At 40.1% G+C, this 476,873-nt stretch overlaps 1 protein-coding gene and 1 pseudogene across 6 annotated transcripts; one reads left to right on the top strand and one right to left on the bottom strand.

Annotated features, from left to right (window-relative positions):
* Positions 1-55,277: 55,277 nt before the first annotated feature.
* LOC117036693 (dihydrofolate reductase-like) lies at positions 55,278-58,268 on the bottom strand (annotated as a pseudogene).
* A 3,202-nt stretch (positions 58,269-61,470) lies between these two features.
* On the top strand, positions 61,471-463,131 carry CPNE4 (copine 4). 6 transcript variants are annotated; one of them, XM_033133298.1, is made up of 16 exons: positions 61,471-61,491; positions 174,057-174,237; positions 334,965-335,144; positions 355,042-355,113; positions 357,689-357,763; positions 359,263-359,346; positions 361,314-361,403; positions 420,777-420,875; positions 427,267-427,353; positions 428,544-428,603; positions 439,177-439,310; positions 447,887-447,941; positions 449,791-449,842; positions 451,970-452,103; positions 455,330-455,566; positions 461,354-461,512. In XM_033133298.1, exons 2-16 carry the CDS (start codon positions 174,058-174,060, stop codon positions 461,486-461,488), a joined length of 1,674 nt encoding a protein of 557 aa, XP_032989189.1. In that variant the 5' UTR covers positions 61,471-61,491; position 174,057; the 3' UTR covers positions 461,489-461,512. The 6 variants fall into 6 exon arrangements, with proteins under 6 accessions (XP_032989189.1, XP_032989184.1, XP_032989186.1 ...); XM_033133293.1 differs by lacking the exon at positions 61,471-61,491 and adding an exon at positions 61,531-61,765 and having other exon boundaries at positions 461,354-463,131; XM_033133295.1 differs by lacking the exon at positions 61,471-61,491 and adding an exon at positions 63,942-64,670 and having other exon boundaries at positions 461,354-463,131.
* Positions 463,132-476,873: the final 13,742 nt, after the last annotated feature.

Raw genomic sequence — 476,873 nt, 5'->3', positions numbered from 1 at the left:
GTTCTACCACCTGAAGAAAAACAGACAATATTTTTGAATATTTTTTACCAGAATTTTCTATTTGCATAATATTGTGTGGGATGTGTGTGTGTGAGAGAGAGAGGGAAAAAGTGTGTGTGTGTTGTTTTAATCAGACTTGCTACATAACTTTGTCCTTTTTTTTTAAATTAACTATTCCAAAACCATACAATGGAGAAAGGATAGCCTCTTCAATAAGTGGTACTGGGAGAATTGGAAAGCCACATGCAAAACAATGAAAGTAGACTGCTATCTGTAACCATGTACCAAAATTAACTCAAAATGTATCAAATACCTTTCAAATAAGATCTGAAACAATAAACTGCATAGAAGAAAACAGGTACTGCACTTATGAACCTTGGGTTCAAAGAGGATTTTATGAATTTGACCTCAAAGGCAAGGGGAATAAAAGCTAAAACAATTGAATGAGATTATATCAAATTGAAAAGCTTCTGCACAGCAAAAGAAACCATTGACAAAATAAAGAGGCAAACAACAGAATGGGAGAAGGTATTTGCAAACAACGCCTCCAATAAGGGGCTAATATCCAAAATATATAAGGAACTCATACAACTCAACAATAAAAAAACAAACAACCCAATTGAAAAATGGGCAGAGGACCTGAAGAGACATTTCTCCAAAGAGGACATACAGATGGCAAATAGACATATGAAAAAATGCTCAACATCACTAATCATCAGAGAAATGCAAATAAAAACCACAATGAGATATCACCTCACCCCAGTTAGAATGGCTATCATCAACAAGACAAAAATAATAGCAAGTGTTAGGCTGTGGAGAAAAAGGAACCCTCAGACACTGTTGGTGGGAATGCAGATTGGTGCAGCCACTATGGAAGGCAGTGTGGAGGTTCCTCAAAAAATTAAGAATAGAATTACTGTATGACCCAGCAATCCCTCTCCTGGGTATCTACCCCAAAAATCTGAAAACATTTATCCATAAAGATATATGTGCTCCACTGTTCATTGCAGCTTTATTTACTGTGGCCAAGACATGGAAACAACCAAAATGTCTTTCAATAGATGATCAGAAAAAGAATATATATATATATATATATATATATATATATATATATATATATATATATATATATCTTCACACACATACACACAATGAAATACTACTATACTGCCATAGGAAAAGATGAAATACTGCAATTTTCAACAACATGGCTGGAATTGAGATTATTATGCTAAGTGAAATAAGTCAGACAGAAAAAGTCAAGAACCATATGATTTCACTGATATAAAACTGAAAACAACACAAACAAACAAATAAAGAAACAAAAACTCACAGACACAGACAATAGTTTAGTGGTTACCAGAGGGTAAGCGGGGAGGGAGTGGTAGATGAGGGTAAAAGGGATCAAATATATGGTGATGGAAGGAGAACTGACTCTGGGTGGTGAACACACAATGTGATATATAGATGATGCATTACAGAACTGTACACTTAAAACCTATGTAACTTTACTAGCCATTATCACCCCAATAAACTTTAATTAAAAAAATGAACTATTAACATATGAATTGAAAACATGATTTTTAATATTTAGTTGATACTCTATCACATGGCTATGACAAATTTATATCAAATTTTTATTTTTGAGCATTTACATTCGTTCAGTTTTTTAAGTTTATTTAAAATACAGCAAACATACAACATTATATCAGTTTCAGGTGTACACCATAGCTATTCAACATTTATATAGCTAAAGAAGTGATCACCATAATTCCAGCAACCTTCTGACACCGTACCACGCTATCACAATATTCTTGACTATATTCCCCATGCTGTACATTACATCCCCATGACTTATTTGTTTTATACCTGGAAGTCTGGACAACTTATTGCCCTTCACCTTCCCGCCCTTTTTTAATTTTTCAATTACAGTTGACATTCAATACTATTTGATATTAATTTCGGGTGTACTGCATAGTGGTTAGACATTTGTATAATTTAAGAAGTGATCCACCTGACTAGTTTAGTACCCATCTGGCACTACACACAGTTATTACCATATTATTGACTATATTCCCTATGTTTTACTTTATATCCCCACGACTATTTTGTAACTATCAATTGTACTTCTTAATCCCTTCACCTTTTTCACTCTGTCCCCTTAACCCCTCTCATTTATCATCCCAATAAATCTAGTAGTATCTGAATACACGCTTATTAGAATATTATTGACTATATTCCTTATATAGTTAATTACTTGTGTACCTTACATCCCCATGACTACCGTATAACAACCAATTTGTATTTCTTAATCCCTTCCCCTTTTCATCCACCCTCTCAATGCCCCTCCTAGCTGGCAACCATCAAAATGTTCTCTGTATCTATGAGTCTGATTCTGATTTGTTTGTTTGTTTATTTTGTTCTTTAGATTCCACATATAAGTGAAATCACATTGTATCTATCTTTCTCTATCGGACATACTCCACTCAGCACAATACCCTCCAGGTCCGTTCATGCTGCTGCAGATGGCAAGAGCCCATTCCCTTCCATGGCTGAGCAATATTCTATTGTATATACGTACGACCTCCTCTTTATCCATTCATCCATCGATGGACACCCAGGCTGCCTCCATATTTTGGCCATTGTAAACAATGCTGTAATGAACATAATGGATGCACATGTCCCCTCAAAGTAGTATTTTGGGTTTCTTCAAATAAATTCCCAGAAGTGGGATTATTGTATTCTTCTTCATCTCTTGATACAGCCTTTGTTTTAAAGCCTACTTTGTCTGGTATAAATATTGCTACTCCAGATTTTTTTGTTTCCATTTTCATGAAATATCATTTCCATCCCTTTACTTTCAGTTTGTATGTGTCTTTCAAACTGAAATGAGTCTCTTGTAAGCAGCATGTGTATGGGTCTTGTTTTCTTATACATTCAGCCATCCTACATTTTTGATTATCTATATTGAAAGTAATTGTTGTTAGATATGTAGTTATTGCCATTTTATTATTCATACTTTTAAATTTTTTTTCTGTCTTAAAGTAGTCCCTCTAGCATTCTTTGTAATACTGGTTTGGTGATGATGAACTCTTTTAGCTTTTTCTTGTCTAGGAAGCTCCTTATCTGCCTTTCAATTTCAATGATAGCCTTGCTGGGTAGAATACTCTTGGTTGTAGGTCCTTGCTTTACATTACTTTGAATATTTCATGCCAATCCTTCCTGGCCTGAAAAGTTTCTGTTTGAAACCAGTTGACAATCATATGGGAGATCCCTTGTAATTTACTAGTTGCCTTTCTCTTACTGTTTTTAACCTTTAACCATTCTCATTTTGGTTATGATATGTCTTGGTTTGGGCCTCTTTTGGTTCATCTTGTTTGGGACTCTGTGCTTCCTGGGCTTGTATGTCAATTTCCTTCACCAGGTTAGGGAAGTTTTCAGTCATTATTTCTTCAAATAGGTTTTCAATTCCTCGCGCTCTCTGTTCTCCTTCTGGTACCCCTATGAGGTGAGTGTCTTTACACTTAATGTTGTCCCAGAGGTCTCTTAAACTGTCCTCATTAAAATTTGTTTTTTCTTTTCTGCTCTAATTGGCTGTTTTCTGCTACCTTGTCTTCCAAATCGCTGCTTAGATCCCTTGCTTCATCTAGTCGGCTAGTGATTCCTTCTAGTCCATTATTCATTTCAGTTATTGCATTCTTCATTTCTAACTGGTTCTTTTTTATGGTTTCTATCTCCTTTTTTATGCTTGCTATCTCTTTGTTGAAGTTCCTTCTGAGTTCATTGAGTTTCCTAATAACTGGTGTTTTAAACTCTGCATCTGATAGATTTTCTCTATTTTGTTTAGTCCTTTTTCTAGAGTTTTCTCCTGTTCTTTCATTTAGGATGTATTTCTTTGTTTCCTCATTTTGGCTGCCTCTCTGAGTTTGTTTCTGTGTATTAGGTTGGTGCAAAAGTAATTGTGGTTTAAACGGTTAAGAGTAATTGCAAAAACTGCTATTACCTTTGCACCAACCTAATATTAGGTAGATCTGCTATAGCTCCCATTCTTGCTAGGTGGCCTTATGTAGCAGGTGCCCTGTGGGGCCCAGTTGCACAGTCACTCTGGTCACCTGTGCTGAGTGCTCCATCAGTATCCCATGTGTGGGTTGTGTGTGCCCTCCTGTTATAGTTGAGCCATGGTTGCTATTAGCACATCAGTGGGTGGGATTGAGCCTCAGGCTGATTGGTTATGGGGTTTGGCCATGTCCACAGCTTACGGGCTGCTGTACAAGGGGCTTATCCCATGGAGCGGGATTTGCCCCAGTGATCTTTGGTGCCTGTTGAGACCCCAACCCTTTTGGTGTGCTGCTTATGAGGGTAATTAGGTGGCACTCTGCTGTGGTCTGAAGCCAACCTCAAGGTATGTTGGTTCTGGGCCTCTTGGGAGGGGCTATGGTGCAGGCCCAGGTCAGCCACTGCCTGTGACCAGCCAGAGACTACCTGGTAGGAGCTATAAAGCAATCCAAGGTTGGTCACTCTGTGCTGCACCTGGAGGCACATGGGTGTGGCCACACTATAAACCAAGGATGACTCCCATCAGTGCTGGGTCTGGGGTGGCTCCACAAAAAGCCAGGACACCCCGAGGCCTGCTGCCCTCTTCTGGCTCCCATAAGGTTCAGTCCCTGATACAGCCTTGTGCGGTATAAAACTTAGGTGAGGCAGGTTCTCAGTGCATCACAAGGGTGGATCAAGTGAAGCTTAGCAGACCAATTCAGATTCAGATTTGCCCATGGGTGTGGTTGGGGAGAACCCAACACAGGTAAAATGGCACCCACCTTCCAACTGCATGGAAAGGCGTCATACAGGGAAAATGGTAATTGTCCCTCCAGTCCTTGCCCTGAAGCCGCACAATTCAGCATTTCCCTGTATTTCTCCAGTATTTCTCTGATAACCCCACCCCAAGTCACTGTCCCTGCCAGAGCCCAAGTAGAGTACCTGCGAGTCTTTAAGAGGATTTCTGGGTTTTCCGCAGCCTTCCATCCCACCTGCATGTTTAGAATGCCCACTGTTTTGCACAGCCAGAGGTTGTGGGGGCTTGTCTTCCATAGCAGTACTCCAGGCTAGGGAGCCTGGTGTGAGGTTGGGGTCCCTCACCTGTTGGGGAACCTCTGTGGCTGAAATATCTCTCCCAATTTTCAGCCACCACATGGAGGTTTGAAGCCACCCAGTTTCAGGTCTCTACCACTCCTACAAGACTTGATGTGGGTTCTTCTTTATATCCTTAGTTATAAAACTTCTGTTCAGCTAGATTTCAGATGGTTCCCCAGGTTGATTGTTCTATAATTTAGTTGTAATTTTGATGAGTTCATGGAATGGGGCAAGCACAGCATTTATCTACTCCTCCATCTTGGATCTCTCTGGTTCCTTTTTATTTATTTATTTTTTTTAACATAATAAGCAATCCTGTGATAAACTTCCTGGTGCAGAAGTCTTGTTCCATGTCTGTTTTGTCAGACTAAATTTTTACATTGGGTCTTATAAAATGAAGGATGTAAACATTTTAAAGCCTATTAACATATATTATTAAATTTGGACAGTTACATTTTGAAATTAAAAGCTTTAGGCTGAATGAATGAAGATCTCTCAGTGGAATTCCAGATATTGACTAGAAAGATCAGTTTTTCCAGAATCCGTGTTCTTTCTCTCCCACATCAGGCCAGTCTGCGTTTCCAGAAAAATCTCAGGAAGGAACCTAGCAGACCACCAGGGCAAAGACCTAGAGGGAAAGAGAAGGAAAACCAAAGATCACCCTGAAAGCAGTGGCTTTGCCTTAATTTAATCTCTTCAGAGGGAGGGTTGCTTGCATAGCTGGAGGCTGCAAAGATGATCCCAGTACCTCACCAGAGGCTGTTGAGAGGAGGAGAGTGACCGGGACTCATTAGCATTTGTCCAAAATAAGTCATGGGAGAAGAGAAAGGTACATTGGCACATCATGTCTAAGCTACAATTGGCTTCAGGGCCAGGGCCTTCCATTGTCTGCTGCTTCTCATTCAAGACATCTTAATTCCCCCTTGCTCTCTGGGTGAGGCATTAACTATACAGTCCAAGGAAGCTGGTGAACCGTTGGTGCCACCACGGGAGAAGCACATTAGGTGATTCTTTATTTTCTGGGTGTAATTCTCTCTCATGACCTCTCCTATTAAGAATCCTGGAAGAACTTTTGAAAGCCTGCTGTTGCTTGAAACAAGCTTTTGTTTCTTAAACGAAAGGGGCAAACTACAATGGTATCACTTTCAGAAGGCCACTGGCAAGGGGGAAACCTGGGAGGACTTGGCATTTCTTGGGGAGTCGGGAGCCACAGGCCAGGCCAGTTATCAACCAGAGAAGTGGAGGAACGCATTTGGCCAAAACAGTGGGGCGTAAGTTACTGCTGTGGAGTACTAATAGCTTCTTAAGCCAGGCATACAAATTCCTGTAGAAGAGGTGTTATTGTTGCAATGTGCAAATTGGTTACTAAATGATACAGTTCAAGAAAGGGAAGAAAGAAAACTAATATTTACCATGCTTGTATTAATTACTATTATCCTGCTTGGCACTGAACTTGCACTTTCTTATTTACCCCCCCAAACCTGCCCCCTGACATAGGTATGTAAATAATATTAAAACCCATCTTTAATGTCAGGAAATTGAGTTTCAGAGATATTTGCTGCTTGCTGAGGTCACAGAGCTGGTTGGAGTGGAGGTAGGATGCAGAAGCAAGACAGATGCCTCTATAAAATAATGTATATAGAAATGCATGAAAAATGCATCGAAAGAATAATAATATATACATTTTAAAAGTTCAACTTTTATGTGTGTTTTCTTGAATTATAGAATTATAACTTACTCATACATAACCTTAAAAATCACCCATTATAAGAAAAAATACAATGGTTTTAGTAAATTTATAGAATTGTGCAATTATCACCACAACCCAGTTTTTGAATATTTCTATCCAGATGTACTTCTTTTTATGCAATAAAGCTATGTTTGAAAATGAGGATAGACAAAATACTATCATTTCTATAATTTCCATTGATTGCCTTTTCTAGAGTCTACATGACCTTTTCTAGAGTCTAGAGGAGGAAAGAGAGATGTTGTTCCAGGGTTCCAGGATGCAATGCGGCTTCTTAGAGCTAATCAAAGATGGATTAGATTTCCATAATGGTGATTCTAAAAATCAGTGATGGCTCATATGGCATTGTTTGATGAACTCTAAAGTAAACTGAGTAGTGTCATCTTGGTATTAGTTAAGTACATACAACAATAGCACTTTTAAGTTGTTGGCTTGCTGTTATAAAGTTCCACCCATATTCCATGTTGATCTTAAACATCCTAGGATATTGAAACATGAGGATATAGAAAATTGAGTAGATGACTCAGTGTATATTGTTCTTTTCTCGCCTACTTCTGGTTTTGGATTAGCCATCATGTCTTCCAGATAGCTACCTTTGACCTTCCTCCCACCCTTCCCAAGTATGGTTATATTCCCCCCATAAAATGTTGTAATTATTGCTACCATATTACTTATCACACTGTATGGTATCATCCTTCTACTATAATGTCTTCTCCATTAGCTTCTAAGCTTCCTGGAAGAATTCACCTAGATTTCATTTCAATTCTAGTTCACCTAGAGAATTGAAAAGATAAAATGGTACATATTACTTGAATTTTTTTAGAAGGGGGTTAAGGAAGATTGATTGCAAAGTGTTAGTATCTATTGCCATCTAAAGGATGAAAATTCATAAGAAAAGAATATAAAATATCCTTGAGTTTTTAATGTAGTTAAATGGGACAAGAATGAGGTGGTGTGTCAGTGGGGCTTGGGGGTGGGTGTTGTTTAAGAAGATGGTTGGCAGTTATAAAAAAATACTTTATAAAGTCACATATGTAGTATAGGGTCCCCTAAATTTCTTGATTATTTTCAAATTATTTATCTTCTCCAGCCTACCATGTTTCCCCGAAAATAAGACCTAGTTGGACAATCAGCTCTAATGCATAAAAATTAATATAAGACCCAGTCTTATTTTACTATTATATAAGACTGGGTCTTTAATATAATATAATATAATATAATATAATATAATATAATATAATATAATATAATGTAATACCGGGCCTTATATTTTTGCTCCAAAAGACGCATTAGAGCTGATTGTCCGGCTAGGTCTTATTTTCGGGGAAACACGGTAGACATCTTGAAATTTCCCTAGGAATGTTTAACAGCTTTAAGCATTGACCCTGAATGTTCATTTGATTCAATTTTGTGGAACTCCAGTCCTCACTTTAAAAAATATTTAAAAATGTGTAATATGTTGTCTAAAAAACGACTTTCTCACGTGTCATGTGCAAATGTTCTATCCGTAGCAATTTGATTTTCTTTTGGCCACCATATAACTGTATTTGTTAACTAAGTGAATGTCTGAAGCTTTATTTTGAAGGTGAAGTTGGATGCTAGTGATTATTTAACCTCTGAGGTTCTTGTTGTAATGTATTTCTTAATCTCCTTGTGCCCTCTATACTTTATAGGATGGACTCTTCAGCTGATTTATATCTAAACAACTATTTGCACCTTAAAACAAAATTTCCTCCATTGTTGTTTTGCCTTGTGCTCTAGAAAATATTGGTCACTTGTAGAGATTCTTTTATTCTCTCTCTCTCTCTCTCTCTCTCTTTCGCTCTCTCTCTCTCTCTCTTTCGCGCTCTCTCTCTCTCTCTCTCTTTCTCTCTCTCTCTCTCTCTCTCTCTCTCTCTCTTTCGCTCTCTCTCTCTCTCTCTCTTTCGCTCTCTCTCTCTCTCTCTTTCTCTCTCTCTCTCTCTCTCTCTCTCTCTCTCTCTCTCTCTCCTTACTGCTCCCTAGCAGCAAATGTAACTGCTTCTTGATTTATTTATTTGCTTGTTTATTAAGAGCAAGGGGGGCCCTGCAGTCTGGATGGTGATTTAGGAAGTTAATTATCTCCAATTATATTTTTGAGGATCTGGGTCTCTTCCTGAACTGGTATTTCTTGGAATTTCTTAACCTGCTTGAGGGATAACTGGGAATCCATTGCTACAGAGCCACTGCTAACCAGGTTTCAACTTTGGAGGCAAAGGTAGAGGAGTGGGTTAGCCCTGGTAGCCAATGAATGATAAGATGCTATGCTTTCCCCCATAGGACAAGCCAGTGTTTCCCTTTCTGTCTATGGCAAAGCAATTTATTTTATAAATTGGGGCACAAGTTTAGATGTAACTATAACAGATTTATTTCCAAGATGGCTGAACAGGCTCACAATTCCAGTAGTAGGGAGTGATGTTTCCCATTTCTGCGTCTTTTTGTCAGTACTTGATATCGTCTGACTTTTTTTCTAATGTGATGAGCAAAAAGTGGCCTCTTATTTTGACTTGCATTTCTCTGATTGTTAGTAATGTTAACTTTTGGGGTTTCTCTTTCTATGAATTGCCTCTTCATATTTTCTTTTGCTCAATTTTTTTTTTATTAGTGGTTTTATCTTTTCCACCAAACTGTATTTGGTTAGAAATTTTATAATTAATAAGTAATTAATGATGATTAGTTTTCCTGTTTTAGTGTGCCTATATCTCCACCAATCTCTCCACCTGCTGACCATGACTTCTTATCAGCCCTTCTACTCAAAAAGCTGATGTAATTCCAAGTTAATCAGACAGGTGGGGGGTGGGGTGAAAGGGGAAAGGACTAAGAAGTACAAATGGGTTGTTACACAGTAGTCATGGGGATCTGAGGTATAGCATAAGGACTATAGTAAATAATATTGTAATAAGTAGGGACGGTGTCAGATGCTACTAGATTTGTCGGGATAATAGATGGGAGGAGTTTGGGGGACAGGGTGAAAAAGGTGAGGGGATAAAGAAGTACAAATTGGTAGTTTCAAAATGGTCATGGGAATGTAAAGTAAAGCATAGGGAATATAGTCAATGATATGGCAATAAATAACTATGTATAGTACCAGGTAGGTACTAGACTAGTCAGGGGATCACTTCTTAAATTATATAAATGTCTGACCTCTATGCTGTACACCTGAAATTAATATAATTTTGAATGTCAACTGTAACTGAAAAATTAAAATGGTGGGAAGGTGATGGGGAATAAGAGGTTCATATATTCAGGTACAAAACAAAACAAATACATTACATCCTGGGGATGTAATGTACAGCATAGGGAATATAGCCAATAATATGATAGCGTGGTACGGTGTCAGGTGGTTGCTGGACTTACCACGATGATCATTGTTTTAGTATGTAAATGTTGAATAACTATGGTGTACACCTGAATCTAGTATAATATTATATGTTAGCTATATTTGAATAAAAATATTTTAAAAGAATATTTATTAGGAAGAGTCAGATGTGAATTTTGCTTTCAGATACTGTCCAGTTATCATTCAAATTCCCACTTTTGAAGATAGCATCTTTCTTCTAATGATGTTGTATTTGTTCAAAATATCATGAGACTCTTACTATTTTATAGTTATAAAAAAGTACAAATGATTATAACCTAGGCCATGACAGTTTGGAACTAGGAATCGTGAGCTACTCTTCAAGAGAGCTGAGTTGAAATGCAGGATTGCCACTCTTATGTGTGTGGCACTGTGCGTGATAATTGACATCTGTGGGGCTCAATTTTCTTAGCAGTAATGATTCCTCATTCACAGGATTGGCAAGGATGATAAACAAGACCACATAGGTAAAAGTCGTAGCCCAGTGATAGGCATATAATTAATACTTACAAATACTACTTACATCAGAATCCAGACGTGTTTCAATATTATAATGAACTTCATCGAGTGGCCCTTGTCTGGGTTCTGAAATGTAGAGGGGCAGAATGCACACACGTTACAAAATTTTATTCTCGGTGTTCAGATGTGTCTTGGTGAGACTCCACAGTTTCCATCCTCTTTCTGTATTGGAGACAGGCCTATCCTCTTTCCTCTCAAAATATCCTGACAGTGACATCTGTCTATCGGGGTAGCACCAACACTAACTTTGGGTGGCTGTAGAGTGCAGACATGAGGGTTTCCAGAAACCTACCAGGGAGAGGGTTCTCAATTTCTGCTTGAAGGAAATCCATCCGATACAACATTCTCTGACTAGAGCACCTATGGCTGATGGAAACTGAAAGGTCAAGCTTGGATTCTGGGGACAGATTTCTACCCTACCTTTACCATTCAGATAAAACAGTTGAGGACTTTTGAAAACTACCTGTCATTGATAGTTTTCTTAACGTTTCATCTAAGTTCTTCTGTAGTCACATTCATGTTTGGGTTCTAAAGATACAGTGGGATATGTCCGGGTTCAAATCTACATTCTCATATAGCCTTGAACAAATCACTTAAACTCTTTGAGCCTCCAGTTTTTCATTTTTGAAAGGAAAAACGATGGTGATCTTGCAGAGCTGTTATGAGGATTAAGTGAGACAATGTATGAAAATCGTAAGCACATCCTGAGAGAGGCACATTGTAGGTGTTTAGTAGATTTGACTTCTACTTGTTTTCTGATTCACTTATCCACAAGTTAAAGTAAGTTGCTCTGTGAGTTGGAAGCCACATGTGCCCATGTCTGATTCCAAGTTGGGCATCCTTCTCAGATTCCCATCAGGTACTCTAACCTGCATTCTCATGTTGATAGATGCTAGGCTCTGGATTTCAAGGTCCAGTTCTGTGACAGTGCAGAGTATGCAAATGAAGCCTTCCCAGAAGCTGCACTTTCTTTTGCTACCTCTGCTCAAGCTCTCAGGAGTACCTTTAAAAATTTTAAAACAATGAGCTTCCAGGGCTTTCCAAGGCAGAACTTGCTCTTTCTCATTGTAGCTTGAGAGAAATGACTAGACATATGGAGTGGTAAGAGGTTGAGTGACTCACAGGCTGTGAGATGCAGACCTGAGCCCAGGGTTCTAATACCATGGGATCAGAGTACGTAGTTTTAGGGAGGAGAATAACTAGCAACTTAAGGAGATGGAAGTGTTAACTCTCTCACTAGGCATTATGGGGAAAAGTGGCTTACTTTGCCAGTAGTGAGGGGTTCTTTCTGCTCAATTTGCCTGTGATCCATTAACCAGGTCAGATTATCAAGCCTAGGGTATGGTTCAAAGGAGGAAAGGAGGAAGGTGAGGCCCATTTCAAGGAATAGGCCACACGAGGCTTTGCTGGATAGTAGAGATCTTAGCACTACTGAAGGCAGAAATTTGTAACCAGGCCACAAAGCCAGAAGCTGGAAACCCAGGAACTCCGTGGTCTATATACAAATTTCCTTTGCATTCCGTATCTGACATCCAGCACTGTTTTCTAGCATTGTCTAGGCATTGCCTTTGGCTATTCTAAACCTGTGAGCCATGCATGAACGTCGGAAGCCTGCCCAGGCTGCTGCTGCTTATATTATGATTGTTATTATTTTAATATCTGGTACAGACTACATTGTGTATAAGTCGGTGTTATGGCTTGAAGGAATTAGGCAGAGTTGTACAACTTGCTTCAATCCACATATTTCTGGCTCTTGCCTGGTATAGTGGTTAGCCATTGTTGCATCCCAACAACTTCAAAAGTTCTCACTTGTTGTACAATAAGCATTTACCTAGCTCCTGTGTCTGTGGGTTTATTGGGATGTCTCTGATTCAAGTTGAGGGTCCCGCTGGCTCAGGTTTTCTCCATGTGTTTCATTTTGAGGTTCAAGATAAAGGGACAGTGACTACCTGGAGAAAACTCTTCTCAAGGCAATCCCAGAAGCACGAAAGTGTGAGCAGAAATACAGAAGGCCTCTGAAGGCCTGGGCTTGGAACAAGCATGCTATCACTCCTGCCCATATATAATTGGCCAAAGAAAGTCACATGATCAAGCCCAAAGGCAAAGGTTGAAGAAGGAAATGTACTCCACCAATGGAAGCAGGAGGAAAGTTTTTTTCCCTCCCCGCCAAAGTCTCATAGCATAGGACTTCGATATAGGAAGAATAAAGTACTTGGGCCAGAGAGCCCATCAGGGAATTAACAGGGAGACCTAAATTTATTAAAGTTTTATTTTATTAAATGTAATTCATATGTCTTTACTTTGCAGGTCAATTTGTCATTTGGAGTATTGCATTTAAGCACACGTGCCAAGCAGAATGGGAAATGAAATATCTTTGTGTGTGTTCTCTGTCCCAATTAACACGCATGAAGATAAGCCAAGAACTGAAATTAAAGTGTGAAGTTCACAGAGTTTGTCATTTTAAAAATGTTTTGTTATCGAAGCATAATGTGCATTCTAAACAGTGTCCAAATGAGGAGGATATAGCTTACGGAACTTTCACAAATTGAGCACAGCACTGTAAACAGCACCTAGATCAATTGACAAAATATAACCAGATCCTAGAAGTCCACTTTATGCCACCTTTTAGTCATTATCTCCCTAGAGTAGCCAGTATCTTGACTTCTAAAACTATGGATGACATTTAGAATTTTATATAAACGAATTGGATCACAAACCACATTCTGTCTTTTGAGTCTCCAGCCTCTCCTTAATTGACTTCTTCATATGTTCCCCCTTTATATACCTTTCCAAGTTTCAAGAGCCCTCTTCTCTTCACATCCTCCTTGTGAAGGGGTGTCATAATTCATTGGCACTTTGATTGATAGACAATATCAGTGTATTAGCATTTAAATTTTTTCTTATCACTCAATCCCAGTAGAAGATGTGTCTCCTGGTGTAGACACTATGGGTAACACTGTGAAGGGAGGAGCTTGTTCAGATTTTCTATATCATCACTGATATTTTATCCAGTTAGTCTATCATTTTTGAGAGCGTTGTGTTAAAATCTCCAGCTAGAATTCTGGATTTGTCTACCTCCCTGTTTTATATCCTTTGCATTTTGAAATAGATGTATATACATTTATAATTGCAACGTCTTCCTGACATATTGAGCCTTTTATTATTTTGAAGGGTCTCTCTTTGTCTCCACTTCATTAACCTAGTTTGAAGAACCGAGATGAGACTAGGGATATGGGGTTTGTGTCACAGTGGTGTATACTTTCCTTGAGACCGCCACTTCTTTGTCATATGAACCTTTGTATAGGTCAGGATCTTGGAAGAAAAAGATGACCAACTTGAAAGTTTCAGGTGAAGAAAGTTTAAGTAAGGAAACACAAAGTGTTGACAGAGGGAAGGCAAATAACAAAGGATGGGAAGATTGCAACAGAGGGGAGCCATCACCTCCCGTAGACCTAGAAAGGGAAGCGAGGAGATGGTGTTACCAGAGGCCATAGAGAGCAGGGGTTAGGGGACAGTGGCTGCCCAGCAGACTCCTTAGGTTCAAGCTGTGCCTCTGCCACTTAGCAGCTGTGCTACTCGTTACTTATCCTGTGGTAGCTCCATTCCTCTCCTGCACAGTGAGCAAACCAACAGTATCTGCCTCATGGGGTGGCTGTGTGAAGATTAAATGAGTGAATGTATATAGAACACTTAGGAGAATCTGGTCACATTGCACTAGGGGTGATGTTTTTATTTTTATGGTCCAATGGCCTGGAAGTTTGCTTTTTTAAGCTCTCTAGCATCTGGGACATATTGCTCTGGTGTTTCAGTAACTGTCAAGTGAGTATGAGGGGAGGACTGGTTGCTAGGATTCTGGTGTATGAGTGAAGGAGAGAAAACCTCAGCTCAACAGGTCAGCAATTGGGCAGGGTGTGTGGGAGGGCAGGCCAGGTACAAGAGGCCTTTGTTGGAAGAAGGTCCAGGTATTGGGTCTACTTGGTATTTTTCTGAGTGCAGATGTGTGTGCATATGTAATATGATGATGCTAAAATAATAGTTCCATGGCTTTGCTGCTAATTCTAGACATTGGCAAACCAACAAAATGAGGAGAATGACTACAAAAGTGGCTTGTTTGTATCCAAGTAATTACCATCATTCATGTGTACTAGTTCTCACTTAAATATAATTATGAAGCAGCAAAACATAATTATGGCTAGCATTAGATGTGTTATTTTATTAGGGCTAGGAACTCAGCTTATTTCAGCTTGGCTTTCAAACTTTGTTGTCCACATAGGATGATAATCAATAGAATTTTCAAGCAAAGTAGAATAGACCTGTATCTGTTACTACCTCTATTGCTTAGTGAGTGGGTAACTTAGAGAAAGTTCTCTCAATCCGCGTACGACATTTCTCTCTACAGATATTGCTAAAACGCTTTAAGATCTTTAAGATCCTTGGGAGTGAGGTTCTTTTTCACCAATGAATAATTTGGGAGTTCCAAAGAATGGTACTGACAGAAGGAGGAGGAAGAAGACACTGGGTGCAGAACAGGGATTAGTCAATATTCAGAGGTTATTAGATTGCGTGATCCTGCAAGAGTCATGTCCACAGTTGCCCGCCTTTAAAATGCCATTAGCCTTTTCTACTTAGGTCAAAATGATGTTGCGTGGGTAAGCATAAGCCCCTGGGTCCTCTCTCCAGAATTCCTTCTCATTCTTCCTTGCCCTCACGGTCTTCCCAGGAAAATGGCTCACATGACCTGATATGGCTCATAAGCCCCATATCTCTTGGAAAGTTTCTCTTGTCAATTAGAACATGTGCAGCTGAAAATAAAAGAAAGGCACTGAAAGAAGTTTAAACAAAGGGGTGGGTTTTTTTCACCTGATAAAAAGCAGAGAGGCAGGTTGGGGCAGCTGCCCAGTGGTGCCCCTGGGACTCAGGCTCTGTCTCTGCAGTGTCCATGCTTATTGGGTCCGGCTTCACCCTCCTGCATGACACCCCACGGTCAATGATGGCCTGGCAGCTAGAGCTCTAGGTCTCGGGATTGCAGGAAGAAATGAATGGTGGAGGAGTGCTTTTTAGCAACGCTTACCTTTTTTGTCCAGGGATTTTTCTTTTTGTCTACCTTAGGTACTTTGGTGTATATGTCATTGGTCAGATACGTAACCTAGAACCACCACCGTCTACACCGGAGGCTGTATTTTAAATGGCCATATTGCTACCCTGAACAAACCAGGTTAGTAAGGAAGTAATACACGTATGAGCTGGGGAGGGGGGGAGAGTGGGGAGGGGTGAGTGTTGTCGGGGGAAGGATGGCCATTGGGTAGATAATTAGCCGTGTCTGTAACATGAATTCATTGGTTACATAGTGTTAGCAGTAGGTTTTCTAGTCTCATGCTTAGACATATCCTGGAGACCTCCCTGCTTTATGTACATACAGACATGAATAAGAAGAGTTTACAACCCAATGGGTAGCTTCAGCAAAGAGTACTGGAGGTAAGCAGACTCTCTGCTTCTCTTTCATCTGTCTTAAACAACCGAATCCCTAAAAATGACATATTCATCCATTTTGCACTAAGTCAGAGACAGTAATTGGGGTGCATGCTGCATCCTGCGAGTGAAAATCAACCCTCCTGTTGTTGCAGTGGGGAAAAAAATGAAGAAAAGCACTAGTCTAACAGTCGGTGGCTTTGATAATGGGTGTATTAGTCCCAGCCAAATAAATAAGGGAAACTTTCACTGTGCTGTTTACCTGGATTTACCCTCTGTCTTGAGTATCATTCCTAAGTTTTTCCCCTCGCAGCCTAACAGCTCACAAATACACTGCCCCTCTTATTGAACCAACATTCCGGAGTAGCGTTAACGAGATGATGACATCATCATATCATCCCCTCGCATATCACGAGCCCCTTGTGTTTCATGGCCTTCTCTGCATACATCACTTTTAGTTTGAGTTCCACAGTCACTTGGTGGGGGTTGGGGGTGTGGCTCTAGGAGGAAAAAATTTAATCATTCTCTTTATAGATAAGCAGACTGCCGCTGAAAGAGAAGAACAGTTAAAGCCACCTAACTGGTATTTGCCCAGTTTCTGACCCTCACTATTAAACCAGGAAACCCACTTATGGAACCAGCTCTTGTTAAATTTAGAAAGCCACAAATGCTAGCTGACATTTTTGGTGATTTTATGCTCACCCCTTTCTTTATTCATTTTTTTTCTCTCTGAGTCCCTATTTTTGACTCTGCACATCTTCCTAATTTGACAATATGTAGGACTATTTTAAATTCTCTTCTTGATCTTATACTTGGGTTCTACAACAGCAGCTGGTTTGATGTACCCCACTCCTTGCTCTGGGGAGCCCACCCACTCATGGTGCCTTGCCTGGAGTCACTTTGGGGCACTTCTTATCAGGGAACAAGTTATGCGGTCTCCTTTGTAACAACTTGCCTTCTCATCTTTATACCATCTTATAAGCCACAGTGCAATTCTGTTTGGAATGAAACCATAACTAAAATACTACTTCCCTTTTCAGTTTTAATTATCTATAACAAAGATTAATTTATCAGATTGGCATTGCATCTTCCAAATCAGGAGGTCAGATTCATTCTCTTGCTTTTGCTTTAGTTGCACAAATAGCTTTCTCCCCTTTTCATATCCACCAGGGTCGTTCTTAAGATTTGCATGAAATCTCTCCCCCATTCTCCATCCCTTTCTCATCCAGAAAGCCTGTGTGTAGCAACTTGAGTTCTCTGCCAGCGGACCAGCCAATCAAAGTTTTAGTTAATGTTTTCCTGTTACCTTGGACCTAATTTCTAACCCTGTCCTCTATGTTATTACCATTTGCAACAACCTTCCTGGTCCCTCATATCTAACTTTTAATTTCTTCATTGTGCCTCTTCCAACAAAGCTGTCTTATAATGAAGTGAAAACCTAGGAAGGAAAAAAGTTACAAATGACAGCAGGAGCTTGCTGTGTCTTTATTCTTGATTACATCTCTGCCTGCCAGCTGTCTTCACAATTACAATTTCCCTGAACCACAGCTTCCTTAACAGGGGGCCCCGTGCCCTATTTCTGGACCAGGTTACTGCTGGCATCTCTCACTCGGTTATTCTCCAGCTGATAAAAATAGATTAAGAACAGGTGGCTGGCTTCCTTGGCCCAGAGCCAGGAAGTAGAAAGGTTGAATAAAATAGTACTGGAATCCTTTTCAGAATTTCAAAGTTAAAATCATCTTTGTTTCCATGAAGTGACTTGGAAGAGAAAAGTGCAGTACTATATCTAGTGCTTAGTGTGAAGTATAGCAAAAAAGTTGGAGACCTAATAGAATAAGCCCAAACTGGTTATTGGGAAACCAGTGTTCTCTTTCCTGCTCTGCTAACCAACTAGTTGTGTGATTTGAGCAACTTAGTTCACTTTTCTAAGATTTGTATCTGGATAAGTTATCAGTCTCTTTCCAGGTGAAAATTCTATGAAAGCAATAACTAAATTATTTCATCTCCCTTTAGGGCATCAACTATGCCTATTATCCCCTAAGTCTTATTCTTGAAGTGTGTTTATAAGTAGGCATCATTTGTCCAGACTATTCCCAGGGTCCAAGCTAGAGGCCATCCAGTGTCTACGCAATGTGTATGAAGAATCTGCCCTGCTCAGCACAATTTCTCCTTTCAACACTAGGTCTGTGGCCTCCCTTTTTTGTGAATTGGTCTGGCACAGTGCAGTGATCTCAAATTTGAATTACCCAGAAGCCTGTTAGAACAAAGATTACTGTGTCCAACCTCTGGAGTTTCTTTTTCAGAAGGTCTGGGGTGAGACCCAAGGATCTGCATTTGTATCAAGTTCCCAGGTAATGCTGACACTGAAGGTGAGGGGCCCACTTCCAGAACCTTGCTAGTGGCATGAGCAGAGGTTTTTGCACAGAGATACGAGTTCAAATTCTGACTCTGTCATTTACTGTTTATGTGACTTTGGGCAAGTTGTTTCATCAGTCTAAGCCTCGGTTTCCTCATCTATGGACGGGACAAAAAATACTATGCTTGCTGGGAGAGTTAACTATTGCTGTGTACCAGTGTCTGGTATTTTGCCAAAATTCATTTCCTATTCCCTGGTTCTTTTCTACCTCCATTTGAAGTCTTCTAGGAAAATAATCAAGCCATGGATTATCTTGTGGGTACTGGCTGTAACTCACAAGCAGAATTGAGGGAAATAAACTATTCTAACCGGCTTCTGAAAGGACACACTTTTAGCAAGTTTAATAAAAACCTTTTTGAACACTCAAGAAAATATTTTACAGGACTCTTCCCATTTAAAACTCTCAAATATTTTTTCAGTTATAGCATATATGGCTATATGCATATTAACATGCATATTAGCCTTTATTACACATCCAAATTATACGTCCAAAATAATATGCATATTAGCCTTTATTATACATCCAAAATCCTAAGAGAATCAGACCAGGACTAAAACAAGGCACAAACTATAGAGGAAATAGGTAATTGTCATTCTTTTCCATTTTCTCCTAACTTAAACACGTGGCAATTATATATTTGAGTGGGTGACTAAGAATATTTGATACCTATTATTAGATAAATGGCACATTCTCTTAGCCCAATTATATAATGAGTCACAGTAGGAATGAGAGAGCAAATACAGAAATTCTTAATAAAGAAAGTTGGAAACTATTATAGGTATTATTATCAGGGGGAAGCATTCAAAGATTCCTTTACTCCTGAGTCACAAATTCAAATATTTGAAGTTGTTCAGATATGAGTCTTTGTTATGATTTGTTTCATTGAACCACCCTAAATACATTTACTCAACTCAGATTCACTTTTATTTATTTATTTTTTATATTGAACCTATAGGGAAAGATAAACAAATATACTTTCTCTTATTCTCTTAAAGCACATGACCTTTTTTTTAAAAAAAATCTTCCAATTTAATAAAGTGAATAATTATTTTTCTTTTTAAATTATAAAAATGATGGAATGTCTATTTTTCTTTAACTTTAAAAACCATCAAAAATTTATTCAAATACAATTATAAATATGGTTATATTAGTTGAAAGACTTCAACCATAGTTCATGCTTATGATCCAATCTGTGAGCACTAACCATTTCTCAGAGGGAAAATCCAGTCCAGATATCTGAAGTGGTCTCTTTGGGGCCTTTCCATTGGCCAGGTATAATGATAATAGTCATCATAAAGATGAAGTGAGGTCACAACATGCCCATGGGAGGATATAAGTGCCGCTTACAACAGTGTTTCCAGGATTTGGACATTCATATATCACCTACAAGATTTTTGCAATATCAATATCCTCCTATTATTTACTTATTTTTCTTTAAATCAACTCTTTTTTTACTTAAAAATAAATTTAGCCTTATTCTAAGTAAAACTATACATAAAATTGTGAGTTTGATAGGTAATTATATATTTGTTTCTAGTAAACATTAAATCACAAACATTTTAAAATTTAAAAGATTTCAAAAATCTCACATTCAGTGGGTTGCCTCTTTATTGTGTCGATGGTTTCTTTTGCTGTGCAGAAGCGTTTAAGTTTCATATAGTCCCATTCGTTTATTTTAGCTTTTACTTCCATTGCATTTGGAGTCAAATTCATAAAATGCTCTTTGAACCCAAGGTCCATACATTTAGTACCAATGTTTTCTTCTATGCAGCTTATTGTTTCAGGTCTTATGTCTAAGTCTTTGATCCATTTTGAATTAATTTTGGTACATGGTGACAGATAGCAGTCTAGTTTCATTCTTTTCCATGTGGCTTTCCAATTCTCCCAGCACCATTTATTGAAGAGGTGTCTTTTCTCTGGTGTATGTTTTTTGTTCCTTTGTCAAAAATTATCTGCCCATATTTTGTGTGGGTTTATTTCTGGATTTTCAATTCTATTCCATTGGTCTATTTGTCTGTTTTTCTGCCAATACCATACTGTTTTGATAATCGTTGCTCTGTAGTACAAACTGAAGTCAGGAAGTGTGATACCTCCAGCATTATTCCTTTTTCTTAGGATTGCTTTGGATATTCTGGGTCTTTTATGGTTCCATTCAAATCTGATGATTTTTTCATTCTATTTCTTTAAAAAATACTATTGGTATTTTGATGGGGATTGCATTAAATCTGTATATTGCTTTGGGTAATATGGCCATTTTAACTATGTTGATTCTTCCAATCCATGAGCATGGAATGTCTTTCTATTTCTTTGTGTCTTCTTCAATTTCTTTAAAAATGTCTTATAGTTTTTAGTGTTTACATCTTTCACATCCTTGGTTAAGTTTATTCCTAAGTATATAAGGAACTCATACAACTCAACAACAAAAAAATAAACAACCCAATTAATAAATGGGCAGAGGACCTAAATAGACATTTCTCCAAAGAGGACATACAGATGGCCAATAGACACAAGAAATGATGCTCAACATCACTAATCATCAGAGAAATGCAAATAAAAACCACAATGAGATATCACCTCACCCCAGTTAGAATGGCTATCCTCAACAAGACAAATAATAACAAGTGTTGGAGAGGCTGTGGAGAAAAAGGAACCCTTATACACTGTTGGTGGGAATGCAGCTGCTGTGGAATGCAGTGTGGAGATTCCTCAAAAAATTAAAAATAAAATTACCATATGACCCAGCAATCCCTCTCCAGGATATCTACCCCAAAAATCTGAAAACATTTATCCGTAAAGATATATGTGCTCCGATGTTCACTGCAGCTTTATTTACAATGGCCAAGACATGGAAACAACCAAAGTGTCCTTCGATAGATGATTGGATAAAGAAGATGTGGTACATATGGACAATGGAATACTATTCTGCTATAGGAAAAGATGAAATACTGCCATCTGTGACAACATGGGTGGATCTTGAGATTATTATACTAAGCGAAATAAGTCAGACAGAAAAAGTCAAGAACCATATGATTTCACTCATATGTGGGATATAAAACTGAAAGCAACAAAGGAACAAGACAAACAAACAAAGAAACAAAAACTCATAGACATGGACAATAGTTTAGTGGTTACCAGAGGGTAAGGGGGGAGGGAGGTGATAGATGAGGGTAAAGGTGATCAAATATATGGTGATGGAAGGAGAACTGACTTAGGTGGTGAACACGCAATGTGATATATAGATGATGTATTACAGAATTGTACACCTAAAACCTATGTAACTTTACTAACAATTGTCACCTCAATAAACTTTAATTAAATTTTTTTTTTAAATTTCTTTGTGAGATACCTAAAACCACTCAGTATGCCCATGTACCCATGGGGGTATATATGCACAATACTTTGGGAAACATTGTCTCAGAGCAGGGCATTGTCTCAGAGCATTGTCAGCAAACTTTGGCTAGCTGCCTGTTTGTGAAAATAAAGCTAGATCTATTCAGTTTTGTATGGTCTATGGCTGTTTTGTGCTACGTTGGCAGAGTTGAGTAGTTGCTACAGAGACCATATATTCAGCAAAACTGAAAATATCTAGTATATGTCTTTTACAGAAAAGTTTGCCAACCCCTGGCTTGGAGAAGCGCTCCTCAGTTGGGTTTTGTCCATTCCCATGGACTGTACTCTGGTTGCCATTCATGACCTCAGTGCCCTTCTCCTTAGCAGTGACTTTCATGAGAAGACATTATTTCACCTTCTGTGAGAACCAGACTAGAGGAAATTCATTTAAGCATAGGCTGAGCCCACAGCATTTAATGAAGGTCTATTGATAGATCTCCACCAAATGTCAATTTGCTGCGGGAACTAGCTGTCTCATTATCCCCCAACCAGCTGGACTGAACATTCCTGCACTTTTATTCTCTCCAATCTTCAAAATGGCAGTGATATAAGATGGAATGTCAAGCTTGAAAACGGACTTTGAATAAGAATTCAATTTTGATGTGGCTGTCATCCTTAGTTCTGATATCTATATTTATGGCAAGTGTGGGCAGCTTCTGTTTGAGGTAAAGTTGAAAATTGTTAAGTGGGAAAGTAATTTTCATCAGGTAAAAGAAGGGGAAAATCTGTGAAGTTGTGTCACCTTGCATTACACTATCTGGCATTGTTTTCTTAGTTTTTTTTCTTGTGGAAGGAACTAAAAATCCTTATGTAAAAGCAAACGAAAATTGCTAATTTTGAGGACCAAAGAGAAATGGCCACATGTATGTATGTGTAGCTATTGCTTGCTCTGGATATATGTTTTTATTACTCTTATTATTATAGTTGTTCATCATTGGGTAATAGCATTAAGAGATGTCATTTATGTCTAATTAATGAGATAAGAAGATGTCACATTAAGCATTTTTAGAATAGGCCTATTTCTTCAAGGTATTTGTGGATTTACTAACCAAATTTTGAATACAATGTTTAGATATTATAACCAAGAAAATGATTTACTGATGTGTGTGTGTGTGTGTGTGTGTTTAGTCTGAGTAATGATTGGGAAAGTTTTTATAGAGGACATTTTATTTGGGTTTGGAAGGATGAGTAGGAGTTTTGTAGGTAGAGAAGCAGGTGGAAGACATTTCAGGCAGAAGGACCAGTCTACCCCTTACAGGAGTCCGGGGTAGGACTTTATAAGAAGCATTAGCTGCATCTTCACTGTCCATCATGAGTTTGACCCTTGATAAGCCTTTAGAAACAGGTTGTTTTCTGGGCCTGCTTGGTGGGTCTTTTGTGAATGGGCACTTGTTCTTATGAAAAAGAGATCCCTCCTTGTGTTTGGGGAGAGGAAATATATCCCCTAACTCTCGATGTGTTGTCCTGGCTCACCAAACCACATGACTTCTGTGACCTGGTCTATGTTGGAGCAGTGGGGACTCAGGTTTGGGAAGGGAGGTGAGACCCAGGCCCAAGCCTTAGTCTTGCTGAAAGATTTCCTTCCCTGGGTGACCCTGAGGGTGACAGTAAGAAGCCTCCCTGATGATTCTGCACCTCACACCATGATCCAGTATCTTGCTAACTTGCCCATGATCTGGGCTCTCCCTGCCGATCCTCCTTTGGTCCCTGCAGCAGGGCTCGAGTCAGGGCAGATGCTGATCTTGTCTCTGCATCAACGAGTGTCCCCCAGAACCATGATTTCCTACAGCTCAGCCTTTACCCTTATCCCAGGAAACATACCTGGGGGAAAAGTAGGTATGGCAGCTTCTATTCCAAGGACTCTGTGCCCAAAAGCAGAGAGATTCATAGGGTCCTTTGCTGACATCGGCCATGGAGCAGTTTATGGCCTACTGAGCAGGACAAGGGCTCTGTTCTGGCATGTCAGTAGTTCTGACATGATGCTGCAAGCCAGGGGGTAATGGGGGATAAAATCAAAGGCAGAAGTACATAGACTTCACTGTCTAACCAGGAAACAGCAACTGGTAATTCCTAGTGACTTAAATTTGGCTGACACGTGTGTTGGGATCTCACAAAGACATTTTTGGTGTGCATCCTGTCCATCAAAGGTGCCATGGGATAGATGCTGCAGCTTCTTCAGGATCAATATCACCTGGAAAATGGCTGAAGTGACAGCCAGGAAAGCCTCATGGCAGGCTGGGAGTCAGAGGGAAGGAGGCTCAGCCATGTCCACCAGGCCTCCTTTTGGTCCTGAGATTCTGCATCAGAATAACGTCCAAATGCTCTCTATGTCTTTTGTGAACCCCCTTGGAGTCACATAGTTCATGAATCATTTAATGGACAAGTTGACGGTATCTTAGAGTTCATGTGCTTTAACGCCTTTGTTTTATTTCAAGATGCAAACTGAGGCCCAGAGAGGAAAACTGAACTGAATTATCCAACTATGACCAAAATGGCCTCTCTCCCTCTTTCCCTCCTTCCTTCCTTCCTTCCGTCCTTCCTTTGTGCAAATAAATATTCAGTACCTACTTTTTGTTCCAGGTGCTCTTCCAGGCATTTGAGACATGTCAGTGAACAAAATAGTGACAGATTTCTATTTCCATGGACCCTACATGTTACTGAGGAAACAGACATTAAACAACATCCATAATAAATAAATTACATAATATGATAAGAACTATGGAAAAAACCCACTGCAGGGTTACTGGGGTGGAAGAAGGGAAGAATACAGAGTTAGATAGAATAGGTATAGCAGGACTGGTTGAGAAGGTGATGTTTGAACAAAGGCTTAAAGGAAGTGAGAGTCTGCTATGTGGATCTCTAGAGTGGGTATTCTAGAGTATTTTCTAGAATATTCTCTACCTAGAGTATTCCAGGTAGGGAGAACAGCCAGTGCATAGCCCCTGAGGTAGGAGTATGTCTGGTGTGCTCAAGGAATAGCAGAGTCTGGAGAAGCTGGAGTGGAGTAAATGAAGAGTAGAAAGTGGGATGAGATCAGAGGAGTGGCAGGTGTAGGATTATCTTGTAAATGATTGTAAAGGACTTTGGCTTTTTATTCTGAATAGGATGGGAAATCATTGGAAGATTTTTAAGCAAAGAAAGAAAATGATTTGAGTTATATTTACAAAGGATAAGTCTGTATGCTATTTAGGCATAGACTATAAGAGGTCAAAAGGAGAAGTGGGGACCCCAGTCAGGGCTCTATGCTCAGACCAAGAGGTGCTAAGTAATTCTGGGTATAGTTTTCAGGTAGAGCCAGCAGTGTTTGCTGTTGGATTGTGTTGTGGCATGAGAGAAATAAAGGAGTCCTGGATAACTCCAGAGTTTCTGTATTCTTTTTTTTTTTTTTTTTTTTTTACCTGAATGATGGAAAAGATGGAGATGTCATCAATTGGGGTGACTGAGTCTCAGATAGAACAGGTTGAGAGGAAAATCAGGAGTTTAGTTTTGGACGTGTTGAATGAGGGAGGCCTATTAGGTATCCAAGTGGAGTTGTTAAATAGGTGGCTAGATGGTGATGTTTAGAATTTAGGAGAAAGCTCTGGATTGAAGATGTAAATTTGGACGTAGCCATTCTATATATGTATTTAAATGTATGAGACAATATGACATTGTCAGGATAGTGTGTATAAATAGAGAAGGGGTGATCATGGACTCAATCCTGGGGCATCTCAATATTAAGAGGTTAGAAAAAGGAGAAACCAGGAAAGGAGACTAAGAAGGTGCAACCAGGAAAGTAAGCAGAAAACCAGAAGAATGTAGTGTCCTAGATTCTAAGTGAAGAAAGTATAATTAAGAAGGAGGGAATAAGGAACTGTGCTAAATGCTGGATCAAGGAAAATGAGAACTGAAAACTAACCATTAAGCTTAGCCATATAGAGGAGACCTTAATAAGAGCAGTATTGGTGGAGCAATGGTAGAAAAAGCCAAGTTGGAGCTGATTTATGTGAGAAGAATTGTAGATAGTATGTATGAATAACACATTCAAAGGGTTTTGCTGCAAGTAAAGGAAAGAATGAAATGGTGAGAAAGTGACAGCTAGAGACAAAGTGGGAAGTTCTATAAAGGATTTCTTAAGATGGGCGAAGTAACATGTTTGTAAACTGATATGGTTTATTTACTAGAGCATGAAAATTTGATGATGTAGGAAAGAGAAGGGAAAATTGTTAGAACGGTATCCTTCAATAGCCCAGAGGGGATGGGATCAAGAGCAAAGATGAGGGATTATTTTTAAATAGAAGTGTGGTTAATTCATTTTGTTAGCAGGTGAGAAAATGGAAATGTGGTCCTGGAGATAGTAGAGGGGTAGAGTGGTTGCAACATTTGCCAAACTTCTATTGTTTCAAATTTCTCCATGAAGAAGAAAGTGAGAATTGGTTGAGAATAATAATGTGGGAGGGGTCTCGGGGGGGTTAAGGAGAGTAGGTGTGAGAAAGTCCTTTTATAGAGTAGGAAAGCGAATGGACTAAAGAAAGTACGGCATAATCCCTCCCTCTCGCTCCCTCCCTCCTTCCTTTTTTCTTTTCTTCCTTTAATCCACCTTTTCCTCGCATGTCTGTAACACTAAACACTGGGTATCTGTAAGCAGAGGGACAAAAGATGTTCTCAGCTCTGTATGGAGAGTCAGTCCTGTTTCCAAGTCGGTATCATGAATGAATTAGCCAGGCTTGAGGCCCGTCCCACAGTACTGAGAGATGTTCTTGGTGGGTACCAGATGGTGGACAGTCAAAATGCCAGCTGCTAAATTCTGCAGGAGAGTAGACATCCAAAATCCAGCAGTGAAACTGAATTTGCCTCACTCCCATACATAGGTTCTCGCATTTCATTATTTAAGGAGGCTGGTTTCATAAGCCTGTTGCCTGGAAATGTGATTTGGGTTATTGCTCAGAACTAGATTGAAAACATTTTTTTTTATAATGTAGTGTTTTCCAAATAGAGCCAAGCCAAGGCAATTCATCACTTGAATCAGCTAAAGATTGTGGTCAATATTTTTTTTCTAGGAACAACAGGACTCTTGACATCTGATAGGTGCTTGGAGCAGGTGATACGAATTGGACATTGTCTTTATTCATAGGGGCCTAAGACAGAGCAATATAGAATTTACAGACTGTTTTAATTACAAGTGGAAAATTGAAACCTTCATCAGAAATGGAAAGGCTAGGTATTGCATTCTAAATACCTTTTCTCAAAATTCTGAGTTATTTCAAACAATATGAGCATGTTTGTTTGTTTTTAACTTTTCCCAGTATATCATTTTGACTCTATTTTCATTGTGTTGGCCTCTCCCGGGCCTCTTCCCTTAGTGTGTTAACAAATTTCCAATGATTGTAGAGCCTACAGTTGCTCCTAAGGTTGATTGAAGCTAGATACATGGTTCTAACTAAACGTGCACCCTAGAGGTTTGACTAGGAAGTGCTTATATTTCTTGGGGAGATCATTTTAAAATATGAGCTAAGATCATATCTGTAATAGTAATGGTGCTGTAACATCATCATCCTGTTTGACAGCAAATCATGGAGAACTTGGGGTTTCATTCATTGATGAATCTGTACTGTGTTCAAGCATGGATTTCTCCACACAACTAGCACTCATCCAACACCGCATCATGATTAACTGGTGTGGGTCCTCTCTTGCTTTGGCATTAGTCACTTGTGGAACTCCCTGGGACAGTCCCCTTGAAGGGACAGGGCTCCCTCATTATGCGTCCATCAGAAAGGTGGATGTGGAACAAGTGACATATTCCTTACTGACCCCCCACCTTGATCAAGCTGTCCTCAAAATATACCACCCAAGGTTCTGTGGGGATGTCACAATTTACTGAAGAGTTGAGAGAGGATGTTACACTGTAGGTTAAATCTAAGTTTTTCATCATTTTCAAGAGAAAACATGGAGAATTAGACCCTTCAGAGGGGTTCTCTGGCAGAGCCCCCTCTGGTTTCTGTCCTACTCCTTTGCCTTCAGGTTCTTGCCTTTCCCTGTCACAGCTGATCTTTTTTTTTTTTTCTTTTCCTTATTTTACCTCAGGTTTGTGACTTTCCACCCAACTTGTCGGAAACCCCACTCTTTAGATGGTGGAATCCCAAATTCTTGGCCTATGCAGTGAACCCCTAGGTAAACAATAAAAGCTTCTTTCAAAGCCTTCCCTGAGAATAGTCCTAGAGTCCCACACTTGTGGGTCCTGACAACCTCCATGCCCTGCTGAGACAATCTCTTTCTTTCAGGGTCCTCAAGGAAATTCTCTTTCTTTGTTCTTCTTCTCCTCTGAGACATATAGTAACTTCAAGGAGTTTGGGCATTTACAGACTCACCGGAAACTTCCGCTGTCTGCCACACAAAAGTGCCAGTTATAAGGAACTGCAAACAGCCTGGCTACTCTCTTGAAATGGAAGTGAAAGAGGAGGAAAAACGATAGAGACCAAAATAAAACACACATCTCGATCATTTTACCACGTGTATTTGTGTTAACTTTTGTATGTGTAAGTTGTCTTGTCCTTTGAAGGAAATAATGACCATTCTTTCTGGGGTGCCGTGGGAAATTTCCTTAAAGGCTGCTTTTGACAAACCACAAACATACCTTAAGGTGGGATGGTGTATGTCTTCCTTCAGTAGGTTTTTCCTAGGGTCTTCCAAGAAGATTCTGGGATGAGAATTTATGTAAAAGTATTTTTAGGAAAAGTCATCGGGGCAATGTAAACTGGGCTCAGGGAGGAAGGATCTAAGGAAGGGGGTTGTATTGAGGAAAATCCCCAGAGGAGATCTTCGGTTCTATCCACAGAGGAAGGCTGGAAGCAGTGCAGATCACACCTCAAAGGAGCGCCAGTCACGAGGCCAGCAAGATGGAGTGTTTGTACCCCTGCCCCTGTCAGTAATTGTTTGAGAACTATGGGAGGGAACATCAATTCCTAGGCAGTTGGACGTCTCTTCCGCCCACAGGTGAAATGGTCTCCTGCAGCCTGAGGGTAGCTCTCTGACAAAGAGACAATGGTGCTAGATTTTGTGAGTGTAGTATAGCAGATTGTATTGTCCCCAAATGGTACAACACTATCTCCTATTCCACATGCTCTCCACACAATGTGACTTGGACACTCTTCTCGTTGAGAGATGGAGTCTGTGTTTCTTTCCTTTGAACGTGTGCAGGTCTTTGTGTCTGCTTCCACAGATAGAATGCAGCAGAAGTGATGCTGCAGAGGCTAGGTTTAAAAAAGGTCATGCAGATTCTGCTTCGTTCTGTGGTGAGACTTACCTTTGGAGCCCGGAGCTGCTATGTAAGACATCCGAGGCCAGAATGTGAGGACGCCAAGCTGCCCCATTGCGAGGCCTATGTGGAGAGGAATTGGCCCCCAGGATCCAATTGCCTGCCATGTGAGTGAACCAGCTTGGATCCTCCAGCCATCTAGCCTCCCCATCTGATCCCATTCCACCTGGAGTCAAGATGAGCTGTCCCCGCTGAGCCCTGCTCATGAAATTTCAGGAGCAAAATGATTATTGTTGTTTCGAATTAATAAGTTTTGGTGTGTGTGTGTGTATGTGTACATTTAGAAGATGTATTACCTTTTTCAACGTAGCTTTGGAAGTCGTATAGCAATACTTTCTCTAAAGTCCCGAACCCACCCATATTCAAGAGTATTCATAGATCCAAGCTCTCCATAACAAGAAGGTCAATGTCATATTGTAAGAACTTTCAGGATAGGAGATCTTGCAGTCATCTTGGGAAACACAATGTGTTTCACTGGAAAGTCTGAAAAACACTGGGCAGTGTTAGAAAGGGATGCTTATAAATGCTGGTGAAGGTTGTAGCTAATTTTTACCAGACTTCAGCCCCTGAACATTAGAGGCCATGGCTGATCTGTTTTTGAATGTTTTGCACAGAGAACAGTGTTAAATTCATAGTAGTTGCTCAATGCATGCTTCTTATGTAAATGAATGGTGTCATTTAAATTCCATTGGACCCAACCCTCAGGAACAATTGCTCCAGGTTCATTAAGAGGGGAGACTAAGAAAGCTAAAAATCACACGACCTTACAGGAAGCCTTATAAAGCTGCTGCTTACAGTGGCGAGGCAGACCCTGACTCCAGTTGGCAGAAATGCTGTGGATAATACCGGTGGCCTCAGAAGGTCAGAGTCCATGGAGAATGAGACAAAGGAAGCAGCTGCTATGTAAAGTCACTGAGCAGTTGATTGCATGTAATACCATTGGCAATAACAACAGTAATAATAATGTTACTGTGATTATAATGATAACAATGACATAAATTCTTTAATTTATGTCATTAGATAAATTTACTATAGAACCATCTCTGTGTCAAGGATTTAGAAAACTTATCTTCGAACATATGGTGATGGAAGGAGAACTGACTCGGGGTGGTGAGCACACAATGTGATACATAGATGATGTATTACTTGACACCTGTGTAACTTTACTAGCCATTGTCACCTCCAATAAACTTTAAAAAAAGAAAGAAGGAACATTTATCTCTGTGATCTCGAGAATCATCAAGCAAGGTGGGCATTGTTATCCTTATATTTTTAGATGATGAAGCTATGATTAAGAAAGATTAAGTAAGCCATAAAGAAGAAAGAAATCTTACCATGTGCAACAACATGGATGGTCCTAGAGAACATTATGTTAAGTGAAATAAGTCAGACAGAGAAAGACAAATACCATATGATCTCACTTGTATGTGGAATCTGAGGAAAAGAATAAGTGAATGAACAAATCAGAAACACTTTTGGAGACATAGAGGAAAAACTGAGGGTTGCTAGAATGGGCTGGGAGGTGGGGAAAAAGGGGAAGGTGAGGGGATTAGAAAACAGTCGGTAACCACAAGATGGACACGGGGTTTTGAAAATTAACTTGGGGAATGTAATCAATAATGTTGTAAAGATTTTGTAGGGTATCCGATGGACACTTGTCTCACTAGGGAGACCACCTCAGGGGTGATGTAGATGCCTGATCACTGCACTGTACACCTGAAGCTGAAGCTGAACAATAATGAATGTCAACTACAAGTTTGTATGTGTATATATATATATATATATATATATATATATATATATACACATACACACACACATATATATACACAAATATATATATATATATATACATATATATATATATGTACTTACAAGAAGCGGAGTACAGCATTAGGACTAGAGATGGAAATGTAATGGCTCTGCGATTTCAGTGTGATAATGGATGGGGGAAGGGGGGTTCACACAATGTGAGGGATATAAAAAATAAACCTCTAAGTATTACTTTGTCTTGTGCACCTGAAACTAATAATAAAAAAAAAAGATTAAGTACTTCTACCAAGATCACACACCTATTAAGAGTAGAAGTGGGATTCGAACCAAAATAGATTGCATCCAAAAGTCTGTGCTCACCGAGCATCGTGTGTCCTCCCAAGAGCTGTCAGTGGCCACTGAGGGAATCTCAGACCTGTCCTTGGGAAGGCAAAGAATGTGGAGGTTTGGGAGGCCAGAGATTTTTCAAATAGTTACCAAGTTCTTGATGGTTCTCTTTCTGACTGGTGTGACCTAGAAAGCAAAAGTTATATTAAAATATGGAAAGTGAGTGAATATTTCACTGGGGAAAAGAACTTTCTTTCTGAGCATTTTAATTTTCCTCTCCTTTGGTGCTCTGTATCTTGAAGACACATCCCTTAAAGTCTTTATTTGAATGGAATGAGATGAGGTGACTGCCATTCCTGGAGCATCTCAAACCACCTCAGTAGGTATTTGCCGTGGTCATTCAGAAAAGGCTACATTAAATCTGGGTTTATGAACATACCGACCTTTATCCTATTCATTTTGCTTCAAGCAACTACTTATGGATTCACCTCCACTATCAGTAACTCTTTTTAAGTCAGTTTTTAAAGTATCATTTTCATCAAGGGTTTGCACGCACATGATTTAAACAGTAAAACTGTATTGTAAGGTTTAATATGAAAAACAGTAACCCTCCCTCTGTCTCCATTTCTCCTTCCTAAGAGTCAACCATTTTCATCTCTTTTAGTGGATTCTTTTGATATTTATCACCATAGTTTAAAAGAACTTTTTTCTGTTAGGCATTATCTATTGACTTCCTAACTTTAGAGGGTTTAAAGTTCTTTCAATCCCCATGCCCCCATCACCACACTTCCCATTTTCCTGTCCTACTTTGGTTATATAAGAGTATCAGTGAGATCAATACTCAGGGTTTACACGCTGACAATGTAAAGTATTTACAGCTGAGTCATGCAGTGAACTAGAATAGTTATTTTGCACTGCTTTTTGTTTTCCACAGTGAAATTGTCCTTTGTTTCCTTGCATAGTTTTCTATGTATCTTTCCCTAAGTTAAGCCCACATTTTCACCAGCTGTCCAATTCACCTCTCAAGATATATTCAGATGCGTCAGGTAGTATTGATTTCATTTTCTGTCTTAGAACTGTCTCCCTTGCTCCAATATAGACTGATTGCTTTCTATCCTGACTGTCAGCTGCTATTCTGGAATAATCATGTTGGAAATTCTGGTGTTGTTTTTCTTGTTTCCTGAACCCAAATCTTTTTCTTTTTGGTTTACTCGTTGTTGTTTTTTGTTTGTTTGTTTTTTTGTTTTTGATAGCACACATATACCAGTAAGTGCTTGAAAAATGTTCCATGAAAGGTTAACAATAGCTTTAAAGATACATGTTTAGATAGTAAAACGATAAAGTAAAGTTAAGTCAAAGGAAGTTTAATGGTTACCTTGGAGGCAAGCAGTGAGTAGAGACTGGGAGGGGTCCCGTGGAAACTTCTTCTAAAGATGGCAATTTTTTTTCTTACATGGGTGATAGTTACATAGATGTTCCCAATTTGATAAGTTATTAAACTACATATTTTTGTTTTGTGCACTACTCTGTAGGGTCAATACATTTGACCATTAAAACATATAAAACTAAAAGAACAGTTTTAAATCAATACTTGATATGTAGTATACGCTCAGTAAATGTTACCTATTAATATTATTGTTAAAGTGGCAGTTTTTAACCAATGGAAATGTCCCCACTCAGGGATATTTAGCAATGTCTAGAGACGTTTTTCATTGTTTTAGCTGGGGAAGAGGAATGGTTCTACTGTACCTATTGAGTTGAAGCCAGGATCCTGCTAAACATCCTAGAGTGTATAGGACAACAAAGAATTATCTGGCCCAAAATGCCAATAAACAGAGCTGAGGTTGAGAGACCCTGCTGTAAAGGCTCTCTTGTGATACGTAACATCCAGAAGACCTCAATGAATGGGCATCCCCTCCACTACCACAACCTATATTCTTATGTCTGTTGACAGTTTCCTTGTTAATTATATCGCTGCTTTAATATGGTAACAATGTAAGGGGTTCTGATTCCTTCAAGGTCAGATACTGATAAACTTTAAATAGAAGAAAATAATGGAATGGCCAGGATTTCCTCTTCCATCACTTACTTGGTTGGCGGTAAGGTCCTATTTGTTAGCAGTGAACCTAGCTCTCCAGAGTCACCAGCTATTCTAGGCATATGCTACGTCTGTCTTGTCTTCTGATTGACAAGGGTCATCTCTTGTCTTCTTGAAGTTTTTTTCCTGCAAATTCAGTCTCTTTCATTACAGATCTGGCTCCTCAGGCAGCTTTGGCAGCAGGCCAGTGGCTGTCACTTGCATCATCTTTGCTTCAGCTGCAGAGACGTGAGCCAATGGGTACAAATCGAGGGCCATTGGCACACTGAGCATTTCTTTCTCTGGCCATATCTAAAAATCTATTGGGCCATAGTGGCTGGTTTTTTCCCCCGTCGTAATGATCAGCTGGCAAGAGGAAGATAATCTCAAATAACAAGAATTTTTTAAAAACTCACTTAGAGAAGGTTATATAGATAATCCAAAAATCAGTGTGTCAGTGTTTTCCCTGGTTAAGGAAACAACCTTAAAAGGGAAGAAACTGAATTGATGCTTATCTGTGGCATATGGATTTGATGGAACAAGTGGGAGGCAATGATTAATTTAATTGTTAATAGAGCTTTATATGACTTCATAATATAATTAGTAGAATAGTACATTTGAACGCTGTTAAGTCAAAAAATTTTCTTTTAAATTATTTCATCTAAACCACTCTGCCTTAAAAAAAGTAATGCTTCATAAACTGTGGAATTCCAGAAGCTGAATGAGCTATGATTTACCAACTCATGCCATCGATTTGGACCTATTTCTCATATCACAGCTTGAGATTTTATATTTTTCCTTTGTGTGCTTCAGGCAACAACTTTCTCCTGGAGGCTCCCCCTTGATCTGCAGTCATCCTGTCAGAAGTTATCCCTGGATACAAATTATAAGCATCTGTTAACCAGGGATTCTGATTATTTTGGTTTGGCTCTTTTGTGCCAGGATAGGTAAAACTTCTCTCTCTCTAATATTAACATTTGACCACTGTTCAGGACACTTTTTCATGGTATAATTAAAATAGCAAAGATCCTGGCTTAGTTGGATCCCAGCTCTGCCCCTAACTGACTGTGCAGGATAGTTTACTTAACCTCTCTATGCCTAAACTTCCTCATCTGTAAAAGGAGCTGGTACTTATCATGTTCTGAACAGCTATGAAAATGGAGAAGGGAATGTCATGGACTTTTAGATGGGCAGTTTTACTTAGAAAAGCGTTTGGGTGAGACAGGCAATTATGAATGTAACTAAAAACCTAAGGACTATGGAATTAAGTTCTGAAGAAAATTCAAAAACCTAAAATTTAACTTGACTGACTATAGAAAGAGGAGAAGGGAAGAGAAAACAACTTTTTGAGTGTCAACATATGCTGGGTACGTTTACATAGTTTCACCTTATTTAATCCTCACAATGGTCCTACAAGATAGATACTAGTTTGCTCCTTTTACGTCGAACCATAAGCTTGCCAGTGACTTATAACATGGCCTTGCCTCCAAAGATGAACTGGACCCATCAGATCCTTGCTATTGGGAATCAGGAGAGAGAGGGAGAGGGAGAGGGAGAGGAAAACGGAAAGGGAGAGAGAGAGAAAACAGTTCACGAGAGAACTGGGGAAGTGTACTTACTTTGCAAGGCTGCCCAAGGTGCTGTTACTTCCAAGTTAGGTATATCCCCACCTAATTTCCAACCCTGTGTACACTTTTTCAAAGATGAAATCATTTGGATTGTTCTTCTCCAAGGTTCCAGTTAACATCATACTATAATAAACAAGCAGACTTCTCTGGAGCGTTGATTGATAGCCATGCAGCGTGCATAGATCAGGGAAGCCGTTAGGGCTCCTTGGCTGTAAGGGATAAACTTGGGATTTTCCTCAGGGCTTCTATGTGCACATTTCCTCACTTCTCCATAACTGACTCCTGACTTTCAGGCTTTGCTAGGCCAGTGAGAATGAATGACGGCGGGGGTTCCTAGCCCTATGGTGCTGTACACTGTAGGTAGAGCCAAAGCAGTGAGGGATAAGTGCTCCTCCTCCTCCATCGTGTATGCGTATTGTCTGCTCAGCCCCTTGTCTTTTATACCAGGCCAGTTTAGCCAAATATTTAAAACACAAAACAACACAATTGTGTGTGGTTGTAGCCACCACCCTGGGAATTCTTCACACACCCTTGTCGCTTACCATTGTGTTCGCCTGTTCCTGATCTTCTTTACCTTCTGATCCTCTTCTTCTTCTTCTTCTTTTAATCTTATTAAATTTATTGGGGTGACATTGCTTAGTGAAATTATATAGGTTTCAAGTGTACATTTCTATAATACGTCATCTGTATATTGCATTGTGTGTTCATCTTCTGACGTCTTGGTTCCATAACCATGAATTTCACTTCACCTCTGGTGTTTAGAACTAGGTCTTGGCATCAGCGCTGTGTAGTGTTGCCTTGCCCCTTCAGAATTTGCTTTATTTCCCCTGCTGTTCCGCCTGCTGCCTAAAGGTTCCTTGGCAGCAGCTAGGCCATTCACAGTCCCTTGCAGGGCAGGGGGAAGGGGCGACAGTCAGGCATCTTACCAAAGTACATTTTTCAACATTTGCACTGGTGGGATTTAGCCTGCAAATAGAGCAGCCCGTACATGAGTCCGTGTCTCAAAAGAATTGGTTAGAAGGCAGCGGACCAAACTGAAATAAAGTCAGGATCCCAGGGCTCTTGATGGCTAGTGAATTCCTGTCTGTCACTGGAGACTTCAACAGGACCAGTGAGAGAAACTTGGCAGGTGAGAGGTTTATCCTGGTGCCCGGAATACCTTAGGTGGATGGCAAGAGTCCAGTGTTGCTGATAAATTGATTGCTTGGTTCAGTCATTCATTCAATTGCTTATCACACATTTATTAAGAACCTGCCTTGTGCCTGGAACCCAGCCTAACAACAAATCTCTTCTGCTTCCATGAAATATGTCAGCCACTGTATTTCTAAAAATAGCATTGTGGCCAAAAACTGTGGCCAGATGTGAGACAAAGGGTGAGAACGGGAAGGCCTCATTTTCAAGCTGTGCTGGTGGCTGAGAAATTAGCAGGACAATTAGGTTTGCTCTCTTTTCCCAACAGTCAGCTGCATGGTGCAATTTGGGGTCTTGTGGAAGGAACCAAAGCACTTTAGAGTCCATGTGGAAGGAGTTCCCTAATGAAAAGATAAGACACTTACAGAGCAGGGAGTCCCATCCTTGGCTTGGCAAATATTCGAGCCATTCTCTGTATTCAGGAAATACAAAAAAATCTAAAGAAAAATTTTATATTGTCTATAATCTAATCTTCCAGACACAATTTTTCATGCAAATAAGATTACAACATATATACTATTTGTATCAGTCTTTTCCCACTAACATTATGTCTTGAAAAATTTCCCCCATCATTACCTATTTTAGAATATAATTTTAATAGCTACATATATTTCATTATTTGGATTTGTCTTATTTTATTTAACCATTTGTTCTGATTTTTCTTTATTATAAATAGTGCTTTTCTAAACGTTCTTTGTCTGCATCTTTGATTATTCTTTTAGCTAGGTTCTTGGAAGAAGTGCTAAGTTTAGGTATTTCAACATTTAAAGGTGTTTGATCCATAGTACAAAACAATGATTTTTATTCAGACCGAAAGTAACAAAATGTAACCCCTCAGCAATGTACGCAAGTGATTGAAAAACTGTACTTTCTCCAATATTGTGTATTACTTTAAAAATTCTATCATTGAATTAGTTGTTGAATTACCTATTGAAGGGTAAAAAGATCTCTTGTTATATTTGAATGTTTATTACTCTTTTCTGACTATTTCCCTGAGAAGGATGAAGAACAGGAATCAGGTGTCCAGAAAGCCATCATTACTTTCTGCATTCTCTGATGTGCCTTCATCTTGCTGCCAAGAGACATTATAAATGAATCGTGTTCTTCTTCACTGTCACCCCCTCAGTACACTCGTCTTGATGGTGTGATGATTTCTCTCTTCTCCTTCTGGCTGACAAAGAAGTCAGAATGTACTCGAGGGTATGATATGACTTGAAGCTCCTGATCAGAATCTGGGAAAGGAAAGGTTATAGAGACTTTCTTATCCACTCAGCATTTTGACCCTGACTTCAAATTAACTTCAAGAAGAGAGTCCTGACTTTGGTTTTGTAATATCTACAGATGTCTTCAGTTTTACCCTGGTTTGCCTTAAATTTTTTTCAAAGGTAATTAAATATAATGTAACTTGAAAATTAATTCTAAAAACTTTTTAGAAGTAGAAGGGAGTACCAATAAAGTCGAGTTTCTCAGTTCCCTGAAGATTGGCAAATACTACCTTAATGGCAAAGGATCTTCTTCTGTGCTGGGTGTTTTTACACAGCCAAGCATATTTTGGCTGAGAACAGTGAAGTAAGGTTGACTGGGATGAGACCAGAGCTGGGATTATCTGTTGATGGGGATGAACTAGCACTTAGACAACAGAACTAATTCTGGAAGCTGGAAAAAATGCAGCCGAGGTACATAACATGGTATCTAAATAATATGGTAATAAACACTAGGTAATATGATAATACTGGGTGATACAAGAGATGGGTTTCAACAGGAAATAATGGAAATGTCCCAGCCAATAGGTTGGAGCAACAGTAGGAAAATAAATGGCTATTACAATCCTGCCAATGCTGTCAGCATTTCAGGGAAGGTTTGCAGAAGATTATTTGTGTCCAGACATTATGAATATAGGACCTGGGCTCTAGTTCTTGGACCTGGAGAAAGTAAGATGGCAAAAGGACCTACAGATACTGGGAACCTAGGCAAGCAAAGAGGCAGAAGGCCAGTTAACCAGACTAGGCTGGTTAACGAGACTAAGCTTGATTTAAGAAAGAAAAATTCTATAACTGGAACAGAGTTTAAGGCCAGAGCTAGCTTATAACCCAGGTGACAAAGCTGCATCATGGAATGTTCCTCTTATTATCCCTGTGCTCATTTATCTGCTATGTTGAGGATGAAAAGAGGGGCCTGAGAAGGAAAGTGCATCAAACTCTCGTTAGCAATGTCACACCTGTCAAGAGGTAGAGGGCTGTAGGATAGCCCATCCATCTTTTCCCACTAGTGTGTTCTTTAAAAAGTGATTTGTGGTGCCAGTGTAGTAGCTACATCATAGCACTCTTAGCACTTACCACGACCATGACAGAGTTAGAAAAGTTTTGTGCAAGCAGAGTTTGGGGGGAAATCTTCCAAGTTGAGGAGGAACAGGGCGACAGTTATTTTTCTCCCCACCTTGGTCAAACCATCTGTCTACTCTTCAAAGCCCCTATAGTGTTGTGTAGTGGACAGAGCATGGACTTGGCGGCCAAACACACCTGGGCTGGAATCCCAGTCCTACCATTTGTTAGCTAAAACTGATCTGCAGTTTCCTTATTTATAAACCAGTATCTTCCTTGCCTGCCTTCTAGGATTGTTTTCCATATCAGTTGGAATAATGCAAATGGAAATACTCTGTATAGTGAAAAGTGTTATACAGATGAAAATCATGGTTACTAAGTGAAAAGAACAATTGAAATAATGAATCATCTGTCCTCTAAGGTGATCCTCCACCTCCAACTCCAACCCAGACCACAATTTGGAGTCAAGCAGGGCAATACTTTTATGTACCAAATCATCAGAATTAAGTCAAGGCCAACTAGCAGGACCATTCACAGCCATCTTACATTTAGCCATACGTTAGGAAGGGCAGGGTTAGCAGGAAAAGGCCTGCAATCCAATTTCTCTCTTTATTGGAGTGATATACCTGGAAAAGAAAGATGGCACGAGACCCAGTCAAGTCTCCCAGTAAACATGCTAATGACAGACTTCTTGGAAAATAAGCTTAGTCCCTGTCTGTAGATTTTAGCAGGATTCTAGTATTCTTATCCTAAACAAACCTGAATCTTTGGCTTTATGCATCACAGCTCCCTGGAAGTTAAACTATGTTACTAACTGAGCATGACATGACCGGTCCTGTGGTAAGTGATGTGAATTGCACACATTGCTTAGAGACTCAGGTTAATCTGGGCCTAGAATAGGACCTGATGTGGCAAGAAAAAACGTCTTGAGGGACTCTGTTGGAAGTCCTCTTGCTTTGTCTGTGGCTCATGATTATCTGTCTCTTTGAAATTATTAGAAAAGCTTCATCTGGTAAGATCTGGGTAAGATCTCTGGTTCATTCTAGTCTGATTTGACAATCTGATCCTGTGTGTTATCTCATATAACTTCCTTACAAATGAGTTGGAACCCTCAAAACAGGAATTGTTTGCTCATTATTTCTTCCAGTGTGTATATATTTTCATGGGCACTAATACAGCTACAGCCTGGCCGTACTCAATGACACAGTAGGGAATCTTGTGTCTATACAATCAAGTCATATTGATTCCTTCTTTCCTCAGCGCTTTCTCTACCTTTGACCCTTCCCCCAACATCTCCTTCCCAGTTCCATATCCATCAGGTCCTGATTGCTGGATACCCTTCCTCTGTTTACTATTAGTTCTTTAGGGCTCATTAGCATTGAGCTCAGTAGGGTCTTCCAGAGTCTTTGAAACCAGCTCTCCCCTTGAGACTGCTATCTAGTCTACCATCTTGTAGGATCCTAGTAGACTCTGTTTCCATCTGGTTATTGAGTGTGTGACCTTCACATTGATTATCCTTTCTCTTCTTCAAATGGTTGCTACATTTCCTGGGTCTGTCTGGCTGACTCAGAAGTTCCCATCTTCATCCTTCTTTCATTACATTGATTGAGAAGAAATATACAGCTATAGTTCACAGACAGCTATAAACTTAATAAAACACTCTACGCATCTACAGTCTGTTTCCTTATTTTTGCTATTCACATGCAAGTGTCAGAGTAAAGTTTCATGCACTGGTAGAAGAGTTGTCTTACAGTTTCTCATCTGCAAATAGTTAACTTCCTGCTGTACCCTAGCTGGGAGAGATGACCTCCCTAAAACCTTTGACAAATGGGCTTGTTTTTATGTACTGTTCTGCTTCCTTGGATTTGTTCTATTATAGGTGTCCTTGGTATTTAAAAATCACTTTGAGAGGGAAAAAAATGCTGCTACCTGGGAAGAACGCCATCTGATTCTAATTTTTTAAAGTGGGGTATTGAAAGTTTTGGAGGATGAGGAATCCTATCTAGGATGACTGTATGTCCTTTTCATTATTCTCATTGTGTCTCTTGGGAGGACAGGAATAGGCAGCATGGTGAGATGGTAACAGGACACGAACCTTAAAGTTGGGAGATGGTGAAGTGAGGATACCCTCTCTGTCCCACTTAGTAACTGGGTGGCCTTGGACTCATCCTCTGAGAATTTGGTTTATGCTTTGCCCACCCATATTTAAGACTGAGCCTAGCACTCAGCTCAGGTTACACCTAGGCTGTACCTATCTGCCTAAGATTATACAACTAGCTAGAGGTAGGAAACAGTACCAGGATCCAGGTGTTCCAATCCCGAACCCAGTTTGTATCTTGCTGTTTTGACTTAGAACAAATAGGTATGCCATGTGAAAATATTCTTTATACCTCCTATGGTTCATCAAGGTTGGAAGGCTTGGTAGAAAATGAACTTAGGAGGGAAAGGGGCTATGAAACTAGTGACATTCTCAAGATGTCAAAGAAGAGAGTTGCGGGTTACAGGTTGCATTTACCCAGGCCTCTATTTGTAACCTATCTGGAGATAGCAGACCATCCTTGACCGGGGTATCTGATAAACAGATCAGTTAGAAAAAGGCATAGTGAAGCTTCCGGAATCAAACAAGAAGAGGAGTAATTGTCCACAAGTGAGGCTGTGATGCTAGAGGTATATGCAAAAACACAAGTCAACTCTTCTTGCTCAGAGTAAAATATGGAATAAAAATAATCTTGGAAGATTAGCTGTCATGTAAACTTCAGAAAGTCCAGGGCAAGGAGAAGAGTGAATATAGGAAACATTATATCAGTGATCAGCAAAACTTACCACAAAAACGTCTGCTTTCTCAGAGAGAGCTGCCTCATCCTCCTGCTCTCTGTTGGAAACCAATGCCCAGGTGAGAGCAGCTTGAAGTCTTTCAGGTGAGAGGGTTTGCTAGCAGCTGTTTGGGTGGTGAACTTGGCCAAGAACAGTTGTAGCTCTGGCAGAGAGTGTTCCCTGACATCCTATTTTCCAGGGAGAGAAGACTCAGAATCAAAGACTCAGAAAACATCAAAGTTGGAAAATCCATAAAATAGTAAGAGTTGGAATAATGGACACTGATGATGGGGTCACACCCAAATTCTGATTCACACCTGAGGGATCAAACTGGAACCATCTCATGATCAGATTATAAATCCTTTTTTTTTTTATGTTGCTCTGATACAGCATTGGCTTTGCTAATCCTTATTTAATAATCACAGAAGCTCATCCACTCAGTTATTTCTCTCTCTCGCCCTCTCCTCAACACATAGTCAAAGGAGTTTCCATCCTGTTCTCAGTTTCTATTGCAAGCTTCTACCCACTGAGGTTGGATTCACTGTTGTTGGTATTTTTCTTTACTCTCATTTCATTGGTGATTATATTATCTGTATTTCCTTCACTGATGGGAAGTTATTCTGAAGTCAAGATATAATTTGGCAGCTCATAATTGGTAGTGTTTTACTTGTGTGTGTGTGTGTGTGTGTGTGTGTGTGTGTGTGTGTGTGTGTTTCATTTCCAGCTCTGGAACCATGTGTAAAGTAATCATTAACTCTGTGGGAGAAGGCTTTGCTTCATTTGACAGCTATTTTGCACCCAAAAATATAAGATAGGAGCTTTAAGAAACATACCCAGAGAAGGGGAATTAAAATGCGTCAGGAAGAATTTAGAGTTTCAGGACAAGGAATGAGAAAAGCCACAAAGCATCTTTTGTGAGGCTGAGGCAGGATAAGAATGGGGGTTATAAAATCTCAAAGGTTATGGAAAGCCTTAATGTGAGTTTGTTCCTAAAACCCCTAAGAAATTGGAAGAGCCAATTCTAGGATCACCAAAGAAAGGCATGATTTCATACAGCAGGCAGCAAACAGATCTGAACAAAATGAAGTAGAGCTGAAAACGCTGTTTCTATGCAAGGAAGTGGATGTGTCCATGGGTGAAAACTCCACTCAGAGTTATTAGGGAAACTGAGTGGTGTTTGAGCTGAATTGCTAACCTTGTATGGCTGACATTGTTGGAGATCATAATGACCTTTAAAACACATTTCCTAGGGTCACTCTGAGAAACTAAAATCTAGATTGAATAAATTGTGTTTCTTGACTTGTAGTTTCTTGTTGTTGTTAATGACCTTACTATTTTGTTAGTGTTTCATAAGCTCATTCTAAGAGATTTAAAGAGTATAAAAAGTACAAATAAAATCTTCAAATCTCACTACTTGGGAATAACTATCAATAACATCAGATGAACATTATTCTAAATATCTCTCTTCTCTCCTCTCTCTTTTCAGACATATACAAAAATAGAAACGTGGGTGGATTAGATGGAAATGATGATTACATTAAGAGGTCATACTATATATGTAATTTTAAATACAAATTATTAAATTCTCTTAAATTTAAACTTAAATAATAACTTCCCAAGAGAATCTAGTTCCTAAATACTCCTTGTAAGGCAGTGGTCCCTAGACCAGCAACATCAGAACTCACCTGAGAACTTGTTAGAAACGCAGTTTCTCACGTGCTAGTCCACACCTACTGAATTGGAAACTCTATGGATGGGCCCAGCAATCTGTATTTTAACAAGCCTTTCAGATGGCTTTGGGTACACTAAATTTGAGACCCACTGTTCTATTGATAAGAATGTAGTTGGTAGAAACATTGACAGGTAGGAATCATACATGGTTTTTTTTTTTAATTTATTTTTAATTTATTGGGGTGACAATTGTTAGTAGAATTACATAGATTTCAGTTGTGCAATTCTGTATCACATCATCCATAAATCACACTGTGTGTTCACCACCCAGAGTCAGCTCCCCTTCCATCACCATACATTTGATCCCCCTCACCCTCATCCCCCACCCCCCAACCCCCTTACGCTCTGGTAACCACCAAATTACGTTCCCCAGATTAATTTTCAAACCCCGTGGCCATCCTGTGGTCACCGACTGCCCTCCAATCCCCTCACCCTCCCCCCCACCCCCCACCCCTCCCGCCCATCTAGCAACCCTCAGTTTTTCCTCATTGTCTCCCAAACTGTTTCTGATTAGTTCATTCACTTATTCTTTTCTTTAGAATCCGCAAATAAGTGAGATCATATGGTACTTATCTTTCTCTGTCTGACTTATTTCACTTAACATAATGTTCTCTAGATCCATCCATGTTGTTGCAAATGGTAAGATTTCTTTCTTCTTTATGGCTGCGTAATACTCCATTGTATAAATGTACCACAGTTTCTTAATCCAGTCATCTACCGATGGGCATTTTGGTTGTTTCCATGTCTTAGCTATTGTGTATAGTGCTGCAATAAACATAGGAGTGCATAAAGATTTTTGAATTGAAGTTCTGGATTTCTCCGGATAGATACCTAGGAGTGGAATTACTGGATCATAAGGTAGTTCCATTTTCAGAATTTTGAGATACCTCCATACTGTTTTCCATAGCGGCTGCACCAGTCTGCAATCCCACCAACAGTGCACAAGCATTCCCTTTTCTCCACATCCGCGCCAGCACTTGTTGTTTGTTGATTTATTGATGATAGCCATTCTGACTGGGGTGAGGTGGTATCTCATTGTGGTTTTTATTTGCATTTCTCTGATGGTTAGTGAGGTTGAGCATTTCTTCATATGTCTGTTTGCCATCTGTATGTCCTTTTCAGAAAAATGTCTCTTCAAGTCCTCTGCCCATTTTTTAATTGGATCGTTTGTTTTTTTGGAGTTGGGTTGAGTAAGTTTTCCATAGATTTGTGATATTAATCCCTTATCAGATATATCATTGGCAAATATCTTTTCCCATTCAGTAGGATCCCTTCTTGTTTTATTGATGGTTTCCTTTGCTGTGAAAAAACTTTTTAGTTTGATATAATCCCACATGTTTATTTTTTCTCTTAGTTCCCTCGAGCGAGGGTGTATATCAGTAAAAATCTTACTCCGGGTAATGTCTGAGAAGTTTCTTCCTATATTTTCTTCTAGGTATTTTATGGTTTCAGACCTTACATTTAAGTCTTTAAGCCATTTTGAATTTATTTTTGTGTATGGTGTAAGGAGGTGGTCCAACTTCATTTTTTTGCATGTGTCTGTCCAGGTTTCCCAGCACCATTTATTGAATAGACTGTCATTACTCCATCGTACATTCTTGCTTCCATTGTCGTAGATTAAATGGCCATATAGGCGTGGATTTATTTCTGGACTCTCTATTCTGTTCCATTGATCTATGTGTCTGTTTTTATGCCAGTACCATGCTGTTTTGATTACTGTAGCCTTGTAGTATAATTTGAAGTCAGGTATTGTTATACCTCCCACTTTGTTCTTATTTCTCAAGATTGCCTTTGCTATTCGGGGTCTTTTATGGTCCCATATAAATTTTAGGATTATATGTTCTATTTCTGTGAAAAACGACGTTGGCAGTTTGATAGGAATTGCATTGAATATGTATATTGCCTTAGGCAGTATGGACATTTTAACTATATTAATTCTTTCTATCCATGAACATGATATGTGTTTCCATCTATTTATATCTTCCTTCATTCCTTTCATCAGTGTCTTATAATTTTCTGAGTATAGATCTTTTACTTCTTTGGTTAAATTTATTCCCAGGTATTTTATAGTCTTTGGAGCGATTGTAAATGGGATTGTTTTTTTAATTTCTCCTTCTGATGTTTTATTATTGGTATATACAAATGCAACTGATTTCTGAATATTAATTTTGTATCCTGCCACTTTACTAAATTCATCTATCAGCTCTAATAGCTTCTTGGTGGAGTCTTTAGGGTTCTCTATATATAGTATCATATCATCTGCATACATACATGGTTTTTAACTGTGTTCCATGTTTCAACAATACTGGTTGTTTCTCTATCATGAGAAATGAAGAAGTTGTACATTTACATTTTCTCCTATTTTCCTTTCCCTCACTGCCTTTTTTCCTTTAGCTATAGTATTTTATTTTTAAGTTGTCAAGATTTATAGCATTTACTTCTATTCTGTACAATTCCGATAACTATTTAATCCTGATTTTGTTCAATAGAAATTAGTCATTTTTACTACAGTTTCTCTATTCTTGAATTCTGTATTTTGATTTAATTTTTTGTTGGTTTGATTTAAGTGTCTGGAATTCTTTTCAAAGCCTTTTAGGCATTATAATCTCTTAACTCTTTCATGGTGAAAGCAATTTCTTGTTTCTTTTGTATTTGAAAGATATCTTGATTTTGAAAGGTAATCTTGAGTCAGAATTTCTTGAATTTAATTTGTAACCATTTGTCACTGACTTCTGTCGTTACATTTTGCTGTGGAAATTCTGAAACCAGACTCTCTTTTTTGTCCTCATGACTTTCTTTTTTGTCTACTAAATACCTGAAGAATTTTCTGTTTGCTTCAGAGTTCAGTAACTTAGTGATGATTTCAATAATTCTCTCATAGTTATTAATTTTTCCTGGAACATTCTGTGTTCTTTCTGTCTATAAATTGTTTTTCCTATTTCAAAGAAAATTTTTTCAATAAGTTTTGAATATATTTTCTGTCTCATTTATTTGAATTTCCTATTTCTGGAGAAATAATATGCCTTTATTAGGCCTTTTTTTTTTTTTTTCCTTTCTGTGTTTCAGCATCTATTACCTTATTGTTTTAGGCTCTTAGTTTTTTTTTTTCTTTTTCTATATTCAATGTGGCTAAGTCTTCTTTATATATTAGTAATTGTTTTCAGCTGTGTCTGTTGTATTCCTTGTTCCATAATGGGTTGTTTCTTGGGCTTATTTTCTTATTTGTAATCTCAATTTTCATCTCATCCTGTTGTTTTATTGTCTTTGGTTTGTAGTCTTATTTTACTGATTTCATTTTTCTATAGAAACCCATAGAAAGACTATAGCATGAAGTATTGTCAGAGAATTTTCTTCTGCATTAGCTTTTGAACAGTTTTGGCAACTTCTGTCTTCTCTCACTCTTGCTCTCACTCTTACTCTCTCTCGCTTTCTTGCTTTTGCTCTCTTGCTCTCTCATTTGGCTGTAGTATGTTCTCCTATCGCCATACCATTTCTTTGCATCTTCAGGGCCTGGTGTGGACAACTCTACCCAGAGTTTCTATGTTTTCTAATAATGGACAGGTTCTTCTTGACTCTTTTCCCACTCTCTCAGTGACATATTTATCTCCCGCTTCCAAGCTCTTTGAAGGGTGCATATTGTGAGTTCTACCCCCTTTTTTTTTTAAATTAAAGTTTGTTGGGATCAAATATATGGTGATGGAAGGAGTTTTACCCATTTTTAAAAAGGGTCCAGAGCACTGGGAGGGTTTGGAGAAATATGATTGGGTTGTGTGTGGCCTTTGGAGAATCTATTATTTCTCTTTCTTCTGAAGCTCTGTCAAATGTCCTGTATCAGGACACACGACACCTGGTTGAAGCCATTTTCTATTCTTGTGAAGGGGAGAGAGGACAGGGATGGCATCTTTATTTGGATCTGTCCTTCAAGTTAGTGTGGACTGTATTTATATCAGAGAGATGGTCCTGGTTGTTTCACATCACCATTTCTAGTCACATTTTCCAAATTGCTATTTCTATTCCTGCCAGAACTAGAAGGAAAACAAAACAGTGTCTGAAGATTTGGCTCCTCATTCATAGTTCCAAGAGGAGAAGTGAATTTTCATTTATCTGGGGTTCTCTGTGCACACTTCCTACAGCCTAAGAGCACAGTTTTTTGTTTTGTTCTGCTAGTCTCTATTATTGTTGGAGACAGACCAGGGTAGTTCTGACCATTTTGCCTTCCTTCTTGTTTCTCTCAGCTGGGGGATACCCAAGTAGAGTACTAGCATTTTCTCCGAGCCTTTGGAGTTTCCGTGGTTATAGGCACAGGATTGAGAGAGTTTTTACAACCTCCCCCAACTGCTGACTGTGCTAACTTTGGGGCTGTTAGTGATTATTCTCAGGTTTGTTCATTCACTTTCTTTACCCAGCACTGATTCTACTAAGCTACACCAGAATCTTTTTCTTCCCTGCTTTCCTGGCTCAGCTGGCATTTTTATAAGTTCATATCAAAAGGTTAGTTGTGGTGGTTCTTTTCACTTTTTAAATAATGTGTTTTTCTTGTTATGATTGTTGTTATGTACTGGGGGGAGGGAGATTCTATGACCTGCTCTCTTTTTTTGTTATGAATTATTAAGGTTTTATTAAATTTAGAGGTACTCCTAGCTGGCTGTTTATAGCAACAGTGATGATTTACTGATATGTTGATAAATTGGGGTTGAAGAAAGTAAGGAAGTTTAACACTAATGTCCTTGGTCCCTTACTCCTGTGGGATTGCCCAGATGCTAGGAAATGCTGCTACTGAAAATTCCACCGGGAAAAGCTTTCTCTGCCTTTGGGGAATATCTATAAGAAACAGAGTAAAAATGGCTTGAAATCAAATAGTATAGTGGAAAAAGTATGTATGAACTTTGGAAGCAAAGAGGCCTAGGTTAAATCTAGTCTCTACCCCACACACGTGTGGCATTGGACAAGTTCTTTAACTGCCTCAAGCTTCAGATTCCTCATTTGTAAATAGGATTAATATCCCTTGTGTAGACTTATGGGAAGGACTCAATGAGGCGGCAAAATCAAGTTATTCGGTCTATCGCCTGACACTCCTCAGTGCTTAGAAAGGATAGTCCCTGCTTCTCCTCATCCCTGTTGCCTCTCCCCACAACCCTCATTTCTGATCGGCAGAGATGGCCACCTGATCTGAGCTGATAGGGTAGAGACCACTTTGCTCAATGATGAAATCAGTCTGGGAGCCTGACATATATCTTACTCTTGATAGATGCTTTTTCCACCTTATGCCATGATCTTCTTTAACACAAAGAGTATGAGGTGTGATCAAGTCCTGGGCAAGTGGTAAAGTATTTGCTTTCTGATCTATTCCCAAATAGCGGGTTATACTTTCCTTTAAAATTCAATTTCTGTAAAATCCAGGAAGTCATAAAAAGTGATGATATACTAAACTAATTGTTCTCTCAAGAGGGCTCTTGATAAGGCTCAACAAAGATTAAAGCATATTAATAAAACATAGGTGCAAAAGGCCGAGGTATTTGATTTTAGATGCTTTGCAGTAGGCATAATTCCGTCCAAGTGCCTCTGATTGCTGCTGAAAAAAAATGAAAGTGAGGCGAAGAGCTGGACTGACAGAGACCCTGGTGAGGAGGGCAGGATCTTGACTTGATTAGAACCTAATAATCAACTTCTCTGCCCTCTAGAGAACTGGGTCTACATGGAATCTGGCCATGATTGCCTCTGCTGAGTGACAGGATAGCTTGAAAGGTTCAAAGAGGGATGGATGAGCTTTTAAAAATGATCTTTCAGTTAACAGATCTAGCAACATTATAATATTTAATTTGGATTTCCCTAAAAGCAGACCCTGAGACAAGGATTTTGGTGCAAGTGGTTTATTTAAGAGTTGTTTCCAGGAGGGGAAACAAAGAAGTGAGGGGATAGGGGAGTAGACAGGAAAGGTCAGAAAGCCAATAAAGACACATTTATGAATGGGTTACCACTGTGGGCAACTGGGCTGAGTCTCAGTGAGACCCCCTGAGAAGCTATGTAGAAAATGGCTTAGAGATGTCCCACAAGAGGACAAGGAAGTTGGGATATTTAGCTACCAGTTTCCATCGCTGTTCTGTTGAGGGTCACTTGTGGGGGCATTGACTTGCTTATATTTTGACTTGCCCTTGCCAGTGGCCAGATAATGCCTTCAGACACAAATGCAGGCAGCCACCTATGTGTAAAGCAACTGTCAACAGGTGACCTCAGATTGGGGCAGAGAAGGCTTGGTGAGGGTGGGGAGGGAGAACACCCATAGCATCTGCTACAGTAAGTAAAACCCAGAGTAAAATGATGCCACACATTTGAACTATTCGTGTATTTTGGATCCACACTAATGGTCCCCAAGTCACAATAGATTTTATCTTATAAATATCTCTGAAGTCACCTAGTTCTACCATCCTCACTGTCACTGCTTGGGTTTAGGCCACCATCATGTTTTTATCCAGATCGCTGCCACCATCCTAAATAGTCTCCCTGCCTCCCATCCTGCTCACCTTCAATCAATTCTCCACCCTGCTGCTAGAAGAGCTTGTTAAAATGGAAATAAAGTCATGCCAGTCCCCTTTAAAGATTTTTTCAGTCACTCTTTAAAGTCCACTCTTTAATGACCTTATAAAATCTTCCATGATCTTCCTCCCAGCAGCCTCTTCAGCCCCTTCCTCCTCATTATTCTCATTGAACCATATGTCAATAAATCAACCAATCTCTTTTTTCCATCTCCAGCCCTGCCCTAAACCCTCCCCCGTCTTCCACCTCTCTCTCCAGCTACTTTTACCTCTGACTTTCATGCACACAATCCTTTCTCTGCCCCTTCCCTCTCCCTCACTCCCATTTTCCTGGTCAACTCATACTGGCTCTTCAAGTCTGGCCTACATGCTACCTCTTGAGGAAACCTTTCCACTTCCCTAGACCATGTTAACTCCTTGAGCCTAATGCTGCCATTGCACCCTATAAATTCTCTATCATAATCTCACCATGCTATATTAGAGTTATCTGCTTCATGACTATTGCCCCATTAAAATATTTCCCCCTAATATCTCCAGTGACTAGCAGAGTCCCTGGCACATAGCATGCACTCAGTAAATACTTATTGACTGAATAAATGAACAGTATTCAACAGTTGCTTTTGATTCTGTGCTTCTATATTCACTGAAAGAAGTATTCAGGAAGAAGAAATGAATCACAAATAAATCAAGTTGCTACTTGTACAACTCCAGTAAGAAGCTGTGGAACGTAGTATGTCTGTGATCCTCGTCCTTGTATTTTTATGGATGGGAAAATATTTGTCAAATAAAGATGGGTCACGAAGTCCAACTGATTTGATATCTATAAAAAACAAAGATATTCTGATGTGTTAAATCACAAATTTGATGGACTGAAGCCCCCTTACATGCCTTAAATGACCTAACAGCTTTCTTCATCTTGTGCTGATTTTTATTGTAAAACTGGTTAATATTGGTAGGCAAGGAGTTAAACATTAAAATCTCTGATGTGCTAAAGCCAGAAAGAATGTTTTATGGTCATTATAGAAAGGATTGTATTTCTGCTCAAGGCAGAGATTTGTTTTTAGTTTGGGCCTAATCTGAAAGCTACTCTTTCTCTCCCGAAGAGCAGAATATCAACTGCTTTCCCACTGATGCAGAGTAGGCGAAATACAGAGACTTCCAGTGAGAGGAATACAGAAACAGAAAAAAAGACCATAGAGAGAAAAGCCATTCCCAAAGCAAGGAACAACCAGCAGCTGGAGTTAGTAGAGCACGTTTGAAAAACTGCCCTTAGAGATAGTTGATGAAGGCTCTCCATTTAAAACTTTAACTTTGAGTGATTATTCATCAAGAAACTCAAAAGTTTCTGCCAGTCATGTTAAAGCAGCCCTGCTATGAGACTGTTCCATCACAGAGTGACATTGAGAAGAGGCTCATCAGAACCTGTATAATGTGAGAAGATTGCATATTCAAACAAGATCACATCCAAGAAAAGTTACGTGGTTATGCCTACCTAGTGATTTCTGCAATTTCTAGGAAGTTGGCAATGTAACTTGAACTTGATAGTAGGAGAGTATATTATGTATGCTGCACTTAGTCATATAGTGAATCACATGCATTCATGTAAGTCTCCTGTTATCTTCATGAAGTCCCAGCATCCTTTTCATACATTTATGCATCCTTTTTATACACGGACTTAGTATTATCAAGATATTGAAGCCCCAAATGGGCAAAGCTTTATAAGCAATTCCCCCTCTCCACTCTTACAGAATCCCAAATCGACCTCTGTTTGCATCTGAAATGAAGAGTAAAAGGAGTTATGCCAACTGGAGCTTAAGTTCTTGTTGGGCAGAAGTCGTATCTTACTTCTAGCCTACACAGGCCCAGCATATCAGTGTACAGAGCATATGTCCTGTAAATTATTCTGAATTCAGTCATGGAAAAATATGTGGTGACAAATGCAGAGTCATTATTAGCTATAGCCAGTACTCCCGACTCTCTTCTTAATGGTAGTCCAATTTTCATTTAATTGGCCATTACTTCCCCCACACAGCCCATTTATTTAGGGAGTGGGGATCTTAAGCCATCAACACATTACATTATCTTGGCCCTTGCCTTGACTCTTTGCTGACCGTGTGGCCTAAGTGATCTAATCAGAACAAACCTTGGAACTTTTGCTTGGGATTTCTAGACAAATTTTGAATTCTCCCATCCTCTGGACCTGTGAATGTGTAGTCTGAGCAGTCAGGTATCTCACAATCTGTCAGAGAAGTAAGACAGAGCCAGAGTTACTGAATAAAACCACCTTTGATTATTGTCCTGTCTACGGAATCTTCTTACCACATGAGCCAGTTGATCCCTGATTGTTCAAGCTTGTTTATGTTCATTTTTTCAGTTACTTATTATCCAAAATATTCCAACTCTGTCCTCTTGTACATTGAGTACAAAAAATTATGAAAATTCTTTTGAGGGTAAATCGCACATAATGAAGAATAACACCCTATGATGCATTGATTCAATAAATATTTGAGAGCACACTATGTACAAAGCTCCTTTCTAGCCTTGGGTATACAATCGTTAGTAAAAGACGGTAAGTTAAGGGTTACAGATACTTAAACCAGCAAATACGACATAGAGTGGTTAATGTTATAGAAGGGAAGAACAGGCTACTTGTGGGCTCGTAATAAGACCATATCAGATTCTCTAGAGATTCAGAACAGGCTTTTCCGAAGGAGGGACATTTCTTCTAAGACTTGGAAAATTAGTCAAAATGTGTGTGTGTGTGTGTGTGTGTGTGTGTGTGTGTGTGTGCACATGTGAATGCACACCTACGCACACACATAAAGGGAACTCAGCAGAGGAAACAGCATGTGGGAAGACTCAGCAGTAGGAGTTGAAGCTGCTGGGAGGGGTCATAGCGTGAGACCCAGCGAGTAAAGCAGCACCTGCGAGGGCATGTTAAGGAGTCCAGACTCTCCTGGGAGCAACAGGGAGGTGCTGAAGGGTATTAAGCAGAGGAATGACGTGATCTAATTCATCATCTTGGTGAACCCAAGGAAGACGATCTGGAAGTGATGAACTAGAGGAGTGACAAATTCAAGACCAGAAAAGGAAGTTGTTAAAAATGCAGGAGTTAGGAGAATGGGACTATGGGGGATTAATTAAACTGCTATTATACAAGTTTTGACAGACAGAGAAAGTTAGAGGAGATAAAAGGGAAAAAGTTTGGAAAGAGAAGTGGCACAAAGGAAGGATGGAAGAGCAGGGCAGAGCCCCACAGGGAGGGGAAAAAGGACTGCTGAATGGTTATCCTCAGCGTGACCTAGCTTTTAAGAGAGAAACAAGGCAGTTTGTCAAAAGCAAGCCAGTTGTCATTGGGAGGTAATTACAGATTTACACCAAGATAAATGCATTTAATTTAGACTATGTTATCGAAGTTAAAAAATAGCTTTCTCTTACCTAGCTCATTCTCTCCATTGAATAGATCATTCTTCATAAACATAGACATATGTATGCACACATGTTGCGCACTACCTACAAGACAGCTGGGAAAGTGACTCTAGTTTTACCACATTTAACTGGCTGTGACTTTCGGTTGCATTTGTTTTTCTTCTGTTTCCATTCTACGGGCAGGGGTTGTAGTGGAAGGAGTAGAGACCTTAGATTTATTTAGTGCCTTGGATGGAATCCTGACTATCCCCACTTTGCTGCTGTGTAGCCTTGGGGAAATTATTTAATCTCTATGCCTTAATTTTCTTATATCTTAAAAAGAAATAAGGGTTTCTTCTTGTATCAATTTACTATTGATGTGTAACAAACCACCTCTAAAGCTCAGTGGTTTAAAATAACAAGCAGTTATTAGGTCACACTTTTGCTCATGTTCAGCTGTTTTGGGCATAGCTCATTCACGGCCAATTGAAGGGGCTGGGGGCTGGTTTTCTGATCATGCCTGTGCTGTCTCATGTGCCTGGGCTTCAGCTGCATTGACTCGTCTCTGTCCCATCTGTCACGCATCGTCTAATGAGATAACCTTGGCTTGGCTGGGTGGGAATGTGCCAGACCTCTTAAAAGTTTAGGCTCAGAACTGGCACAACATCATGTCTGCAGCTTTTTATTGGTCAAAACTAGTCACAAGGCCAGCCTAGCTTCAAGAGGATGGACAAACAGACTCCCCTACTGGGTAGGAAGAGCCACAGAAGTACATTGCAAGGGTGCAGATATTGGGGAAACGAAGACTGGTGATCATTTTTTGGAATCTCCCACACTGTTACCCTGCACTACTATTGGGAGAAATTGATGAAAACATACCGGAAGGGGCCTGGTACAGTGCCTGGCACTGTACTACTACCTGGGTGAATGTCTCCTTTCCTCTAAATACTAACAGCAAGATCAGACACAAGGCAGATCATTCACTGCAATTGCTATAAGAGGAGGTGATAGACACAGAATAGAGAAACTTTTTAATACATGCCTCAGTGTTACTTATGCCTTTCCCAACAGGCAAGTGTATTTATTTATTTGTTTGTTTATTTATTTATGATTAATTATTTCTTTATTGATCCATATTTGGGCTGTTTCCAAGTTTTAATAAATGGTGCAACAAATACTCTTGGGTCCATCTCTTTGTTCAGTATTAATTTCTAGAAATGGAAGTTCTGGGTCCAAACCCAGGATATTTTGAATTTTAATTGACGTTGCTGCCTTCTACTCTACAAAGGCATTTTGAATACCTAAAATTTGAATACCTAAAAATCCCAATATTTGTTAACATGATGGGTAAACCATGTTTTAATTTTCATTTTCTAATGATGTGAAGTTTATTTTCTAACCTACTCATTTTGGTTTCTAGCAATATCCATTCTCTCTGAATGTTTGTTTTTAGCTATATGTTTATCTGAGCAGCCTATTCTTGTTCTATCATTGTAACATCCCATGGAAACTCACCCAAGATCAGAAACAGAGTTTCTAAAGATCTCAGCCCTTCTCTTTTAATCATCAAAAAGGTAGTCTCCTACCTGCCTCTTTACTGTCCCTATGGAGTAGGCTGAATTTCTTGACTTAACTGATTCCCTGAGTGAACAGAACCTGTCTTTCAGAAGTTTGATGTGCAGAGAGTAATTCATGGTCCCTATTTTGATCTAATTTTCTTTTAATATCTGAGTTCTAACTCGTCTGTTTACATTTCTGACATTTGGACAAATCTGTCTAGCTCCTATTTTTATAGGTCCAGGTTTCAACTCATGCTATCCGGTCACTCTCCTATTGTGGCATCTTGGTAGGAATACTACCCTAGGCAGGTGCCAGGGACCTAATCCTGGCCCTTGATGGACATTCAGGCAGTCACAGCAAGACATGTTTCACAAATGGTATCGGCTATAGCATAGTTAAGACTAATCGTAACCAAATCTAGTTAAAATGAAGATTATTAATAAAAACATATTGCTTGGAAATAGTTATCCATAGATCTGAAGTCATCAGAAGTCTCTTTTTCTAATGTTAAAATAGATAACTGTTTGGAGAGGATGGGAACCACTTGGAATAAATCAGAAAACCCCTTCACATTAATCATTGTTTGTATATACTTCAAATTTGTATTTAATGCCTTTCTCCTCCTGGACATCAGAATTTCCTCCTGGGTATTCTGGGAGAAGTTTATATTTCTCCAAAGCAGTTCCTGGAAAAAACATGTGTCACTGTCAAATTCCTTGTCACGAATAGTCTAAGGTGGCCTGGCTTGTTCATGGCTTCCTTATAATCAGAACTGCCTTCCACCATCCAAGCCATGTCCACTTGGTTTGTTAATTCTGGTTGCTCAGTAAGTTTCAAAGCATCATCCAGACTTTGGGCAAGAAAATGAACTCCTTGCAGAGGTTCCTTGAGTTCTCTATTGAGAACTAAATTAATCCTGTCCTTTAAAGGTTGATTCTTCTCAGGAACGGAGAACCAGGTATTTCTACCCATAATCACAAATTCGGTGTTTCTTCTGCTCAAGGGGTTAAGGTCATTCTTTGAAAATATTTTAATTCATTCCCGAGAGGGGCCAGGGTAGGTCTCCTATTCCTGCGGACGCCCATGTTCTGGGATACAGCGATGATGCAGTTTTTCTAGGCAAGTGTTTTTTAAAAAGATTTTCAAAAGAACAAAATTACAGGCCTTGCTCCTAGAAAGAGCAGACAATGAGGTCTCTCTCTTGCTCTTCTTTCTCCCCCCTTCCCACCTCCCACCCCCCAAAATCAGAATGATAGGACTCCACCTTTTCTTCTCTAGAGGAACAATGTGTTATTTTGGTCTGCCTTTGATCACCGATGATTCACTTTAAAGGCAGCTCTGCTGGAAGAATGCAGAAAGCAGAGTTGCAATCAGAAAAATGACTATGTAAAAATGGCATTCTCTGACTTTATGTTCTTATTTCCCAGGAGATTTTGTGTCTTTATTTGTTTTTGTTTTGTTTTGTTTTGTTTTGTCACTTCTTAATTACTTTGCCTGTTGAGAACCAGCCAGGCTGCGAACAGTGGGCTCGGTCCTAATTCTCTGGCAGTTCTCATCAATATTCTCTCTGAGTTTTGCAAGGAGTTAACTGGGTAATGTCTTCCTGTGGAATGGGCCAAGCAGACATTCGACTTGAAGATACCAAGCAGATAAAGCAAGAGTTTTTACTTCCAAAGTAGGCAAAAATGATGGATTAAGTTAATTACCACCCTGGTAATTCCACAAAATGTTTCAAAAACCTGAATTATGCATAGCCTTCACCTCCACTCATCTAACTTTATTTTAAGGAGACAAGTGGAGAAGTTGTGTGTTTTTAAAAACTAAACTTTTAATTTGGAATAATGTTAAATTTAATGGAAAAGTTATAAAGATAGTACAGAGAATTTCCACATACTTCTCACTCATTTTCCTCTAATGTTAACAGGTTATGTTACCATGGAGCATTTGTCATAACTGAAAAACCAACATTGGTACTTTACTATTAAGTAAACTCCACACTTTATTTGGATTTCACCGGTTTTGCCATTAATGGATCCGATCTAGGGCAGCACATTGTATTTACTGTCATGTCTCAATATCCTCTGGTCTGTGAGAGTTTCTCCGCCTTGATTCATTTATTATTTTTTTTAAATGATGTTGACAGTTTTGAGGAGTACCAGTGCGGTATTTTAGAGAATGTTCTTCAATATGTATTGGTTTGGTGTTTTTCTCATGGTACTAGACTGAAGTTATGGATTTTTGGAAAGAATACTACAGAAGTTCAGCATGCTTATGGAAGCCTTGTGTACAATAGAGAGAAACTGGAAACACCTGCTGAGAAATAGGGGATTAGTTTAGCATATGTTGTTATATCCATAATGGGGGTATTTCATAACCATTATAAATTATGATGTAGGTTAACATTTTTTGACATAAAAAGACATACTGCAAAGCAGAATACATGGTAAGATTTCCTTTAGTAATGAAAAATATCTTTATGTATATATGGTTTCAAAACTCTGCACACTGCCTCACAACCCTACGAGGACGACAATTTAATCCCAGAATCTGCCCCTGAGAACCTTCTGGCTCACCCATGACCGTTACAGAAGTATTTCTTCCTCCCATAGGACCCAGTGTCCACTGCCTTACAGAAGTCGATTCTGTGATTCATCCTGGGACAACCTGCACACATCAGAGACATCTCTCTCACCAGAAGGAGAACGTGGTTTTCAAAGGCATGTTCTACATTATGGCGCTAAACGATGTCTCCTAGCTTTATTGCAGGGCATAAACCAGATAACATATATGAAAGTATTTCACCCAAAAGGTAACTGTGGATCTGGCCAAACCTGAAAAACCATCAAGAAACCAGAAGCAATGCGAAGAGCAGGTCATATGAAGGAGGGGATTCTGCTGCGGCAAATCCCGTTCTTCCTGTAAATGTCTTTTGTAGACATATGGACTCACGCTTCCAGAAAAACCCTCTGCATGTTTGCCTGAGCCCACCGCCCAGAGGCCTTCCTTTCCATTGATGTCAACGGGAGCTGATTTCGTCTTTAGTCTGTGGGATGGAAGTAAACTCCCATCCAGGAGGTTCCTGTGGATTACACAAGTGGGGTTCATTTTTCTTTTCTATGCTTTTACATTGGACTATAAGACCCTGAAGAATGAAGACAATATTTTGTCAACCCGCATACCTAGGATGGTGTTTGGTATAGACTAGATGTTCAAAATGTGTTTAATAAATGAAACTAACAAGACAAGTCCTCTGTATTATTGAAAACTCTTTACATCCTTTTCATCCTTTCTTCCTATTGTCCCCTTTAAGGAGTCTGGTGTGGTATAACTGTCTCATTCCGTCTTTTCCAACTCAAAACTGACCATTAAGAATTTAAAGAACTTTTTGACTTCTGAGGCTTCGTACTTGCTGTTCCCCATCTCTGGAAGCTCTTCCCACTGGTTTCTGCTTGTTGACTCATTCTTACCTTTTAGTTCTCAGCTCAAATGCTTTCTCCTTAAGAGGCCTTTTTGATGAGCCTATCTAAATAGGTAGGCATTTCCAAGTTACTCCCTTACCTCATCATGCTTTTTATTTCTTTCACCTGCTTATTATAATCTATGAGTGTTGTAATTCTTTCTTGTTCTTTCTTTCCCTTTCTCATTCCACCCCCCCTTGACTCCCAATCTCTTTGTTCATGTTCTCTCTCCCTAACTTGACTCCATGATAATTCCATGAGGGCCAAGAACTTACCCATCTGGTTCATCATTGTATTCCTCCCCCTAACCCCAGAATGGTACTCAACAAATATCTATTGAATAAACTCAGCGAGAAGATACCTTACTCATTTCCCTAACTCTAGTATTTTCCCTCACCAATCCCTCCTCAATTTAACACCTGATCTCCACGCTACCTGCTCAAACCTCTTCAGTGTCTTTGCCGTGACCTTCAGCTGATGTTTCCAAATGTATAATTTCACAGAACAGATCCCAAACACATTTCTTTGGTTGTTCTGGGCTCGGAAGTATTTTGATTTTACCAAGTAAGGCCATTTTAAAATGACAAAACCTCACAAGTAATTGACAACAAGAGTGCAGTGACTAATGTGTACATGAAAAAAATAAACGAAGCGATCATCTCAAAAAAATAATTGCGCTGTATAAAAAAACTTCTTGTTTTTCTCATTTCACCATGGATCAAGGAAAATTCTGGAACCTTCTTTAGGGTTTGGGAATATGTGGCCCATGGAATAAAATAAAATCTCCTTTAGTAATTCTTGTAAGGCCCTTTATACCTATGCCCCGGCCTGCTCGTTTGTTTAAGTCCTTGCTGCTTTCTCCCCCCGCTTTTTTTGCCCCAGATATAGTGGATTGCTCAGTTACTCAAGGTTACTTGATCAGGCCATAACTGCTCTTGACTTGGAGACTTTGTCTGTGTCATTTCCTTATTTGGAAAGCCTTTTGCTCTAACCTGCTGGTTAATTTCTACAGCTTATGAAGAAAGATAAATATTATCAGTCTTTTCAAAGGCAGAAAAGAATCAATCCTGTGAAAAAAGTGGTAGAGAGGATAGGATGAGACCCCTGAAATAAGCAAGTATGGATCAGTCTCTGATGATATTCACTCACCAGGGGAATTTCATTATGTAGTTGTGGCAAGAGCCACGTGACCTGGATTTAAAACTCATCGCTATAACTAACTAGCTATGTAGATTTTGACAAGATTCTTAATCTCTCTCAGCCTCAGTTTGTTATCTGCAAAAGAAAAAAGGAATACTTACCTTATTGGGTTATCAGAGAGAGTTAAATATGATAACGTTAAATCTTTCAGCCAAGTCTCCAGCACATGGAGACTATTTTCTTTTTCTCTCCGTACCCACCAACCTCTTCTCTAGGAAAACGCAAAGCTGCTCTTCTGCTAACCTATAAGATAGAAGATAATAATTTTGAGTAACATTAACACCCATCTTCCTTCCTTCCTTTGGCCCATTTGGCATAGTGAAATGAATGATTAATAATTATTGCATTGTGGATATATACATTGTTTCATTTCTTTTATTCAGGATCTTGTCCTCAGCTCTGTCCAAAGGAAAGGAAACTGGAAAGAAACTTGTTTATACAAAGCCATTAATAGAAAAATTTCCAGGTAACTTTCCAAAGGTATGCCAGTTAGAAATAATATTTGGCTGTTAGTAACAAAGAGCTAAAAATAGTGGCTTGAATCAACTGACTTTATTTTTCTCATAATACAATTGATGATAACATGGATGCCTTCATGATACCCAAGACCCAGGTTCCTTTTATTTTTCCGCTTAGCCTGCCGGGGCACATGCTTGCTGCTTCATAGTCACATGATGGCTGACCCACCTTCACCTTTAGGTAGAAAGAAGGGAGAGGTAAGGAGGTAAATGTAAATTCCAGCCGAGTCAGTATCTCCCTCCCTCTTAAGACTATCATGGAAACTGCCCATAAATTCCACTGACATCTTAATGACTAGACCAGTACATACAGCAGAACTTTCTGCGATGATGGAAATGTTCCGTATCTGAGCTATCCAAGGTGGTAGCTGCTGGTCACTGCGACTATTAGCATTTAAAATGTGACTGAAGGAATGAAATTTTAATTTTATTTAATTTCAATAAATTTAAACTTAAGTAGCCACATGGGTCTAGTGGATATCATATCAGACAGTGCAGGGCTAGATCTTTGTCACATGACTACCCCATGTGCAAGAAAGCCTGGGAAACGTGGGTTTGGGGCTGTGCACATTGCTACATCCCACGGAACTGTGCTTCTTTTAGTGAGGAAAAAACAAACAAACAAAAATGAATACAGGCTAGGCAAATAGCAGTCTTTGCGACGGACTTTCTTTTTTTTTTTTTTTTTTTTTTGCATGTGAACATTTCTTAAACCCAAAGGAATGGAGTTTTAATGAGTTTTATCACGTTATGTAGCTGAAAACCAGAATGCCAAAGATGGAGTTCAATTCAAAATACTGTCTTTTCACAGTGAGGAAACTGAGGCTTAGAAGGGTGACTGAAAGGCCTAATTAAGAGATAAATGGGATACTATGCTCTGAAATAACAGAGGTGATTTAGTGTCCTTTAAAACATCACCCACGATAAAATGTAAAATTTCAGACAGAAAATGCTCTCTGGCTTTGGTTTTTAAAAATGCAATGAAGAAAAGCTTGAGGGATTTTGATGCCACCTATTGGTAGACAAGAGTATAAAGTGCCCCTTGGTAGCCTAGCTTGTTCGTGATGGATTTAGAGGCACAGAGGTCCTACAGAGTCCCCATACAAAAGAACGACAGACAGTAGAAGATGTGATCCCTGCATCGGCTTGAAACATGTGTATTAGTTCTTTGTTGACTCTCAGCATCTTAGAAGGGTTTTCTTAGAGCACTCCTCTCTGCTTTCCAGTAATACAACTCATCTCAGGCATATACATAAGGAAGACATATCAGTCAATTCTCAAAATCACATGAAATAGAAACAAAACAAAACACATTTTTGAGCTATAAATAACCCTAGGGGAGAAATTCAAGGTTCTTATTTGATCCAAAGCCTCAAAAATAAATCCTGTTATTTACAGCAGTCCCTTTGACTAGTTGAGTGTAAAACCATCCTACAGCTGAGGGAAGAAAAAAAAAAAAGAAAAGGAAACAGAAATTCAATTTCAAAACAAAATGCTCACCCTGACTCATTCAGGGAAGGATCCAAGGTTTTTAAAGCAGGGCAGCGACTCTCTGCCTATTTTTCCCCTTCATCATCTGCTACCCTTACAAAATGGTATCAACTGCATTGGTAAGAATTCACATTTCTTCCCTTTTGTTCCCTGGCTCCATTCCAGCATTTCACTTGTCACTCTGATGGGTGGGGTGCTTTTCATATTGGCATAGGACAGCGAGCGGATGCCTCCCCTTATGTTATTAAACAGAGACCTAGCTAGTGAATCTACCCAGAGCTGGAGCCTCCTTTGCGGCTTGGGAACGCCAGTGGCATCGTGGCTCGAGATAATTTTGACTATGGCTGTAGAACCCAGCAGCTCAGAATCCATGAAAAGGAGAGTTGGCAGGAGGTGAGTGATACAGAGGAGATTTTGATGTCACAATTGTTGAAGGGACTCCGTCTAGTGAGCAACTTTCTGTAGGCGCAGTGATTGTGACCACAGTTCTCTAGTTGGTTATATATCTTCATTTGTAGAGATGAGCTGTTGGTTTTATATGAGCGGTGGGAGTAAATTCTGTTTTATGTGTCTTGCCAAGAGCCTCTTCGAATTTACCTTCAGTGTCATGCCTTGCAAAAAAAAAAATCCAAGTTTCTGGCATAAAGCTGCACGTGTGTCCTGCACACCGGCTTGCAAGCAACTGTTTGTTTCTAATTTGGGAGCTGCAGCCTGCTGGCAGAGGAAACCATATTTGTCACAAGTTGTGGCGTTGCATTTAGTTTGTGTATCTATGCTTTTCACATGGGGGCTGAAGATGATTGTGCTGGATTCTTCCCTGTGGGTTCTGACTCTAATTCTTCTGCTTTTGGGTTCATGTCAGAGCCTGCTTCAATTAACACTCCGTGTTCTCCCATTAACTAGTTGTGTTCCCTGGTGTGGTCATTCTGACAACCCAAACCCCAGGTTTTTTGCAGATATAATAAAACCTACTTGGGCAAGTTGTTGAGAAAATTAAATGGGATGGTCGATGGAGTACCGGGATATTGCCTAGAAGTAGTAACTGCTCAGCACATCTCAGTTCCTTCTTTTCTCACCTATAAAATAAAAAGTTTGTGTTAAATGACCACTAAGGTATTTTTAATAATTTAATTGAACAAATGTTTATTGACTACCTGCTAAGTGACAGACATTGTGCTAGGCATTGGGATTGCAATCATGAACAGGACAACAAAACAGACTACCACCGGCCTTCATTGCATAATGACTCTCCTTTATCTTCTCTCGATCTTTGTAAGTTCAGTCAGCTCAAACTTTAAGTTCATTTCTGAGGCTGCTTCTTAATGAAAGCTGAAAGGAATATTTTCTGACTTAATATTTTCACATTTAGTAACCAGGTGCTGACTTTGTCTGCCCAGCATCCATCCCCCCTTTTCTTGCTAGGATGACCCTGAATTTCCTTTGAGGAATCTTCTTTGTGTCTTACTCTCATTCAGTGTGGATCACGTGGGGCTCCCCCCTGGCTCCGGGAGTGCTATGCGGCACACTGCACGCTCCCACACACTGTGGGAGGCCTGGCCCATCAGTGTAAGCCCATGTCCCAAGGTCACAATGAGTGGCTTGTGTTTAAGTGCATGACCCATGTGTTTCCAATCAAAGTGAATCAAAGGCGCTTCAGCCTACAGATGAACACCCTAAGATCCTTTCTAGGGTCCGTGTTTATTGTTATCCTACTTCAGAAGGTCTTGAGAGGTGACCTGGGGGAAGGGAAATGTCATTTTTTTTTCTTTCTGAAGGCTTTTCTTCTTTCTAAGGTCTTCCTAATTGCCACTGTAGAACCATCAATGGGGCACCAGCTCCTCACCCTACGATTTCTCCTTCTCTGGCTTTGAAATTGAGAGCTCTGTGGTTGGTGAAAGGCTCTTGGCTGATAACTTTTTTACATGAAGAGTCTTGTTAGATAGTGCCCTAAGAGGGTGGAGTAGAAGACACTCCTCTCTCCCTATATCCCTACCCACATTAGATTGTAACATCTTCCACATCATCTCAATGTCAGAGAGAGTCTTTTCGGAACCTATGGATTTGAAGTCCAGTTTGTGACTCTGACCATACCTAGGTGCTGAGAGAACATAACTGTCTAGTTTATCTTCTGTTGCAGAAACAGACTCACTATATTCCTCCATTGCTCATTTGTCTGAATTTGACTTTGAATAAGGAACAGGAGAGCCACCCTTTCTTTCTAAAGTGCTTCATAGTACGAGACAGTGGTTACCCCTTACATTCGGCAGCATGTTTATATCTATTGTTAAACACAGACACTTCCAAAGCATTTCTCTCTTATTTTGTGTGGTGGGCGGATTCAGGAAGACATTATGGGATGATCAAAAAGCCTGGCTATCCATTCATTTATTCATGCATTTACCCATTAAAAAATAATTATTGGGCTCCTACCATATGCCAGGCACTATTGTGGACACTGAGGCTACAGACATGAGCAATATCTACACCATTTTTAGTGGGAGTTGAGCATCCATCCAAGATGCTGTGCAAAAAGAAGTATCAGTGTGCAAAACTGAATGTGTGCAATAAGAAGTATCAGTCCCACCCCCTCGCAGATATGACCGCTTTACCCTGAAGTGGAGATGAGGGCCACGCACTTGGGGAACTGAATTAAATGTCTCCAGGAATCTCGTGTGAGCGACAGAGTTGAGCAGGAAGCCTGGACTGCTGACGCGGCAGGACCCCCGAGCGCACCACCCCCCTAGTCTAGGGAGGGGCCGGGGAATCGCGTTCCCGGGGCAATGCTCGCGTCCGCCGGAACCCCCCAGGGGGCGCTCGTGCGGAGGTTTCCGAACTCGTGTCTCGCGGGTTGCTGGGCGCATGGGTTTCGTCAGAAGGTGGAAATCTTTCTGAGAAGCTGCCATCTCCCCGTCACCCGCTCGCCTCCCCTTCTGTTCCTTCCTCCCTGGCTCCTCTTCGCTCTCTCTCTTTTCCCGGTGCTTTCCACTTTACTCTGAGTTAACTGAGAGCCGCGCTGCTACCCCCAATATTTTCACCTTTCCCCAGCCCCCATCACCAAGAATGGAGTCAGGGTTTCCGGAGAGACCAAACTCTCCTCCCAGCATCTTTTCCATCTGCTGCTGTTAAACTGGCCTCAGAGGACGAGGGGGGGAGGGAAGTCGGATACCCCCGTATACTCCACTACACAACTACACCACCAACCGTCTCCACTTCAAAGCCGGATTTTGCATTTTGGGGGCGGGACAGACCTCGTCCCGGGCTGAATTCTCTTTCTACTCCTCGAGGCTGGCACACCCAGGTAAGTAAACGCCAACTCTGCATTCCTGTGTTCTTGGGGCACTAAGATTGCAAAGTCTGTTGTGGCTGCTGCGCAAGCAAGACCAACTTTTGAGATGCACTGTTTTTCGCTCAGATTTGCCTGTTTATCATTACTGTTGTTGTAAGACTCAGCTACAAGTATAGTCCTTAATACAAGGGAACTCGCATCCCCTACACCTCGCCTTCTTACATTCGCCCTACTCGCTCAGGTAGGGTGGCGCGCGTGGCGTGGGGAGGCAGCCCGCGGAGGGGGACCGCGGGGCACGCGTTGAGTGACCACTCTTGCAAGTCCTAAAGGGGGGAGGGCGGTTTTAGAAATCGGGGAGGAGGAGGGGAGCAGAGTCCTGACAAGTTGCAGCTTCCCTTCCGACGGGGAGAAAGCTCTGGGAAATTGCCGCGGTGTCCAACGGCTTGACCTAGCTGCAGTGGGTTTCAGCCCCCGCCTCCTTCCCACCCCCTTACAATAGGTCCCAGGACTATTTAATTGCGTCCTGGGCTCTCGGGCTTAAAACTAATCAATAGCCTGGCAAATCCCTTGATTCAGCCAAGTCCCTTGGCGCTCCTTTCTCTGTTAAGTAAAGTAGCCTGGGGGATAAGAGGACAGGAGATAGGACCGGAGGAACTACTGAAGAGCTAGCCACCGCTGATTAAGGAGATCGCGACCCCGTGTGGGATCTCTGACGCCCGAGGATTGTTAGGGCGCAATCGAGGGAGACAGGAGGGAGGTGGTCGACGCCAAGTGAGTATTGATTACCATCCGGTGGGTAACAGGCTGAACCCTGAGAAATACTCTTAGGAAGATGCACTCCTCTTTTTTCTGGAATGAAGCGGGTGGACTTCAAGGCTGTGGTTCCCATCCTGTCCTCCAGATTAGACCGCGCCTCCCGGCGGCCTTGCAATACTGGCTTCCAGTCCCAGAACTTGCCAGGTTCCAGGAAAAATCACTGGCTGCAGAGATGATTCCTGGGCACCAGCTTAGGAAGTGCGTGCCATGGGATTCCGGAGGTGGCGGGAGGAAAGATGAGCTGAGCGGGGAGAGCGCCCTGGGAAACTTTGCAAGAGAAATATCTGTATCTCTTCCCCGCAGTGACCCAGTGATACCATAGGATTTCAGTGCCTTTCTGGAGGAGATGCCTCTGCTCCTTTACACCTGTTTTCAGAAGTATACAAAACATCCTCTTGCTACTTTGCCAGGAATTTTTAAAGCAGTGCTGTGGTGGTTCTTGGCTCACTTGGTTTTCCGTTTCCTAAACAGCATTTTTTTTGTTTAGCTGTCCAAGGTACTTAAAAGTGTTCTGAAACTAAGACTAAACCCGGCTCTTATGGAAAAACTACCTTAACTTCAAATGAAATATTGTTTTCTTCCCATTCCTACTTTCTACTGCCCTCTTAACAATACCCCTTCTCAAAGATGTTTGTGTTTTATTTTTTGCTTTATGTCCAAACAACACTACCCCTCCCTCCGAAAAACACTGTACTAGGTGTTTTGAATCCATGACAATGTTTGGTTGTTAGTATACACTGGTTAAACTACATAATACATCCCCCGAGAGCCAGAGGCGAGCAACAACTTTACACATTTTATTTGATGCCCTTTAAGTTTAGGAAGGTCCCATTTCTTTTTATTACCGAGCCAATAAGACAGAGCTCAGAATGATTCTGGCTGCAATTAGATAACTTCTGATGTTTTCATTTCCCTTACCGAGCTGATGCTTCTAGGTTAAATTAATCTTATTAATATTTGCCTAGAAAGACTGACAAAGTTGCTCTAGCAAATCGGGTATGAGCTCAGAGTAGGTCAAAGGTACTCACATGTAGGGAGGTGGGTAAAAATAGAAGGGAGATTGGCAGATATAGCTAGGGCACCTGTGTTAATAGTGTGTCCTAATAAAGGCCAGATTCCCCTCATTTATCTCTGATGGGAAGATTCTGATGGTTTCACAGGATCAAACTGAAACCACATCAAAACCAGGTGATTTCCCCGATCATTGCATAAAAGGAACTATTAACTCATAGCAGGAGTGGATGTTGAATCTGGGTGGTTTTGAATAGTTTGGTGAGAAGAGCTTGCCTATAACGGAACCAAAGCTCTACTCGTGTTACCATGAGTAACAAATGGAACACTCTGTCGGCCACCAAACCTATGCCTCTCCTTTGAGTGGTCAGCCTCACTCCCAGCATTCTTATTGGGAGCAGTCACAGATGGGGTCTAGTGAGCTACCCAGCATGGGACAAGTACTTTACTAGAGCTTCTAAACATTTTAAAATAGTTGCTCTGAGGTTTATGAGTTGTTTTTTAACTGTGCTTAAAAGACTTCTGTTTATCTCCAGGCGTCTGGTAGCAACATGGCGTTTTGCTTGAATCATTGGTTTGTCTTAAGGAGACTCTGCTTTTAGAGGTTTTCATTGAAAAGTGTCTTGTACTAAAGTGTTTCTTGATCTGCATGTGGATTTGTGGTTTAAAAATACCACATTTCAGTTAGTAGGAAGCAAAGATGTTAATCTGTTTCCAGGAAAGTTTTATGTAGTATTCCAGCATCTCATAGAAGCTTCGTTTCTTCCCATCTTCAGATTGAGTCCACTATCATGACTGAAAACCTTAAGATTGTACTGACTATATGAAATAATTATTGAGAAAAAATGGGTTAATGGTAGAATCTTTATTCTCATCTGCATTTGAATCTGTTGAAACCCAACTGAATGTATGTATATGGTTTGCACCATGCCTTTCTCCATCTTAATTTTACAAGTTCCCTGAAATATAGTGCTCTGAACCATTATGGCCACCTTTATCCACATAAAGAAAGGATTTTTCCATTTGGAGGTAAACATATTGGAGGTGAGCAGTTCATGTTGTGCATAATCAATGTCCCAGACTTCCACAGGGATCTGTATCCCAAACAGAAAATGAGAAGAGTACTTTGATGGTATCTGCCTGACTGGGAGAAAGTTCCTATACTAGTTGGGAAAGTCACTTCATGAATTTTTGTAGTTTTTAATCAGAAATATAGCAGAGGGTCTGTATTTCATGCATTTTGAAGAGGAAAGGGGCTAAATTTGTTCTCTATATTTGATCTTTCCATTTTTGTCTTGTTAATATTTTTTTTAAAAAAGCCACAAAAGCCCCTTTGGGTCCGTGCGATAACCCAGTCATATTTCCTTGGCAACGATAGTCTTTCTTAGAGTCGCAAGATATCAAAAGAAAAAAATTAACATGCATTTAAAATAAAATGTCACATGGTTCAAAACCATCCTATAGTGCCTTAGAACTGACCTTGCAGCATAGAATAATAGGGTTCCATTTGACCCTGCCTTTCTCCTGATTGAATGTAGATGGTGAGGAATACATTATAGGACTGTAGTTCTTTTTAGGATGTCCTAAAATTTCAACAATGGTTTTCTTTTGAGGGAAGCATGTTATGAAAATTAAGGGGGTTGGAATTACAAATCCATTCTTTGGGTAAGGTATTTATGTGGAGGTTGGTGGTAAATCCAAAATCAGGTTCAATAAATGGGTCAGGCAAGATGTGCTGTCTTTTCTATGCTACTTGAAATATGCCATATATATATATATATATATATATATATATATATATATATATATATATATATATATAGTAAGGCCTCAATTAGCATCAAATTCAACCAGTGGATATTTGCTAAAACTTGTGACTGCATAATAAAAACATAGTAGTGCCTGAATACACTTTCAGCCTTTTCTGTACCGGAAACCTCATTTATGTAAGAGCTTTCTGTTTAGTCCATGAACTAACTAAATATATATGATGTGTAGTATGTTTTCCTTATGTTGGCAAATCCCAGGAAGTCCTCAGTGTGGCTGCTATATTCTTGAGAAAGCCTCTTGAGAAGCCCTGGCTTTTAGCTCAGTAAATATTAAAGGCCTGAAGGCAAGTCTTGAAAAATGGAAAGCGATAGGATGACTTATTTGGGAAGCTTTATTATAGTCCTCTGATTCTGGTATCCTCATAGGAGGGGGAACCCATCTAAGCTGGCCTGTGGTGCGCTCATCTCTGAACTGCGAGCAACAACTTTATCACTTTGAATCTATGACTCTCAGAACTGGAAGAGAGCTTGGGGGTAGTCTATTGATTATGGCTGTTTAATTTGACAGACATGGAATCTGAACCTCAGACGTGACTTGCTCAAGATCAGGGGACTCATAAAACAGCCCTCTTGATTACTCCTCTCATAAAGAGACTCAAGTTCCCCGTAGATAATTACTGTGGTGGCGCCAATCTCTGGCGCCCTGTGTACTGATAATCTTGATTGAGTTGCGTATGGGGGCAGGGGTGGAGCTCCCACCTCCATTGGAGTGTTTGGAAGAGCAGGCCTAGGACTTATTACATTTATTTCTCTAGGAGCCAGTGCAATATTTACCCAATAGATATGATTAAATTTATACAAAGCCATTGTCTGCAGCCATCCCTGTTAATGTGCATGCTTTGTGAAGAATTGCTTATGCACAGTCTTAGCTTTCTATTTCAAATGTCACAACTGAGTCAATAAAGTAAACAAAGAGATTTTATGAGTGTTTACAGTTCCAGGAACCCACAGGGGGATCCTTTATTCTGTTTTAAATGAAAGGTCCACGCCAAAAGAACAAATTTCCTAAAATGTTGCTTTTCCATCTCTGGTTCAGAGCATAGCATTTCCTACTTTGTGTTTGGTATTACTTAGAAAACTAGAGACATTGCTCCTTGGAAACATCAGGAGGAAAATACAGTATTTCAGGTTAGTTCTAAAAACCTTCTCAGGTTTAAGCTGTTTGACAAAAAGACCTTCCTTATCTAAGAGATCCCAAACCTCTGTAGGCCAGTTCATTTCACTTTGAGGAAGAGGAGGAACAAAATCAGGCTGACAGACGCCTAAGGCCAGGACAGTCCAAGGGGTTGGAGAGGCAAGAGGGAAGGGCAGGAGATAGTTGACATTATAGTGGATGGTCGCTAGAGGGCGCTGGAGCATCGGCGGAACCCACCTTCTGGGACCAAGAGCTGGACTTACAGTAGGCTCAGAGATGGGATGTGACAGGACCCCAAAGAGGTGCCCAGGTATGAGGTATTGGTTTTTTGGGTGCCTCTGACTCTCCAGTCCAGATTACCTCGCTGCAGAGAGGGGACAAAAGGTTTGGCCTTCACTATCAGTTGGGGCGCTTCCAGTGCCTGGTTGGGTTGTCCAATGGCTGAACAGCCTGACTACTCTCAGGATTCTGCCTGACAGGTTGTCTGGAGCCTGGCTGTCCTTAGTTTCCCCCGAGGCAGACCTCTGGATCCAGAAACACCTGGTATGAACTGTGCCAGCGTACAGTTTTCAAGTTGCAGGCTTTTGAGTCAGTTATTTGACCTGCATGAATGTTAGCGTCTGGAAAATGGAACTAGTTAAGGTTGTAAATGTGCAGTGTTAAAAAGTGTCCGGTTGCTTAGTAGGCAGGCAAAGGCTTGTTCCTTTCCCCTTTCTCTTGAGAGTTTTTCCAAAACTTCATTCTTTCCTTTCCATCTGAGCCTCTTTCTCCTGTTTCCACACCCTCTCTCTTCCATTTTTCCATCTATAGAATAATAACTGATCACAGCCGTTATCCCAAAAGCTATCTTAGGCACTGGGGACAAATGTGAGGTTCACATCTTTTGAAGTCGCAGGCTTGAGGGGCAGATAGGCACATGAGAAGAAAGATTAAAACCCATGGTGGTAAGTGTGAGGAGAGAGATGAACAAATGATTTGGGGAAAGAGATATCAGAGTCATTTCCTTTGTCTCAAAGAACCTGGAAAATGGTTCCTAAAGTCCTTTACATTCAGGTAGTTTTTCATCTCTCTGTATTTCAAAAACAGGGTCTATGGAGGGTAACTCTGAGGGAGAAGAAATGGGAGGGGAATCTCACTCAGCATGTACTTTGATTTATGTCTATATATTTAACGGTGCTAATAGAGGTTCTTACATCCAGTTAGCTTGTACCATTGCCCTGTATGTATTCATTTCATTAATATCAAAAGAGAAATGCCTGTGTAGTTGACTTAATCCATTTAAACAGAAAATGATTTTTAAAGGAAACATAATAGAAATATAACAACAAAATCCTGCACTAAATGGTGCATTCTGAACAACCTAAATAAGGATTCTGTTTTTAAAATATTGAAAGATGTATTCAATACAACTATCTTCAAAAATTAAAATTAAGGACAGTAGAATGATTGAAAGAAATGCTTTATCTTTCTCATTAAGATTGATCTTGAGTAAGTTAAATGTACCTTGAGTAAGTTAAATGCAACAGAGAAGATGGTAAATTTTTAGTAGACACTGGGGACACAGGATGCCTGATTTGATGTCTTCGTTCTATTTTGTGCAGTTGTTTCAACAAGTAACTTAGAGACAATAATTCCAGTGACAAAATGGGACAGTCAGGGAGGTTTGTGCCTGAGATCGTTCTGATGTGAAGCCGGGGATGGGTACTTTGGGCCATGTGGTTAATTTTATCTGGCCAGGTAGACAGCAAAGCTCCTGAGAAGCCAGGGTTGGAATTCTTTTGCTGGCTGGCCCTGAAATTCTGTAATTGGGTCAGTGCCAAAGCACTAGCAACGAGGGAGTAAGAGGACTCAAATCTAGGGTGTGTCCACCCCAATTCTAAGACCAGGGTGTTTTTCTCAAATCCATGCTTCATATGATCTTCGTTTCTTATCCATCCTTCTACGTATGTTGGCTTCTCTCAAGATGGCTCAGATCCTCTTTCTTCACATGCCCTCAAGGCTCGACTGTGATCTAGTCCTTGCCATGTAAGATCACTACACATGAGTGTGCCCTCTGCCCGGCATAGTATAAGCTTTTCTGGGTAGCAGCTGTATATGTACTTCTTGCTATAACTCCAGAGTACCTAGGACCTTCTGGTACATAGAGTACTCCCTCTGTTACCCTGTGGGTGTGCCCAGTCCTTTAGTGTATATCCTGCATCCAAGCTAGGTTTATGGGTGGCTACAATGTACATTTAACTTACTCAAAATCAATTTTACACTCTCTCTCATTTATTAAAAATATTTGATTGCTGTATATTATGTACTGGAAGTTAATGTGTGAAATTGTGCCGATGTATTACTGTACAATATTGTGTACATAATATAATATGTACTGTACTTGATGAACAATATATGGGACTTTTTTCAAGGATGATGATGGGAGTTTTAGTTTATGCATTAACTTGGAGTCATAGCCCCTACCAAAAATATGGCCCATTACATTTGTAAGGCTCTTCTTTGTGTTGTATATATGTAGGTAGAATTGTTAGCGAAGGGCATACAGTTTGAGTCAGGCGTTCCTGGGTTTGAATCCCAGCTCTGCTTAGTCTCTTGAAGCTCAGTTTCCACCGTGTAAATGAGAAGAATGATAATGCCTGTGCCCTACGATAGCTGTGAGCCTCCAAAGATACGTGCACGTCTGTAGCATCCTAAGTGCCCATTGTATTGTGGGTACATGAACATTACTCAAATTATAACTGTTATTGGCTGGTGGCATCTCTCAAAGATTCAAGCTTATGAGTAATTTTCCTAATGGTAGTGGTTTGCTGGGTTGCACGGGAGTTGTGAAAACTAGATGTATGTTTATGAAGGTATGATAGAAATCAGAAATCTGCTTTCCATTTACCTTCCTTCTCTCCCTCCCCCACCTCCGTTCCCACCCATAAATTTTATGCCTCGCCACAAAGATGATTCAAGGGTTATGCTGGGGTTTCTCTAAGGTATAACTCTGTTCCTGCTGCTTCCAGCTTTACTTCAAATGCAAAGTATGTGTAGCACTGGCCCCCAGATACACATCCAGAATACAAACTCAATCACTCCACCCTGCAAGGCCCAGCAACTGACGTTTATTGTATTTGACTTTCTGCATCTCCTACCTTTGTCCTAAAAAGCTCCCAGGCAGCCAGCAATAGAGAGCATATTGGGTACACTCTGCTATCAAAGGCCAAAGTGCAACTCTCATAAAATACATTTTTTTTTTTTTTTACAGGGAGACCCATGCATATTTTAAAGCCATAGTTCTCACCTTTGAGCGTGGATTAGAATCTTCTGGAGGGCTTGTTACAGCACAGAATGATGGTCTCCTCCTCCAGTGTTTCTGATTCAGTGGGTCTAGCGTTGGAGCCCAATAATTTGTATTTGTGACAATTTTGCAGGTGATGCTGATGCTGCTGGTTTGAGGACCACACCTGGAGAACAAATGCCTTAAATATTCACTTTATATAGACAAACTATGCATTTTTTCTCCTGTGTGGTACAACTAAGGACAGCATTAGTGGTGAAGAAAGGGATCTGGCGTTTACTGAGCACCTGTGACATGTGCCAGGTACCTTACGGGGCACTTAATGCATATTATCCTATTTAATCCTCACAACCGCCCTGCCAATCAATTCATAATTACTTATTGAGACCCTATCATGTTTCATTCAATGGGCTCTGCTAGGCTCTGGGGATATGGAATGAACAGAATGAACACCACAGACATAACCTTGACCTTCTGGATAATATATTTCAGCAGGGAAGCATGCTTGAGCAGATAATTATGAGAGTGGTTAGTCAGATCCATAGAAAATAGAAGACCAGAAAGGCTAAGTAACTTGGTTAAGGTTGCACAGCTAATGAGAGATAGAAGACAAAACAAACTTGAAAACCATTTTACTTTCATTAAACCAGAGGTTCTCAGACTTTTTGGTCTCTGGGCCCCATTACATTTTCAAAATGTATTAAAGACTCCCAAAGAACTTTTTGTTTGAGTTAAATCGATCAACATTTACTGTATTAGAGATTAAAACGGAGTGGTTCACCCTTTGAGAACTGCGGCATTAAACCATCCTGCAAGTAGTATCATCTGTCTTAGATTCTGAACCCTAACTTGTTTTAATGACTTTTGTAGCCATCAAAGATGAGAAACTTATCATCTCCTCCCAGACCTTTTTTTTTTAAAAAAAAAACAAAAAAAAAAAAACAAAACCATGAGGACCTCTCTTAAGCCTTAGCTTGTATTTCTAGTGCTGGTGACTTCCTAAAGAAAAGGCTGACTGACCTGCTTCGGAATTGCCTTTTTGTGTGTTTATATCTGGATGTGTGAGTTTGTGTGCTTATGATAAGGAAAATCAACGGTTAAATCGTCAATCACAGAACAAACTAAGATGTGGTGGCTTTATTATTCATTGAATGATGTCTGTCCCAGCTGAGGACACTTAAAAAGATACAGTTTACAAAAGTTTGTGACATGTTTTGCCTTGAGGGTTCCTCAGGGGACACGCGGTCACAAGGGAAGCCCACCAAGCAAGGTGAGGGATCGTTCCCGCTGCCATGTTACAGGAAGAGATGTAGATGAACGACCGGACTCGAACGCTTGCAGCTTTTATGTAGTGTTGGCAGCTGAACTGTGTTTAATTGTGTGCTAACGACCAAAGTACTGCCCTTTCCCATTATTTGTATTCATTATCTAATGGGAATGAGAAGTGCGGGTAGCTCTTTTCCTTTGGTGTGTAATGGTCCGTGGTGGTTCAGACACGGATGCTCTCTCTGGCTGGCGCTGGGCGCTTTATGGCATCGTTAAGTTTTACTGAGTAAACGCAACCAAATCAGAGCTGGCATAACTCAGGGTGGTGCTCCACTGATGGTCAATGAACTCAACTCTCCCTTTATTGTTATAGAAACCAGTGAACTACGGAGAGGCCGCAGTGAGGTTAGTGCAGTTATGTAGAGGTAGAGAGCTCTTGGATGAGAAGTTGGGAAGAGGAAACTTGCCAGTCACCTGACTCTTTGGTCTTTTTGACACCAAACATCTGGATCTTTAAAACTTTAAAAATGTTTATCCCGATGTTTGTCACATAGCACATCTCACAGCCAAAACAAATCAATCAAAGAAATGTGATGCTAGGTGATCACTTGTCATCTCCCTTAAAAGTTGACATTTGACATGAAGCATCTCTGTTGGTTGACCTGAGGCAGCATGGATGCCTTCGCATGGATCTGTGGTAAGCCCCCCGTTCCTCACCCACTCACCCTGCCCAGGGAGTGGGCTCAGGGAAGACCAGACCTGCTCCCTGACCCTTCGTGTCTGCCCTGTGTCCGTCTTCCCGACCAAGCTAAGCAGCCCAGCTTAGACTTGCCTCCAGCAGGAATGGATGTGAGTTACTTTCTATGGGGATGGAATGATGAGAATCTGCCTGATATCATGGGAATATCACCTTCCCTAAGCTGAGGAGAAGAGATAATATTCAATTAGGGAGGCTTGGTACTTGGCTACTTAGCTAGAAACTTCTGCCTTTGCTGGGATGGGCAGGAACAGTTCTGTTTCTGGTTCCCATTCCTTCCCTGTGTTGTAGGAGGACTTACACTAGCTGGTTATATGGTTCACTCCCTAAGCTCCTTGTTCTGTGATCTTTCGTGTGTGTGTGTGTGTGTGTGTGTGTGTGTGTGTGTGTGTGTGTGTGTGTATGTATTTAACTTCTGTGATTTGAAGGAGGGTTGTAGGTGACGTAAGACCTGATTAAGGCAAACTTGAGATCTGTAGCCCAAAAATGTCATTATCAAATGAGATCCATTAGGGCAGGGGTCAGCAAAATACAGCCTGTGGGCTAAATCCAGCATGCAATCTTTTTTCTGTAAGTGAAGTTTCATTGGGACAGAGTGCCTGTTATTGCCTATAGCTGCTTTCACACTACAGTGGCAGAGCTAAGTAGTTGCCTCAGAGACCGTATGGCCCACAAAGTCTGTTATATTTGCTCTTTATAGAAAAAGTTTGCCAACTTCTGCATTTGGGGCATATCTCTATTTGGCCAGCTCCAGGTAGGAAACATACATAGAATTCAGAAAATCCAAGGGAATGTTATTCAGAAACATGGACTGTGGACCAGATATCTGATAGAATTTTGTTGCTGTGTGTTGTGAGGATCTTGCACACAATAGGTGCTTGTGGGATGAATGATTGTGCATTTTGAGATGGATTTCATTTCCTCGTTTATAAAATCAAAGTATCTAATTTGATCTCTAACGGTTCTTCTTGCAGGGCTGTTCTACATAACATCAGAGAGGGAGGAGGTAAAACACCCTTGGTGCCTTGCACCCCAGTCTGCCAAAAGTGACAGCTACAGCCTCTTGAGTCACTGGCAGTCATTTCATTTAGCATCAGGTGGAATTATTAGGGAGGGTCTGAAAGCATAACCATCCGCTGTCACAGTGAAATCAAGCGTCCTATGTGGAGAGAAACAAGAGGATTTCAAGGTTGAAAGCATCAAAACTTTGCTTAATGCTTGTTCTGAGTTGGTTTCTGGAGATGGGCTTGCAGATTATTCTATATGTTCAACAGCTCTTGGTATATAATCTTGGGCATGTACCAGATGTGCGTAAGGTCCTGTCAGTCGTGTACTGACTTCATAGGTGGAAATCACATTTCTACTAGTGTCCAAAACTATTGTGCAGGGAGGAGGACAGCTATAGATTGATTACTGGGTGGGGAGTGGAAGGAGGGAGAAGTGATGGCAGTCTCCTGCCTTTTACTCTCCTCCACCCCCAGGGAGAAACATGAGATATGTCATCCTCGGAGAAAGGCTTGTGCCCTGTGGTGTGATTTGGGGAGCTGACTCCTGATTCAAAGCATATACCATGCCCCTGTTCAGGAACTGGTGTTCTCGTTGTCCTTCCCTGAGGAGAGAGCCAGGGTTTCCATCTGCTCACAGGCTTTCCATCTCCACAGATTTGACCATGGGGTTATCATTTATTAATTCATCCATTTCGGAGGGGGACACTCTGCCTCTGCTGAGATGTGAGCAGAGCCTTAGCCTCTGCATCCTCATCCCAGGCTGCATCTGGTTTTCCTTTCACGCACTCCATCCTTTGGAGAGCTGGGGTGCAGACGGAGCATCCCTGCCCGCCTCCCATCGTGGTAAGTTCCTTACTCACGGGCAGGTCGGACCGCTGAGAGCAAGCAGGACTGTGAGCAGCCCTGGGCTGAGGAGGGAGAAAGCCTGCTTATAAGCTTCTGGCTTCCACCTGCAGGACCCAGACCACTTTCTGCCATTTGGGAAGAGAGGGGTAGGAGGGGCAGGACGGGACCGACACTGGCACGATGCAGTGTGTGCCACGTTCTGACTCTTGTCCCTTTAAGCTCCACGGGTGGAAGGCGTGTTGCATGGACAGACTGCCTGGTCCTCCTGGCTGAGAAGCAGAATTTATTCCTTTCTAGGCTTTTCATTTCTGAGAGCTCCTACTTCTTAAAACTTCCGAAAGCCATTAGTTTTAGGACTAGAAGCAGAGGTTGCTTTCTGATCTGCTGAAGTATGGCTGGTGTTGCAGTTCAGGACAGTGGCATTATTGTGTTAATCGAGAGCATTAAGGCAAATTTTTCTGAACCCAGAGTTTTGCCTCGATCGTTCTGTTTTTTAAAGTAAGTGGACAAATCATATGTAAGCTTTCCTTATGCCTTTATATGTGTATCTTCATATGTCCCAATTAGCGTATATTTACCTTCATTCACCAAATTAACTTTTTTAGCTGTATTATGTTATGAACTGGTGTAGTACCGTACCTATTACTTTGAATCAAATTTATTTAAATCCTTCATCTGAAACAACAGCTCTCTGACTATTTCAGCTACTCGCCACCTAGGGCTTAGATTTCCTGTGCAATCAACACCGAGTCTTAGAGTAGAAGTTCCTTTTCCTAAGAGACGGCACCGTGTCTGCAGGTTGGAAATGAAGATGCTAATATGCAGCGTCCCAGACTTCGATGTAGTTTGAAACTTTCACACACTTTCTTGCTTGCCTTCTTTGTAAATGTTGATCCTGGCACTGAGAACCTCGGAGCTTTTCCTGTTTTCTTGTTTCACAACTCCTTGGGAACGTGCAAAAGGAAAGGTAATGAAGGACAACCTTTTCAAGATAAAACAGGATTCAGAAAGGCGACAGCCACGCCATATGTGATTAACAGCTGCAGAGCCTGCGTACAGCTTTTTGAAAATAAAGTGATAAAGCAGATTTTCCTATTATTTCGTGTTTCGGGGTTTGCTCAAGTGCATGACTCTGATTTTTCTAGGCTTCAGTTTATTCTGTAGCAGTCGAATCACTCTTTATGTCCCAGCAGGGCTAAAATGGGTCTTACTTATATATTTCACGTATGTCCCTGCTTATTCTTCCGGTAATATTTTAAGTTTCAAGACCATGATGTGGTATATTAAAACTATAACCTCCTCTAAAACCACTGTTTTGTTTCTTTAGAGTGAGTTTGGACAGAAGGGAGCACATTTCCAAGCCTTGTTCATTTGGAATTGGTTTACTTTAATTTAGAGCTGTGATGGTGGTGCTTAATGAAGTGTCACAAGTTTAAGTGGCCTTCCCCTGCCATCACCAGCAGGTATATGAGCTGCAGGGCTGGTGGATACAGTCAGACAGACAGATAGACAGAGGGGCACAAAGACTGGTTTACCTCTGAAATGAGGGGTGCAAGGGGAAGAAAGCTCCTAGTCTAAAATTGAATTGTCACCTTAGAGAAATAAGTTAATCCTAGGAAATACATTTTCACGAAATTCAGTTGTCATTGGCAGACTAACCAAGTACTCTTTTCCTAATTGACAAACTCCCGACAACTTGCCTTGTATTGGGTGGTAGTTTTAATCTTGTTTGGATCACAGTTCCTTTGGAGAATCTACTGACAGCTATGGACTCTCTCACCTGAACAGTGAACAAAAGTTTGCATCCAATCTCAGGGGTTTATGGACCTCCCTGAGGCATAGACCTTCTCTTTTTCCCATAAAGAGCCCTTTCATTGTATCTTCAATAGATGTGTTCTCCATGGCAATTTTCTTTTTTAAAAAAATATGTACGTTCACATTTGTACTGTTGTGGTATTTCTGTTAGAAGGAAAAGGCAACAGTAGAGTTGGAGACATCTTGGGAAGCCTGAAGCTGTCTGGGATCTTTTATGGGGGTTACCACAAAGAGCTGTGCATTTGCCAAGATTTAGGCTGCAACCTTCCTGTGTTGTCTGGGGCACACTCTGAATTGCGTCTGGGTCCTAGGGGGTAGATGAGGAGGGATCATGGCAGTACCTCAGGGGGTTGGCAGTGAGGGAGGCATGGCTGCACGCCAAGAAGTATCCTCAAAAGCTCTCCCCCGCCCCACCCCACGGAGCCTCAGAGCCCTGATTCCCTGATGGGCTGCCCAAGAAGCCGGAGGAGGGAGCATGTCATGTGATACCTTGGCACAAATAAGAGGAGAAGGCCTCCCACTGCAACTCCTGGTGGAGGGCCAGTGGTGCCTCAGACTTATGCCCAGACATCCTCCAGAGCTCTAAGCCCTGGGCGAAGAAATGCAGCCTTCCTGGGGCTGACTTCCCAGGATTGGTGACACTATTGGCAGGAGATGGTGGGTGCTGACCAGTGAAGCAAATCGACATTGTTGCTGGTGCATCCGCAAGCCTGGAGTTAGGTGCTGGGTGGCCTGTGAGGCACCAAGAGATATTTTGGAAATAGAAAGGGAACAAGTATAAAAATGGAAGATCCAGAAGTACAAGGGTAAGACTTATCCTGCATCCTGGGCTTTCCCCTTTTTTCCATCCTTCCTCCTTCCTCCCACCCTTCTATCTTTCCTTCCATTTTTCTTTCCATCCTTCCTTTCTTCATTCTCTTCTGTCCTCCTCCCATCCTTTTCTCCCTCCCTCTTTTTCTTTTAATCTTTCCTTTTTTCCCTTCCGTCCATTCTTCATTTCCTTACGTCCTTCCTTCCATTCAGCAGACATTTTCAGGTGTCTCCTGGGTGCTGTTTTCTCTTAGCTTGTATGAAATTTTCATTCCTTCTCTGTCATAAGAGGTCTTCATGCTACTGCAGCACCTTTTTGTTCTGTGTCCCCTTTCCACTATTCCTTCTTCCTTCCTCGTTTGTCTTTTTTAATCAACTAGCATATACTGAACACCTACCTGTGTAATTTACTGCTTTAGAGTAAAAAGCTAAGATAATGATGGGCTTCATCAAAGGTTAAAATCAAATTTAGAACTTGAGGTATGAGTATGTGAAAGCCAAATGATAGTGTAACCGTTCCATGATATCACAAAACAAGAATGTGAGATGAAGCAAGACTGTGAGCATTATTGCCAGATAAGTGAAATGAGACACCTTTTGAGTTCAGAGAATGGAGCAATTTTTTGTGGGGTAGATGTGTTTGGAGAAATCTTATATAGAGATGGAGCATAAACTGGGTTTTCAAATAGGATTGTAATACTTGGAGAGGAAAACTAAATTTTTCAATCCAGAAAAGGGGACTGATGTAAGTGAAAGCTCAGTGGTATCGGTCTTTTTTGTTGTTGTTGTCTTCATTTTCCAAGGGGAAGTTCCAGGGGAACCTGTTTTCCACTCTCAGGTCTCCTTTGACTTCTTCTCCTCTTCTGGGCACTTCCATCTCCTCTCTAGTTTCAATATATGGACCCCAAATGCCATTGCTTTTCAGCTGGTGATGGGCTCAGGGAAAACATCCACTTTATCTCAGACCCTACCTTGATCAGCAGTCACTTTATGCTGCACGGAAAAGCTACTTAGAATGGAAGTCTGAACTGAAAACAGGGCATTGAAATGTGATTCCCAGCCTGGTGGTTGAAATTCCAGCCTTTAATTTTTGTCAGCTCGTGGGTGAGCCAAAGCACTGCTTTTAGGGTTAATGGTGGGACGTGCTGGAGATCTCAGAGAGCCGGGAAGTCAATGATTTTGGGTGGAATTCCTCGTGTGGCTGGTTCAATATGATTGAGTCCAATCCAGGATGTAATGCCTAGCAAGCTGTTGGAGTTTTGTTGTCTTTTGATTGCAGCAGCTCAGTGTTGAAAGGATCTTAGAGGTTGTTTTGCCTTTTCCATTGTCTAATCCTATAGGTCAGGAAACGCTCCCATTTTTCTTGCTCATTATACATATATACATTTAATTTGTGTTCTTGTGTATTTTCATAGTAGGTGTGCGTCATGAGCTGAAACTAATTTATATTATTTAGTTCCAACGTTCCCAGTCCATGACAGAATGTTTCCAGGTGCCTGATGAGTCCTTGCCTCGCCCAACGTCTCGGTCTTTCGTGGCAGTGACTTGAGTGAAATATGACCGATACACTGTGGTGGCAGCCTAGCCATGGAAGTTGAAGAGTCTAAGTTTATTCCCTCTGAGGCTGGCATTTCTCTGTGATTGTTCCATCAGATCCTTTTAAAGGCTTAGCCTCATCTGCAGCGTTGCTTGGGAGATACAGGGTAGCTGGGGTCCCCTCAGCTTGTGGCCTTTTGAGTTTTGCCCTTAAGTAAAGGAAATAATCCCTTTACCAAATATTTGCTGACTGCTCAGAATAGAATTTTCTCATTGGTACATTACAATTGATTATTGAAAAGTTCACATTCAGACACTGTGTGTGTGTGTGTGTGTGTGTGGTTGGGGTGTTAGAACAAAGGATTCCTTTTCTTTCCAAGGACAGTGTAGTGACTTTTAGAGTCTATTTGATCTTTCCTTCCTTTCCTTCACCAGGTGAAACCTGGTTAACAGGGTTACCTCGTAGCAGAACAGAAGGGGGAAGATGGCCCTGGTTGTAAATGGAAGCCTCACTGTAGGCTACCTAGAGTGATATTGTCAAAGGCGATTTTGAAATTTTTTATTCAACTCCCCATGATGTTTAGTGATTTGGGCCAAAGTGATACAACAAATTAAAGATAAACCAGGACCTGAGTACAGGGTCTCTGACTCTCGAAAATAATTTGATGTACCGAATCTTTGCACCTTATTACCAAAATATGCTAGACAGAGAAAGCAAATGATAAATAAATGATCAGCGTGAATCAAACAGAGTAAATCAAACAGTTTTATTCCACATTTTATTAGGTTTGATTTAACAGAACTTTGAAGAAAAATTTTAAAGATGGAAGAGCAAATATTCTTCAAGACTACAGAGAGGTCTTTTACAAAGATATATGGGGGTCTGTTTGAAAAACGTTCTCCATGAAGAAAAGCTGTCAGGCTTATTGCGCATTACACTCTCAAAACATAATGTAATGACTTTCGAAGTGTAGAATACTAAGCTAATTAAAAGCTATCCAATTGCTGGAAAACTATTAAATAACTGTTTTTCAAAAGACAGAAGCCAAGGACACGGCCCATTAAAAGACAATAGAAGCGTGGTCCGCCCCGTATACCACTGGATGCAAATCCATGTAATTAGACTACATTTCCTACTTCCAAATGCCAAATGTGAGACAAGGAAAAGAGAGATTAAAATAGCCTCTACATCAAAAATTTTTTCAGAATAAAAGAAAATAAAAACAATACATCGAGGAAGGAAAAACCAAGTGGTCTATCGAATAAGGACATTGTTTCTTTCCTCTTCCTCTTCCTCTTCCTCCTCAGCTGCCCCTGGCCCTTACCCCAATCCCTGGGAAATTCAGAATGCCTGACCCTGCACTCCCCAGAAGCAGGCTCTGAGAAGATGGGGACAATGTGTGTGTGTGGGGAGATTTGCTCTGGGGCTATTTTCTCCACCCTGAGGTGCCCAGAGAGACCACCATTCCCAGCTGGTGGTCTTCCAGAGTCTTCCAGCCTGAGGCTACTAAAGAAGGGGCTCTTGTTTTTTTATCTTCATTTTTCAATTACAGTTGACATTCATATATTAGTTTCAGATGTACAGCGTAGTTGTTAGGCATTTATATAATTTATGAAGTGATCCCTCTGATAATAAGTCTCGTACTCACCTGGCCCCGTCCGTAGTTATTACAACGTCATTGACTGTATTCATAGAGCTGCAGACTTGTCTTCTTGTAGCTGTTCCCATCGCAGCCACCACTGTTAGAGCCCGGCTCACCTTTGAGAACCCTCCAGACAGGACAGTGTGCCCCCCTCAGGAGAGAGCGGTGCAGAATGAGTTGACAGGCAATCATGCACAAACATGCACAATTTGGCTGAGCTTCAACTCAGACCTCGTCCTTTGTTTCCTACCTTTCCTACCTCTACTAGTGAGAGTCACTACTGTCATCGACCGCAAACATTTACTGATCACCTGTATTGGTTGCATTATTAAAAGTTGTCTTACGTAGAAGTTAAGAGCCCTGGTTCTGGAGCTGGGATACCTGGGTTCAATTCTGGGCTCCACCTCATATAGCTACGTGATTTGGGGCAAGTTACTCAACCTTTTTGTGCCCCAATTCCATCATTTGTCAATATGGAATAATAATAATAACGGGTCCCAACGTACAGGTTGCGAGGTTATTAAATGAGAAGGGTCTTAACACACTTTGAATAATGCCTGGCATAAAATAATTGTTCCTTGAATGGTAGTGATTATTATTATTCTAACCCATCAGGACAATGGGCAAGGGTGTAATAATAATGAGAAGTGCAAAATCCAGTCCCTGCCCTGGAGAACCTGAATATTTTTAGTTATGAAGAAGGAAGTTGGTCTTGTGCTCTGCTCTCTACAAAGGATGGGTTATTATATCTGAGGATTATCACCACCTCTTGCCTGTCCCTGTCTGGCATGGAGGCTCCCTGTTTCCTGAGAAAAGGCAAGGCCTCTAGTCATGTTAATGCCCCCAGATCTTACTTAGCTCTCTGAGAAATGCTGTCTAGGTTTCATTCACTCTAAAAAACAAAACAAAACAAACAAACAAACAAACAACAGCAACAACCAAAAACACCCCTGGTGCATAGACATAAGTCCATATAATTGCCTAAAGAATGCAAAACACATGAATCATTAAACATACTGTTGTTACCGAGGCCTTTTTGGTGGTTGTGTCCTTTTGGTATTCTGGGAAAATGTAAAGGAGGGAGCACTGTGATTTGCAGAATCTTATACCAATTTATTAACCTCATGATGCCCAGAAAAATGCCATGGGAGTTAGCATTTAGGGCTTCTCTTAGAATGAAGCATCCATGCTCTAACTAAGTCCCTTCTCTTACTGCGTGATGCCAGTCCTCTCTGTTTAATCCTCTTCCCAGCTAGATGACAATCTATTAGCAAAGGAAGGATTTCCCACCATTGCCTTCTTAGCTCCTAATTTCTGTTTGTCCAGGAGCATCATCTCTTGGTAGCTTTCACAGCCTGTGTCAATGAGCTGGGCCTCAGGTTCTGCCCACCTCGTGCCCAGCACCACCTAGAGCAGGGGTCAGCAAGCTGTGGCCAATGAGCCCAATGTAACCTACAAACAGTTTTCATAACCAAAACTTTATTGGAGCACAGCCACACCCATGATTTACATATTGTCAATGGCTGCTTTTGTGCTACAATGGCAGAGTTGAGTAGTTGTGAGAGACCCTATGGCCTACAAAATCCATGATAGGGGCTGTCTGCCTCTATAGAAAAAGTCTGCTGTCTTTTGACCTAAAAATTAGATTTAAGGAAGAGGGGGAAATCCTCCAAAGGCAATATAGGGAAACAGAACTCACCAGCTTGGTTCTACCGGTAGGGAAATACAGGATGAGAAAGGATAATAAGATAAGTAAGAAAGTTGCCTGTAGAACAAAGAGGATGAAGTAATAATGAACTGTTTTGATACAGGCTGCCGATGCTTAAGCTGTAGTATATAATAACTCCTCTAATTTCTGTTGAAGTTGCCCCTAATAATGTGCCATGGTTTTCTCATCACAAAAGTCATATGAAATACTCCAGTGATAGGAAATTTAATATGTTTCTTTGAAATGATCCCCTGTCGTCTCCTAGCTGTCCCTTGCTGGCTTTTAGAATTTTAAAACCAAACCATCCTTTGGGATACGACCTTACATTTTTTTAGTGATGATTCTGAATTGAGTGATTTGGTTTTGCCTCCCTGGCTATCAGAGGCCCCGTCACTCCTTTGAATGTACTGAGTTTTTCTGGGCCACCTGCTATGTGTGAAATATCCCCAAGGGACCCACATCACACAGGTTGTCTGCTTTTCCCCTTTCTGTCATTTAAGGAGCCACAAGGAAGACGGAATGTGAAATCCAGGCTTTTTGGCCAATGACTCTTGCTTTGCAAGGACAGCAAAGAGTTCAGGAGCCACTCATTTTTCATGTATAAGTGATTTCCATCTATACTAAGAAGCTGTCAGTCTGATCTCAGGTCTGTGACAATTCATTTTTGTGACTTTGAGCAAACCCTTTCCGAGAGTTTCTGTGCAGGGTTGTTTGGTGCACAGTGCAGCCTGTCTGTTGGCCTGACATCCAGACACCGTCACTCAGACTATGTACTCTGGCTCAGGACTGGCTCCATCCAGATGGGCGCTGTTTCTAATTTGTACAAAAGCACCTTACGGGCTAGTGGCAGTCCCATCCCTTCCTCTCTCTGAGCTTCAGTTTCATCGGCTAAGGGATACTGAGCTTGACGGTTTGCAGAGCATCTCCTATCTCTTTGATTGAAGGCCTTTTGAGGCTGTTTGTATGGCAGCCAAGCAGTTCTCTTCACACTCTGTGGTGCCCTCCTGCCTGGAGTGCCTTTGAAGCCAGCAGGGAAAGCCATGTGCCAGGAAATCCATGGGGCTTGGGGAGAGGAGAGCTCCTGGGATGCTCTGAGGACAGGGCTCTGAGGACTGGAAGTAACAGTGTCCAGGCAAATAGCAGCTATGGCAGGTCAGAGGGGTGTTAGACCGAAGGCTGGTGTGGCTCATTCTGGCCGGATTTTTCTAAGCCCTGGAACAGCAGAGAGAGGCCAGAGCCCCTTTGGCTCCCTGTACAAGGAGAACAGTGATGTGTGCCTAAGTATCAGGTACTTTCACTCTTTTCTCCCTAACCAGACCATCACTGGGGTCATGCTTGGCTTTTGACAATAAAGACCTGGACACAGCAGTGACCAGATACCTGGGCTGAGAAAAAGGACAATAAGAGTTGGGGAGGCCATGGGTATGAGTACATAGTGGGGAGGCTCACTGGAGCCAAAGAACCCTTTGAGGAAAGAGGTTCTTTCAAGGGGTCTGGGCATCCTTGAGATCTTTCACACGCCCTCAGATTCCCAGAGTACTTGGGAATCTCTTCAAGTACTGTATTTCTCTTCAAGCCCTGTTTCGTTCTTTGACCCACTTTGTTGAGCCCTCAGGTATTTGTAGCTGTGTGTAAACACAGTGCTAGGTGCTTTCTTATCATCATCATCTCATCTAATTTAAACCTCACAAGGTGAGGTGTGGCCGGTCTGTCTACGTTTGGCAGAAGAGGAAACCAGGGCTCACTGAAGTTCGATAACGTGTTCAAGGCCACAGAGCTAGAAAGTTCTGCACCTACAATTCAAACCCAGGCCTTACATCCAGATGCTACTGCTCTTAAATGCTACTCCCAGATGCCTCCCCACACTGCCTTGAATGTGGCTAATTTAATTACTAGGACGATGAACTTGCAGGGGAGGAGGGAGTTTTCTTATCTTTTCAGTTAACACAACCCAGGGGTTCTCAACCTTGGTACTCTTGACATTTGGGGCCAGAGAATTCTTTGTTGTGGGGGACTGTCCTGCACATTGTAGGATGTTTAGCATCATCTCTGATTTCTACCCACTAGGTGCCAGTAGCACCCTCATCTCCACCCAGTTGTGACAACCCAAAATATCTCCCGAGTTTGCTAAATAACCCCAGGAGACAAAATTGACCCTGGTCAAGTAAGAATCACTGACGTAAACGAATGTTAATTTGCCATTAAAGAAAACAAACAAACAAAAAACCTCTGCATATGTAATTTCTTTATTATTTCCCTTTTTATTTTGCACCCAGATTCTGTTAATGACTTGGGCCCTTCTAACTGCCTGGCTGACATCCTGAACTGTGCTCACCTCGTAGGCATCTCCCCAAACTTCCCAGACAGCCTCTCTTGTAGCCTGGAGTCTCCCGGGGAACTAGTAGGAGCCAACCAGATATGAAAACAATGCGCTCTTCCTGGTGCTAAATGCCTCTGCTCAGGCTGTAAAATGCTTCAGTGGCATGAACATATGGTGTCAACATGGCCTCTGAAAACCACGCTGGGCTCCTAACAAGCTTGGAGGAAAGGGGACAGGCTGTTCCGAGCTCTGGAAGCTCATAGAACAGGACCTCCTCAGCCTCAGGAGCAGGTGGGCTGGGGTTCCTCAGGGATCTCGAATCTACACAGGCCAAGGCTTTGCAGGGAAGAGGGCTGGTATCTTTAAGCCACTGCATTTGTTCTTTAATAACACATCCTGCAGAACTTGACATCTGTCACAGAGAAAGACCTAGATCAGCCATGTGGCTCAGCGACAATGCTTACGTCTGGCTCCAGGCGAGCATCCTGCTGTGCTACACCTTAGGTAAGAGGATGTGGGCAGCTCAGCAGTGACCCACTGCATCCTGCGTGCACAGCCTCCTGAGGGTGGAGCCCGTCGTTTTGAGAGTTCTGGGGCAACAAACCACCTTGGATAGTGGTCACAGAGGAGGTGTCTGAGTTGCTCAGTTTAATAATCCCACGATGCAGAAAGTTAGAGAAGTCATTGGCATAGTTTACCGGAAAAGTGACTGCCGGTGAATTCTCATAATTATGCCTGGAGTGAGATATCTCCCTCCTGGGCGATGTCATCACGGGGATTGATAATAGATGTTTTCAAATGGGTTTTTCCAAAAGAACATAAGTTTTGGGAGCTAAATAAAATCCCCAGGAAACATCTGTAGAAGGTCAGTTCAGTGCGTTGTTCTTGAGGAAAGGATTGATAAGCGTACCCTGAACCATAGACAGTGTGGGGTGTTCACATGCTGATGTGCCCAGGTACACATACGTTCTTTTCTCCACATGGAAAGATCATGGGGCTTAAAAAGCCAGATGAGTCTGTTTCGAACTCCAGTTTAGTCATTTTTCACAGGAAAGGCATGGATGAATTACTTCAGGTCTCTGAGCCTGTTTGCTTGTCCTTAAAAAAGGAATAATAGTACCTATGTCATGGCATTGTTGTGAAGGTTAGAGATAATGTATTTGACGTTACAAAGCATAGAAGATTCTGGATAAATGCGTTATTATTATTACCACAACATCCTCTTATGGATTGTTAAGTAAAACAGATACCAAATCTGAGACAGAGCTGATTTTCTTAGAGTACTCTTTAGTAATTAGGCTGTTACACCTGATACTCACTCCATTTCTCTCTTAGGGCTAGATATAAATGTTTTCCATTTGAAAATACTTTCTTTTAATTCTCCTTCAATATGGAATGGTAAATTATCTTTCAGGAATATGAATTATTTTCATATAATGCCTCCAAAGGCTCTAAGTCATTCCATAAGCATTTATGAAGCACCTACTATGTGCAGACACTGATCTAGGGGTTAGGGACTCAATAATGAAAACAGAGACTCCTGCTTGCTGCTAGTTTACATGCCAAGGTTGCTCTAGCCATGTCTCCAGGAAAGATGTATGTCCTTCAGTGTTGGAGATATCCATTGTGAACAGACTTTGTTCCACATCTGTGCTGGGTGCTTAGGGAAGCAGGACGTAGTGATGAACATCAGCTCTGGAATGTGGCAGTATGGTTGGTGTGTTGAGTAACTGACACATTAATAATTGACTGTGAGACAGAAAATATAAAATGATGACAGGTATCATGGAATCCAAAAATTGATTTAGAATACGTTCATGGATGAATAATTCATTAAATCTTATTAAGGGAAGTTGACGCCATAGTGCCTGGGACATAGTTTGTGAATGTTTGAATGAATGAACTGTTGAATGAAGGAAAGGGCTACCATGTATGGTTGTGCAGGTTCCACACTGCACAACTTCAAGGCATGCTATTCAAATCATGGGGATAGTGTTCCACCTGTGTGATCGTGTGCAGTGACTCTGCCAAGTACTTCACACACACAATCTCATTTAATTCTTACAACACTCCACTATTTAAGTTGTGTTCTCCCCATTTTGCAGCATGAGATTTGGGACTCAGTGAGGTTGTTACCTGCCTAGGTTAACTATGTGAGTCCGTGGGGGACAGAGGACTGTTGGAATGCAGACCCCTCTGACTCCAGAGTCTCTGCTTGGAGAAGAAAACAGTCTCTTGAAAATTAAACTTGATGGTTTGGGTTTTGTATTTTCTTTGAACCAAATGCTTAGGTCTCTGGGGTTGAAAAGGAGAAGTAAAGACACTGAAATGATAACTTTTCATTCATGAACGTCCTGGGCTTCCAATCAGAAGCTCTGTAAGCCGCTTGCCGTATTTTCTCCCATCTGACCACATCATACCCTTTGCTCTTCTTCCTCCTCTCCTCAAGAGAATCCTGGATCAAAGACCCCAGAAAAACCCACCTGGTAGAGAAGGTGGGCATACCATATGTATTATTAACAAAAAATAAAAGGTAACAGCCCTGGACCAGCTGAAGGGAGGGTATGTTACTGTAGGAGCTATTATTGTAGTGTACCAGCAGCTTCTTGGTGGGGATATTACACCCAGCTCTGATGTGCTGTTTCTTTTATAACTCATTTTTAATATTGCTCTATCCTTGAGTCATCAGTGAACTGTCCCGCTGACATCTTGGCACTTCATGCCCCTGTATGACCTTAGAAATCCATAGGAGGTGGGGTTGACTGACTGCTCCTGATAGCTCGTGGCTCGTAAAGGCAATTTATTTTTCAATCAACTTTTTAATACAACAGCTCAGCCCAGAGAACCACAAAAGGTGAAAGAAAAATTATGTCAGGTTAAAAAAAAATTGGTGACTAACAATGAATACAATTTTAAGTTTTCAGGAAATGGAGGATTGTGAGTTACATGACTTTGGGAGAGGACGGCAGTACCACTGCTTTGGAAACATCCTACTTCTTATGCTCTATACTTCTATGTGAATTTCAGAGCCTGTGCGATATTTTTGAGATAATCTGCTCACAGTTGTAAACAGGCTTTACATCTTTTGTTCTGTGTATCTTTCTTAAAGAAAGAAGGGGAGGAGTGAGGAAAAGATTTATATTTCTGAGCTATACATTTGATTACCAAGGATCCTGAAAGGAAGGCATAATATTATCTCAATTTTATTGATGATGAAATTGAGGTCTTCAGAAGTCACATAGCCCAGGATGTGTGTTTAAGTTTTTCATCTCTGGACTGTCTACTGCATAGTGCATGCTCTTTCTACAACATTGTATATTTTGACACTCACGGAGAGGCCACTTCCCTTAAATAGACTGAGGAACAATTCTGTGTTAATGATAATATCCTCTACAGGTAAATAAAAAACAATCATAACAGGTATTTAATGAGTGATTACTCTGTGTTAAGCATTGTGCTAGATGTTATATGCTCACAGCACCTCAGTGACGAAAGTACTGTGTTTATCCCCACTTGACAATGGTGAAGTTGTGGCTAAGAAAGGTAAATGACCTCAATAAAGTCACACAGCTGTTACAAGTGCACCATCTTTGTATTCTTGTGGTTTTCTTCTCTGTTAGACTTTAAACTTCTAGAAGGCAGGGACGGTCTCTAATTAATTTGTTCCTTCCTAGAAGTCTCTGCAAAGTGGTTTTCCCATAGTAGGTGTCTACTAGACGTTTGAATGAATAAATGTCAACTAACCCTGGAGTCTACCCTCCTTGATCTGTGCTTTTGGTCCCTTTACACATTCTGACCAACCCTGTTTTATCAAGTGAACAGATGGGGAAGAAGGGTGTGTTAACAGATTATTGTCTTTCTTCTGTAAAGCATAGCAACATACAGCTATCATGTATATATGATAGGAATGGTATGTCCAATCATTTTTTTTTTTTTTTTTTGGTAACTATATCAGGATAAGATAGGTTATGTTAACTTGATGAGTAATCCCAGTGGCTTAGTACTACTGAGCAGCAATCTAGAGCCGTTGTATCCCATTATTAGTGGTCCAAGATACTGCCTTGATCTTTGGCTCTGTCATTTCAACACAAGGCCTCCTTCCTAGCCACCACAGCAGGGCAAATAGATGCTGGGACTGTCTTGCATTGATCTTCGAAGAAATACACATCACTTCTGGTCACATCCCAGTAGCTGAAATTAGTCATATGCCCCCCCTCCTCCAGACGGCAAAGAATGTGGAGAAAAGGAATTCTCTCTTGTGCCCAGATGGAGAGTAAAATTAGATATAAGTGAGTTACAGAAGACTCTACCCCAGTGGTATTGATTCTTCATTTTATTCCTATGCTGAGTCATAGAAAGAATTAAAGGTGACAGTTATAATACCATGATATTTGAAGTTTCTGTATGTTGGCTATACCAATAGCTGTATTTTTTTTAAGGATAAGGTATTTCTTCTAATCCATCAAGAATGTCGTAGTCCAGGAAATTGTTCTATTTTCTTGATAGTGTATCGAAGGATGGCTTAACTGGTGTTCTTGCTTTATTTTTTAATGTCAGTGTAAAAATATTTCCCTACAGATTGTTAAAATTCTTCACAAAACAATGCTAAGTGAGCTTAACAGAATATAAAGCTATATACATATGATCCCAAATTTCTCTGTCTCTGTCTCTCTGATAATTGCTCTCTGTGTCTCTGTCTCTCTCTCGACACACACACACACACACCCCATACTGGAAATCAAACATCAAAATATTAACAGCTATAATCTCTGAACTTAATGGTTACTTGTAATGTCTTCTCTATACTTTTTTGAATTTTATAAAAAAAATTTATACTAAAATATTCATTTGAAAAATTAACTTGTTTTGCTTAGATATGTTATCAGGAAAATATAATTTATATATAAATATAGATATAGAATGGATATTTAGAAGTATTTATGTATTGTTTATAATTCTGTCTCACAGAATAGAATTAAATGGTGCTCATTATAGATTATTCCCTCACTCTGTTTCCTTTTTGAAGTTATTTAGAGCTTGGAAACAATGTTGAGAGAAGGCTGTGAAGAGTAGGACGGGAGAGAGAGATGCCATTCAGAGATGAAGGGACAATCATTTCCATCATGAAGTCCAATTTAATTAGGGTCAGCCAGTCCTTGCATCACTGTCCCCTTCTACTCTTCCGGGTTAGTTAATTTGGTTTCCTCTGATGAATGTCATCTTGCAATTAAAATGCTGGTACCAGCAAGTTTCAGCATCTCAGTTTCCATGGCCCCTAGCTGGCAGCAGCCTTGTCTTTGTAATCAGGACCTGTATAACTCTCTTTTATCAAATATCTTTGTATTTTCCCAGAGCCCAATAAACTTGGATGGAGAATTAGTTGAATTTTAATTTAGTTACTTGCCTCTTAAGGAAATGTGTTAAAAACATGGCATTAGGGTGGCTTGCACGGTGCAAAGAGGATTGAGATCTGATTCCCACTAACTCTCACCCCATTATTGAGTGCTCAAGGTACGCAGAAGGCCTGCCATCCAGAAGCAGGAGGTGAGGATGGCTTCCCTTAGAAGTAGGAGAGAGAGGGCACCGTGGCTGTGGAGGTCATCATATACCCTGCTACCTGAGTCATGAGAGCGGGGAGATCTGAGCTCCACGGAACTCCCCAGGAACAAATTATCTAGACAAGGTGGTGGGGTCTGCAGAGTGTGAGCTGACCGGTGGGGAACTTTATGAAGAGGCTGATCAGATTGACAGCTCAAAGCCCCTGACCAGAGATCGTCATTCAAAATTGACTGAGAAGTTGTTCTTTGTGACAGATGACCGTAGTCCTCCCTCCCTTATCTCCTTAACTGCAGAGAGTCCCTCAAGCAACAGCCATAATGCCAAGCAGCAGCTGTAATATGTGACCCAGGTGGATGCATGGGCTTACAGTGTAGCATGTATGTTCACCACATACAGCCGTCAGTGCTGGCTAAACAAGCAGGCTGTGTCCATGAAGATGAGCTCCATTCCGAACCCACAGCTTACTCATAGAACTCAGTGCTCCATGAGCCCCACCGTGCATACAGGTCACCTGTGGATCTTGCTAGAATGTGGATTCGGTCTCAGTAGGTCTGGAGTTGGGTCTGAGATTCTGCGTTTCAACAAGTTTCCAGGAGGTGCTGAGACTGATGATTGCAGGACCACACTTTGAGTATGGAGGATTTAATTGACAGCTCTTATCTTCTTTGAAATCATCAGCTTATCAGGATATTGGCAAAGCTTGGCTTCTTGATACGTTCCTTTATTTGTTCATTTTTTATTAAAATTTATTGGGGTGACAGTGGTCAACAAAACTACATAGGTTTCAAGTGTACAATTCTGTAATGCATCATCTATATATAACATTGTGTGTTCACCACCGAGAGTCCTTCTATCACCATGTATTTGATCCACTTTACCCCCATCAACTACTAAGCTGTTGTCTGTGTCTATGAATTTTTGTTTCTTTATTTGTTTGTCTTGTCCTGTCCCTTTGTTGCTTTCAGTTTTATATCCCCCATATGAGTAAAATCATATGGTTCTTGACTTTTTCTTCCTGACTTATTTCGCTCAGCATAATAATCTCAAGATCCATCCATGTTGTCGCAAATGGCACTATTTCATCTTTTCTTAATGGCAGAATAGTATTCCATTGGGTATATATACCACATCTTCTTTACCTAATCATCTATCGAAGGACCCTTTGGTTGCTTCCATGTCTTGGCCACTGTAAATAATGCTGCAATGAACATTTTTATTTATTACAAAGGATGATTGCTTTAATATAGCCTTTGATATGCAAATAACTCTTAAAGGGATTGATTCATGGTTGGGTTTTTATTTTTATTTTTTTTAAGTTGGGAATAGAAGTATTCAAATGGGCACCATGAGTTGATTTTCTGCAGAATTATCAGAAACACACATCCTCTCATGAACCCTACACCCCTAATTTCTTAAACTGTAAGCTTCTGGGGGACAAAGGCCAATGCTTTGTGCAGAGGTGCTGAATAAAGACTTTCTTGTCATATTCCACATTTTTTAGTGTGAACTAACTTGGCAAAAAGTGAAAATAATAAAAAAGTTAAATGTGGCAAGAAAAATGGAAGCCGTTCCTCTGGAACTTCATTGCCTGTATCAGAGTTGCTGAAATGAGAGTTGAACTTACAAGAGTCTCGTGAAAGTGACAAATGAGCTACACATTAATGAGAACTTTGGTCCCTGTCACTTGCTTTTTCTTCCTAGGCCCCTCTGAGGCTTTCTGCCAAGGTATGGGTTGAATTGAATGTCCCCATTTCTGCAGCAGTTGGTCTTTGGCTTTTTGAGACTGTTCTGAATGCCGTGGTGTGCTACTGAGATGATGAATGGGGCAAATAAGAGAAGCCAAGAAAGCAGCCACGGGAAGCTGTTGCCACAGGGGGTGTGGGTGCCAGAAGTGATGACAAGATTGGCAGCCTAACCGATTTTTATTAGTGGGCACTGATGTATCTGTAGTGATATCCTTCAGAAAGTAGCTCAGGACTCACTGGGAACAACATCATCTGGTTAGGGATCACAAATGGGAAAAAAATTCTATTCAGCAGCAGCTGATCTAGGAAAGTTAGAAAAATGAATTCAGTTGCATTTTGGGTTACTCGCATTAGTATCAAGTGATTGTTTTGCTATGGGCAAGCCTTAAATAACTTTCTGTCATTTGAAGGGACTCAGTGGTGTGACCCATGGATATGGGGTTTAGCCTCAGTTCAGCCTTTGAGTCTCTGGATCTTCTCATTTGTGGAGTGCATGGAAAGAGAAAGGCTTAACATCCATCTTCTATCCACTTCATACAGGCATGGAGCTGTCTTTACAAATTGTTGAATCACATACTCAGTGTGGATGGGATTTCTTTTTTTTTTTTTTTTGAATGCTAAGAACTACAAGGCTCCAAGTATTTCTTTTCTTTAATATATTTTTTTATTTTTTAATTACAGTTGACATACAATGTTATATTAGTTTCAGGTGTACAGCATAGTGATTAGACGATTATCTGACTTACAAAGTGATTCCCCCCAAGAAGTCTAATACTCATCTGACACCCTACATAGTTATTACAATATTATTGACTATATTCTGTATGTTGTAATTTACATCCTAGTAACTGTTTTTATAACTGGCTATTTGTACTTCTTAATCCTTTCCCCCTTTTCACCCATTTCCCAACCCTCCACCCATCTGGCAACCATCAAAATGTTTACTGTATCTATGAATTCGTTTTTGTTTTGTTTGTTGGTTTATTTTGTTCTTTAGATTCCACATAAAAATGAAATCATATGGTATTTGTCTTTCTCTGTCTGACTTATTTCCCTTAGCATAATACCCTCTAGTTCCATCCATGTTGTTACAAATGGAAAAATTTCATTCTTTTTTATGGCTGAATAATATATATATATATCTCACATCTCTATGTATTCACCTATTGATGGACACTTAAGTTACTTCCACATCTTGGCTATTGAAAATAATGCTGAAATGAACATAGGGGTGCATATGTCTTTTCAAACTCTGTTTTGGGTTTCTTTGAATAAATAGCTGGAAGTGAAACTGCTGGGTTCTTCTTTGTCTCTTATTATAGCCTTTTTAAAAACGTTTATTTTGTCTGATATAAGTATTGCTACCCCAGCTTTTGTTTGTTTCCATTTTCAAGAAATATCTTTTTCCATCTCTTTCCTTTCAGTCTGTGTGTGTCTTTCAATCTGACTTGAGTCTCTTGTAGGCAACATGTGTAAGAGTCTTGTTTTCTTATCCATTCAGCCCTCCTATGTCTTTTTGAGAGGAGCATTTAATTCATTTACATTTAAGCTAATATTGACAGTTATGTAGTTATTGCCATTTTATTGATATTTTTTATTTTTTTCTTCTCTTCCTCTTTGTCCTCCTCCTTTCTTCTCCTTTGTTTATCAAGAAGTCCCTCTAACATTTCTTGTAATATTGGATTGGTGCTGAACTCCTTTAGCTTTTTCTTGCCTAGGAAGGTTCCAGATATTTCTTATAGCCCAGGTCAGCAGGCTTTGAGTTTCTGCTTTTAATAGTTGTCTACATCATATTTGTGATATATTTACAGTTTTCATTTGCAAACAGATTGCCTTTATCATGTCATCTGTAGTATATTGATTAAAGCAACCACATTGCTGACATTATTCACTCATACTTGGATAAGATTTCCTCTCTGCCCCTTTAAGAAAGTGTTTTATTTTGTTCTTCTGAATTAAGATGAGTCATAATCCTGATCTATTCAAATCACATAATCTTTTGGTGACCTAATTGACCTTGTTCTCTAGCCAGCAAAAATGTCACTTGATAATCATGATTCAGGTGACTTTGCTTTGCTTTCTCGATCAGGTTCTAATATTCAGAACCTTAAACTTCTACTCCTTGTGATGCGTGCATCTACAAAGCAAAGAACAGACAGATTCTAATTATACATTAAAGCTACTTTGTTCTGACATGATCGTGACTAATTTTACTGAGGGTTGTTTGGAGTAGATCAAGGCTGTCTAGTCAACATTTCTGTGTCCTATTTCCTCATCTGTAAAATGCGTGTGATTTATAATACACAGCTCATAGGATTGCTGATTTCAGGGATTATGTGAGATAATAATGTATTATCCATTTTTTGTTGTTTAAATATTTGAAATGCTGCTGCCTCAGAACTTCTGCACTTGTTCATTCTGTCTGGAATGTTCTGTCTCCAGTTCCCCAAATCACCAGCTCTCTAATTCCTTTACGGTTTTACTTCAGTATTCCCTTCTCAACCAGAATTTCCCTCATCTAAAAACTTACCTCCCTCTTAACACTTTATATCTTTGTTCCCTACTTTGTTCTTTGTCTTAACTCTTATCTGTCTAATAAACTGATATTTTATTTATTTATCTTCTTTATTGACTGTCATTCCCTCCTCCCAACCTATTAGAATGTAAGATCTATTAAGGAAAATAAATTTGTACCCTATTTTATCCCTAGTACCTGGAAATACAATAAATATTTGTTCACCTAATATATTGTACTTAGCTCAGCTCAGCACATAATAAGTGCTTAATAAACATCACGTTGTGACCCAGAGACCTCATACTACCATCTCACCACTTATTATCTAGATGCTGCAGGTGAATCCAATTTCATCTGTCTTTCTGGATCTACTCAGATATCTCTTTGCTAGTCACTTTCTTCTTTAAATCCCATTTTTATAATAGCATTATCTTTTTATCTCTTCTAGCTTGTTCTCTGATTATTTCATATGAGTTGGGCCAATCTCCTCAACTATTTTGCAAGCTTCTTATTAGAAACTTGCAAAAATAACTCATAGTTTTTTCCTATTTCCTTCCACATAGTGCCAGGGGCATAATGAGTGTTCATTGAATATTGTTGCATCCATCCTCATTGAGGAAATACTGTGTGACTACAGAATTTATCATTGACTGACTAGAAACCATGAAACCAATTGAACAGAGGAAAAGAAGTATCATTTTCAACCAAAAAAATACATTAGTGAAATACAGTTACTTGTGTGACTTATTTGACCAATACTTATCTCCATCACATTAGGGTGCTCTAGTACAACGGCCTTCTTCTTTTCTTTCCCTAGCTTTTATTATGAAAAAAATTTAAATATCAGAAAAGTTGAAAGAATTTTACAGTAAATGCCTATGTACCCACCAGTTAGGTTCTATTGTTAAAATTTTAGTTTAATTGTGTTATCACCTATATCCATTGTTCCATCTTTCTATCTGTCTCTGAATCCCTTTTATATATATACATATATATAATCCTTTATATATTTGGGTAAATCTCAAAGTAAATTGCAGATAGCAATACATTTTCTCTTAGTCATATCAACATATATTGAACTAGAGTTCAATATTGAACCCACTGTTCTGATCTTTTTCCAGCATAAATTTCATTTTTTTCTTCTGGGTTCATATAAGTGGAAACATGTAGTATGTACTGTCTTTTGCCTAAAGCTCATTCTGTAAATACAGTGTTGCTGAGATTCATCTATGTTCTTACAAGCTCATTCTTTAAATTGCTGAGTAGTATTCCGTTGCATGGATGTATCACACTTGTCCTTACATCAGTTGATGGACATTATGAATAAGGCTGCTATTCATGTACATTTGTATACAAAGCTGTCTTTTTCACCTTGGATAAATACCTCGGATTGACATTTCTGAGTCATAGAGTGTACTTTTTTTCTGTCCTCAAACATACCAAGATTTTCCTTATACTAGCCTCGTTCCTTTGTCTGGAATGCTATTCTCTGTGTATGAAATATTTCTGCCCCTTATCATTATGTGACTGAGTCTTTTGTATCACTTAGATCATAGCCTTCCCTGACCACCCATTCTAAAGTAATCACAGAATCCCTTGTTAGCACATGATGCTATTTTAATTATCTGCATTAGCACTTCTCACCATCTGATAATTGTGTTTTACTCCATCATAACATAAGCTAGGCATAGGGCTAGCTTGTATGGAGTGTTCTCATTCCATAATCTAAAATGGTGAGCAATAGGATAATTTTAAATTGTTTTAGACTATTCTGTGGTTGAAAACGGCATGGTATGTAGTAGGTAGTCAATAATCATTTGAAGATGTGAATATAGGAATAAATAAATTAAATTCTGAGTTGCTAGAACCCAGTCCACCTTATTCATGGTTTAATTTATTCTCAGTACCCAACACATAGGAAGGGCACACTATGTATTTGATGGATGAATAGGTGAGAACAGTTTCTTGGTAGATCAGAAACTCTTAAGAAAACGCCACCCTGGAATATATCTTCTTTCCTTCCTTGTCATATGAAGGCAGTTAATTCAATTTCTTAAACATATTCACAACCTGTGCAAAAATAGGTGAGAGCTAGAGATGTGAGACATCTGCCCTGTGTGCCTTGATATCCAGGGGAAAATTCCTGTTGGCAAACTGGAAAACACACTTGTAAGCTATCATGTCAAGAGATTGGCTCATTAATCTGATATTTAGTGATGCTGAAATGTATTTCTCCAAATTTGGTTTCTGGTAGTCATCCTAATTAAGGGGGTAAGAGTAAAGGTGGAAACACTTACCTTACAGGGTAATTAGTACACACAGTGGGGTTAGCAATTGGACATGATTTTCTTCTCTTGCTCATAGATTGTTATCTAGGATGCCTGCAGCAATAGCAACAGGGGATCTTTGAAGTTCAAGGGCAGGAAAAGTCAGCATTTCTATGCTTTTAGAGTTCCTGGAGTGGTAGAGAGGGACAAGAGCGAAAGAATGTATAGTAATGTCCATGTCCGGGTCCTTCCTTTCTAAACCTATCTGACCTTGTACTATTTAGCAGCAGAGAACTGGATCAGCCCATCATGTGGATTGAGAAGGGTGTCCTTGTAGCTCCACGAAAGACATGGACAACAAGTGAGGACATTGAAAGAGAATCTTCCCAGTGTTAGCTTCTCTTTGCATTGGCCATGGGTAGGTAGATATAATGTCCGGGATTTTAAAAACAGAGGTATGAAAGGAGGAAAGGTGGAAGTTACAACTGAAGTGGTACATAGCCCTCAAAACCAATATTCCACCCATCAGCCCAAGTCCTCAACCACAATGCCCAACAAGGGGAGAATCCACTTATTTCGAGATCAAACGCAAGCAGCCATCTTCCATTGTGCCTTTTACTGTTAACGCTTGCGTCTCCCCTCTCAATAGGAATTGGCTCTTTATTAAGGTCTTGCTCATTACACAAGTTGAGTTAAACCACATCTAGTAAATTTCTTGGTTTGAGCGATGGGTAAATGGACAGCATTAAGATAGTCTGGGGCAGCTTGTTGAGGAATGAGGGGCTCTTATGTGGGCTTCTCTTTCTGCAGTAGGCATCATCGTGAAAAAACAATCGTTTGTCAAGGTTTTTGTTTGTTTTGTTTTGTTTGTCTTAAATCAGGCTATTGTAATTCTAAGGAAATGCTAGCTACTCTGCAGTGTATAATATTTTCCAAAGCAGGGTTTAGTCTGCAATGTGACTAAGGTCCATCAGATCCATTAAAGACCACACTTGGACTCTTTTCTTAATGATCCCACATTATATCTTTTACAGACCTGGACTTAATCTATTCAGTTGTATTTAAAAAAAAAAAATATTTGAGTTTAAGGGACAGTTTGAGGTAGGGGATTCTGGGAAGACGGCAGCTGGACGGTGTGTCCTTCATCTCATTCCCTCTTAACTTCCACTTATATATTTCTAATGAGCCACGTGGCAGCTGGGACTGACAAGGTGGCAGACACCTGAGATATAATTGAGGCCACTTTTCCTGGGATTTTTGGATAAAAGATCAAGCTTAGGACTTTATTTGCCTTTGGGCTTAGACTGGTTCCAGAAAATACAGAGACTGAGAGGCCAGGGTCAAAGAATGGCTAGAGGTTGACCTCGGAGATGAAATCACCTCCTTAAGGAAGGAGTCCAAGTGTAGTCTTTAATGGGCTTGAAGGATCTTCCTGGACCCAAAGTAATGGTCAGAGAGTTAAGCGGATAGGATGAAATCCTTCAAATCCCTGAGTCTAGGAGACCACTTACTATTGTAACTCAGAAGGTCTTGGTTCAGAGAGGCTTCTGGGAGAATGAATAGAATATGGTGGTTGCTGATCACTGCTTCACTGGCCCAAGGTAACTGCTACACATCCCACTATTTGCAAGTTTCCTACTACCTAGGATGAGTTTTACTTGATTACTGGAGAGTGAGAGAAGTATGGAAAGGTCATAAGTAATGGGTAATCAAAGGAAATAGTAGTGCGGCATAGGGAGGAAGGCCCAATCAAATACCTAGGACACATATTACCTAAAGAAACTGAGTTACTACAGATACAGGATGACTAGTGATAATAAGAGTACTTAGGAAATGTACTTACAGCATTAAAAAAAGAATTATAGGGATTTTAAAATTATTTCTAAATTAAAATGTAGTGGTTCAGAGGCTCTGGTCAAGATGGTCAAAATGAATAGGGATACTAAATGACCCAGAGGACAGACAGCCCAAGGACCTTTACAGAGGCAATCGGGAAGGTTCACAGAAGAACAGGTGGAGGAGAGGCAGTTATTTTTTTAAAAATAATAAAAGAAAATTTCCTTACTTTGAAGGAAAACTTGAGTCTATAAATTGAACGTCCTCACTGAGTTCTAAGCAGGGTTAATTAAAAAACAAACAAAGGACACACTCTGGGCATACGCTTTTAAAGTTCCTGGATTTCAAATGTGAATGAAGCTATCAAAAGCTTTAAAACAGCAAGAAGTTACTGGCAAGGTAAAAAAGTCAGACTGGCATCAGACATCTCATCTGCAACTCCAGAAGGCAGAACATGGTAGAAATGACATCGATAGAAAATTTGAATTTTTACGTCTAGTGTTGAACTTTCTGAAAAGAGATGATGCGTACTTTGAGACTACGTCACTTAGAAATGCCAACTCATTTATTGAAATGGCGCTCAGAAGCCTAGTGGGCATCCCCACTCATACTGCCATGCGTTACAGAAAAAGCCCTTTAATTATATTTTCTCCCCAGCTCACATTTCTTCCTGGGACATTCCTTGCCATGGTCACAGAAAATAGTTATTGAAAATAGAAATATTTGAGAATACCAGACTTAAACTAGATCTTCTGTAGCATCTAGTTCTATCTTCTATTTTATAAAGACCAGGAAACTAAGAAACATCAAGCAATAAATTAACCAAAGCTTCATAGGTAATGAGTTGTCTCGAAAAGCCAGGAGAAGAGCACGGATCCTGTTTCCAGTCTAACAATCCTTCCAACCAAGTTGAGAGAGGAAGTTCTTTAATTTTGTGATCTCCAGTCCTTCCAATGCATTTCTTTAAGTAGCCTCGAATGGGCTTCTGTTGCTTGCAACTAGGACCCTAACTGAGTAGAAGTCTAGCTATTCTCTCAGTTTCATAATGACATATACTCATGGGATTACTAAAGCGATATTTCTAGGCACGACCTTTTCTCTGCTTTCAATATCTCAGATTTCCTAAAAAGTGTCTATCTGTATGGCTTACTCACTTTTCAAACTCAATAGGCAGCAAATCAAACTCACATTGTCATTTCCAAGCTGGCTGTTTTCCTAATGTTCCTATTTCTGTCACTGATAACTATTACTCCATAAATGCAAGTTGCTTTTTATGAAACAACACTCTCATGATGTCACTCTCCTCAAAAACCTTCTGTCTTTATGCTGCTTGTAAGATCATGTTTGTTATCTCCTCGACCTAGCGTTCAAGTCCCTATAGAATATGGCCACTTTATTGTCATTAGCTTCACCTTTTTATCTTCAGACCTGTGACCATATTGAACACTCCACCTACAGTGGCTTTCCCTTGCCTATAAAAATGTTTTTCGTATTGTGTGTAATAAAAGAACCTCTGGCTCTGTGCTCAAAATCAAACGTATTGTCAGTGTGTTAGTTCCGCTAGTAGTGGAAATGGGTCCTTGAACCTTCAGTTTTCTTATCTATAAAATATGCATCTTTTCTCTCTTTTAGGCTAGCCCTTTCATTTTATTCGTATAGATAAAGATAAATAAGGCATGAAGGATTTTAGGGACTTGATTAAGGTCACATTGCTCCTAAATAGCAGGGCCAGGACTGAGGAAAATTAATATTTTTCAGGAGTTCCCTTGCCGGTTGCTGCTGATAACCTTAAGCACACTCAGGTGTGAGGACGAGTCTAGGCAATGGGGACTGGGCAGAATCTGATATGTAAAATTGGTTTCTGTGTTTAGGATAACAGTGGCTGTTAGAATGTCTGAAAGTTTCATTCTGGAGTTGTCTGCCCTTTCCACTGTTGGTTAAAACCAGACTTTTCATGTCCTAGGAAGCATTTTTTTTCAGGCAAGTGAATTAGACAGTTGGAGGGAATGCTAGAATTTAGAGACCTTTATATAAAAATAGGTTACCTCAAAACTATGGTAGAGAGAGTGACTTAATTATCCTTGAGCTAGAAGAAGGTGTTTCCAGTAATAATGCTAGTATCAGCACTTCTCCCTAGATCTATTCCTGTGTATTATGATTTGCATGTGAGAGTTTTGATGTAACCCAGTCATTCTCATCATCAACACATAGGTCCCCCTAATTCTTGAAGCGGATGCTTTGCATATTTTGGCATGTTTCAAAAATGCTGGTGCAAACTTTCCAGGCCTCCTGAAATTCACTCTCCATTTCTGGACAGGAAGACACTTTTCCAAAGAGATGTGGCCATTCCTTCATTATCCCCTCGTAACTAAAAAACCAGGTCCTGCCTTATAGGGTGTGACAATGCAATCCCAGGGGCCTGGGGATTCCACAGTAACTATGAACCTGTGAAATCTGCTCTATGACGTAACCCATCAGACAAATCTGATCATATCACATCTGGGCTCTGCAGGCAGATGATGGCTGAGTTGAGAGGCAGTGATTAAAGTGCCAGACAGCATTAAAAACTCTCACTGCTGGTATGAGGATTTTCTTATATGCCCACAGCTAGGCTCTCTCTCCCATCCTTTATTAATTTCCCCATTACACTCTGACATTATTGAGCTTCTCCTTCTTGCTCTTATTTTTCTTTGCCTTCACCATGTGTACTAATTCCTTTCCCTCCTACTTGTTGACTTTTTCATCTTCAGCCTTGCTGCTTTCCTGCCTGAGTTCACATTATTTTTAATGGAATTTCTCGTCTGGTTCTCTTCTTTCTCCTCCTACTCTCAGTGTTCTGCTACCATCCCCCAGCTATAAATAACCCAAGGCATCCAACCTTTTGCTCTCATGGAGAAATGAATAATTAAAATTCCAAAGGAAGACATGTGGATTAAATCAGGCACTTAATTTCTTCAAAATACAGAGAGCATTTTATGATGTCCTGTTCAAATGGATGAGTCACAGGCAATTACTTCAAGAAGGACGAAAGCTGAGGTTTGGCTTGATCAACAACATATTAAAGAAAAAAAAATGGAGCATGCTAATGAATGTCAGATATTGGACAAGAATTACACTTCTCCCAAATTCAACAGCAGGAGTTGTGGAGTCCCAGCTGTAATACCTGTGGCAGTGACAGGACCAGTCATTTCTATGATGTTTCTCTGTAATATTTCTTTTACATAAGCAAACATCACAAATTCTGAGTTCCTGCTTGTGAAGTATACCACAATGGCAGTTCATTTGTTAGAAATAGTCTGTGACGTGAGAAATTGAGATTCTCTTAGAGACCACGTCGAGGTGATGGACTCAAGAGACTGTTAAATAGTAAGTGTTCCAAAAGCAGTCAACATGCTTTGTGTGGATGATGTCTCAGGAATGGATGGGTCCACAAAGGAGGCTAGCAGTTAGTTGCCTGGCTAAATGTTGGCCCAGGATAAATGGTTCTCACTGGCTTCCTCATTTTACAAGTTCTTCTTGGACTTTCCAAAGACGGGCTGGTTTCCTTCCAGAGTGGTCTCATTTTATGGTATCTTCTCTCACCTTGAGACATCTTGCTTATGCAGTGGCCAAGAAAGTGCCGGTAGTAGGATCTATTGTGCCATAGTTTGTTCTGCTGCTTTGTGAATGGACTTTCTGAAAGAAAGTAGAGAAGCATTTTCAACCTGAATGAAGTCTACAGGACCTTTACACGGGAGACCAAAGGCCTCTACAGAATCTTGAAAGGAAAGGTGGCTTTCAGAGACCCATGAAGAGAATGGCTTGAGTCCTAGATTTAGAAATAAGACACATAGAAACTTAAAGAAAATATTGGTTATTTTATAGAAATACCTAAGACCTGCCTCAACCCATGAAATAGCCATGTGTGGAACTCCCACAAAAGAACAGGTTGTGTGTGTGTGTATTCTGCTTTGAGAACAGATAAAAGAAAAACTACCTTAGAGGAAATTACTCAGTGAGGTAGTAGTGAAGGAGGAACAAAAGTTTAACAGTAAGGTGGATAAAGCACTTATATTTTTATTAAAAAAAAATGATTTGTCAGCATGTGATTTTGGTGAAAACCCTTCTCTTTTTAACATTAATCATTTGCTACAAAGGACAGTTTCATTATAGAAAGGATTTGTTTTTCATCTGTTTATTCACCCCCCAGAGTATATGCTACTCTCTAGAAGTTTAGGTCCTTTGGAAGGAGAAGGTGTTAATTAAGCTAATTACTTGCTTAACTTATTTAGCCCTTAAAGATGACTTTGGGGGCTCAGTATATGGGGCTCTTCCAAAGAAATAAACAAACGTTTGAAAGAATTTAATTAATCTCCTTAAATAAGAAAAAAGATGGGATAAGAGTGATTTGTTTAGGGAAGGGCTGGAAAGTGAAAATCACACTAACAAACAAGTTTGCTTCTCCCCCTTTAATGTGTATACAGATTGGATTGCCTGGGAATCTTGTTAAAAATTCAGGTTCTGGTTCAGCAGGTCTGGAGTGGCTGCCAGATGGTGCAGCTGCTTCTGCTTCTCCACGAACCATACTTTGAGAAGCAAGGAGCTTCAAACTCTATTTCTATTGCATTTGAAGCTTGGAGTTGTCTTTACTTTTTCTTATGTAAGGATATACTTTTCAAAATTTAATCACAAAACTCACCTTACTGATAGTTTGATTGGTGTTGGATTGAATCTACATGACAATATCAAGTCTTCTAATCCTCAAAATGGACATATATACCTCCATTTATTTAGGTCTTATTTGATTTTTCTTATTAATATTTCATAGTTTTCAGCATACAGATCTTCAGAATATCTTGCTAGATTGAGACCTTCGTCTAAATTTAGATTTCATTTAGATTTAGATTTCATTTTTTGGTGCCACTGTAAATAGTTCTTTTAAAAAATGTTAATTTTCTATTCCATGGCTAGTATATAGACATGCTATTGACTTTTGAACACTGTTTTTGTATCATGCCACTTTGCTAAGCTCACTAGGAATTTCAGTAATTTTTTGTAGACTTTTGGGATTTTCTGTGTAGGTCGTCATTTTGTCTGAGGATAGGTAGTGTTATTTCTTTCTAATTTGTATGCCTTTTATTTATTTTTTCTTGCATTTTTGCATGGGCAACAATCATTAGTATGATTTGAATAGGCGTGCCTTACTGTTTCTTTCAAAGCTAGGAATATTATTTCAATCAATAATTAAAGCAAATCTAAAAGCGGTATCGTCAAGTGAGGGCCCGTCGCCTGTTAACATATCTTCATGCATTTTTTCATAATTACTATACTGCAAAAAGAGAATCTTCTCTGTGGGTTAGAAACCTTTCTGGAGCTCATTCTCTACCCAAGGGTTTTGTATCTGCCACACCACACTTTAGGATGTCAGAGTTTACCCAGCAATCCCTACTTCACAAAGTTATGCTAATGATCACCAGAACTTCAGCTTATCACTCTCTAAGCCATGCCATCTCTTGCCCTTCCTGCACACAAAACAGGCGTGTTTCCTGCTTGGGCAACCCACACTTGAATAGCTCTAATTAACAGTATTTCTCTGTGACCATTTTTTGCTTTTTGAAAAGGATCCTGAGCATGAAATAAAAATCACCTTTCCTGTGCCCTTTTAAAGGGGTCCTGAATCTGGGTAGCATTTATCAGTCTACTTAGCTTCACATAGCAAAGGAAACAGCAAATGTGTTCTTCTTTTAGAACTTTAGCTCTGCTCACGAAAGAGAAAAGAACTTGCATATGGACCCACTTCCTTAATACATGGTAATGCAATTGCTTACACCTTTCCAGAGCCCCTGCAAAGGGACCTCTTCCAGCTTTACAATGTGCTATATCCTCCATTGTCCTTCTTTTCTGTATTTATCAGTGGCTATGCCGGACAAATACATTATACTGGGACAGAAAGAGGAAGGGATATTAATGATTATTCTAATCCATTTTTGAAGTATAAATTCCAAATCAGATATTTATTTTATTATAAGAGATCAAAGAAAGTAAGGAAGCTCAGCTCTTTCCGTATTCGTTCTATAATTGCATCATTCTATAATTGCATAAATGTTGTTATAAAGTCAAGTAACATTTCTATGACATGTTTCGTTGAATATGTCCTTGAAAAGCTTTGTACAATTGTCACTGTGTTCGCTGGGGTGGGGTGGGTTCAAGAGAAAAAGAACTTAAAAAAACATTTATTTCACACACAAAATGTTTATTCTACCTCTATTCAATGATGCCCATTTAGACTTAGTCACTAAAAAATTGGTTAGAATTCAAAAGTCAACTCAGCCTTCAAAACCAAGAAATTTTTAGGGAAAAAAACAAAACAAAACCCCATAGCAGGTGCAATCACAATTTAGATATTAAAAGTATTCTTTCAAAAATAAAACTTAATTGACTATGTTTTTTTCTTTAAGAAGCTTGAACATAGATACATTTTTAACTCTTGGAGATATGGTCATATACATCTATAGTGGCTTGTATGATAAGTGAAAAATGATAAATGAAGATTTGTGATTTTAAATGTCTCTTTGATATGCAGAGTTGTCAGTGAAACCATGAGGATCACAATTCAACTGGGGAGAATATGGGCTTGGAGTGAAAATTCACAATAATCCACTATTTGCGCTATTCCTATCGTCCAATAACTCTTCTGCTCCAGAATCTGTCATGGCTTTCCAGAACCATACATTGCATTTCAGCCTCTTTAGCCCACAATGCTACACTCTCCATGCTGCGTTCTGATCCTGCCCGCTCCAGGGTTACCAAAATTCATTCATGCCAGACTGCCACCTGTTGTCAAAAATCTAAATGCAGTTTTCCTTCTTGATGCTCTTGACATGGTATAGTCTCAGGCTGGACAGGCTTTCTCTGCCTGTTGGAATTTTATTTATTTCTCCGCTACCACCACCTCAAATTTTACTGTCTTTGTGATACATTTCCTGTCTCCCCAATAAGAGAAAATATATCGTTCCTCTACCTTTCACAAAAATTGCTCCTTTCTCTCTTTAGCACTAATTGTATTCTGTCTGGATTATCTTTTGTCTTCCTGTGTCTCTCTCCCTGGTAGATTACAGTTCCATGAGGGTAGGACTATTGGTTTATGGATTCCCCAAACTTGCATTGTGTTTTGGCCATTGTTAGTGCTCAAGATATTTGTAGCGAAAGCCTCTGGTGATATACCCACAGTGATTGATGAAAACTCAGCGTTCTATATTCCAGAGCAGTATTTTGTGCCTGAAACAAGCCTGAGTAATTTTTGAGGACTTTTAGTTGACCTATAGTGACCCCAGTCAATTCTGAAGTCCCATATTTTGGTATTGAATCTGATCTTGATACTTAGCCACCAAAAGGTTTTATTTCCTCTAGATATGCAGCAACGTATCCAGGTCAGCTGCTTGTCTTTGAGAGGTGAGGTTAGTCATCTGCCACCTTTTGCGTTCAGGCAGGTGGGTTTTGAATGTACTTTTGCATGTTGTATACCTTAGATATACACACTTATTATTTGTCAAGTGCACCTCAATTAAACTGGAGAAAATCCCACTGTTTTACTATGTAAAAAATACAGTGCTCTGAGAAGTAAATTCAACACACTGCATGTCAGCAGAGCACATAATTACAAGCAATCTTCCAAGTATGTGTCTCCATATATGGCAGTCAACTACTGGCTTCTGAACACCAAAGGGAAGAAGGCAGGGAAGCACAGAGAGAAGGATAATGTGGATTCAATTTTTGAGCTTTGGGGCCTTAATATTTACAATGAAACGTAAGTGGGCCTGGCCTGACAGTGATCCATGGTTGTCTGAGTCTGCTTATCATAGGAGAAGCACCATGCTGACCATTGCAAGAGAGATGTCATTGTTGTCAAACTTTTTGTTTTTTAATTTATGGGCTTAATTTCTAGGAAATATCTTATATTTGGTAAACTGTGTTTACTGGAAAAGAATGACTTTGCGTGAAAAGATGGAGACAATACAGACAGTGTTCCCCCACCTTTGTGAATGACACTCCCACTTTTAATTTTGCAAAGAAGAAGACTCAGAGTCATCTTTGACACCCCCATTGTCAATTCATCATCAAGGCTTGTCCATATTCCCATATAAATATCTGTAAACTATGTTCCTCCCTATCTCTACAGCTGTTTCCCTCATCCATGCTAATATTGTTTCTCCTTTGGTCTGTTAGACTAGCCTTCTTTTTGGCCCCCATCTAATCGGTTCCCCACTGAAGTTAGAGTGATCTTTTTAAAAATGCAGTTTGATTATGCCACACTCTTTGTTTAACACCTCTCAAAATCTTCCCACTGCTTTTTTTTTTTTTTTTTGTATTTCCAGCTCTTTATTGGGGAACAGTATGTTTTTCCCAGGACCCATCAGCTTCAAGTCAAGTTGTTGTCCTTCAGTCTTAGTTGTGGAGCTCAGCTCGGAGTTCAGTCACTGTTTTCCACTCCCATGTGGGAGTCGAACCAGCAACCTTGTAGTTAAGAGCAGGCGCTCTAACCAACTGAGCAATCTGGCTGCCCCTCTGGAAGCTCAGCGGCAGCTCAGCTCAAGTTGTTGTCTTCAATCTAGTTACAAAGGGCACAGCTCACTGGCCCATGTGGGAATCAAACTGGCAACCCTGTTGCGCAGAGCTCGCGCTCTACCCAACTGAGCCATCCAGCCGCCCCTTCCCACTGCTCGTATGATAAAGACCAGAATCCTTAATGTGGCTCCCTAGGCCATGCTTTCTCTGGCCTCTGCTTGGATTAGCAAACTCATTGCTCACCACTAACCATCACTCCTCACTCTCCAGTTACACAGGCCACCTGTCAGCAACTCAGTTTCACCCTGCTCTTATAGTAATACTTATATCATTCGGGATGGGTAAATATTTGTGTATGTGTGGCCTAATATTTGTAAACATTGGTGGAGAGGGAACAGGCACCTGCTTATAGCACATGGCAGACACTCCCTGAGATATTTTTAATCGATGAATGAATTTGTTATACTCATTGTTTGACCTCAGTAGACTGTGACTTCTTCAAGGGCAGTATATGCCTATGGCTTCTTCCTGGGCCTCATGTGCAGCAGCGCCTGGGCCCAGCCCTGTGCCGGGAACATTATAGGCAATGGGTAAACATTTATAGCAAGTTGACTTGTAAGTCACTCCTGACTAGAGCTTTGAGACTCAAATGTGATCAGACCACAACAGCATCAGCATTGTTGGGAATTTGTTAGCGAACTAGAATCTCAGAACTCACACAGAACTACTAAATCAGAGCCTGCATTTCCCCCACTAGTACCACTTCTTTATTACTGAGGTATATATAGACAATAGTACATAGTAAAATGGGTAAAATATACTAAACCTAATGTGTTACCGGTGTGACCACTTCCCAGATCAAATGTAGAACATTTCTAGCACCCACGAGGGTTTCTTTCTACCTCTTTCCAATCAATACTCTCTCGGAGGTAACCACTGTTCTTACTTCTGTCTCTATGAATTAGCTTATCAATAAGAGCAGAATCTAATGACCCGAGAAAGCCCTCAAGCAAAGAGATGTAGGTTGTGGTGGCTGGAAGTTGGGCTGACATGCTTAGAAATAGTTCATTGTCAAAGGGACATGCACAAGCCTTGACATGTATGGTAGCTTGATAAACACTCAGTAGTGGTAGATGTATATGGAGAAGTTTTCTGTACCAGAAGTCTGTTTACTAATTGATTATTGTGAGCGAGGCAGGAGAGTATAGGCAAAGGAGCTTTAGGGCATCTAAGGTTTGTGGCAGCTCTGATAGTCACAAATTGTCTCATGGCATATCTGTTTCTGTTTGCACAAACAGTACTGCTGTTGGTAGATTCGTATCACACACCCATACACTCATGCATGAAACCCTTATGCAGTTTCATCTTGTAGTGACAGGAAACAGTGCTGTTGTAGCCATTCCACTCATGATAAAGCACAGATTTGTCATGTGCTTTATCATGACATGTGCTTTTTTAGGAGATTTTTGTGGAGTCTTGACTCAGTCATTTACCATTTGTGTGGCCTCTGAAGGGAGCAAAGTCTCCACTGAAAGGGAAAAATGACCTGCCTCGTTAATTTGCTGTGCTGAGGAGCTCAGGGAACAGTGCTTTGCACAGGGGCTGTCTCAGATGCTGAGGTCGGAGTAGTCACGTTGTCTTCCATCAGCCACCAGAGCAAGGTGCTTCGGATTGCTTTTGGCGGGATTCCTGAATTCCCTGCAGGGCTGGAGGATTACCTCACTTTTCTCCTGTACCCACAGCACTGCAGTAATTTGTGGCCCAAAGGCACATGGACTCTCACGAGGCACAGTAGACACATTGGTATAAATCAGCTCGTTCCAAGGATTCTATGCGGCTCTTGTTGTCAGTGGAGAGTGTGGCTGCAACTGCTTTGTTCAGCTTCCTCCTGGAAAACCGTGTTGATATCAGTATCTCTGCCATCCTGGAAGATTTCCTTGGCTCCTCAGACATGAAGGAAAAGAATCCAGGGCAAATGCCTATGTAACTTCATTCTTCCTTGTTCTCTAATCCAAAGAATGATCATGTCAGATTTTGGGAGGTGGTAGTTGTCTTTGCCCCGCAGCATACCTACCGCTTTATGAGTTAAGTTCTACTCGTCCATAGCCATAAGGTACTGGTTTTGAATAAACTGAACAAATTTTAACTGCGTAAATATTTAGGTGGAAGACTAGAATTCCAAGACTTTGATGCATATTTTGAACGTTAAAGAGCTCTTTTTCTATAAATTAGGTTATCCAACATAAGTCGTTTCTTGTAGGAGTAAGGAATTCATAATATGTATATATTTTAAAGATGCAATGTGACATTCTAGCAATGAAACAGTCTCAATATGATGTAAATGTAAATTAGTTCTGTCAGGCTCTGTGTTTTAAATTGCAATGCAAAATTACATATATTTTAGAAATGGACGTACTGTTAGGGAAAAAAATGACTATCTTTTTTTTTAAATTTAAATTTAGACAAATGTGCAATAAACTAGAGTTAATTCCCAAGACCCTGAACTCAAATACTTGAAAACTTAGATATTTATAGGTTAGTGGTTTTTAATCAGAAAATCTAATGCTGACCAAAAGTATCATTTAATAATAGTGTTTACAGTATTTTCTAATTTCAATTTTTAGAACAGATTTTGGTGAAATGGTTCGGAAAATCAGAACGATGAGACAATTAAAGATACTAGGAAATAATTGTCTCGTCTTTTTCTTCTTTAAGAAGGTTTTATTTGCTTAAATCAGCATTATGTGTAACTTCAACATAAGCATAAATTTCAGAGCATTCATAAGGGTAACATGGACAGAACATTTCTATGTAGTTTCATATAATATATAACATATGAATCTATTATATACATAGTTTCATTACAAGCCAATTTGTAGTTATATGTACTCAGTATATGTATATATGGAGTACACAAATGAAAGTTGAAGTTATGACCTTCCTTGAACCGTAAACTCTAATCATAAGGATAGAAGAAGTTAATAATAATTCAACCTATAATAATGACATTTGAGAAACCAATTACTCCTTTTATGTGACTTTAGTTGCTAAATCTAACACTTTCTTTTTGCAAGTTGAAGGATCTGCATATGTTTGCGTTCAGTGCATAGAAGGTGAGTAATGAGTAACTGCAAATTGATTGAATCCTGATGATTTCTGGTATTTTCATTAACTTATCTCTGTGACAATTTATTTTTATCTTCGCAAATGTTTTTATTAAATTGTATTATAAACTGCTTTTCAGTAGTTTAAAATGGCCCATCTGTTTAGAGATCTGAATGGATAATCTTAGTGGTAAAATAATTTATCTCATAGGTTACATTGGTAAAGGAAGGTTAAAGGTATACTTGTAGCAAGTTTTCAGAGCTTTCAGTGATCGTATATTTTAAAGAACCATCTAGAGGAGATGCCTAAAACTAAATAGCATAGCAGTGATTTCTGTGCGTGGGGTGGGTGCGGGAGGGGGTCGAGAGTTGGAGGGCAGCTGTGGTGGGTTGGGAGGGTAGGTAGTTTCTTCCTTGGGTGACTTATTGTGAAATATGAATTCACTCCCGTGAATTCATAGGATTCATAGGATGCCATGTTAGTTTCAGGTCCTTATCTTATGCTACTTCTCACAACCCTGAAAGGAGAAGGTGTTGTGATGGCTAATTATTACTTTATCTGCCGTATTATTATAACCAACCTGTGTGGTAAAGATTTCTTCCCATGACTTGGCCTACTTATTAAACAATTGAAATATGACTGTGGGGAAAGTGGCACTTTTCATCCGTTCTCTGCTCTTGTCAGGTCCTCTGGTCTTTGTACCCTTCTTGCTGTGTCTCCTTCACTTCACCCCTTTAACTCCAGGATAATTGAATCTTGATGCCAGACAGAATTAGTTGATTTTCATTTACATCTTTACAAAGACTTTTGGGGAAAAGAATGAAGTCGGTTTCACCCAAAGTGGGTTTATCAAGAATGGTAATGGTTTTCCTTTATCACGTATTAATTTTTTAGTGTTGGATATTTATTCCTTTCAGATATTAAGAAGCCAGTTGCCAAATCCTTCACCAGCCATTACACAACCAGGTCATTTCCTTTGGCTCTAACTCAGAAGTAATTTCCTTGATCATTTGTATAATTCCCCTCCACCCCCAGCTTCCCTTAATTACTTTTCCTCTTGGGTATTGTGCAGCCTGATGCAAGACATAATTTTCCGATGTTCATCTCAGGAACACAACTCCGGGGGAGACTTTCTTTCCTATTTTTACTTTTCTTCTTCTACTTTTCCTCCTGCATTCTTAAAAGTAAAAACAAATGAATGGAAACCATCTTTCTCTTATAGTCTCAGACCCAAATTGCCACACACAAGCTGATCTTAAAGGAAAAAAATGACTTAGGTGACTTTTATTCACCTAAGTTTTCTGTTGTTGTTATTGAGTTTTTGTTTGTTTGCTTGTTTTTACATGAACCAAACATTTTTTAGATCAGAGAAGTAAACCATAGTCATAGTATATTAAAAAAAAATTAAGCCTTATGAAAATAAATCTTCCTCTCAGCCCACATTCCTGACTTCAGCTTTCTTCCCCAGACGCTTCTGCTGAAGTGACAGATAATGCTGATTTGAGCAAATAAAACCTTAAAGGAGAAAGAGATGAGATAATATTTCCTAGTATCTTTAACTGCCTCATCATTTTTATTTTCCAAATTCAGTAATTTGTGGCCTGAAGGCACAGGGATTTTCACAAGGCAGAGAAATTTCACAAGGGAGATTTCACAAGGCATTGATATAAATCAGCTGGTCCCAAGGATTCTGTGTGGCTCTTGTTTTCAATGGAGAGTGTGGCTGCAACTGCTTTGTTGTTTCCTCCTGGAAAACCATGTTGATATCAGTATCTCTGACATCCTGGAGTATTTGACATCCTTGGCTCCTCAGACATGAAGGAAAAGAATGCAGGGCAAATGCCTGTGTAACTTCATTCGTTTTTGTTCTCCGATCCAAGGAATGATCAGTCAGATTTTGAGGGGTGGCAGTTGTCTTTGCCCTCAGCATGCCTACCGCTTTATGAGTTAAGGTGCTGGTTTTGAATAACTGAACAAATGATAAGTGCATAAATATTTAGGTGGAAGACTTTAGAATTCCAAGGCTTCGCTGCATAGTTTGAACTTTAAAGAGCTTTTCTGCTATAAATTGGAGTATTTCTATAGTCCCAGGATTGAATGCTATATGGGAAAGGGGAGGGGAGTGGGAAAAGAATGCGAGAGCATTCCTTTTTTTTTTTTAATAAGCCTAATAGTGACAACTAAGGTTTTTTCTTTTCTTTTCACCTAACAGTGTATCTTTAGAAGTCTTTTTATGTCAACATTCACAAGTCTACTTCATTCTGTGTCACAGCTGCATCGCATGGATAAGTCATAATCTATTTTACTTGTGTCTTATCAATGGACATTTCAGTGCTTTCATTCATTTATGCATTCATTTATTTTGGCTGTTACAAGCCTTGCTGGAATGATTATACTTATGTATATGCCATTTTCTCATAACTTGGTATATATTTGTTGGGTAAATTCTACACGTACTAGACATAAATGTGTCCCCATGCAGATACATGTTTATAATTAGTTGTATACACACACGGAAACACAAAGAACATGATGCAGTTCTGCGCCCTGACTTCCTTCCTTTACAAGGTACCTTACGATATCGACAGGTACAGAGCCACCTCATTCTTCTCAGGGTCGCCTTGCATTTCCCCCCATAGATGTAGATGTCAGGGTGTTTATTTCCGCAGTGTAGGAATTCAGAGCCTGCAGAAGCCATGTGAGTAGGTTTCCCGGGATATGAGGTGAGGGTGCTGAAGAGGTTGGAGCCAGCAGCACCCAGGCTTGTTATAGTTTAGAAGCCGGCGGTTAGCTGTGTGAGAGACCAGGAAGTATCATCATTGTGTCCAACCCCTCATTCTCAAAATGGAGAGACTGGCCACCTAGGGAAAGTCAGTCTCATATGCCTGAGTCACTTTCTCCAGTGAGAGGCAGAGCCTCCTACTCCCCACCCCGGGTTTTTCCTACTACGCCACGGAAACCTGTACAGTGCTTTTGTCTATGACTCTCCTGCTGTTTATTGTTTCTCCTCATGACCTTGACTTGGATCTCTTGACTTGTAGATGCAGAGTTGAAAGGGACACTGAAACACCATCTCATTCAATCTCCCGAACTGAGTTAAAATTTGACAGGCAGTTCTCTCTTGCAGAAGAGATTTCACCAACTTCTCTGAGTCCACACTCTCAATTTGATGATGGTTTCCAAAGCACTGCCAAAAATAAATGATATAACTCTGGGGGAAAAAAATGGTGGTTCTCTGTCTCTCTCTCTCTCTCTCTTGCAGCCCTTTTGAACAGGCTGAGGGGACAAGGGAAACAGTGGGCAGACAGGCCTGGCCCTGCTGACAGCATGGGGATGAGAGGAGCAAGCAAGCGGAGACTTTTTCTGCCAGTGGTGACTTGAATGAATCAGAGCACTGAGTTAGTTGGCCTTTCTCTCATTAGAGGCGGTGGAGAGATGTGTCTTGGTGCCTTTTCTCAGTTGAGTCTGCTTCCAGACGAACAGTTCATGTCACAGTCATGAGCTGAGAGTGCCATGGTAAGATGTTGGGAAGTCAGTATATATGTGTACGTGTGTGTTAGATGTGTGTGAGTGTGCACATTATGTATCATAGGCATGCACATTTACTACATATGTGTATAAACACACATGCACAGATATGTATAAATGTGGGCATACACACACAAATATGGAAACATATATGTACATAATAGATTTTACAATGTACAGCTGTGAAGGGAAGCAGAAGATAAGATCTCTCTTCAACTTCTGCAAGAGGGAACAAAAAGCTATATTAAGAAGATCTGAGCACAAATAGTTCTGACAAAAGCAAGAATGTTTTGCTTTCTGAAGTGAAAGATCTTCCACAGGGCAGATTCTCTCCAAATACCCCCTTTCTACCACAAACAGGATTTTAATGACAGCCCTTCTTCTCCTGTCTGTTTACATGGGGGCATCACCACTGCCTCTGGTTGCCATGGTGATTTAAAGCCATTCGTCTAGCCCTGTAGTTTGGGTAAAGAGCCCAGAGAATGCACATTATGTGGCTTGGCACCTTGCTAATCTGTGCTGAATTCTTAGGGCAAAAAAATCAATGCTATGTTCCGTGAACCAATTTCTTTTGACAAGATAAGTGCTTTTGCTGCCTTATCAAATAGATATAGAGATTAAATTGACCTTAGAGATAAAGATTCTCCCTCATTTTCCCACTGTTAACACTATTTAAATCATTCCGTCCACGTTTCTTTGGAATAGATTCCCCTCTGGGGAGAGGTCTTTCAATATAATGGGTTGAAAGCATTGGCTCTGGAATCAAACAGTCAGGGTTTGAATCCCAGCTATGCCACTTACTGTCTGAGAGACCCTGGGAAAATTACTTAAACTTTTTGATCCTCAGCTTCCTTGTCTGCCAGGAGGGATGATAATAGTCTCTATCATTTAGAGTTGTACTGAAGAATAAATGCATTAGTATATGTAAAATCATGCCTAGTTCATCCTAGGGACTACATAAATGTCAGATATCATCCTCGTCATCACTACTTATTTCTAATATTATTACATTGAATTCTTGGTGGGGGAAAAATTGACATTTTTTTCATCCTATGCTTAGATGAGCCCTGGGGAGAAGAAGAAAAATAATAAGGTTCATACATCAGAGGCTGGGTAGAACTTGAAATCACAGGAATTATTTCAAGATCATCTAAAAACCTCCTTGAACACATCTGAGAATCTCCAGCCTTTTTTTTTTTCCCTACAGTCGGGTTTTGGTAGCTTTTAAGGTAGTTGTGATACCACCAATAAGGAATATGAAACGACTTTTCTCCAAGTCACCAGGTGCATGGAGAGTTGAAGCTAAATCACACTATTATATCCAACTGGAGTTTTAGATCCAAGAGATGAGTTATGAAGTGTGTATACATGGGATGGGGAAGTAGGTGAGACTTAACCTTTGAGTTGTAGACCTTTGTTATGCTTTCATTCTCTTTGTATAAAGTATATGAGAAAGCTGAGAGTTGAGGGAAATAAAACTAAGAGAAAAACTCATTATATTCGTGCTTTGTTGCTAGGCTTTGTTTGCGATCTTAGAATGGCAGATCTGGGATGAGTCCATCGAGAACATCTGGCCTGGCCTAACCCATTTTTGGAGGAGGAAACAGAGCCCTAGAAACATGAATGGCTTGCCCAAAGTAACCTGGGGAGGGAGAGACAAAGGTAGGACTAGAACTCAGGTTACCGCTGGCCCAGTCCAGATCTACTTGAAAAGTAAAACGGTTCATGGTGTGAGTCCTCTGTACCATTCGCCTCTGCCTTATCATCCTTTTCTAGGTCCTGGTCTGAGGTATAGCAATGACATCTTGGCCCTTTGACCCTGTTAGAGGGTTCTTCTCAGAGGTGAGAGTGTCCTTTGTTCTATGACAGCAACAGCTTCCTGTGGGGGCAATGTTTCTCCTATGGAATTCCAACAGGAAAGACCAGTATTCTGTGTCCCCCGTAATGCCATCTATTTATTTAAAAGAGAACCAAAGGCCACTGGGGATGGGTGTTGGTTCCAGTTCTGTGTACTTACTTTACTTCAAACAAAGAAACTGATTATTCTAAATGCTATGATGAGGCTTGCAGTTGGCCAACTGAACTTGGGGAATTCACCAGGCAGAGACCTCCAGAGACTATTTTTTTTTTTTGTCATCCTGGAGTGAATACTTGTTGATAGCAGTGAGATCTTTGTGTGCCGAGGAAGTGTGGGTGTATAACTCTTGGTCTTTTCATTGGGCTTTCAAAGAAGTGAGAGAACCATGTTTATTGTCCTCTGAGAGTCTAAGCATTTCTTTTTGTTCTGGATTTTATTTTTTTTCCTTTAGGGTAGGAAGATAAGAAGTTTCATTCATTCCAATTCTGACCTTCGCTTGTCATGAGCATTTTCTTTTCTTAACTATACTCATATGAGCTTTGCCATCCATTCTGTGTCCATTCTGTGTCCATCATCCATTCTATGTCTATCCATTTATTCCACAAACATTGCATATCTACCAAGTGCCAGCACAGAGCTAAATGAAGGGGGCACAAAGGCAAATAAGAGTGCACCTGGACCATGAGGGGTCCACAGGCTAGTAGAAGAGAGGTAAGTAAGTGGTTTCATCATGTGCTCAGCAGACAGTGCTGCAGAAATGTTGGGGAAGGTCAACTGAATCAGTCAAACTGAAATTTGGGGATTACTTGTTAAAATATTTCAGGTCTGTAGTCTAACTGAGGAAATATTTCATATCATCTAGTCTGTTGATGATCAACTTTTTGTTGGTGCTTTTGGACATAGGGTCAATTAGAGAAGTAAATTCAATAGTAATTTCCTCATTGATTTCTCATAAAAAATATTTTGATGTTTAAAGAGAAAACTTAATCTAAGAATATACTTTTACTTAACACTGACCTCAAAGAGGCCTCAAATAGATTTAATTTTGAATTGTTTTAATAAAGCCTGAATGTATTTTATTTTGATTTATCTTGAAGCTGCTGTCATGCCTAGGTCTAAAGGGACACGAATAAGAGGGGTTATTGGAATTAAAGAAAATATCTATCATTCTAGAGGAGGATGCCTGACAGGAGCTGTGACCTCAGCTCGGCTAGAGGAACATGACCAACCACAGTGCTCCAGAGGGGAGGTAGCTGGTCAGTAGTACCGTTTTTCACTCTCCTCTTGCCCTTTACTCCCTTGCCAGTGCATCCAAGGATAAACCAGAGGGCAAGGGAACCACTGATGCAGCCCATACAGATTAGACTTCCAGGGAACATAGCAAGGGAGTACAGGTTGGAGAGTGCATTGGGGTTGGGGGAGAGCAAGGAAATACCTAGCACAGTAGGGTTTTTATAAATAAATGCAGATAACCCTCTGGGGCTAAAAGGAAGGCATTTAAATTTGTAAGGGAATTACTGTTTGCTCATCAAAGCTTAATGTAGTGACTGGGGTTGTTGGATCCAATGATATCTTAAGGAATCAGAGAAACAGTCAAAGGTTGCTATTTTATGGTGTCATAAAGACGATTACAAGTACTTTGCTATTTTTCCCATTGAGACATAGAATCTAATTGCCCTCCATATCAGCGAATTGAATATAGCCTAATTGATCTTTTTTTTGACCAATACATTTCAGTAGAAGTGCTGTTTTAGGACTTCCAAAACTAGGTCCTAAGAAGCGTTGCAGATTTCTGCCTTGGGACACTTTCTGGGAATCTTGATTTATCATGTAAGAAACCCAGCTACCTTTTGACTATGAGATGAGCCCCTGCCTTCCAGCTATTCCCACCAAGGGCCAGGCATGTGAGTGAAACCATCTTAGACTCTAGACCAGACTAGCCACCAGATAAACACCACTGAATGGCGTCATCTGTGCCACATGGAACAGAAGACTCACCCAGCAGGGCCCTCCCCAAAGTCTTGACCTGAAAACCCCTAAGATGCAATAAAATGCTTGTTGTTTTAACCCACTGCACTTTGGTACAGTTTGTTAAGCAGCCATAGAAAATTGGGGAAATGCTCTTACTCTCTCAAATTGATGATTTCCATTCATCCTATATCCATATTAATAATGGGATGTAACAACAACCCTCCAGCCACCCTTATACACACATATACTAACACATACAACCTTAACTTTACAGTTCTGTGATAAGTGATCTGGACAGATAACTAACTCTAATGTGAAGCTGTTGAATTCTGGGTGGATTCTGATTTCTAGAAATGGAGAAAGCAGTAACGAGCAGCACTGCCCGATAACCTAGAAAGTGCAGCATGGGGAAAGATGATCATCCTCGTAACCTCACATTTTCTTCAAATGAAAGTTTAATTTTAAGAAACGTAATAAATTATATGCTACTTGTCCAGATGTTCCATCAAGAAAACAAACTTAAACGTTTTATTTATGCGAGAGTAAACTTTTTGATTAGACTAATTTCTAAGAACAAAATGCAACAAGAAATGTGCAGCTAATGAGGCTTAATCAAGAAAAGGAATTAATATTTATTAAGCACAGAATTTGGTCAAACTGTACTGGATTATGCCACGGTAACAAGGCCCAAATATCAGTGACTTAATATAAGTTTATCTCTTGCTAGGTCCAACTTAGGTTGGTGTGTGTCTCCGTTCACTAAAGTTCCTCAGAGACACGTGGTAACAGACGTATCACCCCAACGTGTGCTTCCACTACCCCTGGAGCCTTGGAAAAGGGAAATGGCAGCTCACATACTGATTCTTACAACTTCATTCAGAGTGAAACAGATAACTTCCATTTTCGTTTCACTGGCCAGAGCAAGTCATGTGACGACTTTCGGTTTGAAGAGGGCGGGAAATGTTGCCTGGAAGGAGGAAGAACTAGAAGCCCTTGGTGAGCAGCACCAAGTAGGACCACAAGCATCTATTACGGAGCAGACACTCTGCGAGGCATGTCTCACTGAATTCTAATCCATTTTTTAGGTAGAAAACAGGCCCGTTAAGATCAAGCCAGTTGAGCGTGGTCACAGCTAATAACTGGAGAGGAGAGCCTGGTACCCAGATCCTTAAGTCTGATTCCAAAGGGCATGCTTTTTTTTACATGATTCTTATCAAGCTTATTATTCATGTCATTTAAGAACTTGAAGGGGTAAAATGATGTGAGGAGAATTTAATATCTGTATTTGTATTTTGAGGTCCCTTTTATCTTGATGAGGCACTTTTTGCTCCCTCTTAGACTTATGCTCTGAGGTGGACTCGAGAATATTGTCAGTTGTAAAGTCACCAATGTGTTCAGGGCACTGTTCTTGGTCTGGGAGGAGAAAGAAAAAAATGAAAACACAGCTACCAGTATCCTGGTAGAGATTATTATACTCTAGGAAAAAAGAGACATCCTTTTAAAAAAGACTTATAGACACTTAAAGAGTCCACTTGTAAATTAATACATGCTGCATCTCTTGAAGTTTGAAAAAGGTGTTTTATAAAAGAAGAAAGATTCCTTTTATATGCAAATAACTGTCTTGTAACTTTTTCAAGTGTAAATATGTATTGTTCCAAGTAGAGTTTAGAACAATGGTCTTCAATTTTTTTTTTTTTGACTGAGAAACTCTTTTGAGAATCTGCTGAGAACTGTTCTCTCTGTTGGGAATATGTATTTATACATCTGTAAATTTTTTAGTTTCAATGGTTCCATCGATGCATTCCCCACCACAAGCGTATCCTTAGGTCCCATGATTTAGATAAAATATTCAATTATAAATGTTTGAAGTTTCTAGAACAGGACCTTCTACACATTAGGTGCTCAATAAATATTGTTGAATGAATGAATGGAAAGAGAAGGAGGGAATATTTGAGATATAATTCTAATACATGCTCTTCCTTGTATGGCTGTCACTCAAAAGGATGGTCTATATTTTTCTTTGGGGCATCTGAGCACATTTTGTTGTGTTGTTGTTCATAGCATGAGAATTGGACCCAGAGGAGCTGAGAGAAAATCACACACTGAGTGAAAATAAAGCAGTGACCTGATTATAACTGTCAGAGTAGGCGGTTGGAGTGGTTGAAACATGTAACAAATTCCAAGGGAAAGAGAAAGATGTCTCATCATCTACCCTTGACTGAGCACCTGCTAAGCACCAAGCACTTGTTGGATGGGCACTGGGGAAATAGAAATTAAGATAAAAAATTTTTATCTTAAAAAAAAAATAAAAAAAATTTTTATCTTGAGAGGCCCTTAGTCTAATGGATGAAATAAAAGAAACAACTATCCATAATGTATTGTGAGAATAACCATAATGGAAGCATGAGCAACTTGCTATGGGAGCTAAGGAAAAGGCAGGCCTTTGAGCCGTGACTGTGAGTAAAGGGTGTTCCTGGGCCTAAATCTTAGTGTGTATATTGGGCTTCCCCACACTAACAAACAATTCCTAGGTACTAGCAGGATGTCTGAGAATTCAACTCAATTCTGATACCATCTACTTGGAGACAGCACCAGATTCCCCAGGTTGAGTCTATCTAGAGTGGCCCCTCCCTCCACTTCAGACACAAGTCACAAGCCAAGGTTGTCACTTGTTCTTCTGACAGACTGGCTATAAATCAGAGGTTTCCATGAACCCGTCCTTCCTTGGGTTTAATTCATGTTCTAGAGTGGCTCACAGAACTCAGAGAAACATTTTATTTCCTAGATCACCGGTTTATTGTGAAAGGACAAAACTCAGGAAGAGTGAAATGGAAGAGGTGCATTGGGCAAGGCCTGGGCAAAGGGCTGGGAGCTCCTATGCCTTCTGCAGGAATGTCACTCCGTTCTCCCCCCACATTTTTACGTGTTCTCTAACCCCATTGCTTTTGGGGGTTTTTCATGGAGGTTTCACCATAGAGCCATGATTGGTTAAACCATTTCTATTGGTGATGGAACTCAATCTCCATCCCCTCTCCCCGTCCCTGGAGGTCAGGCGGTGGGACCAGAAGTCCCAACCCTCTAGTCAGATGGTTGGCTCCACTGTCAGCCACCCCTTCATCCTAACATGCTTTCCAAAAGTGTCCTCACTAACAAAACAAAAGACACTTTTTATCACTCTCAACACTTAGGAAATTCAAAGGGTTTGGGGAGCTGAGCTGTGATCCAGGAACTGTGGAGGAAGACCACATAGAGCTTGCCGAAGGGGGATAGCAAAGGCAAGGACATTTGCATACGCATGGAATTCTGAGACTTTCAAGAAGTTCAGTGCTTTTTTGTGTGTTTGTTTTGAGTAGGAAGCTAGCAGTGGCCTTTCCTAGAGGACAGATTAAGTGGTGAGAAGGGAAGCCGGGAGACCTATTCAGTGAGAACCAGAATAAGGACCTTCCCAGGGGCCAAGCATATTCTTCAATGAGCCATGTCCCCCCAGGTTAGTACTCCCTACCTGGCCTAGAATTTAAGAGGCATCTTTGGTTAGTGAATGAATGAATGACTAATGCAGGAGACAATCTAGATTTGGCAGGTCAGAACGGAGATAAGTTAAAGATAAGTTAATTGTAAATAGAATGATTGGATTGGTGAGGTGTATGCAGTGGCTTACCTGGGTCTGGGTAAGGAAAAGGGAGAAGGGAGGGAAGTAAATGGAAAACTATTTAGAGATGTTTAGTTTGTGTGACTCTTGCTGATGTCATCTCCATGGTCTCTACTTTTTTACTTCCTGGTCTTTCATTAAGGTCATGTTTTGAGGATTGTAATGAAGGCCCATAAGCCCCCTTCAATCCTACATGTTCTGCCTTCAGTCTTCTAGATTTCGATCTTGAGAGTCAGGGACAGACAACAGAAAAGGGGTGGGAGGATACTTTTGGAAAAACCTGACATGCTTGCTTGTGATAGGATGATACATTGAATGCATATATATATTTTTTATTAGTCTCAGATGTACAAAACAATGTAATTGTTAGACATGTATACCCCTCACAAAGTGATAACCCCTCTCCCCAAATCTACTACTCCTCTGACATAGTATATAGCTGTTACAATTCCACTGACTCACTTGATTCCTTAGGCTGTACTCCACATCCTGTGACTATATATATATTCAATTATAGTTGACATTCATTATTATTCAGCTTCAGGTGTACACTGCAGTGGTCAGGCATCTACACCATCCATGAAGTGGACTCCCTAATAAGGCAAGTATCCATTGGATACCCTACAACATCTTTACAACATTATTGATTATATTCCCCAAACTGTCTTTCGTATCCTTGTGGCAACCTTGTGGTTACCTATTGTGCTTTCTAATCCCCTCACCTTCTCCCTCATCCCCACCCCCTCCCATCTAGCAACCCTCAGTTTCTTTTTTGTTTCTGATTAGCCTGTTCATTTACTCTATTCTTTAGATTCCACATATAAGTGAGATCATATGGTATTTGTCTTTCTCCGTCTGACTTATTTCATTTAGCATAATATTCTCTAGCTCCATCCATATCGTTGCAAGTGGTAAGATTTCATTCTTCTTTATGGCCAAGTAATACTCCATTGTAATAAATGTACCACAGTTTCTTAATCCGGTCATCTACCGATAGGCATTTCGGTTGTTTCCATGTCCTGGCTATTGTGAATAGCGCTGCGATAAACATAGGGGTGCATAAATTTTTTTGAATTAGCCTTTTGGATTTCTCTGGATAGATACCTAAGAGTGGAATTGCTGGGTCATAAGGTAGTTCCATTTCCAGTTTTTTGAGATACCTCCATACTGATTTCCATAGTGGCTACACCAATCTGCAGTCCCACCAACAGTGCACAAGGGATCCCTTTTCTCCACATCTTCCCCAGCACTTGTTGTTTGTTGATTTGCATTGAATACATATTTTAATGACTGTTTCCTTTCAGCCAGAGATCCTAGCTAACCTTTCAAGTTTTGGAAAAGCTATAATTCAGCATGCTCACTGTGTACGCCCAACTCCATTTCCTTTGGCCTGATGATAATGCATATTTGCCGTGCACTACTTTGAATGAGTTTCTGGGTCAGGCAATATCACATGTGTTTACTCCTTGCAGCAACACTGAGTTAAATAGAATTGCTGCCATTTAACCAGTGATGAAACTAAGGCTCAGATTAAGTGATTAAGTTACTTGCCTAGGGTCCTAAAGGAGCTACTGAAATCCAGTCCTTCGGGATGTAAGGAAGTTTAAATTCTAATGTAGCACTGCGAAATGATTCCTTAAATAAACCAACGAAATTATTCAATGAGTCATAGTTACTCTTAAAGGTTGTCTTTTTTGTTTGTTTGGTTTTTGTTTTCGGTTCTCTCTCTGCAAAAGTGTGTTCATATGGGACAAAGTACCCTGGGTGAAGATGCAAGTGATGAAGAGTTTATTTCTAGTTGTGCCCCTAACTACCTACCTCTGTGGACTTACAGTAACATTTCTGGGCCTCTGTTTCCTCTGACGTCACTCTGAGGTTGTCTTGTCCATCTCTAAAGTTTTAACCAGCTATGATAAGCTACGTTGCTTTTTCTGATATAGATTATGATAATGTGACTAAATTGAAGTCAACTCTGTGGATTGGAAAGTAAATCAAAGATTGCATAAAAATAAACATCGTCAGGAGATATCAGCATTTTCAAAGCAATAGGGTTTTTTGAAGTAATATGATTATATATTGTGCTATATATTTATAACATAAAAATCTGTGTGTGTGTGTGACTCATATGCCTCATACAGGGTATTGTCAGGCTCACAATGCTTTTATTTTCAAGGCTGTTTTTGAATCATTTTAATGACCTGTATCTTTAGAAGCACCATATAGTATGACATACCACTTGAATTTGGGTTTTAGTCTCCAGAAGATGTATTTCTTAAAATAATGGGGTTCGTCATGCAAAAGAAAGAAGGTTCTGTTAGATATTCGTATTCACAGCTCATGGCCATTGTAATTCAGGGCACTATATGACATTTAGGTGGCTTTGCATGCGGGGGAGGGGGTGTGATAAAGGGAAGCAAAAGGCTATCACCCTAAATTGCATCTGAGAGTGGAAAACATTCTTTGTAACCTTCCCTTTTTTTTTTTTTTCAGAAGCACTGTCACGCTTTGGTGTTATAAGCAGTTACACAAGTAAGCTAGACTGGGTAGAGGAGAGACGCTTGTTTTTCTTAATTGGGTATTTCAGTTTCCCCATTTCCATAGTCTGAGGGTGTGTTGGACAGCTCCACAGCGGTCCTTGAACGAGAGTGTTTAGGAAGCTGGGGGTTGTGCTTTGGTGCCACCTCGAATACTGTTCTGCTCAGGCATGTTGGCCTCGGTGATGGATAATCTTCTGAAAGGACAGTGTTTGAGTTTGTGATTTTTCTCTTGTGGGCTTTTGATTAAAAACAGCCTGCCGGTTCACTCACCCACCAGGCCTCCCTGCTGCCTGGATTAAGTTACAAGGTTTCACTGAGTCATTTCTCTATTGGTTGATGTTCGTGATGTCTTCGGTGCCCAGTAATGACTGGTTCCTGTGGACCTCTGGATTTGTTACCTCAATCCCTCCAATCTTCTTTGCTAACTCCTTGGCCTTTTGGTTTCGGTCAGAGGACTGTTGACTGATTCACACACAACCTATGGCCAGGAAACTTGGGCTGCAGGTGACATTTATGGAGACTTTACTGCTCTAGACATTTTGCTGGCATTTATCTCATTTTATTCATTATAAAACCCTCCAGGATTGGGACTGCAGTACTTATTATTAACTCCATTTTGTGTATAGGAGAACTGAAGCTTAGAAAGGTACATAAGTGGCCTAAGGTCACCTAGCTGATAAATCAGAGAGCTAGAATTTCACTCCAGATCTCTGATTTCAAAGAGTCTGGGATAGAGCAGTGGTTCTCAAAGCATCAAGTGCATCAGAATCCCCTGGAGGGCTTGCTAAATCAGCTTCCTGGGCCAGAGCCCCATTTCTGAATCAGCAGGTCTGGCAAAGGGACCTGGAAAGTTGCATTTCTAGGAAGATCCCAAGTGATGCTGATGCAGCTGGCCTACGGACCACACTGAGAACCACTGGTGTGGTCTATAGAACATGGGTTTCTAGTCAGTCTGCCTGGATTCAAATACTGGCTGCATTGCTAAGGGCAAGAACTGGGGAAATCACTTTGTCTCCGAGTTAAAACTTATTGCTCATCTATACCTGCTTCATAGAGTTGCAGTGAGGATTACATGAGATAAAGCATTTCAGATGCTTAACAGAGTGCCTGGAACCTAGAATTCACTCTGTATAGTTTTCTCTTGTTATCATTCTTATGAAATCACACTGCCAGGACTCTGCTAGTCTTTCTCATGCTCTGAGACATCATATATTCTATTTTTGAAGTCTCATTATTTGCTTATTGTGCCCGTGTTGTTGTCTATCAAACTCTAAGGTATTCTTTCCCTTCTTCAACAACTGTTGCCCCTCCCTAGCTCACATCTTTCTCCCTCTGACCCAAAGGGAGGTGTTTAGAAGCTTCCACATCCATGTAGATAGGCTAAAACGTCCAACCCTCTTGCTTTGCAATTTCTGCATCTCAACTTTATCTCTAACTGTTCTCTGGCTCATCTACCTTCTGGCACAGGAGATGCAGTAGAATCATTTGATTTCAAAAGTCTCCTAGAATAAGCTCCTTGAAGATGGGGGCTGCATGCAACAAATCTTTGATCCTCCACAATGGCTCCCGCAGTGAGCAGGACCCTAACCAATACCAGGTGAATGGATACCTAAGTGAGGGAGTTGGAAGGCATGAGGTCAGAAAGAGCTTTGCCACTTGGGGTGGCTTATTTATTTGTCCATTTGAGTTTTGCTTGCCTCGAAAGGCTTAAAGCAGAACTTAAAAATTTTAAATACATGCCTTTTCTGTTACATCTGCACATTCCCCAGATCAAATGATTTCCTATTCAGTGGTTTGATAACAATAGTGATAACCAAAGGCTCTGTGCATGCTCTTCTGTAGCTCATTTTACAATAAGGGTCTCCTTCCTGTGCACCTGATGTTGCATGGAATGCAGGACATGCTATTGTACACGGTAGAGACTTCTCTTTTTTGAAATCCACATGAGTCAATTCAAGAAGCTAGTATATGTGTCCCAGGATCAGGCTGACAGGCATGGAGACATTATTATGCTTTGGAAAGGGTTGCTTTGGAGGATGGCCTAGATGCATTCTGACAAGAGAAGGGCTCTAGTGGGGACATGCTGTGATAGCAGTTACAGATGAGAGCAGTGGCTTACTGAGTGCCAGTGTGGGGTTATTGTGCATCCCGATTCAGTGTAAGTAGGACATGGCATTGACCTAGGAGAGAGAGCCTTGCCTGCAGGATGATCTCACACCCCATCCCAGATCAGTGGCTATAGAAAACAAGAGTGACTTTTAAAACTATTTTATAACATGTTTTCTTCCTGATGACAAAAGTATCATCATGTTCAGGATAAAATATATAAAATTTAATGAAGAGTATAACAAGGTTAAAACATTAGGATATATCCTGATATTCTGTTAACTTCCCTTCCTCCTTCTCTTCCTCTTTCTCCTCTCTTCTCTCTCTCTCCCTCTCTCTCTCTCTCTCTCTCTCTCTCTCTCTCTCTCTCTCTCTCTCTCCCCCCCCCACCCCGTTTGCAAACACAATTAAGTAGCAATAGAATATATAGCCTTTTGTCACCTGCCAACCTGAAGTAATTTCTTCTAATTTCTAAATATTCTCCAAGAACATAACTTTCACTGGCTATATGGTATTGTATTGTGTGCATATAACACAGTGTTTAAAACAATTTCAATATTTTAGATATTTATATTTTCCCAAAATTATTGCCATTATAATAAATGCCATTTTGAACTTCCATCCCTACGTATAAATTTTGTGGACATTTATGATAATTTCAGTAGAAAAACTGCATTAAAGTAGAATTGTACTGAATCATAGAGTATGAGCATGCTTTGCTGTTCCATAAATTTAAAACTACATTTTTTATGCAAACTATTTTAATACTTAACATTTTATTGACTGATGGAGACAGAAAACCTCAGTAAGCCAATATCCATTAAAGAAATAGACTTCGTAGTTAAAAATATGCTCCCATCAATCCTAAGAAATACATTAGGCCAATAAAATTTGAACACAAGTTTCATTAAATCTCAATGAACTGGTAATCCCCGTCTCATGCATGCTTAGTTCAGAGAACACAAGAAGAAAAAAGCCACCAAACTCGTTTTATAAACAAGTGTTACCTTAGTACTGAAATTATAGACAAATCTCTCTTAGACTCATTAATGAATAATTCCTAAATAAAATACCAGCATATCAAATCCAGTATTTTAAAAGTACATCATAACCAAAAAATAAAAATAAAAAAATAAAGTACATCATAACCAAGAAGAATGTATCTTGGGGATGATGGATAGTACTACATCAGTCTATGCATCAATATACAGCACCATGTTAATATCTGAAAGAAATTAAAAGAGAAAAATGTTAACATTGTCTTAGTAGATACACTGTATTTTATTCTGAGTACTCTAGGATGGATGTGCTGGAAAGCAGAGCCTGGGGCACAGGTTACTATGTTGACACTTTGAGAGGTACAAGTCTCAGCTGTGAGAGTCAGGAACATATTATAGGTAATGTCAGACAAGGAAAGATGTGAAGGAATTGTGTTGCTGTGCTGGCCACAACTTCGAAACACATTACAAAGACATTCAGGCACAATCCCTCAGCTCATGGAAACGTCTTCAGGAGGTTTGCAGGAGGAGAGAACATGAAGCAGTTCAGAGAGGGGCAACAGGAGGGAAAGTTTATCAGTCTGATTCCCTCAGAACTCTTGTTTCCCACTGATCAAGAGTCATCCCATAGAGACCTAATATACCCGTGGCAACAGGACAGCTGCGAAAGAAACCAGATCCTAAGCCCTGTCATGTGGCATTTCATCCTAGTCCAGAAGCAGAGGGGAGATTGGGGGCAGGCTGGAGTACCAACCAAGAGAGAAAAGGAGGAGGCAGCTGAGAGAAACATAGGAGGCACACACACACCAAAAAACAAACAAACGAAAAATCAAACTGATACGCAATTCCACTAGAAAAAGCATTGGGTGCGATGTAACACTTAAGATAAAAAATAAATAAAACAAAGGAAACCTCTTAACCAACTATGAATAAAAGGCAATTACACAACATGATTATATATATACATCTAACTGCAATGGCAAATTTTCAAGAATGTTTTGGTTAAACGGGATTTTGCAATTTCATGGGAATTTGATCAATGCTAGGGAATATTGCATTGAAATATTTGTCAGCCATAAAAAGAAGGAAATCCTGCCACTTACGACAATATCGCTGGACCTTGAGGGCTTTATGCCAAGTTAAATAAGTCAGACAGAGAAAGACAAATACTGTATGATCTCACTAAAAGAACTAAACTCATAGAAACAGAACAGATTAGTGGTTGCCAGAGGTGGAGTTTGGGGGGTGGTGGTGGTGGAGGAAATGGGAGAAGATGGTCAAAAGGTACAAACTTTTAGTTATAAAATAAATAAGTTCTGTGGATCGATACAGCATGGCGACCGTAGTTAACAACACTATGGTATATTTGAAAGTTGCTAGGAGAGTAGATTTTAAAAGTTCTCATCACACACAAAAAAACTTAAAAGTGTGTAGTGATGGATGTTAATTAAACTTATTGTAGTGATAATTTTGCAATACATACATATATCAAATTATTAGGTTGTATACTTTAAACTAATGCAGTGTTTATGTCAATTATATCTCAATAAAACTAGGGGTAAATTTTCAGTAGTGAATCCTATACCAACAGTAATCAATTAAAAAATGTTATGCCTTAACATATAAATTATAATAAGACAAAAGCTACACAATGCCTAGAAATAATTTTAACTCCCAACTGTACAGTATTGTTACAGAGAAAACCACAAAACATCTCTGAAACACGTAAAAAATCTTTTAATAATGTTCATTCTCCTCAAAGAATCTATAAAATTGATGCAATTCTAATAAATTTTCCAACATCTTTTTTCATAAAACCGGGGAAACTTATTCTAAAATTTATGTGTTGAAGTAAATGTCCAAGGATAGCCAAGACAAACCAATCAGCAAACAATAGGAAAATGTACATAGAGCATCAGCAGGCAGTTCATAAATGATGGGGCATATAAAGGGGTTCTTTTTCACTTAGTAATCTGGTAAATCCAAAGGAAATCAACCAATCATAATTGCCATCTTATGTATCTTGGATTGATTGAATATAAAAATAGTAATACCACCCAGGGTTGGTAAGGACGTGGAAACACTTAGATGGAGTGAAACTTAGGATGGAAATAGGTAAAATACAACCATTTTGCACAAAATTGTGCCAATATCTAATAAATTTGAAGATGGCTATGCCTTAATATCCAGGAATACTACTTAAGTGTCATTAATTCTCATTGCTCATGGATTCCATATTTGCATGTTTGTTTACTTGCTAAAATTTGTAACCGTCAAATCAACATTCATGATGCTCTCACAGTCACTTGCAGACATGTGCAGAGTGGCAAAAAATTTGAGTCACTCGGTGTGCTCAGTCCTAGCTGAGGTCGAACAAGGTGACGGTCTGCCTTCTTGCATTGCTCTTGTACTGCAAACAAGGGTCCTTTTCGTGGTCATGGTCGATGTACGCTGTTTTCTGCGTTTTTGTGCTTTTTGTTGGTGATTTCCCTGTTTAGAATGGCCCTCAAGTATAGTGCTGAAATGCTGCCTATTGTTCCTAAATTCAAGGAGGCTGTGATGGGCCTACAGAGGAAAGCGTAAGGGTCATTCAGGCCCGAGTTACAGTGCTGTTGGTTGTAGGTTCAATGTGAAGGAAGCAACAGCATATCTTAAACACGGTGTCTTTAAACAGAAACATACGTAAAACAAGGTTGTTTATTGGTTGGTTGACAAAAAAGTTGTGATCAGAGGCTGGCAGAGACCTAACCCTATATTTCCCTTCGGCCCATTGGTTCAGTATCTGCTAAGTCCGTGTTCTCAGGGACTTTACAGAACACAACAGCAAATAATCAGAATTGACGGTGTATACTACAGAGAAACTCGCACACGTGCAGAAGACACATATAAGCATGTTTATTGTTTATAATGGTGATGATGTATATACAGAGTGTGCCAACAAAATGTATAGACATTTTAAGAAAGGAAAAAACTGTATTAAAATTGTAATACTCAATATATACTGTTAACAAAAGATGAATACAAGTCATGTGTGTATCTTTTTTTGGCACCACTGGTACCGCCCTAACGTCCTTAATGTGAAGAATGGATGAATGATTGTGTTATATTTATACATTGGAAAATTCTTATGGTGTTAACATTTTAATGGGAAGAATTAAATAAACAAAATAAATAACCATATGAAGTAAATAATATGTTAAAAGGTAGTAGGTACTATGGAGGAAAATTAAGCAGAGGAGGGAGATAACAAATAAGTTGTGGGGTGCTTCGAAACTTTAAATGGGGTGGCCAAGGAATGCTTCCATGCAAAGGTGCAAATAGTAATTTGATCTTCCCTCCTTATTTTATTAGGGAGAACTTCTAGAATTTATTAAATAGTAATTGTAATAGCAGACATTCTTATTTTATTTCTGGCTCAGAATCTAGCAAATAGTAGTAGGTGATGCGTAAATGTTTACAAAATGAATGGCTCTGATGTTTTACCTTTAAATATGATTTTGGCTATTGTCTAATACTTCTACGTTTCAGTGCTACAGGAACTTTGCATATTTTTTGGTGTGTGTTATTATTTCAATTAGAAGATTGGAAGAAGTGTTGTAGATATTCCTGGTTTTCCTCCATTCTTATCTGGAGTTCCATGATTGACATCTTAATCTAAGTGAAACGTTGTACCTCGCATGAATTAATACTCAATAATTTTTGAAAATTAAATTAAGAAACCGAGAGGGTAAAGGGAGTACCATCTTTACCTTGATTTGTAATTTTCAAATAAGCAGATATTTGGTAATTAGGCCTCATTTTGTTCTCTTTCCCTGAGCCCTGCAAATATGGTAAGGATAAGCTTAGCAAAGGGAACTAGTGTTTATTCAGCAACTATTATATACCTCGTGCAGTCCTTTACATGTAATCATAACAAATCCCTGCCAGGGTGATATTATCTCTACTTTGCAGATAAGAAAACAGTTGCAAAGAAATTATGCGTATCTCTCAATGTTATACAGCCTGAATCATAGCAGAGCTCTGGCATTCCAACCCAGAGTTGGTCTGCCATGAAAACCTCTGCTCTTTTCTTCATATCATGGTGCTGGCTCCCAGAGTCACCATTAGTGTGTTCAGAACAGCCTGTTTCTTTTTGCTTGTTTTTTCCTACATTACATTTTATACTCAGCATCTCCATGCCAAAGCATATCAGCAGATAGGGTAAACCACTTATTATTTTCAATTTAATAGATACTTAATGATCTCCTCCATCAGTTTTTTTGCAGTGCTTTACAAAAAGATGTGGCCTTCTGGACAAGATAAAAAGCATTTTTGAAAAACCCACAGCTAACAATGTGAAGATACTAAATGACACTGAATTGTTTTCTTTAAAATATTTTATGTTTTGTGAATTTCACTCTGGTAAATTATTTTAAAAATATTATGACCCTTCACCAGCGCTTGTAATAGATCTGAGATGGATACCGACTATGTATTTTGAAAACATAGCAAAAATGGTTCCGGTGTACCAAGGGTTGTGAACTTCTGGCCTCCATGCCAGCAGTGTCCTGGGAATTTTCACAAGCATTATCTCATTATTCTATTCCTGCTCTCACTGAACCCTCTTAGGACCTGATTCAGTGAATCGTGTTTACTACATGTGTGTCATTTTTGGTCTTCCAAGGTGCCAAGATAGAATTGGACATGCCAAGAATAAAGGGGGAAGAGAACAGAGTAGGTAAGAAGAGCTTTCAGATTGGATGCAAGTCCGATACCTATGAAAGGAGATCAAGAAGGAAGGAGGAATGGGTAAGAAGAGCCTCGGACTTCAGTGCGTCTCTGAGGAAAATCTCAGCCAGGCAGTGAGGATCCCCAGAGCAAAGATTGCCTGTCAGCGGTGTCTGCTTGGGGCTGGGATGACCCCATCTCCGTCTCTCTTTTTTTCTTTGTGGAATCATTCTCAATCATTGGATGGGAGCACCTATGGGAGAGTGTGGCTCAGTGATGAATGCTGCTGTGGATTCGAAGGAATGGCAGCTGGAGGATGTTCACCAACTACCCTCCTGGCAGTAGGTTCTCTTGAAGGGAGAGGTGACCAGTACACCTCCATGGTCATCACAGTGTGATACTGGAGGAGTCGCATAATCTCTCTGAACCTCATTTGCAAAATGGAGTTGATGTCATCTCCATCATCAGGTTTCAGGAGGATTACATATGATGACATAAGTAAAAGTACCTGGCATAATATCTGGAATGAATAGAAATGATTGGCCATTATTCCTTTTCCCATTGTACATAGGAGCAAACTGTGACTCAGAGAAAACTCCATAGTTTTTACCAAAGGCCACATGGCTAGTAAGTGACAAATGAAAGTCGGAAACCCAGCCTAACCTCGTATGCTATACATTCTACATTTAAGTACCTACTTATCTAAGAATTTATTCCCAATGCCTGGAAGTAGAGACTGCACGAGAACTCCCTGCATCCTGTAAAGCTGTCTGTGAAGAAACATCTGCCAGCCCTGGGGTGTGCACATATGTAGCTTTTACTTAATCCCTTGTGTCTTACTTTCCTTTGGCACATCACAGAGAAGTACCAAGCATCTTCTCGCCTCATTAGACACATATTGGCATTTGGGGCTTTGGGAAGGATGACAGTATTTCCAGCACTGAAATAGTTGTCTTTGATGAACACTATTTTAGGAGGGAAAAAAAAATTGGAATGTCAGTTGGTTTCATTGAAATCTCACTACTTCTACCATATAGCCCACCCAGATGACACAGCCAGACTGGGAATGGCTCCCTTTCTCCCTTGTCATCTGTAGAGGGATGGATGGATAACAGCTGCTCCTTGTCTGGGGCTTTGGAGTCGTGGGAGGTGGCCCGCGGAGGGCCGGAGTTGAGCTCTGGCCCTTACGTTTCCCCTGCTGCTATTACTGTTAGCCACACTGATAGCCAGGAGCAACCTGTTGTCAGGGGAGACACAGGACGCTCTGTGGCCTCAGCTATTTGTCTCACTTCGGATGCTTTTCGGGATGTTTCGCAGGCACACACAGGGCAGCCCATCTTTCACTACCCCAAATTGCCCATATTCTGAAGTCACTTGTCAGCTTGTACCTCAGAAGGGATGACACCAAGCGGTCTGCTCTGGGATTTCCCTGCACAGATTATTTTCTGACAAAAAAGAGAAATAGATTCTGCTTTGCTATGGAGATTAACGTTTGGTGCCTGGTTAACCTTCTAACACAGTGTTCGACCCTGGATTCAGTGCTCTAATCATTTTTAATACTGACCGTGGCTAAGTGCTAGAAATTGGGAGTTGAAAAGAGGTAGACGTAGAAGCAAACAAGTTGCAATCCCCTGTAATAAATGTGATGGCAGAATTTAGTTGTGTACCGTGTGTGGCAGAGCGACAGCAGAGAGGATAACAGTTTGGGGTGTGTCTGATGGAGTATCTGAATGCATCAGGGAAGGCTGCCAGCAGGTGTTGCTGCTCAAAGGGGACATTAAAAGCTGACTGGATTCGTCATGTGGGTAACAGGTTAATATCACAGGCAGAAGGAAAAGCTTCTGCAAAGCTGTAGTGTATTTGAGGGGACTTAAAGAGGTACTGTTCGAGTGTAAAGTACAATGAAGGATGGAGCAGGATCCAGAGGTATGGATCAGGACGAGTATTGGTTTTATAGATCATACTGAATGATTTAGACTTATTGGACTTACTGGCGTCAGTGACAGCAAGCCAGTGAGGATAGCAAGTAGAGGAGATATGCGGTCCTCACTTTTTTTTGTTTTAATTTATTGGGGTGACAATTGTTAGTAAAATTACATAGATTTCAGGTGTACAATTCTGTATCTATAAATCCCATTGTGTGTTCACCACCCAGAGTCAGTTCTCCTTCCATCACCATATATTTGATCCCCCTTACCCTCATCCCCCTTACCCCCCAGCCCCCTTAACCTCTGTGGTCCTCACTTTTTAACTCACAAAAATAAAATGATGGCATGTGTTTCTCTGTCTCTCTGTCTCTCTTTGTCTCTCTGTCTCTGTCGCTCTCTCTCTCTTTCTCTGACAGGAACCCTGCCAAAATGTTAACAGTGGTAAACTTTGGGTGGCAAGCGTATAGACTATTTTGGTTTTGATTTGTAAAGCTTTACAGATTTTTCACAATTTGTCACATTTTGCTTTTATAATTAGAAAATACGCTTTTGACCTTTTTTTATTTTTGGTTACAAATGACATATTTAAGGGAGAGGGAATGTAGTAAGTGCCTTATAGATAAGAGGCAGTCAGTAAATATTTATCGATGTGTTCAATTCTTAGACAACTTTCTTATCCCACTTGCTAGTGGCCCATGAATACTGGGAAGTTTAAAAGTAGAATTTTTGTTAACTACTTGGAATTATTTCATGTACTCCAAAATATTTTTCAATTTTTTTAAACTCTACCAGTTCAATAGCAAATTTTTAAAAGAGTCAAAAGATTTCCAAGTCATACTGCATTGTTTCGTAAAAAATAAAACAATACTTAATGTAATACACATTCCTGTAACATTAGAGTTTAGGTAGTCTTTCAAAGCTTATTAAAACCTAACTTTACTTATGTTAGGTTTTAATGAGAGAACAAAAAGTCTCTTCCTGTCAAACAAGGTATTATTATGACATTTTATACACATTAAGAGTAAACAACAAAACATCTGTAAGCCACAGGAGGCAAATTTTTAATTGAGCACTTGATTTATGCTAAGATGACCAGGGGACTCTAAGAAAGTGTCAGGCCTAATCTTGGGTTTTCAAATATATACCTTCTGAACCAGAAGTTTTAACCTTCTTCAAACTCTCATCAAATCACCTTTATAATATTTTGCCTTAAAAGAACAGTAAATAACATCAGATATACTGCACGATTTTTTTCAAAAATAACTTCTCTTTGGGCCTTAGTTTTCTCATCTTTAATTAGGGGTAATAAGCTCTGTTTCATAGAAGTGTGACTGGAGGTGTGCTGGTAAAGGTTTAACAAATAGCCTTCAAAAAAGGAGAACGGGGGTAAAATGCTCTGAGTTGTTGTGTTTCCTAATTTCCGAGGTATAAATATTCCCACCATGGCTGATTTCAAGCTACCAAGATAACATCAAAGCACCAGTATAAAGTATTTCCTCCCTTACTGTATATACCGGGGTGCCAAAAAAAAATGTATACAAGTGGACACTTTGGTCAACGTTGATCAAGCAGTAGTTTGCCGTAATCTGAAGTGTCTGGACGCTGATGGTAACCACTTTGAGCACTTCTTGTAACTGCAGAAGTCAAATGTGACTTGTATTCATCTTTTGTTATCAGTACAAATTGAGTATTACAATTTTAATACAGTTTTCCTTTCTTAAAATGTGTATACGTTTTTTGGCACCCTCTGTATATAATAATAGATGTAATATTATCTGTAACATATATATTAGGTGTAATAGTAAAAGTAATATATGTATATATAAGATATAAATAACCTTAAGAGCATAGATAATAGTAAAGTGTAGTAAAATAATTGGGAAATGATGAGTTTTGAGTATTTATTACCATTATTTTAAAAATAATTTAATTTTAAATAATGGCTGTGTTTAACAAATTAAATTTTATAAAATTCCTGAAAATTTAACAGTTGGCTCTTCCAGCCAAAGCAAGCCAGCTCCAGCATACTACTCACTAGGTGTTGGGAAGATTAAAAGGAAATCGTTAATTTTAAAAATGCCTAAAAATGCGTTGGAACATCATAGGTCCTCCATAAATCTTTATTTTCTCTTCTCTTCCTTTATGTTTTATTAAGTCCCATCCTCCTCCTCGGAGTCCCTGACATTCTCTCCAGTTTTATCACCATCTCCAAAAACAAATTAGCTTGATGCATTATTTAGAATATTCAGGAAAACATAGTGAGCATGATTCCCTTACTCTTGGTCAGTTTTCTGAGAAGGGTCAGCTTGGGTATGAGGAAAAAAGACCTTGACGTCTTCATCTCTCCTTGGAAACATTTGTTCCAGTTCATGCCTGGAATTCACTGCCCGCTTTTCCTTGGATCAGTAATTTCTGCCTTTTTCCTCATTGTACATCTGACTGTTATTTGGGTATACCATTAACTATCTAACCAATTCTCTATTGTTGAACTCGTAGATTGTTTGCAATATTTAGCTATTTCAAACATGGTGCAATGAATAACTGCGTGTATAGGTGTGGAGGAGTGGAATGATGGGGTCAAAGGGTATATACCGTTATGGTTTTGAACAGTATTGCTAAGACTCCAAGTATACGCTGCGTAGCAATTTGCATTGGCGGTTTTTGAGAACACCCATTTCCCCAAGGCATTGACAACAGTATATTGGCAACCTTGTATTGTTTTGGCAATTTGATAGGTATTTTAGTGTAGTTTGAATTTAATAATATGCTGAACAGTAGTCATGACGGTGATTATCCCTCTTATTCCTGACTTTAGTGAGATGCCCCTTGAGTTTGCCTATTAAACCTAATGCAGTCTTTTGAGTTGAGATTTTTTTTTAAATGTTAAGTATCCATGTTTTACTACTGTATTACGCTTTATCAAGTTTTAAAAACCCTTTTACAATGTTATCTTTTTCTTTTTTTCTTTAGTCTGATAATTGGGAAGATCTGTGTTTTTATTCTGATATTATCTTGATAAGTATAAATTTATGTAGCATGCTTAGTCCATTTCTTTTTCTTCCCTTTCTTTCCTTCCTTCCTTCTTTCCTTCCTTCTTTGTTTTTCCTTTTTTCCTTCCTTTTTTCCTTCCTTCCTTCCTTCCTTCCTTCCTTCCTTCTTTCCACATATAAGTGATATCACACAGTATTTAACTTTCTCTATCCAGATTACTTCACTTAGCATAATGTCCTCCGGGTTCATCCATTTTGTTGCAAGTGGCAGGATTTCCTTCTTTTTAAAGGCTAAATAACACACACACACACACACACACACACACACACACACATCACATCACATTTTCTTAATCCATTCATCTGTCAACACACTTTTAGGTTGCTTTAATATCTTGGTTATTGTGAATAATTGTGCAACAAACATGGGAGTACAAATATCTCTTTGAGATAGTGAAACTAATGACAAGGAACCTACCCCCTATGATTTCTTTTAAGAGTGTGGTTTTAGATCTTGTGTTCAAGTATTTAATCCATTTTTTAAATTAATAACAATTGTTGGTAAAGTTACATAGATTTCAGGTATACAATTCTGTAATACATTATCTATATCTCACATTGTGTGTTCACCACCCAGAGTCAGTTTTCTTTCCATCACCATATATTAGACCGCGTTTACCCTCTTCTAGAGCCCCACGCCCCCCTCCCTACTTACACTCTGGTAACCCCTAAACTATTGTCTGTGTCTATGAATTTTTGTTTCTTCATTTGTTTGTCTTGTTCTTTTGTTGTTTTCAGTTTTATATAGCACATATCAGTGAAATCATATGGTTCTCTACTGTTTCTGTCTGACTTATTTCCTTAGCATTGTAATCATAAGATCCATCCATGTTGTCACAAATGGTACTATTTCATCTTTTCTTACCACTGAATAATATTCCATTGTGTATATATACCACAACTTCTTTATCCATTCATCTATCGAAGGACATTTTGGTTCTTTCCATGTCTTGGCCACCATAAATACAGCTACAATGAACATTGGAGCACATATATCTTTACGGATAAATGTTTTCAGATTTTTTGGGTAGATACCCAGAAGAGGGATTGCTGGGTCATGTGGTAATTCTATTCTTAATTTTTTGAGGAACCTCCACACTGCCTTCCATACTGGCTGCACCAATCTGCATTCCCACCAACAGTGTATGAGGGTTCCTTTTTCTCCACAGCCTCTCCAACACTTGTTACTATTTGTCTTGTTGATGACAGCCATTCTAACTGGGGTGAGGTAATATCTCATTGTGGTTTTTATTTGCATTTCTCTGATGACTAGTGATGTTGAGCATTTTTTCATATGTTTATTTGCCATTTGTATGTCCTCTTTGGAGAAATGTCTCTTCAGGTCCTCTGCCCATTTTTCAGTTGGGTTGTTTGGGTTTTTTATTGTTGAGTTGTATGAGTTCCTTGTATATTTTGGATATTAGCCCCTTATCAGAGGTGCTGTTTGCAAAAATCTTCTCCCATTCAGTTGGTTGCCTCTTTATGTTGTCGATGGTTTCTTTTGCTGTGCAGAAGCTTTTAAGTTTGATATAGTCCCTTTCATTTATTTTAGCTTTTACTTCCCTTGCCTTTGGAGTCAAATTCATAAAATGTTGAACCCAAGGTCCGTAAGTTTAGTATCTATGTTTTCTTCTATGCAGTTTATTGTTTCAGGTCTTATGCTTAGGTCTTTGATCCATTTTGAATTAATTTTGGTACATGGTAACAGATAGCAGTCCAGTTTCATTCTTTTGTGCATGACTTTCCAATTCTCCCAGCACCATTTATTGAAGAGGCTGTCTTTTCTCCATGTATGTTTTTTGCTTCTTTGTCAAAAATCATCTGCCCATATTTATGTGGGTTTATTTCGGTGTTCTCACGTCTATTCCATTGGTCTCTGTGTTTGTTTTTCTGCCAATACCATGCTATTTTGATTATTGTTGCCCTATAATACAAGCTAAAGTCAAGGAGTGTGATACCTCCAGCATTGTTCTTTTTTCTTAGGATTATTTTGGCTATTCGGGGTCTTTTGTGATTCCTTACAAATCTGATGATTTTTTGTTCTGTTTCTTTAAAAAATGCCATTGGGATTTTGATGGGGATTGCATTAAATCTGTATATTGCTTTGGGTAATATGGGCATTTTAACTATGTTGATTCTTCCCATCTATGAGCACGGAATGTCTTTACATTTCTTTGTGTCTTCTTCAGTTTCTTTTAAAAATGTCTTACAGTTTTCAGCATATAAGTCTTTCACATCCTTGGTTAAGTTTATTCCTAGGTATTTTATTCTTTTTGCAATTTCAGAAGGAATTGTTGTGTTGTTTTTTTCTTCATTTCTTTTTCTGAGATTTCATTGTTGGTATATAGGAATGCAGTGGACTTTTGTACATTGATTTTTTAGTTGGCAACTTGACTGTATTCGTTGATTAATAGCTTTTAGGTGGAGTCTTTAGGGTTTTCTATATATAGCATCATGTCATCTGCAAAGAGTGACAATTTAACTTCTTCATTCCAAATTTGGATGCCTTTTATTGCTTTCTCCTGCCTGATTGCTCTGGCGAAGACTTACAACACTATGTTGAAAAGCAGAGGTGATAGGGGACATCCCTGTCATGTTCCTGAACGTAGAGCAAAGGGCTTCAGTTTTTCACCATTAATTATGATATTAGTTGAGGGTTTGTCATATATGGCCTTTATGATGTTATTTTCTTTCCATACCGATTTTATTAAGTGTTTTAATCATAAATGGATGTTGTATCTTGTCAAATGGTTTTTCTGCATCAATTGATATAATCATATGATTTTTGTCCTTTATTTTGTTTATGTGACATATCACATTGATGAATTTGCATATGTTGAACCATCCTTGTGCCCCTGGGATGAACCCCACTTGATCGTGATGAATAAACTTTTTAATGCATTATTGCATTCGATTTGCTAGAATTTTATTTAGGATTTTTGCATCTGTATTCATCAGAGATATTGGTCTATAGTTTTCTTTTTTTGTGTTATCCTTATCAGGTTTTGGTTTCAGGGTAATGTTGGCTTCATAAAATGAGTTAGGGAGTACTCTCTTCTTCAATATTTTGGAAGAGTTTGAGCAGGATTGGTATTAGATCCTCTTTGAAGGTTTGGTAGAATTCACTAGTGAAGCCACCTGGTCCCGGACTTTTGCTTTTGGGAAGCTTTCAGATGACTGATTAATTTACTGGTGATCAGTCTATTTAGATTTTCCAATTCTTCATGATTCAGCCTAGAAAGGCTATATATTTCTAAGAACTTGTCGATTTCTTCTAGGTTACTGAATTTGGTGCTATATAGTCCTTCATAGTATTCTTGGATGATACTTTGTATTTCTGTGGCATCCGTGATAACTTCCCCTCTTTCGTTTCTGATTTTGTTTATTAGTGTCTTTTCTCTTTTTCTCTTAGTGAGTCTAGCCATGGGTTTGTCAATTTTATTAATCTTTTCAAAGAACCAGCTCTTTGTCACATTCATTTTTTCTATTGTCTTTTTGTTCTCTTTTTCATTTAGTTCTGCTCTGATTTTTTTTATTTCCTTTCTTCTGCTGACCTTGGGTTTGGTTTGTTCTTCTTTTTCTAGTTTTTTAAGGTGTAGCGTGAGGTTATTTTTCTGGGATTTTTCTTTTTTTTCTTGAGATAGGCCTGTAATGATATAAATTTCCCTCTTAAAACTGCTTTCGCTGCATCCCAAAAATTTTGGTAGGATGTATTTTCATTCTCATTTGTTTCTATGTATCTTTTGATCTCTCCTCTTATTTCTTCTTTGACCTTGTCATTCTTTAAAAGAATGTTGTTTAATTTCCACATATTTGTGGTTTTTCCTGCTTTCTATTTGCAGTTGATATCTAATTTCAAAGTTTTGTGATCAGAGAATATCCTTGGTATGATTTCAATCTTCTTAAATTTGCTGAGGCTAGTTTTATGTCCCAATATATGGTCTATCCTTAAGAATGTTCCATGTACTCTAGAAAAAAATGTATAGTCTGATGTTCTAGGATGAAGTGCTCTATAAAGGTTAATTATGTCCATTTCGTCTAATGTGTCATTTAGGGCTGCTATTTATTTATTTATTTTCTGTTTGGATGATCTATCCATAGCTCTCAATGATGTATTTATGTTTTGGTCAATTTGATATAATTATGTTTTGGTCAATTTCTCCCTTTAGTTCTGTTAGTAGTTGCTTGGTATATTTCGGTGCTCCCGGATTGGGGGCATAAATATTGATGACTGTTATGTCTTCTTGTTGTATAGTCCCCTTTATCATTATGAAATGTCCATCTTTGTCTCTTGTTATTTTATCCTGAAGTCTGTTTCATCTGATATCAGTATGGCTACACCTGATTTTCTCTGGATACCATTTGCTTGGAGTGTCAATTTCCACCCTTTCACTTTGAGTCTATGTTTGTCCTTGTATCTGAGATGTGTCTTTTGGAGGCAGCATATGGTTGGGTTTAGTTTTTTGATCCAATCTGTTACTCTGTAACAGATTTTTGATCCAGTCTGTTACTCTGTGCCTTTTTATTGGTGAGTTCAGTCCATTTACATTTAGGGTGATTATTGATATGTGAGGATTTCCTATCATTCTATCTTTGGTTTTCTGGTAAGACTGTGTCTCTATTGTTTCTTTGGCTTTTTGTTGTTGTCTATTAATATCTGTGTGGTGGTATTCTATGATTTTCCCCTTTGTTTCTTCTTTTATTACATTATATATTTCAGTTCTGGATTTTTTTGGGGGGTGGTTACCATTAGGTTTATGTAAAAGAAAGTTCGATATTTAGAGTATTCCATTTTCTTCAGCATGCTTACTTTCTCCATTCCCATATTTCGGTTCAGGCCTTTACTCTCCACCCTTTTATGTTTTGGTTATCACAAATCATCCCTATTTATGTTGGTCGAATAGCCTCCTTCAGTATTTCTTGTAGTGCAGGTTGTATGTTAATAAATTCTCTCAGCTTCTGTATGTCTGGAAAGGTCTTTATTTCTCCTTCATATCTAAAGGATATCTTTGCTGGATATATTATTCTTGGCTCATAATTTCTCTTTTTCAATAGTTTGAATATTTGATTTCACTCCCACCTGGCTTGTAGAGTTTGAGGTGAAAAATCTGATGATAATCCAATGGGCTTTCCTTTGTAGGTTACCATCTTCTTTTCCCTGGCTGCCTTGAGGATTCTTTCTTTGTGGTTACTTTTTGACAGCTTCAATACAATGTGCTTTGCAAGAAGGTCTGTTTTGGTTGAGGTAATTAGCTGTTCTATTTGCTTCTTGGATTTGAGGATCCAGTTCTTTCCACAAGTTTGGGAAGTTCTCGTTGACTATTTGTTTGAATATACTCTCTGTTCCCTTCTCTCTTTGGTCTCCTTCTGGTATGTCCTTTATTCTTATATTGCTCTTTCTGATGGAGTTAGAAAGTTCTTATAGAATTCTTTCATTTCTTTTAAGTCTCACGTCTCTTTCTTCTTCCATCCGTGTCATTTCCAGATTTCTGTCTTCAATGTCACTAATTCTTTTCTCTATCTGGTCAACTCTACTACCTAAGCTGGCTATTTCATTCTCCATTTCTTTTATTGAGTTCTTAATCTCCAGAAATTCTATTTGGTTCTATTTTAAAATTTCAATGTCTTTGTTAAAATATTCATGTTGTTCTTTGATTGTGTTTCTGAGTTCATTGAATTGCTTGTCTGTGTTTTCTTGCATCTCGTTGAGTTTTTTAAGAACTGCAATCTTGGAGTCACATATTTCCATGTCTTTAAGTTCATTTTCTGGAGACTTTTTCTTTCTGAGCTGTCTTGTTACCTTGGTTATTCATGGCTAGTAGTGATTTATTATTTCTCTTCCTAGACATCTACAGGAGTGGGTTCTGCAACAGGTTGATAGAAAGAGGTCTTTCTTTTGTTTTCCATTAGGTGTTGGTAGGATGCTTTATTTTATCTCCGACTGCAGCCTTTTATTCTCTCTCACATTGTAGTGTTATATTTTCTCTGCACTTTTCTGGCTTCTTACACAATGGGGGGATTCTCTGGAACGTGGGCTTCTCCTCTGTGAACAGTTCACCTGGGTCATTGGGTGCCACCTCCTTGGGGGTATGTGGGGAGCTTCTGAAGTTCCAAAGCTCTTCCTGCACCAGATTTAGAGCCTATGTGTTTCAGCAGCTCTGTTTACTCCTGCAGGGATCTGCCCAGCTAGGTGGGGACAGGGGTAGGTTGGGCCCAGAGCTATGGCCGTGACCACCACCACAGCCAGTCCTGCTTCCACGGCTCCCTCCCCTTTGCTGGAACTAGTTGGGCTGTGAGTCCATGTCTGTGGACCACAGTTCTCATAACTGCAAATATTCTGTTTTTTTGATCTGACACTGCTACTGTTCCACTTCTAGCAGTGGGCAGGTGGGGGTGTGGCGAGCTCTGGGAGGGTAGGAACGGGGCAGCTAGGCTCAGTGCCTAAGGCTTCCGTTCTCTGCTCGGCAGTGAGGGCGTAAACCACTGTTTTCAGCCTTCTTCCCTCAGTCTTTGCTCTGAAATCTCTGCCATGAGTGTTGGGTTCATCCATGTTATATGCTTTCCCCTCAGCCCTGTGGGCCATAAGTGGAGCCCTAGCAGTCTGAGTTCTTCCCTCTCATGCAGCTGCGGTAGTTTGGGAATGCAGCAAGCTTGGAGCACCAAGCTAGGTCTGCGTCCTCCCATTCCTCCTCCCCCACTTGCACAATTTGCCCACCTTTAGATGATTTCAGTAGTGCTCCTCTTCATCTTGCCTGTCTGCTGCGCAGGGAGTCCTTTGTGGAGTTACAGTTGTTCAATTTGTTGTAAATTCCAGGGGAGATTTCAAGAGGCTCACCTCACTCCACAATTTTTATGACGTCATCGCATGTTTAATCCATTTTAAGTTGATTTTTGTTTTGTTGCAAGATAGTCATCCACTTTTATTATTTTGTATGTGGATATTCAGTTTTTTTCAACACCATTAACTGAAGAGCCTATTCTTATTTCATCGTCTATTCTTGGCATCTTTATTAAAAATTAATTAGGTATACGTGCATGGGTTTATGTTTAGGCTCTTCTGTTTCATTGATCTATGTGTCTGTCTTTTACCATACTATTTGATTATTTTAGCTTTGCAATATAGTTTGAAATCAGGAAGTGTGATGCTTTCAGTTTTGCTCTTCTTTCTCAAGATTGCTTTGGTTATCTGGGGTACTTTGTAGTTCCATGCTAATTTTAGTATTGGTTTTCCTATTTCTGTGAAAATGTCATTGGAATTTTCTTAGTTTGCATTGAACCTGTAGAATGCAATCAGTGGTATTGGCATTTTAGCAATATTAGTTTTTCCTTTCCATGCACACTTAATATCTTTCCTTTTATTTGTGTCTTCTTCAATTTCTTTCATCAGTGTCTTATAATTTTCAGCATATATATCTTTCACCTCCGTGGTTAAATTTATTCCTAAGTATTTTATTTTGATGCTATTGTAGAGGGACTGTTTTTCTAATTTCTCCTTCCAACAGTTCTTTGTAACTGTGTAGAAACACAACTGATTTTTATATATTGATTTTGTGTCCTTCAGCTTTCCTGAATTTGTTTATTAGTTCTTAACAGTTTTTTGTTGGAGTGTTTAGGTTTTCTACAAATTAGATTGTGTCATCTGCAAACAAATAATTTGCTTGTTCACTTCTGATTTGGATGCCTTTTGTTTTTCTTGACTAATTGCTCTGTCTAGAAATTCCAGTACTATGTAGAAGTGATGAGAGTGGGCATCCTTGTCTTGTTCCTGATTTCAGAGGAAAAAACATTCAGCTTTTCACTGTTTAGTGTGATGATAGCTGTGAGCTTCTCATATGTAGCCTTTATTATGTTGAGGCATTTATTATGTTCCTTCTATACCCAATTTGTTTAGAGTTTTTATCATGAAAGGATATTGAATATTGTCAAATGCTTTTTCTGCATCCACTGATATGATCATACAATTTATATCCTTCATTTTGTTGATGTGGTGTATTGATGGATTTTCTACTTAGTCTAGCTAAAGATTTGTCAATTTTGTTTATCCTTTCAAAAAACTGGCTTGTAGTTTCATTGATCTTCTCTACCGTCTTTATAATCTTTATTTCATTTATTTTCATTTTCTCTAGTTACTTGAGGTATAAAGTTAGGTTGTTTATTTGAGATTTTTCTTTTTTCTTAATGTACACTGTTATTGCTATTAACTTCCCTCCTAGAACTGCTTTTGTTGCATCCTATAAGTTTTAGTACATTGCATTTCCATTTTTATTGTCTCAAGATACTCTTTTATTTTCCTTTTGATTTCTCCTTTGACCTTTTGCTTGTTCAGGAGCATGTTGTGTAATTTCCACATGTTTGTGAATTTTCCAGTTTCCTCTTGTAATTGAATTCTAGTTTCATACCATTGTGGTCTGAAAATATGCTTGATATAATTTCAGCCTTCTTAATGTTGTTAAGACTTGTTTTGTGGTCTAACATATGATCTGTCTTTGAAAATGCTTCATGTACACTTGAGAAGAATGTGTATTCTTCCATTGTTGGATGGAATATTGTATAAATGTTTGTTAGATTCACCTGATAGAACATGTAGTTTACATCCGATGTTTATTGGTTTTCTGTCTGGGTGATCTATCTACTGTTGAAAGTAAGGTATTTGACTGACATAAAGGCAGAGATCAACAGTAACACTATTATAGTCGGGGACTTCAACACACCTCTGACCACAAGGGACAGGTCTTCCAGACAGAAAATCAATATGGAAACAACAGCCTTAAATGATACATTGGACCACTTGGATTTAATCGATATTTTCAGAACATTTCACCCCAACGCTGCAAAATACACCTTCTTCTCAAGCGCACATGGAACATTTTCCAAGATAGATCATATGTTAGGCCACAAATCAAGTCTTGATAAATTTAAGAAAATTGAAATCATACCAATTGTCTTCTCTGATCACAATGCTATGAAATTAGAAATGAACTACAGGAAAAAAACGGGAAGACACACCAATTCATGGAGGCTGAATAACTTATTACTAAATAATGAATGGGTCAAGCAGGAGATCAAGGAAGAAATCAAAAGATATTTCGAGATAAATGAAAATGAAAACACGACGACCCAAAATCTTTGGGATGCCGCGAAAGCAGTCCTAAGAGGGAAATTCATAGCTTTGCAGGCCTACCTAAAGAAACAAGAAACATCACTAATCAACAGTTTATCTTCACATTTAAGGGATCTGGAAAAAGAACAGCAAAATAAGCCCAAAGGGAACACAAGGAAGGAGATAATAAAGATCAGAGCAGAATTAAATGAAATAGAAACCAGAAAAACAATACAAAAGATCAATGAATCCAAGAGTTGGTTCTTAGAGAAGATAAACAAAATCGACAAACCATTAGCCAGACTCATTAAAAAAAAGAGAGAGAGGACCCAAATTAATAAAATCAGAAACGAAAGAGGAGAAGTGACAACGGACACTGCAGAAATACAAAGAGTTTTAAGAAGTTACTATGAGCAACTATATGCCAACAAATTTGACAATTTGGAAGAAATGGACAATTTTCTAGAGGCGTACAACCTTCCAAGGCTAACTCAAGAAGAAACAGAAAACCTGAATAGACTGATTACCACCACGGAAATTGAATCAGTAATCAACAGTCTCCCAACAAACAAAAGCCCTGGACCAGATGGCTTTACAGGTGAATTTTACAAAGCGTTCAAAAAAGAATTATCACCAATTCTCCTCAAGCTCTTCCAAAAAATCCAGAAGGAGGGAAGACTCCCAAACACTTTTTACGAAGCCACTATCACCCTGATCCCAAAATTAGACAAAGACACCACAAAAAAAGAAAACTACAGGCCGATATCTTTAATGAACATAGATGCAAAAATCCTCAACAAAATATTAGCAAACAGAATTCAGCAATACATTAAAAAGATCATTCACCACGATCAAGTGGGATTCATTCCTGGTATGCAGGGGTGGTTCAACATCCGCAAATCTATTAATGTGATACACCACATTAACAAAATGAAAAATAAAAATCACATGATCATATCAATAGATGCAGAAAAAGCATTTGATAAAATTCAACAGCCATTTATGATAAAAACCCTTAAGAAAGTGGGAATAGAGGGATCTTATCTCAACATAATAAAGGCCATATATGACAAACCCACAGCTAACATCATACTCAATGGGGAAAAGCTAAAACCATTCCCCCTAAGATCAGGAACAAGGCAAGGATGCCCATTATCTCCGCTTCTATTCAACATAGTTCTGGAAGTTCTTGCCACAGCAATCAGACAAGAAAAAGAAATAAAAGGCATCCAGATTGGTAAGGAGGAAGTAAAGTTATCATTGTATGCAGATGATATGATACTATATATAGAGAACCCTAAAGACTCCACCAAGAAGCTATTAGAGCTGATAGATGAATTTAGTAAAGTGGCAGGATACAAAATTAATATTCAGAAATCAGTTGCATTTGTATATACCAATAATAAAACATCAGAAGGAGAAATTAAAAAAACAATCCCATTTACAATCGCTCCAAAGACTATAAAATACCTGGGAATAAATTTAACCAAAGAAGTAAAAGATCTATACTCAGAAAATTATAAGACACTGATGAAAGGAATGAAGATATAAATAGATGGAAACACATATCATGTTCATGGATAGGAAGAATTAATATAATTAAAATGTCCATACTGCCTAAGGCAATATACATATTCAATGCAATTCCTATCAAACTGCCAACGTCGTTTTTCACAGAAATAGAACATATAATCCTAAAATTTATATGGGACCATAAAAGACCCCGAATAGCAAAGGCAATCTTGAGAAATAAGAACAAAGTGGGAGGTATAACAATACCTGACTTCAAATTATACTACAAGGCTACAGTAATCAAAACAGCATGGTACTGGCATAAAAACAGACACATAGATCAATGGAACAGAATAGAGAGTCCAGAAATAAATCCACGCCTATATGGCCATTTAATCTACGACAATGGAAGCAAGAATGTACGATGGAGTAATGACAGTCTATTCAATAAATGGTGCTGGGAAACCTGGACAGACACATGCAAAAAAATGAAGTTGGACCACCTCCTTACACCATATACAAAAATAAATTCAAAATGGCTTAAAGACTTAAATGTAAGGTCTGAAACCATAAAATACCTAGAAGAAAATATAGGAAGAAACTTCTCAGACATTACCCGGAGTAAGATTTTTACTGATATACACCCTCGCGCGAGGGAACTAAGAGAAAGAATAAACATGTGGGATTATATCAAACTAAAAAGTTTTTTCACAGCAAAGGAAACCATCAATAAAACAAGAAGGGATCCTACTGAATGGGAAAAGATATTTGCCAGTGATATATCTGATAAGGGATTAATATCACAAATCTATGGAAAACTTACTCAACCCAACTCCAAAAAAACAAACGATCCAATTAAAAAATGGGCAGAGGACTTGAAGAGACATTTTTCTGAAAAGGACATTCAGATGGCAAACAGACATATGAAGAAATGCTCAACCTCACTAACCATCAGAGAAATGCAAATAAAAACCACAATGAGATACCACCTCACCCCAGTCAGAATGGCTATCATCAATAAATCAACAAACAACAAGTGCTGGCGCGGATGTGGAGAAAAGGGAACGCTTGTGCACTGTTGGTGGGATTGCAGACTGGTGCAGCCGCTATGGAAAACAGTATGGAGGTATCTCAAAATTCTGAAAATGGAACTACCTTATGATCCAGTAATTCCACTCCTAGGTATCTATCCGGAGAAATCCAGAACTTCAATTCAAAAATCTCTATGCACTACTATGTTTATTGCAGCACTATACACAATAGCTAAGACATGGAAACAACCAAAATGCCCATCGGTAGATGATTGGATTAAGAAACTGTGGTACATTTATACAATGGAGTATTATGCAGCCATAAGGAAGAAAGAAATCTTACCATTTGCAACAACATGGATGGATCTAGAGAACATTATGTTAAGTGAAATAAGTCAGACAGAGAAAGATAAGTTCCATATGATCTCACTTATTTGCGGATTCTAAAGAAAAGAATAAGTGAATGAACTAATCAGAAACTGGGAGACAATGAGGAAAATCTGAGGGTTGCTAGATGGGCGGGGGGAGTGGGGGGTGGGGGGGAGGGTGAGGGGATTGGAGGGCAGTCGGTGACCACAGGATGGCCACGGGGTTTGAAAATTAATCTGGGGAACGTAATTTGGTGGTTACCAGAGCGTAAGGGGGTTGGGGGGGGGGGGGTGAGGGTGAGGGGGATCAAATGTACGGTGATGGAAGGGGAGCTGTCTCTGGGTGGTGAACACACAGTGTGATTTATGGATGATGTGATTCAGAATTGCACAACTGAAATCTATGTAATTCTACTAACAATTGTCACCCCAATAAATTAAAAAAATAAAAAAAAAAAAAAATCAAGAGGACACAGAATGACAGAAAAAAAAAAAAAAAAAAAAAAAAAAAGAAAGTAAGGTATTGAAGTCCCCCACTATTATAGTATTGCTGTCTCTTTTTCTCTTAAGATTTTTTAATATTTGCTCTAGATATTTAAGTGCTCTTGTGTTGGATGCATAAATACATAGAATCATTAGATCCTCTTGATGATTTGGTCTCCCTATTATTTTATAATAGTCTTGTTTCTTATTACAGTTTTTAGCCTAAAGTGTATTTTGTCTGATAGACGTATAGCTGCCCTGGCTTTCTTTTGGTTTTTATTTGCGTGGAATATTTTTTTCCATCTCTTCACTTCCAATCTGTAAGTGTCATTAAAGCTGAAGTGAGTCTCTTGTATTACAACATAAAAGCCTCATAAGTACAATATAGTCTTAAAACCTGTAAGTTTAAAAATGTTAATCAGTTGCCTTTATACCTGAAGGGCAGTTTGGCTGTATTTAAAATCCTTGACTCATAATTTTATTCTTTGAAAACCTTGTAAGTGTTGCTACATTGTCTTCTGATGTGGAATTTCTCTGTAGAGAAATCTTATGCCAGTGTGATTTTCCTCCATATTTTTGCATGGTTGACCAAAAAATTATTTAATGTGTGTAAACATACTGGGATATGTGTCAATATTTTTATGTCAATTTCCTGGTGCATGTAGTACTCTTTTAATATATATATTCAAAGCTTTTCTTTCAGGTAATTTTCCAGATTATGTTTTTGTGTGTGTGTGTGGTTTTTTTTTAAAATAAATTTTGTTGGGGAATATTGGGAACCAGTGTGCTTCTCCAGGGCCCATCAGCTCCAAGTTGTTGTCCTTCAGTCTAGTTGTGGAGGACACAGCTCAGCTCCAAGTCCAGTCACCATTTTTCAATCTTAGTTCCAGGGGGCCCAGCCCATCATCCCATGCAGGAATTGAACCGGCAACCTTGTTGAGAGCTCGCGCTCTAACCAACTGAGCCATCCAACCGCCCTTTCCTGATTATGTTTTAATTAATTATTGTTTCATTGTTTAGTTTTTATTTAGTTTTATTCTTTGGGAACTCTGATTATTCATAGGTTGAATCTTCTTTGCTTTTCTCATATTTTTCATTCTTTCTAATCCCTAACTTATTTATATGCCCTTTTCTCCTGTTGTTTTTTTTTCCTCACTTCTAGTCTCTATGTCCCTTACTATGCTATCTGTGGTGTCTACTCTTCTAGTGGCCTTTTAAATTTCATCTTTATGTCTGTGATTTTTTTCCCTTCTGCTTGTTTCCTAGTTTCTGCCAGCTCATTTCTTCATATTTTGATATTTTTCCTTCTTTTTTCTGAGTTTTTATATGTCATTTCCCCCCCTTCCAGACAGCTTCTGCTGCCACTTAGATGCTTTTAGCAGACCTTTTACATGTTTTGAGGCTCTGGGGATTAAATCTGCCTCCTGATCTCACTAAATATGGAGCTTGAAAGTTTTCTTTATTTTATATGATTTTCATGAGGAAAAAAGTGCTGACTTATGTGGCCATTATCATATTATATCATATCATATATCATATCATATCATATCATATCATATCATATCATATCATATCCTGAACACTGTTTCTGCCAAAACAAAGCAAAACAAAGTAGAAGGCCCATAATCCTGGATTGTGCACTGTCTGTCCCAGCCTTAAATCATTGCTGGGTTTTCTTACTGTATAAAGGGAAATTCATACTCCTCCACCAATGCATCCATATTCTTTACAGACCCCAAACACTGTTTTCTCCCTCCAAAAACCCACTTCCAGTGAGTGTTTCCTAGAATTCTCTAAACAGTGAGCTTCCCAAAATCTTTTGCTTCTAATGGAAACATCCCATTCTCCATTTTTGCCTAGATTGACATCTGGTTGAACCTCTAAGATACCACTTTCCCTGTAGCCTTCTCTAGCAGAGAACATTTTTCAAAGCCATATTATCAATCCATGCTATCTTCTCCCCTTACCTCCTGGTCACACGTCACACCATTTCACGCCTGACTCAGTCTTCCACAATTCCCTACCTTCAGCTATCATTCTAGAAAATTTGACATCTACTTAAACATCCCTCAAAGGACTCAGAACTCTCATTTTTCTTGCTTCCTTCCTATCCCCTATGATCTTTTGCTCTCCTCTACTCCATTTATCCTCTTTCATGCTGTTGACTTTCTTCAAAATACAAAGTGCCCCAATTCAATATTGCTAATTCAACCATCTCCCACTTTCCAGCTTACTTGCTCAATTGTCTCTATACAATGATTCTAAAACCTCGTTGAGATTTCCAGATTCTCTATCAGCCGCTTCCTATTTCATTTCTATCCTATCCAGATTATATTCCATTGGCCTTCATGTTAATCTCTCTCTTGCATATACCCTCAATTTCCTTAACTTTCTTTCCATCATTGTAACTGCCTGATCTCAGCCCAGTGGAATCAAACTCTGTGCCCTAATCCAAAGAGCTACCTAGTTCAAGGTCTGTGGAGAAAATCACACATTGGGAAAGGATGGTATCATTCTCAATTTGTCAGCATCAGTGTCCAATTGGACCCTCAACAATGCCAAAATATCTTATTTAAATTTCCTTATGGAGTTTTTCCTTCATCACCAAATGTATTTTACATCTCCTTCATTCTCCTTAAATCTCTAAACTCATCCCCTCAGCCTTTATCAAATGACATCTTTCTGTTCACAGAAGAAATAGAAGCCATCAAGTGGGAACTTTCCTCCTTCGCACCACCATATCCACAGCCTCACCTGCATTTCCTACCTTATGGCTCAATGGAAGAAGTTTCCCTCTCCTAGTCAGCAGCCAGGGCCTACCGATTCTCAAGGCACCATCCCTTCTCACATTCTCACAGGCCTTACTTTGCTAGGTATTCCCTCGAACTCCACAGCTTTAATCTCTGCTCTCTAACTGGATTCTTCATAGCAGCCTGCATCCATGTCATGGTAAACTTTAGCTTTACAATACTTTCCCTTGATATTACATCTCACTATGACATTTTACAGCAAACTTCTTGGAAAAACGTTTGTGCATGTACTGCATCCCCTTCCTTACTTCCCATTCACTTTTTGATTCATCCCAATCTATATTCTGCACCTGTGACTCTACCGAAACCAATCTTGTTCAAGTCAGCAATGTTCTTCCAAAATCCAGATGGTCCCTTTTAAGTCCTTATCTGCATTTACTTCACAGTAACATTTAACAGGTCTATCAAAACAGAACTCTTGATTTCCTTCCACCTCTGGTCCTTATATTTCTTCCTTTCATAATGTCTCTCTGCTCATTTGGTCATGTCACGAATATAGGCAATATCATTTTGTCATCCTCCTCATCTTCTATTCACATATCCCACCTATCACAAGAATGGCCCATTTTTCTCCCAAGATCCTTCTCAAATCTGCCCACTTCTCTCTTTGTTTGCCACTGCTTCAGTCCAAGCTTTCAACTTCTTCTGACTTCATGGCTGTAATGACTACCGAACTGTTTTCCTCGCTTCCATTTTTGGTCTTCCCCACTCCACTCTTCACACTGCTCCAGAGTGATCCTTTATGAACTTACATATGTCATGTCACTCACCACTACATTTAAAATAAAAAGTTTTCAATGTGGTCTACAAAGTGTGATTTGAACTTTGTCTCTCAATCCTCATTTTCCTCCTAGTCTCAGTGCCTCAGCCACACTGACCAAATTTAAAAACAGGCAAGATTGGAGACTTTGCATATATGGAATGTTCTTTCATCAGCTCTTTATGTGACAGATTTCTACTCATCCACCAGGTTCAACTTAAATGTCCCTTTCTCAGAAAATCCTTCTCCAACCCCAAAAGGTACCCCTTTTATATTATGTCAGCCAATGGTTTACTCTTTCTTCATGGCCCTTTTCCAATTGTGTAGGTATGTATTTGTATACTTCTTTATTTAATGTCTGTCTCTTCCATGAGAGTGGGGTCCAGATCAATCTTGTTCTTCACTTAATCACCATCATTTCTCACAGAACATGACACAAAGCAGGAGTTCAATAGATATTTGTTTACTGGATCTACCTTGCGTTGAGACCGAGGTATTGAGTGGCCTAATCTGTCATATATCAGATAACCATGTTTCCTTTCAAGGTTCTATACTTTGACCTTGTAACTGAGACAGCTGATTTTATGGTAATGAGAACTTTCAAACTGTCAGCATGTGTATACTGCCATTTAAACTATTAACCTTAGGTTCTGAGACCTCCTGTCCTTCCCTCCAAACCCATTAAGTGACATGTGAGATCTCTCTGATATTCACAGCCCCATCATTCAGGAAGTCTTGTGAACCTTCCTCTGACTACCATGTACCCTGGGAACGTTGCCTTTTCACTGTGGTAGCTGCAGCCATATCTGATTGGTGCTCACTGGTATGGTGCCAAAGTAGAAGTAGAAAAAGAGGAGTCGCATTTTTGAAATGCAATGAACTTTGAGATGTAAGAATTAAGGGGAATGTTTCCTCTCTCCTAATTCATACAATGTCAGAATAGGGAAGCACTTTACAGCTCTAATCTAAACCTCTATTGCACAGGTAAGAAATTTGAAGACCAGAGAATTAAAGTAATTTTTCTAAGGTCACTCAGTTGTGAGACGCTTGTTGTCCACTACCCGCGGTATTTATCTGAGTAACAAAAATATGTGCATGCTGACTTTAGCTTGATTTTCTTGGAATTTTTTTCTGAGTTCTGAAAAGATTGGAGCAAAATGAAGGTAGGGATAAAATGGGGATGGGGACATAGTCTCTGTGATTAGAGGGAAATACTCAAGTTCTTCATCTGTCAGGGTTGAAGGGGACCTCAGAAGCCATATAAACCAGAAGCACTGGTACAGGCCCTATAAACATGGTTGGCACACTCACCGGTATGATGTTCAACATTGAGGTAATTAGGGATAGAGTTTACTGTTTGATGAATATGGTTCCTTTTGCAAAAGAGTGTTGTTGGTCAACATAAGGTTACTATTCTACTTGGTGAGACTTCAGTTTTCCCCTGACCTTTCAATGAAATGGGTTCGCCAATTTATCCTTCACTGACATGATTTTCATTTACTTTCCTGACACATTTTCACAACTCATATGCTGAAGATTTTGTTTAGTGGTGGTTGCGTTTCAGGGGTGTGTCGTAAAAGATTCTACCAGTCTAATTGCTAGAGCAAGTTTAGTTGGCTGTACTTCCTACCATGATTGAAAATGCCCTGAACTTTATGAGGAATGAGTAAGTGTAAGTTGCCTTTGCTAAAATATCAGGTAGCGATATTTCCTGTATGAAATATTGGCCTGTGCGTTGATTGGAAATATTTCTAATCAACACCCTTAGTTTCCTGTGTGTGAGCTCATTCTTTCTCACCTCACAACAGTTCATCTGCCTCACCCCACCTTGTGAGAGAGGCAAAGGCACAAGATGGGAAGCAGGAAGTTTGACAGCACCTGTTTCTGAAAAATTCTATGATTTCAGGAGTTAGGATAGAGAGCTACCCACCATTCGGTAAGTTCTTCACTACCTAAGGCAAAGAGGTGACCTGAAGGGTGGTAACTCTGTTCTTTAGGTTCCTATATGTGAGGACGCAAGGAGACGTACATATAATTGGCAGCTTTCAATTTCGTCTCTCACAGTTGGAAGAGGAAAAGGAGTTAATATTCACTGAGTACTTACTATCTGCCTGGCACGATGCTAAGTGTTTAAAAGGGCTGTCATATCGCATGACTGCAGGGAGCACCATTCATACTGCAGTCTTTGAAAAATGTACCACTGAAAGTTGTGCAGTGAGATATCTTTATGTCTCCAATTACTACAACTGCCCCATAAATAGCCGTGACCGTATATAAGTCCTTTAGCTTCCAATTCTTTTTTTTTTTTTTTTTTTTTTTGCGGGGGGAGCCCCAGTAGGAGTTCAGAATAAAGGATGAGGTCCAGATAGGTATTCCCTTGGCTCCTTCCCTGCAAGGTCACTCTGGGCCGGCTGTGTCCCTACTCTTCTCAAGACAGTTTTTACTATATAATTCTGTCCCTCTGGGTTCTAGCTCATTCTCTTGTGCCTTTGCTGTGCGGTCCTTGAAGCCCCTAACTTGGAGGTGCGGTTTGTTTCCTGTCGGGACCCTGACTACTACAGGCTAGATTTCAAGATGAAGTCCATCTGAACGAGAAAGCTAAGGTCCCTTCCACTCCTTGTTGTTAACACCCATTGAAAAGTGCTAATACGTTAACACGACTGTCTTTTGAGTCAGTCACTGACTAGCAAGAGCCTCCAAGGTGGTGCATATAACTTGCAAACTCTCCACAGGACATCTGCAGTAGCACTTGAAGCCAAAAGGACCTGCCCTTCTTGTCCATGTTACAGACGGTGCTCAAGTGATGGCTCATTAAGACGTACTAGAATAGCACCTCCTGTAGAAAGGGTCCCTCCAGTCTCGGAAGCTTGTCAGGCAGCCAATGCTGTTAACGCAGATTCATTTGATAGCGCTAAGGCTTTGCATCTCCAGGAGGCTTCCATTAAAGATTTTTTTTTAAAAAAAGAAAAAAAGAAACCTGTAAGGAGTAGGAGTACACACTTTTGACAGAATGGCTAATTAGTTGGAGAGCTTTTTAACAAGATAGTTAGGCAGGAGAGAATGGGTCACAGAACAGGTGAATTTTGATAAGGGAGAATGTGCAGAACAGTGTTTGGAGCTTTGCCAAAGGGGCAAGTCAGTGCAGGTGGTGCTGTGAGGGGGGCCTGGGGGGCCAAAGGCACTGCCTGATGGAGGAGATGTGAAGACATGGAGGGGGATAGAAATGAGATAGGGAACACAAAGCTGAAATCTCCACCTGCCTGACAGGTTTTCCCTTGCAGGCCTTGGATGAGGTCATTCTAGGTCTCTGGTTAAAGCATCTTCATGCTTAGGGTTTAATTCTTCCATCTCATGATAACGAATCACTCAGATCTCCCGTTTATTTTCCAGCAAAAGGGAAGTTCAAAACAGATTATTATGAGCGGGATGCCTCCATGACAGAGATCACAAAACCAGGAGGGGTTGGCAAACTTTTGGAAGGTGTGTACCCATCCTTTAGTTGTTTATCCCTTAAATTAGGCCCAGGGTTGTGTGTGGTAGGAGTTACCCAGAAACCACGGGGGCCTGTATTAGTACCATCCTTGTCCTAACTTCACGGCCATGGATTCATTAGGAATGCCATAGATGGAATGGAAGGAGAGAGGTGATACTCGGTAGAGTGGGTGGGGCCACGGAAGCGACGCCAGTAGTTAAGAACAAGCTCTGATGTCAGACCCTGATACATAGTATCCACGTGACTTTGGCTAAGTTACATTAACTGGTTGAGCTTCAGTCACATTATCTCTAATGAGGATAATACTAATACTACCACTAATAATAATACATAGTTCACAGGTTTGCTGTTAGAATTAAAGAACTTAATTCAAATAAAGTACTTAGAACAATCCCTGGCACATATTAAGGGCCATTTAGCCATTATGGTTATTATTACTAGTAGGCAGAAAGAGAAGGAAGGAGTGATATTAACTATTGGGGAGAAGTTGCCAGAAAAACGTTACTGACTCGGGTTTGGCTAGAACTGGTCCAGACTGTGTAACTCAGAAGCATCTTTGGGCCCCCTTTGTCATGCATTCACCCACTGAACAAATATTTCTTGAGTGTCAACTACATGCCAGCCACTGATAAGGTGTTGGGTCCGTAGTCGGGAGCATTCATAGTCTCTCATGAGGCTCACCTGAGAGTGGGCGAGACAGACTGATGAACAGATAATTACAATACAGGAGGGCATCTGCTCTATTAGGGTGAGAGCCACATGCTAAGTGTATACGGAGAAGGGAGAGAGAGGTGGGAGGATGGGAAATTTAAGTTGGCCTGGATAATGTCAAGGTTGCCGTCCTGCTCATGCTGACCAACCCCTTCATTGAAGAAAAATAGATAATGCACTGAACAGTACACTGAAGGTCAAAGTTAACTTACTGACCGAGTCAATAAATGTGTGTTGAACATTGCCTCCATGCCAGCCATCAAGCTAGGTGCTCTTACAGTCTATGAGGGCACAGGCTTTATCCCTTTTTCCCAGTTCTCAGTCAACATCTGTGTACTGCTCTAATGGTGGATGTGAAGGAACTCGGAGACCTACACGGAACCAAAGGACATGCAAATCTGGGTCTTTACAGGGAATCTCTGGTCCCTGGCGAGCTTGGTGTTTGTGATAAGGTGACAGCTATACTTCTTCTCTGGCACAAGTGAATAAACAGCTAGTAAATGCAGCAGTCAACACATTGGTATCTTTGGAACACAGCAAACCTGTGTGTGTGTGTGTGTGTGTGTGTGTGAAGACTAGTTATGGGCTGGTTGTTGGTAATGAAAGGAGAGGGTGGCAGGATGTACGACGTATAAACCTGGTTATCCTGAAAATTTTTAACCATCCCAGAGGCTGAGGGAGTCTCCTGTCTCTTCAAGGCTTATTTAATGGACACTAGAAATCAGAATGACTTTATTTGCAGCCGTTATTGGGAAGACTCTCTAGCTCTGCTTCCCTTCAGCTAATCCTAGGATTGGCCCTCTCCCCTGGGCTGTGTCCAGAGCCTTGTTTCTCACTGTCAGTATCAGAAGCTAGGCTTCGATGCTTGAGTAGCCAGCTGCTGCTCATTTCCTTCAGTTTTTCCATGTCCTGACAGAGGTGTCAGGGCCACAACAGCTTCTCAAATGACAGCTTCCCCTGGCTTATGCCTGGGAGACCCCTAATGCTCTTCCATCTGTTCTAATCTGGCCTGGCGTGAGTCTGAACAGCGAAGTTGTCACTCCAGGATGTTTGCCTTAGAAAGTACGGGCAAGCATGGCCAAGTGCAGGTATGGAAAAGACGCAGCTGGGAGACACACAGAGATCACACTTCAGGCACAGCCACTTGGACACAGCTTCAAGTCTTGAGATGGGCTTTGCAACGGTTGGTATGGACAGTCACTGCCCTGATGTTGTTGCCCCTTCAGACCCCTGTCTGTAATGGATGGGCAACTCCTATTGTTGAATGGCAAAGGAATAAGGGCTGTGGGGGCCCTTGAAAGACTTCTTCCTTTGAATGGGCTGCTTTTATGATGAAATTTCCTTAGGATGTCACAGCCAAGTAGATTTAAAGCATGAATTACAAAGTTTTTATGTTCAATACAATCCTGATTTTTATTGGCAACCAATTTTTGTAGAAAAGGAAGCACACATTTTAAATGATCTGGAACTTACTTAATTCACTGATATATGTATAATTAACACAGGCTTAATTTAGATTTAAACATCAATATTTTACAAGAACACATGTCTGCAGAGTTTGCTTAATGCTTTAAACATAATCCTTATTGTGCTTTTGTTACAAAAGTAATGCATGCATGTTTATTATCTACAATTTAGAAAATACCAAAATACACAACACAGAAAATTAACATCACCTATAATACCAGAAGTCCGAAATAAACTAATATTAACATTGTAGTGTATTTTCTTCTGGGCTTTGATCCTATGTATGCATCTAATATGCTTTGCAGTGATTTTTTTTTTACATGTAAAGTTAAATAATATCAATGCAAACAGAAAAGGAAATTAAATTACTTTTCTTGCCTGTTTGCAAGGTTGTCCTTGAATGAGAGTTCTGCCAAACATAAGTCAGCTACCTGTACCTCCTACTATAAAGATAAAACCAGAAAAACCATGATGAGGAGATGAGAGGGCGGACAGGCAGAGAAAAAGGAAACTCTGGTTAATATCTAGGCCAGAGAGTAAATTATCCTGCTGAATGTATTTGGAGGATTGTTTTACCTAGAGGAACACAAAGATGGTTTCATTGATTGATTCATTGATTGATTGATTCATCCGTTCAGCAAACATTGATTGAGTTCTCATTTTGAACCAGGTATCCTACTAGGCAATGGGATAAAAACATAAATAGGACACAGCCTTGACCTCTAAGATCACCCATACTGGGGTGGGAACGAGATGAATAATTCAAAAACACAATGAGATGTCTTAAGAGTTGTGACTGAGCCACATGAATGTGTGAAAAATAGCACCTCAGTTGCAGTGCTTGGAGAGAAAAGCATTTGTGGAGATGTGGGGGAAGGAGGGCTCTGTGTGTTGTACTAGGAAGTGTGTTCTTAATCCTGAAAGCACCTGGAGTCCACTGAAGGATTACAGAGAGAGGAGTTCACTGTTCACATTTGTATTTTGCCTAGTACATTTGGAAACAAACAAGATTGTGATATCAGACAGTTGCATGATCCTTTGAAAAACAAACAAAACAAAACAACTAAAGAGCAGACAAGCAAAGAAAAAAGGTTCTTGGAGCCTTAGTTTGTCCATCTGTAAAATGGGAGTGATAGCTGCCTATAACTTTGTTGTGAAGTTTAAATGAGAAAGAAACTAAATTGCGAGGCAAAATTCACTGAAGCCTAATAAAATGTCCAGTAAATGATGCTGGTTATTACTGGTTGCAAGGCATACAAGGTCCTTCAGTCCAGCCTCCTCTTAGTCCTGTTCCCTCCTCTCTGACACGCCCTACATTCTAACCACATAGATAAGTCAGTGTACTCCCCGCTGTGACCACCCCAACCTCAGACCTCCACTCCTTTGGCCAAGCTGTTCCATTTTCCCAGTATGCTGTTTTCTTTCTCTTGCCAGCTTTAAGACCTATGGACTATCCTTCAAGACCTGACGAAAATATTCACCCTTTTCTAGAGTATTAAAAGAATTTTGGAGACAGGAGAGAATGGAAATTTTCTCACTCAAAATTGGGAGACCAACTTTAAAAGAATGTTTTTAACAGTCTCTGACATTTTGAAAAGTGAGATTTGCAGATACAAACCTTAAAATAGTTCGTTCTTGGTTAAAATAGATAAACCTACAATCAGGGCATGCTTCTCTAGGGAAGGTCCACGGGTTGGTAATGGACCCAGAGATATCAGTCTCCTTCTCTGGGTTCTCTTCCTCCTTCTCCTCAAAAACCCTCGCTTGTTTTATTCATGTTTTTATTTTCTTTTATCCTCTAAAACCCCACTTGTTTCTTCTCATAATTGTTTTTTTATTTCTTATTAAGCATATCTTTATTTTTAAGTATATTTGTATTATTATTATTATTATTCATTTTAAATTATTGGTGCATCTATTTCAGTAATTTTGCTTCAAATCGACAAATGTTTATTGGCTAATTGCCCTTCTTTTACAGTGCATGTCACATGCTAACTTGGGGGCAAAGCAGGAAAAACACAAGTTTTTCTCCACTTTGTTGCCCCGCTTTGGAGTTTCTCACAAATTTTTGTTTCTTTGTTTGTTAATCCCTCTGTTCCATACCTGCCTCTCGTTTCTGTAGATCGTCCATGGTTAATTCTAGGGGAGACAGCCTGTAATTCAGGCTGGTTAGCCATTTTATTATTTACCTTTAAAAATATCACACTTTATTTTAACTTGAGTATAATAAGCTTTAAATGTTGTGTCTGTGTTGTTGTTGTTTTTTTATTTTTTATTTTAAATAACTACTTTAGATAGACCATAGAACTTTTTCTACTAATCCTTAATTGTTATGATACCAAATTAATTTTCCTCTTCCCTTAAATGGCTTCCTTGCTATTGAAACCTACCAGAGTGAGCAAATTTCCCTACAACTAGGACTTCACTTAGAGATGAACTTTCACAAGATCTAAAGACCTTTTTTTATTCCATCTGCAGATACGAAAAAATCAACCCTATTTCTGACTTTCTCACTTTCCTGACGAGGCAGGTGGAAAATATGTCAAAATATGTCAAATATCCCTAGATTCCTTGAAATTCTCAATAAATGCAGTATAACATGGTGATTAATCACCAAAAGTCAGAATACCTATGTTGGTTGCCCAGCTCAAGTGCTCATTTGCTGTCGGACTCTGGGAAAATTGCCCAAATTGTCTGAGACTTTACACTCTATACATGGGGAATGTCTTAGTACTTTCTTCAGATGATTGAGGCAAGGGCCAAAGGAACTTAGGGAAGGTGTGACAATTAAGTTCGCGAACTCATTCTAGAAAAAATGCTACATACCTCATTGCTGAATATCACTATGGTCACCTTCGAAATACTCCCCTTGGGAAGCTATGCACCGATGCCAGTGCCTAGTCCACCCTTCAAAGCAATTTTGGAATTCTTTCTGGAATGGCCATCAGAGCTGTGGTCGTATTATGCTTGATGTCCTGAATGTCATCAAAATGTCTTCCTTTCAATATTTCCTTTACCTTCGGGTAAAGAAAGAAGTCATTGAGGGCCAGATCAGGTGAGTAGGGAGGGTGTTCCAATACAGTTATTTGTTTACTGGCTAAAATCTCTCTCACAGACAGTGCCGTGTATTGTCGTGATGCAAGAGCCATGAATTGTTGGTGAAAAGTTTTCATGGGAAACAAAATATCCCCCAATACAATATACCTCTGCTTGTTGTCCTTTAACCTCTACCATTTTTTCCAAAGTTATTATTTTATTGTATTGTATTTGCTAATCATTTATCTTCTTTTTTTTTAATTTATTGGGGTGACAATTGTTAGTGAAATTACATAGATTTCAGGTGTACAATTCTGTATCACATCATCTATAAATCCCATTGTGTGTTCACCACCCAGAGTCAGTTCTCCTTCCATCACCATATATTTGATCTCCCTTACCCTCATCTCCCACCCCCCACCCCCTTCCCTCTGGTAACCACTAAACTATTGTCTGTGTCTATGAGTTTTTGTTTCTCATTTGTTTATCTTGTTCTTTTGTTGTTAATCATTTATCTTCTAGTGTGTCCTCTGAAAAAAATTCTTTTGTGATTAAGTAAGTTTGGAAAACATTATGCACCATACCTCCTCTCTGGAGATTCAGAGAACACATTCCCGTAGTAATGACTGAAACTTCTTGCTGTAACGAAACCTGCTTTATATTGTAAAACCTACCACTTCCTTTCGAATGTCTGTTAGTACCACATACAATAAATAGAGCAATAGTTCGTAGCACACCAATACATACTACAAAATATCCAGAGGAAATTCCACCTGGATGTTTCGACCTTTCTAGTGCTATTGTCAGTTTCTGAGTTTCTCAATGGCTATTTTAATGGAAATATGGCAGAAGGCATAACAGGCAAAATTAATCTATCACAAATTTTTACTTATATGTTTCCCCATTTGCCTGTGAGCTCCTTGAAGGTACAGACCCTGTATTTTCATGTTTGTATCTCCCAGTACCGAGCATGGCTTCCAGCACATACTTGAAGTGTTCAATAAATATTTTATGAATGAATGAATGAATGAATGAATGAGATATAACACTCTGGGATTGACAGCATTAAGGAACTTAGATCTTAAGGTGTGCAATAGGAAGCAGAAAAACATTACAGAGGAAACCTTGAACTTTGGAGTTAAAAAAACACCTGCCTCCTCCATTTTTTGATTACGTGATTTAGCAATTTACTTAGATTTTCTGAATCTCAGTTTTCTCATCTGCAAAACTGAAATAATGTAGAGTTACCTGTCACAACCATGGAAAGGATGAAATGCAATAATGTCACTGGAAGCGTTGAGCATGGTGCTGGACACATAGGTATCCAAAAATGGTTGCTATAGTCGGTGTCGCTGTTCCTGTTGTTATTTTGCACGTGACGTGTTTCTCTGGTCTGTCTCTGCTCACACGGGGGCCTGCAGGTTTTCCTTCCCTCAGATTCTCCTCACATTCAGTGAGGATTTGAAATCCACAGAACTCTCAGCTGCTATATACATGGCATCTGTCAAATTTCTAAGGGGGGAGGGAGGGTGGGAGATGAGGGTAAAGGGGATCAAATATATGGTGATGGAAGGAGAACTGACTCTGGGTGGTGAACACACAATGGGATTTATAGATGATGTAATATAGAATTGTATACCTGAAATCTATGTAACTTTACTAACAATCGTCACCCCAATAAACTTTAATTAAAAAAAAAAATTCTTCATCATCTAATAATGTGTCCCACAAAGCATTGCCCAGGTCATAGTCTTGATCAGTTCAGCCAATATCCCCTCCTGCTGCCAGAGAACCCCTAAAGTTTCTCTGTGCTAGTGGAGAGACTCTGTTTCTTTACACCTCAGAGTCCTCCAATAAAGAGAGAGACGGAGGGAGGGAGGGATGGAGGGAGGAAGGAAAAGAGGAAGAGAGGAGGGGAGGAGGGGAGAGAGAGAGGGAGAGGGAGAGAGAGAGAAATGTGTACATGTGTGTGTCCACGTGTGAATGCTCACATGCAGATATCACTCTTTCCATATCTGCTATCGCTTTACTCTTCCCAAAGCATCGTCCATGTGTCTATGTTGGCTAGCCACATGACTAATCTCTGAGATAAACATAATATGCTAGCCTCCAAATGTCCTCCCTTTCAAACATCCCTCTCTCAACCCCCCAAAACACACCCAGTTCACATGCTAAATTCTTGTCTTTCCCTTGTTTTCATCCAGAGCTGCTCTAGCAAGGCCATTTGCCACAAAACTTATAATCTACTATTTTGAATCTTTTAGTAGAAACAGCATCGCACATTGGACATAAAGGTAATGCCACATTAAGAAGTTCTAAGGAGAGCTTTACTCTAGTTTTTTCCCTAAGGTTTCTCTTAGTACCAGCAAAATACAGCCCCTGAGCTGTGCCTTTCTTCTTTCGTGCTTTTGGATGGCAGCCATTGTTAATTAATCATGCAGCCTTTCTGGTGTAGTCTATTTCCATGCAGTCACCACCAATCACCTGGCACTGGCAGATGAGGAAAGCCTTTGTGAGCTAAACTTGGACCTATTCGGTCCTTTTAACACTTGTGCATCCAGTCTCCACTAAATAACGGGAAGCTAGATTTCTCTGTTTTCATGAATTGCTTTGAGGTAAGGTCCTAAACATTGCCTTTATGTTGGAAAATGTTTTTTTGAGCAACACCATTCATCTTTAGTCTTCAGGAGAAACAAAGAAATAAAAGAAAGCTATGACCAGTAGTCTAATATGATATGCCCAGTACACATCTAATATGGTAACCACTAGCCACAAGTGGCTATTTCAATTTAAATTAAGATGAAATAAGATTTCAGCACTTGAACTAGCCACAGTCCAAGTGCTAAATAACCACCTGTGGCAAGAGGCCACTGTCCTGGACAGTGTACGTACAGAACGTTTCCCTCATCACTCAGGTTTCTCTTGGCCTGCGCTGAACTAGAGGTTGTATTCTGTATCCTAAGAGGCATTTCTTTTTGCACTTTGTCATCTACTCAACCCCCTCTTCTTTCTCCAAACACAGCATGTTGTCCTCTGCCAAGTAAGCCAAAGCTTGTTAATGCTAGGATGTCTTTCAAAGTAAGTCTTAAACGAGAAGGTGTAGGAGCAGAAAAACACCATAAGTAGATCAGTTATGCTTTTTCAAGGAAATTGGCTTCTGGCTTTATATGATGTCTGTAGTTGTTCCTGTTGAACATAAAAATCTTGCTCCTTTTCTTTTAAATTTAGCCACAAGTATGAGACCAGAAGCCCAAAAAGCCATTTTGTGAGCCCTCAGCTTCCTGTTAACATGACATGAGCAGAAGGATCCACCCTATGATTATATTAAAAAGGCAAAATAATTGAACAAAGTAAGACTAGGATTTGATCTTTCTATGGTAAATGTAGTTGCCTGAGAAACGGGAGGAAATTACTTCAGTGCCAAAATAATAAAAAACATCATCTGAATTTGCTTTTTTATTCTCCTCTCATTCAGGAGCTGTAGTTGCCTTTGGTATGGTAGGAAAAAGAGGGGCTGTGACAGGGAAGAGACTGTTATTTATGTGATTTCTTTTGATATTAGTTGTACTTTGAAAAGTTTCATCACTTTATAATTATCCAATTAACTTTATAATCCAGTTCTCATAAAAGTGGATGACATTTGAGTGCTATAAAATTAATGCGAATGAAATGCAATGGACATAATTGCTTTCTAGAAAAATCTCATCTTTATGATTCATTGTTAGAGACAAAAATGTGTGCCCGGAAGTTCCTAGAACATCGGTATATCTGATTCCTTCTGCACATTTTCCTAAGAAAGCTGTTTTTCAGGAAATAGGATCTCTGCTGGATGTTTTCTTTTGGTCTCTCCGTTGTCTCAAATTAGAAAGCTCAGGAAATGACCTGAAATAATAATTTACTACACTTGAGTGATTTGACGTAGTGTATACCACAAAAGCATTCACATACACACATTGTCAGTTTTAAATCATATTCATTAGAACCATGGCCTTTTGTGATTCACATGGTTTTATCTCTGGCTTTCCACCATCCATAACTCATCATCAAATGCTTGTGTTCGAAACGATCAGAGCAGGGACACTGAATTCCCAGACCCGTCAACTTGTTGATGAGGCGGCCATTACAGAGTTCCAAAAGTGACTCGAGCTGCCTTGAGAATAAGGGGAGAAAAGAAAAATGAATTTCTAAAGACGGCTAGAGCACGATTTCGTTAATGTACACACTGTGTCTGAGAGATTTATTAAGATTGGAACAGGGTTGAAGTTGGCCTTTGCATGATTTCGGAAAAAGTCATGGTTAAGCAAATTAAGAATGTAAGTCATTTGATAAGAAATGGTCGAAAACACAGATTTTGGAGTCCATTAGACCCACGCTTAATTCCTGTCCTTCTCACTTGCCATCTATGATTTTGGGGCAAGTTGCTTAGCTACCGTCAGTTTTATTTTTTACATCTATGAAATGGGGCTAACAATTCCTATCTAAAGAGATTGTCTCAAGGATTAGATGAAACAATGTATGTGTGGTTTGTTGTTAGTATATGTAGTTAGTAGCTAAGAAAGCAGGCTATTTTTAAAAGAAATTTATAAGGCATTTGATGTTTACTGAGGACAGAAAGTATAAATATTCACAGCTTTTCTCCATTTTGCACTCTCTTGGGAAGTCAGTCAGTGTTTGTATTGCCAAACTGGGAGCTGAGGGGGCCTGAGCAGAGTAAGTAAAGATTGACGTTGTGAGAGGAGATAAATCTAGCTGGCAGATGAATTTGCAAAATAATGGACTCTCTGTGAAAGAAAAAATTGCTAAAGAATCTAAAAGTCTAGAAGACTAAGAGAGAAGAGTGCTGGAAGTTTAGTGGCGTAGAAGGAAAGAGGAAGGAAGGGATAGCTACAGTGTGACATTCAAGGAAACCAGATGGGTCAAGAAATTTTGGGAAGTATGCAATGTTTAAGTCTCTGGTTGCCACTTTTTTGAGTCTTTGTAAGTAGTTATCCCACAGGGAGGTAAGAAAAAGTAATAGAGTGATTAAGGGCCTAAATTCTGGACCTGGAGTTCTGGGTTCAAATCCTTGTTCTCCCACACTGTGGCTGGATAGCCACGTATAGCTGTTTCACTTCTCTAAGCTCAAGTTCATGCCTATGAAATGAGTAACCAGACTTACCACAGGATTATCCTGAGGATCAGATGAAAGTCTCCTGAGTAACTGATGACTTAATGTTCAGTGCTTGGTGGATATATCAGAGGTTGATAAATGTTACATGAACTTAGTGGTGTAGTTTTTAAAAAGGACAAGAATAGTTTCCATTTATTGAATGTTCACTGTGGACCAGGCACTCTTCGAGGACTGTGTGAGCATTAATTCATATAATTCTCAAGACAACTCTGCAAGGTAGGAACTATTATTATTCCCATTTCATGCATGATAAAACTGAGGCACAGATGATTCAAGTAACTTGCCCAAAGTCACACAACAAGTAAGTAGCAGAGCTTGCGGTAGCCTCAAATATTGTGATGCTAGATCCATATTCTTATTCTCTGTATCATTCTGTATCTCACATATCAGTGTCTGATCTTAACATAACAACGTCTGGAGCAGTTTGCCTTATTTTATAGGTGCTGGGTTTATACGCAACAACCTGGCTACTGAAAATGTGGTCCACAGGCCAGCAGGATCAGTGACACCCAGGGGCAGAATCTCAGGCCCCATCCCAGACGATTGAAACAGAAACTACTTTTTAACAAGCTCCCCCAGGTTATTCTCGATCGTGTTCAAGTCTGCAAAGCACTGCTCCAGAGTGTGAACCTTTAGGCAGACGGACTGTCTCATTCACGTCTCCCTCCATCCTGTACAGTGTCTAGCACAGCTCTTGCCACCTAAGAGATTTACCCTTGATCTAAAAGTAGAGCGCGGAGTGTTGAATATGAAATAAACTGACAAGTCCTGGTGACATAACAACTGGTTATCTTTAGCTGAGTGAATGTAAAATAACAACTGGTTACCTTGAGCTGAGGCTGCAGGATGCCCAGTGCCTGCAGCCTCCGGCACAGCACCAGGCACACAACACATACCCCGTACATATTTCTTGAGATGGAAATGTGTGATAGAGACATCCAGCGTACCAGGCTTCCTTGGATGTACTTCGACATTTAAAAAGGGCAAATAATGCCAAAGCGAGTAGAACAGTGATTGTGCACTTATTCTTAACACAGTTTTCAGACAAGCTCTGCTCAGCTGGTTCCCCTGTGAACTCAAGCTGATTCCCTTCCCTCTTGAGCTTTCTATTGTCTTGCGGTTGTTTGCAACTCATTCAGAAACTAATTAAGTTTCAGGATCGGTTTGTCCTGTTAGAGAGTGTGGATACGCTGAAGTGGCTTTTTTATTTTTATTTTTTTTAATAACTTAAATTATCTGAGTGAAAGGACAATTATAATTCGCTTCTAAAATTGGCCAAAAGTCAGCTTTCATCAAAATAATTCTCAACAGACATTAGTCTCTGTAAAACCAGGATATTTTATGAAAGGCACTGAAGCGGATTTAAATAGGCCTTGGAAAATGTATTGATAATCTGGCCATATTTTAATCCTGTTCTCTAACAGAGTGTGAAATTACTTGTTTACTCCACTTATCTGGGGCTGGAGGTAGTTCATCACTCATTGACAGAGCCCTATTTTGTGACCACCTTTCAGCAGTGAGCTTCTGCCAGGCCAAAGCCAAACAATTTGACTTCACTGGCCTATGTACTACCTCCAAAGTCAAGGTCAGGGCTGCAGCCAGAGGAACTCATGAACTCCAACACATCTGATCAGGGATTTCATTTGTGCAATGGGCAGGGAGGTAAGCCAACACCTAGGCATAATATAACTGTGAAAAGTTGGAAGTTTTATCTTTAGTATTCCCACATTTCTTTGCTGTACCATACCCACCAGAAGTGAGGGTTTATGTTGGTTTCATCATCAGTCTACAAATATTATCAAGTTGAATACTAGTGGGGATGCAATAAAGTCCCTGACCTAAAAGAGTTTGTATATATACATATATACATATATATGTATATGTATATGTGTGTATATATAGCCAAAAAATGTATACAAGTGGACACTTTGGTCAATGTTGCTCAAGTAGTAGTTCGCTGTAATCAGAAGTATCTAGACACTGATGGTAACCACTTTGAGCACCTCTTGTAATTGCAGAAGTCAAACATGACTTGTATTCATCTTTTGTTATTGGTATATATTGAGTATTACAATTTTAATACAGTTTTAATATAGTTTTCTTTCTTAAAATGTGTCCATTGTTTTGGTACCCCTGGTATATATATATTCAGACACAAACATTTAGACCATAGCAACAGGATACTAGTCAACAATGAGCTGGCAGTCAATGAAAGTCAGTCTTTTCGGTTTCTGAGCAGGAGAAGGGAGAAAAATCAACAGGAAATGAGGAATAGATAATGACCAGAATAACAGCTTTAGACAATCACAAACTTTTTTCTCTCCTCTAGCCCAACTATCGTATTGGTACCAGATTGATCTTTATCAAACGATCATTCGATCATGTTAATTTTCCCAACTCTAAATCCTCCAAGTGTTTCCATTGCCTAGAAAAATGATCCATAAAATTTCTGGATCATATGTTCCATTGGTTAAAAAAAAAGTCTCTGAATATTTGACTTCACTAGCTTATGTAAATAATGCCCCCAGTTCATTTATTTATTCGTTGATAAACTATTTAAATTTACTGACAGCTAATAAATAACTCAGTACACTCATAATGTAGGACACATCATTAATGATTATGCACGTAAACCCATAGTTCAAGAAGCCTTCCTAATAATTTTAAATTATTTTGGGCAGCTTTTGGCATATGTGATTAGATTGTCACTTTTGTTTTACTATCTGCCTTCTGAACATGTCAGAGTTATCAGATAATGTGTATGAATACTTAGACAGACTACTGATTTGCGGGGTGTCTGTGTGCTCTTCGGTGGAGGATGGTATGCTCAGACTGTGTGGGCTGCAAAGACAGAACGAATTGAAGGGGTCTAGTAGAGCTTTGATCTTGATAATAATAGTGGGAAGTCTAAGAGTTCCAGTTGGCAGTGGGAGAATGAATGATTTAATCCTAAAAGCAGTCAGATTATAGTAACAATAACTCCAGTTTTGGAGCATCTACTACATGCCTGACATTGTGTTAACTGCTTTACGTATGTTTTATCGGTACTTCATAGCACCACCTCAAGGAAGGTCTTATTATAAGAGAGATTAAGTACCCTGCTCAAGGTTACATGGTTAGTGAGTAGAGGAGCCAGGCTTTAAACTTGGAAAGAACTGTGTGTCTCCTTGTGTCTCTTTTTCATTACACCTCACAGTTGAGACTAGGCATTAGAGATGTCCCCCAGAGATAGGGGAGGCCCCACAGAAGTGCAGAAGGGCAACGTGGATTGCAAGGAGCCAATTCATGCATTGGAAAATAGAATTCAGGAAAACACTGATTGAAGAATAAACTGTCTTTATCAAAAAGTTGATAAAGAGTTCACCTCATTTCCCACATAAGCCATCTTCCCACTAGTCTATTCGCTCTCTCTCCATTCACTTTTTTTCTAAATTGCATTTCATATATGTTCTGTCGTCTACGTTGCCCTGATAATAGGTCTGCTCTCAACCCATAAAATATAGGAACAATAATTGATAAAGCTGTGCATTTAGGATTTGTGTGTTTTCTGTGTATGAATACAATGGATTTAGAAATAGAAGGAAAATGTGATTCTGTATGGAGGTTGAAATCAATCAAGGATATTGTCATATCCACTGTTCCTTGGTAGATTCAAATACTTATCCAGCTAAAGGTTTTACATATGGTAAAAATAATATTGGGCTAAAAGATAGAAAACTGGCATTCCAGCCCCGGCTTTGCCATTGGAATAATTGTGTGACATGGGTAAGGTGCCAGTCCTCTCTGAGCTTGATGTTTCCCATGTGTTAAAAAAAACGTGTCCCAAAGTCCCTATTAATGTTTAGTATGGATAAAAATACAGCAACTCTTATCCTTAAACTAATCCTCCAACACATACTAAACAAAGAAACATACAAAACAGAATTCCAACTCCTCTCCAACCACAACTTTCCCCGACCTGATATTTTAGAACAGAGTTTGGAAAACCTTTTCTGAAGAGAGCCATATAGTAAATATTTCAGGCTATGCAATCCATGCAGTCTCTGTTGCAACTACTTAACTCTGCAACTGGAGAGAAAGCAACCATACACAATATGTAAATAAGTGAGCATTCCTGAGTTTCAGTAAAACTTTATCAAAACAGGTGATGAGCTAGATTTGGCATACAAATCGTAGTTTGTCCACTCTTGTTATAGGACATAACTTTTTGGCATTCAGTGCAATTTCCTTTCAGCATACATAGGCAAGAATATATGTTCACAATAATTAGATAAATAGGGTACTAGAGTGTTAGAATGTGAAAGAAATATAAGAAACAAAGAAGGAAGGAAGGAAGAGAAGAAGGGAGGGAGAGAGGGGAAGAGGAAAGGAAAGAAAGGAGAAAAATGGGGAGCAAAGTAGAGAGCCTTGTGATAGAGCATTGGGAGAGAAAATTCCAGTGACATCAGCCGTGAAGTAGGGGCATTGTTAGAGTGGAAAAGGCTTGGCTTTGGCATGGAACTAGAAGCTAAGTTTGGAGAGACCAGCTGGTGAGAGCGAGAGAGAGTGAGAGAGTGAGAGTGAGAGCGAGAGCGAGAGCGAGTGAGCGAGTGAGAGAGAGAGAGAAAGAGAGAGAGGCCTCAGAGATGCCATCACCCTGTGAAAGAGGTGGTGAGGTGTACTCAAACCTAGTATGGTGCCTGTTACCAAGAGGAAACTCAGAATATTTGTGGAGGAAGGGAAGAAAGAGGGAGAGATTATTCTCGTTTTATAGATGAAGAGATTCCACTATAGGGGACCAATGCTATGTGAGGTGGAGGAAGCCATTGCCGTTGTTCTTTAGGAATCTATAAGGAAACAGAATTAATGAGAAGGATATTGAATTTTGCTCCTGAGAGAAACTTCCAGTGTCTTTACAGGTCCAGTCCTCTTCAGAGAAGGTGGTCTCTGGGGGATCCCTGTAGCCCTGGACCTTCCGATGCAAAGTGTTATTGAAAGGTTATCATTTGGAGATGAGAAGGGGCCTGTGGTGCCTATTTTTGGCTGCAGTTACCATGAGTCCAGAATCATAGGCTTTGTGCTTTTCCTCTCACACAGTCCGTCTGCCCCTTGCTTTCCCCATTTTGATTCTGAATCCTGATGTTGCAGGAGGAGTGGAGAAAGGAAAGGTGAGAATGAACTTAGGAACTGGGCAGGAAATCAGATTCTGGACCTCTGTCTTGGAGCTGGTTTCCTGAAGGCGTCTTGAGAAGATGGGCCAGGGTTTAGGGAAGGGAAATTCGGACTGTTTCTTCAGGTGGGGCAACATACATCTCTGTGCCATCCCATAGAAGGAAAAGGGGAGCTGGATTTTTTAAGGAGTCTTAAAAACTTGGAATGTGATCAAATTGATTAACCAACAAACCTGTAAAATTTCACACAGTCTATGCCCTTAATATAGGACTAAATTATAGTTTGCAGTCTATTGCACTAATTCATTAATTTTATTTCACAGACTAAAAATTTTACTATGCAAATGTATGCAAATCATATAGGAAAACAGTGTTCTTAGCCAAATGCACCAACACCTATAGGGATTTTTTTTGTTTTGTTTTTTGTTTTTTTGGGGGGGGTTTGTTTATTTGTTTATTTCACTGGAACTGTGCCACTGGGGTGGAAAGTGAGAGTAAATACATTCAATATTTGAAACGGTGTGTTGAATAATTTCCTGAAGGGTGATGGGGAAGCTTTCTCCTTTGACAAATATTGCAGTGATTGACATGTCTTTTTTCCTCTTTTTCTTGCCTGAAACAGAATGAAGAAGATGAGCAACATTTATGAGTCTGCTGCCAATACACTGGGAATCTTTAACAGCCCCTGCCTGACCAAAGTTGAGCTGCGTGTGGCCTGCAAAGGCATTTCGGACAGAGATGCCCTTTCCAAACCAGACCCCTGTGTCATCCTCAAGATGCAGTCCCACGGACAGTGGTTCGAGGTAAGCCTGTCTAAACACATGGACAGAAGAACAGCTGGAGGGTTGGTTCAAAAAGGTTTTGGCATTTCCCATCTTTCGGTGGTTTATTTTGATGAGATGGAAAATTCTAGAAATGAATGTGATTGTGATTCTGTTTGTATCATGATGTTTCGATGTGGTTGTTTTAGTGCTGTGGGTATTATGACATTTATCCTTAGTCTGTGTGGTCACTGTGGACATCATGGTCCCTGGGGAGCGCAGAGAGGCTGCCTTATCAGGGACCGCATCACACAGCATTTATTTTATTGGGTGGTTATCAAGTGCCAGGCACTGTTCTAAGGGCTTTATGTCAAATAACTAATTTAGTCTTCACAACACTCCTATGAGGAAACAAAGGCAGATCGGTTAAGGATGTGCCCAAGATCATTCAGGTGGTAAGTGGAAAATCTAATATTGGCATCCACCTCGCCAGTGGAGCTCCCGAGCCTGAGCTCTTCAATGCTAGAATATTTATACTTATGGTGGGCACCTGTGAAGCCTGATGACTATGTGGCAGTATTGCAGGTTGCACTCTGCAGCTGGGTTTTGTTTATTTACAAGTTGAAACAAATTGGATGAGGACAGGTTTTCAAGTTCTTTTGTTTTTCTCTTTTTCACTTCTAGCTCCCTGGTCTAAGTAAGTTATGCTTCTAAAGATCTGGTTGGAGGTGAATGGGGGGACAGGGAGGAATGGGGTACAGCAGAGTAAGCAGTTATTAATTGTCCCTAAGGGAACCAGGTAGTGGGTGGACTTTGGATATTGGGTTTGAAGCTATGCTGAGTAGAGAAGACAGTTGCCTGCTTTGGATCCCTGAGGACAAACTCTTCAAGCCTTCAGTACTTCTCTCACCTGTTTGCAAACAGTTGGAAGGTGCTCTTGTAGGGGTCAGAGTCTTCCACTCCGCAGGAGAAAGACAGCTCAAAAGACCCTGGAGGCGGTGCATTTGCTTATCCGTACATATGTGTCAAAGCCACTTCTCTGAAAGGGAGGTTCCACAGGGCCTGGTGAGCAAATGTGTTCAGGTGAACAGGCACAGTGCAGGGAGGAATGAGTGACAGATGGGCAGGTCGCGGATCCTAATTTAACTTCAGGCTCATATTGTAAACATAAAACAGCATTTGCAGGTATCTTTAATGTATAATGCCCTTTTTTTTCCCTTCTAAATATTCTCACTGACTATGGTAGTGGATTTTATTTATCTATTTATTTGTTTAGTTAGTTTAACAGAACTAAGTGGAATACCTATGTTAGAAAAAAGCCACTCTGAAAATTAGAAGAAACAAATTCATTTCCTAATACCCTCTTTATATAATTCAGTTATGACACCTGATAATTTCTTTTCAGCCTTGTTCGTCTGGCATTCATATTATATGATTCTTATCACGCATATAAAATTTTCTTTTCTGATTTTATGACCTAGTAGTATATGCTTTTCCCATAACCCTATAATATGCATAATTATAATTTTAAAAACTAAATAATATTCCATCAAATGGATTTATTTCATTGTTTTTCTATTTTTTCCACTTCGAAGTTGCTTCCAAAAATACCCTGTTTTAAATAATGCTGTAATGAACATCTTTGTGCATAAGGTCTTTCTCTTCTTTTGGGATGAGTTCCTAGGAGAGATTCTGTTAAAGTGGAGCTAGTGGGACACAGGATAGGACACTTGTAGGGCTTTTGATACATATTGCCAAATTGCTTTTCCAAAGTTTCTACTACAGTGTTACTCAAAGTGTGATCTGCACACAGCTACCAGTCCACAAACGCTTTGTTACCAGTACCCAGTGAGATAAGAAACTTGGGCCACAGTGTAAATTGATTCACTACTTCCTTCATCTAGAAAGTCTTACTCTTTAAAAACAATAATGTCAGCTGAACTTCCAGCATGCTTAGTGATATGGCTGGTTAGTTTATGCCAGCACTTTGAAAAACTCTTCTCTGATAGATTTTACATTCTTGACAGTATACATTCAGGATACAGCTCTGGAAAACAGAGCCCAGGCCAGGTAGCTAAGAGAAAGGATTTAATTCAAGAAGTAACTAATAACAAAGAAGTTGGAGATACTAAGAAACTCAGAGGGATTGTGAGGGAACCCAGTCGCTTAACTGCTACTCTGCCTTGGGTGAGTAGTAGTGTGCTGAACCAGCTTGTATGGGCTTTGCCGGAGTAGACTGTGAACTATTCAGACATCTTGCAATTCTGTGTGAGTACTTACACCACAGACATTCCCAAACATTTCAAATCAGGGCTTCTTCTCACCTCCCTAACTCCCCCTCCAGAACCAGTTAAAAACTTACCAGATGAGAGGGACAAAAGGAGATAGTGATGCCAGAGCCAAAGAGCTAGGCCACCCAGCAGAAGCTAGATTCATGGAAGGAAGGCCTATCTGTTGGGAGCAGGAAAGACAGGGGAGCTGCAGGTAGGGCTGGAAATGCCTGAAAGGGAGATAAGACTATTCCAGCATCTCTCTTCCTGTTGCTCTCTGGTCTCCCGTCAGTGCTTTCCATTGTCCAAATGTTGATGCAAGCCAGTTGGCAAGGTTTGCAGGGAAAGGGTATAGAATGCATGCGAGTATGACAGCAAATGGATACATGATGGGCACATAAACTTCCTGACAATTCATAGTAACTTGGAAAATCACTCATCCTCTCATGTACTGTGTATTTATTTAGTGCTAACACCTACTTTTCACTACAAATTCAGCAAGTAATCCTATGTTACAAGTTAGAAGCCCCTGGCAGTCTACTGAAACCTTGTAAGTACTACTAGCTGTGTTTAGTGAAGGCTAGCAAACGTGGACAGTCCACTGGGACAAGATTTATTGATAAGTGAATTTTCCTGTATCTAACCCCTAGAAAATGTGTGGATTTACAGAGACATTTGTATGTACAGAATTGCAGAATGGAGAGAAAGTCTTGCACAAGAGAATTCATGCTGGCTGTGTCAGTTCCTTGGTTGTCTTAGTTATGGGGAATCTGGTAGTTGACTAAGTGAGGAGAAAAAGAACAAATCGAGAGGCCAAACTGATTTGCATAATAAAGAGATTGTTGGGGGGGGTGTCAGGGTAAGAGAGAGAAAAGCAAAGTGAGCTTATCTTTCATAGAGAATTTTAAAATTTGGCAGAAGAGGCTCTGTCTAGATGAACATTGTTCAATAGAACTCCCTGCAATGATGGAAGAGTGCTCTGTCTGCTCTGTCCAGTGAGGTAGTTGTTAGCCACATGTGTGCACTTGAAAGAAGCTTATATAACTGAACAACTGACATCTTTAATATTAGATCCAGAGTATCTTTGGTGTGCTAGAGAAGTTGGCTGGGGTGGGGAGAAGACGACAGGGAGTTTGTAAAAATGTTACCGCGGGCTGTTGATTTTACAGTTTAAGTGTTTTGGGGGGAGCTGTAATGAGAGATTGACATTTTCTTTCTGTTACTTATGCTTTCTGGCCTGTGCTTTTTCTAATGAAATTCCAGCAGGGAATTTCCAGCAGGGAAAGGACCCTGTTATGCCCTGATTTGCAGCTCAGGTTATTGCTGCAATAGTTAGAACTGACTTCAGATGGCCTCCCATATGGAGGAGAATTGTTTGCTTGTTTAATTGGCTGTAGCCTGTGTTAGCAATGGAACAGAACATTTGACTTCTAAAGTGGATCATAAAAATGTAAGCCTGGGGGTGGTCGGTTAGTTCAGTTGGTGGGAACGTGGTGCTAATAGCACCAAGGTTGCCCATTCGATCCCCACATGAGCCACTGGGAGCTCCATCCTTTAAAAATAAATAAAATAAAGTCTGGGAGCCCTGCAGGGGGTTTCTTTAAAAAATAACAATAATAAATGTAATCCTGATTTTTAGATTCAAAAAGACCTACAATTTGACCTCTGTGCTGTTGCTAGTACTAAGAGTCAATGAGGATACATCTGTATGTATTTAAAATATTGGAACTCAGTTGCTCTGAAATGCACAACAGACTGTTGCTCTTTGTAGACCAGCAGGGTTTGGGATCTATGTCAGAGGACTGAGAAGACGAAGATGCTTCCGTTTCTTCCCAGAATATGGAGATGGGACGGTGCATTTAGTGGGTGAAACTTTCAGTAAATCTTTAATGGCTGTGATTGTAACTGTCAGAAAGAAAGCAAGAGAAAACTTGTAGCTTGGAAACACATTCCAAACTGAGAATTTCAGACCTACCATTTAATTTCCCTAAATTACAACGATTTTTGTAAATCCCCCCTGCACTCACTGCTGGCCATATCACGGCAATAGTATATGGTGCAATTCAGTGTAATGATAATGTATTTCATCTTCCAGTGAAGAGTGAGAATGATTTCCTCCTGCCTTCTAGTGACTATTGATGTGTTCACTAACTTCCGGAAAGGAAACATTATATGCTGGTAGGATAAATGAACACTTCTCAGGGATTCAAAAGGCAAGGACCGCCCGCTGTGAACTAAAGACTTTCATTCAGTTTCCTGGAGCATATGCTCCATTCTCTGGTCATGCTGACTGTTCTCCATGAACAGAGCTAAGCCCTTGATGCCGTGGGCCTTGGCAGAGATCGTACGAATGGCAGAGGACTTGTCCTCCTTGGAAAAAGCCAAATTATTTCCCACACTACTACAATGGTGCTCCAAGCACCTTTAATTCTATTTTTTACCATTTAATTTTAATACACAGTTATTAAGCTCCTCCACAGTGAAATGTAAGTAAATCTGAGGACCAATTATCCTTGGACCAATTCCATATGAAAACATATTATGATGAGTCAGGTGCTTTGGTGGATTGTCGATAATAATAATGATTGTTAGTAATAATTAGTGTGGTTATATCTAACATATCAATTAGTGGACTGTAATGCAAGATTATTATTGTTTATAATAATATATCCATATAACACTTTGTATTTACAAAGCCCATCTACTTACATTATTTCATTTGCTGCTCATAACAGCCCCGTGAAAAGGGGGTACAGACATTGAAATTAACCCCAGCATGTATGAAAAAGATATGGATTGTGTCCTTAAAGACCACAGAGTACAGTAAAATAACTCACCCCATCTTGGAGACAGCAGGCTGGAAGCTCAGACGGTCACATGACCTCAAGAAACACGGCTCAAGTGACTTAAATATCTTCCCTTCCTTGAACATGCAGTGGGTAGACCACCTCAAGGGTGCTTAGGCTACCTATATGGGGAGGGGCTAAAAATCAATCACTCTCCTATCCCGGTATTATTTTCCATCTTTTCTCCCCACTCCCTACCTACCCACATGTATGTAGGGTTTGGTTGTCATATGACCTATGATGGCATCCTTGGTAGCAGCACAGAAGGGGATGTATCGCTCCATGGTGGTGGGCTCGCCCACTCCCAAATATGTGGGCTGTGAACTTCTTCCCCAATTCCTTCTTGGATAGAGGGCTTATGGAAGAGTTCCATGGAACACGCCTCTTTCATGCTTGGGGCAGTGGTAAGCCATCACCCTTTTGTGTATTGAGGCAGGAGGATGAAGTCCAAAATAGTAATTTTACCTGTATCTGAGATATTCATTTTCACATTGCTCCAAAGTGCTAGAATTTTATGAAAATGGACCAGGCAATATGAACATTTAGGTGATGACAAGATAAAGTAGCCATCTATATGTGTTGATGCCAGCTATGTATTAGTATTCATTTTACATATATTCTTTCTAATCCTCACAATGAGCCTGCAACATAGTCTTTACTAACCAGGTCAGGAGACTAAGGCTGGGCAGAATTAATCAAATACCCAAAGTCACACAACTAGTAAATAGTAGAGTTGGAGTCTGGTTGATTCCAAAACTTATGTTCTCTTCATTTTAATAGAGGTTGCACACTTGAAGCTGGAGGCCTCTAGCTCATCTCCAGATATTTGTTGTTTGGCCTTCATGGGGTTCAAACACGTTTTGTACTGGTTGACAAAAGTTAAAGATCAGGAGATTTTTCAGACACCTCCAGGTTTCTGGTTTCTTTTGAATTACCAGAAACTCTGGCAATATGGAGCCTTTATTCCTTGTATAACAATGAGCTGGAGAGAGTTAGCAGCTGCTCATATGCAGAGTATGAGTTTGTCCCTGGGTTTCCTACTAGTCACTTTCCCTACTGGAATGGCCCCTGGAGGTGTTGGAGTGTAGATCACACTCCTGTTCTCCCCTGGGCTCGGTCTCTGAGACGTAGTTTACCTCTCAATGGTGGGCACAGACAGGAGCTGAAAAATGAAAATTAAGTCAATTAAAGCATTCCCTCTGGATCTCACAAACAAGCTCCTTTCTCGAAAGATTTTCTGTTCACACTTTGCTGACTTGCAGCCTTTCTGTGGCTAACACCTAGTATGACAGATGATAAAAAAACAACAGTTTTCTTCAGTTGTTCACAAAGTTTCCACTGTGGTTTCACATCAAACTCCCATTTGGGAAAACTTTGATGTTGCCTTCTACCGCCCCCTTAACACATCCTTAATAAGAATAATTTCTTTTCTTATAAAAGAAAAAAAAGAAAGTTGATTTTGGTGATAGTAGACATCTTACCCCAAGCCCTGAACAGAGAAGAAAACAAAATGAAATATTAGAACGAAAAAGTGTTTCCTCCCTGCTGCCGGAGGTCACATCCCTGTGACCAGAGACTGCGGTTGTAAGTGATGAACTTGGACGAAGCGGAGGAAGATTACTAGGTTGCATAATATATGACTAAGTGGCTTTCTTATCACTGACATCTCAAAATTGTCGATGTCATGATGTCTGAAAACAAAATTGCACAAGATGGGAAATTTCAGGCTGCAAATGAGGAAATAACAATTTGAACTGAAATCTTGTGTTGACTGTTAATTCTCTTGTGTGCCCTGAAGATGATTTGTCAGCTGGAAGAATAATGTCTGGCCTCCAGTAGAGAGGAAATCACCATGGCATGGGTGTCACTGCCTCGTTAGTTTGAAGAACTGGCAAACCACGCTCTGGGCACTCAGACTCAGCATTGGTCGCCATAGGTTTTTATAATGCAGCTTAAGTCCCATGAGGAGAATTTGAAAGATGGAATTACAGGTTGGGGAGGAGAGAGCTTGAGGAGGCATCTATGATTTAGAGCTTCTAGCTTGAACCACCTTCAGCATCTCAGAGGTGTTTTCAGCTTAGTTCCTGGTGCCTGTGTTAATGTTTCCCTGGACTCACTATTGATAATCACCGCCTTAAGAAAATCACCTTTGTCATTTCAGTCCACTTAATCTTTTTTACTAATTGTCATTAATTAGTAGTTCATTAATTGGTAGTTCATTAATAACGATACCTGAACTATGTTGAGAGGAGTTATATAATGTATCATGTAATCTCCTAAGCACTTTATATGTGTCGTCCTGTTTAATGATCAGAACAAGCCGACAAATTGAGTTCCGTATATATTTTATGTAGAGGACCAGCAGAGTTAAGTAATTTGCTCAAGGGCCACACAAGTAGGAAGTGGAGGAGTGATGACAAGTTAAACTCAAACTGTCTTGGCTACAGAAGCTGTGCTGCCAGTGTCCTTTGCTGCCCTTCTCTGAGACAATGAGTCTCCGGGTGTCTGCTGTGTGCCATGTGCTAAGTCTGTACGTGCATATTCATATAATTAATCCTCATGATAGTGTTGGAAGATAGGGAGTGTGATTACCCATTTTACAGGTGAGAAAGCTGATACTCACATAGGAAAAGTCCAAGTCCATGGTCCCAAGACTAGTAAGAGGTAGTATTCAAATTTGAACTCAGATCCTTGTGTCTCCAGTGCCATGACTGTGCGCTTCCCTCATCCTGGCCTCTGTGGAAATAAAATAACCCAATGAAATGCCACTGCCATTAGTCTTTAAAATAAACATGTTTTCCTGTCCTCAGATAAATCAATGATTCATTTAAAACTGTTGCATTTATTTTTTCTTAAAGAAATTAAATTTGTTTCGGTCAGTACTTGAAACATCCTTCTCGTACCCAATTGATGATGGTTTTAGCCTGACCTCCTAAATGTTTCCAGTGGTGCAGGGCACAGGGGTTTAGAGCTCAGACTCTGGAGCCAGACTACCTAGATTTAAGTCCTAGCCCAGCTGTGCTAAATGTGTAACTTACCCAAACCTTTCTGTGCCTCAGTTTTCTCATCTGTAAAATGGGTAACTACCTCATGGTACCTACCTCATGAGGACTATTATGAGGGTTCAATGAGTCAATACCTGTAAAGCGATTAAAACAGTACTTGGTCCAACAGAGTTAATGCTCAGTAAGTGCTATGATTATTGAACGTGTCATTTTTTGAGAAATGTTTTCTAAATAAACATGTGCTATTCAGTCCTCATGTTTTCTGAGGACTAAGGCAATTTAAAGAGCCCCTTGGCTAGTAAAGGAAGAGTAGTAGGGACGTATGTATCTGGAAGTCTCTGGGGATGTGAACTCTGGGAGGCTGAAGCTGTGACCACTGTATTGATTTTGTATCCCCAGTGTCTACCAGAATGCCTGGCACAATGGATGCTTGTAATTCAGTAGTTAGATTTCATTTCCCTGGTCCATTTTCCCTATGCTCATCGCCTGAGACACTGGATTTTTGAGGACCATCCTGTTCTTATTCAGGAGAGTAAGAATTCAACTGATAAGAATTTCACTACACTGTTAGGCTTATTATCTCTTTCATGTAGAATTAGGATTGGGGTGCCTGAGGCAAGACGTTGATCTAAAAGGGTTTTGTCCATGTGCTGTTTGTGTGTAAACATATGCAAGGCAGTTAGTTGTAAGTAGTTGAGATGATGCTTGAAGGACATTCCCTGCCACTCAGGGATGGTCTGTGGAGTGGTTTGTAACTGGTTCTGTTAGCCTTAATGTTCCTTCCTGACGTCTTTTTGGTTTTAAACATCTTCACACTCCTCCTCTTCTCTCCCCCTTTCTTCTTCCTAAGGGGAGAGTGAGGCAGGGAGAGCAAAGAGAGCCTGTAGCTGTATTTAAAGACCAGGGGCCTCGCTGCCTCTTCTCTCCTCCACCCCAGGCTTCATCTGAGTTTATTCCCCTCCTAGGTCTCTCACTGAGACAACATGGAAGACAGAGTGAATGATTTGCTGAAAACACAGCTTCCTTCCACCTGGTTTTCTCCTGTTTTCAAAAGCAACTGAGTATAGATGGTAGCAAGTTTTTCTTGTTAGCTGTCAGAGATTTGATGGGTTTTATAAGCCATAGAAATTCCTGGAATGAGATTAAAGTCCTTCAATGTCTTGATTTGAACCTTAGGACACAAATAGTTCTCAACTTCTCCATTCTGAGTCACTGATATGTTTGCGTTCCAGACTTCAAATAGTGTTTTGGAAGGAGCCAACTTATTTAGAAGTACCGAAGACATTTGTTTGAAATATAAATATAACTTTTTTGCTTTTTACCAACTTTAATGAGGCAATTTGCATATAAGATGCATAAAAATGCATCCATTTTAGGTGTTAAGTTTGATGAGTTTTGACAAATATATATACACTTGGGTTACCACTGCCCCAATCAAGATATAGAGCATTTCCTGAAATATAATATTCAAAATATATAACAGAAAAGAACACACATACTTTCAACACATCAGAAACCACTAACTCTCAGATTATGTTCCCATAGCTTGACATTATAGTAAATGACAGAAATTTCAATTTATACAATAAATTTATGCTAATAAAATATCAGTTTTAATTATTATGTATATTGGAGTCCTATGTAAGATTTTAGTTTAAAATGGGGAAATATAATTCCATTGCTAAAAAATTTGAAAATTCTGAGAGAGTACCATGAGAAAAAAAATAAACCCAGGACTGGTTTAGCTCAGAATCAAACTGAACTACAATATGGCGTGACTCGCCAAGCTTCAGTTAAACCTGAAATCACTGCCTGACAACTTAGGAAGCTGTCACAGCAGGTGGCTTGATCTGAAGTTAGTTGGAAACAAGGCATAGGTCCACCACATGTTAACTGTGTGACCCTGGAAAGTCACTTACCATCTCTGAGCCTTTCATACTACCTCAAGTCTAAATGGTTGTGAGGATTAATGATTGGCTGGCAGGATAGTAAAGAGGCTGATGCTATAGACTGGGATCAGACCACTTGGATTATCTGTGTGATCTGATCTTATGCAAATGCCTCAACTTCTCTAGGCCTGAGTTTTCAACATCTGTAAAATAGAGGCAACAGTAAAACCTATTCATGGGTTTATTATAAGGATGAAATGAGACCGAGCTTAAGAATTGCTTAGCATAGTACAACGGGGCATAATGAATCCTTAATAAATATTAAATAGTATTATGTTTAAAGGAGATAATGTGTGCAAAGCTCACGTGGTTAGCACATCACCTACTACTCAGAATTTGGAAGTTGTCACCAGATTAAGGTGTTTAATGCCAGAGGCAAATTTTCAGTCTGTTGCTCAGCCCTAGTGTTCTTGGTCCCATTCCTCTGTGTAAAATAAGAGAACTTTCAGTGAGGAAATTTAACAGGCCTCTAAATTTCTGCCAAGTCTCTGACTAACCACTTTGATTGATCCGTTTTGGCACCCCTGGTAGGGAGTTATCTCAGCTTCCTTATCCCTTGCGCTCTCTGCGTTTTGAAGAAGATGAATAGACTTGGAGCGACTTCATTCCCCTTGCCCCTGTTCTCTAATCTGTGGACCGGAATCAGAGAGGCCGTGTTGATAACCTTACCTTTCCATCTTTGCTTCTGTGCCAACACCCTGATATTTGGTAGTCTTAGAAGAGAAGTGACAAGAAAATTCTTCCCTTCTGGAAACTCCAGATGTGCTCAGGGTCAGTTTATAGGCTAATTAAATATTTTGTCTTGAGTTCAAGCTCAGGAATGTTCGAGTCCCTATCTTGGCTAGTCAGTTTTCAGATACTTGATATTTCAAGAGCTTCCTCTCATCTGAGAATTTAGTCTTAGATATTTTCTTCTTGAGTGTGAAGACTAGTTCTTGTTGAAAGATTATAGTTTTAGAACTGTGTATTGAAGTGAGAAAATTTGGTACTTTTTTTATATCCCCCGCCCGCTCCCCCCCCACACAAACACACACTTGTTCCTTTGAATCCTAGCCTTTTCAAAACAGCTTCTGAGAACCTGGGATTTGTGTGTGGGGCGTGGGGGTGGGGAGGAAGCACCTATTTAAGCCTTCTCCTATTGGAGATTTGCTTCATTCAGCTTGTTCCAGTTGTTACTGTTGCATAACAGTTATCCCAAAATTGAACAGCTCAAAACAACCATTTTATTAAGCTCATGGATTTTGTCCATCGCTACCTTAGATAGGGCACAGTGAGGATGGCTTCTCCCTGTTCTACAATATCTAAGGCCTCAGCTGGGAAGACTGGAAGGCTAGTGACGATTTAAGCCTGGGGTTTCAAATCATCTAAAGGTATCTTCACTCTCATGTCAGACTAGGACCTCCAATTGGAGCATCTGCGTGGGGCCTTCCATGCATGGCCGTCTCAGGGAGAGGACATAGACCCTGCTTCTTAACAGGAGGAGGGTCCAATGTTTGCCTCATGGTAAATCGCGGATTCTGTTTGGAAATGGTAGTTAGCTAAGGAGCCTCATCTTATTATCACATGATGCTACGACCACCTTAAAGGGTGTGACTAGATAGGAGGAATGTAGGAATATATATATAAGCCCAATTCCCATTTAGGATGTTGTCTTAGAAGCTTGAAAGATGCAAATATGGAACTTGTAAAGGGAACAAGTCGGTACTCTAAATGATAAACTTAGGAAATGCATAGCCAGAAGAAGTACAACAGGAAGGAAATATAAATTGAAGTCCCTCTCCTGACTTAAAACACCAGTTTTAAAAATAATACATATATGCTACCGCCACTAGATACAACAACGGAACAGAAGAAGGAGGAGGAGGAGGGAAAGAAGAAGAAGAAATAAGAGCAGCTCGTCTCTGCATACCCTTCCATACCGTTTTCATGGATTCATCACAACCACCCACTGAAGTCAGGGCTATTATTTTCATTGCCAATTTACAGATTGGCAAAGAGTACCCATTATGCCAAGTTCTGCCCCTTTCTTAGAAGCCAGTGCCACCAAATCCCAACATAACCATCTTCATCTCTTTACTGCTGGATCCTTTGCTTGCCCATTTCCCACCTGCTACCTTGAGATTTGCCCAACCACATTTAGCAATCCTAATAAGCATTATCCACTATAATTGTCTGACAAGAGAGTAGTTCATCCTATGGGTGAGTCATGATTCACCTACTGGCCCACTAATGGTGCACGTGTAAACAGTTCAGTTTTTAATTCATTCAGCGGACATTTATTGAATTCCTACTATATGCTAGGCACTGTTCCATGGGTGGGGAATACAGCAGGGAACAATACATGGCCTCAACTTTCGTGCTAGTGGGGAGAATAGAAAATAAACAATAAATACATGCTCTTTTGTCAGGTAGTGGTAAGTGCTAGCTATGAAGAAAAATGACACAAGGAAGGGTGTGGAGAATGATAGGGGGACTAGTTTAAAAACTGTAGTCAGGAAGGACTTCTCTGAGGAAGCAATATTTGCACAGAAACCTGAATGGGTAAGGGAGTTCGCCATCTGGAAACAGGGAAAATGTTCCAACAGAAGGTACCAGCAGAGGCAGGCATTCTTTAGCTTATTTCAGGAATAGGAGGCAAGGTGGCTGGAGTGCAATGGGATAAGAAGGCAAGCATGAGAGGAAATGATGGTGAAGAGGCAGCTAGGGGCCAGCGGTGCAGGGCCTTGCAGGTCATAGCAAGGATCCTGGATTTCGTTCTAGGTGTGATGGTGGTGGGCATTAGAAAACTTAGAGCAGGGAAGTAATTTGCGTATTAAAAGATTACACTGCTTGTGCCAGACAGTGTACAGAGACAAGGGCAGATGCTAGAGACAGCTCAGGGGTACTGCATTTGTCCTTGTGAGAGATGTAGTTTGGATCAGGTCGTAACCATGGAGAAGATGAGAAGTGGTTTGAAATGAGGTATATCTAAAAAGTAGACTGTACAATTTGCTGATGGATTGGATGTAGAGTATGAGAAAAAGAGAGGAATCAAGAGTGATTCCAGAGGTCTGAGCAATTGGGTGAATGATGATAGATAATACTGGGGAAAGAGCAGGTTGTATCCGTGATTTTACAATCAACATGTTTCTGATGGTGAGACAGTATGGTGTGCTGGTACCATGTGATTCTAATTACACACTATCTATAGGGGAATCCCAGCTCCATTATTTGTCAGCTATAAGATCTTACATGAGTCAATGACCTCCATTTTCTCAGCTGTATAATGTGGACAATGAAAATACCTACATCTTGCAGTGCTGTTTTGAGTATTTAACACACAACAGAGTCTAGCACTTAGCATTACATAACTGCTAGCCATCAATGATATTATTAATATACTTCTGTGAACACTATGATTGTTTTCAGAGGGGAAGTGTTAGGTCAAATGATGAACACACTTTTTAAGCTTTGAAAATTACCCAGTTGCCTATCTGAAATGATCATACCAATGTGTTCGTGCCAGACAACTGTGAGAATCGAAGGAGGCAATTCATTAGAAAATATCTTGAGTATTTAGAGTTTAATATACAGACTCCCCAGAACTTTGTCATCCCTTCTTGCCCCAATCACAGAACGAGTATTGGTTTGGAATGACATGAACTAACTTCAGTAATTCTAATCACACTTCTGTCTTCCTTCCAAAACTGTCTTTATATTAATATGGATATTATTAATATAATGTAATGTGACTGATATAAAATACTAATATAATGAAAACATAACTAATTATTGACATGTATTTATTAGTATACAGTGTGTGTGAGTTTGCAAGAAAGCGAGAGCATGCACAAGAGAGATGTAGGTTGTGTATGTGTGTGGGTTAGAACTGAAGAATGATGAATCCAAGCATCTCTAGGCTGTCATCTTTCATTCTAAACGATCACTGTACTTGATGCTGTGCTTTATTTAAAGAGAGGAAGAGAAATTGATTTAATAACCTGTCACATTATACAACATAAAAAGAACTCGGGAAGAGAAATCACTCTAGTATTCTTAGTGGGAAGAAAAATATTGTGACAGCTCCATGGAGAAATCTCTGTACAAAGAGAACTGGTAGAAATTATAGTGATGAGCTGAGGATCTTAGAAAAATATACTGCTTCCATGGAATGAATTTGATGACCTCACCACAGAGCTCTGCGTTATAGAAGGCTATTTACCTCTCTTATATAAAAGTTGTAAGAAAATAGAAACTCCAATTGTTCCTTTTCTTTGTCTCATTTCTTAAAAATAATTTATTCCATCATCATTTCTACTGGGAGTATCTGAAATATTCTATTTAACTGAGGAGGGACACAATAATAATACATTTTGATAATATGATACCATTGTAAGATTTAATCGGGAGAGTTTAATACCTTATTGTTCAACTCCAGCATCCTGGAGAAGTCAGTTTATACTTTAGTGAACAAATAATGTCAGGGAATACCCTCCAGTCATCAGAAAGACACCTGTAGTTGAATAAATTGGGTTTATTGTTTGTTGTCATAAGGGAGAACACTCTCCATGGGGAACTGTGAGATAGCTTAGTAAGAGTTTAAGAAAGGACTAACGGAATTCAGGCTTTGGTTAGGTGTTTTCAGGAGAATATACGGAAGGACGACTTTACTCCAGATTAGATGGTTTCAGGAAGCCAGAACAATTCTATAATTGAGTACTTTATTAGAACTTATCTAGGAGGGAAGAATAGATTAAGACTAAAGCTGTAATTGGGAAAGAAGCAGCAGTCCCTCATTTTAAGCAGTATGAGAGATGTTTGGTCATTTTTGTGGTTTGGACAGGGTTTATGTTTTTGTCTGGTTCAAGCACGATTGCGGAGAAGTCTAGGTTTTGTCTTATTCCATCATGGGCACATAGTGGCCGTGCACTATGTTGGTGTTCTAATATAAATGTTTCTGTTCTGCAGAACACAAAAACCTAGCTGTATGTGCCAGGCCAGCCAGCTCCTAGGAACACCAAGGCCAACCCGACAGCACCAAATCAGCACAGCAGGCTAGCTCCCGGGCTTCAGGGGCTGCTTTCCTCATGCTCAGAGTGAGACCCAGAAGTTAAGCTGTTCTATTTCAAAAACATCTTTTTAATAATGGACCAACTTGTTGACTAAACAAAACAGCAATCATAACAAGTCTCGACTCCAAACCTTTTATTTCTCATCTCTTATTGTTATCCAAAGAATGATATTCATGATGTTCACCGTATGTAGGTTCTGTAAGTTAATTTTTCTTCTTTCAATTAATCCCATGTCTTCCTTCTACTCTTTCTCTGTCTCTCTGATCAGTTAGAAAGAAGATTCCCCGGAGCTCGTTTGAAGGCGTTCAAGTTTCTGCTCATCTCTCCTAGAGAAAACTCTTTAAGAAATACTCTGAGTCCATCAGACAGGGCATGAGTTTTCACAAGTGATCTGGAAAGGAGAACATTTTTTTTTTAAGATGAGGTTGATGGCTTAATTTCTGTCCCGTTTATTAAGCCAGCGCCTCATCGTGTTTTGGGGAAAGTTATTTTCCAAAAGTCCCATGTTATAAGTATTACCTCGCCACTGGCATTCACTCAACAAATGGCGATTAGATACCTCCGTATGCCATGCACCCTTCTTGCCACGAGAAGAGAATGGAGAGTTATGGTCCTTGACTTCATAAAACTTATATTCCTCGGGGGACAAAAAAAATGTGTGAATCAAAATATTCTTTACAAGTTTGGAGGAGTCGGACGAAAGTATATTCAACTCTAGATCGGGAAGAGGAGCCAGGGCAGGTCTTGAAGAGAAGATGCTACTTGAGCTAGATCTTAGGTGATGAGTCTGCCAGGTAGACAAGGAAGGGGATAGCTTTGTTGCAAATGGGGAAATTATGCTATTTACAAAACAATGACTTTGACAAGAGGGGACAACCCCTCCCAATTACCAAACCTTGATAATTCTGACAATAAATGGTTCTTGATAGGACCTTATGAAAGGACCATCATTTTTGTGGGGGCTAGAGCTCTGCCTAAGCCATACCCTCCCAGAAGAGAGTATCTCTTCTATTTTTAAAGACCTTTTGAGAAGGGGAATCCACAGTCATCCCAGGAGGTCGATGGGTTTAAGTCACAGAGCCTTATTAGCACAGATGGTGTTCAACAGCTCTCAGTGGGGAGAGGAAGGAACATTCCAGGAGCGATAAGGGGCCAGTTGTGAGGGTTTAATCCTTTGAATAGAGAATAACCTTGATGTAGTCTTGAGCTTGAATTAGATTGCTTATGTGCCAGTTCTTCCCCATGAATATACCACAAGAGACTGGATATGGTAATGTCAGATGAAACAGCTGACTTCTTTTACATCATGGCATCTTGGGGAGTGATGGGGAAGCTTAAGAAATAACTCGCTAATGGAATAGATTCATGTTAGTTTCAGGATTATTTCAGCCTTAGTTACATACACCCTTACTCATATACTCTCCTATAGTGTTCCACACGCACTTCATTTAATCCTATTTTTGTCACTTAGACAATCTGACACACTCTGTGTGGTTTGCATTCACTGACAAACTCTCACAAACTCTCTGAGTCAATCTGTGTTTTATATGAACACACACACACTTACACACTTTTAGATTTAACTCATATGAGTTAACTCTGGTTAGTGGGCTCACCAAATGAAACTGATATCCGGAAGTCAAACAGTAGAACATAGTCTCAGTTACACTTTTGATGGAATCTTTCAGAATAAATCAATTTCCTAGGTGTTCTTGATTCGGGAACTTACAGTGGGGTAAGGTGAAATCCACGAGGGCAAGATTTTTATATCTGTCTTACTCATCACTGAACCTCTAGCTCCTAGAACAGTGTCTGATACCTGGAAGGCACTAAACAAATATTTGAATGTATAGGTGAAGGAGGTTTTCTCTTGTTTGTAGAGATTGTTCGTGTTTCAGCAGAGCTAAATTTGATCATCTGGAAGTTCTTCTATAGAGATCAGTGTCCCTGTGTAGTTGTAGCACATCTGTTCTTAGTGGACTATCTTATCTCTTGATAGCACATGGTTTAAGGATAGGTCTTCTTGTTATTTGAGTCATCTACTTGGTGTGAAATTGTGTTCAAGTCTGTCTTTGGAGGAATGTCCTCTGATAATTATTTTAGGTAAACTTTTTATTTTACACATCATAAGTATACAGCTCAAGAAATTTTCTGAAAATGAACCCAACTATAAAACCAGCACCCAGATTAAGAAACAGAACATTAACTGCTGCTCAGAGCCCCCGTTGAGCCTCCTTCTGTTTACTACCCCTCGGCCTGTGCCGGGAGTGACCACTATCGTGACTTCTAACAGCACAGATTGCTTTTGCCTGTCACTGATTTTTATACGAATAGAACACACAGCGCGTACTGGCTAGTGTCAGGCTTCTTTCATTTAGCGTTGTATTTGTGAGATTCCTGGTATTACATTAGTATAGTTCATTCACTCTCATTACTGTGTGCTGTTCTATTGTATGGATATAGCACAATTGATTTATCTATTCAGGTGCTGATAGACATTTGGGTTGTTTCCAGTTTAGGCCTATTATGAAAAATGCTGCTATGAATATTCCTATCAATGATTTTTGGTGAGCATGTGGATGTGTTGCTTTGGATAAATACTTAGGAGTATGATTGCTGGGTCATCGGATGAACCTTCGTTTAGCTTCAGTAGATATTCCCAAACTGTACACTCCTGTCAGGAGCGTAGGAGAGTTCTGATTGTTCCACATTTTCCCCACCATTTGATGTCATCCAGCTCTCTCATCTTAGGCATTCTGGTAGATATGTACTAGTATACCACTGGGGTTTTAATCCATGTATCCTTGATGAATAAGATGAGCACTTGCATATATTTGTTGGGCATTTGGATATTCTATTTTGTGAAATACTTCTGTGTGATAAACATTTTATTTAAAGTTTTCTTTAGTTATATCTCCGTTCTGCATCTATGTCCTCAACCCCAACAGTTGGTCTCTTTTCAACCTATTGCTAATTCACTCCTACAGTAGTTATTATAATAATAACCAGGGTAATTCTTAGTTATTACAGCAGTTTTTGCCACCACATTTTTACTGTGGAATCTTACACTCTTAAAATTATTACATACATTATTGATTGATATTTATATTATGGATATCTTTTTTATTCAAAATGTTATTCTTGACTAAGAATTGTTGCAATGATCATCCATATTATGTCATAGGCTTTATAGTAAACCACATTGCATCTCTGTATCAGCAAACAATGCTTTCAACTGTGAGAAAACAAGGCTAGAGGGTCTTAAACAAACAGGGGTTAATTTTCCTCATGTAAAAAGAAGTTGCTAGTGTTGGATCAGCTGTTCCACATCACCATCAGGAGCTCAGATTGTTTTGCATTTTCTTTGTGCCATCCTTAGTAAGCTTCTTGGCTTGGCTTTGTTCCCCTGTAGTGAGTTGTTGTGTCCTAGACACAAGATGGCTGTTGAATTGCCAAATATCATGTCCATATTCTAGACAGGAAAAATAAGGATGGGCAGAAGGGCATGCCATCCGTGTCTAATATCCCTTTTTAATGGGCAATAAATTTTTTCCCAGAACCGTGATCTGCTTACCTTTCAATGGTCATTTAATGGTAACTGTGTCATTTGTTACCACTAGCTGCAAGGGAAGCTGGGAAATTAGTGGTTGCTTTGTAACCCCTAAAGAAAAGGAAGACATGAGAGACGAGTGTTGGTTTGGGGTCAAGGGAACAAACACACAGTGTCAGATAAATAATGTCCTTTGCTAACGATAACGCACTTTATACCTCGTGCTCAGAACATGATTTAGGGAGCCCTGCCATATTGCCCTAGCTGTTCCTTCTGATTAGGTATGTTCCACACATGCTTCATTAAACCCTTCATCTTTTGTCAGTTACCACACAGATTAACCTTTAATAAAATTGATGATCACACACACACACACACACACACACACACACACACACACACACACTCACACACTCAATGAAACCGGGAAAAAGAAGGTCTCATAGCAAGAAACAGCTCTCGCAAAAAATGAAGAGCATGCCTTCCATTGGATTGTAGTTGGAATTGTGTATAAACCAGAAAAGTATTATTTTGCTTTTGCTTTTTATTGCTAGCTGTGGGACCTCGTTTGCCTGGACAGGTCACTCAGTTCTTGTTTTAACTACACTAATAAGTAAATACAATGAAGGTACTAACCAACAAAAACCTAACAGGCTGTTTCAAAAGCACAGTCAAATTTCTGATGATAAAAGGCAAAATGGTGTTTGTTGAAAATTTTTTTCCAGCACTATTGATATATGTTTGACAAATAAAAATTATATATATAAGTTTTACAACATGATGTTTTAAAAGTTAGTGTTTCAGAGATATTTGTGACCCTGAACAGGGTACACTGATGTACTAAAAACAGTTTCCCATGCAACCAAATTTTCTCCTCTGTGAGTGAACTTCCACGAGTACAGGTGCCCTCAGAGTGGTTTCCAGGTCACTAGAGCCAGAGAGGTAAAGCTTGATCTCAAAGATCCGGATATCAGGAAGAGGGGTGGAAGTATGAGCGTGTCCTGAAGGCAGGTTTCTCTGGCCGAATCTTACAATGCAGCTTCTCCAGGTAATAACTTTCATCCCCCAATCAGGGTCCAGTCAGTAGAAGTAAACAGATAGCATTTAATGTAAGAAATTGTTTACTAGGACTTAAAGATGTGAAAAGGCAAATAGGAGACACTGAAGTATCAAAATGATAGCAATGGCAGGGAGCCGCTTTCGCTCTTGGGTCTGGAAGCACAAAGGGAAAAAGTTGACTAAAACTCAGGCCTTGGAGGAGGAGGCTGTTGTACCATGTCCCTGAAGGGGGTGACAAGGCTGGTTCTGTGACTGCTGGAAGAACTTCAAAGCAGATGCAGCAGCTGCCAAGGGAATGAAGTGACACTGACATTGCCAAATGAGCCGTGTTGCGGGGGGAAGACTGCTGGTGCTGGTGGGGAAAAGGAGCAAATCTCCCCCTCTTCCTCACAGCCTTGTAATCAGTCACCTCTAGAAACCCCTCTTGTTAGAGGCTAACAGGGATCCAGCTCCAAAGCAGAGGTTGTTTTCAGAGGTCCTAGCCCCAGCATCACACAGTGATGTAGACGGGTGGATATGAAACAGAGAGACAAAAGCTTAATAATCGTCATACCTCCCCACCTGCCCAAAGCTGTCAGTCACAGAGCTTCGGCTGTCTGCTGGCACTCCGCAAGACGCCTAAGCTCCTACATTTGCTATCACTAGTTCTTAAATAGTACATTTCATCCTTGCAGTACCAGCAATCCTAGGTAGGTGAGAGTAGGTTTGCATTCTTGTCTGAGCTGTTACCCTGTGATCTTTACTATTGAGAATTGGTGAAGCTCTGGGCTGTAACAGGCTAGGTAAGTGTGAATCTTACCTGAAGTTTGAATCTTTACACGGCCACTGACTATCTGGGCAAGAGTCTTTGCTTCTTTGTGCCTCAGTTACATTTCTTCAGTAAAAGAACCTCCCCCATAGGATATTAAATAACTTATGCCCATAAAACCCATGGAACATTTGCTGGTATTAGTAGGGACTCAGTGAATATCAGTTTTTATGATTTATGTTGACCTTGAGTTGCACAGGGTAGAAGTTATCAGGGGTGCATAGCCTGATGAGATGGATCCTCTGAAAATTCATCTGCCTGACAAATATTTGTTTATTGTCCTGTGATAGGTCCTGGAGATAGACAAGTGAAAAGACATGATTCCAGCCATCTGAGAGTTCCCAATATTGTGATAAAGTAAATGGGTTTACCATATAGTGTGATGACAGCTATGCTTTCATTAAAAATGGGTACTGTAGGGCCCTGTAAAATGGTATCTCTATTTATTTTCTATCACCGTGCAAAGCTTTACTTTAAACTTTAGTGGCTTAAAGCAAGAAAAATCATTTATTATCTTTTACATTTTCTGTGGGTCAAGACAGGGCACATCAAGGAGAGTTTGTCCCTGCTCCGCAATGTCTGGGTTCCAGAAAATTTGAAGGCTAAGGGCTGAAATCATCTGCAGGCTCATTTGTTCACATGCGTGATATGTTGGCTGGAGGCCTAGCTGGAGTCTACATGTGGTCTCTTCCTGTGGTCTGAACTTCCTCACAACATGGTGGCTGGGTTCCCAAGTATCCCAAGAGTGAGCCAGGAAGAAGCCACATTGCTTTTTGTGACCTAGTCTCAGAAATCATGCACTTCTATCAGTGTATTTTTTGAGGCAGTCACTTGACACCCCAAGTCAGGGTTGGGGGGCAAAGAATCCACCTCTTGATAAAGAAATGTCAGTGTCATGATATAAGGAGACATTATGTGCGGCAGGATATATATCGGTGCAGCCGTCTTCGGAAAATGTAATCTGCCACAGGATCTAACTCAGCCTGTAGGTAGAGTAGGAGGTGGTCAGGAAAACATTCTTCGAGGTGATGGGGGTCTTGCTGGATTCTGAAGGCCCAGAAGGAGTTGGCCAACAAATAAGAGAAAGAGGGTATTTTGGATAAATGGTAAAGTAAGTCAAAGTCCCAGAGGTATGAGATGTTATGTCTAGACAATTCCCTGTAGTTCCTTGTGTTTAATTTTCTTTGAATGGTAAGTGTCTGAGCTTACCAAGTCTTTCTCTTTTCACAAGAAAGCCATGGTTTCTACTAGTCAGAGTGAAGCCATTATACCTGGGAGAAATGGAGTCTGGTATTGACTAGTCCACAGGCTCTTCTACCTTTTGCTCTGTCTGGACCCACAGAATGTGTTGAGATGCTCTGGGTAGTCAGTTTCCTCATTGTAGCAGGATCATACACGTTCCAGGGTCTGGGTGTGAAATGGTAGGGAAGAAAATGTCAGGGTGTCAGCAGCTCTGCTCCAGACATTCTCATTTGGCAATTTTCAGCATTCTGAAGAATGTTTTTCTTGCTGATACCTGAGAATATAACCCTATTTTTAAGACCTTTAAGGAGGCTACTCAACCTTCATCGGTTGGTATATCTTATTTCAATCCCTTCAACTCTTACTAGGAAAACTCCCCACTGATTCTTATTTTCTAATCAAGATTACTTCCTAGGGTAGAGGGAGCACACCCTCCTATTCTGTGTTTACTCAGTGAAGTTGTACAACACTTGGCCACCATCAGCTTGGATGTGTCAGTTATAAATATCTGCATGTTGCTGATTCTTTCTCCCTTATGCTCCCTGATTGATCCAGGGACCAGTTTTGATCTCTACAATGCTTCCTCCTTCTTTCATTCCTTTACATTTCCTTTTCCTCCACTCTCAGAACTTTCTCCCTGGACTATTGAAGTGGCTAATGATTGGTTTCCCAACTTATTGTCTTTTCCCACGCCCGTCACACTTAACACCAATCACTAGGACCTCTTCACGGAGGGCATTCAACAAATGCTTGGTTTTTCATTGAAGGCGGTTATTGAATTGCCCTTCCACCTTGTCTTCTCCAGGCTGAATGATCCCACCTTCCCAGAGGGTGGTTCCCTGTGCTTCTCTAACATGACTCAGTGTGTCTTCTACCCTGAGTCAAATGATTTCTAAAAAGAAACCCGGTAGCACCATCATGCATTAGCATCCTTACTTAGAACCTCTAAAAGAAGCTAGTTGGGAGAACAGTGTGCTCCCAACAAAACTAAGGAAGTTTGGGAGTTGGCTGCTTCAAAAATACATAAGTGAATGAATGAATGAACGAATGCAGCCCTTGCTGGTTAATTGTTTATGCAGAGTTTATTGAACTTCTCTCTTCTCCATGCCTTCCCTTCACTGTCCCTTGATCCTCTCACCCACTGCCTTCTTGTCCTCTCCCCTCAGAATTATAACTGTTTGTCTTTTAATGACTACATTATGTCCTATTCATGCCTGATTATTAGCAGCTAAGGTCCTTGTCCACCAATTTATGCAGTGACTGCTTCTGTTGACAAAACTGGTTGCTCCTTGAGGGTAGAGACCATGTCGTATTTATTCCTTTAAGCTCCATAATTATAGCAGTGTGTGGCACACAGTAGATGCTCAGTAAATATTTAACGACTGACTGAGTGAACAAATTATTAGTAAGTAGTGCTCTTTAGCCCATTTTGGATAAGGCAGCCAAGTGGGACCTAGATGATATCATATTATGATCCCACTGAGATGCTACTGGACGGTTGCCCATGTTGTTCACTCTGCTCAGGACATTCTTCCCATCTTTACGAGGACATCTCCTACTCATTGTGGGTAGATCTTAGCTTAGCTGTCATTTCCTTGAGAAACCTCCCCTAAGCCCCTCTCACCAAACTTTGGTCTCCCTTCCTTACCAAGTTAAGGACTCCTATATATGTTTCCTTACACGTTTCATGTCACAGGAAATGACATATTTTACTGTTTCTTATTAATTATCTATACTGACTTTCAAACTACATGCCCCCGGAGAGAAGGGCCATATGTATCTTGCTTTAATTGTATTCCCAATGTCAAACAGAGTGCCTGGTATACTGCAGACTCTGAATAAATATGAATAAAAGTATGTATGAATGATTAATTAAAAAGGATCCTTTCCTGTGAGTCTTGGAATAGTTTTCTCTCCCTTTTTCTTCTCCCACCATAGGTCTATACCATCTATATAGTTATGATTGTGCTGTGAAAAAATAAAACCACAATAAACTATAACACATTCAGTGCATTGTACAAAAACCCAGCCACATCTTTTATTTATGTTTTTGTCTAAAAATATTTCAGTACTGTAAAATATGCAGAAGTGGAAGATACGTGGCCCACAAGTTCTCCTTAAATTGAAAAGCTGAGCAGACTAATGGACTTTGGGTGCCTTTGCTGTACATTGTGAAGGGGCTGCCCCAGCTGCTTAGAGCATAGTAGATGCCATCTGTCTACTTAGAGGAGTAGATTACTATGAGAAACATTGAGTGGTTTTATAGAAAAATGGTCAAATAAATTAATAATCACAATAGAACTGGTTCTAGGATAATATTTCTTGCTCTTCATGCTTCAGCTGCTGTGGGCTGTCAGAACATAGCGCTACAAGGGAAGCCAACGATGGGAAATTCACAGGCTCACTGCGCACAGGGAGAAAGAATAAAGATTGACTTGCCCAACCCTTCGTTTTCTGGAAGTGATAAGATTTATCCAAATGGTTGTTTTAGGACTGGGGCTAGAGTGGAGGGGTTGGTTGGAGGAGAAGTAAAGATGTCTTTGTTTATTTCCTGAAAAATTCATTTTGAAGCCTTGGCTTAGTTCTCAGAAGCCTTTGAAATGTACTTCACAGCAACCCTGCTGAGGTAGGTAGGTAAGTAGGTAGGTAGGTAGGTAGGTAGGTAGGTAGGTGTAGGTGTAGGTGTGTGTGTGTGTGTGTGATTTACCTACTATTTTTCATCCTGTGTTCTCATTTCCTCCTAGTCCCTACTGAGGTACTTTGAGGAGAATAAGTCCTTCATAGAAGGGGGTGTCCAATATCCCCCACTTATTGTCCCCTTTAACTTGTCGTAGGAACATTTTTCCACGTGGAGGGCAACACGAGCTGCTTCTGAGATGCTCTAGTCTCAAATGAATTCCATTTTAGAGGGTTTGTATTTCAGCTTACATCTGCAAATGGTTGCTTTTATCTATTTAGACAGAAGCAGGAAGTCTACTGGGCTTAGGTGTCAAAATTGTCCTGTGTTCAAATGTTAGCCTTACTGAAGTTTTCAGGAAATTATTTAAACTGTAAAATAAAACCAACAATTCCTGAGTGGTATCAGTTAGGACTTATTTGGGCTGCAATGGAAGTATTAGGCTGGTGCAGAAGTAGTTGCGGTTTAAAAGGTTAAAAAGAATTGCGAAAACCGCAATTACTTTTGTACCAACCTAATAACTAAAAATATTAGTTATTCAAACAAAATAGAAGTTTATTTTTATTGCATATTAAAGAGCCTGCTAAAGCAGATTCATTGGAGTCGTTAGGAAGCAAGGCACTCTATCCTGTTGCTTTCCCATCCACCACATGGAGTTTCTACCTCATGATCTAAGATGTTGCTTGGACCCCACCCATCCCTGTACATTTCACCAGGAAGGAGAAAGGGAGAAAGAAGAGCACCCGTTTTTAAGAGTGTTTTCTGGAAACTATAGCACTGCTTCTGTCAGAGAGGTGCCATGCCTAGCCGTTGGGGATGGGGGTGGGAGGGAGGTGAGAAAGGTAAGGTTTATTTCAGGTGGTCATGGCCATAATAAAAGAGAAGAATGGATATGGGGGTGCAATTACAAGTCTTAGCCACCTTCCCTCACCTGAATATTGTGAGGATTAAGTGATACAAATGCATTTCCTAAACTCTTAAGTCCCGTATCCTTGACAGATTGTATTTTGAAAATATTAGTACTATTCTTATGGGTAGGAATTCAGAAAAATAAAGACAAGTTAAAGGAATTAGAGTTGTTCATCTCTTAAAAGGGCAAATGTTGGGTTAAGTTTCATTCTGGAGAGTTATTGTTGAGATTAGTTTTATGAAGGATTATTATAAGAAAAACACTTATCATTCATTATTTATCCACATAGAGGATGCAGGGAACTGAGGGATGGATGGTCCATCTCTTTCATTTTACAAATGAGGAAACGAAGCCCAGAAACAGGATGTTAGTTTTCCAAGATCATAAAGCTGGTTAGTAGCAGAGTCCGAATTAAAAGCCAGGATCCCTGGCAGAATATTCAATATCCTATCCACTACATGTCACTACCTCCCCCAAATGAAAATCAAGCGTAAAATGAGAGGTGATTAAACTGTCAAGGGAAGTTGTGGTAGAGAAGTTGCTACAATTTTCAGAGAATGGAAGGGACTGACATTTGCCCAGAGGGCTGGATGAGTTGACTTCTTAAGGCAATCGTCAGCCTCCTGCTTTCCTTACAACTAGAGCTGAAATTCACAGGGCCTCAGTCAGCATTTTCTGTTTCCTTTCGCATCTTAGAGTTGATATTGGCTGCCCTATGGCTTTACTACGGATTCCATTCTTTTGTTATTCTTGAAGTCTGTTTCATGTTTTCCTTGTCCTTGGGTTGCTATATTCTGAATTCAAGGATTCTTAATTTCTCAGCTTCTGGTGCTTTCCGTCCTTGCAGCTTTTCTTATCCATTCTTCTAACAGCCGTGCCCCAAAGGAGGGGACGTTAGGGGGAGTCAGTCCCTCCTGAGGGTCACAGCCCTCTTTCCATTTTTTCCCTCACATCAGGGAAACCTATTTCTATTTTCAAAATGTGACCTTTAGCTTCTTTTATGAACACTGGCAACAAACTCTTACCACAGTCCCAGCAGCGCCAGCTGCCTGTCTGACTTCTCACTTGAATTTCCAAGGTGCTTTGCTGACTATTGTGTTTCCCCGAAAATAAGACAATCAGCTCTAATGCGTCTTTTGGAGCAAAAATTAATATAAGATCCGGTCTTATTTTACTATAATATAAGACAAGGTCTTATAGTATAATATAATAAAATATAATATAATATAATATAATATAATATAATATAATATAATATAATATAATATAATATAATAATGTAATATAATATAATGTCGGGTCTTATATTAATTTTTGCTCCAAAAGATGCATTAGAGCTGATTGTCCGGCTAGGTCTTATTTTCGGAGAAACATCGTAGTTGTTTAGATGTTTGAGCCTCGTGTTTGAAGCTTGCTGTTTTGTTTTAGTGCTTGGTGGTATCTTGTTCCTGTTTTGCCCCTTTCTTTGTGCTTCTCCTCATTGCCCTGTTTAAGATGACTTTGATTCTTTGTCCCAGCAATCTGTTTTCTGCTGAGTAAGGAGCTGGAGGCCACTGTCCTCTGGCAGGCTTAATTAATTCATATAATTTTGCTATGCTAAGTGGGAAACATTCACTTTATAAAACAGCAATTACCTTATGAATCAACGGTCCCTATGTTATGCAATCTTATTACATGTCACTTGCTTCTCCTTTGAACCTGGGTTTTTAAACCTGGGTCTCTGTGGCAGAAATTCTTAGTTATTTAATATCCATTTTCTCTTTTTCACTAACAGAACTCTGCTTTGAGGGAGTGTGAGAGAGGGGCAGTTGCTCCCAGCTATAGAAATGATCGTTTCCATGCTGTGTAATTTTTTAAAAACCACAATAAAAGACACAACTCAGATTAGCACATGCTTCTATTGCTCTGAAATTATTATTTTTTTATGTGTCCATATTTGGCTTCATCACCCAAGACACTGACTCTGGTTGAAAATTTGTCCCTTATTTATAAATCTCTATAATTTTAGTATAATATCTTACACACAGCGGCCATTGTACCATGACCAATATAGTGTAAAAATTAGAAAAGATTAGTAGATATAAGTATGATGAAAACCATTAAAATTTCCAGCCTCCCTTTCATTTAGGAGTAGTCATGTGATAGTGTTCCCACTGATAAGATGTAAATAGAAGTCTGAGCTGGGGATTTCTGAAAAAGTTTGACTCTCCGAAGATGCCAGCTCTTTCTTTGTCCTTTCTCATTTCTGCCCACAGCCACACCTCTGACCATGAGAGAAAGGCTCAGAGGAATTGAGGAGACCTCAGCTCTAGAATTTCAGACCACTGAATTAATGTCAGTGATCTCTTCCCTTAGGAAGTCTTTTTAAAAGAAAAATAAAGCCTCTGATGAGTTTGCATCACTGTTATAGGGATTCTCTCTACTCTCAGCTAAATGCAATTTCTGAGAGATCCATTTATAACTAAATGAATTGTGTCTCTGTAGTGGACACTATGATATGCCCCCCAGATTCCAAATGAGGAAGAACTTGTCGCCTGGTCACTGGTAGTGCTGTCAGTAGGCAATTAGTCCTTAGCTGTCAGCCCCTTTGGGTGTTACTGTTTCAGAGAGCCTTTTCAACCAAGGTCACTCCCCTTACTGGAGTGGCCCATATTCAATAAATGATCAGTTAGGCGTATAAAGACCTGGCCATGTTCATCCAACTTGGGACAATTCCAAAGGGTTATTTAAAGCTCCTGTGGGAGTGTCAGTGGCTATCATTGATTCCACATAAGCTTGATTTCTCCCTCTCTTAACCCCTTGAATTCCTCCCCTCCCTTCCACAGATACTGGTCCCAAGAGCACCCCTAAATACATACCTCTCCACCAGGCTCTGTCTTTGGATCTGCTGCTCAGAGAACTCAACCTGTGATACCTGCTAAGTTGCACTCCAGTCCACAGATGTGTACTGATATCCTACCCAGTACCAGGCTCTGCTGCGCCTTGATTGGTGGTGGTGGTGGGAGGGGAGCACAGACATGAATAAGACACAGTCCTTATTCAGAAATAGCCATCATCCAGTGAAGGAGTGAGATAGGTAAACAAATACTTTTTATTTGGGGCAATGAGTCCAATTCTAGGGTGATTATGTGGGAATATATGGGACAGATTAAAAAACTTCCTGAGAGAACCAGAGGTGGCCTCACAGAGAATGTGAGGTTTGGGAGGAGTCTTGAAGGATGTGGAGGTGTTTGCCATATAAAGTAGGAGGTGAAGGGCATTAAAAAAGGAAGAGTATGCATTAAAAAATGAAATGTCTTGAAAGGGCATGGCATGATTGAAAAAGACCATTTTCTGTTAGGAGGGATGACAAGTGAATTGAAGCCAGATAGTGGAAGACATGTAAGTCTTTGGGAAATCAGTGGTATTTGTTTATATCAGAGTGAAGGTTATATGAAAACTTGAAGGTTGATGAAAGACAAACTCGTGGTCATGGGAAAGACAGATGAGTTAGGGAGAGGCCAGAGGTAAGCAAACCAGTGAAGAGCCTGGTAGGATATGCAGGCAACAGATGACGGGAGACTGAACTAGGGCAGGTATTGGGGTACAGAGAGAATGTAATAAATTTAGGAAATTTTGGTGAAAGAATTAACAGAGCTTGGAGTTTAAATTGACATGGGTGGTCAGAAAGAGGAAGGGGACAAAGATGCCTGGGACTCTTGGCTGATGAGATGGAGTCATGGTATTCTCAAGAGCCAGAATAGGGATTATGAGAGATTCAAGGTATCAAAGACATCAAGGAGGCAGCTTGCAATACATTTCTAGCACACAGAACCATCCATGAGTTGCACATATAGGTTTTTAATACACAGATGTGTTTGTGTTATTTGAAGCTATACACTTGACTAATATTATTCAAAGAAAGGATGTAGAATATAAGAAAGAAATGGGAAAGAACAGAGCCCTGGGGAAATAGCTGTTGTGACTAGTAGGGCTTGAATAAATACTATTGAATTATGAATAGAGTGATAACTAAGTATTTGTATCCCCACTTCCCTTCATTAATATGCAGCATGACTCCCTCTTTCACTTTTCTAGAATACTCTAGACTAACGTGAAGGCTTTATCCCTTTGCATACTCACCGGCAAAAGATTGTCCATTTTCTATGCCTTTGAACTCTCTTTACCATATTGAAGGGAAAGTTGCGTTCTCCCCAGTTGTAACATCTTATTTCCCTTTTAACAAGATGGGATGTCCCAAACTGAGAGTCATAAGAAGGTGACTGGCTTTCACAGAAAGCAGGGGGCTTCTTGCAACTTCAAATCCTGAATCCTTGAATCAGGAGAGTTTTCTGCGGTAGAATCAAACTCAATCCTGAGCACTGATTCTATACATTCTTTGAAGGCAAGAACTGTATTATTTGTCTTTGAAAGTCTTGGTGAGGAGGAAACAGTTAATAACTTTGTGTTGAACTGAATCAAATGGAAGGGTACCAAGCCTGTATCTCTTCCACAAGTGGTGTTCCATAATCGCTACCTGATTCCAAGTAGGGGGTTTTCCGCAGAGATGGGCGATACATATCTAGTTTCAAAAAGACTAAATGGAGGTAAATGTTAATATATTTGTAATTGTACTCAACAATGAAACTCAAATTCACTTTTATGTGAGGTGGTATCTAAGTTCGTTCAGGCTGCTATAACAGAATACCATAGACTAGGTGGCTTATAAAACAATAGGGATTTATTTCTCACAGTTCCGGAGTCAGGGAAGTCCAAGATTAAGGCACCAGCAGATTTGGTGTCTGGTGAGAACTCACTTTCTGGTTCATTAGACAGCTGTCTTCTCACTGTATCCTCACATGGCAGAAAGGCAAGAGAGCTCTTGGAGTCTCCCACTAATCCTATTCAGCAGGGCTCCGCCCTTATGACTTAGTCACCTCCAAAGGCCCCACCTTCAAATACCATCACATTGGGGATTTGGGTCAACACCAGAATTTTGGGGAGACACAAACATTCAGTCCATACCAGGTGGATACAAATGCTCAAAGTCAGTGATGACAGAGGCCGTAGCAAATGCTAGACTTGGGATTTGTATACGAGCGTAGGAGAGTAGGATTTGCATTGTTGGACAGGGTTCTTTCTCCTCAGGTATTAAAGGCAAACTCATGAAACAGGTGTTATTCATTCAAAGACAGACTCGCTGTCATTTGTGAGTATCTTTCCTGTGCTAGCTCTGTGGTTTATTTTTGTTGTTGTTTTGCATTTTTGTTGTGTGCATTGCTTGGCACACAGAAGATACTAGATAGTTTATCCTTCCAGCGTTTTCTGTGACATAAGCAATATAACCCCATTTACAGATGAAGAAACTAAGACTCTTTGATTTGACAGACTTAGTCACACAACCTAGATTTCTGATTCAAACTTAGGTCTAACTGACTCAAAGTATTCTACTCTTTAAGACACACCCATACTGTTTCCATTAAATCTTTCATTAAAAATGTACACAGAGCCTCAATAAAGGGAATTAAATACAATTTTCAGCTGTCTTAATTCTCTTAGTGTATTGTCCATCCCAGTGACAGGAAGTACTAGGGAATATGCAGACTTTGTCTCATCGGTTTCCTGTTCCAGATCCTGCCATTTTTTTTAGCGTTTTTTAGCAATCATTAAAATGAGTTAAATTAGTGTTTGACTTCTTTATATCTCAGCCCTCCTCTCCTTGGGTTCTATACAACCAGTAATCCTCAGTTAATATCTGAACTTTTTCCAGAATGCTATCATTGTAATTTAGCAATACTTTCTACTTTTGTAAGTCTGTGGCCTTAGAAGCTACTAACTCTGGTGGATTGGCTCTTTACTATGACCATCTATATCTCCCACACATAACTTCTGAGGCATTTGTTATTATGCTTTGTTGTGTGATGTGCTAGCATAACTGCATAAACACAGAAGGTCTACTGGAAGACAAACAGCTAAAGACCCAAGTGCCTTAGCTTCTCTAAATAATGACTTTGGGGTTGTAGTTATTCTGTGTACAGGAGAAATAGATGGCATCCAGGAGAAGGTGATTGGTTTGCTATAAAGGAAAGGAATGAGAAAATAATACTGAGTGGGATGATGGTGTCATTCGGTGGATGGATTTCCACTGATGTTTTCTATTTTAATTATCTTCTGGTCTAGGTTCTATTGCATCAGAATTATTACAATTGCTTTAACCAGGGACAGTGCTTCTCTGAGCATCTTTTTCCATTAGCATCTGACACAAGTTTTGCCTTTCGATGTAAGGTTCTTGAGAAACAAAAGAACTTTGGTCATCAGCAGAATCTTAGACTGAATCCAGGGACCCCTGTGATCTGAATTGGACCGAGTTCAGCGGTTGGCAACATCAGCTGCTTATTGGAATCACCTTGGATGGCACTGGTTCTCAATCTTGGCTACACCTTCAAATCACCTTTAAAAAATACTGATGTCTGAATTTCACTCCTGGAAATTCTACTTGTATTGGCCCTGAATATGGTCTAGGTAATTGAATATTTAGCCCCCACCTCCTGAGGAATTTCTAATGTGCAGCTTGAAAACCACTCAGAGCTTGGAAACACTGAGATAGATGCTAAATTTTGCAAGAGGCTCAAAAACGAAGACTGGCTAGAGTTGCAAAAGTAGCCAAAAGAGGTCGACTGCAAATGGTTTCCAAGGATGAGCATTAAACAAGAACATCCCGAAGTCTACTGAAGTGCCAGCAGATGAGGGGTAGGCAAAATAGGATCCAAGCTGGATTTGTGACTGGCTTTCTTGGGGTGCTTCATGAAAAGGTTTAACATATAAATTATCACCTAATCCACTCTTTTTGGAAAGTGAAAAGGTGTGCTATCAATACTTACACTGAAACAGCAGGCACGAACCCGGATTATCTTGGAAATATCAGGATGTATAGTCACCTTAGTACTGGTCTCATTTATGAATTCTAATACTAAGAGCATATGGCTAGTGTAAACTTATCCTTTATAGGTATGTACAGTTGAAAGTGGTTACTGTTTTTGATCCCTGATAATATCATTGCCGCAGTTCGCCCTGCTTCTTTAGATAGCGGTTCTCAACCTTAGCTGCTCATTAGAATCATTTAGAACTTCTAAAATTAGAAATTCAGATTTTGGTGGGTAGTGTCCAGACATTGCTCTTCTTTTAAAGCTCTCTAAGTGATTTTAATTTGCTGCCATGGTTGAGAAACACTGCTTAAGAGGGAAGGGGCCGCTTGAGCTCAAAGTGTTTACATCCCTTTGTGGAGGACTGGCTGGTGACAAGTGACAATGTTATAGACTGCTAATGGTATTTTAGGTAATGAGTCTTGTGGCTTTATAGCTACAACTCCTAGATGTGCTTGGTCTCATTTGCTGTTGAAATTATATGATGACCATTATGTAATGGTTTGGGGATTTATGGTCTTTAAGTTGCTGTGGCCTTGTGAAAATTTTGGCGGTGATTATTTCCAAATGTTTCACTGATGTGATGGCATTCGAAGGTGAAAATGTCTAAAACCCCTTTTATAAAACTTTTAGAATACCATTATATTATCCCAAGATGCCCACTTTTAAAAGGTTCTCTATGGATGACAAGTAAAGGGAAGGAAAGCATCTATGTCCCTTTGTGTTTGGTAAATATTAAACACTGCCTCTTTATAAACACAGCCAACATTTTTTTATCCAAGGCTCTGCATAGACAATCAGTGCTTCTCAGTTCTCTTATCTCTTACCCTGGAGCTGCTTGTATTTTTTGAGCAGTAGCTCATTAGAGTCCATCAGAGGAGGGAAAATCAAAAATGAGAAAGGAAACTCAACTGCTATTTTCACGAATGGATCTGGTCATAGGGTTGAATGGGAAGAGAGTAGGAAGCTGGGGTTGAAATTATGCTTTTACATTATCTGTGTGATGTAATTCATTCATCTTTTTTTTTTTCATTTCTCATGTTCTCAGAGAACAAATCATGGTCAAACCTTTAATTCTCTTAGCTTCAAGAATTTAAGAGAAGTTTGTAAGATATAGTTGCGTGAATGAACTTACAAAACGTGAACAATTGGTATTTTAAAATTAATAAACATCCTTGAAGAGATATGTATAGCTGTTCTAAAAAGTTGAGTTGTCAAAAAAAAGAGACTTATTTGCATAATTTGAAGAACTTATTCCCCTCCAAACACCTGTGTGGTAGCATTTATATGTGCTACATCTGGTGTGAGTTTTTTCCCCCCCTCTTTATTTTTTTAACCACCTAGCACCTGCTTGAAATTGGCTGTGTTGTTAGGAGAAATGAGGGTTGTATTAGATTTCTCAGTGGATTCTACAACGTAATTAGTCCAGGAGTGTAACTGATTGAAGAGCAGAGAGCTTGGGAGATGGAGAGGCAACGAGGGCTAGGAAAGGGTTTCTTTCTGACATTCCACGGAGGTTTTCTTTCACTGACCCTTCCCCCAGAAAGAATAAACTTTAAAGAACATTCTGTCCTGAAGCCAACCAGCACCAATTCTGTACAACTATATAATGTCACATCTAAGGCCTTAGAGAATTTCTAGTCATCCAACTCTTTTCTATAACGTAGAAAAAACAAGGCTCAGGGAGACAGAAATGTCCCCAACATCAAGCTAATTCACTCTTCTAGTTCCCAGATAATTGCTCTTTTCACTGCATCCCACTGTCCAGCCAGGTGTTTGCCAACCTGAGGGCTCCACTCACTTGTTTTGGGAACGCTACAAATAAGGAAGCATTTCTTGTCAGAGAGTGATTGAAATGCTGCTGGAAGACTCACTCTTCACTTTTACCCGATTTATGTTGCACAGTTCTACACATGATTTTTAAGGTAGAGGAAAAAAACACAATTAGTTTGGTACTAAAAATATATACTACCCATGGACCTAAAGGGCAAGGTCCCTTGAATGCAGTTTTGAAACCCTAGAATCTGGCACTGGGATTGGAACAAAGTATCTGTCAGTAGGTCTGTTTAAAGTGTATGGAAAGGAACACATAAATGAAAGAACGTGATTTATGATCTTATTTTCTCTCTTTGCATAATCCTTGAAAGCAAAAATTTGACATCTATTTCCAGGTGGAATATACACATGTCTAAGTCAGGGGAAGCTACCATATCTTGTAAACAGAAATAATTGACAAAAACCACACCCTCTTATTCCACTGAGTGAAAGATATCATACACCATCATTAGGAATAGCATGGGTGTCGTGCGGGGCGGCCCTCGGGGTCTCAGCTCCCACTCCCCACATAAGAACTCAGGATGTGGCTAGGTCAAAAAGGAACACCCACGGAGCCATAGGTAGGGGAGTCATACCACTGTAGTCTTACTGGCAGCTGGGTTGGAGACACAGGAAGCAGGAGCCACAGAATCCGCAATCCACACTCCGCCACACTCCATGCTTGCTGGCTCAGCCACCATCTTCTTGCTAGCCCCCATTTGCTGCCAGCGTAGCCACGGCAGTTATATTAGTGGCCAAGGGCTCACTGGTTACAGCTGACGGCCAACTAGCCACAGCTGATGGCCATCCAATCACAGTTGATGGCCATTTACTACCTGAGCCACACCTTTCCATGTGAGGCCGAGAGCCTGGAAACTGCACTCCTGGCTCTGTCCCCACAATGGGCTCTGGAACATAACTGGGTTCACATCTCAACTTTGTCATGTATTAGCGGTGTGAAATTTGGTGTGTTTTCTGTGCTTTATTTTGCTCATCTGTAAAATGGGGACAATAACCTCTACCTCATGGGAAGATGAAATGTTTTAAGGCATATAAAGCTTTGGAACAGCATCTGGCACATATAAACATTCAATAAATATTGACAGTTGTGGTTATCAGCCAAGAAAGATAATGCCTGAAGCATCCTTTTGTGGACCTCTTCTCCAAGGTTCTGTCATTTCTTGGTAAGTTTTCCTTCCTACCTCCCATATATCTCATTCACATGGGCGTTCCTTTCCTCTTCCAATAACTTAGTGCAGAAATTGCATGTGAACATCCTATCTACCTATTGCCTGGATTCATCTTATTCTGTACAACCACTGGATATTAGAGCTGAAAGAAATCTATAGAATGTTTAGAATGTATAATGCCTTTGATTTCCTGGCTCAGTCATAATGGCATTTTGGAATACATTGTTTTTTTGTAAAACACCTTAACTTGCTGTGGGGACAGAGCCCCAAAAAGCAGTTTCCAGGCTCTCGGCCTCACATAGAAAGGTGCTGGCTCAGGTAGTAAATGGCCATCGACTGTGATCAAATGGCCAGCAGCTGTGGCTAGTTGGCCGTCAGCTGTAACCAGTGAGCCATTAGCCATGAATATAACTGCCGTGGCTAGGCTAGTAGCAAAAAAAAGAAAAAGAGGGAGCTAGCAAGAAGATGGTGGCTGAGTCTGCAAGCGGCACAGTGAGGGTTGAGAATTGTGTTGCTCCTGGTTCCTGTGTCTCCAACCCAGCCGCCAGTGAGAATATAGTGGTATGACTTCCCTACCTATGGCTCCGTGGGTGTTCCTTTTTGGCCTCACCATATCCTGCATTTTTGTGTGGGGAGCGGGAGCAGAGACCCCACAGACCCCGCCTGACGCCCCGCACGACACTTGCATAGAATGAATGTATGGTCATTGTATAGAAACCATGTAAAGGGACATGTTTATGTCTTCTGAGGTTCAGCACATAGCCCAGAGCTGTTTACTGAATTGAATAGACTTTATAGATAAAACCCCAATAGATGGTCATTTTCCTTTTATTCCTATTAGATTATGTTATCAGAAGTTCCTGGCCTGTCTTGGAGGAAAGCATTATATCTTGGCAAATAGAGGGACTAGTCCAAATACTAGTCCAAATTACCAATTGTCTTGAATCTCAAATATATTCCTGGTTTCAGTGGCTTTTCAACCAGAGGAGGATTCGGAGAAAGGCAGATATATGAGACCAAGTGCAGGAAGAAAGTTTCAATAAATTTTATATGAACTCAATATCTGTTTATCAGAAAGGATCAGGCTTGGCTGCAAGGATAATGATGACAAATATTGTCAGATATATGATGATAGATTTAACTAAGCACAGTCTGGAAGTGGAAGGCTCAGTAAACAGAGGCCCAAACAAATTCTTCAAAATTAAATGGTTGCAATATTCTACACACACACACACACACACACACACACACACACGCACACCCACACAAACATCCTCACAAGGCACAATTTTGAGGACAAATGACTACTTAGATCAAAACAGAAACTCTGGAACTTATGCTTTACTTAACAGTGCAACTAAATGAATCTGAGATGGACAATGAAACAGATGATTTTGAAACGAGTCCAAGTTTTGAAAAAAGAAAGTAAAGCTGCGGGAGGGAAAAGATTCTTTTCAAACACCTGAAGTAACCTTCTTGAAACAAAGGCAGAGTCAACTTTGCAATCAGAGTGCTGTGTAAGATGGTGCAATTACTGACAACTCCAGAGCCAAAAATATCTGCTTTTTCCTAGAAACTGCAGTCTTACGTATAATATTTGTCTTCTTTATGTCAGCTAATTGGATCCAACCTCAGTGGGCACAGACACAGTGCTATTGTGGTAACAAAGGACTAGTTCCAGGGCCAAGTCTCCTTGCCTTTGCATAGGTCAATCTTTGTCCACCTAGGAAATCATGAGAAGAGGGTGTATATTGGGGTCCAGGAAAAAAAAAATCTACCTACTGTGAAATAGATCAGTTGAGATCAGGCCCACTGAGACCGTCTTGACTATTGGAAACTAAAACCCAGAAAGATGCTCATAAGAAATGCACTGACATGAAACGGAAGCTGTTTTCTTTTGAACCTAGTTTCTCTTGAATCTCGTTGGATTCCTGATCAAAAGGAACGACAGGAATCCTATTCCCTGTTTGTCCAGACCCATGGAGAAGGGTTTGGTAAACAAGCATTTGGATGTGTTTTTACGCTTTGGTCACACAAACTTTAAATTCTTGGGTTGAGTGAAATTGTGTTCTTCAAAAAAATCTGTGCCAGTTTTCTAGGGATCCTCAAAAGAAGAAGAAAGGAGAGACAGGAGAGAGAGGGAGGAAGGAAAGAAAGGAGGGAGAGAATAGAAGAAAAGAAAGAAACAGACACATATAGGCTCTGCTTAATGATGTTGAATATTTCTTATTTTAGTAATGGAATGGAAAATATTGATGTTTTACCTTGGATTGGAGTGCAAATGGAATACACAAATATCTTTCCTCACTGAGATTTTTGATAATCATTTTTTATCCTTTTTAATATTGTAGTAAATTTGCAAATAAAACACACAGATCTGTGTAGTTTGATGTCAATGCATGATTTCAGCAATTATATACACTTATGTGACAACCACCCCAAACAATATGTTTCATCATCCCAGAAAGGGGTGGGAGTAGAAATCGTTGCCTTGTTCCTGAGGGTGGGTACCATTGTTTCACCATTGAATAAGATGTCAGCTCTAGGTTTGTTGTAGATCCCCTTTATTGCACTCAGGACGCCCCCTTCTATTTTCAGTATTTTGAGAAGTTTTAACATGAATAGGTTTTTTAATTTTGTCAAATACTTTTCTTGCATTTTTGGTGATAATATATTTTTCTCCTTTATTCTGCTAATGTGGTAAGTTATACTGATTCATTTTCAAATGCTAAACCAACCTTGTATCCTGGCATGAATCCCACTTGGTTGTGATACATTATGCTTTTTCTGTATTGCTGGATTTTATGCTGTATTGCTAACATTGCAGTGGACACGCAGCCATCACACTCTTCTGCTGGATTTCATTCTTGAGAAGGGAATTCTTTCTACCTCTGAAAGTTTCATCACTGTGTCCTACTGATGATGCCAAATAAGTGCATAGAAAATACTTTAGGAATAAAAGAATTTATGAATAAACAATGAATGTAGGTATCTTGGATTTCCCATGTCTCTTTCAAGAGCAGCCTTTGCTTAATAAAAAGCTCAGGCTTAAAGCTTTCCTCTACATAGGTCAGAGTGCCTTGTACAGATGTGTGCCATTACAGCTGTGCATGGTGTGCACAAGCATCACTATGGTGGCTCCATTCTCACCCAAGAATAGAGGCTCATCCATGAGACTTGGCAGTGATCAGAAAAGAGTTCTGGCTGGGATCCTAGTCTGGGCTGTGCTGCTACAGGAAATCTTCAGCAACCTACTTTCCCTGCCTGTGTCTCTGTTTCCGCATCTATACAGTGAGAAGGATTTGGTCTCTAAGACATCTTCAGGGTGTAAAATTCTATATGTCGGAAGGTGGCAATTGAATCACAGGAAGGCCAGGAATAAAAACCACGTCACCTCAGGCCAAACTGGCTGTTTACTCCACTGAATTGCTCTGCCTTCCTCTTTCTAATAATTACTGTTTAATGCTGTTTGAAGGCTTGTATTTAGATTATTCAGCACAAAGAACGCCTATTCTCCCTCTCTTCCATCATCAGCTCCCATGAAATGATTCTATAAAGTTTTTACACCCAGTCTCCATTAATGTGAGGGTGGAAGTCAAACCCTTAATTTTTTCAGCTTTATTGAGGTATAATTGAGAAATAAAATTGTAAGATATTTAAAGTCTTCTCAAACCCTATGTGCTGACATGTTACTCCCTTAATACCTCAGAGCCTCTCTGTATGTATGATACATTTAGAGAGTAATGGTCTTGTCTATGGTCTTACAATTTTCTGGTCTTTGTTCAGCTTGTTATAGTTCCTCTGTTACACAGCTGGTTCTAAGCTCATAGAATATTCTGCAAATCACCCTTTGGAGTTTCTCACTGAGTTTTTTTGTTAAGTAAGGATTAAAAATACTAATTTTTAATAAAATGAGTAATAAATACGAGGTCGAACAATTAACTTCATGAACTTGTTGCAATGATGTTGCTAAACTTTTTTGATATCAGAGGGGTTGTTCATTATGAATTTATACCAACTGGAAAAAAAATTAACCAAGTTTACTATTTGGAAGTTCTGTAAAGGCTGTGTGAAAAAGTTAGATGACCTGAACTTTTCCCTAACAATTCATGGCTCTTGCATCACAACAATGTACCAGCTCACACGGCACTGTCTGTGAGGGAGTTTTTAGCTAGTAAACAAATAACTGTATTGGAACACCCTCCCTACTCACCTGATCTGGCCCCCTAATGACTTCTTTCTTTACCTGAAGATAAAGGAAATATTGAAAGGAAGATATTTTGATGACATTCAGGACATCAAACGTAATACGACGACAGCCCTGATGGCCATTCTAGAAAGAGTTCCAAAATTGCTTTGAAGGGTGGACTAGGCACTGGCATCGATGTATAGCTTCCCAAAGGGAGTACTTTAAGGTAACCATAGTGATATTCAGCAATGAGGTATGTAGCACTTTTTCTATGATGAGTTCACGAACTTAATTGTCTGACCTCGTAAATACAGTCTCATTTTTTAAACTTCAAATGTTGCAGATAATGCTTAAAGCCTCTGAACTGCCCACCTTCTTTCCTGGTCTCTTCCCAAGAGGTTACCCATTTGGTGACTTTTTTATGTATTTACACATGTGTGTGTGTATATATATATATATATATATATATACACATATATATATATATATATACACATGTATATATATATACATATAAATATATATATATACCAAAGGAATCTAAAATATTAACATAAATGGCATCATGCAATGCACATTTTTCAGTATATTCCTTCATTATGTTGTTTCAGTTTATCAATATTATAAATAGCTCTGCAGCGAATGTTTTTATACATATTGTCTTGTACACAAGTGTAAGGAGAGGTGGCAGAAAGTAGAGTTGCCGCACTTGGAACCTGGACATATTTAATTTTAATAGATAATATTATAGCAAAGTGGTTAAGAGCATGGGTTCTGGAACCAGACTACCCAGGTTTAAGTCCTTGCTTTCCTACTTATTAACTGTGTGATTTGGGCCTGGTTGACCACTGCAAAATGGGGATAAGCTCTCACAGGATTGGCATGGGGGTTAAATGAGATAATACATGTGAAGCACTTAAAATAGTACCCACGCCAGTGTGTCCTCCACTGTACTTTAGTTCACTGAAGCCAGGGACCATGTCTTACTCATGTTGTAGCCACAGTGATATGCTATTCTTGAGACATATTAGCAATTCAGGAAATCCTTATTAAATAATGTTAGTTTAACACCAAAATGGTTATTTTTCCACATAGCCGTAGTAGCTCCTTTCATAAGATGAGGAGTAAGAGTCAGAGTGAGAAAGAAATGAATATTTATTGAGTAGGTATACTGGTATATGTCAGGTATCATCTAGGTATTCTATATCCCTTATGTAATGTAGCTGCCCTGTGAGATCTCATTTTATAGATCAAATAATTATGGTTCAGAGAAGTTATATAACTTGTCCAAGGCCACACAGCCAGCAAGTTTGAATTCAAAGTCAGTGTTGTCTGCTTTCTGATCCAGTGAATACTCTTGCAGGACAAACAGCAGAATGTCTCCAGTTCCTAGAGGCGCCATCCCCATGGGGAAATGTCATGGGGACTGGATGTGTCATAACCCTACATCGAGAACCCTTAGAAAGCACTTTTTAAGAGCAGGCACCATCTTAAGATCTGGTTAACATTAAATTGATGAAAGGAATCCTGGATCTTAGCAAAAAAACCTAAAAAGTGTTTTAAATTTAAAACAAACGAAAATGATGAATTGTGCATCCAAAGTGATACTCCCAGTATTAAGGAGATACTGGTAATGAATATTCCAAATTTTGTGCACATTGGAATATAGCATCTGCATTCACACTGAAAGATGTATAGCGTCAGATCAAAAATGGGGTATTCCTAGCTCTCTTAATACCTCCGTTTAGCACAGGGGTGTCCAAACTGCGGCCTGCGGGCCAACTGTGGCCCGCAATCCAGTTTTAATTGGCAGGCAGCAAATTCCAAAAATATATTTAGTTTACTTAAATAAACCAGGTGAGGCAACACGTACGTCACCTCAAGTAAGTGGCCCGGCTGTTTGTGTATTTTACCGCATATGGCCCTTGGTGAAAAACGTTGAAAAAAGTTTGGACACCCCTGGTTTAGTACTATATCCATTTGCTCTTATTACAATGATGCTGTCGAACAAATAACCACAGAAACTCAGTGACACAGAAATGTGACTTTATTTAACTCAAGTGTCTGTGGGTTAGCTGAGAACCAGATGATTTAGTCTGGGCTCCATTACGTTCTTTTTGGTTGGGGCAGCTCTGTTCCCTGAATTTCTCATCTTCCTCCTGGGACCAGAGGGCAAGGCATGTCGTATTGTGGTGATGGCACAAGTCCCACAGAGCAAGAAGCATCACACAAGGCTGCTTAAGGCCTGGGCTCAGAGCTAATACACTGTACTTGCTGCTTCATTCTATAGCCAATGAAAGTAACAGGGACAAACCCAAAATCGAGATGTGAAGAAATATACCCCATACCTTTAGGGGGACGAACTTCAAAATCACTTGACAAAGGACATGGAGTCTGGGAGGTTGAAAAAATGGGACCAATGATGTAATCTACCACTAGGATTTGAGTCCGTAGAGTTCCCCTGAAGGTATTTGTCCTCCAACCTTGATTGTGGAGCTAAAAGAGAAAGAGGAGGTGGGTGGCATGTCTGTCTGTTTGTTTCTTTTTTGGAATTGCCGCTGTCATTTCACTGGTGATGTTGTGATGGAAAATGCCTTCTTCAATCCGCCCTCCCCTACGGGCACAGGGAGTGAAGAGTAATTTAAAATGAGCAGGCTGCTTTAGATTTTTCATAACACCTGCATTGCATCTTATTTTAGAAGCAATTGACACTCTTGGCCCGGTTTGTGCTTTGGCAATTTGGAGTGATTAAAACATTTTACATTTCTCAAGTGCTTCTGTGTTCAGATGCTAAATAGGGGTTGGGTGTAAATCTTCTTCAGTACTTTTTTTAAATTTTTTTGAGGCATTTTTTAATTACTAATCACCTCATAAAGTAGCTAAGATTTGAAGCTCCCAGTGTCCCAGTTTGAATTCACAGCAGAACAAATTTAGAAGCCTCCCTGGCAAACTCCATCGCATTGGCTTGGGATGTTTTGCGTTTTCATTTCTTATTTTTAACAACAAGAAGTTCCTCGCCTATGTGTTGGTTATTTTTGCTTACATGGTCAGGCTGGAGGGAAGTCAGCTTAAAACTACTGCTCCCTTAAATGAAAATATCCTGGGATGGGGGCTAGTGGGATGCGATGAAGTAGGGAACTGGTTTTGGAAAGGCGAAAGGTGGGTTTGGAAATGTAGCTTGGTCATAGGAAGAGAAGAACTGGTCTGCATAAAAGAAAAATATGGAATTCCCAAGAGCCTTCTACTCAAAGCCTCGTTCCTAGACAAGTAGCATGGGCAACATCTGGGAGCTTGTTAGACATGTAGAATCTTGGGCCCACCGTAGACCTTTTGGATCAGAATCTACCTGGTAGCAAGATCCCCAGATGATTCCCATGCACGTTGGAGCTGGAGAAGAACTGCCTTAGAAAAGTCAGGACGGAAAGGGTTAAGACTCAAGACAGAGGGAGAAAAAGGAGCTAGGAAGGAGGCGGTGTGGACTAAGTAGTGGGGAAGGCAGTGAAAACTCAACCGTGGTGGGTGGGCCAGTGGACTTTGAGGGATAAAATGACCTAATGTTCAATTTTAGTTGTTTGCTTTCCTAAAATATAAATCTCTTATCTGTGTCACGCCCAACCCTTTAATAAAGTTTGTTCTATATCTCATAATAGCTTGAGGAGGTGTCTGCTCTCTGCTTCTGCACGTGTGTGTAAATCCCAGGACTATTTGTGTCTAGGTGAGAAAGAGACAACAAGCTCAGTAAGGCAAGGTGGTTCGGGACCTGAACGGATCTATTGGAATTGGGATTGTGGGGTGAGAGACAACCCCAGAGATGGTGATACAATGAGAATGTTTTAGAATATATTACTATATTTTCCCCTCTCACATTTGACTCTTGCGACCTCATATTCGACCAGAAGTAACCTTTGCCTCAAGGAATGTTGGGATTTTTAAAGCCCCAAAGCAATCAGAGAGAGTCAATGTGCAGCTTGTGATTGTCTTGAAGACTCTAAAGATCTCCCTTTTATACGTCAAGACTCAAGTCTTCCTGGCTCTGAGCGTAGTTGTTTATTCTAAACTCTGGCATTGAGAAGATCCAGACTGTGAACATAGGGAATACTATATGACAAGAAGTGGACATTGACGTCTTCTGCAGGGGGAGGAAGGAGGGAGTTTAGGAGGTGAGGACTCTGCTCCCCACCCCCACGAATCCAGGGCCTCCATTCCATGGGCCTTGGCTCCCGGGACCTGAGAAGTAAGAAATCCACATACGGTAGGTTGAGAAAGAGGTCAAAAGCAGAGAAGTCTTATACCTGTGTCTTGTTTGTGACTCTGGAAGAGACTCGACAGAGATGCCTGATGTCCACATGTGGTGAGCACAGTAGGATCGAAATGGCATTGTAGAATGCAGAATGAAGGCTTGACGCCATTTTCCCCCTCACACCTACCACCCTCTTCTCATAGCCTATGGATAATGAGGAAAGGACCAGACTTGACCTCTGTGCTCCGTGGAAATACCATATACATCTGATGGGCACTCTCTGGCAATCTCTGGCCGAAACAACCCTGGGGCCTAGGGCTTCAAGGAGGATTGGCCACACCTATAAATTGGAGTCATAAGAGATCAGAAGATCAGCTGAACCTACAAGAGCTGATGAGGACAGAATCATCAAGGAAAACCCAGGCCTCAACCACAGGTGACCCCATCTGTGGAGACCAGTGTTGCACGGAGGACAGAGGCCTGCTGCTTAAATCCTGCGTGAAGTGAGCGCTCCTCATCCTTTCCTCAGCCTTGAGTTCAACGGGAACCACAAGGAAGGACAACAGGAGAAGACACTCCTCCCCTGCTGCCTGGAGCTACCAGAAACTCTTATAGAAAGGTGTTGGGGGGGTGGGTGGCGTGATCCCTTAAGAAGGAGAGAAACACCCTTGATGGGGAATTTGAGACTTGAATTGACAGAGTACTTACTCAAAGAGTGCAAATAACTAGACAGTGTATTTTAATGTGAAGAGTGTTACTTTTAATTGGCATGTACATGTTTTCTTCTAAAATTGAGAAAAAGGGACACATAATGTGGCCTGCACCTCTGATTGTTCCTGGAACCTTGGCCTCCCAATACAGGCTAGAAAAATGGCTGTGGTGATACTGTCATGGACCCACCCCCATGTTAGCTGATATTGACGTTGGGAATGCATGACACTTGGTACAGTCATGTTCTAGGTGCCGGGAGTTCCAGATCCCTCCGGGCCATTGTTGCTGTTCCTGACGGCAGCTGTAGCCTGGCAGGTTCTGCCATTATGCGAAAGCTATAGAACTTTCCCTCTTACTGTATCACTTATTCTCTAAACATACTTTCCCCCACCCACTTCTCTTTTCTGGAAACTCATGTAGCATCGTTAAAATCCGAGAATTCAATGATTTGAGTAAGATACTATGTACAGTTATTACGAAGCCTCCCTAAAGTAATGAGACTTGGGAGAATTTGAAAATGATGCTTACTCAGCCTATAAAATAAAAAGTTTTAAAAAAGAATTGACCAATCAAGTGACAGCCTTGTTGTTATTTTTTTCTCTCTCATAACACCTGTATTTGGGTAAGCAGGTCTACAGAGCAGTCTAGTACTATTACTTTATAGGGTCATACTGTTACCTGCATTCTAATTCTTCATTAATAAGTTACTCTTATTTACTATCCATTTTTCTCCCAAACTAGCAACAAATATCACAGCAGATGTCAAAAATGTGTTTGAGTGCCTTGCTTTGCAAGAGGACATTGAGCGACATCATGGAACTGCCTGCAAGCCCAGAGGGTATATAGGACACGTAAAACAGATTGGCCATTGGACAGGGGAGAGTTGTGAAAATGAAAATACAGCGATAGTTATACCCACTATAAATCAGTCAAGAGAGCTAAGATGCATGAACCTTTTCATACTCTTTGAATTAGTCATGTCACTTTTGGGAATCTTTCCTAAAGAAATAATGAAAAATGCAGACAAAAATTGTACTGATGATATTAATTATTAATTATTTCAATGCTTTAAAGACCTTACCAGTAAGACCATAACAACCTAGCATTCTTTACAGGGCAATACTTTGGGAACTTTTCTAGTTTCTTTCATGGTTATTAGACAACTCCAGTTGTTTGCTTTTTCTTATGTCAGCTTTCGTACTTCGTATTTCCTCAGCAATAGTCACTTCATCAAACTTGTCACATTCCTTTATAGTTTAAGTTTCCTCCATATTTGTGATGATAGGATTTTGAAATGTTGGAAAGATTTTACCCTGAACACTTCCGAGTATTATACTTACTCACCACGAAGATTCTACCACTAACATTTTACTATGCTTGCTTTATCACATCTCTATCCACCAGTGCATCTTTTTAACATAAACTCCAAAGTAAATTGCAGACATGGTGATAGGATTTTAAAAATGGAGGAAAAAATGTAATCTCTTTGAGCAGCGTCATAGTCTTGTATTATTAGTTGATGTATCTGAGGGTCCTGGCAGGAAAGAGATGGCATGTCAAATTGGGCAATTTGAGAACTGTTCACAAAGATGGCAATGGGGCAGTGCCCAGGGACAGTGGGGCACCAATACTCCCCTGGCGCTTGGAGGGGCAAGAGAAGAGAGTGCCCACTGGAGACAGAACTGGAGACAGAGCTGTGTGGAAGGGGCTGCCTGACAGGAGAAGTGCAGGTCAGAAGCTGGGGGAATAAATGCCAACCTCACCCTCCTCTCTCCCTTCAGTCTCCTGCTCATGCTCCCTATTGGCCAAACCCAGCCAGAAGCCAGAGGGCAAGGTCAGCTTTCTGAGCAGAGAGCAATGACGGGGAGACAGTGGATCAGAGGCGGAGAATGGAAGCTCTTCAGCACAATTTTGAGTTCTTTATCTGGAAGCAGTTGGACCATCTAAGTAGAATAAATTTTAGGCAGAATATAACATATTCCATAATAACCTAGATTTTGAAAGCTTTGGAGTAGCTCAAGTGGATATATCCATGGTAAGTGCCTGGGAAATGTCAGTTAAATTAATATCAGAGTTGTGAAAAAGCTTAATTAAAGGTGATTGAAGCCTGAAAAACCATCAAGACAGTAGCAGGAAGGCTTCTGGGTGGTAGAGGAAACTGAGACAAGCAGAGAACAAGAAAACGGTGTCGTTGATTGATTATGCTGTAGGCTTTTGTTTCCAGTGGATCTCCTGTCTCATTAAATAAAATAAATGGCGAGGCCAAATGACTGTCGATTGCATGAAAGTGTGCTTTCAGCTGTGCACATCTGGCCTACTGCTTACTCACTCAGCCTGACCTGCTGGCTGCACAGCTGAGAAAGTTTAATCAGAGGCACTGATGTCTTTTCTCAGAAGAAGTGATCATACCCTCGTGGTTTTCTTTGGATTTGGAAATCTTGATGCATTGCACAAGGAATGACTGCAAGGTGCCATCTGGACATGGTGGAGAATAAGGCACGGCTGGAGGAGCTTCTGATCAATTAATGAGTTATAATGGGGCATAAATGACATCTTTCTTGCAGGTGTCACTGGGAGGTGATTTTATCTTAAGGCCATCCTCATGGATGCCCATATCATCACTGACTTCTGCTTTGTTTTAATACAGTGGGTCATGCCAAGGGCAAAGAAATAACGAAGAGACCCCCACTCTAAGCTGTAGCAGGCGCTTCACATTTGTTTCAGCAGTTCAACTCCACATCTTTTTGTCTATATTTGGGAAATCTCCATTTTAGGAGCTTCAGGAAGAGACACAAATCTCTTTCCCATGAAGTCTCTGTAAATTGGCCATGCCGGTATTGGATTTTGACTCACAAGCTAGTGAAATGAGACACAGGGGACAAGGAAATCTTTCTCTCTGGGGGCTCTTGCCTTGGGGGGTCCTATTTTTTCACCAGAATCAGTTGAAAAGGAAGGTGTTTGTCACGTTTCCTGGCTGCTTAGCCTTGAGGTTGGTTTTCAAGCCTTCCTAAAGGCTCTATGAACTACCTCAAATCCTTTTATCATAATCCTTTTCCTTCTTTCCTTTCTCCCCTTTTCTCCCTCTCTTTTACTCTCTTTCCCTCTTTCTTGCTTTCCTTGCAATTAAGAGCCCTGACTGATGTGTAAGTCAGATATTATTGTCACACACCAACAATATATACATGTGTGTGGACTATGGACAGAATTCCTGAAGCAGACTCTTAAATGGCTAATAGAAAAATAAAAAATGTTCTGTTCTATTAATAATCAAATAAGTGTGAACTAAAATAAAATACATTTTTTCAAGTATCATAATTTCTTAGGTTTTTAAAAACGACAATACCCAGTGTTGCTGAGCGTGTCGGGATGGAATGCTCTAAATCGGTCATGGTGGCCAATGGAAATGGGATCCAATGAATATGTAAACCTTATGTATAGAGAAGGATGTGCCTCACAGTGTATTTATGCTAGCGAAAATGTGAAAACAGCCTACATGTAAAACAATAGGAAAGAGATTACATAAGTTATGTTCATATAATTCAATAGTGTTCAGTCATTAGCAATGCGATTTTCAAGTAATATTTAATGACATAGGGCATGAAATAATATGGTCAAAAAAGAGGGATACTTAGCTGTAGGGGTAATATGCCATTTCTGTTAAAATTATGAAAAAAAAATCATATGTACAAAATTACCAGGAAAAAAATTCACTAAAATATACATACTGTTTATCTCTGGGTTATGAGTGGTTTTGATTTCCTTCTTTATTCTTGGTATTTTCCAAGTAATCTTCTTTAATCAAGTAAAATTATTTTTTTAAGTCCATGGCCATGATTTTCTGCCTTACAACTTGTCTAATAACCTATCTGCTGCAGTTAACATCTGTTTTCTCTCTTCATTTGAATTTTTTGGTACCCTTTTGAAATAGTGGATTTTTAAAAACAATTGGGTCTCTAAGATGGATCTGTAATTTCCACTTTTCTCTGATAGCTCTTAATACTCACTGTACCCACCTGGACAAACCTCAGTATGTGGGGTTTGAGTGAAATCCTATTGTTTCGGCATTTTAACACTAGATTAGCAGTAGCTTTGAATTCAGTCTCGGCTGATCCATGATTCTCTTTCTAGTTCTGCCTCAAGTTCGGAAATAACCAGATTTATTCTCTGACTACACAGGGCCAGCAATGCATTCAGTTATACTTCATCATATATGCCCAGGATTGTGGGAAAAACAAATAAGAACATTAGTGTCTGGAACTAGTAATACTTCTTATGACTAATGATTAAATAAATGGAATTTGCTTCTTTGTTGGAGAAGAAACAAACAGATAAAGTATAAAACTGACTCTGAATGAAAATAGTGGTGATTTGGAGCAAAACCAAGCACAGGTGGGCAACTGGGCTCAGGGCATAGCCATGGAAGGAAGATGACATGGAAGCCTTAGGATACAAGTGTCCAGAAGAGGAATGGCAGGATACCACCTGTGAGGAGCCAGTGATGAGATGATATTATGCCTGAGAGAGAACACCCGACCAGGTTCATTAGAGTCTGAGTGGTATGGAGCACATTGTATTTTCCAAAGATGGACACAATAATATGCTCATCCCTCATGCTCTTCCTGTAATAGGACTCTGACATCTCTCCCTCCAAGATGTGGGATCTGGGTAACTTGTGACTACAGTGAATATGATGCTGTGTGACTTCTGAGGATAGATCATGGAAGGAATTACAGCCTTTTTTTGGTTATTTTTGTTCTTTTTTTGGTGACATATGCTTTTGGAACTCCGTCATATTGTGAGAAACTCACAGAATCCATGAACATATTGAAATGGTTGCTTCATACCAAGTTTGGGATGTTTGTTACACAGCATAGTAACTGGAATAGAGAAGATGTAAACATAAATGGGTCAAAATCTGCAGATTTGGAGTAGAGAGAAGGCTGGATCCCAAAGGCTAGAATCAAGTTGCTAAAGAAGGAAAAAAACAAAGCAAGTCATCTGAAATAAAAATGATATTTAGCTATTGGTAACTCCATACTGCACTAAAAGCACAGAAGAAAATCTACAACACTTCCAAACATCAAGAAAGACTATCATATTTCTAGAAGAGTTTTCACACACTTGGAATCTCATGAAGCTGAATTGAGAATCTCAACAGGCAGCCTGCCATCTGAAGCCATTTACCAGTGTGAAGGAAGTAAGAAAACACTTTCTCACTTCCATCCTAGGGTCTAAACCAGGCAGAAAATTGAACATCTTTTAACTGTGTGGATATTAGTTCACAAAGCAGCCAGTTTATTCTATCTTTACCATGCCTTCTATAAGTGTTCTTGGTAAATTCTAATCTGATTCATTACCTTTATTCACCTCCTGAATAAGGCCAAGTCCTTAGCTCCTCTCTTAACTACATCTATTCTGAGATCATTTTTTTCCCTGTCAACAGGCAAAGAATGGGGATAAAGGAAAACAGGCTGAGCTGGGGAAACACAAGTGATGCAAAAGGTTTTTAGAGACAGAATTCTGACAACAAAACTTGTAACTAATGGGTAAAAGAAGAACTTGAATACTTGGACATTGGTGGTGAGAGAGGGGGTGAGGATTTTTGTTAATTTATTCCATAAATAGTGTTAAAAGTCTAGTCAGTAAGGAAAGAACACATCTGCTCATTCCAGAGGATCTATGCTAAATGAAAGCCTCTTCGATCCTGGCAATTATACTAAATGTCCTTGAAGAATATGTATTTACTAAGTGCCAAGCACTTCTAAGTGATTTACATGTATTAACTCATAATAGCTCCATGAGTGAAGTACATTATTTTCCCCATTTTACATATAGGAAATAGGCACAGAAAGGTTAAGTTCCTTGCCCCAAAATTGCACAGCTTGTAAAAATTAGAATTTAGGCAGTCTGGCTGTAATCCTTGTTCTATTGACCTCTATGCCAGCAGGCTTCAAGTGCTTAATTTAATTCCAGTTAACTTGCTAGAACTGAGAATAGAATCAAGGATGCAAACTGAAAAGGTTTATCCCATTTCATAAAAAAATAACGGAGACAGACTCAGTTCTCAACTCACTGTAACTAAATTTTTCTCACAAAGAAAACATACAAAGCCTGTAAACATCCAGGAATTTTTTTAAATTAAAATTTATTGGGGTGACAATAGTTAGTAAATTTATATAGGTTTCAAGTGTACAATTCTGTAATACATCATCTATATATCACATTGTGTGTTCACCACACAGAGTCAGTTCTCCTTCCGTCACCATATATTTGATCCCATTTACGTTTACCCTCTTCTACCACCCACCCCTCTACCCCTTTATCCTCTGGTAACCACTAAACTATGTCTGTGTCTATGAATTTTTGTTTCTTTCTTTGTTTGTTTTGTTCCTTTGTTGCTTTCAGTTGTATATCCCACATATGAGTGAAGTCATATGGTTCTCGACGTTTTCTGTCTGATTTATTTTGCTTAGCATAATAATCTCAAGGTCTATACATGTTGTTCTAAATGGCAGTATTTCATCTTTTTTTATGGCTGAATAGTATCTCACTGTGCACATATACCACATCTTATTTATTCATTCATCTATCAAAGGACACTTTGGTTGATTCCAAAGTGTCTTGGACACTGTAAAGAAAGCTGCAGTGGACATCGGAGCCCATACATTTTTACAGATAAATGTTTTCAGATTTTTGGGGTAGATACTCAGGAGAGGGATTGCTGGGTCATATGGTAATTCTATTCTTAATTTTTTGAGGAACCTCCACACTGCCTTCCATAGTGGCTGTACCAATCTGCATTCCCACCCACAGTGTATGAGGGTTCCTTTTTCTCCATAGCCTCTCCAACACTTGTTATTATTTGTCTTGTTGATGATAGTCATTCTAACTGATGTGAGGTGATAGCTCATTGTGGTGTTTATTTGCATTTCTCTGATGATTAGTGATGTTGAGCATTTTTCGTATGTCTATTGGCCATTTGTATGTCCTCTTTGGAGAAATGTCTCTTCAGGTCCTCTGCCCATTTTTCAATTGGGTTGTTTGTTTTTTTATTGTTGAGTTGTATGAGTTCCTTATATATTTTGGATATTAGCCCCTTATTGGAGGCGTTGTTTGCAAATACCTTCTCCCATTCTGTTGTTTGCCTCTTTATTTTGCTGATGGTTTCTTTTGCTGTGCAAAAGCTTTTTAGTTTGATATAGTCCCATTCATTTATTTTGGCTTTTACTTCCCTTGCCTTTGGAGTCAAATTCATAAAATGTTGAACCCAAGGTCCCTAAGTTTAGTACCTATGTTTTCTTCTATGCAGTTTATTGTTTCAGGTCTTATGTTTAGGTCTTTCATCCATTTTGAGTTAATTTTGGTGTATGGTGACAGATAGCAGCCTAGTTTCATTCTTTTGCACATGGCTTACCATTTCTCCCAGCACCATTTATTGATAAGGCTTTTTTCCATTGAAAGTTTTTGGCTCCTTTGTCAAAAATTATCTGCTCATATTTATGTGGGTTTATTTCTGGGTTTTCAATTCTATTTCATTGATCTGTGTGTCTGTTTTTCTGCTAATACCACACTGTTTTGATTATTGTTGCTCTGTAGTACAAGCTGAAGTTAGGGAGTATGATATCTCCAGCCTAGTTCTTTTTTCTTAGGATTGCTTTGGCTATTTGGTGTCTTTTGTGGTTCCATACAAATCTGATGATTTTTTGTTTCAGGAATTTTAAAAATATCTTAAAGGAAACCAAAATCAAGCTAGTGTCCAATTTCTGCCACAGTATGTACCAGAAGAAACCGAATAATATCTACATAGACTTTTAGCAAGAAGGATATGGACCAACAATTTCATGCCTAGTCAAGTTGCTTTCATCAATCATTTGTTCATTCATTACTTCATTCATTCAATCAACATACTTACTAAGCACGTATTGTGTTAAAGGGAATACCTGAAAATAGCAGGAAAATATTATTAGACATATGTTAAGTGCCTTGGCCTTATGTTCCATCTCTGTGCCCCTTGACTGTTTTGGGTTCTTAAAGGTATGGCATGTTTCTCATGAAGAAGTTAAATAGATTAATGGAATTGTGTTAATGGTTAACTATAGCTTTTAAAAGATTTGGCTGCAGTTAAGTAGATGGGCAACGTAAACTTTGGAAGGCAGAACTTCATGATGCAGAGCAAAATCTCTGATGTCAGAGAATTCTGGGGTTGAGCCCTGCATCTGCTGCTTGCAGGTGTCCTCAGATAAGGTATTTATCTCGGTTAAGCCTCAGTTCCCTCATTGTGAAATGGAGTTAATAATATGTCATAGGTTGTTGTGAAGATTAAGTGGGTAATATATTTAAATGGTTGAGCATACTGACTGGCACAGAACTAATATTCAATGTACATTAATGATGATGGTGGTGGTTATGGTGATGTTATAGTCTTATATAGTGAGGAGTCCGTATTTGAAATCAACTTGCTAAAGTTTTTCAGCAAGTCTTAAATCCAGTGAAAATGCATAAATGGGATCAAAACATTGAAAGAGTCTATTTTTCTTTCTCTAGTCGATGTTTTCCCAAATCATCTTTTTATCTCACCTGATATTGAAACGTGGTATGAAGGAACTAGAAAGGAAACCGATTATTAGGAAATAATGAAGGTAAAAACTGGGAGTAGCAGATGGGGTTGGGTTCCCAGCTCATAGTAATTGCACTTTTCCAAGAGTGTTGACTTGTGTCATTTACAGAATATGCTTTAGTGACATGTGGGAGCCATTCTGAAAAACTTCCAAAGAGAAAGAGGAAGGTTGTGGCTGGAAAAGCTGCAACATGGTTTTACTTATAGGTTCTGCAATTAAAAACCAAAAGTGGGAGAAAAAAATGATTATACTTTCCATGGTTTCTGTTGTTCTATACTCCCAATGTTGAAATCAGACAACCGCCATGAATGGCGTGTCTACTTTCTGCCAAGCCTCATGAGGGACTCGGGTGGGGAAGAGCTATGAGATGTGGACGTCACAGCAGAGTTCCCAGGAGCTTAGGCTCCTGAGTTGACAGCCTAGACTCAAATACCCATTCTGTTCTTTCCAAGATCTATGACCTTTGATTCATTATCCTCTCTGAATCTCCATTGACTTATCTGTTAAAAGGGGATGATAATAGTACCTGAACTAATGACTGTTGTGAATATTTATGAGCTTATATCTAGTAAAACTATTTCCCTGGTGTATAGTAAACAGTAATAACATGTTTATATCTATCTATCTATCTATCTATCTATCTATCTATCTATCTATCTATCTATCTGTTATATTTATATATATGTTTATAATATCAATTTCAAGGAAATTTGCATTCATTTTGATGGATACAATGGATTTAAAATAAGTAATCAGAACATGGCATATATGGAAATACAGATATCCTTGGGATCATTTATAGGGAAAAAAGTTGTTTTTATAGGTCTAGGAGACTCAAGAAAAATGTCGCAGAGACCTTAAAGGGTGAGGAGACATTTGTATATTCTGTAACTAGAACACAGTTTGGGGCGAAAATAGGGCATGGGAATGGGGGTATGTGTGTGCAAAAGTGGTACCCAAAGATAAAGAAATGGAGGGGAAAAAATTCCATTGAATGAATTGCCCCTCTACGTCTTTATATTGCTTTCTTACCATTCCCCTTTCCCGTGCTTTCCATGTCTTTTTACTGCTTTATTCAAATAACATTCATCTGTGTGTGTGTTAAAGCCATACTCATGATTGGGTCAGGTAGGGAGAATCCATGCTATTTATAAAGGCTTCATGGCCCAAAAAAAAACTCCTCTCATCCTCCTTTAACAATACAGGGCTAGGGAAACCAGAACAGAGGGCCACATTGGTGACTCAGGGATAAAGGGGGAAAGGTCCTCACAGTGTGCTAGACTCATACACCGAATGCTGTGTATACAGAGTGTCACTTAATCTTCACGGTAATCCTGCAAGGGAGGTCTCATTATCCTCGTTCTGCATTGGAGAAAACTTAGGCTCAGATTGATCAAAAAGCTGGAACTATTGCAGAATTTCAAACTACAGTTTAGAAATGGTGTGCTTATCCAGGTAACCTGCTGAATAGGAGGGGAGCAAATAACTTCTTTCATGATAGTCCTTGTCAACACGCATTACTTCAGTTTTTTAAAAAAGTGCCTAAACTGTGTTGCACTGATAATACATACTCACACTTTCCATGTAAACCTTTTCTGTATGCACCACATTTCGTTGCCCTCTTTATTTGAGTAATGTGCCCTGTGGTATATAAATAAGAGATGACATCTCCTGTAATATATGTGTGGGAGGGATGGGTTTGATAAACCAGAAGCATGCATAATTCAAATAGCAAGCCCTGTCCTGCTGAATTTTTGCATAAATAATTTGCAGATTTTCTGGGTTCTGCTAGCAACTCTCCCACCACCCCCACTTCTAGAAATCTCTCAGTGTCATATGGGACATGTTGTAGTGGGTGGGGGTGGTAGAAATAAGATTTGTTTTCCTCTGAATCTAATTATGTCATTCCACTTTTTTTCAGTGTGTTTTATGATTAATATCATCGGGGTTTACTTATTGTTACTAACAGGAAAATTGAGATGCAGAGATGGTTAAAGGCACTCCCAGATATCGTTGCATATTGGTGGAAAGGGTGAGATTAGACTTCACATCTGAAGGACTCAATGAAGGACTCAGTTCATTGAGTCTGTGCTTTCTTCTTCCATGCCTTATTTGCCCAGTGGTAAACATTGTGCATTGTCTCTGGTTCTCTACATTGTGGGGCACTTTTCAGATAGGTGTCTGGTGGAATCAAGTGTTTCACGTTACTTTTACAGATACGTAGATGGCTTAAATTTTTCAGTTGTGAAAAGATAATTTTATTTTTCTACAGCACGACATGACTCACTGAGCCCTCATTTCTCCCTGGTGGGGATGGGAATAACCCTGAACTTGCCTACTGGAGATAACCTCGTTTCCAGTTTACAATAGCTCATCCAGGTCTACACAATCATTTTGGTGTAAATAGTCAATTGAGGATTTAAATCCAGTCAATCCAAAATTCAGCCTTTCTATCCAGGTGATTTTCCCCTCTCAAGAAGTCTCCTCTTCCTGTCTTCTTTCCAGTATGGTGGCTGGGTTCAGAGGGGCATAGACTTAGGTAGGTAGCTACACGGCACCAGAGGAAGGGTATCTGGTTCTCGTGAAATCATGAGATACCTACTTGCCGCCTCTGAAATGGATGTTTATATCCATTGCACTGCGTGTCCTTGGAAATGGATCCACTTGGACATTTGTGGAGCTCCAGCACCTTCTGATGTTCATGGTTCCTGTTGACATCCTTTCTCCGCCCTCCTCATCCCAATTACAGGTTTCTCTCAGACTTTGGGCCCTTTTGGCCTATTGCCATTCCCTGCAGAAACTTCCACAAATCACATATAGGTACTGGGAAACTGAAAGCTCACTCTTCTCCTCGCCTTCAAAATGGTGTTCCACCATTTCTCTCCTACTGTGGTAGCCTTAAGTCGGCCAGGGGCACTCTCAGAAGGCCCTAAGCCCATCTTGGGTTTCATCCTATATAATCCTAACGAGAGGGGCAGGGATCAGGCCTCAACCTGTGCTTCAACCCTCTTGTTTCTATCCTTACACCTTCCTACTCCTACCCTGCCCCATCCCCATCCCCATCCCCATCCCCATCCTCATTCTCATCCCTAGCCCGATCCCTAATCCCAGCCCCGTCCCTATCCCATCCCTACCCCTATCCCTAGCCCCTCCCCCGCCCCTCCCCCTCCTGTCCCCATCCCTGTCCCCATCCCGATCCCCATACCCAGCCTAAACCCCATCCCCATCCCTATCTCTAGGTCTCTCAAACTCCCTCTAGGCTCCACTAACACAGCAGATTTTTCTTTTTCCTCCCAGTGTGGCGGAAAATCACCTTCCGCTTTGTATCCTGATGTCCCCTCTTCATGGTTTATAGCTGGCTCTGCAGGTGATCCCCAGAGAAGTTGGTACTGAGGACTGTCTGCTGACAGCACTCCCAGCTGCTGGGTCAACTCCTTCCATGAAGGGGGATCTGGGTTGATACATCTGTGTGTCCATTTCAGCGAGGTTACTTCTGTGCTTGCTTAGTGATGTAATTTTGCCTTTCTTTTTATGCACATCTAAATGCACTATATTATTTTCCTATGTAAGGGTTGCTTTGCCTTGTGGAGTGAAAGGAGGGGCAGTTTATACTCTGTTGGGGGGGAGGGTAGCGAGGGCTTAGTCACTTCTTCATGGGAATCTGAATCAAAAATGGATTTCCTATGCTCTCTGCTCCCAGCCACGAATTGAAACATGAAGGCCTGAAACTGCCCTGTGTAACACCATTTAACTCCCTCTCGCTACAGTAGCTCAATGGTTGCTTTCTAGCCATTCCAAGCTATGATGAAGGTGCTACACTTGTTTCAGGACCACAGGTACAGCGTTTCATCTCTTTAGGAGGTGATGAGGGGTTGGGGGAGAACTCTATTCAGAAAGGGAGTGTGGATGCAGGCAGGAGGGAAAGAAAAAAAGTTGAAAGGAAGCTCCCCCAATCCTTGAGAAGTTTCCCCAAGGGAGTAATGCAGCAGGTGGCCCCATGTCCAGGTAAATGGTCACACCTGAAGGCCCCCCTGAGCTAGTGTGAATGCCTATTTGTGTCATTATTTCTGGAACAACAACTCCAAGTGCATTTCCTGCCAAGGTCAGGTCATTAACAAACTAGCATTTGTGTTCTAGAAACCCACTCTGGGGAGGCTGGGGACATGCAACTGGCATGATGCGAAAAGCTAGATAATAAACACTCTAAAGGACTTCTTAAAGGGCCACCAAGGACTCAGGGTGGTGTTTGATTGTGTTCAAACAATACCATCTGAGCTTGGCTACTGAAATGCTAACACAAATATTTGTATTGCTGCTTCGAAGGTCCTTTGATTAGAATTCTAGAGTTAACCAGCTCGATATACCACACACTCAGCGGAGCAGAAATTTAAATCAAACTGTAGAATTAAAATCCTGTTGATAAATATTTTGACTGACTGTTTCCTACTGAGGCCGGCATTTAGCCAACATATTTGTTAACGGAGCTGCGATTTGTTCTTTTGGATTCCAACTCACTGGTTCTGTGTCACTCTTTGGCTGCTGACAGGGCTCACTGCAGAGGAAATTGAAATAAAAATGAATAATGATCCAAACGACTAATGGAATAAAATTGGAAGCCAATTGAGAAAATTATAGGGGAGAAAATCAGCTGAACTGGGAGTAGAAGAGATAAGACTGATTATGCTAACTCCTTCAGAAAAATGTTTATGTTCGCCCTGCCAGATGTGGCTTTTCCTTTATTAACCCTCAAGGTGCTCTCGGCAAGTTCCCCTGGTGCCAGATGGATTTGTATGTGTACACGATTGTGTCCTCCTGACTAGATTTTAAGGTCGCGGAGGTTAAGTACACCTTTTCCATCTTCTGTTACCTCGTATGGTGACTCACACATGCTAGGTAAGTGAACTGTAACAAATAACAGAGCTAAAGGGAACTCTGAAATGACGTAAGCCAATTCCTTCTGCAACAGGTGAGAGACCTGAGGACTGGGATGTTTTAATAATCTGCCTGTGATTACCTGGCAACAAAGCAACTAAACACCAGGTCTCCTCCCTCTCAAGGCACAGTATTTTTCTGATTATAATATTGTGTGTTTACATATGTTACATATGTTACATAAGCATGCTCCCATATGTGACAAAAATATAAAGCACAAACTGAAAGTAATATATAATCCCACCACTCAGGATAGTCACTGTCAATATTATATTAAATATGTATAAATAAATATACAAATGTGTAAAGTAAATATTTAATATATTGATATCTAAAATATGTATCATATGTAATCTGCATGTAAGTGCAAAAAAAAATCAACATTTTATCAAATATATTAAATAGCATAAATTAAATAAAATATGAATATGTTTATATATAATCTATGTAGGTGTGTCATTTTATACCTTGGTTTTTAAAAATTCATTTTATACTATGAGCATCTTCCCATGGTGTTATAGTATTTACACAAATATGATCTTTAAAGACTATCATAAAAATTTCGTGGTGTGGACTTAAAACAATTTTTAAATTCATATGCTACAATGTAGATTTAGACATTTTTCAAAATTTTCACCATGATAATGCAAATATTTTCTTTTCAAAAAATTTCTCACCATTAAAATGTAAAGCTATGGAGATCATCTTTGCATATTATTCTTGTCCACACCTTACGTTTCCTCACAAAGGTGATTTCTGAAACCAAGTAATGAACTATTTTAAGGCTTTTGATACATAGTACATGATTGCTTTCTAAAAAATTTGTACCAATACACCCCGTTACCATTATTTGACTCTTTGCAATAAGGTGTTCGGTTAAAATTGCTTGATTTTAAAAGGCATTTTTATTATCTGAAAATAAAAAATATGATTTATTGATTTGGTCTGAGTAAACTCAGAATGTTGATATTTTAAAGCAATATAATTGGCATAATATTTACTAAATATATACACATGTATTTGTGCATGTATATATACATATGCATATATACATATGTGTGCATATAAACATACATACAGCAACTTTAGAATTACAGAAGATACTGCACTACGATTTCCTAATAATGACTTGTCCCTTGAGTTTATTTTTTTCTGTTTTATGAAATTCTTATAGTTTTCTTTTCTCTGATCAAAATTTTCTTTTGGTAAAAGGTTTTGAGAAATTTTGTAATTTTCATCAACATAATTATTATAATTTTAATCTAATGTTTTAATGTTGTTTCTCTAATTTGCCATTGACTCTTTAAAATTTGTGGGAATTATTTTTAAATATCATACCACCTACAGAAATAAGCTTGATAAATGCCTTATATACCTTGTTTATTGCTTACTGGTCCCGTAAGGTGAATTTGTCACCCATAGTAGTTGAATTTTCTGTCTTATGTTGAGATATCTTGGGTAGTCTTATATCTTGTGTATTCTAATAAGACTAATGCTTCTAAGCATTGATAACAACTGTACCATAATCTTGTCATTTGTGGTTTTCTCTAACATACATTTTAAATGAAATCTTTAAAATATCCATGGCCTAGAGAGATTCAATATGACTATTTGATAATTTTGGCAAAATTTTAGAAAAGCAAATATTAAGATTTAAAAATTATATTTAATGTTTTTAGTTTGAAATAAGTTTAGACTAAGGCAGAAGTTGCAAATATAGCATAGAGACCAGAAAAGGCATATGTATAGAAACAAAAAGTAGCCTGGAGCTGGATATGGGACAGGGAGTGACTGCAAATACGCATGAGGTTTCTTTTGAGAGTGATGAAAATGTTGTAAAAACAGATAGTGGTAATGGTTTTGCAACTCTATAGATTTACTAAAAACCATTCAATTGTATACTTAAAATAAGTAAATTGCACGGTATGTATATGGTACCTCAAAAAGCTCTTAAATATTGAATCATTATATTGTACACCTGAAACTAATATAATGCTGTATGTCAATTATACCTCAATTAAAAAATACGGGATTATATTTCTTTTCAAAAAAGCTTTCAAAAATACATACAGAGTTCCCATGTACCCTTTACTCAGCTTCCCTTAAAGATAACATCATATATAAATAACCTTAGTGCAATTATCAAGACCAGAATTTTGACACTGGTACAATAGTATTACCTAAATGACAGGTATTATTTGGATTTCATCAGTTTTCTTCATGCACTTTCCCCTTTGTTATTTTTTTGGGGGGAGGGGTGTAGTTTTATTAATTTTATGACGTGTAGATTTGTATAACCTCTGCCACAATTTGAATATAGAGCTGTTCCATCAGCTCCCACAAACACTCCATTGTGCTATCCCTTTATAGTTACTCTTTCCCATCCATAACTTATGTGGCAACCACTAATCTGTTCTCCATCACTACAATTTTTGTCATTTGACAAGTTTATATAAAGTGAAATCATGTACTAGGCAACCGTTTGAGATTGACTTTACCCCTCAGGATAACGCTCTTGAAAGCCTTCCATGTTTTCGTGTGTATCAATCAATAGTTTTTCCCTTTTTAGTGCTGTGTGGTATTTCACGGTATGAATAATCCAACAGTTTATTCATCTAATGCAGGGCATTTGGTTGTTTCCAATTTCAAGCTATGAACATTTATGTATAGGTGTTTGTGTAAGTATAAGTTTTCATCTCTCCACGGTAAACACTTAGAAGTAGGATTGCTCAGTCATATGTTAAGTATCTGTTTATAAGAAACTACCAAACTGTTTCCGAGAATGATGGCACCATTTTACATTTCCACAAACTGTTTGAAAGCTAGTTGCTCTGCCATCTCATGAGCACCTGACAATGCCAGTATTTTGTTATGTTAGCCATTCTTATATGTCTGGTGTCTCATTATGACTTTAATTTGCATATCACTAATGTGTAGTGATGTTGAACATCTTTTCATTTGCCTGTTTGTCTTCTGGATATCTTTGGTGAAGTGTATATTCAAGTATTGTACCCATTTTTACATTGGATTGCTTAGTTACTTACTGTTGAGTTTAGAGAGTCCTTTATGTATTCTGATTACAAGTCCTTTGTTGGACATTTGATTAGCAAATATCTTCTCCCAGTCTGTAGCTTGTTTTTATTCTCTCAACAGGGACTTTAGCAGAACAAAAGGTTTTGTTTTGATCAAGTCTAATTTATCAACACTGTCTATTATGAGTCATACTTTTGATGTCATATACCAGGGGTACCAAAAAGATGTATACAAGTTGACACTTTGATCAACGTTGCTCAAGCAGTAGTTTGCCGTAATCAGAAGTGTCTGGACGCTGATGGTAACCACTTTGAGTACTTCTTGTAATTGCAGAAGTCAGATGTGACTTGTATTCATCTTTTATTGGTATATATTGAGTATTACAGTGTTAATAGTTTTCCTTTCTTAAAATGTGTATATATATATTTTTGGCACCCTCTGTATAAGAACTCTTTGCCCAACCCTTGGTCATAAAGGGAAAAATTCTATTTCTTCTTTTCCAGACTGTATTTCTTTTGCTCGCCCTATTGCACAAACTAGAGCATCCTTATATTGTATAGGAGTGGTGAACGTAGAATACTTGCCTTATTCTCGGTCTTAGAAAGATTCAGTCTGCCACATTGAATGTGATGTGAAATTGTAGGCTGTTTTATAGATGCTTTTTATCACGTTGAGGACATTTCCTTCTGTTTCCACTTTGCTGAGAGTTTTCAGGATGAATAAATATTAAATTTTATCAAAGACCTTCGCTGCCTCAATCAATATGATCATGTAGATTTTCTTTTTTAGTCTGACTGCATTAATTTGTTTTTCAGTATTGAACCAACTTTGTATTCTGGAATAGACACCACTAGGTCATGATGTATTATTCCTTTTACATGTTTACTAATACTTTGTGGAGAATTTTTGTATCGATGCTGCTGAGGGCTGTGGTTCAAATGCCAATTTCGTTGAAAAGCCTTTGAAGTGCTGTTCTGGTCTGTCCCACTTGTGCACTACCTTGAGGCAACCTGAAGCCTGGGTGATTTTTTTATACCATAATTCAGTTCTCAGTTTGCTGTGTTCATTCTGGTCAGTTTCACGCATCGGCCACCTCAAGGTGAGCCTGGGATTTCATACACAGATTGAAAGATTCCTTTTCTGTAGCTCCCTCTTTTCTCTCCCCACTCTTTATAGTTGTGGGAAGGAGGGAAGTAGAGAGATGCTGCCTCTGCTTACATTTGCTTAGTGAAGGGCTTGGACAGTCCTATAGAGTTCCGCTTCTCCCATGTGCAGCAGTCGTGTCACGGGGTGAGGGTGGGTCGCCACGTCTTTCCTGGAATTTGCCCAGTGTGGAAAGGAGTTGATAGGGCTCCACTCTAAGGTACTTTGTTGGATGCACTTACTGAGGAGAGGCAACGAGTGGGACAATGCCTGAATGCCACAGCTGGGCTGGTGGGGACTGAGACGCATACTATTTCCTTTGTGGTGTTAGTAGTACAGGTTAGGTAACAGGGATCCATCCTCCAGGGCCTCCCTCTTCTCAGTCCTCTGGATAAAGGGAGCAGACTTCCTGGGATTGAATTTCTTTTTAATGTACCCATTAGTGGCTATGCGTTTCAGGCAGCTCTAGTCCCTGACCAAGATATATATGAGAAAATAGTAAACCCCAGGGAACTCACTGTCAAGCCTTGCTCTTCATTAACCCTACCACCTTCTTGATTCCACCTTTCAAAATCTTCTAATAGTTGCTTTATGCTGGCCCAGGATCTTAGTTCTAAGTAGCAAAATTAGAGTGGAATGTGCTTATTCCATCTTGACCAGACCCAGAAGCTCACATTTTATTTTCATTACTAGTGAGAGAATTTGTTTTCTGTATTTATTATTAATTTATATTTCTTCTTCAAATTACTTGTTTATGTACTTTGGTGAATTTCAAATGAGATTTAAATGTTTTCCTTGTTATTTAACATAAACAGTATATATATTGCTTGTTTTATAATAATTTTATTTGCTGTAAAATAACTTCTCTGGCTCTTTAGTCTTTTTTATTTTTGTTATTTTTTACAAACCTATAGTTTTTCTATTATGATTTCTTCTTTTTACATTATAACATCAAATAATCATATTTCCTTCAGATTCATTTGTTTTTTCACATTTAAATTATAGTCTACCTTGAATTTATTTTTATTCTATGGTGAGAAATGATGTAACTTGATTTTTTTTCTTCCAAATCATTAATTGTCTTAGCAACCTTGTTTATTTAGTGATCCTTTCTCTACTAACAGATATAATCACTGAATGAATAAGCCCCTTTTCCTTAAGAAAAGAATTTCTTTGCCACCCACACCTTCAATCCTAATGAACCCTCTTTTGCAATCTAAATAAGAAAATAAAATCTTAACTTCTCTCCTAAAAAGTGACATAAAAAGAATTTCCTTGTTTTCACTTTACTATTCCTCCCTCATCAATCTGTATCTGAAAGAATAAACAAATAAATGAGCCAAAGAGAGAAGGAAGAAACATGATTTAAAAGTTGATAATTAAGTCTGGCTGTTCCATGATACTAATAAAGGAAGAAAATGCAGGAGGATAACGGTTATTATAAAATCTGAAAAGGGAGTTTAAGCCACAGGCTTTCACTGTAGTCTGCATTTTTCTCCCTAGCTTTTGTCTTAAAAATACATGAAACATATGAATATTTATTGTCATCTTATCTCTTCAAAATGTGGAATTAAAATTGTCGTTTCATCAAGTAAAGAAATTGTCTCTCGTCTCAGTTAGCAGTTATTTTTTATTTTTCTGCTTACTTCTTTGAATTATCAAATATTTTTAATTGGCCATTTTAGTACCTCTGTGAATTTGAAGACACACATTAGTCCCCCAGTGCTTTTGTGCAGATGGGGGAAGATATATTCCAAATGCCAGTTTCCACTTGCTGGAATGTATGACTCTCCCAGTGGAAGAAGGACTCATGGTTCAATCTGGGGTAAAGGAGAGAGCTGGAAATGTTGGACGTTCTTGATGATTCAGTGGCCAACTTTGCAAATTTTCCCAATTTTGATGAATTATTCTTGAGCCAATTAACTCAATCAATTTTTATATCTTGATGCTCTTGGCCAGCCCTCGTCTGGGACAGTTGGCATTTTTAGCTGTAGAGACTGAGACCATCCTTGCTCCCAAAGCAACCTCAATTGACCAATCATTTACTGTGATTCAGAACTGGCTGGGCTTGCTGTGTAAGAATATCCATAACAATGTCCCCTCCCCCAAACTATAATGACATATTGACATAAATGTCAACTACAAAATATAAACCATAAACCTATTAAAGAGAACTTTAAAACTTTGTCAGGGAAGACTGAAGGGTGGTGGCTTGACCAGGGAGGATTTTAGTCATTGAAATGAAAAGCCAAGAATCTTTTTTGACCCACAAGGGAACTAATATTTTAAAGCACCTGCTTGGTGGTTTCCCATATTCTATAATTTAGATGTCACATCAATCTTCAAAATAGGTCCTATTTGTCCCATTTCATAGGTGAGAGAAAATGAAACAGAGAGATGAGGTCTCTTGCTCAAGGTTGCAGAGTCAGTTAAGTGATGCAGGTCAGCATTTGTATCCAGATGTGGGACTCCAAAGTGTACCCTAACCGCACGATGGTTCTAGTGACACAAGAGATGGTTTTAGGGGAAATCTGGACACAGGGTTAAATAATACAAATCACACAGTGAGACAGTTACCCCTTTTATATTCTCTTTCTATTCTTCTAATGATGTCAAAAAGAAAGGTTTGTGTGGAATTAGATATTTTCATATCTTTTCAATATTTTACCTTCTCAATTTTCAACAAAAAGAAGGAAGACCTCAGACTCAAGTATTGGGCCAGCAATAGTATCTAGCTAGAATTTAATATATTTTTTGTTTTCATGATATGTATTTTTATTTGTCTGTTCTATTTATGGCAAGCAATACTCATTTTCCATTAGTGGTAGTAATGTAAAGCTTTGGTTGTTTAGCTAGAGATACTTAATTTTTTAATGTTTAATATAAAGGAAAAATAATATCTAAATTCCAGTATTTGGTGTACATGATAGACTAATGTGTGGGAAGACATCTTTGTTTTAAATATGATGCTATCAATTCTTAGAAGGATGTCAATGCTTGAACAATATGATGTATTACACTCACCCATGTGCCACGGACCACTGAATTTGAGAAATATCAGTGCCAGAACATGACAGCATTTCTCTTACAGGGTAAAGAAAAACTTATTGTTCTCAATTTTGAGGCATTTCTAACAATGTTATATACTAGATGAACTGCCTGGTAAAACTGTAGATGTTTCTTCCTTTTAAAGCCCTTTTTTACTGCCAGGTAAGATGATTTTTACCTGGAGTTCTACATAGAATTTAAACTTTGACCTACCGTCATGATTCTCACAGTGTCTTGCAATATGTTTTCCATACTGACATTAACCTCTAGGGAGACCTTCATTCAGAGAAGCATCTAACTCAAGGTTTTCCATTCATTCAACTTACTTGGTGCTCAACATTGCACACTCGGAATACCAGTGAGCAAAATAGATGAGAATTTATGGAGCTTGCCTTTGTGGACCTAGTTAGGGAAGAGAGGCAGTAAATAATATATTTAATAAAGAAGTAAGTATATAGAAAGAATATGATAAGTGTTATGGTATGAGAACGATTTGGGGAGGCCGGAGGGTGTTGGGATTTGATTAGGGTGGTCTGAGCAGGCTTCTTTGAGAAGGTGACATGTGGTAAAGAGTTGAAGGTGGTAAGTAAGAGTAAGAAGAGGGAACTACCATCACAGTCCTACAACCCAGGAGCACCCCTGGAATGTTCAAGGAATATCAGGGAGGTCTGAGTAGCCAAAGTGGAGCATGTGAAAAAGAAGTGGAGTGGTCAGAGGGGAAGTATTCAGAGGGAAATAGAGTAACAATAATCTATCTTGTGTTTTCCAAGAATCATGCTGTCTGCCAGTTTGAGAATAAGCTGCAGAGGAATAGGTGGAAAGCAGGGGCGCCAGACAGGAGGGTATCATAGTAATACAGGTGAGAAATGATGGCAACTTGGGCTAGGGCCGAGGTGGAGAAAAGTGGTCATATTCTGGATATGTGTTGCAGGTAGATGGGTTTCTTGGTGAATTGGATGTAAAGTATGGAAGAACTTGTCAACAAGAGGGCAGCATAGGATGAAATACCTGGGAACGAATCACTGTAGCAAAGGTATAAATTCAGAGGAGGAGTTGGTCCTTGGGCAGCCATATTTTAATGGCATCTTCTAAACTCTAAACAGTTAATTCAAGAAAAGAATTAACTATAAAATACTTCTTTTTTGCCTGTATAGCTAAATAAATAGTCGCCATTAACTGGTTACCTCCACTTCTTGCCAGAATCTTCCATAGTGTTAACCTTTGGAGGGGTGGGTGTGTGTTTGTGTATGGGTGTATGTGTGTATTGGCATGCACATCGGATCTTGCTAATTTCCACCTCTAAAACTATCACCTAGTGGCTTGATTGAAATGTAACACTACATTTTGCAGTAACTACTCCTGATGGCAGTGATGTTATGAAGTTATTGCAACAATAGATGACACATAAATCCAAGCAATTTCTCCCTCTCCTCTTGTGAAGAGGTGTCACTTCTGATTTATTCTAGCTTAGAATCTTCAACATTTGTCAAGCAATGTTCCATTGGGCTCTTTATTGCTTAATTTGCTGTTTTTTTATAGTGCAGTTACAGTATCATTTTATAGGATTGTGTAGTTAATGTTCTAGACATCTTTTCTTGTATTTGCTGCCTCATCAGCTCCATTTGGGATTTGAATATTGATTCCTGGCTCCTGTAACTTTCTCCTTGTGCTGATGAGGTTGGGTTGTGGATAAGAGGGAGTAACTAAACTGCATCAGTGAAATATAAGTTTGGGTGACTCAACGGAAGCACACATTTCATTTGACAAATAGTTACTAACTTCTGACCATGTACCTGGTACTGGCATCATAAAGATGAAAAGATACTGTCCCTACCTCAAGGTGCAGTATTCCAGGTGAATGAAGATAAAGCTTAGTCTAGAGCAATGGCCTTGATAGTAGATGAGAGAGAAGGAGATGGATTTCAAAAGGGTACATCAATAATAAAGACATTTTGTATAAGTTCTCAAGAAATATACCATTTCTCAAGAAACATATCACTTATCAAACTTTTCGGCAAAAAGCATTCAAACATGTGATCCATATCACCAAAAGATTAATCAAAACAAGAGTTCAAGAATAAAATGTGTGAACTCAACGATTCCCCTCCTTCATATTCATCCACAAGAAAAAAATATCCACACAAGAACTTATATAAGAATATTCATAGCAGCTTTATTTATAATTTAAAGCCCAAACTAGAACAATCCAAATGTTTTTCAATGTGACAATGAATAAACAAATTGTGCTATATAAAATGGACCAACACTCAACAATAAAAAGAACAAACTATAAATACATACAATAATGTGAATAAATTTTATAGACCTTTTTTTTTTTAACTGAAGCAAGCCAAATATACATATATATATACTGTCTGATTCCATTTACATGCAACCAAAATAAGCAAATCTAAGCTAGAGTGATAGAAGTCAGCTCAGGTTGAAGTTTGCTTAGATTATGAAAATGTTCTGTATCTTGATGATGGTATTGGTGAAATTAGTATACACACTTGCCAAAAACTCATTGAACTGCATTCTTAAAAATCTATGCATTTTATCGTGGATAAATTATACCTCAGTAAAAAAGAGTACTGGGGGGGGCAATAAAATTTGAAAATCAAGCCATCAGAAAATGACATGAGGCAAATTTAGGATCTGAGCATTGCAATGTTACATTGGCTTGTTCTAGACTTACAGGGATACTACCATTGTCTATATGACTGTCTATATTGGGCTATTTTTAATTGTTGCTTCTACTTCTGTCTCCCTCATTGAAATATGAACTCATTAGTCTCTGATTCATCTTGGTGAAGCGCTTAACGCATGTCACAAAGTATTTTCTCAGAATCGGTCATGTTCTCAGCCTAGGACAACCAAACACGGTACCCGTGATAACAATCTAGCTCCTGGGGAGTTTGCTGTGGAACTACTGTATACTTATTTCCTACCCCATCTGGATAAGCTCCATATTTAATCATCTTGTGTTATTAACTTCCCATTTGTTTCTACTACAAAGCCTCCTTGAAGAACCACCAGTTTCCTATATTTCAATCCCAATTCAGCACTCTTCCTTATGATATAATAAAATAAGACTAAAGACTGAAATTAAATACTCTAAAATGGATAGTTATTATGGTAAAACATGAGAATTCACTAGTGGATTTGACTCTATTTTGCTTTTTTTGCTTTTATGGCTATTGTGTTAAGTCATCAAATGTTTATGTCTTGCTGTGCTACCAGTTGTACCTTATTTGTCCATTGCTGCTGCTTTCTACAAATTCAAATGAAATTAGGTTAGAGGCTGCTACTATAGATGAGCCCATGGAGCTATCACGGCGGCCGTGGGATACTTTGTCTACTTGCTTTATTGCATCTTGTTTCACCCTTGAGTATATGCCCTTTAAAGTCATGTGTAGAGTGAAGCAGATCTCCATTACTGGCATAGCTAAGGAATTCTGAATAAATCATTTTTACAATGCAAAATCTGATTTCTTCCTAGAACACATTTTAGGCAATTTAAAGTCTGTGGTTGGGCATAGGAGCATTTGGGAACCAGGCTGACAAGGCTCGATGGTGTTTTTTTCTAAAGTTGTTACCCTGAGATATTTTCTTTTCTTTTCCCAAATGTATATCTCTGATACTAACATTTTAAAGACATCTTTTTTGAATCCCATAAGACAATTCCTCAAGATAGTTCAAATTCTACATTTTTAAAGTGAAATAGAACATATGTTCTAACTGCAAGTTACATGAAATAATCTAACAAAGAGTAGTAAAGATCAAGAATTAACTGTAAGAGCAATAAGGAATAGAGTCAGTGGAATTGTAACCGCTATATAAGATGTCAGATGGGGTAGTAGATGGGGAGGGGTATAAATGGCCAACAATTACATTGTTTTGTACACCTGAAACTAAAAAAAAAAGAAAGAAAAAAGAATTAACTGTAAGAAAGAAAAACTCAGGATGTTTATGGAGACACAGAGTTTATTGGAGTTTGGTGACTAACGAAAAGACACCTAGAAGTCCTGATGTGACAGAGTGTGCAGTACATTTGCACGTTTACATTTACAGGGTAGGGGTGGCTGTTAAGAGTTTAATAGATGGCCCTATTGAATGCAAATAATGCTTAGGATGTGGTTTAGGGAGGGATGTTAGCTTAAAGAACAAGTGACATAAATTTTTTCATTTACTTCATCTTCTCCAAATTCTAAGTGACCTGATGCAAGGGAGCTCATCTCGCAGGACAGCTACAGAGACCCCAGGACATATTGAACCTGAATACTGGGTGGGACTTACCCCTGAGAAAGTATTTTTTTCCTCCCAGGTCTATCTTAACTGTTTTTCTTTTATTCTGACCTTTACCATATAAGAGAATGGATGGAAAGTGGCCTTCTTAAAGCTCTACGCTGGGGAGAGAACTCAGGGTGGTCGCAATCACTGAATAGAGCCAGAACAGGGATTAGTCCTGCATGATCTTAGGTAAATACATTTTTGTCCCCTGAGTCCTTATCTGTAAAAGAAAAAATGAGGCTTCTTTAAGTTTCTTTCCAGCCCACTTTGACTTTCTGTGACTCTGTTTCTCAGTTATGAAATTATCCTTAAACTTTCTCCTTTCCAGTCTACCCAACTGTCCTCATGTGGTGTAGTTTGTATGCTTGAATCATTGCATTACTCTTAACCAACAGATCCTTAGATTCTCTAGAGTTCCCTTAGACCACGAAGAGCCAAACAAATGAACTTTTTGGCTACCTACTGTAAACATTCTACCAGGCGTGCACACACACACACACACACACACACACACACACACACACACACACACAATTTCATCCTTACTCACAACCCTATGAAATAGGTATTATTTCCCCCATTTTAGGGGGATAAAATGGAAATTTACAGGAATTAAACAATTTACCCAGGATAAAGCTTGTGTATCCAGGATGGGACTCCAGGACCCATGATCTCCCCTCTGTCTTACTACAAGTCCCTAAAATACTCAATAACTTCACTTACTTTTTTCATGCAAATCCAGGACTTACGCTGAGCACCTTCTATGTGCTTATCTCTATACTGGAAATTTGGGATGTCCCAGTGTCTACAAAAATATTAATTCAGGCATTTTTTTCCCCTTTTAGGAGTGAAAATATTCCAGCATAGCTTCCACCAAAGCTTTTGTAGGATTCTCTACTTTATCATTACAAGCTTCTCTGGACCCCTTTCATTTTTCCTTTGATTATTTCTGGCTTCACACTATGCCTCTCCAAGATCTGGGGCATAGGGTGTGGGCTCTGGGTCATGCTTTGGTTATCAGCTGCCATGCTAAGAACAGAGGGCCTGTGCCTCCGCGTCTGCCATTGGAGACCAGGCAATATTGAATGAGATGGCTGAGAGTTCACCGTGCCCTATAATACCTTTGCGAAGGCCAGCAACCTTTGCTGGGCCTCTTTTTGATGACTTGAATCACAGTGATCAGCCTAAGGCAGGATTTGATGACCACTCTCAACCGACACCTTCAGGGAGTGGATATATTCTTGCCTGCCTTGAACTTTGTGCTAATACCCAAATTACTATGGTCAAGACAAACCCGCTCATGACCAAGAAGCAGCTGACACTGGTGGGAAAAGAATGACTTCTTGTATGTGTCTTCATTCTCACATTCTTCTCAGAACAAAGCTCTACCTTAGACATGACTACTCACAAAAGTTACCCCTTTCTCCTTTGGTGATCAGGCCTCAAAACAGTGAAAATGGTTTTGCCAAATTTTAGCTGCCACTTCTGAGGATCGTTTTAAAAGCTATGTTGCAAGAACCACTCACATAGTCCCTGTTTCTCACTACCAATTACATTTGGAACACTTTATCACTGCGACACCAAAAGCTGCTCAGGAATCTCGTGACAGATCCCTTGTGGTTCCCTGAAACTCCTCAGTTCCTCACAGGTTCCTGCTTCAGCAAACTCAGTGGACTCAGGCCTGTTGCATTGATGGTGAGAGTTCAAGTGTCGCATTCCATGAGAAAAGGACTAGGTATCCTACCTGAGTGGTCCTTCCAAGACTTTAAGTTTCTGTGCTGCGATGAAGAAGTTTCAGGAACATCAGGCCTGTCTTACTTCTTGCTCCCTAATTTGTCCACTCAGGGCCCCTACCTGAGGATGTTCATCAAATCCTAGGTACCCTAAAAATGAGAGGAAGAACACTTTGTCTCCTTCTCTAGTTTACCTTTCTTCTTTAGTTCTACTCCATAGGAGAAGAAGGCAGACATACCAAGTAATTGAGAACAGTTTTTCTTCTGAGGAGTTTCCTATACTCAATCTGCTTTTATTCACACAACTTGCTGTTTTTTCCTGTGAGAGAAGTTTACACAGGCCAACTTACTTAAATATGGGTAAAACTGAGACCCAGAGACATTGAAAGACCTGATCAGACCCCTGACTGGTATTAACCTCAGCAGTTCTACCCTCTTTCCCACCTTACCCAACTAAATGATAAGGCTAGGTACCAGGTGATGTCTACCATCCAATAAAGACTTGAATTCCATCCTTTGATGATATCCTCAAGACCTCTCAAGTAAGCTGCCTTTGAAGAGATGGATAGTGCTTTATTTTTTTAAAGTTTGAGTTATGCATTTCTTTCTAAGCCACATTTTTTGTCAAGTTCCTATGTTATTGGATAACAAGAAAGATATCAGAAAGTATAATCTGAATAACCGGGTTTTGATTTCATAGAATCATAGAGTCACAGCGGTAGAGGGAGCTTTTCAAACTTCTAATTTGATAAATAGAGAACTAAAGACCAACAAATGACCTACCCAATTAGTTAGCTGTGGAAATCAGGTTTTCTGTCTTCTAGAATAGTATCTTTAGTTCTCTGAGAGTTCAGCATATTAGAGATTCTTAGTCAGTGTTAGATTCAATCCCCTGGCCTGTGAGCAAGGAAACAGGCTCTCATTCATTCATTCAACAAGGACTTGTGGTATACCTTTTCTGTGCTAGGTGATAAAACGGCTCTAAAGAATCATGAAGTAGAATCATTTCTGTATCCAAATCTTACAATCTAGTTACAAGTTCCAGTGTGCACACCAGTACCTCCATTTCTTTTTTCATTTAAATAAATGAAGAGAAGATATATCTGGCTTGCTACACTTTCGATCATATTTGAAACAAAATATAGTGATGATGTATGATCTTATTGAAACCCTGCAGCATGTGCTTATTTTTAAATATTTTGCAGCATGGCTGATGAAAGCAACATACCTTTAAGGAGGGTGTGATTGCAACATGATTTTACCACTCCAGTTATTGTTGTATTCATTAGAAAGTGCCTCACTGATGCTCTAAAGCTCATTCTCCATCTTTTGATTTCAGGGAGGTACTTAATTGCCATGTGCTCAGTGAAAATGAAAGTCTTGACCCTGTCTATATTCAGAACACATGGCACATTTTAATCTCAACAACTCATGGTTGTGGTATCTCTATTGATATGACAGTCTCCAAGAGTCTGATTTCTGAACTGTGGCACCGTCAAACTTGTGAGTGCTGGCAGTGCCATCGTCAAATACAGCTCTGCCAATTACAGGCTATGGGATCTTGATCAAGTTACTAACATTTCCAAATGTCCATTCAGTAAAAACAACTCAGCATTCTACAGGGTTGCAATGAGGATTGAATGATTTGTGGAGCATCCGGCACAATGCTTGGCACATATGTCTGCTTTTCCTGCATTATATAAAAAAAAGACTTGTGATGTGTGAATTACCACTTATTTCTGCCTTCTTCAAAATGTGAAATTATTTAGAGATAAAAAGTGGAGATCTAGTACTAAATGAAAACAAGTTGAAGTATGTGAAACAGGAATATTTCCCAAATGATCCCTTAAGTAGGTGGATTTTGGGGGGACTGCAGAAGTGATGCGATGATCTGGATATATGTTACATCTATGCAAGCAAGGTACCTGCTGACTCTGTCAAATTGCGTCTGGCGGGTATTTGGTTCCCTGTGCAGAGAGAAAGCCAGTCAACTCCACAAGGCAGACAGGGACATTGATGGCTGAATAGCAAACTCATGGTCAAATTCTCTCTTCCCCTTTAAATTAGTAAATTCTAAATTCTGTGGGAATATGAGAGTAAGATGGATCTTTAAGGAGAAGAGGAATAAATTGATATTCTAACACTTGTTAATTCATTACTTTGGAAAGTGACCCATTCAGCTAAGGCTAAAGTTACAGTTGTTGGCCTATCTCGTCTAAGGGTCAGAGCAACCAGCCCAAGGAACATAAAAATGCCTCTTTGAAATTTCTTGACAAAGAACCAATTTCCAAATCCTATAAAAAGACTCTGGTAGGACTCGAATACTTTTTGTTGTAGCATGACTGCAGGTTAAAAAATCTAAATAGTTTACTTTTGAACTGAAAAAAAAAATGTATTTCACATAAGTAGCCAATGCATCAGATAAATTTTACTTTGTTTTACAAATCCAGTTTCTCTGAATTTACAGAATTTGGGAATTAATGGGCTTTCTCTAACCTGGTTATAAGATGTACATGATAAATAGCAATTTCCCTAGATTATTGGACCATTTACCATTTTCCCAGATTATTGGACCATTACTTTCTAGAAATGTTATTTAGCATTACACTTCTATTGGTAATGAGGGAAGAGGCAATTCCTTAAAGAGATACTCAGGGTTGATTTGTCCAGTTTTCCTATTTTCCTAACAGTCTATCAAATATAAATGGAAGGCATAAACACCCCTGGAGAGACCTAGGGATCCTGAAAGGATTCGGACAATGTAAGACTATAAAGAATAAGTTGATGTGATTTGTGGACATAAGACTGAGTCATTAAGTGTGGGAATTTGCAATGTAGTGCCCAGCTTCATTATCCCTTCCAAATATACCCCAGTTTTCTTTCGTGAAGTGAAATCTCCCCTGGTTTGTGTAGCCTTAGTAGGAGAAAAATTTCATGTGCCCTCATCTACAATGGAAACCAATGGAATCGAGCCCTCTCTGTCCTCTTCCTGGCATAGTGTGGTTCAGCCAAACAGGTGACTTCTCCGCAGCCCTTCCATCTTGAGTGAGTGGTAACGGATGGAAGGCGTCTTTGGGAGTCGTTCATCACAGTGGCTCGACTAGGAGCATGGACAACATCTGTCCAGTCTTCTTGCACTAAGGAGGCTGCTGGCTTCCTGGTTGCTCACCCCTCCCCCTCACCCCCCACCCTGCCCCAGCTATGTAGTCCTGCTGTTTCCCAAGCCCAGTCCGCTAGCCTTCCATTGACTTCCACAATTTCTAATGTTCTCCTGCAAGTGCTCTTTTATGTAAATTGGCCAATGCTAATTTCTGTTGCTTGCAACCAAGAAATCATAACTGACCTCGACTTTATTCTAAGCTCGTCTCAAAGTACATTACACCCCATCAATTAATATGCTAGATTAGTAAGTGGAGAATTCTCAAGTCAAGAGGGGCTTTAGAGGTCCTGTAATCCAACACATTCTTTTTCTACAGTTCTTCCGGTGGATAGGGGAGACACGGATTCATTACACTTTAAAATGTGGGAACATTGTGCCAGAAAGGTTAAGTGAGTTGGCAAAATACATGAGTCACCTTTCTCAACAAATGGGAAGAAAGGGAACACGGCTCCCTCGACACTCCTGCTGTTCAATTGCTGATGGATTGAGTTGATGTTGGACAGGCCCGGCAAGGGTGTGGCAAGAAGTACCATTAAAATCCTGTCCGATATGTTGTCCTTTCACTCTCAACTGCTTGTCAGAACGAACTATTTCTTCTTACTCTCTGCACTTGTTTCTTCAGCTGTCATATGGAGATGAACATTACCTCATAGAATTATTGAGCAGTTTAAATGAGATGAGTGTGCGTTTCAGAGCCCCAGAGACCAGAATCTAACAAACTGCTAAAAGTTATTTTTAAGAACACAAATTGTTAGGATGTTAATCGTAATAAGGGTTTTTCTGGACACTAGAGTCTCTATTAGTAAGAGAGGTTTACAAGGATTACATATGCAAAGGAAACCCATAAAGTAAAGCAAACGTTACTTGCACAGTGTGTGTGAAATGTAGAGATGTAGTCCCCAGACCTCCCTTCAAAGTATTCGTTGCCCAGCTGCTGAGAGTGCTGTCAGCCCCATCAGGGATTGTCTCAGCTGCAGAGAACCCCCTTACCCAAGATCCTGTCCTTCCCTGAGCAGCCCGTATCTATTGACTGACTGATGTGGGACAAGTGTCCTGGACATTTCAGCCCACAGTCAGCTCTGGTCAGGCCATGTTAGCTCCAGAGCTTTCCATGAGGTTAGCCAAGTCTATTATTGGGCCTTCATCCGAGTGGAATGTCTCCTTCTGTCCAATCCTGCTTCCTTCCCTTCCAAGGATGTGGACCCCAGGGGCATTCCCTAATAAATATCCTGAACACTAAACTCAGAATCTGCTTCCTTGGGAACCCAATCTACAATACCGTGTGTTGGTCATTTTACACGGAATTTTTTTAAGAACCTTCTGAAATATCGATTATTTTTTGCCATTGTAACAGATGAAGGAATGGAAGCTCAATGAAGTAAGCAGTTCATCTAAAGAAACACATTACCTGATAAGGCTGGGATTCAAATCTAGTTCAGTTGGATTCTAAGGACTGAGCTTAGCGAAATTATTTATATATTTCTTCTTGACCGCAAAGAACAATTTTGTACCCAGAGTGAGCAGCTGGGCTCAGTGCCTTGGGCAGGGTCAGAATCATTCTGTCCACATAACTGTTGAGGTTGGTTCAGATGAGATTTCCTTTCCTTTCGCCTGTATTTGTTAACATCCTTCTCTACTCCCTGAGTTAATGGCTATTGTTTTAGCCTAAAAATAGCAAGTGTCGGCTTATACACATTTTTAAAATTTCAATGTAATCATTTAAAAATAGGCTCTGAAATTTGTTTTCTCTCTACTGGCAACCACAGTTGCTATGGAGTTCAAGTAATAGATTGTGATGTTTAACACTGAATTAATTACTACTTCTCACTCCCATGGAACATCTAATTATACATATTCATGCCAAGCAGGATTTGATTTTCTTAAGAAAAGTGGTATGTGTGTGTGTGTGTGTGTGTGTGTGTGTGTGTGTGTGTGTGTGTCACCTTTTACTATAAAGGGTACATAGGGGAAGGGTATTGGTTTGTGGTCCTCTAGAAGACTTCTTACAGTTATAATTACAATTTCTCCTACTAAACCTGGCCCACATTGAGAACGTATTTCTCTCTTACACATGACTTCAAATGACTTACAAATGACTTTTCCTACATGCTAAGGGTGGCCTTTTCCTTTTATTTTAACCATCATGATGAGGTAAAGCATGTAAGGTTTCTCCTTATGTCCTGCCTCAGTCTTGTTCTCTTGGCCACATGTATCATGAGGTAGTGAAGTATTACTGGAAACCACATGTATCTTCTGGATTCACATATACCTGAGCCTGAATCCTGGTTTTGCTACTTACTCGATTTAGGGCAAGTCATTTCAGGACTGAACCTCAACACTTTGCTCAAACTTTAATAGGCAAGACGAAGATTTTGTTGAAATGCAGATTCTGATTCAGCAGGTTAAGCACTGGGCCCAAGATTTCTGCATTTCTTACAGACCCTTATGCTGCTGGTCCCTGGGCCACACTTTGGGTAGTAAGAACTTAGATAATGTGAGACATCTAGTAGGAGGTCGGCACATTTATAGCTGCTAGTATGAGCCCTTAATTAGTTATCCTACACCTTTTGGACAAAAGAGCACCAAATACACACCCATTCGCTAGATGGAGAAATTGAGGCACAGGCGAGCAGATCATGCCATGTCAGCAAGATGACTCCGCTGGCTGTCTCTGCTGCTTATCGTTGCCTTCCCCCTGTGATGCTTCTATTTTCCCCTTGTGTGGGCTGTTGCAACTCCCACTGCTGCTAATGGGAGTTACCCGAGCATGTGCTGAGGAAAGAACATAAATCCTGTGGTGTTTTTATATACTCACCTAACAGAACAATTTTGTATTTTACTGGAGAGACCAATTTCCTGACACTGATGATAAGGCAATGAGAAATTTACTCCTTCTGATGGACTCGTTAGATGACTATTTTTTAAAAATTGGATTTGGATGTTCATTTGAAAAAGTGAATGAACTAATCAGAAACAGTTTTGGAGACAAAGAGGAAAAACTGAGGGTTGCTAGATGGGCGGGAGGGGTGGGGGGTGGGGGGGAAGGTGAGGGGATTGGAGGGCAGTCGGTGACCACAGGATGGCCATGGGTTTGAAAATTAATCTGGGGAACGTAATTTGGTGGTTACCAGAGGGTAAGGGGTTGGGGGGTGGGGGATGAGGGTGAGGGGGATCAAATGTATGGTGATGGAAGGGGAGCTGACTCTGGGTGGTGAACACACAGTGTGATTTATGGATGATGTGATACAGAATTGCACACCTGAAATCTATGTAATTTTACTAACAATTGTCACCCCAATAAATTTAAAAAAATAAAATTAAAAAAAAAATGCAGTTGTGACTCAAAAGCTCAAGAGACCTAAATGGTTGAAATTGTGCAAAACGACATGGTGCATTTTAAGGTTAGAATGCAGCCCCTTGCTGCAAAGATCCTGGGATTCTTACAGAACATGAGTTGGCAACTTTTCAGATATGGGTAGGTGGTATTTCTTTTATTTATGCTCTTCATTTAGGGGAAGTGTGGTAAAGTGCTTCTTTTTGGAGAAGTCTGGGAAAGGTCTTTTCTGCGTTCCTTCATCAGTTGCTCCAGGAAGTATTTCTCCCTTAACTTCTGCCATGAGCGTCAGCAACACAATTTCATGTTTCCTGGGCCTCCTGGTTTCTGTCCTAGAACTTCTGCCTACTTCTGGCCTGCCCTTTTAAATCATTCATCCTTTGCTGGCCTTTGCTGCTCCATCTTTTTTGGATCTTGGACCAGGACTAATACATACCTGCCACTTTTTCCTTGGCCAATGACCTTGCTGGCCCTGGCTCTCCTTCCACACCACCATATGACATAATGGAATGACAGTAATAATCAAAGTCCTCCAATGGCTACCGAGACCAAACATGGTTTGATTCCTTTATAACCTCTCTGACATCCTCTGACTATTTGCTTCTCCTTGATCATACTCCAGCTGCATCAGCCTCCTTGGTGTTCCTTGAATACACTAAGTCCATTCCCGTATCAGGACCTGTGCTACGGCTGCCCCCTTTGCCTGGAACTCATTTCCCCCTGGTAGCATAGCAGCCTGGTTAATTCCCTCCCCTTCTTCGAGTCTTACCTTCTCAACGAAGCCTTGCTAGACTGCTCCTGTTGTATTGAAAACTACAAATCATAGCCATTCGCATTTCTGCATTCCTGTTCCCCCCACCCTGCTTTACTTTTTCTTTTTTCCGCAGGGCTTTTAACCCTCTGTTCCTATGCAGTGAACTACAGTAGTTCCAGTTGAAATCACTCCTCACCTTCTCACCCGCTCCCAATATTACTGATTTGGACTGGAAATTCCCTCTCCTCCTGCGTCAGGCAAATGGAAGTCTTCAGAAACAGCAGGAACAGTTTTTCCGAAGGAAAAGTAAAGGCTGTTATGTATTTTGCTTTGGGTGGTGGCTACACAGATGTATACATTTATCAAAACTCAATCTGTATACTTTACAGGTAAATTATACCTCAGTGAAGTTGATTTTTAAAAAGAGGGTATAACTGTCCATATCAGGGCACAGAATAGGTATGAGGTGGGCTGATATTACAGGGACATTAGATGGCATTTAGGGAGGTAAATTTCTTTCTCGAAAAGTGTAGACAAAGCAATCAGTACAAATTTATATCATGCAAATCACTCCCTCTGACTTTGAATGACTAGAGCAAAGGTCTCCGTGTTAACATAGTGGCATTGCCTGCTGGCTCTTCTCATATTTGCAGAGTTGCTCTTAGAAACACAAATAGTTAAAAATTGGGGGGTCAGTTTGGTTTTATGTTGTTCTGAAGTGTGTTTATCCCTGTTTTACTCCTATAAAGGGTTGTGGATTAGGATCTCTTAACTCCGAAAACATGCCGTTTTCATCAAAAGTTAAAACAAACAAAACCCCTCATCTTTCCTGTTTGAAAAAACAAGCTGGGAAAAAGTAAATGATTGGGAGGTGGCCAGATGGCTCAATTGGTTAGAGTGCGAGCTCTTAACAACAAGGTTGCAGGTTCGATTCCCACATGGGCCAGTGAGCTGCACCCTCTACAACTAGAGTGAAGACAACGAGCTGCCACTGAGCTTCTGGTGGGGTGGCTGGATGGCTCAATTGGTTAGAGTGCGAGCTCTTAACAACAAGGTTGCAGGTTCGATTCCCACATGGGCCAGTGAGCTGCACCCTCTACAACTAGAGTGAAGACAACGAGCTGCCACTGAGCTTCTGGTGGGGTGGCTGGATGGCTCAATTGGTTAGAGTGCGAGCTCTTAACAACAAGGTTGCAGGTTCGATTCCCACATGGGCCAGTGAGCTGCACCCTCTACAACTAGAGTGAAGACAACGAGCTGCCACTGAGCTTCTGGTGGGGTGGCTGGATGGCTCAATTGGTTAGAGTGCGAGCTCTTAACAACAAGGTTGCAGGTTTGATTCTCACATGGGCCAGTGAGCTGCACCCTCTACAACTAGAGTGAAGACAACGAGCTGCCACTGAGCTTCTGGTGGGGTGGCTGGATGGCTCAATTGGTTAGAGTGCGAGCTCTTAACAACAAGGTTGCAGGTTCGATTCCCACATGGGCCAGTGAGCTGCACCCTCTACAACTAGAGTGAAGACAACGAGCTGCCACTGAGCTTCTGGTGGGGTGGCTGGATGGCTCAGTTGGTTAGAGTGCGAGCTCTCAACAACAAGGCTGCCAGTTCCACTCCAGCATGGGGGGTGGGCTGCACCCCTGCAACTAAGATTGAAAACAACGACTTGAATTGGAGCTGATGGGCCCTGGAGAAACACACTGTTCCCCAATATTCCCCAATAAAAAATTTAAAAAAATAAATAAATGATTGCATCTAAGCATTCTTGTTAATACAGGAAACGACTAATAAGACAGCTGGCAAGCTTCCAAAATGCACACATCCAGGTACCTAGTGGTGCCCACTCCCCTCCACCCCACTTTGGCTTGAAACATCTCAAAATAAGTCAGGCAAATCATCTCTGATCTGAGGATGCAAGGAAGTAAAGGGAAGACATTAATCTAAATCCTGCCACCTCTGAAACACCCACTATGACAGTATGGAAGTACCTGAGTATCAGTATTAGTCCTGGACATACTAAAACCTATGGCTCTAGACTTTGAAGAGTGTTAAAATGCTTGTAGAAACACCTTAAGTAACTATAAATATAATGGATGTTAGGACTTCTTTTCCAAATGTACCCAGGTATCATATACAGCTAGGGTCTGGAATCTTCCCCATACTGGAATAGAGGGAAGACTCATTGTTAAGTGCTTCTTGGTGTATTTAAACTTCAGTTGCTCTAAACTCTCAGAAATGTTCCTGAGATGTATGTGCGTCTTTCCTGCCCCCTCCAGCTGGAATCTGGCTGGCAATCATGAGTCTTTAGTACGAATAGGAGAGGTGCTCTTCATCTCCCTCCCTGGACATCTCTAGTTCTCATCCTGTCCTTATCCATTGGAATCGCTACCCCCACCCCACTCCCCGCTGTCTTCTCAAGTGCACAGTATTCAGCACTGCTTGTGTTTCTGTCACTTTATTTATATCATTAGCAGTTTGTCTAATTTCATGATACCAGAGCCTATTTTCGATGTATCTCTAGAACGTCTAGTGATATTTTGTGATTTTTATGCTAAGTAATTTTCCCTTCTGATCCTTTACATCTTAGGGGTATTTTTAGATTGCTACCATGTCCACCACTACCACCCACTGTGGCTTCCTACTGGGTCTGCTCAGCCAAACTATACATATTTAATTCTTCTAATCTTGCTTTATCCACCAGACCCACCAGTCTCTTCAAATTGCTTTGCTCATCTTTAGACCTCCTCCTGATTGCTGATGCTCTGTGACCCTGCAGACTGTCTCGCTGAGGTGGTATTTAAAGGCACCGGTAACATCACATTGTAATGTCTCTGGCCTCTGTTAAAAATACACAACGCAGAAAGAAGGATTCTTGTGGTCGTCATTGACGACGTTTGTCAAGCATCTCCGGTTCCCGGTCTTCTGAACACACCGTAGAATTGTATTTCCTGGGCTCCTATCATTGGTAGAGACTTGTGACTCATTCTGGCAAGTGAGTTATGAATTATGAGTTCTGAAGCACTTCCCAACCAGTGAAAGACCGTCCAGAGTGCTGTTTTGCCTCTGGGACAGTGGCTGCCAACGTTCAGAACAGTGGCTGCTCTGGTAGCCTGATGCCGGGAGTGCCTTCCTTGAGCTCGAACCCCTCCACTAGGCTACGATGCCCATGTAACAAGAACAAAGAATGTCGTTTTGTTGGTTTAAGCCTCTGAGATTGGAGAGCGGTTTGTTACTGTCGAGTAACCTGTCCTATCCTAACTGATTCTGCTCTAACAGATACCCTTAGATGCCCCCATGTATAACGGTGTCTGTGTCACACCCAGCAGCCTGTTACATTACACAGAGATTTGTGAACTCAGCAAGTCTCTGTTGGATACAATACTGTGTCAAGTTGATGCCTTCACCTAGACCCTGGCCGTGTATCAGTCAGACAGAAATCAGGTCCAGAAGAGAAGACACAATTAGAACCTCTTGCCAAAGACCCAAGGTACAGAAAAAAATAAGTATCCCCGTATCTCCAACATAAGAATTTCAAAGCCATGTCAGGTATAATTAAGCACATCACGTTCTTGGCTCCAGATGCTGTGACAGCAGCAGGAATAAACATATGTTCTGGGACTCTTCCTCCTAGAAGCCACTGCTTCATATAGCATGCAAATCACTCCCTTTTCACTTGGCTTCTATTTGATCTTTCTATTTAAGAATAACATCAGGGAACTTTTGTTTTCCCCTGGAGAAATGGGTTAACATGTTTCTTTTGGACTTAAATAAAATGGAATATTGTAGATAACCTGCTAAACCGCTTTTAAAGGATTCTGATTAATTTAATATCACCTTGGTTCATCCACACTTTAAATTTATATGTATATATGTGTGTATTTATTATGCATACATACATTATAATGTACATATACATGTAAATTAAAACAACATGAATAGAGTTTTAATATTCTCCTTGCTTCTGCTATTCTGTTACAACTACTCTCATTTCTCTTTCCGTTTTAATCTTTGTCAATATGGCAATATATTTTACATGCTTGAATTTATATTACACATGAAATTTTTGGGCTTTGCATTTCACCTGCCATTATTTCATGAATTCTTTTTCTGTTTCTACATAGCCTTCACAGATTTCCTATCATTTCATTGGAATAACTTTCATTAGGTTGAAATTCCATTGGGTTAACGGATGTGAAATTACCCTTTATAGGTCAAAAATAGTCAAATAGACTATTGAATTAACATAGCAAAATTTTCTTAACTATTCTTCAGTGGTTGAACATGTGGATTGTTTCTAGGTTTGAGGCTCAAAATAAATCTGCTTTAAATATTTTTATGCATTCGTTCAAAAATTTGTTTTCTTAGTGTATAGTCCCAGAGGTGGGATGACTGCCTAAAACATTTATTCTTCTTTGGTGAACTCCTGTGTATACTTTGAGATCCAACTCCAATGGTCCCCTAGTTGAAAAGACATCCAGTGTTTCCCCAGGCTCTCCCTGCAACACTGCACAATTTGAAGCACTGTTCTATAGAGCTTGAAATTTTCAGCCCACCAGTCTGCTTTCACTGGCCTCTCAGCTCCTGTAGGGCGGGTGTGTGTGTTATTCTGTACATCACCAGTGTTGTCAACAGTTCTTGGGACACAGTAAGTGCTCAATATGTGTGTGTGGGATGGGATGAATAAAAGGTGCACTCTCAGGCGCAAAACATTTCCACAAGATGTTTGACATTTATCGCCAGAGCAGTTGGTCTCAAGGCAGAGCTCAGAGAAGCTGAGTATTTCAATTTTATTTGAATAAGTGGGAAGTGTGCTTTGGGCTAATTGACAAAACAGCAGGCTCCAGTATCTTGGTTTTTGTCCCGAGCCCTGGTTGTTACCTTGACTAGACCTTCACCTTGCTTTGCATTATATCATGCTGAGTTTTTCCCCTTCGTGAGCATTTGTTTCGTACCTCTCCTACCCTCATCAAACCAAATCTCTTTGCTTTACTTTCATCTTAATGTCTCTAAATTAATTCTTTGCATAGAATTGTGCTTCCCAGATTTTATGTTCCCTCCCCCCACCCCGCCCAGTTTCCATCTTCCTAATTTCCTCTTGGGAAACCATAAATACTGGATCCTATTTATAGTCCTGGATGATTTAGACCATCAGTTAGGGCACAGGTATAAAACTGTCTAGTTTGTTCTTTGTAGACCCGAAAACACTCTGGCAGGGAGCCCACAGGAATTCCGACCAAGGACTGTTGATTTCTGAGCCCTCCTTCACGGACAGGTCACTCTCCAATACTTGAATATCAAGTAATACATTTCAGTACTGCCTTTCTGAAAAGCCGATTGTTAGCTGTGTGACCTTGGGCAGGTCTCCCTTTGAGACTCAGTTTCCGGATCAAGATATTTATACTTACTGTGTAAAGTTGAGAGGGTTAAATGAGATGATGCATTTAATATTTCAATTCTTTAACACAGTGTCTGACATGACATCCGCCTTTCATAAATATTTGTTTCTTTTTAATTTTGGACTATGTTCATGTTGGTTCACTATTCTAATTGTTAACTTAAGAAAATCTAAACAATGCTCTCCCTCTGGGACATTGAACAGACTAAGAAGTTTTCTGTAAGGGCTAACCTGAATAACATTCTCAGAGAAAGAGTTAGAGACAAGGTTGGGACAGAAGGATAATATGGAAGGGTGGACTGTAATGAAAGATAGCTTTAAAAGCATAGTAGAAACTTCAGTTTGTATCTGGTGATTGTCCTGCCAGATGTGAAGCCATTCACTGAATTGTCTTTCTATTATTTCTCTTTCCATGCCCCAATGTTCCAACCCAACATATTTAGGCTAATTCTAGGTATTAATACCTTTATACATTTCTTTCTCTTCCACCTCTTTCTTCTCCTTCTTTTCTTCTTCATCTTCTATCTCTCCTTTTTTATCCTCTTCTCTTTCTCCTGCCCTCTTTTTCTTCTCTTCTTTTTCCTCTCCCTCCTACTTTTTCTCCTCTTCCATTGAATTCCTTTTTATTATCATTTTTTTTCTTGTGTTATCTCACAGAAGATTTTTGGCCAATGCAGAGGTATAATCTATTATCCTGTTACTTAGACCAACCTAAGGTAATAATTTGATGACCCTTAGGAAGCACTGCCTTTTTATAGTGCACTTGAAGTTATTTGTTCCCTTTTTGTGTTATATTTGCAAATTTCTGCAATAACCTGTCAGATAATTGTAACCTGTTCACACTCTCCTAAGTGACCATTGTAGCTTATTATTACATTTCATGTCCTGTCAGCACATGTTCCACTGGTTTCTCATTAACCCTGGTATATTTTATTGCCAATCTTATCTGGTTTTTATTACTACACAGTGGTGGGTTGGCCCTTCATGCTCTGCTCTCTCAGTTTTTCCTAGATACCCACTGAAGTTTTGTGGATGCGGGGAGAGTGCATATTTATTTTCTATTGCTGTTGTAACAAATCACCACAAACTTGCCTTGAAACAACACCAATGTATTATCTCAAACTACATTCTGTATAAGTCTGACATGAGGCTCACTGAGTAAAATCAAGCTGTTGGCAGAGCTGTGTTCCCTTCTGGAGGCTCTAAGGGAGAATCCATCTCCTATCTTTCCCAGCTTCTAGAGGCCACCTGCACGTCTTGGCTCATGGCCCCTTTCCTCCATCTTCAAACCTGTAATGATAGGTTGAGTCCTTCTCATATCACATCACTCTGACCTACTGTTTAGCCTCCCTCTTCTACTTTTAAGGAAACTGGAGATTATATTGGGCCTACCAAAATAATCCAGGATATTCTCTCTATTTTAAGATCAGCTAATTAGCAACCTAAATTCCATCTGCAGACTTAATTTCCCTTTGCCGTGTAACCTAACACAGTCACTGATACACACACACACATACACATACACGCACACACACGCGCACACACACACACACACACACACACGTATGTGCTCTCCAGAAAGATAGCCTGTATCACTGGGAAAACCACAGGCTTCTTTTATCAAAGATACAAGTTCTGTTCATTCAGAAGCTGTAGAAATCAACTTCTCTTCTGGAAAAAAAGTACTAACTTTTATTGCAGTGCTTCATTTCCCTTTTACAAAATCTCTTACAACAAATTCTTCTGAAAACACTGTGCAAAGGAGTTTATTCTTTTGATTTCATTATAGAAATGGGCACATTAGCACATTTCTTGTTCTGGATGTTCGAAATCTCAATACTAAGTTTATTAGATAGATTTCCTTACAGAAGACTTCATTACTTGACCCTATTGTTTATATATGTACTTTTAATGCAGTTGCTTTGATTAACAATATTACAGGTAGTTTCACTGGCATTTCAAATGATCCAAGGCTTTGAGGAACGAATAGGGATGACTAATATAATCTAAAATCAAAATGGTCACTTCAAATTGCAACGATAAAATAGAATCAACAAGATGAGATTGATCAGCAATGAATATAAAGACCTACCCTTATGTCCCAAGAGTCAAATGCAAGGATACAAGAAATAGAAGACCCTATTCAACTGAAATTTAATTTAGGGCATTGTCAGCTGTGAGATTAGTGAAAGCCAAGAGCATGATATGAGTGGAAAAAAATATGTATATATATGCATATATATATATATATATATATATATATATATATACACGTATATGTATACCGTGTTTCCCCAAGAGCCGGACCATTAGCTCTAATGTGCCTTTTGGAGCAAAAATGACACATTGGAGCATATATATATATATACACACACACATATATATATATATATATATATGGCTTTAGATGTGTTCTGTCTTAATCTCTTAGATGGGATGTTTAGTATTCATAAAATTTTATTAGTAGGATAGACATCAAAGAGTACGTCGATAAACAGAGTAACATACTAAAGAGATAAATCCGTATATTTTATCACCTGAAAACAATGTTCCATAATGAATAGTTTAACTACGTAAATACATACCATCAATTTGAATAATGCTGCGGAGAGGAGGAGTATTTCCTCATAGGCCCACTGTTCACATATTCACTAGAAAACTGAATGTTTACATGAATTTCTGAATTGAGCAGGCAGATAACTTGAAGATCTCTTCCAACTCTGAAATTATATGAGCCTATTGAAAGGCAAAAGCAAACTTGCACTTGTATTTTCTAATCTTTATTACTTTAAGCACATGTGCCACTTAGCTCCAATACATAAGTGCAGCTAAAGTTATAACAGGAAATGTTGTGGTTGAAGAGAACTACTGACAGGAGGAAAATATAAAATGGACTCAGATGGATGAAATGTTTCATAAAGCTTTGTATCAGTTATTGCTGTGTAACAACTCACCCTGTAACTTAGTGGCTTAAAACAATGAACGTTTTTTGTTTTGTTTTTTTATCTCACACTGTTTCTGTAGGTTAGGAATTGAACAACTTTGCTGTTAGTTCTAATTCAAGGTTTCTCTTTCTCTTTCACTGTTGATATCTTACTTTACTTTTATATATTTAACATTGAGTGTAGAAGTGTCTGCTTGTTGGCTTTCTGATGACACAAACTCTTACTCGTATGTTCTCAAGGTCTCTCTTGAGATTCCCATCAATATATTAGCCAGGGCTGCATCATCGGAAAGCTGGACTGGGGCTGACGGATTTGCTTTCACGATGGCCCATTTATGTGGAGGGTGAGTTAATGTTGGCTGTTGGCAGGTGGCCTCAATTCCTCACCATATGGACATTTCCATGGGAATATCTCAGTGTCCTACTTACATGGCAGCTTGTTTCCTCTAGAGCAGGTAATCCAAGTAGAGCAAGGTAGAATCTGCGATGTCTTATATGATGGAGCTTCAGAAGCCACGCCGTATTGTTTCCATATTTCCCAATGGATTACACGGCTTGGCTCTACCCCATGTGAGAGAGAACTACACAGGAAAGTGACCAAGATTGGAAACTATCTTAGAGGCCAACTATCACAGGAATATTTTCCAACCCATTGCTTTTTGGCTACAGTACTAAAGCAAGTGATGGGCAGACTAGACTAGATCATGAGAATGATTTTTAATTCCATCACTTTTTATTCAGTAAATAAGAATTGGGTTATTTTTTCCATTATTTTTCTTTCAAATTAATTGTAGTCAAATCATTATATTTCCAAATTGCCTACAATATGTGAAGAGGATAGGAGACAAAGATGAACACATCTGGAGTTATAAGGCTGCTACTTTACATCAGGCTTTGCACGTGGTATCATATTTAAGGTTTTCAAGAATCCTCTAAGTAAGTATAATTTGTCTGGTGTCACAGATGACAAACTGAGGATATATGAAATGCTTAAAATTACACATCCAGTCAGTGGTGTAATCAGGATTTGAACCCCAGACTATCTGTCTCCAGATGTTCTTCCCACTAAACTGGGATGAAAGGTAGTTCCTCCTTATTTCCTTTGTTTTCTATCCACTAGTGGGAAATTGATTTGATTGATCTTAAGAAAGTAGTGACTACAAAAATATTTATTTCTCTGAAAATAATGCAATGATAATGAATCTTGGTCCAGACACTCATGAGCAGGAAATAGAACTTGCTTTATTTTGTATACTACAGTTTAATACCTCCTACCCTAGTCCTACAAAGCTAACAGGAAATTTTAACATCAGTCTTTTTTGTGGCTACCTGAACCCTGCTCATCCCCAGTCCAGATGGTGTCATTTAGACAAGGACTAGGGACATATGATCCACAGAAGTTGTCCCTGAGATATCCTTTGCCTCATGGCCTGGAGGACCTGTGATTTTATGAAGCTCCAGTGTCTGGCTTGGAGCAAGGAAACTTTTGTTCAAGATGTCATCTCCCCCATACATTCCTCCTCTACACATTTTCCACGTTTCCTCTCCAGCGCCCCATGGTACTGGCAGGTTAGGGTACTGGTTTCTGATTTCTAATATCCCCATACCTCTCTGAATTTGCTGACAATCCATGGCCTTGCCAGGAACGCATGTCCCCTTGCTCTAGTGTTATGCATACCTTTAGTTTTCTCTTCTCTTCCCCCTAACCTTGGGAAACCCCTAGTTGTGACCAAGGAGAGCTCCTTTACCTTCTGCTTCAATTTGATAATTTTTTTTTAAAACTGCAAACTTCCTGTCTCCTTATCCATCTCTCTGAGTGGGTGTTAGGTTTTTTAAAACAAATCCAGGAAGACTTTCAAGCCATTCACTCTCCCTTCCACCTTACCATATCCTTCTTCAGAGGCCAGGGAGGTGGAGTAGACCCCCTGCAGGAAATCAGAGCAAGAAAATGAAGAAATCGCTTTATTTGGTTTGTGGCTTCTGAAAGTGTCTAAGAGATTTTTTTGAAGTTTGACCTTTTCCTTGCACCTGGTACTTAACAGCAGCGCACATCAGCTGACCAAGTTGGCTGTGTTTTGCTCCAGGCAGAGACTGACAACTGTAAAATTACTACATTCTAATTAATATTTGAAGGTGAAGTTCATATTTTAAATTAAATATCATTTAGCCGTATGTAGAAGGATGGTATCCAGGTTCTCATTAACTTCCAAGATGTTTTTATGAAGACTCAGGTAGGGAAAGTTTCAAGTTCTAATTATATGCAAGACCTGGCTGAATATGGCCACACAGTATTCAATGTCTAAGTCATTGGCTAGTATGATTCTAGGTGTGTGGTAATAAAAGTAAAGTGACTCTGGAATTTCCTGATTATTTACATGCATGTCTGGGGGGCTTTATTTTCCAATGAAAGCTGTAATACTACTTTTCACCCCCCAAGCTCTTCTTTAAATGTGACCCTTCCACATCCATAGGTATGAGAGGTAGACTCTGTCCCCTCTTCTTGCTGCTGGGCATGACTTTTTGACCACGTACAGTGGAATAGACCATAGAATCTATTTTATAGTGGCAGTGACACTAGATGACTCCTGGGGCATTAAAAGATCTCCAGCGTCCGCCCAGCTCTCCCTTGGAGCACTTGCTCTTGGCATCCCGTCACCATGCAGTGAAGAATTCCAGGCCCTGTGAAGAGAACACCTGTACGTGTTCCAGCGGACAGCCGGCATCAACCACTGCACCTGTGAGTGAGGAAGTCTTCAAGGTGACTCAAGCGCCAATTACCATCTGGCTGCAACTTCAGAAGAAACCCTAAGCGAGAATCACATAGTTAAGCCTACCCAGGGACCCAAACAGTGAGAGGCAATAATAATAAATGATAGTTGGAGTTTTTTAATACTATTATATTAAATTTAGGTTGGTTTTTTTTAGACAGACATAGAAAACTAGAACAGCACATTGGCCCAGGGACAAAAACAACCCTGAACTGGAGGTGTCGACGTTGTGGATATCACCTGCTTGTGGTTTCACTGTAGCTCCATATGCTACTTTTTTCCCACCCTCCTCTTTATCTTGCCATAAATACTTGGAAAGCATGAGCGCTCCCTGTCACATACGTCTCTGCAAAGTTATTCTTCAGACTAGCCATCTAGAATAATATATCTCCCCAGGGCACCAAGGAAGGTAAGAGATGGCCTTCCCAGGGAAATGCATATCTCTCAGTTTTGCAACCTGTACTGTGTGATTCATTCTTGGGCTGATTAGATGGGAATGAGGAGAGCAAACTCACAGGATGGGCAACTGGAATTCTCCTGGCTTGACTCCAGGCAAAAGAATTTGGGAAGTGCGCAGAATTCTCATTTTGGAATCTAGTCTGCTTCTGACTATTTCCTTCAAATAATAAACCATCCAAAATATAGTGGTTTAAAACAACAACCATTTATTTAAGTCACTATTATGTGGGCAGCAATTTATGTTATGCTTGGCTGAGCAGTTCTTCTGGTCTCAGATGAATTTCTCATGTGTCTGTGTTCAACTGCAATAAAGCCTGGCTAATGCCAAGGGCAGTGGGGGTGACTGGGCCACATGTCCCTGGTTCTTCAGCAGGCTAGCCTGGGATTAGTCACATGGCCATGGCATAGTTCCAAGAGCAAAGAGCAGAAGCATGCAAGCATCTTCTAGCCTTGGCATAGAACTGGCACGCTGCCACTTTTACCACATGCCATTGGCTAAAGCAAGTCACAAGGCCAGCCCAGATGCAAGGGATGGGCAGATCCACGTTACCTTTTGATGAGGTGAATTGAAAAGTCCCACTGTAAAGGATGTTGGACATGGTGGGGCGTGGGGGGAGCGTAAAAACTCAGTTTTGCAATAACTTAGTCCTGGTCTGGGTTGGTCAGTAGCACAAACCTTAGTAGTACAAACAAACTAGTGGCGTGAGTTCTATGGATCAGGCTAATTCTTTGGCTCGGTGTTATCATAGCCTGGTTCCTCTTTGCAGGTCATCAGGCGGAAAGCCGCATCTTTTTCCTGTGTCTATAAAGCTGAATATTCTGTCTTCATTGTGTGATTCCATTCTGAGCTTTCAGAGACAGGAACCCATTTGGAGGAGGGTCCAGGGTGTTACTCTGTGAGCACTTTGTGCTTTAGGGATGTTGCTCAGGGTCTCTGTTTAGACATCTGCTCTTCGCCATCCTTCCCAGCCTTGCTGTGAGATTCGTGCAGTGTGACTTAGGGCTCCCCACTTAATAGTGCCTGTCAGCACTGCCCTGGCTCCATCCCAGCTGCACAGTGCAGAGCCAGCATCTGCTGACTGCCTCACTCAACTTCCATTTCGGAACCCAGAAGTAGCAGCGGGGCAACTTGTCAACATTTTTTTGCTGTGCAAATCAGAAGATTTTATAATAATCTGTTCTACACCTGAGACGAGAAGGCTGAGTCCTTTGAATGATATTCCTTCACATTCTTGGTTGTTTTCTGCTTTGGGGATCTGATATTTCTATGGCCCTGAGTCTCTGGTACCCATTGGAAAGGAAGCTTTGCATTCTACTTTGACTTGGTGGGTGATACCTGATTCTCACCAAAGTCCTTTCGGGACATTTTCTATATTCCTCTTTTCCTCTCTCACTTTGAAGGCATAGCCTGTTTGGCATGAAACTGACCCTCCTTTTATCTCCTTGACCTGGAAGATAGGCTCAGCTGATTATTGCCATCTCATCTGGGGGTCCCAGCAACGTCTCTCTCTCTCTCTCTCTCTCTCTCTCTCTCTCTCTCTCTCCATTCCTGTTTCCTTCTGGCTTAGTTTCTTTGGAATCCCAGCCTGGCTTGGGCTCAGTGCCACTAAGCAGTGTACCCAGACTAAGTCCTGACACTGAGCATTTACTAAATACCTCTCAGCACTCACAAGCCTGAGAGAATACTAATAAAGTGTACTACATTTTATATTCTGGAGACTTTTGCATTATGATGCCCCATTTTTGAAAAAGTTAACTCATGATTGAGTCTTGTCTTTAGTAAGAAGCAGTGACCCCATAGTTCTCCAGTCTCCCCGGTTTCTCTTCTGCTGGTGTATAACTTTGGCAGAGACCTGAGCAGATGGAACATCTGGGTTTGATGCCTCTTCTGTTTCTGTTTGGGTTATAAGTCAACTTTTTGGTCTTAATTGTATAGATTCAACTCTTCTGCAGTGGTATACACAGTCTGGAGTGATTGGACAGGAAGTTATTGTGAAGTGCAGTAAAGTGCAAAAATAAACCTTGTCCCATTTCAATCAGGAAAGCAGCATGAGCCTTTTAGAAAATTCCAGGCACTGCTTGAATACTGTCTGATTGGCCTGCTGTGGGCATTGCTAATAGAAGCAGGCCATTTGTCCCAGGCTCCTTAGACAAATGATGGAGGCTACCTGCAAGTGCCATCTGAGAAATATATGTCCATATACCACATTACAGGATTCTGGATGCTTACTCTACTTGATACAAACCCCTGCTGGTATTTTGAACTCTGTCCTTTTTCTCATCTCTTTCTTCTTTACAACCAACATGGAGTCTCTTAGAAATCTTTCTACATGATCCCTTTCTGTGATGATATGATGAGTTCACCCCTAAAATAGCTTCAATCCCACGTTCTTTTTACTTCTCACCTTCATTGAGGTCTTTATTTCTCTCAGAGATAATTGAGTAGCTGCCTATAAAGCATGGCTACCTTTGTCCTCATTTTTCTCTCATTGCTACCAGAGTGGGTTCCTCAATATATTTCTTATTGTGTCTCTTATGCCAACCATATATCCAATGATGTATTTTATTTGTTCAAAACCTTCGTCATGAAATTTATGCCTCGCCCTTAGGTTGACATTCAAAGCCTCCCCACTCGTAACCCCGGTATTTCTTTTTCGGGTTATTTTCAACCAGGCCTCCCCAACAGGTGCGTGGGCAACAATGGTGGCAGACGCACAATGGAAGGCCCTCACACATGGTTAATGGCCCCACAAAACCTACTGCACTAAACAGAATTGAAAGAGGCCCCACTTTTCTCACCGAAGGATTTTGGAAAATAATGTCTCTGATCCATTCTAGCCCTGACATCGTAAGTGTCAATAAAAGTAAAATATTGATTCATTTAGGATCAGAATCCTGAACATTATCTCCTTTTTTGCCAGTCCTGGATTGGTGGAATGTGACAGAATTAGCAAGGTGGTCAGATTTGTGCAAAACCATTCTTGTGTCATTCTTGTTGTGAGGCTACAACCCCAAAGCAACACCCATTGCACCATTTATCCGTCCATCAACTCATCAGTAAGTATTTATTGAGCAACCATTATATGCTAGTCACTTGTAAAGAGCTCAGAATATATAGGTTTTTAAGATAAATGGGTCCTGTCTTCAAGCAGCCTGCCACGTAATAGTGGTAGAGACCTGTAAACAGAGTTGTATTATTAGGTATTATGATAGCTGCAATAACAATTCCAGTGGTTGCATGGGGAGCATAAACTCTCTTGGGATGGTTAGGAAAGGTTTCTGGGAGGGGATGTATGGTAACACACACACACACACACACACGGAGACTAACAACAAACCATTCACATGAAGACTGAGATCTGATGACTTGGGTTCTTGGGAAATAAAGATTTCTCCATTGCTAGTTGCTGGAGCACTTCCTTACTCACCCTAAAATAATCTGCAGGCCACAGAAATAGCATTCTGGGTATGTTTTACCAATGATTACAGAAGATGAAGGGCGTTTAGGTTGCCATTTAAAACATACATGTGGCCCTAGTGTTAGTGGTAGAACTTCATTTATGGGAGCTGAGAGATGGGAGAAAGGGGGAGAATTGTGAAAGATGATTATTCTAGTTTATTTCATAATTAAATTTAGAGACTGGGGAGTAACCGCAAAATATTAGGAAATAAAAAGCAAAGCAAAACACCAGAGCAAAACAAAACAGGACAGAAATAGACTCATAGACACAGAAAACAAACTGATGGTTGTCAGAGGGAGGGGTTCGGGGTATGGATGAAAAAGGTGAAGGGGAATAAGAGGTGTGAACTTCCAGTTATAAAATGAATAAGTCACAGGGATGTAGTGTACAGCACAGGGAATATTGTCAATAATATCCTAATAACTTTGCACAGTGACAGATGGTTACTACACTTGTCGTGGTAATCCATCCTAAGGTACATAAATGTCGAATCGCTATGTTGTGTACCTGAAACTAATACAATATTGTACTCCAAGTATACTTTAATGAAAGAAATTTAAAAAACACCAGAGCAGGCAGAAAAGAATCTCTTTACAGCATAAATAATAATTCCGTGAGTCTCTCTTGCCTATAGAGTGGATTTAGTGATCTGGGACTGAAAACAGTCTTACAGGTTCACATGGGAGAATTCTGAACATAACCTAATTCCCTGGGTGCTGTATCCTGGAGGAGATTATTACGATGGTCCCATTTGGTGTTGCAGCTGTGTTTTCTTGCCTTGGTCTTACAGACATTGCACAGAGTTTAACCTTTAATGAGTTTATTTTTACCTCAGAAACAAGTCCTAGCCCAGCTGTTTGTATCTTTTCTAACTGAATTATACCCAGTCTCTCCTGAGATAACTTAAAAAGGTAAAAGCATATCCACAGTAGTGTTCATGACTTGTTTTTCTTTCAGAGCCAGTTTTCAGCACCCCACAAACTGAATAAATACAACGTAAGCTCCTTGGAAATGTCTTCTCAGGAGAGCTTTGAGAAAAGTATCTTTAATTGACTATGGGGTACACAAGTTCAATTTAAATTCCAAACTGTCATGGAGTTAAACCTTGCCTGATTTTTATCTTGCTGATTTTCATCTGGGTTTGGTTTAAAAAAAAAAAAAAAAGCAATCCACAATCCAAGCAATCACTTTTCTTTGTGAAATTCATGCTCTGATGCCAGTAGCAGTAATGCCATATTAATAAGACATTACCAAATTTCCACCACCTAATGCCCGTTTAAGCGCCCCAATTCAGCTAATTTGATCAGGCTGAGACGAGAATACAAGGTAACTGCTTTCTTTATCCCAAACACTGGCCTAGTTGAAAGAAAATTGGAAGGTTGAAAAAACTTCTTCCTTTACTCCCAACTACTTCACAAAAGTATCACATCATGCTTAGCTTAAGGATCACCTCTTCTGGGAAGCATCTTTTTACCACCCCTTCCCTAGGATAGGTGATGTCCCTAGGTGTAAGTTTTCATATCACTCTATGTGTATCTTTCATATCAGACTTCGATTGTTTATTGTGTAAGTATCTGTGTGTCTAACTCTCTTCTACTGCGATATGCTTGAGGGTGGAAACTGTGTCCTTATTTAGCGTCCCATTGTCTTGCACAGCTCATGGAATGGAGGAGGTCCTTGGTGGTGATGCAGTGAAGTGTTGTCTGCATCTCTATATTTTGGTTGGCAGAAGTCTGTAACGAGGCCTTTGAGGCACATTCTTCTCATAATTATGGCAGAGATTCAATGGCAGAGCATCTTGGGGTCACGTGTCCATTCACTGGGCAGTTTCATTCAGCCCGTGCACTGACAGGCAGGCCTCAGCACAACTCATTCAGTGAATTTTGATGTAAAAGTCATTAATGTGTTCTGTCTGAACGGGTCCGTGCAGAACATCTACTTCATTGTTCGTGAATAATGACCAACCAGCTTGCCATTTCTAATTGGAGTATAGTACGTAACCCATTTCCAATAGCGTTGGACTCTGAAGTAGTGATAAGGTTTGTACCTAAAGACCCCGCATTTCCATGTTTCTGGTTCCTGAAGGATAGGATACAAACATGTGATAGGTGTCCTGAGTGTTGGATCCTTCTGGGATGTTCATTTGGCAAGCTTGTAACACAGTCTAACTGAAAAATGTCTAACGGTATGCCTGGTCACCTTTGGTTGCATTCTGGGAGGGGTCTCTGGACCAGGCTAAACCAGTCAGTGGCAAGAAGCCAGTCACCATGATGGTTCATTCACACTGGAGAAATCGTGGGCAGATCCTCAGGAAATTGTATACATTATGTCCTGCCTTGCCTAGAATGTTCCTCTTTGCCAGTTTCGGGATATTTGCTCAGGAAATAATAAATCCAAGAAAACAAATTGAAGCCCAAGGTCATTGCAAATTAGAGGGGTATGAAGTATTCTGCTTTCAGCCGGTCTCTCCTTGACAAATGAGAATGCCAAGGAAGATGGTCTTGATGTGGCCAGCATCTTAATCCAGAATTCAGACTTTCATGCCTTAAGAATACCAAAGCCACTGTGACTACAGAGTTTAATTATACACAATGGAGTGAAACTTAAGTAAATACATGCCTAGGGATTGGAGGTGAACTAGCACCATTGGGAGTGACTAGGAACCATTCTGTCCTTTTCCAAAGAAAGACTGTGCAGTCTTCTGGTTGGAGGCAGAGTCGTTACCTTTGCAAAGAAAGTTAAACTTGCCCAACAGCATTAGATGAAAAGCATATATGTGTAATTCTAACAACAAAGCAATGGCAGTGAGAGGAAGGCTCCTGCAGGCTGCTTCTGTGAGCCACAGTGGCATGGATGCTCTTTGAGTGGGCGGTTTCTGTTCATTTGCAAATGCGATGACATTTTCAGCTTTTTGTACCAGGAACGGAAGCGCCTTAGGAAGCTTGTGGTTGAATGCATTCTCCCTAGAGAGCAGCAAATGAGGTTCAACCCATTTACTGATGGAGGGTCTTTAGGGGAGGCGGAGAAAGGGGCAGCTGGCTATGTGGCTATGAATATTCTAGTTTGAACTGACTTAGAGAAAATGTATTTATTTGAGTCCTTCCTCCAACCATCATCATTTCCTCCAAAGACTACAAGGACAAGGCACAGAAAACATGTCTCCTTAGCAGAAAGCCATGGGGGGGTGGTATGCTTTTGACCTGAATGAGCAGGCCCAGAATAAATGCATGTGTCTGTAATTAAGCTCCTGGCTCCTGAGAATGGGACACATGACTTCAAGTTAGGGACTCAGTTCAACAGCAAATTTGATAAAAAAGGGAGGTCAGTGGTGACTAAACCTACCCTGGTATATAGTTAATCAGGCTGAAGGTGATTCCAAAATGACTTAATGTGGCAGAAGTTGTCTCACAAGATGGCTTTGAGTCAAGTAACCTTGGATAGTTGTGATTAAAAAGTGAAGTTCTCCATTTCTGAAAAGCTCTGCCACTTCCTTGAACCAAAGATGAAGCCCAAAGGAACCTTATTTCGTGCTGAGTCTACCCCATCTATTTCCAGGGAAGGAAAAGGAACCCTGAGACGTTAAATGACTCCCATAGAATTGGAGGCTATTATTAATGTACTGCTCTGTGCTTTGATGATTACGCCTCTCACTCTGAAATCTTGGACCCAAGTGCTGCCCAGTAGGCATTGGTTACAAAGCAGGGATCATCCCAAAGTAACAATAAGAACACTCCCAAGTAACATGAAAAGAACTCTAGATCTTTTGTCAACTCACTAGCAGATTTGTGATTCACTGAAATTTCTCTACTGGGATTAGGTGTTTCACCTCTGAATAATAGTGTTGCCATCTGCAAAATAAAACAATAAACAAGCAAAAATAATAGTACTGCCAGGGTTGCTTGCACCATCTATGGCACCTTTGCAGAAATTAGAAGAAATGCCCCCTCTGGTGGTCGAATTTGAGAAAAACATCCTTTTCTCTGGAGTGACTTGCCCTTGTGACAGGAGACTAGCTTTGCACGGGGTTGGATTTCATTCCCCATTTACCCCCTTAGCCAGGCAGGCTTTTGAAAGTACAAACTACACATTGAATGCAGAGACTTTGGTACCAGCCTGACTCCCAGGTTTTTGTGAGACAATAAGGGAAAACATCTGTCCAAGTTCTTTGTAAGGTGTAGTGTCCCTTGTCAATTGTGAGTCCTATTAAGATACTCAAAGTGATGGAGTACAAGGGCATCCCTTTATAGGTAATTGTGCTTGGGCATCTGAGTTGAAACTCATTCAACTGCTGAGAGCGTTATGCCCAATTCAGCTGCATCTCTGAAAAAGTAGTTTCCAAAATTGAACTGGATTTTCCCATGAGTATTTTCTTGGGAAAGGTCACTGAAGGATGTTTATAAAGGTCTGTGTATCAGGATATACCCTCAGGGAGAAGTGTCATTCCTCAGAGGCAATCAGAGGTGGCTCCTGTTTGCATGGCATGTTAAGAACCTGATGGTCCTGGTACTTCCTAGGATGGTTGCATATCATAGTTGCAGTGTCGAGAAGGGCAGTCACTGACATGCTCATAGAAACTGGACACATGATATGCAGGTGACTGGAAAATGCAAGGGATTCTGGATAGTTCCCTGACCTGAAGACTCTGACCTCATGCACACAGACATGAAGGTATACAAGGCTGTTGCCTAATTCTTTGTGATTCTCTCCTCTTTAAAGAGGTGATGTTTGAACTGAGACCTGAATGGTGAGAGGGAGCCAGCCAATGTGACAGTCTGGGTATAACGCCTTCCAGAAAGAAGAAACAGCTCATGTAAAGGTCCTGGGGCAGGTACAGATTTGGTGTGTTCAGAAAAAGAAATGGATCAGTATATTCAGATTTTAGTGAGAGAGATAGTGACTGGAGAAACGGCAAAAGTAGTGGACAGAAATCATGTCATATTGGGCAGTGGTTGTTAACTCCCCCCATGTATCAAAAATACAGGTGCTCTTCTCACAGAGATTTTGATTCAGTTAGTCTGGGGTGAGGCATTCCTGTTAGATTTTTGTCGTTGCTGCTACTCTTGATATTTTAGCTTTCTCCAGGTGATTCTAATCATAGGTGAAAAATCACTGATATGCGAGCAGAGTCTTACATGCTCTTACAGAAGTTTCTATTTTATTTAAATAACAATAGAAAACTACAAAGGATTTTAAGCAGGGAAGAGACATGATATGATTTCCATGTTTAAAATGTCTTATTTGCTTCTGTATAGACAATGGATTGAAAGAGGGAAGCTACCAGAAGTCTGTGGCAAATATCCATGGAGTGTTGGTTTTGTGGAAAGAAAAGTGGACAGATGGGGAAATGTGAAGGTGCAGTTCTTCACGTTTCCTAAAATGTTTATTTGCTGATGGATTGGATTTGGTGGTATGGGAAAAGTTGAGTAACCAACAGATTTTTTTATTTGAGCAACTCAGTATATTTTGGTGTCATTTACAGAAACAGAGGAAGTGTATGTTTTTGGGCGGTGGGGAAGTGAAATAAAAAATTCTGTCTTGGCATGTTGGGACTACATGTCACATTTGAAGTGTAGATGTCTGATTGGTAGTTAGGTATTCAAAATAGGAATTTAGGAGAGAGGTAAAAGGTATGCATAGAAAATTGTGAGTTTATATTGTATATCAATGGTATTTCAAGCCATTGATTCAGATTTCCTTGAGAGCTAATGTGGACAGAGTATTGGGGTATAGTAACTGTAGGGGATCTAAGGCAAGTGGGTACTTTTTGAGCAAATTAAAATTGGAATAATAGTTCTGTACAGAATACCCTTGCACTGGTATTAAAATGCCTTCCCTAAAAAAGAAAAAGAATCTGAAATGGAATAAAATAAAACTGAAGAGTTTATTATATATAAACTCTTTGTTGATCAATTTTTTCTCTTAAGAAAAAAACTGGATGGATACAGGTATGAGATGGCATAAGGGTGGGGGGCAGGAAACTTTTCAATGACAGTTGCCCTACTTCAGGTAATGGCAGCCAAAGGCAAATTTATGAAGGCAAATCACTGTCTGCTGTATCTGTCCTGCCCCTCATCCCAGTTCAGCTCTCCCTGCCACGAAAGAGATAGGTACTTTCAGTTCCTAGTTTCCTTTCATTCTGATTCAGGCAGAAAATTGCCAGTTTGTGACTGGACCATTATAGTTTAATATCTTATATAACTTAATGACGTCTTCTGACAACGCTAAAACCAGATTGAATGGTGAAAATGAGTCCTGTTATTGGAGAATGGCTGAAATAACGGAGAGAACACAGCTTGACGGCAGATGGCCCAGGAGAGGTTAAGTCTACCACCAGCATGGCCCCAGGGTACCAAGTGGCCACGGAGAGGACCTTTCCAGAGAATCTTGATGAATTTCTCTATTCCAGAAGCATGTCAGTAATTTCCTCCTTTACCAATCTTATATGATGCATTGATTGGTTGACTTTGGGCAACACTCTTCGAACCTGGAAAGGTACCCTAGAGAAACATGAAGATTTTCCAGAGAGTACACAGGGTTTAATTTACAGATTTCCAAGTTCCATCTGTACTATTTCCTAAAATTGAACTGCCTAGGAAATCACCCTTCTGCTACTTTATCAAATAAAAGGAACTTGTCAGTGCCAGGATGCTGTCTATGGGGCATTGCCCTGTGGTATACAAAAACCTCCCAAGTGCTAAACTAGAGGACATTTGAAATATTAGTGTAGGTGTTGAGAAAATGGATGACTGTCCTGACACGGTAATCAACAAATCTTTCTGAAAGTCAAGTTTTCCGGTTCTTTCTACAAAACTGAAGGTGGACCTAATTGACTTGTCAGTTGCTGGATCATTAAAAATAATCTTTGGTGATAAATCACTATGTGATTTTGACATACCACTTAGAAGGGGTATAAAAAATTGAGTGGCACCACTATTACAAAACTTCCATTCATGTCTATTTATTTACAAGAAAAAGTTTCTAAGTTCTGAGCATTTATAAAGATGAAAAATAGGAATGCAATTGAAGCTGAATCTCATTTGTTCTAGAGATTTGCTATATTCATCCATGAATATGTAATTATAGGAGGTATAGCCATTCATCTTATAAGAGGTATGTTTTGAATTACAATTTTAAGTCCAACAATTATTTATCAAAATTTAGAAGATATTTTATTGTTTTGATCAATTCTGTACTCACAATTCTAATGATAACTCAATCCAAATTAAAATATTTAACACTTAGGGTTACAGAAAACTTTTTTTAATGATTTACGTTTATAGACATTTTTGTCACAAAGAGATATAAGAGACTGATTAGTAAAACATTTTAAAGCATAAAATTATATTTCATTAGGATAAAAATTCTAGGAGGAAGATAAAATGGAAATACAATTTAAAGGGAGAAAAGGAAATTTATAAAATTTGTTAAAAAAGAGCTTGTTCGTGTATTTTTTTTTCAATTGATAATAGCATTAAATCACTATGGTATCAAATTGCCACTCTTTACATTGCAAACAGTTTTAAGATGGCCGAATTAAAGTATGCTGGATATCATATCCTGTGAAGCTATTGAAATCTTTGATGAAATAATTTAGATGCCAGTTTAGAACTGTTTAAGTGGATTCATAGCTTTTCAAAATGCTTTTAGAGGGCATAGAAGCAACGGAACTACAAGATGACTCTTTTAGCGCATATGATAGACCCTCTTTGGGCCATTTACGTTCTTCTTAGGCCTTTTCTTTTTCCTAAATGGTCACTCTTGGGCCACTGAGCGCTGGTGTTGCAGTCTTAGTTTCAGATAGTTTCGAAGCAACCACTGGAAATACACATATTGCAGTATAATATACATAACCTAAAATTTACCATTTTAACCATTTTCAAATACAGTCCTATGGCATTAAGTACATTCACATTGTTGTGCACCCATCACCATCGTGGAAATATTTTCAAAAACTATGTACCATCTCAGATATTTATAATCAATGAAATGCATTTTATTGGTGTTTGTTTGCCAGGAGAAAACCAAACATATGAAAACCTTTACCTTATTTTTCTGTATGACTCTGATTCCGAGTTTCGTTTACTTGGTGCTGCTATGTAAGACCCATGTGAGAAATACTTCCTAGCATTCAGGTCGTGGAAAGAATTTGATTTTAAAAATGTTATCCGTGGTTAGCCTTTTTGTTTTATTTATCTGCATTAAAAACCTGCAATAATTATGTATTCCTTATGTGGGAAAAATATAAAAGAAAAGAAGTTTGGATGCTTTTTCCCGAGGAAGGTAAGCTATATACTCAGCTCTAAATGACTAAGGGTGGTCCTCTTTGAAGCCCTAGGAGATGCAGTCCAAGTGGGGGTCTGGGAGGTTAATTTTCTGCCTAGGATTTCCTCTTTTATCTTTACATTAAGTTATACACCTGACCTGTCTGGGAAGTTTATTTGTTCATTCACTCATTCATTATTCATTCATCAAACATTGATTGGACACTTACTATATGCCAGGTCACCACCTTGCTGGCACTGTACTGCAGGGAAAAAGTATAATAATAACCACTTTCAAAAAAGCTCGTAGTTTAGTGTGGGAAAGAGAATTATTCTAAATGTTACCAGTGGGATAAGTGCTGTTCCTGATGCCTATGAAGCCCCTAACTGAGCCAGGAAGTGGAGTTAGAGTTTCAGATGGGGTGATGCCCCAGCGGAATCTCAGAAGACAAGCAGGAATCAGCAAAAGGAAGGAAAGAAGGGCAGAATTTCTGCCAGACGGAGCAGCTGGCCTTCCCAAATAAGTCCTCACCAGGCTTGGCCCATTCTTGACCTGTATTGGAGAGATTTGAACTTCTAAATTAGGCTCCCACGAAAGGTACCAATTAGAGCCTGGCACGGAGTGACAGGCAAACAAAATCAGCTACGTTGGGGTGGTGGGTATCTAGACAGGTCCCATTGAGCCGTCAGAACGGAGAAACACCACTGGGGAAGGTGGGTTTTGGCTAAGCGGTGTAGTTAATTTTCATATGTTCCTAAAACTCTGTGACAGCAAGACATGAGTATTAACTGCTTTGTGAGCACTGGGGTTAGCGTAGCCTTTCATTAAAGGTCAAACCAACCCACGGAGGAGCAGTATATCACTCCCATATCTAGCGGGCAGGAACAGGAGAAAGGACCTTGAAATGTCAAACGTGTATCATCATAAGTGCAAGTTGGTGTTATGCCTGCAGGCTGCCTGAATTGGGAGTGGGGAAGTGGAACTGGGAGAAGAACCAGCGTGCTTCTCCCTTATTCTCTCTTCTCGTCTTGTCACCATTTTCTCCGTAAGGATTTGACAAGAGGAGGTGATTAGAAGGAGAATGGGATAGCAGAAGTAAACAGACGTGGACTGAGTGCCCTCTATATACTTTAAGCTTCAGCTCGGTATCATCTCCTTTGAATTCCTGGACTAGATAGATGAAGGGCTCCTCTCTGTGCCCCTACGGTACCCTGTACAGAACTCAGTTTCCTCTATTCTAGTGGAGATGTTGTTGTTGTTGTGCCTGTATATACGTCCCTCTTTCTCAAAATCATGACTTTCTCTAAAAACAGAAGTTATCTATTCTGATGTTTTGGACCCCTAACAAGGACTTGGCACAGAGTCAAGGTTCTTAAGTAAGTGAATTGCATCTCTTCAGTGGTGTTTTACATTGGATGCCTCATCAGATAATCGCGGCAAATACTGCCATAGGGTGTACCACTTACCAGGACTGCTCTAAGTGCTTATTAACCCCTGTGCTGTCCCTAAAACCTTGTAAAGGGGGCACTGTTATTACCTCCCATTAAATAGAGGGCCACCACGTCATATATAGGTTAAATAACTTGGCCCTGGACTCACAGCTAGTAGGTAGCAGGACCGGGATTTGAACAAAGGCAACCTGACTCACGAGTCTGTGGTTTGAACTGTTCTACCACGCTGTTCTTGCCACAATTGGGTGGATATTTATAACTTTATAACCCTGTTTGGCAAAGAAGGAAAGTAAGTCTCTGAGAGTATAAAGGAATTGCCCAGATACACAGTAACAGGTTGGTCTAGGATTCAGATTCAAACATTTGCAACTCCAGAGTTCATGTCTATTACACTCCAGAGCAATTTGTACACTCTGAAAACTGGAACAATCATCTCAGGTATTTTGACTGAGGAAGCTGAAAGGGTTAAGAATGTAGGGGGAGTAGCCAAAGATGGGTGGTCAGTGAAATGGCAGGATCAGGCTAAATTTTTCTCTATTATTGGTCTCTTAAAAGTGTGTGTGTGTGTGTGTGTGTGTGTGTTTGTATTTGGTTGAGCTCGGTGAATATAAAATTCATACGTGTACATTATAAAAATTTAGAAAATAGAAAAAAGGATACAAAAAAGCCATAATTATCGTCATTCCACCCTCCTGACGTAATCATTGCTAATTTCTATTCACTTAGTATGTATATGTGTACATGCATACAAAATAGATGTATTTCCAAGTGACTTTAGATTCAGATTGTTGTGTAACTTCATGAAATATTCTTCAATGATGTGATTTTTAATAGCTTCACAGTAAGTGGATAAACCCTAATTTATTTCATTCTGATTAGTCTATTGTTAGGTATTTATCAGTATTTATATCTCAATAATTTCTTTACAGAAAATTCTTAAAAGTTGAATGGCTGCATCACAGACTTTTCATAAATATGGTGAAAATGTCCTGATGATATAAATTCATTCTGACACCAAATCTATATGTAAATCTCATCTCCCTAGTCTTTGTCTAAAATATTATCTTTTGAAAATTTGTCAGTTAGGTAGATGAAAAGCTTTTTCCTCAGTTTTAAAATTGTAATCCTTTGATTATTAAAGTGGCTAGACTGTTTCTATATATTTTCTGGTCGTTTGTATTTCTCTCTCTTTTTTGGGGTTGGGTGGAGGACTGTACTTTCATATCATTTGTGTGTTTTTTTTCCCTATTAGGATATTTTTATTGTCCTAATGAACATTATGACCTCTTTATTTATTAAAAAGAAGACTTGATCTATTACAAATATTTTCCAAATTGTTCATTTGTGTTTAATTTATTTTTCTTCTCTTTACATATGGAAGTTTAAAAATTATAAAAGCAAACTATGAATTTATTTCTTGTGGGTTTTTTTTGCTTCTGAAATTTGAATACCTCAAAATTAGAATTATATTTATTTACCTATGTTTTCTTAGATTTACTGTTTCAATTTTTATATTTAAGACTTTAATACATTTGCCATTCTTTTTGGTAGATGGTATGATGTAGGTGCTAATTAATCTCTTATTTTTCTCAATTAAACAATTGTTCAAAAGTAACATATTGAGTGATCCTTTCCCCTGTGGTCCTTAGTATAATTCTCCCTTAGTTTTTTATTTAACAGACACCTGTTCCATCCTCATTACACAAAGGGCACTGTGCTTATGTGCTGTAAAGTCTTTAAATGCATAATTCCCAGCTTCTGCCCTCCAGGAATTTATAACCAAGTGTGGGAAAGTCAAGCTACTGAATTAAACCTCACACAGATGGCAGGAACAAGAAAGACAGTCATTTTGGTAATAGCCTTGAAGTTTCTATTAAAATATTGATGATATCTCGTGTCTAGTTTTAATTTCCCCTATGGAAGATGCAGAGATGCACCATCTAGATCCCCCTTCAAGGAAGGTTGATGCCCAGCTGCAGGAAGGATGCTCATCAGAGAGCCTCCAGCTGTCAGATCCTTCAGGGTCCGCCTGGGTTGCAGAAGAACACTTCACCCAAGGGCGTGCCCTTTCTGGGGCATCTGATGACTGAGTGAGGCTGAGGTATTCAAGCCGAGCCATTTGGTCAGGGCAATTCTGACAGGTACTTCAGAGATCCCCATGGGTTGGCCGAGACTTTATCAGCCTTGCATTTCAGTTCATTTTCTCCCTCGACCAAATCCTGCTTCCTCCCCTTCCTCTCACAGATGTTGATCCTTAATGAATACCTTGTATTCCCCAAACCCACTTCCACATCTGCTTCTGAAGAACCTAACCTGAGACACCCTCTTTTTCCCTCCCCCATGTACGGCCTAGACCAAGGGGACAAATCAGCTCTTCCAAGGCATCTATGGAAACTTAATTCTGGAGACTCTGGAGAAATCTTACAAATGACTTTGTGTACTAAGAAGTGAGTTGGCGCATGATGGTGCATCAGTTAGCAAGTAATATGAATTGAAAATGTGTGAAGATACAAATAGAGAGGCAGAAGTTCAAGTTGGTAATAACTGATGTGTTCACAGAAGGTGTTCAGGGAACCACCTGGCCGACAGAGAGAGTGTACCCTGGTGCTAACTTTGTAGGATATAATGAAAGAAGCAAAGCATCATTCCCTCACGTCCAAAGAGAGGAGTTTTATTTTCCCTGCCCAATACAAATACAATCTCTAAATGGGTACTGTGTAATAACACCTAACATTTACAGAGTATACCATGTGCCAAGCACTGCACTAGGCACTTTCTAAGGATATTCTCACTTAGTCTTCACATTGAACATTATTAATTCCATGCTCATTTTCCTTACAAAGTTTAAGTATCTTGCCCAAAGTCATAACACATTATAAGTGGGGGACTCAGAATATGTACCTCAGCAGCCCAAGCACTACTTTATTCTAGGTTATCAGCCACTCAGCAGCTTTGTGACCTTGGAAAGTTACTTTAACCTCTGCTGCTGCTTCTCTAAAATAGGCATAATGGTAGCTATCTCATAGAGTGTGTGTGGATGACTAAATTAGATAATGCAATATAAAGCCCTCAGTATTTTATCGCCACACTGATTAATTTATCAGTGTTGTTCTTTGTTAGGTTTCTGACATGAATTTCCACATGGTCTAAAAGATGTATCATTGCTGATAACGGACTATGTATGGGAAGACTTCTTGTCACCCTGGCACACTCATCTGGCACAGAAATAACCCTGTCTTTCTCCAAACACAAAGAAATACTAGGTGAAATATACAAAAGTAGAAAGTAAAAACACAGAATTGATCTTGAAAGTCAGACAAGGCAATCCAGGTGCCAGGGATGAAGAAGGGGAACAAAGCCAGGGTACGTGGCAGAAGCTGTTGGTGACCAGCTCCTAAAGGTGTTAGGATCTGATTTGGGATTGCAAGTCCTAGAGATCTGGTGTTGAAACTCCTATACAGGTCAAAACAAGAGGCCCTTGGGCCTTGCTGCTAAGCTCCCACAGAGACATGGGAATTACCTTGACAGGAGCATTAGAAAAGAAAGATCAAGAAAGCTGGTCATTTACTTAAAGTCACAAATAGAAATAGCGCCACATGGGAGTAGCTGACACAGTCCTGATTTAGACTATCTGAATCAAGAAATGAATGCACAAAACAAGTAATCTAATCTAGAACGCGTGGATCTCTTAGGGTCTTGACAGAAGCAAACATAAAACCCGTCCCTCAGGGATACCTTTAACCCCAGAGCACCCAGATTCTCAAGGAGCACAATTCCTGCTGAAGATGAGCTCACGCTAAACACGACAAAACCCATGAGGGAAATAAGCTACGATGAGGGAGAGTCAGCAGATATAACAAACTGTTGATTTTGTACCCAGAGAACTGGAGATAATAGCACAGTCTGACAAAACTTTTTAAAAAACATCTTAAAAATATGCAGGGAGATAAAAAGAGAGAAGCAGTAGGGAAAGAATAAAGAACCCAAAGCCCTAGGAATTGGGGGAGTCATGAGGAGGACCATAAGAAATAGGATTATCGGGGGAAGCCTCATGGGGAAGGTAAAGAATTAGCAGAGACATGAAGGAGGTGATGGAGTTAGTCAGAGAGAAGAGAGATCAAAGGGTGAGAACAAAGAAAACCTTTGAGACAGGACTGTGGCTGATATGTTTGAGGACAGCAAAGAGGCCAGTATAGCTCAAAAGGAGTGACTAAGGGAGGGAGTTAAATTAATCTCTCTGAGCCTCAGTTTGCTCAGCTGTAAAATGGGGAATATTTACTTCTCACAGTTGGGAAGGTTAACTTAAGCAAAGAAGTCATATTTATGGAAGAGCACTACCTTAGATTCTTTATGTTTGCTGTTTAATCCTCACAAGAAGCCTCTGAAGTAGGTCTTATTATCTCCATTTTACACGTGAGAACACCAAGGCTTCAAGAAGTTAAATACCTTGACCACAAAGATCTGAGAAGTACATCTGGGATTTAAACACACTTTCCTTTGTCTCTAAAGATCAAACTCTTTCCATAATCTTCATGTGGAACAGCCAAATGCAGTGATGGGTATACAGTAGGTTTAGTAGCAGTAGGTTCTTTTTTTTCTTACCCTGAACCAGATATGTCAGTAATTGATTCAGTCTTAGTTTGGGTTCCCCCGCAAAGCACAGCCTAAGGCAAAGATTTGTGTGTAGGTATTTTATGTCAGAGGTGATGCCGGAAAGCAAGAATGAAGGAATGGGAGCGTGAGACAAGGAAGAAAGAAAAAACAGTAAACGTTCTTACTACGTTGGGCAACTGGGACCCAATCATACTGAGGGCTTTTTGAGGGATTGTGTAGGCTGCCCCTCACATGCTTCCGGCCATATCCATGCAATTTCTGTAAAAACTGGGAAACTGTTTTGTCTTTGTTGCTCCTCAGGACCTTTGTTTTTGACTTCTTGGTAAGAGTGGGGCCAAAGCAAGACCCAATTTTATTTCATCCCTACCTGGGTTTACCACCGGGCGGGGATAGATTAAGTCAGAGGGAATTCTGTTCCCTCCTCTTCCCTACCTCAGAGAAACATTCAGGTAGCCTCACTGAAACTTTCCGGGGACCCCTGAGCAAACTGGTTTTCACTATGGCCAAGGTTCATGTCGCTCTCTCTTTTCCAGCCCTCCCCTCATCTCCCATCCACCCATTTCACCTCAGGCTGTGCCTTGTAGTCCTGGTTCCGCACTTCCCCACTGGACCTGAGGACATGTTTAGCTTCTCTGAATTGCCCCCCGTGCACTTCCCTGAGCACTGGTTTTGTATGACCCTCCAGCTCAGAAAGCTGCCAGCCCATTCCCTTCAGCCCCTGCGGGGAAGATAAGACAGGGAGCGAGACAGTAGCTGTACGTTGGGCAAAGACACATAAATTACTCTAATAATATCGCTTCACAACACAACCTTTCAGGGTGGAAAAGAACAGCTTCCACATTAAAGATGCACCTTTTCTGTAAGATGAACCCCTGTTTCCGGAAGATTAATTTGTGTGTGTTTTAGAATACAACTTGGATTAGGCAGTCTTGCAAGTAGGGTTTAGCCCAATGGCTCTGATCTGAGAATGGAAAGAACATGACACCTCCCATTAGAAAATATGAAAACATAGCAGCTTCTAGCCAACCTTTCTGAGCTACTAGGGGACAGTAGTAGCAACCAATATAAAACTCAATGAATTACCCTGTCACTCTTTACTTCCATCTATACATTTGCTTCAATGTACTTCTTAACGTTTAACAGATCTCCCTAAATGTGTGTGTGGCAGGTGGAGGAGGAGGAGAGGATTACTTTCTCCCTGAAGAAAGGGCCTTAATCAACTGTCAACTCCTGATGAAAAAAAGGCCATTGTCCAACAAGATGCAATAGATGCAATGTATTAGGCGAGGTGACCCCATTTTCACTGGTTTGTGTAAAATATGTTGGCTTTTGGAGATGCTGATTGCTTCCAGTCTAAGTGCTTTTGTGCAGTGCTTTTCCCAAATTGACATCTGCTTTATCTCTAGGGGTATTTCTCTCGCTTGGCTTCAATGCATCTATTTGAAGCTGAGTGGAATGATTCTGTCTCAAATAGAAGTCCCGTCATGACCCTCTTTCCTTATCCCTTGTGGGTGGCAATAGGATGCCAAGGTGAAAAATGTTCAGCCAAGATACTATCAGCCTCCTCCCTCTCCTGTTGCAAGCTCTGGTTTCTTGAAGCCCCCCGTCAGGGCTTTGAAAGGTCCTGAGGCAGCGGAAAGAACACGGACTCCTCCAGCTGGAATCCTGGACTGCCACTTGCTACCAGTGAAACTCAGAACATTTCTTAAATTCTTTGAGCCTTGGTTTTCTGACCTATGAGAAGGGAGATGATTTTAGTGAAGGGGGTGGAATCGTGTCCGTTGATGTGAGGTCTGTGACAGATACATGAAGAGGCTGACATGTTCACCTGACTAAGACGCTTGGCTGTTTTGGAAAGCTTATTGGAAAGCTAGTGAGACACTGAGATGGAATGAGGCAGTGACCAGGTCAGAAAGATATTCCAGGGAAAGCCAGGGAGGAGAGAAGAGATGGGCATACAAAAGGATACTCTCCCCTGGAGGAGGATTCCAGGGCCTGAGCCTGGAAGAGTGGGTAACCATTTGTCTGCTGCCTCTCAAGTATCGTACCTCTGGAGCACATTTGTGCTTAGGGCCTGGAAAGCCCCACAGCCTGGGTAGACTGATGCATTTATCATACATTTATTCCTGATGTGCTTCGCCTACACAGGCCTCTCTTACTAGTACGTTCTGATCTTCTCCTAAACACAGAGAAGCCATGACTTTCGTACTCTTTCATTTACTTTTTTGTTCTGAAGGCTGAGATCATGGATTGAGACACAAAAAGAAGGAAAAAGAAATGGAGAGCCCTGAACTCTCCTTGTTTTCCAGCTGGAACATTTCCAGATTTCTTTTTCAAAATGCTGTCTGGCCCTCTGCAAGTTGCCACTAGAAATCCTGCTCCACAGTTAATAGAACCTGAAGATTCAGGGCTGTCAGGTATCACTTCCATCTTCTCTTGTTACCTGTACCCCATACTGTAAACCAAGAGAATTCAATTAGATCCTTCCGAAGAAGTATGCCTTCAGTGGCATTTAAACTGATGAAAGAAGTGGTTTAGAACACTTTCTCACTCTTTCCCTCTCTCTATTCTATCTTCCCCACCCCCCGCTTGGCCCATTCTCTTTCTCTAGCATCTTTTAGACATTTACTGTGTATGAACTAAAATTCTACTCCATCAAAGATGGATAACTTTCTGGAACAAAAGTTAATGATCACTGAAACCTGTCTGAAGAAGAATCAAAGGTTTTAAAGAACTTATGCTCTGAGCCGTTTGCCTCGATACAGTCAAATTTGACTACCTCCTAACCCCGGTTTCTTTCCCCTTTCTCTTCTCTATAGGACCCATCATGGCCATTTCACTTCTCTTGAGGACCTTCCCGAGAGGTGAAAAAAGAAAAAGGGAAAAGACAAAAGAAAAAAGCTAGAATAGGAAACAAGCTAACTTGGCTATTTAGTAGCCCAAGCAAAAAGAGATCTAGATAAGAAAGAAAAAATTAGACCAATTCAGTTAAAGGATGGTTTCTGAATTGCCTTTGGATTTCACTTCTTCTCTTCTGCCTCAGCCCTTATCAGCCAAAATAATTGAGGCAAGCTTTGGACCAGGATTTTAAGAGAGGTCCTCTTAAGCAAAAGACAGCTGCTTGTTTAGGATTGGCTTGAAGAAAGAAATCCATCTTCAAAGAGGGTGCATATGATGGTTTTCTTTTATTTTTAATCAGGAAAAACTTTATAAGAACAATATCTAACTCTGAACATCAAGGTGTTAAAGGATGAGGTCGGGTGACAGTAGAGGGCAGAATGGGGTCTCTCCAGCTTAGCTTCCCCCTAGTTCTTGGTAGCAACCCCTGAAATACTAGAGAGGCTTCCCCACAGGCCAGCAGATCACATTGACTTAGTAATTTTGTAAGCTTTGTGGCCAGTCAGGCTTGTGTTTAAATCTCATCCCTGTCATTCTACGAGCTAGAATGCTTATTACCTCAAGTAATATAATACTCAACTATATATTAATTATTATTAATTATTAATGTTTCTACAAACTCAGGTTCTCTTACTCTTTTGCTCCTCTATCCAAAACATGTTGGCTTTCACATTTAGGCTGGTTCCTCATTATAGTGAGATGGCGGCCATAGCTCACGAAAGTATGTCCTCATTCTTCTGTGTCCACAGGAAGAAAAGGGGTCCTTTCTCTTTGCTTCTCTCTTGTTTTTCAGGGTAGGAAACATTGCAGCAGTTCCTCAGCAGACTTCCCCTGCTGTATTTTTGGCTGGAAGTAATAGAAGGTCACTTCTAAACCAACCACTAAATAAAGAGAATGAGATTACCATTTGTGCTTCACCGCTGGGTGGGAGCCCATCTTCCATGTGGAACTGCCAACTGGATAAAGCTGGAATTCTGTTAGCAAGGGAAAATGGGAGGAATGGCTATAGGGCAGGCAGTCAGGTATCTGGTAATCTTGAGCTTTAGTTTCCTTATCTGACAAGTAGAAGAAACAAAACTTAACTCACAAGATTTTTATGAAGATCAACAAAAGACAGAATCAGCAAGAAGCTCAGATAAGTTATTTTTTAGGTATTGTCTCCCTTGTAAAGTTTTAAATAGGCTGCAAGATTAAATAAGGCTTGTGTCTTTGTGCATAAAACTCAACTGCCTCCTTCTCATAAAGTATAGGATCTTTCTGCCATCAAAACTCTAATGAAACCACTTACCCATCTCTTCAAAATAATAGATTCAAATATGACTTACTGAAAAACCAATGTATTAAGTCCAATACAGTTTCCATGTTAGAGAATTACTTGTTCAACAAAAACAAAACTGAAAGATGGCCCACTATTCTGAGGGACAAAAATCAACCAGTGAACAGGGAATTTTCATTTACTATCTGTATAATGCCTCCATGAACACTCGTCAAACCATATATTCTAATTTTAAGTTATAACAGTATGTTCATCTTCCATACATTACAAGTTAACAGACATCCTGAAAGATACTATTATTTAGTTTTCTAACTTTATAGGACCACTCTTATAAATGTTTTTAAATCTCTTTAGTTATAAATTTGATAAATTTCTCTCATTGAAAGGACCAAAAGTCATATGAAATCAGAACTGTAGTCCTACAAATTAAAAATGTAAAGTCACCCTTACCTGGTGTTGTAAGTTCTACTAATATTCCTTATTTCACTGAAAAATGTTCAAGAAATACTCAATAGAAATCATGATGTTTAGGGTATTTCATTAGTGGATGCAATCTTTTTTAAAGCAGTTATTTTATTTCCCTCTCCACCCCATCTTTCCATGATATTTCAGTGATAGTATTTGAAACATAAATATACTTCTGAACACATATTTGGGTATAAAATATCCAAAATAGCTTAACTAGTTAATACTTAGAAAAATGTTTTCCTTTTCTATGCAAATATAGAAAGCTGAAACACTTTAGTTCCCACATTTTGCACATTGAGATATAAGTGTTCACCTATGCAACTATTTGGAAAGTCGTTTGGTCACATGTTTATAAGTCAGTAATCATGCTTTAGGAAAGCATTTCTAATGAGATAATCCATAAATAGGAAAAAACTTTGGACACAGTTATTCATTACTTTTTATTTTAAAAGAGCAGACATTCGAAAGCCACCCAAAATGTCCAGCAATAGAAAATGGTTAGGTAAATTTTGGTTTAGCCACTTAATAAAATATTACGTAGCCATTTAAAAATCTTTGTAAAGACTTTTATAACAGGTTAGAATGTTCGCTTTAGAACATGAACTGGAAAACAGGATGCAAGATTTTACAATTATTAAAAATCCAAACCCAAATGAGATTCTCTGGAGAGAGAATTTTACAAAATAAATAATATGAAGTATGTCAAAATGCTACAATGACTGTGTAGGCATGATTGGATTGTGGGTGATTGTTTTTTCTTTGCATTTCAGTCTTTTCCAGATCTTTATTAATAATCATATATTGCTTTTATAATTTAAAAGCGAACATGAATTTATAGACTTATTAATATAAAAGAAAACAAGTATGTTCTTGCTGAAGCTAGCTAGAGAATCTTCCCTAAAATTCTTTACATTTCTCTGTACAGAGATTAGAATGCTGACCTAACAAAATATATGGGTGGTTTTTCTCTATCGTACTGCCTCACTTAGCAGGTTGTAAGATTCCAAATTGAGGGTCAAGGGATTTTGCCTGTACTGGATTCTATGGTGATCTGATGATCTGTACTGTCTAATAAGTACTAGACACCCAATAAGGTGTTTAGCTCTATCCCCTTGTAATTTACCCAGGAGTTAGTTCAGTCTAAAAAAATGCAGTACGTTCTAAAAAGGTTTAAATAAATATTCGGATGATTGTTCATTTGTTAGTTCTTACGGAATCCCGTGATAGAATTTGGAGGCATATTCTAAACTTGTTGCTATATAGGTCTCAAAAAGCAATCAATCCATCTTATCACCAGACACACCATGTGTCTGGTAATGGTGTATCTAGACCAGGGGCAGCCCGGCCTTCAGTAGACAGTGCTCGCTAGGCAGCTCCAAGCGCACGTTTCCCCTATGCACATTCATGATGAGCCCACAAATAAATCCTGAGTTCTCCAAAGAGGCAAAATGCCAACAGGAACATAATGGAAGGAATGTGGTAAGATTAAATCACACGCGCTGTGAGATCCTGGGTCGATAAACATCCCGCCCCACTGCACTCATTTCTTTTAATTGATAGGGCGATACCAAGCCATCTGTGTTTCACAAATCTGAGTAGAAAGAGCAGGTGACTTCACATCAATAATTTTGGTTTCAAGGAACAATTACAGCTTCTTGTATTTATGGCTCTCTGATAAGTGCGCTACAGGAGAAGATGCATCCAGAGATTCTGATGCTGTCAAGGAACTCTAAGTGGAATTTTCTTGCACTCACATAATGATTAGCATAGTGCTGTTGCCTCCGAACTCTTATACACTATGGACACTGTCTGACAGAGCTTCTGTAACCATATTTAGTGTGTCAAGATTCTTGAGATCTCACTCTGTAGTTCCTTGTTAATACCAGTGAATACTTACAGTAGAATTTGTCCCATCCTTTCATTCACTTAACATATATTTGTTGAGCATCTGCTATATGGTAGGCACCGTTCTTGGTACGCTGTTGATATTGGTCATGTAGCCTTGATTTCTTTGTCATTCTTTCCTCTCGATCACAACGAAGATGGTCCAGCCAAGCCTTGTGGTGTTGCCGCCTGTAGTGGTTCAGCTCCTGAGGTAAAACAAGGAATCTGCTTTGAGGGATAAGAAATTTGCTAGATTTCCTGGGACATCTCCTTCTATTGCCTGGTCATTTGCTTACTGATGCTGGTGACAGCTCAGAAAAGGACCCTAACTCCTCAAAAGTAATTAAACTAACTGGGCAGGAATAATTGTATCTGGAAATTAGTGTGCTGCTAAAATATCTACCCTCTAACTATGCAACAGGTGTCTGAGATGGAATCAGGAGCACATGAAACCATTTTCAGATAGTTATCGACCTAATCACAATGAGGATTTTGAAAAATCAATATGGGTTCCAGATCCAAATTTCTTTATTACCGGCTAGAATAAATAAATAAATGTTGTATGTCTTAAATGTTGTACGTTTTATAACTTGTATATGTTTTCTGTGGCATTTAAAAGATCTTTTTGCTGTTTCTTCAGCAAATATTTATTGAACATCTATTATGTGGCAGAATCTGCACAGGACACTGAGGATACAGCATTTAAAAAGTCAGATATACATCTTGTTTCCATGGAGCTTAAAACTTGGTGGGGGCAAAACTTTAACAAATGAGCACATAGAAATAAGGAATTATAATCAAAATAAAGACTGTGATGGTCATCAGACATTGCTTTTAGTCATTACTTTCATGTGTTCTAATTTGGTCAATAAAATAAACTACCCAACTTCTAAAAAGATATTATATCTCCAAATTTTCATAGGCAGACAGCTCCAGTAAATGGCTGGTGAATGGCATGAAGTCTTCAGCAGTTTATGACCTAATAAGAATGAGATTTTGAAAAATCAATACGGATTCCAGATCCAAATTTCTTTATTACTGGCTAGAATTCAGTGATCCAAATCATGACATTCAGGTAGATAGGTCAGGAAGATTTTGCAAGATGAGAACTTTGGGTGGCAAGAGCCTAAGCTAGTCCTAAGATGGCAGAAATCTCAGAATATCAGCTTTAGAAATTGCTCTTGCAGGCTTATATACCAACAGATGGTTATAAGGACTGGAAACAAGACCCCAGCCCTCTTCAAACTATATCTTCACCCCTGCCTCTAGAGGATTTCATTTCCTAGGTCTCCTGAAGCCTCCTTCAGGTGTCAGCCCTCACCTTCACAAGTGACATAGATGCAAGACAGTTCAATGCTGCCTGCCTTACAGGATAGCCACCTGGCAAACAGAAAATTCACCCATCTTTGCCACACCAAGTGGTAGACGTCCTTAATGTCCCTCCCCTCCCCTCCAACTCTCTTCTCTTATTGCTCAGTAAGCACCAGGAAATATTAGCAAGTCCCCTACATAAGCAGATACCCAACCAAGGATGATGATGCTTCGCTCCCCTTCTTGCCAGCCCCACCCCACCCCAGCACCAATCTCTGAGGAGATCTCTCCTGCAGCAACTCTGCTCCACCGAATTTGTGGAATGAAGCTCTACCTCCCTTTAAGAAGGAAGAGGGAAGTCACCACTCACCCATCAGCCAATAAGAACAACTCCAGTACTTCTTGGCCTTTCTCTCCAAACTTAAGCTTCTATTGGAGATAGTGATGGTTAGGGATTTGGTCACATCCACAGAGGGGGTGTCTGACCTCCAATCTACTCCTTTCTTTAAAATATGGCGTATGTGATGCCTGTGTCCTCAGCTTGAGGTGATTCCAGGACAACAGGAAAACCCCCATTTAAAATCCTTTCACATTTGTAATATACTAACTCAAACCTAGAACTCCACAACTGCTTGTGAACCAACATGATGGCTGCGTCAGTGCAAAGAACACATTTTGAGCTGTGAAAATCAACAAACACCACATACATATAGAAATTGAATAACTTGCAGTCCTTCAAAGGTTTGAGATCCTTGCTGTGTTGGAGTAAATGCATCATGCACTACTTGTCTTGAGTGTCATAGGGCTCAGATCAAGAGTAGTTTAGCCCTAAGAATAAATTGATGGTTTCTCGATGGGCCTATTTTGCAACAACAACAAAAAAGTAGGTTAGAGGAAATAAGCAATGCTTAGCTCATAATGCAATTTTAATTATTTGATTTTTACAGAGGGCCGTATAATATAGGACACACAAATAATTATTCATAATCCAACTCAAAATAGAGAAGAGGGAGCACTCCACCCACTGCCCTGTTAGTAGTGGCCAAGTGGATTGTCCCTGCTACCATGTAAATTCTAGGACCAGCAAGGCTGGTCATCCACGAAAGAGCGGGAGGAAGTGAGCAGATAAGAATGCGGAGTCTTCATATATAGACAGACATTCTTGTCTGTCCTGCTTATGTTCAGCTGTCCCATGACCACCTGCTGATGGCAGGATTTCCCACCTCCTCTTCCCAAACAACTTATTATCATTGGTGCTTGGGGATCTCAGGTAACCATTCCTCTCTGGACATAATTTACATCGAGGCTTCTCACTAACTTACCATAAGAAAAAGCTTAACTCTGTCCTTTTCAGTGCATACCAATCAGCTCTCAGTTATCGACAAGTGTAACTGTTAGATTTGATACATCCTTATTCTTCACACAAATGAACACCCTCATTTACTGAGGGTGTTCCATGCTGCATGGTGTGTCGGATGAAGGATACCTGGCGCTTGAGTTTTTTTCACATCTTCCCACATCGCTAACGGAGACACCCACCAGCAGTGTTTCTGTTTTCACTGTGTAGCAAATTGATTTTAGAGCTTCCCAAACCCCATCCCTGAGCTTGCCCTCTGATGATACATATTCAAGAGGAATATCATTGAAGTAAATAAGTGACCTCACCTAACACTAGGGGTTCCATAAGCACTGGAAAATTCCATGGGCAACAGAATGTGGGTATCTCTGACAGCACCAATGGAAGAGTACAGGGTGGATGAGGTCAAGGTTTGTCGATATTTGATGAAAATCCATACATTCGTGCCAGCATACACCTAAAAACATAACTTATAGTAACAGTTTACTCTGCCCTGTTGTCAGGGCTATGAAATATTGAAAATATCTTTTTCTAGCACATGTAAGATACAAAGACCTTTGAATAAGCAAATTGCTTTGACGGGTGAAGGTAGCCTTTCTCTCTAACTGGCATCATTTTGGGGCTCAAGTTTCTTTCCAGGAGACTCATTCAGTATTCATGTTCAATCTGGTTGCGCTGCAGGGAAGTGTGGCATTGAATTCATGGTGCACAGGATAGAACACAAGGCAAAAATCATCCTTGACAAATGAAGGCAATAAATTGTTTTTCCCAGGCTTTTCAACAGCTGATCAGAGGGAGCCATTCCCCACTTGCTTAACATGAAGTTGTTCGGCAAACATTTCTCTGGATCCTTCTGATTAGAATGGTTTTTGCAGACAGTGTCAATCGAGCATCGGCCAGTTCAAGGTCGTCTAAGTGCTGAAATTTCTAAAAATTGAGAGATTCTATTTGATACCAAAACAGCATTGGGTAGAAAGAAAAGATCAACATGAAGGGCATTTATACAAAGGAGGATTTCTGATTCAGTATCTGTTCCCATGGATGGATTCATTCTGTGCTCAGGTTATTATGATAGGATTTTGTTCAATTGTCTCCTGTATCCAGTTTAGCCTCTAGTGGTCTGTTTTCATTTCTACCTCTCCTTGTAAAACGTGAAATTGGAATTCCTGGGTTCTGACACAATCTCTCTTTTGGCATCCTTAGTGGCCCGGACAAGCCACTAGAAATCAGGATTGGGTTCTAGGATAAGTGGGTGCAACCGTTCCTCAAAACCCGCTCTTAGTTTTCTGCAGGAAGGGTGGGAGCAAGAGAGCATTGAAACTTCCAATACATGCAGAATTGCCTGAGCCTGATAAAATCACAAGTCTTAGCCTCCTCTTCCACCAAGTGGCAGGATTCCAGGCATCCTAACCAACAGCTGCAGTGAGCTACTTTTCTTTCCCTATCTTCTCCTTAACCTGACCTGGGAAAAGAAGTAAAGCAAGGGATCAGAAAAGCCTAAGACCAAAATAATCCACAAACTGGAGACGTGATTTTCAAATAAAATAGACTGTAGGTTCTGTTTGATATGGGTACTTGACTTTCTGGATACAAACACTCAAAACACACTTTTCCTAAAAACTTAAATCTGAGTATGCGTATTTAAGGGAAAGGGGATTTGGGGAATTGAAGATAAATCCTTCTTGCTCAAAGTTATCTTTTTGGTAGACAGATTGGATCAGAAACTCTTGTTTTGAAGAAATATTCACTGAGGAAGCAGGGAAAATTGTGGCTGATTTTTTTTTTTTCCCTTTCAAGTCTGACAAAGCATGAACAATGTTCTCTCCTTGCCTAAAAGAGAAAGAGGGAGGTCACAACTTTCCCCCCACCCCTCCTATCAGTGCCCCAGCCAAGCTGAAGGGAACCAACTGGCCTGTTCATATAAAATATCCCATTCACTGGGCTCAGACAGGTCTAGCCGTTTATTATTGAGTCCTGCTTATTTTTTAACCAGTCTGAACTGGGTTTCCTAAGCTTTCTTTAAAGGGCCAGCTCTAAATATGTATCTCAATACATTGCATCTCTCCTAGATAGAGGGTAAACCAAGCCAAGAAGCAATGGAGGTCTTTTACTAAATATCTAAATATAATACATATGCATATAACACACACACGCATGCACACCAGCACACACGTTTAGCACTTTCCACACCGTGTGCCTCTACTACCACATAATCAGATGTCATAGATAAGCTACAGACCAAAGACAAAACCAGAAAAAAAGAAAACAAGGAAAAGTGAGGAAGAAGGAAAAACAAGAAAGCAAAAGAAGAAAGGAAGGAAAAAGGAAAGGAGGGAAATAGTGAGAGGGAGGGGAGGGAAAGGATTTTTCTTTCTTGCACACATACATTTATGCTCAGGTTTGGACTCTGTTTTAAAGTTTTGTTATGATTTATTATGCATACACTATTAATAATAAAAATGAAAGAAAAATTCACTTACAGCCTTACTTGAACAACAAATCAAACTGTTTTCACTTTGCTGTATTCTTTTCCTGTTCCCATCCTGATGTTGGCATCAATTTATCTGCCATTTATCATTGATTCTAGAGCAGCATTGCTTGAGGGGCATGACTGATTTACTGACTGCTTTTTAGAACAACAACAACAAAAACGAAACAATATTAAATGTGGATTCTAAAATCCATCGTGAGCACAGAAAATCAGGAAAACTGTGCATCTTAGATTAATGGAAACCTGTGAGTTACCGTCTCATTATAGATATGATTTTTGTTTATTTGTTAATATTTTTATTAAAAATGTAGCTAACATACAATATTACATTAGTTTCAGGGGTACACCATAATTATTCAACATGTATACACCTAAAAAAGTGATCACCATGATTAAGTCCAACTGACACTGTACCACGCTATCACAGTATTACGGTATTGACTATATTCCCCATGCAGTACATTACATCCCCATGACTTATGTGTTTTATACCTGGAAATTTGAACCTCTTATTCCCTTTCACCTTTTCAATTTTTTTTTAATTTTTCAATTACAGTTGACATTCAATATTTTTTATATTAATTTCAGGTGTACAGCCTAATGGTTAGACATTTGTATAATTTAAGAAGTGATCCCCTGACTAGTCTGGTAGTCACCTGGCACTATGCATAGTTATTACCATATCATTGACTAAATTCCATGTGCTTTGCTTTATATCCCCATGACGCTTTTGTAACTACCAATTTGTACTTCTTAATCTTTTCACCTTTTTCATTCTGCCCCCAACCCCCTTCTATCTATCACCCCAAAAAATCTAGCACCCATCTGACATCATACATAGTTATTACAATATTATTGACTATATTTCTTATGCTATACCCTACATCCCCATAACTATTTTGTAACAACCAATTTGTACTTCTTAATCTCTTCCCCTTTTTTCACCCACACCTCCAACACCCCTCCCATCTGGCAACCTTCAAAATGTTCACTATCTATGAGTTTGTTTCTATTTTGTTTGTTTATTCTTTTTCCTTTAGATTCCACATAAAAGTGAAATCACATTACATCTGTCTTTCTCTGCCTGACATACTCCACTAAGCCCTCCAGGTCCATCCATGCTGCCGCAGATGGCAAGAACCCATCCCTTTCCTAGCCAAGCAATATTCCATGGCATGTATGTACTACCTCCGTTCATGCATCGACAGACACCCATGCTGCCTCCACATCTTGGCCATTGTAAACAATGTTGCAGTCAACATTTGGATGCATTCATCCCTTCAAAGTAGTGTTTTGGGTTTCTTCAGATAAATACCCTGAAGTGGGATTACTGGGTTATAATCCCAGTACTTTTTGATCTTGTTATAACCTTTATTTTAAAGTGTTTTGTCTGGTATAAGTATTGCTACCCCAAGTTTTTTTGCTGTTGTTTTTTTGTCTCCATTTTCACAAAATACCTTTTTTTATCCCTTTACTTTCTGTATGTGTGTCTTTTAATCTGAAGTGAGTCTCTTGTAGGCAACATATGTAAGGATTTTTTTTTCTTATGCATTCAGCCACCCTGTGTCTTTTGAGTGGAGCATTTAATCCATTTACATTGTAAGTAATTGTTGATAGACATGTAGCTATTGCCATTTGATTCTTCATAAGTTTGATTTTTTTTTTCCCCATCTTAAACAAATCCCTCTAACATTCCTTATTATACTGGTTTGGTGGTTTGGTGGTGATGAACTCCTTTAGCTTCTTGTCTGGGAAGCTCTTTACTTGTCCTTCAATTTTAAATGATAGCCTTGCTGGGTAGAGTAATCTTGGTTGTAGGTCCTTCCTTTTCATCACGTTGAATATTTTGTGCCAATCCCTTCTGGCCTGCAAAGTTTCTGCTGAGAAATCAGCTGACAATCTTATAAGTTCCCTTATAAGTTACAAGTTGCCTTTCTCTTGCTGCTTTTAGGATTCTCTCATTGTCTTTAACCTTTGTCATTCTAATCATAATGTGTCTTGGAGTGGACCTACTTGTGGTTATCTTATTTGGGACTCTCTGTGATTCCTGGACTTGTATATCTATTTCCTTCTCCAGGTTAGGCAAGTTTTCAGTCATTATTTCTTCAAATAGGTTTTGAATCCCTTGCTTTCTCTCTTCTTCTGGAAACCCTATGATCTGAATGTTGTTATGCTTGATGTTGTCCCAGAGGTCTCTATCCTCATTTTTTTTTGGGGGGAGGGGGAGTATTCTTTTTTCTATTCTCATTGGATGTTTTTGCTACTTTGTCTTCCCAGTCTCTGATTCGATCCTTTGCTTCATCTAGTCTGCTGGTGATTCCTTCTAGTCTATTCTTCATTTCAGTTACTGTATTCTTCACTTTTGACTAGTTCTTTTTTATGGTTTTTATGTCTTTTTTTATGCTTGCTATCTCTTTGTTGAATTTCTCACTAAGTTCCTTGAGCATACCTATAACCAGTGTTTTAAACTCTGTCTCTGGTAGGTTACTTACCTCCATTTTGTTTAGTTCCTTTTCTGGAGTTTTCTCCTGTTCTTTCATTTGGGATGTATTTCTTTCATCATTTTGGCTGCCTCTCTGTGTTTGTTTCTATGTATTAGGTAGATCTGCTATGTCTCCTAATCTTGGCCGGGGGACCTTATGCAGTAGGTGCCCTGTGGGGCCCTATCACAGTCTTTGTGGTTCCCTGCTCCAGGAGTGTCTCTTCTGTGGGTTGTGTGTGCTCTCCTGTTGTAGTTGAGCCTTGATTACTATTGGCATGTCAGTGGGTGGAATTGACCCTCAGGCTGATTTGCTGATTTGGTCATTTCCATAGCTTACAGGCTGTTGTATGGGGGCTTATCCCACTAAGTGGGATTCTCCCCAGCTGGCCCTGGTGCCTTTTGAGACTGCCCATTGAGTGTGCAGCCTGTGAGGCTAGTTAATCTAAAGCCAACTTCCAAGTATGTTGGTTCTGGGTCCTCTTGAGAGGGGCTCCAGTGCAGGCCCAGGTCAGCCACTGCCTGTGACCAGCCAAGGACTATCTGGTAGGACCTACAAAGTAATCTGCAGTTGTTCGCTGCCTGTGCTAAACCTGGAAATGTGTAGGAGAGACCAATCTGAAAACTGAGGATGTCTGCCATCAGTACAGGGCTTGGGGTAGCTCTGCAAAAAGCCAGGACACCCCGAAGCCTGCTACCACTTGCCTGCTCTCTTTCGGTTCAGCCATTGATAAAGCCTCGTGTGGTACACAAGTTGGGTGAGGCAGGGTCTCAGAGAGTCACTAGAGTGATAAAAATTGTGGTCACCAGGTTAATGTAGATTCTGGTTTAGGTGAATGCTGAACCTGGAGCTACTCAGCAAAAGTTTCAGAGCACACTGAGGCCATTCGCCACCTGCCTGGGGCCCGTGGACGCAGATAGTTTAAAAAAAGGTGCAGTGTGGCAGGACTGGCTGCTCAGAGAAAGTGCCTCTGGTGTTGGGGGAATTGGGTGGGGTGAGGTCCCAGTAGAGTCAGCAGGGCAGAGCAGCAGAGCTCACCAGACCAGTGACATTTGGATTTTGTTGTGGGGGCGGGCACAACATAGAAAAGATGGTGCTACCTGCCGGCTACATGGGAGCAGAACCCCTCACTGCGAAAATGGTGATTGTCCCCAGCCCTTGCTACACACCTCAGTTTGCCCCCCATTTGCCTCCAATATCCCACCACCCCACCCCAAGTCACCATTCCTGTGCCAGAGCCCAGGATGAGTGCCTGTGAATGATTCTGCGCGGGCCATTTAAGAGATGTCTGCGGGCCGGCCCGCTGTCTCAGGCAGTTAGAGCTCCATGCTCCTAACTCCAAAGGCTGCCGGTTCGATTCCCACATGGGCCAGTGGGCTTTCAACCACAAGGTTACTGGTTCAACTCCTCGAGTCCCGCAAGGGATGGTGGGCTCCGCCCCCTGCAACTAAGATTGAACACGGCACCTTGAGCTGAGCTGCTGCTGAGCTCCCGGATGGCTCGGTTGGAGTGCGTCCTCCCAACCACAAGGTTGCTCATTCGACTCCTGCAAGGGATGGTGGGCTGTGACCCCTGCAACTAGCAATGGCAACTGGACCTGGAGCTGAGCTGCGCCCTCCATAACTAAGACTGAAAAGACAACAACTTGAAGCTGAACAGCACCCTCCACAACTAAGATTGAAAGGACAACTTGACTTGGTAAAAAGTCCTGGAAGTACACACGGTTCCCAATTAAAAAAAAGAGGATGTCTGGATTTCTCACAGCCCTCCATCTTTCCAGGCAGTCAGAATCCCCATTGTCTTTCACAGCCAGATGTTGTGGGGGCTCCTCTTCCCAGTATAAGCACTCCAGGCTGGGGAGACTGGTGTGGGGATAAGTGTCCCTCACTACTCTGGCGGGGGGGGAGAACCTCCATGGCCAAGATATCCCTTCTCCTTCTCCACCGCCACATAAAGGTTTGGGGCCAGTCTGTTTCGCATCTCCACCCCTCCTACCAGTTTCGACGGTGCCTCTTCTTTATATCCTTAGTTATAAAACTTCTGTTCAGCTAGACTTCAGATGATTTTCCAAGTTGAATGTTCTATAATTAAGTTGTAATTTTAATGTGTTCATAGAAGGAAGCAGGCATAGTGTTTATCTACTCTGCCATTTTGGATCTCCTCTATAGATATGATTTTGAATCTTGCTTTTCTTAGTATCATAAGAATTTTGTAGGGCTGTATTTAGTCTTTATCATTCCAATTTTCATAGCATCCTATTATATTATCAAGGAACACCCTACTGACAATTCTGCTTTGGCAAATATTTAAGCCTCTTTCTTAATAAATAAAATCAGGTGTGCTTGAGCCACCTTGTATCACTTCACTCATGTGGGCTCATCGTGCATCTCTTCCCTGTTCTGGGTTCAGTGACTTCACATTGGTAGTTTGGAATTGGCCATCGTGGAAGACTTTACACAATGAAAATTGGCAAATATTGCAAATACACCAGCACCCCACACTGCTTATTTCTAAATTTTTTGCTATTATATATAATGATTATTTTTGACTAAGCTTCCTGATTTTATCCCCTTCTGGCATCTGGAAGAATTCCACCAAGGGGATAATGACAATAAAGTAATAATAGGCAAAGACTAACACTTTTTGAGCACTTAACCATTACCAGGTACTATATCACCTACCTTATTTACCGTGTTTCCTTGAAAATAAGAATGGGTCTTATATTAATTTTTGCTCCAAAAGACACATGAGAACTTATGTTCAGGGGATATCATCCTGAAAAATCATTCTAGGGCTTATTTTTCGTTTAGCTCTGATTTTCAGGGAAACATGGTAACCTTTAAAACAACCCTGCAAACTAGGTAGTATCTGTAATTTCATTTTACAGAGGAGAAAAATCGAGGTTTAGAATAATTGGATTCTAGTCAACTAGGTTGACTATACTAGAGTCACACAACTAGTGAGTGGCAGGGCCAGAGTCTGCATGCAGGTGGTCTGGCATCAGAGATCACCACCCCCTGAACCACAGAATAGTCAGTAGCATTCCTAGAACTCTAGCTCTGAGCCCTCATAAATGGAGTCTTGAAACCCTAGCCTGCCAAGTCCTGCCTTTCCCTGTCACAAGCCCTGTAGGGTTTGCATATTTTGGGGGGGCACCCTGAAGAAGCTTGGCAGCCCTGATGCTGCTGGTGCCAGATCTGCTCAAGGTTTCCATTTTCTTCCTTGCACCATTTGGTTCCAATATTCAGTGTGTTGATGCAGCTTCTCCATCCTCAGAATCGTTAACCTTTCTTCCACGTAGTCCTCTTCTTTTCCTGCCTTCCTAATGATGTGGCTAGTCTTCACAGAATTTTAGGCTTTGCCTCCACCTCAGCAATGTTGCTTCCATCACCTCATTGATCCCTTGCTCTTTCAGTTTCTTTCCCTGTTCCTTAATCTGAGATGAGTCAACTATTTCCTCAGCAAAAGACCACCAGAAAACCTATTAATCAAGAAAGCGAAGTTTATTAGATCTACTGCAGTGAAAGAGAATGCCGTCTGACAGTCTTCGTAGTGCCTTGTATGGGGAAAGTGAAAGGAGGATATTGAAAAGATGTTAGGGTCTGGACTGGGTGATACAAGGTAGATCTTGCAAGGCATGGAACTGGTTGGGGTTGGGGAGAGATTATGAGATTTTGATTGGTGGGCACCAGTAAGGTCAATAGCCTAAGACAACTCAACAAGCAAGCCGTTAGTCTTCATAAATAACCTATTCTATTGGTTCATGGTCTCATCTTCCCGATGCAAGTATTTTCTGATGTGATTAACTAAATTGCTTTTGTTTGTTCCCAGGAATGTTTAGCACAGAAAGAGGAAAATTGCTTGGTCCCAGTATTATTTATCAGAGAGAGAGGAAAGTGTGATATTTTCAGTTCTCAGGAGGAAGAGGCCCTTTCTGTTCTAATGCCTATGAGCCCCCAAACAGGGAAGAGGTCTTCATCCACTTCTCACAGGCCCTCATGGCGGAAGCCTGAAACAGTCTCTGCAGACACTACCAGTGACAACACAAGGTATCATCCTCAAGAGGCCTTCCATCCCACAGTGCACTTGTGTTCCTGGATTTAGGTCTATTTTGTACATTTTCTGGGTGCTTTTTCTGGCTTTAGTGACACCCAAGACATTGACAGGAGGCCTTTGTTAAACAATCTCAGAGCCTTTCAATATGTCTAGTCGTTGTCTTCCATCACCAGCCCTTTGAGAACCTGTATAAATAAGAACCTTGGTAGTCTGCCTAGTTCTACTAGTGGATGCACAAATTAAATCTTTTAGTAATGTATTTCTTACTAAATATGTCAAGCAGTTTTCTTCTTTTGAATTGTGATAATAGGATCGTTTCCAAAAGTGGGACGACAGGGTAACAGGAAATGAACATTTTCATGGTTCTTGAATTATATTGCCAGCTACTTTCTATAGAGAGTCATAACAATTTGTAACCGCCAGCAGCAAAGCATGAATGTACTGTTTTCACCACAATATGACTAGCATTAAGTTTTATGATTCAAAATACATACTATAATTGAATTGTAATATTTCTTATATTTAAATTTCCATTTCTTTGATTTCTAAGGAGGCTTAACATTTGAATACATGGTCTTTGTAACAATGATTAGAACTGGGAGATAAGCAAAAAGAAAACTTCAGAGGCACCTACGGGCACCACCTAAAAATAACCACTGTTAATAGTTGGATATATCTTGAAAGAACGTTAAGGTCGCTTTCTTTCTATAAATATATTTTTTCTTCCTATAGAAATGGGGTCACACTGTCCAACCTATTTTGTAACCTGCTTTTGTTCATTCACCCACCTATTTTGAATAACTTTCCATGAAATATGTATCCCTAATATCAGTGGTACTGATGGAACATTATTCCATTGTCATGGGGCAGCAGAAATAGGGAATGAGAACGTAGGCTATGGTGCCCAGCTGCTGCGTTCAAATGCCAGGTCAACTGTTTAGTAGCCATGTGACTTTGGGCAAGTTATTTGTATTCCCTGTGACTCCGTTTACTCATTTGTAAAATAGAGATCATAACATTTCTGTCTCATAGAGTTGTTTTGGAGATTAAATAAATTAAAACTTGTAATACTTTGAAAGTCTGGCACACCATGCAAGTATTTGCTGGAAACAATATTGGGTGTTCCAAAATTAATTCATCAAACCCATATTATTGGACATTTTAGTCATTTCTTTTTTTCTTTTATTACAGAAAATGCTGTGCTGAGCATTTCTTAGACTAATTCCTAAATATTAAATTGTTTGATCAAAGAATGCAGACATTGTTAAGGCTTTTGTAACATATTCCTACGTTTTCCTCCAAAAAGTATATCCCATAAGCAGGAGAATGCTATTTCTCCCTTAATGTTAGCAACCAATTTCCTGTAGATTCTTTGCCTGCCGGAGGCAGGTGAAGTTTGGGAGATAAACAGGATCCGATTGGAGAGCCAGAGGCACAATTTCCTGTGTCCTCTTTGTTCCGCCCCTCATAATCTCCTCCTTAGCTGGCCTCGCACTTTATGTATACCAGAGAACATTAGCCACTTAAGCACTATTCAAAGTGAGAAATAACAACTGCTAATACTACATTTAGGGTTATCATTAAATTGAGCTAAAATAAAATGAGACATCTCATTGAAGTAAGTAGAAGATTTGGAGGAATAACAACCTAATTTATTATAACTCTGCATGAGCACGATGAGCACTAGACAGGTTTATCATGACTGGCACTTCAAAAAAGTGTACTTCAGATCAGCTCCATCAAATGAAGGTTGCTTGAATGTGGCAGCTCTGGTTTATGTTATCTCAGTTATTGAGTAAGTTGCTAAATCACATTTATCATGATACTTTATGACTTGTCCAATTTAAACAGGAATAACCCATTGTGCAAGAGAACCAAACACTGACTGCTTTAGCATAGTTAAAGATGCATGCAACAGTCTAGAATTTCTTGGGACAACATACATTACTTTATCTGGAGGAGAGTCTAGATGGTCATATCATATGTAGAAAAGACAGTTTTAGTTTCTAAAAGAAACCATTTTCTGGTGTATATGAAGTCTGGCTATTAAGTTCGCGAACTTATTGCAACGATGTTGCTAACCTTTTTTGATATCAGAGGGATTGTTCTTTATGAATTTATACCAACTGGACAAACAGTTAACTAAGTTTACTATTTGGAAGTGCTAAAAAGGCTGCGTGAAAAAGTTAGACGACCTGAACTTTTTGCCAACAATTCATGGCTCTTGCATCACGACAATGCACCAGCTCACACAGCACTGTCTGTGAGGGAGTTTTTAGCCAGTAAACAAATAACTATATTGGAACACCCTCCCTACTCACCTACCTGATCTGGCCCCCAAGGACTCTTTACCCTAAGATAAAGGAAATATAGAAAGGAAGAAATTTTGATGACGTTCAGGACATCTAGAGTAATATGACAGCTCTGATGGCCATTCCAGAAAGAGTTCCAAAATTGCTTTGAAGGATGGACTAGGTGCTGGCGTCAGTACAAAGCTTCCCAAGGGGAGTACTTGGAAGGTGACTGTAGTGATATTCAGCAATGAAGTATGTAGCACTTTTTCTGGGATATGTTCGCGAACTTAATTGCCAGACCTCATATTTGTATATTCTTTCCTGTCTTACCTCCTCCTTCCCCACAGAAGTCTTAATGGGGTTGGTCTTGTCACTTATGTGTGTGTGACTTTTTTTTCCTGACTTGACATGTACAAGTTCAGTTGTAATATTGAAAACACCATAAGCTTTTGCCCATTTTAATTTGGTCAAGGAAAAAAAATGTATAAAAAGGTAAAGCAGTTGATATTTTTAATGTTATTACCTGAGCTTTCCTACTGAAAGTAGTGAAATGTTTATCACATCTTTATATTTCCAGGAGTGGTTATCTAGTTCTTGCTTAATATAGTTAGGATGTCAACTCTGTTTTTCTGGTTGCTCTCTTCAGGTCATGTACCTGACTATTAATTTGTTAGTGTCTGAGGAAAGAAGTTATTAGAACATGCATGTCTTCATACTATCCCTCTTAAGTTGTTCTCAAAAAAAAAAAAAAGGCTTGAAGAGGGAGGTTGAAGCTCTTAGCCTTTGTGAGGTGATGGGCCAGTATCTATCCCTGATACACTTCCTCTCCTAAACCATACAGATGGAGAGGTGACTGTTTCTGAGTGGCAGCACTACTTTAAATTCATTTATCATTTACAGTGTTGAAAACATATATTATTCACTCTTATTTATTATTCAAGAAACAAAGACCTAGAAAATTGTGTGTTTTAACTCAGGTCAAAAACAGAAGAGATGAGACAAGACACTGGAACTGACATGCATTGAGCATCAACTACCGACTAGACATGCTACTATATGATAAATGATTTTACCTCGGTTTACAATGAGATAAAATGGGTACATATCCTGCCGTGGCAGACATAAATGCATCATTGAGGTCAAGAAAGAGTATAGTGTTTTAGTTACATGCAGTCAGTCCCCAGTACATTACAGAACTTATCAGGATGTTTAATTTGCTAATTAGTATCGTAGATCTTCAAGAAAAGGACATACTATGTAGAATCTTCCAGCTTATTTCGCACAACTCCGCCCTGCCAACAGACAGGCACATGCATACCGTGTTTCCCCGAAAATATGACCTAGCCAGACAATCAGCTCTAATGCGTCTTTTGGAGCAAAAATTAATATAAGACCCGGTATTATATTATATTATATTATATTATATTATATTATATTATATTATATTATATTATATTATGAGACCCGGTCTTATATTATAGTAAAATAAGACCAGGTCTTATATTAATTTTTGCTCCAAAAGACACATTAGAGCTGATTGTCCAGCTAGGTCTTATTTTCAGGGAAACACAGTATGTACAACACACACATCCAAACAAGGCACATTTTTTTTTAACAGAGTATCTTGTCAATTAATGTTTCATAAAACACATTTGGCAAATGTCTCTCATTGTTCTGGTGAAGTATTAGAGACCCAGAGAGGGTAAGTGACTCTCTCAGGCTCACACAGAGATTTCCAGGTAGAATTGATGCTCAGCCCCACGCCAAGCCTCTTTCCAGTTCACCCACTCAACACGGATCTTAATCTTGAGCAGTCATAGTATTGCTTTAATCATGAAGCCTCACAAGGTGATAAAAAATGGTTGAACTCCAGCTGATAAATAGTTTCTCCAGTGGTTTCTTTTCCATCCTATGTGTTATTCAATATTAATTCTTAACTTGAGTAACAAAAGCAAGTAGTCCCTCTTTTGTCCTAACCAAAATATCTTAAGATACCGAACCTTAGCTGAGAATTGAGATGTTGTGGAGAAGTTTAACAGTCTCTGGTTTGGCGTAGTGCAGTGATGACGGGCACAGCCTTTGGTTGAGACAGGCATGCCTAACCCCTATTTGGCTCTGTCACTTACCTACTAGGTTCTTTAAATTTAATAAGGGCAGGGTCTATGTTGGTTTTGTTCAACAGCATATACCCACTTTTGGCTTAAGATCCTTAAGGAATAATAGTTAATCATGTATAATACCGTGTCATTCCCCCACTCCAAGCCACCAATGCCCCCCCCCATCTCATTCAAAGTCCTTACAATGGCTTACAAGGCTGTACATGACGTGCCTCGCCCTTTGTCTCTCTAATTTGATCTAATTCTACTCTCCACTTACTCTGTGCCAGCCACGCTGGCCTCCTCCTCATTTTGTTGAGCCCTCTATGTCCATTCAGGGCCTTTAAAAGTGCTGTTCCCTCTGCCTCGAATGCTCTTCCTAAAATAGCTTACTCCCTAACTCTCTTTGTGTTACTATTCAAAAGTCACCTTCTATTCTTATAATCACTATGTGAAAAACAGCCTCAAAATCAGTGGTTTAAGTTACTGTGTCTGATGAGTCTGTGGGTCAAGATATCTGACAGGACAGAGAGGAAAGCTTGTTTCTGTACCCCAAAGTCTGGGACCTCCACGGTAATGACTTGAATAGGTGAATATAGGGACAGCTTGGGGAGGGCTGGGCCTCAGAGGTAGAGAGCTTCTGGTTGTGCATAGATTGGGCTTCCCCACAACACGGCACCTCAAAGTAGTAGAAGTTCTTGCATGTAAGCTCAGAGCAAAGAAGAGACCAAGGTGGAGACTGCCAATTATCTTGAAGCTAAGCCAGAAACTAGGCAAAGCATAACTTCTGCCAAATGCTATTGGTCAAAGAAGACACCGAACAGCTCAGATTCTAGAGGAACTAAAAGAGGTGCACATATTCCTCTTCTTTTAATAGAAAGAGTGACAAAGAATTTGAGTCCTCTTTTACCCACATGTCTCAGCAAGGCCTTTCCAGTCTATTCTGTGTTAAAACTGCAATCCCCCTAATGCTTTCGATCCCTACTCTTTGTTTTTCCTCTGTGAACATAATCGCTTAATATATTTTACATCTTACATATTTAGTGTATTGACTATCTCCCACTTGGATATGAATTCCATGAGTCCAGGGACTTTATCTTTTATGTTTACTGTTGTATCTTCAGTAACTAACATAGAATGTGACAGAACAGTTACTGAAAGAATGAATCAGTAAAATGGGGGTAAGTTACCTACTGTCACCTTCTGTTTCCTGATCTACAAAATGAGAATAATACTACCTTCATCCTAGGGCTCTTGTGAGGATTAAATGAGACCAGGTACATGAAGTATTTAGTATAGAACCTAGAAAATAATTAGTAGCAATTAATTTGAGTGGCCACTGGATGCACCTAAATGGATTTCAGAAATATCATTAAATAGATTTTGACACTCTCTTCTTGGGCACTCCTTAATATTCTGACATGTGGTGGAAAAAGGCAACTTTAAGCCAATGAAGGCTTCACTCTCCAGGATATTTGAGCTTAACCACAAATAGAGAATGAGGATTTCATGGAAGGGGCAGGAATCATTTATTTTTAAAATGGCATTCCTTTTGAAGAAAACATCAAAGTTGCTAGAAAGATCCCTAATAAAATGGTCATTGTGATGGGTCACTATTTATATTGCACCCAGCAAGGAAACCTCATTTGAGTGCTATCATTTGCTCCTTAATTGATTAACTATAAATAGTAATCCAGTCATACATTTCCACTCAAAAAGGCATCCTAATTTGTCCATTTCAGCATTAAAGCAATGCTAATGCAGATTTTCATCTCATCTCAGCTGGAGAATTTTTTTTTTTTTTTTAGAAACATCCAGACATCCTCCCTGCTTCCATTTCAACATCTGCTTTTGCTTCTTCCTCTTCACAGAGTTGTTGAGTGTTAACCCAAAACATCCCTGTGGGATGGTCCAAGTCCTAGGGTTTTAAGAGGCAGATGGAATCAGAAACAGCAAAAGCACAGAATTGTAAAGGCACTAAGGGCAGGTGTCAGCTGCCTCAGGTATCTGGTTGAACTTGACTCAAACCATTTCATGGCCTGTCAGAATCTAGGAAGTGATTAGCCATTTAATGAGAAGGTAGAAATTGCCGCCTACCAATTGATAAAAGTTCTCAGAAGCTTACTCTCTTGTGGATCTCTGCCTCAATGACCCCTAATATTTTTCCTGTAGTGCCACTCTGTCATTCCAGACAATATGCCCAGGTTTTTTTAATTTAAAAATTATATTTCCCTCAAGTGTTTCGTGACTTTCTAACCTGGTTAGAAATGGAGGTGGGAAATGAGGTGGCATTACTTCACATGTCAAGTGAGCTTTCCTCATTTCATCTGCTATCCCTTCTTTCCCCTGTCTTCCTCTCTCTCACTGTTTTTCCTCCCTCTTTAGAGAAAAAAAGCAAATCTTACCCTAAGTCTCAGGCTAAACAGTTCTGTCCTCATTCAGATTCTATCCTAAATTGGATTTACCTAGGCATCTTCTCAACAAGGCAGGTAGGTCACTTCCCTACGGAGAGCTTGAACTAACTGGTAAGAAAATCAAAGCATCTCCCTGAATCTCCTCTTGCTTTGACTAAGCTCATCTTCCCCATCTGATTCTCCCGCCCTTTGGCCCAATCACCACATTAAAACATGAAAACAGATAGAAAAGTATCACGTATTTAAGTTTTCCTGGGAATGAAATATCTGGTTGCTCATGGAGTACAGATGAGAACTTCCAAAGCTTTGCTTGGCAAATCATCCTCAGGAGCAAAATGATTTATCCCATCCCACAAAATATGCAAATTGCATGCATCAAGCACCTTGAGGGTGACTCAAGTGTTTCTGGAGGGTGAAAATGGTGAAAGATCCAGGCTGTCTGCTACATCTGGGGCTAAGATTTAGGTCACCTAAAGTGAATCTTTAGACATATGTCACATGAGAACCTGTTTTGATTAGCGAATGGGGAGCTATCAATAGTTTTGTTTGTTTGTTTGACAAACAATTTACTTTAAGAAAAGGGTCAAAATCAAATACCAAATCTACAACTTAATAGTTAAGCATCCTTAGGCTAGTTATAAACCCTCCCAGAATCTCTTTTCCCTCATCTGTAAAATAAGGGGAAAGATGCCCACTTCACAGGGATGTTGTGAGGATTAAGTTATGTAAAAGATAAGAAGGCCTCAAAAGCTAGCAGTCTCATAATTTCCTCCCATAATTCAGACAATATCCTGTAGTTGGAACTTAAACAGTCTTCGTTGTCATGCATTTCATTTCAATAAGATTATTTTTAATTAAATTTATTGGAGTGACAGTGGTTACTGAAATTACATAGGTTTCAAGTGTACAATTCTACAATTAGTATGTCATCTATATATCACATTGTGTGCTCACCACCAAGAGTCACTTCTCCTTCTATAACCATATAAGTATTTTGACCCCGTTTCCCCTCTTTTATCATTCCCCCTCCACCCTTAACCCTCTGGTAACCACTAAATTTGTCTGTGTCTATGAGTTTTTGTTTATTTGTTTGTCTTGTTCCTTTGTGGCTTTCAGTTTTATAACCCAAATACGAGTGAAATCAAATGGCTCTCAACTTTTTCTGTCTGACTTATTTCACTTAGCATAATAATCTTAAGGTCCATCCACGTTGTTGCAAATGGCACTATTTCATCTTTTCTTATGGCAGAGTAATATTCCATTATTCATATATACCACATCTTCTTTATCCAATCACCTATCAAAGGACACTTTCGTTGTTTCCATGCCGTGACCACCGTAAATAAAGCTGCAATGAACATTGGAATACATGTATCTTTACAGATAAATGTTTTCAGATTTTTTTGGTTCTATACCCAGGAGAGGGATTGCTGGATTATATGGTAATTCTATTCTTAATTTTTTGGGGAGCCTCCACACTGCCTTCCACAGCAGTTGCACCAGTCTGCATTCCCACCAACAGTGTCTGAGGGTTCCTTTTTCTCCACAGCCTCTCCAACACTTGTTATTATTTTTCTTGTTGATGATAGCCATTCTAACTGGGTTAAAGTGATATCTCATTGTGGTTTTGATTTGCTTTTTCCCTAATAGCTAGTGAAGTTGAACATTTTTTCATATATCTTTTGGCCATTTGTATGTCTTCTTGGGAGAAGTTTCTGTTCATGTCCTCTGCCCATTTTTTAATTGGACTGCTTGTCTTTTTGTTGTTGAATTGCATGAGTTACTTATATATTTTGGATATTAACCCCTTATTGGAGGCATTGTTTGCAAATATCTTCTCCCATTTGGTTGGTTTCCTCTTTGTTTTGTCAATGGTTTCTTTTGCTGTGCAGAAGCTTTTTAGTTTGATACAGTCCTATTCATCTATTTTAGCTTTTACTTCCTTTGAGTAAAATTCATAAAATTTGAGAACAAATTCATAAAATCCTCTTTGAACCCAAAGTCCCTAAGTTTAGTACCTATGTTTTCCTCTGTACAATTTATTGTTTCAGGTCTTATATTTAGGTCTTTGATCCATTTTGAGTTAATTTTGGTATATGGTGACAGATAGCAGCCCAGTTTCATTCTTTTGCACCTGACTTTCCAATTCTCCCAGCACCATTTATTGAAGAGGCTGTCTTTTTTACATTGTAAGTTTTTGGCTCCTTTGTCAAAAATTATCTGTCCATATTTATGTAGGTTTATTTCTGGGTTTTCATTCTATTCCATTGGTCTGTGTGTCTGTTTTCCTGCCAATACCATGCTGTTTTGATTATTGTTGCTCTGTAGTACAAGCTGAAGTCAGAGAGTGTGATATCTCCAGCGTTATTCCTTTTTTTTTTTTTTTTTTTTTTTTTTTTTTTTTTTTTTTAGGATTGCTTTGGCTATTTGGGGTCTTTTGTGATTCCATACAAATCTGATGATTTTTTTTGTTCTATTTCTTTTAAAAATGACCTTGGGATTTTGATGGGGATTTGCCAGGGACATGCCAGGGAAGTTTTGCATTTTGAAATTGGATGGGAGAGTCTCTCTGGAAAATGTTTCATTGTACCAGCAATCCTAACAGTTTCCAGAATAAGAATGCCTAATGTTGTGTGACAGATGATCCTAATATATTATTTAATAATGATATAATAAGATAGACATGTGGCCTTTGTATTTCAAAAATCCCATTACATAACACACAAAAGAAATAATCAACACTAGAAAATATAATCTGTATATTGCTTTGGGTGACATGGCTGTTTTAACTATGTTGATTTTTCCAATCCATGAGCACGGAATGTCTTTCCATTTCTTTGTGTCTGCTTCAATTTCTTTTAAAAATTTCTTACAGTTTTCAGTGTATAGGTCCTTCACATCCTTTGTTAAGGTTATTCGTTAGGAATCTTTTTTTGTTGCAATTGCAAAATGAATTGTTTTTTTTCACTTCCTTTTTGTGAAATTTCATTGTTAGTATATAGGAATGCAATGGATTTTTGTATGTTGATTTTGTAGCCAGCATCAATAAGATTATTCTTGAATTAACAGCTATGGTGGCAGTTTTGATGAAGTTGACCCTTTTAAAAAAAAATCCACACTATTTGCACTCTGACCAAGATGTATCAAAATTGATAGTAAGATTCTTACATAAGTGGGTGTCATAGCAGGTCACAGTGACCAGGGTATTTTCTTTGTAATGGAGGAAGTACTATTTCGGGAAGTGGCAAAATTATCTGAAGTAGATCCTATAAAACAGGCATCCGATAAAGCCATAGTATTAATGACGTTTTGCACTTCACAATACTTAAGGTACGTTAGAATGCAGTCTTTAGAATAGCTAGTGAGGTGCCTTACAGATTCATTTGCATCTGTAGAAAGGATGGTGCTGAAGTTTTTTAATTTCTCATTAAATGGCTAATCACTTCCTGAAAGAACTTCCTTGCAGATATGCTTTTAAAAGCCAATAAACTTCCCTTAAAAGCTCTTATGCAATTTTCTATTCATTCTCCTAGCAATGATGAAGCAGTGTATATAGTCTGGTACATACAACAATGTCAGTACTTGATTGTAGTTGTGTATTTTTCTCCCCCACCTCACTTTTATTTTTTCCACTTGTAAGATGAGTTCTTTGGGATTTCATCCAATATCTTTCTTGCTTGGGCCTGTAGCACCATGTCCATTTGCTCATTTGAATGACAGGGGGAATGGTGCTGTCATTAGATGAGTATTAGGATCCCGACTTTGTAAACTGGAAGATGAGCTTTAGGGAAAGAGAAGGACTTGGTAACTAATCTTGGCCACAGTAAGTAAGGGAAAGTAAGAAGGTTTCAGAAACTCAAATTTCTTGGCTTTTAATGACAAACTCCCTCAAGTCAGCTGGCCTTCTAGGGAGGATTCTGATGAGGGCCACTTTGAAAGAGTAATTTGGGCTATCAAATCTACTATATATATATATATATATATATGGTAGGTTTTTGCTGCCCAAATGGGATATATAAATGGAAACTTCAACCTGTGCCTCCAAAACCAACTTATTGCCCCTAGGCCCTGCCAAGCTCAGTGGCTTCTTAGCATCCATGTGACCTGTTCTTTGCTGCCCAGTGACCTGTGCTAACTAGGATCCTGACTTGTTTCTTCCTTCTTGCTTGGCTCCTTTTACTTTCTGCCATTCCCCTCATCTACTTAGGACTGGCTAGACTCCCTCTGTACCCCAAACTGCTTGACTCTGTCTTTGAGTTAGGTGTGCTTCAGTTCTTAATCGTGGGCCTCCAATGTAGCCCTTTGCTATGGAATTGCTTAATCCCCAAGAATTGTCACTGATGGCCAAGTCCCAAATGGGGCCTCTTGAGGGTCTGCAATATCTACCAGGGAGGCCTACTCCTGCCATCTCCTGGCCAAATCTGAAGCCAACTAGCCACCTCCTTCTATTCATCCTTCTCGTCCCAAGGCAGAGTGTGAATTAATGATCATGGAATTTACCTTTGTAATGAAGGCACTTTGGGATGACTGGGGTAGCAGCAAAGCAGGAGAAACTCTGTCTTATAATGGTATTCCTATATTGAGGGACTGGATGGTGAGATCTTCATCCAGGTGGGCGATGTGGTATGGTGGGTGCTGAAGCTTTAGAACTGATGAAGTGAAAATGGAAGCCTGAGCTAAGAAGAACGAGTGCTCTTGTGAAAAACCGACCCTTTTCTCGGCATCTGATAAGGGAGGAATGAGCAGGTGAAATATACAGCTGTTAATTTTATGAGGTTATTTTTACTTTAGCACTAATGAATATTTGGGGGCTTATTACCAAGACTCTATTAGCAATTCTTGTGTTTGAACTAAAGAGATATCAAAATGTTTTAAACACCAAAGCTTTTAGGTATTTTTTTTTCCCACTTTCTAGCCATCCATAAATTCCCAGCATAACACTTAGTGTACTGCACACTGCCCTTGGTGGTATGATAATTATAGGTCAGGAGGACTTTGATGAGTATATTGACATTCTCTCAGGAGTACTGAAGACTTTATGGACGCACACTGTCAAGCCTTTCTCTTAGACATGCCAGGGAAGTTTTGCATTTTGAAATTGGATGGGAGAGTCTCTCTGGAAAATGTTTCACTGTACCAGCAATCCTGACAGTTTCCAGAATAAGAATGCCTAATGTTGTGTGACAGATGATCCTAATATGATTTATTTAATAATGATACAATAAGATAGACATGTGGCCTTTATATTTCAAAAATCCCATTACATAGCACACAAAGGAAATAATCAACTCTCGAAAGTATAAATTCTGAATAGATCTGTTGCCTGGTTTCTCAATATTAAGAAACTTGTCAAACTTACTGTGTCTCCTAGCAAGGCAGCTCTCAAGGTTTATGGCTCCTAAAAGTCTAATGTAACAGTAATTGATTTATATTTGTTTTATATTCTTTTATCCCTGTAGGTTGTAACGGAGGCATTGGATGGAATATCACTTAACTCCTAAGGGTGACTATGAGTAGTCAGTGGTAGCACTTGTAGGATTAAAACATATTTATATATTTTTTTGACAAATTTACAAAAGGAGGAAAAAGTTTATTGTATTTAAGTAAGGTCATCTGTCACATAACCACATAGCCATTTTCATAGTAACTGCAATCACGGCCTCCTTGCCTAGGGAGATTTCAGTTACCTTAGCTTAGTCTGTGTCATCCTGTAGCAGACGATGCATTCATAGCTCCCTTAGTGGCATAGTAATTCTCTTACAGTGTATCTAGGCTCAAAGGAATACTTACCCATTCCATTTATTCAGTCGTTGGTCCAAACAATTGAAAAAGCCATTTGAAAAAAAAATACATATAAATTGAAAGAAAGATATTTTAAATTTCACTCTGTAATAATCATAGTTACTTAATACAGGAATGCATGGGCAATGCACAACTTCTCAAACCTTAAAATCATAGTGGACCGTACCACTCTCATTTCCCGTTCCACATTCCAGCAACTGCCAAACATCTAGTTTCACAAGGATAGCATGACTTTTGAAGAAATGTAGTAGAGTGGTGTAATGCTGAAAATGTAAACTACTTTGTGTTAGTAGTTTGCAAGATAGCCAGTAGATACCAAATATCCCTGTGTTTCTCTTGAAAATATCCAGTGTTACCCGAGAGTTCACTGTGATGCCTTGGTATATTACAGTTTGGAGACGTGACCCATAGCTTCATGTCACAGGAGCACCTAATATACACATTTAACTATATTCTCTTGCTGCTAGAAGCTATTTTCGTGTCCAAAGTTACCTGTTTTAACACTATATGTTCTCTAAATGTAAATCAACTAACTCAACTCAACCTCATACAAAGAATCAGAATCTATTCCAACATGGGAAGAAAAGTTAGTTGTTGTTTGCAAACCACATATCCAGCCAAGGACTGGTCTTTTTGAATATATTTTAAAATCTCAAACCTCAACAGTAAAAAACAAATAGTCCAATTAGAAAATGGATAAAAGACATAAAGAGACATTTCACCAAACAGAACATATAGACGGCAAATGAGGGTATGAAAAGATGTGAAGCATCATTAGCTATTAGGGAAATGCTAATTCAGAACACACTGAGATATCACTATATACCTATCAGAATGGCTAAAATAAAAAAATAATGACAATTATAAATGCTGTGGGTGATTTGGAGAAACTGGATCACTCATACACTGCTGATAGCGATGTAAAACGGTACAGCCACTCTGGAAAACAGTGTTTCAATTTCTTAACAAATTAACATGCAATTATAATACCATAAGACCAAGCAATTACACTCCTAGGCATTTGTTCCAGAGAAATCGAGACTTATGTTTACATAAAAACCTGTAGACAAATGTTTATAACAGCTTTATCTGTAATAGCCCCAAACTGGAAACAACCCAGTTGTTCTTTAATAGGTTTATGGTTAAACAAAATATGTATATCCATATCATGAGATTCTACTTAGCCATATAGGGGTACAAACTCCTCATACACACAACAACCTGGATGGCTCTCCAGAGAATTCTGGTGAATAAGAAACAAGCCAATGCCAAAAGTTTATGTACTCTTTGAGTCCATTTAAATAACATTCTTGAATTGACAACGTGATAGAAATGGAAGGCAGTTAAGAAGGGGGTAGAGTGTGAGGGAAGTGAGTGTGGCTATAAAAAGGGCAACAAGAGGGATCCTTGTGGTGATGGCAATATTCTGTATCAATGGCAACATCCTGGGCATGATACTGCCCTATAACTTTGTAAGATGTTACCATTAGGGGAAATGGAGTAGAGGGTACAAAGGATCTCTTTGTATTATTTCTAAAGATTACAAATGAGTCTATAATTAACTCAAAATAAAAAAGTTTAATTTAAAAATAAACTTAATTACAATTAAAAAAATATTTTGTCCCTGTGATAAGTGGACTATTTTCCCTGTTTCCATTTCTGGGTACTTATTGTTAAAATAGAAAAAAGCCAATAGCTTCTTGAAATTTCTGTATTTAATTCTTATATTTTATTTTCGGACACCTTATCAAATTCTCTTATGAATACTGGTAGACTTTATTAGAGTAGCTCAGTTCTTTGTAGATATGTGATTATATAATTAGCAAAACAGAGGTCATTTTAGGTGTAATTTTAAACGTATGTCAATTATTTAATTTTCTTATATTATTTTCAAACAAACTTCCAGACAATATTAAATGGTAATAATGGGCATTCCTCTCTAATTAATGATTTTAATTGACATGGTTTTATTATTTTACTTATTCTATTCAGATTTGATTTGCTTCTTTGGGTAGTTTCCCAGCATTTATTTTTTATTTAGTATTGTTTTCATCATCTGTAGATATGATCACATGGTTTCCTTCGTTTAATGTATTACAATTAATTATATTGATAAGTTTCCTGATATTTAACTCCATTTGCATCCCTGGAATAAACTCCATTTCATCAGAGTGTATTTTTGTGTACACTGCTGGATTATTTTGCCAATGTTTCATTTTGAATTTTCATATCTGTATTCCGAAATGAGGTTGGTGTATACTTTTCTATTTTTCTACTATTCTTTATGAGATTTTGGTATTCAATTTATGCTTGTGCCATGAAATTCACTGAGGAGCTGTCTAGCTCTCTCATGGTCTAGAACAGTTGAAGTAGCATAGTAATTATCTGTTCTATAAAGGTTAGATAAGTCTCAGCTGTGAACCCATCTGGTCCTAATGCTTTCTTCAACGGTAGACATCTAATCACCTTTACAAGGTTTTCTATAGATGTTGGTCTTTTTCAAGTTTTCCATTTCTTAGATAGGTTTGAGTAATTTAAATTTTGCTAAAAATCATTCCCCCTTAGGAAATAACTTGTATGTAATAGTCTTTTAATACTTCATGCATCTGTGATTGTTCTTTCTCTTTTATCTAAATCAGACTCTTAGGCATTGGTCTGTTTTATTAGTTTTCAAAGAACCATCTCCCAAATTTACTTATCCTTTCTAAATATTTGAATTTCTTTGTCTTCTAGCTTGTTGATGTAAGCTTTTATCTTTTAAGTCTCCTCCTAGTTTCTTCTGATTTATTTTATTGTTCTTCTGGTTTCTTAAGATGGGTACCAAGTTTCTGTATTTTCATTCTTTAGTAGTAAAAGCATTTAAGGTTATACTTTTTCCAAAGAGTAGAATTTTCACTGAGTCCCATAGGTTTTAATGAGAAGTGTTCTTTTAGTTGCTTTCTGGTGTTTGAAATTTCTCTTTATTTCCCCTTTAATGCAAAGATTATCTATAAATTTTGTTTTTAAACTTCAAAGTAAATAAGATTTTCAGTCACTTAAATTTTTTATTTCTATTTTTATTGTTCAGAGAATATTGCTCAGAGGATTTTGTTCAGAGAATGTGTCCTATAAAATCTCTACTGTTTAAACTTTATTAAGGTTCACTTGGTGGCTAATTAGAAAACCAATTTACATATATGTGCCATAGACATAAAGAAAATAGTCTCCTAGTCAATGGGAATGAGGTGTGTATGTGTATGTATACAGAGTAGACATACGTACACATAACATGGGTGTTCACAAAGATACATATACACACATACACATACCAAATGACATATGGTGTGTGCTCACACACACACTTATTTGTTGTACTAGCCAGTTCCTCTATGGCCTTATTTATTTATTTATAAACCTGTCCATTCTGCCATTCTGACGTAAGCATACTGTGTTTTTTTTTTGTTTGTTTGTTTGTTTGTTTTTTTATTGGGGAAGGGGAACAGGACTTTATTGGGGAACAGTGTGTACTTCCAGGACTTTTTTCCAAGTCAAGTTGTTGTCCTTTCACTCTTAGTTGTGGAGGGCACAGTTCAGCTCCAGGTCCAGTTGCTGCTGCTAGTTGCAGGGGGCACAGCCCACCATCCCTTGCGGGAGTCGAACCAGCAACCTTGTGGTTGAGAGGACGCGCTCCAACCAACTGAGCCATCCGGGAGGCAGCTCAGCTCAAGGTGCCGTGTTCAATCTTAGTTGCAGGGGGCGGAGCCCACCATCCCTTGCGGGACTCGAGGAGTTGAACCAGCAACCTTGTGGTTGAGAGCCCACTGGCCCATGTGGGAATCGAACCAGCAGCCTTCGGAGTTAGGAGCACAGAGCTCCAACCGCCTGAGCCACCGGGCCAGCCCCCATACTGTGTTTTTGTAGTATTCTCTTGCATAGGTTTTGTTTCACATATATAGATGATCTTTATCTATGTGTGCATTCAGGTTTATGATACATGTCTTTTTCACAAAATAAATACATGGCACCTCTCTTTACCCTATTAAATACTTTAACCTTAAATTTCATCTTGTTTTATTAATACCACCAATCCTGCTTTTGCTAAATTTTAATTTCACTGAATTCATCCCTTTATGTTTATCCTTTATTATTTTCTTTAACTCTGCTTCTTGTAAACTGCATTGAACTGTTTTTTAAGCTAATTAAGACAGTCTTTGTATTGTAGTAAAAGAATTCAGTCTATTTACATTTATGCATCATACTTTATTTTGCTCCTTCCATCTTATTTTGTTTATTACGTATTTTACATTGGCGTTTCCTTCTGTCTATGTTCCTTATTTTTGCTCATATGATGACGTTGCTATTTATTTCCCCTTGTTAATTTGGATTTTATATTTTTCTAATTTTTCTGAGAAAATTCAGGAGTGGTTGTCAGGACTTCTGTTTCGACACGTAAATTTTGAGATGCCTATGAAAAATGTTAAGTGGAGAGCCAGAGTCGGCAGTTGAGTGTATGTTTAAACCCCTTGTCCAGTTAGATTTTCGTACGTTACCATTGGGTGTGCGATGTGGGGGTTGGGGGGGAGGCAGGGTGGAGTGGAGACTGTTGTCAGAATTCAGGGAGTTGATATTGTGCCTCATACTCAGCCACAGGGCTGTAGCTCTGAGTCTCTCTCTTCTGTCTGTTCTGGGAGGGCACAGCCTAGGGAATGTGCACAGTCTCCCAGACCATCAGGGATGAATGTGATTTCATTTTTCAAACAGCTTCCCAGGAGTCGTCTCTGGGACAGAGTCGCTTAATATTCAGCTAGTGTTAGTCTGAGTTTGTGCTTAATGTCCTGGAGCTGCTAGTAAGGCCTCTACATTTTGCTGAAGGATCTGTGTGTGGCTTGAAGATGTTTCCAAGTCTGCCCTGTGTCCTGCTCTGATTGTTCCTGAGCGTGTGCAGCCTGGCGCAGGCCCATAGCCTTCCTGACGCCAGGGGGCGCCTCTTGGCTTCTTTCCTTGGTGCTCTCTGTTACATTTCTGGCTTGTCTACCAGGTAGCTCGTTGCTACTAGTACCATAGGATTCTAGCCCTCTCTTGATTACTCTCCGCCAGGATTTCCATGGTTTTCGACAACAAGACATTTAGTCATAACTTCTCCAGGCTATATTCCAAGTAAAATCAGCTCCTCAGGCAGAGCTCTCCTTAAGGCTTGCCTCTCCCCGTGGGTAGAACATCTGTACCACTGCACCAGGCTAGGGGTGGGGACAGTACCGTTAGATGAAGGTGTCTGATATTCAGAAAGAACATCTGGGTTTGAGATATCAGTTTGGAAGTCAGCAGGTTATCAGTTTTACTTAAAACCATGAGATTAGATGAGATGACCAAGGGACCCAGGTAGAGAGAAAATAAAAGCAGTCCAAGAATTAACCCTTGCATCCTGCCGACATGTGGAGCTGAGCTAAGGCATTTAGCCATGCACAGAGGTTCTTGCCTGGTATCGGGGCCAGAAAACATCTGACTTAACCAGCCACAGGCCAGCGCCATCTGAAGCCACAGTGGACAGACTGAGTTTCAGTCCTGTATCCATATGCTACTGGGTTATAAATATGCTATTTTCATCGATCAACTCGAGAATAGCCTTGTTGTCTCAAGAATCCAACTGGCTGTGTGGGTAGGAGATGAGAAGCATCCTTCGCCATTCTGACTACTTTTGCTACTTTGAAGCAGAACTAGGGAAGGCAGCTTTGACATTCATATTTGGTGCAGAGACAGGTAATAGGTATAATTAAAGAGAGAGACAGACAGAGAGAGAGAGAAAGAAAGGGTAGGGGAGGAAGGGAGATAGATGATTGACAGATAGATAGATAGATAGATAGATAGATAGATAGATAGATAGATAGATAGATGAAAACCTGGAACAGAAAGCCTGTCTTCACATTCACCACTGCTGGAAGCTGCAACTATAACCTTGGGCAAGTTACTTAATAAATTCCTCCAGGGTCAGTTTCCTCACCTTTAAAATGAAGATATTGACTGTATATACCTTGCAATACTGTTATGCTCTGAGACCTAAGTAGTATAATGTAAGTATAGTAGCATGTCATAGGTACTCAACAAATATCAGTTTCTTTTCTTTACTGACTATAGAGACCAGGGAAAAGCAATTTAAATCTACAAAATAATCCCTACATTTTTATTTTAATTGTTCCTTCTCTATCAAACTATCTCCTTGCCTGCAGTTACATTATTTTAAGGGTAGCCAGGATTTGTTTTAGTTGGGTATGGTAAGACACACAGACATACAAATGACTCATAAAGGAAGAAGTGTGTAGTGAGTTTTCTAGAAACAGGAAGCACTACACACCATACATGGCCACATGGGGAGGCACTGGGGTGAGTCAGGAGGCAGAGGGAAAGGGAGAAAACGTGGGCAGGGCCCTTCATTGTGTTTTTCATGGGAAAGAGGTTTAGGATTAGCTAGTTTGAGTAATTTCAGTGAGCTCTGGAGAATAGTGGCTGTCCTGAGGTATCTGATACCTGGTCCTGGTTCAGGCAGGGAAATGGTGACCTGGAGTACAAAAGCTGGATACCGGAGGTGGTTGGGGGTGTAGTCTCGGATTGGTTGGTTTGCATATGAAACACAGGATCCAGGCTTCTTTCCTATCTCTAAGAATTGGCTAGCCTTGAGAGAAACACTCCCTTCAGGACCAGGAAGGCCCCAAGGTGGCAAAGCATAAAAAATATAGAAGTAAAAAGATACGAGTAATACATACATTCTGTTTTGTCAATGTGTTTGTGCATATGGACCAAGAAAAATTGATCTCACGTTCAATCAAGCAAAATCAGGGAGCTGGAAATGGATCATGGACAATCCATAACCACTAAATTTATCCTCCAGGTAATTAAAAACTATCCATTCTCTGGCTGTCAGAGTCAGTGTTTAAAAATCCTTGTTTGGATTCAGGTGTAGAATTAGAATTCCAGGGTTGGAAGAAACCTTAAGAATTAGTTCATTCCTCCCCATTCCCTCTATCTGTTGCTTAAAGCTCCTCTTCTTCATCCCTACTAAGTGGTGTCTTATTTCTTCTTCAGGATTTTCTGATGTAAGAAAGTTAGTTTTCTCTTTATGGGGATAAAATCTGCTGTTTTGGCCTCAGCTTGTTAATTCCTGAAAACCTGATATCTTACTGTACAATTAGGAAAAAAAAAACACTCAGCACAGTTGCCAGATCAGACAAATATGTATAATGGGCTTGCAGAACTGCTGTTACCACTATGATGAAAAGCCACTTATATTTGTCACACATGTTATACATCTAAAGATGTCACTTATGAGAATGGGTTTTCTGTCTTTCTATGAGCTGGGGCAGGCATGCTGCCACCACAGAGCACCATGGAGTGTTCCAATAGCCACCATTACAGAGAATGTTCTTCCTGTGCGCTCAAGGCTTTCTGTACAATGCACGGGACCTTGAGTAGGACATCTATATTATAAATTGAGTGCTTTGCTTTGGAATGGATGGTACATGTCTAGTTTAATGCTAAATCCCTACGGCCTCAGTGCTGGAAAAAAATCACATGCACTCATTAAATCTTCATGAGTAAATGAGAGAATGCATGGAAATGAGTACAAATTGCTAATCAGAAGCATTTGCAAAGAATTCACTTTTGCTGAAAAAGTGAGACATGAGAAAAGAAAGTTTGGGTTGCTCTTAAAAGATTGGGTCGGGTGGGGCACAAGGTTAGGCATAGAAATCATTCATGTTGCCACAAGAAAGCAATCTATTTTGAATTACGTTTCCGGAACCCCCTAACATGTTGAGCAAGAGGCCAACAATGAAGGGCTGTTGTGTAGCTTCAAAGAGAGAATGAGCATCAGAAACTTAGCCCAGAGCCCTTGATGAACTGTCAAAGCACTCCAGCTATGGTTGATTTGCTGCTTGTTGGTAATCATGAGAGTGCCCAACCCCTGGTGCTCGTAAAATGAAGATGCACAATACATGTTGGTTGCTATGACCACTTAAATGATGTTGATGGTGATGATAGTGTGACGGGAGATTTCATTGCTTGGAGACTTAGCCCCACCCAGTAATAGTGTTTGTATCTTATGAAGGACCCAGCCATGTGAGCTCGTCAGTATCAGCAAACTTAATGACAAATGAGTAAGAGCGATGCCACAGCATTAGAGGGAGACGGCTCTAAAAGAGACATAAACTTCATAAAGGAATCATTGTGTGCTGTAGACACGTGTGTATTTACAGATCGGAAACAGACATTTAAGAATGAGAAGGAGAAATAGAAAGACAGAGATGGATTTTTACCTTTTCTAATAAAGACATTCTCTTGTGACAGCTTAGGGTAATTGCCATAAAAAATCAGCTTATCCAAGTGAGTGGCAGTGATTTGAAAATCCATTGAGATTAATTTTCTGATTACCAATCCTTTACATTTATCAGAAATTCTCTTTCTGATATTTATAAGGAAAGAGATGAGAATCGAAGGGGAAATGCATGTTTGGAGAGCTTTGTGTTATGTGGAGTAGCTTGAATATACTGGGGTAGAGAGGAAAGTGTCATCATCTAGAATAGTCTAGAAGATTCTAATACTCAGCCTGCTGCAAGGTAGACTCAAGGCCCAAACAATCAGGATTTAACAAAGAGAATGTGTTTCCTAAACTCTGGGTGTCCCTCGCACCAGGCTTTCTCTCAACCCTGTGTAAGCAGCTGCAACTTTTTTTTATTGACAAGTACAGTAAAATGTAAATTCCTTAGCTTCAAGAAGAAATTTTCAGTATCTAGTAAAACCAAAGTGATAGATATAGATGATATAGATACAGATACAGATATGTGGAAATGGGGCAAAAGCAGGGGTTGCTGCTTGTTGGGTTACAGTGGAAAGAGAATCCAGGTATGTAACTAGTGGCTGTCAGATGGACATCACCCCAGATTTGTCACCAGGCAAGGCCTGTGCCGTACAGCTAAACAAAGCTGGTATAAATTGAATGTGGAAGAGAAGGCAGGGAGCCTGTGGCACATATTGGAATCCACCCCAGGCCGAGAAGAAACTCAGTTATCTCTACCATCTGTCTTCTGTTGCTGAGATAAAGTTTCTTGATGATAAGAATGGTGGTAACTTGGGTTTGGCTTAAGATAGAAGCTCAGCATTTTAATGAGGAGACAGGGGAGAGAAGCTGGTCAAGGGAAACATCAGGGGAAAATAGAGGCATGGCCTATGGAAATTGTGCAAAATATTGAACACATTCAGAGGCTCATCACTTGTTCATTATTTTAATAAATACTGAACAAAGTGTGTTTTGGGCACTTTGCAAGTGGGGAGTATGTAAGGCAACTTGTCTCACTTGTGTTTTAACTTCTTTGCCCTTAGAGAAAATAAAAGATGCCTATTTTCTTAACACTTTAGTGCAAACTCCTTCAAATGTGTTTTGTTGGATATTAATAGATGTTTTTTATGAGAGGAAAAGCAAAGGCGGGTTAAATAAGTTTGGAAATTTTTAGACAAGTTAACACATGTATTTGCTGCAGAATTCCTCAAGAGCCTTTAGTATATATTCTTCTAAGAAAAGGGTATTGTGGGCAGGACTTCCAAAACTCACTTGACTGCAGGATGCTTTGTTTCCAGGAACTGCTAGAGAGCTCATGTATTGTAGAGCATGCGTCAGGGATGCTGCTTGAAGACATTAAACATCCCGTTCGGGGATCTGCAGGATGTCTGAAGGTACCTTGCTCTGTTAGCCCACATCCCAGTCTGGCTTGGTTCAAAGTCCAGTGTCTCACTGATGTTTGTGTAGGAAGGCACCTGGGCTCACCCATTTCCTGTGAGCCCATTTCCTGGCCTGGCCTAGTTCCATAGTGTTGCCCCATTCAGGGGCTTTGATTGTTTTAAATGCTGGTTCAGAGGTTGTGGCGGATTAGCCCTCAGTGACAAAACCACAGAAAAAGCCTGAACGTGTACATGTGTTCATTTGTGTTAAACCTTGATGCTGATGTGCTGGACACCGGATCCTATAAGTACCTTTGCAGCTATGTACCGTGGGAAGTCACGGAATAAATGTTCGGTGTAGTGAGACAGAGCCCTGACTCCGAGAACCTAGCCAGGTCCACATCTCAGCTGCCGATTTGTAGCTTCAGGAATTTAAGGACGTCATTTTCCTATCTGTGGTCCTCGATTTCCTCTGCTACAAGTTGACTCAGCAGAGTAGAAGAGGAGAGATACACATGTGACACATGGACTACCCCTCCCCCCTCCCGTACGCAGGGCAGACATTGCTAAGTGATCAGTGTTCCCACTTAATGCAGAGATGGCTTCAGGTACCTTTGCAGCACCATGTTCTCTCCAATCACTTTTCACTGAGAGTCAGAATGAAAGCTGCTGCCATTCCCTACTTGATAAACTGTAAGAGTCTAAGATCTGAGATTATTCCTGTCAACCACATACACTGCATGGGAAGAGGAAAAGTGTCAAAGAGAGGTGAGCACCTGTTGGTTGATGAGGGAGGACTGTGGGAAAGAGCAGTGGGTATAAGGTTGTCCTCCCTGCCTCATGGCATATAGAGAATCAGGTGACTGATTCACAATTTGGGCAATTGGGAGTTCACTTATAAGCAGGATGGATACTGATTATTCTAAAGGAGTCAGGGGAGGGGGACTTGGAACCTAGGGGCTGACCGCAAGCTAGGGACAACCCCCATGGCTTCATGCCTGCCCATGGACATCTAGCGTGAGGAGGGTGGAGGTGGGCTCATGAGTCCACCTCCACAGTCTGCTGGCTGGTGAGCATGTGGGACTTGGGACATGTGCACAGCATCCTGCAGATGAGTTTCTTTTCACTATTGCAAACATCAATTAATATGAAAACTAAGGCTTTCCAGTCTTGGACGACCTTTCCCGAGGACTCCACAGCTGTGACAGAGAGATGAGATGTTTGGAACATCCTGTTAATAACCAACATCTGAGTGAGGTGCAAATTGCTTTATATTTGTGTGGGATTAGCCTCCAAGCTCTGTATGAGGAGGATCTGACAGTAGCTGCCACTTCAAGTGACCTGCAATCCACCACCTTCCCACTCCCATCCTCACAGGCTCTGCCTGCTTTTAGCAGGCGGCGTGAGTTTTGTGAGATGGTTTCTGATTGCTTGATATTTATGTGCCAGCTTACAGCTGGACTGGGGGCTAGAAGGCAGTGGATTTAGGACTGAGAAACACCATTTATGTCATACACTCTTCTATGTCCTCTCAGCTTGGAGCATCTAGATTTCTCCAGAGCCATCCTAAAGGGACTAGAGTGAAGTGGAAGAAACTTGAAGAATAAAATATAACAGGAGGGGGAAGAGAAGGTTTGAAGACTGGGAAAGGCGTGCTAGACACTCAACAGTCCTACTGAAAAGACTTTTCAAGGTCCGTCACCTAGCTGAGGGTGTTAAAGATTGTTTTCCTCTCAAAGAACATTTGGAATACTGAGTGTTGAAAAGGGCTCTCCCTGAAACCATTATGGTCAGAGGGTACCTGAATAGAGTTGTCCTCTTCAAGAGAGATGCCACGTCCCAGGAAAGAGGCTTAAGGGGAATCCCAAGTGGCTCCATCACTGCCGAGCTGGTGACCTTAGGCAAATTGACCTCTTTGACCCTAAGTTTCCTCATGTAAAATAGTTGTAGTGTTAATATATGGTTGTTGGGATGATTAAGTGGAATAATTTATGTGTCGTAGTTAAACAATGCCTGGTACATACTAAGTACTCAGTAAATGTTCCTTATGCACCATTATTGGACTGGTTAAGGAATAAGATGCTGTGACTAAAAGAACATACCACATGAATCCCATATGGATTACCAGTTTTCAAAGTCTTAAATGACCATATATTTCATTCCTCATGAGTCACCAGACTAGACACAATTTCTTCTGACCTTTGGATTCAGAAGGCTCTTCCAGGTTTTGCAGTATCTTGGGCCATTTGTAAGAACATTGCAGAAGCAATCAGGGTTCCAGCTGAAAAAGAAATGTCAATAAAGGGACCACTTAGAAATGTGTGGGCAAAGGTAAAGGACTCAGCAGGAGAGGCTGACATGCTCTGGGACTGGCAGCAGTGGGAGGCCACCACTGGGCCTGATGGGCAGGCAGAGGTGGTGTTCTTCCTAGAACTCAGTGAGAGCTGGAACTTTGCTCTCACTGAGGTTTCTAGGAGGGTCTGTAAGGGGAGGGATATAGTCACTGCCAAAATTGCAACAGGGCAGGGAGTGGGGCAGGAAAAACACATCAACCTCTTTTTTCCTCCCACTTTCAGATCTCCTGCTGGTGCCTCCTATTGGCTGAAGGAGATATACTGGCAAAAAAAAAAAAAAAAAAAAATGAATGAAGCAATACATACAGGCCAGTCTGCTGGGACACAGAGCAGAGCAGAAAGATCTGGGGATGCAAAGGACAATAACCAACACATTCACTAACTCTTGTTTCATAAACCTGCAAATGCCAGGTAATGGAGTGCTTGGTTAGATAAGACATCCAAATAAACCAACCCATAAAGCAGTTATTTCATTCAGTCTTCATGCCCTGTAGCAAAATGAGCAGAGTCACCATGGCAGCTTCCAACCAAGCAGAAATGTACTGATACATTAAGTCTGATCCAAAGTTGGGGTATGGCATTCAGAGTAGATCTCACAGTACCTTCTGTTTCCTGGTATCTGTGCAGCTTGAAGCTGAGCCATAGCAGTTGTTAAAATAATATACATGTAACTGGTTCTCAAACTTCACTATACATTGGTGAAGATTTTTAACTGGGTAGATTTTTAAACTAAATCACCCGACGTCTTAGTCCAGTCAGGTTGCTATACCAGAATACCGTAGACTGGGTGCCTTATAAACAATAGAAATGGATTTGTTCTTCTGAAGGCTGGGCAATCCCAGATCTAGGCACTGGCAGATTTGGTGTTTGGGTGAGAGCTCTCTTCCTATTTCATAGACAGCCACCTTCTCGCTGCGTCTTCACGTGGTAGCAGGGACAAGGGAGCACTCTGGGGTCTCCTTTATAAGGACACTAATCCCATCAGGAGGACTCCACCCTCACTGAATTTAACATTCAATTTCTCAATCCCATTAGCCACACTTCAAGGGCTCGACAGCCATATCTGGCTGGTGGCTGCCATTTTGGACACTGCAGATGTAAAACATTTCTATTATATAGAAAGTTCTATAGTACAGCACTGGTAGAGTGACAGGACTCCCAAATTAAGTGTGCTGGGGCTCAAAGCAATCAGAAAACTAAGTCACACAAATTGGGTTTTCACATTGGGAAAAAGGAAAGCTGTGGAGGACACAGAGGTGGTTAGCACAGGAAGACATTTGAGACCCCCTGCTGATGTGCTGTCCCAGTCAGGATTGACTCAGGTTCTATGTGAATGGAGCCAGCAGCCTAAAGGGGCTGTGGAGGGCAACAAAGGAAGAGCGAGACCCTGGACCCATCCTCATGGCACTAGAGAGCTCTCTGAAGGTGCCATAGGGTGATGCTAATTTCATGTACGTCTGTGCCGCACTCCTGGTCAAGGTGATGTGATTCTACTGTCCACTTTGACCAGCTCAATCCCAGGGCTCTGTCAGGAGCTGAAGGGACTGTCTAGCTCTAGGCTTTCCAGCAGGTTCATCCCCAGAGGCCCTGTAACTTGAGAGCCAGGTTAAGGGTATAGCAGGAAGATGAAGGGAGTTTTCAATGGATCGATGAGACATTTGTAATTCTGAATTACTTCTTCAGTTATATCTAGAGTATGTAAATGTTTACCATGTGGTGGTAAGCTCCAAAAAGAGTGCCTTTTTGGAGATAAATCTAAGAGGTGCCAGCCTGGCGGTATCACTAGAGAGGTAGAATGGCATGTTAGTATACTAGGACTGTCATGAGTAAGTGCCATAGTCTACTTAAACAACAGAAACTTATTGCCTCACCGTTTGGGAGGCTAGAAGTCCAAGACCAAGGTGTTGGCAGGGTTTGTTCCTACTGAGGGCTCTAGAAAAAAATCTGTCCCATGCCTCTCTCCTGGCTTCCGGTGGTTTGCCGGCAATCTTTGGTGTTCCTTGGGTGGTAAGCGCATTGTCACTCCAATCGCTTCCTTCGTGTTCGGATAGCATCTCCTTGCATATGTATCTGTGTCCTAATTTCCCCTTTTATAAGATACCAGTCATATCAAATCAGGGTCTACTCTTCTATGACCTTTCATGCATTACTTCTACAACAATCCTATTTTCAAATAAGGTCACATTCTGAGGTACTGAAGGTTAGGATCTCGACATATAAATTTTGATATTATTTAACCCATAACAAAAGGCGGGATAGAAACAGCATGTATTTTGGATTCAGGCAGACGGGTTAAGCCTTGCTCTTGTCACTGCTTTTCTGATGCAGTTTTATTTTATCATCTCCAAAATGAGGATGATGTATTTAATAGAATCATTTATAAAATAATTAATCACTGGTAAAATGAAGCACTATTTTATGTGCTACCAGTTAAGGAAAAAATACTTCCAATTAAATAATGGCATTTTATCAATGATAACATCTTTCCCTACTTTAAATATGTTAAATTGTGAAATAAAAGTATGTTTTAAAGTTGACGAAAATGAGGACTGAAGCTAACATGTAAAGTGCCTTCTGTAGGAAGGTAAGAAGGCATACAATAAAGGTGCATCATTTGTTTCTCTCACCCGTTTCGTTGCCTGAGCCAAAAAGGTACCATTACCATTGGTCACCACCCAACTTGCCATCCGTTTCAAGAAGGAGCGAAATAATTTACTGGGCAGAAGTCAAAATGATTTCCTCAGGAGATAGTTCTGTGAAGTGTATTATTCCCCCCCAAATTTTTGTGATTGCTTTAAATAGGGAATGACTTCTAGAGCTTCTCTCTGGAAGATCTCCCTCTTTATTCCTATCTTGACTAATAAGTCCATTCATGTGAATTGTTTTGAGAACCAGAGAGCCCTTGGAGGAGTTTCACTGTGTAGTTGGGGTTGAAAGTGGGTTGAACTATAAGGGGACACTACTAGTTTTGAGAGCTGTGTAGTTCTGCGTCAATCAGGACTAACGTCCACAGTGTAGGATATTTAGCATCCAGAGATGTCACCCCATCATTGCGACAACCCAAAATGCCCCTACACATTTCCAGATTGCCCCCTGGGAAAGGGAGTGTTGCCCCCATTGAGAACCACTAAGCTGGATACACGTCAAGGTGCAAGGTCACCTTCTGCCCTGGGTTTTATGACAAGTTAAGGAGAAGCAAAGGCTCCCAATATCAGGCATGTGTTCGGTTTTAAACATTGATGAGCAGGAACCCCCAGTCCATGTAGGTCAGCCAGGCAGCCAGAAATGATGCAATCTCCGCATATAGGCAGATTACAACAATGGCACCAGTAAACTCTTTTCCACATGCCACTTTTTATATAATATACCCAGCAAAATGTCTGAGTTTTAGTCCTATCAAAGTAGAGAATTCACTTAAATTGGAAGTAAAAGCCATATCTCACTATCACCAACCTGTCTCTGTTGAGGGATTTTGAGACTCACAATTTGTTTGTGGCAGGCATAGGGCAGTCCCTTGAAATCAGCAGCCACGAGCAACTGAAACCCGGAAATTGAATAATGCTATTTCTGGTGTCTCGGTGATTTTATTTTATTATCGAAATTTTATGTGGTTTAATATGCCCCTTTGGAAGTTATGTGGTTTGAGATTTTTTCTGTAATAAATCTACTTTTGAGCATAAAGAAAACCATCTATTCTTTATTCAGAGGAAATTAATTTCTTCCCACCCTCACTAAAGAGATATTGAGGAAATGTTTAAAGAACATCAGTTTGAAGGCATACCGCCTAATCAGAAGCTTGCGCTGGGGGCCTCCTGTCTCTCTCTGGCCCATGATGTCATTCTCTACCAGCTCCTATTACCCTTGGATTAAGCGCTTGTACTTCTCCAGGAAACCTTAGACTGTTCAGTGACGGGCATCACTTTTGGTCCCTGCCTTCACCTTCTTCCCACTAATAGCGTCACGTTGTTTACTGCTCACCTCTCAACAACCTCACCTCCTTTGCCTACGGCAGTTCCAGCCCTTAGAAGCCCAAGGCAGCCATTCTGTGCATAGTCTTAAACTGTTGCTTAATGACATACTGACCTTTCCCCCTACACGCACCAATCTGGGCAGTGTTCACGACCCCCACTGTATCTCCAGTATGCCCAGTAGACAAACCAGATCTCTAGAGGCACAACCGCGTGCTCTTTCAATGATTTTCCTCATCACTCCCTCATTTTACATCTGTTGTTTGGCTTGTGCGTTACTTTGAGCAATAGGTTTAGGCACAAAAGCTTCACATTTGCATGATTATAGAGAATAGAGGTGAAACACACAGATTCATGAGCTTAACTACCTAGGTTCAAATCTACCTCTTGCACGCCATGTGAAATTGGGAAAGTTACAGGGTCTCTCTTCCTCCCAGTAAGGGGATAATAATAGTACCTACCTCCTAATGTGATAGGATGAAAAGAGAGATTTGAATGTCCAGAGATTTGAATGGACACTTTACCAACAAATATATTCAGATGGCAAATAAGCATATGAAAAGCTGCTCAACATCATTAGTAATTAGAAAAGTAAAAATTAAAACTACAATGAGCTACAACTACACACCTATTAGAATTTAAAAAGTAAAACATACGCTGATTTCACCCCTAGGTATTTCCACAAGAGAAGAAGAAATATATGTCCATCCAAATGCTTGTACCTGAATATGCATGGCAGTGTTATGTGTAATAGCCAAACTGGAAACAATCCAAATGTCCATCAATGGAATATGACTCAGCGATAAAGTAGATGGACCACTGAGGCACATAACAATAATAAATCTCAAAATACTTGCTTGGGGACAGGAGGCACGGAGGGGTGACAGGAAGGAGATCCAGAGGGGCATGAGGAAACTGGGGGAATAACAATTGTGTTCACTGTCTTGATTGTGATGATGGCTTCACACGTATATACATATGTCAAAACTTACTGATTTACACACTTAAAATAGATATGGTTTATTATATGTCAATTATACCTGAATAATGCCTATGACATAGCAGGCCTTCCATGAGTATAACCTATTATATAAACTTTAATTTTGTGCTGAAAAAATGTTTTAGATTAACTTTTTAAGACAACATCTCATCAAAAACAATATGCAATGATTGATTCTATCACCATCATGCCATAACCTAGCTGCATCTTTCATTTCATGATTCAATTCGAATTAAGGAAAATAGTCCAGGTTTTGAGGACGGAAGGCATGAGTTCAAGTGCCCCCTCTATCATCTAATACTTTGTGCTGATATTTGATCTTGATTTTTCTCATATAGAAAATAGCGTACAGTTGTATCACAGTATTGCTATAAGAATCAAATTAAAAATGGAGTGAGCATATTCTGCAAACTACGAAGCAACATAAGTATATCCGTCATTACAACTAGGGAAGAGAGGAGATAAGCACCCTTTCCGCAGACTGGGTAACAGAAGGCCAGCAAGATTAAAATAAACCTTGACACACCAAAAAAAAAAAAAAAAAGAAAGAAAGAAAAAAGGAAAAACCCTCACAGAAGAGCAAAGGAAAGACCCTGCTCACTTCCCTTACTCTGGTATTCCTACATCAAAATTGCCTGGGACACCCTTAAAAATACAGATTTCTGGGTCCCATCTTATCCTTACTGCGTCAAAATTGCTGGGAGTAGGGAACAGGAATTTGAGTTTTAAAGAAAGCTGCTTGATGGATTCTGATGTAACCAACAGCACCAGCCAGTGGATGGTCTTTTGGAAACAATCACTTTGACCTTAATACCTCTCACTGAGAAACATGAGCTACCCTAGGCTTTTGTGCTCAGATTAAACCTAGCTTCGGTCTCCAGCAAAGATAATGCATCTCCCATAATAGCTGGGAATGCAGAAAGGTTTGCAATACCTTCCAAGTAAGCCTTTAGTATTGAGAGCATGTCTTCTATCATTCTTCTTTTCCTGAGCGCCTATGTGGTGTTAGGATTCTTATTGGTCCTGAGGTTGTCTTTGGTTATTACCTATCTTGGTAATGCAAATGGGTATTGCTTAATTTCTTTCCAGTCAATGTCCCTCAGAAAACCCAATCATCCAGTGTTGCATGCTGGCAGCTTGCCTTGGATAGCCTGTCTGGGCTCTGTGGCTTAATGCCAATATGAACTTTATATGTATGTGGGATCATCATCATTTGAAAATCAAGTGAGAAGAAAAGTAGCAGGGCCGATGTACATCAGCTATTTGTGCCATTTGGGGTGGTTAAAGCAGAAAAAGAAAGACTAGAATTGGATAGAATTTCCATCTCCCGTATCTGTCATCTGAAGCTGCCTTGGACTCTATTCTTCCATCCACAAGGAGAGGTTTCCTTTTCTCTGTCTTGAGGATGTCAAATCCACCTATGCATTTACTTCTTGAAAGCTATTTTTAAATCCTCTATCAAAAGACACCCCGTGAATATAATTAAATCTCTTATTGTGTTGTTCATTATGCTACAAATTTGGACCAGATGTTGCAAAAGTGCCTCTGGGGCCAGGCAGGGAAATTCATTAAGGGAGAAGAGCTTGGAAACTGGTGAATGAGTGCCCCATCTGAATAGGGCAGTTACCAATTGTTGCCATGTTTGAATGTGGCCCCAGGTTACCAGATATTCTGATTTTTTCCCCCAAAGCGTGGGCAATAGAAATGCCCTCTCTTTTGTCTTCAAATTAAAGGAAAAATTCTTTTAAGTGAGACAAACAAAACACCTCCAAGTCAGCTTGAATTTGCAGACTACCAGTGCCCTTTCTTTCTTTCTCTCTTTCTCTCTTTCTTTTCTTTTTAATTAAAGTTTATTGGGGTGACAATGGTTAGTAAAGTTACATAGGTTTCAAGTGTACAATTCCATAATGTATCATCTATATATCATATTTTGTGTTCACCACCCAGAGTCAGGTCTCCTTCCATCACCATATATTTGATCCCCCTTACCCTCATCTCCCACCCCCACCCCCCTTACCCTCTGGTAACCACTAAACTATGGTCTGTGTCTATGAGTTTTTGTTTCTTTCTTTGTTTGTCTTGTTCCTTTGTTGTCTTCAGTTTTATTTCCCACATATCAGTTAAATCATATGGTTCTTGACTTTTTCTGTCTGACTTATTTCACTTAGCATAATAATCTCAAGATCTATCCATGTTGTTGCAAATGGCACTATTTCATCTTTTCTAATATCAGAATAGTATTCCATTGTGTATATATACCACATCTTCTTTATCCAGTCATCTATCAAAGGACACTTTGATTGTTTCCATGTCTTGGCCACCGTAAATAAATTAAGAATAGAATTACCATATGACCCAGCAATCCCTCTCCTGGGTATTTACCCAAAAAATATGAAAACCAATTTCTGACATCTGATTTATACTATTATTCAAAACCATGATCTCTTAACAACCGAAAAAAAAAAAAAGAAATGCCCATACAGTAAATCTTTGTACCCACACAATCAGTCAGCGACATACAAGATCTGCCAATTAAGTCCGTGAACTTTGTTTCAACATTATTGCTAACCTTTTTTGATATCAGAGGGATTATTCATTATGAATTTGTACCAACTGGACAAAGAGTTAACCAAGTTTATTATTTAGAAGTACTGAAAAGGCTGCATGAAAAAGTTAGATGACTTGAACTTTTCTCCAACAATTCATGGCTCTTGCATCATGACAATGCACCAGCCCACACAGCACTGTCTGTGAGGGAGTTATTGGCCAGTAAACAAATAACTGTATTGGAACACCCTCCCTACTCACCTGATCTGGCCGCCAATGACTTCTTTCTTTACCTGAAGATAAAGGAAATATTGAAAGGAAGACATTTTGATAACATTCAGGATATCAAGGGTAATACGACAACAGCTCTGATGGCCACCCCTGAAATAGTTCCGAAATTTCTTTGAAGAGTGGACTAGGTGCTGGCGTCAGTGCACGACTTCCCAAGGGGAGTACTTGGAAGGTGACCACAGTGATATTCAGCAACTTTTTCTAAGATGAGTTCGTGAACTTAATTGTTATACCTCGTATTCAGTCCTCTCCGCCAAAATGAACATTATGTATAAGGATGTAAAATTCAGCTCAAATAGAAGCTGAGTATTCAAGTGAAGCCAGAATTATCAAACAACCATTGGTCTGACCAATAGCTTTTTTAAAAACTTTTTTTATTAAATTTATTGGGGTGACATTGGTTAATAAAATTATATAGGTTTCAAGTGTGCAATTCTATAATACATCATCTATATATTGCATGCGTGTTCACCACCCAAAGTTAAATCTCCTTCGATCAGTCACCATATATTTGACCCCCTTTACCCTCTTCTACCTCCCCTCTACTCCCTTACCCTCTGGTAACCACTAAACTGTTATCTGCATCTATTTGTTTTGAACAATAGCTTTTATAAGTGCCAATAAACAGTAGGCTGGGATCTGGTTTTCTATCTATTGGACAGGGACATAACCGTAACTATATTCTCCTTCCCTCTGCAACCTGGATTGACCGTCCGATCAGGAATAGCAAGAGGTATTCCTTACAGGACAACCCTCTCACATGGGGCCCAGAGGAAGGGCCTGGGCCAGGGACAAATTACTGAACTCAAGAATATCAGGGGAGGCTACAGCAAGTACCAAATTCACTTCCTTTGCTGGGAAACATGCATGTGCAGGTGGTCAAAATTCTCTTCCCTTCGTTTTACTGACAGGCTATTTCCCTGTATGCTAATGAAAGTGGAGGAAATTATTTTCCCATTTTGTGCTAATAAATGACACTTGGGAAGTATTCAATAAACCATGTTTCTATTCGAAAGCTAACAATGCATGTAAGCTCCAGTTGATTTGTAAAATACGAGTGATGGATATCTCCAGTTGAGAGATACTGTAAGATCTTGGGTTATCAGTAACTTGGTCCTTTAAGGCTTCCCGGCATATAAATGGTGTTCTGTATTTTTCCATGTGACAGGCACAGAAGAAAAGAACCTTAGTGGTAGGGGTGTCAGCAAAAAACAGATGGTATACCTAGAGAGTTTCACCTAAAGGGTTAAACTCTTTACAGAGGGGCTGTTGTCAGGGGCATGGGATAAGGGAGCCAACAAAGGTTGGTGAGGCATCGGAGACATCGGGGATAGCAACAGCAGGAAGTCATTGCCACCCCAGGGTCTGAAGAGAGGAAAGAGGAGGTGCTATGCTACCAAATCCCAGTAAAAGCTTGCTCTGTGGAAGGAGTCTGCCAGTAGACTCTGTGTGCAGAGCCACGGAGCCACTTCCTGCCCCTCTCTGTCCTCTCACTCTCTGACTTCCTGCCGAGTCCCTCCTTTGGCTGACTCCAACCAGAACTTAAAAGGCAAGGGAACCCAGGAAATTCAATCCAAAGAGGTTAACTTCCAGGGGTACAGAGTGGGGTGGAGAGTGGCAGATATGGGTCTGGGAGACAGGAGCAAATGGAAAGCTATTATCGCAGAAGACAAGCAGAATCATAGCTCATGGAATGTTAGAGCAGGAAGGGACTTTTCAGCCTCTAATCCTCATTTTGTTGATGAGGAAACTGAGGCCCAGGGAATTGAAATGACTGAGTAAACATTATCAATCCAACCAAAGCCGTACTTGAGGCCCAAGACCGTTATCCATTCTCCTGGCCTTTCCACTTCATTATTCTGGGAATCATGAGTTATAAAACTAATATTAGAGTAGGAGTGGTTACGACGGGCCACTTGTATGGTCATTTACCATGACTGTGCCCGTCAGACATCACTAATCTATTATCGATTTCTTTCCTCCTGAGCTATCAGACTCTTTCTCATCCTATGGCTCCAGGCAGCCACTAACAATTGATCCATCTTGTTACCCTATTACCTAATAATACACCGTGCTATAAATCTTTAAATACAAAGCTTCAGATTGCTCTAATAAGATTTTCCTCCTTGAAACATGGCTCATTCTCTGAGGGTACTTGCCCTGGTGACGGGACAAAGGGCATTTATATTTTGGAAGAAGATAAAGCCCCATAAAATTAATTTGCCTAAATGTTAATAGTAAAAAAGCCCTAATCTCTGGTGGGTTTTCTCGTTCTCTCTCCTTGCAGGTTGACAGAACAGAGGTGATTCGCACCTGCATAAACCCAGTATATTCAAAACTGTTTACTGTGGACTTTTACTTTGAAGAGGTGCAACGCCTGCGGTTTGAAGTTCATGACATCAGCAGCAATCACAACGGGCTGAAGGAGGCTGACTTCCTGGGCAGCATGGAGTGCACGCTGGGCCAGGTGGGTCAACAGAGGTCCCTTCCTCCCTCTTCCCATCTTTGGGCCTTTCTTCTTCTTTTTATTTTTCTCTTTCCTCTCGTTCAATCCTTGCTTTCTCTTATTGGTTTTGTTTTCTTTTACGTGCAGTATTTTATGACTTCCCACGCACTGTCATATCCATTATATTTAACATTATATTTACATAGGAATGATGCTGCAATCATGTAAAGAGTTAACTTATTTTGCAAAATTAACTATTTTCTCTTCTGAATTCCTTCATTTACTGAACAGCTATTTATTGAACACTTACTCTGCTCTGCTTGTGTGTCTGTTACAGCCTTATCCTGATACATTATAAATTTCTATCTCCCAATTCAACTATGAGAAACTCCACACAGGGAGTATTACTCATTCACATGTACACGTGTTCTAAGCCTCCAGTGCCAAAAGTAGCCCAGGAGGGCTATTTGGATAAATAGATATTTGGTGAATGAATAAATGCTGTCACCTAATCTTCATGACAATGATTTGAAATGAACATCGTTATTACATCCATTTGTCAGTGAGAAAACAAAGACTCAGAGAGGTTAAGCCTAAGGCACCACACTACAAAGTGGCAGAGCTAGAACTTGAACCAGGTCAGCCCCATCTCAAATCCCATCATTTCACTTCTGTAACACCTTTCCTTTTTCCTTCCCTTCCTGCTATACCCAGGACTTTAGCAGGTGCTCAGGGGAGATCTAAAGGAAGAGAAATAGTCCCTGTGCCCGAGAAGTGGACACTCCAAATGGAGAAGGCACATTATATGCATCTCAAATAGAGCAGTTTGTGATGGTCTTTAAGCCATAGTGAGACAGAATATCCTGAGCTCTATGCATAGTGTTGTGGACCTTTGGGGAAGGGAGATCTTTCTGCTGGGTAGAATCAAAGAAGGCATTGTGAAACCAAAGTTTGAAAAAAATAAGGTACAGGGATTGAAGAAGAAAGAGGGAGGCTTTTCAAATAAGAAAGCAAGGTAAATAAGGCATAGCAGTCAGAACAACCATGGCAGGAGTAAGGGGCGGTGGAAACCAGTTTCACTGAATCAAGGTCAGATGCTGATTTACTGTGAAACCAGTGAAGCTTAAACTTCAGAGCGCGTTTCTTGTGTGGACCCCTTCCAAGGCTCTGTGTCCCATTTTTTCTGTAGTTTTGTACTTTTTTCTCAAAGAAGGATTCCAGATTTTATGAGCCTCAAGCTCTGCAAGACCTGCCTCAGTCCAGTGCAGAGGTAAGGGTTTGATTTAAGGATTATTTAAAAAGATTCTGCCTGTCAACGAAATGGCACATGTGTATGTTTCTTTGTTTGTTTGTTTGTTTGTTTGTTTTTACCCTGCCTCATGCAACTTATCACTAAGAGAAATTTCTCTTATGTGAGCACTGAGTGACAAAATAGACAACGTCCTAAGTTACCATTTTCCAGCAGATACAGTGGTTACTTTCGTAGGATTGTTTCTTGTTGCTTTAATGAAAGCCAAAAGCCCAATGTGGAAGTACAGCTGAGTGGAGGCAGACAGAGAACCTGGCATATTCTTTATAAATATAATCTCTCTCATGACTTTTTGAAAAAGTTGATGGCAGATAATTCTAGGGTCTTGTCAGGTACAGTGTCCAATAAGTAGGCATTGAATGAATGAGTAAATAGATGAATGGTGGATTTGAGGTAGAATTCTGTGATGTATAAATAAAATGAAAAGGTTAAAATGACATCTTTTGTATATATAAATGAGCCAAGATTCTCTTAGATGATGAGCTTCCCTTATGTATAAAAGTTCTATTCTGTCCTGAGAAATAAATGGAGAAGGCATGTGAATAAAGATCTTTTTCATCCAAAGCTTTGGTCACTTTGTCTATGACAATGGCCCTAAAACTTACACCTTTAGTCTCTCACCAGCCTCGTCTTTCCAGACCCTCTGCTTCGTGCCAGGCATCGTGCTAGATGCTCGTGTCATAGTGATGAGCCAAAACCATTCTCCCTGCCCTCAAGCAGCTCACAGTCTAGTTGGGGATAAAGAGGGAAGCAAATAATTACACAAACAATTAATTAAGTTACAACCATTATCATCATTGTTAAGAAGTATAGAATAGGAGAGCAAACATGAAGAGCGTGGTGGCAGATGGAAAGGAGGCCACAGAAAGCTTCCAATGGGAAGGGACATTTACACGGAAACTGAAGGGAGAGCAACAGTGCATCAGGTGAGAAGAAAGAGGAAACACAGTCCAAGAAGATGGCGAAATTATATACAAAGCCTCTGGATTCCAGAAGGAGTTTGGCATATGGTGCTCTGTATCTTCGTTTGGGTTTCCCAAGAAGCCAGCTCTGAGGTAGTACGTCAAAGTAGGTGAAGGAAACACCATTGTGAAGTGAAAAAGTAGGAGAGGAAAAAGAAGGCAGCCTGTAAGGGTGTTGTCAAGCCAGCTACCACTGTGTGTAACTGGAGCTTCATTCTGCTAGGAAAATTCTGGAAGCCAGTGTAAAGCAAACACCACAGTTATCTCACCCTAGAGATTAGGAAACGGAGGTATTTATACACTTGGCGGTATATATACTCTCAACAGTCATTAAGGGTTGTTCCCAGGGTGGGAACATTGCTCTCCCAGCATTTCTGGTTTATTGCATGGGCCATAAAAGAAGCTCCAAATACCAGAAGAAGCTTGTAAGCCAAGAAATACAGGTGCTGGTGGTCAGAATCAGTGATGTGCACTGAAGTCATAGGGCCTGGGATATGAGCAGCCCTGACAGCATCTGCTACACAGACTCTGTTGGTTGCCTACCCAATAGCCAGTCTCCTCCCTCTTTCAGCTGTCAGATCCTGGTCATTTTCAGGTCATTTTCCACCATGTGGCCATGGAGAAAATAGCCCTATCCCTAGTTCAAGAGTCAATCCTGAGTAATCTCTGTCAATCATATCAATCACATCTCCCTTTGCAAGAGATTATTTTAGGGGAGGGCTGGTAGCCAGTTCTAACCAATAAGACATAAGAGTTTTTCTTGGAAAGATTTCCGAGCCTGAAAAAAAGAGACACACATGAAGAAAGAGTTCCTCTCTGCCTGTGATTCCTGGAACTGCTGCGGCCACCTTGCAGCTCTGTTAAGGACGAGAGCAACCCTTAGGGAAAGTCAGACCCAAAAGATGAGCAGGCATGAGCCTGTCCCACTGTACCTGGAGGCCACCCTAGCTGTGGAGTAGTTATAAGAGAATAAAATGTCCTACTGTGAAAGCCCTTTGGGATGGGATTTTCCATTCCTTCAAGCTAAAAGCATCATAATTGATATAGAGCAAATGAGAAACTAAAAGATGACCAGGCTGTCTGAAAAAGGATGAGAAAATGGAAACTGGCCTAATTTTCTTAGTCTCTCCAGATAAGGAAATATGTAGAAGTGAGCACTGAGAATGAGATTATAAATAGTCCTTTATAAATATACTTTGACACTTTTGAAAGAGCTTCCATATTGATAATTTCATGTGACTCTCTGGATACTTCTGGGAGGATAGGTGTCATCATCCGCGTTTGATAGTTGAGGAAACTGAGGATCAGAAAGATCCAGTGTCTTCATAGAGCGAGACCAGCAGTCAGGAGCTTCTGATCCTTCATCCAGAGCTCTTTCTTCTCCCATGATTTAGGGAAAGAAAATGTGGAAGGCCACAAGTTCTGAGATCTGGCATTATGGCTTAGGCAAAGCAAATGAGCAGCAAGTCAGATTTGTTCAGGGTAGCTTTAAGCCATGTTTCCCAAGCCACACTGCTCCACCCCAGGTGACATGCCAGCCTCTCTGGGTATCTTGTACCTTCTTTGTCAACCACTCTCTCACATTACCCGCCCTGCGATTGGTAGGATTGACCTTTCCCACACTTTAGAAGTGGGCACTAGTTGGCTTAACTCAATTACAATATCCTATTTTTGTAGCCACAGTGATTGGTTCAGGGAAGGGTATATAACTAATCAGAGATAATAAGATGCAAATATATATTAGCTGAAGTCTTCTGGGAAAGAAACTTCCGGAAATGGTACCCTTCAAGAGGAGAGCTGCAGGGGAAGAAGAGGAGGGGGTGATGACATGATAACATGTGGTCAAAGAGGAACAAAAGCCGATACCTCGAAAGGGAGGACCAGAAAAGTGGAGAGAAATCAGATAGTATTTGCAGGCTAGATAGAGTCTTGGCTAAAGCTAGCCTTCCATGGAAATTTCAGCCAGTAGATTCCCTTTATTATTTAAATCACTATGCGCTAATTCTTTTTACCACTTGCCGCTTGGAATTCTAACTGATCAAGACATTCATTCCATAGAACTCCTGTCCCAGGTCATAGCGACCTTTTCAAACTCCAAGATCCCATAACCTATCTCTATTTCATTTTTTTAGCAACCCATTCTGCATTGTCTTGAGAAGTTCCCTTTCATCAGTTTATTCAAATCAATCTCTAAAATTATCTAATTAGCATTTATTTTTATACTTATTTACCTGGTTCCCACAGCTGGATTACAAGTTTTTTAAAACCACATGCAGTGCTTTGGTGTGTCTCATGCAACACCGTGCTTCACTTATCACAAGTGCTCAAGTCAAATTTATTGATTAGTTAACTTTGAAATTTTCAGATCAGTATGAACTTTTTATTAACATGGTACGTTTCATTCATTCATTTATTCATTTCTACAACAAGCATTTAACAAGAGCCCGGGATATGCCAAGTACCATGCTAGGCACCAGAGGCACAGATGAAAACGACAGAGAGCCTGCCCCAGAGGAGCTTATGATTAGCTGGGAGATTCAGACTGGTACATAAATAATCCAAACGCATATTACTCACTGCTCCAATAGAGATGTTTTTCAGAGGCTATGGGGAAAAGATGTATCTCTGCCTAAAGGGAATCAGGGAAGCCTCGTAAGAAAGATGACTCTGGACCTGAATCTCTAAGGATGAGTAGGAATTCACCAGCAGAGAACAGAAACAAGGACTGAACTGGCAAAATGACTGGCACACACAAAGACACAGGAGCAGGAGAATAAGAGAGAAGTTTAAGTGACTCAGCGTGACTGGATGATCATGTGAGCATGGGAAAGGGGTAAAGGAGCTAGACAGGAGAGGAGGCGCTAGACCACAAAGCTTTGAAGTTTCTCTCTGTAAAGTTTGGAGAGCTTGGACTTGATGCACTGGAGACCCTGAAGGATACAGTTTCAACTAGGGGAAGGACAAGATTGGATGTATATATTAGAAAAATCACTTTGGCATTTCCCTGAAGGGTGGATGGTAGAAAATGAGTGTGGAGGCATGGAAACCTGTTAGGAAGTTAGTGCAATAACAGGAAAGAGGTGAAGAGGGCAGTGGTGATGGAAATTGAGAAGAGTCCCGGAGAAGAGTTAGTCCGAGAGCAGAATCAACAAGCCATGGAGACTGGGTGCGGGAGGAGGAGTTTTCAGACACTTGGCTTATGTCACTGGAGGAGCCATTTGGTTGACGAATGAGGTGGGGAATAGAGTGTGATGTTAAGGTCAGGATGTGTGTGGAGAAACCAGAGAAGGTTGTCAGTTGGTGGCTGAACACAGAGATCTGGAGATGATAGATGAGGAGCGGACTCCCTATAGATGATAGCTGGTGGCATGGAAATGGGTGAGATTCCTCAAAGAGACTGTTTTATATTTTATTTTTGGAGAGAAATTCATTGAACCTGCCAGCTATGAACAAGTCATAAAGGATTTTTTTTAATCATTGAGTATGTAAGGACATCTCCACTTTCAGATAAAAGTGTGAACTTGATGTTGTCTGAAAATCAAAAACCTTTGTTCAGTGTTTTCTGTGTGTAGAGTAACTTACCTGTCAACGGAATTTGTAATGAGAACTTTGTGAAAGGCAGGCAGCATAGTACTCTGTTACCCTTCATAGCATCACAGATTGTGACATTGGGCATGAATGGGAGTTTTCTCTTTTCTAAATTGTGCTCTCTAGTATGACGGAGCAAAAAGATAAACCATCAACATTTTCCTTCCTTCTAACTCCAGTGGTGAAAGAAGATTCCTTCTCCTTGTACTGCTCGTTAGGCAGGGAATGGCTGCGTGTGGGAGCTGTTGAACAGCCATAGGAACGTCACAATCCGTATCTGAGGTACTGTTCCATAGTGCTCACGGGTACAGGAGCCAGTTCAACGGCTCTCACGTTCTATGTCCAGAGGCAAATCCCTGCAGCTGTTTAAGCCTTGGTTTCCTCATTTGCACAATGGAGATAATAGTAATGCAGGCCTCAAGAAATATTGTGAGGAGCAAGAAAATATGTATAAGGTGCTTAGCAGGGTCCCTGGCACAGAGAGCACTCGGAATATGAAAGCTGTTATTAAGGTGGTAAGAATCAGGGAAATGGTGGGAAGAATTGTTACTTGTGGGGACCAACACTGTTTCAGGAGTGAAGGTGGAAGTAAAAGGGGTGAAAACATTGTGACAGAACACCCATTGTCCTGGGCAATTAGTAAAACTGAACTTATAATTTCACCTCAAGCTTGTTGAGTACTTTATTTAGTCACAGGATTCAGTGTGCGTGTGTGTGTGTGTGTGTGTGTATGTGTGTGTAATATTTAGTCTTCTAAGACTATTTCTTAGTAAAAATGGTTTCAAATCAGATCTCTGGATAATTTGGGGCACATGTTCCAATTCTTGTCTTGCCACAACTGAAACCGAAGAGATAAAGTGACTTCCCCAAATCCACGCAGGCAGTCACGTATTCAGAGCCTGTCTTGTCAAGGCTGTCTACAGGTACTTGCTCTGTCCATCTGAGTTTGTCACATTCTCACTCTGCCATGTGAAACAGCAGGACTCATGGCCTTTAGGAAAGGAAAATAGCAGCCCTCAGCATGCTAGAAATTGGCATTGGCCGTGAAGTTGGTACAAGCACAGCAAGTGACTTAGCACTGAGCAATTATGCCAAATGAGGGTTCACGTCCTCCAAGAGCACTCAAGGCAGAACTGTGTGTTCTTAGCAGATGGAGGAGGGGGGAGAATCACGGAGAGGCAGGGTGTTCAGAAAGCTGAATATTCCTTCTGGGTGAGCTTGGAGACTGTCCTAGGATTTCTGTTCACCAAACGGAGACCAGGAGCTAAACCCCTCACCTGCTGCACCCAACAGAGGGCATGCCAAGGAGAGACATGGTCCCTCCCTATCTACAACAGCAAGGTGACCTCTTTAATATGGTGCCTTCATTTTCTTTCACTGCTAATTAACTGCTTCATTCATCCCAATATTTTTCTTCTCCTTCATGTACCAATACAGTGGACAATGAGTCAGAAATAATAAAAATAATAAATACAGCAGCCAACTTTCTCTAGGCCCTTTCATTCCAGCGCCTGGGCTAGGCACTCACTGTACCTCAATCCCTGTGATCAGCACAGCATCCCTGGGAGGTAGGCACTTCCACAATCCCTAGTTACATTTGAGGAAACTGAGACTGAATAAAGCGAGGTACCTTATTCAGTGATGCCACCTAGCTAGTAAATAGTGGAGCTGGAACTTGAATACAGATATGTTTGGCTCTTAAGCCCTTCATGATCGTTTCCATTTACTCTGGTAGTTTGTTACTCACAAGTGTAAAGTATAATGTAGCATCTATAACCCAGGTTGGAGTTAACCTTGCTAGGATGTTGTTTTATTTTTTAATTAGTTTGTTTGTTTATTTGTCTTACACAAAGCTCATAGAGGTAACATAGAAATCCTCATGCAAAGAAATAGCCTTGGTTATCTTTCCTCAAGGTTTGCATACTGAATTTACCGTAAATATAATATGGCTTCTTAAATAATATCAATGTGTCAACCTCCCAAAACCAGAAACTTAAAATTCACAGCATCCGGAAGGTGTCACCTCCAGAACTTTTCCACCTTCAACCATGTGGAGTAAGCCCATCATCCAAATTCAGTGGTTGCCCCTGGGTTTCATTATTGCTTTTCTTGCAGGCATTTTCTCTTCTCCATGGCTTGAAGGAGAGTTACAACTGTGCACAGTCGTCCTCTCTTCATTGCCATGTGGCTCTTCTTTAGTGTATTTCTTCCCCCAAAGTTCAGAGGACATTTGTTAAAAGAATCAGAAACATTCTGCCTAATGTTCTCATAAGTGGGGCAGGGAAATCTATGACTCTTTGAAGGAATCTTAGGCTGTCTGGGGGCTCTTACCCTCATTCATGAGAGAAGGATCATGTACCATCTTCCCTCAGGGAAGCTGTTCTCTAATTTGAACTGCATCAGAATCACCTAGAGACTTATTAAAATACAGAGTACTAACCCTCCAGCCCACGCCCCCCAGAGTTCTTGATTCAAAAAGACTTAACAAGAGACCCAATATTTGTATTTCCATGTGATGGAGGTGCTGTTTGTTGAGCGCCACACTTTGAGAACTGCTGCCCCAGAGTTTTGGGGTAGGAACGTTAATGAGTGTTAGACACTGTATCATTAGTTTTTGTTATGAAAGACCTCTAGTTGGGGTGATTGAAGAAATTAAGGAGAAAACATCTGGAGGGCGGGAAAAAATTATTTCATAAAGTTTATAGTCTCACAAAAGACCATGTACATTGTTTTGAGTTTATGTTCTTGATGAAGAGTTTTATTTCCGGAGTTTGTTCCTCCCATCCATTAAATGTAGCTGAATGGACTGTTATCCAGATTGTTGGTTCTTTTCCTGACACAGGTGAATGTTAGTAGGATTATGTCAGCTACAAAGGCCCCCGAAAGGATTGGCAGACCATTAACTGTCAATGATCAGTGGGAATTTAGTCTCAGGTTGGGTTGGAACAAATTGGAAGATACTGGGGATATGACAATGCAGAGGGTGTAATACCCACAGTGAGATACCACAGGTTGGCATTTTCTTGTATAACATTTAATATCCTCATGGTATAAAACTGATGGCCCAGGGAAGTCAGATTTACACATTACACCCAGGAACTCATTTTCCTTCTGCTTCTCACATGAAAGCTTTCCTTAACTTTGTAGAATTACTGCCACATGAGTGATGAATGATGTCATAAATAAATAACATCATCTCAGCTCCTGTTCACGGGCTGAGATATCTTGGGAAGCAGTGCTACTTTCCACGCTGACTGCCTAGTCTGCTCCTTGGCAGGTGGGATTCACACAGGGCGATTGTGAGTGAGGAAGGCCTAACTTCTCCAAGGAGAATACAATTAATTCTTACCTTTTTCTTTGCTATATTTGCCAGGCAAGTAATCTTCTTAAATTCAGATCCCAAGAAAATCCCTCTGCTTTCTCTGGAGTCCACCTTTTGTTCCTTTAAATTCCCTTCATGGTATGCTGGACTGGGGTCATGAGCCCTGGGTCCTGGATCTGCCCCCCACTCCTTGTGTGACCTTGGGCAGTTTGCTTAAGCTTTCTGTGATGTATTGACCTCATTTATAGGCGGAAGGTTTTGTTTTGATTAATCTCTACGTTCTTGCCAGTTCAATAATCAGTGATTCTCATTCATCTCTTTCCCTTTGTCTCTGAAAATTAGCATCTTTTCTTGCATTCTCATCCCTTTTTTGGATGCTTCTGTGCCCACCCCCTGTCCCCTTCTCATCTCATCTATGACTTAGCATGAGGTATCTTCCTCGTGTCATTTATCCACAGACTGTGTCTCCTCCCTAAGTGTCCCCCAGGAAAGTAGCCCCTTGTGTCTACTTAATTTCAAAGATAGTTTTTAAAAGATACATTTCGTGGCAATTAAAATGGGCCTGTGTTTCCAGACTCCCTTCCATACAGATTCACAATAATGTGATCTCTCTCCTAGATCCATATGATCACAGGGGAGGGGAAGGGCAAGACATCTGGAGCTGGATGAGAATTTGCAAGGACTGACATGTCACTACTGAAAAGCAACTCTCAGTGTTGGTTCTGGTCCCAACCCTTTAAGTCAGGCTGGTGCAGGGCACTCAGCGCCCAGCTCACTCCACCAATGTGCCCGGACCTGTCTACCCATACGGGGAGCCACATGTACCACGAGGTTTGAAAGCAACTACTCAGGACTTCTGCCACAGCTCCCACAACCAGGTTTCATTCCAATCCTTCTTCCACTCAACTCAGGACCACTAACTAGAAAAATCCAATCTGAATCCTATCTGTATGGTGTTTACACATGCTCTCCCCATCATATAGCCCTTGCCTTTCCCTGCAAATGTTGTCTTGCTGTACCTTCTCAGTTATCAACATCCATGAGGGCCTTATATAAAAGTATTCTGTACTTGTGCTAGCCTTGAAGCCTGAGACACTATAGCACCATGAATTGAATCATCAATATGCCTAATAACCAATTTGCTGAAACCAAATAACCAAAAAGTCAAGTCACCAAATAATACAGTAGCCTCAAAATTAATTATCTACCAAGTATTTTTATTTACCAAAAATAAGGTTTTTGAACTACTTATAAAGTTTACTACAACTATTTTAAAACTTGTAGAAATGTCTGCCTTTCCTTTTTAGTTTAGGCTACGTATGAAATTTAGTCACTGATTGTCATAAACTTTTCTGAATATCAAATGTAGCCATAAGAAGACTAAAGCCTCCTTTGTCTTCACTCACAAAAGTGGGGAAAAATAGATATGGTATTAGCTCTTAATGTACCCATTTCTTCACAGACCAAAGGACTAGGACATATTTATAATTAGAAAAAATTACAATAAATATTAGTAGAAATATCATAATGAAGCCTGCATGCTGATGTCAAAGAACTCATATTCAGGCAGAGGCGTATGACCCTTAAGTATTGTATGAATTCTTAAACATTTGAAGAACTTTAAAACATGTGAAGAATTCTGATTTGGAGAATTTGTGGGAAATGTTTTGTGGGGAGGTATTTGTTGAGGCTGTGCTCTCCATTGGGCTTTGAAAGAGCATTTTACAGATGCTGCAGGTAAGGCCTTAGTCGCCATGCATTGTCCACAGGGAGAAGGGTTTGCTTAGGTAATCTGATGCTGATCTTTTATAATATTAATTTTGATTACAGAAGAGACCCGGGAGGGCTTGGAGCTCTAATACGGAATAAGTTAAGGAAGCATAGTGGGAACTGCAAAGAGGTTCTGACATTCTCCCAAAGCCTAGAATCTCCAGTTCAAGCCTAATTTGAGAAGGAGGATATTTATATTTGGAATTAACCTAATACAGTTTAGAGGGAGAAAAAACCAATAACTGCTTGGATTACAAAAATTATTCCCAGAAGTCTTGGTTTCAGATTTCAGGACAAAACGAGGCCAGCTATGAATTCGTTAACTTTGTTTTGGATGGAATGTGAGCCTTTGGGGCTGCTCTGTACACCAGGGCAGGTTGGGTGAGGCCTCCGGTGAGCTGATTTATGCTTCACCCACGCTTCTGCCCACCCAGAGCCCGAGGTCTGCATACATTCCCAAGACAATAATCAGAAACAAAGGAGCAGAAACTCTTCCAACTTCTCTCTGTCCAATGAGATTCAAGCCAGGAAAACTAGCATTACAGTCAGCTTGCAGACTGGGTTCAGTGGAATCAGAACAGCTTGAAATGGGGAAGAAGAGATAAGCAGTGCAGAATTTAGCCAGGCCAGTGCAGGGTCGGCTTCTGTCCTCTGCATCAGTACTTCCAAGGAGGGGAATTCATCCTTCCACATCAGGTCTCCTGATAACAATAGGCTCACCTAGGACGCCGTTTGCCCTCGGCCATCCCAGTATGTACCTACTGTCATGGTTTAATTATTAACACCATCCCCTTTCATTTACAAAAATGTCCCAATTTGGACAATATATTTTATGGTCCTTCTCCTGAATGCCCTGTGGTGTGGCTGGGGTGGTAGAGACAGTGGCCTCTGACTAGTCACCCAGCCAGGTCATTTGTGGTGATGATGGGGCCTTACCCTCATCATTAGAGATAAAGGTAGATCATTAATACACAGCAGTACTTAAATCCCTCTCCGAAACTCTCCCTCCAGTCTGTCCTTTACTAATGAAGTCAGAGAACGGGTAAAAGCCTGTAATTACACTTGAAGTAATTAGAACCCTGCTTAATGGAAAGCTGAAGACAGGAAGCCCGAACCAGTAGATTACCCATTGCCCCTGTCCTTCTGAATCATTCTTCCTAGGGTGGTTCTTTTGTAAGTTTTCATTGGAGAGTAAGGACCATACTAAATTTATATAAAACTACACACACACACACACACACACACACACACACACACACACTCACTCATGTTGTATGTCCTCTCCCTGAATGGCTGAGAAAGCATCAGCATTGTACCTTTTTTAGGTCCTACAACTTTACCTATTAATAAAAATCTAAATAAGCAGAACAGATTAATTTAAAATTCCTTTACTTTTAAATCTGATCCCACTGTACTAAAATTATCTACATGCAATTCTCACTTTCTCGCTCAGTGCTTCTCAACTCTAATGTGCATGCAAATCACCTGGGGAATCTTATTAAAATGCAGATTCTGATTCAGTAGGTAGGGGGTGGGGTGTCTGAGATTCTTCATTTCTAACTGGTTCCCAGGCCAGGCTGCTTCTGGAAGGGGCCAGAGAGGGTAAAGAACAGAGAACACTCTGTGAGGGGCAAAGGAAGGGTTCTCAGTCTCACAGGTGGCTTCCCTTCCTCTTACCTCAGCAACTATTCCAAACTCCTAAGGTGGATCTTGAAAAATGATACAATTTCCCAGTTGAGGGGAAAGGATGTGACTAATCCCAGGCAGAGGGCACAGCATAAGAAAAAGCATAGTCCTTGTTGGTTTTATTTTATACTCTTTAAAATATTTTTAAGGCTTCCTTTTATTGGTAGTGCATACAAGAGGCCAAAGTTCTCAGGGGTTACTCTGTGCTCAGATAAGATTGTGGGTGTTTTTGGTTCAGCACTGGGAGCAAGGTACCAGGAAATGGAGGGAGAGCACCAAGAGAAGGCTCCCCTGGCATAATACTTCCCTTGATCAGGTCCGATTTCCACCAGGTAAAGTGATATGACCCAGAAAACTTGGGACAGGACATGGGATAGGAGGGATTTCCCTAGAATTAGCATCCCTGAGGCTGTCACTGCATCTTTTCCTAGAACGCCGAACCTGATCATGTGTGAAGTCAGTCTTAGTTTCCCATGTCTGCTGTTACAAATGATCGCAAATGTGGTGGCTTAAAACAGCAGAAATGTATTTTCTCACAGTTCTCGGTGGCAAAAGTCTGAAATCAAGGTGTCGGCAGAGCCATGCTCCTTCTGAATGCTCTGGGAGAGAATCCGTTCCTTGCCTCTTCCAACCTCTGGTGACTGCTGGCGTCCCTTAGCTTGTGGCTGCATCACATCAGATGTCCATTGTCTTCAAAACTCTCTCCGCTCTGCCTTCATATTTCAGTTCTGAGTTTGTCTCATCAAATCTCCCTCTGATTCCCTTTTATAAGGACACGTGATTGCATTTAGGGGTAATCCAAGGTGAACTCCGCACCTCAAGACCCTTAATTAGATCTGCAAAGATTTTTTGTTTTGTCATAGAAGTAATATATATTCTTACCATTCAGCATATAATAAATACAGAATAAATATTTGTCCAATAAAGGACTGAATCCTGGCTTCCACTCTAATAAGCTATGTGTATTATTAGTCTGTTAGGGCTGCCATATTGAAATATCACAGACTGCTGATGACTTAAACAACAGATATTTATTTTCTCATAGTTTTGGAGGCTGGACTTCCAAGACCAAGGCGGTAGCCATGTTGGTTGGTGGTGAGGCCTCTCTTGCTGGCTTGCAGACAGCTACCTTCCCAGTGTGTCATTGCACAGCCTTTTCTCTGTGTGCATATGCAGATCTCTGATGTATCTTCCTCTTCTTATAAGGACACCAGTCCTATTGGATGAGGGCCCCAACCTTATTCTCTCATTGAACCTATTATATTCTGTTAGATAAGACCCGGTCTTATATTAATTTTCGCTCCAAAAAAATGCACTGGAACTGATTGTCGACTAGGTCTTATTTTTGGGGAAACATGGTAGTATCTCCGTAAAGGCCCGATCACTAAATACAGTCACTCTGCGGGTTATGACTTCAACACAAGAATTTGAGAGGGACACAATTCAGTCCATAATGCTATGTGACCTTAGATAAACTCCTTGATTTCCTCTAACCTTTCTTCTCTTGTCCCAGTTGTTTGGGAGCAAGAGAGAGTTAGATCATTAAATGACAGTAAATGAGATAATGTGTGTGAAACACTGCACAGGTTATCCAATACAGAGTAAAAAATTTGTTCATTTTCCCCAGCAGCAGGCAAGGATTAGAGAGTAAATAGATTATTTGGGAGGTGAAAGAAACACCATAAGGGAAGTGGAGAAGTGAGACAAGAGAGGGAAAGTTGCCCATAAAATACAGGGTGCGCTGTCTAACAAATCACCACTGGAAAAACTCATGTGCCCGTGTAGAACAACTACCGGGGAGACATCCCCACCCCTGGAGCAAAGGAGCTGGGGCATTTCCGCACCAGTGATCATCAGTCAGTGGTGGAGATCCTCTCCCAAGGGTATTTGTCAATCCTCCCTACCTCCAGCCTGCTGTGATTGTGGATAGCAAGCATGGATACCAAAGAAAACCTCAGGCAAAGACACGCCCTGCCAGCTGTGCAGTAGTAGAGCCTGAGGGGATCTGTCTCCTACAACGAGCATTCAGGAAACCTTAATTGTTATCTGTAGTGGTGGTGGTAGTCATTGTACTACCCTGTACTACTTTGTACTACTATTTCCCTGAAAAGAAGACCTAGCCAGACCATTAGCTCTAATGTGTTTTTTGGAGCAAAAATTAATAGAAGACCTGGTAGTATATTACATTATACTATAAGATCCAGTCTTCTTAAATTAAAATAAGACCAGGTCTTATATTAATTTTTGCTCCAAAAGACGCATTAGAGCTGATGGTCCGCCTGGGTCTTATTTTCGGGGAAACACGGTAGTAGTTTTCAGAACACTTAGAGACATCGCTTGACATCGCTTGTTTGGGGCCAAACAAGTATAAGGAATGCTCCTTACACGGTTGTCTTCCCAGGATTTGCCACTAAAGCTCTATTGATGCCCCGCAGTTGAGATCTCAAACCTTTTCTGGTCCTGTGATTTCCAGACTTACTACATAAAGACTTTTCCACACAATCTATACTTACCTTTTATGGAGAGCTCTCTGATGCATGCTTTGGGTGTGATCAATTCTGGCTATTACAGATGTGACTGTCAAGTATTGTAACGATGTTTTTAATCTGTTCACCACTTGTAGCCTCACAACAGGGCCTGGCACAGAGGAGGTTTTCAATAAATGCTTGTTGTTGCATAGAGTCTTAAAGCAATTTCAAAACAGCATCTGAAGATGCTTTCAGTAAAAGCAGACTCATGGAAAATAACTTATCCCCAAAATGACTGTTTTGAAAGACTTTGAAGAAAATTCAGCTGAATATACATACACTTGTTGAAATATTGGCTAAAACATTTTCTTTTTTTGTTCTGGCTTTGTTCCCATTCATCTAAAGGAAACAGTAGCCTTTCCTGAAAAATTAGGAGCTATGCGTGAGAAGATTGTCCACTTCCCGAGGGAGAAGCACTTCCTCCTCAAATCCATGTGTGACTGCAGATCAGGGCTCCGTGGTACCAATATCCTCCAGTCCCGCTTTGCTAAAAGGAGTATTCCAGCTTCATTTCCTCCCTCCTCCACTTGAACCCTGTTGTTGAATGCTAAGAATTGCAGCTGTGACCCGCCTTAAGGGCAAAAAGAATCAAATTAGAGGACTTTTGGCAAGTGCATCCCCTTTAGTTTGATGCCAGGCAGAGCTGGCTCTTTGTTGGTCTCAAATGTCATCTGGGACCAAGGTGAGTCTTTGTCACTCTTTCTCATCTTCTGACAGGACCTAAGGCTTTTCTGAGCCTGATCCAGTTCCTTCCACTGCAACAAAACATACATTGAGAAGTGGGGTTTGCAACAAATAGGCTTTTCTCTATAGATGTTGCTCCAACTGGGCAGCCCTACTGTCTTTGCCCAAAAGTGATAAGAATGGCAATATTGTTTGTTGGTTATTATTACAATGAAAGGTTTGAAACCGTAATTATCACTCATTCTTTGGAACTGAGATGGAGGCCTGGGGACTGTAAAATAAGTTTGTTTTAATTTCCTGCTTTATTAGCCATTTGTATACCCAAATGCCCATTTCTTAAGGAATATTTCCTGAGAAATTTCTTATCTTCCTAGGATTTGCAAAAGGCAGGAGCTGAAACACAGGAGCATTTTCTTCACACCCTACAAATGAAAATGTTGACATTTCTAGATAAGTTAGGAGTGAAGAGAGAGAACTGTGACCATCCAGGTTTTTATGGGTTAAGTCTTCCTTGGTCTTCCTTGAAGAATGATAATGTGGATCTTGGAAGATACTGTATTTTGCCTTGTATAATGCACACCCACATTTTTGGCCCAAACTTTCAGGGAAACGCAATTAGTACTACCCATGTATAATGCGCATCTTTATTTTTCCCTCACAGATTTGGGCATAAAAGTGCGCATTATACATGGCAAAATATGGTAGTCTATAAAGATAGTCTCCCCATGCCCGGTAACCCAGTGAGTGAGTTATTACAGCTAAGAGGGTGTTTGGGGCCACTTGGAACCATACGGGTAGATAACCACTGTGGAAGAAGCACAGTGACTACGGACAGAAGTACTTCTGAGACCAGATTTATGCGGAAAGCAACGTATGTTGCCTTTCTTTGGTCCAATGTTGGCCTGGCTACTGTTTACCAGTAACCCTTGTTTTGTCTTTTATTCATCTGTCTTCTTCATCTCTCTTTGCTGAAAAATCCCTGGAGAGAAATTATAAAGTCGTCTAGTGCCCTTTTACTGTTTGTTTTCTGTGTTTCCTCTGTTTTGGTTCATCTCAAGTTCAAGAACAATGTCTACATTTTTCTAGGAAATGGTAGCTGTGACAATCTGTGAATGGAAGGGGGGAAGGGATAATGATTTTGTCTGCAGAACAAGAACCACTGGGACCTTCTTAATGAGTGGAGTGGAAAAGGTGAAGAGTTTGGATTTAGAAATAAGGATAGGATAGAATGCCAATTCCTTTATTATCTCACATTTTTTCCATGACGTCTTATTGATAACCTGTTATAAATAAATGAAAAAAAGCAAACCTGTGTTCTTAGTCATGATGCTGCAGTGTCCTTAACTGAGGCCTTCAGGTTACTTCATTCTTGAGGTTTATCTTGATTATTTCTTTACAATCTTCTCCAAGATAAAGCACACTAACGTGGGATTCAGGGCTTAAAAGCAAACACATATAGTGCAAATCCAGCTGTGAATATTTTCTGAATCTGTTTCATGGGTTTGTTTACCAATCAGAATGTTGCTAGAGATCAGTCTCTGGAATCAGACGTGTATTCAACTCCGTGGCCCATGACCTCTTAGCTCTGTGGCCTTGGAAAAGATACTTAAAATCTCTGTGTCCTATTTTCCTCCTCTATAAAAGGAAATGGATAATATAAAATTTGTGGGGTTGTAAAATTAGCAATAAAGCAACCATTAAAGACCTTACTCAATTTCTCATTCCCTTCAGATTCTATTCTCTCTCTCTTCCTCACTTTATAGACAAACGTATTAAAAGAATTGTCTTCATGTGCTTACTCAGTTTCCTTCCCTCCTCCTCTCCTTTTCAACCATTCTGTTTTCTGCCCCAAACCGGAGCACATGTCCTTTGCCCCCAATTTTAATGTCCTCTTCTTGTGTCCCTTACCTCAATGAATGGCATAACCATCTTATCCAAGGATGCATTTATGATCCCTCTTTTCCATATTCAATCCATTTCCAAATTCTGACTTTTTCACATCTAAATAGCTCATAAATAACAGCCGCTTCTCTCTATCTCCACGACCACCATCACCGCTTGCCTGGACTACTGCAAGAGATTCTTAAATGGTCTACCTTCATCCGCCCTACCACCTGTCCATTTTATTGTCTCCACCACCCCACCATGGCCAGTGCGTCTCTCCTTTGTGACAAGTTTTCTTTGTTTATATAACCATTTGGTTAATTCCTATCTCCCCTGCCAGAAGAACATAAGCCCCCTGATGTCAGAAATTGCATCTGACTTTGCTTAGCATTGTATTCTCTGTGCCTGACACCAAGTCCGGCAGACAGTGAGGGCTAAATAAATATCTGTGGAGTGAATAAGCATCTGCCACGTAATATGAACTCCTTAAATGGGAGTACCAATCGCTGTCATTGTCATCAGTCATCATTATCATCATCGTCGTCATTCTCAACACCATCAGATGATTTTTTACAGAAATACTCTTTCCTCTTCAGAGGATAGCTGACTGAACATCAGGATCTTTAAATCTGCTTAGCCTAGAGAAGTTCTCTGAACTGGCTTCATTTGACACCAGCACACTCAGAATTTTCATTGCTCTAAGACAGAGATAAAAATATATAAGGATTTCAGAGAATGGGTTTGTTGCCCTGCTTTTCACAGTGATCTCTTTTCCTCTCTTTCTGTAAATACCAGGGTGCCAAAAAAATGTATACACATGACTTGTATTCATCTTTTGTTGTCATTATTGAGTATTACGATTTTAATACAGTTTTTTCTTTCTTAAAATGTATATGCATTTTTTTGGCACCCTCTGTATATATATTGTTACCTAATGCTGCATAGAATATTGTCCCAAAACTTGACAGCTTTTGAAAAACAAACATGATCTCACAGTTTCTCTATGTCCAGAATCGGGGTGGGGCTGGGGGTAACAGCGTGGCTGCATTCCCTGGATCAGGGTCTCTCACCAGGCTCCTGTCGAGGTACAGTTATCCCAAAGCTCAACCTGGGCCTGGAGCTGCTTCCAAGCTTGCTCGTGTGGCTGTTGACATCACTTCCTGGCTGCATGGGCTGCTCTCTAGGGCTTCTCAAAACACAACAGCTTGCTTCCGTCAGAGCAAAGGCTCTGAGAGAAAGAAGGAGAGGGAGAGGGGCAAGCAAGTAAGAAGCCACAGCCAATTGGTGACTTAATCTCAGAAGTGATATCGCATCACGTTTGTGGTATTCTGTTTGTTAGACGCCAGTCCCTGGATCCGTCCCACACTCGAGGGGAGGCACTTATACAATGGGGGGACTACCAGGAAGTGAGGACTGCTGGGGGTCATCTTAGACAGAAGCTGCCTATAGCAACGGTGAGTTTGTCCTCCCTAGGCAAGGGCACTGCTTGCACTTAGGGAGTCATACCCACCAGGGCCTCAAGATCTTGCCACACTTCTCTTTCAAAACAGGAAGAGAGGGGAATGGGGCAGGTTCTGCTAAGAATAGCTCCTAATATAATAATGACTTTAGTTGTCAGTGCACGTTGTGATTGACACTGAGTCATGGAGAAGACCCCAATTACTCCTGTTGGCTTGTCGGAGCATCAGTTTCCTGATGACTTACTTTATAGCTTCCTAATGAGTATGTTAAAAATAGAACTCTAGAGGTAGTAGATAGAGAAGGTATATATTTAGATCTTGGGTTTCTTTTCCTCCCTGCACCCACCCCCCACTTTGCGCAGAGGTTTCAGTGCTAATTAGAGATCATTCTGAAACTGCATCTATTTTATCTTAATGTACACATCCAACATTTGCCATCTAATTTTGATATGAATTCCTCAGCAACCATTAAGCCACCTCCTAATTGACTGAATTATCTGTAATTTGTCACATTCACTCTTACATCACACACCAGAAGAGGAAAAAAGAAATAACCTATATTTAGGAGAGGTTCATGGAAAAACCTTGGAAAATTAATGGACATCGATGTCGTAACTTCGAGCAGAGCTGTGAATTTCCTCTACAGAATTTTGTAGAGGAAAAAGTAAAAAGTAGACCTGCAGTCCTATGCCCATTATCTCCACCTTTTGTTCTCTTTTGTGCAGATTGTTTCCCAGAGAAAGCTGTCCAAATCCTTGTTGAAGCACGGGAACACGGCTGGGAAATCCTCCATCACGGTGAGCCCTCCGGAAGCAGCCACCCGCCCGCATGTAGCTGGCTGGGACAAACCAGAGGCGTGGAAAGCAGACCTTGGGGCTTTTGGGACTTGATGCCAAAACTGCTCAACTATCCCACACACCTCTTGCTTTTTTCTTTCTTTCTGTTTCCTGCCAGTACAATTGCACCTTTCTACCCCTGGGAAAAAAGGGTAGAAGGATATGAAAGTGAGACCATCCACTTCTCCTGAGCACTTCTGCAACTGTAATATAGGTTTTAGTGGGGGGACTTGGGTTTGTCAAGCATGGACTGAATCTGGGATTATCTGGGGTTTTCAAATCAGCAAAGCTACCTATCTCTGCCTCTCATTTTTTTGAGAATTTAAAATGTACTCTAATCACATTTAGTCCAAGGTTTGGTTTGTTGCCTACAGACCAGAGAGCCCAGCATTCAACTCTCTTCTTTGATACAATAGTTTGGAGCTATGCTGTAGCCTCGAGCCACATGTGCTTCTTTAAGCTTCAATAAAATTATTTAAAATGAAATAAAAGCAGATATCCACTGCTGAGTCACACCAGCCACATATCAAGTGCTCAATAGTTACTCGGGGCAGCTACTGCATTAGTGCAGATATAGAACATTTCTGTGATTGCAGAATGTTCTATTGGGCAATGCTGGAAGTACTTCTCAATCAGATCTTAAATTTTCATATATTTTAAACTTTGACGTCTTGTGTTAGAGCCTTTGAGAAAGGTAGAGAAAGTAATCTAACCAGTTAGCTGTGTGGACCCACCCCCCCCCCCCACCCCCCGCCCCAGAAAAAAAAAAAAAAGACAGAAAAAGGTACCAGAAGAATCTAAATTGCTAGGCAGGGCAAATTGCCAGGAGGCCAACTTCCTGAGTTTCTTTGAACATTCCTTTTTAACTTGAAAGTGACTGATTCACTTTTTTACATAATGGAAGCTATTTTTTAAAAGGAAAAATTCCAAAGAATTCCCGTTAGGGAAAGTTGTGATCATACTTACAATCACTTACCTGAGTTTGTTGCATGAATATTTTAAACGACATCGTCACATCAAAGTTTTTTCTTGATTGTCATGTTTCATCATGAACAAGTAGTTCAAATAGAATTTGAAGACCCCACTGGTGCTCTGAAAAGCCATGTATCCAAAGGCTTACTCCCAAAGCCCACAAACCCAGAGAAGCGTTGAGATGGGGGACTCAGGTGTGAGATTTGCCACGGTTCTTTCCCATGGGATCAGAACCTCACCTTGTGACCTCTTCTCTAAGACACCTTAGAGATTTTCTTTCTACACACATTCCAGAGAAACTTGATTTCCTACTTAATTTTAAATACTCCTCTTAATCTTGGGTCTTTGGATCAAAACAATGGCTTTAATAGCTTTTGGAAAACACTTGAAAATATGTGCTAAGTTTTCTGCAGATGGAGATCATAACTTTCATCACCTTTCCAAAGGTGTCTGTAACCACAGAGTCGTTAAAGACCACTGCTTAAATGGAGTCTAAGAGTCATTATGGTGATAAGGGACAAAGGAGGATCCAATAAAAAAATCTGAATAGAATGGTTCTTGGTTTAGGAAGCAGTTCTTGAGTTTTTACTGAATTCATGTTTCCTACTCCTCAGTTGCTCACACTTTTGGAAGGGGGCATATTTCTCTCTTTGGACAACCTTTTTAGCTTTAATATTAGGTATGATATAAAAATTTCCAGAGACTACCAGTGTATACTCAGAACAGATGGACCCAACTCCTAAAGAGAAAATTGAGCTCAGATAGAATGGACATAAAATTGAATTAAATCTCAGTACCTCAACGTAACCAATTTGAAAGGGTATCTGCATGCTATGGTCTCTGAATGCATGTGAAGTCCTCAACATTATTTTTAAGTGGTTTAACCTATATGTAAAGACTGGTCCCTAGATTTTTATTGTTGTTTTTCTCCTGACTCTCTTTTCCATCAATTTCTGCTCTGAGGCTTTGAGAGTCACTAGCTATTAAATATTGAAAAGTGATTTATTATGAAAGAGTCTCTTAGATAATATTATCTCTTCACTTACATCAAAATCCTTGTCAGGAATTCTCTGTCTTGGTAGTTAAGGGCTTAGGTCTTTCAATCTCAGTCTCTCTCTCTCTCTCTCTCTCTCTCTCTCTCTCTCGCTTTCTCTCTCTCTCTCTCTCTCTCTCTCTCTCTCTCTCTCTATATATATATATATATATATATATATATGTTTATGTATATAGTTTGTTTATGGAAGTACCATCCAATGCAGTGTGACTTTTCAAGAAAGAAGCTCTTTGTAACTGCTCCTCCAAATATCTCTTCCTCCAACTTATACCCCGTATCTCGTGTTCTCATGCTCAGCATAAATGAAATCTAGTTATCTACTATTGTCTATCTTAGGGAGTTGCCCTGTATACCTGGAAATGCTGTGCCATGTTTACTACAGTTGTAGGAAACTTCTTGCCCAAAATGTCTTTGTTGATTTTTGGACCAAACATGAGCTGAATTTGTTCATGAATTTCTGGGCTGAGTGATCCAACCGCCACAACAGCTGACGTGTGCTTTTTCCTTTAGGTGATTGCTGAGGAATTATCTGGCAATGACGACTATGTTGAACTTGCATTCAACGCACGGAAATTGGATGATAAGGTAAAGTTTTGGCATTAACCTTATTGAAGGAAATCATAAATCCAGCATACAAAGTTTAATCAGATCTTCCCCTGCAGCTAGTTTTTTCCCTTTCGACCCACATTTTTAAACAGATCAAAGATTTCAGAGAGGTCTGCAAAGTAAGACTTCCTCCAAATTGAGAAGCCGTTAATGAGATGGGAAAAGGACTATAATTAACAGAGGATCATTTTTTTAAATGAAAATGTCTAATCACTGTGCTGTACACCTGAAATTAATATAAAATAATATTGAATGTCGACTGTAATTGAAAAATTAAAAAAGAGCAGAAAGGTGAAAGGGAATAAGAGGTTCAAATTTCCAGGTATAAAACAAATAAGTCATGAGGATATACTATACAGCATGGGGAATATAGTCAATAATATTGTGATAGCGTGGTACGGTGTCAGGTGGTTGCTGGACTTATTATGGTGATCGCTTCTTTAGGTACATAAATGTTGAATAACTATTGCGTACCCCTGAAACTAATATAATACTGTATGTTAGCTATATTTTAATAAAAATCTTAGAAAAATAAACAGGACAATTTTGTTACACCAAGATTTCATTTGTTCCCAAATGACACTGGTCAGATGTGCACAGGTAAATATGAGTTAACCCCATTGATAGGGACATTTCAAAGGAAAAGAGAAGATGTGAAAGGGAAGAAAAATGACATTTTTTTAATCACCTATATTTGCCAGGTACAAGGTTAAAAGCTTTTCATGCATTATCACATTTATTCATTCTTATAACTTCCATGCAACAGATATTATTAACCCTGTTTTAAAGGTAAGGAAATCGATTCAAAGATGAAGTAACTTGTCTAAGGCCATTCCATGAGTTAGTCGAGCTAATCCAAGAAACAGACACCAAGTTAGGATTAAATATGCAAGGATTTTATTCGGAGAAATGCCTGTGTAGGGAACATGGGGAGGAAGTCTGGGAGAGCTGACCTTACCTTTAATATATTATATTATATTATATTATATTATATTATATTATATTATATTATATTATATAAGACTGGTCTTATATTAATTTTTGCTCTAAAAGACGCATTAGAGCTGATGGTCCAGCTAGGTCTTATTTTCAGGGAAACATGGTATTTAATCAGAAATTAGCAAGCATACCAAGAAGCAGAACCAAAAACCAGGTAGAAACAGACCTATAGGTGATCCAGATTCTGTAGACATCAGATACAGGCTTTACACTAACTATAATTAACATGTTTAAGACAGCAGATACATTGCTTCTCAAAGAACTGGCATTTGAATTGATCTTTGAAGAATACTTGGGATTTCAACCAAGTGCTGACTTCTCAAAGGACTTGGAGCTCAGATGCAGCTCATTCTAGCCAAGGGGGATGGCAGGGATAAATAATAAAGCAGTGAAGGGTCAAATCCAGGGGCATTTGATCCAGGGCTGAATCAGATGTGTTTGTGTGGAGGAGGGCAACAACTGATTTTTCTCTATTTTAGGATTTCTTCAGTAAATCTGACCCATTTCTGGAAATCTTTCGTATGAATGATGATGCAACGCAGCAGCTCGTGCACCGAACTGAGGTGAGAAAAGTCATCTTCAGCTCTGCATTTAATCTCCTAAAATGATAAATTGACCTTTTTTGAGAAACCCCTCACATTTCTTAATGTCTGTTGCTATGCACTGAGACATGGCGTCTTCAGTATTCTCAAGAAGACTCTTTATTCTCAACTTAGATGTTAGAAGAGAAGACCCTCTCTCACCCAAATTTTCCATTATTGACTTTCAATACAGAGAGCCAGCAACTTATTAATAACAAAAATGTGAATCCTAGCTAACATTTAATAAGAGGGACTAGGTGCCGAGCATTGTCCTAAGTGATTTTATGTACATTATTTTATCTACTTTCCACAACAATCCCTTCACGTGATTATTACTACCCCCATTTTACAGTTGAATAAACTGAACTTTTGGGAGCTCAAGTCACTTTCCCATTTCTCACAGTTAGGTGTGGGGCTCCTGGAGTCTCACAAGAAATGTGATTATGAAGTTTTCCAGTGAGTCAAGCAGTAAAGCATTGATTTTTCCTCTTTCTTACTCAATAAATACAAAATAAATACCAGGCAATATTGTTCTCTTGGAAGTAACACATGCGCTTACACACGTTCTCACACATGAGTGAGAACACACACACACACACACACACACACACACACATTTTAATTACAGAGGAAATTTCTAGTTGAAATTTTGATCTGCTATTGAGTTTTCCAAAACTGTTGCAATGAAACATCTTCACTTCTTAGCATTTTTATATAAAGGTGGGGAATTTAAATGAACCCAAACAATTTTATCTGTTTTCTTCTCACTACTAGGACATCAGAGCACAAGACAAAGTCACACAGGAACATTGTTTTTCTACTTCAATACATTCAGAGAAAGTTAAGAATGAGCCCATGATATAATCAATAATTCATATTTAAGAAATCCAGAAGAGAGAATCACTTTTGAAATATGTTACTTAAATAGAGAATTCTTTATACAGTGCTAAGGTTTTTGCTAACTAAAAACTTCATAGGAAGAAAAATTAATATGACAGAATTCCATTTAAGTTCATTTGTATATCCCTAGAGCAGTGGTCCTCAAAGTTCATGCATCAGGATCACCTAGGGGAGCCTACCCGCTATCAGTAGGTCTGGGAGGAACCTAGAAATTTGCATTTTAGCAGCTCCTGCGGATTCAGGAATCACACTTTGAACACCCCTGCCCTAGAGTCCACAAAATAATCCTAGGCACAGAGCAGATATTCATACATTTTAAACCAAATTGAATTATTTGAATCATAGTGATGGCAGGATAAGACGACTCATATGGACTCTTGGGCAGTATTTAGCCAAGTTCATGATTAGCAAGCTGCTTTTAAAAGGGTTTGCCATATTATAGACTGAGTTTGTGACTGAAGATCTGAAGATCTGCCCTGTGTGTCTTCTTAGGATAGATATTGTAAGTATGCTGCTGGGATTTTTCTTCTAGCAACTTCTCTTCTGACTTACAATCTGGTCTAAATCAAGGTCACAGGTTACCAAAGACCATTCAATCCTTTAGCAGTAGAATAGAATTGTCGTGCCACACCTCCACACCCACCAATAGTCTCTGCCTATGTGACCTCAATACAAGAGACTATGCCACAGGGCTCACAGTCCTACAGAACTGAAGATCCTTTATCGGAGGCCGAGGCAGCTCCCCTTCATTAATCCCAACCCCTGCTGGTACAGAAAGCGTCATTCCCAGCATCCACATACTGTACAATATTACTGTCGTTATTCGTGAAACGACAGCCAGGCCAGTGACCCTAAGGAGTTCTGCCCACAATGACCCACTGAGTGGGTACCCTTAAAAGATTTACTACCCCAAGTTTTCATTAAGGCACCTATTCCAGACAATTGTCCTTTTCATAAGTGCCACAATGCTTCTCAAGCAGTTTTTATGTTGAAATGTGAAAATGTCAAGCATTGCCTCCCCCACCCACCACTCCTGTTTCTTTTCTTAGGTTGTGATGAATAACTTAAGCCCAGCCTGGAAATCATTCAAAGTATCGGTAAATTCTCTCTGCAGTGGAGATCCAGACCGCCGGCTGAAGGTCAGAAATCTATCTCTGTCTGAGAAATGCAATTTTTATGTATTTAACCCTCCTCTTTTCCCTCAAGTGAATATTGGCAAACCCAAAATTTTCTTTACCATTTAACCAAATCCCTTAGCATCGTGTTGGAAAAAGCAGGGGCTGTTTCTTCCTCTAGAGCCATTGAAGCTCATGAGAGCCCAAGATAAATCCCAATTGTGTTATGTCAAGAGGCAAATCTTATGGCTTCTCAGAGACAAACTGTAGCAATAAGTTCAGGGTATAGTTGGGAGTTATTAAAAACACATATATTGCTCTATCAATTATCTACTGTTGCATAACAGATTGCTCTAAAATTTAGTCGCTTAAAACAATAACCATTTATTTAGCTTAAGATTCTGTGCTTTGGCAAGTTGAGCTCATCTGGAAGGTTCTTCTTTTGGTCTTGCTTGGACTTCCTCAGACATTTGCAGTCAGCTGCACATGAGCAGGGTGGCTCTGCTTCTGGGGTTTACCTGGCTGTTATCTGAAATGATAGGGGTGGTTGGGCCATTTGTCTCTCACCATCCAACAAGCTGGCTCGGCCTTATACACACAGCAACCTTAGGGTTCCAAAAAAGCAAGAACAGAAACTGCAAGGTCTTTTGATACCTAGTCTCAGAACTCATACAGGGTCACTTTCTCCACATTCTATTGGCCAAAGAAAGTCACTTCTAGATTTGAGGGTGAGGAAATAGGAGGTAGACACCACCTCGTGGTGAGAGGAGCTGCAAACTATTGTGGCCAATTTTTTCAGTGTACCACAGATGCTTTTTGAATATCACTGGAATGTGGAAGTTGGAAGAGAAGAGGCATTGTGGGAGTCAGGATGATCAAAGGAAGACAATAGGCTGAATGCCAGTAGCAAACTCCAGGAGGCATTCTTTGTGGTCCCTGGTCTGGCCCTCTCTCTACCTTGGAAGTCCATGTTGTCAGTGTCCCACAGCTGATTCTACCAATTCAGGATGACTAAGTAAATTCAAGAGAGACTGGAGCCCATAAACTGAAAGGCCAATGAATTCATGATTCATGTTCAGTGAGGAACATGACCATCAAGCCGACTTAAAATTCACATTAGCTTCACCAGGACGTTTTCTCCCTGTAGGCAAACCATAGAGCAGACAATGTCGGAAGGTTGCTATGATATCCTGAAAGCAGAGCCAGGGATGCTGGATGGTTAATGGCTTCAGACTCTACAATGAGAATATAGGTCCATCGGGCAGGCCAAACATTCATATCGGTCTTTCAGGGCACCCAGTCTCCTGGAAAGGGTTAGAAGGGCTCTGCCAATGTTTGTATTTTAACTTCACAGTTTTCCTCACTCGTTTGCCCCATAAACCTTCCAATGAATATAATTATTTTGATTTGTCAATGTTGTCAATCAGATTAGGATCCTATCTGATGGATTAGTCACATCCTCTGTAATATGACTTCATGTATCTTTGCTTAAAACCATTCTGTGTGGGCTTCGCGGTCGTGCTCTCAGTGGACTTCCGTGTTCTAGAGGAGCAACTCAGCGCTGACCCTAATATCTCCTGTAAGAGCAAAGATATTTCAAGCCTCAACTTCCACGGGAACTGTATTTTATGCCAAAATCAGGACTCCTGGATGTTTGGGCCTTTCTTTGTAAGCTTATATGCAGGATGGCCAAGAGCTACAGCTTCAGTCAAGAGGCGGTGATTTTCTCCTATGCTCTGAGCAGCACCATCCCACTCACAGGCAGATAAATAGACTTTGGGGGCAGACATCAAATACTGCCTCCATTAGCCATAGATCAACTTAGGCATGGGGAGTTATCAGTTGGTAACTGAGTTGGTATCAGTTGGTAAAAAGAGAGTGTTGCCTATAATTGAATTTAAAAAAATGCAGAAGCGGAGCCCTTCGTGGCCTTTTAAGTGCTCTGCTGTCTGTAGAGGAATAAGTAGGAGTGAAGAAGATAGATAGATGATAGACGGACGATGATAGATAGATAGATAGATAGATAGATAGATAGATAGATAGACAGATAGGAAAGAAAGAAGTAAGGAATGAAGGAGGGAGGGAGGGAAAGAGGGAAGGAAGGAAAAGAGAAAAAGAAAGTATGTGTAAGAGAGCCAGAGGAGTGGAAAGGAGGAGAGGGAAGAGGAGGGGAGGGGACTGGACAGGGAGAAAGGAAGCAGCTAGGATTATGGTTTCTCAACAGATGCGCTATTGACATTCAGATTCGGGGAGGGGGCGCTGTTCTGTGCATTGTAGGTGTTTAGCAGCATCCCAGGCTACTAAATGCTATTAGTACTCCACCGCTGTCAATCTTACAGCCAAAAGTGTATTCAGATATTACTAAATGTTCCCTAGAACATTTAGAAGGTAAAATCATTTAGACCAATGCTTCAGAATCGTCGGTTACAGTAAATGGCTGCACCTTGCCCCCAGAGTTTCTGATTCAGTAGGTCTGGGTAGGCCTGAGAATCAGTATTCTAACAAATTCCCAGGGGATGCTGATGCAGCTGGTTCTACCAGACACTTTGAGAACCTGATACTGCTCCTTCATTACAGCCGTTCCTTGGCTTCGTGCCCTCACCCCACTTTCCACCACCCAGTCTCCCCTCTAACACCTTTCTCTAGCCAGCACTCCTACCTATCCTGCACTCTCCACAGCCTTCAGGGCTTCGTGCGTGCCTGTCTGCCTGGGATGCCTTCCTCATTCTGTTTTTATTTGGAAATTGTTGCTTTCCTTCGGGTCTCTCAAATCTCCCTCCACCTCCAGGAAACCTTCCCTGATCTCTTTAGCATCTGTGGGGTGTCCTTAGCCCTCTACACCCACCCCCATTAAAATAATTCTCAACTTATTTTAAAAACATCTGCTTACATCTCTGTTTCCCCAGCAGATGACCAGGTGTCTAGCAGAATGCTTGCTTGGCACAGAGTAGACACTTGGTAATTGTTTCTAGAATGAATGGAAAGAGGAGTGAGGGAGATACTGAGAGATCAGCAGACTTGACTGTGAGGCGGTGGGAAGAGGGTCACCCACACAGGTATTCTGGAGTTTACTAGGCCGTAAACCCAATATTGTCACCTGCTCACAATAACCAAATGCATCTTTTCTGAAAAGCAGAATAGACTCACTTTATTTGTATCGAATAAAGTGTATTGCGTTACAAGGGCCACTGTATTGCGTTACAAGGGCCACTGTGAAATCCTCATAATGCTGTCCCTAGCCAGCTTTCTCTGAAATAAAATACCACCGTATTGGCAGGCGGCATCTCTGTCCATATGGGTGTCATTCTCCCCACCGCCAAAAATAATTAGAAAATGAATTTTTAAATTAAAAAAATTTTAAACCCACTGTCAGGTTACATTTCTAATCTTCTCAAATTTTTAACAATTAGGTCTTTGTCCCAAATGAGGCTTGATATCTTTAGTTCTCACTTATTCAAGATCTACACAACCACCAAGTTCAAATAACCAGTTTTTTATTTTGGTTCTATTTATGTATTTCATATTCCTCTTTTGTGGAAAAATAAAAATAATATTCAAATAAGTCTTTTTCAGAAATTGATGTTTTAACTTATTTATTATGGAAATTTCCAAACATGCATAAAAGTAGAAAGATGATATGATAATCCCCCATACCCATCACACCGCTTCAACATTATTAACTCATGGCCAACTTTATTTCATCCACACTCCCCAATATCCATTTTCCCTCTCTGTCTCCCCACCACTGGATCATTTTGAAGCAAATCCCAGATCAGGGTGGACTCATTCCCCCAGGCACAGCAAGCATAGGGCCAGGGCCCAGAATGCTTTTAAGAGTTTGTGAAAATATTTTAATTTCTTTTAAAAGCAGAAGAAAACAAGATTGAATAAAATATTTTAATTTTTTCTCACATCCGAAAACAATGACATTTTTAGGATTTCAAAAATCTCTGATGGTGGGATGGGGCTCAGGAAGGCAAAAGTGCCTGGGGCCAACAAAAGTCATGAAGTGGCCCTGTTCCAAACATCTTATCATTTCACCCCAAAATCCTTGAGGATGTATCTCGAAAGGATAAGGAATCTTTCTACAAACGTAACCACAAACCCATTATCATATCGAAGAATATTAACTAAACTTCCTATTAATCAACTATTCTTCCACTATTTACATGTGACTATTGTCCGTCTAATTTATTTAAAAGTTTAGTTTTGTTTTTTCGTTTTTTTCCAAATTGGGATCGAAACAAGGTCCAAGCATGGCATCTGACAGAAATGTCTCTGAAGTCTCTTTTAATCTAGTTATTGCCTCTCCCCCCGCCTTTTTTTTTTTTTTTTTTGCGATGTACTTATTGAAGAAAGTACAGGTTGGTTTGTTCTGTAGCATTTCTCACATTCTTTATTTACTACAAACAGCTGGAACTTAATCAGCTTCAGAGTCTGTTTTTTAGCAATAATGTCTTACACGTGATGGTGCTCTCTTATCGTGTTAAAAGTCACTGAAGAACATTGCCTCGATTCATCATTTCATTAGGGTTTCCAAAATGGTATTTTTTCTAATCTTATCATTTCTTCACTATTTATTATTTAGAGTTCTGTAAAGAAAGACTTTCCCTTTAATGACTATTTGCTTCCCTGGGGTGTGGTTTGTACACAAAATGCAGGGATATGATTTATTATTCCTTTTTACCAATTTTCAGAATAACAAGTTATTTCTCTAGCATCCTCCATAGGTAACTAGTGAGGTCCTTCCGTATTATTAAAAATTCATGGATTTTTTTTTAATATACTCAAGTGTTTCGATCTATTTCAGTTATTATTATTCCTTTGAAAACATGAACTGTCTCATGTTGAACCAATGAAAACCACTTTAAGTTGGCTCTTGAGTTCTTTTGATATAAATTTAATAGTGTTTAACAGTTTTCTTGCTTTGTGGAATGAATTTTTGAAATTCATGCATCTTAACATTCTTTTTCTCCATAAGATATAGCTCTCTGTGGATGCTGAGTCATATTTTAAAGTCTTGAAATAATTCTTCTCCACAATTAAACCTCTGTTCCATAAAATATTAGGTTTGTTTGTTTGATTTTGCTTTCATTATTTAAGTATTTATTGTTACAAATTTAATTTTGTTTTAGGATTATGTAAAATTTTTACTTAATTCTAAAGTTAACACTACAAAACAAGGTATATTCAGAAAAGTTTAGCTCTCATTCCTGTCTTGCACTATTACTCTCTTTTCATATAGATAATCATTTTGTAGTACGTTTTAATACCTGGTAGAGCTAGCCTCTCCCACTTCTTTTTAAGAGTTTTCCTGGATATTTTGCTTGTTTGATCTTTCCATGTCACTTTATAAGCAATTAGTACCAGAAGAAAAGAAAACGCAGTGGTATTTTTATTGAGATCACAAAGGAAATTTCTATTAATATTGAAATACATATACGGCATGTATTTCCATTCTTTCAAGTCTCCTTTTGTGTTTTGCCAGAGTGCTTAATGTTTTCTCTGTTAGGTTTAGTATGTTTATTTATAAGTTTATGCCTAGTTAATTTCTCTCTCTCTTTCTGTCTCTATCTCTGTCTCTCTATATCTTTCTTGCTATTGTAAATGGGGTCTTCCATTATACATTCAAATTATTTTTTGTATACATAAAAGCTATTGAATTGTTTTTCTTAAATTACTATTTTATTAAGTTCTATTCTTGTTTATGATAACTTTTTGTTAATTTTTTTGGAGTTTTTTTCCAAATACATAATTTTATCATCTGGAAATATAGTTTTTCCCTGACTTAACTAATGGCTCTAATTATTTCTCTTCAATTGTGTGGACCAATACAATGTTTAATAGTCGTGGAGATAGAGGGCATCTTTGTCTTATCCACCACTATAGTGGAAAATCCTATAGTGTTTCCCTAGTAATTCTGACAGATTAATTTTTTAAGGTAATTCCAAAGGTGTCAGAGGCTTAGAGCTTTCTCAGCCACATCTACCAGGCCTTAATTACTTGTGGTAGCATTCACAAAGGATTCTTACTTGTTATAAATTACCCAAGAGACAACACTGCAACATGATGGAATGTCTTCTGAACCATATAAAAGACATTGCACGATTTCCTGAATAGTTTTACGGTTGTATTTAATATTCGCTATTTAATGAAATTATTCATGATTTCTATGGCATATTAGAGTCTTTCTTTCTAACCATACTGTGAGGTAGGTTCTTTTGTCTTCATTTCATAGATGAAGAAATGAGGCTCAATACCCCATGCAGGCAAATGCCAAATTGAATGTTTTTAATTGAATTGTGCTGCCTCTATTTTTTGTGTATTTGTTAGAAAATAAATCATCCTGATTTATTCTGATTTATCATTCTGACCCACCCAGAATGCTTATTTATCATCATTCTAATATTTAACAGTAACAAGACTTGTCTATATGTAACGTAGTTCATAAAGACTGAGGAACTATCAACTATTTAACATACCACTAAAGGAAACTATGCTCGCCATTAAACTATAACACAATGCTTTCTTATCAATGTATGGTTGATAAGAAAATAAATATGTGCCTCTTAGATGCTATGAAATGTGATATTCATCTTTTCCTTCGATTTGATCAAAACATTATTAATGCCCGGTACATATTCTTTAGGAGGCAATGCTGGTATTCAGAATAGAGTTTTCCAGGTTGTGTCTTAAAGAAGAAGAGAGTAAGGAGGCACCATCAGCAAGCATTTATTAATACCCTAATTCTGCCTACTGCTATGGGAAAATGCCTTGCCAGAACACAGGTAACTTGGAGACTGTCCCTATAGAGTTTATCAGGCATCCTCCGAATATGACTGATAGAGGCTAGTTACCTTGAAGAGGGATGTAGGATGATGGGGACCAGTTGTTTCTGTATCAGGCTGCCCCCATGCTTTATAGAGGAGAGAGGCTCAGGTTATTAACTGAGGTTGTGGTGGGGTAGGTGCGGACAGAAGGAAGTAGCAGAAGAGAAGAAGAAGCAGCTCCCCAAAGTCAAAGCAGAGGTGATAAGCCTCCAGAGGCCATGAAGGGGTGAGAGGTACAAGTCTAAAGCAACCAGCAAATGGTATTTTCTCCCATAATTCATCTTGCACATGCTTTATGCCTTCCCTCTTTTGCAGCCATGCCTGATTAATTTAAAACAGCCATGTTCACTTGTTCCCTTCTGACACCCCCAAAGTTGGATTTCTGGTGAGTCGAAAAGTGCTGTATTGAATCGAAATCCCAGACAGTGGTCCTGGAATCTTCATTTTAACAACTTTTCTATATAATTCTGGTGCAGGCTACTTGTCAAGCACACACTGAGAAACACTTTCTTCCTACCGATTCTCCAAACCTAACTGACTTACTGGTACCTCTCTTAGGTAGTTCAGTATTTTATTCTGCCAGCTTACTGAAAAGCTAAGTATGTATATATGTGTATACATTCTGCTTTTCCTTCTTTAGGAAACACGTAACATTTGTCCTTTGGTTACATATACTATTGATGTCCTCCCTTATCATGTGTGACCAGGCCATCTTAAATTGAAATTGTATTTTCTCCACAAATTCACTATCTTGGTTTGGACTCTTTGAGCCACACTGACACAAAACTTCCAAATTGATTTGACTCCTGGTATGTGTTCTTGAAGTTTGCTTTGGACCTTCCCTCTTTATTCCCTACCCCATGTGACTTCTAACTCCTGGACCCCTGAGTACTTCTTATTGTGTCTGGTCCTTTGGACTGAGTTGCCATACTTGTTTTCTTTCTGTTTCATCCTGATTTTCTCTAACAAACCTTATGGCTCTTCTTACTTGAAAAGGAAGAAACCCCACACTAGTTCCAACCCACAGATTTCAGTCTTTGACAGTGGCCCCAATTCAGCCCAATAATTCCCCAAACCCATACAAGGGGCTTCAGTCACTAAATACCCCAGTGGTACACCAACGTTTCCTTATTCTTGGTACAAGAAACAGAAAGTTGGAATTGAGGGGTCCATTGCTAAGTATGTTCAGTATTGATGGAAACTCCTGTAACAAAGAACCTAACCTTCTCAGGCAGTTGAAAGCAAGTTCACTTCCCTGTCTACCTACCTTATAATTGAAAGGGGGGAAAATTAGCATGATTCATAGTCCTGTTAAGTTTTCTTGAGATCTGTTAAAGTTCAAGTGCTTTCTTTATGGCCTTCTGGACTCAAGGACTGCTGATTTTGTGCTTATCAATAGCCTAAATGTCCTGCAATTACCAGAGGTTTGCAGACTTATAGAGGTGTCTATATATTGGATTGGCCGTGGGACAGGACTTCTTGATTCCACTTAAGAAAATGGCACCTGTGAGCCCAGCAGACTGCCGCTACTGAGATCTGTAGTCAGTACTGCAGCATGGAAAAGGAATAACCAGCTTAGATAGTGTTAAATCATGCAGGAATAGAGGAGGCTTCTGAGTGAGAGAAAAACTGCAGAGTCTCTTAATTTTAATAATTTTTTTCCTTTTCATTAATAGTATCCCTCCCTTATTTTATTTTATTTTTACAGATGAGGAATTTAAGACTCTGTGTTTAAGCAAATTGCTTAAGATTACATAGCTAAATAGCACAGTCTTAGTTTAAACCCAGGTCTCTTATTCTCTATAGTCCTTTCTGTTAACTGTTAAAAGACAGCTAACATTTACTGAGCATTCACTAGCTACCAGGTACTATTTGGGACCCTGCTTCAATGATCTCATTCAGCCCTGTAAATATCCTAGGTTAAACAATGCTGCCGTAAGAAAGAGCTCCCATGCAATACAAGTTTATTTCTGGCTCACATAACAACCAAAGGGGAAAGCTTTCTAATCAGCCTGCCTCTCCTCCATGCAGTGATGCAAGAACCCTGGTTGCTTTTATCCTGAGGATCATCTCTACCTAGGCCCTCACTGTTATTTGCATCTAGAGGCTGAGGGTAAAAAGTGTGGAGAAGGCTCTCTCTAGAAGTTTTGGCTGAAAACGACACTTGGCATTACTGCCTACATTCCCATGACTAAAGCTCTGTCTGACCATACTGAACTGCGAGAGAAACTGGGAAATGTGCGTTAGTGGGATGCCTAGAAAGAAAATAAATTTTTGATGGCCAGCTAGTTGGCACTTCCACAGGGAGACGCTTTTTTTTTTTTAATTACAATTGATATACACTATTGTATTAGTTTTAGGTGTACAGCGCAGTGGTTAGACATTTATATAACTTACAAAGTGATCAGCCCAATACGTCCAGTACCCATCCAACACCATACATCATTATTACAATATTATTAACTATATTTCTTAAGCTGCACCTCACATTCTGTTACTGTTTTTATAACTGGCAATTTGTACTTATTAATCCCTTCCCCCTTTTCACACATCCCCAAACCCCCTCCCACCTGGCAGCCATCAGTTTGTTCACTGTATCTTTCAGTTTGTTTGTTCTGTTTGTTCATTTCTTTTGTTTTTTAGGTCCCACATATAAGTGAAATCATATGGTATTTGTTTTCTCTCTCTGACTTACTTCACTTAGCATAATACCCTAGATTCACACATGGTGTCACAAATGGCAAGATTTCATTCTTTTTCATGGCTAAATAATATTTCATTGTATATATGTGCCACATGTTCTTTACCCATTCATCTGTTGATGGACATTTAGGTTGCTTCCATATCTTGGCTATTGTAAATAATGCTGTGGTGAAAATAAAGTTGAATATATCTTTTCAAATTAGTGTTTTAGATTTCTTAGGATAAGTACCCAGATATAGAATTGCTAGTTTATATGGTAGTTCTATTCTGAATTTTTTGAGAAACTTCCATACTGTTTTCCACAGTGCCTGCAACGATTTACAAATCTACCAACAGTGCATGAGGGAAGGAGACACTCTTATTATCCCCATTTTGCAGATGAAAAAACTGAGGCTCAGAATGAGAAAATAACTCAACCAAATTCACAGAGCTTGCAAGTGACATAGCCAGAATCAAGTCTGTCTGACTCTGGAAACTAAACCCTCTATCATCACTGTCCAATAAAACATTCTGTGGTGATGGAACTGCTCTGAAACTGTGCTGTCCAAGACAGTAGCCACTACCCACATGTGGCCACAGCAGTTCTCTCCACCCTCTCCTCTCTTTCTCTTTAAGCCTCCGTTCTATTTTCAGTCCTTCCATGATGGTATCCTGTCCCTTTTTCTCCAACCACCATCCAAAGAGAAAATTTCAGCCATTCATGTGTCAAGCCTCTGCTGCTAATGGGAGCCCTCCTCTGTCCAGTCTTCAATGACTCCAAAAGGAGAGGAATGGGTCCCATACAAATGAGGTCAACAGGACCTACTGCAATGCCAAGATAGTTTTTCACCAGTGAGAATCAGGTCTGAGTTCCTCAGTATCTAAGAAGAGAACACACCTTGCCAAAGCACATGCTATGTTGTTGGTGTTTATTTGTTTGTTTGTTTCAGGAAACCATGCAATCTGGTCTTAAATTTTTTTAAAAAAGAATCTTGCAAGTTAGTGCTTAATGGATATAAAGTTTTCAGTGGGGAAGGTGGAAAGCTTCTAGAGATGGATGGTGGTGGCTACACAACACCGTCAATGTACGTAATTCCCCAGAGCTGTAAACTTAAAACTTAAAACTTAAGATTTTGTGTTATATATCTTTCACCATGATTTAAAATGTATTTAAAAAAAAAACCACTTCTTCCTGCTCACGTGATTTGAACTTGCCCCTTGTAAAATGACTACTTGCCATTATTGTTCTCAGGAGTGTTTGACTCCTGCCTACACCTAGCATTCCTTACGTAAAATGGCTTTTGCTCCTTAGCAATCTTGGATGAGGGTCTGGCAGCTCCTAAGAACTTTGTGATCTCAAATTTCTCCCTCTCAGAAACCCTTGTAGAGGTGGAGGGGAGGTTCTCGCTCGCACCATTATGAGTGAAGAGCACAAAAGAGGTGGCACGATCTGGCCAAACTATTTTTGGGGGAAACTGTCTGGTGGTCATGCTCTGTCTTTGACTCAGAAAATGTTTTTGAGGAAATCACCTGCCAGACACAGTTGCTGAATGATGAAGGGGAAGGAATATTCTAAGCAGAACGTCTGAGAATCCTCGGGTGCACGTCTGTGGCATAATTCAAACTGATGGGGTTCTGGCCAAATAATGTCGCCTGCTGGTTACTCATAGTTGTTATTTATCTATTTGTTTAGTTGAGCCACTTCACCATTCATTGCACCACTTTGTTAACACTGAAGCGGAAAAGTTGCCTCAAGACCTCAATTTTTATTTCTGCACTTTGTAAATACTGTTTTTAAACCTCGCCTTGTCAACTGGAAGATTTTCAAACACTGGGTTGACATCCCGAGAGGCCTTATGCACTGAGTCAGTTTCTGTAGGGCATTCAGCTACTCTCCCACATTTTAAGCATTAAACAGGGATGTTGTTTTTGTTTTGTTGTTTGTTTTTCAAATGTATTACAATCTGCCAGTCATTCTGGGCATTTCTTTCTGGAAAGTCTTTTCAAGAGAATTACCAGATAAAACATTCAGAAAGCTATCTCTTCAGAAGAAGGACACCATTTATAAAAAAGAGAGTCATTGAGACCAAGGGGAATATCCCTTTCTGAGGTGCTTGGCAGAACAACCCCGCAGGCCCTCCTTCTCAGGAGCTGGAGGAGGTGTCAGCATCTCCTCCTGGAGATGGTGTTCATGAGATCCCAGCTGTCTGGCAAGTGCTTGGACTTCTGAAAAAAAAAAAAAAGCGTCGGGGAAGCTCAGGTTTTGTCTGTGGGGAGCACAAGAAACTAATGTCAGGGGACAAGAGGTTGATTAACTTCATAGGAAGTGCATTACTTGTTCCCTGAGAGCATATGAATTACCTTCCTTTCAGTGACCTTTAACTCACTGCAAAGGAACACAAATGCTTTAGGACCATCCCAATAATGAAAAGAAAGCTAGAATGATCATCTCCCCTACCTCCACAGATAGAGTTAGAGAGACACAAGCTAGAGATGACTCCTCATGTTGACTACGGAAGCCACTTAGGCTGGTGTGCTCCAGCCAGGGTCCCTTCTCACCTGCTGTGTCCCAGCTTCTTTGATTATACAAGAACTCAGTTTTGTGCAATTATCCAGACTTGATGGTACCTGGAAAAATTGACTCACATAAGGGGCAGATACATAAGTTAGGGGCCTAGTATATTAATTTACTAGAATTCTAGTAAGTTCCCCTTTAGTTAAATAAGTTTAGTTTAAAAAGTTCCCCTTTCCTGACATCTGAACACTTGTGAAACAGAATTAGCAATCCAAACATTACTTGGCGAACATGGAAATATCAAGGCAAGGGCATATGAGGAGTCTTGAGAGATTCTACTCTGGTCAACAACTTGACAAAAAGACCCTTTGGAGAGTCTAAGTTAATAGGACATTTGCTTTAAAAAATGCGTACAATTCTAGGGTTTTGTGAATTCATTAAAACTTACCTCTGTGCTGAGTCATGGTAAGTCTTGTTAAAGTATGACTTCCAAAAAGTTAAAACATGACTTTCATTCAACTCTCAAATAAACATGTGTCAAAAATTTTTATTCAACTCACTCATTAATGAGGAAGTGTGGGGACAGAGCCAGGAGTGCAGTTTCCAGGCTCTCGGCCTCCCATGGAAAGGTGCTGGCTCAGGTAGTAAATGGCCATCAACTGTGATCGGATGGCCATCAGCTGTGGCTAGTTGGCCGTCAGCTGTAACCAGTGAGCCATTGGCCACTAATATAACTGCCGTGGCTAGGCTAGCAGAAAATGGGGGCTAGCAAGAAGCTGGTGGCTGAGCTAACAAGAGTGGATTTCAGCTAGCAAATGAGGTTGGTTGGCAGAGAGAAGTGAACGGCAGGTTGCAGATAGTGCAGCTCTGCTTCCTGTGTCTCCAACCCAGCCGCCAGCGAGACTATAGTGGTATGACTCCCCTATCTATGGCTCTGTGGGTGTTCCTTTTTGGCCTCACCATGTCCTGCGTTCTTAAGTAGGGAGCAGGAGCTGAGACCCCACCTGATACCCGAGCATGACAGGAAGCCAATAAGATAAGACTGTTCTCCAAGAGCATTTTGAGGAATCGGGTTTATATAGTCTTTTTCTTTAAACAAGACTAAGATTTCTAAAATTGTTTAATGTCCTTCACAGCAATAAATTATAAACTTAAGGGTTATCTTTGCCACCAGACAGAAATCATTGCATCATGTACAAGTTTAACATGTATAACTTCACAGAGCCTGAGCTCTTAATTCATCAATATTAAATAGCAATATCAAGCAGTGGTATGTTCTTGGAGGAAAATAAGTCATCTTTGGGTAGGCTGAAACAAAGCTTCAGTTACCATTGAAAGGACTTGCAGTCACACTTTTGGACTTATTGCCATATTGTGGGTAATTTTTCTTAATAGGCTCAAATAGCCCCCTGAATTCACATTTCTAGAACCTGATGTGTGCCTAAAATTTCTATTTGTCCTCCTTTGTCACCTCTCCATCTCTGAATCGCTGGCACATTCTTAAACTTCAAGTGTCAACTCAAAATTGAATCACTCAGAGGTACCTTCCCAGATCTTACTGTTCATACACGCACGCCTCCAGTTACTGTCCACCTGACATCCTATTATTACTCTCCCTCATGGCACTTACCATCATCTGTAATCATGATGTTTTTTACATATTTATCGTTTGTCTCATCTACTGATATGCAAGTAACAAGGTCCAAGGGAAAGGAACTGGTCTAACGCAGCACCCTCAGCCCCTAAAATACTGCTTGGCATATAGTTAGATGCTTAATAACTATCTGCTTCATGGATGGATGGATGGATTGATGGATGGATGGATGGAGATTATAAGTATAATATATATGCACATATATACATATACATGCATATATACATTTATATATATATATACAAAATGTCAAAAAATGTATGTATACAAATGGACCCTTTGGTCAACTTTGCAAACCAAATAGCAAAAACCTCCAGAATGTCTTCCATAAGATCTAGCACATACAGAGGATGCCAAAAAAATGTATAGACATTTTAAGAAAGGAAAACACTTTATTAAAATTGTAATGCTCAATATATACTGATAACAAAAGATGAATACAAGTCACGTTTGACTTCTGCAATTACAAGAGGTGCTCAAAGTGGTTACCGTCAGCAAACTTGCTTGAGCAACATGAATAACCCTTAAGATTAGGATTTATTGCTGTGAAGGACATTAAACAATTTTAGAAATCTTAGTCACTTACTCTTACCCTCACATATATTGACATTAATGATTCATTTATTGTTGCCATTGCATCATTTTTTACCTGCAACCTTTTCTTTTCATTCAAGGCAAATCTGAATTCATTATGGAAATCTGTTCTTATTGTCAGTGTCTTGGAGAACAACCTCACAGCAGCCCATTTATCATTATAGCCTCTCCTAATTGTTTAATTTTTTTTTCAATTATAGTTGACATACAATGTTATATTAGTTTCAGGTATACAACATAGTAGTTAGGCATTTATATAACTTACGAAGTGATCACCCCAATACATTCAGTACCCATCTGACACCTTACTTAGTTATTACAATACTACTGACTATTCTCCCCATGCTATTATACTCTACATCCCCGTGACTATTTTGTAACTACCAATGTGTACTTCTTAATCTCCTCCCCCACTTCACCCATCCTCCTAACCCTGCTCCCCAATTTGACAACCATCAAAATACTCTCTGTATCTATGAGCTTGTTTCCGTTTTGTTTGTTCATTTATCATGTTCTCTAGATTCCACATATAAGTGAAATCATATGACATTTGTCTTTCTCCATCTGACTTACTACGCTCAGCACCATACCCTCTAGGCCCATCCGTGTTGTTGCAGATGGCAAAATTTCATTCTTTTTTATGGCTGAGTAATATTCCATTATATGTGCTACCTCTTCTTTATCCATTCATCCATTGATGGACACTCAGGTTGCCATCATATCTTGGCTATTGTAAATAATGCTGCAATGCATATATGGATGCACAGATTCCTTCAAAGTAATGTTTTGAGTCTCTTTGGATAAATACCCAGAAGTGAAATTACTGGGTCCTTCTTTGTCTCCTGTGATAGCCTTTGTTTTAGAGTCTATTTTGTCTGGCATAAGTACTGCTACTTTAGGTTTGTTTTTGTTTTGTTTTTTATTTGTTTCCATTTATCATTATGTTTTTTCCCCTTAAATTTCAACATCTTTTCCTCCACCAGCCCTATAGGGTTACAAGAAGGAAATAAAGGAAAAGAAGAGTCCAGATGAGGAGGAAACAAACAGGCAAAGATACTCCTTCAGGAATGAGGGGCTGGAATAAAAAGTCACAAAAAGAAGAAGCAATAGCTTGGCTTCACCTGGCTCTCACAGCATAGTTTTTGGAGGATAAAGAACCCTAAATCCTCTCAGGAAAAAAATAGGGAGAAAGGCAACCTTGTAGATTTTTTAAATGTCAGATCTTTTTCATATCACTGGCATATTTCATGGACAGGTACATTACTTCCTTCAAATTATCTCTGAAATAGCAAGGACTAAGTCTAGTACTAGGAGCGATAAATCTTGCCTTACCTTTAAGCTGTGAGATTTTCAGTGGAAAAAAAAATCAGGAGGGGGTGGTGAGTGAGTGAGACAAGCAGGATTCAATTAAGTCTTGGAGGGGTGAAAGAAAGGACCATCCTCTGTATCCTGATCCTCAGAACCTTGTCTATAATTTACTTGTCCTTTTTTTTTTCTCCTTTTCTTTTCCTTGGCAATTAAATGTCTACCCAAATATTGTTGTTGACCACCCAGCATGCCTCGTTGCACTGTCATATAAAGCATTTTATTACAGCTATCCTATGAAAGAGTAAGATCACTAAATGGACTTGTCAGGAAGCATTACCTCCAGTTCATCTCCCCTGCAGACCAACTGGCCCTCTTCATAAGCTCTCTTACAATTCATTTAGCCCTGCTACTCCAAAAAAATGAAACTGACTCTTGAAGTCATGCAATGTACCAAATCACAACAGACCTTAATGACAGGTTAACACATGATCTAAAACAATATTTTCAAACTTGACAGGCATCATCATATCACTTAGAGGGATTGTTAAAACACAGAGTTTCTGATTCTGTAGGTCTGGGGTGGGGCCTGAGAATTTGCACAAGGGGATGCTGATGCTGCAGGTCCAGAGTTGACATGTAGAGAATCACTGATATTGAAGAAATAGTCAAGAAACAACCTCAACAACATGTTTCCGTCAATTCACCCATCTCCACCTTAAAACTTCCCTATATCTGCACTTACTATTTCCTTCTTTCCAAATCTAACGTATTCATCTACTCACTTCACTCTAAGTTTCTCACTCAAAGGCTCTTCCACAGATAGTCATTGATACAAGTGGTTTAAAGCTAGCAGGGAGCTTTGGAATCATCTAGATTCTCAATGAGGGTTTCTCAACTTCAACACTACTGACATTTAGGCCAGATAATTCTTTGCTGTAGGGGACTGACTGTGCATTATAGGACATTTACCAGCATCCCTGGCCTGCACCAACTAGATGTCAGTAACACACCCCTCATTGTGGCACCCAAAAATGTCTATAGATATTGTTAAATATCCACCTGGGGTACAAAATCACCTCCGGTTGAGAACTTTTTCTAGTCAAATGTATCTTTAATCTCTCCCTTTCTGTTGGAATTGAAGGATGAAAATTCATTGCATCCCTTGCTCCGTTTGGTCCAGTTGAGAAATAAATGTAGAATTCAGAAACATGGAGTTCACATTATCACTCTGTTGCTGCTAAAGCTGAACATGAAGGAATGCTTCTCCTGGGAGAGGTTTTGGTTGTGATTAACAATAGCTGAGGAAGCCCATGTGAATCTTAAGATGGGCAGAAAATTACTGTGTAAATACCAGGTGGCACTGCAGTGGCCTCACTAAGGCAGTATGTGTCAATCTTGGATACATACTGGAATTACCTGCGGAACTTTAAAAATTATTGACTCCTAGACTTCACCTTAGACCAATTAAATCATTTCTGAGTAGGAGGCCAAAGCATCAGAAGTTTTGAAAAGCTGCAGAAGTGACTCTAATGGGCACCCCGGGTGGAGAACCACTGCTGAACTAAATAGACTGAGAAGATCGAGTCCCTTGTTGGCTTTTCCTTATGGGTGCTGAGGAGATAACAGCCCTTTTACAAGATCTCCCAGTAAGTTTCTAGAGACTTTTTCAGCCAACTAGTCTTCAAAATTTTGCTGATGTGTAAGTTACATAAACTTATTAAAAAGAGCATAAAATATTTACAGGCTTCAGAGGAGGCTTTCTGGGAGAACATATCATCCAAGTCAGGTCTTTGAAAGTATATAAAGAGGCCCAGAAGTTTGTGATTAATAGGCTGAATGATGCAGCATTTTATTGTGTTGGTGGAGAGGCCCCAGAGAAGGATACAGAGATAGCAAAGCTAGTGATGTAAACAGACCTTGGTGGGTCACGTGGAGGAGTTTATATTTTCTTCCTGAGAGCAGTGGGAGGCACTGAGGGCTTCTGTGCGTTAGCGTGACACGGTCGTATTCGAATTTTTGGAATTCAGTACTCTGTCTGTTTTGTGGAATTTGGATAGAACAAGGGCCAGGCTAGAAGCAGGAGCTCTGGTTATAAGTCATAGCGGTAATCCAGGTGAGACTTATTTGTCAGACGGGGATGACCAGAACTTGGTAGCAGATTGGCTATTGGATGGAGCAAGAGGAAGAGAAATGCCTCAGTCAGTAATTCCTGAGTCAGTCACATGGATGGAAAATAGTACCATTCCTGAAGATTAGGCCATGGAAGGAGCAGAGTTTTGGGGGGGGAACGATGGGTTTAGTTTTGCACCTGCTAAGTCTAAGGTGTGCAGGGGCCATCCAGTGGGCAGCTGACCCAGGATTGTCTCAGTTTCAGCACTGAAAGTCCCACACCCCAGGAACCCATCAGTCTTGGGGCAAACTAGGACAGTTGGACAACATGGCAGTTGCCTATGAGTTTGACTCTCAGAACAGAGAACTAGGCTGGGGCATAAATATAAAAGTTGTCAATAAATGAATGGCGTGTGTGGATGTTTGAACGTGCATGCAAGGGCATGACTAAAAAGACAGACACCAAAATGATGTTAGCAGTCCACATTTCCCAGGGGCTAAATAATAAAGCTAATTCGGGGGGAAATTGTTTTTTAGTTTTCTGCATTAAGAATGTGTTACTTTTGGGGTGGCCGGTTAGCTTAGTTGGTTAGAGTGTGGTTCTGATAACACCAAGGTTGCCGGTTTGATCCCCGCATGGGCCAATGTGATCTGCGCCCTCCTGAGAGAGAGAGAGAGAGAGAGAGAGAGAGAGAGAGAGAGAGAGAGAGAGAGAGGTGTTATTTTTTGCAACAAGGAAAAAGGAAACACTAGTTTAAAATAGACATACAATTTTTAATATCCATGCCAATTTTCTATATTTGCTTAGACTGTTTTAGTTCCTATTTAAAAATTCAGAATTGAAATAACTATTTTTAAAAGTCCCAGCGGGTTTTCCTGGTGATAGGCAAGCATATCCTATTTTTATATAGCAACATGATACAAAGTTAGGAAGTAGACTATAGATCGATTTGGCTTATCTCCTCCTAAGTTGCAGGGTCTGCTCAGGCTTAAATTAACCTGGCAATAGAGCAATTGTGCGGCGATACGAGTTTAGACAAAGTGCACAGAAGGCTGCTGCTGTCCTTCCATGTGATTATTACCTAGCTCTCAGATGAGTTGATCATTAACATGTTTCTGCATGGTTCGTTCTACGATTACAACCCACACTACACAGTATTAAGTATATAAAGAAGCAGCATCTAGCATCTTTGCAAAATACGTGGCCAATGGTTTCATCCTCTGTTTTTTTAAAATCAATGATCTAGGAATGATGACACTAATTCTACACTAACGTGAGGAATAGAATGTGGGGGAAGCCTACATGTGTTTTTTTGGGTCCCGTGGAACCTTGTACAACTGTGCTGGGATTTTGAAGCCCAGGACTCTTTCGAATCATGTCCTAGAGACCCAGAGAGGAGAACTGACTTGCTCCAGACCACATGGCTCATTCAAAACCAAATCAAGAATTGAATCTGGACTTAGAGAAAAGAGCATGAAGCCATTATTGTGCACCTACTATACGCCAGGAACTATGCTGAGTACTTTCCCACATTTCAACCCCTCTAACCTACACAACAAAGTTGCAAGGTTAACAAAGAAGGAAACTGAAGCTCAGAGAGTTGAATAAGCTCCTAAAAATTCACCGACCTCTTAAGAACAGAACCTGAAGCCCAGGTCTGGTTGACTCTAAAGTCCATCTGATAACCGCCTGAATGTTTCCTGTCCTCAGCAGGACTCGCACTGAATTTAGCCCTGTGACATTTGTTGGATCTTGGAGACATGGGAGAGGTCTTATAAGGAGGTTTCCTGAGGACAAAATTTGACCTCATGAGTGTTTCTGCTGTCATAATATGTAGGGGATAGAATTTTCCTCGTTTCAATGAAAGTTAGCAATGAAATTATCTAAAGCAAATTCTGTTTTCCTACTGATCCCATTTTATATTTAGAAATATGTTCCTGGGGAAAATGAGGGGAAACGCTTTGGCCTGACTCTTAATGCTTGGGGCGTTGTATGTTTTAAGAGAAATGTGATCAGAACCCTTTAGTATCCTAGCCTGATATGCAGAGAAAGGTTTTCTATTATTTCACTTCTATGTGTGTATTCACAAATTTGTGTCCTTAGTGAATCACAAAGGGTGAGATTCTGACTGCTTTCTGCACAAAGTAATCCCCTGCAATAGAAAATGGATACTCTGCATCTATTGAAAAGACAGGCCTTTCACAGGCAGATTCTTCCTCTTCCTGAGTCTTCCAAGGTCAAGGTCCGCGTTCTACTCAGAATTCTGAATCTCTTCTTTGTGACTCTGGATAAATAATCTTCCTGTACTTAAATTGAATTATCTACAAAACAAAGATGGTAATGCCTGTCCCCACTCACTTGTCAGTTGTTTTGGGTTTTTTGTTTGTTTGGTTGGTTTTTTTGAGTCAATGAGAGTCTCAAAAGCACTTTGGATTGCTCTAAGGGGCCTGTTATTTTAGAAATGCCTTCTTAGCAGTTAGAGCCACCCAGTCAGGACAGCCACACATATGCCACAAATCTTCTGAATGTTGAGACAGCATTTAAGAATGTTGAGAATGAAAAATCAACTCTTTTGTTTTTTGTTTTTTTGTTTTTTGTGTGTTTTTTTTAGCAAGACTCTGTATTTGAAACTTTGGCTCTTGTTTAATTTATATGACTAGGTAAGATACTTTACTTCTCTGGACCTCCATCATGGACATAAAATAGTATCTACTTCACAGAGCTGTTGTAAGATTATAGGAGGAAGTGAAAGCAACACACTCAGCTAAATGTTCAAGAAGCATGTGCTGAGTTACCTGTGTTAAATGTTATAGACAATTCAGTAAGATGGTTTAGTGGCTAGGAACCAAACAAAACAAAATGTGCATGTATTCTTTGAGGCACCAGCCACTCCTATATGGAATGGCAGAATTTCCAAGAAAAAAACAAAAGGTCTAAACCTAGAAGATGTGGAGAAACTACCTGTAATTAGTAATTGAGAGGACTTTTGCCTAGATAACTCTAGCTCTTAGTGATATAGGCCGAGTCTCATTTCAAGATAGGTACAATATTAATTTGAACATCACAGATGGATGGAAGATGGACAGCAATAACAGAAATATAATTTATGCTGTGTCCTTTCTGTGTGAAGAACTTCTCCCCAGGATGATTTCAGTCTTCTGGCTTATTCCTGTTTCCTCCTCTAGGCAGCAATGGTTTGGCACCTCCAGCATCTCTCCTGATAATCAATTCTCCGTCCCAGTTCATCAGAGCCTTTTTGTTGGTACCACATCACTCACAGTCTCTTCCTCCTTATCTGAAGACTGTTTTTATTGACCTGCAGTTGAATTGTCTAAAGCTGGCATAATTGCTTGCTGTTTCCTTGCCTCTGTCTGTTGCTGGCTCTCCAAACTTGAAATCGCACCCAATTGTTTCTCAGTTTCCTTGATCATGCTCCTCTCATAGTTCTGCTTATTGTATCTAGAATCCACAGCACCCTTAGACCATTCCCATTCTTCTAAGGCCCAGAGGATGGTTTGACTTGCTTGGGGCTGCAGGTTCAATCAGTGGGCTGAGATGAGAAACAAGGTCTGCTAACTCCTCATTCTGAAGTCTTTTCGCTTCCAATATGGATGGCCTCTTCACCCATAAACATAAATGTGATTCACAACTCAAAACTGGACATTGAAAATTGCCTAGTCTGAAAAGAACTATTAGCAAGTATTTAAGCTAGTGTTTCTCAAAGTACACACCAGCGTCACTCGGGAACTTAGAAATGCAAAATCTCAGGGTCCACCCAAGACCTACTGAAGCAGAAATTCAAGTTCTCCCAGTAATTCTGGTACATGCTGAAGTTTGAGAACCTATGGTACAGACAAGGCCACAATCATATACTTCAATTATATAAGTCGTCCATTAAATGGCCACTGATAATGAAATTGTGTTTGAATTTCAAGTCTGTTATTTTACCTGGAAGGCAAGGTAAGATAATACTTTTCAAGATCCGTGGTTTTACTGAAAGTAGCAGAAGTGTTCTTAGGGCGCTGTGGGATCACAGATTTGGCTGAAAAAAGCAGTATCCAGGGTAGACACTGCTAGATGCAGGCATATATTTCTCTGGATGGAGCATATACTCTGTACTATCCAATTCAACAGAAATATGAAATCTCTCTCCAGTCTTATATTATGTTGCTTTACCGATATATTTTACCTTCCTGGTCTCTGAGACATTTGAGTTTGCTACCAGGCCTAAACCCTATGCAGGATATTAGATAGATGATAGATAGATGAATAGATAGATAGATAGATAGATAGATAGATAGATAGATAGATAGATAGATAGATAGATAGATAGATATGTCTCAGCTAACACTGTCCAATAGGACTTCCTGTGTTCGATAGAATATTCAATGCTGTCCAATAGGGTAGCCACTGGCTATGTGTAGTAATTGAGCACTTAAAATGTGGGTAAGGGCAAGAGAAGAACTGAGTTTTCAATTTTATTTAATTTTAATGAATTTATATTTAAATAGCCATATATGGCTAGTAGCTACCCTAAAAGACAATGCAAGTCTAGATACATCAATAGAATATCTTGCATGCTAATTGATTAAATAGAAAGATGATTGTACACTTTTTGAAGAATATTTAGAAAACTTAACAAATTCATAACCTGGAAGAGTCTTTTATAAAACTTGATGAGCTATTTTAGGGCCAGTCCTAAAGTGATTATTTCTCAGTCATTTATTAGGATAGTTTGACAAGGTCAAGAGCTTTCCATTCATGATGAGGGCAGAGTAATTCTAAGACCAGTAGGTTTTCTGAGACTTTATATAATTTCAGTTCTTTGATAATTATTTTAAATGGGAAAAGTTTGCTGGATTCAAGTTTGAAAGAAATCATAGAATGTGCAAATGACTGTTCTTCAACAGAAATCATAGAAGTGTTCCAAAAATCTAAATTCATTTTTATCCTTAGTGATACCATCCATTAAAAAGCTATCATTATCAAGTTTTGCAAAAGCATATGCGATCAGTAAAAGAATTTGAAGTTTAAAAGTTCCTATGTGACTGCATCTGCCTATGATTTGATGTGTCGTCGAGTTGAAGTTGCCAGGTATTGTTAACTACCCAGTGATTTCCTCCGCCAAGAGAAACGACACCCATTCCCTCCATTTTCCCCTTAGGATGATTTCAATTTATGAAGTAATGATATAAAACCAAGGAATAGTCTCTTTTTTGTTTTCCAGTTGTATCGATAAATAATTGACATACCTCACTTGCCAAGTTTAAGGCATACAGCATGATGGTTTCGTTTACATATATTGTGAAATGATTACCCACAATAGATTCAGCTAACCTCTGGATTCCCATAGAGATACAATAAAAAGGAAAGAGAAGAAAGGAAAACGTTTTCTCTTGTGATGATGAGAACTCTTAGGATTTACTCTAACAACTTTCTATGTATCATACACCAGTGTGAGCTAGAGTCATCATATTGGACATTGCGTCCCTGCTATTTACTTAGCTTATAACTGGTGAGGTCATACAATATTTGTCTTTCTCTGTCTAACTTATTTTGCTTAGCATAATGCCTTCAAAGTCCATCCATATTGTTGCACATAGTGGAATTTCCTTGTTTTACAAAGCTGAATAACATTCTAGTGTATGAGTTGTGTGTGTGTGTGTGTGTGTGTGTGTGTGTGTGTGTGATGTGTCCTTTATCCATTCATCCATCAGTGGACACTTAGTTTGTTTCCATGTCTTGGCTATTGTAAATAATGCTGTTATGAACATGAGGGTGAGGATATTTTTTTCAAGTTAATGTTTTTGTTTCTTTTGGACATATTCCCAGAAATGGAATTGCTGGATCATATAGCAATTCAATTTTTAATTTTTACTGTTTTCCATAGTAGCTGCACGAATTTACATTCCCACCAACAGTGCACAGGAGTTCCCTTTTTCTCCATGTTCTTGCCAACATTTATCTCTTGTCCTTTTGATAATAGCCACTCTAACAAGGGTGAGATGGTATCTCGTGGTGGTTTTAATTTGCATTTCCCTGATGATTAGTGATGTTGAGCATCTTTTCATGTACCTGTTGGCCTTTCAGTAGTCTCTCTTAAAACATGGCTAGAGATTCTTTAAACCTTGGTTTTTCACATGAATTCAGAAAGAACATTGCTTCAACTTCACATTCCTATTCTCTTTCACTTATAAGGTATTGTTAGACCGAAAAACAACAGTATTGACCGTTGGAGACGGCTTATGGTAAAAGTAATCATATTCACCCAATCTAAAACATTCACCTCAAGAATGGAGATGAGTAAATAAGGACTGACTATGAAATTATTGGATATTACTGGCCCCTCACCTAGAGACCCAGGTTTAATTGTCCCTAGAATTGCTTTGCTCACTGAAGTTTAGCCAAATTGGATTGTGATAATGAGTGAGTTTGATTACTTACTTTCTTCATTGGTTCTGACAGCTCCACCTGGGGAAATGATCCAAAGTGAAACACTCTTTCTAATCTCGATTTCCTATGGATAAACGTTTGGCAAAACACTTGCCAATCTTGGCATTCATAGCTTCTAAAGTTATTAAGTTGGTTAATGGATTCTCAGAGTTTGCAATGTTCAGGAGATGATTAAATGTAGTTCCAATATTTAAGGGATGAATATGCTTTTGGTAGGGAACATATACTATTACACTGAACAAAGTACAAGATCAAGGATAGGAGGGATAGGTTGTCGTTAAATGTACCAAGGGTTGTGATATAATCTCCCACAGTAATTGAGGTCAATATGGTTAATCATAGCAATTCCCAAACATCTAAGACCTTAAGCACGTGCAAATCTTTCAGCCCCACAGTTCTATTTTTAAAAAGTTGTTCTATGGAAATCATCATGGATTTTATATTTATATGTGAAATGCTCAACATCACTGAATGGTACTATGAACAACAGACCAACATGCATAATGGAATCCTCTGCACCCTTTAAAAATAATGTTACAAAACAAAGGTTCTGAACGGGGCAGATGGGGTAGAGGTTGTAGCAAAATCATCTGCAATTTTTTTCTCCTCCCTCCTACTTTCTTTTGGTTTATTCTATTATTTTAATTTAAGTTGAGCATTTGACTTACCAATTTTTAGCCTTCCTTTATTACTTATATAAAGATTTAAGACTTTAAATTTTCATTGAAGTATCACTTTAATCACATCATACAAATTCTGATATTTAGTATCTTCATTGTCATCTAGTTCCAAGTTATTTTCAGTTTCCCTTATTATTTCTTTTTCTCATGAATTATTTAGATTAGTGAATTTTTTTACATTAGATATATGGAGATATAGGGGTATTTTTTAAACCAATTTTAAACTTAATAGTAATAGTCACAGAACATGGTCTGTCTTATACTGATTCTTTGACCTTTTCGAGACTCACTTGAGGGCCGAGCCTTCACCAGAAGTCAATTTTCATAAAGATTTCCTTGTGAGGTTGAAAAGAATATGTTTCCCGTACATCAGAATGGATTCCTATGGCAGGGTGGGGTTAAGGCAGAGAGGTGAATGAAATTATAGAGGGGCAAAGGTGGAAGCAAAAAGACCAGTTAGGAGACTATTGCAATAATTTATGAAAGAGATGGTGCCACGGACCAGGGTGGTAGTAGTGGAAGTAATGAGACAGAATTGGATTATGGATATATTTTTAAAGTAAAACCAACAAGATTTCCTAAAGGATTGAATGTGGCGTGTAGGAGAGAGAAGTCTTGCCTGAGCAACCGGAAGGGATGGATTCCATTAACTGAGATAGGGGACCTCAGGTGGAACAAGTTTGAGGTAGACTCAAGGAGATAATACATATTAGACATCCAATTGGAGAGAGGTAGCATAGGCAGGGGAAAGTTCTGAAGATGTAAACTTGGGAATTTTTTCCTTACTGGTTGTTTATAAAGTCATAAAAATAGATGAACTCACCTAAGGCAATGTTTCTTAACTGGGGGCCACTCAGGTAGGTGCTACTGGCATCTTGTAGAGGGATGCTGCTTAACATCCTGTAATGCACAGGGTTGTCCCATCACAACAAAGAAATATCTGGCCTAAAATGTCAGCAGTGCCAAGGTTGATAAAATCTGCCCTATGACATGACCATAGCTTGAGAAGAGAAGGGGCTCAAAGACTCAGCTCTGGGGCACGCTTTACTAGGAGTTCAAGAAGAGGAGGAGAAACAAAGGAATCTGAAGATGTATGTTTAATGATATTGGAAGGAAACGAAGAGAGTATCATGTACTAGGAGCCAAGTATAGAAAGTCTATTAAGGGAAGAAAGTGAACAGCTATGTCAGATGCTGCTGATAGGTCAACAAAGATGAGAACTGATAATTGACCATCACTTTTTCATTGTAGGGTCATTGACAAGACCCCCATATTGGCAAGAGCACTTAGTAGAGTAGTATTGACAAATGGTCACTGAGTGAGTGAGGGCAAGGTACTTAGCCTCTCTGAGTTTTAGTTTCCTTACTCATAAGATGAAGATAATCTACTTCGTAGGGTTGCGTAAGATAATGTGAACAATGTGTGTAAAGCACGTAGCACAGAACTGGCACATAGTAGGCACTCAGTAAATATAAGATCTCCTTCCACAACTTTTCCATTCATTTCCAGCTTCTTTCTCCTGCTCACCCGACCCCACTCTACCCCTCGACACCCTCCCGCCCCCCGCCACACACATACACACAAATCTACTGCTTCAATGCTTTATCACACTCTAGGTACTATTGGGTACTATATGAGGTGATTCTTTTCTTAAAACACACTTTGTGACGGAACCCATATTTCAGTTACCCTTTATTATGAACTGAAGAAAAAAAGAAATGTGTTAATAATTTGAGTTTTCCTGCATAAGGTGATAGATTGGACTGGGAGAGAAACAGATAACAATCTAAAAATGTATGGAATCACAAAGTAATTTCTCATGAAGTTAACCATTCTGTTGTTAAATTGCATTATGTGTGAAGTTTTTCTACAGTTCTAGAATTGTGCAAACCAAAAAAACAGTAGCCCCATTTTCTAGGTTTACTATAGCTTTACATGTTTTCCCCACACAAAACTCCTATGTTCCAAACTCTCAATCAAAGCAAAAAAACAAAAACAAAAACAAAAACCTTGGACATTTGGGGAAATCTAGAGAGGTGCAAATTCACTCTTTAAAACCTTTTACTCTGAAATGTCCCACTGATACTGTCATCTCTGGGGACTCAGAAAATGAAGATATTACTTACTGATTGCACAGCAACTTTATAAAAATGAATTTCATTTCAAAAAGTCAAAGGTAGTCATGTTGTGTAAAAAAGATCCAAAAAGATGTCATTCTGCATTCAATTCTAATTTCCACAGAACTAGGAACCCTGTGGAAGGTCATCCACGTAATGGGATTTTGTGCTAACTCCCCAGTTAGTCACAGACAGTGAGCTCTCCGTCCAAGAGGCTCCTGACTGCTCTAGGAACCCAGAAGGCTAAAGAGGAATTCTCTGTGGTTTAGAACTTCCATATGCTCTGACTCAGTCCTAAGTGATTCTCAGGCAGCCTGATTCTCACATCTGCCAGGTCCTCAAAGAGAGGTTTTAATTCATCTCTCTACCTCTGCAGCTACTGTATTTTATTACCTTTTATTGTATGGATTAGACCTACACATTTTGCTCACATTTTTATGTCTCAGAAATTAGGCCACATCATACAATCAATCACTGGCACGTGACCAGTGCTTTTGGTCAGGACTGTCAAAAGAACCCTTCATGATAATAAAAATGTCAGTCTGTTCCCCACTAGCCACATATGGCTCTTGAGCACTTGAAATGTGGCTGATGCAACTAAGTAAGTAAATTTTTAATTTTGTTTCATTTTCAGTTTTAAATTTAAATAGCCACATGTGGCTAGTGGCGACCACATTGGACAACAGAGGTACAAGCTGGATTCTTTCAGAAGGACTGGCATTTATTTCTTGCACTTACTTGAGGAATGACCAATTGGAGACTCCTTTAAATTAAATTCTCTGCTTGAGGCTTTTGTCGACTGCTCTGGTAGTATGATTTCAGAAAACCTGAATACCTTGGCCTGGCTTCTTGAACCAGGCTAAAGCTCTGTTTGCACAGGATGAGACTAAAAGCTAAAGATACTGTTTCAAAAGCACCGTATGATTTCTGTGCACAAGCAGTGCAGCTTTGGAGTTCATGTAACAAGCACAGAGTTCCTTTCTTCACTTCTACAAAACCCTGTCCTGCGCTGGCCTTTCACATCTTGCAGCTTTGAGAACTTTGAGGGCCAATTTCCTTGATGCATATGTCTTCCTGGACACTAATATCAGCTGCAATCAAGAAGAATCCTTAAGTGCTTAAGGAGGATCCTGTACAGGAAAGTAAGAAAAGTGACTATACCCCATGGTAATGAAGCTGGGCAGGTTTGTTTCTGGGTCCAATTAGAGACTCTTTAAGATACTTGGGGTATAGGGCGACTCTGGAACTCTGCAAATGACCATCATTTCTGCTTGAACACATGTAGCTGAACTCTAGCATGATTTTAGTAATAATATCTGCAGGACATTACTTCAGTTAAGGAGTGGGTGAGAACTGGGGTATTCAGATTATGAGAAAGGCAGACAAATAAAGGAAGAAATTGAATTACTTCCTCCCAAAATGGAAACTAAAATTGCAGAAGAAAATAACTATAATATCCCTTTTCATTTAATCCACTCAGATTTTATCCAGAAGATGTAAAACCTGGGGAGGCAGTTTGAGGATTTCTGGAAACCCATAAGCCTTTTGGACCAAAGACATAAAGCTGGAATTTGTACAGAGTTCATTTTTGGCCTCTGGTCTGTTGGACATCAAAATAGGTCATTATCTTTTCCACTAGGGGTTCATTAGGCATTGGAGACAGAGAGCATTGGCCTTGGGTGAGAAGGCTAGGATTTAAGTCAATTCTGTCAACGCGATGCCACTTTGGTGAATTCACTTCACCTGCCAAGCACAATATCCTTGTCTAAAAATGAGATATGATAAACCTCTCTGAGACCTCACAGAGTTTTTGTGTCATCAAATAAAATAACAGTAACCCAGTAAAGTGCTATATGAATTTAGGGGGAAAGAGCATATTCTAAATAGGGGTAACGTAAGGTGAAACTTGATTCATGGAAGAAAGTAGAAAGCACAAATGATGTTCATCTTCTGAAAAATTACTCTAAATTAAGATCTGTAGGTTCCAGTCCAGATCTCGCAACTTAATTAAATCCACTTAGATTTGGGGTTGAATTGAATGCATAGTAAGCTCTGACAATGATAAAAGAGAATGAAAAGTTAACAGGCTTTCTGAAAAATAGACCCATTTGTTATTCCATTTGTGGCTCATTATTCTGCTATTAAAAGAAACGCTTAAATTGAGGAAAGAACAAAAAGTGGCTCTAGAGGCAGGGGTCTAATTTATTTAGTGAGAAAATAAGGCTTTTGATTTTCCTGTGCAAGGGCAGGTTACTTCTCCCCAAGTTATGACCCTGGAAGTCTCTGGGGGCAGCCACAATTCCTAGAAACCTGGACCCGATCTCAGCAGCAGCTAGGCTAATATGTATCCCATGGTTAAAATGAGAAAGCTATGTTCTAAGGGCAGATGAGACAAGGGGACATGGCCACAGGGCAGCGAGCTTTGGCAAACTTGACAAATAAGATGCGAAGTGAGAGTCAGAAAGATGTCTCAAATAAAATTTAAAAATCCAGATGGATTCACAGCAGAACAAAATAGAACAACCACCAAGCTGACAGGAAAAACTCAGAAGGACGCAGGTAGCAGAAAATAGAGCAAGGCCAGGTATCCAAAATGATGGAAGATGGTGAGAAAGGGGCAGGCCTGTTAGAGTTAAAGAGCAGGGCAAGGCAAGGTGGGGAACAAACGCCATGGCAAATAGAAAGAAAAGGAGCTATACCCTCTATACCTTTTATCCACAGATCCTAAGGCAGTGCCTAATAGAGAGTAGGTGCCCATTAACTATTAAATGAATGCATAAGCCCAGTAAACATATTTAGGGTATTGGAAACTGGCCTTTCTAATTCATCCGATTGATAGCTTGTCAGACTTTAATGTGCACACAAGTTACCTGGGGATATTGTTTAAATTCAGGTTTTGGTTCAGTCAGTCTAGGATGGGGCCTGAGGGTCTGTATTTCTAACACTCCTGTGACTGCAATGCTGCTGATTCACAGATACACTGATCCACATAATTTGAGAAACCAGGACCCTGACTCAGCATCTTGTACTAGCATTTTTAAAGGCAGAAATCAATTCCAAGAGAGAGGACTGCCTGTGGCAATAAGGAAAATGTCTTCCAAGAGTAAGGAAGGGAAGTTCATACAAGGATGACAGTTCTTAAGGAGAGTAATTTGGGGAACTTCCCTGGGATAGTGCTGTCAACAGCTGGTGCCCCAGCAAGAGTGGCCCAGAATGTACATGCAGATTTGAGGGGAGAGAAAACATCTGTAAAATGGTTCATCAGCTGGCACCATCACAACTTTTCAGACCCTAACAAAAATCGTCACCGAATGATGGACTTCATATCAGCACACTCTATATGTCTTGTTGCATAAAAATAAAATTTCAGGATTTTTTTTTTAGTTTGAGTATATTAGTACAGTAGAGTTTAGTGACATATTGAGCAGATATAAAAAATAGAGTTGATGGTATATCAAAAGGGGAGAAATGGGAACTCTGTAGACATTGCAGACAAAAATTACCACATTAACTCTTTGCAGTCCCATTAACTCCTCGGCTCCTCCTTTCTCCTTGTACCTATTGACCTCTGTGACCTGTATGTAGCATGTGACCTAGGTTTAAAGAGAATTTGGAGCATACTTCCTTCCATATTTCCATTTCTTCATCTGGCCACTAAGCAACCGTCCAAGGTAGGGATGTAGAATCAATCCCAACTTGACTGTGATGAAATTCTGTTCTAGGACCAGCACCTTCAGCACCACGGACAGAGCCAAATTCCTGCGTACACATCTCTCTTTGATTTCCGAAAGGCCTTGCAGATGTCTCCTTCTGATCATCCCACCACTAGGCAGAGGACAGTCATTTCTGACCTGTCACGTCAAGTGCCCAACTTTCCTGCCAATTATGCTCCCTTTTCCTGATGTTGTCTGATTGTTCCCTTCTGGGCTTATGCATACAGAACAACATACTCCTGGGCATTCGTTGCCATATATATTCCTGGAATTAGGCATCCCTATCTCAAACAAGTTATCCAGGATGCTTTTATAGCTGCTAGACTGATTCACACTGATTGTCTACTATGCTTTGGTATGATTCTCTCAGCTATCAATTGTCAGTTGCCATCTGCTCTTATTTATAGGAGTCAGAGGTGGCCTGCGAGACTTGTAAATGAGACACATTTTAGGACAAGAATCCATGATTTGTTTCATTGCATAACAATCTTGAGATCATGGGTGAATGATCAAATATTCTAATTTATTGACAAGCTGAGCAAAATCAAGCTGCTGCTTTTCCTAGTATAGTATAGCAAGTGAAATACCCTTTGCAGCAGGGGATTAACTGTACTCCCTAAGACCAAAATGGGGAGTAAGGAAGTGAAGTTAAAGGAGGTTTCTGACAGTAGTGAAACCAGGCGGCAGACAACACCCACACCTAAGGCTGATGACTACAAAGAAGAGACTTTCTCTGAGGTACAGAGAGTTGTGACGCATAGTCCTCAGTGAAGGATAGTCACTTAGTTTCACTGGACTTCTGTTTGCTTCTCTGTAAAATGGATAACATATCTTTAAGACAGGCTGTGACCCAGCTTATGTAACTTTAGGCAAAGGTATCAGCGAGGCTTCATTATTACTCTTTCTTGATCCTTCCTTTTTGCCATAAAAGTCCTCCTTTGGGATAGCAGCATATAGGAATAACAAGAAATATTCTCTGCCATCTATAGCCTTCTTTACTTACACCAAGAGCTCTGCTGTAGATTCAGAAAAGTAGGTGTTCCTTGCAGAAGGGTAATTCCCAAGATGACTACCAGCTCCTCTAAAACACCTTCCCTGACTGCTCATTCTGACTTAGAACCTTCTTCTGTGTTTCCACAGTATCCTGTCCTCACCTTTACCGTAGCAAGTGCTCAACTCCATCATAACTGTTAGGATGTTTGCCTGTCTTTCCTCTTTCCCAGTCCTCTCCCCAGCGTCTCTCCTTGCACACTCTAAATTCTAAGCTTCTGGGAAAACAGGTGCCATGCCTTGTTATCTTTGTATCTTTAGTTTTTCACACAGTGTCTGGCACATAGTGATTGCCCAGGAAATGATGTATGAATGAATGAAGCTTGGGTGGTGGTGGTGTTAATGTTTGTGGTAAACAGAAGCCTCTGAAGAGTGGTCACAGTGATTAACCAAAGGCTCAGGATAGTTTGTTGGGAATCAAAAATAAAAGTTACCACCCTTAAAAAGATCCTGTTTATAATCCAGGGGATATTCTGACTTAATTCGAGGAAAATTCCTGTAATTGCAAAGTGTTGTGCAGAGCACCAAAGAAACAAAGAAGGCACTGTCCTTAAGGATAGACCTTTGCTACAGTCCAGCGAGTGTGGCATAAGGATGGACGTGAGGGTTATGATAAAGACCAGCATTTCTATTTCAAATTTTAGTTTAAAACGTGTTTTCAAATATATTATCCATTGGGAAGGCATCTGGACTAGGAGTCAGAGGATCCAGGTTTCCAAAAAGTGGCCGAGCTTCTCTGAGCTTTAGCCTATTCATCTATAAAATGATACTTCTGTCCGTCTTAAAGGGATTCAAATGAGACAAGCTACGAGAGGCAGTGGAGCCATTTATTATAAATGGCCCCACAAAATAAGTGATTGAATAGGTCAGGAAGATGAAGTTTTTACTGCCTCTGCACTAAAAGCAAGTAGAGCAAGTCTTTAAATGCATACCATCGTGAATACGTTTCGTAATATTCATCCTCCTACAACTTCAGTTTCCTTGTCCTTAAAATTGGAGTCAGAGTGGAATGATCCTCAAATTGCCATGGAATGTAAGATACTAAGATTTCTATGACCAACTTGAGACAAGGCATGGTAAGTTCCCATTTAATGAATCTAAGAACACCAGCACACAGCAGGATGGTGCTCAGACCCTATAAACCTACACTACATCACACAAGTGCAGGGTGAGTATCTGATTCACATTGTTCTCTGGCTCATATTATCGCTGAGCTCATTGGCAGTATGCCCCTCGCCCTCATTATCCCTGGACCAATTGACCAAAACCTTACAGAGGCTGGCAGAGCTAATTATTTATAGATGCAGCTCATCAAAGTCTTTGCATCTTTCTTTGTGGTGAGGGTTGATCTCTTGTGACTCTCACTCTTCCTTTCTCTTTTATGTATTGTGTGTTCTTTAATTCCTTGCATTTTTATGTGCCTTCAGTTCTGATGAATTCAAAGCTGTGCAAATTTTAACTAATCCGTCAGTTGGGAGTGATCAGGAGGGAGAGGAGAGAAATACCGTCCAAATTCTTCAGATAGAGACCTGAAATGAAGGTTGGAGAGTAAACATGCCAAATCTATCGCTAGGAGATTTCCATGAGAGCTTATGGGGTTAGGCTACTTTTATTAAATGGAATTTTGCTGGCTTTTAGTTTAGGTGAATTATGTAAGAATTCACCTGGACAAAAAGGAAGATACGGGATTTTGCTAGTCCCAGGATTCCAGGAACAGCTAAACCATCAGGTCTTGCAGAGCTTATCAAGAAGTCTAAGACTCACGAAATCATTCAGAATTCAGAGCAGCACTAGTGACTGGGTCATCTGGTCAACCTCCTAAGCAGCAGGAATCCACAAATGTTTATTCTCATGCTCTACTGTTATGGCAACTCAGCTATTCTCCCCGTGTCCTTTGACCACTATTCCCAAAACCAGCTACTGCATTCTTTTTTTCTGTCTCAAGTTACGATTGGTCCAGTTAGTCCCCATTGTCCAGGATGAGCAAAATTTCTACACCAGGTCATCTTGTAGATTTCTAGCCAACCTGTAGGTTAGCTGTTCTTAAACAAGGTGCCCACTTCAGGGGAGCACAGGGGTGAGGCAACTTATGTGGAAAGAAACCTTCAAAAGAGGAATGTGGGTGTAGTAGATGTTTTCAAGCCAGCCTGTCTGGTAAAGGGTTCAAAGTCAGTGCCATGATAGAGGCTGAAATGAAGTAAACCACATTTTCTTTCTTATAAGTAACTATGACATATACAAATAAAAGCCAAATTACCAAGTGCAAAAGTTTTAAGAATGCCTTTCTGCACCATTTCATTATTTTAAAATTAATTCTCTGCTACTCTATTTTCCTTTGATTAAAGATCGTTCCATTACTGAGGTTCCTAATGTGCTAAAATACCATTTAATTTATCAAATTTAGTGATCATGTAACTTATAAGGATCAACTGTGGAACAGAGTGGAGCACACATGTTCAAGGTGTGTGTTTGTTTTAACTAGTGGTGTTGTTGTGGTGTGACTTTCTGTGATTATCTATTTTAGAACTGAGTGTATTAGATATATCTGTGTATTCCAGGTGACCTGGGATTTTGTGCTGAGCTGGAGACCTAACCCCTATTTACAACTTTGGTGCTCTGAGGAAAATAATGTTCTGAGTTCTAAATATTCAGTTAACAATAGGAAATTCCAGAATATAATAATTTATAAGTTGGAAATTAATGCAGTTTTATTCCATACATATTCTGTCACCTGAAACCAAGCATCTTTGAAGTAGCCTCCTTCAACAGACCCTTTAAAAGGCTCTGCTCATCACAGCCATCGTATGACATTTGATTTTCTCCATGTATTGGGAGATGATGTAAATATGATGGAAAGGTAACTGTATGTTTATCTAAGACAGTGGTTCTCAAACTATGGTGACAGAACTAGCATGCAAGTATCACCAGAGAACTTGTTAGAAGTACAAATCCTCAGGCTTCAGTCCAAACCTACTGAATCAGAAACTTTGTAGATGGGGCCCAGAAATCAGGGTTTAAACAAGCCGCCCAGAAAATTCTTTTGCATACCAAAGTTTGAGAATTCTGATTTAAGATTTTTGTGAGTTTCAGGAGGCCCGAGGAAGACTCCATTTCTCATAAGAATAATGCAGTATCCAATAACTTGGTTAGAAAGAGAGGCTGTATTGTATCTTTAGTTATTTCTGACTGGGAGTTAAAGCTGGGAGGAAGCCCAGCTAAGGATAAATGCCATCAGCATTTATTCTTTCATTATTCTCTGCCCTTCCCTTCTGCTCCAGCAAGCTGCGTGCGCGCACACACACACACACACACACACACACACACACACTCTATTTCTAAGCCCATTCAGTTTCCTACATAGAATTTCCTCCTACTTTCTCTCTGTCAACCTAAACTACACATTCCTCCAGGAAACTTTCCGTGTTCCCTCTCAGTTGCATTCATCAAGCATTTAGGACATGCTAGTTTTTCCTGGCACAAGTTACAAACATAAATAAAACTCCATCCCTGTTCTCCCATGTCCAATGAGAACACACAAAGATCACTCCTCTCCTCGCTCTTACCCAAACTTTTCTCTGCAGTTCCTAACCAATTGTCACACAACTTCACTCTGGTTTTAGGTTACTTCCAATATATATTTATCTTCCCTACTAGATGGCCAGCTCCTAGAGGGCAGTGATCATGTTTTTAAACTCACTTTGTATATAGCATTTTTTTTTTTTTGGCAGCCTGCTAAGCACACATTAGGGGCATGATTTTGGGCCGAATGAATGAGATAATGATTGAAACAATAATATAGACATGTACAGAATCTTCACTTACTGTCTTCACAGTAAGCTTCTCGGTCTTTTCTTTCTCTGTGTTTGGTCCACTCTTACCAACTAACTCAGGATATAAAACCAATAAAATCCCTAAAACAACTCATATGAATCAGAGTGGATCCAGTTTTCTCCATGCTGGGGAGGAGTCCAAACAAGTGTCAGTCCAGCCACCAGGTCAAATGTCAATCCACAAAACTCTTAAGTTTAAAAATAAATCTTAAATAGTGTGCCTTAATTTCCCCCTTGCTTTTTTGGTTGGGTTAATGTTTGGGCTTTGAAGATAAATTTTGTAGAATCCTGACTCAGGGCCAAAAAGACTGATGGGTTGCCCTTAATTACTAGAATTAAAAAAGAACCTGGCAAATGAATGATTTGTACATGATCAGAGAGACACAAAGAATGATGATGTGTGTAGCAGAGATTATATGTCCAAATCTTTCAGATGAACTAGATTATATGCCAAGCTGAATTCTCCAAGAACCGCTGCCTATATAGGTTGCTTATAAATTCTCTTTTGACTCACATGTTTATAGGTTTATTGAGCACATACCTGCTTACCAAGTTAACTGTTTGCAAATATGAATAAGATATTGTAGGGTCTGTATTTGCCAATTTGTTCACCTCTTCACAGATCAAAGCTCCAGAGAGCATCTTAAAAGCTAAGCTTCTAAGTAAGGACAGAAGAGAAGGCAGGATTCCTGTGGCTCTCTTAAAAACTCATGCTGGGGGAATCATCATCATCACTATATCCATGGGATGCTGGAGTCTTGAGTCATCAGGAGACTTTGATATTTGCTACCTAATCATATGGCTTTAGTGACATAGAAAATTAGAAGGACTTGCCATGGAATATGCATTGTTTTGTGAAGAGGAGAGGCGGACAAAGAGAGATGGAATGGTAATTTTTTGCTACCTCATTATGAGTTCTTGATAGTCTTGGCAAGGTGACAAAAATGAAAACTACCTTCTTTAATAAAATAGCACTAGGGATCACTAAGGTTGTCAGTAGGGGAAAGAGTTTCTGAATAAGGAAAGGACAAGCAGCTAACTGTAGGACCTAGACTTCTAGGAGTATTCACTAGTAAGCAGTCTCAGATGTACTCTGATCTCAAGGTAACCCAGTTTCCCACTTAACTCTAACCCAACCATGGACACACAGTTCTCCTCAGGTACTCTGTGACCAAGCTTGACAAGGCCAAATCATTCAAACCGAATGTCACTAAAAGACAGAAGATACCAAAGGAAAATAATAAAGCCAGGGAGTAGTACCTAGTGAAAATGATCTGGGTTACAAGGATATAGCTCACTCTCCAAGGCTCACAGTCCCTCCACAATGAGTAAGGCAATGACAGTCCGGTAGTTCTTTCCCTCCTAGCACCCATCCTACCATCAGCTTATACTAGATATATGTGCATTCTGACTCATCAGGCTTGACACTGACAATAAGAAATAGGTTTTAATCTTATATTTCAACTCCGAACAATAGACAGTGCCTGACGTGGATGCTGGATTGAGGAGAAGTCTGAGGTTTTATCACAGCTCAATGAGGAAAGTACAGTCGTGATTGGTGATGTCTGCAATGGAAGAGGATGAAAGGATGGGCAGGGAGTAGTAAGGGAAATGAATGACACTGCCAGTGCTGTGTATTTGCCATCCTAGTCTAGACCTTAGAGAGATGCCAAGAGAGAGGCACAGAATCTTCTCTTTCGCCACTCTAAGCACCTGACTCTTCCTATGACTGATATTTGAAATGCTTCTCCACTTTAGGGAAAACCCCACCTAACCACAGGGTCTAGTTTCTCTAGGCAATGTTGGAATATTGCGTATTAGCCCCAATCTTCACACAGAAGAAACTCACACTAGTGTTGGAGTCATAACTTTCCATTAGCCATTTTTCTCTCTGGAATGAATCTCCACGATTGTCTCAGTCATTTTCAGCCACACAGAACCTGGAGTCTCTGAAGTTATAAGTCATAGGCAGAGAGGCTGACCCTTCCAACTAAACTTTACAGAACAGTCCATACAGGAGAGGAAAACTCAGACTTGGTCTCAACTACCCTTGCTCAGGGTGAATTCCTTCTGGCCAGCTCATAGAGGAGAACAAGTTACAAAATAGCCTTCGTGACAGGAAATTATTACAGAAGAGTATAAATTGCTTGTGTTAAAGGCAAATTACAGAAGGAAAGCTAAGTAAAAACAGAGACTAGTGGGAAAAAGAAAAACAGAATCATGAGTGGGGGAGACCTAAAAAGAGAAAATCATTCCAGATAAAGTAGAACTCAGAGATTCTTCATATTAGTCACCTTCCCAACAGGAATAGTTAAAGATCAAGCTAGAAAGAAAGATTTGACTGAATATAAAGGTGTAGCAAACAGCGTTACATCTGGATCTGAAAGTAAAGTCTCTCTCAGTGTTGGGTCTCACTTCAGCCCAAAACAAAATCTAGACAGGGAAGCACTGAAACATCACAAGTCAACCTTCACATCCCACATGTAGCCCCGTGACAGGTGTTTATACAATATGATTGATTACCCTGCAATTTTCTTTGTCAATCAGTCACAGGATTAATTACATGTTACTCTTGGGTGCTATTATAAATAATGGTATGGCAAACAATGCTAGGTTTAATGGTCCTTGGCGTTCAGCTATTAAATTGATGACACAGCTACATCAGTATTGATGAACAGGGACCTTCTCCATCAAGGATAATTTATATCACTAAGCATAATGGTCTATCCCACTTCCATTTTTGTCAAGGCATTATTCACACTGATAGAGGCAATGAATCCATCAATAAAGGAGAAACAAATATATTTTGTTTTGTGGTTTAAAAAAAACAATCCCCTGATAAATGCTGATCATGGGGAAACATGGATTTTTGTATCATTGACATAGAGCTTAGGGAAAATAGGAGTTCATAAACTTACCAAAAGGGAAAAATAAGATGGTTTCAGGAGAGATAATTTGCACCTAACCATAGCTTCTCCAGGAGGTGTCTTTGGATATACTGTCTACCCTGCCTAGATTATCCTTCTTTTCCACCCATTCTGCATACACCTGGTTGACTCTACTCATCCATCAGATACCACTTTAAATGGCATATCTTCCAAGAGGTCTTCCCTGACTTTCTGGACTGGGTTAGAGGCCTATCATAGGTTGGGTCCATAGAAGCCGACCCTGAGACAAGGATTCGTGCGAATGTTTTCCCAGAAATAACTGATAGGGGAGTGGGCAAATGGGACCAGAGAAAGGAAGGAGGCAAAGCAAGTGCAGGATATCAAGCAAAGTCTCACAAAGGGATTTTTGGCTCAGTCCTACCAGGAATATCTGGAAACAGTGTAGTCACATCTCAGAGTTGTCTCAATCAAGCACAATATTTAAATTTCTGCATGTATCCGTCACTGGTTAAGGGCTGCCCAAGCACTTCAGATACTACACACACAGGGAAAATGGTCTGGCAGATTGAGGAAAATCCTGTAACAAAGATATTGGTGCTGGGGATTGGGAGAGAAATGGTATCAGAAGTTGGTGTTCCAAAATGAACCAAATGTGATATGGGTAGAACATACTGATAGTATCTGCTATACTAACCTTACAAAGTGTTCCCATAGCACCCTATATACGCTCTAAGACAGCATTTGTCATCCTACATTTTTTAATTGCTTAGTTAATTGTCTGTCTTTTCTGCTAGACTGTAAGCTCCATCATGGCGGAAGCAATAACTGTCTTGTTCATCTTATCGCCACTGCAGAGCCAATACCCGGCCCATGGCGAGTGCTCAAAAATATTTGGGAAGGAGGGAAAAAAAGGGAGGAAGGGAAGTTGGTTTAATAGAAAGATTACACTAGCATAATGTATTGCATATTCAAACAAAAACAAATCTTGGTAAAACAGCATTTTTAAAGGGGTTATGCTGACCGAGTTTCACTCATTCTGAGCATGAGAATCTTGGCTGTAAATGTCAGGTCTTGTTCATCCAGCCCAGGAATTCATTTGTAACAGTCTAGCAGGGGCTCATAAATTAACTGGATGAGGGGAGAGTAATTGAATCCATGGTCTGGATTGAAGGCTGTAATCATTTCACCATACAGTTAATCTGAACAAACATAAATATGACAATAATAAGATTTCTATTAATTCCCAGCTTCTTTTCATTAAATGATGTTAACAATCCTTGGTTAATGTGTTCTAGAGAGCCAGCTCTTATTCTGATCACATCTGGATTGCTTTTTAATCTTTCATTTATTCTTTTACATGTATTATTTATGTGTATTTTTTGAAAACTGAATTCTCAGCGGCTCAATGGAAGCTTATGTCTCAGTCAAGGAAAATTTAATTGTCTGTTCCATGGTCAGTCTTCATACTGTGATTCGGGAATCCACACTCTATTCACCTGGTAGCTCCAGCATCCTCTAAAGCCTTGAAATCCTTCACTTCCAGCCAGTGGATAGGGAAAGAGAGTGGAGAAAGCACATCCCCTTCTTAACCACTTCAGCCCAGAGGGGAAACACATCACATTCCCTTGCTGGTAACTAGTGATGGGGCTGGGAAATATAGCCCGTCCAGCAGCACCGCTACACAACGCTGGGTAGCTAAGCAAATGTGCCACACAGTCATTCAGCAAATATGTATAAGCACCTACCGTCCACAGAGTTCTGTGTTAGCTGTGGGGAATAAAATGATGCATGAAACAGAAGTGGTTACTGTCTCTGGAGCTAACATACCAGGTTACGGGGGAGATAGAAATTAATCATTTCTATCGTGGTATTAGGTAGTCATTGTATGAAAACATATAACCCCAAATGTACAATGAAGAAAATGTACAGGGAGAGAAAAAGTTTCAAACAAGCTAGATCTAGTTGGAGTATCTGAGGAAGGCAGATTTAAGCTAATACCCTGAAATTTAAAGTGATCTAGGAAAAAAATGGAGAGAAAAACATTCCAGGCAGAGGGAACAGCATGTGCCAAGGCCCTGATAGAAGAAAGCATATGAAAGAATGCCTGGGTGGTTAAAGCCCTGAGAGCGGGAGGGAAAGTGAGGGTGGGGTGGGGGTGGAGAAAATGAGGCTGGAGAAGTAGGCAGAGACCTTCAGGGCCCTAGAGATCATGATGAGGATTTTGATGTTCTTCCTAGTTCTGTTGATTCTTATTGTGTGTGTGTCCTTCTGGTCACACATTGATCTTTGATGGGTATTTATATACACGTATCCATGCCCTTGCTCTCAATTCTCCGCTCTTATGAACCTCTCAGAGGATCCTTTCTTTAAAGCCAATTGATTTCAATGAAAGTTGTCTCCCACCCCATGGTTAACACTGTGAAGTTCCCCAGACACACTCCAGGTTCTCGTACCTCAGTACACAGAGCACACATTTGCTGTTCCTTTGTCCTGGCAGATTTGTCACGCTTACTTGCATTTATCCTCCAAAACTCAGCTTCCCTGCTCAGCTCCCCTACGAATCCTTCACTGACTTTCCACACACTCCTCTCTAAGTCAGATGTCGTCCTTTCCAAGCCCACAGTACTCCGCATTAGAAGCACCTCTAACATGGCACTTGTGTTGTATGTTTGGCTTATTTAGATTGGTTTTTCCTCCTAGATTTCAATGTTTTAAAACATTTCAACATTTTCCTTTTCCTTTTTATATCCTCAGTGCCTTGCCATTATTTGGTACCATAATAGACACTCAAAAACAATATATATTGCATGAGTGAAAAAATAAATCTACTCCTCAAACTTCTTTTCACAAGACACTAATCTCATGACAAGTTTTACCTATATAGACATACACACACAAGTTCTCACGTAAATTGGAAAATACTGTATATTATGCCCTAATCTTGAAAATCATGCACAGTACACATTAGCGGGACCTGGACTAAGATAAGGTAACAGGTGTATTGGATGCAAAATTTAAGGAAGCACTCACTCTTGGGCTTCATGCAAATGACAACTCTGCCCTTACGGTGCTCTGAGAACAAGTGCCTCCTTAAATTTTTTGCCCTTGATGTCTGGTTTGCCTCACCCTGGTAATGTGCCCTGCACATTGCCATTTCAAAGACTCTAGGAATCCCTGCAATAGAGAAAACTGTTTAACTTTTGTTATCCCAGGGTAATGCAGCCTTATTTGATGATCCAGCCCTTTTTAAATTTTTTATTAATGCTTATTAACCTCCCATTGAATTGGTACTCTGTGAAATGAACTTTTAAAATGCTTTGCTACTATATGGATTAATAAAGTTTGATTTCTGCTCTTTCATATGATAACCTTGATGTAGAGAATGGAATTTAGATGGAAACTTGGGTTCATTTATCAAAAACCACCATTGAAAGTACGTTGACTGTTATGATAGCCAGAAGAAACTTCTAATTAGTCTCCACTACTTTTGCTGGCCTCCCAAAGTAGTAATTGATGAAGCTATTACTAAGAGGGCTGTTCCCATCAGTGAATGGATGAGTTTATACTTCCAGGTAAAGAAGTTCTGATTCATCTCCCCAGAGACAAAAAAAAAAAAAAAAAAAAAAAAAAAAAAAAAAAAAAAAAAACCTATCGGTCTGTCCAGTGACAGAAATGGAATGAGAAGAGAGGTTCAATTACTTGGGTAATAAGCCTGATAAGACAGGTCAGTGGCCCTACTTAATACTGTCCAAATATCAGCTCTCTGCTTGTCTATCTTTCGCCTGTGTGTCTGACTCCATCCAGATGAACAGAATAGGGTATCTATGTGGCTGAGTCATAGAATCTACCTCATAAGTCCTCCTGTCTCTCAGGAAAGTGTTCTACTCAAAGTCTGTCTGTAATAATTATTGTTTAGAAGAGGAGAAACGATTCTCTTTGACAAATAGAGTTTCTCTAGTAGCAATTTTAGGCGAACAACTTAGTACACATTTTTGGTTTTCTTGTTTTACCCAGGAACTTCTATACCCTTTTTCCCACACTGGATAAGTAGGCATCATAACTCCATGAGGCTCAGATGGACCAGGACTGGCTGAGTCTGTATAGAAAGGCTAAGCGACAGAAAGACACTATCGCAAATAACTAAACAAAATTTCAAAAAAAAAAAAAAAGAAGAAGAAGAAGAAGAAGAAGAAGTATTGGATTATCCTAAGCTTGGTTTCAAGGGTGGCTGAAGTGAGTCTACACAGGCTCTAGTCAAAAGCCAATTTTGGGGTGAGGATTCAGGGTCCGGGCCCAAGTCAGATGTGATGGTTGCCCAAAAGAGACATGAGTGAGAGGACCCCAAAGATTATCCAGGCCCTAAAGAGTACTGAGTATCAAAGGTCCTGGTGTGCTCAAAGCATACGCCAGATGTCCAAGCAAGCTAAAAAAAAAAAACCAAAAAAACAGACACTAGAACAGAACAGGGAGCCTGGTTAATGGTAGTGATGAAGCAAGGGGATCCAGAATAATTTTTGTGAATCTGATTAGAATGCCTGAGTTTATTTTCTATTGTCTTATGGATAGATGGTTAGTCCAATTTAAACACCCAGATTTGGCTTGGACATGGCAGCAACAAAACAGTTTTCTATAGATCATTTCATGTAATTGGTTAGAAGTGGCTCATTTCTCCATGCTTTTAAGGTCTTATTTGTTCCTTTGTTTATTACTCCCAAGTCTTGAACTCCTGTGATGGTAGCATAGGCAATAATTAAGCAGGAGAAGCAAATAAATGAGCGTATGTTGGAAATACACACTAATCAAGTTGCCTGGCTGTGCCAAGACTTCCTCCTGGCTGTCAGTGAGTCCCCACATTGCCAGTTTGTGGTTTCCAGACCAATTAAGCCATACAAATGGAATCATCTGGGTTTTTTTTTTTTTCCAGTATTCGTGTGCAGTATCCTCCTCAGGGACCCAATGGGAGGTTGTCTTCAGGCATCAAATTAAAGCAATCAATAAACCACGAGCAGCATGGCTCATTTAGAAACAGAGACATAGGCATTTTGCTAGAGGAAGCAATGATTACCTGTCATGAGTCCAGAGAATCATGGTGTTTATTAGAGGTCAAGAATGTGGGATTCAACATTCAATAGGGCCAAATACTAAGCTATCCCTTGGCCCTCAAACCTGTTCTTCCTGTGATTCCCATCTAGGTGAATGGTACCCTAAATAACCCAAGCCAGAAAGTTGGGGGTAATCCTCAATTTGTTCTTCTTCCTCTTCTCTCTCAACCCCAATATCTACTTAAAGGTTGAGACTTATAGTTACTATTTCCTTTTTATCGTAGAGATAATAGGCCCTCATTGGACTTCTATTTCTCCCCCTTCATTCATATTCCATTTAGCAGCCAGAGTGATCTCTCTACATTGCTAGTCTTATTATGTCATTCCTCTGTTTAAAATACTTTACTTCTCTGACTTGCCTACGGAAAGTCAATCCAACCAAGGAATTCTGTAGAATGCCCTGGGGCTTGATAAATGCTGGGGTGGATTGACTTAACAAAAATAGTGAAATAACATCCTGTTTCACCTGTAATGTAATCAGTACCCAGAAAGTTATAGAAAATAACAAATACTCAATAAATGTTCATGTGATGATTAATAAATAGGCAATGTAGTGTATGGAAAATCACAACTCTTTATCAAGAGACCAAGGTTCAAATCCCAACTTTACCACTTTCTAGCTGAGTGGCCTTAGAAAAGTTACCTACTGTCAATTCAGTTTCCTTCAAAATGTTATCACCACCTGCCTAGCAAGTTTTTGTGAGGATTAAATGAAATGTACTTAAAGAACTTGGCCAATGAGTGGCACACAGAAGTAACTGAAACACTAACTGTGTTAAAAACAAATGAGGTGACATGTATTTATTAGACATCACCTGTACAGGGTGCTTTACTAGGAAAATTGGGAAGTTGTGACTTCTGACCTGAAGGACTTAAAGTCTACATTGCACATATCAACTCTATTTAGTCAGTCAAGGACATTTACTCAGGGATCATCATTCAACTGGAAATTGCCTTTTTCAAAAGAGTTAGGGAATCTTTTTTCCATATCAAATAAGGATTTTACAGTTTCAAATTTTTAGTTTAGAGTTCTGGGCAAGATGGCAGAGTAGATAACTGCTGTGCTTGCCTCCTCTCATGACTACATTAAAATTACAACTAAATTATAGCACAATCAACCTCAAGGACTATCTGAAGACCAACTGAACAGAACTCCTATAACTAAGAATATAAAGAAGAGGCCACATTGAGACAGAGATGCAAAATGTGCTGGCCCCACATCCATGTGGAGCGGTTGAACATGGGGAGAGATATCTCAGCAGTAGAAGTCCCCGCTGAGGAGTGAGGGGTCCTAGCCCCATAACAGGCTCCCAGCCCAGGGATCCAGTACCAGGAAGAGGAATCCCCACAACATCTGTCTGTGAAAATCAGTGAGGATTCTGCCCCTCCAGGTGAGAATGGAAACCCAAATGTCTTCTTAAAGGGCTCATGACATTAGCCCTCAGCTAATCTCATAATTAATGGTGAAAAACTGAAGCCCTTTGCTTCAGGAACACGACATGGCTGTCCCCTATCACCTCTGCTTTTCAACATAGTGTTGGAAGTCCTTGCCAGAGCAATCAGGCAAGAGAAAGAAATAAAAGGCATCCAAATTGGGAATGAAGAAGTTAAATTGTCACTCTTTGCAGATGACATGATGCTATATATAGAAAACCCTAAAGACTCCACCAAAAAGCTATTAGAAATAATAAACGAATACAGTAAAGTTGCTGGCTACAAAATCAATGTACAAAAGTCCATTGCATTCCTATATACTAACAATGAAATCTCAGAAAAAGAAATACAAAAAACAATTCCTTTTGCAATGGCAGCAAAAAGAATAAAATACCTAGGAATAAACTTAACAAGGATGTGAAAGACCTATATGTTAAAAACTATAAGACATTTTTAAAAGACATTGAAGAAGACACAAAGAAATGGAAAGACATTCCGTGCTCATGGATAGGAAGAATCAACATAGTTAAAATGACCATATTACCCAAAGCAATATACAGATTTAATGCAATCCCTATCAAAATCCCAATGCCATTTTTTAAAGAAATAGAACAAAAAATCATCAGATTTGTTTGGAACCACAAAAGACCCAAAATAGCCAAAGCAATCTTAGAAAAAAGAACAATACTGGAGGTATCACACTCCCTGACTTTAGCTTATACTACAGGGTTCCAATAATCAAAACAGCATGGTATTGACAGAAAAATACCATGACACATACCAGACACATAGACCAATGGAATAGAATTGAGAACCCAGAAATAAAACCACATAAATATGGACAGATAATTTTTGACAAAGAAGCAAAAAACATACAATGGAGGAAAGACAGCCTCTTCAATAAATGGGGCTAGGAGAATTGGATAGCGACATGCAAAAGAATGAAACTGGACTGCTATCTGTCACCATGTACCAAAATTAATTCAAAATGGATCAAAGACTTGAGCATAAGACCTGATACAATAAACTGCATAGAAGAAAACATAGGTACTAAATTTATGGACCTTGGATTCAAAGAGCATTTTATGAATTTGACTCCAAAGGCAACAGAAGTAAAAGCTAAAATAAATGAATGGGACTATATCAAACTTAAAAGCTTCTGCACAGCAAAAGAAACCATAGACAAAATAAAGAGGCAACCAACTGAATGGGAGAAGATTTTTGCAAACAGTGCCTCTGATAAGGGGCTAATATCTAAAATATACAAGGAACTCATGAAACTCAACAACAAAAAAACAAACAACCCAATTTAAAAATGGGCAGAGGACCTGAAGAGACATTTCTCCAAAGAGGACATACAAATGGCAAATAGACATATGAAAAAATGCTCAACATCACAAATCATCAGAGAAATGCAAATAAAAACCACAATGAGATATCACCTCACCCCAGTCAGAATGGCTATCATCAACAAGACAAATAGTAACAAGTGTTGGAGAGGCTGTGGAGAAAAAGGAAACTTCATATACTGTTGGTGGGAATGCAAACTGGTGTAGCCGTTATGGAAGGCAGTGTGGAGGTTCCTCAAAGAATTACGAATAGAATTACCATATGACCCAACAATCCCTCTCCTGGGTATCTACCCAAAAAATCTGAAAACATTTATACATAAAGACACGTGTGCTCCAATGTTCATTGCAGCTTTGTTAACGGTGGCCAAGACATGGAAACAACCAAAACATCCTTCAATAGACAAATGGATAAAGAAGTTGTGGTATATATACACAATGGGATACTATTTGGTGGTAAGACAAGATGATATAGGAACATTTGTGACAACATGGATGGATCTTGAGAGTATAATGCTAAGCGAAATAAGTCAGACAGAAAAAGCAGAGAACCATATGATTTCACTGATATGTGGTATATAAACCAAAAACAACAAAAGAACAAGACAAACAAATGAGAAACAAAAACTCATAGACACAGACAATAGTTTAGTGGTTACCAGAGGGTAAGGGGGTGGGGGGTGGGAGATGAGGGTAAGGGGGATCAAATATATGGTGATGAAAGGAGAACTGACTCTGGGTGGTGAACACACAATGGGATTTGTAGATGATGCAATACAGAATTGTACACCTGAAATCTATGTAATTTTACTAACAATTGTCAACCCAATAAAAAAAAATTTTAATAATAAAAAAAAAGAATACTGAGAGGTTTTTTTTTTTCCCCAAAGTGCCTCTCACCTCAGTGTTTCTCCAACGTGAGATGTGGGTAGACTTCTATTTCTTTTCACACCACATATTGTGGATGCTGTGTCCTGACTCTTGAGCCCTAGAACAGCCATTCTTTCTTATAACTCTGAGGTTATAGGTTATATGGCTAATTAAATTCGAAATGAAATAGGGGTTTCTATATCAGGTCCTACTAACACTCTAAAACATATTGGTGTCAGTTACTCATTCATTTATACACCCAACACTTTTTGAGTCCCTATTATATACCTACTTTAATTTTACATTTTTTCCATATGTGATTAATGTTTGTTTTCACCACTGGACTGTAACCTTTATGTGGATAGAAATTAATTCATCTATCTTTCCCATTTTTTGTCCTATATACTACACCTACACCTAGCTCATTTCCTGACACATTGTAGGTACTCAATAGAGGCTTGATAATGAATGAAAAAAAAATCATGAAATGGGAAAAATAAAATCCATAGTCACTTTTTCTGCCTCCTGCTATAGACTATGTCAGATTTGTCCAAAATAGTTCCCAGGAAATATGCAGAGAGGTGGGGATATAGGGGGGAGAGAGAGAGAGAGAGAGAGAGAGAGAGAGAGAGAGAGAGAGAGAGAGAAAGAGAGAGAGAGAGAGAAGAAACCCCTATATTTTCAGAAGTCCTCAGGGACAGCAGTGCTTCATCAGATGATAAGAATAGTATGCATCATATCCCAACAGCCTACTGAACTGTCTTGTATTCTTGAATATCTGTGTGTTGAGTAGGGATTGTGTTCACATTTACAATTCACATAAGGAAGTTTCCTGAGTCCAACCACCCATCAGTCCCCTGACCGAATATCAGCTTCTCAGATAGATCTTACGCCTATAAATTTGGTAAAAGAGAGTGGTACAGGTTGAACCAATGTAGAATGACTCTGATCATGAAGATCGAGCTCTTGTTAAAAGCTTGAGGCATAAGTCACTGCCAAAGCCTGTCTCTTCAGTCTGCCCACACAGCCGTAGAAGTTTCAGTCTTCCTAAAGAGTAGCAAGGTGTGAAGTGAAAAAGGTTTGGATAAACATTTGGGAGCCTCTGAAGCTTATCTGAACTAACCAAGCCTCACAAAGCCATAAATCACCAATGAAAGCTTCCGAGAGTGACACACTTTGTTGTGGAATGTTTCTGGGCTTGGCTGCAGTCCAGAACAGAAGACGTGTGAACTGGCAAGAAAAAGCCAACATAAGCATTGACCTTCCCTCTTGGGCATCTCTCAGCCCAACAGTCATGAGCATGACATTTTAGGATTTTGTTCGCCTGCTTAGAGCAGTGCTGCATTGAATGATCACGAAGGAGCCAGGACAGACCTTGAATTTTGTTTTCTGTCTGTGGTTGGGTTTCTTACTGAATTGAAGAAGACAGTGTGAGCCAGGATATAACTAATTATTTCCACCATTGTCACGAACCATGGACTCCTGGATTTTCTGTCCAGTGTTTCTCAGTGTGTCTAGAGACTACGTGCATCCAAACTGGCGAGGTGCTTGCTTTGAAGGCAGACCCTCCCCAGAAAACAGAACCAGAATCTCTGAAGGTAGGGCCCAGAAATCTTAATGTTAACAAGCTCTCCTTAGGTCTATTAAATCCTTAGGCATAATTTTTAAAATTACTATTCCTCCAATGCAAGCCAGTCATTTTGCAGATAAAGACTGTGGCCCAGAGAGGTAGAATAACCTGCCCAATGTCACACAGCTGTTTAACATCAAAGGCCACCCCAGGACCCACATCTGTGCTTTCTCAGATCTGTCCTTGTTTTCACCCCAGTATCTCCATCATTATATATCTTGGGGCATTCATCATGACATAGCACAAGGTCCTGCAGAGAAGTGCCGTGAGATGCTTGCACTGTCTCTGGGGGTGTGTCATGTGAGGGGAGAGGAGAGATCCAATTGGACAGATTCCATTCCAATTCTGTGCAGGCTCGAGTGTAAATAAGGGGAAGAACAAAGTATCTCTGTATTCTCCAGTTGTCCCATCAGGCCCTCAGGCTCCATCTGTCCTTTCCATAGGCTAAGAAAAGGGTCTGATATTAGTCATTTGTCCTTCTGTGTGACTAAGATTAAGATAGCTTATATTTGCATATGCTGTTCACCAGGTGCTATTTTCTTATGTGGTCTTGGAAGACTTCCCTGACTGTTCACGGGGCACTCCCAGAAAACCCTTGGTGCAACCCTACATTTTTGCCATTTCCACTCTGCATCACTATTATCTATTTGCATGCTTATCTCCTGAACTGTATCATCAGCAGCTCAGGGGCAGGAGCTGTCATTCATTTATTTATCCCTATTGTAAGCACAACCCCTAGTCTGTGGTAGGGGATAAATAATATGTATGTGTTGCAACAACATACTGAGTAGAGTGGAATTATCATCCTCACGTTAGCGATGAATAAACTGGGTGAAAAAGGCAGAGTGATTTGCACAGGATTACACAGCTGTCCAGTGAAAGGGAGGAGGTGTGAATCAAATTCTGAATGACTTTAAGAGTGCTGTCGTTTCCACCCTTCTCAGGCCATTAGCAAATTTCCCCCAAGGTCAAGGTGTTTCCTGTTCTGGCAGTACTGGCATCTTTCACCAACTCTCCAATTTTGGAAAAGGAAGTTTTGGCCCATTAGTGGAAGTGTAGTGAGACAAATGCAAAGTGTAAATTGAGAGCAGATTGAGAAGAAAAAGCAGCAAAGTCAACAGCAAGAAAGTCTGGAACCAGAGAGCAAGACAGAAGGAGCAGACTGAGGTAAACGGAGCTGACCTGAGTCTGCAAGGGGGGCTCATGCTTTGAGATGCCCCTCCCACGAAGCCCCTGGTCTGAGTGTCAGAATTAGAGGAAGCTGCATCGGTGTGGACACATGGTGCTGATAAAGAAGGTGGCACAACCCCAAGATGAGCACAGAGCACCCCCCACCCCCCGACGACTTCGTGTGGGCTTCCTGTCCCAGGAGCTCCATGCTTCCTCTTCAGATGGAGGTCAGCGAGTGCAGGCAAGCCAGGCAGGGACAAAGGTGGTGGGGCCAGCACCTGCAATTAAAACATGCGTTGGCACACCCAATATTTAGTACAGGTTTTAAAATGAAGACTGGTGGTAGAACCTACATTTTACCTGGTCCTGCTCCATCAGCTAAGGCAGGACCTCCTCCTTCCCTTCAAAGTTCACCCTTCAATTATTTCTTTGAAAATTTCAAGTGGTTTCTTGCCCATGCTCACCCCCAAGCTGTTTCAGCTACCTCAGGACATGGGCCATGCCCCCACCTCCTCTTGTCCATCGTCTCCTGCTTCTGCTACCCCTGAAGTCAGCTGAGGGTCCTTCTCCACCTTCCCTGTATCAGAAGTTCACATGAAGCATTAACCCCTAAGCCAAGAGGAGTCCTCACCCGTGGATCCCAAAGATTTCAGCCCCTGTTTCTCCGTTTGCAGTTGCCCAGAAGCATGGATGCCTTAGTGTGTGAATGTCCATGCTGTGCCCTCTGAGGCTGCCAGACATTCCTGCTGCTGCCGCCCCCGCCCTCCCTCCGCCCTCAGTCCCCAGGCAGCACCCCCACTGCATGGAATCCCACTGTACCCCCCGGGATACCCAAATCTACACGCTGAGGCTCTAAGCACATCAAAACCACCCACTCTGTTCTCTTGACATACATAAGACCCTGTTGTTTTATGAAATAGCTGCCTTTTTACTTACAACCCCAGCCCCATAACTTAGACATGAACCTGGGGAACAAGGCCTGTGGAAAACCCTGAGTGGTTGTCACCAGACTCTTCTCAGCCTTGCCCCCTCCTCTAAAATCCAGTTCTTGTTCCTAGACCCATTTTATTGGCCTACTCTATCCTCACCTTAGCTTGAGTCCCTCAGAAGATACTCTGGCTCTCATACAGACAGATTTCCACTAGTCCTGCCCACCAGTCCAGCAAAGATGACTCCCCAGAAATGGGTGTGGCTGAGGCCCCAGCCCTGCCTGCCACTTCTGGAGCTGTACCTGCATGACGTTTATTTGAGAAACTCTGCCCTCCATTAAATCTAGCATATGCCCCTGTCACGCATCAAGCCTCATTCTCTGTTCTACTATGAAGATTTCTGTCTTCACTCCATGTGGCATCCTGTCAAGCTCAGAAGTCCAAATCAAATCAGAGTGTTCATGTTACAAATGAAAGAGCTACTTTTAATTCCCATCCTAGCAGCTGGGTTGACATCAGAACGTTATTGCTGGGTCTGCAGTGAGAAATCACAATAAAGTCAGGAGAAAATAATGAAAGGGGCTTGGACCCACTTCTCATGGACACACTCAGTCAAGGTCTGCCTTTGCCCGATTCACAACTACCTAATAAGCAAATATATATTTGATATTCATTTCAAAGATGTTTATAGTCCTGTGTAAACCACTACATTTTGTGTTAAGGGTTGTCATTGAATTTTTACAGGAAAGAACTCATCCCAAATTCTAAATTATGGATGAAATTCTCACAAATCCCTAATCATAGCTTTCTTGAAATATGATTGTATGTATTTGCCTAAAATCTCCTTAAAATGATAGAATATTGCCTGATTTCCCAAAAACTGCTGTTAGAAGACCGGTCTAGAGTGAGTGATATGAGAACAGTTTGGTTCTTACATTACTGACTCTATTAGCATTTAATTTTAATGGTCTCAATTTAAAATTCCACCTTAAAATGAGCCTGGTAAGGCCACTCCTGGATTAATCATTCTGGGCAGTTTTAAACAGTGCTTGTTATCAAAAAGAACATTAAAAATGTATATAAGTATATTCTTTCCTGGGAGAGGTCAGACATCCACGAATTGGTTGGTATTTTAAAAAAAGAAAAGAAAGAAAAAGAAAAATGCCTGCTATTAGAAAGACATCTGGCAGAAGTATGTTGGGAAGCTATATGATATAATGAAAATGGCCCTGGCTGTGAAGAAATAAAGCCAGATTCACAGCCTAATTCAACTCTTATTAGCTCTGTGCTTGGGAATAAGCCACCGTCACTTGCTTTATTGTATTTTAGGATTATCATCTGTGAAAATGGACTGTCCATCTCATGGAGAGCTTGAGAGGATCGTCATGAGACAATGAACTATTGACCTAGTTGTCGGAAGGGTAGAAAGATACTTAACAAAAGAAAACAAAGGGAGTCATGTTACATTAATCAGTTGTTGATAGTTAATTAAGAATTTCATTGCTTTAAGATGATAATCTTAGACTTTGGGGAGAAAACATTGAAAAAGGAATGAAGATGCAATGTCATGTAACTAGGGAATTCTGGATCTGGAAGGGACCTCAGGCGGCATTCACTTTAGTTCTCATTTCCCAGACACCCATTTTATAGAGAAGGAAACTGAGGCACAGAGAAGTTGAGACGCCTTCTCAAGGTCTCACAGCACTATCGGCAGAGCTTGTACTAGAACACAGGTCTCCTGCGGCCCAGCCCTGGGTACCTGCATCTATAATCATTAAACTGTATCCATAATCCATTTCTACAATCCTGTGCTTACACCCATGGCTACAGCTACCACAGCATCTTATCCAGTTTGGTTATCTTCTGTAGTAAAAATTAGCCAGATGATTGCAGTAACTTCCCTTCCCTTTGAAGTGTGGGGACAGGACCAAACACCCAGAGAAATGCCATTGACTCAGGCAGACCTCTTCATTCAGTCATCTGATAATTATTTGAGTTCTTATTTTTGCCCAGGAACTTTGCTAAGCCCTGATAAAAATCTCAGTGCTCCAAAGTTTCCTTCAAGCAGTGGATATAAACCAATGGTGATCACGTCTTAAAGTTGGGGATACGTCAAAGCAGAGGTAAACAGATTGCAGTGGAAGCTTTAGTGGGTGGCGTGACTAAGGAGCCAGAAGAAATTTGACAGTGAATTCTACTTCACCTGGAGAAAAGACAAGTTACGATGTTAAAAATAAATAAATAAGAATCGAAAAAGGCAAGGGGAGAAGAACAGATTTCTTTTAACTATGAGAATTCTTCAGCGATCAGCGACAGCTGCGTAGTTTTACGATCACAATTTGGACAGCTCACCCGGGCCCTCCAGGAACTGAAACAGATTCAGGTTCTGAGAACTCAGATGTCTAAATGAGTCATACTCTAAACATCCTAAATACTCTATACCAGCAGTAATAATTAACCTCTCTTTTTTCTCAGTTTCCTCCTCTCTAAAGTGGAGATAATAAGGGCGTCCCACTGACAGGGCTACTGTGACTGAATAAATCAGAGCACCTCAAGTGCTTAGCCTAACGCCTGGGACAAAGTAAGCATTCAGTCAATATTGGCATATGAGTGTGAGAAGACCAGTTGTCACTGAAAACTCTCCTTTTCATGTGCACACATAAATGCCAAGGGAGGTAAGGAAAGATGTTATCACTCAGAGTCAACCAGAGAAACAGAACCAGTGGGAGAAAAGATTTACTGCAAGAAATTGGCTTACACAGTGTGAGGGGCTGGCTGGACAAGTCTGAAATCCCTAGAACAGGCCATCAGGGAGGGCAGGCTGGAACTCTTAGGCATAAGCTAACGTCACAGTCCGAGGGCAACATTTCTTCTTCCTCAGGGAAGCCTCAGTTCTGCCCTTAAGGCTTTTCATCTGATTGTATCAGACCCACCTAGATTATCGAGGAAATTTTCCTTTATTTTTTAACAACTTCATTGAGATCTAATTGATATATGAAGAACTGTGCATATATAATCCATATAATTGAATGAGTTTGGACATCACCATAAGCAAGGTAATAGACATATCTAAGATATCCCAACGTTTTCTTGTTTCCTTTTGTTTTTATTTTGTGTTTCAAACACTTAACATGAGATCTACCCTCTCCATACGTTTTGAATCGCACAATACCATTTTGTTAACTGTCGGTACCCTGTTGTACAGCAGATCTCTAGAACTTATGCTTCTAGCATGACTGAAACTTTATAGCCATCAAACAACTATCGAATTCCCTCCCCCACCCATCCTCCCATCACAAAATCTTTAAAGTCAACTGATTATGGACTGATTAATCACGTCTACAAAATGCTTTCACTGCAACACCTAGACAAGTGTTTGATTAAATAACTGGGGACTGTAACATAGCTGAGGTGACTCATCAAAAAAGCTAGTAAACAGTAAGTTGGCACAGCAGTTGAACACACCTTTCTTCTAAGGGGTTCAATGCAAATATAAAACTGGAGTAACTGGACCTCTCCATATACACCTATCCATGCATTTTACAGACAAAGCTGAGAACCCCAGGGTGTTTTTGCATTCTCTTTTGCATGCTGCTGCTTTTGCATTCTGTTCAATGGGAACAGTGAGCACCTTCTCTATGTTATTTGGTGAGCTTTGAGGGATCCCAATAGTTGGTAGTTGCAATCAAAGAATGAGGCTTTTCCACAGAACAGACTAAGGAGACCTTGATTCTGAATTCCTGCTTAAAAGATAGGGTGACATAACAGAAAACATATCAGCTAGGGCACCAGACACCTGGATTCAGATCCATCTTTGTCATTTTCTAAGTGTCCAGTCAAGTGACTTAACCTCTCTAAGCCTGTGAATTACACCTGCAAATGGCAATTACCTGTTAATAGTATTAATACATTGTCATTTCAGAGTTATCGTAAAGGATAAAAAGGCCATAAACACAATTGGCCTGGCTTCATAAAAGATGGTCAGTTAAGACAAACTATGAAGCTTAGGTTCTTCCAGTTCAAAGATACCTCGTGTTAGCTGTGTGGTTTGGGGAAACTTACTGCAGCTCTCTGTGCCCCGGCTTCCTCATCTGTGTAATGAGCATACTGATACATTGTCCTAGGGATAAGGTGAATTTTTATGTATGAAGTGCTCAGAACAGTACATCCAGTACGTAGTGCGCACTATGTACGTTTTACCTATTATAATTTGCTGTTGGTGTGGTAGTGGTGAAATCAAGGAGGCAGGAAACCTGGATTTTAGTCCCAGCCCTGTACTGGGTGGACTTGCAGAAGTCACTTCAGTTCTCTGCCGTCAATTTCCTTCTCAGTAAAAGGAGGGAGGTGACTAGACCGCTTGTGGAGCTCAGGCATGACAGGGTTGTAAACCTCAACTCCACTGTAAGCTGTAAGAGCTCGGGAAGGTTTTCTAGCTTATAGATGGTTCTGAGCTTCTGATCTCTCACAGATCTGTCAAGGCGTCCTTGTTGATTCACACCAAGAACCCTGCCTCTGTCTCAGTTTTTCTGCAGGGCAGTTGATCTGTTTACTTTTCACCAGAATGTGTTCCTCTGTCAGCCGTATCAGAGCTGTCACAAGCCAGCTTCATGGCAGGGAGAGAGGGAAAGACAGTGTTTTTATTTTGCTGCCTTGCTGTGTCTTCCTTCCTTTGGGATTCCTGCTGAGAAAGGTTAAAACAGAATTCTGCAACTGCCATGATGAGAAATGCCAGCTGACTGAAGAACAGGGCCAGTGAAAGCGGCGGTGCCTGCCCCTGGGACGCTATGACTGGAGCCCTGTCAAGCCTGACTCATCCACCAGCTTGGGGAAGTTCAGCGGTCACTCTCTTTCTGCTACAGAGAGAGAGCACATTCCAAACATTTTGAATGTTGTGGTTGGCGGGTGAAAGGAGGGACGGTAACTAAAGCATGATGGGAAATATAGGAGAGGACAAAGAAGCAGTGTAAGTAGTTTTGCTTCAGATTTTGTGACAAACCACAGTAACATGTACATCCCCTCTTGCTTTTCTATATTTAACTGTAGCTAGGGAGACAGGAAGAGTTACACCCCTTACCCTAATGGAGGGGACGCTGACTTTCTTTCCCAATGCAAGGGAGTGTTAAAAAAAGGCTGCTTCCACTTCCTTTATTTGATGTGCTTCTGCCCCCTTTGCCTTGTTATTTGCTCCTCTCCAAAGGTAGAAGAGTGAGTATCCAAGTGTCAGACTCAGGCATCTATGGCTGTATTACCACCAGGTAAAGTTATGAGCCTTTAAGTAGGGTCCCAGGGATCCTACTTTCTCTTTCCATGTTCAGGCCCAGCAAGCTTTCTTCTGTTTCTTGCTCCAGGTAATAAATGTGTGAGTGTCAGGATCAGTAAGGAGGGACTGGCAAGCAGAGAGAAAAACACCTGATTGTAAGTAACTGCTGATCAATTGACAGTGTTCTACAATGTGAAGTCCACAACGCACATCCTGAGTGCTTTTTCCAAACGACTGAATCATTGATTGCTTCCAGTATCCATTGGAATACATGAGGTAGAACTTCATCCTCCCTTGAATTAAAAGGTTCTCATCACTCCTACCAAAGCTACATTGCATTGCTTGGCATTTCAGCCAGAATGAACTAAGCTTTTCATTGACTTTATTTTGCAACATGTGCAACTACAACTAGTCTTAGCATCTCCAAGGTAGAAAAAAGTTCAACGAACATCCTACCAAATCCTCTTTAACATTCTCTTTTTGACTTTCTGTACTACGTTTTCTTTCAGGTAGTCCTGCAGTTTCTGTTTGAACATTTCCAGCAATAAAACAGTCTTTCACAAACAGACTCTTTTGTTTTTGGACAGGTATAACTATTGGTAAATGCTTTCTTTGTTACTTCCTTATAACTTCTTGAAATTCTATTTTCCCCCCTTCTAGACTCAAAGTAAATTGAAATATCTTTTCCTATGACAGCCTTTTTAAGTACTTAAATGGTTTTTAGACTAGGTTATGCTATCTCAGTGGCTGAAAACTGCAGCAGTTTATTTCTTTTGCACACATATGTCCTTCATGGGTCATCTGGGGACTCTATTGTGCATTACCCTCATTTAGGGACTCTGGTTGACAGAACAGCTACTATTGGTAGTTTGCTTTTAGCATCTATCAATTTCATAAACATATAATAGCCAAAAAGTTAGTGTAAATTGAGTAATGATTTTAACTGACTTCTAATTATTAGTCTCCAACTTTCTGGGGTCAAACTTTCTCTTAAAATCTAAATAAGATATCTTGAATTCTAATTCACGTAATTGTAGAAGTCGACCACCCATCCCCAGTATGTCTGTGAAGTTCTGCTCCTAAGATTTATGTGTTAAGCTTTTCCTTCACAGTCCTACTCCCACCCAGTTCTCAATCATTCTACTTCTTTCTGGTCTGCTTGTCCCAAAACATGGACACAGCCCCTCTCCTTTATTCTCCAAGTCACCGCCGGCATAATGTTGTTACTAACAACAGATTTCTTGGAGTCTCAGGGATAATGGCAGAGGGGAAGTAAATGGGCCTAGAGGACAGAAATACGTAAATAACTTGGCCTTGAACATTAGATGTCACAGTTTCTAGTTTCTTACCTGTCTCTCACCTCCTCTCACTGCGATGCGAGGACCGTCTTCAGCGCTCTAATGAATCCTGCCCTGATTTCTTCTCAACCTTCATCCCTAAACCCCACCTCTGTGTCTCTCATTACAAAGGGAAAGTTCAACTTCACCATTGCTTTCAGCAGAGCCATTTACCTCCCTTGTCTTAACCTCTTGCATTCTGATTTATTCTAATCCATTCTGTTCCATAACTAAAGGGCTTATTAATACATTTTTGGGAGCACAAGTCTCCACCAAAGACTCCACATTTAAAGAGAGCAAGAGCTGAGAAATTACTTTTTCTTTAAGATGCCTCAAAGAAAGAAAGAAATCTTTGCAAATGCTTTTGATTCAAACCAACCTCATATTAGAAAAACTTTAAAATACAGTAAGCATGGATTATAAAGGGTAAATTTGGGAACATTTAGGGAGTAAGATCATGGGTGACCTTGGAAGACCCATTAGCCTTTATACATTTTGATTTTAAGTAGGAAATGAGCATGAGTTATGGGTTACGGGTGGTGGGAGAGTACAAGGTAGGCATGGAGGCCAGCGAGGAGTCTGTCATAGTGAAGCAGGTGAGAAGGAGCAGAGGGAATGGAGAGACGTGCTGGAGTTAAGCCATATTTAGAAAATGGAATGGACAGGCGTTGGTGTGGGGGAGTGAAGGGAGAGAAGCATACCAGGAATGATGCCCAGTTTTTTCTCTGTAGAAACCGGGTGAGTGTTGGTACAATTCACTGGGATAGAAAATAAATGAGTAGGAATAGATGTAGGGGGGAATTCTGTTTCATTTTGGACATGTTTAACTTTAGGTCTGTGGGGCATCACCCAGGATCCGAGAAAAGATTTACAGGTCGGGTTTTCCAAGCAGGACTGTCCAATGGGACGTGCATCCTGAGGGAGGACCAGGCTGCCTCTTAGAGTCCCAATATCCCAGCGAAAAACATCTGAATAAAAGGTCCCCTTTGCTGCCTTGATCTTATTTGAGGTCTGGGACTTCCTTGCTGCAAATCACTGGTTAAAGATGTAAAAGTGGTATCTAAGGTACTTGAGACCCTAGTTCGGTCTTCACTCTGGAAAACAGTGAGGAGCGTCCTCTTCACCTACGGACATATGACCAAGCAGACGGATGGCTGCTGATTTAATCTGAGTCACTCTGCAAAGTGCTGCCCGGGAGCCCAGAATTTAGCCTTACCATTGTTAGAGGGAACCCTCTTGTTAGACCAAACATGTGTTATGGATGCCTGATATTTACCAGTGTAACTTACCTGTCACACTGGAAATATCCACCCATTTTAAATGTGGGTCCAGTTAAAGATCTCCCTTTTTTCCTCCTTGCTCATTTCTGTTAACATCACTCTTTTGCCTTCAGAAAAAAATAGAAAAAGAAAATGCGATTAATATGATCCCATTCAAATCATTAAATATAAGTTGTCATTGTAGAAGCTGCAGACAGGATCTCAGGCATCTGATTCTAGCTGTAAACCAGGGAGGCTGTCTACTATGGGGGGAAAAGCACTGGAATTGGAGTTGGGACACCTGCCTTTAAATTCCAGGTTTTCATTCACTAGATGGCCCCTTTGGCAAGTCACTCACCTCCCTTTTGTTCTTACTGGCCTTACCTGAAAAATGTGCAAATCATTAGTCACGGCTGCATCACAGGTTCCTTGGAGATGATGGCAAAAAGGCCAAGTAAAGGCTGTGGAAACGAAAGGAATATTATCTCCACATGCTGCAATCCTAGTCTGCCTGGCCTTTGTTCCAGACCAAGCATGTTTCATCAGCTCTTTCTCATAAAGTTCACACTGCCTTCAGCTACTGTGGATGCATTTTTAATTAAAAAGAAAAAAAAATCTTATTTTCTCTTGCAGTGCATAGTATGGGACTGGGATTCCAACGGCAAACATGACTTCATTGGAGAATTCACCTCGACATTTAAGGAGATGAGAGGGGCCATGGAAGGGAAGCAGGTATGTGGTAAACAGCTCATGGTTTTTCCCCCAGACACTTTTCTCATGATGCATCCAGCTATGCCTGAACAGCTAGAGGCAAGATGTCAATATATGATTAAGTGCGCTGAGAAGGGAGCATGGTAGGATGTGAGTACCTAGCTTCTAGTACTAGCCCAACCCAAAGCAATTGGTGTGACCTTGACCTCTGCCCCAGTGTGGTGCAGTTTCTCCATCAGTAAAATGGAGAGGTTAGATGGGACGTTTTCTAATTTCCTTTAGCTATGTAGCCTTGGACAAGTGGCATAATCTCTCTGTGCCTCAGTTTTCTTACCTCAAAAAACAAATGGTGATAATTACCAATTTCATAGAATTTTGTGAAGATTAAATGAAATGATCCATGATATACATTTATCAAAGTGCCTACCACATACCTAGCATTTCCAAAATATCTGCTGCTAGTAGTGGTATTCTTTCCAGCTCTACATTTCGATGATGTGGTGACGTTACTTACATATTTAATGCTTTGGAGAGATGATTTGATTCCTCCAAATTTTTATTATGGGCACCAGAACTTTATCTAGTTCTACCATTTCACTTTTGATCTCAAGATATGTCCCCAGACACGACCACATAACCACAGAAGTGCACAGGGATTTCATTGCATCACCCAGAAAGCCAAGCCTCCTCTGTGTTTCCCTCAGACACACATACCTTGATACATACCTGTATATCAATCTGTTAGGCAGTTGCTGTCATCTGCATTCTAACCATGTAACTTCAGCTCTTACCTGTTCGGTGTTCATCTGCCCAACTTCCACCTGCAGAGCCTAAATCTCTTTGCCCAAGGGCTTTCTGTAGCTGCGGGAGCCTGCTCTGCCCATGCCCACAGCAGGTTGGAAGTATGGGGGCAGATGTAACACTAATCAGGGAGCAGCTCTCTCAACAAATCACTAAATGGGAGTTGGGGTATAAAGGTAGCAAAACTCTGAGATGTGTTCTGTGCAGTTCCCCAGCAGGGGTAAGCCACGCGAACTGACTTGATAATGTACCCCTTTTTGGCTGCCTCCCCTGTCTCAATTCCCCACTCTATTGGTGTTTCCTGATATTACCTCCCAGATGAGGCACTTGCACTTAAATCCTTGCCTCAGTATCTGTTTCTTGGGAAACCCAAACCAAGATACCTGCCATTCTTACTCTGGGGCCCGCTGTCCCCATGGAGCAGCAAGGAGTGACAGCAGAGCTTTCAGTGGCTTTGTGAAAGGTCTTTTTCCTTAGAGATAAGACCCTGTGCCTGGCCTGGCCAGAAATGTGGTTTAGAGAAGATGTCCCAACTCATTTTTCAAGTCTCATTTTTTTAAGATATAAGGTCAAGATATAACCAGACTATATAGAAATAAACTATCATGTTTTAGAATTAGAAGCTTCATCTGAATCAGACCATTTCCATACCTTTGGTCTAGAAACTCAAGGGCAGCTTTCTGCATAGTTCCCACAAAACCTGCTATATGTGCTCTATTGTCTACTATGCATTGCAGGAACCTTGTCTAATGCACAGAGACCTTCACCCATGAACAGACGCAGAGTTTCAGGGCCACAATTAAAACCAACACTAAATTATCAGTAAAGTCATTCTCAGGATAAAAAGGAATATAGCCAGAGAAGTTCCTCCATTGAATGTACTGGACCAGGCCCTGTTGACCTAATAAATCAATGACAGTTATTGATTACCACATGCTAGAGCTCTAAAGAGTTTTACAAAGTTTTGCCTTGTTCTCCTCTACAAATAAAAATAACCAAATCAATAAATAGGAAAAACATTCGAGGCTCTTAAAAGGGTATTAAAAGTAACATTATAACATATATCACAATTGAAGAACAACGAAGCATGAGGCATTTAAAGAAATGGAAATAAATTTGTGTCTCACTGAGGAAATTGACCATATGCTACTGTATTGTTCTGTATCACTGAGATACTAGAAAGATTTCAGTTCAACTACCAAGCCCCTGTTTTGCCACATTCGCTCTGTGGGAATTGTTCCCTTATTTATTGATTCAACTAATAATTATTAAGGAGCACCTACTAAATGTCAGGCATGATGCAGCACAGTAAAATATAAACACAAATCAAGTAAACAAAAAATAAAAATGCAATTACAACTTGTGACAAAAGATATAAAAAACGGAACCAGTTTAGTTATAAAGGTGTGGTATAGGAGAGATAATCTGAAAAGGTGACATTTAAGTTGAAGGCCCTTAAAGATGAAAAGATGTCAACCCTGTAACAAGCAAGGGAAAAGCATGTCAGGCAGAGGCAATAGCATTGCAAAGCATCGAGCTGGGAAGGAGCTTGGTATGGTTAAGGATCTGGAAGGAGCCCGGTGTTTCTGGAGCAGAGAGGGTAAGGGAACCATGTCTGAGATGTGGTTAAGACACAGGCAGAGGCCAGCAAAAGTAGATTCTGCTAGATCAGAGAAAGGAGTTTGGGATTTTCTTCTAAAACTGTGCTCTTCGATAAAATAGCCACTACCCACATGTGACTATGTAAATTTACATGTTAATTAATTAAATCAAACTAAAATTTCAATTCCTCAGTCACACTAGCCACATTTCGAGTACTCAATAGCCCCGTGTGGCTGCTAGCTTCAATATAGTTTGGTGCAGATGCAGACTATTTCCACCATTGCAGGAATTTCTACTGGACAGTGCTGCAGAGGAGTCTAGACTAGAGAACGACATGATTGGTTTTAATTTTGTAAAAGAGTCCTTGGGCTACTGTGTAGATGCTTCATTATAGAGAGACAAGAGAATGGAGCAGGGGGATCTGTCAGGAGGCCAATACTACAGGCAAGAAGGAGGACTAAAAACGTGATAATAGTGTTGGAGAGAAGTGGAGAGATATAAAGTATGTTTTGGAGATAAGGAGCTACAAGATTTGTTAAGGGGTTAGATATGAGGGGCAAAGGGAAGCAGGAAAAGAAAGACTCAGGGATAAGTGAATAAATGTTGGTGCCTTTTCCTGACTGAGAAAGTCTTATTTTAGGAAGGTCCAGTCTGTGAGGATGGTGCGAGAATTGAGTTTGGGGAACTGGTGCTCACAGGAGACGCACATCTGGAGATGTACTTTTGGAGCCATAAACAAAGAGACGGTATTTAAAGTCAAGAGAATGAAGGAGTACGTTTAGAGATAGAGGATAGAAGAGAAGATGGAGGAGGCTTGAACCTTGAGGAAACTCAGTACGTAGAGAGAAAAAGAGGAGACATTAACTTTCAAGCTCCTCCCGGTGAGAGTCATGGTTCTGCAGGAACAGGGTAAATCCTTGATTAACTCTGATGAATTCCTGGATGGCCTTTATGAACATGTTTAGTTTGAGGTGGCCGAAAGGGAAACTTTCAAGAACAAATAGGAGAGCCCCTCCAAGACCCTCCTGGGGGAAGCAGGAAGCGTGTGGTTAATAGGTCAGGCTCTGGAGCGAGACTGGTGTGGTGTGAATCCCAGATCCACCAGTTACCACCTGTGCTCCCTGAGCCTCGTTTTCCATCTATAAAAGGAGGTTGTGGGGAGAGTTAAATGGGATTGTGGATGTAAAATACATAGCCCATAGTTACATAACAACTTCATGCCAAGATAGATGCAGAATATTTAGACCTGGCTCATCACCACCCCCTTGACTCCCAAAAGGGGGTGAAAGGGCTCCCAAAAGGCATGAAAGCCCCAAGTACCTGCAGGTTTTTATTCTGCTTCCTTGGAGCCCTTGTCTGGCTGAGCCAACCCATCCTCCACTACTGGTCCATCTTAACCTGTGATGGAACCAGGTAGACTTTTCATGGATGATCATTTTAATTATTAATAGGACGTAGACTCTAAGTCATTCGAAGTTTCATCTGTTATGTCTTGTTCGATTGAGAAATTGAGTTTAAAAATTATTGAAAATGACAAAAGAATCAGCAGATCTAATTTTAGAATCTTTTCTTATCAGTTGTTAGGTAAATCCTTAAGCTACTTGTTTATACTGTAACATTAGAGGAAGCATTGGGGGAAAGGCAATTTCAGTTTTGATGGTTTTGGGTGGGACTTGGGATGCTTTGTCTGAAAATACTAAATCTGCTTTGGGACAGACTGGAATTCTCCACATCAAGCACATCATGATTGTGGAAAGATTAGGCCTTTAAAAAAATAGAGCTGAGGATTTGCTGATTTCAGATTCAGTTTTGACTCTTTCCTCCCTCCCTCCCCCGCCTTCCTTTCTTCTGTCCTTCTAGTCTTCTCTTTTTTGATGGAAAAAGTCCTAGAGGCCCCTTAACCAGTACAGGGTTCCTCTCTTCCAAACCCGTGTGTGATGGTTCACTCCCTACTGGAACTTCCCCAGGCAGGAGAAACTGCTATATCACTTATGTGCTGCTGAGTAACAAATTACCCCTAAACTTCCTTACTGAAAACAATCATTATTTACTCATGATTCTCTGGGTAGGCAATTTAGGCTGAGTTCAGTTGGAATAGCTTCTCTCCAATACACATGGTGTTAACTGAATTCACTCATGCATTCATGCCTCAGCAGTTGGGGTAGCCAGGACATTTTCCCACGTGCTCTTTTATTCTCCAGGAGACCAGTTGAAGCATTCTTACATGATGGCGAAAACATCCCAGCAGCAAGAGTAATGCAAGCCCCAGTGCACAGGCACTTTTCAGTCCTCTGCTCGTATCACTTTTGCTAATGCCCCCTGGTGAAAACAAGTTATCTGACTAAGCTCAGAGTCATTGTGGGAGGAAACGACACAGATTCAGGGACACTGAGAGGGACCTATCAGTAGGGGCCACTGGGGGCTGAGGCTGTCTCAGTCTACCCTACTCACCTCTGCCTCAGAAACTGCTTCGTTTTCAGATACTTCTAATTTTTAGAGAGTGAAAATTTGTCTCCTGAGTGAAAATCCAAGGTTCTAGCTCCCATAGGATGATGGGCAGGAGTATTCAATGACTCGTGGATGTTTGACTTGCAGTTGACTTCGTGCCATGAGGTCTTCCGTAGGCTGGAAAGGTTGAGATCCAGTCCCATGGATGGCCCATTAGCTCTCAGTTCCCAGCCACTCCTGCAGCTCTGATCCTACCTTTCAAAGATGTCCCTTTTCGAGATCTATTGTGCTACTTGGTGACATACATCAGCCTGTTATTTTAGCACTCAGTGAAGTTCTCTGTAAGCTCATTGTCTCTAACAACTTCCTGTAGCCAGCATGCAATGTTCCTCAGTTTCCCTACCTTGTAAGTCAATTCCCAGGCACTGAGACTCAGCAATTGGGTTATTCAACTGTGTGTCTGCGGATCTCTCCTCCCCTCTGGTGCTTGATTTGACCCTATTAATAGTAAACATTTATAAGTGCCAAGCACTGTCAAATGTATTACGTAAATTAAGCATTCAATCCACACAGTAATCCTATGAGACAAATAGTTACGGGCGCCCTTTACAGAGGATATATCCAAGGCATCAAAGAATCGAAGAATCAAGCACAGTTGCCCCTCGAACAACATGGGTTTGAACTGCGCAGGTCCACTTATATGCAGATTTTTTTCAATAGATACCTGTACTGTTTCTGATCTACAGTTGGGAGTTCACCACTGGGTGGGAGTGGGGGGGACTGTATACAGGTATCCCCCTATAACACGGTTGTTAGATTCCTAAAAAATGCTGTGTTATACGGAAAAAAAAGAACTAGTACCGAAAAAGGGGGGCAGGTTCCAAAAATTAAAAAAAAAAAACCATACTATTATATTTTTATAATTAAGAGAAATATCTTTATTTAAAGCAATTTTCACCAAAAGTATAACGAAAATAATGTTCTCTGCATCATCACTACTAAGCTTTGATTACATTCCGGGTTGTTCGGCGATTTCTCTAATTCTCAAACCATGTTAGAGTGAAAGCATGTTCTAGGATGCCATATGGTACAAGGGTTTTCCCCAATTCTTGAACCGTGTTAGAGCAAAACCGTGTTATAGAAGTGCCATGTTATATGGGGGTTACCTGTCCATTGATCTACACCAGTTTATATGGAGGACTGGAGCATCCACGGATTTTGGTATCATGGGGTTAATGGACCCAGTCCCCCTCAGTTATGTTTTGGGGGAGTCAAAAGCTGTATGAGGATTTTTGAACAACCTCCACATTGTTCAAGGGTCAACGTGCCAAAGATCATACAGCTGGGAACGGGAGGGCTGGGATTGAAACCAGGTAGTCTAGTATCAGAGTCTTACTCTCAACCACTCTTCCTTACTGTCCTTCTAGATGAAAGGGTTATCACCTAGAGACCATTTGTCAGCCCTCAGGTCCATCTGCAGCAGCATGTGGGGGCTTGACCTCATTGAATGACTCCGCTTCTTCCTGAGCAGGCAGTCATGCTGTGATGCTTCTTGTTACAGGTGCAATGGGAGTGTATCAACCCCAAGTACAAAGCCAAGAAGAAGAATTATAAGAATTCAGGCATTGTGATTTTGAATCAATGCAAGGTATGTACATAGCCTCTCTCTCCCAGGAGTATGAAGCTAGGGCTGTTTGGGAGGGAGAGTTCAGGTTGTGAGGTCAGAGGGAGAGAGTGTTGAGATGATGTGATCTTTTTAAAAATAAACATCAGAAAGACAATGTATTAACGGACATATAGTGAGAAATGTAAGCATGTCTTGGAATTGTGGTAGACCAGTGCTACCATCCCCTCCACAAGGATAGTCCTGTCCTCAAAAATAGAAGAGTCATTAAGTCAGGCTCTTCTCTGCCCAGGGAAGCATCAGAGGGAGATCTCCCAAGGGGACAACCAACATTTCTAAAGCACCTACTATGAGCCTATCACAGTGTTTGTTGCTTTATATGTGGCACCTCACCTATGCTCAAAGAGTACCATGAAGAGAAGACAATGGGGGGAAGATTGAAGGGCCTAGAAATTCCTCCCAGAGGGCTCTAACTCACAGAAAATTCCATGTACTAATAATTAAACACCTTAAATTGCATCTGAGAATAAGTCTGCCACTGGTTGAGTAATTACTGTGGGAGAATTACTATAATAAATTCTGTTTATTCTTATCACAACCCTGAGATTTCAACTTTTAAATGAGATCATACACAAGTGATAAGTTTAAGAGCTGAGATTTTTAATCTATGTCTTTCTTACTTCACCATATAGGACTCAAGTGCCATATAGTTTCTCTCTGTATATGTCAGGTTCCTTCTCCCAGATTGGGAGGACACCATATAGGACTCAAGTGCCATATAGTTTCTCTCTGTATGGCTGCTAGGAGCACATCCTTACACATAGCAATAGAGTAAAGGAAAAGACTGATTGGTCTGGTGTGGGTAACACGCCCACCCTTGAACCAATCACTGGGACCAGAGGATGATGTATTATGACTGACCATCTGGGGCCATTGATTTAATAATGGCTTTTATATATATATATATATATATATATATATATATATATTATGATATTTTAACATCTTGTGGCCTTGCAGACCTGGAAAGGGGCTACCCCTCCAAGTGTTAGTAATTCCTAGAGACAGCAGTCAAGTGGGCGGTGAGCCTGCCTTTGATATGCAGACCAACCAATGCAGAGCCTAAACCCCCAGCCACTTCCTCTGCTCTCACACATCAAGGCAATATTGCCCCTGCTATCACTAAAACAGCTTCTTCTCTACCTCCTATGCAGATCCACAAGATGCATTCTTTCTTGGACTACATCATGGGTGGCTGCCAAATCCAGTTTACAGTAAGTCGTTTCCACATTTGTTCTTATTCATGGAGCAAAGTTGGGGAGTTGTGCTGGGTTTGGGGCACAAGAAGACAAAAGTCTATTAAAACTCTGGCTTTGTTCAAGTCTCATTGCTGAAATATGGTACGGTACCAGGTTTTACAATGAGTTCGTCCTTCTGTCTTTTCCAGTGAGTCTGGTTTTCAGCATCACATCAGTAAATTCATGCCATTCAACGTCAGGTGGTTTGGGGAACCATCCTAATGCCTCTCATTCTTTCAGTAACTGTAGGAGGCATGAAGCAGGGGGCAAACTGCCAGATCCCATCACTGGGTGAGAAGGATGGGGAGGAAGTGAACCATACTAGGAAGTCCCACGGAACCAAGACAGATACTTTTGTTGTATTCATGTGGCCAAAACACAAGTGCCAATGTCCTACCCAGTGGTCAGTGCCAAGAGTAAGCCATCCAAAGGTTCATCGGGCAATGAAAAGGTGAATTCCAAAAGATTGGGGGACCAGTCTTTCAGCGTTGAGAAATACAGTTGTGTGTCTGGACTCAGTAGGAGGATGAAGAATCATCTCCTACATGCTACATGTAAAATATGAGCCCATGGGATTTATACACTCCTAATATGCATTTGGGTAACTGGACGGGGCCTTTTAAAGTGCCCGTGTAGGGCAAGTTTGTAAGTCCATCTACTCTGTAACAACTTGCTTTTAGTGGCTTAATATTCAGAATCTGCCTAGATTGGGGCACATGTGACCTCCAGAAAGAGAATCCACAGATGCCAAGAGACAGAACTGTTAAAATCTATGGGAAAGAAATGTGGATGTAAACAAGAGAAATATAATTTGTGCAGCATTTATTCCTCATCTTACAGAAGTGTACTCATGAAGCTCAGACCTGTTTAGCTTCATAGACTGGCTCAGTCATGTGAGGAAGGCAAGGAAAATGGTTTAATTTCTTTGTCCATGTTTGAGCCCAAGAGAGTAGACAGGACCAATGTGTTCCTGGGACCAGGGATAGTGGTACTCAAACGACTAAAAGCGGAGTCCCGAGGGGGTGAGATAAGGGGTCATTTGATAGGCCAGCCTCTCCCTAGCTAGAGGCTGTCCTCTGCTGTAATCTCAGAGTGTTCTACCTATGTTCTGCCTAAACACTGGCCGTTGTTCATTTACCCCAAAGTAGTTACAGGAGTTAATTGTAGAATTTGGTCATTTCTTTAAAGTCTAAGATTCTTTAAAGCACACCCACCCAGCCCTGCTACATACACATTGGCACATGCAGAAGATAGCAAACATGTTCACTGTGGTACACACACTTAACTCTAGCTGTCCTGTGGGTTTATCGTCGCTCCGCATGTATACAAATGGGAGTAGAGAAGCCAGCAATGTCATAAAGGAGAGCTACTGGAAATAGTGTCCTAAGATCTTAGGCAAAGGAGTAATTTCAGGGAACTATTTATAGGTTTTCAAAGGAAAGTTCTATTGATTTGGGTCTGTTTTAGATTCTATAGATCCCATGCTCTTCAACAACTCTCTATTCAACCTTCAGGGCCCTGCTTTGCCCTTGGAATTGTGCTGCAAAGCACCAGCCCCCATGAAATCCAGGAGTTTCACCCCATGTGGTTCCCAGGTCTGCATCCTGACTTATATGGCCTCCCTGACACAGAAGAATTGCCCTCTCAGCTTTGATCTCCCCTTCTTTCTCACTTTTTCTGATCTTTCCAAACTGGCAGGTACCACCTTAATGGTTCTCGGCACCACTTCCCCAGTCCCAGCTTCTCAGCCCCTCCAGTGTCAAACCAGTGGAACCCTGGGGTGTCGAGAGTGAGTCTGGAACAAGGAATGAAAAGAGGAGGCAAATGTACAGATAAATGCCGAGAAGGAGACAGCCCATCATCAGGGTCTCCCACAAAGCCCTTCCTCCTGTGGGCCTTCAGGCTGAGGTCTCAGAAGAAGGTCGCTAGGTATTCTGTTTTGAACTTACTATTGAAGAAAACATACTAGTCTCTTTGACATCACTCTTCTCCAAAATTAAGTCAGCTTTCTCATTAATGTCTTGCTGCTCAAGCAGTACAATCTAATGTAAAACATAAACTGTAATACAAACTATTCTTAAAAATTAACATGTCTTATTTAAGCTGGTCTGTAAGTTTGATCTACCCAGTCATTTTGTTGAAATCATCTGGCAACATGAAAGGAACATGGCGGAGGGATGAGAAATGAAGAAAAAAGAGCTTCTTGGCATGGAGATAGGCAGAGCAGAGAGGTTAAAAAAAAAAAAAGTGTTTTGTTGCAGTAGTTCCACCTCTGAGCCCTCCAGAGTCAAAAATTCCTATTGACACAGAAATTAATAAAGCCCAGGAGCTTTAGCCATGATGAACTTTCTGCCTCCCGAGAGACAAATCTTCAGGAGCCAGCAGTGAAATAAAGTTCAGGATCTTTCCTCCACTCTTCACCATTCTCCATCTCTCCTCTGTGCCCCAGGAGGCCTTCTTCTTTAGATGCACTCGCCAGGCTCTCCTGCTCATGGATTTCGGTCACCTTTGACCAATGGGAGGCACCAGCCAGAAATCAAAGAGTGAGTGGAGAGAGAAGTTGGGCACCCCAGCTCTCTGCCTGCCAGGCTGTGGTTTGGCAGTTACCGTGTTCCTCTATGGATGGTGCCCTGTCCTGCAGATACTACTCTTACTAAGTTCTAGTAACTGCTCCTCCCTACCCTTTTTAGTTAGACTCCCTTAACCTTTTTGAATTGTCCTTTTAGTAAACTCTTCTCAATCATCTCTTTTAAGTGTGCCATTTGTTTCCTGTCAAGGCTCTCACCAATAGTCATTACAAACGGATGAGGAGAAAGATTTTGCACCTTCCACAGATGCCTGGTCTTTTGGTTTAACCTTCACCTTTCCCTTCGGTTACCAGGGTGACATGTATTAGTTGCTCAAAATATTTTTGTTGAATTATAATAGATTGAACCCTAAATCTTCAAGAAGGGATCAAATTTAGGGGAAAGAAGAAATTGGATTAATATATATGACACCAGATTTTTGCTTTAAAAAGCAACCCTGTGAACATAAATGTTTATGCATCCATATATTCCAATGATAAATACTGAAACCTTACTTGGGTTCATATGAATAAGCAGGCTATATATGAGGGAGTGTTGGGGAAGTGGTTTGGCGTAAGAACTTGAAGGGCTTTGAAGAACTTGAGCTTGAGGTAATTTGATGGATAAGGAAATGTTCAAGAGACTCTTGAGCAAGACATTGAAGCAATCAGGCAGATGCTTTAGGGAAATACATCTGGAACTTTTTGGTGAAAGGCATTGATGATGGTGAAGGGACTTTGAAAGATGAAGCAAGACAAGACTAAAGCCCACTGAAATAGTCCTGGGGACAGGTAATAAGAGGCTAAATTAGAAAGGCAGCAATAGGAAAAGGCATTGTAGAAAGAGAGTCAAAAAGCCTTGGCCTATGATACAGAGAAGATGGAAAGCAAGGAAGAACGATGAGTCCAGCGGGACTCAAATCTTTTGTGCCTGACTGACAAAGCATGGTTGACAAAACATGGAAATATGGAACCCAAGAGGAGCTGCTGGACAAAGTGATGAATTTGTCTGTGGACATGTTGGAGGTACTTTCAGATATCCTAGTGGAGAAGGCAATTGTAAATATGAACCTAGGTCTCAGGAGAGAGGTGGAAACTGCACCTATATGGCTCTGGATGAGATGGCCAAAGAGAAGATTATAGAAAGAGAAGGGGCCTGGCGACAGAAAATTATAGAGGACCTACATTTGGCAGCAAGGGAAAGAGGGGCAAGCAGTAAGAGATGCCAGACGAAAAAGTCCAGGAGGAGCCAGTAACTCAAATGATCAGGAGGAAAAGGTTACCGGATCAGGGGTGATAATCCCATATGCTGGAGAGAAGTCAGAGGGTGAAGAAGGCAACCCGTGAGTGGGTTACATGAGTAAGTACACACCATCTTCAGAAGAACAATTTCAGCAGAATGAGACAGAAGAAACCCAAGAGTTCAGGTGTGAACAGAAGGTAAGGAAGTAAATACAGTGGGTACAACTATTCATTCAACAAGGTTGACAGTGAAAGGAAGACAAGAAGGGGAAAGGAGGATGACGACTTGAGGGCTAAAAGAGGGGAGGTTTTAGCCCAGCATCTGACTGTAAGCAGAAGAGAAGGCCCAGTTGAGGGAAAAAGATGCACGATGCTAAAAAGAGCCCAAGTAATGATTTTACACTTTTTTTGGTCACCTGGATCACTTAGGAATCTGATACAAGATCTATATTCTCTCTGGAGAATGCACACGCCCAATTTTGTACACTATTTCATGAGGTCAAGGGCACCCCTGAGGACAGTACTTGTTCCTCCTGTGAATCCTTGAGTCTTGAGAAGTCTAGGGCAACTTTCACCTGGCAGTTTTGGAGGAGGGAGGCACAGGTGACACAGACGACAGAGGGAGAGATTGGGTTCAATATGTTTGGCACAAGGCACAGCAGCTACAAATAAAACTAGATGCTAGAATTGTACACACAAAATACAAAGTTACAGACAGCATCTGAAGAGATAGACACCCAAAGGCATTTGGAAAAAAAATGGCCAAAGAATTAAATGTTTCTTTTGAAAGTTATTCTTTTCCAGAGGCACAAAAATGTTCCTCATGAAGTGAATTTTTGCAGAGACAAGTTGTAAGCAGCTTAAATGTCCTACAATAAGATAATGGCTGTGTAAATCACAGTACCTTGTTTAAGTAGATTATGATAAAGCCATTTTAAATGATAACATAATAATTGGAAATAACATGGGGACATGTTTATGACCTAGTGTTAAGTGAAAAAAAAAAGAATTTAAAGCAGAGCTACCTTATAATTACAATTATTTAAAATGTTTAAAACATTTGTCTATATATAATAATACAATAACTAGAAAGGAAAAGAAAAATAAAATATAACTTACAAGGCTAGTGGAATCCTTTGGGACAAGGATCATCCTCAGAGGTACCCTTGACCTTCCAAAATTGTGTGTAGAATTGGGTGTGTGCATTTTCCCCTAAGAGGAAATAGATCTAATATCAGATTCTCATTCAGATCAGATTCTCATGACAAAAAAAAAAAAAATCTTTTTCTTATTATTCTTAGATGCCCATTTTTATTACTTGTAATTTTTAAAAATTAAAGATGGTATTGTTTCCCTTTATCTCTGATTTTATAGTCCAAATTTTAATAATATAATATGTCATAATAGTATAAGCTAAAAATGGCTTCTCCCAGCCTAAAGAAAAGATCACCTATTAAAGAGTCTCTCCGGCAATCTTTTCTAACTTTGACATGATTAAGCATCCTATGTCCACATTGTGCCACAGTATAAGTTTTAAATAGTTTATATCCCAGATTAAACACTGACAGGCTCTGGTACAGACCACTGAGAAATAAGAATGAGCCCTGGAGTGAAGAAGGGAATGCTTTGCAATTTCCAAGAAATGAACCGGGGTCTTTTCCATCTGGTCTACGTTCCTATTTCTTTGCCCCCCTGTGGAGTTTTGAGGACGTAGAAAAGCACAAGAATTTAACCTATCACTTAAGAAATGATCCAAACAGTATCTCCACCTATAAGGCTCATTGTATATGTTCAAACTGTGTACAAATTTAAAAAACAAAAAAAAGAGCCATCCCAGCAGGTGATATTTCAAAGACTGACTGCAGGTTGACTGCAGAGAGAACAGGCAACTGCAGAGGTTGGTTCACAGTAACTTCTCTCAAAAAACATCCAGGAGGGTCCCAAATGGGTCCTTTGTCACAGGTAGGGAAGGGAACCAAGGAGTGGACTCATTTCATGTGAGAAACTAAAAAGTAAAAATGTCCGACGACAAATGCTCATCATTCACTTCCAGTCTCTCTGGAAAACTGTTCCATGTTCTGTGGACTTGGAGGCATGGACGGAGCATTTTGTATTCTTACTCCACAAGGTTTTGCAAAGCTGCTCCACAGCTCTGCTTAATGATGAGACAGGCGTCCTGGGCAGAAGGGGAGAGCCACAGGCAGGCGCCTGTTCTCCCGCTGCCCGCTGACCAGATTGGAGTGCATACCAGAACCACAGGCTTTCATAAATAAATGTTTCATATCAGAAAATGAAAACATGGTGGCTCTGCAAGCTCACCATTCCGGACACCAGGCGTCAGTAGCCACCTCCACTAACTGGCATTTTTCAGTCATTCTCTTGCTTTTATTTTTCAATTTAATCCCGTCTTTCACTGTCTCCCTGTTGCTTTTGAAAATAAACCTACCAAATTACGTTCCCCAGATTAATTTTCAAACCCGTGGCCATCCTGTGGTCACCGACTGCCCTCCAATCCCCTCACCCTCCCCCCCACCCCCCACCCCTCCCGTCCATCTAGCAACCCTCAGTATTGTCCTTTTAGTATTTCTTGCAATGCTGGCTTGGTGGTAATAAATTCCTTTAGCTTATTTTTTTCTGGAAAGCTCTTTATCTCACCTGAAATCTATGTAATTTTACTAACAATTGTCACCCCAATAAATTAAAAAATAAAAATAAATAAATTAAAAAAAAAAAAAAGAAAATAAACCTAACCTTTCGCTGTATTCTCTTTCCACTAATGCTAACTTTAAAGAGCACAGAGAATTCTTGGTAGAAGGCCTCCTCCTGAAGATAGATATTTTATCTCTAGCTCCATCAGGGAGACTTTAGAAACCATCACTTGCCAGGAAAAAAAAAACATTTTTTTTTAGCTGCCATGTACTTTAGACTGTCCATGGCTGTCTAGTCAAATGAGAAAATATTTTTGTTATGAGCAATAGGAACTACAGAAAGGGGTAGGTGGCAAGGATCATTGGTTTATTTCCTTATTCAGCAGGTAATTTTTCAGTTCATACCCTTCCCCAAAGCTATATCAGAATCTCCTGAGCTAGAAGAACCTCTGTGGTTGGCAGACACTGGGGCAGGGGGCAGGGGGCAAAGAGGAAACCCAAGAGGCCTTCCTGCAGAAAGAGTAAAATTTCTATCAAGCGTTTTGTACGTCTACACAGCACTACCAAGAACAGGCAGCCCAATACCAACCTTCTAACATTGATTTTCAGGTTGTTCCACTGTCCTCAAGATGTCATCTCCTCCATCCCTCAAAGAAATCTAGCTGCTCCCTTTCCCTAACTGGCATCCAATTCCACATGCAATCGGTCACCAAATTCTATTCATTTTCTATCCTTAACAGCTTCAATCACATTCCCCTCCTCCGTCTCATCTCTGCCCCACCCCAGTTTGTTAAGCATAAGGGCATGATTCCAAGCCTGATAAACAGTTGATAGGTAGAAGTAAATGGCATAGCAGGGCAAGGGTGAAGGTGAGGCAAGAGAGGCACGTAGGGTGCAACTTTTAAGGAGGCACTCCCTCTCAAGATCATGCAAGTATAGGGTCAGCTGAGAATGTGTCCCTTCTGGAGTTTACGTCCTCGTCACCTCTCTTGCCTGACCCTAGTCCCAGCCCCATGATTTTTTTTTTTAAATCTCTGTCTCATCCAGACATTGCATGCAGTTCTCCCGATACCATATATAGTCATCCAGGTGATACATCTGGGCTCAGCTGCTGCCCCTTGGTGCCTGTATGCTTGGAGGGTTTTGCCAATACCTGGGGAAGATAAGAGGAACAATTATGTCTCTTGAGTTGTCATTTTTCTTTATAGTCGTTTTCCCCACTGGTCTTTATATTATCTTATTTCATCCTCCGGTTTTATATCAAGACACCAGCATGTTTCTGTCATCAAATGATACCCTTGACACTCAGGTAAGCTAACCAGCACATGAGACAGTGGTCAACTGCAGTATCGAGAAGCACAGGTAGAGAGAGGAGTGTGGTGATCCATGATGAAGGGCCTCATAATCAGAAGGGAGGTGAGCCCTAGATGTTCATTATTAATAAAGTATCAACACCTGCCAATGATTTACATTTTAGATAAATTTGAGCAGAATCAAGGTTATCTCTATAACAATATTCTCACATCCTCTAGAATTCTCTAGAGTTCAAAAATGCTTTCTTCAGTAGGGAAGAGGTGGCTTTACACTTGGACTTCCCAGCACTGTTTTTACCTTTTAAATACTATGTGTGCATGCACAAGGTGCCATTATCTCCTAAATGTGTCATGTCAGGACAGAAAGGCTGAGAGAGGGGTGGCTCTGCATGTTTGATCTTCATAAACCCAGGAGACCTCTAGGTGTATGATTTCTTCAAACACTGTCTCTTAAGTACCTCTCAACTGTTCCCCTTGGAGTCTTCCAGGAATTATCTGCATATATTTCAACCTCTCTCTGCTTGGATGGGTCCTGGAGAGCTCAAACCTCCTTCCTGTTCACAAATGCATGTAGGCTCCCTACCAAAGCTAACAAGTCATCAGTTCTTGATTAAAAGGATCATCACCTATCGTCTTCCTCTTTTTTTCCCCAGTGGATTGGCTTTTACCTTCCAGTTGAAATCTATCTCAGAAGATACTGTATTTTACTGGTCCTTTTAGGTCACTTCCAGTCATCCTCAGTAATACATTCAACCACTATTGTGCAAACGTGCGCATGCGCGCACACACTCACACGCACACACACATACACACACACTTCAATTGCCCTTTTCCTACCTTTTACAACTGCTTTGCTCACAGATATGTTCATTCAAGGCCATCCTTCTCTCCTAAATTACTGTAATTGCCTCCTAGCTAGTCTTCCTATAAGTCCCTTCCATTCTTTAAGGAACAAAACATACCCATGAGACGTCTCAACACGAGTATGTTAGTGACAGACTCCCAAGTCCTCTTGGGTGTATAAAGGTACAACAGAGTCTTTGGAGCCATTTAGACTTGGGTTTAAACCAGATCCATCCCTCCATGTCCTGTGTGACCTTCATCACCTTTGGGCATCAGGATCATCATCCATTAAAAGGAATAACAATCTCTACCTCCTAGAGTTTTTATGAAAATGAAATAGCCTGATGCCTGTAAAGCACTTAGTGCAGTGTCTGACAGAGTTGAGTTTTAACAAAGGTTGCTCCTCTCTTCTTCCCTTTGTTAACTGTTGTAAGGGCATCTGAGGGTTAGGAAAGTACTGTGCCATTTTTCTTCACATGACCTTTCCTTTTGAAGCACTGTTAGTACTAGCATTTTATCACTTGGTACTCCCTTATTGAAAACATGTGGGTATTCTGAAAATAGAATTTGAATCCTGCTTAAATTTATTTTCAGTTATAGTCCTATGGAATGTTGAGGAACAAAAGGGGCGGGATCAGTGATAAAAAAAATAACTATGAAAGAAGAGAAGTGGTTGTAAGTAAATTACTATTAGCCTGCTGCTTTTCCTCTTCCAGTTACTTTGATTCTATTGTAGGGTTACACTGTAAGACATGGGTGACATTTTTCCTATCGACTTTACTCGTATAGGCTGAACAGAGCACATGGCACCTTTTTTCTCTGTCCTTCCAGAAGTAACTTCTCACCTTTATAAATCCAATGAGACATTCTATTTATTTACTATAATGGAATTTTGCCAACTAGTATACAAGTAGCATTTCTCATCCACACGATCATAAAAGAGAGCCTTTCTGTCGTAAGTAAGCCAGTGAGTGGATTCTGCTGAGCCCCAAAGAAAAATGAAAGATGCAACATGAACATTTCTTTTTTTCCCTACAACTTCTTTCATTTTAATCCCTCCCATCCATGCCCCCAAGCTTAGGCAATTTTTGAGAGAGGTGTTTGCTGGGTTAACATTTAGTTTAATGGTAATGATGTTGGAAAACCAGAAGAAATGTTCCTTCCCTTTTTAGCACCCTTGAGGCTTAAACATGTTATTGTTGTTAAAAAGTATGGGAGAGTCAACTTTTATTTAGGGGATGATGTTATTGGGGGTCATAAACAAACTTTTAAAGTTCAAGGACAATGACTACTTGGTGGCAAGACAGAGGTTTCCCTCTCCACTTCCCACTCACAATGCTGTAACATTCAGGCGTCTTCTCTGTTACAGGCAGCAGTCCTTCCATGAATGGGAACCAAAAGCTGAATGCCTTACGCAGAGCTGCTTCTTGCAGAAAATGTATTATAACTGCTTCAACACATCTCTCTGCAACTGCCACTCATGAAAATATGACAGTGGCTTTCTTAGATAAACCGCATCTTTAACACAGAATTTGGTTTTAAGGGATATTACTTCTGGCTCAGAAATGGAATTGCCCTGCCCAGGGAGCACAAAAGTCTTTTCTGAGTGAATTGTGATATTCTTCCTTTGCTGTCTGGTGATGTGGGTCAGCCGCAGGTGGTCTTTCTGACCTATATGTCAACCTTAAGTTCCCTTCTAGTCAGGGAGAAGAGAGGGCTTTGGGGGGCAGTGGGACTGAACAATACAGAAATGGCCTCAACCAAATTCATAACTAGTTTCTAAGGTTAATTAATTTCTTCTCTAACTTTCCTTATTGGCAGGGTACGTAATATGCTGCTTTTCTTCCATCTCATGCCACGTCTCTGTCATGACTGATCACAAGTCCTACGAGATACATTCACTTTAAATCCACCCATTCTCCTGTTCTCTCTTCCAGGTAGCTATAGATTTCACTGCCTCAAATGGGGATCCCAGGAACAGCTGTTCCCTGCATTACATCCACCCATACCAACCCAACGAGTACCTGAAAGCCTTGGTGGCTGTGGGGGAGATTTGCCAAGACTATGACAGGTACGAGACTTTCAGTAGGCTCAGGCCTTATCATCTCTATGTGGGTTCCAGTCATGCCTGGCTAATCCTTGGCAGGAGAATGGAAATTAAGTCTAGCAATTCATCACGCAGAGGCTCGCGCAGGAACAGAATGAAACCTTGCCCCAAACGTTTTACCCTCTCCTCACATAGAGAAACTGAGTTTGTGCCATGTTCACTTTAGTCACACACACACACAAATCCTTTTTCAGCTTTCTTCTCTTAATTGAATTAAGACCACTAGATAGCAGTTTGGGTTCCAAAAGTTTTAGTATGTGCCTTGCTGCTCAAAGTTCGGTCCGTAAACTAGCAGCATAGCAGCACCTGGGAACTTGGAATCGCAAGCCCCATTTCAGACTTACTGAATCAGAGTCTGCAATTTAATAAGATTTCCAGACGATTTGTGTATGCTTTAAAGTTTGAAGAAGCACTGGCTTATTGGACATTATTGTAACCAATCGTCATATTAACCCTTATGTAGTAGCTATTACTTAACAGAAAAGGAAAACTATGCAGGGAGTTTACGTGATCTGTGTAGTCACACAGCCAGAGGCAGGACTTGAATCCAGATCTATCTCATTCCATAGCTTAAGCTCATGATTATTGTATTTCACTGACCTCAAAAGCTATTGGTAACTTTAGCAAAGGGTATGTGTCTGCCCATGTGTGTGCCCATGCAAGTGTGTGTGTGTGTGCGTGTGTGTGTGTGTGTGTGTGTCTGTAGAAAACACGACGTTGAGATCAGATCAGTATTATATTTTTTTTTACTTGATGGGAAATATTGACCTTTCCCACTAAGAGAATTCCCTATAAGAAGGGATTTACATAAATTACAGTAAACTGAATTTATTCTGTGTTTCCAGTATTTTCAGATTGAGGTGCAGTTGTTCATGTATTTGTTCAAGAAGGCTTTTTGAGGTAGAACCACTGTAAATATAAATATGGGTAAATCCCAGTTGACTCCCTGGTGTGATTATGAAACAGGTGTGATTACCTAGTTGGTAATGAGCAGCAACTAATTGACTGACCTTTTCAACCAGGAAAATAAAGGCAGAGACTCTGTCCTCCAGTTTCAGAGAAAGTTTGGGGGATACATGATTTCCATTGTTTCAAGTCTCATAATTGGTGATAAGCCTATTTTAAAAAAAAGAAAAAACAACCTTACCCCAGGCACCATAGAGAATGACACAACCTAGAGACCAGAATGTGCAGAGAAACCAACAGGACAGGTCATGGGAAAGGTCCCATTAGGGTCCTTCCTACTGGTGAGTCTCCGGATTCAGCGTGGATTTGCCAGTAACTCAGATGGGTGTGAGGGTAGTTGGGGAATGAATGGACTGGTCCAGTGAAATCAATGAGCTTTAAACATTGCTGACACTTCTCCTTCTCTACATTTAGAACAGAGGGCAATAGCATTTTACACCACCTTGGCTAAGTGATACTTTTTACACATAACCTTGAGATATTGACTGTAAAAATAACTTGAATTTCAGCTCTGATTTCCTGAGGCCCAACTACAGGAAGGACTCCTAAAGAGGTTTATCTCATAATGAGATTTCTACCAAAAAGAGGAAAGACTGACAAATTGCATTTCACTGTCAGAAACTTCTCCAAATATCCCCAAAACACCAAAACAAAACAGTAATTCTCCTCTCTCTCTCTCTCTCTCTCTCTCTCTCTCTCTCTCTCTCTCTCTCTCTCTCTCTCTCAGACACACACACACACACACACACACACACGATTCATCTAGTGTAATAATGAGTATTTAAAAGACAAGAAGGAAGGGAGGAAATAACTTCAGAAAATTAATAACTTTTAAATTCTTGAAATGCTTATAAAAGAAATACAGTGGGTAAAAGCACTTAATACATGTGTCATGCGGTAGATGCTTAATAATAAAGTTGACTCTGATTCTGCAGGGGGGAAGGCTGTACCCTAATGAATTCCAGAGAGAAGATTGGTGAGTTGTCAGGAATTAAGATCCTGACACCCAGCGCCCTCTCCAAGGTGCTGCAGCAGATTCCTGGATGGTCTGGAACAAGCTGCTAAACCTCTTGGTTTCCTGATTACCTCACATCTCAGATGTGGAGGCTAGAATCAGAGTGACCTGTACATCTTTTAGAGCTGTTCTCCCTTTACAATGTGAGCCAGGCAAAGTCTGGGGAGCATTTTGTATTCCCTCAAAAATATAGATTCAGTGCAAAAACAAGATGCGACACCTTAGTGGTTACGTGAAAAATCATTGTAAATGCTTCTTTTAAAAACATTAATAGGATAATACTGAAGTTATCAGTCCCCACTGGCTAAGTAAATCAGTTTTTTCTAGCTCAGCAGATCACATATTTATAATATCAATGCATATATATGTACATATATGGCAGCTCAGCATTAAAATAGACAACTACCTGAGGAAGAAAAGGGGGATTGAAAAGCCTGGGCGCTCTTTTAAAAGACTCCCTGGAAGAATGTAATGCAAGCTACTTGTTTGAAAATTGACAAGGTGCCGCAGTTTCTCTTTCGTGTGGGTGGATAAACAATAGACAGGCAGAGTCAGGAAATTTCTAGTCGGGGCTTTGGAATTAATTTATTCTCGCATCAAAGTCAGTGAGGTTGATGCTCAAAAAGAAACAGTTGAATAAAAACTGACAGAAGGTGTTGTTCCGCCTCCTGCAGCGCCTCCTGCAGTGATGGGGAGGTTTTGAATCCCCATGAGCCCTAGAAATTCCTCCCAGGCTCTGACAGCCAAGGGATTTCTTTCTACCTTGTACAGCCATTGCTAACAGGTCATTATGAGGTGATCCCTGAAGTAGAACAGCTTGAGAGACATGGGAAGCTCTTCTCAGGGTGGCCCTGAAGGGAAGCTCCCCTAAGCTATCTGAAGCCCAGATGGCAGTTCTGCCAGCCTGTTCTGTCTCTGCACCACCACTCATTCTCTCCCCTTTGACTTCCTGAGCTTGTGCATGCATGTGCACGTGCTTGCACACACACACACACACACACACACACACACACACACACACACCCTTGCACCCATACATGCACCCATGCGCGCACACACTCATATATCCCCAGCTGGTTGTAGAACTGCCCAGCTCCTGTAAACATCCTGGTCATCTCAGGCTGCTCAAGGCCAAGGTTATATCCATGCCTTGGGCCTATAAAGATATGCCTCTGACAACCTGCAATGTCCTCTAATAAAAAGGCTCGTCTATCTGCAATCAAGAGACTATACAGTTACTGAATACATTGCTTGGAAGTACAGACTGTCATTTTATAGATGTGACCACCCCAGAATGAGACGAGGATGTCAGAAATTGAGGCAGGCGGCTTCCTCCATGGTGTGCACAATACAGTACTAAGAGGCAAGGTTAGAGCTGAAGCCCAATCTGACAGGTATTTTCAAGTGCAGAGGATTGGGGTAGAAATCAGAAGGCAGGTTCATACCACAGTGCTACCTTTTCCACTCTAACAAAACCAGTCAATGGTTCGAAACCTTGGCTGCACACTGGAACTATTTAGGAAGCTTAAAATATGCTGATGCCTGACCCCCACTCCGGGGACTCTGCTTTAATTAGGCTGGTCTACATCCTGGGGAATCAGGAGTTTTAATTCTAATGAATATCCAGGGTTGAGACCCAGAGTTCAATCAGGAGAGATGGATCAGATGGAATGGCTAAGGACCTATGTAGTACCTAGGAGGTGCTGTGAAGACAGAGAAATTAATAAAGCACAGTTTTCCCTCAGGTGGTTCACAGTCTCAAGGGAGAGAAAAGCATGTAAATAAATCACAGCCCAGCATGGCCAGGGCCGCTTTGCTCTGTGTAAGAATGGGGACCACATGAGGAGGACAGGATTAACTCTTTCCTTTGTGGGAAGAGAGCTTGTCAGGGAGGACCTCCTGGTTGGTAAATTCTGTTAATTCTGTCCTTCATTGTTTTTAAAACATGTATGGACTTATCCTTGTTTTTCCGAGTCATTAGACAAAACCAGCCTGCTAGGAAGGGCAGAGTCAACAGGGGTGATAGAAAGAACATGGGGTCCTGGTGACGGGTGGACCTGAGTTTAAACCCCAGCTCTGCTACCTCTATTCTCTTCAGGTTTACATTCCCTGGGCCTTGGTTTCCTTGATTGCAAATTGAAGATTTATCTAACTTTCCTTGCAGAGCAGTGTAAGGATTAGATATAAAGTGACTACTAGCTAGCACTGGTTCTGCCTGTTGTGAATGCTCGATAAATAATAGAGGTTATTATCTTTAAATTGAGGTTATTATCTTTTTAAAAAGTAAACTGTACACAACAGGGGAAAGAACTACTGTGTCAGATACAAAGGTCATTTTGGACAATGATCTTTAAAAAAAATTTTGGCTCATATACCCCTAAAAAGAATTTTATAAAAATGCATAACTGTCACGCATTTTTACATTAAAATCTAATGTTGTCCATCATGAGTTTAAATAGTGACAAAGAATGAAAATTCCAGTGTATTGTAAATGTGAACATCTAAAAATGAAACTCTTACACAACTTTTGTGAATGCATCCTGGAGAATCTAAATGCCATAGCTATTTGATACCCCTTATCATCCATTTAACAAAATGCATGAACCAGCTTTTTAGTTTGAGTTGAGAATTTTCATTGTTTTTTCTTTTTCATGAACTCTTATTTCCATTTCCTTCCCCTACAGGATTTCATCATAATGTATCTTTAAATTTTGGGTTTGAAATTCTTTTATTGATCACTGTATCATACATTTCTATAATAAAAATATGAGTATAAACTTTAAATTTTCTAATTTCTAAAATTTCCTGGGATGAAAAGATTCAAAGTATTTTAAAAACATCTTCTAGTTGAGTTCTAATTACAATCGTTATTAGTGGAAAATTGATCAAAAGAGCATAAACATGTTAGAAATTTCAGTACCTACTTATTGCCTATGAAAAATAAAAACTCTTAATGAAATAGATAGTGGGGTTTTTTCTTATTAAATAAGTTTACATATCTGTGGATGAATGCTACCTATTTCTAGAATGGGGGAGTCTAGCATCAATTCTAACCCAGTTTTTTGTTTTTATCAATGTAAATACTAAGTAAACTTGTTATAAATAAGTATATCGTAATGGAAAGAGTTTGACTAGGAGTATTATTCATTTCTTTCAGTTCTAAGTCATTTATAAAAAACCATCTAATGGTCTATTATCAAAATGTATTTTTAATGATCTACCAGCTGACATTAGAACTTCTTACAATTTTTTTAAAGCAAAAATTGGCAACTACCTGACTTGCAAAAGGATTTGTTTCATAGTGAGTCATTCAGGTTTAGAATTGTCCCTTTATTTTCTGCTGGTGAGTTTTTACACCCTGGAACAACGCATCACTGTGGTTAATATTCAGAATGTAAAAAGGAGAAGAATAATTGTGAAAGGGAAGATGTGAGTGGCGAATAGGTCTCTCCATCACAGGTATTCCCAGAAAGTCAATTTCAGCAAAGAATACATAAAGAAGTAGAGAAACTGAATACTGTTTTCCTTAAAAAAAAAAAGAAAAAAGCCATGCTCTCATATCCACGGAAGGGCTTTGTATTTCCACATTTTCATGTACCCCAGTTTTCAGACTACTGTTTTAGAGAACAATCTTTATTAAACGTCTTGATGTTCAGAAACACCATTTTGCTCTGAGTTCATCTCCATTTCCTTGTGAATGCAGTAATGCGTCTTTACTTTTATTATTCTCTTGCTTTACCTCAAAGCCTTCCGTAAGGGAGGGTAAAAATAGTGGTTGTAAATGAATCTTCCCTCAGGAGCTCATTTGACCACGGTCGTTCCCTAAGAAGGTGAGGACAGTATGCTCATTAACACTGAATACCACTGGGTCTTTTGCTGTATTTTATATGATTTTATTCCAATAGTAAGAGATATTGCCTTTCCCAATGTGGTGATACCCCCCTGAATTTTCCAGACTGGCAGGTTCCACCAATTATTTCCCGATAGTTGCTAAATGGCCCCTTTACTCAGTGTGCTGAGTGGATCCAATCTCAAGTTTTTTGATGTGTTGTCTTACGGATACTTGCTTGTGTGCTCAACTTGCCTTTTCTTGCCTCTTACATAATGAGACTCCTCTCTGCTTAGTTTTATTTTTAATTAGGAAGAGTGATGCTTAAATTCACTGTGCTTAGGCTTGAAATCTTTTCTTTAGTGTGTTTATTAGCTAGAGTCTTTGTGGTGGCTAACTTCAGAGAACTGTTGCCACCCTGATGCACTAATTATTTCTCTTGTCGATGAGGCATTTTTCCTGCCTACTCTTCACACTCAGTTCCATAACAGTGTGTCATGCTCAGCAAACTTCAAATTCCCATGGCTGGCTTAGAAGGTATCAAGGAATGTCATTAAGACTGGAACACTGGTTTGGTGATTAGAAATGGATGGAATATTAGATCTCACCCCTCCTATAGTCATCAAAGAAGAAAATAAAGTAAAGGGTGTGGCACCTCCTAGGTTTCTCTGTTTTGACTTCTGAACTGTCTCTGATTTGGAAACCAGGACCCAGCCTCCATCCAGGAAAGCTTTCTTCCAGACTTAACTAGACAGTACCTCTGAAATCCCCCTCGCAGATTCCTTCCCACATTGCTCGCCCTGTGGTTAAGGAGGCATTGCTGAGGCAAAGTATGTCAGTATTTCCAAGGACCAGAAATATTTTTTCTCAAGGCTGTGGCTAATCCTTTATGAACTGTTGTGATTTTCTATTTATCAGCGTGAATACATTTTCTAATACATGTTAGATGGCAATCTACCACAAAGCCCATCTCTACACAACAGTGAAGAAAAGGGGGAGCTGATGATTTTTCTGGAGAATTTAGATTTTGATTTCAAAGAATTCTGGCTTCCTTGTGTCTCCCAACCCTTACTGCAAATTTGGTCAAAAGGGCTATGTTTTGGTGAAGTATTATCAAAGCCATTATTGGCTATGAATGACCTCTAAATCAGTTAGATGGTGATGGGTGAGAATCTGGCTTTGCTGCTTTGACTTCTCAGTCAGCCTGGAGGGATTCCCTTTTGCTTACGGAGACATCAGGGACAGTGAGCTCTAATCTGAATTTTCTTTTCTCCTTGACTAATTCTGCAAAGAACTGAGAAATGTAGGAATTATTCCAAGAACAAACCTCAGTTGTGTTTTTAATGGAACAAAAAGTAAAAGGTAGATGGCGTGACAAGGCTATGTCATCTGACCAGAGCAACATTCCAGAGCCCCACTGCGACAATTCCAACAGCACACAATGTGCTTGTTGTCTCATCTTGTTTGTTGTCTCGTCAGGGAACCCTGTTGCTAGAAGTGCCAGAAGGAAATCACATTTAATGCTGTATGCAATCATTGAATTATAACGGTATAATAGAAAAGACATGGGCTTTGGAATCATACAATCCTCCCTAGGAAATACCTTGGGCTTTGTGAGACTTTCTTAGCCTTTCTGAGACTCGGTTTATTTATCTGTAAAATGGAAATAATAAGTAGGTGAAACTTCAGGGGTTGCTTGAGAATTAAATAAGTATGTACGTCACCTAGCATAGTGCCTGGCATATTGTATGTGCCAATAAATGTTAATTGTTCTCCTCCTCTTCCTCTCACCTATGTGGTAAAGTTAGAATTAAGATACAACATATGTGAATGAATAAAGAGAGAAACTTCAACATACATAAGAGAAACCAAGCCAAAGGACATGTATTTGACTCTTCCATGTTTTCACAAGAATTTTTCCTTCTTTATATACGCGTAGCCACATCATAATGATTCAATTCATGGATTATCTACTAATTAAATATTTATCGAGCACACACTCTATGGTAAGTATCATCCTGAATGTAGTGGCAAAAGGCAATCTGGGGCAGGAAATCATTGAAGGTATAAAGATATTAAAACAGCGTCCCTTTGAATTCAGGAGACAAGAAAAAACATGTAAATAATTTATCGCTGTTTACATGAGATAAAGTAGTGGATACAATGAGTCCTGTAGATAGAACCAAGCTCTGTCAATTAGCCAGCCTTCCAAGCCTTCCATTGCTTTTTAATATCCCCTTGGATTTCAGGCTTGTCTGGATTTGAACCCTGGCTCTAACGAGCAGCATGATCTTGGACATGCTTTACCTCCCAAAGCATTTTCCTACTTGTTAAATGGGAATAATAATCTCTCCCCACAAGGATTATAAAAGATAATATATATGAAAGATCCTAACACAATCAACCATAAGAGTTACCTTAATTCATGGTCATTTTTCAAAAGACACAATATTAGGGCGGGGGAGGTGAAGCAGTCGTGAGGCCATTTTATTCCTTGGTATCAAATCTAGCAAAAAGTTAAGGGAAGGCGTTGCAGACTAATGACTGTAATGAACTCTGGGGATTATTCCTTGATTTTAATTAGCCAGGCTATTGCTATCCCCTATTACCACAGATAATTAAGAAGCATGAGTCAGCACACCTAGTGAGGTAATGCAGGTTCATGTTTTTCTTCCTCATTAGATGATAAATGAAGCGACGTTTTTTGTGTTGTTTTTTTTTTAATTTCAGTGACAAAATGTTCCCAGCCTTTGGCTTTGGTGCCAGGATACCCCCAGAGTACACGGTGAGTGAGTAGATATGCTTTGCTGTTGCCAAAGAATAACTTGGGTTTCCTTCACAGGAGTCTCACTCTTTGGGGCCCTTAATATAACTATGTAAATAGGGCCCAAAGACTCAGAAATGGTCTTCAGAACCAGCGAGATGTGGTCCTCAGAGCTTGTCTTTTGCTGAAACCCAGTCTCCTGGTATTCTGGATGGGTCTTCTGAAATATCTAAATGAAGAGCTTCATTATTTAGTGCTCCATATTTAGCGGTCTTCTGGTCTCAGCCTGGCCCAGCAGGACTGAAGACACTTTGTTCCAGGCCTTCCTTTTCTCATCCATGACATCTGCCTGGTCCCCTCTGGCATAACTTATCCTTCTTGCTGTTTTCTGAAGCCCTCGTGCTCCCTGGATCCCCTGGCTCTGCCCTGCCTGTCAGCTAACTTATTCTTTCTGCTTCCCTCATCGCCTCACTCTGTTCCCCCCAAAACCACTCAAATGCCCCTTTTCCATGCCTGATTTCCCCTCTGTCCTAGACAGGCACTGATGGTCTCAGTAGCTCAGGTATCCCCAGCAAGTTAATGAGGTCACCACAATTTATTTATTTAGGATAAATTCTCAGAGTTTACCTTGAAAATGAGCCACAGGCACCTCTGTCTTAGTTTGCACTCTCCTGGAAATAGACCTTGAGACAAGGATTTGGATGCAAGTCGTTATTTGAGAGGGAGAGGAAACCTCAATAGAGAGTGGGGAAGTGGGAGGAAATCAACATAGGGTATCCTAACAAGTCAGTTACCGCTGTGGACAGTGGCGCTTAATCCTGTTGGGGACCCTGGGAGATAACATGGACACACACAGACCCCCAGGGATATGAGAGTTGGGGGTATTGCTACTCCATCTCCTGTCAGCCACTGAGGAAGAGCTGCTCCCAAGGGACATTAATTCCCCAACACTTTTAGACTGTCACTTGGGAAGGCAAAGCAGGCTCTGGAGGCCGAAGGAAAACTCAAGGTAAATAAAGCAGGTGAGACAGTAGGAAGTCAGCTGACTTGCTAGGCACCAACTGGCATCTGCTCTGACCTCCCGCTAAGAAAAGAGGGGACTTTTCACACAGTGACCTATTTTCTAGCCCCCAGCAAAATCAGGGATTGGAAAGAATCTTTGAGGTGGAAGTCTGTAAAATCCCAAATGATGCACTAATGTCCAGATGCCAGGACACCCCTCATGTTTTATCAGATTTTAGAAAGAAAGAAGTAAACATGTGATTTGACCTTGTGAGAGGTCCTGCCAGGTAGAGGTGGAAAATTGCAAGATATGTTACTTTATGACTTTTCTAAAAGTAGAGTCGAGTCAATCTTACCTGTACATATGTGAAAATCCTGCTGTCCTGTAATTCTACGTACTATGTTAGAATGAGGCTTAAATGTCAACAGCTTAGCTGGAGCTGTCATAACCATCACCATGTTGAGCAGACATGGTGATCAGTCATCATTTTTGTATCACTGGACCCAAATAGAGCTCAGCCAAATCTAAGCCTTCAGTCTGTGGCCACTTCTTTATGGAAGCTATTTGGGGTTACATTTTTCTGCACTCTTTTCTCAGATTTTTTTTTAAAATAGTCATTATTCTCCCCTCCTGCCAGCATTTATCTGATTCTAGAAAAATTTCCTGTCACCTCAACTCCACAGGAAACTTAGAATTCACCCTCCATCTCAGATTGATTGTGTGACGGCTTAAAATGGTTCCTGCTGCTTAACACATAATGAATGTAATGGGCATTTGTTTGCAAACTCTTAAACCCTAGTGCCTGCTTACTGGATTTAAAATTGTAATTCTCTGTTCTTCCTTTTTTAAATTTTAATTTGTCTCTAGGTCTCTCATGACTTCGCAATCAACTTTAATGAAGACAACCCAGAATGTGCAGGTAAATCACAATGTAAAAGAAAATCGGTGTCTCACAGCCCTTCTGTTTGCACCTTTCCCATCTTAGTTTCTCTTCTCGGATGCAGTGTATCAGTATATTATGCAGTATATCAGTATATTATGATTGTCCACAGCAGAGAAGCAGGCTGTCTGGATCCAAAAAGACCATGCTACTCCAAAGGCCACACAGAGCCATAATGACAGAGCAGAAAAATAAGAGCTGGAAAAGACAGAATGCAAAAGCGGTCTTGAGCTTACAGCAAGAATGTTGATCCCAATTCTGGATTCCTCTGGCCAAAAACCATGGGGGGAAGTTCGCCTGATGGGCACTGATGATATTTCTCTTTCTGCTTTCCAAGTTTTCACCAACTATTTATTTTTTACAACTTCCTCTCTGTGAAGGTATAAGTGGGGGTGTAAGGGGAGGAGATGGAAATCATTTGACACTTGCAGGATGTTGGCCAAGGATATGGCCTCAGTGACTTCAAACAAGAAGTTTCATGGTTTTGTGCGAGAAAAAGCCTTTTCAAAGGCTTTGGTCTGTGTGCCATGATTTCCAGCTAGAAGTTCCCCCAATACAATTCCACAAAATAATGGTGATGATAACTATGATGATAAATTTTATCCTAGAATTATTTTTCCTGCTTTCTAAATAGCAAACAGAGCCAAATATGTCTGTTGCTATGAAGATTGTAAGATCTTTTTACAATGGGGTAGGCAGACATGTCCATCTGTCTCTCCTTTTTGTCAAGGAGGAAGGAGCTGAACCAGGGTTAATTGAGAACCAGTAGGGTGTGTAGAGCATTCAGCAGTTTCTTTCACCAATTTGTCACTTAATGTCCAAGAATATGACATCAATATCATTGGGTCTGTGCATAATAACCTCTGAGACCCAATCTCCATTCTGCCGTTATTCCCTCTCATGATCCCTTACCGTTTAGCCTTTATTACGGTTTAGACTTCACTCATCCCTAACCACCCCCATTCTTAAACTATAAGAATTTTTTTTTCACCAAAGCAGAATGAAATACATACCCAGTGTTCACCTGTTTCAAACTCTAAGAATTCATCGGCCTGATACTTTTGAAAGAGAAATCCAACTTGCTTATCTTAGGCAAAAACTCAAGAGCCAAAAAAGAAAAAAGAGCTTCTGTTCAGTATCACTTAACTTCAGAACCACGCTGCATAATGATATGACATCTGTCTTTAGAATGGCAGGCTTTGGGACAGGGCAAAGAGGGTGCAGCCTTTTCAGTGACGTTGGAAGCATGTGTATAAGGATAGAACCGACAGAACTTGCTTATCCAAAGTACCCAAGAGCTGGTCTGCAATGCATGTTGAGGACGGAGAATCATCTCAGGGGGCGCTTGTGGGGATCCCTCTGGCCAGAAATAGGAGCAGTGTGCTGTTTCAGGATAGAAAGGGAGAGGCGGATGACCAAAGCAGTAGAAAGCAATAGGTAAGCAGTAGAAGGCATAGACACTAAGAGAAGCCATTTGAATAAAAATCATGAGTTGTGGGGCTCTTATTGTGAGATCATGATTATAACATAAAATGTGCAGTCACGGCTCATACAATTCTAGGAGAAGCTACATAGTCAGGGCTGCTCTTACAGCAGAGTCCCACCCTTTACTACTTCCTTGGCTTACGTGGCCTCAGGATGGAAGCCCCCCCTTTCATGAGAGATAGACCATGGTGCTGAACGTCACTCATCTGCCCGACAATCCTCAGCAGAGGATATGTCAGCCATTTTGCTCGTCCATCACACCCAGTGAGCAGCCTGGATGTGCCCATCCTGCCTCAAGATCTTTAAAGGAGTAAGTTACGATTCCTGCCCACAGGACTTTACCATGCCCTTAACTTCTATAGGTGGCCCGGGGTGGTGTATACTATAGTAGAGGCAACAAAGCAGTGTGAAAACTAAAGGAGCGTTAAAGCTGACTTGCTTGGCTAGTGGCTGAGAGTACAGCCCTTAGAGCCAGACAGTATTTTTTTTTTCTTATCTTACAAACATAAATGTAATGTTGATGAGGACTCTTTGGGGGAATTTAATGCTTTATCTATGTGTACGATGTTTGATTACAAATATATTGGAGGGGTCCATTGATCTTTGCCAATGTCCCCTTAGGAATTCAAGGTGTGGTGGAAGCCTATCAGAGCTGCCTTCCTAAGCTCCAACTCTACGGTCCCACCAACATTGCCCCCATCATTCAGAAGGTTGCCAAGTCAGCATCCGAGGAGACTAACACCAAGGAGGCATCGGTAAGGAGGGGGCAGGTCACCTGCTAATGGGAAGATTCCCTTTCTCACCTGGATACTGGCCACAGTACCCATCCCACTCTGATGATAAATTCCAGCATGTCTACTTGTGTGAGTTGGGACAAGTGACCTGACCTTCCCCTATCCTCAGTATGCTCATCTGAAAAATAAGGTTAATCATACCCAGCACTGAGGGGGTTATTGGGAGGCTTAAAGATGACACATCTCAGGTGCTTGCAACAGAGGAGGCACTCAACAATGGAAGTTACTATATTCACTGCAGTATATCTCATGGCCATATTATGCTCCTGAGAAGAAAAAAAACACTGTCCAAAAATAAACTTGTTTTTCAGTGTACCCATACTGCAGATGGAGGTGATGCAAAACAGAAGTAAAACAATGAATGATACTACCCTCTAGTGGTCAGGTGCAGCAACACAAAACATCATAGCAAAGATTTGTTTTACGTTCTCTTCGTGGTTTTCTTAAAAATGCAAACCAAGGCTACAAGGCCAAATGGAATTTGTTGCTTTCCCTAATATTTTAGAGTTAAATATATTATCATAATAACTTCTATGTATCATTTGTAATTATATCAATATATTTCTTTTTAAGCTTTATGACTTTTTTTCAGATTTAGTAGACTATTATTGTTTGAATTTTTTTCTGACTTTATCCTGGGTTCCTATGTATTTCATTAGCATAAAGAAAATAATACACTACTCCCTCATCTTCTTACATCACCTCATCTTGTGCACGGGCACTTGTGCTGTACCTATGTTCTCAGCCTTCCTCCTGTTAGAATAGATGGAGAATCATGCTCATAGATAATGCCAGCCTCTTCTCTTATGCACTAGAGCACATCCCCTCTCAGTTATCCAAAGACATTGACCCAGCAGCTATATTCCCTCTCTCTCCTTATCTATCTTTTCCCTTTCTATTGAAGACTCATTCCCTTTAGCAAATAAAGCATCCTATAATATCTTCTGTTTAAGTTAAAAATCTGTCTCTTGACACCCCTGTAGCCTTTAGCTACCGTCCCTTATTTTACTTTCCTTTAGAACAGGGGTGTCCAAACTTTTTTCAACGTTTTTCACCAAGGGCCATAGGCGGTAAAATGCACTAACAGCCGGGCCACTCCCTCGAGGTGAAGTACGTATTGCCTCACCTGGTTAATTTAAGTAAACTAAATATATTTTTGGAATTTGCTGTGGGCCAATTAAAAATGGATCGTGGGCCGCAGTTGGCCCGCAGGCCGCAGTTTGGACACCCCTGCTTTAGAGCAAAATTCAGTGAAAGAGTTGTGTATACTCACTGTCTCCATCTCTCTTCCCGTTGGTTTCTCCAACCATGTCAGTCAGACTTTCCTCCCCAACGTTCCTCTGAAAACTATCCTTGGCAAAGTCGACAGTATCGCCATCTTGCCAAACCCACAGAGGACTTGGACCAAATTTGAATCCTCCCAGATGCAAGATTTGGGGGTAAGGGTTGGACAGAATCAATATTTCATTGTATTTTTTAACTTTTTTATCATCAGAACTTTAAATTCAAATTCTTCAAATGATACTACCTTGCTCAGAAAACCAACATATACAATATTTTTTAAGAACACAGAGTGTTCTTGCTAAATCTGGGCTAAGAGATGTCCAAATTTGTCTGTTCTCCATTACTCCCTTTATCCCTAAGAGCACCAAAGGCATACCCCAGGCTCCCTGGTACCCAGATTGAAAACAGAAATCATCTCAGCCCCTCTGAGGTACCAGGACCTACAAGATTAAAATGAGAACAGGGCTGCCATAGGTCTGGATTCAGGCCCGATATAAGCTACGTAGCATGAGTTTTGAGGTATCATTCACTCCCCCAAGGACAGGTGGTCTGCTCTGTAAGGGCAGGTCAGGAAACAGTACAGGAAGCATCTAATCCAATATCCCCCAAGAAATGGTCCCTATAGGCCAGGAGCAATGATTCTTTTCCCCAGAAGTTTCTCCTATTCTTTGAACAATGTGGTCCAGGACCCCTTGTCATTATTGATTGCAAAGCGTCCTAAACTTGAACATATTAGGCAAGTTGTACCCGGGAGTCTCTGGCTGTAGGATTGGCTCCTCAATTTTGTAGACCTCTTCTAGACAGGGGGGAAAAAAAAAGTCCCCTCCTTATCTAAATAGGACCTCACATACATTCAAAGACTATAATTCATCCGTGAGCATTTTCCTCGCCTGGCTTTGGAAGCAACTGTTACTGCTCGCTTAATTGGAAATTTCCATCAGCGTTTCACTCCAACAGTCTGCAGCCTGTTACCTCTGGCTACATTAAACCTGGATCACATTGTAAAATTCTGAGAATCTCTTCAAATCTGGGGTACTTAACCTTTTTTGTTCACAGCTGGGGAAGTCCATGGACATCTTCTCAAAAGTGGTTTTTTACTGGGTCTTATATAAATTTTTGCCCCAAAAGACGCATTAGAGCTGATGGTACAGCTAGGTCATATTTTCGGGGAAACATGGTACTAAGTCTTCAAAATCCAGTGTCTATTTTATACTTACATCATCTTAATTCGGATGCTAAATTGTCATCACAAATACTTGATCTTTATCTAGACTGTATAAATTGATAGTTGAGAAGATAGATTGACATAGGTGAGTTGTTCAAACATACTTAAAAAGCTTCGAATAACTGAATGGGATATCCATTTTTAAAGTTAAATTCATTAAAATGAAATAAAATGAAGAATTCGGTTCCTGCACTGCTCTAGCCACATTTCAAGGGCTTAGCAGTCCCGTGGAGCTGGTGGCTATTGTAGTGGGCAGGGCAGCTTTAAGCTCTTAAAAATCTCCAAATTGAAAAGGACCATGCAAACGATCTAGTCCCACCCCTCTTTTGAGAGATGAAGCTGAGACTCAGAGGAGTTCAGGGATCTTCCCAGGATCTCAGAGAATGAGGCTTTGAAGCCAGTCCTCCCAATTCCTCTCTGCGGCTGTCTACCACACCCGCTTCGTCACTGTCACTAAGGTGATTCTTAGAGTTAGCCTGCAATCACTGCGCCTGCCTTTAAGCCCCATTCATCATTACCTTACGTCTTTAGGGCTGTCTGCACAGGCACTCAAAAAAACGTGTGTCGCCACTATAGCTGTGGTCAGTGTTTACTGAAGCCGCCCTGGTGCATAACCTATTGTCTTTGTCTCCCCCACTTCTCTGTCCCCATCGTCACCTGGCATCCGGTTGATCGCAGCAATACTTCATCCTGTTGATCCTGACCGACGGCGTCATCACAGACATGGCCGACACCCGGGAGGCCATCGTCCACGCCTCCCACCTCCCCATGTCTGTCATCATCGTGGGAGTGGGCAATGCTGACTTCAGTGACATGCAGATGCTGGATGGGGATGACGGGATTCTGAGGTCGCCTAAAGGAGAGCCTGTCCTTCGAGACATTGTCCAGTTCGTGCCCTTCAGGAACTTCAAACACGTACGCATATCGCGGGGGCTGCTCATGGGCGAGCAGAACCAAAACCAGCTCACTCTCTACATGTTTCCACCAGTTTGTAGTGAGGCAGCACCAGCTTTCCCTGCCTAGACGAGGCCATCTTACACACAGAATATGCAGAGCTTGACTTTTTGGAGATAAAAATGTAGCTTGAATTATAAATGAGAGGTCATGCCAACTATGGTAGCCAACATTCCGCTGGCACTTGTACCCATCTCTAGTGCCCTCAGGGCTGCCATGTACAGGTGGGCAAGTGGTTCCACGCCCGAGGGTGCCTGGCCAATGTGGCCAGAAGAAGTTGAAATTCAGCCTGGGTTCTGCATATCAAGCTATGTGCCCTGGCAGAGGCCCATGTTTGCCTTGGCAAACTATATTTTCAAACTGATAGAAACTTAAATCCTCTATAAATACATAGTAAGCAGCATCAGAGATTGATTTAACTCGTTAAGGAGGGAGTCAGTAAGATGACAAAGCCAGTTCAAAGGAGGATATAAAATAGTAGATTATGGTTCGTGGGGAAAATGCTGGAGGAAGTTTGCTAAGGCTGATTCAAAACTGGTTAATGACCAAAAGGGTTAAAAAAATAGGTAGACTTTGGATTACCTTCTCCACTGGACAGAAATCTTCTCAGTTTTCTATAAGTTAACACCTAGCTTAATAGCCTTGGGCTCTAATCAATAATAAACAGTAAGTCAAGCAGTGTTATATTCCCTGATGACCCAAAGCAGGCGCGTTAGACAATGCTCCAGTGTGACATCAGGAAGTACTCAGGAACAATTTTTTTTTGGATGATTATTAACTCCACAGAAGAAGAGGCACCTTTAAATTTTTGACAGCACCCTGCGCCTATGGGACTGCAGTTGCCCAGAGGGACACCTTCTCTGATTTATACTAAGGCTCCCTCGGGGCTGATGGTGGCCCTGAACAACCCTTCGGAGCCTCCCCCAGATGTGTCTGGAGGTCCCTGTGGGTAACACGGGTTGTCACAGACAGTCCTCTGTGATCTTTTGTTCCATGCCCCTTGCAAAGAGCAGAGCAACCCCAGCCCCTGCTCCCACTGGCGCCTGCCCTCTGCACCCCTCGTGGTGCCAACAATACCACTCCCAGTGCCTGGTTACTGAACTTGGGCTGCCCCCACAGGAGGGAATCTCCAGAATCCTCGGTGCCCTGAAGCGACTCTGCAGTGCCCCTGGAAATCCTCTCCTTTCCTCACTGCAGTGACGCTCTGTCACCTAGACCTATTAATGCAGTGAAGTCTCTGTCCCCACGTCTCAAGGGTCCCTGCTGGAAACATCTTTTGCTTCTACTGAAGCCCCTCAGTCCTCAGGCCTGAGGTTGGTTATTTAGGGTCCTGGAGAGGAGGGGACAATCAGTATGCCATCCACTCTGAGCTTTCCCTCCTGATGCTTTTTTGGAAAAACCTTTCTCCTCAAGCCAAAAACCCTCATTCAAATGAATCCCTGACTCTGTCCTAGCCAGTTTATCAGTTATGTCCAGGCACATCAGAAACGCAATTTGGGTCCTGGCTGGGACCCCAGCTATACTGGGTAAGGTAAGTAGAGGGGGTAGAAGGAAGGATGGGTCATTGTTTACATAGGTAAGTCCCAGCCGGCATGAGAGCCTTTGGCCTGTGCTTCTCATAAATTACCATTTGTTCTGCTGCCTACTTGGGACAGGCTTTCAAGCCAGCATTCAAGTAAATCGCAAGCCCAGTGACCTCCACTGAACCCGAGATCTCATGACCCGCCAGGACCTTGTAGGGAGATTCCTGTTCCGGGCCTCCTTGAATGATGAGGTCTTGCTCATAACTACCACCACACAATTACAATTCTCCTCTTAAGGATGGCTGCAGTGTAATTGGAATCATTAAAAGAGCACCAATCAATTCTTGACTACCGAGTTGAGTGCAAAGGGAGTTCCAAGTAAGAACAGCGACACCCAGCCCCCCTATGAGGGGGGCAGTGAGCATGGATGAGTGGTGACTTGCCACCATAGCCCATCCTCCACTTGCCCAAGGAGGAGGTTTCCAAATGAAACCAAGTCCTTGGAGTGGCTGCACGTGGACAGCAAGTAGTGTCCCTACATGGAAGGATGTGCTAGGGCAGGCTGAACACACTGCAGTTGTGTTCGTCAATGAAGCTACCTACTTGCCTGATGTCCAATGTGGGAAGAGGGGTGTTCTTCCAGATTTTCATGTCTTGCCCATTTTGTCAGCCAGACAGAAGTTGCCACCGCAATCACTGACCACCACTCATAACTTTGCCTGAGTGAAGAGAGGTCAAAGAGCACAGTCCCTAGGAGATCCATGAACTTCCCCCAAACCACGCTTTCCCTATCCCCTACACCCACACACACACACACACACACGCGCGTGCGCGCGCGCACACACACTGCACATACACGCATACATACACACTCTAACACACACTCACATACACACACATCTGTGTGCTAAAATAATGCCACTGAGCCATGCAAGCTTCCAGCCTCTCCCCCAGACCTCCTCTTCCTCAAACAGTCATGGGGTGCCTACTGTGTTCAAGACATGTGCTAGCAGTGGGACCACAGCGAGATGATAAAGCCATGGGTCCAGGCTTCAAGGAATTTACTGGACAATTGCACAGTTGGGACATAGGTGTCAGCAGAAACATCCTATACCGAGCAATCTGTGGGTGGTTGGAAAGGGCTGAGAGGTCGCGACAGGACTTCAGAGCAGAGAGAAGCAGCCATGAGGAAAGACTTAAGCTTGAGCTGTAAGGACAGAGCCTTGGTAAGGGGGGCATCAGCGACAGGGAAGTGCCCTTGTCAGGGCCAGGAAGTGGCCCCCACTCACCATCTCTCTGCTACACGGTCTCCAGCTGCTCTCTGGACGACTAAAGCAGAACACCAGGAGCATATCATCCACCTGATCTTCATGGACTTCAAATTAGATTTTGCCAACCATTTCATTATCCAGACTAATCTACACTGAATTCAATAAGCCATAAATAACATGGAAGGTGAGGAGCGGATACATTGCATATAAGCCCATAACCCGTGAGGCGTCTCTCTTTTCTGGTCTGCATGATAGCAGAGCTTTGAAACGGACAGGGCACAGGCTCTGAGCTGTGTGACTCTGGGCAAGTTAATTAACCTCTCTGTGCCACAGACTTTCATCTGTACAATAAGACAAATGATGACACACACATTGGAAGATTAAAGATGATGTCTATACAACGGTTAACACAGTGCCTGATCCCTGTAGGTGGTTAATAAATACATCCGTTCTTACCAGCTGATTTCACAATTTTGGCCTTTTCCTAACCAACTAATGCCCTCCAAGCCCTCTTTGCTCACCAGAAACACCAGCACAGGTACGCAAAGGGGTGGGAGAATTACTTAGAAATTGTGCTGTCTGGTGTAATAGCAAATAGCCACATGCAGCTATTTAAATTTAAATTTATTAAAATTAGATTTAAAAAAATTCAGATTTTCGGTTGCACTAGCCACATTTCAAGTGTTCGTTAACTACATGTATCTAGTGGCTACCCTATTGGACAGCACGGATATAGAATATTTCCATCATTACAGCATGTTCTACTTGGCAGCACTCCTTAGGAAAGTTTTTGTCTCCAAATAACAGCAAATCCATCCATTCATTACATGAGTGGTTCTTAACCAAAGGTGACTTTGCTTCCCAGGAGACATTTGGCAATGTCTGGAGACATTTTTGATGGTGAGAGTTGTGGAGTGCCTAACTTGAAGCTAGTGGATAGAGGCCTGGGATTTTGGTAAACAACCTACACATGTTGTTTGCACAGGACAGTCCCCCACACAAAAATTTAACCCAAAATAGCAAGAATGCCAAATTGATAAACCCTGGATTACATAGGTACAAATATATTTTTCTCACGTAGCTAAAAGTTAGGGTCTGGAGGCTGCTGACATTTGTTTTTTTCAGTGATTCAATCGTGTCAGGGTCATCACTTGGTGATTCCCTTTGCTAATCCCTCAAAATGATGAAATGGTTGCCACAGCTCCAGGAATCATAGTCTAGTCCAAGGAAAAGAGGAAGAGGAAAGGAAAACAGAGCCAGCCATGTCTGTCGCCTTTCACCAGAAAAGAAAAACTTTCTAAGAAGCATCCTCCAGGAAACTTCCACTTATGTCTCAAAGGATCAAATTGGGTCACATGAACATCCCTAGATGCAAGAGTGGCTGGGAAATCAAGTATCTGGCTGTCTAATCTTTATATGAGAGATGGCCAGATGAAAGGGGTGGGAATGATGTTTGTATCTACCCCATTGTACACATGGATCATGATCTATGTGTACACAACCCTGAGCAGTGATTTATAATATAAAAGAGCATTTGTGGAAGCCCAATGTCCAATATGCTATCACATCTTCAAAATATGAAGGATCGCTTTAGAATAATTCCTCACAGTGTTTTCAGAGCGTTAAGCTGTGTTTCTTATTTTAGCCTCCTAAAAACTCTGTGAGATGCAGTGAATTCTTATTCTTTCCTATTTTGTCTTTGAGAACACCAGGACTTAGCAAAGTTGAATGGCTGAGTGACAAGCCACATAGAAAGGAAAGTGCTAGAAACTAAGTCATCTGGCATTTAGTCCACCCTCTTTCCTTCGGGGTCTCTCCTAAGGAATCTCAAACACTTGTTAACAGCTCAGTCTATTTCAAGGTTTCAAACTCTTCAGTATTTATAATAAGGCTCATAATGAGGGTTGGGCAATTTTGCTTTCCCAGGTGTTGAGCTATTAGTACTGAATATCAGAGCTAGAAGTCAGCTGTTCATGACTTTGGAGTCCCTGCAGGATGTCAGCCTCTACCTACCTCTGCCTCAGATCATACTGTGGGGCCATAATGCTGATAGAATAAATGCTACATTAATTAGCATGGTGGTATTCTAGACCCTCCATCACCTGGCCTCAAGTTCATTTTCCAACTGAATGTCCCACCAATCCTGCATCCCCAGCATGTGCACACACACACACACACACACACACACAGACTGCAGCCCCATCAGATGACTCACTGTCCCTAGAATGATCAAATGCCAATCCCCTCCTTCTCTACATTTTAAAACGGACCCAACTTAAATGTCACCTCCTCTTGGAAGCCTGCTCTGATTTCCTCCCAGATGATTTAGTGTCTTTATTTTCTGTGGTCTGGTCACAGAGTGTTTGTGACTCTGGAGCAGTGCTTCTCAAATTTCATATGCAGAGGACTCACACGGGCCTTGAGTTAAAATGCAAATTCCCATTCAATAGCTCTGGGATATGTCTAATATTCCGCTTTTCTAATAAGCTCCCATGTGATATGATGCTGCTGGTCTGTAGCATGTATCATGTTCTACCTCATAGCAAGATTTATTTTGGATACACCAGATTCCTCTCACAGGATTATCACTTCCCTAATAGCAAGAATCAAAGACCCGATAGACCCATCGTGCCTTGAACAAAAGTAAGTGTCTGGAATTGAATGTAAATCAGAAACAGAACTGCCAGACAGTTCATTCTGCCATCCAACTTTCACCTATATTCAGATGTGAATAGTTCTGTATTTTGAGACAGGCATGAAAAAAATCTAATTAGAAAATTAATGGCTCATTTTCCAACGATCTGACAACTCTTGCGTGGAGCAGAACCTCAAGAAATAATGAATGAATGAATGAGATTAACGGCTCAGAATGGGACTCAAGTGTTTTAGGCTGATTCTTGATTGGATTCCGTTGGCCAGGTGCCAAAGTCACGATGCTTTCTTCTTCCCTGCAGGCATCTCCAGCTGCCCTGGCAAAGAGCGTGTTGGCTGAAGTCCCAAACCAAGTCGTGGACTATTACAATGGCAAAGGGATTAAGCCGAAATGCTCCTCAGAAATGTATGAGTCTTCCAGGACACTAGCACCGTGAATTCCACACACTTTTACAGAGTTCTGAAATACTATTCCTGCTAATATTTAATACTTCTACTACTCCAGTACTTAAAAAACAAAACAAAACAAACAAACAAAAAATACACATTTAAAAATAGCACGTTTTGGTGATTTTTAACTAACTGACAATTTTTTTGCATGTGTAGCCCTAAGGCCTGGATCTGTTAAGCCCTTGTATTGTTAAAGACTTTTTACAAAGAAACACAAATAATTATAACATACTCTTTGCAGCATGTCGCCTTGAAATAAAATGGTATCTGTATCCATTTTTTATACAGGTTTGTTGAAATTTTGCTAAATTTCTTATTATCTTTACACTGTAACGCATTTTGAAACATTTATTGAATGTTGATAGCCAAAACATATTTGGTTTTATCTGCTGCAGGATGAGAGACTTTTCAAAATGGCAGATGCATGGACTGTATTTTGCATGTTTAAAATAAAAAAATTAAGAAAAACCACCCACACTGTTTTTGCAGTTGTTATCTATAATTCATCCCTGCTGAGAATGGTCTCGCTACTGAAGAAGAGGTTTATCCACCTAGAGGTAGTCTTCTTGACTTGGGTCTGGGGTACTTAGCCCAGCACCTCTCATACTTTACTGTGTACACAAATCACCTGAGGATCTTATTAAAATTCAGACTGTGATGCAATAGGTCTGCACGGGCCCAAGATTCTGCAGCTCTGACAAGGTCCCAGGTGATGTCAAAGCATTCCTCAGACCACACTAAGAGCACTGAGGTTCTAGACATTAGGGTGTAATCATAAAGACCGTCCAAAACAGGGCAGCACGTAGTCCGCTTGAGAATGGCACCTCCTCCCAGCCAGTAGCACAAAGGTCCTGCCTGTCTCCGAGGTGGGGATAGAAAGTAATGAGACTGATTCCAGAAGCTACACATCCCAAATCAGTCTCAGTGCTTTATAGTCACATCTCTCCCTTAAACAGACAAGGGACTGCTCTTCCTGGCTGGCCCCTCACTTCTTACAGGAGGCATCTCACACCTTGCATGAATGGTTCCATGTGGATGTCAATCCCTAGGAAGGACCTCCAAAAGTCTTCAGAACCACAACAGTGGAGACGTCCATGGCCAATGGCCGTGCAGTGTGGCTCTCCAGAAATGTGGCCCACCACGTTGTTTTTTAAGCTTAATGTGGGGCTTCTTCCGCCTCTTTTTATCACTCCTGAGAGCAAACTCTATCAGAAGAAATGCCTGGAATCATTGTGTTAGGTGGAAGTGTTTTGTTTCAATATAAACTAGCCAGTCTTGAATGAGAAGAATGAATGTTTCATGTGTATAATCTTCTCACAGAGAAATTGACAGGTATTTGCAGGCATAAGAGACATGAGGGGGAACTTACTTTTTGGTCAAAGGGATGGGGAAATAGATCACAGGGCAAAATAGTTCTGTTTTTTCTTGAGAGGGAGAAGTATTAACCACCAAATCAAACGCCTTGCATAATTTCCAGTGTTATAATTATAGATCCTAACTTTGCAAATACATGTCAGCCAAATGCACAACATTTTGGGAATGATGGTAAAAATGTATGACTGAAAAAAACCATAAATATTTAAACTGTATTGTTTTATGAATAAATTGGGTACTTAACAGAAGTTTTTCTGAGAGTTATAGTCTTGTTTCTCTTCTCAAGGCATTTTCTTAGCAGTGGTTTATTTCCTGTAGGTGACGTGGCCGCAGATTAGGACTGGCTCTTTCACAGTCCCATGGAAACCTGGATCATTGTTTTGAACAAACAATGAATGAAAATATTTAGGATCTGTCCTACAGAAATATATGGTGGCTGTTTCTAGCCCCAAACCAGGACATGAGTTTCCTTGTCTGTGTGTCTGGAACATAGTAAACACTCAATAGATGTTAATAAATAAAGAGATGACTAATCAAATAAATGAGTGAATGAATGAATGAAGAGACTTGTTAATGTGCTTCATGATTGACCTGAAATCCATCATAGGTTTAAAGGTGGATTGAGTGGCTGTGGCTACCAATCAAAACAATGTACCATGTCATCTTCAACTCTCTCTCGAGACCTATTACATTCATGTCAGGACTCCCGGGATCTGTGAGATGGAGTGACGGAAACAGAGTTCAGTTTGCCTGGCAGAACCTTATGACAGTTTACTTCCCTTTTCATAGCCAGACTGAAGCCCACCTCAAAAGAATAATCAAAATAGTAGCTAACCATTTTTTCAGGGCTTACTATCTGCCAGCCACTGTTCTAAGTGCTTGTTACATATTATCTCATTTAACTCTCCCAACAGCCCTGTAAGGTCAATAGCATTATCAGTCTCATTTTGCAGACACAGAGAGTTTGGGTCGCTAATCCAAGGTCACACAGCTATCAAAAGGCATAGCTAGGATTTGAACACAGATACTCTGGCTCCTGAGCCCAAACTCATTGTATCATCCCCATTTCAGCTACCCTCCTAGCACTATACCCAGCCACTTGCCATATAAAGCAGCAGATTATTAAGAAAGCTGAGAGAATGAACCTTAAAACCTGACCCTTTCAGATTCTGGGAAAGAATCTGCTTCCCAGCTCATTCATGCTGTTGATTGAAGCTGTAGAATGAGAAGTCATCTGGTGATGTCAGCTTTTCATTGTGGGCTCTTGGCATCTCATGATGTACAACATCCCCCTGGGAGCACGGGAAGTGTCTCAGAATGCAACCAGGTCTTCCCTTCTTGCCACCGAACAGACCACATAGAAGGAACATAACAAATGCAGATGCTCCCAGGATCTGAGCAAGCCATGTGAAAAAAGGGACATAGAAAGTAGAGTGTGGTGAGCACAGAGGGAAACTGGAAAGCATATGTCCAAAAGAGGGCAGCTACCACCCAACTCCAGGGGCCATTGCACAAGTGTGGACTCAATGCGAGCAGTCCATCCAGTTTTACAAGAGAATTGAAAAATCTGGCATTTCACATAAAACCCACCAATTTGTAGATAATGGAAAACGCACTCAAAATTAAATAATTGTTTTAGACACTGCAAGGGCCAAACTGTATGAATCAAATGAGAAAGACCTCTGGGCTTATGTTGGCTCTGGAGCACAAATTTGGAACCACTGAATTATATACGTGGCCTGTCTTCCCCTTGGCCTTAATAGATACTATAGACTCTTAAATTCTTGAGGACACCAAAGAGATTTTATTTCTCTGGTATATGTCTATTGGTATTTGTTGTATTAGAAAATGAAGCTGCAAATGTAATAAATTAGTTCATTTAAACAGCAGTGATAAGTCTATTACATGTTAACATAAATAAAATATTTTGATTAAAAAAATCTATAGTTTTCAAACTCAAAAAAATAAAATAAACAGTGAGACAAGTAGCATTGTACCAGTGGTCACTTGCTTAATAAAAGACAGCTAGATTCTCATGTTTGCGGCTGCATCCAACCTGTGGTGAAATGATATTTTAGTTGAAGCACAATGAAGAAAATCTAGCCTCACATGGCAACATAGTTCATAAGAAGAGTATTTTTAGTTATCTCAGATAATTATACTTATTCTTTTTACCACCTGAAAACTCAACAAGTGGTAGTTTCTTAAAGGTTGGTTGCAATGTAAAATATGAAATCGTATCAATAAATCTTTCCTGGCATTTTCAATGGTTCTTTTACCCATGCATGATTTTGTAACATTATGCATTGGTCATTTTTAAAATATAGACCAACTCAAGAAGGGGGGTGGGGGTGGAGATGAGTTGGGAAGAAACTTTTCACTGTGTTTGGAAACAATGTTTACTATGTATATGTATGGTTTTATTAAAATCGAATTGAATCTTTACAAGAATAAAATACTGACCAACTCAGTTATTCAGATGTTCCTAATACTCACACACTATATTTTATAATATTTTTTTTAAAAAATCACGTTCTTTTGCTGCCTAATGTCACTGCCGATCTTATCCGTCTTCAAGTATTGAGAATCTGCCAAATATGGTGGCAGGATCACATTTTCCAAAACTCTAATCTTTGCTAGAAAGCTCAAATGTTATCATTGGTAACAAATACTGTCAGTTGTTTTTCTTGAAGTGACAAGCTCAACTTTATTCATTTTTCAAGAAAATACCTCTGAAATACGCACATCTGAATAACTCTTTATCTGTCAGCCTTTTTTTTTTTTTTTTTTTTTTTTTTCAGGTGTAAAGGATGTTCCATGAAAGAAAGAAAAGAGGAGCTAGCTGGTTCAGGTCACAACACAATGGCACGTGTGCTCTTCTCTGAGGAAACCATCTCAGGTTGGAATTCAGCAGAAGTGCTTTCTGGGTGCTTTGCATTTTGTCACCCAGTGTATGAAAAAGACATGAGAGTCAAGATTTTATAAAAGTAATCATTTTTCCGCTCAATTAAGAACATCCTTAAGTGAGACTGCATGTTCTTTCCTGCGAGGGTGTGAGGGTGAAAAATAAGTGACCGCTGGTACAGTGTCACGTGTTACCTTCTTTGGTACAGTGTCACATGTTACCCATCATTGCCTTTGCACCGTTAGTGCAAATGTCAACACAGTGAAAAAGGCAAATAACATCGTCGTGTTATTATGAAAATAACTTTTACCTCACAGACTCCCTGAAAGGGTCTCTTCTGGAACCACACTTAAGAACTGCTTGCTGTACACCACTTGACAAAGGGTGTATTGGCTTGCTATTTCTGCATACCAAATTATCACAAGCTCAGTGGCTTAAAACAACACACATTTGTTGTTGCGGTTTCTGTAGGTCAGAAATCCGGGGAGACTCAGCTGGGTCCTTGGAGCCTCTCAAGGCTGAAATCACAATGTCAGCAGGACTGCATTCCTTACTGGATGCTCTGGGAAAGAATCTGCTTCCCGGCTCATTCATGCTGTTGATTGAAGCTGTAGAATTGAGGTCCCCTTTTCTTGCTGGCTGTCAGCTGAGGGAAGCAGGTGGTGGGGGCGGGGAGGCAGTCTTTCTAGAGTCTTTCCACATTCCTTCTCCTGCTTTCCCTATGTCCCCCTCCATCACTGGTGGGTCAAGTACCTGTCAAACATTGAATTTCTCTGACCTTTTCTGCAGCATCTGACTCCATCAGCAAAAGTTCTGTTTTTAAGGGGTCATACGATTAGATTGTACCACCCCGATGATCCAGGATTCACTATCCTAAGATCTATAACCTTAATGATTTCTGCAAAATGCCTGGTTTCATGTAACATAACGTGCTTAGAGGTCCCCCCCCCAGGGATTAGGGCTTGGACATGTTTGAGGAGCCATGCTGCCGCCACAATGGAACGCAGGATATTGCTGGATGATTCTAAAAGGAAATGTGGGCGTTGGAGAACTGTAAGAGGGCTGCCCACAGAGGCAGGAGGATATGTAGACGAAGGCAAGGAGTGGTGGAAAAAAACAAAAACAAAAAAACCTGTCGATTCCAAATTTCTGCCCAGGAAAGCTTACTGTATATCTGTTTGAACGTCTCCCCTTCTCAGTGTTCACAGCATGGAGCTGGGGGTGGACATGTGGCAGTTAAGGAGGCAGAAGGGAAAATACGTGGTCTCTGCTCCCAGAGGAGCTCACAACCTAGAGCTGCTCATTATACTAGGGCTTTGGGAATCCTATTAGACATATCTTACATGCCTCAATATTACGACATACGATATTTAAGAACTTTCTCAGGAAGATGTTCTTAAATACTGAAAGCAGAAGAGTGGTGACGGGAAGAAGAAACCCAGTCTCTCCCAGAGAGCCAAGCCCTGTCTTACTTTTGTACTCTTGGGTCCTAGTATTGGCATCTCATGTATGATCAGAGGATGCAGGAATAAATGAGTAAGAGGAGGCACCCTTCTGGGAGGCGAGGTACCAGGGGTGGGATTGAACCGCACTGCAGTCTTCTGAGAACTGTGGCTGCTGAGCACAAAACAGATTCCGGTGCATCAACTTCCATTGCACCAAAATTCTGTTTAGCGCCAAGATTTCCAGGCAAACACTATTAAGCACAACACAAGAGAATGCGACCAATGTCTTAAGGTTTATGTAACACAATTATATAATCTAGGTATCTCCAAAAATAATTAGAAAAAATCTCCAGCTTTTCATTAAAAACCCCAATACATGAGAGTGATGAAAATGTTTTGGAGCTAGTTAGAGATGGTGGTTCACTACATTGCAAATGTACGAGCTATCACTGAATTGTCTACTTTCAAATGGCTCATTTTATGTTATATATGTTATGCTACATCAATTTTACTTCCATTTTTAAAAATGTTCTAATATCCCAGTTTATTTGATTAGCAGGCAATTCGATCACTCACAGGTTCCCCTCCCAAACCCATCCTCACTTCTCACTTTAGACTTGGCTGCAGGTTCTTCTGCTAATCACCTCCTCCCACTCCTATCTCATTAACACATTTCTGGGCGGCTTCCTTTTTCTTTAAATTACACTCTACCCCCTGCTTCCCACAAGCACCACCATGGACCCAGTTCCCTTGCTTAATTCCCCGAAGTCCAGTCATAACACACAGTAGTGCCTGCCCAAGATTTCCTGAATACTTGAACCAAACAAAGGAAATTTTAACGTGAAGGAGATACACTTAACATTGGATACCCTGTTTTAACAAAATGTGAGTTCATTGCAATGATTTATTTACTATTTGTTGCCCTTTTTTCTCTGCTAATACCCACCAAAGTGGAGAGGTACTATGTAGGACTAGTAATTGCTCAGAGCTCCTGAAATGTTCTACAAAATACAATTTACATAGAATCTAAGATGCTATTGATTTTAAGATGCACCGTTATTTTATGTACTGCTTACAAAGAAAGCAAAGAAGCACACAATTACTCTATGACACACTGTTAGTTGGAAGCTTCATCATGATTTAAACAATGCTAAAATGTGGGAAAATACGCATTTTAGAATCAACAAAATATGATAATTTGTGTCAGCATGCCACTCTTAAACATATCCATATACACACATACATATGCAAACACACACAAATGGGAATGATGTATGCTATTCATTAGGCAAAAAGCTGAGAGGGAATACAAGCAGCAGGAAAGATGATTACTATCGAGGTATTTTTAGCAGATAGCAAGCTTAGCAGTTTGCTACGTTACAACTCTACAAAATAGATTCTTTTATGTTAAGCTTATTCTACACCATTGGGGATTCTCCTGAAGCTACTTCCAGTATTGTGCTTTATTTACTTTGTGATGTGGTAGAAAACAAAAATAACAAGGAAGTATTTTTAAATGCTAAAATGTTGAGTAAAAAAATGCTGAATACCTTGTTTGCTCTAAGAAGTCCGAGGTTCTGAGATGTATCATTAATTGGATAAGTCCTAAGAGAAAAAACAATATTTCATTAAATACTTATAAAATGTTCTATTTGCCAACAATAACACACTTTTATCCCCATAATCCCACCCTCTTTTTTTCTTCAGTGTCAAAATGTACCTCAGCCTCCCTCATAGTGTGACTTCACAGGTTCCTCTGCCACTTACAGTTATGCAGAGCATTGCAAAGAAAGGCTGGGATTTGTAATTGAGCCTGGGGCTCTGACCTCCTTGGGTCTCAGGTAGATAATATATATTCTGAAGTTTACCCAAGACCACTGAGCTTTGGTGTGTATTTCCTATCTGATGAAACTTTACAGTGGTTTCTAATTTTAGAAGCCCAGTGTGAATTCACAGAGGCACACAGGCTGTCTTTCATTCCTGTCTGCGTTTGTAACTCCTGAAAGCATCAGAGGGTCTTAAAACTGCAGCCTTGTTGACAGGAAAACAACAACCACGAAAGAAAACCTTTTTCCGCAGAAGGTTCTGGCTTATGAATCACTTCTCTAGTCTTACTTAGGAATTTCTGAAAGAAAAAAAAAGATTCAATCATTCATTGATTTCTTCTTATATGTGGAGTGTCCTTTTCTTTTATGCATATATGTATATATATGTACATATATTCATTAGCTTTCAATTGAAAGCAGAACCCCAGTTGGGCAGAGATCACTCTAAGATGAACCAATCATTTCCCCTATTACTGCCCCCATCCTGATGGCCAGGGTAACATTTCTAAGAAAGAAGATTCACAAATGATTCAAAGGTATGGTGTATTTCAAACGGAAGATCTTTCTTCCCTCTTGCATATTGAGTGATTTTTTTTTCCAAGTAATACTAAAATGCTAAAAAGGACCTCCCAAAATCATTAACAATGCAAAGGTAAATCCTTAGCAACCAGCTGGGATCCCCTGGGATTGCAATCCCTGCATCAGGGAAAGCCACCAGAGCACCAAGTGTTAAATCCAGGTGGACTGGAGTATAGGATTTTATACACTCACAAGAATGGATTAGGCAGAGAAGATAATTTCATAAGCTAAGCTAATTCATTTAGAGTTTAATATGAATCAAATGAATTGCAAGTGACTAAAAATATCATAAAATATAGCCACAGTCCAGAAATTACCATCACGTTCTGTTCATGTCTCTTTATTTAATATCCTCAAAATCAGAATGAGCTTAGCTGAGCTGCCATTCTACAGATCTCAGTTCATTCTAGGATGTGCATTTATCCATTCTAGCAAGGATAGTTAACAAGCTGGTCCAGCCCTCCCAAAGAAGGCAGAATCATGGTAGTTATGAGCAAGAATTTTAGTGTAGGAAGAAACACGTTTCCCAGAAAATATAAATTGAGTTACCTTCCTTAACCCTCAGATTCCTCATCTGTAAGATGGAAACAATACCTTCCACTTCTTAGAGTTCTTGTGAGGGCTTCGGAGTAATAACTTTAAAATGCTGAGCTCAATGTATGGTATATATTAAATGGTCTATATAAGTCATTATTTTTAGCATAATGGGTAAGTTGTGTAGCCTAGAAGACAAAAACATAGATTTAAAAAATTAAGTAGGTAGAAAAAAATATAAAAACCGACAGCATTTCATAGCTGTGGTCACAGTGACTGACTCAGATAAACATGTGACCTGAACCAGGCCAAATCACCCAAACCCAGGAGTTTTGCTGAAGCTCTCAGGAGAGGGTAACTCTTCTTTGATGTTCCTATACTATTAGAACATGAATCTGCGTGTGCAGGAAAGCATCCTGCCACCTCACAGGAATGAAGCCAAAAGAGAGGAAAGTAGAACTGAGAGGTAGAAAGAGGGAAAGAGTGAGATAACATCTTGATGACCTCAGTCAGGGTCTGGATCCAGTCCTGCCTAAAGCTAAATCTATCACTGGAATTTTCAGCCACCAAAGCCCATAGACTTTCTTTTCATTTAACCTAGTTGAGGCTGGACTTTTTTGTTGCTTGCCAGCAAAGATGTCTGGCTAATGTAGCTTGACCTTGGTCAGAGAGGAAAGGTGGGAGGGCAAGGGAAGAGGTAGGGCATGCTGCATGGCCTTTCCTTCTCTACTCCTGCTAGCCACAAAGGGAACCCATTTCCCTGACTTCTTTGTGGCCGCTGAACCCTTGTAAGGATGAGGAGTATCTAAATTAGTATAATATGACTTACCTATTAGCATGTTATTGTAAGTATTCTACTTCAGTACCTTGGAGAACAGGTTCATCTTTGATTCCCCTGTAGGATTTAGCACATAAATAGCAGATGGCACATAGGATTTGAAACATAGAGAGTACACATAGATACAGAAAACAAACTGATAGTTGTCAGAGGAGAGGGGGTTTGGTGAAAAAGGTGAGGGGATTAAGAAATACAAATACATAGGTAGTTACAAAATAGTCACAGGGATGTAAAGTATAGCACAGAGAATATAGTCAATAATGTTGCAACAACTATGTATAGCGCCAGGTGGGTACTAGACTAATGGTGGAGGGGGATCGCTACATAAATTATATAAATGTCTAACCACTATGCTGTACACCGGAAACTAATATAAAATAATATTGAATGTTAACTGTACTGAAAAAAAAATAATTTAAACAATTTTTTAAATTAAAAAAAAAAAGGTGCTTGGATGTCGCTTGAATGAAGGAAGCATGGAACACATATACCAACCTCTATTTCACTTCCTTACATGAGATGGAAAAGAAACAGGAGATGCAGACAAATTGTTTCTAGAGTGGATAAAATCATTCTGGTTGCCACAGCTGGGGAAGAGCAAAAGGACAGGCAATTATAGTGTGCTCCTCAACTCCACCTCTAAGAAACCCACTGTGTTCCTTCTGAATAGTCTATATCCACCATTTCTATTTCTCTTGGTGTCCATTATATGATGACCCACTACATTGTTCATTTCAGGATCTGAAATAAGAATTCAGGCGTATATATGCACGACACGATGGGGAGATTAAGATCAAATCCCTCTCACATTTTTGGAAGCAAGAAGGAAATAGTGATGAAGGTGTTCTCTAAATTTGTTGGAAGATTTCCTCATTTAATCTGAGGAAAGTTTGAGGGAGAATGGCTCCTTGTCCCACAGGCTGGCTTCTCTTTCCTCCTCAGGAAAGGCCACTGTGCTTTAGAGTCCAAGAAAGCATCCATTATAACCTGCACCCTTCTACTGCTCGAGACCACCCAGCTACCCAGTGTTGGGATGTTCCCCTGTGCTCATGGGAGAAGGAGCCAAGTTAAGGTGACAAGGTCAACTTTCCTAAAAAGCAATTTCTGATCGTTTATTTTGTTGAGTGACCAAGGCCCAAATTCTCTTTTGCAGAAGGATGTGCCCACTCAGAATGACATTTTACATTTAGACATTTCCAGTCTAGTTGATATTTCACTTTAAAGATCATTTGCCCCCTTTCCTCCTGGTCATAGCTGAAGCAAGGAGACATTTTATAAATAACTTCTGCTTTCACTCATCCAAACCAGCAAATCTAAAGACACAGCATCATATAGAGTAAAAAAAATAGGGATGGGAATTGGGAGACCTGGGTTCTAAATTAAGCTATACTATGTACATGACTTTACTAGAGATGTTTACTAGACATGTGGTCGTGGACAATTTACCCAACCTCTCCGGCCACAGTTCTTTCCTTATAGATTGTTGTAGGGGTTAAATGAAATGATATTTGCAAAACATTTATCATGACACCAAACACTATGTAAATGGCTCAAAAAGTAAATTTATTATGAGCATTTTCATTATTACTATTACTATTGTTATGGTATAACAGGACTTTCTTTTCCAGAGAGCACACGTTCTCTCAAACAAATTACTGTTCCTATTACGACTGACTCACTTGAAAGAAATTGTTTTCCTTTGAGACAAAGATTGCAGAGCCACACCTGACATTCCCTGCAAAGCTACTGGGCTGGGGGTTGTGAATTCCAAGGAGAAATGAAGAGATGGAAGGAAGAGAGGGGAGTGGACTTAGCATACTACACCTCGTCTAGAAAGAAGCCCTGGCTCCCTGATGGTGGTGACGATGATGATGATGATGAAAACACTACACTTGTGTATGTTGTATGTCTATAGTATTAAAAGGAGATCAGCAAACATGGACATAAAGGACACTAGAGGCCAAAAGACAGAGAGATCTCCTAACATCTTGCTAGGAACCTTGCATGATTGCATCAGGATGAAATTGTTCATGCAGAAAATACCAATGAGAATGCTAGAAAAGGATGAATCGAGATTCTTCATAATTATTGTAATATCTAACAGAAAGTAAATATAAGTATTAATAACAATAGTGTAGTCAGCATTTTTTTAGCTCTTAGTATATGCTGAGTGCCATGTGAAACACTTTATATACATCATTTCATTTAATCTGTACTATTGTTTTGTGGTGGAGATTTTTTAAATCATATTTTATGGATGAGGAAGCTAAGAGAAACTAAGCGATTCATGGTACATGGAAATAGTAGCAGTGACAGGATTTGAACCCCAACCTTCCCAGGAGGAGGCAGAAGGAGCATGTCAGTGGGCAAGACAGAATCTTTTCCCTTCTGTTAGACATTTGGTAACCCACGTTCAAGCCCTTTTACCCAACTTTGGGTTCTGGGGTTACCTGTACTACTGTTGGTGTGGTAATTCTGGCTACTCTCAGTATTTCGCATCAAATTTCCATATATTTTTTATTTTCCTGTTATTGAGGTATAATTCAAATACCATAAAATTCTCCCTTTCAAAGTGTACACTTCAGTGGTTTTAGTATATTCGTAAAGCTGTGCAACTATCATTACTAAAATTTCCAAGTATTTCTGAAACTCTTATTATAAAGGTAGGGCTTCCGGGAAATCTGGAGAGATTTATTATACTATATTACCCAGCCTTTAGAGAGTGTGCAGTCTTGTCGAGAAGATATAGTTTATAAATTTGACGCTTCTCATTACTTATAATAAAAGAGAACAATACCATACAAGCACATACATACATATGGTAAGTGTGAAGTGAGGAGAGGAATGAACAGCCAGCGCTAGAGAAATGAGGGAATCCTCACAGAGGAGGGAGGCCTAAGGCAGACGCTGGAGATGAGGAAACATTGGAGAAGTGCTGTGAGCAGGGAGGGTGTCAGATGCAAGGCACTCTCGAGCTAAATGGCCTGAATGTTAAACTCTTGCCGAGATTAACTATTTGCCCTACTGAGAGACTGGCTGGGACTTCAATAGGAAATAGAAAAGCGATTAGATGAAGCCTAGTGATTTCAGCCAGAGACCGCCTGGTCTATTTAAAGGTAATTTATATAATAGTGATCAGCAACTCTTCTCAGACATTCGTGTGTGACGCTCATATGGTTTCAGTGGGATGTATGCTTTGTGGAGCGAGGACAGCATTTGGCCCTTGATTGGAAATTCCTGCTTTAAAAAGCCATTTTGTTCCACTTTGAACTAAAGTGGAAGCGAACGCCATGCCCCATGATGCTTCATGGTTAATAACACTGCAAAGGGATTTCTGCTTGGGCATAAAAGATTATTTTAAGCATTATCTCCCGGCCTCCTTGGTTACTAAGGGAATCCTGTCTCAGCTCAGTGGCGCAGACAGGCGAGTTGCCATGACAATCCTGCTAGGCCTGGCTGGAGTCTAAATACCACAGATGGAGGAACCACTGTCACTACCTGACTCCTGAGCAGTCTGTCCTCCCCGCCCTTTGCAGTGTGCTGCTCCTCCTCCTAAACCCCACCTGAAACCACCTCCGCTGCCCACTCCTTGCCACTAGGGGGCACAGGCACAGCGGGAAGGGCCCTCAGGGTCAGTGGCTCACCCTGTTTAATGGTCAGTCTCCTCTTCTGTCCCAGAATGTGTTGTTCATGCTAGGATAGGAGTACATTCAAGTCTCCTCAGGCATGTACAGTCCTTAAAGCCTGTCCCTTGTCTGTTTGCATAGAAGAAACAATAGCTATTTACCAAGAAGCTGCACTAGCAAACAGAAGAAAATCTGGAATAAATCTTATTTTCTTTCCTGTAAACCAGCTAGACATCATCTGAAACATTTAACAGGGTCGATTTGTCATGGTAGTCAGCGATTGGTCAATCCCTACAGCTACCCGGATGCAATTCCATTCTTTCACGTGGACATATGCATGGTGTTTGGGGCAGATTATATTTTCTACAGATCGCTGTAACCACGTCTCCCATCTCATGTGTTCTCCTTTCAATGTGACTTTTCCATGTTCACATGGATGGATGGGTTTATGTCCCTTCCCCTTGAATCTGGGCCAGCTTGTTTCTGAAGTGAAGTAATCCCCTGTGATTTCTGAGGCTAGGTCATTAAAGATAAGATAGCTTACAACTGGTTCTCTTGGGATGCTTGATCTTGGAACCCAACCACCATGCTGTGAGGAAGCCCACGCAACCACATGGCCAGACCACATACAGTGTGTTCCAGCAAACAGCCTAGTTGAGGTCCCAGCTGGTAAGCAGCATCCACCACCAGACATGGAGTGAATGAGCCTTCAAATGATTTTACTCCTCACCTGACATCACCCCTGGTCTTGGAGTCATCTCAGATGAGGCCCAAACATCATGAAGGAAAAACAAGCCATCCCAACTGTGCTGTTTCTGAATTCCTAACCAACGGAAGCCACACAAATAACAAAATGGTTGTTGTTCTATGCCAAAAAGTTTGAGGTGGTTTATCACCAACAATAGTAGTTAGAACCCTTTACTTAGAATGTCCTCTCTCTACTCTTCTCCTGGGCACTCTTATTCTCTCCTCAAGGAATAATTCAGATGTTATCTCCTCTATGAGTGTCCCATCCAGGCACTTTGTATATAAACTTCTACTTGGGCACTTACCACGTGGCTGTTTGCCTTCTCTGTCTTGCTGGCTGCACGGTAAGCTCCTCAAAGACTGAGATTGTTTTGTCTTGCTGGTTTGAAGTGGAAGCAAAGTAGTACAGTGGGAATTTTTCAGTCAGATCATTTTGAATTCCAGCTGGGCTACTTGTGGGCTAAGTGGGCCTTGAGTTATTTCATATACTATCGCATATGTAAATTGGTGAAATTTTCTCTCATTATTGTCAGGAGTAACTTTGATGATATCTATTCTGAGCCCAGTGCCTGGCATTTTTAAATGCCCGATAAATAGCAGATATTATCATTATTATGTTATTATCACCGCATTTACTGCAGTGTGATTCACATTTATTTGATTATTCAACCAATATTTGTTGAGCACTGGCTCTGTGTCACTGTGTATTTTATAGCTGATATTCAATAAATACTTTTTAAAATGTATGGATGTACAAAATAATGCAATTGGTAATTGATTTGGATTTTTAATGGATACGAGCCTTCCTACCAAATTTTTTTCCTCAGACTCGAAAGTAAAATTGAAAATAGAGCAGTGATTTTTTTTTATCTTGATGTTACATCTCAAAGTGGTCCAAAATCAATATTTGTTTATTCTAGGAGTTACCAACATTTAGAATTTTAGACTGAAAGGTTTATATTTGTTTCCTATTGCTGCCATAACAAATTACCACAAACTAAGTGGCTTAAAATGGTGCAAATTTATTCTCTTACACTTCTAGCAGTCAGAACTCCAACATGGGTCTTACTGAGCTAATATGAAGATGTTGGCAGGGCTGCATCCATTTCTGGAGCCCCTGGGGGGGGAATTCATTTTTCTGCCTTTTCCATCTGCTAGAGGCTATCCACATTCCATGGCTTGTGGACCCCATCCTCCCCCACCTTCCTTCATATTCCAAACCAATAATAGCAGGCTGAATCCTTTCCATCAGCCAGAAAGGTTCTCTGATTTGGGGGCTCATGCGATTGCATGTAGGGCCCACCCAGATAATCCAGAATTTCCATATCCCAAGGTCCCCACATCTGCAAAGTCCCTTTTGTCAGGCAACGGAACACAATTCATAGGTTTCCAGGGCTTAGGATGTTGATATCATTATTCTTCCTTCTGCATGAAATTTCACTAAAAAAGCTGAAATGGGCCTCATCTGGACAAACCCTGCTCCCTTACCATCGCACAG

Source organism: Rhinolophus ferrumequinum, chromosome 17, assembly GCF_004115265.2.
Source record: "Rhinolophus ferrumequinum isolate MPI-CBG mRhiFer1 chromosome 17, mRhiFer1_v1.p, whole genome shotgun sequence".
Lineage (NCBI taxonomy): Eukaryota > Metazoa > Chordata > Mammalia > Chiroptera > Rhinolophidae > Rhinolophus > Rhinolophus ferrumequinum.
This window is presented reverse-complemented; position numbering and strand designations above follow the sequence as displayed.

Coding starts and splice junctions, on each gene's coding strand:
- CPNE4 (XM_033133293.1), top strand. CDS start 61,599: ATGCCTCCCCTTATGTTATTAAACAGAGACCTAGCTAGTGAATCTACC. Junction 355,114..357,688: donor CTGGGAAATCCTCCATCACG/GTGAGCCCTCCG, acceptor TTTTTCCTTTAG/GTGATTGCTGAGGAATTATC. Junction 447,942..449,790: donor GGATACCCCCAGAGTACACG/GTGAGTGAGTAG, acceptor ATTTGTCTCTAG/GTCTCTCATGACTTCGCAAT.